This window comes from Pleurodeles waltl, chromosome 6, assembly GCF_031143425.1.
Source record: "Pleurodeles waltl isolate 20211129_DDA chromosome 6, aPleWal1.hap1.20221129, whole genome shotgun sequence".
Lineage (NCBI taxonomy): Eukaryota > Metazoa > Chordata > Amphibia > Caudata > Salamandridae > Pleurodeles > Pleurodeles waltl.
The window spans coordinates 1,341,291,100-1,341,867,815 of NC_090445.1; positions in this window are offsets into that span (position 1 = coordinate 1,341,291,100).

A 576,716-nucleotide genomic window follows, 5' to 3' on the forward strand; every position below is an offset into this window, starting at 1 on the left:
GGGAAAGAACACTTACACCACAAAAAATATATCAAAAGCTGTTGTTACAGGCGTGTGTTATTAAATTGTTGATACATCTAGTGCAAACGGATAGGCATTACACAAGTGTTCCAACATTTTCTGTAGGACATGTATGTAAACGCACGGGTCCCCAGCTGATGTTAGGTGACAAGTTATGGTTAACAAGTAATATAGACTGCTCATCTTCGATTTTGGTGATGAAATGTGATAGAAATGGGGTCTTTGGTTGGCAGTCGAGTAACAACCTGTCCAAGCAAGGACCCTCACTCTAGTCAGGAGTCTCACCCTCAGTTAACCCATGCTCACTCCCTTGGTAGCTTGGCATGAGCAAGCAGGCTTAACTTCAGAAGCAATGTGTGTTGGAAAATGGGTTATTGGTAGGGCAGGTAGGTACCTACACCTAGCAACAAGCCACAAACCTCCACATAAGTACAGTTAGGTCTCAGTAAATTAATCCCAGCTCTACCCTTGGTAGCTTGGCATCGAACTTAGGAGACAAAGTGTAAAGCATTCAAATATCACAAAACAGTAATTAAATAAAACACAGGAAACAGTTTAAAAATCCAAAACCAATTTATGAAAATAGCTTATATTTTTATCTTTAAAATGACACAAAAACGATTAAAATCGGTTCAGGGGAACCGGAGATATGAATTTTTAAAGTATTATTATTTTCTAGCGCTTAGAAACAAAAAGCGCCAATCGGGTCATCTGGTTGCACCAGGACCGGGGCAAAGTCAAACTTTCAGGCCGACCGCGATGGAGCCCTGCTCGGCTACAAGTCGCGGGAGGCCTCGGTTAAAAAGTTACCTTCTGACTTAGTCTCTTTTTTGATGTTTTTCTTTCCCGAACCTGCCAGTTGGATCCGACCTCCTGGAGCCCTTGTCCGGATACGCGAAGTCGGTTTCCTCGGTGGTGATTTTTACCTTCGGACTTAGTCGTTTTTTCGAGATGAAAATCCTTCGACCGGGGTAAACCTGGATCTTGATCCGACATCCGTGGAGCCCTTCTCGGATACGATGGCGGGGAGGTCCCGGTCAACTTTTTACGTTCGGACTTAGTCTCTTTTTTGGATGTTTTTCTTTTCCGGGACGAACCACGAAGTCAGGCCGGGTCACGGTTGAGGCAAGCCGGCTAGAATTTCCGCGTCGGGTCGGTCACTTTATGGAGCTTTTTTTCAAAAATTCTCCAATCTTTTCCAAACTTCTGGGGCTTCACCCAGATGTTCTTTTAAGGTTCTTTTGGGTCCACAGCTCACCCCAAGGGTCCAGAAGTTCTGTGATGGTCCTTGGGAAGTGCAGACTTCAACTCCCAGAATACACCTGGCGCAAACTCCTTTTTGGCCACTGGGCAGTGGTCAGCTGGTCGCTTCTTTCAGGAGTTGGTGCAGGGGACTCTGGTTAGCAATTTTTCACCTGTAGCAAACAGGGAGTCCTTCCTTGAACCAGTTGAAGCCAGGCAAAGTCCTTCTTGTGGTGAAGCCCAAGTGTGCAGCTGGTGCAGTCCTTCTGAGTGCAGGGTCCAGGTGCAGGCCAGGGGTCCAGCAGGGCAGTCCTTCTTCTTCTTTAGTTCCTTTCTTGTTGAATTCTGGAGGGGATCTGAGGCGTGGGTGCAGGTCTGCCAGTTTTATCCTTGCTCCTGGGTGAAAAGCAGGGGGGCCCTGGTTCTCCAATCAGGGACAGGGTCGTCCCCCTGTGATGACCACTTCCTGGGAAGTGTGGCAAAAATCCATCCCAGAAGGCAACAGTCTCTAAAAATCCAAAATGGATGAATCTGATTTTTGGAGGAGAGATCTGGCTGAGCCCACCCACTGGTGTGGCTAAAAATCATAAACACACCCCTCTCCTGCCCTCTCCTAATCTAATCAAGGGGGCACCTAGCTGTCTGGGGTTGCAGGATGTGGGGGTGTTGCTGGGTGCTCCAGATGTCCTTCTCTGCCTTTGAAGACCAGTTTGGCAGCCCCCCCCCCTTCCTGCCTCACCATCTGCTGAGGGGAGATTCTCTCCCCCAAGCACATTCCTTTGTGTGAAGCCAGGCCACTTCACACCTCATTAAAGTAGCCTGGCAGAAGCTGCTGCAGGCTGGCCAATCAGAGCACAGCAGCAAAAACAATGCAGAGCTGAAATTGGCAACTTTTTAGGTAAAGTCTAAACTTTTTACCTGCACTAGTTATATTAAATCCAACAACTGGAAGTTGTGGGATTTATTATAACAATCAATTTGATACCAAATTCTTGGTATGTAACATTTAAGGAGACTTTAAAATTTAAAATAAAGTCTGCCCATTCTAGCCTATGAAGGCCATTTACTTCAATGAAGGAAAAACGAATTTGTCTGTTTTTACCTCACCAGGGCTTATAAATCTATTTTTATAAAGTCCCTGCTTATAGTTACATGGCACCCAGCCCTAGGGGCACATAGGGCACACCTTAGGGGTGACTTATATGTAAAAATAAGGTAGTTTAAGACTTTGGAAGTACCTTTAATTCCAAAGTCGAATTTGCATATAACTTTAATTTAAAAGCAGCCAGCAAGGCAGGCTTGCTTTTAAAATGACACTGGGCACCTCAGAAATGCACCTAGGTGTGCACCACCTATGCTGTGGTCCCTAAACCTACATGCCCTACCATATACTAGGGACTTATAGGTAGGTTAACTTAGCCAATTATAATTAGCCTAATTTGCATATCCATTTTACACAGAGCACAGGCCCTGGGACTGGTTAGCAGTACCCAGGGCACTATCAGAGTCAGGAAAATACCAGCATAAAGTGGAAAATGGGGGCAAAAAGTTATGGGGCCTCTGCAATCAGCCCTAGTTTCTCACACAACCCCCCCCCCCAGCCCACACGCCCAGGAGACTCAGCCCAACCCTGGGAGAGTCTTCCTGGCTTGTTAGGCGAGGAAGACAGTGAAGAAAACTGGCTGTCCCTTTGCAGGCCTACTCTGCCTTATATCCTCCTGTCAGGGTCACTCCCTCTGGGTAGTGAAGCCATCCCAACAGTAAAAGGACCCAATTCAAACTGAAACTTCCCTCTAGGGGGGTCTTCCTCCTCTCTCTCTGCCAACTTGGGTAGTGAGGTGCCCACCTCCCCTACTCCAAACTTTGCTAGGGCAACACCTAGCTTACCCAAAGAGGTCACCCAACACTTGAGCAACCCCACCATGACCAATAGGGTCAGGGGGCCTACTTTGCTATTGGCCCTGGTGTCTGCCTCCCAGGCCAAGTACAGTGCTGCCAGAAAGGCTAGCACCCAGCAGAGGCTACTGACAGCTGTCATTACCCAGAACCACACCCTAAGCTCTCCACTGACAGGTGGCTGAGCTGCTTTAGGGGCAATTGTGAGGTCCTGGCACCCCTCTTGCTGTATAGAGTGGGGGGCTACCACTTCCTGTTGCAGACACCCTCCTTCCACTCTCCCTTCTGTCAGTGCAGGGGCAACACCCTGCATCTGGACAGCTGCCTGACTACTCAGGACTTCCTTGGGGTCAGGTGAGGCCTCACCAGTGCCAACTCTGGGCTCCCCCCCTACTGGGGCAGAATGCCTTTGGCTCCCTGGAACTCTCTTTAAGAGTGGCCTACCCTTCCTTTTCTTCTTTCCTTTTCTTGGGGACCCCTGTCTCCTAACTGTAGGGACTGACTCCCCAGGACTTTGGGTTGGGGGGGCGCCCTGGGCGACCACCCCATCTGTGACCAGACTCACCTCTGGGAGTTCATTGCCCAGGATACAATCTAGGGGAAGGTCAGCACTGACTACCACCTTAATCCAGTCAAGGATACCCTCCCTCTCTAGGGGCACTATGGCTACAGGTTTGGAGGTGACCTCCCCTGTGGCTATCCTGACTTTCTTTGTCTTTCCTGGGACATACATGTCTGGGGTCACTAACCGGTCACTCACTATAGTGTGACTGGCACCGGTGTCTCTCAGGCCAGTGGTAGGGATCCCATTCACTTGAATGTGGTGGAAGTGCCTACTCCCACCCTCAGGGATCACCAGCTTACCATCTGGTCCTGTCTCCCAGCTCAATGCTAGGAGGACTTCATCATCTGAGGAATCCTCCTCTATGGCTACACTGGACAGCCCAGTGCTAACCACCTTCTTTGGACAGGCTGCATCTCCTCTGAAGTGACCTGTCTGCTGACAGTCAAAGCAAGCCCTACTGTCCAAGAGTTTTTTTAACCCTGGGTCTCCCTGTCTCTGCTTGTCAGAGTGGGAGTGGGATTTACTCTCCTCCTTGTTAGGGTTCTGGGGTACAGAGGGAGTCTCTGTGGTGGGCTTACCACCTCCCTCCTTAGGTTTTTGGGGACCTGTCCCCCCCTTCTTGGAGTCTCCCCCCTGGGACTTGACAACCACCCTGGTTCTCAACCACTCATCAGCTGCCTCCCCTAGCTCTCTAGGGTTGGTCTGCTTAGAGTCCACTAGATGCTGGCGTAACCTTTCTTGGATACAATTGGTCAAGATGTGCTCTCTCATGATCAGATTGTATAACCCCTCATAAGTATCTACTTTGTTACCAATAATCCAGCCCTCTAGTGCCTTTAGTGAAATGTCCACAAAGTCAACCCAAGACTGGGTACTGACCTTCTGGGTGTCCCTGAACTTCATTCTATATTGCTCTGGGGTCAGACCAAACTTCTTGGCTAAGCACCTCTTCATACTAGGGTATGAATCTGCCTCCTCCCCCCTTAAGGTCAGAAGCCTATCCCTCCCTGAGTTGGGGACCAACTCCCACAAAAGGGAACCCCAGTATTGAGGCCTAACCCTTCTCATTTGGAGTGCCCTCTCAAAGGCCCCCAGCCACTTATCTATGTCATCCCCCTCTACATAAGCAGGAACTACCCCCTTGGGTAATCTGGGGCAAACTCCCCCACCCATGGACACCTCAGCTTCTTTATCGCTGCTTCCATCTCTTTTCTCTTTGTATGCCCACTTTTTCTTTTCTAGGGCCAGCTTCTCTGCTTCAAAAGCTATGTATGCTAGCTGGGCCTCCAGCTCTCTTTCTCTGATGGATGGGTTCTCTCCTCCTGAAAGGACCCCCTTCCCACCACTAGCTTTGGATCTGCCCCTAGTGACTGTATTTACTGAGGACCGTTCTTCCTCGTCCTCACTTAGGGTCAGATGCCTTCCCTCCCCTGAGTGGTTAGAGCTTGCATCCTCCCTTCTTCTCCCTCTTCTGGAGCTTCTTCTGACTCTGCCTCTTGGGCCTCAGCCCATGCTGTCAGGGATGTGATCAGGATTTGCTTCCTGAGATCAGTGGTTGCAGGCAACCCTCTTTCAATACACAACCCCCTAAGCTGGACTACTGTCAGTGTGGGTAGGCTAGCCAGATCAAGCTCCATGGTTCCCTAGTTTTGTGTCAACAAAAACTTTTTGCAAAAATTGGTAACAAGAATTTAGAAAAATTACAAAAATTCAATAATTGAAATTAATCCAAATTAATTAAAAAAAAATAAAATTAAAAATTAAAAACAATTTTTGCACTAGGACAATTTAAAGGATTTTTAATTTGTTTTATCTAAAACTGTAACGTGATATTGAACACAAGTACAGGATCCCGTCGCTGCTTCCAATTATGTTGGAAAATGGGTTATTGGTAGGGCAGGTAGGTACCTACACCTAGCAACAAGCCACAAACCTCCACATAAGTACAGTTAGGTCTCAGTAAATTAATCCCAGCTCTACCCTTGGTAGCTTGGCATCGAGCGTCAAGGCTTAACTTAGGAGACAAAGTGTAAAGCATTCAAATATCACAAAACAGTAATTAAATAAAACACAGGAAACAGTTTAAAAATCCAAAACCAATTCATAAAAATAGCTTATATTTTTATCTTTAAAATGACACAAAAACGATTAAAATCGGTTCAGGGGAACCGGAGATATGAATTTTTAAAGTATTATTATTTTCTAGCGCTTAGAAACAAAAAGCGCCAATCGGGTCATCTGGTTGCACCAGGACCGGGGCAAAGTCAAACTTTCAGGCCGACCGCTATGGAGCCCTGCTCGGCTACAAGTCGCGGGAGGCCTCGGTTAAAAAGTTACCTTCTGACTTAGGCGGTCATTCTGACCCTGGCGGTCAAAGACCGCCAGGGCGGAGGACCGCGGGAGCACCGCCGACAGGCCGGCGGTGCTCCAATGGGGATTCCGACCGCGGCGGTAAAGCCGCGGTCGGACCGGCACCACTGGCGGGCTCCCGCCAGTGTACCGCCGCCGCATTGAATCCTCCACGTGCGCTGCCGAGGGGATTCCGACCCCCCCTACCGCCATCCAGATCCCGGCGGTCCGACCGCCGGGATCCGGATGGCGGTAGGGGGGGTCGCGGGGCCCCTGGGGGCCCCTGCAGTGCCCATGCCACTGGCATGGGCATTGCAGGGGCCCCCGTAAGAGGGCCCCTAAATGTATTTCACTGTCTGCTGCGCAGACAGTGAAATACGCGACGGGTGCAACTGCACCCGTCGCACAGCTTCCACTCCGCCGGCTCGATTCCGAGCCGGCTTCATCGTGGAAGCCTCTTTCCCGCTGGGCTGGCGGGTGGCCTGAAGGCGACCGCCCGCCAGCCCAGCGGGAAAGTCAGAATTACCGCCGCGGTCTTTCGACCGCGGAACGGTAAGCTGACGGCGGGACTTTGGCGGGCGGCCTCCGCCGCCCGCCAAGGTCAGAATGAGGGCCTTAGTCTCTTTTTTGATGTTTTTCTTCCCCGGGACGAACCTGCCAGTTGGATCCGACCTCCTGGAGCCCTTGTCCGGATACGCGAAGTCGGTTTCCTCGGTGGTGATTTTTACCTTCGGACTTAGTCGTTTTTTCGAGATGAAAATCCTTTGACCGGGGTAAACCTGGATCTTGATCCGACGTCCGTGGAGCCCTTCTCGGATACGATGGCTGGAAGGTCCCGGTCAACTTTTTACGTTCGGACTTAGTCTCTTTTTTGGATGTTTTTCTTTACCGGGACGAACCACGAAGTCAGGCTGGGTCGCGGTTGAGGCAAGCCGGCTAGAATTTCCGCGTCGGGTCGGTCACTTTATGGAGCTTTTTTTCAAAAATTCTCCAATCTTTTCCAAACTTCTGGGGCTTCACCCAGATGTTCTTTTAAGGTTCTTTTGGGGTCCACAGCTCACCCCAAGGGTCCAGAAGTTCTGTGATGGTCCTTGGGAAGTGCGGACTTCAACTCCCAGAATACACCTGGCGCAAACTCCTTTTTGGCCACTGGGCAGTGGTCAGCTGGTCGCTTCTTTCAGGAGTTGGTGCAGGGGACTCTGGTTAGCAATTTTTCACCTGTAGCAAACAGGGAGTCCCTCCTTGAACCAGTTGAAGCCAGGCAAAGTCCTTCTTGTGGTGAAGCCCAAGTGTGCAGCTGGTGCAGTCCTTCTGAGTGCAGGGTCCAGGTGCAGGCCAGGGGTCCAGCAGGGCAGTCCTTCTTCTTCTTTAGTTCCTTTCTTGTTGAAATCTGGAGGGGATCTGAGGCGTGGGTGCAGGTCTGCCAGTTTTATCCTTGCTCCTGGGTGAAAAGCAGGGGGGCCCTGGTTCTCCAATCAGGGACAGGGTCGTCCCCCTGTGATGACCACTTCCTGGGAAGTGTGGCAAAAATCCATCCCAGAAGGCAACAGTCTCTAAAAATCCAAAATGGATGAATCTGATTTTTGGAGGAGAGATCGGGCTGAGCCCACCCACTGGTGTGGCTAAAAATCATAAACACACCCCTCTCCTGCCCTCTCCTAATCTAATCAAGGGGGCACCTAGCTGTCTGGGGTTGCAGGATGTGGGGGTGTTGCTGGGTGCTCCAGATGTCCTTCTCTGCCTTTGAAGACCAGATTGGCAGCCCTCCCCCTTCCTGCCTCACCATCTGCTGAGGGGAGATTCTCTCCCCCAAGCACATTCCTTTGTGTGAAGCCAGGCCACTTCACACCTCATTAAAGTAGCCTGGCAGAAGCTGCTGCAGGCTGGCCAATCAGAGCACAGCAGCAAAAACAATGCAGAGCTGAAATTGGCAACTTTTTAGGTAAAGTCTAAACTTTTTACCTGCACTAGTTATATTAAATCCAACAACTGGAAGTTGTGGGATTTATTATAACAATCAATTTGATACCAAATTCTTGGTATGTAACATTTAAGGAGACTTTAAAATTTAAAATAAAGTCTGCCCATTCTAGCCTATGAAGGCCATTTATTTCAATGAGGGAAAAACGAATTTGGCTGTTTTTACCTCACCAGGGCTTATAAATCTATTTCTATAAAGTCCCTGCTTATAGTTACATGGCACCCAGCCCTAGGGGCACATAGGGCACACCTTAGGGGTGACTTATATGTAAAAATAAGGTAGTTTAAGACTTTGGAAGTACCTTTAATTCCAAAGTCGAATTTGCATATAACTTTAATTTAAAAGCAGCCAGCAAGGCAGGCTTGCTTTTAAAATGACACTGGGCACCTCAGCAATGCACCTAGGTGTGCACCACCTATGCTGTGGTCCCTAAACCTACATGCCCTACCATATACTAGGGACGTATAGGTAGGTTAACTTAGCCAATTATAATTAGCCTAATTTGCATATCCATTTTACACAGAGCACAGGCCCTGGGACTGGTTAGCAGTACCCAGGGCACCATCAGAGTCAGGAAAATACCAGCATAAAGTGGAAAATGGGGGCAAAAAGTTATGGGGCCTCTGCAATCAGCCCTAGTTTCTCACAATGTGTAAAGTAGTTGTACCAACACACACAGTAACTCAGTAAAAACACTTTAAAATGACACCACACTGGTTTAGAAATATCGATAAATATTATCTAAACGAAACAAGACCAACATTCAAAAGATCCACCATACACAAGTCAAGTTATGAATTTAAAAAGCAAAAGAGTCTTAAAACAGTGAGAATGCTGTTAGCATGCAAAAGTACCTGGGTAGTGCCAAAATAACATGGCACGGTGAGTGTACGTCCGAAGAGGCCTACGATGTGTCGATTTTTCTCTCTCACAAGCAAGACTGTGTGTCATTCTTCCTCCGGTTAGGTCGGGTGCGTCGTTTCTTCTCTCCCGCAAGAGAGCGATGTGTCAATCCACACGGGCACTTCTGGTCCGGGCAGGCTTTGGGTTGATTTCTGCGCCCAGCGATGTTGCATTGAAAATCCACTCACACAGGATCCTAAATCTGCTCTGCGTGGGGCTTGCGTCATTATCAGCTTGCGTTACCGGGTGTTGCGTGTAGTTTCTCCAGCCGTGTTGTGTTGATCTTCCAGCTGCGATGCAGGTGGAGCGGTGATTTCAGCCGCAAAGCCGTCAGCGTGTCGTTTATCAGCCATGTCACGGAAGGTACGTTGAAAACTTCCCCGCACTGCAGTTTGTGCCTGGATTTTCAGTCTTTGTCTGCCAGCTTCACCTTTCAAAGGCCCAGGAACTGGAGAGGGCACCACTTGGCAGGACAGGAGTCTCAGCAGAGAGTCCAGATGCTGGCAGGGTAAGTCTTTGATGGCCCTGAGACTTCAACACAGGAGGCAAGCTCAGTTCAAGCCCTTGGACATTCTTCACAAACAGGAATGCACAACAAAGCTTAGTCCTTGTCCCCTTTCACAGGCAGAAGCAGCAACTGCAGGAACCCAAGATGCCTAAAGATAAGTGACTATCTTTGAGAATAAGAATTGCTACCTCATTTTTAGGGGTCTTTATTACTTTGGTGGAGGCCTGCTTGCCCACTACATCGGTGGAGACTTTGCCTACCATGTTTTGAGATCCTGGTCCCTCAGGTGGGGATCAGACTGCCTTCCAATGTTTATTTAGCTCCATTCAGCACACTTTGGGCCATATTTCTACTTTTTGATGCAAAACTGCGCCGCGCAGTTTTGCGCCAAAAATATTACCGCCGGCTAACGCAATTTCGGTGCGCCGTGCGGGCGTCAAATTTATACTTTGATGCACGGCGGTGCAAACCACAGATGTAAGTCATTTTTTTACGCACACCGCAGCGTCACGTCGTAAAGGAAAACGCCGTTAACGCGGCGGAAATGACTGTGGGTCAATTGACGACACCGCAAACCGGATATGTGGCGTTGTTTGACGCAATAGCGTCAAAACTCCCCGCAAGCACAGCCATTTCAGCAGAGGAGAGCCAAAATGGATCCCAGATGCCTGTACAGACCCCAGGAAGATGACAACAGACTAGGAACCAGCCAGGAGGACCTACACAAGAACCAGGACAGGGAGAAGAAGAAAAGAAAGTGTTGATTCAGTGCAGAGGAGCAGGAAATCCTGGTAAAAGAGGTGACGGAACACCAACACCAACTGTTGTCACCTCAAAGTTGCCAATCAGTAGGAGAGAGGCAATATGGCAACAAACTGTTGACAAGATTAACAGTGTGGCAGAAGTACGCAGAACAGTCATCGAGTGCAAGAAACGCTGGCATGACTGCAAGCGCAGGACCAAGGAAATGATGGTCAGGAACAGGAAGGCAGCACTGCAGACTGGAGGTGGGAGTCCAGCACACCAGGAGCCCCTGGACCACATGGAAGAGATGGTGGCAGCCGTCCTCCCCTGAGGAGATCGTCACAGGGATTCAAGGACAGGACAGCGCAGACTACCAGGAGACAACACACATCCAGGGTAAGTCGCATGGGGAATTAAAATGCACTAATGTCAACTACAACCGGGGGGGGGGGATACCGACAACAAAATACATGGAAGTCATCATATACATGGAGTGGCATGGGTAAAGGGGTACGGCATGGGGGCATAGCCTGTACAGAGAGAAGCTGGGGCACACCATAACACAACACCAACAACAGTTCCATGGGGGTATGCTGCCATGCCAATGATGTAGCAAAGGTAAAGCCACGCCAGGAGGGAAGGGCACAACGTCAAACTGACATCCTGTCACATGTCAGCCACTATACCCTCTACATTAACTAGGGCCCAATTAACAACCTCTAGCCATACCGACAACTGGAATGTGACAGCGACAACATTTGCCACTACCACCTCCACTGTGTGTGCAGCTCAAGTAGCCAATGGCAGTTCGTCCCCATTGATCATACACACCTAAGTTAGTAGGTTGAGGATGACAACTTTAACAATCCCCTGAAACAAGACAAATGCTCCAGTCCTGTCAATTGTGAATGCCCATAGTTGACGCAAACATCAGCCAATGTCATCAACATTAGGAGGTACACAGCACTAAGGTCATACCCATGCAGCATATGCCAGGGTCCATCCTGTCTCTGGGTCACAATGCAACATCCCAAATGTCATACTGCTCAGACGACAGCATTGAGGGGGAGGACACATGTAAGTGGTCACTGAAATACACCTGCACAGTCAGAGGAGGAAATAGGACACTGCTACAACAATCAGGGCAATTCAATGTCCACACATTCCCCAACATCAGCTGTACACATAACCAATGATAACATCCATATTGTGCCATAACAATGCTATGCATAGGATACGCTACATTTCAACTACATATAAGCGGATGTGAAATATCAGAGACTGAGGCAAGTCCAGATTGTTAAGTGTGCTGCTAGTGCCATCAGAGCACCCACAGCCAGTGAAAGGTCTCACCATGAGAATGGATGTAGACGGAGGGTTGAGTAGGACAAGAAGGTGGCAATTCACTATTTGGCCTAAACCAACACCTAGAGGAGATGATGCCGACAAGTCAAAAAACTTACCACAATACATGTGATGTGCAGGTGGGGCAAAGGCCTGGGAGTATGCCCATCTGAAAGACTGGAGCAATGAACAGGAACCAAGATCACAATGTGAAAATCATCACAAGGCAGGCATGTCACATCACAATACACAGATACACTAATTGTACCCTATTTCATTGCAGAGGACGATGGATCTCCTGCGAATATGCCTGTCCAGGACTCCCCTGATGACATGGATGACGAGCTGACAAACATCAGCCACTAGACCCTCCAAGATGTCCTTGGAACCCTCCAGACCCCAACTTCAGTCAAAAGGAAGAGCACAGAACAAGCAGCCATCACAGAGGACCCACCCACAACCCCAATTGTAAAACCTGCCAGATCCAATACAGCTGAGGACTCAGATGACACAGGCACCAGCTTTGAGAGAACTGTAGTCGGAGTACAGCGGGAGCTGGCCAATGAGGTGCGGGTGGGGATGCAAACTATGGCAGCCAGCCTAGAGGGGGTGCGTTAGTTCATGATGTCATCTGCAGATCAGGCAGCAACCATGCAAGTGCTAACATCCATCCTGCAAGGACTACAACAAACTGTAATGGAATTCAGCACTGCAGTAAGGGAGTTGCAACAACACCTCGCACCGCAAACCTTCCACTGCATGCACAAATGCAATCATGACCCCCTCAGGGCCGACCTGGCTGCCTACCATCGTGATGTGGCTGCTATTCTTAAGAACCAGCAGAGCCTCCTTGCAGCAGTACTGCCCTTAAGACCCTCACAGATAGCAGCGACCGGGTTGTCTGACTCCACATCTTCAAACACTGAGGTGTGTGTTGCCCCTTCACAACTACCACCACCAAGGACAGAGGAGGCAACACACACATCAGAAGAAGAAGACATGGAACAGATCACCTTCACACGGAAAAGTACCCAGAAGCACTAGTCCCTGCCACATGGCCACCTATAACCAAGGTCCTGCACTTTGTAACATGCCATTCTTGCAACAACTGTACTCAATGACTGTTCTGCAAACCACTGTATATCTTGTCAGCCTGCCCAGTGATTGGCTCTCACTTACTCATTGGCAAATCATGTCCCTCTGCACTGTCTGACACATCACCCCAGCATGTCAAATGCATTTTCCCGTAGCACTTGTGTAGGATCACAATGGAAGATGTCACTATAATGGACTCACAATCATGGACAATGTACATATAGCACTACAGCACTTTTCAATAAATAGCACTTCCACAACCACTTTGTCTCTGCGTAATGTGACACATCAACCGTGCAGTAGATCACTGAATTCTGCCTCCTGTCAAATTACATAGCTTGTCAATACAACTATCCTGAAATAATGTAGTCTGCTAACTATGCACAGTGGCCTGGACTGCACCATACACTGCCCTTCCTGAGGGTAATATCTGATGAAAAGAGAAACCATACACCATAATGCTGTGTTGGACAGAATAATGCTTCCTCAAGAGATATCTAAGCCATTAAATAGTGGCAGCAAAATGTTGCCTCCAAGCAATACTAGCACATATAACATTGCCCACAAATCTAAGCAAACAGTCAACAAACTGCATGAATGAAGGTGTCGGAGTTTACATCCAAATTAGTAATCATGCTGAACAGTGTCACAAATGATCTATGTGAGTCATGATCACGATACTACAAGAGTGCATACTACCACTCACCTTATAAGGGTTTCCTTGAACATCACACTGCAGTCAGACATAACACAGTGTCCCCAATACAAAATCTGGAAGCACAATATGTGACATTGAAATCATACTTATTGAAAAAAACACGTTGGTATCCATAGTAACTGTGATTGGTGGTTGCAATGAATAGTCAAATCTTTGCAAGGTAGCTTTGTGGTAGCTGCCAATGTTACAGCTAATTTGGGATTTGTTTGTAGCATAGGACACAAATGTAATACAAAAGAAATCATGTACACTCACGCCAAGGCCCTGATCTACAAGCAGTTCACATATACTGTAAAGGGTTTACTACATATTTATTAAACTGTAAAAACAGAAGAAATAACTCGGGGAAAAGCCTTACGTACCCTAATCTACCCTAACTACTCATTACCCACAACTGTCCCTAACTAACCTAAGCTAAACTTACTTATCACATGTAACGAAACGTTCTAAACATCAACACCCCCACCCCTTTATGAGACGGGACACATGGAGGACAACATATACTTACCTAAACACATACTATCCTATACTAAACAAATATATATTTTTTTAATTGTTTATTTTATAATTTTAAAAAAAAATGTTTTTTTTCAAAACACACAAGAACCCCAACATGGCCCCCCACCCACCAACCCACACACTCAAAAAGAAACAGTAGAAAAAATCAGGACCCCCCACAAACTAACACTAACTAAACTAACAGCCTATACTAACCTAACATTAAGCCCCCTAAACCCACAAAGTATAAGAATAAGGAATGAGGAGAGAGGGGAGGGAATCATGTCCATCAAAATGTCTAGAGGTTGGCCCTCCGGAGGGTCCGCTTAATGGACCGCACCCGTCGGTTGATATGGCGAACATCCTGCCGCAGGCGACACATTTTTCTGAGGACACAGTCCATTTTACGCTGCATGTCCACAAAATCAGCAGGGTCAATAGCTGCAGCTGGGGTGGTCTGTGTGCCAGCTGAGGAAGTGTGGGGCCATGTAGGGTCAATGTCTGTGGGCTGCCCGGCAGGTGGTCCTGTGCTAGGGCCTGGAGCACTTGCAGATGTCGTTGCCACAATGGGCACAGCTGTTGGTGGTGCCACCTGGGTGGTAGTGGTGGTGGTGCTGGTGGTGGCTGTGGTGGGCAAAGAAGGGCCCCCCTGTAGGAATGCCCTCCAGGCTCTGGAGGCCCGTTCATTTCAGTATCTGCGGGCCATTCTTCGGTACCCCAACTCTACCGGCAGTACATGCTGGTACCGCATTGCCCGCTTTTGGAATTCCCGCACCTGGATGGGTATCATATTAGCAGCTGTGAAGACAAATGAAAAAAATTACATTAGGAACTGCATTGTGTGAAATGGCACAAGAAGTAAATCAGACAATACATCTACTGTACTTGTAACAGCTCATATCATCATACAGATCATTGAATGTCTCTGAGGAAGTACATGGTAGGCCAGCCTACAAAGGTCGTGTCACACATAGCACATCCAAACGCTACAAGATGGGTAACAAGAGCCATGATTTTGGCATCAGAGTTCTGCCAGTTGTCAGCTAACAATCATGCAGCACATCCTCCGCCAATGCCAGGGCTACAAATGTCATTGTACGGGATGGAAATTTAGGGCCACATGATCTGCAAGTTGTAAATGGACTTGATAGTATAGTACTCATGTGATAAACATGAGTGAGTATACTAGGTTTAGATAAAAGATTCACTGATTTACATGTCTGTGTACCAAACTTGTATCATCAGTCCTAGGTGCACTATTCACAAACCCATTCCTGTGTTTGAGGGTGGGGGGGTGGAGAAACAACTAACAATTTCAAACAACATGGACATCCAGGAAGCTTATGACAGCAGGACATGTGTTTGGCTCAACACACACACCACAGGTAAGGTGTATCTACAAATAGGAGACAGTGAACCCTTGACCAATTCCAGCACCACACATGTCTGGTAATGCAGACCTTTGTCCACATCATATACTTCCAGTAAGCCATGATATACAACTAACACAGAGATGCAAGAACACCCCTGGCCATGATTTGCATGCACACCTAGGCCATTGCACTCAAGTGCCACATACTCGTAGCACTACATGTGGAGCTACATGTTGCTAGGAAGTTCAACCTACAGTTTAATCAGACCATTAGTGAATAGGGAAGCAGAAGTCTGTTGGTAAGTATTTTGCGGCCCCATTCTGGGAGAATGTCGGTCTGACAGCCTGACTAAATCACAGATTAGGTCCATTGCAACTCTTGCTGATACAAGTGTTATCCACATGACTCATCCCACAGGACTGACCTAGAATCCCTAAACAAGACAATAGGATAAGCATTGGCCAACTCTAAAATGGTGAGAAAATGAAATCCCACTAATGGAACAAGACAAATGATGGGCCAGCGCATCACACCTTGCTATTTGTTCAACACACAGGAGTCCATCACACATCACCAGTAAACACAACACATAACAGACATATCAACACTTACTGGAGTTGTCGGGGTCCTCGAATGAAGCCACCTCGCCCACAGTGTAGGGTGCGGGTCCACCTGTATGGCATGGAAGGGAGAAATGAGCTCAAATTCTGTGCACTGTCCAGCAATTCCAAAGACAAATACTATGGTTAAGATTACATAAGTAAGTAAAGCCACTCAGACATGATGATACTGCATCCAATATCGCACGGCTAACATGTACATACCATGGGTCTCCTGTGAAATCTACACACATATCTGCACACATGCAGTGGCCCTAACTATCATGTGTTGGCAAACATGCTCTTTCATTAGTGAGCAGACATTATAATGGAGTGTATTTGTCTCATCATGTGTATCCAAGAGAGACATCCAAAGCCACTTTCCTTGAGGAGTGGATTACCATTCAACCAGTCATTTTGGCCATGACACATTTATGACACACAGGTACAATGTACAAAGGGGCAGGGACATTTGTAAGCCCTCATGTTGTTACAGTTTCTTCATTTGTTGTGGCCCAGCTATGATGAGTTGCACCAACCTTAGAGATAAGAACCTATGTGCATACCTTTGGCCAGCCATCCCTAAACGAAAGGTGGAACAACAAACACCAAATACCAGTCTAAGATGTTAGCTGAGGGCACCTTGCACTTTTTCCCTATGTCTCCAAATCCAGATCTGACATGTATCCGAAATGACGAAGGACCACAATAATCCGTAACATATATAGCACTTCCGTGATCACTTCCCTTACACACTCACCAGACACACATAAGACATATGTTTGGGCCACATTGCTATCATCTATTGACGTGAAGCCTGCACTCATTTTCAACATCATGTAGTGTTTCGAAAGTCACTCTAGCTGTTGCGTCAACAAATGTTGGTAATGATTTAAAAAAATCTATACCTCACAGGCAAATGTGACCTATACTGTATATACATAATTGGCTCCTGATTTGTGTTGCTGTTTGACACAAAGGCAGCACCCACTTACATTAAGCAAAAGTATTCATTAAGTTTGCAGAGCACTTGCTTCCTGACAGCTAGCAATTGTGGTCCGTAACATAGTCCATCAATGACCCTGTATGTTTCCAAAGCATTCCACACACTCAACAACATTGCCGGCAAATATTATACAAATCATCTGATGTCATAACAGATCCTTTAATCGTGCACATTTACATGATTTGTACTGACCAACAGGGCCACCAATCACAATTCCCAGGTGGTCCAGCAGATCTTGCTCCCTGGAGATGAGGTCAGCCCAGCGGTGCTTCAGCTGGTGGTCATTCCTCTGGCTGCGATATACCCGTTGCAAGTGATGCAGAACCTTTCCCCACCGGAGCCTCCGTGCCTCGGTGTGATACTCCTGTATCACCCGCCCACCTGCCTCAATCATAAGGGGGAGGAAATGGCACACCAGCCATATGAACCCCACAAGCTCCTCCTCACCCATCTTGCCAAAACGTGGCCTACCCAACATCTTAGCACAAAAAAGAGTAATAGGGGATAAAGGAGAACAAAGGAGAATAGGGGGAAAGTAGAATTATAAAAACATAAACTAAACAACTAAAAGAGCCCAACTATCCCCAAACTATCTCTACCCACAACAGAATCCCAAAAACAACAAAGACAACACAATACTTGACAATAGTACACAATAAACACTCAAACAGTATACAACAACAATCTTTTATTCACAAACTGACAAGTAATGGACCACACAGGAGACAAAGCACAATTTGACTAGAAAAAACTCTGAACACAGCCACACAGTCTAGAAAAATCACAGACTGCAAAGTGAAAGTGAAAGTACACCCACTGTACATAATCTGTAAACAGGATATCCTATTACATCACTTCCTGCATAAAATGGCCGCAGTTTTTATCGTTATGCGCCAAAACATTTTGACGCATACATTTGTGCAAATATTTGACAATGATGCCCCTATCTCCTCCTTCTTCATCTCCCGCACAATGCTCGAAGTTTTCACCAGATGCCCTCATCTAAGTGCTGGTCTTGTGACTTTCTCAACAGTGACATTATGCTTCTGTTATTTAGTTGTCCTAACACACTTTCCTTTTGGCACAGGGTTTGGTCTCAAATTAGGAGAACTTTGTAACATGCAACTTTCTTTCAACGTTTTCCATCTCTTTGTAGGCACTTTAACTAGCCAGTCTCTACTTCTTTCCCTGAATTACTTGATAGTCTCCTGACAATTGCCTTTCAACAAATTGCTTTTAATTAGAATTGATCCTCTAAAGTATAATATAAGACTTGATGTGATTGCCTATGTTCACATCTTAAGCTAGATAGTATTCTTCTTTCTCACTGCTTGACCTCTCATGATGCTCAATTTGTTATGGTTACTTTTGTCTTCCTTTACAATCATACTGAAAACTGTGTATCATCTACAAGTTGTACTTGTACCCGTATGAATGAATTATCTCTCTGTTGTTCCTTATTTTTACAGGTTATAACTCTTTACTGTTAAAGTCCTAGTATTTATTTTCTCTTTATGACAACTTTACTTCCTTCATGTTTGAGTATAAGTAATGTTTTTTTATGTATTTATTCCCTATTCTTTCCCACTCCCCTTTCCCTCTTAAAATCATATTGGCTTTAATGTGTTCATATAATGTTCTTACACAGTATGATAGATTTATGCTTTAATCATATTGTTCAATTGCTGTATATTGATAGTTAAATAAAGTATTTTTCAACATTAAACTGGGCAGTGAGGCATCAGTTCAATGGCAAAAGGTTATCTACATCTTCATAATCCCCAGATTTGTAAATATATGTTCTAGCTCTGCAACTGTAAGAAAAGAATGCAGGAAATAATATTTTACATCTAATGCCACCTAAACTTCACAAAAGAAGAAAACGGAATCAAACTAACAAAAAAAGGCCCACAATACATAGATTATCAATGTACTGGGTCAATTTTGCATGGGCATTTCTGCATTCCCTCGATTACAGTGGCCTTCTGCACATTCAAATCAAAATTTGCACCATTTGGACAGAGTGAGTGGTGTAAAACGTTATTTATCAGAGGCCACTTGTTAGTGAAATTGGTTTTGCATTTGTGATTTAAATTATTTTTGCCAAATTAAACAAAAGCAATGTGGTTATTCTGGAAAGATCAGTGAAGATTGAAACAGTGCAATGATTTGATTCACATGTGTGCAAACCCAACAGAGACAATGACTTATTTCCAATGCTAAGATATATGCACAGAAAACATAAAACATGTTTTTTAAAGGAGTGAGTGAAAACTAATTAGAAATATTCTGTTAACCAAACTTTGGACATCTTGTGTCTTGCTCTATTTGACTGTTAAGGAATTAATTTCCTTCAGCCATATCTACTGTACCAGGACACAAGCCATCAATATACCTCTTTCAGAAATACCATATATCATGGAGCACTGTTGTCTGCCCAGAACCACTTGCAGAAGAATTTACCCAGAGGGTTGTTGGATATTTTGCACAAAACCAAAGAGCACATTAAATCATTGCATGAATATGAGAGGTTGTACATTCGCTATAAGATAACTGTAATAATAACATGTGTTTGATATAATGATTGACTCCATGCTTAGGGGAAAAAATGCCCCTTGATAACTTTTCTTCATTGTAATTTATGGAAAAATAATTATGAAATTCTGAAACACATGCCTTTTGCAAGAAATGGTTGATTTTGTTACCTGGACTCATTATTCTTCAGAAATAGAGTTATAATTAGAATACCAATTAAAATATGTTACAAAACCGTGCAAAACTGTATTTAAATCAGGCATGGATCTCACCAGCAAACCTCATACTTTGCATTGCACACAATTATTTTTTTGTTTGGTATTTCAAATTTCTATCTTTTTCTAATTATAAAGCAGCAACACTGATATGTTCCCTGGATTCCTCTCCAAAATACTGCCTGAAAAATATGTTTTTTAAATTCTCTAGCATTGAGGACTGAGGGCCTGATTTAGTTCTTGGCGAATAGGGTTACTCTGTCAGAAACATGAGAGATATCCCGTCCGCCACATTACAATTTCATTATGTTCCATGGAAATTGCAATAGAGCAGATGGAATAACTTTCATGTTTGTGGCAGTGCAACCCATCTGCCAAGATCAAAATCAGGCTCTTGGCCAATGTACCAACATGAGATAGAAAACCAAATGAACTGCTGTCTCCTACATAGCAATCAGTCCTGGGAGACGCGCAGGAATAGTTAGTGAAATCTAAACCCTCTTCTGTCATGAACAGATACACTCTAAAACACTAGGATGCTAGGAATATATTTACAAGATTCTTAGTGCACACAATATGAATAGTATCTCTAAAATTAATTGGGAAAGTGGCAACAATTTTTTGTCAATAGGTAGAACATCGGAAAATATTGTAATAAAATGATCAAGCAATCAATTAGTAGATTTGAAGCATGCTACTTGTGACTTGTGAGGGTATTCAGGCACTGGCATGGTTTTGTTGATTAGCTGGATAGCCAAGTCTTCGGAACTCTGGAAGAGATGGGGAGGTCTGTAGATGAAAAAGTAGCTTGTTCCATATGTTTGCTGCTAGGTAGGAGAAGGAGTGGCATGTCGGATGCAGGGGTTCAGGGTTAGAGAAAAGAACGAGGTGGTATCTGGTGAGCTGATGGAAGTTCATACGGTAGTTCAAGTCGGTGGGTTTACAGTTGAGTAGGGCCTTGTATGCATGGGTCAGGAGCTTGAATTGGCATCTTTTCTGTACAGGAAGCCAGTGGGCATTCCCTGAGGTAGAGGATGATGTGGGTTCATCTAAGGAGATCCAGGACAAATCTGACTGCAGCGTTCTGTATGATCTGTAGTCGGAGGAGGAGGTGAGCTCTGATCCCTTCATAGAGAGCGTAGCCGTAGTCCAGTCAGCAGGAGAAGAAGGCCCGGGTGATTGTGCATCTATAGTGATGGGGTAGCTATTTCAATATCTTACGAGACATGCAAAGGAATGAAGAAGCTGGAGGAGGAGGAGACAGACCTGATCTGAGTTGTCATGGTTAACTTGTCCAGAATGATGCCTAGGTTCCTAGAATTGTAAATGGGGGTAACCATTATACATCCAATGGGGGACCTCTTGTTTCCGACACTGGATACCTCTGTCCATGTTGAACTTCAGGCAGTGGTCCTTCATCCAGTTGGTGATGTCTGTCTTGCAGTTGTGGAAGTTGGTGTTGGTGTTGTCTTTGAAGAGGGTGAGGATGAGTTGTGTGTCATCGGCATAGGATTATGATGTTGAGTCCATGGTCTTGGACAACACTGGCCAGAGGTCCCATACAAGTGTTAAAAAAGATAGGGTTGAGTGAGGATCCTTGGGGTATTCCACAGATGATTTCCTTCGGTTCGGAGGTGAAGGAGGTGATGGAAGACTTTTTGTGTTCTTCCGGTGAGGAAAGGGGTGATCCATCTGAGGGTGGCTCCTTGAATGCTTGTGTTGTGCAGCCTTGTGATGAGTGTTGGATGCAAGACTGTTTTGGAGGCTGCTGAGCGGTCTAGGAAGATCAGAACCGCAGTCTCTTCATGGTTGTGTACGGCTCAGATGTCAATGATAGCTGCCATGAGGGCTGTCTCAGAACTGTGGTTGCTGTGGAATCCAGATTGGGAGGAGTCTAATACTTTTGCTGGGAATGGGAGAAGAGAGATCGGTCAATAGTTGTTGAGTTCGCTGGGGTCTGTCAATTGTTTCTTTCTTTATTAGAGCGATGGCTTCTGTGTATGTCCAATCTTCAGGGTAGCTGGCTGTGGCAACTGAATTGTTGAGCAAGGTGGTGAATATGTGGCTGATTCTGGCTTTGCCTAAGTTGAAGACGTGGTTAGGGCATGGGTCGGTTAGGCTCCCTGAGTGGATCAAGTTCTTGATGGAGGCAGTGTCCTGTGGGGTGAGCTGGCTCTATTCCGTTAGTTAGATGTCTGTGGTGGTAGCAGGCTTGTTGTGTTGCTTGAAGAAGTCTTGGGCTTTCGGCTGGTGACTGAATTTTCTGTAGATGTTGGCAATCTTGTTGTGGAAGACATTTGCAAGGTTGTCGCAGAGTGCTTGTGAGGAGGTAATGTTGTTTGTTGCAGCTAAGGGGTTGGAGAATTCTCTGATGATATTGAGTTCTTTACTGTGATTGGAGCTTGATGTTATGGATGAGGCTGAAACCTTTTTCTTCGATCTTCTAAACTATCTGTGGTAGAGGTTGAGGGCTGTCTTGTAGGCAGTCTTTTCTGCCATGCTCTTGATGGTACGCCATCTCCTTTCTAGTTGTTTACAGAGTTGTTTAGTGGTTCTGAGGTCTTCAGTGTGCCAGCTGGCCTACGTTGTTGCCCTTCTGTGGGTGTTGTTGCGGATAGGAGCAACACTGTTGGTCCAGCTGGCGACCTAATTGTTGATATTCTGGTCCAGGCTGTAGAGGAGATGGGGTGGGCCATGTTGAGGGTGTTGATCCATGTGTCCTTTGAAACTGTGCTCCAGATGTGGTAGGGGGCTTTGGGCAAACTGATACCTGTACCTGAGACAGTCACTGGAGATTAAGATGGAGTCTAGAGTATGGCCTGCAGGGTGCATGTGGTCATGGATGATTTGGGTGAGTTCAATGTTCGTCAAGCCTTTGAGGAGATTGGTAGGCTTAATTACATTGTGGTCATTGAGATGGAAGTTGAGGTCGCTGAGAAAAATGTAGTAGTTGGAGTTTTTTGGGAGAGAAGCGATTAAGTCAGCAATGGATTTGCAAAAAGTTGGGCTGTAGAGTTGTGCTTTGTAAGTCGCCAAATGTAGTGCAAGGGAATGATTCATCAAAAAAGATTCCAGCAATTTGAAAGTGTAGTCCTCCAGACCACCATCAGTTTTAGGGTCAGAAGAATGGAAGGACCATCCATCCTAAAAGCTGATGATGGGCCCATGGGAATCAATACATTACTATGACCCTGATCAAGCCTTAGATTATCCAAAATATGCAAGAGTGCAAAGTTTGTGTTGGGGGCAGGATGAAACCCAACTTCATTACAATCAAGAAAATTAGACCCTTGCAAATGGCTTCAGATGGTCTTGGTCTCATGTTTTCCATTAATTTTAGCACAGACAAGATGTGAGAAATTTTTAGCTCAGGGTTGGTCCTAGTATGCTAGAGTTAGCACCACTGACTCTTCAAAGTGGTTGCAAAAGCCTCTAGATCTAAAGATATATTTAAGAGTGAGAGAAAGGGATCAATGATGGTGTTTGTCAATGTCTTAAGGATCCTATAAGTGAGGCTAAAATATTCAGGAGATTGTTTCTTAACATCATTTCTAAAGTATGAAAATGAGTTCATTGTTCACATCAGCTAGAGGAAAGTTTCTTGATTGATAACTGCCATAATTTGGAAAATCTGAGCTATAAAAATGCCTTTAATTGATCAGAAAAACCCTCAGATGGGGCTATTCCTGGAGAAATTCTGTACATGTCTAAAATGTCTATGGCAATGACAAACTCTCTTCAGAGATTTAAGAGAGCAATTGATTGTATTTAAATTGTAGGCTTATCTTGTGGTGAAAATAGTTTTTTGTAAGCTGTTTGACCTTTCCAAACTACTGCTTTTGAAGAAACATCATAATCTTGATGCCAAATTCTCTTGAGATAATAAAGTTTAGCTTTCAACAATTTCAGATTTGGGGAGAGCCGGGGAGCTAATGTGTGTCATTTAGTAGGTCAGGGGGGTATGTATATGTTTGGCCTCTTTTTCAAATTGGAAAATGCTGTGTAATGAGCTTCCACCAAATTTTATGTTTGATGATTCGACACCTCAAAAGATTTGGCCATGGATGATAACTTAACCTTGCCCCATTATTGATAGGACACCAACAGGCATATTTAAGAGCCCCTAGTGCCACCGGAGTGTCACTTTGCGTAATGTCCTGTTCCATATTTATAAGGTGGCGCTAAGCCTCTTTTTGTGGCTTAACGCCACCTTGTACATACGGCCCCTTCACACGCAGCACGTTGCGTGGAAGGGGCATGCAATGGGTGTTGCTGTGGACATGCCCCTATTTTTTGCTTAAACATATGTAAAACGTTATTATAATTTTTCATAAAAGTAATCATTTTCCTAGCAAAAGCAACATATACATTTTATATTTTAATTAATTTTATTTTATTAACAACATAGGACCTGATAGTCTTTGTAGCGCAGTGGCAGCAACGCTGACTACACCTCCAACCACTGTTTTATGATGAATGAGGCTGCATAGACTAAAGACTGCCTTGGTCCTGACCACACCACCAGCAAATTTAGACCAGCGATGAAGGCTGTTGCATCTGCCAGAGGGAGGTCCACCAGCGTTTCCACAGGACCAACTATGAAGTGCTTTCCTACCGACATGACTATGGTGGTTCGACCACCACATCTGCGCTGGCAGAAAGGGAAGAATATAAGGCTGAAACTCACCTGTACTCAGCTTTACACATACTGTGTTGCCATGAAGCCAATCATACACGTACGTCCACTGCTTGATGATGACCAAAACCGACACGGTCGTGGACGCTACTGACAGTAAGCTAAACACGTACCCATTCGGGTTTATGGTCTCTGAGCCAAACATATTTTGTGGGCCCCAGTTTGGAGTTGTTCTCAATGTATGATCCAATCACAGCTCTATGATGTCCCCTTTGTCAAGGCCAATGACACTGCACAGCCACACTCTACAAAAGTTGATATGTGTGCACATCCCATAATCAGGGATAGCGATGTGTGTATTAAATTGTGTCACACAACAGTACCTCCTCATCCATATCACACCTACTAATCTAAGTGACACCGTCATATTGCTCACATGCTATGGCTTGATGTGATATCAAAGATGCACCTGTATGGACATGTCAGGAAGCTGAAACACACCATCTATGCTAAATCTCTATAATGGACTATCACATATCACCCACATTTCAAAGTAATGCTAGGTAAATGGGATGTAAACTAATCAGTGTGAGAAACAGTCAAAGGTAACAATGTAATGACTCCTTACAGAATAGGTATGCCTCTACCAGGGGGACCCAAGGAAGTTCGGTGCCCTGGGCTGAATTCTTCATTCCTCAAAACCTCTATTTGTACAGCTTGAGGTATATGAGGAACAACCAATAGTATAACCAAGTGCCATGCATATGATGGAAATATGTAAGTGCAAGTCATGAAACCAAATACAGCAGTCACAGCATGGGTCACACATTTAGATAAAGTAGATACAAATAACACCCATGAAAATGGACACATCCATTAAAATGTATACAAATGTATGATAACGGAACACACTCCATGTGTGGAGAAACAAATCGCCAGCTTGCACACATTAAACAAATATCCAACCTACATCATATGGAAAAATGTAACCCATTAGGTGTTTACATAGGCCAAGCCTAGATGAAATACTTACCATATGAAATGCCACCCAATGCAATCTCAGCCTCAATTGGATTGCATCCCACATATCCATCCATTGAACATTTCCCCTTGTTCTTGGAGAGTCTAGCACTGGTTCCAAGGTTGGATCATACAAATCACTTCAAATGGATCATCAATCAGAGTGAAACAAACCCAACTGTATTCATACATCCCCAGGTATCCATGAACATCAGAATGGTAAAAAAGTAGGGAGCTCAGACAAACCTTTACACAGGACTGCCACTGCTGCCTGAGTGAAATAACGCACATGTTATTTCCCAGCCATTTTCACTGCACTTAAGTAACTTATAAGTCACCTATATGTCTTACCTTCACTTGCTGAAGGTTAGGTGCAAAGTTACTAAGTGTGAGGGTACCCTTGCACTAGCAAAGGTGTCCCCACATAGTTCAGGGCCATTTCCCCAGACTTTGTGAGTGCGGGGACACCATTACATGTGTGCACTACATATAGGTCAATACCTATTTATAGCTTCACAATGGTAACTCCGAATTTGGCCATATAACAAAGTCTAAGATCATGGAATTGTCCCCCCATTCCAGATCAGGTATTGGGGTGCCAATTCCATGCACCACCGGGGCTCCATTATGGACCCCGGGTACTGTCAAACCAGCCTTCTGGGGTTTTATCTGAAGCTACCGCTGCTGCCGCCACACAGATAGGGTTCTGCCCTGCTGTGTCTGAGCAGCCCAGTCCCAGGAAGGCAGAACAAAGAATTTCCTCTGAGAGAGGGTGTTACACCCTCTCCCTTTGGAAATAGGTGTTAAAGGTTGGGGAGGGGTAGCCTCTCCCAGCCTCTGGAAATGTTTTGAAGGGCACAGATGGTGCCCTCCTTGCATAAGCCAGTCTACACCGGTTCAGGGACCCCTTGTCCGCAGCTCTGGTGCGAAACTGGACAAAGGAAAGTGGAGTGACCACTCCCCTGTCCATCACCACCCCAAGGGGGGTGCCCAGAGCTCCTCCAGTGTGTCCCAGACCTCTGCCATCTTGTATCCAGAGGTGTGAGGGCACTCTGGAAGCCTTTGAGTGGCCAGTGCCAGCAGGTGACGTCAGAGACCCCTCCTGATAGGTGCTTACCTGACTAGGTGGCCAATCCTCCTTTGAGGGCTATTTAGGGTCTCTCCAGTGGGCTTTTCCTCAGATAATGACTTGCAAGAATTCACCAGAGTTCCTCTGCACCTCTCTCTTCGACTTCTGCCAAGGATCGACTGCTCCAGGACACCTGCAAAACTGCAACAAAGTAGCAAGAAGACTACTAGCGACATTGTAGTGCCTAATCCTGTGGGCTTTCTCAACTGTTTCCTGGTGATGCATGATTTGGGGGCTGCCTGCCTTCATCCTGCACTGGAAGCCACAAAGAAATCTCCTGTGGGTCGACGGAATCTTCCCCCTGCTTCAGCAGGCACCAAACTTCAGCGTCACCGGTACTCTGACGAGCCTGGCCCCTGGAACACAGGTGGTGGATCCAAGTGACCCAGACTGTCCAGTGGTCCAACTGTCCAAATTTGGAGGAGGCAAATCCTTGCCTCCCCTCTCCAGACAGTAATCATGTGCACCGCGTGAACTACAGCTACAAGGACTTCTGTGCACATTTCCACAACATCCTGCATGCACAGCCAGGCCTAGGTCCCCAGCACTCTATCTTGAGAGGCTCAGCTCCCTGAGCTGATCTCCGGTGTCGTAGGACCCTTTTTTGCAGTGTTGAGATGACCTCTGTGTTAAGACTTCTTGAACTTATGTTTAAGGACTTCTGCGGGTGCTACCTTCTTGTGTGTAGGCTCTCTACGTTGCTGAGGGCCCCCTCTGTCTCCTCTTCCAAGTGGCGACATCCTGGTCTTTCCTGGGCCTGGGTAGGACCCTTTTTCTTTGACCACAACTCTTGCAGCTAGCAAGGCTTGTTTGCAGTATTTTGCCAAGGAAACAACTCTGCATCCTCCAGCCCTCCGCGGGACATCTTCTGCATGAAGCAGAAGTCCCTAGCACCTTTCATTGTTGAAGGATCTTCAGCTTCTTCCATCCGGAGGCAGTCATTTTGCACCTTCATCCGGGGTTTAGTAAGCTTCTGCCCCCCCAGACACTTTAGCAACTCTTAGACTTGGCCCCCTTCCTTTGCAGGTCTTCTGGTCCAGGAATCCGTCTTCAGTGTTTTGCAGTCTGTTGTGGTCCTTGCAAAATCCTTTATTACAACTTTATTGTGTTTCTGGGGAAATAGTAGTACTTTACTCCTACTTTCCAGGGTCTTGGGGTGGGGTACCTTTTACACCCTTAGGCCCATATTTATACTATTTTAGCACCACATTTGCGCCTCTTTTTGATGCAAAAACGGCACAAACTTACAAAATACAATTGTATTTTGCAAGTTTGCACCGCTTTTGCGTAAAAAAATTACGCAAATGCGGCGCTAAAAAAAGTATAAATATGGACTTTAGTGTTTTCTTACACTCCCAGTGACCCTCTACACACTACACTAGCCTAGTGGTCCATTTGTGGTTCACATTCCACTTTCTTAGTATATGGTTTGTGTTGCCCCTAGGCCTATTGCATCCTATTGTATTCTACAGTGTTTGTACTATTTTCTGACTGTTCTACTTATCTGATTTGGTTTGTGAGTATATTTTGTGTATTTTACTTACCTCCTAAGGAAGTATATCCTCTGAGATATTTTTGGCACATTGTCACTAAAATAAATAACCTTTACTTTTAATAACTTTGAGTATTGTCTTTCTTATGATATAGTACCTATATGATATAAGTGGTATATTAGGAGCTTTGCATGTCTCCTAGTTCAGCCCAAGCTGCTCTGCTATAGCTACCTCTATCAGCCTGAGCTGCTAGAACACTACTATTCTACTAATAAGGGATAACTGGACCTGACACAAGGTGTAAGTACCATTGGTACCCACTATAAGACAGGCCAGCCTCCTACACTAATGTAGCTTTCTTATGTAACACATGTCCCACAGAAAAGTAGACTAGGGAACCTCTGGCCTAAAAATCTGGGAGATTCGCCCTCAGCATAATGAATCAGCTAGTTCTAGGGAAATCACCAGTCCCGTTTGATACGGATGAGAACACAATTCTAACATTGCTTAGCTAAAAGCCAATAGTCTATTGAGTGCTGCTGTGGCTTAGGGAATCTACATCACCTAAAAAGGGGGTTTAATCTGTTTCTTAATGGGAAGTTACAACACCGTACCTTTTTTTTCAAGCACACTCAAAACTTCAGAGGTTGGACCTGACAAATAACATTGAGTAATGGCTTAGGGTATGTGTGACCCACCAACCAATGTTTACACACACCTGTCTGTGGTAACACAAGATCTATAAACCTATTGCACATAACTATTTTCCACAACAGTTTGGACTACACACACATATGTAATGGAATCAGACATCATCCTATGAAGACATGTTGATCATGCATGAAACATTAGTGTAAATGATATTACAAAATTGAAAGGTGCACATGCCAACATGTAGTCACAAATACTGATGGCAACAGTGATGTTTGCTAATTTATGTAACTGTATATTTCCCAGTATTGCTCAGTGACTGCACCCAAAGTGCATTGTATACTATGTCACATTAGAGGGCCACCATCACATGAAACATAGTAGTGAGGTAGCACCACTCTTGACATTCTGAAGACAAGTGGCCTGTTGGGTACGAATGTCACCCACAACATCAAACAACATGAGCTGATTAATCACTGTGCTCAGCCATGTGTCTGCTCAAGACAGTTTATTGGTAGTGGACTGGACTCTGCTATGCTCTTGGACATTAGAACAATAAGCAAAGCACACCTACTAGCAGACCTACACAAAGAGTTACTATTCTTGTGTGTCTCACATGGGACACTCCCAATATTGATGGAGCGATCCCTGCCTGTAACACACAATGTTGGCAATGTAACATGTATGATTCTGGCTATAACTCACCCGCTTGTAGCTGCTGTGATTCCCTCAACTACTCATCAATCTCTAGGTAGGCAACCACCGGTATGCTGGCCATTAGTGGGGTCAGAGTACGCAGCATGTCCTGTCCATGTTGGGAGGACAGTCCCAGTTGGACCTCAGTGTTCTTCCAGGCCCAGCATCTCAGGTCCTCCCACGTTTTCCAGCAATGGACGCTGCGCCGGTGATAGAACCTCGGGGTCTGCATCTTCTGGGCGATAGCTCTCTAGATGGATTGCTTGTGATGGGTGTTGACCTGCGTGGATGCAATTAGGAGATCTATTTGGTTAAGACACCTTTTGAATACACCAAGGACAAGCATGTTTAAGTTGCTGACACAATACATGATTAATTATCACGTGCTGATAAGTACAGGGACATGAATACACACTTTTTGTCATCATCTGCTGACTATCATTAACTGTGGTCATGGCCTACACTGACTAAGTCAGACCATTAATATCGTGTAGCCCATGGCCAACTGAAATGTAACTTGATGTGAGCTATTAAGGAACACAATACAACATTGTGACCATCTGAAGGATAAACTACTTGTGCATGACTGTACTGACACCTTTATAGCCAGCACATTGTCTTTCTTCATATGGTGCATACAGGCTACTACCATAGTATAGACTACATCCTAAAGACTTAGGCCCATATTTATACTTTTTGACGCACAACTGCGCCAACGCAGTTGTGCGTCCAAAATTTTAACGCCAGCTAACGCCATTCCAAAGCGCCATGCGGGCACCTTATTTATTGAATGACGTTAGCCGGCGCAGCTGACTGGTGTGCGTAAAAAAAAATTACTCACACCAGGCAGCGCCGGCGTAGGGGAAAATGGAGGTTGGGCGTCAAAAAATGGGGCGTCAGGTCTGAGGCAAAATTTTGGCCTCAACCCGATTTGCGCCATTTTTTTTTACGCCCAACCCCCATTGAAATGACTATGCCCCCTTGCCCAATGGCCATGCCCAGGGGACTTATGTCCTTTGGGCATGGTCATTGGTCATAGTGGCATGTAGGGGGGCACAAATCAGGCCCCCCTATGCCACAAAAAAAATGCGAAAAAAAATACTTACCTTAACTTCCCTGGGATGGGTCCCTCCATCCTTAGGTGTCCTCCTGGGGTGGGCAAGTGTGGCAGGGGGTGTCCCTGGGGGCATGGGAGGGCACCTCTGGGCTCCTTCTGAGCCCACAGGTCCCTTAACTCCTGCCCAGACCCAGGCGTTAAAAAACGGCGCCCCTCAGGCTGGGCGCCGTTTTTTAAGGCCTGCCCCCTCCTGTGCGTCAAAATGACGTCACAGTATAAATATGGGGCACAGGCCTTAAAGTCATTTTTTGGAAGGGAACGCCTACCTTGCATATAATTAACGCAAGGCTGGTTCCCCCTTCTAAAAAATTACGCACATGGTGGAACTTTGACGCCCGCGGGGTTGGACGTCAAAGTATAAATATGGGGCAGTGTTTGCGCCGATTGTGCGCCAAAAATTTTGACGCACATTCGGCGCAAAGAGAGTATAAATATGCCCCCTTAGGTCACAATGAAAGGGCTGGCATGTGTGTTACTGAGAGCTTCCTCTCTGGAGATGAGTAGACATGTGGACTACCTAATGGAATATCATGCTACGTCTGATTGAGTTTGTGTGGTCTGGCATCAAAGGACACAACTTTTACCATATATGGCACTCTAACAGCGATGCCATTCAACATTCCATGGTACGTTTTATTTGATTGGTTGAATGTAATAAAGCTAGTGATTCACATGTAATGATCTCTCCAAAATAAACAATCTATCTGCACTGTACGTTTGTCACTTGTGCAATAGGCCTGTATAGTGCAAGCATGACTTTTGCAAATGTGACAACAAACCTGGGGGAGTAACAGGCTTGTCATTAGTAAATGTCACACATTGACAATGTGGCCCAATGGAAAGGTATACCAGGTCAGGAGATTACTTCAGTCACCATTCCAAATGTAGTCTATGTAAAAACATTCAGGGCTACTATTGTTTCACAAGCCTCATTTTGGGAACATCCAAGGATCTGCAGGTCGACAGGGAGAGTACCCTGTGCATCAGTTGTATTGCCACAGTAACTCTGCCCCAGCCTGGTTCATGGCCCATAATGGGTAACTCTTTGTCAGGCCTTGCTCTCTACAAGCTGAGCATACTAAACCCACATAAACCTCACATTCCCATCCCTTCCGTACATAACAGTACATCTTGTTGCCATCCTGTATGCAAACTCAAGGTTGAGTGGCACTTTAAAGGGGTCAGTGAGGTTTAGCTAGCACAGTTTGCCTAGGCCTGAACTGGGCTGAGTGATATGTGGGACTGCACACATAACTAACATCCTCGTCAACTGCTTCCAACAGTATATATACAAAGCTCATGCTGTAATGCAAATACATTTTTTCTCATTTACCATCATCTGATCATCAAATAAATATTGGTACCCCGAAAAGTGTACTTGCTCCTGTTCCACTGGTGAGCCATAGAGCTGACCATACAGGGGGAGGACCTCTTCCACAAGTTTCTCCATCTTCTCTGGAGAGAAGGCAGTGGCCCTCTCACCAACTTGTCCTGTCATGATTTCTGTCAGAGATGGCAGACATCAGCTAATGTAAAGGAGATTTTGATGGCAGCAGTGTCAGGAGGCAAGTGAGTCATGCCATGTACACGGTCATCAGTCATAAATACAAATAGTCAGCAGGTAGGGACAAATACAATCATTGTTTTGAGAAAACAGTGCTCAATCCTTATTTCTTGGGTCAATTTATTTTCCTTATTTATTTAAATTATTTTATTAAAAGGTCAGAGGTAGCTTATCGGTGAACATTCTATAACATGGATATATACATAACATAAATATATAGATGACATCACAAACATTTATGACAAAAAACCAAATCTCGAATATTGGCGGTGTGCCAAAGGAGGGTCATGCCCAACATCATTTCTTTACATTGTGGTCACTATTATAAAATGAAAGTTGTAATCCACTAAAAATGTAATGATTGTAGGCCTTAGCTGCACCCAGCTGTCAAATACCTATATATCTATTTTCAAAGGCATGATGTAGTGCATATCAAATATCTTAATTGGAGTAAATTAACTTGAAAGCCCTCAATCTCGCAAAAGATTTGTCAACGTGTTTCGGCCTCTTCAGTAAGGGCCTCATCAGGACTGTCGGGGGGTAATACCGCCTCTATAAAAATCAACAACAAACATAAACTCGTACCATTCCATACGGTATCAAAACAGCAAGTATACCATCAGAGTATGCGTCAGTGTCACCAAAAACCTCTGTGTCCTGTCGCTATCACTCCTTATAAATAAGAAATCCCCACTTACACCACTGTGTGGAGAGGGTGATGTCAAAATCTTAAATTAAAAAAGTGCACAAAGTCAAACATAGTTAGCGTGCTCTTTGTTGTTAATGAGCATGCATTTCTTTTATATAGTGCAACAACTACGAGTAAAGAACTGTTAGTTACCTTTTTTCTGTTAGACTTAATGAAACTTGCAAATAGCCGCATCTACCATCACAAGGGTACCTAGCCAGCCCAGAAATACAAAAGCGCATTAATATATTTACATGCAGAGCATGCCTGTCAAAGTATCATAGCACCCCAGATATGATGCTCAAGTCTTACTTTGTCCTTTAAAGCAAGTAAGATCATTAAATAATCAAGCCTGGGGAGAGCTCCTGATAGCTGGACCGTTACCGCTATCGGAAATGTAGACCCAAGTCTAAAACAAAGAGGAAGCCGTTATTTATACGCATAGGATTATCAGGGCTAGTGTATATGCTTCAAGGTCAGATCTAAAACTTACTCAGAATCGCCTGCCGTGTATGAGCGGTACGGTGTATATTAATCACGTCGGCGAGCAGCTGACTATCTTCTACTCGCGTATATCCAGAAGCAGCGACGGTGTTCTTGTCGCCCGCTTGGTTAAAAGGCTACGGGGAGCGCCTGCACTAGCTCGCGTCTCCCTTTGGAAATATTGGGGCACCCAGGCGGCCATTTTAGTGGAACCACAAGCTACATTAACCTATCCAGCTATACTATGAAAGAGCTATGGATCCAAAGAAGGATCGAAATCGCTTTATCTTCTCGTGGCTGACCGTTCTATACATAACCAATCTCTTCTTCTGCCTCTAGTCATTTTCCTGTTCTCGCGCAATAACTACACAGAGTCCAGGCCAAATAGAACATGCGGGCGGTCTTCTTGGGGAGCTAATTCCCCCATTTTCTAGTAGAGGCAGCTTTCCACTGCTAAAAATCAATAATAGGGAAACATTTCATATTAATGCTAGACATGAGTGTGTATGCACCAACTCTCTCACAAATATACCCCTAGAAAAAGATATATCCCTTGTTAGTCAATACATCCTAGTTACCAATTATTTACATCATAATTACTGGAGCTTCATTGTTGGTTTGAAGGTCTTCTATATATTAATAGAGACCCTCATATCTTGTCTTTCTCTCTGCCATAGTGACTTCTTATCAACTCTGCCACACGGCTCTACAGATATTATGGTGCCATTAGATAATTAATGTCCATACTTCATCGCAATCATTTAATCCAGTGTTAGCTGTTTGGAATTTTTCAATCAGCCTTGCTTCCAATTTCAGTAGTTACGTTGACATTGATGGTCCATCCAATTTAGGCTGTATCACAGCCAATACTGTCCAGCATATATCTTCAGCTTTATGTGTGCGCTCCAAGAAGTGTTCAACTAGTGGTGCTCCTTTTATTGCACATTTAATCCTTGAACGATGTTGCAGGATCCGGGTCTTTACTGGTTGCAAGGTTTGTCCAATATAGGCTTTATCACAGGGGCACAAAATACAATAGATAACATTTTTTGTGTTACAGTTCGTGAAGTCATTTTGTACATGCAATTTGCCATTTATTTTTATCTCTTTAGAATCTTGCGTGTATTGACATGCTATGCACTTCCCACACCTATAGTGGCCCTGAACTGCTGGTAACTGCAAAATTGATCTCAAGTTTTTTCTTTCTGGTTGTGTTTGTGCTGCCTGTACCCACTGATCTTTTAGGCTACGTGCTTTCTTGAAAGAAAAGAGTGTTTTTTCTATATTAAGGTCTCTGATAATCTTCCAGTTCTTTTCTATAATAGAACGTATTTTATTTGCCTTTGGACTAAACGTGATCACACATGTTAGAGGGATCTCTTTTGCTCTTATTATTGGGACAAGGAGTGTTTCCCTTGGTGTGAACCAAGCTCTTTTTGCCGCTGCTTTTACCAACTTTTTGGGGTAACCTCTGTCAATTAGTTTTTTTGTCAGTTCTTCTGCATTACAAAAATAATTTGCTTTTTCAGTACAGTTTCTCCTTATTCTTAGAAATTGCCCGTACAGAAGATTTTCTTTAAGTGTTCTGGGGTGTCCACTAGAGAAGTGTAACAATGTATTGCGGTCTGTAGGTTTTTTTATGTAAGCTTACTTCTAGCTTCCCGTTCCTAGTCAAGATCCATAAGTCCATAATTTAAAATCAACTGTCCGGTGTACACAGTCATCAGCATAGACAGGCACAGACATTGGGCCACGACTGTCACAGTCAACAGCATTAGTCTGCCCACTGCATGGTTGACTTCCACCACCGGCAGCAGCTTCCAAATGTTCAATGTAGAGGTCAGGTATCCACCATTTTAGGGGTTGAAACCAGTTTTAATGGCTGGTAAATGTGTCACCACCACTACAAAGTTATTGTAATATGTTTACAGATGTACTACTCCATCGATCTCTAATTTCTTCCACACAATCATCAGTGCAGTGTGTTACTGGCTATAAATGCCATATAACCATGTGCACTGTACACTGCTGGCAACAGTATTTTGGGAGACCAAATATACTTTACAATATCAATGTGCACATGAGGAACATTTAGGTGTACAATGTACACATACATGTTGTAGAAACGTGTAGATCAAAATGGGGATTATAGCTGGATTTTGGGTAGTAGAAAATTGTAATGTGAAATGTATGTAAAGGTTCTTGAGCCAGTGATGTTTTGTCACATGCGTTTTGGCTTACTTATCACATATGTTACTCTGGACATTGTGACCAATTCTCATATATTTTATTCCACACATAGGTACCCTGAGAGACAGAGGAAAGAACAACTTCCAGTGTACCAACCAGTTTCAGAATTTCAGTCCATGGAAGAAAGGGATGTTATGAAGAAGTTTTTTTCTGAATAGGCAAAAAACAAGATTTGTGTTGTCAGTTGGAGCCTGATCTCCTGCCTCAAACACTAGTCCAACATATATACCACCCATTATGAAACTCAAAGCAGCATTACACTTTCTGGCCACAGGATCCTTTCAACATACAGTAGCTATATCTGGTGGTATGTCACAACCTATGTTCACTGGTATATTTAAAGACGTGCCTTCAGTAATGATGAAACACATTGACATCTATATGGGGTTTCCCAAATGTGGGGATTTAGCCAATGTGAAGATTAACTTCTATGGATTTGGTCACCTCCCACATGTGGTGGGAGCCATTGATGGTACCCATATTGCATTAGTACCACTGCAATTCAGTGAACGAGTCTATCAATCAATCAATCAATCAGGGATTATTTAAGCGCACTACTCACCCATGAAGGTCTCAAGGCGCTGAGGAGGGGAGGGGGCAGAAGGTGGGGGGGAAGAGGTGCTGCTACTGCTTGAACAGCCAGGTCCTCAGAAGTTTCCTGAAGGTAAGGAGGTCGTTGGTCTGGTGCAGGTGGGTGTGAAGAGTGTTCCACATTTTGGTGGCGATGTGCGAGAATGATCTACTGCCGGTTGTAGTTCTGCGGACGTGTGGGATCGTTGCGAGGTCAGCAGAGCGGAGATGCCGGGTCTGGTGTAAAAGGAGAGTCGCCTGTTGAGGTATTCTGATTCGGTGTTGTGCAGTGCTTTGTGAGTGTGCGTGAGGAGTTTCTCTTGTTGACTGGGAGCCAGGGCAGGTTTTTCAGGTGGTCTGTGATGTGGCAGTGGCAGGGGATGTCCAGGATGAGGTGTGCGGAGGCGTTCTGGATGTGTTACAGCCTCTTCTGGAGTTTGGCCTTGGTTCCTGCGTAGAGGGCATTGTAGTACTCCAGCTTGCTGCTTACGAGGGCTTGAGTGACTGTTCATCTGGTTTTGGTGGGTGTCCATTTGTAGATCTATCAGAGCATGCTGAGGGTGTTGGAGCAGGAGGAGGAGATGGCGTTGACTTGCTGGGTCATGAATATCAACGTGCATCTATCAACATGCAAGTTGTCTGCTTGACAGGTTTGTATATTTCAAACATCTGCGTCTGGTTCCCAGGCTCGGCCCATGATTAGTTTGTAATATAGAACAAAATCATACCCCGGCTAATGTCACAACTGCAACCAGAGATGGCCTGGCTTGTTGGTAAGTCAGATCTGCCCTAACTTTGTGTGCAATGTCAGGTGCTATAATCAGAATTTGTGTGACTCATTTTAGTACTTATTACTTACAGGACCTGCACTAGAGGGGGGATTCCTGTGGGATGGTGGATAGCTGACATCAGGTGTGGCCACCCAGTTCATGGATTGTGGCTTGATCAAGTATGTAGGTTGTACTGGGCGTGGAGCCTCCGAGTGAGGGACTGGTGACACCCCTTCTGCAAGACAGACCAGCAACCTGTACAGCGGTGGCCACCACCGCAATGACCGCCACCTGCACCACCACCTGCACCGCCACCTGCATGTCTGCTGCCTCTACTACAGCCACCATAATCATCCCTAGTGGGCACCCTTCTGAGACTGCAGGAGATGGCCTGGTGTCACCCTCCACAAGTGCAGTCACCTGCACAACCGGCACCATCTCCGCCACAGACACCGCCACAGCAACCGCCACCTGCCCCGCGATGTGCCCAGCCAGTGCCACTACAGCGTACATCAGCATCATCCCCAGTGTGCAGCTGTCCGAGGCTGCAGGAGACGTGGAGTATCATGCTACCTGTTCACTGAAAATCTTGTGGCTCAGACACCCAGGTGAGGGAATGGGAACTGCCACACCCCAGGTGCAGCATCACTGGGCACCAAGCCCCCTCCTGAACCAGTGGAGAGATACATCCACTACCCCAGTCCTTGGCAGGATGAAGCACTCTGGGCACCAAGCCCCCTCCAGAACCAGTGGAGAACTGCATCCACTACCCCAGTCCCTGGCAGGATAAGGCACTCTGTGTGTACCAAGCCCCCTTCCAGAACCAGTGGAGAGATAGATCCACTATCCCAGTCGTGGGCAGGATGAAGCACTCTGGGCACCAAGCCCCCTCCAGAACCAGTGGGCAAACCACCCACTAGAGAGACTATGGCTTTGTACTACCCAAGACCAAGCAGTGGGCAACCCCCCCCCACTAGAGAGACTGTGGCTTTGCACTCCCCAGGAGCAAGCAATGGACAAACCATCCACTTGAGAGACTGTGGCTTTGCACTCCCTAGGATCAAGCAGTGTGCAAACTACCCACTTGAGAGACTGTGGCTTTGCACTCCCCAGGAGCAAGCAGTGGACAAACCACCCACTTGAGAGACTTGAGAGACTGTGGCTTTGCACTCCCCAGGACCAAGCAGTGGGCATGGAGCCCCCTCGAGAAGCATCATCCAGCAGAGGCGCCCCCCTCCCCTTCCTCCTGAGGTGCCTGTGTTTTTTTTCGACCTGATGCCCCTGCAGTGTTCTCTCTGTTTTGAGGCAGGTGTCATGTGTGGGCCTCGCTCATGCTTTTTGGGACCACTGGTCCACGGGCATTTAATGGAACAGTATACAGACTTGTGTACTTGCTGTAAATATTTGTATATACTGATGATTTAAAGTTATCTTGGCCTATCTGAATTTTCGATGATTACACTCATTACAATCATTTCCTTTTGTCCTTACGCTCTTCCAGGGGGCGATGGGGTGTATCTGTGATGTAATTGAATGTGTTTGTGTGTATGGTGTTGTGGGTGAGGGTGAGGTGTGGGGGTGTTGCATATTGCGTGTGTGTGTCACTCTCTTTTTCCTCCCCCCTCCCCTCTGTACTAGGTGCAGTACTCACCGTGGTTGTCGCCGCCGTCTTTGATGTTCCTGGTAGATGAGGAGGGAAACCAACATTGGCAGGACCTGTAACTCGGGCTCCATGGTGTCCTGGTTTCTCGTTGGGTGTCGTGAGGTGAGTGGTTTCCGTTCCAAGTACTGTTCCTGCCGTGCTTTTGATGGCGTTAGTACCGCCCCAGAAAAGCTGGCGGATTGGTGCCTTGTAATAGTGTGGGCAGTACATTGTCTTCCACCTCTCTGTTGGCGGTTACCGCAGCGGTGTTTGTTGCTACCGCCATGGCGGTTAAAATGTTAAAGTGGCTGTCTGTGTTGGCGGTTTCCACCATGGTTGTAATTCCATTTTTTTTACTGCCGCCATGTTTGCGGTATTACTGCCGCTTTATCACCGACCGCCAGGGTTGTAATGAGGGCCTATGTGTGTTATCACAATATGTAGTTGTAGCCCCAATTCATGTTAGTTCCCCTTCACATTGGATAAGTACTCTTTTTGTTTGAACTATATGTAGCTGTTGATGTGTTTCATCATTGTAGGCCAAACTGCCTGTGCTATATCGCTAACATTTGTTTTTGACAGACCACCAGATGCAGAAGGACTGGATTGTAATGACACTGTGATCAGAAACTGTTGTAGTGCCATCTGTCTGAGTCTTGCTTTAAATGATGTAGGATTCCGTTTGTGAGCTAGATGATAAGGCTCCAGCTGATGACATAAATTTTTTTGGTTTTGCCATCATACCGGACATTGTCTGATATATCCCTTCCTTCCATGTTCTGAATGTCTGTTCCTGTAAATGTGATCACGTACACAGTATAATCCAGTCATGTGTAATTTGCTATGTTTCTGATATCTTTCCAGCTTATGATTGGAACAATGAAATAAAAATGTTATAAGAAAAGACACTTGTATGTATGTGTTGGTGTGACATGGTTGGGATACTGAGGTAAACATTATGTACATGCAACATATCCATGATTACCTAAGTGGCTTGTTTTGTCATTGTATAGCTTACATGGTATTACATATCTACATTGATAAATGTGAAATTTACTACAGCAGTCAATGAGTTTGTGACTTGTGAATTTATTAAAGCGGTAAAGGTGAAAACATACTTAGTGCAAAAACAAACATAAAAGAAAATTGAAGTAGTCAGTCATGGTGAATTAAACCATAGGAGTAGATGCAAAATCGTCTGAAAACCAAAGTCCAGATTACTTCCATCAGAAATAGAATAGCGTCAAGAATAAGTCCATCGAGAGAATGTGTGACACAAAATAGAATAAATTAATGTTGAGGTTTCTTGCTGGCAGTGGTGGGTGTCTTGCCTTCTGCACCTCCTGTATTTTTACATGGACATCCTTGCTTGGGCAGATTAGTGGCTACAGAGTGTCTGAAGGGGTTTCCACAAGCAGGGTCTCTCTTCTTGTGGCTGCCACTAATGTAGATAGGCTTGATGTAGGTGCATTAAAGGAAGGGGTAGATGCTGGCGGAAAAGCCCTGCTCAGGGTTGTATGGATGTCCATCAGCACCCCTGTTAGGGGCCCATGTTGGAGTTATAAGCCATGAACTTCTGGATTCAGGACTGGGGGCTCAAGATTTTACTAATTGTGCTAGGTACAGAGATTGGGGAGAATGTTGTAGGCTGAGATGTTGCAGCTGTAGTGGGAGGTGTAGGTGTGGTCACTGTCAGACTCACTGTTACTGCCTACCCAGGTTGACCAGATGAGCCAGTTCTGTCATCCACATCCAGTCTAGGACTATTATCATTCCTGAAGGCTTCATCCGGGGTTGGGTTGGCAATTTGTTTGGTAGACCTTCTCTGCCCAGGTGATGTACCAGATTGACCCTTTGTGAAATAGAGAACATTATTATTGATGAAGTGTGGAATGTACATCCAAATGTTTTGTGTAACAGTCTGTAGAAACCTAGGAAAATGTTAATAGTTAGGGTTTCCTATTGTGATCTATTTCCATGGCATTGAACTTGTTGACAAGACATTTGTAGAGTTTGCAAAACATATATATTAGAATTGAACAGCTCATTAGATGTGCTGATAAGTTGCATATTACATTAAGGAATGACATGACAAATAACAAACAGTTAAGCTGATCATGTGAGCAGTGCAGAGTCAATGGGTTATCTGTCACTTCCAATCGGCTGAAGCAGCTTAACACCTTACAAATAATTGATGTACACACTTGGTAGGGTGGCATTCATGCCATCAATAGTTTAATTTGGGGAGACAAGGACAATATCAAGCTAGGTAGGCAGACATGTCTCTGAGTTGAGCATGATATGTAGATTGCTCAACCGATGATAAGTGAACATCAGTTGTGACGGGGCAAACAAGTGAAAATGGTCAAGACCACTATGGCCTCTTGTTTTGAGTTACAGAAATAGTGTCTCATGTTAGGTGTAGTCGTTTGATTTTCTAACTCCTAACACTAGATAAATGATAAACTCCATGATAAGTGAACATCAGTTGTGGCATGGCAAACAAGTGAAAATGGGCATGTGCACAATAGCTTTGAGTCACAGCAACAGGGTGAAGTGGTAGTTATAGTCATGTTACTCTCTACTTCCCAAAACTTGACAAATGGTTAGTCTTATATACCTGTTGCCAAACTGAAGGTAGGTTGGGCATACGTTTACATATTGACACATACCATGGGTCCTTTGATGATATTTTGATTGTAAAACATTTACAGACCACATTCCAACCAATGGCATGTAATGGGGATTGATACATGTGATGTTATGTACAACAATACACATTGACAATCTAACATCTCTGATAGTTTGGGTATTCATTGTTAGGAAAGTAGATGGGCAACACAATGGCAAAAGGTGAGATGAGAGCATATCGGAGATTTAAGTTTTGTGACAGTTATTGTGGTGTAACTAACCAGACCCTGCTCCCCAGCTATTCCTGTCAAGCCCCCAGGATGCAGAATGGCCAGGACCTTCTTCTCCCAGGGAAAGATTTGTAATGGGCTGCTGGGAGGACCACCACCAGTCTTCTGGGTCTCTATGTGTTGCTTGGAGGCCAGGTAATGCATCTGCCTCATAGGGTCATTCCACCTCTTCCTAATATCCTCCGTTGTGCACAAGGTGGTGCCAACAGCATTCACTCTGTCGACTATCCTTTGCCACATTTCCATTTTCCTACTGAGAGGGGTATGTTGGACTTGGGCTCCAAACAATTGTGGCTCTACTCTTAAGATTTCATTCACCATGACTCACCTCATCCTCAAAAACTGTGGATTTTCAGAACGTGATATGACTCTAAATTAAAGTGGGTGACAAGGGCTACAAAAACAAGACGTGATATTGGGAAAAAATGAGAAGTGTGTTGAAAGTGTGAAATGGGATGAAAAAACGTCTGCCTTATCTCACAAAAATCAAACAATGATATGTGCTGTCTGTCTTGCTGTGCTGCAGTGGAGAAGAAAAGATCACTGTCTGGGATGGAGTGTGCTTTATAGTGTGATTTGCAGGTGTGCCCACTTGGCCAATAGATGTCAGCTGGGTTATTTCATAATCCATCCAATCTCCACTGTCCTGCTGCATTTGCTGAGACTGTACCTTGATGGCCTACTGCCGTCAGTTAACTGCCACAAGTGGACTGCCAATACAACTGTGTTTTCATAATTGGCTTGGTTGTTAGCTGCGGCCATGACGGCAATGGAATAAGCACCACCAACAATGCAGCCCCCCGCACCCATGATGGGTGGCACTAAGTGGATGTGGTCAGCGGTTCAGGCTGCATACATCGTAATAAGGCAGGCAAAAGACCGCTGGTGCAGCAGTCTCTTTGGAACTGCCACCACGACAACCGGCGATCCAACCAATATTTTTCAGTCTATTAACATCATTGCTAGGTGATTTCAGCTCTTTTGGTGGCAGACTACTTTTAAGGTTTTTTTTGGCTCTTTGTATGGAGGTTGGATGTGGGTATGGGTAGTTAGCGTAGGTTAGTGAAGTGGTTGTTTTTTGGTTCCGTAGTAAAGCTAAGTAAGCCTTTGTATAGTATGTGTAGTGAAAATATTTTTATTAGTTATGTTTATAATATAAGTATAGTTTATGAGTGAACTTTTTTTTTTTTCATCATCATATATACTTTATTCGACCATGGGTCATAAAAGTTACATATTAAATTGTACAAAAAAAAGGTACGTTTGCTTCATTATGCTTTTACACTGGCTAAGAATAATAAGGTTTAGAATAAGAAAAGCTTCTATAGGAAATGGCCTACTATAATCCACCATTATTCCAGATACATAGCTTAACATTTAGATACCAGGGTTTCTGAAACGTTAAGAGTTGCAGTAATGTCTGGTTCCCAGGGGGAAATTAAACAAGCCAGTTCCCTATACAAAGTAACTTTGTCTAATGCAAAAAAGCAGTGGGAGGATTCCCTGTGGCAGGAATTATTAGATGCTTCCAGAGAGAAGAATAACAAGCGTTTCTGGGAGCTTCTGTCTAAAAGAGAAAATGGAGGTAGGAGTTGTCCCAGCAACCATATCCAACCAGAAAGCTGGGTAGAGCATTTTACTACTCTCTATGCCCTACCAGAGGGCCCAATGGACACCAATGTGGTCCACTCTCCAACAGAATTGTTGGAATCAAATTCCCGCATGGCCCCCCAAGTGGAGTCTCAGTGTGTCCCTGAGCGTTGCCTCATCTTTAAAATAGAAGAGACCCTTGAGGCTATAAATAGCCTAAAACCTGGCAAAGCACCTGGACCAGATAAGCTTCCTGGAGACCTTTATAGATCGGAACCACATATCTGGTCCTGGTATATAAATGCCATCTCAAATAGTATAGCGGCAGGGGGGCAAATTCCAGGTACATGGAAGGGGGCAGAGATCATACCCATTTATAAAAAAGGGAATGCTAATCTCCCAGCTAACTATAGGCCAATTAGCCTTATAGACAACCTACAAAAGATCTTTGCTAAACAAATTTTGCAGAGGCTAATCAATTGGGTTGAGGAGTACCAAATCCTTTCCCATTTACAGGCAGGGTTTCGTGCAAAAACAAGCACGATAGACCAGGTCTTTCGATGGGCCATATTGCATTGGAAATATGTACTTGTGGCCAAACAATGCCTGTATGTGGTATTTATAGACCTGCGATCGGCTTTTGATTTGGTCCCAAGAGCCAAACTGTGGGAAGTGCTGGGTAGATTGGGAATCCCAGAGGATCTATTACTCCTGTTAAAACGACTACATGAGAACACTTATGCCCAAGTGAGGTGGGGTGAACAAGGCGAACTGACAGAACGGATCCCAATCAGAAGAGGAGTTCGCCAAGGTTGCGTGTTAGCCCCCCTACTGTTTACCATATTTATCAACGAAGTAGTAAAGGCTGTGTCCATAGGCCAGAATGATGCCCCTTCCCTGAATACACACAAAATCCCTATCTTGCTCTTTGCCGATGATTCACTCCTCATTTCTAAGACACCAATGGGGTTGCAAACCCTTGTTGACCGGTTTAACCAATTCTGTAGCGATCATGGGTTGGAGGTTAATATTAACAAAACCAAATTGATGGTGTTATCCAAGGGACCTAGGAAAAGATGTTTCATTCATATTGAGGGAGTACCGTTGAGTGAACTTCATTTTGTATGTTATATGTTTGAAACATTTTTTTTTGTGAAGGTGGGTATTTTGTATTTTTGTCCAGGTTTTTTTGTCAGAGTGGAAGACTTGCTGTATTTTTGGATGTGATTTTTTTCAAGTAAATTATTTTAATTATATTAATATTACTTTTAATTTCCTTTTACTTTTTATGTTTTCCAGGAGTGGTTTTTAATCCAAATACTGATGTTATTTAGGGGTTTCTAGGACAGTGGATTTATTTTGATTATATTATATTTTTATTTTATTTTATTTTTAACTTTCTTGGGTTCCCTTTTATGCCTTTTTTGTGGATTTTCATTTTTGGTAGCTTAGACAACTATAATGGAGACTTATGATTCCTTGTTATTTTATTACTTTGCATGCAGATGTCTGCTTTTTAAAATATTGTATATAATTTAATAACATGTCTGTTTTATGTAAACATTTTGAATTATTCTGTTATTGTATTTTATTGTATGTTTTCTTTTTTTAAAGTAAAGTAGATTTACTGATCAGCCTTATTGGATATTGTTTAATTCAAAGTTTTTGTTTAGACTGCTTAGTAAAGATGATATCTATATATTATAATTATAAATGCATTTAGTAAGGGGTTTTGTGTAAGTCCTATGTGATGTTAGTTTAAATTGGATTGTTAGGTTTTTATAAAAGTGTACTGGCTATGCACTCTAGGCAAGAGAACGATTTCTTATGGATGAAGAGTGTTTCTGTGCCTTGTAGCAGTTCATTCATTTCACTGGTCAGTTTGGATAGTGTAGGTCTAATTTTAGCTAAAGATTGTTCTTCTTGTAGATCTTGGTAGCTTTGTTCTTTTTTCAGGGTTTCTAAGAATCAAATACAGCATAGAATGACTTTAGTGAGATGTGGCTTGAACGGCATTGTGCTGTCCTTCTACTGCATTGTTAGTTTTAGCGTGTAGGGATGTGGTGCTATCATAGACATTCCACAATTATATTTCAAACTTGGGATGGCGCCTTGTTGCAGTCTGCCAATCAACATTTCTAGAAAAGAATCCATTAGTTTATGCATGTGGGTTTGGTAGTAGATGGATTCTACAAGCAAGGGAAGTTGTAGTGGTGAGCAACTTCTTTGACTATTGCAGCATTTGGTAGAGCTATTCATTTTTAAATTTCATAAGTGAATTGGCTGTTTTTTTTTTATCATTCTACACTTGGTGCAGATTTTTGAAGGGGTCTCCAAATGCCTTGGTTGATCGTCTACTTGCAGTTTCTTATGGATGTGCGAGCAAAGTATTATTTGTATTATTAATTTGGAAGCAGTGTTTTTTTAATTTTAATTTGGCTTAGGTGTTCTTAGTAAGTAGTTCTTTGCATGTTGAGAATCAAAGAGTAAATTAGTGGCATGTTACTGTTATGCTATTTATCATGTGTAGTGTACCTAAGCATGAATGGTATAGTATAGGATTGAATTTAGAAATGCCATCCTTCACCCAAGTTTGTATTTCGCTTAGTCTGAGAAGTTTTTTTCTGCTGCATTATTATTTTCCTGTCATTATTGGTATTGTTATACAGGACAAAGGTTCTTCAGTATATGTAGTGTTTAGATTTTCAGAAACTTGGGGGCAGATTTAAGAGCCCCTAGTGCCTCCTTGTGCCACATTAATATAATTATTTTACACAAATGTGGCTCAATGAGGTCAAAATGGCTGCGCTATATTATTATCAACAAATAAATGTGAAATAAAACATTGTGAATTATTTTCAACACCATGCTTACTCACTAAAGAACTGCAAAAAATGAAGAACCTTTTAAACAAATTCAACACATGAAAATAAAATGAAACCAATAAACTACCAAATAAAAAAGACAATTAAATTAACAATGAAAATTGCTTATATTTATATGTGAATAATTACTTTGTGTTGAATACTATTAACAAAACATGTTACAGTTGAATATAATCCTTAATTAGCATCCATCAAAAATGGAACCAGTTGTCAAACAAAATGTAAACTAAAAACACAGAACAACCAATAGAAAAATCCCTCATGTAAATATCAAATTCAACTCTTAAACTAATTAAATAAACACTATAAAAAGAGGGGGAAATTAAACTAGGGCTTACAGCAAAACACTACGCTCAATTAAATCAAAACTCTGCCAGATTCTACATTAAAATTAAAGGAGTAACCCTGCAAAAAGGCCACCAGAAAAAGCAAATAAACCCATTAACAAAAGATGTACCTTAACTAATTGTGTAATGCTAAGATTAAAATGAACCAATAAGAATATTCTTTATGTTTATACCTCCAAATTATAGCTGCCATTTTGTCATTACAGATGCAAACTTGGTTGTGTTGAGCAAAAACACCAATTTCCAAAATGACAAATGTCGACTTACATGCTCAAATTGTTAGTAAAAAAATAAAGATTGAAAAACTAAATTCCTACAAAATGCAAACAATAAAATAAGCAACCAAGCATCCCTAAAACGAACACAACTAATTCTACTATTAAAAAAAAATCAATCTCCAAGAAAGGAGCTCCACCTGATCCTCTACTCAACAGAAATGAGCAGAAGAAAAAAATGCAGCATTTTAAATTGATAGCAACTACTTAAGTATAAAATATGAACAGGAAAAATGTGTACAAACTTTTTAACTTTAAGTCAAATACATTTTACTTGTAATTTATAAATGTATCCTTTTAGAATCTGCAGAATATAATCTCAGAAATGGCCACATACATGCTCACAGGTTCTACATTCAAAAGGAACGAAATACTCTGCTATTGCTTTTACAACTATACATTATGTTGTGATTAATGTTATAGAGCACAACAACCCAACAAATATAACAGAGATAGCAGTAAGACATGCTGCAGGACCTGAGAGAAACAAACACTGACTCCCAGCAAACCCCATGCACAACCTGAATATATATATACCCTCCTTCAATTTTTGAGCATGTGGCAGGAATTCCCAATTTAACAAGATGAATAGCATGCAACAAAAAAGCCCCCTGAGAAACTCACACTGTCCCAGAAAATACCAAGGGCCAGATTTAAGAAAAGTGCTGCTGCACCCAGTGCAGTGCCACTTTTCTTCCCCCCCTTAGCGCCCCCTTAATGCCACCATGTGTGCACTGTATCTAAGATATGGCACACCACGGTGGTAGTTAGGGAACTAGAGACAACATTTTTACGCTAGTTCGGAGCTTTGCTGGATTAGCGTCAAAAATGTTGATGCTAATCCTGCAAAGCCCATTGAGTCCCATTGTAAACAATGGTGTGCCTCCTTTTAACACCAGCTCTAAGCAGGCATTAAAAGTGCCAAAAAAATGACTCAAAGAAATCTCTTAGAATTATTTGAGACATTTTTTCAGTGCCTTTAATGGGGGAATGCCCCCTTTGCGTACATTATGTATGCATTGCTCCACTTTGTAAATTTGACTCAACTATTTTGGCCTCGTTGGACCACATTAGCACAAAAATAAAATTATTCTAATGTGGCGCAAGGGGGTGCCAAGCCATCTTAAAACTGGGTCATATTGCTGTGTGTAGATGAGTAATGCCCAATTCTTTAACAACGGTTCCATTTCACTAGAAATGAATTGAAATCCATTGTCCATAACAATAGACTTAGGAATTCCCTCAAAAGAGAACACATCTTTGAAAAATTCTGAAACTGTTCTAGTTGTCACCATACTTACACAGCATGCCACCACTCATTTGGAAGTGTAGTCAAATAATACCAAAACAAATCTCTCTCCTATAGGCAGTAGGTCAAAAGATCCCACAATGTCCATTCCTAGCTTGACCCAAGATTCCTATAAAACAACTACTGAAGACAGAGGTGCTGTCCTAGTTACCATAGACTTGTCATTGAGCCCACATGAAATGCAGTCCATCACCACTCCTTCAAACTGGCTGCTCAATCTTGGCCATGAATACTGCTTTCTTACCCTAGCTTCAGTCAGGTTCTTATCCAACTGCCCTTCATGTGCAAGATTCACAATCTTCTTTCATAATCCCATGGGCGGAATCATCCGTCACTAGAATCTGAAATTCTTTGCCTCCCTCCGTCTAACAACCTTTAAAAAGGACCTCAAGCTCCTCCTACTTGATGGACATCTTGGCTAATTCACCCTCGAGACTTATTTACTTTCTCCACTGCGCCCTTACCAGTCTTCATTTAACTGTTCATGTACTCTGCCCTATTGTTGTAACTATCTCTTTTGGTAACTCCTGTATGGATCCACTGTTGTACATTTCTGAGTTTAACTACTGTTAATGTAACCCACTGCAACCCTGTATCCTGTGTGTTTCCAAGTGCTATGATGCCTTCAGGCAAGGTCCAAACAATATATAATTGCAAAAATAAATATTTCCTCGGAACAGGTTGTGATCCTCAATACATAAATCCCCCTGGACATTCCAAAACAGTCTGGCCCCCTACTGCAAGCTCCTTGACATTGGGACAACCTGACACTATCAGGTTTTTAACCAGCTATCCCTCTTCATCTATGGAAGCTTCATTGTTCGGCTCCACTTTTCCAATGGGCAATTCCTTGCCCTTCATGGCATGGTCTGACACATTCTCCTCTCTGACTTCTCTACCAATAGGTAACCATGACAAAGAGTTTGCAAGGATGTTATTGACACCCTGAAGGTACTTGACTTTGAAGTTAATCTCCATCAAACCTTCTACCCACCTCTTTATTCGTAGGGAAGCACTATCAATACTCCTGCACCCCACCAGCTGCACCAGGGGTCTTTGATCAGTTCTGTGTATGAACTGTAGGTCCCACTAAAATAATTTTTAAATATGTATTGCCAAGGTGCAGGCCAACACATCACACTCAATTTGGCAACCTTCAATGAAGGTAAAAAACCTTCCATAACACCTCGTTGTGCTGCTGTCTATCATTTCCATTCACTATAATGTTGTCCTCAAAATTAATTATGGACTCAGTACCCTCTAACACTAATTTCATCAGCCTTTGGAACCACGCTGCTACTGAAGCTATCCAAATGGTAACCTTTTAAATATGTATGCTTCCAAAGACGTGACAAAAGAAGTGAGAGGCCTGGAGTCTTTATGTAGCATCACCTGATGCTAGGCAGCAGATAAAGCCATCATACAAAACAAAGTACCTCCATGAATTGTACCCTCTGAAACATTTGGCAAAGGTTGGTGTCCACCCAGATACATTTGTTGAGATCCCTGATATCAACACACATTCTGATCTTTGATCCATTATCTTTTAGAGCAAGCACTACTGGGGCCAAACAATCTAAAGACACTGTTTGCTCAATGACTTTTCTATACATCCATTTGTTTAAATCTCCCTGCAAAGATTTAATAATAAGATTGAGTACTTCTTTAGCCCTGTGTACTACCGGTTTGATATTTTTTTCAGAATAATTTTGTGTTCAAAACCTTTGAGAATGCCTAACTGATCATTAAAAACTTTTGGTAATTCATTCAACCAGACCATGTCTTCTCCAGTGGTGGTCACCATCATCACTTAATTGGGTGAATTTGGTATCAAGATAATAATCAACTCACTCTGGTGTCTCCACTCTAATAATGTGTCACCCCTCTTGGCCACATATAGTTTCTCTTCCCTGAAAGTTTATCACTATTACCATGTATAGCAAAATATCTAATTTCATCTCTCCGTATTCTTCAGGACTAATGTCTGGTGGCAGTAACTCAATGCCACTTTTGACATAGACGGCCTCTCAATTCTTATCTCCCACAACACTCCTCTGTTTTTGCCATTGAGGAACTAACAAGCATATACAGTTAAGCCACTGAACCTACCAGTGCACTTATGACATGGAATTGATGTAGGTGATCATCAAGAGACTACTGTGCATGATTTAATGAACTATAAACCATGCGCATAGAGTGAGAAACAGAGTGACTGTTATAACTGGAGTTGCTATGGTGTGAGGGCAGCACAAGCCTTGCCATTATTTATTCATTGACAGAACGTTGGAAGCATTGTGAAGTTTCTTACTGTAACAGCAGCTTTGCGGCCTCATCCTTGCTGTGCGCATTGAACCGCATTGGAAACAAGCACTTGGATATCTAAGAGTACTTCAGGCTTGCATGCTAACCACTGTGGAACATTTCGCTATGATGTGCATTGCTTTATAGGTTCATTATTTAGTTTCTGGTTATCAGAAAATAAACAGTTTTAGCAGTAATTATCTGACAACCAGGAAGTGGCACACATCATGGAATGGACATGCTTTGAATAACCTGTGGCAATTAAATTAAGAGGACTTTCAAAAGCATTTTGGAATGAATGATGACTAGAAGTGAATAATGAACAAGTGAGTGACTTTGCCGGACCCTTATTCACGTATATAATGATCTGCGTCAGAGACTGTGCCATATGGAGAAATTTATGGTGAACTTCAGACACAGAGAGCCTCACTCCTTTATGGTGATAAGAGAGACAATTATTTTAATTTGTGGTATTAGTTTATTCATTTAGCTAGTTTTTTTGCCTTGATGTGTTAATTAATTGCTTTAGTTTGTTTTGTTTGATTGCTTTATAGGAACCCAGTATGGCAGTAGCAAACATGTTTCAACCCCCACAATGTTTGTCAGAGTCAGGAGACCCCATATTACTAAGAGGTGAAAACAGCTTTTTGACTGGTATCTGACAGCAATTGAGGGTGAAAAATGCTCACCAGAGAGGAAACAGGCTGTGTTATTACAAATTTCGGACTGGAAAGGTGTAATATTTATGAAAGTCTTGAGGAAATTAATATTGGCACGAGAGAAACTGAACCAAGAGATATGTTTGAGATGTCTATGACCATGCTGGAAAAACACTTTGGGCCACAGTTAAATGTAGAGATGGAGAAGCACATTTTTTTATGAGGATCCATACTATAGAAGAATGTGTAGCTAACTATGTGGCAGCTTAAAGCAATCTTACTCTGACCTGTGAATTTGGTAAATTAACTGATTCCCTCATCCAAGATAAATTGGTGGGATGCATCAACAACCCCCCTAGAGTGCAGGAAACATGTGTAAGTCAGGAATTCTTTACTGGCACAAGCAGTAGAGATTGCAGAATGTATGGAACATGCCTCTAGCTGTGTCAAGGAAGTGCAGGGAAATACATCTCGATCTGTGAAACTTTTGTCTATGATCCTAGACAAAAGACTAGTAGATATGTTATCAGCTAATAAGATGCCAAATAACACACAGAAACTTGTATCTCATAAAAGCGGTGGTGATAAAGGTGCAGTGAAGGAATGCAGATCCAGTGCATGGAAAAAATACAAATTGTTATGTTTTAAGTGTGGGAGTTCGAATCATCTTTCTAACAGCCCTCAGTGCATGGCCCAGAATGCTGTGTGCCACAGTTGTGACGAAAAGGGCACCTTGCCAGAGTTTATGAGAGTGCAAACATTTACAACGTATTGGATGTCGTTGAGGAGAGTCTGAGTATGATTTTATAGGTGGAATCCTATCCCCCTGATGTTAAACATATAGATGATTCAGTTGACAGTTGAATGTGAGGTGGAATTACGTAGGAAGTAATTATGAAATAAAGCATATTTGAAGAATCTATAACTATGGAGAGACAGGTTAACTGTTTAAGATTGAGAAACTATTCCTATATATTTTCATTTTGGTATGTGTCTCCTTTTTAAGTAGCACCACCTGATTCTCATAGTTTTTCTGACATAGTAAGTTTGAAGAGCATTGGTTCCAACAGTATATTCCCCTGAAATAGGCGAGCTGATAATTACGCTCTCAAACAGACACAACTGTTGTAGTGTATATGGCCCAGGATATTTCCTGTAATGTTTACCCAAGCCTTGAAGATATCAGTTCAACATTTAGTTTATGTTTCTAGCTCTGACCTCGTTTACCGAACACTGAGAAAATTTAAACTGCTGAGACTGCTCAGTGGCTACTGTTTTAAAACCGATTTCTAATCTTGTTGTTTGGGCATTATAAAATATTTCTAGGCCACAAACACAAATTGTCTCTATGAATACTGTGCACTGAAACCATGGCAATCCATTCTTCTCATTTCTCACCACTTGTTCACAAGTGAGAAACTCATTGATTCACTCTGAGGAAAGAAGTAGTTCTTCCTTATGGTACCATAATATGAAATATAAACATGTATTTCATTTACTTTAATTACCGCTTCTTGCCATTAAAACAGTATAAAATAAATCACATAGAAGATTAAACATTTGTGGGTGATGTGCTAACAAACAAAACTTTTGAGGTACTTAAAACTAAACTATTTAGCTGTGATTCAGGCACCCATAGGAGTTACAAAACAAATCTTTTCTTGATTGTCAGTTGATTTAAAATATTGGTTTTAAAATTGTGAAGCATTTTTGATTGTCGGCATCATTGGTCAATTCACCAAGCGGTAAATGGGATTTTGGTTTCTCATTCTTCCTTGCAGTAGGGTGCCCATTGCATTCTAGAGAAATGGATGCAGAGGGAATCGAACAAACAGCAAATTAAGCAATAACTGAGCTGTGATGTGTAAGACTCTAGGAGCTATTTTGTGGAAGGAATAGAAAGACTATGCATTACTATGGACAGATGACCAGCAGGATGCTGCAATGGTGGGAAGTGCTTATTTCATAACATATTACAAACCAAGAGTCTAACTTACAAAAACAAACTTACATCAGATGACTGCAGACTCATCGACGATACGTTTGGTGTTGGGGTGGTGACAGTGTTAAAAGACTCTAGACATCAATTGAAGTTGACAGCAGCTGACTCACTGGAATATGCAACCCTCAATTAAATCAGCCTTGAATGGGAAGCATATGTAGTTTAAACCTTTTATCTCCACTTTCAGGGGCAAAAGGAGTTATGTCAGCCCTTTAAAAGATACTAAACTCTGCTGAAGAGAACTGACATCAACATACAGGCAAAGTAGCATAGTACACGGAGTAGGGCCATTCATGTGACAGAATGACAACATTTCTAAGTGGATATCTGTGAAACTAATCTAGTGAACCAACACAGATAAAAGGCCTACAAATTCTCCTGTATCCATATTTGTTGCATTTGGGCAGAATCTTAGAGTGGTGTTATTCTCAATAATCGATGTTTTTAAGTAGTTAGGTTTTGTCTGTGTATTGGTGCAGAGCTATGAATGTTGCTTTTAAGATTAGAATTAATGGCTTGCCCCTCTATACAGATTTTCTAATGTTTGCATGATAACTGAATTTTGAGGGACAACTCAACTCTATTTGATGGTGGTAGATATGTGGCCCTCAATCTTCACTAATTGTTTTCTGTTGGTCAGAAAGAGTAGAAACATCCTAGTACAATGTTACAGAAGCATAGTAAGTATCCTTCCATCATAGAATGAGCAAAATGCTACTGGGAGGTTGAGCAACAGTAGTAGGCATGAGCCACCTTTGTCCAGAATATGACTTATGTTGACTATCCCCTTTCAGGTCATTGTTTGGATGCTGAAATCGTATATTTTGCTTTGGGATGTTCTCTCAAAACTATGGTATTTAGGTAGTTGGTCACTGATTTGTATTTGTTTTTTCAATTATGGGATATTTGTTTCAGCATTGTAGTAAATACCTGCCAATATACCTTCAGTGCAGGAAAATATTGCTGAAACCGTCTCTACAGACTTTCAAACATTTCTTACCAATACTTAGCTCATCTCATCTAACTTATTTAAAATAGAACTAGTCCAAACATCAATTTTATCAGTATTCAACTTCAGGTAGAATCTGACTAACCCCTCTCCTAGCAATTACTGTAAGCCCGATTACAATAAACAGATACGGCTCCTATTGTTAAGAGTGAATAAAGTTTTAAGGCCCAGTATGATGAATACATTAGAGGACAAAATAACCTAATAAATATTTGAACAGGGTTAAAAAAAAAGCAAAATATCCACCAAACAAATTTCCACCATATACTCTGCCATTATAAATATGAAGTAGCATAATTAGTCTCATCTTTGGCACCTGCTATGCAGTAAAAGTGTAAACAATATATATGAAGGAAAAAATAATGATCCATATTGGCAATGCAATTTGCAATATCAGTGCTAGAAACTAATGTGGCAAGATATGCTTCGCATGATAACTGCAATGACATGAAATTATTTCATACTATGGGGCATATTTATACTCCGTCTGCGCCAATTGTGCGTCAAAGATTTTGACGAACAATCAGCACAAACGTTGCCCCGTATTTAAACTTTGACGCCCGAGCCCGCGGATGACAAATTTCCGCCGTGTGAGTCATTTTTTGGATGCGGCAACCCGCCTTGCGTTAATTATATGCAAGGTAGGCGTTCCCGTCCAAAAAATGGCTTAAAGGGCCGTGCGTCGTATTTATGCTTTCGGGCAAAAATGACGCAGGGCCGGGAGACGGAGCCAGAAAATGACGCACAGCCCGATTTGCGTAAAAAATTAACGCCTGGGTCAGGGCAGGCGTTAAAATGGGGCAAACACACCTGTATTTAATCAGAACACACAGAACAAACAGCAGAGCAGCAGAGCAGTAACAGGGAGCTATGGAGGTCATTCTAATCCAGCATGCATGCAGACGCAGAGCCCAGCAACAACAACAGCAGCTACAACAACACCAGCAGGGACCCCAAAGGCAGCACAGAAGGCAGGAGAGGATATTCCGCCCAAGAACAACCCTTCAGGGCCTCAGGGAACACGACATCATACAGAGGTACCGTTTGAACTGGCAGGCCATTCAGCAGCTGCTGCGAAACATTGAACTGCAGTTGGCCCCCACTTTGGTGACACCCCACACCATCCCAACAGAAACAAAGCTGCTTGCCGTACTTCACTACTACTGGTGCCCTCGTAGGCGGAATATCACAACCATCATTCTCCGCCTTTTTGCCCAAAGTACTGGATGCCATCATTCGACTGACACCCGCCACATCTGCTTCCCTAACACACTGAAGAAGCAGCAGGAAACTAAACAGGGGTTCTATGCAATCAGTGGCTTCCCACACGTCCTTGGTGCAATCGACTGCACACATGTACGCCTTGTGCCACCTGCTGCAACTGAACACCTCTACCGCAACAGGAAGCACACACATTCCATCAACGTGCAGGCCATTGTCGATCACCACGGATTGATCACCAACATCGTGGCTAAATATCCTGGGAGTGTCCATGACTCATTCATCTTCCGTCACTGCACCATCAATAAAAACTTCCAGGATGGACGGTATGCCAATGTACTACTTGTTCGTAAGTACAAACACCTACTTATATATACACTGCACAGCAACCCACTAGGACACACAACACATACACTACAACAGCAACATGTCAACAGGAACACACTGAGGTCGTGACATCATTAGCCATGTTTCTGAAGTCACCATTGAACCTGTCACACATCGGAAATTACTGTACATCCTAATGTGAAGACGTCAATGAGTGTGGTTGCCTAAATGTCACCTTGCAAATTGTAAGTGTCACAATGACCTCTACATTAATACATTGCCTAAGTCTAAAGGTATGGGATGTCCAGGGTACTTTCATATGAACGTGCTACCAACACTTTCAATTTTAACTCTGCATGGAACTATCATCTCACCCCCAGTGAAGACACACAGACACCTGTATCACAAGTCACAATGCTAGGGAGGGCACACTGTACTGAAAATCCCCAAACATATTGCTGACAAACGGTTAGCAGACAAACACTTGTTCAGCCAAGGAAACAACACAATGCAGATGGTATAGCCTACAAGCATAGGATGTCACATTAGTACACAAAAGAGACACAGACAACACAAGACAACTACTGCCATTAAAGGTCTTTTCAATAGTGCCAGCTACATCAACATGATCCCATTCATTTTCTATTGCAGCTGATCAGGGGTATGGCATCCAGCCATGGATTATGACACCATTTGGCAACCCGAGTACAGCTGCAGAGCGTGCATACAACGAGGCCCATAGGAGGACACGCAGCATTGTCGAGCGGACCTTCGGCATCCTCAAGTCAAGGTTCCGCTGCCTCGACATCACTGGTGGTAGTCTCCTATATTCCCCCGAGATGGTCTGTAGGATCATCCTCACATGTGCAATATTGCACAACATTTGTGTCAGAAGAAACATTCCCCTCCTGGAACCAGAGCCACACATGCCTGAAGAGGAGGAAGAGGAGGATGATGGCCTGCAACAGGAGGGGGAACTACAGAACACAGCTGCTGGTATATGCAGGGGGCAACAGATTGTAAATAATTTCTTCTGAATATGATCACCTTCACCACTTTAGTTAACTATTTTAAATAAACACCTATTATAATCACCATATCATGGTCTGGCTATTCCTTTTTTACACAGCTTCATCTCTACTTATCAGAATAAGAGTGTTGCCTCATGGAGCATTGTTGAGATACTGAGTAGGACACGGAACATCCCAGAGCTTATGTGATGCCTAACATGCAATGGTCACATACACACACACTCTTAATGACATATATCATGTACATATCTCCTTTGAAGGCCTATAGCAGAGGACCACAACTATTTCACACATACATGTTGAAAGCAAGGTCCAACACAGCATGGTGGTCTATGGTTTCTCACTTCATCAGATTATTCCCTCAGGATGGGCAGAGTATGATACAATCATGGTCACTGTGCACATTTCTCTAACTACATAATATCTGGACAGTTGTATTGACAAGCTACGTTATTTGACAGTAGGGACATTCCAATTATCTACTGAGTAGTTGATATGTCACATTACCCAGAGACAGATTTGTGGTGTAAGTGCTATTTATTGAAAAGTGCTGTAGTGCTATATGTACATTGTCCATTTCTGTGAGTCCATTATAGTGACATTTTAAATTGGGATCCAACACAAGGGTTTACCAAAATGCTTTTGTCATGCTGGGGTTGCTGTTTGAGACAGTGCAGAGGGACAGGATTTGGCAATGAGTAGGAGAGAGACAATCACTGGGCTGGGTGACAAGATATACAGTGGTTTGCAGAACAGTGCTTGAGTACAAATGTTGCAAGACTGGCAAGTTACAAAGCGCAGGACCTTGGTAAATGTCGGCCATGTGGCAGGGGCTAGTGCTTCCGGGTACTTTTCCTTGTGAATGTGATCTGTTCCATGTCTTCTTCTTCTGATGTGTGTGTTGCCTGCTTTGTCCATGTTGTTGTTGGTTGTGAAGGGGCAACACACACCTCAGTGTTCGAAGACGTGGAGTCAGACATCCCGGTCGCTGCTCTCTGTGAAGGTCTTAAGGGCAGTACTGTAGCAAGGACGATCTGCTGGTTCTTGAGAATAGCAGCCACATCACAATGGTAGGCAGCCAGGTCGGCCCTGAGGGAGTCATGATTGCATTCATACATGCAGTGGAAGGTTTGGGGTGCGAGGTGTTGTGGCAACTCCCTTACTGCAGTGGTGAATTCCTTGACAGTTTCTTGTAGTCCTTGCAGTATGGATGTTAGGGCTTGCATAGCTGCTGCCTGTTCTGCAGATGACATCATGCACAAACGTACCCCCTCAAGGCTGGCTGCCATATTTTGCATCCTTACCCGCACCTCCTTGGCCAGCTCCTGCTGTACTCCAACTACAGTTCTCTCAAAGCTGGTGCCAGTGTCGTCTGAGTCCTCAGCTGTATTGGAGCTGGCAGGTCTTACAATTGGGGTGGTGGGTGGATCCTCTGCGATGGCTGCCTGTTCTGTGCTCCTCCTTGTGACAGAAGGTGGGGTCTGGAGGGATTCAAGGACCTTTTGGATGGTCTCCTGGGGAATGTTTATCGGCTCGTCATCCATGTCATCAGGGAAATCTATGACAGGCATATCGGCAGGAGATCCATCGTCCTCTGCAATGAAACAGGGTACAATTAGTGTGTCTGTGTTGTGACAATTTTGACGTGACGTGCCTGCCTTTTGATGAATTCACTTTGTGATCTTGTTTTGTATTAATATCTGCAGTCCTTCAGATGGGTATTCTTCCAGGCCTATGGCCCACCTGTGTGTTAGATGTATGTTATTGAGTTATCAGACTTGTCAGCCTCATTGCCTCTAGGTGTTGCTTTATGCCAAATAGAGAATTGCCACCTTTTTGTCCTACTCGACCCTCCGTGTATATCCATTCTCATGGTGAGACCTTTCACTGGCTGTGGGTGTTCTGATGGCCCTGGCAGCACACTTAACTATCAGGACCTGCCCCAATCCCTGATCTTTCACATCGACTTAATTGTAATTGACATGTAGCATATCCTATGCATGGCAATGTTATGATGTGATATGGATGTTGACATTGTTAATGTGTCCTTCTGATGTTGGGTAATGTGTGGTACATTGGATTGCCCTGATAATCGTATCAGTGTCCTATTTCCCCCTCTGACTGTGCAGGTGTATTTCAGTGACCAGTTACATGTGTCCCCTCCTCAATGCTGTTGTGTGAGCAGTATGACATTTGTGATGTTGCCTTGTTACCCAGGCACAGGATGGACCCTGACATATGCAGCGGTGTGTCCTTAGTACTGTGTCGCTCCTATTGTTGTTTACATTGGCTGATGTTTGCGGCAACTATGGGCATTGACATTTGAGTGTACTGGGGCCTTTGTCTTGTTTCTGGAGATTGTTGCAGTTGTCATCCTAACCCCCTAATTTAGGTATGTATGTTCCATGGGGAGGTTACTGCCATTGGCAACTTGAGCAGCACACAGATCAGAGGTGGTACTGGCAACTGTTGTTGCAGTTACATTGCAGTTGTCGGTTTGGCTAGAGGATTGCTAATAGGGCCCTAGCCAGGATGTCAGTTTGACGTAGTGGCCTTCCCTCCTGTCGTGGCTTTCCCTTTGCTCCATCATTGGCATGACAGCATGCCCCCCTGGGACTGTTGTTGGTGTAGTGTAATGGTGTGCCCAAGCTTATGTTTGTGCAGGCCATGCCCCCCTGCCGTGCCCCTTTACCCATGCCACTCCATGTATATGATGACTTACATGCAATGTGTAGTAGGTATTCCCCCCCCCCCGGTTGCAGTTGACATTATTGCATTATAATTCCCCATGCGACTTACCCTGCATGTGCGTTGTCTCGTGGTAGTCTGCGCTGTCCTGTCCTTGAATCCCTGTGACGATCTCCTCAGGGATGACGGCTGCGACCATCTTCTCCATGTGGTCCAGGGCCTCCTAGTGTGCTGGACTCCCCCCTCCAGTCTGCAGTACTGCCTTCCTGTTCCTGTCCATCTTTTCCTTGGTCCTGCGTTTGCAGTCATGCCAGAGTTTCTTGCACTCGATGACTGTTCTGCGTACTTCTGCCACACTGTTAATCTTGTCAACAATTTGTTCCTACTGATTGGCAACTTTGAGGTGACAAACAGTTGGTGCTGGTGTTCCATCACCTCTTTAACCAGGATTTCCTGCTCCTCTGCACTGAAGCGACACTTTCTTCTTATAAGTGTCCTGGTTCTTGTGTGGATCCTCCTGGCTGGTTCCTGGTCTGCTGTCATCTTCCTGGGGTCTGTAGTGGCATCTGGGATCCATTTTGGCTCTCCTCTGGTGCACTGGAATTTATTTTTTTTTTTTTTTACGCTATTGCATCAAAAAACGGCGCATATCCGGTTTGCGGTGTCGTAAATAGACCCACAGTCATTTCCCCTGCGTTAACGTCGTTTTCCTTTACGACTTGACGCCGCAGTGTGCGTAAAAAATAATGACTACCACCTGTTGTTTGCGCCGCCGTGCATCACAGTATAAATATGACGCCCGCACAGCGCACCAAAATGGCGTTAGTCGGTGGTAATTTTTTTGACGCAAAACTGCGCCGCGCAGTTTTGCGTCAAAAAGTATAAATATGGGCCTTTATCTTTGGAAATAGATACATTGTGTAATTTAGCACTACTATCACCAGACTTTTTACAAAATGATACCCACACTATATTCAGCATGGCCATTCCTAAGTGCCTTGTTTAGAAAGTCCCTAATCTGCAAGGACGTTATCAATTAATCAACATTTATAGAAAGATGCTCTTCACTCCTGTGGGTATCTGGGTGCTGAGGTTACGCTAGTCTCAATCGAAAAGCCAGGTCTTGAGTCCCTTCATGAATTGTGCCAGGGAGGGGGAGGGGTAAGTCATTCCTGGATTTGGCAGTGAGGTAGGAGAAGGAACGACCTTCGCTCTGGCTTTGGTAAACGCAGGGGGGTGGACGAGGACCAAGGACGTGGAGCCATGTATCTGATGGGTTCGCGGAAAGTCAGCCGGTGGTTGATGTTTGGTGGTCCCTGGTTCTGCAAGGCCTTATCAGCATGTGCCAGTATTTTGAACTGGCATCTCCTATGGATGGGCAACCAATGGATGTTCCGGATGTGATGAGAGTCCATTTGGGGACGAAAAGTATGAGGTGGGCTGCTGCATTTCTGTATGGTCTGGAGTCTCTGGATGAGTGATGCCTGCATTGAGCATGTTTCCATGGTCGAGTCTGCTGGTGACGAGGGTGTAGAAGACAGTTTTTCTGTTGTTGACAGGGATCTATCTGAAGATTTTTCTGAACATGTGAAAGGTGTGGAAGCAGGAGGAGAAGATTGGGTTGATTTGGTGCTTCATGATGAGATTTCTGTCAAGGAGGATGCCAAGGTGCAAGCATTGTCTGTCAGTGTGGGTGTGGGGCTGAGCTTGTGGGCCACCAGGTGTAGTCCCATGGGAGGTGTTCTTTCCTAAATATCTGCACTTCCATCTTGTCTATGTTAAGTTTCAGGCTATTGGTTCTCATCCAGTTTGTGACATATCACCATGGAATTGCTGAAGTTTGTTCTGGAGGTGTCTTTGGTGAGAGAGAGGATGAGTTGGGTGTCATCAGTATGTGAAATGAAGTTGAGTTCATGGGACTTGACAATGTCAGCAAGGAGTGTCATGTAGATGTTGAACAGGGTGGGTCTAAAGAATAATCCTTGGGTACACTACAGATGATACCCTTGGGTTCCGAGGTGAAGGGTGGTAGGTGGACTCTGAGTTCATCCTGTGAGAAAGGATGTGATCTTTTTGAGGGTGTCTCCCCGAATGCCGATGTGGTTGAGTCTGTTGATGAGGGTATGGTGGGAGACAGTGTCAAATGCCCCCGAGAGGTCGAGGAGGATCAGGTCTGCTGTTTCACACCTGTCGAGGAGGGATCTGATGCTGTTATTGGCAGAAATCATGGTGTCTTGTTGCAGTTGGTGCAGAAGCCGGATTGGGAGTCATCAAGCAGGCTGATTTTTTCTAGGTGTTCTGTGAGCTGATGATTGATGGCCTTTTCTAGGTGTTCCGTGAGCTGACGGTTGATGGCCTTCTGCAGGAATTTGACTGGGAACGGAAGCAGTGAGACGGGGAGTGTGAGAAAACAGGGCTGATTGCAGAGGCCCCATAACTTTTTGCCCCCATTTTCCACTTTTTGCTGGTGTTTTCCTGACTTTAAAGGTGCCCTGGGTACTGCTAACCAGTCCCAGGGCCTGTGCTCTGTGTAAAATGGATATGCAAATTAGGCTAATTATAAGTGGCTAAGTTAACCTACCTATAAGTCCCTAGTATATGGTAGGGCATGTAAGTTTAGGGACCACAGCATAGGTGGTGCACACCTAGGTGCATTGCTGAGGTGCCCAGTGTCATTTTAAAAGCAAGCCTGCCTTGCTGGCTGCTTTTAAATTAAAGTTATATGCAAATTCAACTTTGGAATTAAAGGTACTTCCAAAGTCTTAAACTACCTTATTTTTACATATAAGTCACCCCTAAGGTGTGCCCTATGTGCCCCTAGGGCTGGGTGCCATGTAACTATAAGCAGGGACTTTATAAAAATAGATTTATAAGCCCTGGTGAGGTAAAAACAGCCAAATTCGTTTTTCCCTCATTGAAGTAAATGGCCTTCATAGGCTAGAATGGGCAGACTTTATTTTAAATTTTAAAGTCTCCTTAAATGTTGCATACCAAGAATTTGGTATCAAATTAATTGTTGTAATAAATCCTACAACTTCCAGTTGTTGGATTTAATATAACTAGTTCAGGTAAAAAGTTTAGACTTTACCTAAAAAGTTGCCAATTTCAGCTCTGCATTGTTTTTGCTGCTGTGCTCTGATTGGCCAGTCTGCAGTAGCTTCTGCCAGGCTGCCTTGATGAGGTGTGAAGTGGCCAGGCTTCACACAAAGGAATGTGCTTGGGGGAGAGAATCTCCCCTCAGCAGATGGTGAGGCAGGAAGGGGGAGGGCTGCCAAACTGGTCTTCAAAGGCAGAGAAGGACATTTGCAGCACCCAGCAACACCCCCACAGATTAGATTAGGAGAGGTCAGGAGAGGGGTGTGTTCATGATTTTTAGCCACACCAGTGGGTGGGCTCAGCCGGATGTAACCTCCAAAAATCAGATTCAGCCATGTTGGATTTTTAGAGACTGTTGCCTTTTGGGATGGATTTTTGCCACACTTCCCAGGAAGTGGTCATCACAGGGGGACGACCCTGTACCTGATTGGAGGACCAGGACCCCCCTGCTTTTCACCCAGGAGCAAGGATAAAACTGGCAGACCTGCCCCCACACCTCAGATCCCCTCCAGAATTCAACAAGAAAGGAACTAAAGAAGAAGAAGGACTGCCCTGCTGGACCCCTGGCCTGCACCTGGACCCTGCACTCAGAAGGACTGCACCAGCTGCACACTTGGGCTTCACCACAAGAAGGACTTTGCCTGGCTTCAACTGGTTCAAGGAGGGACTCCCTGTTTGCTACAGGTGAAAAATTGCTAAATCAGAGTCCCCTGCACCAACTCCTGAAGAAAGCGACCAGCTGACCACTGTCCAGTGGCCAAAAAGGAGTTTGCGCCAGGTGCATTCTGGGAGTTGAAGTCCGCACCCCCCAAGGACCATCACAGAACTTCTGGACCCTTGGGGTGAGCTGTGGACCCCAAAAGAACCTTAAAAGAACATCTGGGTGAAGCCCCAGAAGTTTGGAAAAGATTTGAGAATTTTTGGAAAAAAGCTCCAGAGAGGGACCGACCCGCCGCGGAAATTCTAGCCGGCTTGCCTCAACCGCGACCCGGCCTGAATACGTGGTTCGTCCCGGTAAAGAAAAACATCCAAAAAAAGAGACTAAGTCCGAACGTAAAAAGTTGACCGGGACCTCCCAGCCATCGTATCCGAGAAGGGCTCCATGGACGTCGGATCAAGATCCAGGTTTACCCCGGTCGAAGGATTTTCATCTCGAAAAAACGACTAAGTCCGAAGGTAAAAGTCTCCACCGAGGAAACCCACATCGCGTATCCGGACTAGGGCTCCAGGAGGTCGGATTCAACTGGCAGGTTCGTCCCGGTGAAGAAAAACTTCAAAATAAAGACTAAGTCAGAAGGTAACTTTTTAACCGAGGCCTCCCGCGACCTGTAGCCGAGCAGGGCTCCATCGCGGTCGGCCTGAAAGTTTGACTTTGCCCCGGTCGAGGTGCAACCAGATGACCCGATTGGCGCTTTTTGTTTCTAAGCGCTAGAAAAGTAATAATTCTTTAAAAATTCATATCTCCGGTTCCCCTGAACCGATTTTAATTGTTTTTGTGTCATTTTAAAGATAAAAATATAAACTATTTTTATAAATTGGTTTTGGATTTTTAAACTGTTTCCTGTGTTTTATTTAATTACTGTTTTGTGATATTTGAATGCTTTACACTTTGTCTCCTAAGTTAAGCCTTGACGCTCGTTGCCAAGCTACCAAGGGTTGAGCTGGGATTAATTTACTGAGACCTAACTGTACCTATGTGGAGGTTAGTGGCTTGTTTCTAGGTGTAGGTACCTACCTGCCCTACCAATAACCCATTTTCCAACAGGGAGGTAATGTTTGAAATTGCTGGGTCAGCGGAGGGATTTTTCAGGAGGCATCTTACCTATGCATGTTTCCATCTGTCAAGGAAAGTTGCAGTAATGATGGAGGTGTTTATGAGTTCTGTGCTGATTGCTTTTGTTCTGAGATTGAAGAGATGGAGAGGGCAAGGGTCTGTAGGTTCTCCGGAGTAGATGGAGGACATAATGGCAGCGGTGATCTGTGTGGTGAGTGGGTTCCATGTTGAGATTGATTGTCTGGTGCCCATAGGTGGGTGAAGGTTGTTGAGTTTAACGTTTGTGGGTTGGGGGTCGAAGTTGTTGTAAATGGAGGCTATCTTGCTGTGGAAGTATTTCTACAGGGTATTGCAGAGTTCTTGGAAGAGTTGAATCGTGTCCTCAGTTGATGACGGGAAGGAGAACTCTCTTATGATTTTGAAGAGATCCTTAGTGTAGTTGATGCATGTTTTGATGCGGTCTGTCAGGAAGTCTCATTTTGTGTCCTTGATGCAGTGGTAGTGAAGAGCTGATTTGAAGGTGGTTCAGTCATTGGGATCTTTGGTGGCACACCACTGTTTTTCCAATTGTTTGCAATTCCATTTGAAGGGTCTGAGTCCAGGTGTGTACAAGCTGGCTTGTCTTGATGATCTGCTGGTTTTGGCTGTCCTCATGGGGGGACTTTGTTGGTGCATTTGGTGATCCTGCTGGAGAAATTCTGGATGACCTGTTCCATTTTAGGTGCAGCATTGAGGAGATTGGTATTGAGGGCCTCCATCCACTATATCTGGGTCACTTTGTTCCAGCTGTGATGGGAGGAGCTCAGGGGCTTGGTGGTGAGGTAACCTGTGATGTTGAAGTGGACAATGGCGTGGTCGGTCCAGGTGATTTCGTTGACGTGGCTGTACTTGACCTTGTCACTGGATGTGAAGGTTGGGTCAAGTGTATTTTCTGTGCTGAGTGTGAGGCTGGTGACCAGTTGGGTGAGGCATGGTGTTCAAGCTTTCTAGGAGGTTGGTAGGGTTGGTGTGATTGGGGTCTTCAAGGTGGAAGTTGAAGTCACTGAGTAGGATGCAGTGCCCTGAATCAATGGCTAGAGGGAAGATGAATTTGGAAATGGCATTGCAGAATGTTGACCGTGGTGCTAGGGGTCTGTAGGCAAGGGTTCCTCTGATGGTTGTCCAGGTGTTGGTTTGGGAATAGCAGTTGAAGTATTCCATTGTTGATGTGGTATCGTCTTTGGTGGTGATGGATCGGATGGTTTCCTCATGAATGATGGCAATGCCTCCTCCATGTTTTTTGGCTCCGTCTCAGTGTATCATCTCGTAACTGTTGGGTGTGGCTTTAGTGATGTTGGCCATTGAGGAGGAGCTGAAACATGTCTCAATGATGAATATCACATTGAGTGTGAAGATGATGATGGTATCCTAGATTTCTGTGGCATGTTTTCAGAGGGAATAGACATTGAGTAGAATGCTCTGAAGCAGTCTCTGGATGTTTGTGGTCTCATGTCTGGGTGTAGCCAGGGCCCCACTGCAGACAAGCAATGGTGCGCTGCAGGTGAAGTGACAGCCGCAGAAGGTGAAGTGTCCTTCAGTAGATGAAGGAGGTGTGATGCAGCAATTATTGTTGTGTTGTCTGGGGTTCAGGGTCAGGAGCTCAGTGTAGGAGTATCAGTGGGAGATTAGAGGGTCAGAGTTCCTCACACTGGGCACGTTCTAGGCATGGATGGGCACAGACAGGCTTGCTTTTGGGGTGCCCTCTGGGCACCCACTGCACGTGCCCACTGCACAGCTGCACTGCGGCCTCAATTTGCCCGCCGGGAATAAAAAGCAAAGCTGGCAGCACAGGGCTAACAGAGACAGAGGCAAAAAGCAAGCTAGAGAGGAATAAACACTAAAAATGGGCAAGAGGCAAAGCACACTAGGCTTAAAAGGCAAGCTAGACAAGCATGGCTGACTGGGTAGACAAAATCAGAAAGTACACAAGATAGAAGCAGTGGCAGTAGCAGGTATGCAGGAGCGGTGGTGATGGAGGTAGGACTTAGACCGCAGCTCAGCAGGCATCAGAGGAGACCTGAAAAGACAGTGAGGGGGGAGCAGGCACAGGACCTGCCCAATGGGATCATACTGCAGCCTCCATTTAGAAGGTCCTAGAGAAGGGAGGGGTACTAGGTGGTGGGAGGCAGGTGAAAGGAAAGTGGCAGGAAAACACCCGGTGAGGCAGCAGGAATAAGTTGAAAGGCAAGGAACACAAGGCTAACAGAGAGGGACGCAAAACGCAAGCTAGAGAGGGATAGAGGCTAAAATGGGCCCACAAAACAGGCAAAGCAGAAAAGGCAGGCCGGAGCAGTGTTAGCGAGGTGGGAATAGCACCGCAGCTCAGCAGGCATCATAGGAGAGCTGGAGGAGACCTGGAGAGTCTGCGAGGAGGGAGCTGGCAAAAGACTGTATATGAATTTAAAGAAGCTAATGCTAGGGTTATGAAATTGTTTTCAAAATGTTCTTAGCAGTTTTAAGAACGCTCAGTGAAACAGGTTACCCAGCTATAGAAGGTTTGTCCTCCTCCATTGCAAAGTATTGTGTTATACATTAAAGGCATGACCATATAGAATTCTGCAACAGTATGAATCCATTTAATGTGCACAAGACCTATGGTGCATTTTCAGTTGTGTAACAATTATGCAGTTTGCTTATCCCTTTCTTGTTCCCTTTAGTGCCCCCCTAACACCACCATTTGTGCACCTTATCTAAGAGACAGTGCACCATGGCGGTAGTTAGGGAACTAGCATCATAATTTTTGATGCTAGTTCAGAGCTTTGCAGGATTAGCATTAAAGCTTTTGACGCTAATCCTGCAAAGCTCAATGAGGCCCATTGAAAACAATGGTGGGCCTTCTTTTAACACCTAAAACCCTTTAATGCGTTAAAAGTGCTGAAAATAATTACACAAAGAAATCTCTTAGATTTCTTTGTGCCATTTTTTCAACCCCGTTGAATGGGGAATGCCTACCTTTGCACACATTATGCCTGGCACAGGCATACTGTAGCACAAAGTGTTACACAGTGGGCAAATGCATGCATTGCACAACTTTGTAAATTTGGTGCAGCAATTTTGACCTCATTGGGCCACATTAGCATTAAAAAAGGCACTAATGTGATGCAAAGAGTCGCTGGTGGCTCTCATATCTGCCCGTTAGTCTGTTAATAGTGACCATCTCAGACAAGATTACCTTATTGCCCACCCCATTCAAGTTTACTGGCAGTGCATCAGACAAGAATGTCCACAGCATTGTTCATTAATTTGGGATGACTCTACAGGGTTAATACTTGACAGCCATAGCTGCCATGCAGACCATCAAGGTAATAATTGTATAAACAAATCTCATCACCCTTTATGGTTTATTATTCAAATATCAGCTTTAAATATATTAAATATATTTTGGAAATCCACCCATATATTTCACAACAGCAGCTAAGGTTATGACTTCTGAAAATACCCATTTTTTTTTACCTGAATACACTTTTTTCAATTTTGATATACGTATACTATTTCAATCAAGCAAAGGCTTTCAAATTAGTAGTGTATGATGAACACAGGTGCACTTACAATTTAATAGAGAGATACCAGTAGCTCATGAGATACTCATTGGTAAAACCTTTTTTAGTTAAAGATGTAGTACACAGCACTTAAGTTCAACTAATGAATATAAATGCTAATCAAATACTGCACCAAATAACTAATATGTCTGAGCACTAGGTGTTGCATGATGCTGTAGAGGAGTGACAGTGTGCAGAAGAGGGTTGGCGTAGCGGATGATGTGACTTGCACACAACACTCCCCGCTTCTCAGCTTGTCCACAATCCTAGTATATGGCTTAACAGCTGTGATGGGCCAGACTGGGCTGACTATGTGGGGTTAGCCTTTTCCAGTAAAGGAGTGCACAGAGAGGTGCAACATGGTTTGCACTTCAACAGCGCAGTTAAGCTTTCATATGATTGAATCTGCACCTGCGGGTTCCCAGATTCTTAGAAATCAGACCTCAGCAGTTCCCAAAATGCCAAAGCAGTCATTATTCTGCCTCCTCCATCCCAGCTTGTTTGCTAGCTTGCCTGCCTATTCAGTTAGTCCTAGTGGGTGCTAGTTTTCACTTTTAATTTTTTTGCTGAATGTTGTTTTGTTTTTTTGCCTGATTCATTATTGCACCCCATTTGCCCTTGTCCACTGAATCTGGGGACTGATCATTTCCGCTGTGCAGTTTAGAGTAGCCTGAATGAGTTCTCAACAATGGTAGTAATGGTGAGAGGATGTTTGCTCCACTACTGTCAATAGCCTGCTGTCCGGACTAGCCCCCCAGGCACTTGTGACTAATACAGGTCGGGAGTAGCAGGAGTTTCATAGGCAATCACAATTGTAGATTATTGTTGATGAATCCTGCCCTCAAACAAACAGGCAATAAGGAAAATTCTGACAGCAAAACTATTTACTCAAATGGGGACATGTGCAGTGGGAAGTACACTGCCCACAATTCTCTTCAACATGTGGGTGAGTCTGGAGGCTTTCACCGCACTGACTGGGGGCATAAAAGCACCAGTCAAATCCTGCAGCGCTTGACTACATAAAGAAAGACAGGCCAATGGCGGGCCTGTCTCAGTCCATCAGAGTCTGGAAGAGGCTGGACTGTTTTTTCCTCTTGACTCTTGTTTCATGAATGCTTGACAATGGGCAAAGCTAAATCTATGTCTAGTGGCAAGAATCATCCCATTGCCAATTCAGTTGTAAGTTATCAATCAGGAAATTGGCTCTGTTGAAGAACACCCAAGTGCAGTCAAAAAACAAATATGGGTGGAGATGGGATTTGGGCTGGCCCTGCAAAAGCAGCCTCTGTTTTTTTTACTCCTCCAGGTTGCTAGAGTGGGTCCAACCCCGTGAGTATATCATTTACCTGTAACCCTGGGTTCCCAGGAGGAAGCAGTCAATAAAGTTGTTCCAGGCATTTCATGTTTCCCCCACCAGCTAAGAGGAACTCTGCTTCTCAGCAACAAATGAATGAAACTGCTGACTTGCTTCTCGATGAAGCTATGCCTAAGGAGGAGGACAATTCAAATAACAACATATGTACTAGGCTGGATCTGGTGGACAATCAGCTCACTACTTTGATGACCTCAGCTTTTAACCAGCTGGATTCTTTGGAAAGCACCAAGGCGGGCTTTAAACCATCCTTTCCCAAATAGAAGAGCCCTTTTATAAGAGATGCTTGTATGTCAATGCAAAGGAATGTGAGCCCTCTGTGATCAATAGCTTTGTCTTCAAGCAGTTGGAGACAAAGCACAAAGTACTAATCACTCGACAACATCTCTCCCCATACATTTTGCTCCTCTGATTACAGAGGGTAACCCAGTCTGTGGCCAGGGCACTGCTACAAATTGTTGTCAAGATTTAGCAAAAAAATGATAATGTTGTATCTGCCACCCAAATGCTCCCCTATATACTATAGCCCTTAACAGGGTAAGCCCCTTGAAAAAAGGGCAAAATGAGAAACATGACCAAGTCATTAACCAAGTGACGCACTGGCTCAGTAGAAGGTTGAGGGTGTCTGTGTGCTGGCTAGCTACATGATGTGATCAATGCAGGGTGGAGAATCCAGTGGGTCTGAAATTGGCCTGAAACCAGACAATAGTGATTGCATTGTCAATAGTTTTAAAAATAAATGTGTTGTTTCTAATTTCCTTTCATGTTCTGAATGTCAACAGTAGGATTGATGTCTTTTGTCTAGAGAATTTCTACATGCCAATTGCCTATCCTTCAACTGTATTCTGCAAAGAAAATTTGGGTCACGGTTTTATCCCAAACATATCTCTAGACTGACTGAAAAATAATACCTGACAGTCATGCACCAACAGTCCATAACATTAGGGTGCCTCACCTAACTTCTTGGCGACCCCACATCCTCTTTTATGATGGTGAGACCATCTAATTTGTGTACTATTCATAATACACACTCAGCCCCTAATATTTTAGAGAGACGAACAACAAAATCACCTTCTATGTTTTCCTCTTTGAGGTATTTAACATCTGATTATATTGTGTCCAGCTGCCCCTCTAGAGAAGCTGTTCATGACTACCATACAACAATTTACCTTTTATCTTGGAATGTAATAGGGCATTGGTCAAAGTAATGTATCCCTCTTGGACGAACACATGGACTCATTTGATGTTTGCCTACTGCTGGAAACATCAGCAACATATCCATGATATGTGATGTTTAGTCTAGAAGCTGTTCCTTCAAAGGTTGGCAGATCCTCAGGAGGGTGATAATATGGCCAAGGATGTTGCTAGTCTGTTCAAGCAAACAACTAGAAATTGCTTGACCTGACATTCTTGGCCCAAGCATCAAGACACCGAAGGGGGATTTGATTTACATGTACAATGGGCACAACTGCCCGCTTCCTAATAACAATGGCCCTGATTTAGATCTTGGCGGTAATGGCTGCGCCAATAACTTTTTGACTGAAAACCCATTTGAGGCTGCAATGCTCTGCCCGTGTTATTTAGATGTTGGCGGTGCCATAGACATTAGCCTGCATTTGAACTGCCATCTCCGCCAAGAAACACTGCTCATGTCGACAGTGCGGTTGGGAAAAGTGGCTGACAGCAGAACCCCAGACACCTTTCCTGCAGTGCAGATTTGTATGTGCCTTACCACCAAGACAAAAGTGGCCGTTCGACCTCCATGCTGTGTTGGCTAATTGGGGGGTCAGGGGGTGAAAACCCACCTTTTTTTCTACATTCCATCCCTTGTCTTTGACTGGACATGACTGTACAACACCTGTCGTCACTGCAGTCACCAACCCAGTAGGAAAATACGACCCCCCGATCGCCGGACTCAAAGGTAGGGACACCACATTGCCAGGGTACATTGAGTAGGCAGGGCATGAGAGATCAGGACCACTGAAAGCATATACTTGTCACAGAAATGTTTGTAATAACTGTGACATGCATATGTCAGGATGACAATTGAGTCACACATGACTGGAGACACACTGGCACAAAACACATGTATGGTAAAAGGACAGTACATGTGTGTCACTTACCTCTCTTCCATAGCCCCTGCCATTGTACGAAGTCAATTGAGATACACTGCTGTCTCCCTCTATCAGCAATACGTCGACAGTTAATCCACTAGCAGAACTGTGACATCCAAATCTGGTGGGCAGAACACAGTTGGCTTGACAGTCTTTTCAGGTCCGCCTTTGACGGCAGCAACACCGCAAAGACCTAAATCATGCCCAAAATCTTTAATTCAAAAGATTATTTACAGATATATAGCTCAGGCAATAAAAAGTCAGAGAATAGTCCTTGCTGGGGGCTTTAATGCTACTTCTGAACCAATGTCTTGCATGACCAATTTTGTATAATGGGAGTATTAGAGTTCAAGCGTTCGCATTTTGTGGTTTGAATCAATCAACCCATTGGCACACAGCCACTTTACAGTCAGCTTCTTGAACCTTGCCGTGTGGCCTACGGGCATGTAATGGTAGATCATTTTCTGATATAACTAGACATCACAGTTTTAGGAGAGGCAATATAAAGGCCAAATTGATTATTTCAACACATTGGCACTAGACTCTGGGCAAACTTGATTAATTTTACGGTCGATCCCTGACCAGGCAGCAATCATGGTACACTAGATTTACTTTACAATGTTGAATTTTTGTTGATCTAGGGGAAAACCCGGGGCAGGTCACCTTGGAGTCTGATATTTATAACTACCTTGACAAAAATATATAACCTTCCCAGATATTTTAACCCATATGGAGCTTATGTCTGAGATGTGAATACCAATATTTGAACTCTATGATAAATCATTTACTGCCTTTAAAGGATTTTTTATGAATACTAAGGCCCATATTTCTACTTTTTGATGCACAACTGCGCCAACGCAGTTGTGCGTCAAAAATTTTACCGCCGGCTAACGCTATTCCAAAGCGCCATGCGGGCGCCTTATTTATTGAATGACGTTAGCCGGCGCTGCGGACTGGTGTGCGTCAAAAAAAATGTCTCACACCAGGCAGCGCCGGCATAGGGGAAAATGGAGGTTGGGCGTCTAAAAATGGGGCAAGTCAGGTCTGAGGCAAAATTCAGGCATCAACCCGATTTGCGCCATTTTGTTTGACGCCCAACCTCCATTGACATGACTCCTGTCTTAGCAAAGACAGGAGTCATGCCCCCTTGCCCAATGGCCATGCCCAGGGGACTTATGTCCCCTGGGCATGGTCATTGGGCATTGTGGCATGTAGGGGGGCCCAAATCTGGCCCCCCTATGCCACAAAAAAAAAACGAAAAAAAATACTTACCCCAACTTACCTCAACTTCCCTGGGATGGGTCCCTCCATCCTTGGGTGTCCTCCTGGGGTGGGCAAGGGTGGCAGGGGGTGTCCCTGGGGGCATGGGAGGGCACCTCTGGGCTCCTTCTGAGCCCACAGGTCCCTTAACGCCTGCCCTGACCCAGGCGTTAAAAAACGGCACCCATCAGGCTGGGCGCCGTTTTTTAAGGCCTGCCCCCTCCTGTGCGTCAAAATGACGTCAGAGTATAAATATGAGGCACAGGCCTTAAAGTCATTTTTTGGAAGGGAACGCCGACCTTGCATATAATTAACGCAAGGCTGGTTCCCCCTTCCAAAAAATGACGCACATGGTGGAACTTTGACGCCCGCGGGGTCGGACGTCAAAGTATAAATATGGGGCAGGGTTTGGTGCCGATTGTGCGTCAAAAATGTTGACGCACATTCGGCGCAAACAGAGTATAAATATGCCCCTAAGGCTTTAGTATTTAAGGGCAAGCCAAAGGGAGCCATTAAGTATTGAAAGGCTAAAACTACTTTCATCCATCATTTGACAATCTGATGATGCTATTAGGCACAGCTAGACCTGAGTACCGGTGTATCTTGACCAATGAAAAGCAAGAATGGGATGGCAAGATCTACTGCAGGTGTCCTGCATTAATTACAATGCAGCTTTCTGGCAGACAATAGCCCATAGCAGCTTATCCCTAGATAGGCGCACAAATCATTATCTACAACTAAGTGTGTAGGTCTCTGTCATTCTCTGTCTCTATTCTAACCAGGAATCTTCAGATCCTGACCAACTGGAATGCGCACATGTTGAAGGCACAATATTATTGCTCGACCAAGAGCCTATTGTTTTCTCTCTGTCAGACTTAATTAGTGGCATTGAGTCTGTACCTGCAGGGAAGGCCCATGGTCCCAATATGATCCAGAGGAACATATATCAGTCAGAAACTGACATTTTGGATATACGTATTAATACGTTATCTAATGCCATTCTTGAAGGCACTGATTTACCTGCTACCTGGGCGGAGACATGTACTAGTTCAATCTATTAAAAGATACACAGAGGTTTCCCCAGGAACTCCAGGTCTATAAGCCCCTTGATAACTTGCAATGTGTTAACAACTCCCCTAAATTGAGTGGCAAAAAAGTTCCTGCACTCCTATTTGCTGATTATTCCTTACTATTGTCTAGTATTCTGCAGAGTTTCGCATGCAGCAGAATGCTGCCTGCCCTACATGACATTTGCAAATAAATGATGCCCAGGCACAGTGCCCTGTCCCCTGTGCTCATAGATGAGACCCTTGTTTCGGTTTCTCGTCTTTGGCCATGGGGTTGGGGCACTGGGCCTGGACATTATTAATGTGGTGGGTGGAAAAATGAATATTGTGGTCAGACCTCCATGGAAAAGAACCTGCCTCTCTTTTCCATGTGGGCAGACCCTCTATTCCTCTATGCCCCCTGCTCCCAGGCTGCTGAGGACAGTGAAAGGAGGTAGGCCTGGATCCTCAGCTTGTGCCGGTGTAGCCCCTCAGCAGTAGCTTGCAGCAGCTCTACGCTGACCGACAGAAAGCAAAATCCTTAGCTAGGGGTCCCTGTTTCAGGCCTCTTTTGCTGACATAGCCCACCAGCCTGGAGCCTGTTGCTCTCAATCAAACCTGCACACTTCCCTTTACCAGCTGCCTTCCTTTACAAACTTGCTACGGAGGGCTAAACACACCCCCTTTCTTACACAAACTGTGCAAATGCTTCCTCTTCACTTACACACAGGCTCAGGTTGCCCTTTCTTTAGGGCCCAGCATTAGCAGCAGCAAACTAGCTCACCTCCAGCAGACTGGTATTTTCACAAAGTGCCTACCTCTGCTTGTCACTGGGCTCTAAGGCACTCTCTCAAGCTGCACACATCTCCATATGACAGGGGCTGCCGGGCTACTACTCACCAGCTGATGCTCCCCCAGTTTGTAGCTATCCCTGCTGGCCTCAGCACCTTACCCCATAACACAACTTCCTTCCCCAGGACTCTGGGGAGACAGGTTCTTTTCAAGTGGAGCTCTGACTGAAAGTTTCCTTTCTTCTAAGCATAGACCCCCCTCATATGCAAATCCTGTCCATACCCAGTGCCGGACCCCTTGTTAACATAGAAGAGAAAGCAAAATGAGGGGCTGAATGCTGTCTGAGTCCAGGGTCCTCGTTGCCAGCAGCCTAGCTCTCTGCCTCTCTCTGCCCCCTGCTTCTGGGCTGCTGAAGAAAGGAAAAGGATGGAGGCTTTGTTCCGGAGCTGGCACCAGTCTAGCCCCTCAGCACTGTTAGCAGAAGCTTGCAGCAGCTCCATGCCAACCAGCAGAAAGCAAAGCCTTAGCTAGGGGTCTCCTTGCCTGTCATAGGGAAATGGTGTCTTCATTTTGGGCTGAGTGTAAAGTGCAGCCCAGTTATGTGCCACACAATGGCAGCACAATGCGAACAGCAGTGAGCTCTGCTCTGCTGCCAGTATAGCTGAGTTTTTTTGCCAATTCTGCACTTCAAGCAGAGCGCAGAGTGTCAAAAACTCTGTTAACTCTATCATTGGAACAAAGCTCACTGCCCACCCCTACAACTAAGAGGTTTGCAAGTAAATACAAAAGACAAATGATTGGGTCTATGATCTGCATAGAGGTGCTCTCTGATTGGGAAATGATACTCCTGAAAAAGTTCAAACTTTTGATTATTTAATTTTAAGAGTAGCTATCCTTTATCTGCAGATACACAGGGACACAGAATCTTAATTACTCTCACCAGCCCTTCAAGCTTACAAGATGAAAACTCAATCTGCTGCATTGCATGGTGCTGAAATCTAAGGGGAGGTTGATGTTAGACTTCTTGTTGCAAAAAAGAAGACATGTCAAATCATTACTAAATCGCTTCCAGAGCTCATCAACATGCCTTGATGTCATATACTGCCCTGAAGATTATTGATAGCTTAGCTGCCTCCAGACCCCTTCTCTATTGGTTAAATTATGGTCTCATCCTGAGCTAGTATCACATAAAAATAAAAATAGAAATGGTTAAAGTACTTAAAATCAAAAGTAATTTGAAATTAAGGTAGTTCTTGCCCATGTAATCATGGCTCTCTAAATTGGGAATTTACACAAATTGGTATTATGCCGTTACTATTACCAGTATTGTAAAAAGTGATCTTATAAGTGTCTATTGGAGCACTATTTGAAACTAGTGACACATGTCAGTTAAGAGGGGGAACCTTACAGATCAATTTTTGACCTTGAAACCTACTCCAAAATTTGAGCCTTATCTTGATGAGAACCAACCCTACTTAGCTCTCTGTTTTGAATGTTGTTTCTACCTCAAACTCCACTATTTTGCTTTTTTTCTAACAAAGATGGGATATCTGCTTATAATTATTAAATCTAACATAATAAGCCCCAAATAATTCATTATATTTTGTAAAATATATCCTGGATATAGTCTTCTCCAACACCTTTTCTATTATTCAATGCTTGAGTAACTTGGAACTCATCTACCAGCATCAATGAGCTCTCTAACACTGTATTTTAGACATTCACACCAGACCTACTTTCTCTAGATCATGGAAAAAGCCAATCTCCCAAAGGTAATAAAATGGACAGGCCTTCTAAAACATTGATCTAACTGACTTCTGATGGAAGTGCTGTCAAATAGCAGGTTTCTGACTGGAAAGCCAGCCGAATCTCTGTTAAAGAACCTAGTAGTTGCCTACCTCTAAATGACTCAGGCAGCTACAGGACAGTGGACTTGCCAATGTATCAATTTGGCAATCCCACTCTGACAAAGCCTAGCTGACCACCTTGGTTTTTATCCAGTCTAGCCCTTTCTCAAGTGAGACTTAACTTGTTTAATCTTTAGTCTTATTCTCAGTGAGACATTGACTTTACCTGAACAGTCCAGTCAAGTATTGTTCTGCTAAGTGCTAGCACTGAGATGTGTAAAACAACTTCAGCCACCTGCTTCATTCCACCTGTTAAATGCAATTGTGAGAAGGAGAAGGGTGAGGGTGAGAAGGTACCATCTATCAGCTTACCAATTGACTACCAATGTTTGTTGTGTCTAATGGCATGGCACTGGCACCATACCGCCGTGTTCATGCTGGAATAGTACTATTCCCATTGACTACTGCCAAGAAACAAACTCAAGTATGTGTGTTCAAGTGACAGGATACTAGAGAATAGGAAAGGTAGTATGCCAGATCTCAAGCTATTGATGATTGGTTTGGTGATTGGCTACACTAGCAGTCATGGGAGAATGAAAAAAACCCAGCAAAGTTGGTAATTTTCTCTGACTGGCAGTAGATAGTTTTAATTATGCTTCAACTGAGGAAGGGTGCTTATCAATAAGTTTTTATCAACTTACCTAAAATCTTACATTTCAATATTCAAAACACAATTTAAAAATAACAGTCAATTACAGTTAAATACAATACAAGTTGCCCTTGTTCCACATATTCTGTTCTTTGCAGATGTTGCTCTAATTGATACCGCAACATTGTCTGCCACTCATTGCCATGTGAACACATTCAGTGCAGGCTTTAGGATGGTGTGACTGATATAGTCACACCAAACCGCATCTGTATAATATTGTGTGTGATGTAAAGCACTCTAACCCTTTGAACTGGGATGAGTAACAATATAAAGGAAATTAAATGTGATTGAGTGGCTGTGGAGAGATAAGGGGCACAGATGGAGGGTGGTAGTGGGGAAGTCTATGGAAATTGAAGTAATGGGAGGAGCAGACAAAGAGAGTCACGCTGAGTGCCACCGGCTCTAATGCCAGACCTGAACACATTCCTCAATGAATGCCAGATTTGGCATGGAAAGGGCAGTATGCAATTGCCTTGAAAAAGCTTTGAGAAAGGCATGTTTCTTCCTCAGTGGTACTATAATGAGAGTCTAAAACTGTTCTGTCTACATTGGCATATAAGAAGTCACAAAAGAGTCTCTCAAGCCATTACAGCATGACAAGAAAAAAGATTACTTGTTCCATTATTTTTAGGTGCTAAAGGCAGGGACTTGCAAAATAACAGCCATGAGTTGAGGGGTGCCACATGACCCCTGGAAAACGCCATACTTTCCTCAACTCATTTATCAGGTGACGTGGTCATTCTGATACTTTTCTAGTGTTGGTATGTAGAATCCTCCACAGACATTCCCAAATATTGTCCTCCTTCTTGGAGTGTACACATTTGGTTTAGTCACACAGGGAGTCATAGATGGAGGGACAGTAATTAACATCGGTCCCTTTCTCACTAGTTCCTTGAAAGTTAATGATGTTCACAGTGAAGTGCTGTACTCAATTTTGTCATTACAAGATAACATCAATTATTTGAACCTCACAGTCAAAGTGAGATTGATAATGAGACTTAGATTGAGAATGAAAGTGACAGTGAACATTCCAATGAGAGTGAGAAGCATCACATATCCAATGTCTGAAGAATAATCATAATCTGGCATTTTTTTAACACCACACCACTAGCAAAACACAAAATATTAATGTAGGGAAAGTGCTTCATTTGTCTACCAAACTCTGTGAACCTAGCATTATGTGACATATATGTATCATGACATTTGTATATATAGGAACCACTGGGTTTAACAATCATTGAACCTGAAATGGAGGAAGAAAATGTAATGCGTATCAGGATCATTGATTCTCTTCCTTCTTCAAACCATCCCCTCTGTGGAAGTATGTTACTGTAAAACAGAAAACTTTTTAGAGCTGGGCCTCCACCTCTTTGACAGATAGAAATCAGCTATAGAGATCCACACCAAGCAGGTGGGGAATTCTGAATAGGGAAAGCATAACTTGAACCACTTGTGACCTAGAGGTTAGCAGACCTCTAAACAGGGTGTAAATTACACTCTCAGGTTTAATTTATCTTTTGTGAGGCAATTATACTGGACTTCCCCGCCATATTTAGAGTTTTCTGTTGTGTTGGCATAGCAATTTCATGAAAAGTGCTTCTGTTGACTCAGCACATGCACTTCCAGAGAAACTGCAGTGCTGGCCCGATAAGCAGGGTGGGTTATACTTGTGGATTCATTTTTGCATTTTATTGGAATGTTGGGAAAAATACAACACTGAGAATAGAAGTATAATTTTGTGAAAATACCCAATAAACATATTGGTTCAGGTGAAGTTACTGTCTAGCAGTGAAATTAAGTAATATGTCTCATGCATTAATTGTCTTGTGCCCTTTGTCTTGACATTAATTTTTCCTTTCTTCTGACTTGCTTTCTAAAAACATATTAATTTCATCCAAATAATCTAGCAGGCAGGCCACAAGTACAAAATGCACCACAGAGAACTATAGCCTATTGCTGTTGGTTTGAGTCTATGCAGCTCCAAAAGCTTTTCTCCATCATCATTCTAGGACTTTTATTGCTTCAATAAGTGGTATCATTACTACTAAAGAGCAAAATTTCTCCTAGATCAAAATGGCACTGACATCATTTTGTGTATATTAATAGAAAGGAAAGGGAAATGAGAAAGAAACTGTCTGGCTCATGCAGACGAAACCATTATCATTACAAAATCAATAGAAATAGCACACATTTTAATGACTTTAAATGCAATGCAGGCAACTAAGTAAACCTTTAACAAGGCATTTTTGTGGACCACACAGACATTCACAGTTTTGATATTTGTCAATCATTCTGAAATCAATAATTATAGTGGTTAATGCTTTTCCACATAAACAAATTTCAAGCTGTAAAACCCAACCCCTTGGGAACCCCACCTTGTCCTTCACTCTAAAATATCAAGACAAGTGTTGTGACATTTGTGACTAATGCAGAAGTATCACATCATTAAGAGATTCAGAAAGTTTAAACATGATAAAAGCCAACAAAGAAGTAAGTAGTTTTGACTGAACTATTTCTCAGCAGTTGTTTAGCTAGCAGTCTTTCCTCCTTCACAATTAGAGATGTATGTGTACTGTTATACCGCTATTTTTAATATGCAGGTCGTATTATAGACAAATGTAGCTCTCTTCAGAGTATCTATTATACTCAATGACTTAAAGTTTGCCTTAAAGTTTGCCTTTTCAGCCAGTCTGTGTTTTTTTTATAACCACATTTTTATTATGTTCAGCACCACTGTGATACAGTTATCATTTCGATAGCAGCTCTGGAGTACAAAATTGAACTGAACATAGATATCAATTTTTCACTGTGTAGGTATTCCATGATATGTCCACCACATCCCCCATATTTTTTATGTTTTCGGGGGCATCCCCGTGCCCCATATATTGGCTTCTGCAAATGTGCGTACCAGTCAATCCTTCTTCGTCATGTCAGTAGCGAGGGGGGTGAAGGCTGCTTCTATTGGCGAGCAATATATGCCTGAAGTTCTCTCCAAGCCGCAGCTTAGCTTCTACAATCAAACTCATGTGCTTTCAAAGGCACACACTTTGCCTTTAGGTAAGACAACTTCAAATATCTGTCTCACAAACTGATGATTTACCTTGGCAATGTTTCATCCTTCATGAACTAGAATCTTCTGCTGAACAACCCTGTCATCAAAAGACTATTGGATACCTTGCTCTCTCAAGGTATAACTGCTTATGATCCATGTATATTTCTGTAGTCCTGATAGATACAATATGCAGAACAACACTTGTTGTACTGCTTTACCCTTCTCTACTTTGCTAATGTATTTCTTCTTCTTTCATATCTAGTGGATGCAGTATTGACAGCACTCCTGTGTCACTTATTTAAAGCTGTGGCCTACACCACCTACGAGGCTCTTTTTCTCTTATATGCTTAGTGCATCTCTTATTTCATTTGCTTACACCTATATTCCTGTTGTCTACTCATCGCCAAGCACTAAAATTCCACAACTCAAATGTGTAAACTGAAACCTAATCCAATATCCAGTGCACCTCGGACACACCCTGTGCACAGACCACACTTAAAAACAATCCTTCAATCACTGATCTTATCCTCACCCATAAGTTGGTTTTTCTACACATTAATGAAACTGGGCTCAACATATATTACCAGTGTGTGATGGTGTTGCATTTCCCTCGTAGCTACAGTATATTGCATCACCACAGACAAATCCAACAAGGAGATGTATCATCATCATTTAAAAAGACTTTGGGACTCATTACGAGTCTGGCAGTCACTAGACTGCTAGACTCGCAGTGGTGGTCAGGACTGATGCTGCTATAGTGATCCTACCACCATATTACAGCCCTGATGGTGATCCCAATGGGTTGACGACGGGTAATCAGCCGGGGAGGTGCTGCATGCTGATTACGACATGGTCCTCTGCCAGCCTTTTCACTGTGGTTTCACAGCCATGAAAAGGCTGGCAGAGAACAGGTACAGGGAGCAACAGGGGGGCCCCTGCAATGCCCATGCGCTTGTCATGGGCAGGGCAAGAGTCCCCCTGCCCAGCACACTCACAGCTGGTGCCCCCTGCTGATGGCAGCATTTCCGCCGGCTCGATTACAGGCCCTTAATTACTTGTAAGAATATTCCCACTCCCTCCTTGATGGAGTTTCGACAAAATATTGGTGGAAAAATATCACAAGGCACAAGTTCTGTGCCTCATATATTGTAATTTCAAAAGTGTCCTGGTTCAAAATATAGCAGGAAATAGTATACATTTTTTGGTATTTTTTTAATATTGGATTTTAAAATGTTTCTTTGTGTTATATTGTAATTTATATTTTTAAGTATATTTTGTGCATTTTATTTATTTCAGTATACTGCATTTAATTTTAAAAGGGTTGTATTTGTTTTTAATATTAATTTTAGGAGTAGGATGTTGGCTTTATAGGGACATAGAGTGGGGCGTAATTTAAATGTACTTTTTTATGTGGTTTGATTTATTTTTTGGGATAGTGGATTTCTGCAATGTATTGTTTAATGTTATTTCTATTATTATTTTGTGTAGGTAGTTACTTTTTAAATTTAACAGCATTTTCCCTCATGTTGTTCAGTTTCAAGAGCTAACAATAAATGTAACCCACAAAAGTGCACCATTTTCATGAATGTCATTCATTTGGAGCTGAAATAGTAAATTTGACATCGAAAAACCAAAAATGTCCACAATATGGTTAAGTTTGGATTTGAAAATCAGACCCCGAACCCCACCCGAACAAAACTTTTGCAAATGTGGTTACAATGGGAATTGGATTAATAAATAAGACATCCACCTCCAACTCTTTTTTCAATGTTGTCAATTTTGGAATTGAAATAGTGAATCTGCCCCCATCCAAAAGTCCAACACTTCTGCAAATGCAGTTAAGTTTGGAGTGGGAATAGTATGTTTGACCCCTTCAAAATCCAACACTTTCATCAATGTGGTTAAGTTTGAGTTGGAACAGTATATTTTACTGCCCCGAAGTCAAACACCTCCCCAACGTGGTTATGTTTGTAGAGGAAATAGTAAATTCTCCAAAGAGCAACATTTTCCCTAATGTGGTTACTTTTGGAACTGTAATAGTAAATCTGATCCCCTCATATGCCAACTCTTTCCTGTTTAAGTGTGGAGTTGATACAGTAAATCTGAAACCCTGAAGTCTAACACTTTCCTTAATGTAGTTAGGTGTGAAGTTGGGATAATAAATCAGATTGCCTTCCCACACCCATAAAGTCCAACACTTTCCCCAGTATGGTTAATTTTAGATTGAGAATAGTAAATTTGAGCCCACCGAAGCCCAACTATTTCACCAATATGGTTAGGTAGAGAGTTGGAATAGTAAATTTGAACCCCTAAAAATCGAACACTTTTCCCAATTCGGTTCAGTTTGGATTTGGAAAAGTGAATACCTCCAAAAGTCCAACACTTTCATCAGTGTGGTTAAGGTTAGTGTTTGAATAATAAATATGAGTCCCCGTAGCCCAATACCTTCTCCAACAAGGTGAAGTTTAGAATTGGAATTATACATTTGCCGTATTTCCCCAAAGTTCAACACTTTCACCAATTTGGTCATGATTGGATTTGAAATAGTGAGTGTGGCCATTTGACATTCCTAAATTCTCACACTTTCCCCAGTGTGGATATGATTGGAGTGAGAATATTAATTTTGACACTACCAGAGTGCAACGCTTTCCCCAGTACGTGACAATTTGAGTTGGAATATTAAATCTGGATGAAACAAAGTACAATACTTTCCCTAATGCAGTTACATTTGGCGTGGGACCAGTAAATGTGATATCTATAAGCTGTTAAGATTTGTTTGATATCTTTATTTTGAACATCAAAAAGTTATAGTTACTCACAGTGTAATTTTTTTTCTGTTTATTGATATAGCGTTATTAAAGTATCATTTTTCACATGTTATGGTTATATAGATATTCTAAACATATTTGTCTATATATATAGTTTTTAGTAGGCATTACTTTTGTTTTTATTTCCAAGAAAAATAATTTGTTAACTGAAAATAATTTCAATAACACATATGATCTCGTTGTAAAGTACATACAAATTTATTTATCGCTGAACCATGTTTTCTAACAGTAATTTTAAATGAATATATGTTTTTATAGATTTACATTCTGTAAACATTATAATGTATTAAAAAAAAGTGCTGCAAATAATGGGGCTCATTCTGAGCCCGGCGGGCAGCGGGAGCCGCCCGCCTGGAGGGAGCCGCCAAATGACCGCACCGCAGTCAAAAGACCGCGGCGGCCATTCAGACATTTCCTCTGGGCCGGCGGGCGCTCTCCAAAAGAGCGCCCGCCGGCCCAGAGGAAATGCCCCTGCAACGAGGACGCCGGCTCAGAATTGAGACGGCGTAGTTGCAGGGGTGCGACGGGTGCAGTTTGCACCCGTCGCGTATTTCAGTGTCTGCATTGCAGACACTGAAATACACAGTGGGGCCCTCTTACGGGGGCCCCTGCAGTGCCCATGCCAAGGGCATGGGCACTGCAGGGGCCCCCAGGGGCCCCGCGGCACCCCCTACCGCCATCCTGTTCCTGGCGGGAGACCCGCCAGGAACAGGATGGCGGTAGGGGGTGTCAGAATCCCCATGGCGGCGGAGTGAAGTCGGCGGGAGACCGCCGACTTTCCGCTTCTGACCGCGGCTGAACCGCCGCGGTCAGAATGCTCGTGGGAGCACCGCCAGCCTGTTGGCGGTGCTCCCGTGGTCGGTGGCCCTGGCGGCCGGAATGACCCCCAATGTGTTTTATATGCTATCAGTATTTAACATTTTATTCATACATTAAAAATTTTGAAAATGTTAAACACATTTTTTAAGCATTATGATTAGAATTTTTCAACTTTAATACATAAAATATTTATTTAGTTAACATTGATTTTGTTTGCATTGAAGTATTTTTCCTATTTAAATTTTTTCAGATTGTTTTTCATTGATTTTGTAGTCTATCTTCTTCATATTGGGTTGCACATGGAGTTCGTGGGTGCTAATTTGATTTGCTATACTCCATGTCAGGTACAACTACTTTAAACTTGTTTTTGAAAGGTTTAGTAATACAGGTAAGGTACTTAGACTTAGAATGGCTATTATTTGTAATTAGATGTTGTTTTAGTGTTTTTTTTAGTGTAGAATGTGCTAATTAGTATACGGTATTGAAGTAAGCCTTATTGTGAAATGTAATGCTTATTTTTATTTTATACATGTGTTCTAAGAGTCCATGAATCTGATTACAAGTACGGCAGTCTGCTGTGGTGGTCTGACTGCTGCATCCTTGGTAGTCCAACCTCCAGATTATGATGCTGACAGTTGGACCACCACAAGACAGAGGCCACCCCCAGGATCAAGGATCCCGAACACGACTTGCCTCTGTGCCGGCCTTCCCATGGCTGGAACAATGCCATGAAATAGATGGCAAAAGGCAGAGATGGGATCTTTGTCATGAGCTGTGCAGAGGCCCCCTGTTAGCACACTAGAAATACGCACTGCCTGTCATGGTGACAGTGCGCATTCTGAGTGTGCTGTCCGCACCGACAGTGAGATGGCATTGGCTTCGGCTCTCCTTGAGAGCTAAAGCCAATGCTACTGTAGTTTTCACCAGCTGGTCTGCCGGGTAGATCATAATATGGCAGTGGTGAGGCTGCCTTCTTGGTGGCATCCTCCCCACTGCCATATAGGCGGTCCAACTGTTGAACACCTAAACCATAATCAGGCCTTATAGTTTTTTTTCCTTTACAGGTTTTTATTTTCAAACATCAGACTTTATATTTAACCTGCATTTGTCATTTTTAATCTGTTCATTGATGTTTTTTGGTTCTCTTCAGTTGTTTGATTATTTTTTTCTGGGTAACCTTTTGCATTTTTGGGGGGATTTTCTTTATAATTTTTGTTTGGGGAATTGTATTTGCACTGACAAGGACTTCAGCTTTGGAATCATAAGTGTACTCTTATTTCAATTATTTATGTTGTTGGGTAAGTGATGTTAAGATTTTTGATATTCTATTTTGATATTCTATTATTATAGTGCACATATGTATATAGGATATGTGCATTATGACTCTGTTGGATAAACAAAAATATTCACACTCCAGAGTTGGGAATGCACAATAATCCATTTATTTAGGGTAAGAAAAAACCCTATGCATTTCAGCCCTATCACCTTGCTCACAAGTAGTGGCTGAACAGTGATACTTATAATCAATTTACACACAATAATCAACAGTGACAACAGTGAGTAAAAGAGTAAAAACCTACAGTCTAACAATAGGAAATAGGTTTTGTCTTAGCGTACCCCTACATAAAGAGCAATGCAACCCATTGCGCCACATTATCCCTGCATCAGGCATAATGTATCCAAGGAGAGCATTCCCACACAGGGAAGCCCAAAAAATGTTGCAGTGAAAGTTACAAGATTTCACTGCACCACTTTATCTGTCATTTGTAACACCTGCTCAAGGCATGTGTTAAAATGATACACCTATAATAATCTATGGGCCTCCCTGTGTTTTGCGGGACCAGCCTCAAAATATTTGATGCAAGTGCAGCAAAGCACCACATTGGCGTCTGGAATGTTGCCGCTGTTGTGGTAACGATTGCCAAGGTGTGCCGTATGGTAAATACGGTGCAACAATCGTGTCATTAGAAGGAAAGGGGGATTCAAGAAAAGTGATACACCAGGACCAATGTGCCACTTTCTTGTAAATCTGCTCTTGAGTGCATTATCATCATAAATACAGGTCAATTGGTTTGCTCATTGAGAGCACAATATCATATCCATATCTCCAGTACTTCCTTAGCTGTTCAATAAGTCCCAAATGGACACCCTTCCCTACATTTAATTAATCAATAGTTAATATTGAGACAACATGACTATCTTGGATCAGTAGGTATTGCCCTTCCGGCGGGCCAAATTTTTACATAATGTCGGGGGGGGGAATTTTGCACGCAGTACAATATTAAGCCCAAGTGAATTGGATCAATGCACTAGTTGAGTTCACAGTAGTTTTAGTAGAACTATAGATATCCATCAAAACACTCTAAGCAGTATCCTCTACTTGTCATAATCCTCAGTTCATACATATATACCAATATTTGACAAAATGCCCAAGAACCACATTGCAGTGGAATAGCACTAAGGTAGCCCAAAGCTATATATATATATATATATATATATATATATATATATATATATATATATATATATATATATATATTTTTTTTTTTTTTCTTTTTTTCTTTCCCCTGTAAAAAGGTTAAAGTAATGTTATAGACAGGTGAATGACTATGGCATTACTGAAAAAAAGGCGAGGCCGGAGGTCCCCTCCTCAGATTGCTTTTGGATCCAGGGAATCTATCCGCCTGGGTCATCACTCTGAAAAGTTGTTACTCCGGTTCCCACGCAGGACACCCACGTACCCCTAAACCCCTGCAGCCCGAGCCAGCTCCCCACATACAGCAGGAGCCAGCATTACTCCTGCCCTCAGGGAGCAGCTTCAAATTTTGCTCCCTGCTGGAGAAAGTAGCATTTAGATCTGTTTCAATGCCCTGATCACTGCATTTTTAAAGTTCCTGTCCCCTGGGAGCAGACAATGTTTGCTCCCATTTAGCAGGAGATTTTAAAATGCTCCTGCAAAGCAGCAAACACAGGTTTACCTGTGGTGCCAGTGCAGGAAGGGAAACTGCTGCACCTCTGGTTTAGCTCCCTGGGACATAGCTTATGAGGCATCCCTGGAGCCATTAATGGTTCATGGAGGGGGGCCACGTGTCCCAAACCCCGTAAAGTAATCGGCCAAGGGATCCCAGGGCCATTAAAGTCTGTGTAGCTCCCTTTCCATCTTATAAATTGCCAGCCTCAGGACAGGGCTCCCTGGGTTCTTTAGAGGTTTGGGTCCCCATGACCACCTTTCCCATAAAAATTACTTTTGTCCCTGGGGTTGGGCTCTCCAGGGCCTCTGGAGGCACAGGGATGGGGGTCACACATTCCCCCATCCTACATAAATATAGCCCCAGGGTTGGACTCCTCAGGGCATGATGTAATTAAATGCTGGCCAGCAGCCATTTTGTTTCCTGATCCTGCAAAATCTTGTGGGATTGAAGCATTTTTTGCTGATTGTTTTTTTTTTAAGCTTGATGGGGGGCCCCCAATGGGTCCCAGGATATTAGGGTATCCCTACCCTGTCCCATACATCTTTATTTTTTTCTGACTTCAGGACAAGGGAATAAGTCCTTGAGTCCTGTAATTTTTCTTATGTTGCTGGCAGCCGATCAGAGCGTTCACTTTCACAGGAGTCTGACTCCAACAGGAGCAGTATGTCCCAAGGGAAATAATGCTCTCTAAGCCAATCAGAATACTCTAGTTTTTAAATTGGCACTCCTGTGAGAATCTCTTGAGACTCTTGGAAGCCAAGCTGTCTAAATATACATAGTTTTGACCCTTAATTTCTCAAGTATTATTGAACGGATTTACAATATAAATCATATAATAATAGTAAATAATAATAAAGCACAATATGTAGACAAAGATCTTGCTTCCTGACAAATTTGGTGTAATTCTGTTCAGCAGTTTTTGCTGTAGCCCATCTTAAAGAAGTCTATGGAAAATCTTGTTTATCTGCACCCTTTTTTGTCTGGGCCCCCACCTCAAACTTTCCAGGAAGGATCTAAAGTGGATGAACTTTTTTATGGAATTTTTTGTGACAGTTCATTAAACGGGGTTAAAGTTATAAGCAAATCAAAAAATGCTCTTTCTATGGAAATCCAGCTTTAAATATAGCTACCTAGTGGCGACAGCAAATAAGTAATATGTGTGTGTGTTCAATGAAAAAACAAAGGTGAAAACGTATTTATAGCTGTGAAAACTTAATTCATTCTTCCTCTGCAAAATCAACTTAAACCACATGAACATTACAAATTTTACAGTTAAAGTTATACCCTTAATTTATCATTTATAATTTATGGACCAACTATAAATTACTCTAATTTGATATATTCTTTCTATACAAACCAAACACTAAATTCTAAAGATATAGTTATTCCTTAAATTTATAATGTACACACACACCTCTGAACACAATGTTGTCTACTCACTACCCACACCTCATTAACTATAACTCTCTACCATGCACAGTGTTCTCAGAAATGATCTCATCTGAGAAGTTATGCACCTTCTTATGAATGCTATGATGCCCAAGGTATTAGGGAGGTAATATGAAAGACTATAAGCAGTGTATCTTACAATAAATTGATCTAAACATAGGTGATCTATGTCCCCGGATTGAATTTGTTGAGATTACCAAATCAGCATACAAAGATAGATATGAAGGAAGCCTAGATATCTATATTTTGTTGGAATTAGATATAAAATGTGTTAATGCCGGCTCACAAACCCTTGCTGTCAGTTGTTCCGCTTGAAAACTGTCTCAGAATCGAGATTTAAAGCTAATAATTTTCAACGTTTATACAAATCCTGCATTAAGCACAAAAGAGGGTGTTGTGACCAAGATGGAAACAATACTTATGGACTTGAAAATTGATTATAATAACCCACTCATTTTAATTTCCGGTGATGTTAACCTGAATCTGTTGTCTGTCCTGTTTGAAGATGATTTAACTCATTAACAAGACCAATTGTATAATATCTTCTATCAGGTTGCCCCTAGATTTAAACAACATGATAAATCAGGAGAGTCTCCTTTCTGAGCATATGTGTGCAGGCAGGATTAATAGTATTAAACTGTGTCAAAGCAACTCACAGAAAGAGAAGAGGGTCTGTGGGAGTGACAGGTATCCACCCAAGCTCTCAAATAAATCCTCAGCGCACCACTGGAATATGAAGTGATCTCTCAGTTGTTCTTCAAGGGAAAGGAGGCTATAATTAGAGATTACCTTGATTCTTTGTGTCTTGGTTGGCTGGAAGCAGGAGCATCTTTCTCTCCTTACCTGAACTTGGTTTTCGAATACCTTTTGTGGTGAGGTCCTTAGTTGGACAATAAAAATCTAGATTCATTACCACAAACTGAGAATGTACTAAACCATTGCTGTCACAATTCGAACTGCTTCATATGTCTTGTGCCTTGCTCTCCATTTGCTATCCTTCTGTTAATGAGTAATTGCAAGGGCTTCCCAACAGTTTGCTCTACTGTCTTTTGTTCCCATTTTATGATCAATCTCCTGGTCAAAACGTCAGTAGAAGAACTGCTTAGTATCAGGTTTAGCAAACTGAAGTGACTTGGTTAAGATTCATTTAGATATACCAAGCCAGAGAACAAATGTCTTTTCTTTGTTTAATAGTTAGTGTACTAACTTTGTACCTACCCCAAGATTCTGATCTCAACATTGTTTTTCCTTTCTTTTGTTTGTTACCTGAGGTCAAGAGTTTGTTTGAGCATTTGCCGGGTTTGTGGTAGAGAATGGGATCCAAAATCTCATTGTTGCTATAGATGTGAAGTCAAAGAGTTCAGGTAAGTGCTTGATTTCCAGGAGATACAGAGAAAGGTCCAATCATGGCAAAATCTCAAAGCAAATCATGGCTTGAAGGACAGAGTGCGGTTTTTACAGTATATTGCACTAAAGATAGCAATCCTGACTTGTGATACACTCGAAACCAAGCAAGATTTTAAATGCATCCTTCCCTTTTTGGTTTGTAGAAGGGTCAGGCCCTGGAGCAGGACAAGGGATGCCTTTAACACAACACTTGAGGTGAGGAAGAAACAGATGTAAGGGAACAACAGGCAAAGGGGTGAATAAATCAAAGGGGAATACAGACAAAGATTGGACATACTTTCTGGTATGGAATCATATGGGGCATACAGGCAGGGAGTAGGCATGATGCTGGGCACAGAGAGAGCAGGTTATGAAAAAGTGTGCCTCTTTATTTGAGCACCTAAAACAAGAATACAGTTGTCACTTGCAAGTGTAGGAGTTATTTGTTTTCAAATGTTTGACCCAGAATCTTTATAAAACCAGAAAGACACATAAGGGAATTAATATTAGGTAAACAAAATCCATTGTGCAATTAGATAAGGTCAAAGAGCTATGACAAAAGTAGGAAAAAAGTCAATTTGAGCTGCTTACAAATTCAAGAATTCGGGAACACTATATAAACCAGCTAGAAAAGAGTAGCATAGCAGCAAACTCAAAAATCAGCACATGTGAGCGGTTCATTTATCTTTGCAAGTTACAGAGTGAAAAGGAACTAGAGAAAGATGTTAAATCATATAGCGAGAAGAACAACCAGAGTGAATACACTGGGTCTCAAACAGTAGGCCCTGTCCAAAAACCATTTTGCCAATTAAAGGTGGCACAGTGTACACAGAGTCAAACTAGGAAAAATGCTGAATTAAAAGTTGTACAGAGGGAGCTCAAGACCCAAACACCTTTCCTCAAGCCCAATTAAAATGAAACCCAAAGTTTTGGTCAGGAACCACATATTAGCAACTGAAGACATGCCTGATTCATGGCAGGGGGTATTATCATCCAATATTCAAAGGAGGGGACATTTTCAATCCAGTAAATTAGCAATGTAATTCCCTTCTTGATAATGAAGCCAAGAATGACTGGCATTCTTATGGCCCTCTCTCTATAACATGACAAAACATTAGTTGAGAGATCATTGCTGTATCCATGTTTTGTTGATTTTAAATCTGCTTTTGGTGTAGTTCCTGTGATAAAAAATGATGAAACAGCACATGAACTGAATAAGACTCCAGACAAGAAAAGGATGGGGATGGATGTGTTTGTGTTTGAGGGTATGCTGTCACAATTAGGTGCATACTTTAGCTTGCACTATTTACAATCCTGTGTCTCTTTACTTTTAAGGAAAAGGGAGCAGATCCTCTTGGGGGTTCTAATACTGTAGTTGTTCACTTTTCCAAAACGTAATTGGGCAAAAATGTGTCTGTTTGTTAAACAGAACAACATTAGTTATAGTGTAATGAGTATTCCTGTGTGCTTTTCACCCTCTGTACTTACCAGTGTGTTATATCATTGAAGCTTCTAGAAGACTGGTAGGATGCAGAGTTCAGTTTTTACAGTTCTCTCTGTTCTCTGCGACAGATTGTTCTGGGAATGCACCCATCTCCTCATATATTTAGATGGGGCCTTCACTTCTTTTAGAGGCATGTCCTATTCTCTTATTTTTTTATTTGTGATGACAAGTTCAATGGGATGTTTTGAAATGAGTTTAAGACCAAGCAGTGTAAAACATACTCACATACTTTATATTACTTAAGCGTGGCCATTTTTCTGTCTAATTATTGAGAGTACACAGAGTCTGTTTGAGACTGAAAATATCATCATCCCTTTTAAGGGATTGATATGCCTGTTTTTTTTAAATCTAACAATTTTTTATTCTCTGCTTTCATTTGATCTCTAAATCTTTAAGAGTAATAATCAAAGCCATTATCCATTTGTCCTTTTCTCTGCCATCTGTCGTGCTTTTGTAAAGAAGTAATTGGCTCTTTAGCACTCATTTATATGTGCCTGAAATATAATGCAGGCATTAGAATCCAATAATATAGTGAGATAGGGTCATATTGGGTTCTGGTATCACAATTCAACCATTACACACACCAGATGGTTAGGAACATTGTGACTTGTATTTTGTTTTTAAAAGATCAACAGATGGTATTCACCTTCTGTATTGTTTTACTAGGACTGGCAGCCAAGTCTATAAGACCATGAAATCATTGTATTTACAAGTAGAAGGTTCCAGTGGGTAATGTACTTTATGGTTAATTTGAAATCTGTAATACAAGGGGTCCTGAAGAAAGCCAACAACCTATCCTGGCACAAGTAGGCTGAAACATGTTGGACATTTGATGTGAGGGACATGTAATGTGTTCCCAACACATCACACTAGTTTTAACCTTACCCTATCCCAGTTATAATAAATCATAGCTTGATCTGGGTATGAAGGTATTGGTAACTCACTTTCACCTTCACTGCACTTTCTCACAGATCCCCACAAGTCTCCACATCCAGTGCTGGCATTTCCTCCTGGCTGAAGATAAAATAATGACCCATTGAGAATTTGGGCATCCACTATTCTGTTCAAACATATATCTCCTTAGTGGACTGGGCTAGCATCAACCACAACCTGTGTATGAAGCTTCAGATTAAAGTATGCCATTTCCATAACCTATTCAATGCTGTGTTTCAAACTCTTGAACTCGTTCTCACCTTCTTGAGACCATTGAAAAGAGGTATGTGTCAACTCTTGTAATGGAGCACTAATAGTGGCAATGTTTTGTATGTACATTGAACAATAAATTGCCACGCCAAGAAACAAACGTACCACTCAAACATATTGTGGGGGTGTCAGCATTTGACAAAGCTTGTACATTTGCAGGATCAGGTGTCATATCCCCGTCAGGAAAGAAATGGCCAAAGAATTTCAGTTTTGTCTTGTGTGCAACACTGAGTAATTGGCATACTTTTGTGAGAGCTATTTCATGTTCTTTCTGTGAAGCTCCATAAATTAATATCTCATCACTATACTTGAATACATTCACATCAGGAAGTATGATGAGTTGAATGGCATCTTGGAAATGTTCTGAAGCCAATGACACACTAAAAGTAAGTCTTTTATAACTAAATAAGCCAACATGTGTAGAAAAGGTTGTAAAGTATCTGCAGCTTTCTTCAAGTTCTAACTGATGATAACCTTTGTTCAAATCAAGTCAGAAAACACCTTGACATCATTCAATTGTGTTATCATGTCAACAATTTGTGGCCCTGGATGTTGGTCTTGTTCAATTGCTTTGTTTACCTGACTCAAGTCAATGCATATGCACACATCTCCTTCATTGTCCTTTTTGGGCATTACTACTATGGGAGAAAACCATGGAGTTGGACCAGTTGAACACTCAACAATATGCTTAATTAATGACTCAATTTCTTGTTCAACCGTTTCTTGTAAATGAAAAGCTACTCATCTATGTCTCAGAGCAACAGGATGAACATCCTTATTAAGATGCAGCTTTGCTTTCCTAAAACATGAAACAATTAAGAGAATTGACTTGCTATTTTGTGATGAATATTCATGTTTAATTCACAGAAATCGGTCCCATATCAAAAGCTGTGTTGAAACTGAGGAAATAGGCTCTTACCCTGTACCTTGAATCACATGGATCATTTCTTGTACCTTTGTTTTCCTATATTTCACTGTCGTTCTGAATGACACTCAATCTTCATGGGCGTTGATGCAGCCCAAGTGTACACTTTGTGTCCCAGATGGCGTAAGCACAGTAGTGAAGACAGTTCACTGTGTTTCTTTTCAGGCATTATGTATATCAATGCAACACTGTTGATAATGAAAGGTGTCAAACATTTATTCATTCTTAATGTAATCTGTAGACAGTGTTTTCATGAGTTTGTTGCTTTGAAATGTTGACTTTTCTTTGACTGACATTTTTCTTCACAAGTGACCTTTTTGACATGTGCATGTTTCTCTCAGGTAAACATTAACATGGCACAATCACTTTCTTGGCAAAAACAACAAGTGATGGACGGAATGCTGAACATTGTCAAACACTCACCCCCAGTCATAGATCTGGGTTTAATCCATCGTTCTTTTGCTCACCATGCCTCCCCAGTTTGAACCCAGCCATATGCAAATCAGTCTTGACCCTGTTCCTCATGGGAACAGTCCAGACCGAACTGCCAAGCCAAGTCCTCACTGGACCGGAAACAAACATCTTGGGACCGGTTTCGGGGTTTCACCCCCTCATCAGCCAGGCTAGCTTGAATCCAGTGGCATGGGAAGCACGGGACCCACGTCTGGGCATACCCTTCCCACTTAGGGCGACAAAGCAAAAACAACAAGTGATGGACGGAATGCTGAACATTGTCAAACACTCACCCCCAGTCATAGATCTGGGTTTAATCCATCGTTCTTTTGCTCACCATGCCACCCCAGTTTGAACCCAGCCATATGCAAATCAGTCTTGACCCTGTTCCTCATGGGAACAGTCCAGACCGAACTGCCAAGCCAAGTCCTCACTGGACCGGAAACAAACATCCTGGGACCGGTTTTGGGGTTTCACCCCCTCATCAGCCAGGCTAGCTTGAATCCAGTGGCATGGGAAGCACGGGACCCACGTCTGGGCATACCCTTCCCACTTAGGGCGACAAAGCAAAAACAACAAGTGATGGACGGAATGCTGAACATTGTCAAACACTCACCCCCAGTCATAGATCTGGGTTTAATCCATCGTTCTTTTGCTCACTTACTTCACTTTTTACTGAGGTGTAAGGACTGTGTTTCTTTTCAGGCATTATGTATATCAATGCAACACTGTTGATAATAAAAGGTTTCAAACATTTATTCATTCTTAATGTAATCTGTAGACAGTGTTTTCATGAGTTTGTTGCTTTGAAATGTTGACTTTTCTTTGACTGACATTTTTCTTCACAAGTGACCTTTTTGACATGTGCATGTTTCTCTCAGGTAAACATTAACATGGCACAATCACTTTCTTCACTTTTTACTGAGGTGGAAGGACTGTGTTTCTTTTCAGGCATTATGTATATCAATGCAACACTGTTGATAATGAAAGGTTTCAAACATTTATTCATTCTTAATGTAATCTGTAGACAGTGTTTTCATGAGTTTGTTGCTTTGAAATGTTGACTTTTCTTTGACTGACATTTTTCTTCACAAGTGACCTTTTTGACATGTGCATGTTTCTCTCAGGTAAACATTAACATGGCACAATCACTTTCTTCACTTTTTACTGAGGTGGAAGGACAGTTTGACGATGATTTAGATGACGAATAACTTTGTTTAGTATCGCTTTGCCCCAACTGATGTTGCCACTTTGCATTGTAGGCATGCATCAAATGTTCCTTCTGGAACAATCTGGTTGCCATTTTGTCTTTGCATCATAATGCACTTACTTTTTCCTTCCCTCTACACATCGTCACAAAATGGTTCTCTTTACCACAGCTTTTGCATATCAGTCCAGTGGCAGGACTCTTTGTCAAATTCAACAATTGTTTCACCAACTCTTTGACGTTCTTCACTGAAACTATATGGTTCGTAATCAATAGTTGGTACTGGATTGAGTTTGTGATTCAATATATTCTTAATCTGATGGTATGTGACTTCTTCATAATTTCTCAGCATTTGATTTATGACTTCTTTTACACCATCACAAGTAAGATTTTTTAGATACTTAATTTCTGTTATCAGTCTCTTGAAGTGTATCAATGAAATACTTGAATGCCCCTATCCAGGCTGTCAATTTATCACCAATACTTTGCTTTTTGGCAGCATTGAAACATAATGGTGGTTTCCGGAAGGCATCAACATTGTAGACCAGTGTGGAACTTAATGATGTTGAGATTGGAGCGCTCCCTGAACCACTGGCCACAAACCAGGTTCAGTTCCATTTGTGTCCATGCCCTGGTCCTGCTATGGGCTGGCCTCCGGTTCATCATTGATGGGTCCCATCAGCAGAATAGCCTTCTCCCGAATTTCAGGCCACTGCAAATAAGGACTGCTGCATGAACACAACCCAAGGCACTTCCCTTGTGGCCACCATCAACTGTGATGTGATAACTCTGTCTATTTGGTTCAGGTAAGCAAATGACCATTTTATGTATTTGATTGATTTCATGTTCAGTCTCTTTTGTTCCACAACTAATTGATCTCTGCTTTGCAGTGCTATTTTCTTTCTGATAATTGTCTTTAGCTATGATTTGTAAACCTGGTTGAATCTGCTTTTAGCATTAACACTCCGTACACTGTATAACTTTATCTTGCATGGCAGCGCAGTACCATTTTGTATGATCTTGGTCATAGCTTCTTGACGAAGTCTGTATAGACTGCATAGTGAAGCTTTTTTTCCATTCATACACTGCACACTGGCTGGAGTTGCACTTTGACTCCACATATGGCAACTGTTGACTCGCACTCTAACAAAGGTACACAAGGAACGCACACGCAGTTTGCTTGGACCACAGCAAACTCTCCAGAAAAGCATTTTATTTTTCAGGTTACATCTCCCCTATCACATCGCCAGTTGTATCATCTTCCCCAGCCTGGCTATGCCACACACAGAGCTGTATATCACACTTGTACCTGTGAACTCCAACATTCTAAATTAAGCTTTCATTACATTCTATTCTAGCAATTACATCACACTTATACAGAGTCCACAGGGAGTCAGAAAGGTTCCATTCTACATCATGCAGGACATTCAGGTAGGTGGGGCAACTCAGAAGTGTTCTAGTGGGTACAAATGCCCTGAGTATGACATTGTGCATACCATAATACCAAGAGGGAATTAAAAAAGGATGAGTTACTCATGTAATCAGCAAACACACTTTCTTTTCGGTATTTTGATTGTGATGATCCTTTACCTCAAAATCACTAATGACATTGTAGTAGAAGAATTGGATGATACCCCCTCAACACCCAGAACATAGTCAATTGAGGTCCCAATTCCTATGTTGCATAGGACCATTCAGGTTCCGCCCATCAAGGAGCAGTGTGGATGCTACCCGGCATACAAAAAGGCAGCAATGCACTCAGAACAGCAACATACAGGCGTGTAGGCACAAGGAGACACATAGGCATACAAAGCCACCTACAATGACCGTGCCTCACACAAATCAAAAGATCCATTTACACTCAATAATTGCCCAGACTTACGACGACAAGTTCAGAATTGCACATACAGGCACTCATACAATCACAGAATACATATATACAACCATGTATCAAAGTACAGGAGAATCGTAATGCATGCAATTAAAAGCTGATTGCCAATAGATGCGTGGGTGTGAGTGGATAAATGAATTACTAGGTAAATGAATGAGTGTTCACAAAGCAATAGATGCTTAGGAGGTGGTGTGGGGTACATTAACTAGAGTGTGGGAGAATGGATGGATCAGTGTGTACATTCATGGAGGGTTGTGTGAGCTGGTCAGTGAGGAAGATGAACACCTAGTTGTGATTTGATGAAGAACTCCTTCAATCCAAGTACTCACTGATTCAGCTACCTATGCACTGAATCATACATAAATGTGTTCATCAATCTATGCACCCATGCACTCATCCACTCAGTTAAAGAGGCTCTGAATCGCCAATTGATCCATCTTTGCAATCATTCACTCACACAGTCAAAGGTTCATGCTACACAATTTTATTCATTCACCCAAACATTGAATCGCTCTCTCATTCAGTTTTACAAACTACCACCTGCACAAGGGTGCCAATAAATAAAGTATTTTCACACAAAAATCCAGATCTGTTGACTCTGTCAATGTTTGATCTGGACACTTTCTCCCAAAAAGTTAATTCTGGACTCAAACATGTTCGTCATTTCCATAGGGAGTCATATTACATGCAAGGCAATAACAGAGTGCATTACAAATATTTCTTAGCATTGCATACCTTAAATGTTTTTCCTTTATTTTTTTGAACCAGCTTGCTAAATTTGAATAACAGAGGCCAGCTTTAAATACATTTCTGAAATCATCTGCACAGCTATAATACTTACATGATGGCCTTCCATTACCACAATTAAAGTAACTCCTGTACCTTCTCTTTGCACTATTGACTAACAATAGCCTTTGTGTGGCATTTAAATGTACCAGGGATAAGAATGTGCACATGCTAAATTTTTAGGTTTACATTTTCTGTTGTATGTACAAAATTTATTAAGAAAAATAACGACCAATCAACTGTGATTTCTGTATTTTCATTCCAAACTTACAGTCCTCTAAATGAAATAATTGTTTGCTAATGCAATTTTTTCAAAAGGATGATTACATTTTTACTGGAAAAATTAAAATAAAATAGGTGCAATAACTATCAAACTCTAGCAGTTAGAAATTGCAAACATTTCACAAGGAGGAATTCTGGATATTACATGCTCGTAATTGTGGAAATAGTCTGCATCTGGAAATATTCTCATCGAAACAAAGGCAGCTATCTTCAAAATATTGAGGTATGGATGATACAGAAAGAAATATTCCCTTAATCCAAAAAGCAGGAAGGCAAGTATGCTTGAGCCTTGAGAGATCAAAAAGGCTTCTTAGGGTTCAATATACCTTTTGACCTACAATAGTAGGATACTGACAGCTGCATACTATTAAAACAGAGATAACACCACTAAATAAGAGAAAATAGTTTTATAAATAATGAGAGTATGATATGGTACGAGAAAATAATTGTTAGAATATTGTCACACATAAATAAATGTTATGGCCTAAATATAGTTCACAAAAATACCACCATAGTGGATGAAAAAAATTGAAAAACTAATCTAAGCGGGCGATATTTTTGTAGGCAATATGTAGGTCTCAGTATTAGTTTTAACCGTTTTTTCTGGAGACAATTTTCTGTCATACAGTCATAAAGCAGAGTGACAGAACTCTCAACCGTAAAACAAACCAAACAAATTTCAAAATATGATATTGCCAATGATAAAAATAGCTCACATGCTTGCATTAAATTGTGATGTAAAAATATTGCCTCAGAAATATCCACTATTATAAATATTGTGCAATAAAAATAATGTAAAAAATATTGGCCTCATTGGAGTTAATCATAGAAAATCTACAACAAATGTGACCATATTCATGGAAACTGTTAGAAATTGGGCTTTAGTTGAAAGAGGTATGCACATTTTCCAAGTAGGGACCACAATCCTAGTCAAGGTAAGTCAGAGACACATCCTAAGTTACCTGTGCTTACCCTCTGTTAGCTTGGCGCTGAACACTCAGGCTTAACTTAAGAGGCAATGTGTAGAGTATTTGGTCAATACTTAATTACAGTAGCACAGTGAAGAACACCACAAAAAGACTCCAAACCAGATTATAAAAATAAATAATATTTATCTGAGTAAAACAAGACCAAAACACCAAAAATCCAGTAACACGAAGTCAAGTTATGAATTTTTAAAGATTAAGACCCTAATTATGACCCTGGCAGTGAGTGATAAAGTGGCAGTAACACAGCCAACAGGCTGGCGGTAAGTACCTCCAAATTATGACCATGGCAGTGATAACTCCCATAGACAGCCAATGTACCACTCCAACCGCCATGGAAGTAGCCGCCAACAGCCAGGCGGAAGACAAAGTACCTCCCACCACATTAAGACACATCAATCTGCCACCTTTCCGGGCCGGTACCAACACCATCAAAACCCTGGCGGAAACGCATCAGAGAAAGGACTCACAATCTGAGACACAGGGAAGAACAATGCTGCATTGGAACCTGAACTGCAAGTCTTTCCAGTGATCTTCTATGTAATGCTCCACCTGGAACACCAACGCAAATGAGTACAGCCGCCTAGCACACACGGGAGGGTGGGAGGAAAACAAGAGTGACACACCCAAACACAACATGCACCAGGCATACAGACACCACACACACGTCCAACTACACCCGAAAAACAATTTGTACCCGAAAAATGGCAGAAAAATGCAAGGACAACAGGAATGGACGAAAGTGATTGTAATCAGATCAACATTAAAATAACTAATTCGATTTGTCAAGGAAACAGATATGGCTCACATGGCCCAACTCAAATCCTGACCACATCCGGATAGTACATTGCAGGGGCATCAGTTTACAAATAGGCAGGCACCTCGGGGGAGGGGAGCACCTCAGCCGGATGTGGGAACAAGCCCACTTGTTGTGGAGGGGGCTCCATGCCCATTGCCCTGTCCTGGGGTGTGCAAGGCCACAGTCTCTCAGGTGGGTGACTTGCCCACTGGTTCTGGATGGGGCAACTTGCCCATTGCTCTGTCCTGGGGAGTGCAAGGCCACAGTCTCTCAGGTGGGTGACTTGCCCACTGGTTCTGAGTGGGGCAACTCACCCATTGCTCTGTACTGGGGAGTGCAAGGCCACAGTCTCTCAGGTGGTTGACCTTCCCACTGGTTCTGGATGGGGCAACTTGCCCATTTCTCTGTCCTGGGGAGTACAAGGCTAAAGTCTTTCAGGTCGGTGACTTGCCCACTGGTTCTGGATGGGGAAATTTGCGCATTGCCCTCGTCCTGGGGAGTGCAAGGCCACAGTCTCTCAGGTGGGTGACTTACCCACTGGTTCTGGATGGGGCAACTTGACCATTGCTCTGTCCTGGGAAGTGCAAGGCCACAGTCTCTCAGGTGGGTGACTTGCCCACTGGTTCTGAATGGGGCAACTCGCCCATTGCTCAGTCCTGGGGAGTGCAAGGCCACAGTCTCTAAGGTGGTTGACCTGCCCACTGGTTCTGGATGGGGCAACTTGCCCATTGCTCTTTCCTGGGGAGTGCAAGGCCACAGTCTCTCAGGTGGGTGACCTGCCCACTGGTTCTGGATGGAGCAACGTGCCCATTGCTCTGTCCTGGGGAGTACCAGGCTAAAGTCTTTCAGGTGGGTGACTGGCCCACTGGTTCTGGATGGGGAAATTTGCGCATTTCTCTGTCCTGGGGAGTGCAAGGCCACAGTCTCTCAGGTGGGTGACTTACCCACTGGATCTGGATGGGGCAACTTGACCATTGCTCTGTCCTGGGGAGTGCAAGGCCACAGTCTCTCAGGTGGGTGACTTGCCCACTGGTTCTGAATGGGGCAACTCGCCCATTGCTCAGTCCTGGGGAGTGCAAGGCCACAGTCTCTAAGGTGGTTGACCTGCCCACTGGTTCTGGATGGGGCTACTTGCCCATTTCTCTGTCCTGGGGAGTGCAAGGCCACAGTCTCTCAGGTGGGTGACTTACCCACTGGTTCTGGATGGGGCAACTTGACCATTTCTCTGTCCTGGGGAGAGCAAGGCCGCAGTCTCTCAGGTGGGTGATTTTCCCACTGGCTGTGGACGGGGCAACTTGCCCATTGCTCAGTCCTGGGGAGTGCATAGCCACAGTCTCTCAGGTGGGTGACCTGCCCACTGGTTCTGGATGGGGCAACGTGCCCATTGCTCTGTCCTGGGGAGTACCAGGCTAAAGTCTTTCAGGTGGGTGACTTGCCCACTGGTTCTGGATGGGGAAATTTGAGCATTTCTCTGTCCTGGGGAGTGCAAGGCCACAGTCTCTCAGGTGGGTGACTTACCCACTGGATCTGGATGGGGCAACTTGACCATTGCTCTGTCCTGGGGAGTGCAAGGCCACAGTCTCTCAGGTGGGTGACTTGCCCACTGGTTCTGAATGGGGCAACTCGCCCATTGCTCAGTCCTGGGGAGTGCAAGGCCACAGTCTCTAAGGTGGTTGACCTGCCCACTGGTTCTGGATGGGCCTACTTGCCCATTTCTCTGTCCTGGGGAGTGCAAGGCCACAGTCTCTCAGGTGGGTGACTTACCCACTGGTTCTGGATGGGGCAACTTGACCATTTCTCTGTCCTGGGGAGAGCAAGGCCGCAGTCTCTCAGGTGGGTGATTTTCCCACTGGCTGTGGACGGGGCAACTTGCCCATTGCTCAGTCCTGGGGAGTGCATAGCCACAGTCTCTCAGGTGGGTGACTTTTCCACTGGTTCTGGATGGGCCAATTTGTCCATTGCTCTGCCCTGGGGAGTACAAGGCCACAGTCTCTGAGGTGTGTGACATTCCCACAGGTTCTGGATGGGGCAACTTGCCCATTGCTCTTTCATAGGGAGTGCAAGGCCACAGTCTCTCAGGTGCGTGACTTGTCCACAGGTTCTGGAGGGGGCAACTTGCCCATTGCTCTGTCCTGGGGAGTACAAGGTCACAGTCTCACAGATTGGTGACTGGTTCTTGAGGGGAAAACTCGTACAGCAGCCCCTGGAGTGTGGCTTACATGGCGTCCGCTGGCGGTGACGGCTGCAGTGTGGTGGTGGATGGAGGGGCCTCCTGGACCGCCTTTTCACTTTCGAAAGGCTGTAGTGTGGTGGTGAATGGAGGAGCCTCATGGGCTGCCTTTGCACTTTAGAATGGCTGCAGTGTGGTGGTGAATAGAGGAGCCTCCTTGGTCGCCTCTGCACTTTAGGATGGCTGCAGTGTGGTGGTGGATGGAGGAGCATCCTGGATAGCCTCTCATCTTTCTGATGGATGCATTTCATCAGCTGGCGGTGGGGGCCCCATGACTGCTGGTGGTGTTGGAGGTGTCACCATGACAACCTCCGCTGGAGTAGAGGGCTTCATCTCCTCCAGTACATGGGGCATGGATCCCTTACACTTCCTGGCAGGGGTGGAAGGGTTCTTCCTCTTACTGCCTGGTGGTGCAGACTCCTTCCCTTTCTTGCCTGGTGGTGCAGGCTCCTTCCCCTTCTTGCCAGGTGGTGCAGCCTCCTACCCCTTCTTTGATGAAGGTGTGGTATCCTTACCACCAAGAGTAGGCGGTGCTACCACTATCCCCGTGGACTGCTTGGCTGATGTGCTGGGCTGGGACTTTGGGACCCTCGTTATACAGGCGGGAGGGGGGAGGACGGGGAGGGAAGAGGTCAAGTTGGGAAAGGAAAAGCTTTTCAGGGACGTTGGGGTGGGAGAAGGGAGGAGTAATGGGAGTGGAGGTTGAGGGAGTAGTTGTTGGAGGTGTATGTCTGATGGATTTGGGTGCAAGTGCATGGGCTTTATGCCTCATGTGAGGTGGATGGCTGCTGGGTGTGTGAGTGCTTGCATTTGTGTCCTTTGGGGGACAGACAGGGTGGGAGAGGACAGAGGGGACACAGTCATGGCTGTTGTGGAGGTGTCTGCCAGTGAGGTGTGTGTTCTACTTGGTGTGGTGATGAAGGTAGTGGAGGAGGAGGAGGAGTAGGGGAGACGGTGGAGGCAGTGGATTTTGTCATGTCTGCAACTGTATGGTGTTTGCATGAGTGCTTGTGAGATGAAGTGTGGTGCTTGTGTTTGCCTGTGCCACTCTTGGGAGTTGTCCTGTGTGCATACTTGTCTGTACGTGTGCCTGGGATGAGTTGGGGTTGAGGAGAATGGGACTGGGAAGTGGGAGTTGGAGGGGGGGTGGTAGAAACAGGGACAATCGTCTGCCATCAGAGAGGAGGCCAGAGCCTTAATCGATCTCTGTTGGGCTGTAAATCCAGTGTGAAAGCCCTCCAGGAATGCATTGCATTGCTGCATCTGGGATTCCAGCCCCTGGATGGCATTCACAATGGTTGACTGCCCTACAGTGATGGATCTCAGGAGGTGAATAGCCTCCTCACTCAGGGCAGCAGGGCTCACTGGGGCAGGGCCTGAGGTGCCTGGGGCGAAGGAGATGCCCACCCTCCTGGGGGAGCGGGCACAGGCAACTCACTGAAGGGCTACTGGGAGGGAGGTGCTGGTACTGGGGGTGGTGGCTGTACCTGCAGCTGGGGTGGTCACAGAGGTGTCCAACACCACCAGGGAGCTCCCATCGGAGGAGGTATCTGAGTCTGTGTTGTCTTCTCCAGTCTCCACCATTGTGCTCCCCTCGTCCTCCGTCCCACTGGTTCCCTTGGCGTCGGTGGACTCTGCCTCCTGGGTCACGTGGGATGCAGCTCCCTCTGTCACCGGTGCCCCTGCTCCTCCACCAGATGATGCTAATGGACACAAGGACAGGATGACAAAACAAGAAAGGGGGGAGAGAGACAAACTATACACTGGGTCAATAACTGCACCAACACCACAACTGGCATACACATCACTGTCACACACAGGGAACAGGCCTAAGCACTATGCATTGAACTACCAGTAATATGGCTAGTCACTAAGCCAAGATAAGGACCACACACTGCCAAATGCAGTGCTCCTGGGACCCTTGATGCCCTGCCTGAAACAGTCTGCTAACAAGCTAGGTCACCTGTTTTTGCCATACACCCATTACCCTTCAGATGACCCATGCTGCAATGTCTGGCCTGGCCTTAGGGGCACCCACTAACACACATCCACCACCTGGATACCACCCACCAGCCAAAATATGTATCGATACCCACTGTACTCACCCCCTTGTGGCTGCTGTGTTGACCTCAAGCGCCCATCCAGCTCAGGGTAGGCCACCGCCAGAATGCGGGCCGTCGGGGGGGGGTCAGGGTCTGACGGTCTGAAGGACTCCCCTTCCTTATTGGGAGGCCATCCCCAGCTGGCCCTCCACGGTCTTCCGTGCCCAGCATCTCAGGTCCTCCCACTGTTTCGGATAGTGGGTGCTCCACCTGCCATAGACCCCCAGGGTCTGCACATCCTTGGCGATGGCACACCATATCCCCTTCTTTTGATGGGCGCTGACCTATAGAGGAAGTACAGACAGGAGAACACCGGTAAACAAACAGTCCAGCCTGTCACACAAATGGGCCACTATACCTGTTTCCATCGCCATTGGCACACACATAGCCCAGCGCACAACTTGTATACCGCCAATAGACAATCCTCCCACCCCGCCCCACCTTACACCATACTTTCACACACATCTCCATGCATCCTTTCCACATGAATCGTGGCCAAAGTGTACTCACCTGTTATTCTGGAGGCCCACACAGCTGTCTGTACTGGGGTAGGACCCCTTCAACCAGTCGCTCCATCTCCTCCGAAGTGAAGGCAGGGGCCCTTTCCCCAGTCACAAGGGCCATGGTAGGTTCCAGACAGAGGTCACAGCAGCAGACGCAGTGTAGGTCTTCTCATGTTGAAGGTCAGGAAACAAGTGAGAATTGAGGTAGAAAATGGCAGTCACATCCGCAGCAGTGTACACCGTCACCACCGGCGTACATTCCCATTGGCCACTGTACTCCATAGAGCCCCATATTATCCAATGAGGAATTGCACAGCAGTGCAAGACCGCCTTCCGTCACAACGCCGAACGTCAGCAGAGTTACCTCACTTCCACCTGTCTCTACATACAGGACAGGCAGTTGCCATTTCAGGGGAGGAACAGGTATATCAACAATTACTGCGTCACAGATGATATTGGCACATACTCCACCATTAACACTGTCCCAATACATAGGTGCACCATGTGGACTGCTGTTGTGGTCTTGTTGTTCAAATTGTGACAGCCTACTCACTCTTGTGTCCCTTAGATACCTACCGTTGCGGATGAATAGGAGGTGGAGACATACCCCCGTGTACAGACCCCTGGTGGACTTAGCTACACTGGAGGACAGGCACATTATGCTCACCTATAGACTGGAAACGGCCACAATCACAGAGCTGTGTGCCCAGTTGGAGCCAGACCTGATCTCATCTATTTGTCATCCGACTGAGATCGTCCCTCTTGTGCAAGTGCTGTCAGTGCTCCATTACCTGGTGACAGGTTATTTCCAAGTAACAGTGGGCTTGGCAGCAGGCATGTCACAGCCAATGTTTTCAATCGTGCTGGAAAGAGTGTTGTCTGCCCTGATAAAACGCATGTGCAGCTACATTGCTTTCCCCCTGGTGGAGAATTTGGCCACTGTGAAGGCCGGATTCTATGCAATGGGACATATCCCCAATATTATTGGGATGATTGATGGGACACATATTGCATTTGTCCCCCTGCCAGAATGAACAGGTGTACAGGAGTCATAAGAGTTTCCACTCACTGAATGTGCAGATAGTGTGCCTGGCGGACCAGTACATCTCCCACGTCAGTGCTAAGTATCCTGGGTCGGTGCATGATGCCTTTATCCTGACGAATAGCACCATCCCAAATGTGATGGCCCAACTACAGAGGCACAGGGTGTGGCTGATAGGTGAGCCATGGTCCCCACCCACTGTATGTTAGTGTATGCTTCTGCTGTTGACTCAATAGGATTGGGTGTGGCTAAATGTTGTCCCTCAGCACCTGAAGGTGACTCTGGCTGCCCAAACCTATTGTGGCTGCTGACCCCTGTGGGGAATGCAAGGACAAGAGATAAAGAATGTTAAAATGAGGCACATGGGTGAACCAGACAGATCATCAAAAGGCCCTTCAGCCTCCTGAAGGCAAGGTTCAGGTGCCTCCATCTGTAAGGTGGATCCCTGTGCTACTCACCCAAGAAGGTCTCCCAGACAGTAGTGCCATGCTGAATGTTGCACAACCTGGCCCTCAGACACCATGGGCCTTATTTATACTTTTTGGTGCAAAACTGCACTAACGCAGTTTTGCACCAAAAAGTTTTGCACCGGCATGCACCATTTTTTAGCACCAGCTGGGCACCATATTTATGGAACGGTGCAAGCCGGTGCAAAGGGTAGGCTAGCTTAAAAAAAATCACGTTAGGCAGGTTTGAGTCAAAATAAATTATTCTGACCAGATTAGCATAATTTTTTGACGCTAAGGGGCATACTTATACTCTGTTTGCACTGAATTAGCGTAATTTTTTTTTTAACTCTAATTCAGTGCAAAACTAACTCCATATTTATACTCTGGTACTAGACCCGTCTAGAGCCAAATTTATGGAGTTAAAGTCATTTTTTGGAAGTGGAAACCTACCTTGCCTTAATGAGATGCAAGGTAGGCGTTCCTGTGCAAAAAATGACTCTATGGCCTTAACGCCATATTTATACTCCCATGCAAAAATGGTGCAAGGGAGGGAGGAGGGGTCAAAATTTTTTTTAAGACCTGGGTCGGGGCAGGCGTAGGGGACCTGTGGGCATATTTCCATGGTGGAAAACCATCGAATAAGCCCAGAGGTGCCCTCCCTAGGCCCCAGGGGCACCTCCACCCACACTAGAGGGACTGCGAGGATGGGGGACCCCATCCCAGGTAAGTACAGGTAAGTGCATTTTATTTTTGAAAGTGCCATAGGGGGCCCTGAAATGGGCCCCCATACATGGCACAGGGTACAATGGCCATGCCCAGGGTACCACTGTCCTCTGTGCTGGCCATTGGGGTGTTGGGCATGACTCCTGCCTTTTCTAAGGCAGGAGTCATGTGGCATGGTAGGTTTAGCACCATAAAATGACTCTAATCTGGTTAGTCATTTTTTTTTACTCTAACCTGCCTAAAGCCATTTTTTGGTGCTAAACCCTCTTCTTCTATACTGCCAGCCCCACCCGACTAAAGTCATTTTTTAAAACTCAAGCCTACCCTTTGCACCGGCTTGCACCATTCCATAAATATGGTGCCCGGCTGGTGCACAGAAATGGTGCAAGCCGGTGCTAAACTTTTTGGTGCAAAACTGAGTTAGTGCAGTTTTGCAGCAAAAAGTATAAATAAGGGTCCATATTTTGTAAGTTTGCGCCACTTTTGTATCAAAAAATGGCGTTAATGCGGTGCAAAAAGAGTATAAATCAGGGCCTTGGTGCTAGATAGGTCTAGCACCAAAGTATAAATATGGAGTTAGATTTTCACCGAATTAGAGTAAAGAAAATGACGCTAATTCGGTGCAAACAGAGAATAAATATGCGGCAGAATATAAAAATGCCCCTAAGTATGGCGTTAAGGCCATAGAGACATTTTTTGCACGGGAACGCCTACCTTGCATCTCATTAAGGCAAGGTAGGTCTCCACAATCAAAAATGACTTTAACTCCATAAATTTGGTACTAGAGGGGTCTAGCACCAGAGTATAAATATGGAGTTAGTTTTGCACTGAATTAGAGTAAAAACAAATGACACTAATTTGGTGCAAACAGGGTATAAATATGCCCCCATGTAACTTTTCTGCAGGAGGAGGAGACTGGAGATGCCCTTGTGGCAGCAGTAGATCCAAATGACAGTGAGGATGAAGAGATTGAGGATGAGGATGAGGACAACAGAACATCAGTTATCCATCAGTACTTCCAATGACACACAGGTGAGACAGTGCAACTTCACATTTCTATGACTATTGGTGTATTCTGTGTGCTGTGGCATGATGGCATGAACTTCTTTTTACCTCTACTTACTGTCACCTATCTTTTATCATTTTACAGATGTTGGTGCTATGATAACTGTGTACTGATGTGCTGACTACAGCCAGCTACAGTTCATTAGTTCTATGCTCTCACAATGTACAGTTCATTTGCAATGGATGTAACTGTTTCCATAAATACACATTTTCAACACATGACACACATGACATACAAGTAGTCGAGTTGTGTTCAAGGGTGTTTATTTTAGTGCTAACAAATTGAGCGAAAAGTGAAAGGAAATGGGGTGATGATGGAGGAAAGTGCAGGGTATTGTTCCAGTCTGTTTGTAGCACAGGTGCAGTGTCCAAGAAGGGAAGCAATGGAAGTTCAAAGTGGACAAGGTGACTGAGTGGGACACAAGGGGGACAATCAGGAGAGTCTGATTTCCTGGCGGTGCTCTTGGCAAGTGTCTCTGGCTTCTGTCTGGGTCACAGTGAATGTTTGTGGGGTGGTTCACCTTCTGCAGGGGGAGGGAAGATGGTTGCCTATGGGTCCTGTGTGGCAGTGGAAGTGGAGGGCTGGTCAATGTACTGGCTAGTGGTGGGGGCCCGCTGGTGTGCTGTTGCCTCCCTCATGATGTTGGCCATGTCTGCCAGCACCAATGCTATGGAGATCAGGGTGGTGTTAATGGTATGCAAGTCCTCCCTCATCCCCTGATACTGCCCCGCCTGCAGCTGCCTGTTCACATGCATGTTGTCAAGGATTTGGCCCATTGTGTCCTGGGAATGTTGGTAGGCTCCCAGGATCTCAGAGTGCCTTTTGGAGAGTTGATTCCCTGGTCCTGTCCTCCCCATGGCATACAACAGTCCTCCCAGTGTCCATGTTGGCTTGTGCCACTGTCCCCTAAATGGTGTGGCCACTGACCCCAGGTCCGTGATTGTCTTGGGGGCGGACTGTGGACTGGGGTCCCTGTACAGGTGGGCACACTGCTGATTGACGTGTCCTGGGGACAAAGGTGTGGGTACGCTGGGTGGGTGCTGTGGTGTTGGATATTGATGGGGGACGCTCTGCGGTGTTCTTTGAGTAGGCTTGGGTGACCCGCTGTCCATTGGTCCCTGATGAGCCAGGTAGGGCATCCAGATCCAGAAGTCCAGAGTTACTGTCATCACTGCGGGCATCTTCTATTGGGGGACTGTATAGTTGAGGCACCTCATCTCCACTGACATTGGCTGGGGTACCTGTGGGGATGAAAGTGATGTATTATGCTTCATGTGTACATTTGTATATCCCTGGCTTCCCCTCTATAGTTGGTGTTGCCTGTGAGAAGGTAGCCTCTTTCTAGCCTTGTTACCCCCACTTTTGGCCTGTTTGTGAGTGTATGTCAGGGTGTTTGTCACTGTTTTCACTGTCTCACTGGGATCCTGATAGCCAGGCCTCAGTGCTCATAGTGAAAACACCATGTTTTCAGTATGGTTGTTATGTGTCACTGGGATCCTGCTGGTCAGGACCCCAGTGCTCATAGGTTTGTGGCCTATATGTATGTGTCACTGGGACCCTGTCACACAGGGCCCCAGTGCTCATAGGTGTGCATGTGTATGTTCCCTGTGTGGTGCCTAACTGTCTCACTGAGGCTCTGCTAACCAGAACCTCAGTGGTTATGCTCTCTCAGTACTTCCAAATTGTCACTGACAGGCTAGTGACCATTTTTACCAATTTACATTGGCTTACTGGAACACCCTTATAATTCCCTAGTATATGGTACTAAGGTACCCAGGGTATTGGGGTTCCAGGAGATCCCAATGGGCTGCAGCATTTCTTTTGCCACCCATAGGGAGCTCTGACAATTCTTACACAGGCCTGCCACTGCAGCCTGAGTGAAATAACGTCCACGTTATTTCACAGCCATTTTACACTGCACTTAAGTAACTTATAAGTCACCTATATGTCTAACCTTTACCTGGTAAAGGTTGGGTGCAAAGTTACTTAGTGTGAGGGCACCCTGGCACTAGCCAAGGTGCCCCCACATTGTTCAGAGCCAATTCCCTGAACTTTGTGAGTGCGGGGACACCATTACACGCGTGCACTACATATAGGTCACTACCTATATGTAGCTTCACAATGGTAACTCCGAATATGGCCATGTAACATGTCTATGATCATGGAATTGCCCCCTCTATGCCATCCTGGCATAGTTGGCACAATCCCATGATCCCAGTGGTCTGTAGCACAGACCCTGGTACTGCCAAACTGCCCTTCCTGGGGTTTCACTGCAGCTGCTGCTGCTGCCAACCCCTCAGACAGGCAGCTGCCCTCCTGGGGTCCAGCCAGGCCTGGCCCAGGATGGCAGAACAAAGAACTTCCTCTGAGAGAGGGTGTGACACCCTCTCCCTTTGGAAAATGGTGTGAAGGCAGGGGAGGAGTAGCCTCCCCCAGCCTCTGGAAATGCTTTGTTGGGCACAGAGGTGCCCAATTCTGCATAAGCCAGTCTACACCGGTTCAGGGACCCCTTAGCCCCTGCTCTGGCGCGAAACTGGACAAAGGAAAGGGGAGTGACCACTCCCCTGACCTGCACCTCCCCTGGGAGGTGTCCAGAGCTCCTCCAGTGTGCTCCAGACCTCTGCCATCTTGGAAACAGAGGTGCTGCTGGCACACTGGACTGCTCTGAGTGGCCAGTGCCACCAGGTGACGTCAGAGACTTCTGCTGATAGGCTCCTTCAGGTGTTAGTAGCCTATCCTCTCTCCTAGGTAGCCAAACCCTCTTTTCTGGCTATTTAGGGTCTCTGTCTCTTGGGAAACTTTAGATAACGAATGCAAGAGCTCATCCGAGTTCCTCTGCATCTCCCTCTTCACCTTCTGATAAGGAATCGACTGCTGACCGCGCTGGAAGCCTGCAAACCTGCAACATAGTAGCAAAGACGACTACTGCAACTCTGTAACGCTGATCCTGCGGCCTTCTCGACTGATTTCCTGCTTGTGCATGCTGTGGGGGTAGTCTGCCTCCTCTCTGCACCAGAAGCTCCGAAGAAATCTCCCGTGGGTCGACGGAATCTTCCCCCTGCAACCGCAGGCACCAAAAAGCTGCATTACCGGTCCCTTGGGTCTCCTCTCAGCACGATGAGCGAGGTCCCTCGAATCCAGCGACTCTGTCCAAGTGACCCCCACAGTCCAGTGACTCTTCAGCCCAAGTTTGGTGGAGGTAAGTCCTTGCCTCACCTCGCTGGGCTGCATTGCTGGGAACCACGACTTTGCAGCTACTCCGGCCCCTGTGCACTTCCGGCGGAAATCCTTTGTGCACAGCCAAGCCGGGGTCCACGGCACTCTAACCTGCATTGCACGACTTTCTAAGTTGGTCTCCGGCGACGTGGGACTCCTTTGTGCAACTTCGGCGAGCACCGTTTCACGCATCCTCGTACTGCCTGTTTCTGGCACTTCTCCGGGTGCTACCTGCTTCAGTAAGGGCTCTTTATCTTGCTCGACGTCCCCTCTCTTTTCAGGTCCAATTTGCGACCTCCTGGTCCCTCCTGGGCCCCGGCAGCATCCAAAAACGCCAAATGCACGATTTGAAACTAGCAAGGCTTGTTGGCGTCCTTCCGGCGAGAAAACACTTCTGCACAACTCTCCAAGGCGAGAGGGATCCGTCCACCAAAGGGGAAGTCTCTAGCCCTTTTCGTTCCTGCAGAAACCTCAGCTTCTTCTGTCCAGTCAAAGCTTCTTTGCACCTGCAGCTGGCATTTCCTGGGCATCTGCCCATCTCCGACTTGCTTGTGACTTTTGGACTTGGTCCCCTTGTTCCACACGTATCCTAGATTGGAAATCCACAGTTGTTGCATTGCTGGTTTGTGTCTTTCCTGCATTATTCCTCTAACACGACTACTTTGTCCTTAGGGGAACTTTAGTGCACTTTGCACTCACTTTTCAGGGTCTTGGGGAGGGTTATTTTTCTAACTCTAACTCTTTTCTAATAGTCCCAGCGACCCTCTACAAGGTCACATAGGTTTGGGGTCCATTCGTGGTTCGCATTCCACTTTTGGAGTATATGGTTTGTGTTGCCCCTATCCCTATGTTTCCCCATTGCATCCTATTGTAACTATACATTGTTTGCACTGTTTTCTAAGACTATACTGCATATTTCTGCTATTGTGTATATATATCTTGTGTATATTTCCTATCCTCCCACTGAGGGTACACTCTAAGATACTTTGGCATATTGTCATAAAAATAAAGTACCTTTATTTTTAGTATAACTGTGTATTGTGTTTTCTTATGATATTGTGCATATGACACTAGGTGGTACTGTAGTAGCTTCACACGTCTCCTAGTTCAGCCTAAGCTGCTCTGCTAAGCTACCATTATCTATCAGCCTAAGCTGCTAGACACCCTATACACTAATAAGGGATAACTGGGCCTGGTGCAAGGTGCAAGTACCCCTTGGTACTCACTACAAACCAGTCCAGCCTCCTACATTGGTTGTGCAGTGGTGGGATAAGTGCTTGAGACTACTTACCACTCTTGTCATTGTACTTTCATAAGAGAAAAATATCCAAAACAAGGTCAGTGTATATACACATAGCCAAAAAGTTTTGCATTTCCTCTTTTCACTCTTTTCTAAGTGCTGAAAAGTACCTCTAAACTTTCAAAAAAGTTCTTAAAAGTTTAAAAAGTTTTTTTCTGTCTTTCCAAAAAGTTCAGAAAACTTTTTTCTCTTTTTCTATCACTTTAACTCTCTCTAAAAAAATGTCTGGCACAGGCCAAAGTGTTGATCTGTCCAAACTTGCATATGACAACCTTAGCTGGAAAAGAGCAAGGAGTCTCTGTATAGAGAGAGGTTTGAGTGTAGGGAAGAATCCTTCCTTGGAACTGTTACTTAACATGCTTAGAGAACAGGATAAGGCCATAGGTGCCTCATCTGTTGAAAAAGTACCTAATAGTTCTCAATCTGATTCAGGGACTCCCCCAGGAAAAGATTCAGGAAAGAAACTTCCTAGCCTGCCCATTACTAGACAATCTAGCATAGATGGTAATGATGATGAGCCACACCATATAAATAGTGTTGTCTCACATCATAGCAAAAGCATTTATTCTCACCATACTGGTAGTAATGTTTCTGTAAACCAAGCTGTTAGGGTGGCTTCTGTAAGGGACAGGTCTCCTTCGGTTCATTCCCATCATAGCTCTGTTTCTAGAAATGTCCCTCCCACCAACCCTGATGACAGAATGTTAGAGAGGGAACTCAATAAGTTGAGGGTGGAAAAAACCAGACTGAAGCTTAAAAAGCAACAGCTGGATTTGGATAGACAGTCTTTTGAATTAGAGAAGGAAAGACAGAAGTTGGGTTTAGATACCCATGGTGGCAGCAGCAGTATTCCCCATAGTCATCCTGCAAAAGAGCATGATTCCAGGAATCTGCACAAGATAGTTCCCCCTTATAAGGAGGGGGATGACATTAACAAGTGGTTTGCTGCACTTGAGAGGGCCTGTGTTGTACAGGATGTCCCTCAAAGGCAGTGGGCTGCTATCCTATGGCTATCATTTAGTGAAAAGGTAGGGATAGGCTCCTTACTGTGAAAGAAAATGATGCTAATAATTTCCAAGTTCTTAAGAATGCACTCCTGGATGGTTATGGCTTAACCACTGAACAGTACAGGATAAAGTTCAGAGAGACCAAAAAGGAGTCTTCACAAGACTGGGTTGATTTCATTGACCATTCAGTGAAGGCCTTGGAGGGGTGGTTACATGGCAGTAAAGTTACTGATTATGAAAGCCTGTATAACACAATCCTGAGAGAGCATATACTTAATAATTGTGTGTCTGATTTGTTGCACCAGTACCTGGTAGACTCTGATCTGACCTCTCCCCAAGAATTGGGAAAGAAGGCAGACAAATGGGTCAGAACAAGGGTGAACAGAAAAGTTCATACAGGGGGTGACAAAGATGGCAATAAGAAGAAAGATGGTGAAAAATCTCAAGATAAGCATGGGGATAAGGGTAAAACCAAAGATCCCACTTCAAATCTTAAACACTCTTCAGAGGGTGGGGATAAAACTAATTCTTCCTCTTCTTCTCAACCTGCACACATTAAAAAGCCTTGGTACTTTGTGTGTAAAAACAGAGGCCATAGGCCAGGGGATAAGTCCTGTCCAGGTAAACCCCCTGAGCCTACCACCACTATTACATCAAGCTCTAGTGCCCCTAGCAGTAGTGGTACTAGTGGTGGGACTGCTGGCAACAGTCAAGCAAAGGGTGTAGTTGGGTTCACTTTTGGGTCCATAGTAGAAACTGGGGTAGTCAGTCCCAAGACAGTTTCTGTCACACCTAGTGGCATTGGCCTTGCCACACTGGCTGCTTGTCCCCTTACAATGGATAAGTACAGGCAGACAGTTTCAATAAATGGTGTTGAGGCCTTGGCCTACAGGGACACAGGTGCCAGTTTCACTTTGGTGACTGAAAACCTAGTGCACCCTGATCAACACATCATTGGACAACAGTATAAGATTATTGATGTCCATAACTCCACTAAGTTTCTTCCCTTAGCTATAATTCAGTTTAGTTGGGGTGGAGTTACTGGCCCTAAGCAGGTGGTGGTATCACCTAGCTTACCTGTAGACTGTCTCTTAGGTAATGACCTAGAGGCCTCAGGTTGGGCTGATGTAGAGTTTTATGCCCATGCAGCCATGCTGGGCATCCCTGAGGAATTGTTCCCTCTCATTTCAAGTGAAAAGAAAAAGCAAAGGAGAGAAGGCCTGAAAACTCAGGATCCCTCTCCATCAACAGGTAAAAAGGGTGTCACAGTATCCCCTAACCACCCTACCATTCAGGATACTATTCCTGTGGTGGGAGAAACCTCTCCTGGGGTGGCACCTGTTCCAAGGGAATCATCAGCTGGCAAAGCTGGACTCCCTGAGGTGGAAGTACCTCTCTGTGGGATAACTAACATTGGTGAGAAAAACAGCACCATTTTAGATAACATGGAGCATCCCTCCAACCCTCCCAGAGAAACTTTAGTGCAGAAACCCTGCACTACCTCACAACACTTAGGACAGCATCCCTGCCCTAGTGTGGAGCTCATAGGACAGCATCCCTGCCCTGCTCCAACTCAAGAGAAACAGCATCCCTGTTCTCTCTTCCAGCCAGATGGACAAAGTTTTTGCCCAGCTATGGCTTTTCTGAGACAGCATCCCTGTCTGGCATTTCCATCACTACAAATAGGTTCAGTGGACAATTCCCACTGCTCTAAACTAAAACTTACTGATAGAAACTCTGAAAATACATCTTCACATTGTTGCTTAGCTAAAAAACTTCAAACAGGGTGGTTTACATCCCCACAGGGAAGTAACCATATAGTGGATGATAAAGGGAGTAACCAGTCTATTGCAGAGCTACTCTCTACTTATCACCACTTAGACAATAAAGTCTTAACTGGACAAGGTTAGCCTTATTGTCCTTCGTTTGGGGGGGGGGGTTGTGTGAGAAGGTAGCCTCTTTCTAGCCTTGTTACCCCCACTTTTGGCCTGTTTGTGAGTGTATGTCAGGGTGTTTGTCACTGTTTTCACTGTCTCACTGGGATCCTGATAGCCAGGCCTCAGTGCTCATAGTGAAAACACCATGTTTTCAGTATGGTTGTTATGTGTCACTGGAATCCTGCTGGTCAGGACCCCAGTGCTCATAGGTTTGTGGCCTATATGTATGTGTCACTGGGACCCTGTCACACAGGGCCCCAGTGCTCATAGGTGTGCATGTGTATGTTCCCTGTGTGGTGCCTAACTGTCTCACTGAGGCTCTGCTAACCAGAACCTCAGTGGTTATGCTCTCTCAGTACTTCCAAATTGTCACTGACAGGCTAGTGACCATTTTTACCAATTTACATTGGCTTACTGGAACACCCTTATAATTCCCTAGTATATGGTACTAAGGTACCCAGGGTATTGGGGTTCCAGGAGATCCCTATGGGCTGCAGCATTTCTTTTGCCACCCATAGGGAGCTCTGACAATTCTTACACAGGCCTGCCACTGCAGCCTGAGTGAAATAACGTCCACGTTATTTCACAGCCATTTTACACTGCACTTAAGTAACTTATAAGTCACCTATATGTCTAACCTTTACCTGGTAAAGGTTGGGTGCAAAGTTACTTAGTGTGAGGGCACCCTGGCACTAGCCAAGGTGCCCCCACATTGTTCAGAGCCAATTCCCTGAACTTTGTGAGTGCGGGGACACCATTACACGCGTGCACTACATATAGGTCACTACCTATATGTAGCTTCACAATGGTAACTCTGAATATGGCCATGTAACATGTCTATGATCATAGAATTGCCCCCTCTATGCCATCCTGGCATAGTTGGCACAATCCCATGATCCCAGTGGTCTGTAGCACAGACCCTGGTACTGCCAAACTGCCCTTCCTGGGGTTTCACTGCAGCTGCTGCTGCTGCCAACCCCTCAGACAGGCAACTGCCCTCCTGGGGTCCAGCCAGGCCTGGCCCAGGATGGCAGAACAAAGAACTTCCTCTGAGAGAGGATGTGACACCCTCTCCCTTTGGAAAATGGTGTCAAGGCAGGGGAGGAGTAGCCTCCCCCAGCCTCTGGAAATGCTTTGTTGGGCACAGAGGTGCCCAATTCTGCATAAGCCAGTCTACACCGGTTCAGGGACCCCTTAGCCCCTGCTCTGGCGCGAAACTGGACAAAGGAAAGGGGAGTGACCACTCCCCTGACCTGCACCTCCCCTGGGAGGTGTCCAGAGCTCCTCCAGTGTGCTCCAGACCTCTGCCATCTTGGAAACAGAGGTGCTGCTGGCACACTGGACTGCTCTGAGTGGCCAGTGCCACCAGGTGACGTCAGAGACTCCTGCTGATAGGCTCCTTCAGGTGTTAGTAGCCTATCCTCTCTCCTAGGTAGCCAAACCCTCTTTTCTGGCTATTTAGGGTCTCTGTCTCTGGGGAAACTTTAGATAACGAATGCAAGAGCTCATCCGAGTTCCTCTGCATCTCCCTCTTCTACTTCTGATAAGGAATCGACTGCTGACCGCGCTGGAAGCCTGCAAACCTGCAACATAGTAGCAAAGACGACTACTGCAACTCTGTAACGCTGATCCTGCCGCCTTCTCGACTGATTTCCTGCTTGTGCATGCTGTGGGGGTAGTCTGCCTCCTCTCTGCACCAGAAGCTCCGAAGAAATCTCCCGTGGGTCGACGGAATCTTCCCCCTGCAACCGCAGGCACCAAAAAGCTGCATTACCGGTCCCTTGGGTCTCCTCTCAGCACGATGAGCGAGGTCCCTCGAATCCAGCGACTCTGTCCAAGTGACCCCCACAGTCCAGTGATTCTTCAGTCCAAGTTTGGTGGAGGTAAGTCCTTGCCTCACCTCGCTGGGCTGCATTGCTGGGAACCGCGACTTTGCAGCTACTCCGGCCCCTGTGCACTTCCGGGGGAAATCCTTTGTGCACATCCAAGCCTGGGTCCACGGCACTCTAACCTGCATCGCACGACTTTCTAAGTTGGTCTCCGGCGACGTGGGACTCCTTTGTGCAACTTCGGCAAGCACCATTTCACGCATCCTCGTATTGCCAGTTTCTGGCACTTCTCTGGGTGCTACCTGCTTCAGTGAGGGCTCTTTGTCTTGCTCGACGTCCCCTCTCTCTTCAGGTCCAATTTGCGACCTCCTGGTCCCTCCTGGGCCCCGGCAGCATCCAAAAACGCCAAATGCACAATTTGCAACTAGCAAGGCTTGTTGGCGTCCTTCCGGTAGGAAAATACTTCTGCACGACTCTCCAAGGCAAGAGGGATCCGTCCACCAAAGGGGAAGTCTCTAGCCCTTTTCGTTCTTGCAGAAACCTCAGCTTCTTCTGTCCAGTCGAAGCTTCTTTGCACCCGCAGCTGGCATTTCCTGGGCATCTGCCCATCTCCGACTTGCTTGTGACTTTTGGACTTGGTCCCCTTGTTCCACAGGTATCCTAGATTGGAAATCCACAGTTGTTGCATTGCTGGTTTGTGTCTTTCCTGCATTATTCCTCTAACACGACTACTTTGTCCTTAGGGGAACTTTAGTGCACTTTGCACTCACTTTTCAGGGTCTTGGGGAGGGTTATTTTTCTAACTCTCACTCTTTTCTAATAGTCCCAGCGACCCTCTACAAGGTCACATAGGTTTGGGGTCCATTCGTGGTTCGCATTCCACTTTTGGAGTATATGGTTTGTGTTGCCCCTATCCCTATGTTTCCCCATTGCATCCTATTGTAACTATACATTGTTTGCACTGTTTTCTAAGACTATACTGCATATTTTTGCTATTGTGTATATATATCTTGTGTATATTTCCTATCCTCCCACTGAGGGTACACTCTAAGATACTTTGGCATATTGTCATAAAAATAAAGTACCTTTATTTTTAGTATAACTGTGTATTGTGTTTTCTTATGATATTGTGCATATGACACTAGGTGGTACTGTAGTAGCTTCACACGTCTCCTAGTTCAGCCTAAGCTGCTCTGCTAAGCTACCATTATCTATCAGCCTAAGCTGCTAGACACCCTATACACTAATAAGGGATAACTGGGCCTGGTGCAAGGTGCAAGTACCCCTTGGTACTCACTACAAACCAGTCCAGCCTCCTACATTGCCCTGCCACCTTTTGCTTGTGTATGGTGATGTATTGTGAGATTTTTAGTTTCCCTATGCTGTGCATGCTTTAGTGATGGGTGTCCATGCAGGGCGGGGAGTGCTGTCCATGCATTGGTATGGCATGCAGGCCCTGGCATATGTGTAGGTGGAGAATCTGGGATGAGTGGAGTGATGTGAGTGAGAGTGAGGTGTCAGATAGCATGCAGGTTTGGGGGGTGATAAGTAGTAAAAATTGACTTATCAGTGTCCAGTCCTCCGGCTAATCCAGCGAGTCCATCAGGATGCAGTAGTGCCAGTACTAGCTCCTCCCATGCTGTGAGCCGTTGGGGAGGAGGTGGGGGTCCACTGCCAGTCCTCTGTATGGTGGGCTTTTGCCTTGCTTCCACGGAATGTACATTCCCCCGTAGGTTGTTCCACCTCTTCCTGATGTCGTCCCTTGTTCTTGGATGCTGTTCCATGGCGTTCACCCTGTCCACGATTTTCTGCCATAGCTCCATCTTCCTTCCAATGGAAATCTGCTATACCTGTGCTCCAAACAGCTGTGGCTCCACCCTGACAATTTCCTCCACCATGACCCTTAACTCCTCCACAGTGAAACAGGGGTGCCTTTGTGGTGCAATGGGTGTTGCGTGGTGTGTGTTGGTGAGAGTGTGTTGAGTTATGTGGTAGGGTGTGTAATGTGGGGTGCGTGTGGGAGATATGGGTGTAAGTAGTGTGTGGGTAGTTGTCGCAGTGGTCTTGGTGTCAGTCTGGTGGCTAAGATTTGTAATCATAAAGGGTTGTGGGTAATGTGGGTGGGTGTTTTATAGTGCTGTGAGTGTGTGGGTGTGGTGTGCATGGGTGTCAGGTGTGTGTTTTTGGTATTGGCCAACGTGTTGTTGTTTTATGAGGGTTTCCATTCTGAGTGCGGCGGTTTGTATCGCCAATGGTTTACCGCTGTTGAATGTACGCCATGGTGATCGTGGGTTATAATGTGGTGGCCGTTGTTCTGTTGGCATAACGGTGTGGGTTTTGGGACCGCCAATTTAGCACTGTCCTTTGGGCTGGCGGATTTGTGTATGTGGCAGTATTCTGTCGGATTGCTGTGTGTGTGCCATAATATGGCGAACGGATATTTGCCACCGCAGCAGTATTTTGGTGGCCGTCAGCGTTGCAGTAGGCGGCATTTACCACCAATGCCATAATGAGAGCCTAAATGTGAAAACAGTACTTAGAAGTCACTAGCAATCAAAAGTTAACTTCAGGTCACGAAGGACGTTTACAAATCCAAAGTTCAGGCTAACCGCAATGGAGGGTAGACCAGCTACAGAACCCATGCAGGGTGTGCTGAAACCTGTGATGGAGCAAAGGGTAAAAGTTTATTTTTGAAGAAATCAGCTTCAGAACCCACTTCTGAGGCTTAGGACTGCAGGGGGCATCTCAGCACCAGGATATTTGCAGGCAGTCCTTGATGTCCCTGAGACTGTGGAGAATGGGGGTAAGCGAAAAAGCCCTTGCAGAGAGCAAGCAGTAGGCTAACACAGCTATAGCCTCAACCCTTTATTGAAATTCTCCTCAACTTTGTCTACATCTCAGATCTCGTTTTTGGATTTACAGATTTCCATTAACCATGGAAAATTGGAGACAAGTACATACCATAAGAGGACGGACTGCAAAAGTTTGCTTCTTTATGAAAGTCATCATCCAAAATCACTGCGTGACAATTTACCTTTTGGCCAATTCTTGAGACTTCGCCGCAACTGTAGCAACACTCTGACTTTTGAGAAACAATCAGTTTATTTAGTCGAGAAACTCAGAAACAGGCACTACCCACGTCAAATCACCAATACGGTTCGAAAATGAGCACGCAACAATCATAGAGACTCTCTTTTGTCAACAAAACCTAAAACAAGGGAGTCAAGATTGACCTGTGTATCTACTTACACACCACTGTCCAACACCTTCAAGAAAATAATCAATAAACAGTGGTCTATCCTTGAGAATGGTGGTTGTAAAATACCTAAACCTCTATTCCCTTTTAAACACACTAAAAATATCAGGGATATGGTGGGCCACACCCGCCCCAAACTAGGTACCCTTGAGCCTAGACAAAGCACCTTATGGGACCTTACTATGGTGCGTGGACACCACCCTTCTGGGAACTGCTCTGTGTGTCCTCTGACCAAACAAGTAGAGTGGTTAGATTTAGAACCTATCAGCATTTGGCACCTCAATAAACACACTAATTTTAATACCAATATTTGTATCTATAGGATCACATGCCCATGCAAGTTGCGTTATCTAGGGATGACATCCAGACTAGTTAGGATCCGCATTAATGAACACCATAGCAACATCAGATGTGGACGCCTTTCTACAAAACTAAGCATACATAGTATGGACACCAAACACTCTCCCAATGATTTGCATTGGGTAGTTCTTGAGACATTTGATGGTACAAAAGTTGACCAACCCCTTTTTTTGGAAAAGGAACAGCCTTGGGTTTTTAGGTAAAAAACTCATATTAAGGGTCTGAATTATGACATACAATGGATTAATTTTTGTTCATGAGTATAATGGCCCATATGTTACATAGCAATTCTTGCCCCTGTGTGAGAGAGTTACCTCACCATTTTTTCTGTCTCACCCCCTTGTGTCCTGAGACCTCATTGCCTCTCTTTGGAGAGATTTTTGGTTTCTTTGATTTTTTTATAAACGTTTTTTACCATTGGTTATCCTTTGGATGTAGTATTATACACTATGACCATTATCATAACCATGGTTGCCATTTTGGGATTTTTTAGTTCATTTACATTTTCCCTGTTTTGGTAACCTATATGAGGCGCCATACTTTTTGGCCCAGGCACGCCTTATAATATGATTCTGACCGATCCTTATGGTCATGATAATATTTTATTCGCCTGTTTTATACAACCGCGACCATTGCTATGATCGCGGTTGTGATTCATTCAAGCTCATTGTCCTTTTTTATTTTCACTTATACACAGAGACGCTCCATTTTTGATGGTCCTCCTTCTCTTTCATTTATACACGGAGACGCTCCAGATTGGAGTGTCGTAGGAGGGTAGAGTGATGCCAGTAATTGGCCCATGGCCGACTCCGTGGCTCCATTTAACCCGGCATTTTCAAGCTGACTTTACTTCCGGATATGGAGCCGCGGGTAGGTCATAACACAGGGGCTGCGTTCACAAATAGTGAGTATGACTCCGTTGTTCTGGGTAATTGTTTTAATATGAATATGTTGACTTTTTTTTTTGGCACTGATTATTTCCCACAATTACTTTTTATGTATATACAGAAACATACGAGGAGACTTGTAGCTATACATTCTCACACTCCCTCTTTTCAGTCCTTATGAAAGTATTTACTTAGGGCCAGGAAAAGTGTGGCTCTATGATAGGATGATACTAAGGCATTTACCTCGATCATCAACATTAGGCTATAGATTTATTATTTTTTGGTTCTTTCTGTATATTCTGATAAAATCTTTGTTTTTGATTGCCAAATATCTATTGTGACCACTTCTCTTCAAGGTGACGATAGCCCTTCGGACAGCATTTATCCCATGATGCACCTGCCTTAATATAGGAGGGTAAGCTCCAGGTCTTCTTTTAAGGGGTCCTTTAATGGCCCAGCATTTGACGCATTGTCACTTTAAGCATGTTAGCACGCTATCACTTTTGATAATATTCAGATATGGTTCTTTTTTTTTAAGCTAAATACTGTTGTGGTTTGTCTCCTTTGTTTTTCTTTTTTCTTTTTAGGTTTCTCGCCAAGAGTGGCGTTTTTTTTTCATAGCTGTTCATGTAAGTTTTTTCTTTTGTTTTTTGAGTAGCTAAAGTTTTTCTTTTCTTTTCGGTCCTGATGAAAAGCCATTGATCCTGAGTGGCGCCTGAGGAGTGACACATAACGACCTTATAAGTAGGGCTGTAGTTAATGTCCTCTGCCCTGCATGTGATCTGTTAGAGTAAGGGAACATTACTTCCCAGACACTCTTCTTGTTTTTAACCTTGACCAAGATCCACCATTCACAATAAACTGATTGCAGGGTGGCTCCCAAGCCAATTTTAGTTTTTCTAGCTCTCTGTCTCATCGAGTGGGTCTGAATTTTTTCCTACTCTTTTTATGGCACCCACTCCATAAAGATCTCCGACACAGAGCCCCTCTCAGGGGCGCGTTGGGCATTGCAGATCCAGCCCAATGAGGAGCAAACCCGAGGATGAAGCATGACATCCAATGGATGTGTGAGGGTTTAGCTTCTAAAGCTAGAAGTGCCCTTTATCTTCTCTTTACCTGTTAATTAGGAACAATGTGCTAACTTATTTGCATTAGAAACAATACCAGCCTACTGCAGGGAAAGGTGTCATATCCCCCTTGCAGGAGGCCTCTCAGGGTGCTAGCCCAAAAAGGTGAGCTTAATATAAAAAGCTGCCTTTCGTGGGCAAATGTCAATCAAACTACTAAGGGGCTACCTTTTGTTCAGGTAGACAGGCTTGTGACAGGGACAGAGGGGATAAACCAGTGCCAAAACCATTTTTTCCATGGACATGTAGCCCACAGGTAGCCACATTTCTAGGGTGGGCTACCAAGCTCCTAACAGATGAAGAAGGGTGCCGACATCTTAGTAGTGGGCAGAATAGTGTGCTCTTGCATTCTTAGGTGCCACACATTGCCAGAAAGTCATCGCCAAGACAGAGGGAACCTGGTAGCCCATTGGCTAGTGACCTTGTGGTCCCCTTAGGGCACTTTCCTGAGATAAGAATGGCATCCCAGACACCCTGAACTTCAGATCACATCGAACAGGAACAAGGACTGAAAAAGGACTGACCTGGTGAACCCTCGGACCACACAAAGAGAGGCTGATCCATCTGCCAGACTGCACCTGCTGCACCTTGGTCTAGTGAACTTAGTACTGTGCCTCTGGCTCCTGGGTCAGGGAAAAGCCATACACGAGCCCCATACCAGCAAATAAACAGGGTTCTTTCAATCCTATTTTTCATGCATTAGATTTTACCATACACATGTCTGCTTATTCAGCAAACAATGAAAAAGTATTACAAGCAGAAGCTCAGTCATTGGCTCCGGCAATCACATGCTTTTTAACAACTAGAAAATTTTATATATTATTGTACCCAAAAGGGTATGACGTTTGTAATGGTATGTTACTTTTGTAATCAGCCTGTAAGAGAGAAAATTATGGATTAAAACTTTGTCACCAAGTGCTGTTTTTTCCCTAATTATTTTCATTTTTGTTTAAATTTCAACAATTAGTTTTTTGGGGGGAAAACCATGAGCAGTTTACACAAATTACCCTTTGCTGAATGTAGAACTGTTTAGTTTTCAGAAATGTATTGTTTTCTGGGGTTGCCTGTGGGTTTCACACCTGTTTCCAAAACAAGCTGCAAGTTGAAACCACACAAAAAGGAAAAATTAACTGCCAGTCATATATGCTTTCTTGCACAACCCTTTTTTCTTCATACTAATAAAGCAGCTGCCTTATTTTGGCTATTTTTTCTGTCACTTCCCAGGAAATCAACGAACCCTAAGTTCCTTTTAGATTTCCGAAAAGGTTGGGAAAAAAAATGCAAATTTTCCCTGAACATTTGTTTGGAAAAAAGTTACCAAGTCTTAAGTACAAGATGTCCAAAACACCAAAACCTTCTCAGCAATAGAATTGGAAAACCATCAGCACCTATGGTGTTACATGCTCTCTAAGCTCCTTCAAAACAACACCAAGTAATAAAACAATTCTATTGTATTATTTTATTCTTTGCGATCTGTAGAGCATGTGGCTTCCCACAAGGGCCTCCAAGTGCTAAACAGCTAAGGTAGCATACTACTTCTGAGAGGTTACAACAGAAAGGAATTCAACAACTTTCTCAATCTAGGTTCTGACTCAGTTTTCCTTACATGCTCCAGGAGAGAATTCCACAGCTTAGGGACCAGGAGCACAATGGAGCTCTCACACTTGTGGATTTCTTTATCCTGTGAACTTTGATCAACTGCTGATTGGTAGAATGCAGTGTATTAATAGGGTCAGACAGGGTGAGAAATTTCTGAATCAATGTGGGACCCCTTTGTTACATTACTTGATTGGGCATATATAGTGACTTTAAAGTCCTTTAGGTCTCTGGTAACCAGTGCAGGTTCGTCAACACCACTGTTACAGAATGATTTCTAGGGATTTTCACCAATATGCGATCTGTGGTGTTTTGAATAACTTGAAGTCTTTTTATGACCTACTTGCCGCTACTCAGGTACCTTAGTCCAATCGGGATATGACCAATCCTTGCACAACAATCCCTCTTGAGGATTCTGGCAGCCATTCCAGTATCTTTCTCAAGATCTTTAATAGGCCAAATCAACTGGATGCTAATTTTTGTGCTTAAATTGCCATAAACTGTTTGTTATCTAGCCATACCCCAGACACTTGACTCATCTGATTCAGAAGTGGGTTGACTGCCAAGAGGGTCACGCCAATTCAGCTCTAAACTCCATCTTGGGTTGTTTATCCTTCACCATCACCTCAATATTTCCCTATTTAGTTTCAAGCAGCTTGCTCTCATTTAATCTACCACCTCCTTATGGCAGTTGTTCAGAAGCTTAGATGTCCTGTCAGTTGGATTTGAGAGGCAGGTGATAATCAGAGTGTCATCAACATACAATATTGTAGAGAAACCAAAGGTTTGTATGACATCAGTCAGTGAGAGAACATACAGAATGAACAGTGTGGGACTTAGTGATGACTACTACCCTTTCTAAAACCCATCTGGGAAGGATGCAGTATGTCATTTGACTCCAGGTAGAGTGAGAGACTTCTGTTGATGATTTTTTCCACGATTTTACTTGGTCCTAGGAGAAAGGTAATAGGTCTGTAATTTTCACATTTTAAGGGATCAGCTAACTTTTTTTAATAGCAGTTTGACAATGGTGTGGTTGCAGGATGGCGGACCAGTTTCTGTTTTAAGGGAACAATTAAACATGCTTGTCAACATGATAATTACTGCTTTACCATCTTTCAATATAATGTCAGGGGGAGCAGGGTCGTGCATGGAGCCTGATGTTAGAGATTTCTGGATCCCCTCAGTATCTTCTTCAGTTATTTCTGGGCACAAGCTTAATTTAAATTCCGGTGCATGTGAAACTTTGAACCCTTCTTCCCTGTTTCCTAACGCAAGGAAGATATTATTGACCTTCCCCAAAAAGAAGTTGGCGAGCGTATTACACTGCATTTAAGATGGAGGCCATTTTTGGTATCTGTTGGCTTTATAAGGCTCCCTACTATGTTTTATAGTTCTTTAGTGGTTTTAGCTGTATTATTGATCTTAGAAGCAAAATAGTTAACTCTGGACTCCCTAGTAGCATGGTGATTTTTTTCACTGCCTTCTTATCATTTTCATTTTCTATCATATCTTATCTTTTCCTCTATTATTATGTTTGTGAGTAAACCATAGAGCCCACCCTCCTGGGTGAAAGCTTTCCAGTTATCGTAAAAGGGATAGAATACTTAAGACTTTAAGGGGGTCATTATGACCCCGGCGGTCGGCATTAATGTGGCAGTAGTCAACCTGCCATTAATGTGGCGGTAGCCAACCCGCCAATGTACCACTCCGACCGCCACAGCAGTAGCAGCTGCCAGGCTGGATATAACCATCTCCACCCAGCGGCCGCCATTGTGCGGCCGGTGGGATTATGACCCTGCCTACCACCCTGGTATTCGTGGCGTTCGTAACGCCACAAAAAACATGGCAGTAGGCCCTATCAGTGACAGGGCATTCCTTCCCTGTCACTGATAGGAGCCCCCCATACCTCTCTTAACACCCCCTAACCCCACTACATCCACACCCCCATTCACACACACGCACACGCAGACACACACTCATTTACACATGCACACACGCATGCATTCATCCATTCACACACACATCCGCACACACTTCAAAACATACACACAGACACATGCATTCCGATTTCCATACATACACGCACTCACACTTCCATACATACAAGCACGCAATGAACACTGAACACACACCCGCATTCAAGCACACACTCACACATACATGCACACCCCCCACACACATACAAAACTCCCCAGCCCCCTCCCCTGTCAGAGACCCGACTTACCTGGATCCAGGGGGTCTTCCGGCAGGAGACGGGACGGGGCACTGCAAAACACTGCCAGGCCATATTATTTGTCATAATATGGCTGGCGGTGGTCTACTGGCTTGGTGCTGCAGGTGGTAGCAACGCCACCTTACCACCATCCACCAGTATGGCTACAGCCAGACTTCCGTTCTTCTTGTGGGGGAAATCCATCTCTGGTCATAATATGGTGGATGTATGGTAGCCGCAGGGATGGTTTTTTGGCGGCGGTCGCTGCGGCGGTAGGTGGTTTTTACCACCAATGTCATAATCAGGGCCTAAATATCCAAGCTTCAAAATTAAGATACTTTACATTTATATCCCCAATCTTTTCAGGGACTGAGTTGGCTAGCATGTTCTTTGTGTGTCTATATCTAATTTAGACTAATTCCATTTTAAAATTTTGGTGGACCAGGAACTTTTACTTTACCACCTGTGCTCCACAACTGAAATGCGCAAACTTAACTCAATATTTATATTTTTACACTAGACCCGTCAATCATCAAAAATATGGAGTTAACGTCATTTTAAGGATGCGTGAAACTGCCTTGCGTCAATAAGATGCAAGGTAGGCATTCCCATCCAAAAAATTACTCCAACACCATAGCGCCATATTTATCCACCCGGGCAAAAATGACAAACAAGTGGAAGGTGGACTTAAAAAATGTCACTAAACCTTATTTGCATCCAAATTTAACACCTGATTCAGGGCAGGTGTTAAAATGAGGCAAACACACCACTACTTATGGAAAACACAAACAAGTAACATTACAGAACGACGGGAGAACATGGAGGTGCTACTGATGCAGCTTGCAAGACAACACAGAGCACAGGACCAACGGCAACAGCCACCACCACCCCAACATGGCCCGCAAAGGCAACGCAGAAGACAGGAGAAATGTTTTAGAACTAGGACAACCCTCAATGGCCGCAGGGAACAGGACATCATCCGGAGGTATCAACTCAACCGGCAAGCCATACAGCAGATGCTGCACTATGACAAACAGCTAAACTGCAGAAACCATACAACACACCACCGGTGACAAAGTTGCTGCCGTCCTGCATATGTTGACAAGTGGCTCCTTCCAGACAACGGGTGCGTTGGTCGCTGGGGTATCACAGCCCTCATTCTCAGCCTTCCTGCCCAAGGAGTTGAAGGCCATAATCTCCCTCACACCCCGCCGCATCCGCTTCCCAAAACCCAGCAGAAGCAGCAGGAGATAAAACAGGGTTTCTATCAAATCCATGGGTTCCCGCATGTACTTGGTGCATTTGACTGCACCGTTGTCCGGATCGTCCCACCTGCAGCAACAGAGCACCCATTCAGGAACAGAAAGCGCACGCATTCTATCAACGTGCAGGCCATAGTTGACCACCAGGGATTGGTCACAAACATCTTGGCCAAGTATTCTGGGAGTGTCCATGATTCATTCATATTCCGCCACAGCAGGATCAATCAGCACTTCCAGGACAGGCAATATGGCAATGACCTTCTTGTCGGTAAGTCAATAAACCTAACAATATCCACACAGCACAACAACCCAGTAGGACACACAAAACATATACCACTACATTGGCACGTGGGCAGGCTGGCACTGAGGTGTGACATTGGTCGTTATGTTGTACACCCTGACACAATGGATACAGCCCTCTGGACAAATAACGGCTGCCACAAACATTAGCTGACACTCTAGAGCAACAAGGGACCAATTTCAAAGCCCACAGTTAATGACATGGCCTGCACTGGAAGTACAACTTGGAAGATGAACCATTTACAATTGTATTAGGCCACATAGTCAATCGGACACCCTCCCAAACAGTCTGTAGAGTGAAAGGGGTGTGCAATGTGTGTTACAGCAGGTCTAACTCCATGAGACACATAGCATGATATTGCTGACTCAGATGTAGGTGACACAGAAATACTGAGGCAGTCCCAACATCATACATCACTCCTGGGGTGCCTTTTCCAGGTTGCAATAAGGAAGTGGACTGTGCTATGAACACATATTGATGTGGCACTAATGCAAACTGCACACTGTTGCACACACTGAAAGAGCTGTTTGTCCATCAAAATAGCATATGTACAGGGAGATGGCCCTTCCTGCACAAATACATCCACCTCCACAAGGCAGTTAGCCAGGTTCCCTGGATCAAGTTAGATAGTGTAGGTGCACGGATGCATATGAGCAACTGGCAGAGGGAACAACAAAGGCTTGCCTAGAAACAAGTCACACATGGGACAAATGTGCATTGTCAATACTGAACAGCTCAGTGCTGCCAACTTATGGAGATGTGTTGTGCATTGTCACCTACCCAATTCAAAGGGCCTCAGTGTCACATTTAATCTGCAATGGCATATATCTAAATGGATGGAATGTCCAGGCCATATATTGCAACCACGTTATCACCACATCTGAATCCATTGTGTGTGGATGTATCATGTCCCCTCCAGTGAAAGCACACTAAAACATGCTGGACAGTACACAACGTATGGAACATACATACTGAGCAACAGTTTGGAAAAAAAATCATAGATCCCAGGTCAATGAGCCAAACACAAGTTGTCATGTCAAACAACCCAGTGCAGATAAAACCTCACAGAAGTCCAGGATCTCACACAATACCACAAACACATATGAGTCACAGACGACACAAGATATCAACTGCCATGCTACATATCACTCCTGTTGCAAGCGCTAACAAAATACTCACTCCAATTATCTTTTGCAGTGGATCAGGGTTACGGAATCCAGCCATGGATCATGACCCCATTCCCCAACCCAAGCACAGCAGTAGAGCGTGCCTTTAATGAGGCACATCGGAGGACACACACTCTTGTGGAAAGGACCTTTGGCATCCTGAAGTCCAGATTCAGGTACCAGGACATCACAGGAGGCAGCCTCTTACATGCCCAACACAGTGTGTGTAAAGTTAAAATGACCTGAGCTATCCTGCACAACATTTGTGTGAGGAGGAACATCCTTTTATATGAGCCAGACCAAAAAATGCCTATGGGGGAGGAGGATGGTGGCAGGGAAAATGAGAAGGAACAGCAGAACACATCTGCAGGGATGCACCACAGACAGCAAATTGTACTCAATTTATTCACTTAATAGTCACTCGAAACACCTTGTTCAGATATGTAAATAAACAGCTTACTTGATCACACAATCCTGCTCTGGTTTCTTCATTCTCCTTCACATGTTCCTTAGGAATGTGAGTATTATCTCAGGGAGCATATTACAAAGACAAATCTGACTACTTCTGATGCAACATCACATGTGATGCGTATGATTGTACAGCAAACATCACATGCATATAAAAAATACTCATCTCTTGAATGTCACATATGAAGGACAAAATCAATGGACCACAGCATATGACTCACATCGACGTTGCCAACATGGTCTACTGTAGCACATGACACACAACGATGACATCTCCAATCATAAGGTAAAAAAGCGCCCCACATATGAGGCAGTGGATGTGGAAACAGGAATGTATGACAGAACCCGGACATTAGTAAGTGTGACACTTGTAATCTCTGCAAGGGGCTTGTGTGACAACGGGGGCATCATTTGTGAAAATGGATAGCATGAGTGTCCAATGATTGGCAGCAATGTTCAGAACACATTCCCTGCACAGTCCATCCCTGGAAATCAGTCCTACAACTGCCATGTATTACGTCTCTGCACTCCCATCTCTAGGGGGCGCTGTAAACCGACTATCTGTACCCTGGGAATCATCATTACCACTCACCCAGAGTCCCTTTCTGACTCCTGTTTGCTTCTCTTTTCCACATAGCAATCTATTGAAGAACTATGTTAGCTTCAATGGACTTCAGGTCCCATAATGCACTGCCTGGTAGTTGGTAAGACCTGTAATCTTCTGTCCATTGCTTCCTATGGGAAAAGTCTGGTTGTCCCTTTATACTGAATTCTCTCATCCAGGACTTGTGAGACTGAAACTGCATACACCTGTGACCTCTCTTGTGCAGCCCAGCCACGTGACTCTGCCCTGGCCTTGCTGCTGCCTGGAACTGCTTAAAAGCTGCCATTCCCTGAAGATCCTCTTTGTGCATTGGAGTACGATTCCTTTGTGTTCCAGACCCCTTGTTGGATTGTGTTACAGTCCTGATTCATCCTGAGCCTGTTCCTGGCTTTGCTTCCTAGTTTGTTCCTTCTATTTCTATTTCCTTTTGGGTTATTGTGTCTGCTAAGCGTACTATCAGTCCTCACCTTTGTAGAAGTGTTTTCCTTTGTACTTGGGTTGGCACCTGGTTTCCAGGAGGCAAGTCCAGCCCCCATCCTTTGTCTAGTGTTGTGTGTAGTCTTTAGTGCCTAACAATGACAGTGTGCTATGGCTGTTTTCCAGGAATTGCCACTCTGTCTCCAGTTGGACCCACAAGGGCTAGTCTTGTGTATGTAAGCACAATCCTTGTTTGTGCCCTAAGGATCTAGAGACAGAATCGCTTCTGCTGCCTCCTTTCTTTGGGGCTTGCATGGTGACTATCTGTAAGAGTAATCTGTACAGAGGCATTTAATTTCTCTGTTGCTGTGGGAAGTTCAGAGCCCTACCCAGTGTACAACCTTAGTGATGACCCCAGCGTGTTTGCCCATTACTGATCCGTTCCATATTTGTTTACACTAAGTTTGCTCTGCCTTCACTTTCCTGTTTTCTCTGCCTTACTCTAGCTGTCCTTTCCCCTTGTATGCCTTTAGCTGCTCTTCTGCTGTGGTACACTATCTCCTTGTGAGATACTCTGTGAACTCAAGGGGTGCCCCTAACAGAGTCCTGACTGGACCCGCCCAAAACCGTGACACCATGGAGTCCAATCCTAACACAGGGGACACATGCCCACACACTTGAACTGGAGACTTCAGTAGAATGCACATCTGAAAATATGTTAACACATGCAGCCACGGCAGCAGGTCCACCACAGCAACACAAGTAACACAGGTAATTGTAATGAGTCAAACTGATGTGTACTAAACATTTTATGAGTGGAATTAAGGCACAGTGGCGGTCATTCCAACCCTAGCGGCCGGTGATAAAGCGGCGGCCAACCCGCCAACAGGCAGGTGGTAAAAAAAAAGGTATTTTGACCCTGGCGGGAACCGCCAACACAGCCCGCCACTTTAACACTCCGACCGCCACGGCGGGACAGACAAACAGCTCGGCGGTCACCGCCAACAGCCAGGCGGCAGACAATGTACCGCCCACCCTATCACAACTCACCAATCCGCCACCTTTTCCGGGGCGGGAGCCCCGCCGATAAAAACACGGCGGAAACAGACTACGAACGGGAAAACGCTCACCTATACACACTCCACGAGGAAGGAGGACAGCATGGAGCCCGAATTACACATCCTACCGGCTATTGTCTACCTGCTCATCTACCACGAGTACGAACGCCGGCGCAGACGACAACGGTGAGTACTGCACCTACGACACAGGGGAGGGGGGAGGGGGGAGGAGGAAAGCTTACGGGCACACACATATGCGACCCCCCCCAACTATCTACACACCAATGCAGAGCACCAAGTCACAGTGACACCACACAAACCCCCGGAATAATGCAAAGACATAATTAAAGTGAGAAACAACATTTATGTATATAAGAGGTTCTTTGAAGTCATGGTAAAATAGCAATATGAATAGTAAAAAATAAAGTAAGAAAATTACGAAACCGATAAACATAGGCAATAAGTCCTGCACAGTCACCTAAATTTCCACTGTCCGTGGGCCAAAGTGTATCAACACATGGGCAAAGCCCACACAGGAGACCTGAGTCCGTTGGAGAGAACACTGCTGGGGCATCAGATGACAAAACTACAGGCACCTCAGGGGGAAGGGAAGGGGGGGCACCTCAGCCACATGAGTCCACGACGCCATATCCACGAAGGGTCCACCATGCCCACTGTGCCATCCTGGGGAGTGCAAAGCCACAGTCTCACAAGTCTCGACAGTGGGTGGGTTGCCCACCATGCCATCCTGGGGAGTGCAAAGCCACAGTCTCACAAGTCTCTACAGTGGGTGGATTGCCCACTGTTACATCCTGGGGAGTGCAAAGCCACAGTCCATCAGGTGGATTACAGAGACCACTGGTCATTGAGGAGGCATGTTGGGCAGAGTGCGTCGTGAAGGCCTGCCCGACACAGAACTGGGACTGCCAATGGGCCAGCGGTGCTTGACAGGAAGGGCCCAGCGGAGCGATGCTTGAGACGGCGGGGCCCAGCGGAGCAGTGCTTGACAGGAAGGGCCCAGCGGAGCGGTGCTTGACAGGAAGGGCCCAGCAGAGCAGTGCTTGACAGGAAGGGCCCAGCGGAGCGGTGCTTGAGACGGCGGGGCCCAGCGGAGCGGTGCTTGAGACGGCGGGGCCCAGCGGAGCGGTGCTTGACAGGAAGGGGCCCAGTGGAGCGGTGCTTGACAGGAAGGGCCCAGCGGAGCGGTGGTTGAGACGGCGGGGCCCAGCGGAGCGGTGCTTGACAGGAAGGGCCCAGCGGAGCGGTGCTTGACAGGAAGGGCCCAGCAGAACGGTGCTTGACAGGAAGGGCCCAGCGGAGCGGTGCTTGACAGGAAGGGCCCAGCGGAGCGGTGCTTGAGACGGCGGGGCCCAGCGGAGCGGTGCTTGACAGGAGGGGCCCAGCGGAGCGGTGCTTGACAGGAGGGGCCCAGCGGAGCGGTGCTTGAGACGTTGGGGCCCAGCGGAGCGGTGCTTGACAGGAAGGGGCCCAGCGGAGTGGTGCTTGACAGGAAGGGCCCAGCGGAGCGGTGCTTGAGACGGCGGGGCCCAGCGGAGCGGTGCTTGACAGGAAGGGCCCAGCGGAGCGGTGCTTGAGACGGCGGGGCCCAGCGGAGCGGTGCTTGAGACGGCGGGGCCCAGCGGAGCGGTGCTTGACAGGAAGGGGCCCAGTGGAGCGGTGCTTGACAGGAAGGGCCCAGTGGAGCGGTGGTTGAGACGGCGGGGCCCAGCGGAGCGGTGCTTGACAGGAAGGGCCCAGCGGAGCAGTGCTTGACAGGAAGGGCCCAGCAGAACGGTGCTTGACAGGAAGGGCCCAGCGGAGCGGTGCTTGACAGGAAGGGCCCAGCGGAGCGGTGCTTGAGACGGCGGGGCCCAGCGGAGCGGTGCTTGACAGGAAGGGCCCAGCGGAGCGGTGCTTGAGACGGCGGGCCCAGCGGAGCGGTGCTTGACAGGAAGGGCCCAGCGGAGCGGTGCTTGACAGGAAGGGCCCAGCGGAGCGGTGCTTGAGACGGCGGGGCCCTCTTCAGCGGTGTCTTTCTGCACAGCGGGCCCTCTTCAGCGGTGCCTTTCTGCACGGCGAGGCCCTCTTCAGCGGTGCCTTTCTGCACGGCGGGGCCCTCTTCAGCGGTGCCTTTCTGCACGGCGGGGCCCTCTTCAGCGGTGCCTTTCTGCACGGCGGGGCCCTCTTCAGCGGTGCCTTTCTGCACGGCGGGGCCCTCTTCAGCGGTGTCTTTCTGCACGGCGGGGCCCTCTTCAGCGGTGCCTTTCTGCACGGCGGGGCCCTCTTCAGCGGTGTCTTTCTGCACGGCGGGGCCCTCTTCAGCGGTGCCTTTCTGCACGGCGGGGCCCTCTTCAGCGGTGCTTGTCCAGTAATCCAAGGGAGCCAGACCTGGCCTGGACTCCCTGCTTAGTCGCCCTCCGACCGTGCAGTTGCTGGACCCTTCTGTGACGGAGTCCTAGGCCCGTGGGTGTCCTCCCTCACACCCGGGATGGGGCTTGTGGGGCCCTCCTGGTCAGCGCCCCTGCTGGCTGACTTCTCCGCCCTGCTGCCCTTGCCCTCCTTCGATGAGGCTCTCTGGCCCTTGCCTCCCCTGGATGTTGTGGCAGGTGAGGGCCCAGGACTTTGCTCCTTGGGGGCAGCCGTGTCAGTCTTCTCGCGTCGGCCCCTGATTTTACGGGTCCTCTTCCCAGGGGGGGGGCTGGCTGTTCCCTTGCTGCTGGCCGATGTATCTGTGCTGGGAAAGGGTGGACTCCAAAACCCCTGCACAATGTTGACACTTGAAGCAGGGCTGGTGGTGGCTGAGGTGCTCTTGGGACTCTTAGCACATGGAGGGGGTGGGTCAGGTGGGGCAAAGAAGTTAAGTTTGGAGAGGTAAAGTTTTTTAGGACCAATGTAAAGGGTAGGTGTAGTGGGTATGGGAGTGGAGGAAGAGGATGTGGTTGTAGGAGTCAGGTGTGCTGTCTTTGGGTGCAGGTGCTTGTGACGTAGGCTGTCGTGAGGTGGTTGGCTGTTGGGTGGGTGGCTGCCTGCGTTTGTGTGTCTTGGAAGAGGGGGTGACAGACACAGTGGGAGAGGACACAGGGGACGTGTAAATGGCAGTGGGGGTGGTGACTGCACGTGTGCGGACTGTACTGGAGGGTGTGCTGGTGATGGAAGTACTGGCTGATGGTGGTGTGCATGCAGGTGTGAGTGGAGATGTCACAGGGAGGGAGGAGGGAGACGAGCAGGAGGGGGACACAGGGGTGGTAGTGACTGTTGGCATGTCTGCATCTGGGTGTTGCTTGGGTGAATGCTTGTGTGATCTGTGGTGCTTATGTCTGGATGAGCTGCCCTTGGGTGTTGAGGTGTGTGCAGGCTGGTCTGATGGTGTGGATGGGATAGGCTGAGGAACAGGAGACAGAGACAGGGTGGAGGCAGTTAGAAGAGGGAGGCTGGAAACAGGGACAATGGCTGCCGGCAGTGCTGAGGCCAGAGCATTGAACGATTGTTGATGGGCAGCCTGACCCGAATGAATGCCCTCCAGGTAAGCATTGCTCCGATGCACCTCCCTCTCTACCCCCTGGATGGCATTCAAAAGGGTAGACTGCCCAACAATGATGGTCTGTAGGAGGTCAATGACCTCCGCACTAAGGGCAGCAGGGGTAACAGGGGCAGGGCCTGAGGTGCCTGGGGCGAAGGAGATGCCCGCCTTCTTGGGCGAGCGGGCACGGAGCGAAGGCTGAGGGGCTGCTGGGAGGGCGGAGCTGGTGCGCTGGGTGGCGGCTGTACCTGTAGAGGCGGTGGGCCCGGATGTTGCCACCACTGCTAGGGAGCTCCCTTCCGAGGACGTGTCGGTGTCGCTGGTGTCACCACGGGTCCCCGTTGTGGTGCTCCCCTCGCCCTCCGTATCACTGGTGACCTCGGTGTCTGTAGCATGGCCCACCGGGGCCTTGTGAGTTGCAGCTCCCTCGTGCTCCGATGCCAATTCTCCTCCGCCTGATGATGCTAATGCACACATGCACAAGAAGAGAAAGAAAAAGGGTGGGGGGAGAAATAAAAACAGGTTGAGTGCATGCATTGTCAACACCGTTGGCGGAGAGGACAGACACAGGAGCCTCATGCACTACGCCGTGCAATCGGGGTACACTACTCAGTACTTGTGACTAGGCCAACATGTCTATGGACAACATATGCGCACATGGGTGATGCTGGACCATGGCTTGCTGTACTTGGCACCCTACAGAGGTGGGGGGCGGGGGCACAGGGCCATGCCTAAAGGAGGGGACTACACTACAGAAAGCGCCCTGGCCTAATGTCACCCACAGCCCTCCTCCCCCACCCAGGCACCTCCACTGCGCGTAAAGATAGCAGTATGTGCTGGTACTCACCCCCTTGTGTCTGCTGTGATGTCCTCACGCGCCCATCCAATTCGGGGTAGGCCACCGCCAGGATCCGGGACATCAGGGGGGTCAAGGTACGACTGGCACCCCTCCTACGTTGGGAGGCCATCCCCAGCAGTGACTCAGCGGTCTTCCTGGTCCCGAGGCGGATGTCCTCCCACCTCTTTCGGCAGTGGGTGCCCCGTCTTGTGTGGACCCCCAGGGCCCGGACTTCCTTGGCGATGGCACGCCAAATGTCGACTTTCTGATGGGCGCTGACCTATTTGACATGTACAGGGTGGGAAAGGAAATTTCAACATTTTTCTGTATGTTAGATGTGATTGCCCCCCCTCCCCAACCCTTCCATGTGGCACATGCTCTCATCTGTCGTGCCTTGCACTCCTCATTCACTCCCCACCCCACCATCTTACATCCACCATACACAACCCAGGCATAGCCCATTCAACGTGCACCCAGTGTACTTACCTGTTGGTCTGGAGGACCGTAGAGTAGCGCATACTGGGGTAGGACCCCATCCACAAGTTTCTCCAACTCTTCTGAAGTGAAGGCAAGGGCCCTTTCCCCAGTCGCAGCAGCCATTGTCTCTTCCAGACCGAGGTCACAGCAGCACTTGCAGTATAGGTCCTCTCCTGTGGATGATCAGGTCTCGAGTTATTAAGCAGATAGAAAATGGTGGTCACGCCCGTCGGCGCACATCGTCATTGGCTCCTGAGACCCATAGGGTTCAATGTTAACCAATGCTGCTTTGCGCCGCGGTCTTCGACCGCCTACTGCCACGGTGAGCCACGCCAGCGCAGTGACCTCACATCCCACTGTCACACTTCACAGGTCAGGCAGCCGCCATTTCAAGGGCCCACATGGCCTGATTTCTACTGCGTCACACAGGCCTGGGCCTTGCATTGCCACACATACAAGCCTTTCAATGCATAGCGATTCGTGTACTGTGCAAGCTGTGGGAACGAACCTGAGGGTTGCTTGACTCTGTGCTCCATGTTGTCCTTCCTAGGCACCGTCCGCTGGGACTTGCGAGGAGAAGGATGAATCCTCCCGTGTACCGACCGCTGGTGGACCTGTCGACAATGGAAGAACGACATATTATACTTCGATACCGACTTGACAGAGCCACTATACATGAACTGTGTGCCCAGCTGGAGCCAGACCTGATGTCCCCCATCCGCCAACCCACAGGGATTCCCCCTCTGGTGCAGGTGCTGTCAGTACTCCATTTTTTGGCAAGTGGGTCTTTTCAGACAACAGTGGCCATGTCATCAGCGATGTCTCAGCCTATGTTTTCTAAGGTTTTGTCCAGAGTGTTGTCTGCCCTGATGAAATACATGCAGAGATACATTGTTTTCCCTGAGGAGGGTGATTTGGCCACTGTGAAGGGTGATTTCTATGCCCTTGGACATATCCCCAACATCATTGGTGCCATTGATGGGACCCATGTGGCTTTAGTATCCCCAAAAGACAATGAGCAGGTGTACAGAAATAGAAAAAGTTACCATTCGATGAATGTCCAGGTGGTCTGTTTGGCTGACCAGTACATCTCCCATCTAAATGCCAAGTTCCCTGGGTCAGTGCATGACGCGTATGTCATGCGAAATAGCAGCATCCCTTATGTGATGGAACAGCTACAGAGACACCGTGTGTGGCTAATTGGTGACTCTGGTTACCCCAATCTGCCTTGGCTATTGACCCCAGTGAGGAATCCCCGGACCAGGGCAGAGGAACGGTACAATGAGGCATATGGGCGAACTAGGAGGATTATAGAACGGACCCTCGGGGTCCTGAAGGCCAGGTTTAGGTGCCTGCATATGACAGGGGGATCCCTCATGTACTCACCAAAGAAGGTGTGTCATATCATCGTGGCCTGCTGTATGCTTCACAACCTGGCTTTGCGACGCCAGGTGCCTTTCCTGCAGGAGGATGGTCCAGATGGTGGTGTTGTAGCAGCTGTGGAGCCTGTGGAGAGTGAAGAGGAGGAAGACGACGGGGACGACACGGACAAGAGGGACACAGTTATACAACAGTATTTTCAGTAGCACCCAGGTAAGAATCACCCACGCCATTTTACATTTACTTCTGGCCTCCTGCATCTCTACTTTCTGTGTTTCCCCCCAGTTCCTTTTCACTGATTTTTGACTTTCCCTTCCCTTTTCAGAGCTGTATGACCCACAGCGTGACTTCTGCTTTGTTTGCCCATGGACTAATGCTTATTGACACTGGTATGTTGTCATCACAATGTAAATGAACATTATTGCACCGTTATGTGAAATACATTTGTAAAGAATACAAGCAGACTCCTGACATTTGAAGTGCAATTGGTGATTTATTTTAAGTGCTGCGTATAGGTCCGTGATAGTAAAACGGTGATGGGTGGGGGTGGAGTAATGCCATGGCAGAGTCCAGTTCTCAGTGGCACAGGTGCAATGTCCATATGCCTGTGGAAGGATGGAGCAGGGGCAGTTCAAGGTTGGACAGGGTGACAATGTGGGACAGTGGGATGACATCAGGGAGTATCTTAGGCTGGCGGGGGTCTTGGCATCCTACTCTGTCTTCTTGTGTGATCTCAGGTTCCGCTTGCGGGGTGGTTGATCTTCAGCAGGAGGTGGGGTTCTGGTGGCCTGTCGTGGTGTGGGGGCCTCCTGTCCACTTGCGCCGGCAGAGGTGGTAGGCTGTTCGTCGTCCGGGCTGGTGACAGGGGCCCTTTGGGGTGCCACATGGTCCCGCAATGTGGTGACTATCTGGTTGAGGGCCAGCACGATGGTCCCCATTGCGGTACCGATGTGCCGGAGTTCGTCTCTGAACCACATGTACCGTTCCTCCTGCTGTGCCTGGATCTCCTGGAACCTGGCCAGTACCGTCGCCATCGTCTCCTGGGAGTGGTGGTATGCTCCCATGATGGTGGTGAGGGCCTCTTGGAGAGTGGGTTCCCTGGGCCGGTCAACCCCCTCTCGCACAGCAGCCCTCCCAGTTGCCCTGTTTCCCCGGGCCTCTGTCCCCTGGACGGTGTGCCCACTACCACTGCCCCCAGGTCCCTGTTGTTGTTGGGGTGGTGGGTCAGCCTGGGTGCCCTGTAGTGGCGGACACACCGCTGATTGACGCGTCCTGGAGACGGAGGCATGGGCCCGCTGGGTGGGAGCTGTGCTGGTATTCCCAGAGGGGTTTGGGTCTGCTGCGGCCTGTGTCTGTGTGTGGGAACCGACTGTCCAGAGGTCCCCGATGGTCCGGGCTGGTCATCAGGTTCCAGGTCGACAGAGCTGCTGTCATCACTGGGGGCCTGTTCTGGGGGCGGGATGGACAAATCTGGACCCTCCTGGCCGGTTGTGAGAAAGTAGCCTCTTTCTAGCCTTGTTACCCCCACTTTTGGCCTGTTTGTGAGTGTATGTCAGGGTTTTTCACTGTCTCACTGGGATCCTGCTAGCCAGGGCCCAGTGCTCATAGTGAAAACCCTATGTTTTCAGTATGTTTGTTATGTGTCACTGGGACCCTGCTAGTCAGGACCCCAGTGCTCATAAGTTTGTGGCCTATATGTATGTGTTCCCTGTGTGGTGCCTAACTGTCTCACTGAGGCTCTGCTAACCAGAACCTCAGTGGTTATGCTCTCTCATTTCTTTCCAAATTGTCACTAACAGGCTAGTGACCAATTTTACCAATTCACATTGGCTTACTGGAACACCCTTATAATTCCCTAGTATATGGTACTGAGGTACCCAGGGTATTGGGGTTCCAGTAGATCCCTATGGGCTGCAGCATTTCTTTTGCCACCCATAGGGAGCTCTGACAATTCTTACACAGGCCTGCCACTGCAGCCTGAGTGAAATAACATCCACGTTATTTCACAGCCATTTTACACTGCACTTAAGTAACTTATAAGTCACCTATAGGTCTAACCTTTACCTGGTAAAGGTTAGGTGCAAAGTTACTTAGTGTGAGGGCACCCTGGCACTAGCCAAGGTGCCCCCACATTGTTCAGGGCAATTCCCCGGACTTTGTGAGTGCGGGGACACCATTACACGCGTGCACTACATATAGGTCACTACCTATATGTAGCTTCACAATGGTAACTCCGAATATGGCCATGTAACATGTCTATGATCATGGAATTGCCCCCTCTATGCCATCCTGGCATAGTTGGCACAATCCCATGATCCCAGTGGTCTGTAGCACAGACCCTGGTACTGCCAAACTGCCCTTCCTGGGGTTTCACTGCAGCTGCTGCTGCTGCCAACCCCTCAGACAGGCAGCTGCCCTCCTGGGGTCCAGCCAGGCCTGGCCCAGGATGGCAGAACAAAGGACTTCCTCTGAGAAAGGGTGTTACACCCTCTCCCTTTGGAAAATGGTGTGAAGGCAGTGGAGGAGTAGCCTCCCCCAGCCTCTGGAAATGCTTTCTTGGGCACAGATGTGCCCAATTCTGCATAAGCCAGTCTACACCGGTTCAGGGGACCCCTTAGCCCTGCTCTGGCGCGAAACTGGACAAAGTAAAGGGGAGTGACCACTCCCCTGACCTGCACCTCCCCTGGGAGGTGTCCAGAGCTCCTCCAGTGTGCTCCAGACCTCTGCCATCTTGGAAACAGAGGTGCTGCTGGCACACTGGACTGCTCTGAGTGGCCAGTGCCACCAGGTGACGTCAGAGACTCCTTCTGATAGGCTCCTTCAGGCGTTGCTAGCCTATCCTCTCTCCTAAGTAGCCAAACCCTCTTTTCTGGCTATTTAGGGTCTCTGTCTCTGGGGAAACTTTAGATAACAAATGCAAGAGCTCATCCGAGTTCCTCTGCATCTCTCTCTTCACCTTCTGCCAAGGAATCGACTGCTGACCGCACTGGAAGCCTGCAAACCTGCAACATAGTAGCAAAGACGACTACTGCAACTCTGTAACGCTGATCCTGCCGCCTTCTCGACTGTTTTCCTGGTGGCGCATGCTGTGGGGGTAGTCTGCCTCCTCTCTGCACTAGAAGCTCCGAAGAAATCTCCCGTGGGTCGACGGAATCTTCCCCCTGCAACCGCAGGCACCAAAAAGCTGCATTACCGGTCCCTTGGGTCTCCTCTCAGCACGACGAGCGAGGTCCCTCGAATCCAGCAACTCTGTCCAAGTGGCCCCCACAGTCCAGTGACTCTTCAGTCCAAGTTTGGTGGAGGTAAGTCCTTGCCTCACCTTGCTAGACTGCATTGCTGGGAACCGTGACTTTTGCAGCTACTCCGGCCTCCGTGCACTTCCGGCGGAAATCCTTTGTGCACAGTCCAGCCTGGGTCTACGGCACTCTAACCTGCATTGCACGACCTCCTAAGTTGTTCTCCGGCGACGTGGGACTTCTTTGTGCGACTTCTGGTGAGCACCGTTTCACGCATCCTCGTAGTGCCTGTTTCTGGCACTTCTCCGGGTGCTACCTGCTGCTAAGAGGGCTCCTTGTCTTGCTCGACGTCTCCTCTACCTCCTGGTCCAATTTGAGACCTCCTGGTCCCTCCTGGGCCACAGCAGCATCCAAAAATGCTAACCGCATGATTCCAGCTAGCAAGGCTTGTTGGTGTTCTTTCGGCGGGAAAACACTTCTGCATAACTCTCCACGGCAAGAGGGATCCGTACACCAAAGGGGAAGTCTCTATCCCTTTTCGTTCCTGCAGAAACCTCTGCTTCTTCTGTCCAGTAGAAGCTTCTTTGCACCCACAGCTGGCATTTCCTGGGCATATGCTCATCTCCGACTGGCTTGTGACTTTTGGACTTGGTCCCCTTATTCCACAGGTACCCTAGATTGGAAATCCATCGTTGTTGCATTGTTGTTTGTGTCTTTCCTGCATTATTCCTCTAACACGACTTCTTTATCCTTAGGGAAACTTTAGTGCACTTTGCACTCACTTTTCAGGGTCTTGGGGAGGGTTATTTTTCTAACTCTCACTATTTTCTAATAGTCCCAGCGACCCTCTACAAGGTCACATAGGTTTGGGGTCCATTTGTGGTTCGCATTCCACTTTTGGAGTATATAGTTTGTGTTGCCCCTATCCCTATGTGTCCCCATTGCATCCTATTGTAACTATACATTGTTTGCACTGTTTTCTAAGACTATACTGCATATTTTTGCTATTGTGTATATATATCTTGTGTATATTTCCTATCCTCTCCCTGAGAGTACACTCTAAGATACTTTGGCATATTGTCATAAAAATAAAGTACCTTTATTTTTAGTATAACTGTGCATTGTGTTTTCTTATGATATTGTGCATATGACACTAAGTGGTACTGTAGTAGCTTCACCCGTCTCCTAGTTCAGCCTAAGCTGCTCTGCTAAGCTACCATTATCTATCAGCCTAAGCTGCTAGACACCCTATACACTAATAAGGGATAAATGGGCCTGGTGCAAGGTGCAAATACCCCTTGGTACTCACTACAAGCCAGTCCAGCCTCCTACATTGGTTGTGCAGCGGTGGGATAAGTGCTTTGAGACTACTTACCACTCTTGTCATTGTACTTTTCATAAGAGAAAAATATACAAAACAAAGTCAGTGTATATACACATAGCCAAAAAGTTTTGCATTTCCTCTTTTCACTCTTTTCTAAGTGCTGAAAAGTCCTTCTAAACTTTCTAAAAAGTTCTAAAAAGTTTTAAAAGTTTTTTTTTCTGTCTTTCTAAAAGCTCTGACAAACTTTTTTCTCTTTTTCTATCACTTTAACTCTCTCTAAAAACGTCTGGCACAGGCCAAAATGTTGACCTGTCTAAGATTGCATATGATCACCTTAGCTGGAAAGGAGCAAGGAGTCTCTGCATAGAGAGAGGTTTGAGTGTAGGGAAGAATCCTTCCTTGGAACTGTTACTTAACATGCTTAGAGAACAAGATAAGGCTAAAAGTGCCCCATCTGTTGAAAAAGTAGCTAATGGTTCTCAATCTGATCCAGGGACTCCCCCAGGTAAAGTTTCAGGAAAGAAACTTCTTAGCCTTCCCATTACAAGACAGTCTAGCATAGTTGGTACTGAGGTGGAATCACATCATACAGATGATGTGCTCTCACATTACACTGTCAGCCAAGCTGTTAGGGTGCCCTCTGTAAGGGACAGGTCTCCTTCTGTTCATTCCCATCATACCTCTGTATCTAGAAATGTCCCTCCCACCAACCCTGATGACAGATTGTTAGAAAGGGAACTCAATAAGTTGAGGGTGGAACAAACCAGACTGAAGCTTAAAAAGCAACAGCTGGATTTGGATAGACAGTCTTTAGAATTAGAGAAGGAAAGACAGAAGTTGGGTTTAGAAACCCATGGTGGCAGCAGCAGTATTCCCCATAGTCATCCTGCAAAAGAGCATGATTCCAGGAATCTGCACAAGATAGTTCCCCCTTATAAGGAGGGGGATGACATTTACAAGTGGTTTGCTGCACTTGAGAGGGCCTGTGTTGTACAGGATGTCCCTCAAAGGCAGTGGGCTGCTATCCTATGGCTATCATTTAGTGGAAAAGGTAGGGATAGGCTCCTTACTGTGAAAGAAAGTGATGCCAATAATTTTACAGTACTTAAGAATGCACTCCTGGAGGGTTATGGCTTAACCACTGAACAGTACAGGATAAACTCAGAGAGACCAAAAAGGAGTCTTCACAAGACTGGGTTGATTTCATTGACCATTCAGTGAAGGCCTTGGAGGGGTGGTTACATGGCAGTAAAGTTACTGATTATGACAGCCTGTATAACTTGATCCTGAGAGAGCATATTCTTAATAATTGTGTGTCTGATTTGTTGCACCAGTACTTGGTGGACTCTGATCTGACCTCTCCCCAAGAATTGGGAAAGAAGGCAGACAAATGGGTCAGAACAAGGGTGAACAGAAAAGTTCATACAGGTGGTGACAAAGAGAACAAGAAGAAAGATGGTGAAAAATCTCAAGATAAGCATGGGGATAAGGGTAAAACCAAAGATCCCACTTCAAATCTTAAACACTCTTCAGAGGGTGGGGATAAAACAAATTCTTCCTCTTCTTCTCAACCCACACACATTAAAAAGCCTTGGTGCTTTGTGTGTAAAAACAGAGGCCATAGGCCAGGGGATAAGTCCTGTCCAGGTAAACCCCCTCAGCCTACCACCACTAATACATCAAGCTCTAGTGCCCCTAGAAGTAGTGGTACTAGTGGTGGGACTGCTGGCAACAGTCAAGTTAAGGGTGTAGTTGGGTTCACTTATGGGTCCATAGTAGAAACTGGGGTAGTCAGTCCCAAGACAGTTTCTGTCACACCTAGTGGCATTGGCCTTGCCACACTGGCTGCTTGTCCCCTTACAATGGATAAGTACAGGCAGACAGTTTCAATAAATGGTGTTGAGGCCTTGGCCTACAGGGACACAGGTGCCAGTATCACTTTGGTGACTGAAAACCTAGTGCACCCTGATCAACACATCATTGGACAACAGTATAAGATTATTGATGTCCATAACTCCACTAAGTTTCTTCCCTTAGCTATAATTCAGTTTAGTTGGGGTGGAGTTACTGGCCCTAAGCAGGTGGTGGTATCACCTAGCTTACCTGTAGACTGTCTCTTAGGTAATGACCTAGAGGCCTCAGGTTGGGCTGATGTAGAGTTTTATGCCCATGCAGCCATGCTGGGCATCCCAGAGGAATTGTTCCCTCTCATTTCTACTGAAATGAAAAAGCAAAGGAGAGAAGGCCTGAAAACTCAGGATCCCTCTCCAACAACAGGTAAAAAGGGTATCACAGTATCCCCTAACCACCCTACCATTCAGGATACCATTCCTGTGGTGGGAGAAACCTCTCCTGGGGTGGCACCTGTTCCAAGGGAATCATCAGTTGGCAAAACTGTACTCCCTGAGGTAGAAGTACCTCTCTGTGGGATAACTAACATTGGTGAGAAAAAGAGCACCATTTTAGTTAACATGGAGCATCCCTCCAACCCTCCCAGAGAAACTTTAGTGCAGAAACCCTGCACTGCCTCACAACACTTAGGACAGCATCCCTGCCCTAGTGTGGAGCTCATAGGACAGCATCCCTGCCCTGCTCCAACTCAAGAGAAACAGCATCCCTGTTCTCTCTTCCAGCCATATGGACAAAGTTTTTGCCCAGCTATGGCTTTCCTGAGACAGCATCCCTGTCTGGCATTTCCATCACTACAAATAGGTTCAGTGGACAATTTCCACTGCTCTAAACTAAAACTTACTGATAGAAACTCTGAAAATACATCTTCACATTGTTGCTTAGCTAAAAAACTTCAAACAGGGTGGTTTACATCCCCACAGGGAAGTAACCATATAGTGGATGATAAAGGGAGTAACCAGTCTATTGCAGAGCTACTCTCTACTTATCACCACTTAGACAATAAAGTCTCAACTGGCCAAGGTTAGCCTTATTGCCCTTCGTTTGGGGGGGGGGGGTTGTGTGAGAAAGTAGCCTCTTTCTAGCCTTGTTACTCCCACTTTTGGCCTGTTTGTGAGTGTATGTCAGGGTTTTTCACTGTCTCACTGGGATCCTGCTAGCCAGGGCCCAGTGCTCATAGTGAAAACCCTATGTTTTCAGTATGTTTGTTATGTGTCACTGGGACCCTGCTAGTCAGGACCCCAGTGCTCATAAGTTTGTGGCCTATATGTATGTGTTCCCTGTGTGGTGCCTAACTGTCTCACTGAGGCTCTGCTAACCAGAACCTCAGTGGTTATGCTCTCTCATTTCTTTCCAAATTGTCACTAACAGGCTAGTGACCAATTTTACCAATTCACATTGGCTTACTGGAACACCCTTATAATTCCCTAGTATATGGTACTGAGGTACCCAGGGTATTGGGGTTCCAGGAGATCCCTATGGGCTGCAGCATTTCTTTTGCCACCCATAGGGAGCTCTGACAATTCTTACACAGGCCTGCCACTGCAGCCTGAGTGAAATAACGTCCACGTTATTTCACAGCCATTTTACACTGCACTTAAGTAACTTATAAGTCACCTATAGGTCTAACCTTTACCTGGTAAAGGTTAGGTGCAAAGTTACTTAGTGTGAGGGCACCCTGGCACTAGCCAAGGTGCCCCCACATTGTTCAGGGCCAATTCCCCGGACTTTGTGAGTGCGGGGACACCATTACACACGTGCACTACATATAGGTCACAACCTATATGTAGCTTCACAATGGTAACTCCGAATATGGCCATGTAACATGTCTATGATCATGGAATTGCCCCCTCTATGACATCCTGGCATAGTTGGCACAATCCCATGATCCCAGTGGTCTGTAGCACAGACCCTGATACTGCCAAACTGCCCTTCCTGGGGTTTCACTGCAGCTGCTGCCAACCCCTCAGACAGGCAGCTGCCCTCCTGGGGTCCAGCCAGGCCTGGCCCAGGATGGCAGAACAAAGGACTTCCTCTGAGAGAGGGTGTTACACCCTCTCCCTTTGGAAAATTGTGTGAAGGCAGGGGAGGAGTAGCCTCCCCCAGCCTCTGGAAATGCTTTCTTGGGCACAGATGTGCCCAATTCTGCATAAGCCAGTCTACACTGGTTCAGGGGACCCCTTAGCCCTGCTCTGGCGCGAAACTGGACAAAGGAAAGGGGAGTGACCACTCCCCTGACCTGCACCTCCCCTGGGAGGTGTCCAGAGCTCCTCCAGTGTGCTCCAGACCTCTGCCATCTTGGAAACAGAGGTGCTGCTGGCACACTGGACTGCTCTGAGTGGCCAGTGCCACCAGGTGACGTCAGAGACTCCTTCTGATAGGCTCCTTCAGGTGTTGCTAGCCTATCCTCTCTCCTAAGTAGCCAAACCCTCTTTTCTGGCTATTTAGGGTCTCTGTCTCTGGGGAAACTTTAGATAACGAATGCAAGAGCTCATCCGAGTTCCTCTGCATCTCTCTCTTCACCTTCTGCCAGGGAATCGACTGCTGACCGCACTGGAAGCCTGCAAACCTGCAACATAGTAGCGAAGACGACTACTGCAACTCTGTAACGCTGATCCTGCCGCCTTCTCGACTGTTTTCCTGGTGGTGCATGCTGTGGGGGTAGTCTGCCTCCTCTCTGCACTAGAAGCTCCGAAGAAATCTCCCGTGGGTCGACGGAATCTTCCCCCTGCAACCGCAGGCACCAAAAAGCTGCATTACTGGTCCCTTGGGTCTCCTCTCAGCACGACGAGCGAGGTCCCTCGAATCCAGCGACTCTGTCCAAGTGGCCCCCACAGTCCAGTGACTCTTCAGTCCAAGTTTGGTGGAGGTAAGCCCTTGCCTCACCTCGCTAGCCTGCATTGCTGGGAAACGTGACTTTTGCAGCTACTCCGGCCTCCGTGCACTTCCGTTGGAAATCCTTAGTGCACAGTTCAGCCTGGATCCACGGCACTCTAACCTGCATTGCACGACTTCCTAAGTTGTTCTCCGGTGACGTGGGACTTCTTTGTGCGACTTCGGGTGAGCACCGTTTCACGCATCCTCGTAGTGCCTGTTTCTGGCACTTTTCCGGGTGCTACCTGCTGCTAAAAGGACTCCTTGTCTTGCTCGACGTCTCCTCTACCTCCTGGTCCAATTTGAGACCTCCTGGTCCCTCCTGGGCCACAGCAGCATCCAAAAATGCTAACCGCATGATTCGCAGCTAGCAAGGCTTGTTGGTGTTCTTTCGGCGGGAAAACACTTCTGCACAACTCTTCACGGCGAGTGGGATCCATCCACCTAAGGGAAAGTCTCTAGCCCTTTTCGTTCCTGCAGAAACCTCTGCTTCTTCTGTCCAGTAGAAGCTTCTTTGCACCCACAGCTGGCATTTCCTGGGCATATGCTCATCTCCGACTGGCTTGTGACTTTTGGACTTGGTCCCCTTATTCCACAGGTACCCTAGATTGGAAATCCAGTGTTGTTGCATTGTTGGTTTGTGTCTTTCCTGCATTATTCCTCTAACACGACTTCTTTGTCCTTAGGGGAACTTTAGTGCACTTTGCACTCACTTCTCAGGGTCTTGGGGAGGGTTATTTTTCTAACTCTCACTATTTTCTAATAGTCCCAGCGACCCTCTACAAGGTCACATAGGTTTGGGGTCCATTCGTGGTTCGCATTCCACTTTTGGAGTATATGGTTTGTGTTGCCCCTATCCCTATGTGTCCCCATTGCATCCTATTGTAACTATACATTGTTTGCACTGTTTTCTAAGACTATACTGCATATTTTTGCTATTGTGTATATATATCTTGTGTATATTTCCTATCCTCTCCCTGAGGGTACACTCTAAGATACTTTGGCATATTGTCATAAAAATAAAGTACCTTTATTTTTAGTATAACTGTGTATTGTGTTTTCTTATGATATTGTGCATATGACACTAAGTGGTACTGTAGTAGCTTCACCCGTCTCCTAGTTCAGCCTAAGCTGCTCTGCTAAGCTACCATTATCTATCAGCCTAAGCTGCTAGACACCCTATACACTAATAAGGGATAACTGGGCCTGGTGCAAGGTGCAAATACCCCTTGGTACTCACTACAAGCCAGTCCAGCCTCCTACACCGGTGTGTTGGCGTTCGGGCCCTGCAGGGGTAAAAGAGTATGGTTATTGCTTCTGTGTGTGCCATGGCGTGCGATTTGTGGGTGCCCTTGTCCCCCAGTGCTGGCATTCCCTTGTGGGAGGAGTTGTGAGGGTGGTTTGGGGGGGGGATGGGTTTGTGCAGTGGTCATGCTTGGGTGATGGGTGTCCATGGTTTGTGTTGGCATTCAGGGCTTGGTGTTGTGTTGGGTGGGTTGTGCTGGTGAGACATTGGCAGGGAGGAAGTGTGCTGGGGGGTTGGGGGTGAGGGTGGGGGTGCGGGTTGGCATGCTGGTGGTTGGGGGGGTGAAGTATTTGGGATTAGACTTACCAGAGTCCATTCCTCCGCCTACTCCAACGATGCCCGCAGGATGCAGGATGTTCAAGACCTCTTGCTCCCATGATGTGAATTCGGGTGGAGTGGGTGGGGGTCCGCCGCCAGTCTTCTGCACAGCGATGTTGTGTCTTGACACCATCGACCGCACCTTCCCCCGTAGGTCGTTCCAGCGCTTTCGGATGTCTTCCCGGTTTCTGGGATGCTGTCCCACAGCGTTGACCCTGTCGACGATCCTTTGCCATAGCTCCGCCTTCCTGGCTATTGTGGTGTGCTGCACCTGTGTGCCGAATAGCTAGGGCTCTACCCTGATTATTTCCTCCACCATGACCCTGAGTTCTTGGTCCGAGAACCTGGGGTGTCTTTGGGGTGCCATGGGGTGGTGTGGGGTGGTGTTTGTGGTGATGAGTGTGGTGTGTGTGGTGGTGTGTGGTGTTTTGTGCGTGGATGTAGTGTGGGTGATGATGTTGTGTTCCTCTGTGTGTTGGGGTTTGCGATAGCTGTGCTCTCTCTCTCTCTCTCTCTCTCTCTCGCCTTCTCTCCAAATTTCTAGTAGTGGGGGTTTGTGGGTGATGTGGGTGTGTGTTTTATAGTTGATTGGATGTGTGGGTGTGGTGTGTGTATGTGTATCAGGTGTGTGTATTTCGAATTGTCCAATGTGGCTGTGTTTTGTAAAGATGTGTGTATTTTGACCGCGGCGGTGTGTACCGCCAATGGAATACCGCGGTTGAAAGACCGCCGCGTGGATTCGTGGGTCGTAATGGCATAGGCGTGTTCGTGTTGGCGTGACGGTGGAGGTTTGGTCATCTCCAGTTTATCGCTGACCGCTGATGAGGCGGCCTTCCGTGGATGTCGGGTTTTTGGCGGTTTGGAAGTTGTGGGTCAGAATGACCGTGGCGGTTTGCCGCAGCCGCGGCGGTAGAATGGCGGACTTCTGACCGGCGGTAAGGGCCTTTTACCGCCGAGGTCAGAATGACCCCCAGTGTCTCTAACACAGTACGTACCAAACATGTACACATGTCAGAGGTTTGTGTAGTCCACACACACACGTCACCATGAAGTCGTAACCAAAAATTAATGACATATGAGTGGTAACCTACCTATATTGCACTCATCAGCCATCCTCAATGATCCCTGAGTTTTGTTTGTCCTGTGAAATGTAATGTCCTCTAAGTCAAACAACTACACACATCACATGAGTCAACACATGTTACAAACACATACCCTGACTGTTGTAGATCACAGATTGCCATTAGAAGTAGATACACATTTGGCACACTCATACACACTCACTCATACATTTGCATTACGTCCAAAGTATTGTATGTGGTTCCTTCAGAAACGCACACATCATTGTTACAGACCATTCACACCTAAAACACAAAGTTGCATGCTCTAACACATGTGGCCAAACACTATATTACACACTGCAGGCCATACCATCATGTTTTCATGTTGATACAGGGTGCATCCATGTTAAATATTAGAAAATCATGCCATCGCAGAGTCAAAACTTTTGATGCAAATGCGTCAAAACTCCAGCAAATGCAAACTAAGCATACATGGGCCCTTACCTTGAATTCCACCTGCACACCACACGCATGTGGATATCCATTGAAATTGAAGTATACAGGTAATGCGTGGTATTTTGCCACACATGTAGATGATGCATCAAAAATATTCACATCGTATGCGTAAAAAAAATATATGTATGATGGAAAATAGGCTGCAATGGGACAGGAAGTGATTTAATAGAAAATCCTGTTTACAGGCATGGTACAGTGGTGTACTTTCACTTTCACTTTACAGTCTGTGCTATTTCTTGACTGTGTGGATGTGTCCCAGTGTTGCTGGTGTCTCAATTGCGTTTATTGTATCTTTTGGTGTCTCTCTTGTTGTGTCTTTTGTGAAATCTGTTTATTTCTTGTACCTGTGTATGTGATTTTGTGTAGCTTAGTGTCTCTAATATTGTATTTGTACTATTGGGTGTCTGTCTGGGGGTTTGATTCATTGGGTTAGTTGGAGTTCTTAGGTTTGGGGTCTAGGTGTCCTTCATTTTCATTTCTTTTCCTCTTTTGTTCTACATTTTCTGTTTGAATTTGTTGTTCATGGACATGTCAGGAAGGGTGAGGCTGACACATGGGGGGGAGGAGCTTGGAGGCTTTGTGTGGCTGGTGTGCCACTTTCTACCCTTGATGCTGGATATGGGTGGGTGGGTCATACAGGGGTATTACACAGAGGTGAGGCGGCTTCAGTGGGGCAAGGTGCTCTACCACCTCAAGAGGGTGTACCATATGAGCAGGAATGAGCACCAGATAAAGCATCGCTGGGCTGCCCTAGTGGCCAGAGAGCAGAATCTGCTGGACCACCTGGGTGTGGTGATCGGTGGCCCTGTTGATGAGTATCACATTGACAAATGTGTACAGTAGAATGCTCCTGAGTGACAGTAGCAGATGTGTTGCGTGCTGCATGCACTGTTTGAGGGAAGGTTGAATGCAAGCAGAACAAAGTGTTAGTGTCACAGTAGTGAGATGGAGTCCACATGTCTGTACATGTTAACAATGCAGGCCTGAGGTTTGTTGAATCATGTACGACTATCACTTTGGGCCACATGTACGAAGTAATTTTTTATTGTCACAAACGGCCTAGTTTTCAAAATTGGTATGTTTACGTCAATAAATGTTTTAAATCGAATGCACATACCCAATTTTGCCATTCTGCAATCACATTGCTGAATCATAAAACAGTCTTAGATAGTGGCAGTTAGGAAGGGGCGTTCCCTTCCTATTTGCAAGTCGCAGTCTGATGTATGATTGTTTTGTGTCCCTGAATGCCATCACAAAACAATTGCAGTTACCACCAGTTTCAAGCTAGTGCAAACCCATTCACAAAAGGGAAGGGGTCCCCATGGAACCTCTTCCACCTTTGAGACTGCATGCAAAAACATTGTTTCAGAGCAGGCAGTGGTCCCACGGACCACTGGCTGCTTTAAAAAAATTAAAATAAAAGTTATAATATTTGTTTTTGACATGCTTTATGTTTACCCTTAAAGAAATAAGGCTGCATTTAAAAAAAGAAAATGCAGCTTAATTTGAAAGCAGTCACAGACATGGTGGTCTGCTGAGCCCAGCAGGCCACCATCCCTGTGAGCGCCGCCATTCCCAAGGGGTTTGCAAAATAAGACCTACCTCATGAATATTCATGAAGTAGGCCATTTGCTACCCCATTTGTGAATTGCAAACAGTGTCATTGACAGTGTTGTACATCAGAATGTCCTACTCGCAAATTGCGATTTGCTAAGTCTCACAATGTGCAAATCACAAAACCTGGGGCCAGATGTAGCAAAATAACATTTTGCGACTTGCAAATAGCGAGTCATTGCGACTCGCTGTTTGCAAGTCGCAAAATGTTATGCAGAACGGTGTCTCAGACACCGTCTGCAAGTCGGTATGGGGTCGCAATGACCCACCTCATGAATATTCATGAGGTGGGTCGCAAATTGCGGCCCCATACCGACTATGGGCACACGCAAACATGGAGGCCTGCTGTCGTCAGCAGACCTCCATGTTCGTGACTGCTTTAAATAAAGCAGTTTTTTTTTTTTTTAAGTGTAGCCCGTTTTCCTTAAAGGAAAACAAACTGCACTTAAAAAAAAAACGAAACCTTTAGTTTCGGTATTTTTTCAGTTCAGGGAGTGGTCCCTTGGACCACTCCCTGCCCTGAAAAAATGTTTCTGCGTCCAGTCACAAACTGGAAGGGGTCCCATGGGGACCCCTTCCAATTTGCGAGTGGGTTACTTGAAGTGGATGGTAACTGCAACACCATTTGCGACCGCAAATGGTGTTGCATACCACTAGGAATCGCAAATAGGAAGGGAACACCCTTTCCTATTTGCGATTCTGAAATGCATTTTGCGAGTCGGTCCGACTCTCAGAATGCATTTCTGCATAGGAAAATGTGATTTGCAACTCGCAAACGGCAGTTTTTGCCGTTTGCGAGTTGCAATTCCTTTCCTACATCTGGCCCCTGATCTTTAGCGCTACATTGTCATCATTACACACACACACGATCCCTGCCATTACGTTGGCAAAGGGGGCATACCCAGCTTGGGGGACACTGCCAACAGGGCATTTGTTACCTCCATACAACTGTGCCACATCTGTCATGGACCACTGAATGCATGATAATTGAAGACAGAAAATTGAGCCACATGTCCATCACACAGTAACTCAGTGTGCCTTGATGCACAAGCCACAATACCTGAGTCACTTGTATCGCAGTGTACCAGGGAAGTGCCATTGAAATTTTCACCCAAATACAAATCATGCCATGGAGTACCGTCTGAAATGGTTCAGCCACATATGGTTGTGGTAGGGTTTAGCACCACATGATTGTTAGGCCCAGTGCATGTGTGCAGATGTGTGGCTATCACTCACTGGAGCGTCAGTGTCAATGTGAGTTTGCAGTGGTATGTCTGTTGTACTATCTACATGCAGGATCACCAGCTAACCATTGTAAAACGTTACACACTGTGATATGTTGTTCACTTGTATGTACAGTGATCTGACATTGAGCGTATATTTCCTTTCCATGTCTGACAGGTGGGCCTGCCCCTCTATACCATCGGGGAAATGGCAAGATTTCAGGACCCAGACGTATCCAGTAAGTGTGATAATGTCTGTCCCATGTAGTGATTGCGGCTGTTGTGTGAGTGTGTTGCACTCATTGCAAGATACGATGAGCTGGCACATGATCTGATATCTTACTAGGCTGGATGGTGACATAGTTTTCTATACAAGGGTTACCCATTCACAAGCAGAGAGTCACAGCTTGGGAGTCTTGTGCTGCACAATAGGCAGCAGCGTATGAACAAGGCAATTAGTAGCCACATGTAGGCCCACAAGTGACTTGTAAGTGCACCAGTGTCAGTATATTGGCACTAGGTCATACCCTCATTCTCACAACAAAGTGATGCATCAATTTTCCACACAAAATTGTGCATCCCCCTATGTACATGTAGGACTGTATGGGTTACTGTCCACCAGCATCTAGCCCCATAAGTTGTACTACATTTATGTGAAACCTTTGTGGTATGTAATAGGCATGCATGCCAGACGTGTGCTGGCATCAATGTGGGTGTTTTGGGAATTGTGTTGGCAGATCAGGTGTTGATGGTTGTCCACAACTGGACACATGAATGTAGCTGTGAATGACCTATGGATACCTTATTCCTAGGTGGCAGCCTTCCTCACATGTGTTCCCCTCACTAAATCCATGTATAAGTGGACATGCCTTCGTGGTTGTCCTCAACAGTTGTGATGATGTAGTGCATGCCCATCACCCCTGAGGCACAGGAGCAGGGGAACAACATATATGTAGGTAGATGTGATGGTCACAGTGAAGATGACAGTCATCTCATTCAAGCATGCATGTGCCCCAAACAACACTGGCCCCTTATGATTAGCAAATGCATACCATCTTGCCAATTACATCTACCAGTCACCGGTCTTGTGTGCTTTGAAGTTGACTCAGATAATGAAGATTAGTGGGCCTAGCCCATGTGAAGTGGTTGCTGCCTTTGCATTGTGACAAATTGCATAAATCAATGGACAGATCACTTTATTTGGTCCAACTATTGTTGTGCTTTACTGTGGTGTTCATGACATGATGGGTAGACAGTGTTGCCCATACATTCAATCAGGGACATTGTATTATCTGGACTGTGATTAGGACTGCATGTGCAAATTGAGGCAGAGTGTTAGATTATCATCTATATATGCATCACACAACAATGACACTTTTGGTTGCCTGCCTCATTTTTACAGCTCCCAACATGGATGTTGCAGAAATCAGGGCATTCCAAAAGCGGGCAGTGAGATATCGCCACATCTTGGACATAGAGTCTGGGGTCTGGAAGATGGCATGAGGCTATCAAAGAGAGCGAGCCACAGGGGTATGGCGGGCTTTCAACCAAGGGGGACCCGCATCGGCCGCAAAGAGTGTGGCCAGCACCACATCTACACAGGGGACCACAGCCACCACTGTCACATATTCCCCACCTGCTGCACCATCAACCTCAGCACCACAGCCCACCCACCACGCCTGCTACAATGGACATGTCGGCAAAAGGGGAGCTCCAGAGGGACATGAAAAAGGCCCTCAAAAAGCAGGACAGCATACAAAATGATGTTGACAGGAACACAAAAAGACTGAAGCCCATCAAAAAGACACTGAGGAGGGCCAACCTCGGAACTCTTGCCTCCCTTCACCCCTAGTTCAGTCCCCTCCCTCCTCACTCCTCATCCTGTTTTGTAGTGGGTTTAAGGGGTTTAGTGATAGATTAGAGTAGGGTAGTTGTTTAGATAGGATAAGTAGGTTTGGGGGGTGGTTTTTCATATTTTTACAAGTTAGTTTGTGTTGCTAATGTTGGGGCTTTTGTGTGTGTATATATAAAAAAAAACTAGAAAAATGTAAATATATATATATATATATATATATATATATATATATATATATATATATTTGAATATATATTTGTTTAGTATATGTTTAGGTTAGTATATGTTGTCCTGCATGTGTCTCGTCAAATAATGGAGGTGGGGGGCAAATGTTTAGAGTGTGTTGTTAAATGTTGTAAGTAAGCTTAGGATAGGGTAGTTAGGGCCAGTTGTGGAAAATGTATAGTTAGGATAGATTAGGTTAGTAAAGGAGTGTTGCATCATTTTAAGTTCAGTTCCATACATAGATAATACAAATTTAGGTACTTCCTTACAACATGTGTCATATCCTTGAGGCTCAGGGTCTTTGAACGAGTGTACAGTGCCAATTGTCTGTTGGCCTGTGGATTCCGTCCTGGATCCACATTCCTCTCTTGACATGTTAATTCCAACTGAGCCATCACATTGGCAGCTACAACAAATCTAAATCTCAATGCATCTGCCATCCATTGTACCCACCACTCAACGTGACTATGGTTCCCATGTATTGGACAGGTAGATGTGCTCTTTTAAGCTGTAATTGTTTGGATCCTGTGTGGCCCAGCCAGGGTGCTCCCATACTGGGAGCCTGTGCAGGCTGCCTCCAGCCCATCAACAGTGTTGCTGGGCTGGAGAGAGCCCTGTGCACATGAGTTTGTGCGGGCCCGAGACGGCCAGCCAAACACACATGCGCTCTGAGGGGGAGTGCTTTGCACTACCCCTTAGGGCACGTCACCCACATGCCCCTCCCCTTTTTTCCGATACACGATCATAAACAGTTTATGATCATGTTTTGGGAAAAGGTTTGAAGCTGCCGCTGTTGGCGGGGAGGGAACGCTCCTCCGCCCCTATGGAGGAGCCTCTCCTGGTCACTTTGTCACTATTCTCTAGATGTGGTTGGTGTAGTGTGCAAATTAGCATCAGATTGTAACCAGTTTTAAATCACATCATTTGTTTGTTATTTGACCTCGAAACTGTTTTATGTTGGTAGAATCATGAGGACAATCCCTGATCAGATTTGTAATGACCATTTTTTGAAATCTCCATTTCTACCTCTTTACCCTGATTTTGTTGCACTGTTCTGGGTTCTCGGTGCAGGAAGGTTCATGGGAGGATAAATCTTGAATTCTGCTTTCTGCAGCAAGGGTCAATGGAATTTACACACATGGAGGCCAGGGTTAGATAAGTTTAAGTGATATTAATATTAATTATACATAAATCCAACCCCTTGCTTTAATCTTGTCCTTAGGTAATTGATAATATATTTCAACGCGTTACTGTTAATTTTGGATCGGAATGAATCTAGCAAGGTTGATAATGGAAAATATGCAAATTTCTTAAGATGGAAGGCGTTACTTCCATGTGTTGATGCTGGAAACCAATTTAGTTTCCTGCGGACTTATTTTTGTGTTGCAGAATTATGAATGAGCCTTACTGTATTACATATCACTTCAGCAGGTTTTATAGCTCAAAGCACCTGTGCAGAAGATTATAATTTTTAAAAAAATGTCTCTGTCTGCCGGAGCTAAAAATCTTATTCAGCATGCAAGGATATTTTAGAGCATTTCATTTTGAACATATCCGATTAACGGTACTGCAGCAAGTACGAAATGTTAAGGCCATGGGCGAAGGTGTCACATTTTGATTTCAATGTTCTAAATAGTATACCAGTGATTTATTTTTAAAATGAATACAAAGGTTTTAGGACTTCCTGAAAGCAAAGGCCAGTAGATAGCAGCACATTTAAATATGTAAACTGTCTGAGTCATGGCATTCTATTTATATATGTAGTGTATTGTGAAGCCATAGTCATATTTTGACACACAACATTTTGGTTCAGGGACACCAGCGGCTGGAATTTAAAGTTCCAGACTTTTTTCAGCACTAAGTTCCAACATTTTGAAGTTTTGCTCCCTGAATGTGGAATAACACCACAGAACCAGGAATACCAGGTTCTTTTCTGCACATTTCCCCTACTCTGAAGACACATATGTTGACATTTTAAGTAGGGGGAACAGTAGTTTATCTTTTCGTTGTTACATTGCACGTTGGACCTTAAGAGGATTTTTAAAATGACTTTTACTCACCGCTCTCCTGTCCGTCGTAGCTTTTGGCCGATTGCTGTGGAGACAGACTGGAGTTCGCAACTATACTTCTTGTGGGGCAACTGAACTAACTCCATCTTGGGTAGGTCGTCAGTCTTGATGCTGAGTGCCTTCCTACAATTCTATTTAAAACAAAGCAGAGCATGGACGTTCAGCTCTTTCGGTCAGGGCTACTGCTTTTTATGTCACATTATGTGTTTTTTTATCTTTTATTGTTACATTGTACTTTAGACCTTGAGATTATTTTTACATTGCCATTTACTTAACGCTCTCTGGTCTGCCGTGGCTTTTGGCTTATTGTTGAGGAGAGAGTCAGGAGTTCACAACTACACATCCTGTTGGGCCACTAGACCATCTCCATCTTGGGCAGGCCGGCAGTCTACATGCTGAGTGCCTTCCCAGGATCCTCTTATACAGAACTCTATCAAATCCAAGTGAACCTTATGAATGTTAATAACCCTTTCTGGAGTTATATTCAGTGCTTCCCTACTTTTGAGGATTCAACTTCCTGTAAGAAATTTAGATTATTCCGTTCTGGTATTCTGTCAACCCTTAGGGCCTGGCTCTCCCTCCCATTCTTGCTAATACAGCTAAGACGCTACATTCTAAGACTTCTAACTTGGATACTGGTACATCCTCCCCCTTTAATAATTGTGTGGTTCAGGAGATAGATGGTCTATATTGTAATGTTAGGTCTGTTAGTCAAGCAATCTATAGAAATATGGGACATTGTTAATACTCTTTCTCCCAAAATATGCTTCTTAACTAGACTTGGTTAAAACTACAGCACTCCCTAGCATTCCCTCAGCTATACCAGAACAATACTAACTGGAGGAGGTGTAGACATCACATTCCATGACTCCCTACACATTGAGATGATAGATAATTTACTGTCTGACTGGGTTGAGCTGTGTGTTTTTAAAATCGCAGTCTCCTCCACTGATTGTTGGAGAGTAGTGCTGGTCTACCGTCCACCTAGCGCAAAAAAATCTTCAGTCAGTCATTAACTGACTACTTCACACCTCATATCTTGGCTGCTAAAAAATTCTTACGCAAGACAATATTAATTTTCATAGAGAAAACAAAGAGAATGCAGAAGTAACCCAGCTCTTAGCAGACATAGAAAGTTTGGTGCTCAAACAAATACTGACGTGAACTACACACAAGTCAGGGCTTACTCTTGACCTCATTTTTTCCAATGCTATGAAAGTAACACATGAACTTCCTCTCCCCATCATATGGTTTGATCACTACGTGATCATATTTTGGATTCCTTTTAATATTACATACTCCAAGTCCAGCAAAATGGTTGGCAAACCTAGACGCGCTTGAAAGTTGGTCAGTCCTGCCACTTTTTTTAGATTTACAGGCCAATTATAATTGTGCCACACATCAATGTTAACACTGCGTTGGTTGCTTATCACAACTTTCTCATAAGGTCATTTGACCAAATCACCCTCGCTAAAGAAGCCCCATCTTCTTCGATCAGAAGCCAAGCCCTTGTACCGTGATAACTTGCTCACAGAAAAATCAAAATGTAAACTGCTTGTACATAAGAGGCATACAACTAGAGCTCTGGTTGATAAAGAAGACTGCAGGTCGCTGCTGAAATGCTACCACAGTCAGCTCCAAGAAGCTCTTAAAGCCTATCTAATAGCAACCTAGCTGTAAATCCCACTAACAATCTTTATAAATCTTTAAACAACTTTGTAAATCCTTAAGCCTGTACTCACGCCATACCAGCCTCTCAAAAATGTGTGACTCTTTGGCTGACTTCTTTTAACATGAAATTAACATTATTTATAAGAATGTTCCAGTTAAATAGGAGCTGTTTGTGATAAAACCCAATTTTTGTCGACCCCCTGAACATCTGTCCAGTTTCAAAGTATGCTCACTGGAGCAGGTGCAGAAGATGTTGTCCTTAGTCAAATTAATGTCCCATCTGGATCTCTGCCCCACCAGAATATCCTCTAGTGTTGCCAATTATATTGTTCCATCAGTTATGGTGCTCTACTGTCTTTCCTTAACCTCAGCCAAGCTTCCAACAGAGTGGAAAGTATCTCCAATTCTCAAGAAGCCTTCTGTCAACCCAGAGACTCTTTCTAACTAAGAACCAATCTCGCTGCTCACTTTGCTTGCCTTAATTTTAGAAAGTTATATTAGCAAACAGCTGGCAACCTTCCTAGAAGAACATCAGAAATTAGGCCCATCAAAGTGGGGTTTCAGAACATCACATATTACAGAGACCGCACTAATGGCAGTCTCTGACACTATTAGACTGTCACTGGATACAGGTATCCCAGTTATGCTGGTACTACTGGACCTGTCTGCGGCCTTAGATATGGTCTCATATTCTATTATTATCCACAGATTATACTGGGCACGAGTATACGGTAGTGCTCTGCATAGGCTTATGGACTTTCTTGAAAGGTGAACCCAAAACATCTGTCCGGAATCCATCAATCTAGAATGATAATTATTAATAAAGGAGTCTCTCAGGGTTCCTTACTGAGTCCATCACTTTGTAACATCTATGTAGTATCTCTAGCTCAAATAGTGAGACCAAGAGGATTTGAGATCGTATAATATGCCAGTAATAACTCCTTATCTCCTTAGGGCCTGACCCAGCAGAAGTGAAATCTCAGTCTGTAAATTGCTTGAGGAAAATTGCTGACTGGATGACTAATAACGGTCTCCAAATTAAACGGTGATAAAATAGTGACTGTGTCATTTGGCAAAGCACAGGGGATCTGGTTGGCTGATTGGTGCCCATCAAAACTGGTCCAGCTCCTGTGCCCAAACAGGTGGTGAAAAACCTTAGAATTAATATTGACCAAACATTAACTATGAAAGATCAGGTCGAATCAGCCTCTGGTACCTGCTGTGGTCCATGTGGCTCCTGGAAAAACCTTCCTGTGGCTTCCTTCCAGTTACATAAAGACTCTAGCCCAGGTTTTAATTACTAGTCATTTAGACTATAGGAATGTAGTGATAGTGGAAGCAAATGACACTTTGCTGTCCAAGCTGCAAGTCCAGCAAAATGCAGCCGCTCGGTTTATATGCAATTCTGCCCATGTTCCTCTGCTGCCCCTATCCTAAAAACCTTAAATTGGTTGTCCATCAGGAAGCAGACAATTTCTAAGCTATCATACTTGACCTATAAGGCCCTCCAGACTGCTCAGGTCCACAGACAAAGCTTTTTTAAAGATTCCACATGTTCACACTTCTAGATATGGTGTCAGATCCTTTTCTTATCTAACTCCATTTTACCTGAACAATTTACAACTTCATATCTGCACCAGTGCAGACATTTCAAAGTTCAAGAAGCTGTTAAAAGCATGGTGCTTAAATACAAACCCTAAAATGACCTATAAAGCTAACCTTAATCCTCTTTTTACTTCTTCCAGAGCCAGGTGGGTGCTATACTGAGTGCATGTAACATAACATAACATCTGTGTCAGGGCCATAAACCTAGGTAACAATTCAGGACCCAAGAAAGTAACTCAGACCTTCGTCTCAGTTAAGGACAGTAGGTTTTTAAACTGCATAAGGTGACTGTCAATTTATTCTCCATCTGACATGACTTAGGTTCATGTTAGCCACCCCTCAAATTACTTTATGTTCTTTTCTGTTTGTATTTGCCTAAAAACAAAAGATGTCTAAAACTCGAGTCATGACTCTCATTAAACAGCTACCGGATACCTCTCTTCACATTTCCTGACAATCGTTTATTTAAGTGGTCTGATCAAACTTACTGCATATTACTCATCACAAAGGCACATTGTCAAAAAAACCATAGTTGATAGATGATTTTAAGTGGAACTGCTTACCATTACTGCCTACTATATTTTTGCATATATTTTATGGCAGTTCACTCACAGTATATTCTACACAACGATAACAGTCCTGATAGATTGTTCACTTAGGTCCATATTTAAATGCTTTTGACGTAGGGCAGCTCAACAAGTCACCTTGCTGTGCTGCCCTGCATCATAGAGAAAGGGCAGGAAAGAGCTATAGAAATGCAATACAGTGCATTCCTTTCCCACTGCACAGCTGCTGTTTTAACTGCCTAGCACCAAATGAAGCACCCTTGCACAATGGTGCAAGGGTCCCTGTGTTGTAGGCAGGATTGTTTTTTGTGCAGGAAGGGTACCATCCTGCACAAAAGCAATCTTGGGGGCTTTTTCGTCTTTCTGCGTGTGTTTCAGAAGGCAAAGTGGTGCAACAGCAGCGTAAGACTCCCATAAACATGCCCTTCGCTTTCTTTTGTGGGCTTGATTCTGACATACTGCTTGTCACGATATCTCTAATATTTTTAGAGAATTTAAATAAAGTTTCAGCAGGAGAAACGTTTTTAAGACATGATCCACTTGCAACAAGTGTCAATGTTTCTTAATGAAGATCCACAGTTTGCTACATTGATTAAAATGCTTAGTAAAAAGTACTCCTTTTATGTCCATATTACAGGACTTATCTTGTCTCCTAATGTTATCATTTCCTAACAAAATAGTCTCTCTTTCAAATTGGCCTTCTTCCTGGCTTTCACTAATTTGGTTCTAAGGTAATTCTCTGCATCATTTTGTAAGAAAGTAAGAAAGTGGAGTATTATGTGGTGCAGGGGTTAGTCCTCACCATATAATACCCTCACAATACCCCAAAGATGGTCCTTGGATTCACACTAGTCCTGATAGTGTGGCTAAGAGCACTCAGGCTTTACTTAGAGGAACATGTTACACATTTTAGAGCAACAAAATGGATGATAAGTAATTGGCACGAATTGAAAAAAATCTGACACACATTTATACAAATAGAGCTTATTTTTATCTTAATTTAGACTAAAGAAATGAATTGCACAAGTATAATCGTAGTTATAAATTTTAGAAGCAAAATTAAAACACAGCAAAAATGGCATTGCATTGATGTCCATAGGGAAATACCACTGGTGGCAAAACAGTACTTATAGAACAGGATATTTGGATTCCTTCCAGGGTTAAGGTTCTGCAGTCCATAGGACCAGATCACAACAGTCAGTTCAGTTTCGGCTGGCCCATGGCATCCAGGTGCAAAGTTCTCCTGGCTGTCCATGGTGCTGACCGGGACTCAGAGTGGTGCAGATTTTATCACTTGCACAACAGTGCTGACAAAGGAATGCAAATTCTCAGTGGGGGCTGGGTTGCAGATGTCGGATGCAGGCTGCACAGTGTGCCCTGCACTTGCAGCGTAGAGTGTGGGGGTCAGTACTGGACTAACAACAAACAAGCCTTGGCAGTGGTAAAGGTTAAAAAAAGTGGGAACTTCATATGGTCCAGAGGAGTGACATAGAGGCCTGAAATGTTGGTGCACGCAAGACTACAACTCCCAGAAGACACTGGACCATCTGGCTTTTGTCGATCCCATGGTTGGCCTGATGGCCAGAGTATCTTCGGATCCAGCAAGCATTTTTACCGGCAGTTTGCGGGGGACTACTGTACCTAGCCCAAGGGAGACTGAGGGTGCTTCAGACTTACACTGGGTTCCCTCTGGTCAGGAGTGTTGAGTTTCAGCCAAGGACAAGGTTCATTCACACAGTTTCCAGTCTTTTGCCTCAGGGACAGAGTATCTCTCTTTTGCTTTTTTGCAGTGGGCAAAGTCCGTTTTTTGGTAATGCAGAGCTCCTCCTTGTCCTTCTTTGAAGTTGGTCAATCAGATCTGAGGTTCTGGTGTCAGAGTTGTCCCTTAAGTCCTGGATTTAGGGGTGGTCGGCTGTGGAGACTAGTAGCCAATGGGCAGCTAGCTCCTATAGCTAATCCGCCCCTGAGGTAACCACATCCAGTGGGGTAAGTCACCTTTTGCTATCCAGAACCCTCTTTTCTGCAACTCCTATGATGACGGAAATCAAATTTTAGTGCACAGACTGGACTGCTCTCCCTAGAAATGTGGTCAGCCTACAGGGGGTGTGCAGTGTCCTGCATAACTAATTCCCTACCTGACCATAAGCCAATGTGCCTGGGGGTGGGGAACAGCTGCTTTCACCACTGGTGGACAGCACAGGTGGCTTTCAGGGGTGGTGAAGCCTTTGAAGTTCACTGTCCTGATGTGTCTATTCTCTAGTCCGGGTAGGGGGTGGGAGGTGTGATGTTCTTCCTGCCTCAGCCTTTTTCCCTGACTCCTGGGAGTATCCACACTACATGGCAGGAGGCCGGAAACCTGTCTTGGTGGCAGCAAGCACCAGAAAAAGCACGGGCTAACTGGCCAGAAGATAAAGAAGGTGGGCAAACAGGTGGGCAACCTCAAGTGTGCCACCTGGGTGCAAGCCAGGCATCCCTCATCACCAGCTTCATGTTGTGGGAGAGAAAGCATGGTTTTTGACACCAAACTCAACATATATAGGCGGTACCAAAATGGAGCTAGCAACACAGGTTTTCCCGGGCTTAAGTTCCATGTTATCTAATGGACTGGCCTGCTCTTATAGTGTGCTTTGTTCGAAAGGACACTAGAGAGAGACACATGAGCTTGTGCTTACATGGAGGTATCTTAAATATAATGCACCCTGACTCATGGGCTGTAGAGACCTTTCTTAGGTGTGTCTGAATATATGTAAGGCTGTGAATGGGAATGTGCCACTCATGGTTTGGGCACAGTCGAACTCGAGCAGTTTGCACTGCTCTGGCAGTCTGCAATGGAAGGCCTGCCATCTGTAATTTGTGTGGGTCACCTAGGGTGCCACAAACTGGTACTGCAGCCCTGGGAACCCCTTTACTACCTATGGCCAGGGTACCCAGGGTACCATACACTAGGTGCATATAAGGGGGTAAAGTCCTTGGCAATCAGGGAATCACGAAGTTGACAAATACATTTAGGGAGAGAGTGTGGGCACTCTGGCCTAGGTAGCAGGCTTCCAGTGCACTAACAGAGTCATCCAAATCAGCATTGTGGAAATAAGTGGGACAGGACCATAAATAAATGGGCACTTTCCTACATGAACCCATCCCAGATGAAAGTGGATAAGCAACTAACCTACACCATGGTAGTTTTCAGTGTCTAAGTGGAAAAACATGGAAAGACCATCTGCACTGGCATGATCAGTCCCTGGTTTGTGTTCCACTGCAAAGTCCATACCCTGTAGCGAAATTGACCACCTCAACCGTTTGGGGTTTTCCCCTCTCATCTGTATCAGCCATCTGAGATGCCTGTGGTTGGTTTGAACCTTGAAGTTTGTCCTAAATAGGTAAGGTCTCAGCTTTTTATGGCACCAAACCACAGCAAAGGCTTCCCTCTCAATGGCACTCCAATGCAGGTCTCGAGGAAGGAGTCACCTACTGATTTAGATAACTGGTGGATCCTGACCCTCATCATTTGTTTGTGTTAAAATTGCCCTCATCCCATGCTCCGAAATATCTGTTTGGAGCATTAACTGTCCATCAGGAGCCTTGTGTACAGCCTCTTTAAGGGTGTTAAAGGCCTTTTGGCATCCTGTGGACCAGATAACCTTTTTAGGCTGTTTCGTAGAAGTAAGTTCCGTTAAGGAAGGCACAATTGTCCCATAATTCTTTGCAAACCTTCTAGAGTACCCAGTCAAGCCAAGGAAGGCCGTGACCTAAGTTTGGGTTTAGGAGTCTCCTCGTCAAGAATGGTCAGGATCTTGGGAGGAGGGGGTATACTTGGTCTCCACCTACAAGGTGGCCCTGGTACACAACAGAGATCTGCAGTGTATTGCACTTACTGGCCTTGATAGTTAGGCCTACCTGCTGCAGGGTCTGTAACAGTTCCTTCAGGTGGACCAGGTGATCCTCACAGGTGTAGCTAAGAACAGCAATGTTATCAAGACATGCTTCAATAAAGCTTTCTAGACGTGGGAGAACTTGATTCACCAACATTTAGAAGGTGGCAGGTGCATTTTCTTTAATTTAAAGGGAGGCAAAGTGAACTGCTAGTAGCCCCCTGGGGTGGAAAATGTAGACCTCTCTTTGGGCCGCTGGGCGAGTCCAATGTGCCAGTCACAGGTACTTATAAATGTGGCTGCACCAAAGTTGTCAATCAGCTCATCTGCCCTAGTGATGGGGTGAGCATCAGTTTCGGTAACTGTATCTAGGCATCTGTAATCCACACAGAACCACATCTCTGGTTTTCCATCTTTTGAGTGAGGTTTGGGAACCAGCACCACTCGGGTAGCCTAGGAGCTGTCAAAAGGCTCAATGACCCCAAGCTCTAAAACACACTGACCTCAGTATTAATACAAGCCTTAACTTGGTCTGACAACCTGTACATTCTACTTTAGACAGGGAGGCTGTCACAAGTGTCCACATCATGTGTACACCATGTTTTTCTACCAGGGGTTAAGGGAAAGAGCTCAGGAAACTGTCAGAAGACTTGCCTGCAGTCAGTTTCCTGTTTGGCAGAGAGGGGGTCCGGCAAGACTACACCCTCTACTGAACCATCCTGGGGGTTGTTTGACAGCAGCTCAGGGAGGGGTTCACTTTCCTCCCTCTCGCCCTCATCAGTGACCATGAGCATGGTCATGTCAGCTATGTCCTGGTGGGGTTGTAGGCAGTTAACATAATTCCTGGGTATGCCAAGTTAACCGAGTAGGTGACGTCCCCCTTCTTCTCCTCAAGTGGATAGGTCCCAGTTCACTGCCCTGGAGAGTTCTGGGAGCCACAAGCTCCAAAACCCATTCCACCTGCCTTGGTTGGTACTCCACCAGTGCTGACTTCTGGTCATACCCGTGCTCAATAAGCTCCTGGCTGGCTTCAAGGTTCCTGTTTGCTTTTTTCTCATACTCCGCCACGTGTGAATGCAGGCCTAGTAATTAGTCCACTATGTCCTGTGTATGGTCTTTGAGAGGCCTTTCCTATCCTTCCCTTACAAGACTCAATGGACCCCCTAAAGAATGACCAAACAAAAGTTCACAAAGGCTAAACTCAACCCCCTTTTGTGGTACCGCTCTGTATGCAAACAGTAGGCAAGGTAACTGGACCTCCCATCCTTCTGGTTTGTCAGGGAGGCCCATTGTCATGCTCTTCAAGGTTTTGTTGAATCTCTGAATTAAACAATTTGTCTGGGGGTGATGAGGGTGGTGAACTTGTAACTCATCTCACATTTATCCCACATAGCCTTCGGATAGGCAGACATAAAAATAGTTCCTCTGTCTGACACTACCTCTTTAGAAAACCCAAACCTGCAAGAGCAGTTACAGTCCTAAAAGGAATGGCTTCTGGGTACCTAGTGGCATTGTCCACTACCACTAGGATAAACCTAATCCCAGATGCAGTCTCAGTTTCCATGGGGCCAACAGTGTCAATTCCATATTCTCTCAAAGACAGATCCAATCATAGGTAGTGGATTTAAGGGAGCATGAGCCTTCTTTTCTACCTCTGCCCATGCAGAAGCCTCCAGATCATTTCCTAACAGACACTCTACTGTGATGACAGGGGACACAACCACCTTCTTTGGGCCAGTAACCCCTCCCCATTTTAAGCTCACCAAGACCATAGGGTGAATCCTACTCTCATTATCAGTGTTGGCAACCTAGAGACTGTCACCAAGCAACATTTGGTCTGGGCATATCAGTGTGGCTACCACCATAGTGACACCACCATTTGTATCCCTCAGAGACTCTACTTTAGTCCAATAGATTTTTGGTAATTATCAATACTTCTCCAAGCTTAGAGGTAAGAGAGCCAAGGCTTCACTATCCACCCCACCAAGAGAAACTAAGGTAGCCTCAGTGTGCCCTCTAGCATCTCCAGAGTACACCTCTACCCCCACTCCTTTGTTAGCCAATCCCTTGCACTGTCCACAATTGGGGTACATTAGAAAAATGCTGCATCACTTTTTTACTGCCTTATAGATGGCATTCATGGCATATCTCAGCAGCCTTTGTTGGATACCAGTTCTTATCGTGGTACCCCTTACTTTTAGACTGGGAAAAGTCATGGGTTCCACCCTCCTGAGTAGTCTTTTGGTGACTTTTTGAGAACTCCTTCTTTTTATCTTTATCCTTTGTCACCTCCCCCGCTGCTTGGAAGCCCGTGAACCCTTTTTATGGTCACCTCCACTCTGGGTCTTTTTGGACACCCTGTATCTGACCCATTTGTCAACTATCTTCCCCAGCTCTCTGCAAGAAGACAACTAAGAATCCACCAGATGCTGACACATTTTCTCTGTGGTACAGTAATTTAGGATGTGCTCTTTCATAATTAAACTATACAGCCCACCATACGTGTTCACCTTATTTCTTTTTATCCAGCCCTCTTGTGCTTTGACTGAACAGTCCACAAAGTCCACCCAGGTCTGGTTCTGATCTTTCTGGGTGCCCCTAAACTTCAGACTATAGTCTTCTATGATGAGTCCAAACCCTTCTATCAGTGTCTCCTTCATATATGTGTAGGACTCAGCCGCTTCCATGGGAAGGGTCAGAAGTTTATCTCTGCCCTTCACTGGGAATAACTCCCAAAGTAGAGCACCCCAGTGATGGGATATTTCCTTCCTCATGCTGCAAGCCCTCTCAAATGCTGCAAATCATTATCAATGTAATCTCCATCAATATATCTAGAGTTAATCCCTTTGGGGATTTTAGGTCAAAGGATTCATCCTTTTCCCTGTTGTTACTATTGCTGCCATCATCTTTGGGCCAACCTAGCCCTCCTTTATTCTAGGGCTAGTCTTCTCTTCTCAAGTTTAAGTTTTCTCACCTCCATGGAGATTAGATTCAACTCATCCTCTAGAAGTCCTACCCTCTTCTGTTACCAGTGGGGGGTTGCTAGAGTGACTTTTGTCACTTCCCTAAGGTGAAGGGGGTCTGGGGAAGTGTGGAGAGTTTTTGTCATCAGCTTCTGCCCCTTCACTACAGGGTCACCCTCTGAGGAAGTGTCCTTCTCTACTCTCTCTTCTTCATAGAGGCTGAGGGCCTTCTCCAGGTCCTCCTTTTTGGCTGTAGCTCTCTAGCCAATGCCACTAGCTTTGCACAGAGCTCTTAGATCACTGATCCTGAGACCCTCCCGGAGGATCACCGGACCAGGTAAGGTGATCATCCGTTAGGGAAGGGGGGGGTGTTGTGTGCCTGCATGGGGGTGTGTGTGTGAGTGTGTAGAGGGGGTGTGTGAGTGTGTGTATGCATGCGGGGGTGTTGTGTGTATGCAAAATGTGTGCGTTTATGTCTGTGTGTATGCTGTGTGGATGTGTGCGTGTATGTGTGGGTGTATGTTTAGTAGTTGTGTGAGCGTGCGTGTAGGGGTTGGGGGTGTGTGTGTCAAGGTTTTGGGGTGGGGGTGGGGAGGAGGTCCTACCACCTTTGGGTGGTGGTAGGGGGGTAGTGGCTTTGGGGAGAGGACTCTCGGGACGGGGAGGAGAATGGGGGAGACCCCTATCAGTGCCAGGGTCGTAATGAGGGCCTAAATGTAATAAGGGGACTCCACTGTTTTTGTTTTAGAGAGACTGGCCTTGCAACAGAGAAACAATAATTTTAAGATTTTTTCACTACCATGGCATGTAAAACTTTAAAGTACATGTCCCTCTTTTTAAATACACTGCGCCCTCCCCTGTGGGATGGTTAGGGCTTACACTAGGGTTGATTGATATCTATTAAACAAGAAGATGTAGGCCTGACATAAGGTTTACTTTGTCAGGTTGAAATGGCAGTATTCAACTGTTCAATTATTCAAAGGCTGTTAGACCTGACAGCCTTAGGGTGGTCACCCCTAACTTTTTGTCTGCCTCCCTCCACTTTTTGGACACTGTTTTTGCTGGTTTTAGGACTCTGCACACTTTACCACTCCTAACCAGTGCTAAAGTGCATATGCTCTCTACCTTAAAACATGAGGACATTGGATCATACCCAATTGGCTTATTTAATTCACTTATAAGTCCCTAGTAAAGTGCACTGTATGTGCCCAGGGCCTGTAGATTAAATGCTACTAGTGGGCCTGCAGCACTGATAGTGCCACCCATGTAAGTAGCACCTTAACCTTGTCTCAGGCCTGCCATTGCATGGCCTGTGTGTGCAGTTTTACTGCCATTCGGCTTGGCATTTAAAGGTACTTGCCAAGCCTAAAACTCCCCTTTTTCTACATGTAAGTCACCCCTAAGGTAGGCCCTAGGTAACCCATAGGGCAGGGTGCTGTGTAGACCAAAGGCAGGACATGTACCTGTGTAATTTACATGTCCTGGTAGTGTAAAACTCCTAAATTCATTTTACACTGCTGTGAGGCCTGCTCCTTTTATAGGCTAACATTAAGACTACCCTCAAATACTGTTTGAGTGGTAGCTTCTGATCTGAAAGGACTAACAAGGTCATATTTAGGTTCTCCCGAATGGTAATACAAAGTCCTGCTGACTGGTGAAGTTGGATTTATTTTAGAAATGCCACTTTTAGAAAGTGATCATTTCTCTGCACCTAAATCCTTCTGTGCCTTACATTCCACGTATGGCTAGGTTTTGTGACAGCAACTTGTGCATTCACTCAGACAAATCCCAAACACAGGATGCTCAGCCTCACTTGCATACATCTGCATATTGAATGGGTCTTCCTTGGCTGGGAGGGTGGAGGGCCGGACAGTTACATGTCAAAGGTCAGTAGCCTGCCCTCACACAAAGGACTGTCACACCCCCTACTGAGACCCTGGCAGACAGGATAGAACTGAAAGAGGACCTTGTGCACTTCTAAGCCACTCTTTGAAGTCTCTCCCACTTCAAAGGGACATATGGGTATTCAAGCAGGATCTCTGACTCTACCAACTCAGACACTTCTGGACAAGATGCCACTGGAGAAGAAACTCTGAACCAGAACCTGCAACCTGCCAAGAAGAACTGCCTGGCTGCCCAAAGGACTCACCCGACTGCTTTTCTGAGAAGGACTGCTGCCTTGCTGTTGTTCTGCTGCCTTGCTGCTCTCTGGCTCTGCTGAAAAGTGCACTACAAGCTCTTGGATAGAGCTTGCCTCCTGTTCTCTGAAGTCTCAGGACCAAAAAGACTTAGGCCCGTATTTATACTTTTTTAGCGCCGCTTTTTGATGCAAAAACGGCGCAAAGTTACAAAATACAATTGTATTTTGCAACTGTGCGCCATTTTTGCGTCAAAAAGCGGCGCAAATGCGGTGCTAAAAAATGATAAATATGGGCCTTAATTCCTGCAAAATAACTCCTTTTGTGGCAAAAATCGACACACAGCCTGCAAGAATCAACGCACAGCCTGCATCACCGAACCGGAATGATGCGGCCAGACTTCGGAAGGAGAATATCGATGCAGCACCAGCGTTGCGACTGAAACTTCGATGCACGGCCCACTGGATCGACACAAACATGAGCTGGAATGACACAGCCCAACTTCCTGAGAGGAATCGATGGAGCACCTGCCATGCAGTAGAAATTTCCACACATCACCCACCGGATCGACAAAGCCCATGTGACTTCGTCCTGCACACTCCGGATTTCAACTCATCATCCCTGGGGCATCTAAAAACCCTGCAACCAGAAGAGGATCCCAGTCTACGTGCCGGAAATCGACACAAAGCCTGCCCTGCGTGACAACTCAACGACAGATCGCCTGTGTGCGCCAGAAAAATGGACTCACACCTCCCCCTTTTCCACGCATCTCCTTCTCTGCAGAGAATTTGAATGCAAACCAGGTACTTTGTGCTTGCAAGAGACACTTGTTGCTTTTTCAGAGACTAAAGACACTTTATATCATTTTTACAGTGATATTTCAACATATACCTATAACACCTTGATTGTTTTGACCTGCCTCTTATCAGATAAATATTATATATTTTTCTCAACTCTGTGTAGTGTATTTTTGTGTTGTTCTACTGTGTTATTGCATGATTTCTTGCAAACATACTTTACACATTGCCTTCTTAGTTAATCCTGACTGCTCAGTGCCAAGCTACCAGAGGGTGGACACAGGATAGTTTAGATTGTGTGTGATTACTCTGACTAGAGTGAGTGTCCTTGCTTGGAGAGGGGGTAATCTGACTGCCAACCAAAGACCCCATTTCTAACATAGGGTAATATAGAAGAGTAAAATTTGCAACATCAGACAGGTGGAACAGGTGGACAAGGTTAAAGGAATTATACAAGGCCCAGTCCAAGGGAGTGTCCAATACATGCACGTACCTCTAATATCTTATGAGTTAGTCAAATATTTAACAGAACATTTAGGAAAGGTGCTTTCTTGCCCATAAGTTATACCATAATTTTCCATTGCAGTGATGCTCCCAGGAGTGAGAACCTGAATAGGCAAAAAGGGATATGCCACAAGTTGATGGGTGGGTCACTTAGTAGGGGTCATGGAGGGATAAAATTAAAAAATATTAAGCCCTCTTTCTAGATATAATCATTATTTTAGAGTAGCATAGAAGGATGTGTGTACAACTAGGCTACATGGGAGGATGCACAAATTAGTATGGTAATATTAAAGAGATATTTTAACGCAGGTTCTAATTTTGTGAGAAACTCATCTCACCTATTAATGGTGAGTCTCTCTTTTATAAACAGGAGTTTGATTACCATGTAGTCTGTGCAGAACAAGCAATAGGGTCTAGGGTGATGGCAATCACAGGAAACATGTGAGAACTGAGCAACATAAACAGGGACTTTTTAAACATTTTTTCTATGCAGATTAAGCAATAGGGTCTAGAGTGATAAAAATCACAGTTAGGAAACATGTGAAAACTGAGCAACTGGTTCAAATAACAGAGTGCTCTCTGAAATGGATAAATAGGAAACTTACTTGAGCCCAGGGGATTTTCATCTGTGTGGACATTTATGGTTCAAGTTGTGTTGGTGTATCACCACTTAATAACTTGCCAGCACACCTTTTGAAATATCCCATCCAATCTTCATAGGGGTGACTTTAATCTCTTGCTGCATGGGGAATTAGATAGGTCCTCTAAAGTAATAAATAACCCTTAAATAGGGAAGGCCTTGAGGATTTTATTATAAGACTTTGGTCCTGATTTAGAATCTGGCGGACAGTTTACTCCGTCACAACAGGGATTTATATTTTGGTGGAAGGGATATCCATCACCATTGTGATGGAGTAATCTGTTTGCCAGGATCTCAATCAGGCCCTTTGTCTTGTGTGATATCTGGAGCAAGAAAGTGGGGGCAAAAGCAGGATGTAAACTCTTTAGCAAGGATTATCAAAGTTTTTCTAGAATTAAATTCTTCCTAGTCGAGTGCACAATAGTAGATAAAATTAGGGAAGTTAGACATAGCCCAGCGCACTATTTCTGACTTTTTGGCTGTCCTAATAATATGGTAACACCTAGGTTTCAGGTCTAGTGTGAGAAGGATGGTTGATCAAACTCTCTTGCTAGACTCAGAGCTAGTGTGTGAGGAAGAAGGCATACAGTACTTCATTTTTAATTATGCACTACCAACCGAGGCTGTTTTGGGAAGTTCAGAAAGAATATATAGGGGAGTTTTGCATAGGTGGGGGAGACATACGCATAGTTACGAACAAGAAGAAGGAAGGGGACTAGAAAAAGCCTTTGGGAATCTTCAAAGGGATTTATTAAAACCAGCTCAGAATGAGGCAGGAAATATTGCTGGACTTAATGGAAACTGAGATGCGTTTTAGCAGTTAGTGAAAAGAAATGGTAAAGAAACATGGCAGGCCAGCAAGTTGAAAAACTTTGAATAATGGTAACATGTATCTGACTACTTGTTTGGAAAATGAGGCAAAAATGATTAGAAATGGTATTACTGAGTTAATATTTGACAATATGGGCAATAAAACAGAAAACTTTGAGAAGTTTGAGAAGCATGTCCTCAATCTCTTTCAAACTTAGATGCAGACAGATCTTGGGATGAAATTCTTGCACAAATAAATCAGTCCTGCAAATGGAAGCCAGTTAGCCTTAGGGCCTTACTCGTTGAGCTTCATGAGATACTGCAAGATATTTTTGCCATGCTAATTTTTTGAGCTGCCTCAGGTTTACGACAACTCGTAAATCTGAGGCAGCATCAAAAGCAATGGGTGTTGCGGTGGAATACCCACAGTAACACCCATTGCACATCCCTCTGACACAGAAAACTGCTTATGAGGGACCCATATTTACAAGGAGGCGTAATGCCACAAAAACGTGACATTACACGTCCTTGTATTTTTTTTTCCAATATATATTTATTGCAATTTTTTCAACAATTCAAGAAAATAGGAAATTACAGTTGTATTTCAAGATTACGTGATTACACACTTATTTTCATGTTCCGATATTCATCCCTCTTGTATTTGCGTTTTAAGTGATGCTATTATCAGTTTTTTATTTAAACGAGGCATTTTGATAACATTGTGTACTCAGGAAATACTTTATGATTTATAACATAAAAATAATGAAAGAGGACTAAGAGTATAGAGAGAGTAGATAAGAGTGAGGTTAAGATAGGTCTAGGTGAGTGTCCACGAAGGGGGAGGAGGAGGAATTGAAAGGAGGGGCACAGCACGCACCGCACGCGACTAGATCCTCCGATGGCACCCGGAGTATGGTGATATATGCTCTCTATGTGATTTCAGATATGGGTATACGGGGGCGATCCAGCGAACATACACGCTCTGGGGGGGGAGGTGCCGGAGGCGCGAGCACGCATGTGAGTTGAGACCTCCAAGGTGGGGTCATCCAAGGTAGCTGGGGCATTTATGTGCTTCCCTCATGTAATTTAATTTATTGTCAGAGTGCGGCTGTATTCTGCCGTAACCTTCGTCTTGTGTTCCTGCAAATTCAATTGTTACAATTGTTGCTCACTGTGTGGCTCCATGCTGCATTTACTAGTGTGATTGACTGTGCCACCATTTCAGGTATGTTCTGTGGATTATGCAACGTTACCCATCGGTATCGTTTATTCATGTGGGTAATTTATCGTCTTTGTTTTCAAAAGTTATCACAAAGGAGTTCCAGGTTTCTACGCCCTTGACCTGTACTCCTTTGTCCTGTAATGATTGCAGTGTTTGTGCTTCCGCTTTTGCCCAGCGTAATAGCTCGGTTTGCCACTGATAGGTGCTTGGCGCACTGGGCGCTTTCCAATGCATGGCTATCAGGCGTCTATACATCACTAGTGCTAACGCTAAGTATCTGTGTGTCTGTTTACATTTTTTAGATCTTACCCCTATTCCTAGTAAGCCTAACTCCGGGCTGGGAGACATTGGAGTGTCAGTCCACTCAGATAACAAATTTATTATATTGTTCCATAAGTGCAGAATTGGAGGGCACTCCCATGTCATGTGAAAAAAGGTGGCTTCTGTGGTGCCACATCTAGGGCACCTCTGTGGTGTTTGGGGAAACATGCGTGGCAATCGGTGCAGTGACAAATATGCTCGGTGTACATAATTTAACTGGGTATAGCGGAATCGGGGGTTACGTGACACTTCATATATCATTTTCATAGCTTGGTTCCATGCTTGCGTTGGGATCGGTTCTGAAAGTACTTGATCCCATCTGTTTTTTGCTTGTTCCCGCCCATGCTCAGTATGTGTTGTCAGGATTCTATATATTCTCGATACATTTATTGGGGTGGCTACATTATCTAGTAGATCATGTAGTATAGGGGACGTTTTTGGTTCATTATGCCCACTGTTCCAGCTTGAACGTACTAAGTGTCGTAATGCCCTGAATGTTATCAAGCTTCCTTGTCCCAAGTTATGAGCTTTAGCCAGTGTCTCGTATGTTAAGAGGCATCCTTCGCCATAGATATCGCCCACTGTTTGTATGCCCTTTTCGGGCCGCATATTCAGGCCTACCTCTGCTACTATATTTTCGATTTTCGGAATGGCCAATAGTGGGATCTTGGGGGAGTACTGCAGTTTTTTGTCCCCAACTAGTGTGAAGCGTCCCCAGACCCAATAAGCCATATTCAGTAAAAAAAATTGTGTGTGCATTGATCTGGATCGGTTCATCAAATAATGTATTATACTGGTTTGACCTAGGTCTATGAGTACTGTCTGTGTTACTTCACTTATAGGATTTCCAAGACATTTAAACACCCAGTGCAACTGGGCGGAAGCATATTATAGTTAAAATCTTGGTGCCCCTAACCCTCCTGATGTAAGTGGTTGTTGTATTTTTGTTAATGCCACACGCCGGCGGCCTTTGCCCCATATTAAATCAGTTAGTATACTGTTCAGTGGTTTAAAAAAAGAAGTGGGGAGTACTAATGGGACCGCCATGAAGAAATACAGCAGGCGCGGTAGTATTATCATCTTTGCTATGGCCACTCTTCCCATGGGTGAGAGTGGGAGCGAGCACCAGAAAGATAGTGAGCCCCTGACGGACTGAATCACTTGTCCCAGGTTACCATCCTTGGGTTCCTGTGGATTGTGATATACATTTATTCCCAAGTATCTAAAAGTGGTGTAACACCATTTCAGGTCTCCCGGGCTGGAGGTCAAACAGTGTGTTTCAGGCACCGGTCGCATTGGGAATAGGCAGGATTTTGACCAATTCATTTTTAATCCGGACACCAACTCAAATTGGTGTAGCAGTTTCAATAAGCAAGGTAGAGATGCTGAGTAATTTTGTAAGAATATTAATGCGTCGTCCTCGTATAGTGACACTATGCGATGTGTGTGTCTGTCCAGAATGCCCCATACTGGGGCTAATGTTCGTAGCCGGGCGGCTAATGGTTCAATGGCGAGAGCGAATAATAGTGGGGATAACGGGCAACCCTGTTCGATGTTGAACTTCTCAGATATCATGTCACCTGTCTTGACTCTCGCTGTTGGTTTAGAGTATAGAACCCTGACCCAGCTGATGTATGTCCTGCCAAATCCCATACGGTTTAACGTTTCTATCAGAAAGGGCCATCCCAGAGTATCAAACGCTTTTTCAATATCTAACGATACTGCTACTTGATTGTATTCGCCCTCTGGGGTGTTTGCCATTAGTCGTAGTAGATTCTGTATGTTGATGAAAGTGTTACGGACAGGAATGAATCCGGACTGGTCTTGATGGACCAGGTCCGGCAGCCATGGGAGCAGGCAGTTTGCAAGGATTTTGCAAAGCAACTTACAGTCTGTGTTCAGCAGCGATAGTGGTCTGTATGAGCGAACGTCTAATGGATCTCAACTTGACTTGGGTAGCACCGCTATCAGTGCTTCTCTTAGAGTGTCAGGTAATTGACTGTGTTTTAAGGCCTCAGTTAGCATTCCTAGGTATGGGGTAAATGTTTGTGCCGAGAATGTGCTATAATACTCTATGGGGATGCCATCGCTGCCTGGTGCTTTACCATGTGCTAGTTGTTGCAGAGCGTGCTGTATCTCTGCCAGATCGATCGGTTTCTCTAGGTCCGTCACCTGTGTGGGAGTTAAGCGATTTAAGTTTATCCCACTGAAGAACTCATTTAACTGTTCTGTTGGAGGGGGGTGGAGACCAATACATGTCCTTGTAAACATGGAACAGTGCTTAGTGCCACCAGAGCATCACGAAAATTGACTCTCCAGTGGTGCTAGGGGTTCTTAAATATGCCCCGTGTACCCAAATCTTGGTTAATGGAAATCTTACAAGTAGAATAACCATCTCCAGAAGAACGTCAGAAATGCCCCTTCTCACTCCTGCTTTTTGACCTTTACATTGAGCCCAAGCCCAGGATTTCAGGAGGGATAAGAGTATAGAACCATTTGTAAGTCAGGGCTTTGGAAATAAAATTGCCTTATATGCAGTCAACATCATACTGTACATTAGCAACTTATAAAACTCTGTTCTGGGTGGAGGATATAACAGACAATTTCAGAGCAATTTTTAGATATCTGATTAACGAGTCCAAGAATGAGATAATTGCATAGAATATAAAGGGAGTTAAGGTGAAAACTCAACCTAAGCTTAGTACTTCAGAAGAGAAGTTATGTTGAATCTCGAAGAAGTCCCCAAGGTTAATCTGGCAGGATAATGAAATAAATAAATGCCCAGATGAGTTAGTGGGAAATCTAATGTTAACAAAATATGGTAGGGTGGATTTCGTAAAGGTGGCCATCTTACCCAAACTAACCATGCTTTTTGACAATATTACTTTACTCTTTCTAATGTACTTCATTGCCAGGATTCAGGAGAGCTTGGAGTCTTTCTTCTGGGCCTAAAAAGGCCCAAGACTATCATGAAGACACTCAGGCCAATGTTGGAGGCAGCGAAAGAAAGTTGCTGTTTCAGGTCTCTTCTCCACCGGCCTGCCCCATCTGCTGTGCACACAGGATAGGCCGGTGCACAAGAGGCCTGAAATAGCAGATTTCACTGCCTACGGCCCTCTCCTGAATGCACCTGATCTCGGAAGCCCTAAGTAGGGTCGGGCCTGGCCAATCGAGCGCATTCAGGACTCACTGGTACACGGAATTCTGCCTCTGCAGAATTCCACAGAGTTTTTAATCAACTCTAGGGAATGCTGCAGAGTGGAACTCAGTTAACTACGCCCAGGCATAAATAAGGTAAACGTCTGCCTGATCAACTTCGGCATGGACATGAGGCTAAATGCGTAATTCTTGGTAGCCTCGAAGAGGGTATTCTTTTACTTGATGCTTATTGCAATGGGGGAGATTTAATAAAATGGGCACTGCCACCCCACTTAGTATTTGTGAATGGCTGAAGTCAGTAGATATGTTATGCAAAATGGGCCACGAGGCCAGCTCAAGTAGAAAAGTAGAAGACTCATGGGCCAGTTTTCTGAAATGGTGGTTAGACAATCCTGTAATACAAGTCTGATGATTAAGATGATTTTTCTGGGAAGCTCTAGGCAGTGAAGCAGACCGGCCAGTGGGTATCCAGCATAAATTATTTTAGATGACCAGGCATCACCACGAAAAATGACATCCGAAGGTAAATGGGGGCTAAAAAAATAGGAAATATCCTCAGTTAGCTATCTAAGTAAGCAATTTACTCCATCAATGGAAACTGGCATAACATAATAACAATAGAAATTAAATTGTCAATGTTTTGGTGTAAGACAAAATGTGTTCTCATACTCAGCAACAGAGTGCTGAGTACTTAAAAATAGGTGTTTATTAAAAATGTACTTTTGTTCAAATATAAAATGTAACTTTGGTTCAAACATTATTGTTGATTAAAAATACAGAAAAACTGGAGAATATAGCAAATGTAATTTCACCAATTCACAATTACTTGCAAACTCCAATCCTCAGCTTTGCCGACAATGATTATGGACTTGAACGTCGCTCTATATATGTTTTACATTGTGGTGTGTGTACTGTTGGATACTGGCTACAGGGGAACAAAATGGTAGTATTTTAAAACAATTGCCTAGACTTTGCTAGTGTGGAATTATTATGCTGTTTCATAATATTTGAGATAATGCATAATGTACTTACTGCAACCGAACCAGCATATGCCTCTGACTTCATTAGTAGCCTCTCCATGATTAACACTGTCTATGAAGCTAAGACGTAATTAAGTGTTCATTTAGGTCCACTCGTTGCATACAGCTGATTAAAAATTGCCGAGTCGCACATTTTTTGAAGCTATTGAACGAAGCACTATTTGAAATCAAGTGAATATATGTGGTAGAAAAGACAACTGGTACTTCCTCGCCGAGAGCTACAGTCTACTGCAGGGACTGAAATGCACACCAAAGAAAATCTGCTACTCAGTAAATGAGTCACACCTGTAAGTGCTTTACCGGAGCCTGGTTTTACAGTTCCTCAATTACTTCGATGTGTTTATCGTTCAGTCAGTATGATGTCTTCATAAAAAAAACTAATGTTTTATCTTAAGTACTTGTGCTTGCCGTATCGCGAGAGACTTACAATCATCGCCCCGTACGTACATGAATTTACACCCATTGGCTTGATTGCTTCGTGCTCCACCAACCATTGTTTCTCTCGACAGTATCCAGACTTTGTCCTGCCTAAAGTATATCACAAATGTTTACATTAGGATGTTAGCCTTTCTGTTGAAATGCAGGATGTCTATTCTGTTGCATTTACACATAGGATGTAAACACTCTACCTAAAGACTACCCATACACTGTGAATTACGCCACCTTTGGAGCTGAAAGGTACAGGGTCCAGACGAGGGAACAATAAATTATCTATCACAGGAATCATCCCTTCCAAATGCCACAGATTGGGGTAAATTGGCGCATTCTCATGCTGGTGCCCGCATTCCCCCACTATAATGGTTTGTCACACACTGTGAAGCTCTCAGAGCCTTCCAATTTTAGGAAAAGGAGCTTCAACTCTAAGAAAGATGTGCTGCTCCAGGCCAGAAATCGGAGCGTGTGTTCAGGGCCCAGGTCTAGAAGAGATTTTAGTAGAAACTAATACCACTCCTTAAATAACATATATGAGTGAATGTTAGGCCTAACCAAAAAGTTGCATTTAAACACACTCTTTTATTTCCAAACTTTGCATGACCAGCATTTTGCTTGACTTACTTGATTGCAAATGTTTACAAATTCCAACACATTTTAATTCAGCATAAATGTTTCCAATGTTTAGTGAGCATTATTAAGAATAAAGCTACATACAGGTAAGAAACTGTGGTAACCAGATACAGAGTGTGTACTGTGTCCAAGGAAACTTGGTAACCATGTGGTGATGTTTTCATTGAATATGGAATACATCATCACTGGAATGTATGGATTGTCAGTTGGTCATAGGCTATACTGACAGGATAGGGTTTCCTAATGGATGGGACTTGAACAAATAAAGGAATCTTGATTATATCTTTGGTCTACGCATTGATGCATCTTCAAAGAAACCAATCTTTAAAAGTGAGTATGTAATCTACAACAATGTTAATTTAAAAGAAATTAAATCTGTTTACAATTTCATAATTGATATTGGGAAGTAAGGATGGAAAGGGGAAGAAGAGGACTGGGCGGAAGGGGAATATAAACCAACAATTGAAGACCGAGCAGTATAATGTAACAATCATTAAAAAAATGTAAACAATTAGGACAAATGGTTGATAGATAAATAGTTAAAAGAAAGCAGAGAAAGTTTACAGAGGTTTGACATTTTCTGAGTTTATACAACTAGTGTTTGGCACCATAATCTAAGAAATTTGTTAATGTCAACCAATACGAATCTTTATTAACATGTGGTTTGAAAGAAGAGGAATAGGCTACATCCAGTCTATGATAACAGCACACATTGAACTACCAAGCTTTAAATGAAATATCAGAGGAACGCCAGTTAATTGTAATTTGTTGAAAAGCTAAGGCCAGCAAGAGGTCAAACTGTCCTTTGTTATATAAACTTAACATGATAGCATCAGACAAACCTCCTAGAAAAAAATAATGGCAGTGATATGGACCAGTGTAAATTAAAGATTTTTGTAAGGTGGAACTAAACTTTCTTCCAAGAGGAAGCAGTGGAAGGAAAAGAAGGTGCATCTCGTTACCGTAAGTATGACTGCATGACCATCAGGCTCTGTTAATTGTGTTGGAGAAATTGGCTATATAACAAGATGTATGATTCAATCTATGATATAAAAAGAATAGGGACTGAGTGGTAGTGGCTGTTCTAGAAATTTTGAGTACCCTGGACCATATTTTATTACAGAAGAAGATAGGCCAAGCACACTCCAAAATCTGATTCCCAACTAAGTTCTATTTTGGATTCAGCTCGAGAGAGAGATCGGTAATGAAAAAATATTTATAAATAAGGGAAGCTTTGAGACTAAGGGTAAGTATTTTTAAGAGAGACAAGTCAGATGAAAGGATTGTAGGAGTTACTGGAAATGAATAAAGAATGTCTAAAAGTTTACTATAAGAATCGAACATTTCTGGCAAACTAAGAATGGGTAGTTGAATATTTTTGGGGAATTGAGAAAAGGATAGAGGATTTAAACCTTCAAAAAAATCTTAGACCCATATTATACCTCTTTGTCTCCAAGATTTCCAAAACAGGGGTCTATTGTTTATAGTAATAACAAGATTGAACCAAAGAGGAGATTGCAGAAAGGCATCCCTAGAGAAAATATGAGGCTGATAATCAGGTTTCACTTGTAAACAGATCTGGTTAAATATTAGTGAAGAGTTAATGATGTTCTTGGAAGAGAAAGAAAGGACTTCTTCAGGAGAGAATGGTGATATTATGGAGTGTTAAATATAAAGCCATAGAGGTGTAAATAGAGAGGATGATGTGAGGAGCTATTTAGGACCTTGCCTCAAACAGAAAGCTTTATGATAAGTCTGAAAGTCAGGAAAATTAGCACCACCAATTGTCGTAGAGGTTTTGAGCAGTGATAGGGAGATTTGTGGTTTTCTATTGTTCCAAAGGAATTTAGAGAGGAGAGAATCTATTTAAAAAAAAAAATATGTACGAGGTATATATACTGGAATTATGGACAAAATATAACAAAATAGGTGTTATCATCATTTTGATGGAGTCAAGACAACGCCACCAAGACAAGAATAATGGATTCCAAAAAGATAAATGTTTCTCAATTCTTTTTAATACTTCTTTTAGATTTATGGTAACTGATTCTGTGTTGCTGATCAAGACACCTAAATATTTAATCTTAGAATTTTTCCAGTGAAAGTCTGTCCATTCAAAAGACTGTTTAATACAGAATTTTGCAGGAGTCAAAACCTCTGTTTTATCAGAATTTGTTTTATAACCTGACTTTCATGGAGCAAAACGAGAATTGTAGATTCATGATTGGAAATAAAAATAAAAATATCATATGCATATGCAGATAGTTTCAAGTGTTTATTGCTATACTGAAAACTCAATATATGGTCATTTTTGCAAATTCGAGATAAAAAGAGTTAAAGAGTTAAAACAAATGAGAGGGGAGATAGAGGGCATGCATGACAAACTCACTGTTGCCGTGGGAAATATTGGGAAACTCGTCCATTGACCAAGATGGGGCCATTGGGGCATTATAAAGTAAAGATGCAAGCAAAATAATATCGGGACCAAAGACAAGTCTAAACTTAAACTCTGGGTCTAAACTTAGGCTCATATTTATACTTGATTTGCACTGAATTAGTGTCATTTTTTTTACACTAATACAGCGCAAACCTAACTCCATATTTATAGTTTGGCGCTAGACACGTCTAGCGCCAAAGTAATGGAGTTTACGGCATTTTCTGGAGTGGAAAACCTACCTTGCGTCAATGAGATGCAAGGTAGGTGTTTCCATCCAGAAAAGGACGATATGGCCTTTGTGCCATATTTATCCCCCTGTGCTAAAATCCAGCACGGTGGGATGGGGGCCTCAAATAATGGTGCTAAGCTTGCTTAGCGCCATTATTTAATGCCTGGGTCTGGGCAGGCATGAGGGGACCTATCGGCAGATTACCATGGTCGGAGACCATGGAAATTGACCACAGGTGCCCGTCTATGTCCCCAGGGAGACCCCCACCCACTCCTACCCACACCAGGAGGTCACCTAAGGATGTGGGACCCATCCAAGGTAAGTCCAGGTGAGTATTTGTTTTTTTATTGCCAAACACCGCTCGGGGCTCTGATATGGGGCCCGCTGCACGGCGCTGGCCCCAATGGCAATTCCCAGGGGACATTCATCCCCTGGGCATGGCCATTGGGGTGGTGAGCATGGATCCTGTCTTTACTAAGACAAGGGTCATGTCCATGGGGCTTGTGTGCCAGGAAATGGCGCTACACTACCTAGAGGCAATTTTTTTGCCTCTAAACAGTGTAGCGCCATAATTTGGTGCACAAGCCCTGGTTCCCGTACGCCTCCACTTTACAAGGCCTCTAACAGGGCCTTAGCGCCATCTCGTGCCATTCCATAAATATGACGCCCGTCTGGCATCATGGAATGGCGCTAGCTGGCACTATACTTTTTGATGCAAACTTGCGCTAACGCAGGGTTGCATCAAACAGTATAAATTTGCCCCTAAGACTTTTGGTCTAAGTTTACCTTTGTAAATTGGGCCCTTGGTGTTGTGTCTTTACATCATTACAGTGAAGCCATTGTTTGTATCTGAGTTCACCACACCAACATGATAGGCTACATCACTGCTTTTTCCATTGGTTTCTTAGACTAGTAGTGTAATGTGGGAACATTGTTACTAGGTAGACACTCCTGCACTGGCACAGTTTAGTATTTATCATTTGTATGTGTGATACCCTAATGGATATTATGATATGTAGTTGCAGATTTGTATGTTTCATAGATAGATTGAAGAGGTTAGGCTGTGTTCCCAGGCACATACTATGTGGGTTGCTTCACAGTCATCATACTATGAGCAAACTCTACTATCTTCCAGAAGTATGAGGCCGAACAAATGGCTAGCTGTACAAAAGACACACAAAAATTGCACATCATCTACATTAGCACACTGTTCATTGTGGTTGTCAATGGAGGACTATTTGGTGCAGGTTGTTGTCATTCACACTATTTTAGAAGTGCCAGATGTTGTTCAGCGCTGTTTGTCACATGTAGCTACGTTTGTTTTCTATGTAGCTATTACTGGAAGATATGATGTGAGTGTTCACATGTTTACCGTGACTATGAAGTTAACTTGCTGAGATACTGGTAATGCTTATATATTTATTTTCATATACATACACCATTTCATTTATTTATAATGTTGTGACATTATGAAAGTCATTCACACATTTGCAAAAACGTTTTGTACTTTATGGTTCCTCTGCCATGTTGCTGCTACTGATGTAACATTTTGAGCTTTCTCCTCATCTTCCTCATCCAGCACTTCCTGCTCCTCATTGACATCGCGTTATCGTACATTTGTCCGTACACACATATTGTGCAATAGGCAGCAAACTAGTAATATTTTGCAAAACCATTGGTGGTGAGTAGAGTAATCTCCCCCCAGACATATTCAGGCTCATGAAGTAGGACTTGAGGACTCAAAAAAATCCTCTCCAAGATGTACCGGGCCCTGGTTAGGTCCTGGTTGTAGGTAACCTGGGCTTTTCTATGGGGGTGTTTATAAGAAGTCATCACCTATGGCTAAAAACAATATCCTTGGTAAGCTAAGAAGAAAGGAGGGATACAATTAGTAAATAGACATGACAGATGATTGCCCCACATTCATATACACTCTGTTATGTGCCCTGATTGACTCATTCACTTTGCAAACAGTATGAGATGTGTTATGACTTTGTTTGGCATACACACAAGTTGATTTCACATTTGACTGACACTGTACTACACATTCAGGGCCTTATTTATACTTTTTGGTGCAAACCTGCACTAAGGCAGTTTTGCACCAAAAGGTTTTGCACCGGCTTGCACCATTTTTTAGCACCAGCTGGGCACCATATTTATGGAATGGTGCAAGCCGGTGCAAAGGGTAGGCTATCTTAAAAAAAAAAAGACGTTAGGCAGGTTTGAGTCAAAATAAATGATTCTGACCAGATTAGCATAATTTTTTACGCTAAGGGGCATATTTATACTCTGTTTGCACTGAATAAGCGTCATTTATTTTTAACTCTAATTCAGTGCAAAACTAACTCCATATTTAAACTTTGGTGCTAGACCCGTCTAGCGCCAAATTTATGGAGTTAAAGTCATTTTTTGGAAGTGGAAACCTACCTTGCCTTAATGAGATGCAAGGTAGGCGTTCCCGTGCAAAAAATGACGCTATGGCCTTAACGCCATATTTATACTCCCATGCAAAAATGGTGCAAGGGAAGGAGGAGGAGTCAAAAAATGGGGCAAAGCTTGCTTTGTCCCATTTTTTAAAGCCTGGGTCAGGGTAGGCGTTAGGGGACCCATGGGCCTATTTCCATGGTGGAACATCATGGAATAAGCCCACATATGCCCTCCCCAGGCCCCAGGGTCACCCCCACCCACACCAGAGGGACTGCGGAGGATGGGGGACCCCATCCCAGGTAAGTACAGGTAAGATTGCATTTTATTTTTGAAAGTGCCATAGGGGGCCCTGAAATGGGCCCCCATGCATGGCACAGGGTGCAATGGTCATGCCCAGGGGACCCCTGTCCTCTGTGCTGGCCATTGGGGTGGTGGGCATGACTCCCGCCTTTTATAATGCAGGAGTCATGTGGAATGGAAGGTTTAGCACCATAAAATGACGCTAATCTGGTTAGAGTCATTTTTTTTACTCTAACCTGCCTAAAGTCATTTTTTGGTGCTAAACCCTCTTCTTCTATACTGCCAGCCCCACCCGACTAAAGTCTTATTTTTTTTACTCTAGCCTACCCTTTGCACCGGCTTGCACCATTCCATAAATATGGTACCCGGCTGGTGCATAGAACTGGTGCAAGCCGGTGCTAAACTTTTTGGTGCAAAACTGAGTTAGTGCAGTTTTGCAGCAAAAAGTATAAATAAGGGCCAATATTTTGTAAGTTTGCGCCACTTTTGCATCAAAAAACGATGTTAATGCGGCGCAAAAAAGGTATAAATCAGGGCCTTGGTGCTAAATGGGTCTAGCACTAAAGTATAAATACGGAGTTAGATTTGCACCGAATTAGAGTAAAAAAAATGACGCTAATTCGGTGCAAACAGTGTATAAATATGCTGCAGAGTATAAATATGCCCCTAAATATGGCGTTAAGGCCATAGAGTCATTTTTTGCACGGGAACACCTACCTTGCATCTCATTAAGGCAAGGTAGGTCTCCACTTTCAAAAAATGACTTTAACTCCATAAATTTGGCGCTAGAGGGGTCTAGCACCAAAGTATAAATATGGAGTTAGTTTTGCACCGAATTAGAGTTTTAAAAAATGACACTAATTTGGTGCAAACAGAGTATAAATATGCCCATCAGTGTATTGTACTCTATGATGCAGTTCCAATTTGTCATACTTGTGAGTGTGAATGCCATGAAGTAGTGATTTGCCACCAATAAAAAGAGTCAGTTAGCCATTGAAGGGTCAACTCTCTCACACTCATCTATTGTCTCTGTTTATGACTACTATTTTCAGACAAAAGCATCACATTGGAGCCTAAAGCTTCAGGATGACATTTAAAGTTGTCTGATTTTATTATGTTCTCAACACATATTTGGATCATATGTGTGTTTTGAGTACAACATAATTGTTCAACAGCAAAGCACATGTTCTAAACAAAACGTTACAAAGATCAGTGCATTGTGTCTGGCACTTTGAGGATGATGACAGCATTCAAACCGGATTGACAACCATTGTGGCCTACATATAGTTTCCAAAATGTGGGTGAGTTGTTTTCTGGAACTCTGATATAAATGCAAAGACAAAATATGCTTTTCATTATATGTTATGGTGTGGACGCACCATCATACATGATTTGGTGATAAATTCACAGGTGTGATTCGGGTGAAGACATTTTGCACAAAGTGTGTGTCTATGAGTGCTAGCAGATGTGTTTTGGATGCCTCCATTCTCAGCTGCCTCCGCCTCCTCCTCCATCTGGTTTTCCTGTGGTTGATCTCTCTCCTGGGAGACATTCATATGCACACATATGTTGTGTAGTATAGCACCCACTAACAAACAGCGGTACCTGTCCTTGAACAGGCCAAAGGTCTGCTCCACAACATTACGAGTGCTGATGTGCACCTGGTTGTATGCCTTCTCTGCATCTGTCTGGGGGGTTGCATACAGGGCCATTACTAATTGTTGTATTCCATATCCTTGTTTAGCAGAAATTAATAGAAGGAACAGTGGTAATGTTTAGGATAACTGCATGAGGTACATTCCTGCCCATGTGTGGTATGTGCAGTGGTATTGTCATGCACTTCTCCAAGATGTAATCATGTGATGTGTCATTCATATCAGTGTTCTGACATTTACAGGGAACTCTTCAATCACTCTATGTGATGGCAAGTGCAGTGCATGGACAGATACATCATACAATTCTACATTCTGACTATCATGTTAATGCAGCAGAATCTGTTGGTGGCTTTTTGCCGCTGCTCTAGTCAACTGAATGTTGTGTTCACACTACATGTGTGAAGAGACAGAATGTGGATGTGATATTGTTTCGTGGAGGTCCACCCCAGGTAGGTGGTAACATACCAGACATGGCTTAAACAGACATATGCATGGGTCCATGGTCATCCACTGATGTTGTTGGTGGCCTACATTACATTGTCATGGGCCTTTGAGTGTAAAATATTATCATGATGTAATACCTTCCAGACAGTATGCATTCAAATACACCAATTGAGTGACATGGTGTCACAGCTGCCATTGCCAGATCCATAAGTGCATGTCAGGATGGGGAAACACTGTGTACATGTGTGATGGCATTGTGCCCAATGTGAGCACTCAACACACAGATCCTGAAGATTTGGGAGTAGTTCTCTGCAGTACAGCTACAAAATTTCCTGCATGTATGACATCTCTGAGAAGGGAAAGTAGTACACAATATTTGGGGCATCCTCCCCTTTAAAGTTCCTTCAAAATACACTTGCACACATGTTGCCTAACAGGTACACATTCATACTTGCATTAGAGGTTCTAGGGGTTCTTCATAGCATGCATGGTTGTATTTATGTGTGTGGGAGCAACTTCCAGCCAATGTTGCTGCCTCAGAGGCATGGTGAGTGATGGATGTGTACTGCATTACACAGTACACATAGGACATGAGAGTGATTTTGATAGTAATATGACACCTGCCCATGAGCCATGGTTTGTCACCTTGCACCTAGTTCCTTGTGTGGGATCCATGACATGCCTGATGGAGTGTGGTAGCTGCATGGGGACACCCTCGCCATGAACATGGAAGACCTCCTCTGCACACAGTGATGGTAGCCAGAATTTCTGCCTGCCATGCATTGCCATACCTCTGGGCCTTTACACCTTGCAACATCTGCAAAACTGACTTTAGATGTATTCACATGTATGGCTGGGAGATTTGAACAGCATATGTAAAATGATGCATAGTGTATATATGTGGAACAGCCCTCATACTGAAGTCCCTATCAGTGTAGCCAGACACATTGTGCCCCCCATTTGTAATTTCTAGTGGGTCTATTAGGTACTTAAGATTTGCTTACCTACAGGTAGTCCATTCCCATATTGTCCATCCTGGAATCAGTCTTTTGATGGAGTGTCGGAATATCTATGCATCATGCACAGTGCCTGGGAATTTTGCAACCGCATTTGTGAAAAACCTACGATGGTTGGCACTGGCCTGGACATTGCTGGAGTGGGTGTGTTTCCTATTGCAGTAGAGTTGATTAGTTGGAGCAAGAGGAACCAGTTGCACATGTATGCAGTCCATGGCACCCAGCACATGTGGGAACCCAGCAGTGACATAAAATCCTTGTTTGATCTCCTGCTACATTTGCTGGGTCTTGGGGAAAAGGATGCAGCATTGTGTTAGGGGATGATGGCATCCAGGATGGAAGGTAGGAATGAGGAGAATGAAATTGGAAGATTCCAGCCACTCAGGCTGCAGTTATCTGGAGGGACCCTAAGGGATAATGGTAACCCTGTCCACTGTTGCCTGGAGTCTTGGTACAGTCAGGTGAAGCAGCTATATAATGAGCTCCCTCCTCAGAAGGTAATGGATAATTACCTATATCTCACTGAGTCCAATTTGTGGCGTATACTTTTGATATATGTGCTCCCTTCTCCTGCGCTGCTTCCATGGTGCGGGTAGTGATGATAGTGGTGTAATGGTGGAGGAGGTGGTGTTGATGGTGGTGGTGGTCTTCTTGGGGCTCAAAGCTGCGGTAGGAGTAGGTCCATGAGGTCCTACATCTTGCCAAAGAGATTTGGGTATGTCTTCCTTATGAACCAGTGCAAATGTGTCATTTTTATGCCTGTTATGAAAAAGTGTTAATTTTTTCACACATTTGAGACTCTGGACATTTTTTGCCAAAGAAGTGCCATATTTTGATATCCTTCTAAATATGGCTGCACCAGTTTTGCGTGTTTTTTTTCCAGAGGGAACACCTACCTTGCATATCTTTGTCATTATCTTCTTCAGCAAGTTAATGAAATTTTGAATTTCATCTGGATTTTCAAAGGAAATATTGTTGTTCCGAAATGTAACTTTGAATGCACACAGGTGAAATAAACCAATAAACCAAATCGAGCACCTAAAGTACATGGTGCAGAGCGAAAGATCCAGGAATTCTTTATTACCTTTAGCCATGGCTCTGGACACGTCCTGGGAAAGGAATGTTTTTGCACCAGACCACATAATTTGCTTTTTACATTTATTTACATTTAAAATCTTCAAGAAGTCTGTGGTCTATGAGTTCCAGGAACAGAAGGATGACTTCATGAGGTTTGGATGTAGCACCTGAAGACGCAAGAGAGTACCCTGTCTATGAGTACACCGAATGTTTAAACTGGTGGATGAAGATGAATCAAGTTGCTTGGGCAGAAATGAAGTGAAGAACAATACAGGATCTTCACCATCCTCAAAACCTTGAGGAAGACCATATAAACTTAGGTTACTACGTCTATTTTTTATTTTCAAGGTCTTCTGTGTGCTTCTTTAAAAATAGAGCATCCTTTTCCAGAACTGCGAATTTAGCAGATTCATCCAGAATGTCACTAACACGTGGCTCACCATCGTAATTCCTGACTCCATATTAGACCATTTATCAGCAAGAGTTTGGATTCAACTTTTCGATTTTTCAATGAATAGTATTAAGACACAAATTTCCTATAAGACAGTTTCCAGGAATATAGGAGACACTGTTTTTTTCCAGAGAAGGAGGATCTGTCTTTTATTGGTGGAGGAAGGAGAGTGAGATTTCAGTGGGGAAGCTATTGAAACTGTAAAGCAAGAAGAATTGGACGGAGCCATGTTATATGGTGTTTTTGGAGCATCCCTTAAGGTTAAGGTATCGTAAAAGAAAGGCCAGAATCAGAAATAGTAATAGGTTGTCCTTTCTTTGAATATCATAGTTTCTTTATTCTGTCTATGAATAAAATGATCGTATACATGAGAGTGAGTAACGTCTGACCAGAATAATCAAAATGGTAGACCCATAGTCTCCCTCTGACTCCAGAGATATAGGTCCCAATTACGAGCCTGGTGGATAGCAGAGGCCGCCCGCCAAAAGTCTTCCTCTGACTCCAGAGATATAGGCCCTAATTACGAGTCTGGTGGATGGCGGAGACCGCCCGCCAAACTCTTTGGGCTGCAAAACTGCCACTCCGGTTTTCCACCCACTGGCCCTAATATGAGTTTCCAGCTGGGCCCGCAGGCAAAAACAGTGTTTCTGCCTTCTGGCCCAGGGGGAAACAGGCACAGGCCTGGTGGGAAACAGGTCACAACATTGATGCCGGCTCATAATCGAGCCAGCGTCAATGTTGCGATGCATTGGGTGTGAAAGCATCTGTCGCGCTTTTCACTGCCTATAATTTGCACAGTGAAAAGCGCAAAGGGGCTGTCCATGGGGGCCCGCAACACCCCGTTTCCTCCAGCCTGTGCATGGCGGTCTGACCAAGGCTGGTGGAAACACAGGTCATAATTTACAGGGCAGCACTGCTGACAGTCCTGCCCTGGAGGATTAAGACTGCCAGCACAGCCAGGCCGTCACTGGCAGCAACCTGGCGGTGCCAGTGGTAGGACTGTGGTGACTCCACCACAGTAATAATGTGGTAGTCGGACCACTCCCATTGGTGGCGGTCCAATCGTCACCACGAGTCAGGCGGACCCCAGACTCATAATGAGGCCCATAGTATGGATAACCTTAAATGTTCTATTAGAATGAAATATTGAACTAGCAATATGCAACACTAAAATGGTCTGTAAGAGGCTTATGTGGCCAAGAAAACAAACATTTAAGAGGGGAAGGTGTTCAATTAGTGGTGCAAAGAAAAGGACATGACTGGGTATTCTCAGGAGTTAATAAGGTGAAAGTACCACAGAGACAGTGGAGAGTGTTGTAACTGAGCTGCATGTCGATTTGGAAAAAAAAATTTGGGCTGCAATGCTACAATGACGCCATCCACTCGAACTGCTTCATAAGATGACAAAACATATTCAGGTAAGGATGCAGACATTCAGTAGTCGAAGTGCAACATGATAGACTGACATGACTGAAATGCGGGTGGTACTGACACTTAAAGAAACAGCAGTTCCAATGGGGCGTGGAGGCTCGCAACTAGGTGGGCATCTAAAGTGGCATCCTAGCCACATCCCCCAGCATAAACATGTCTCTCATAACTTTCATATGACCTATGCATGACGCATGGGCCTGATTCAAAAAGGGCCGATCTCTGCCCTGAATGTGGACCTAAGGCGACCACTGTGAATGCCCTTTGTGAACTCGCAAAGCCGGAAACATAGACATTTGGTCTAAGGTAAACCAAATGCCTAAGTTTACCTTTGTGAATCAGACCCTATGTATTAATTTGTGTATATTTTCAATTCACGTCTAAAAGGGCTCCAGGGAATAAACAGAGGGAACTTACTGCTTTTGGGATAGGATTGGGGATGTTGGTCTGGTCATTTATTTCCAGAACCATACTCTTTATCACTCTGGGCTCTTGACACAGACAGTTTTGCTTTCTGCTTAGGCTATTCTCTATTAAAAGGTCTGTTACAGCATGGTTTGTGACTACTTTTAGCTTTTCATACCAGACTACCACTAAAAATCTATTCTTTTCACTATTCATTGACCGAAATGTTTTATTTTTACCGATTTAAAATACTAAAATAGGGATAGATTGTAGAACACACTTTATGCAATGTTCTCCAAACTTTAATTGACTAATAAAGAGAAACTTAAATCCTATGATAAAATAAAATCTTAAAACTTCAACTAAAACTCACATGATTGACTCCTAACAGAATATTAATTGCATTGTTTATTAAAATTGCAGCTTGTACCTACAACCATTCCCAAAATCCCCTCTTGGGCCCCTAAGAGGTGCTGAGTACTTTATACATTTTGTATTCTCCAATTTCCGAGGTGAATAGTTGTTACAGTTACCAGGCTCTCTCAGCCTGGGGTCAGTTGGTTAACTTAACATCTAGTGCTCTGTGCTACATAGTAGCAGAGGAGGCTGTCACCCATGGTGGTCTTTCACTAATGCAGAGAGCACAGGGCAGAGGTGTAGCCATCCTGGTGAAGCCAACTGGCCAAATGGCACCTGAAGCCACAGACAAAGAGAGCCCAATGCCCTAGCAGTGGTGTAACAAGAACCCCTGTGCAGCAAACAATGCACAGGGTGCAGGCCTCTCACTGGGTCCAGGGACGAGGGGGCACCTTCAAGGCACTTTGCAGGGGGGACCCCTCAAGTTTCGTTATCCCATTGTGCCCTGGCTCCTTCTTGCTGTCTTCTGAGTGCTGTCCCTCAGAGCTAATTATCACTGCTCTTGGTGTGACACACCTCCAGGGCCACTGCATAAGAGAACACAGAGTGGAGTGCTGCTTTAGAGCCCTGCCCCATACCCTGTTTGTCCTGTCACTGTAGTTCATGCCTGACGTCTATACCAGAAACAGAGTGGCAGCTACGCAGTGCACATTTGTGTAAGAAACTGTATGCCCTTACCTGTTTGCCTTTTACTTGCAATGGAAATTATAAATGCATTATGGTCTGTGTATAAGATAGATGTTGTGGAATTTGTTATTGCAGGTCGACAAGGGCTGGTGATCAGTGAAACTCGGATAAGTTCCCAGCAAAGAGTACAATAGCATTATTTTGTATCTTACACATGCCAAGTTTGTTATTAATTATGGCACATGCAAGGAAATGAATATGATTATTTTGTTTTTTAAATCTTAAACCCTAGTATGTTTTCTTTGCTCCGCCAACGTAATACCAAGATGAAGGACAGTGGCATTAAATGCACAGTTCTCTGGGTAATGCTTACTTATTCTATTTGTCAATCAATATAGAAATCTAAGGTTAAAATAGCAAATGCTTTACCAAAGATTGTGCCATTATATTAGTTTTCTGGTTGAGAAGTTGTCCTTTTAAGTATTAATGTGCATTGTAATTTTCTATGCCTTATTTTTAAAGTCTCTTTGTTTTAAGATGGAAAAGATGTGTTTAGTAAAGATGGGCATGGGTCCTAATGACTTACTAATATTAATTTTAAACCTTAAATTTATAGTAGTTTTGTTTAGAGGTGCAGCAGGGTGGTTCTCTGCAAAATATGTCCTGGTATGCAGTGATAGCATGCGTGGATAACCTTTGTACCCTCCTCAATCTCCTATCATTGTCTTCTGTCACTGTTTCTGCCTTTTGTGGATATGCAGAAAACGCTACTTATATGTGCGCTATAAATATACAAGGCCTTCAAGTGCTACCGACTCTATGTTTTCTGAAAGGCTTGCAATGGTGCTGCTCAATAACATATTTGTTCCATATGCGTGATGGAGGCTTGCACTGGTGCTGTACAGGGTGACGCTTGTTCCTTGTAATGCACCACAGCTGCACCTCGTCCTACTCCAAAGGCATGCTTGCACCACTCTTACCAAGTCATTTGTGTGAGCTGATAAATGGCTAAAATGTTGCTATCTCTACCGTACGTGTGAGTGAGAGAAGCTTGCAGTGATCACTGACTTCACCATGTAAGCTGAGTACTATTCCCAACGGACTTATCACTTATACAGTCTGTGGAAGATATGGAAAAAGTGTTCCAAATGTGTTGCCTGCTCCTAGGTGAATATTACTCGACCATGAACATATTGAATATAGTGGTAGAATCATGTCCAGATATGTGTTAATATCATACTCTGGGCCTCATTTCCAAGGCCTTTGCACCACCGTTGTGTCATTTTTTTTTTACACAGCAGTGGTACAAGCAGTGTTCTACACTGCTCCAGATTCACAAACCGACTCATTGGACCCAAGCATCAGTTTATAAACCCTTTTGTCATATTATACCTTTGTTACATTATACCTATGGGAAAAGCACGCAGAACTGATGCAGTGAAATTTAAAACATTTCACAGCGTCAAAGTCAAATCATACTTTATTTCGACCATAGGTCATAAAAGTTACACATAAAATTGTACAAAAGAAAGTGCATTTGTTATCATTGTGCTTTCACACTGGCTTAAAATAAAGTTTAGAATAAAAATAGCTTCTCTAAAACCTTCAAATTCTAGCAATAAAAAATCAGTCATAGACCATAGCCTACTATAGTCCACCATTATTCCCGGTACATAACTTAACATTTAGATACCAAGGTTTCTAAAACATCTGCTTCATAATGTTAGAATAATACAAATATTTGAAAGCTCTTAAAACAATATAAGGTGGTTACAGATTCAAATTTCCCAGATAATACCATCATCAAGATAAATGCAAACTATTCGACCCAAGATTTAAAGATTTAAAGTGCTAAGTTGATGTTACATAGTGATATAGTTTCTTAATAATTTAGATAACATACTTTGACAAAGGGAGCCTACTACCGGCACAATCATATAGGCAAATTTAGGCACTGTCAAATCATTAAAGACACAAGCATAGTGTGGTAGAAAGCTTATATAATAACTTAAAACAGATATCGGATTCATGTTAAAATGGCACGAATACCAAACAGGTGCATAAAAATAACTCTTTGCGGCTAACACTAGTGATAAAATAGCAGAAACACAGGATGATTACCCACATATTGTCTGAAAAAAATCTATTCCAAAGCCCTGTCCAAACCACATGGTCAAATAATTATTTACCCATGATGAGGGCTAAACACTGAAACCTGGTACTGTAATATCCCTATGGCGAATGGACCAAGCTGCTGACAAATCTTTAGTAACCGCACTTACTACCGGTGTGGATGGGTCATGTTTGCAAATTCTATGAGCATTGGCACGATCATATAAAAACAAGGCCTTGCACAATGGGATGATCAATTTTACCCTTGGACTTATATAGGGGAAAGAAGAAAAGCACATGTTCGGTTGACTCCACGCATGAATTGCAATTTATGCATTTATTGGCCTCAGAACTACTCTGCGACCATCAGGCAGTAAAACTGTTAACTGGTAGACTACCATATCTAAACTGAAGGAATAGAGCACAAGCACATGCATGTTTTGGGAGATCAAGAAATTGCTCAGGCCATGAATCCTGTTTGACGAGCAATAAGAACTGGATCTGTTAATTCACCATCCTTACCACTCCTGATTCGGGCAAAAGTGCCTTCATGAAGTCGGACAATAAGGTTCAGAAGACCTTTAGGGACTCCCATGTTGGTCAGTGTCAGCCATATTTTATTCCTGGGTACCAGGTCAAAGGCTGCTCGAAGGTTCATAAAGGCCACATACAGGTTTCTACCTCCGATATCCATGGTCCTCCATTTTGTTGCCCAAAACCTCAGGACATGATCTATTGTGCTCACCGCAGGTCTAAAACCTGCCTGTAAATCAGAAATGCCCCCACTCTCTGTAATCCACTCTTCTAAATGGAAAAAAATCTTCTTCGTAAAAAGTTTTTGAAAGTTGTTGAGTAGGCTTATTAGATGATAATTGAAAGGGTCGCAAGGACTACCTTTCTTAAAAAGGGGAACTATATAAGCTCCCCTCCATGTGCAAGGAATAGGTGCTCCTGCAGTAACTGTGTTACAAATCTTGTTTGGGTAGGGGGTCCAGATATCGGGGTTTGATTTGTAAAGATCGCCAGATATTTTATTGAGACCCGGGGCCTTTCCCCACTTTAGGGAAGCTATTGCTGCCTTAGTTTCGGCTAGGGAGAACTTGATTGGAGGAACACCAATTTCCCTAATGCTGATCAGCTCCCTGGAACTAGGGGCCAGATGTACGAAATTTTGGGTTTGCGACTCACAAATTGTGAGTCTGAGTGACTCGCAATTTGCGAGTCGCAAACCCAGATGCAGGATGGCATCCCAGACACCATCTGCGAATCGCAAGTGGGTCGCAAAGACCCACCTCATTAATATTAATGAGGTGGGTCGCAATTTGCGACCCCCTTGCAATTCGCAGCACTCACAGGGATGGTGGCCTGCTGGAGACTGCAGACCACCATGTCTGTGACTGCTTTTAAATTAAGCATTTTTTTTTATTGCAGACCGTTTTCCTTAAAAGAAAACGAGTTGCAATACAAACGAAAAAATGAAACGTTTTTGTTTAATTTTTTCAGAGCAGGCAGTGGCCCATAGGACCACTGCCTGCTCTGAAAAAATGTTTTCAGGGCCATTCACAAAGGGGAACGATTCCCATGGGGACCCATTCCCTTTTGCGGATGGGTTACCACCAGTGTGACACTGGTGGTAACTGCGAATTGCTTTGTGACCGCGTTCGCGGTCACAAAGCAATTCTACATTGCGATGCGAATCGGAAATAGGAAGGGGAACACCCCTTCCTATTTGCGAGTCGTATTCCCATTTTGCGAGTTGGTAACCACGTTACCGACTTGCAAAATGGGAATGAGCATCACAATGTGCTTTTTGCATGGCGAAATTCGCTGTTTGCGCCATGCAAAAAGCTTGCTACATCTGGCCCTTGGTTCTTTTACCACTGAGTAAAGTGACTCAAAATGATTTACCCATACTCCCGTGAGAATCGAAGTACCAGGCAAGTGCAGGGAATCAACACTGTCATTTGAAATCAGCTTCCAAAACTTGGAGGCATCATTAGCTCTTGCAGCCTCCAAGAGGGCAACCCATTGTATCACCTCCGAACACTTCGTGCCTTGGAGAGTTCCTCCTATAACTCTTTCTTGACTGTCTTATTGGCTCTCTGATCCCCCTTCTCAGTTATTTGTGCTTGGCTTCCCTGCATGAATGGTTGAACCCTCTCTCGCTACACCTGTTTCTTGTTTTAGCGACAGCTTCTTTAGTGAAAAGTTTTTTTAAAGAGTTGAATAGTTCCATATGAGCAACCAGGAGGCTATTTTCATCCTCAAGTAAATGGAGCATATGCTCCATTTGGTCTGCCAGAAGGCTATATATTGATGAAAGGGAGCCTGGAGAGGAATTAACAACATCCCACTTGACATTCCGCTTGTTATTTGTCATGGTGAACTGCTGCACATAGTCCCTGGAATCAGGGGCCTCTATTGTGGGCAGCAGACCTCTAATAGATAGAATCAATGGGTCGTGGTTGCTTTCTTCATGTTCTTTTACCACCATATCGACCATATGCCCCCACAAACAAATGTCTAATATAAGGTAATCGATATAGCTCCTATAAGCTCCACGTCTGAAAGTGGGACAAGGTTTAGCATCTGAGCAGGAGTGACTGTTGCAAACGCAGAGACCATATGCAAGTGTAATATCAACAATTTGGTAAGCCGTTCTGCTCATTCTGACACTTTTATTCATTGCTTATTGCAGGATACCCCAGAGAATGTCCTCTTCTTGGTAAAGCTCTTGGGCCAGAGAATAAGGCTCAAAAGTAGCATTGAAGTCCCCTGCAATTAAGATGTAATGGGTAGTGGATCGACTAGATAAAATATCATCAAGAACAGTTAAAGCATCAGACTGGCAGTTACTGCCCACACTCCTGCTATATATATTCATCAATCATAGGGGTTTTTCTCTTTGGGTGGATAATGTTAAACCTTGCATGTCAGCACAACCCCTGTCCACTTCCTCACCCTGACACTTGAGGGAACTGCTAACTCATATAAGTAAACCACCCGAGGGTCTTCCAGAAGTCATCTTACGCGCTGGGACCCCAAAACTCTTAAAACCGAATCTGTGCTTGGGCTCCAGGGCCCATGTCTCTTGGAACAGGCATATCTTGTGCTCATCTATAAAGGAGCCCCAGTCTGGAATTCTCATTTTTGACTCAAGCCCGGCTATATTCCAACTAAGGACTGTAACTGGCGCATCATCCTGGGCTTGTGGTGCATCATCCTGGGCTTGTGGTGCAATCTTTGTGGGGCTCATAGAGTTCGGATTGCCCATTAGACCTGCCGCTGAACTACCCACTCTAGGTCCCCCAACTTCTTTATCTCCAATGGTATCACACATCCCAGTGAATTCAGAACTGGCCATGTTCCAACCAAGCACAATGGCCAGTGTATCATTCTGGACTAGCGGTGCAATTTGTGTAGGACCCATGACGTTCGTGTTTACAATCCGCTTTTCTCCCAGGCTGCTTACTCTAGGTTCCCCAAATTCCTTATCTCTAGAAGTAATACACACCCAAGTAATTAATCTCAGCCCCATTATCCCAGGGATACCCTGTGTAACCGCGTCTGGGAGAGAGGATGGAGGATGCCTACATTCAGACTGTGATACATGGTGCACATGGAAACAAAAGGGACCTCTGGAGTCAAATGTCAAACTACTAGGGGCAATTTCAGGTACTGGGGGATAGAAGGTTGAGAGTCTACACAAAGAAACACCTCCAACTAAGGGGCTAGATCTACAGGAGTTTAAGAAAATCTGTTGGACCAGGGCAGGTGAGTCAAAGTTAATAACAATACAATCTCCCACTCCAAGCTTATTCAGCGGACCCTCCTATCACACCCTCCTCACCATTAATATTGAAGGTACCATAAAAAATGAAAATTTAGCATCAACATGCAGCCAATGGATGACCTTATTTTTCAACTCTATAAAAGTCTCCACTCTATTTGTTCTGAGCCTAGGAACATTTGTTATTACAATCACATGAGGGCAAGATCTGGGGGTAGGTGTAGAACTTCTAACTGAGCCCTATGGTTATCAGGTCTGGTTCTGCTAGACTCCAGGTCCCTCACTGGAGGGCTTACTAATTGATGCTCGTAGATATTTGAAGCTTTAGGCATCTTAGACACTCAGGGGATCATTCTGACCCTGGCGGCCGGTGACCGCCAGGGTCACCGACCACGGGAGCACCGCCAACAGGCTGGCGGTGCTCCCTCGAGCATTCTGACCGCGGCGGTTCAGCCGCGGTCAGAAGCGGAAAGTCGGCGACTTTCCGCTGCTCGGGGCAATCCTCCATGGCGGCGGAGCATGGGGATTCTGACACCCCCTACCGCCATCCTGTTCCTGGCGGGTCTCCCGCCAGGAACAGGATGGCGGTAGGGGGTGCCGCGGGGCCCCTGGGTGCCCCTGCAGTGCCCATGCCAATGGCATGGGCACTGCAGGGGCCCCCGTAAGAGGGCCCCGCATAGTATTTCAGTGTCTGCAAAGCAGACACTGAAATACGTGACGGGTGCAGCTGCACCCGTCGCACCCCTGCAACTCCGCCGGCTCCATTCGGAGCCGGCATCCTCGTTGCAGGGGCATTTCCGCTGGGCCGGCGGGCGCTCTTTTGGAGAGCGCCTGCCGGCCCAGCGGAAATGTGAGAATGGCAGCCGCGGTCTTTTGACCGCGTTGCGGTCATTTGTCGGCGGGACTGTGGCGGGCGGCCTCCGCCGCCCGCCACAGTCAGAATCAGCCCCTAAGGCGGTCGGTGTAATAGTGGAGGTATTACCACCAACAGGCTGGCGGTACATACCTCCACTATTATGACATTGGCAGTTTGGCCAAAGCCAAACCTCCAAGTTAATGCACTGACCCCTACCCTCCTCCTTCCGCCCCCCCCACATATACACACATACAAGCACATACATACACACCCATACACGCATGCATACACACATTCACCCACACATGCAAACATTCATACACACTCACAGCAACACTCACGAACATTCATCCAGGCACACATGCAGTAACGCTACACAACATGCACGTACACACACACCCACTCATGCACACACGCATTACACATGCATGCACACATTCAAACACAGTCACACACACACCCACACACGCACACAACACCTCCACCCCCCTCTCCTGTCAGAGAACCCGACTTACACACTTGCAGGGGATCCTCCAGCAGGAGACTGGATGCAGCACTGCTGCCAGCAAAACACCACCAGGCCGTATCATGGAACCTGATACAGTAGGCAGTGTTTTGATGGCGTGGCGCTGCTGCTGGCAGCAGTGCCACCTTACTGCCTTCCGCCGCCATGACCCTAGCTGGAATTCCGCCAGCCTTCTGGACGAATTCTGGCTACGGTCATAATTCCATGGATGGTCGGTAGCCACGGCGATGGTAAGTTGGCGGCCGTCGCAGTGGCGGTAGGCGGCATTTGCTGCTAATGTCAAAATTAGAGCCTAAGTTAGTTATTGGAGCAGTATCACATAAAACCCTTAGTTGGCGCTGGGCCCTCAGCAGAATGTGAGGGAGTCTTGCTGCCCGTGCCAGAAGATTGTCCCAGAACTGAAGACTGGCAGTGGGTTGTGAATTTGCTCGAGGGGTGGTGTCAGACACATGGGGCTGAGTAAACCCCCCTAATTTCTCTTCAATGGCTTTTAAACAGAGTTCAATAGGGCTCAATCTTTTAGTGAGCTCCTCCAGTATGTACTCAAGTGCCAGTGGACCAGTAGTACTCTCCTGTGGTTTTTTGGACCCATCATTACCAGGCTCAAGTCCAGAATTAGTGGAGCTCAAAGTACAAGCTTGTTTGTTTCTTAAGTTAATATCACTGTGCTTTCTTTTTCCTTTTGGCTCAGGAAGTGGTACACCAGCCAAGGGGCCTGTTAATGACAGTGCAATTTCTGTTGCAGTGGCCTCATCCACGGCCACAGGGGGAATCTCCCAGGCGTTGTCTGAATGGTCAGCTGGTGGGAAGGCCAGATTTAACTGGGGCTGTGAAGGCTGTGAAAGCTGTGGGGGAAATTGTGATGGGATGGAGCTAGAGAAATAGGAGCCAGGGATACTGGGGTAGATAGGCGAAGTTCAGCCATCTCAATCTCTTTGTCTAAGCTCCAACAGTCTTTTGTAGAAAGCCTAAAGTTTTGTTGATTTTAACGTTATCTTGGGGGAGCCCCCCTTCTGTCTGCCCATCTCTCTCCCCTTTATACTCTCACCCCTCTGTGCTCTCCTCCCTTGTACTCTCTGGACCCCATCCTCCTCCCGCAAATGGTGCTACACTCGCTTTCACCTCCAGTTTTCCACTCAATATCCGCTTACTCTTGGAAATATTCAATTATTGAGTTGTGGGGATCCGGAGGACCAACAGATTATGACTCGCTGGCCTGCGCAAGGATCCCACCAAGAAAGGTCACAGCTATACTTCCTCCTGATGAATTTGCCTTGTGTGCCCTTGCGCCAATCTGCTCACAAAAGAGTAGTGAGTGGAGAGGCCAGACTCTAGGTAATGCCAAGACTTTACTTGGGAATTTCTCTTTCCCCTTTCCCCCACCTGGGAATAAGAGGCACGCAGAAGGCACAGGGAGTGCGAAGAGGGCCTGGAAAATGCTACATAATCTGGTGAAGCACTCAGCTGAGCTTATCAGATCAGACTCATCATTAAGATCACGCCGAAAGTTCGCTGATGCTTAAGGCAGAACAGTGCAGAAGACAGACAGATGGTTGCTGTTGCAGCCACAGTCTACTGCAAATTGCAGCTGCTTGCCACTATCGCTGGTTGGGCGGCACAAATTCACTAATGCAGATTTCACTGGAGCAAGGAGCTGAAGCCAGTCGGCACCATGCAGCTTCTTTCTGCAGCTCTCGCTGCCCACTCCCCACACAGCCACCAGCACCAGCGCTTAACTTCTAGGCGTCAGGTCACACTCAAGGACAAGTACAGGGGGCAGAGGAAAGGAAAGGCGTTGACGTCTTCAGGCCTTTAGCGCTTGGAGCCTTCAGATTGCCATGCTCCAAAGCACTCCAAAAGTGCTCCCCTTGTGACCTCCTGCGGGCTCCAAGATACCAGGTACCAGGAAAGAAACACAGGCAACCGCCGTGCTCTAAGCCTTGCTCTAGGCCGTGTTCCCCTCTCTACTGCCTGCCCTGCCTTGCCTCGTAGGGATTTCGGGAGTGCTGGATGGCCGCGGCCTCTCAGCCTCTCAGCCATCGTACCCCGTCTCCATACTCAGTCTTGGGACTGTCGCGCCTCTGCCTCTACCTGGGAAGGGGCGCTGTCTCACCTCAGGGGCGTTTTGGGAGCAGGGAGCGTGAAGAACCACTGTGCTCCGCATCCGCATCCTTCGCCTCCCACTCCCGCTCCCGCTTACACTTCTCCATTTCACAGCATCATTCTGCAACTTCACTGTGTCAAAATTTTACCACCTGCTCAGAGCAAGTGTAAAATTGATGCAGAGCTTTCTCTATGGAGGCCTCCTTGCATTGCGGGTGTAGCGTCATTTTCTTTACGCTAGTCCAGGAATGTGTAAGTTTAGCACCAACAGATGCATCAGATTTTCTGACACATCAGTGAAAATATGCGCCATGGAGCTCTACAGAGTAAATACAGCTCATCCATGGTTTCGTTTGGTGGTTCAGGCCTAAGTGTCAGATTCTTGTAAATGAGGCTCTCAGTGCTTTATCAGTAAATGAATGAATGCCAGTGCCAATGACTCTCCTTGGAAGCCTGCTGGTGGTGCAATTAAATGCCACTGTGCCAAAGCTATGTAGTCTTAAATCCATCTCATGGCTCTTTAATCCACTACCAGACCCAACCTCTCATTCTTCCAGGTACCTGTTTTCGCCCTTTGTGAAAGTTTTTCTGTCTTTCTCCTCCTATATGTTTCTTTTTTGTTTGTCTTTCTCTCTCCTCCTCTAAATGTCATTACAACATTGGCGGTAAAAGCCGCTTACCACCGTGCAGAAGACTGCCAGCACACCGCCGCGGCAGCGGAAATCCGCCACAGCTATTATGACCCACAGCACGGAATCCGCCAAAATTCAGACACCCACACAAGTCCGCCACACCAAATGTCAGTGATAAACTGGTGATAACAAATCCTCCACTGTCACGCCAACAGAAATAGGCCCACACTATCACGACCCACGAATCCACACACTCTTACAAAACACTACCACATTGGACAATTCGAAATAAACACACCTGATACATATACACACACCACTCCCACACACCCAATACAATATAAAACACACACCCACATCACCCACAAACCCCTATGACCACAATTACTGAGAGAAGGTCAGAGAGAGACACCACCATCAACAATACTAGCATCCACAGGCACACAACACCATCACCCACATAACTTCTACGCACTTCACACTACACACCACTACATATCAGCACACTTATCACCCCACACATCACCTGCACCACCCCATGGCATGGCAAAGACACCCCAGGTTCTCGGAGGAGGAGCTCAGGGTCCTGGTGGAGGAAATCGTCCGGGTAGAGCCACAGCTATTCGGATCACAGGTGCAGCACACCTCCATTGCAAGGAAGATGGAGCTATGGTGCAGAATAGTGGACAGGGTCAACGCAGTTGGACAGCACCCAAGAAATCGGGAGGACATCAGGAAGAGGTGGAACGACCTACGGGGGAAGGTGCGTTCCGTGATCTCAAAACACCACCTGGCGGTTCAGCGAACTGGCGGCGGACCCCCACTTCCTCCCCCACAACTAACAACATGGGTCGGGCAGGTCTTGGCGATTCTGAATCCTGAGGGCCTCGCAGGAGTAGCAGGAGGAATGGACTCTGGTAAGTAAAATCTTAACTATTACATCCCCCACCCTACCTGCATGCCAGCACATACCCCCACCCTCACCCCATCACTCTAACTCCTCACAAATGTCCCAACATCACAAACCACACATCCTAACACCACACCCTGCATGCAACAACAAAGCATGGACACCCATCACTAAAGCATGCCCACTGCACATACCCATACACCCCCCTAAACCATCATCACACAAGGTCCCACACAGGAATGCAAGCACTGGGGTACACGGTCACCCACCTATTGCACACCATGGCACACACAGATGTAAAAAACATCCTTTTATAGCCCTGCAGGACCCCTACCCAACGTCACCAGACAGGAGGGTCCACACATGTCCACACTACCAACAGAAGAGGCCCACAGGGATGACAGCAACTCTGTCCAACTGGATTTAGATGACCAGCCCGGCCCATCGGGAACCTCTGGACAGTCGGTTCCCCTCACCCAGTCATCGGCCACCACAGACCTTCCCCCCTCTGGAAACACCAGCACAGCACCCACCCAGCGGGCTCATACCTCCGTCCCCAGGACACGTCAATCAGCAGTGTGTCCACCACTACAGGGAACCCAGGCTAACCCACCACCCCAACAACAACAGGGACCTAGGGGCAGTGGTAGTGGGCACACAGTCCAGGGGACAGAGGCCCAGGAACTGGGAGGGCTGCTGTGCGACAGGGGGCGGACAGGCCCAGGGAACCCACTCTTCACGAGGCCCTCTCCAACATCATGGGAGCCTACCACCACTCCCAGGAGACGATGGCAACGGTACTGGCCAAGTTTCAGGAGACCCAGCGCCTGCAGGAGGAATAGTATTCGGGGTTCAGGGAGGAACTCAGAGCCATCAATTCCACCCTGGGCACCATCGTAGGAGTGCTGAAGGAAGTACTCAACACCAGGAGGGACACTGTGGCACTACAAGGGGCCCCTGTCACTAGCATGGATGATGAACTGCCCACCACCTCCGCCGGCGCTAGTGGACAGGAGGCACCACCACAGGACCACCACACCAGCACCCCACCCCCTGCAGAGGGAGAACCACCTCGCAAATGGTCCCTGAGATTCAGGACAAAGACAGAGAACGATGCCAAGACCCCCGCCAAGAAATGAGACCACCCTGAATGTCATCCTACTGTCCGACTTTGTCACCCTGTCCATCCTTAAACTGTTCCACATCCACTTCCTATGTCCATTGAGGCAATGCACCTATGAGACTAATAGACTGGACTCTGTCATGGACATTCCTCCACCATCACCCCTCACCATTTTGCTACCCCATCCAATATTGAGCATTTAAATAAACACCCTTGAAGCACAAAACAATCTGGAGTCAGTCTGTGATTTCGGAATAGTGTATTAGCAATTACTGTGGCAAAAAGCTCTTTCATTTGCAATGTCAACATACCTATGTCACACAGCTGTAGTCCATGAGTATTCAAAGCAGATGTCACACATTGGGACCCACATCTGTGAAATTGTAAGGGAAAGTGACAACTCAGTGGCCATACACTGGGTGAAAACTACAGTCAGTAGAGAGGTAGTAGTGTTTAACTACATGAAGTAGGAAGGTTTGCATTCTTACATGTGTTTCACTGGAAATATTGCTGGATCACTGAGTCCCTGTTGTCCATGTCTTCGTCTTCTGCTTCCTCGTCTTCACTGTCCACAGGCTCCACAGCTGCAACAACACCGCCATCTGGACCATCCTCCTGCAGAAAAGGCACCTGTCGTCGCAAAGCCAAGTTGTGAAGCATATAGCAGGCCACGATGATCTGGCACACATTCTTTGGTGAGTAGAATAGGGATCCACCTGTCATATGTAGGCACCTGAACCTGGCCTTCAGGAGGCCAAAGGTCTGCTCGATCACCCTCCTAGTTCGCCCATGGGCCTCATTGTAGTGTTCCTCTGCCCTTGTCCTGGGATTCCTCACTGGGGTCAGTAGCCATGACAGTTTGGGGTAACCAGAGTCACCTGCAAATGGCGAGGGACAACTGTTAGACACACACTAACCTGGAGGGATATCCCCAGACAACCATTCCCACTGTCTTGCTTCCAGGTGCTCACCTAATAGCCACACACGGTGCCTCTGGATTTGACCCATCAAATAAGGGATGCTGCTATTCCGCAGGATGTAGGCGTCATGCACTGAGCCAGGGAACTTGGCATTCACATGGGAGATGTACTGGTCGGCCAAACATACCATCTGTACATTCATCGAATGATAACTCTTCCACTTTCTGTACACCTGTTCACTCCTGTGGGGTGGGACCAAAGCCACATGTGTCCCATCAATGGCACCTATGATGTTGGGGATATGTCCTAGGGCATAGAAATCACCTTTCACTGTAGGCAAATCCTCCACCTGAGGGAAAACAATGTAGCTCTGCATGTGTTTCAGCAGGGCAGACAACACTCTGGACAACACGTTGGAAAACATAGGCTGGGACATCCCTGATGCTATGGCCACTGTTGTTTGAAATGACCCACTTGCAAGGAAATGGAGTACTGACAGCACCTGCACTTGAGGGGGTATTCCTGTAGGATGGCGGATAGCTGACATCAGGTCTGGCTCCAACTGGGTACACAGTTCCTGGATTGTGGCACGGTCAAGCCTGTATGTAATGATCACATGTCTTTCCTCTATTGTCGACAGGTCCACCAACGGTCAGTACACCAGAGGATGCCGCCATCTCCTCACATATCCCAGCAGACGGTGCCTATGAAGGACAACAGTGAGCACAGAGTCAAACAACTCAGAGGTACGTACCCACAGCTTTCACAGAACACCAATCATAATCTAAAAATTGGCCTGTATGTGTGTTGAGTCTAGGCCTAGGTATGTGTGACGAAGTTAAAAATGAAGCCATGTGGGCCCCTGAAATGGCGGCTGCCTGACCTCTAAAGTGGGACAATGGGATGTGAGGTAACTGTGCTGGCGTTGTACACCGTCGTGGTAGGCGGTCGAAGACCGCGGCGCAATGCTGCATTGGTTAACATTGGACCCTATGGGTCCCAGGAGCCAATGACGATGTATGCCGGCGGTGACGGTACGCACCGCCGCGGACGTGACCACCATTTTCTATCTGTTCAATCACTCGATACCTGATCTTTGACAGGAGAGGACCTACACTGCAAGTGCTGCTGTGACCTCGGTCTGGAAGAGACAATGGCTCGAGTGTCTGGGGAAAGGGCCCCTGCCTTCACATCAGAGGAGTTGGAGAAACTCGTGGATGGGGTCCTCCCCCAGTACATGCTACTCTACGGTCCTCCAGACAAACAGGCAAGTACACTGGGAGCATGCCGTATGGGCTATGCCTGTGTGGAGAGGTGTGGATGTAACAAGGAAGGGGGGAGAGTGCGGCGTGCACCAAACAACGGTGAGTGCATTTGCCACATGGCAAGGGTAGGGATGGGGGACAATGACTGTGACGGTGCAGTTGGTAATACGTTTCTCTTCCCCCTGTACAAATCATGTAGGTTAGCGCCCACCAGAAAAAATATATTTGGCGTGCCATCGCCAAGGACGTCCGGACCCTAAGGGTCTACCACAGACGGAGCATCCACTGCCGGAAAAGATGGGAGGACATTCGCCGCTGGAGCAAGAAGACGGAGGCTCAGCTGGGGATGGCCTCCCAATGTGGGAGGGGTACCCGTCGCACCATGACCCCCCTGATGTTCAGGATCCTGGCGGTGGCGTACCCGGAGTTGGATGGGCGCTTGAGGGCATCACAGCAGCCACAAGGGGGTGAGTACACTCTCATTCTGCTGATTTTGCACGCAGTGGAGGGGCCTGGGTGGGGAAGGTGGGCTGTGGGTTTCCCTAGGCCAGGGCGAGTTCCGTAGGCAAGGTCCCTCCGTAAGGCAGGCCATGTGGCACCACACCTCCGTAGATTGCCAAGTACACCTAGTCATGCCCCTGTGTCACCCATGTGTGCAGATGTCGTCCATAGCCATGTAGGCCTTTTCCCAGGAATTGAACAGTGGAGCCCAAGAGCGCAGCGTAGTGCAGGGGGCTTGTGTATCTGTCGTGTCCGCCAACGGTAACGGCAATGCATGCACTCAACATGTCTTTCTTCTGTCGTCCCCCCCTTTTTGTGGTCTCCCTGTTCTTGTGTGCATTAGCATCATCAGGCGGAGGAGCAGTGGCACCAGAGCACGCGGGGGCTGCATCCCACATGGCCATGGAGGGTCACACTACGGAATCGGACTTCACCAGTGGGATGGAGGGCGAGGGGAGCTCCACGGCGGGGAAACGAGCTGAGACCAGTGACACGGACTCGTCCTCTGATGGGAGCTCCCATGTGGCGGCGGCAACATCTGTGCCCCCCCCACCTACAGGTACAGCCGCCACACCCCCTTCCAGCACCGCCCTCCCAGCAGCCCCTCAGCCTTTGCCCTGTGCCCGCTCACCCGGGAGGGTGGGCATCACCTTCGCCCCAGGCACCTCAGCCCCTGCCCCAGTCACCCCTGCTGCCCTCAGTGAGGTGGCCATTGACCTCCTCATGTCCATCACTGTTGGGCAGTCTACCATTTTGAATGCCAACCAGGGAGTAGAAAGGCAGTTGCAACAAACCAATGCATTCCTGGAGGGCATTCATTCTGGTCAGGCGGCCCAACAGCAGCTTTTGAGACTCTGGCCTCAGCACTGATCGCAGCCATTGTCTCTGTTTCTAGCCTCCCCCTCCAACTTCCTCCATCAAGACCCAATCCCCTGTACCCCAGCCTATACCAAGCACACCTCTTGACCAGCATGCACACACGTCAACATACAAGGGAAGCTCAGGCAAACATAAGCACCACACATCCCACAGGCACTCACGCAAGCATCACACACGTGCAGACACACCAGCATCCACTGCCTCCACTGTGTCCCCCTCCTTCTCGTCTCCCTTCTCCCTCCCAGTCTCGTCTACACTCACACCTGCATGCACTGCACTACTACCATCACCAGCACACCCACCACCACACCCCACTCACGTGCAGTCACCACCCCCACTACCATTCACACGTCCCCTTTGTCCTCTCCCAGTGTGTAGGTTACGCCACCTCCCAAGATACACAAACGCAGGCACACTCCCACCCAACAGCCACCCACCTCACGACAGCCTCCAGCGCATGCACCTTCACCCAAAGTCAGCAAACAAACACCTCCTACAACCACAACCTCTTCCTCCACTCCCAAACCCCCTCCAGCTACCCGTCCCAGTATCTCCCAAAAACTTTTCCTGTCCCACCTTGATCTCTTTCCCACACCTCCTCCACCCCGTCCGTCTCCTAGGTCCCGAACTAGCACCTCAGCCACAACATCTCCAGGATCAGTGGTGCCTGTAGTCACCGGAATCTGGAGTGCACCGGCCACCAGGGCAGACAGTGTGGCACGGAGCCACAGCACAGACTGTCCCCCACCTGTGAAGCATCAGAAGTTGGCTAGTGCCCGGCGGGAGAGGGAGAAGACTCCATCCACCAAAGCCGCTCCCAGGGGTCCCGGTGGGAGTGTGGAGTCAGCTGCGACACCTTCCAAGGTGGGGAATGGCCACAAGAAACCAGGAAAGTCTGGGAAGAGCAGCACGGCGAAGGAGACCGCCATCATCCCGCTGCCCAGGAGGCCACAGCCGTCATCCCCGCAGCCCAGGAGGCCACAGCCGTCATCCCCGCTGCCCAGGAGGCCACAGCCGTCATCCCCGCTGACCAGGAGGCCACAGCCGTCATCCCCACTGACACAGAGAGGACCGCCAGCACAAGCCCGCTGGGCTAGAGAGGACCGCCAGCACAAGCCCCGCTGAGAAAGAGAGGACCGCCAGCACAAGCCCTGCTGGGCTAGAGAGGACCGCCAGCACAAGCCCCGATGGGCTAGAGAGGACCGCTAGCACAAGCCCCGCTGGGACAGAGAGGACCGCCAGCACAAGCCCTGCTGGGACAGAGAGGACCGCCAGCACAAGCCCCGCTGGGCCATGAAGGACCGCCAGCACAAGCCCCGCTGGGCCATGAAGGACCACCAGCAGCTGAGTCACTGCAAAGGAGCCCACCGCTCCAAGCACCGTTGAACAGGGAACCGCCGTCTCAAGCACCGCTGAACAGGGCACCTCCATCTCAAGCACCGCTGAACAGGGCACCGCTGTCTCAAGCACCCCTGAACAGGGCACCGCCGTCTCAAGCACCGCTGAAAAGCACTCTGGGCACCATGCCCCCTCCAGAACCAGTGGAGAGATACATCCACTACCTCTGTCCTTAGCAGGATGAAGCACTCTGGGCACAATGCCCCCTCCAGAACCAGTGGAGAATGACATCCACTACCTCTGTCCTTAGCAGGATGAAGCACTCTGGGCACAATGCCCCCTCCAGAACCAGTGGAGAATGACATCCACTACCTCAGTCCTTGGCAGGATGAAGCACTCTGGGCATGTAGGAGGCTGGACTGGCTTGTAGTGAGTACCTAGGGGTACTTGAACCTTGCACCAGGCCCAGTTATCCCTTATTAGTGTATAGGGTGTCTAGCAGCATAGGCTGATAGATAATGGTAGCTTAGCAGAGCAGCTTAGGCTGAACTAGGAGACGAGTGAAGCTCCTACAGTACCACTAGTGTCATATGCACAATATCATAAGAAAACACAATACACAGATATACTAAAAATAAAGGTACTTTATTTTTATGACAATATGCCAAAAATATCTCAGTGAGTACCCTCAGTATGAGGATAGCAAATATACACAAGATATATGTACACAATACCAAAATATGCAGTAATAGTATTAGAAAACAGTGCAAACAATGTATAGTTACAATAGGATGCAACGGGGACACATAGGGATAGGGGCAACACAAACCATATACTCCAAAAGTGGAATGCGAACCACGAATGGACCCCAAACCTATGTGACCTTGTAGAGGGTCGCTGGGACTATTAGAAAATAGTAAGGGTTAGAAAAATAGCCCACCCCAAGACCCTGAAAAGTGAGTGCAAAGTGCACTAAAGTTTCCCAAAGGACATAGAAGTCGTGATAGGGGAATTCTGCAGGAAAGACACAAACCAACAATGCAACACCGATGGATTTCCAGTCGAGGGTACCTGTGGAAGAAGGGGACCAAGTCCAAAAGTCAAAAGCAAGTCGGAGATGGGCAGATGCCCAGGAAATGCCAGCTGTGGGTGCAAAGGAGCTGCTACTGGACAGTAGAAGCTTAGGTTTCTGCAGGAACGACAAAGGCTAGAGACTTCCCCTTTGGAGGATGGATCCCTCACACCGTGGAAAGTTGTGCAGAAGTGTTTTCCCACCGAAAGACAGCCAACAAGCCTTGCTAGCTGCAAATCGTGCGGTTAGTGTTTTTGGATGCTGCTGTGGCCCAGGAGGGACCAGGATGTCGCCAATTGCGTCAGGGGACAGAGGGGGCATCGAGCAAGAAAAGGAGCCCTCTCAGCAGCAGGCAGCACCCGCAGAAGTGCCAGAAACAGGCACTACGAGGATGCATGAAATGGTGCTCACCTGAAGTCGCACAAAGGAGTCCCACGTCGCCGGAGAACAACTTAGGAGGTCGTTAAATGCAGGTTAGAGTGCCGTGGACCCAGGCTGGACTGTGCACAAAGGATTTCCACCGGAAGTGCACGGAGGCCGGAATAGCTGCAAAAGTCACGGTTCCCAGCAATGCAGTCTGGCGTGGGGAGGCAAGGACTTACCTCCACCAAACTTGGACTGAAGAGTTACTGGACTGTGGGAGTCACTTGGACAGAGTTGCTGGACTCAAGGGACCTTGCTCGTCGTGCTGAGAGGAGACCCAAGGTACCGGTGATGCAGTTCTTTGGTGCCTGCGGTTGCAGGGGGACGATTCAGTCGACCCACGGGAGATTTCTTCGGAGCTTCTAGTGCAGAGAGGAGGCAGACTGCCCCCACAGCATGCACAAGCAGGAAAACAGTCGAGAAGGCGGCAGGATCAGCGTTACAGAGTTGCAGTAGTCGTCTTTGCTACTATGTTGCAGTTTTGTAGGCTTCCAGCGCAGTCAGCAGTCGATTCCTTGGCAGAAGGTGAAGAGAGAGATGCAGAGGAACTCGGATGAGCTCTTGCATTCATTATCTAAAGAATCCCCAAAGACAGAGACCCTAAATAGCCAGAAAAGAGGGTTTGGCTACTTAGGAGAGAAGATAGGCTAGCAACACCTGAAGGAGCCTATCAGAAGGAGTCTCTGACGTCACTTGCTGGCACTGGCCACTCAGAGCAGTCCAGTGTGCCAGCAGCACCTCTGTTTCCAAGATGGCAGAGGTCTGGAGCACATTGGAGGAGCTCTGGGCACCTCCCAGGGGAGGTACAGGTCAGGGGAGTGGTCACTCCCCTTTCCTTTGTCCAGTTTCGCGCCAGAGCAGGGCTAAGGGGTCCCTGAACCGGTGTAGACTGGCTTATGCAGAAATGAGCACCATGTGTGCCCATGAAAGCATTTCCAGAGGCTGGGGGAGGCTACTCCTCCCCTGCCTTCACACCATTTTCCAAAGGGAGAGGGTGTAACACCCTCTCTCAGAGGAAGTCCTTTGTTCTGCCATCCTGGGCCAGGCCTGGCTGGACCCCAGGAGGGCAGAAGCCTGTCTGAGGGGTTGGCAGCAGCAGCAGCTGCAGTGAAACCCCGGGAAAGGCAGTTTGGCAGTACCAGGGTCTGTGCTACAGACCACTGGGATCATGGGATTGTGCCAACTATGCCAGGATGGCATACAGGGGGCAATCCCATGATCATAGACATATTACATGGCCATATTCGGAGTTACCATTGTGAAGCTACATATAGGGAGTGACCTATATGTAGTGCACGCGTGTAATGGTGTCCCCGCACTCACAAAGTCCGGGGAATTGGCCCTGAACAATGTGGGGGCACCTTGGCTAGTGCCAGGGTCCCCTCACACTAAGTAACTTAGCACCCAACCTTTACCAGGTAAAGGTTAGACATATAGGTGACTTATAAGTTACTTAAGTGCAGTGTAAAATGGCTGTGAAATAACGTGGACGTTATTTCACTCAGGCTGCAGTGGCAGGCCTGTGTAAGAATTGTCAGAGCTCCCTATGGGTGGCAAAAGAAATGCTGCAGCCCATAGGGATGTCCTGGAACCCCAATACCCAGTACCATATACTAGGGAATTATAAGGGTGTTCCAGTAAGCCAATGTAAATTGGTAAAATTGGTCACTAGCCTGTTAGTGACAATTTGAAAGAAATGAGAGAGCATAACCACTGAGGTTCTGATTAGCAGAGCCTCGATGAGACAGTTAGTCATAACACAGGTAACACATTCAGGCACACTTATGAGCACTGGGGCCCTGACTAGCAGGATCCCAGTGACGCATACAACTAAAACAACATATATACAGCGAAAAATGGGGGTAACATGCCAGGCAAGATGGTACTTTCCTACAGGGCACAATGCCCCCTCCAGAACCAGTGGAGAGATCCATCCACTACCTCTGTCCTTAGCAGGATGAAGCACTCTGAGCACAATGCCCCCTCCAGAACCAGTGGAGACTGTTATCCACTTGAGAGACTGTGGCTTTGCACTCCCCAGGATTGAACAGTGGGCAACCCACCCACTGTTGAGACTTGAGAGACTGTGGCTTTGCACTCCCAGGATGGATTGAACAGTGGGCAACCCACCCAATGTATTGACTTGAGATACTGTATCTTTGCACTCCCCAGGATTGAACAGTGGGCAACCCACCGACTGTAGAGACTTGAGAGACTGTGGCTTTACACTCCCCAGAATTGAACAGTGGGCAACCCACCCACTGTAGAGACTTGAGAGACTGTGGCTTTGCACTCCCCAGGATTGAACAGTGGGCATGTGGCCCTCTCGTGGATTTGGCGTTGTGCACTCAACCGGCTGAGGTGCCCTCCCTTCCCTCCCCTGAGGTGCCTGTTTTCTTGCTCTCTGATGCCCCTGCAGTGTTCTCTCCGTCATGGTCGGGGATCTTGTGTGGGCCTCGCCCATACCGTGTGGGCCCAGTGTTCCACGGACTTAATTGGAGCACTACCTGGACTACTATGCTTGGTGTATATTTTGTTAATGGTCTACATATATTTTTGCATACTTGATTTTAATATATTACAATGGTTACACTCATTTTCTTTTGTCTTTGCATTCTTCCTGGGGGGGGTTGGGGGTGTAACTGTGATGTATCAATATGTATTAGTGTGTGTGTTGTCGTGGGTGAGGGTGGGGGTGTAACATGTTGCGTGTGTCCCTGTTTTTTGCCACCACTGTGTCGTAGGTGCACTACTCACTGTGGTCTTCGCCACCGGCGTTCGTGCTCCTGGTAGAGGAGCAGGAATACTATCGCAGGGAGAATTTGGAGTTCCGGCTCTATGGTGTCCTAGTTCCTCATTGGGTGTGCAGAGGTGAGCGCTTTCCCTTCGGAATCCTGTTTCCGCCGTGTTTTTATCCGTGGTGAATCCGCCCGGAAAGGTGGCAGATTGGTAGGTTGTGATACTGTGGGCGGTACTTTGCCCTCCGCCTGTCTGTTGGCGGTGACTGCCGCGCTGTTTGTTTGTACCGCCGTGGCGGTCGGAGTGTTGAAGTGGCTGTCTTTGTTGGCGGTTTCCGCAACGGTCGTATTTGAAAAATGTTTACCGCCGGCCTGTTGGCGGTATTACCGCCACCTTAACACCGACCGCCAGGGTTGTAATGACCCCCATAGTCCCTGCTTTCATACTTAAAAAGTTTTACATCACAGCAATTGCCAGGTGTTATTAGCACCCAGTGCAGACGTTTTCATTGCAAAGTTTTCAAGCCAATGAAACGATTGACGATTGTGCAAGCTTTTTGGAATGTGAAAATAAGACATCCTGCTGTGTGTGAATCACAATAACAAGCACTTTCTTCCACATAGCTGCTTTACTAGTTATCCTCATTATTTTTATTTGGATCACTGACAGAATATCGGAACCAAAATATATCATGTAGACAGAATATTGTATCAAAAATATGGAGGACTGAAGTATAAAGAATTTAAGTACAAATAGGCAAGAATAGGTTTAGTTAGCACTGTTAACTCCACATCTACATAACTTGAAGATATCTCTGTCTCTCTCTCTCCCTATAAGAAATATAAATATATAGGGACATGGATTGTTGGCGGATCTAACTGCCCCTGTACTAATATTCTAATTGGCTTCAATAAAATGTTGGCAGGCATTGTGGGACTTGGCTTCATCTGAGTCCCAAAGAGAAAATGCAAAAAAGAAACAGACAATGGGCCAGGGTAGGAACACCCTGAGTCCCTAGCCTTGGTCCAGGGTTCCCTAAGGGCCTAAGGGACCCTGCTAGGGTTAAACAAAAATGATACAAAAACAAATCTCAGAAAAATCTGCTGATGGATCTGTGGACTTTTTGGTGATTTGTCTTGTTAAAAATGCACAGTCTTTTATTTTGCCCCCAGGTGGGCCAGGTCCAAGGGCATAGGGGCTAAAAAATAGGAGGGGGTGCATGAGGCCCCTCCCAAGGCTTTTAGAAGCCCCGGGGACCGCCACCTCCCTGGGGACTATGTTTTATACCTATGCAGGGGTTCATGTCCCCCACGCCCCAGGGACCACAACCTCCCTGGGGCTGCATTTAAAAAAAATAATGGGAATGGTCCTGTGGAGACCCCTGGGCCCCAGGGACCACTACCTCCTGGGCGCTCTATGTAAAATGTATGTAGGGAGAGCACACAACAACCTGGGCCCCAAGGACTGCCACCTCCCCAAAGGTATATGTCAAAAGTATATATGGGGGCCACATGTCCCCTGTGCCCTGGGAACAACCACCTCCCTGAGGCAACATATCATAAAAATAAAAATAAAATAGGGGACTTTCACTTCCCCAGGGCTACAAAATGCTTTAACCCTTTTCTTGTTGAGGACAGCCAGGCGCCATCCTCAGTCATGGTGCTCATTGGATGGGGACAGCCCCTCCATCTTCTGCATACAAGCAAAAAATCCCTTTGGTGAGGGCACCAGAAGAATTCCTTTCTGCAGAAACAGCCTTGGGAGGTGGCGACAAATTCTCCACTTCCCGAGGCTGTTTTTGTTTTCCATTGAAATGGCGATCAGTGCGCGCAGCACACTAGCATAATTTCAATGAAAACAAAAGTGAAATGAGCAGGTTGTCTCATTTCACTTTCCTTGCCTTGGTGCTTAGGGGGCTATGTCAGCCCCATGAGCACCTAGGCAGGTGGGAAATGTTTTTTATGAAAGAGTTGATTCTCCCCTTTCCAATAGTACCCCTCCCAAGTGGATCACAGCTTGGGGATCACCCAAAGATGGTGATCGCCAAGCAGGGATCCACTCCACTAGACACTAGGGAGAGGGAGCAGCCCCTTGAGCAAGCGCTTTTGCTCCCCCAATATTTTTAGTCATTTTCAGTCTTTCTGCCCACCTGGGCACCTGGGACTTTTCTTTATCAATGCATAGGGGTGGGGCTGCACAAAATGGGGATGACAGTGCCCGCCACCCTTCCCAAACACACAAGGGCACAGTCTTTCTGGCTCCCTAGGAGACAGATGGGTATTACCCCCAATCTGTCCCATGTGGTCAGGAAAGCCCACTAAACACCAGGGACTATTTTTTTTATTAGTGTAGGGGTGGGAGCTGCCCAGAATGGGCTTTGCAATGCCCCCACCGTCCAAAAAAAGGCCACAGTCTTTCTGCCCTTCCCGTGTGGGATGGGATTATTACCCCTGAGCTGCACCCTGTGGGAAGAAAGCCCCCTAGACACCAGGGAAGAATTTGTTTTTTTAAAAAGAGGGGCGGGGGCATGGCCATGCCCCACCCCAATTAAATGAGGACAAGGTCTTTCTGCCCTCTTGGGGGGCAGATGAGGTAATTACCATTGATCTTCCCCCTGGCAGCACAGACAGCTCACTAGATGCCAGGGATTCACAAAAGAAATAGAGGGTTGGGGCTGCCCACCACCATGGGCATGGTTATGCCCCCCACCTCAACTGAGGGGGGCAACAGTCTTTCTGGGCCCCTGCGGAATAATGCAAGTCATCCTAATGGCAAGCAAGAGTACATTTGACTCTTTGGGTTTAATTTTACAAATGGGCCAAGAGAGCTTGACTAACTCTGAATATTGCCCCACTTGCAATGGTGAGTGGTTACACTTTTTTGACTTGGGTACCCTGCCACCTGAAAAAAAAACTACCAGACCCAGACACTTCTGAAAACTAAACATCTGTGGGAGCCCTGGATGGTGTGCTTTACATGCACCTCACACCATTCTCGTACACACAATACCCTGCAAACCTCCAACATTGCCTGAAATCAAGCATTTCCCCTACATTTCTGTGATGAAAACATCCATAATCCACATAAAGCCACAAAGTTCCTACCTCCTATGGTTGCTCTATCTGTACCAATAAAAATTCTGCCCCACTTGTGTGGGTGCCCTAAGTACAGTCATCCTAAAAACGTATGGAAAAAAAACTACCCTTTTCGACCCGCTTTCGTTCCCCTGCAATTTCTTCAAATGTTTTTGGGCCTTCCCTTTCAAAGGCACTAGGACTACCCACACAAGTGAGGTACCATTTTCATAAGACTTGGTGGAATGCTGGGTAGACGGATATTTGAGGCTCCTCTCAGATTCCAGAACTTTGCATTACTGAAATGTGAGGAGAATGTGTTTTTCAGACACATTTTGAGGTTTGCAAAGGATTCTGGGTGACAGAAGCTGGTTGGAGCCCCACAAGTCACCTCATCCTGGATTCCCCTATGTGTATAGTTTTTTAAAAAGTACTGATTTACTAGGTATCCCTAGGTGTCGGCTGAGCTAGAGCCCAAAATCCACACATAAGCACTTTGCAAAAATTGTCTCAGTGTTCAGTGGAAAAATGTGATGTGTCCATGTTGTGTTTTGGGGCATTTTTCTGTAGGAGGTCCTATGCATACCCACACCCAATATTTTTATTGGGAGACTGAAGAAAAAGCAGAATAGCAGAAGAAGTGTTATTACTAATTGTCTTTATCTGCATTTCTGCTTCCAAATGTAAGACAGTGTGTAAGGAAGAAGTCATTTTGAGAAATGGCCTGTAATTTGCATGCTAAAATGGGTACCCCCAAATTCAGAGACATGCAAATGACCACTGCTTCTAAACTCCATATCTTGTGCCCATTTTGGGAATGCACAGGTTTCCTTGATACCTATTTTTTCAAGCAGATATAACAGTGTAATGCTTTCAAAAATCTGACATTGTTAGAAAACGTTACCAATGAACACAAACACAAGTGGCTGTTTTTGTCATCTCAATTTTCAATATTTTTTATTTCAATTGTTACTTTTTATAGGAAAAACGTTAAAGGATCCACACAAATGACCCCTTGCTGATTGCAGAATTTTATAAACTTTTCAGAAATATATAGCTTTCTAGGATCCACTATTGGTTTGCTATCCATTTCTACCACTAACTGGAAAGATATTGAAAACACAAAAATAGGAAAAATGGGCTATGTCCCAGTAAAATGCAAAAAATGTAGGTTTTCTGATGCGAGTCTGCGTGTTCCTGAATACTGGAAAGATGGTGATTTTAGCACCACAAACTCATCATTGATGACATTTGCAGGGGAAAAACAGACACTTTCTTCTACAGCATATGTTCCCTATTTTTTCTGTATTTTGGGTAATTTCTCAGTCCCTTCGAGGGGAATCCACAAACCCTGGGGAGCTAAAGAATCTCAAGGATGTTGGAAAAAAGGACACAAATATGGTGTGGATAGTATGTGTTAGAAATGTGATGTTTGGTTGGCAGTCAGGCTACCCCCTGTCCAAGCAAGGACCCTCACTCTAGTCAGGGTAAGTCACACACAATCCAAATTATCCTGTGCCCACCCTCTGGTAGCTTGGCACTGAGCAGTCAGGCTTAACTTAGAAGGCAATTTGTTAAGTATGTGTGCAATAACTCATGCAATAACACAGTAGAAAACCACACAAATACACCACACAGTGTTTAGAAAAATATACAATATTTATCTGGTACGATGCAGGTCAAAACGATTAAGATGCAACAAGTATGTTTTGAAATATCACTGTAAGAATGATATAAAGGGGGTCATTACAACCCTGGCAGACGGTGTTAAAGCTGCGGTAATACCGCAAACAGGCCGGCGGACAAAAAAAAGGAATCATGACCGTGGTGGAAACTGCCAACATAGACAGCCACTTTAACACTCCGACCGCCACGGCGGTACAGACAAGCAGCGCAGCGGTCACCGCCAACAGACAGGCGGAAGACAATGTACCACCCACAGTATCACAATCCACCAATCCGCCACCTTTTCCGGGGCGGATTCACCGTGGATAAAAACACGGTGGAAACAGCTTTTGCAATGGGAGAACGCTCACCTTCTACACACTCCAGGAGGAAGGAGGACACCATGGAGCCGGAATTACAAATCCTAACTGCCCTTGTCTTCCTGCTCATTTATGACCACCAGCAACGGCGGCAGCGAAGACAACGGTGAGTACTGCACCTACGACATAGGGGAGGGGGAGGCAAAAGTCAGGGGGACACACACGAAACACCCCCAACCCCACCCTCGCACAGTATAACACACACAGCTATGCATGTCAAAACATCACAGTAACAACCCACAACCCCCCAGGAAGAATACAAAGACCAAAGGAAATCAGTCGATAAATTGTAATGTATCAAAATACAGTTACCAAATATATACAGATATATATATACACATTCAAAAGTATATACATTACGAGAAGCAGTGCAGGTATGCACATATCAATGTCTGTGCACCACTGGTCCAAAAATGCATGGGCGAGGCCCACAAGAGATACCTGTCCACAAACGGAGAGAACACTGCTGGGGCATCAGATAGAAATACAACAGGCACCTCAGGGGAAAGGGACGGGGGGGCACCTCAGCTGGATTACAGCACCACGTCAGATCCACGATGGGGCTCCATGCCCATTGATGTATCCTGGGGAGTGCAAAGTCACAGTCTCTCAAGTCTCTACAGTGGGTGGGTTGCCCACTGAACAATCCTGGGGAGTGCAAAGCCACAGTCTCTCAAGTCTCTACAGTGGGTGGTTTGCCCACTGTACCATCCTGGGGAGTGCAAAGCCACAGTCTCTCAAGTCTCTACAGTGTGTGGTTTGCCACTGAACAATCCTGGGGAGTGCAAAGCCACAGTCTCTCAAGTCTCTACAGTGGGTGGTTTGCCCACTGTACCATCCTGGGGAGTGCAAAGCCACAGTCTCTCAAGTCTCTACAGTGGGTGGTTTGCCCACTGAACAATCCTGGGGAGTGCAAAGCCACAGTCTCTCAAGTCTCTACAGTGGGTGGTTTGCCCGCTGTACCATCCTGGGGAGTGCAAAGCCACAGTCTCTCAAGTCTCTACAGTGGGTGGTTTGCCCACTGAACAATCCTGGGGAGTGCAAAGCCACAGTCTCTCAAGTGGATAACAGTCTCCACTGGTTCTGGAGGGGGAATGGTGCCCACACTGCATTTAGCTCCCCGTGACGGTTCCTGTACCGTCACAGTCCCAGCTGTACATGGGATAACGATGCTTGATGTGGCGGTGTTTCCTTGTTCAGCTGTGCTTTGCCATGGCGGTCCCTGATCTGTTCAGCGGTTCTCTGCCCTGTTCAGCGGTGCTGTGCCCTGTTCAGCGGTCTTCACCATGGCGGTGATTCCCTTGTTCAGCGGGGCTTTGCCATGGCGGGCTCTGATCTGTTCAGCGGTTCTCTTCCCTGTCTGTTCAGCGGTGCTGTGCCCTGTTTAGCGGTTTTCACCATGGCGGTGATTCCCTTGTTGAGCGGGGCTTTGCCATGGCAGGCTCTGACCTGTGCATTGGTGTGTGGCATGACAGTCCCTCATTTTCCAGTGGGGCTGTGGCAGCCGGGGCCCTCCTGGGCACTGACTCCGGCGGTGGTCTCCTGACCAGTGACGATACTTTTGGTCTCCTAACCAGTGACGATACTTGTGCCCTCCTGGGCAATGACTCTGGCGGTGGTCTCCTGACCAGTGACGATACTTGTGCCCTCCTGGGCAATGACTCTGGCGGTGGTCTCCTGACCAGTGACGACGGTGCTGGCGGTGGCGTCCCGGCCGCCGGGGAAGATGGCGCCCTTCTCTGCTGTGCTGCTCTCACCAGACTGTGCAGACTTCCTCTGGCCCTTCACCACCTTTGGAGGAGTCACAGCTGACTCTGCAATCCCCCTGGGACCCTTGTGAGCAGTTTTGCCGCCCGGAGTCTTCACCCTGTCCCGTCGGCCACTTTCCAACTTGAGATGCTTTACAGGGGGTGGAGTGGCAGTGCTTTGGCTCCGTGTCACACTGCCTGCCCTGGTGGCCAGTGCACTCCACACACCTGTAACACGCACCACTGGTACTGGAGTCTTTTTGGCTACTACAGGACTTATGAATTGGAGGGGTGGGGATGGGTGCAAAGAGGTCAACGTTGCTGAGGGAGAGTTTATGACATACACTGGGATGGGTCGCTGGAGGGGGTCTGGTAGTGGAGGAAGAGGAGGTGGTTGTAGGAGGTGTCACTTTAGGTGTTTTGGGTGCAGGTGCAGGTACTGGAGGCTGTCGTGAGGTGGATGGATGTTGGGTGTGTGGGTGCCCGCGTTTGTGTACTTTGGGAGGGGGCGTCACAGACACACTGGGAGAAGACACAGGGGATGTGTAAATGGGAGTTGGGGTGGTGAGTGCAGGTGAGCGGGGTGTGGTGCTGGGTGTTCTGGTGCGAGTCCTAGTGCCTGTAGATGTAGTGCATGCAGGTGAGAGTGTAGACGACACTGGGAGGGAGGAGGGAGACGATGAGGAGGGGGACACAGTGGAGGCAGTGGGTGTTGGTGTGTCTGTATGTGTCTGATGCTTGTGTGAGTGCCTGTGGGATGTATGGTGCCTATGTTTGCCTGAGCTACTTTTGTGTGTTGAGGTGTGTGCATGCTTGTCTGTTGGTGTGCTTGGGATAGGCTGGGGTACAGGGGACCGGGTCTGGGTGGAGGAAGTTGGAGGGGGGAGGCTAGACACAGGGACAATGGCTGCCATCAGTGCTGAGGCCAAAGATTGCAGGGTCCGATGAAGGGCAGCCTGACCAGAATGAATGCCCTCCAGGAATGCATTACCGTGTTGCAACTCCCTTTCAACACCCTGGATGGCATTCACAATGGTAGACTGCCCAACAGTGAGTGACCTGAGGAGGTAAATGGCCTCCTCACTGAGGGCAGCAGGGGTGACAGGGGCAGGGCCTGAGGTGCCTGGGGCAAAGGTGATGCCCACCCTCCTGGGTGAGCGGGCACGGGGTGAACGCTGAGGGGCTGCTGGGAGGGCGGTGCTGGTAGGGGAGGTGGCGGCTGTACCTGTAGAAGTGTGGGGCACAGATGGTGCCGCCACCACAAGGGAGCTCCCATCGGCGGACGAGTCCGTGTCGCTGGTTGGTGATCCGGTGCCCGACGTGAAGCTCCCCTCGCCCTCCGTCCCACTGGTGCATTCTGAGTCCGTGGTGTGGCCCTCCATGGCCATGTGGGATGTTGCTCCCTCGTGCTCCGGTGCCACTGTACCTCCGCCTGATGATACTGATGCACAAAAGAACAGGGAGAGCAGAAAAAGGGGGGGACGACGACAGAAGAAAGACAGTTTGAGTGCATGGCATACCGCTACCGCTGGCGGACAATACAGACACAGCAGCCCCCTGCACTATGCCGTGCTCCTGGCCTCTACAGATGCAATTCCTGGGATATGGCCTACCTGCTTATGGTGGACATCTGCACACATGGATGCCACAGGGGCATGTATACCTGTACTTGGCACTCTACTGCGGTGGGGTGGAGTGCCACATGGCCTGCATTACGGAGGGGCCTAGCCTATGGTAGTTGCCCTGGCCTAGGGAAACCCACAGCCCTCCTCCCCCACCCAGACCCCTCAACTGCGCGCAAAATCCCTAGAATGATTGTGTACTCGCCCCCTTGTGTCTGCTGTGATGCCCTCAAGCGCCCATCCAACTCAGGGTAGGCCACTGCCAGGATCCGGAACATCAGGGGGGTCATGGGGCGACCGGCACCCCTCCCACGTTGGGAGGCCATCCCCAGCTGAGCCTCCGCCGTGTTCTTGCTCCAGCGGCGAATGTCCTCCCATCTTTTCCGGCAGTGGGTGCCTCGTCTCTGGTGGACCCCCAGGGTCCAGATGTCCTTGGCGATGGCACGCCAAATGTCCTTCTTCTGGTGGGCGCTGACCTACATGACATGCACAGGGGAAGAAGAGAAGTCATTAGCAAGAGCACCGTCGAAGTGAGTGGCCCCCATCCCTGCCCTTGCCATATGGCACATGCATTCATAGTCCTTCATGTTCACTACACTCTGCCCCCTTCCCTCTTACAACCAGCCATCTCCACCCAGGCATAGCCCATACAACGTGCTCCCTGTGAACTTACCTGTTGGTCTGGAGGACTGTAGAGTAGCGTGTACTGGGGGAGGACCCCAGCCACAAGCTTCTCCAACTCCTGAGCAGTGAAGGCAGGGGCCCTTTCCCAAGACGCAGCAGCCATTGTCTCTTCCAGACCGAGGTCACAGCAGCACTTGCAGTGTAGGTCCTCTCCTGTCGAAGATCAGGTATCAAGTGATTGAACAGAGAGAAAATGGCGGTGAAGTCCGCTGCGGTGACGTACGCGGCGGTGCGTATCATCACCGCCGGCGCACTTCATCATTGGCTCCTGGGACCCATAGGGTCCAATGTTAACCAATGCAACATTGCACCGCGGTCTACGACTGCCTATCGCAACGGTGTACAACGCCAGCGCAGTTACCTCACATACCACTGTCCCAGTTTAGAGGTCAGGCAGCCGCCATTTCAGGGGTCCACATGGCTTAATTTGCAACTGCGTCACACATACCTGGGCCTACAATCGACACACATACAGGAAGAATTTGTGTCTTTGGTGTCGTGTTCTGTGTATCTGTGGATACATACCTGGGATTTTGTTGACTCTGTGATCGCTGTTGTCCTTCCTAGGCACCGTCAGCTTGGACATTTGAGAAGGTGGAGGAATCCTCCGGTTTACCGACCACTGGTGGACCTGTTGACAATGGAGGAGCGACATTTACTCATCACCTACAGGTTTGACCGTGCCACTATCCAGGAACTATGTACCCAGTTGGATCCAGACATGATGTCACCAATCCGCCATCCCACAGGAATCACCCCTCAAGTGAAGGTGCTGTCAGTGCTCCATTTCCTTGCAAGTGGATCGTTTCAGACAACAGTGGCCATGGCATCAGGGATTTCCCAGCCTATGCTTTCCAACGTGTTGTCTGCCCTGCTGAAACACGTAAGGAGCTACATCGTTTTCCCTCAGGTGGAGGATTTGCCAACAGTGAAAGGTGACTTCTATGCCCTTGGACATATCCCCAACATCATAGGTGCTATTGATGGCACCCATGTAGCTCTGGTCCCCCCCCCACAGGAGTGAACAGGTGTACAGGAACAGGAAGAGTTATTATTCCATGAATGTACAGATGGTATGTTTGGCAGACCAGTACATCTCACAGGTAAATGCTATGTTCCCTGGATCAGTGCATGACGCCTACATCCTGCGCAATAGCAGCATCCCTTATATGATGGGTCAACTCCAGAGGCACTGGGTGTGTCTGTTGGGGGACTCTGGTTACCCCAACCTGTCCTGGCTATTTACCCCAGTGAGGAATCCCAGGACCAGGGCAGAGGAACGCTACAATGAGGCCCATGGGTGGACTAGGAGGGTGATCAAACGCACCTTTGGCCTCCTGAAGGCCAGGTTCATGTGCCTGCATATGACAGGTGGTTCCCTATTCTACTCACCAAAGAAGGTGTGCCAGATCATCATCGCCTGCTCGATGCTTCACAATCTTGCTTGACGACGGCAGGTGCCTTTTCTGCAGGAGGATGGTCCAGATGGCAGTGTTGTGGCAGCTGTGGAGCCTGTGGACAGTGATGAGGAGGACGCTGAGGAAGAAGACATAGACACCAGGGAGTCAGTCATACGGCAATATTTCCAGTGACACACAGGTGAGAACAGTTTTCTTTTTACCATTACATTCACTTTCACACTTCTACCTCTATCCTGTCTGTCAATTCATAGCAGTATTTGGTCACTGAGTTGTACCTTTCCATTACGGTTTCACAGGTGTGGTTAGCAACGTGTGTCATCTGCTTGCATCCTTCAAGGACTTGTGATGTGTGACATAGGTATGTTGGCTATAAAATTGGAAAGCATGTTGACACTGTCATTGATTATACATATTTACCAAATCACAGACTGACTCCAGATTGTTTTGTGGTTCAAGGGTGTTTATTTCAGTGCTCAAAAATGGAGGGGGGTAGTGATATGGTGATGGGGGACGGTGGAGGAATGTCCATGACAGAGTCCAGTCCATTAGTCACACAGGTGCACTGCCCATGTGGGCATAGGAAGTGGAGATGGGGCAGTTCCAATCGGGACAGGGTAACAAAGTGAGACAGTGGGTGGACAATCAGGGTGGTCTCATTTCCTGGCGGGGGTCTTGCCATCTTGCTCTGTCCTGTTCCTGGATCTCAGGGACCGCTTGCGGGGTGGTTGTCCGTCTGCAGGGGGTGGGGTGCTGGTGTGGTGGTCCTGTGGCGGGGCGTCCTGTCCACTAGCACCGGCGGAGGTGGTGGGCAGTTCATCGTCCATGCTAGTGTCAGGGGCCCCTTGGAGTGCCACGGTGTCCCTCATGGTCTTCTGTATGTCCTTCAGCACCCCTACGATGGTGCCCAGGGCGGAGCTGGCGGTTCTGAGCTCCTCCCTGAACCCCAAATACAGTTCATCCTGCAGGCGCTGGGTCTCCTGAAACTTGGCCAGTACCGTGGCCATCGTCTCCTGGGAGTGGTGGTATGCTCCCATGATGGAGGAGAGGGCCTCGTGGAAGGTGGGTTCCCTTGGCCTGTCCGCCCCCTGTCGCACAGCAGCCCTCCCAGTTCCCCTGTGTTCCTGTGCCTCCATCCCCTGGACCGTGTGCCCACTACCACTGCCCGCAGGTCCCTGTTGTTTTTGGGGTGGTGGGTTATCCTGGGTTCCATGTAGTGGTGGACACACCGCTGATTGACGTGTCCTGGGCACGGAGTTATGGGCCCGCTGGGTGGGTGCTGTGCTGGTTTTACCAGAGGGTGGAAGGTCAGTGTTGGGCTGTGCCTGTGCAAGGGGAACCGACTGTCCCGAGGCCCACAATGGTCTGGGCTGGTCATCAGGGTCCAGTAGGGCAGAGCTGCTGTCGTCACTGTGGGCCTCTTCTGTGGGTGGAGTGGAGATTTCTGGACCCTCCGGTGTGGTGACGTTCCGTAGTGGTCCTGCAGGGATATAAGAGCATGATTAGTGCATGTGTGTGAGTAATGGTGTGCAATGGGTGGGTGTTTGTGTACCCCAGTGCAAGCATTCCTGTGTGTGGGTTTGTGTGATGATGATTAGGGGGTTGTTATGGGTATGTGCAGTGAGCATGCTTTGGTGAGGGCTGACCATGCTTTGTTTTTGCATGCGGGGCTTGGTGTTGGGATGGGTGGTTTGTGTTATGAGTACATTAGTGAGGAGTTGTAGTGATAGGGGAGGGGGTGAGGGTGTGGGTGTGTGATAGCATGCAGGTAGGGTGGGGGATATAATAGTTGAGATTTAACTTACCACTGAACGCACCTTCCCTCGCAGGTCGTTCCACCTCTTCCTGATGTCCTCCCGATTTCTTGGATGCTGTCCCACAGCGTTGACCCTGTCCACAATTCTTTGCCATAGCTCCATCTTCCTGGCTATGGATGTGTGCTGCACCTGTGAGCCAAATAGCTGTGGCTCTACCCGTAGGATTTCCTCCATCATGACCCTGAGCTCCTCCTCGGAAAACCTGGAGTGTCTTTGGCGTGACATGAGGTGGTGTGGGTGATGTGTGGGGTGGTGTAAGTGTTGATGTGTGTGTTGATGTGTAGTGGTGTGTGGTATATTGTGCGTGTAATGTTGTATGGATGTTGGTGTTGTGTGCCTCTGTGTGGTGGGGTTCTCAGTTGCTGTGCTCTCTGTCTATCTGGCCTTCGTCTCTAATTTTTTGTCGTAGGGGTTTGTGGGTGATGTGGGTGTGTGTTTTATATTGTGTTTGGTGTGTGGGAGTGGTGTTTGTATGTGTATCAGGTGTGTGTATTTGTAATTGTCCAATGTGGCGGTGTTTTGTAGATGTGTGTGTATTTTGAGCGTGGCGGTATGTACCGCCAATGGAATACCGCGAATGAAAGAACGCCGCGTGGATTCGTGTGTCGTGAAAGCATGGGCATGTTTCTGTTGGCGTGACGGTGGAGGTTTGGTTTTCGCCAGTTTATCACTGACCTTTGGTGTGGCGGTCTTGTGTGGGTGTCTGTATTTCGGCGGATTCCAAGATGTGGGTCATAATAGCTGTGGCGGAATTCCGCGACGGTGTATTGGCGGTCTTCTGCACGGCGGTAAGCGCCTTTTACCGCCAATGTTGTAATGAGGGCCAAAGTGTCTTTAGACTCTTAAAAGCAACAAATGTCTCTATCAAGCACAAAGTACCTGGTTTGCGTTCAAAGTCTCTGCAAGGAACCGCAGAGGAGGAGATGCGTGGAATATAGGGAGGTGTGAGTTGATTTCTCTGGCCGCACATGGTGATGCGTTGTTTATTTTTCACAAAGGGAAGGCTTTGCATCGATTTCCAGCGCTTGGACATGGGTCCTCTCCGGGTTGCGGGGTTTTCGGATACCCCGGGGATGATGCATTGAAATCCGGCACTGGCAGGATGAGGTCACAGGGACTGCGTCGATCCGGTAAGCATTGCGTGGAAAATTCTACTGCATGGCAGGCACTGCGTTCATTCCTGTCAGGAAGTCGGGCTGCATCATTCTGGCTCGGTTGTGCATCGATCCAGTGGGCCATGCGTCTAATTTCCAGTTGATACACTGGCGCTGCATTGTTCCCGTTCAGCATGCCGTGATTTTCTCACCGCGATGCAGGCTGTGCATCGTTTCTGGCAGGCTGTGCGTCGATTTTCACCGCACAGGGATTTCTTCTTGCAGGAATGAAGTCTTTTTGGTCCTGAGACTTCAGGGAACAGGAGGCAAGCTCCATCCATGCCCTTGGAGAGTACTTCTCAGCACAGCCAGAGAGCAGCAAGGCAGCAGGGAAACAGCAAGGCAGCAGTCCTTCTCAGAAAGAAGTAAAGTGAGTCCTTTGGGCAGCCAGGAAGTTCTTCTTGGCAGGTTGCAGGTTCTGGTTTAGGTTCTCTTCTCCAGGAAGTGTCTGAGTTGGTAGGGGCAGAGGCTCTATTTAAATACCCAAATGTGCCATTTCTGGAGTGGGGGAGACTTCAAAGAGTGGCTTAGAAGTGCACAAGGTCCCCTTTCAGTTCCATTCTGTCTGCCAAGGTCCCAGTAGGGGTTGTGGCAGTCCTTGGTGTGAGGGCAGCCTACTGTCCTTTGACATGTAAGTGTCATGCCCTCCACCCTCCCAACCGAGGAAGACCCATTCAATATGCAGATGTATGCAAGTGAGGCTGAGCATCCTGTGTTTAGGGGTTGTCTGAGTGAATGCACAAGTGAGCTGTCAACTGAACCTAGCCATACGTGGATTGTAAGGCACAGAAGGATTTAAGTGCAGAGAAATGCTCAATTTCTAAAAGTGGCATTTCTAAGATAGTAATATTGAATCCAACTTCACCAGTCAGCTGGATTTTGTATTACCATTCTGGCCATACCAAATATGACCTTCCTACTCCTTTCAGATCAACAGCTACCACTCAAACAGTATATGAGTGTAGCCCTAATGTTAGTCTATGAAAGGAGCAGGCCTCACAGCAGTGCAAAACAAATTTAGGAGTTTTACACTACCAGGACATGTAAACTACACTTGTACATGTCCCGCCTTTTGTCTACACAGCACCCTGCCCTATGGATTATCTAAGGCCCAACTTAGGGGTACATATGTAGAAAAAGGGGGGTTTTAGGCTTGGCAAGTCATTTTAAATGCCAATTCGAATTAGCAGTGAAACTGAACACACAGGCCTTGCAAGGGCAGGCCTGAGACCTGGTTAAGGGGCTACGTAAGTGGGTGGCACAAGCAGTGCTGCAGGCCCACTAGTAGCATTTAATCTACGAACCCTGGGCACATATAGTGCACTTTACTAGGGACTTATAAGTAAATTAAATAAGCCAATTGGGTATGATCCAATGTCATCATGTTTAAGGGAGAGAGCATATGCAATTTAGCATTGGTTAGCAGTGGTAAAGGGTGCAGAGTCGTAAAACCAGCAAAAACAGTGTCCAAACAGTGGAAGGAGGCAGGCAAAAAGTTAGGGATGACCACCCTAATGCTGTCAGGTCCAACAGCGTATATGGACAAAACGTTATGGGAGCCTAAGGGCCAGAGCTGTACTTTTTGACGCAAAACTGCACTAACGTAGTTTTGTATCAAAAATTTAAACGCGGTCTAACGCCATTTCTTAACGCCACCCGTGCATCAAATTTATACTTTGACTCACTGTGGCACTAAGAACAGGTTAGAGTCATTTTTTTACGCTAACCACTGCGCCTTGTCGTAAGGCAAAATGACGTTAACACAGGAAAAATGACCGAATCCGGTTTGCAACATGGAACACCTCGCAAAATGGATATGTGCCATTTTTCACTGCAATAGTCGCAAAAATCAACACAAATGCAGCAAACAGTGCTAAGGAGCCCCAAAATGGATCCCAGAAGCCAGGAGAGACCCCAGTGAGACCCCAGTCATTCACAAACCAGCCAGGAGGATACAGACAAGACCCAGGGGAGAGGCAAGAAGAAGAGGAAGTGACGCTTCAGCGCAGAGGAGCATTAAATACTGGTCAGAGAGGTGACGGAGCATCAATTATTTATCACCTCTAAATTGCCAATTTGAAGGAGAGAGGTAATTTGGAAACAAATTGTGGACATGCTTGACAGTTTAGCAGAGGTCAGGAGAACTGTCACCGAGTGTTAGAAACACTGGTATGACTGCAAGCGCAGGACAAAGGAGAAAATGGCAAGGAACCAGAAGGCTGCCCTGCAGACTGGAGGAGGGAGCTCAGCACCGCAGGAGGACCTCGACGAGATGGAGAAGATGGCTGCAGAGGTCATCCCGGAGGAAATCGTCACAGGAATCACAGGACAGCGCAGATTTCCAGGAAACAACATTTATGCAGAGTAAGTTGCATGGGGGACATAAATGCCTTAATGTCATCTGCAAGATGAGGGAGGTACATACCTACTACACAATGCATGTCAGCCATGGAAATCAGGCAGTGGAAAGGGCAAAGGGGCAAGGCACGGGTGCATGGGCTGTGCAGGGGCATCCAGGGGCACAGCACAACACAACACCAACAACCTTTGCATGGGGGTACACCGCCATGCCAAGGCTGCTGGAAATGCAAAGGCAGACCAGGAGGGTAGGGTAGAATGTAAAACTGGGCTCCTGTCATAGGACAGCTGGTATTGTCTGAATGTAAACTAGAGGACAATGCCCAGTCTCAGGCCATTGGCTCAAGCGGCATTTACCATAGACAACACTTGCCATTACTACCTGTGCTGTGTGTGCTGGTCGATTAGGAAATGGCAGTTAGGTGCCAATTGCACAAACACACTCAAGTGAGGGTTCAGTATGACTATGTAATCAATCTCCATCGATCCCTATCCAAGTGCAACTCCTGCCATCTTCTCATGTCTATAGACTCAATAAACTTCAGTCACTGTCACATACATTATGAAGTACATAGCAGTAATCCCATACCCATGCTGCCCATTCCAGGGTCTACCCCTATGCCGGTGTCACAATTACTGAAATGCCACCATGCAACATCTCAAGGGGCATATTTATACTCCGTTTGCGCTGGAATTGCATCGTTTTTTTTTACGCAATTCCGACGCAAAACTAACTCCATATTTATACTTTGGCGTTAGACTCGTCTAGCGCCAAAGTCCATGGAGTTTGCGTAATTTTTTTGCGTGGACACCTACTTTGCGTTAATGAGATGCAAGGTAGGCGTTCACGTCTAAAAAATCGACTCCGAGGCATGTGCGTCGTATTTATACTCCCGGGCAAAATTCACGCCCGGGAGTGGGCGGGTCAAAAAAAATGACGTACGGCCGCTTTTGCGCCGTTTTTTAGCACCTGCAAAAGGCAGGCGTTAAGGGGCCTGTGGGCTCTGAAGGAGCCCAGAGGTGCCCTCCCATGCCCCCAGGGACACCCCCTGTCACCCTTGCCCACCCCAGGAGGACACCCAAGGCTGGAGGGACCCATCCCAGGGACTTTAAGGTAAGTTCAGGTAAGTGTTTTTTTTTGTTTTTTTTTGTGGCATAGGGGGGCCTGATTTGTGCCCCCCTACATGCCACTATGCCCAATGACCATGCCCAGGGGACATAAGTCCCCTGGGCATGGCCATTGGGCAAGGGGGCATGACTCCTGTCTTTGCTAAGACAGGAGTCATTTCTATGGGGGTTGGGAGTCGAAAAAAATGGCGCAAATCGGGTTGAGGCGAAAAATTTGCCTCAACCTGACTTGCCCCATTTCTTGACGCCCAAGCCCCATATCCCCCTACGCCGGCGCTGCCTGGTGTACGTCGTTTTTTTCCACGCACACCAGGCAGTGCCGGCGGCTAACGACGGCTAACGTCTTTGATTAAATACGGCGCCCGCATGTCGCTTCAGAATGGCGTTAGCCGGCGCTAATTTTTTTGACGCAAAACTGCGTTAGCGCAGTTTTGCGTCAAAAAGTATAAATATTGCCCCAAGTGTCATAGTTCTAAGACAACAGCATTGACGGGGAAGGACATATATGTGTAGCTAGGGAAACACAACTGCACTGTCATAAGAGGAAATGGAACTCTGCCAGACCCATCCGTTCAATGCAATGTAGCACACATACGCAAACATGAGAAACTACCAATGCTGACACCTGTATTTTTCCATTGAAATGCAATACATGGTATGGTGCTATAGGTATATGTGACAAATGATAGACTAAGACAGGGCCAAATTTGTATGTGTGGTGCATGTGGCATCAGCACACCAACAAGCATTGCAAGGCCTCACCATGCTAATGGTAGCAGAGGGAGGGTTGATTAGGGCAAGACGGTGGCAAGCCAAAATTTGGAGAGAAACCACACCTAGAAGATGTGACGCAGACAAATTCACAAACTGCCCACACTACATGTGGCATGCAGGTGGGGCATAGGCCTGATAGACTGTAAACATTAATGACAGAAACAATGCATGGGAACCAAGATTATAACGTACCACCAATAGGAAGTCAGTTATGTCACATTACAACTGCCACAACACAGACACACTAATTGTACAATATCTCATTGCAAAGGACGATGGCTCTCCTGTGGATCTGCCTGTCTTTGACTACCCCGATGACATAGATGACCAGCTGACAACCATCAGCCAGGAAACCCTCCAAGATGTCCTGAACACCCTCCAGACACCACCTCCAGTCACAAGGACGAGCACACCTGTAGCAGCCATCCCAGAGGACACACCGCCACCCCAGTTTACAACCTGCTAGCTCAAACACAGCTGAGGACTCTGATGACACTGGGACCACCTTTGAGAGGACAGTTGTGGGAGTACATCGGGAGCTGGCCAAGGATGTGCGGGTGGAGATGCAAACTATGGCAGACAGTCTTGAGGGGATACGCAAGTGCATAATGACATCCGCAGAACAGTCAGCAGCCATACAACTCACCCAATCACAGCTGCAAGGAGTCCACCAGTGTGTGAGGGACCTCACCACTGATGTGAGGGAGTTGCAACAACACCTGCCCTCCCAATCTTGCAACTGCATGCATAAAAAAAAGCTGGACTCCCACAGGGCAGACATGGCTGCCTACCACAGGGATGTTGCTGCCATACTCAATAATCAGCAGCTCCTCCTTGCTGCAGTTATGCCATATCTAGTTACACATATGGCAGCTGCCGGGAATTTGGACTCCACTTCTCCAACCATTGAAGTGTGTGTTGCCCCCTCAAACCCTCCACCACCACCATCAAGGGCAGAGGAGACGACACACACATCAGAGGATGAAGATGTGGAACAGATCACCTTTACCTGTAGGAGTACCTGGTAGCACCAGCCCATGTCACATGGGAACTGATATTCCTTTGTCCTGTGCTTCACAACATGCCAGTGTTGCTACAGTTGGTGACATGCACTCTTCACCCAAACACTGTTAACCTTACCATTATGGACTGCAATTGTCTCTCGCCACCCAATTGGCAATTCATGTTCCTCTGCACTGAATGACACTTCATCTTAGCATGTCTAATGACATGTCCCTCAACCTTGCACTTGCGTCACAATGGAATGCTTTACACTAATGGGCTCACAAACGTGGACTATGTAAATATTGCACCACATCACTTTAAAATAAACAACACCTACACAACCACTTTGTCTCTGTGAAATGTGACGCTTCTACTTTGCTGGAGATTTGTGATGCATGTACCATGTTAATGGTCACAGACTGTCAATACCAGAGTGCAGAAATAATGTGGGCAGATATTTATGCACAAGGGTCGGGATTTTTAAATCATCTGTGCTGCCTGTGGCTCATTTCTGAAGTTAAAGCAGCACAAACTTAAAAAAGATCATTGTAATTTGTAAGTTTCTGCTGCTGTTGGTTTAGAAAATGAGGCAAATACTGTGTAAAAATAGTATATTTCAGTTCCAAGGTATCTACAAGTTTAAACTCAATGCTGACCACATCAACTACAAGACAATCGTTGTGTATGTGACATTTGACTCAAAACATACATGCCACATCCACAACATACAGCAGGAATCGCTGTGTAAGAGTTTTGGCCAATAATGTCAGCCAGGAGTAGAATTTAAACCCATAGGTGTGAATTATGTATTTTTAACCTCATAAGAAATTGACACCACTCAGTTTATCAGGCTGCAGGCAGACGTCCCACAGTGCCCAAGATTTCAACACAGGACCCAAATGATGACAGCTTTAAAATCACACCTACCTGACCAATACATTGGAACCATAGTCACCTTGATAGGTGGGTACAATGAATGGCAGATGCATAGAGATGTAGGGGCATATTTATACTCCGTCTGCGCAAACCTTGCCCCATATTTAAACTTTGACGCCCGAGGGCGTGGACTTCAAAATCCCACTGTGTGCGTCATTTTCTGGATGCGGGAAACCCCCTTGCATTAATCATATGCAAGGTAGGCGTTCCGTCCAAAAAAGGATTTAAACGCTGTGCGTCGTATTTATGCTACCGGTCAAAAATCCCGCACAGCTGGGAGGCGGAGTCGTAAAATGATGCACAGTCCGATTTGCATCAAAAATTAACGCCTGGGTAAGGGCAGGTGTTAAAATGGGGCAAACACACCGGTATTTAATCAGAACACACAGAAGCAACAGCAGAGCAGCAAAAGGGAGACATGGAGGTGCTTCTCATCCAGCGTGCACGCAGAGCACAGCAACAACAACAGCAGCTACCACAACACCAGCAGGGACCCCAAAGGCAACGCAGAAGGCAGGAGAGGATATTCCGCACCAGGACAACCCTTCATGGCCTCAGGGAACATGACATTATCCAGAGTTAGAGGTTGAACTGCCAAGCCATTCAGCAGCTGCTGCCCAACATTGAGCCACAGTTGGAACCCAGCTTGCTGACACCATGCACCATCCCACCTGAAACCAAGCTGCTAGCTGTAATTCACATGTTGGCAAGTGGCTCCTTTCAAACCACTGGCGCCCTGGTTGCTGGGATATCACAGCCATCATTCTCTGCCTTCCTGCCCAAAGTACTGGATGCCTTCATCGGACTCACACCCCGCCACATCTGTTTCCCAAACACACAGCAGCTGCAGCAGGAGACAAAACAGGGGTTAATGGATTCCCACACATCCCTGGTGCCATTGACTGCACACATGTACGCCTTGTGCCACCTGCTGCAACTGAACACCTGTACCGCAACAGGAAGCACACACACTCCATCAATGTGCAGGCCATTGAGGATCACCAAGGATTGATTACCAATATCGTGGCAAAGTATCCTGGGAGTGTCGATGACTCATTCATCTTCTGTCACTGTACCATCAATCAACACTTCCAGGATGGACGATATGGCAATGGACTACTTGTTGGTAAGTACAGAAACCTACTTATATACACACTGCACAGCAACACTCTAGGACAAACAACACATACACCACAACAGCGACATGTGAACAGGAACACACTGAGGCTGTGACACCGCTAGGTATGTTCGATAGGTCTGCAGTGAATGTGTCACGCATCTGAAATTAGTGTACAGTCTAATGTCAAGACGTCAATGATCACAACGTATGGAGAGGTTTGGCTAATTGTCACCTTGCAAAATGTAAGCGTCTAACTGATGTTTAAATTAATCCATTGCATATGTCTAAAGGTATGGGATGTCCAGGGTACATAGATGCTAACTTGTTACCACCACTGTCAAATTGAATTTGTGTATGGAACTATGATCTCACCCCCAGTGAAGACACAGGAACACCTGTATCACAAGTCACAATGCTAGGGAGTGCACACTGTACTGCAAATCCCAAAACATACAGCTGACAACCGGTCAGCAGGAAAACACTCGTTCAGCCAAGGAACAACCCAATGCAGATGGTACATCCTAGAAGCCTAGGAATCAACACAATAACACATAAGAGTAACAGACAACACAAGACAACTACTGCCATGCAAGGTGAAAAATAATGGGGCAAGCTACATCAAGATGATTCCAATAATTTTCTCTTTCAGCTGATCAGGGGTATGGGATCCAGCCATGGATTATGACACCATTTGGCAACCCAAGCACTGCAGCAGAGCGTGCCTACAATGAGGCACATAGGAGGACACGCACCATAATCAAGAGGACCTTTGGCATCCTCAAGTCGAGATTCAGATGCCTTGACATCACTGGTGGCAGCCACCTATACTCACCAGAAATGGTCTGCAAGATCATTTTAACATGTACCATCCTGCACAACATTTGTGTACGAAGGAACATTCCCCTATTAGAACCAGAGCCACAAATGCCTGAAGAGGAGGAAGAGGAGGATGCTGGCCTGCAACATGAGGGGGACCAACAAAACACAGCTGCTAGATTGCGTAGGCGCCAACATATTGTGAACAATTTCTTTTGAAACAACTCACCATCACCACTGTATCAACATATGTAAATAAACACCGATAATAATCACCATATCATGGTCTGGGTAATCATTTTTGCTCACCTTTATCTCTAACTATCATAATAAGAGTGTAGCCTCACAGAGCATTGCTGACATACCGATCAGGACACCGAAATTTGCAAAGCAATTGCATATTATACAACAGTCACATTCACACACAATGCAAATGACATATATCCTGTACATTTCACCTTTGAAGGGCAATAGCAGAGGACCACACCTATTTCACACATACATGTTGGCAACACGGTTCATTGCAAATGGCACACAACTAAGACACCATCAGTCAATAAGGGGAAAAAAAGCCTCATACATGAGGCAGTGGATGTGCTATTGCATTGGTAACAGGAATGTATGACCAGACCCTTGACAACAGTAAGTCGTACAGCACCTATCTTTGCAAGGACTATCTGTGACTAGAGTTCCATATAAGCAGTACATAGACAGTACAAGTGCCACACCCATGACAAGCATTGCATTAAAAGGTCCCTGAAATGGTAATATGTGTACCCAGATATTCCCTCCTCTACACACACACAGACTAACAATAGTAATCCAGTGTGTTTCACCCTTTCGTATGGTATGCCATGGTCATAGTACATCTGTCTGCATGGACGTCAGGTTAAATAATGCACTGGCTCGTAGTCTCTAAGCCCTGTTATCACCTGTAGATTGCTTCCCATGTGAAAGGTACTGTTGGCCATTTGAACTCAAATCTCACCTACAGGACTTGTGAGAAACTGATGCAGCACACACCTGTGAGCACCTCCATGCAGACCACCCATTTGAACATGCACTGCCCTTGCAGATGCTTGGAACAGCATAGAAGCTGCCATTTTGTCGATTACGCTGTTATGCATTGCTAGAAAAATACGCCGTGTAACACAGCCCTTGGGTTTATGTGTCACCTTCCAAAACACAGAACAAACACAGTTTTCCATGTCAACTGTCTTGTTCTTCCTCCGACCAGTCTTAGTCAGACCACTGAGTATGTACCTTGTGAAATTGCTGGGTCCTGATTGACCCTGCATCCTGTCAGACTGACTGGCACCTGTCTGTGCGTTACCCTAGGGGTTCCTTGTGGCTACATATGTGGCATACTTGCTTTCCCAACCCTCACATTCCTCCGGGGGCATTTTGTCAGGTGCTTCATCAATGCATACTTCAATACATTGTGTAGCATAATCTGCTTTTTTATTGTACCATAATTGGGAACTTGTCTCCAAATACTCAAATCATGGCCTATCCCTTGTCTGGGTCTCATGTATGCATGAGCGACAAAGTGTGACAGTGTACCAGGGCCGTATGCAGGGATTGGATATGGTGCCTCCAGCAGAACCAGCAACCTCTGATAATGTGCATCAAAATTCCACACATGTTAGGACCCTGACAGTTCACACGCTGAATCACATTGCTTACAACATATTGATGGGCTGTGCATGCTGAATAGCTGCAAGATTAATCAACACAGAGGCTATGATGTTCCCAGATGCTGTGAGAACTTTACAGGCCAACCTGTGTACAAATGTTGTAATGACACCTGCCGGGACATGACTCCTGAGATATGATCTCACTCAGCACACCAAGGTTGCCCTGTTGACAGTCTCATAACACGTCTGCAGTGACAGGGTGGGACCATCCCCATGTATGTTCTTATGTCCTCATTGGCTTTACTTCCATTGATCTCCAAAGGATACTCAGTAGATACAGGAATAGCCGCCACTGACTCATGATGAGACCTGGACGTAACTGTGACAACATAGACCCCTAAAAATGTACAGGATCAACATTGGACCACACACATGAACCAGACACCTCTATGCAATTGATCACTGGAAATATGTGGCCACATGCTGCTTCGTCTGCTGGTCCACCACTGCCAGAGGAGAGTTGTGGCTCAGTCATATGACCACAACTGTGGCGTGATATTACATTTGTGGTTCACCTTTGGCTTTCCGTGTCAATAACATGGTACCCACTTAGTCTGTACATGTGCCTGACTCACGGTGGGTTCACCAACAAGTGCCTAGGAAGCAGTATCCAAAATTCCAGGACATGTGATGGGCAAGTTTGGGAACATTGACATGAACAAGCGTCTGCCATCTATCCGGTGCATGCTTTGTCATTTGTGGTGTTTATGTTACCCAAAAACTAGGAAGTGCACACAACAGATGGTGCTACATGTATGACTAAAACATGTCCTCTCTCATTTCCACACGGACTTGCATCTGAGGGTTGGACACATTGACTTCACATTCATGCAAGCATATTTGCAATGATGCATCTTGTGATTCACACACACTGGGTCAACAACTTCATTAGTAGCCAATGCACACACATTGAGCCATAGGCATTGAAATATTGTACTTATGTGTGTCACCTTGCTATCCTCTCCTGACGCCAAACATGCACAATTTGTGCAATACATATATGTAGGCCACAAGTTTGGCCATCTAGTGCGTTAGTCAAGAGTGTAAATCCTGTAAATGAAGTAGCGGATCATGGTCCGCAGTAGTATGATGTATCACATGTGCCCATACACCTTCATGACCAAAGTGGGTGCAATCAGCCTATCTTTGTTGTGTCACAAATGTAACACAACATTAAAATTGTAAAATGACCCAAACCCAGTTAATGACCTGAAATTTTGACGCATACGCAACAAAAAATTACCCACAAGCGTCAAAAAATGACGCTTATGCCTGAAAAACGATGCATAATGCCCTGAAAACACCATTGACTCTTCCACACTGTACCTCAGAAAATTGGTTAAGTGTTAAACCATTTCCAAACATATGGATGCGGCCTCATTTCTACTCCTGTGCGTCGAAAAAAATGATGACCAGACTGTATGCGTCAATATGTTTTACGCATAACGATAAAAACGGCCGCCATTTTAGGCACAAAGTGATGTAATAGGATATCCTGTTTACAGATGATGTACAGTGGGTGTACTTTCACTTTCACTTTGCAGATACTTCCTGACTGTGTGGCTGTGTTGAGAGTTTTGTCTGGTCAGATTGTGCTTTTGTCTCCTGTGTGGTCCATTTCTTGTCATTTTGTGAACAAAAAATTGTTGTTGTATCCTGTCTGAGTGTATTTTGTGTACAATTGTATTGTATAGTATTGTCTTTGTTTTGTTGGGAGTCTGTTGTGGGTAGTGTTAGTCTGGGTCTAGTTAGGCTGTTTTAGTTGTTTAGTTTAAGTATTTCCTATTCTACTTTCCCCCTATTCTCCTTTGTTCCCTTTTATCCCCTATTTATCTTTTGCTGCTAAGATGTTGGGTAGGCCTCGTCTTGGCAAGATGGGTGATGAGGAGCTGGGTGGTTTTATATGGCTGGTGTGCCATTTCCTACCCCTTATGATTGAGGCAGGTGGGCGGGTGATACAGGAGTATCACACTGATGTACAGAGGCTCCGGTGGGCAAAGGTCTTGCATCACCAGCAACGCATTTATCGGACACCAAGGAATGACCACCAGCTGAAGCACCGCTGGGCTGACCTTATCTCCAGGGAGCAAGATCTGCTGGGCCACCTGAGGATTGTTATTGGTGTCCCTGTTGGTGAGTAAAAATCATGTAAATGTGCACGATTAAATGCTCTGTAGTGACATCAGAATATTTGTACAATATCTGCCAGCAATGTTGTTGAGTGTGTGGAATGCTTCGGAAACATACAGGGTCATTTATGTACTATGTTAAGGACCACAATTGCTAGCTGTTAGGAAGCAAGCGCTCTGCAAACTTACTGAATACTTTAGCTTTATGTAAGTTGGTGCCGACTTTGTGTCAAACAGCAACACAAATCAGGAGCCAATTATGTATAGATATATGTCACATTTACCTGTGAGGTATAGAAATTTCCAATTCATTTCCAACATGTGTTGACGCAACAGCTAGACTGACTTTTGAAACACTACATGAGGCTGAAAATGAGTGCAGGCATCACGTCAATTGATGATAGCAATATGTCTCATGTGTGTCTGGTGAGTGTGTAAGGAAAGCGATCACGGAAATTCCAAAAATCTTAGGGATTAGTGTGGCCCTTCTTCATTTCGGATACATGTCAGATCTGGATTTCGACACATAAGGAACAAGTTCTAGCTGCCCTCAGCTAACATCTTAGACTGGTATTTGGTGTTTGTTGTTCCACCTTTTGTTTAGGGATGGCTGGCCAAAGGTATGCACATGGGTTCATATCTCTATGGTTGGTGTAACTCATCATAGCTGGGCCACATTAAAAGAAGAAACTGTAACAACATGAGGGCTAACAACTGTCCCTGCCCCTCTGTACATTGTACCTATGTGTCATAAATTTGTCATGGGCACAATGGCTGGTTGAAGGTAATGCACTCCTCAAGGAAAGTGGCTTTGGATGTCTCTCTTGGATTCACATGATGAGACGAATACACTCCATTATTATGTCTGCTCACTAATGAAGGAGCATGTTTGCCACCACATGATAGTTAGGGCCACTGAATGTGTGCAGATATGTGTGTAACACTCACTGGAGACCCATGGTATGTACATGTTAGCCGTGCTATATCGGATGCAGTATCATCATGTCAGAGTCGCTTTACTTACTTATGTAATCTTACACATAGTATTTGTCTTTGGAATTTCTGTACAGTGCACAGAAATTGAGCACATTTCTCCCTTCCATGCCTTACAGGTGGACCGGCACCCTACACTGTTGGCAAGGTGGCTAGATTCGAGGACCCAGACAACTCCAGTAAGTGTTGATATGTCTGTTATGTGTTGTGTTTGCTGGTGATGTGGGATGGACTCCTGTGTGTTGAACACATAGCAAGGTGTGATGCGCTGGCCAATATTTTGTTTTGTTCCATGAGTGGAATTGCATTTTATCACCATCTTTGAGTTTGCTAATCCTTATCCTATTGTCTTATTTAGGGATTCTAGGTTAGTCCTGTAGGCCCCGCAATGTGAATGGGGATGAGTCATGTGGATAACACTTGTATCAGAAAGAGTCGCAATGGACCTAATTTGTGATTTAGTCAGTCTGTCAGACCCACATTCTCCAAGAATGGGGCTGCTAAATGCTTACCCACAGACTTCTGCTTCCCAATTCACTTATGTACTGATTAAACTATAGGTTGAACTTCCTAGCAGCATGTAGCTCCATATGTAGTGCTACGAGTATGTGGCACTTGAGTGCAATGGCCTAGGTGTGCATGCAATTCATGGCCAGGGGTGTTCTTGCATCTCTGTGTTTGTTGTAAGTCATGGCCTACTGGTAGTATATGATGTGGACAAAGGTCTGCATTTCCAGACATGTGTGGCACTGGGATTGGTCAAGGGTTTGCTGTCTCCTATTTGGAGATACTTTTTACCTGTGGTGTGTGTGTTGAGCCAAACACATGTCCAGCTTTCCTAAGCTTCCTGGGTGTCCTTGTTGTTTGAAATTGTTAGTTGTTAGTCCACCCTCCACCCTCAAACACAGGCATGGGTTTGTGAATAATGTACCTAGGACTGATGATACAAGTTTGGTACACAGACATGTAAATCAGTGAATCTTTTGTCTGAATCTAGTATAGACACTCATTTTTCCCACATGAGTACTATACTAGCAAGTCCATAGATTTCCATCCTGTACAATGACATTTGTAGCCCCGACATTGGCGGAGGATTGGCGGAGGATGTGCTGCATGATTGTTAGCTGACAACTGGCAGAACTATGATGCCAAAATCATGCCAGTTGTATCCCATCTTGTAGGGTTTGAATGTGCTATGTGTGATAGAACCTTTATAGGCTGGCTTGCCATGTACTTCCTCCGGGACAATCAATGATCTGTATGATGATATGAGCTGTTACAAGTACAATAGATGTATTGTCTGATTTACTTCTTGTGCCATTTCACACAATGCAGTTCCTAATGTTAGTTTTTCTACTTGTCTTCACAGCTGCAAATATGACACCCATCCAGGTCAGGGAGTTTCAATGGCGGGCAATAAGGTATCAGCACATACTTCAGGTAGAGTCTGGATACCGAAAAATGGCCCACAGATACCGGCACAAACGGGCCTCCGGAGCCTGGAGGGCATTCCCACAAGGCAGCCCATCTTTGCTCACCACAGCCACTACCAGCACCACCACCACTACCACCCAAGTGGCACCACCAGCAGCTGGGACCGTTGCGGCAACCACCTCAGCAAGTGCTCCAGGCCCTAGCACAGCACCACCTGCAGGGCAGCCCACAGCCATGGACACTACACGGCCCCACACTTCCTTGGCTGGCACCCAGACCACCCTAGCTCCAGCTATTGACCCTGCTGCTTTTGTACAGATGCAGCGAAATTTGGACCGTGTCCTGCAGAAAATGAGTCGACTGCGGCACGAGGTGCGACATGTAAACCGGTGGGTGCGGTCAATCAAGAGGACCCTGCGGAGGGCCAACCTGTAGCAGTGTTGACGGTCATAATTCCCTCCTCTCCCTCCTCTTTCCTGATTCTTATACTTTGTGGGTTTAGGGGGCTTAGTGTTAGGTTAGTATAGGATGTTAGTTTAGTTAGTGTTAGTGGGTGGAGGGTGGGTGGGTGGTCCTGAATATTTCTACTGTTTATTTTTGAGTGTGTGGGTGGGTGGGGGACAATGTTGGGGTTCTTATGTGTTTACAAAAAATTAAAAATTAATTTTTTTTTTTTTTTTACAAAATAAAACAAAAAAATATATATTTGTTTAGTATAGGATAGTATGTGTTTAGGTTCGTTTCTGTTGTCCTCCATGTGTCCCGTCTCATAAGGGGGGTTGATGTTTAGAACGTTTTGTTGAATGTGATAAGTAAGTTTAACCTAGGTTAGTTAGGGACAGTTGTGGGTAATGAGTAGTTAGAGTAGATTAGGGTAGGTAAGACTTTTCCCCGAGTTTTCATTTCTGTTTTTACTGTTTAATAAATATGTAGTAAACCCTTTACAGTATGTGTGACATGCTTGTAGATCAGGGCCTTGGCATGAGTGTACAGTATTTCTTTTTTATTACATTTTGTGTCCTATGCTGCAAACAAATCCCAACTGAGCTGTAACACTAGCAGCTACCCCAAAGCTACATTGCAAAGATTAGACCATTCATTGCAACCACCAGTCACAGTTACTATGGATCCCAACGTGTTTTTTTGTTAAGTATGTTTTCAATGTCACATACAGTGGTTCCAGATTTATGATTGGGGACACTGTGTTATGTCTGACTGCAGTCTGATGTCCAAGGAAACCCTTACAAGGTGAGTGGTAGTAAGCTCTCTTGTAGTATAGTGTACATGAATCACATAGATCATTTGTTACACTGTTCAGCATGATTACTTATTTGGATGTAAACTCATACACCTCCATTCAAGCAGTTTGGTGACTGTTCGCTCACATTTGTGGGCAATGTTACATGTGTTAGTTTTGCATGGAGCCAACATTTTGAAGGCACTATTTTATGGTTTAGATATCCCTTGAGGAAACATTATTCTGTCCAACACAGCGTTATGGTGTATAGTTTCTCTTTTCATCAGATATTACCCTCAGGAAGGGCAGAGTATGGTAGAATCCAGGCCACTGTGCATAGTTATCAGTCTACATTATTTCAGGACAGATGTATTGACAAGCTATGTAATTTGACAGGAGGCAAAATTCAGTGGTCTACTGCACGGTTGATGTGTCACATTACACAGAGACAAAGTGGTTGTGTAAGTGCTATTTATTGAAAAGTGCTGTAGTGCTATATGTATATTGTCCATGATTTTGAGTCCATTATAGTGACATCTTCCATTGTGATCCTACACAAGTGCTAAAAGACAGTTCATTGGACATGCTGGGGTAAAGTGTCAGACAGTGCATAGGGACAGGATTTGCCAATGAGCTGGTAAGAGACAATCACAAGGCAGGCTGACACGATAGACAGTGGTTTGCAGAACAGTGCTTGAGTACAGTTGTTGCAAGATTGGCAAGTTACGAAGCGCAGGACCCTGGTAATAGGTGGCCATGTGGCAGGTCTAGTGCTTCTGGGTACTTTTACGTGTGAAGGTGATATGTTCCATGTCTTCATCTTCTGATGTGTGTGTTGCCTCCTCTGCCCTTGGTGGTGGTAGTTGTGAAGGGGCAACACACACTTCAGTGTGTGTAGACGTGGAGTCAGACATCCCGGTAGCTGCTACCTGTGGGGGTCTTAAGGGCAGTACTGCTGCAAGGAGGATCTGCTGGTTCTTCAGAATAGCAGCCACATAATGATGGTAGGCAGCCAGGTTGGCCCTGAGGGGGTAATGATTGCATTTGTGCATTCAGTGGAAGGTTTGGGGTGCGAGGTGTTGTGGCAACACCCTTACAACTGCGGTGAATTCCTTTACAGTTTGTTGTAGTCCTTGCAGAATGGATGTTAGCGCTTGCATGGCTGCTGCCTGATCTGCAGTTGACATCATGCACAAACGCATCCCCTCAAGGCTGGCTGCCATATTTTACATCCCCACCTGCACCTCCTTGGCCAGCTCCCTCTGTACTCCGACTACAGTTCTCTCAAAGCTGGTGCCTGTGTCGTCTGAGTCCTCAGCTGTATTGGAGCTGGCAGGTCTTACAATTGGGGTGGTGTGTGGGCCCTCTTTGATGGCTGCTTGTTCTGTGCTCCTCCTTGTGACTGAAGGTGGGGTCTGGAGGGTTCCAAGGACATCTTGGAGGGTCTGGTGGCTGATGTTTGTCAGCTCGTCATCCATGTCATCAGGGTAGTCCTGGACAGGGATATCCGCAGGAGATCCATCATCCTCTGCAATGAAATAGGGTACAATTAGTGTGTCTGTGTTGTGGCATTTATGATGTGACATGCCTGCCTTGTGATGATTTCACATTGTAATCTTGGTTCCTGTTCATTGATCCAGACTTTCAGATGGGCATTCTTCAGGCCTATGCCCCACCTGCATGTCACATGTATTGTGGTCAGTTATTAGACTTGTCAGCATTACATCCTCTAGGTGTTGGTTTTGGCCAAATAGTGAATTGCCACCTTCTTGTCCTACTCAACCCTCCGTCTACTTCCATTCTCATGGTGAGACCTTTCACTGGCTGTGGGTGCTCTGATGGCACTATTAGCACACTTAACAATCTGGACCTGCCCCAGTCTCTGATCTTTCACATCCACTTATACGTAGTTGAAATGTAGCGTATACTATGCAAAACATTGTTATGGCACGATATGGATGTCAGCATTGGTAATGTGTACAGCTGATGTAGGGGAATGTGTGGTACACTGGATTGCCCTGATAGTCGTAGCAGTGTCCTATTTCCTCCTTTGACTGTGCACGTGTATTTCAGTGACCACTTACACGTGTCCTCCCCATCAATGCTGTTGTCTGAACAGTATGACATTTGGGATGTTGCATTGTGACCCAGGCACTGGATGGACCCTGACATATGCAGCCTGGGTGTGACTTTAGTGCTGTGTAGCTCCTAATGTTGATGACACTGGATGATGTTTGCAGCAACTATGGGCATTCACATTTGACAGGACTGGAACATTTGTCTTGTTTCAGGGGATTGTTAACGTTGTCATCCTAAACCCTCTAATTTAGGTGTGTATGATCCATGGGGACGTTACTGCCATTGGCTACTTGAGCTGCACACACAGCGGAGGTGGTAGTGGCAACTGTTGTCAATGTTACATTCCAGTTGTCGGTATGGCTAGAGGTTGTTAATTGGGCCCTAGTTAATGTAGGGGGTATAGTGGCTGACGTGTGACTGGATGTCAGTTTGACGTTGTGCCCTTCCCTCCTGGCGTGTCTTTACCTTTGCTACAATGTTGGCATGGCAGCATACCCCCATGGAAATGTTGTTGGTGTTGTGTTATGGTGTGCCCCAGCTTTTCTCTGTACAGGCCATGCCCCGGTGCCGTACCCCTTTGCCCATGCCATTCTATGTATATGATGACTTACATGCATTTTGTAGTCGGTATTCCCCCCCCGGTTGCAGTTAACATTAGTGCATTTTAGTTTCCCATGCGACTTATCCTGCATGTGTGTTGTCTCCTGGTCGTCTGCGCTGTCCTGTCCTTGAATCCCTGTGACAATATCCTAAGGGATGACGGCTGCGACGAACTCCTCCATTTGGTCCAGGGGCTCCTGGTGTGCTGGACTCCCACCTCCAGTCTGCAGTGCTGCCTTCCTGTTCCTTGCCATTTTTTCCTTGGTCCTGCACTTGCAGTCATGCCAGTGTTTCTTACACTCGATGACTGTTCTGCGTATTTCTGCCACACTGTTAAACTTATCAACAATTTGCTGCCATATTGCCTCTCTCGGTATTCCCCCCCCCCCGGCTGCAGTTAACATTAGTGCATTTTAGTTTCCCATGCGACTTACCCTGTATGTGTGTTGTCTCCTGGTCGTCTGCGCTGTCCTGTCCTTGAATCTCTGTGACAATCTCCTAAGGGATGACGGCTGCGACCATCTCCTCCATGTGGTCCAGGGGCTCCTGGTGTGGTGGACTCCCACCTCCAGTCTGCAGTGCTGCCTTCCTGTTCCTTGCCACTTTTTCCTTGGTCCTGCACTTGCAGTCATGCCAGCGTTTCTTGCACTCGATGACTGTTCTGCGTATTTCTGCCACACTGTTAATCTTATTAACAATTTGTTGCCATATTGCATCTCTCCTACTGATTGGCAACTTTGAGGTGACAAACAGTTGGTGCTGGTGTTCCGTCACCACTTTTACCAGTATTTCCTGCTCCTCTGCACTGAAGCAACACTTTATTTTCTTCTTCTCCCTGTCCTGGGTCTTGTGTGGGTCCTCCTGGCTGGCTCCTGGTCTGTTGTCATCTTCCTGGGGTCTGTACAGGCATCTGGAATCCATTTTGGCTCTCCTATGCTGAAATGGCTGTGTTTGCTGGGAATTTTGACGCTAATGCGTCAAAAAACTCTGCATATCCGGTTTGCGGTGTCGTACATCGGCTCACAGTCATTTCCGCCACGTTAACGTCATTTTCCTTTACAACGTGACGCTGCGGTGTACGTAAAAAAAAACTACTTACAACTGTGGTTTGTGCCGCCGTGCGTCAAAGTATAAATTTGACGCCTTCACGGCGCACAGTAATTGCGTTAGCCGGCGGTAATATTTTTGACTCACAACTGCGTCTGCGCAGTTTTGCGTCAAAAAGTATAAATATGGGCCGTAGTTTTGTTGTAACTGCCAATGTGACAGCTCAGTTGGAAGTGGGAATTAACCTGTCAAGAATGGGATGTGTATGCAGGACTGAAAACACAGGCCAACAGAAAATTGGCACTGTACACTCATGCAAAGACCCAGATCCCCAAGCATTTGATACATGCCGTAAAGAAGTACCAAAAAATGTATTAACTATGTATAAAGTAGAACTTAAAACTATGTCACACACCTATACTAACCTATCCTAACTATACATTACCCACAACTGGCCCTAACTACTCAATGCTAAACTTACTTACCACATTTAACTAAGCAATCTAAACATTTATCCCCCACCCCCCTTATATGACGGGACACGTGTAGGACAACATATACTAACCTAAACATATACTAACTAATACTAAACAAATATATATTTTTTTGCATTTCTTTTTTTTAATAGAAAACACAAAAGCCCCAACATCGACCCTCACCCACCCACAAACTAACATGTAATAAAATAACCCCTCCACCCCCAACCTAATTATCCTATCTGAACTGCTAGCCTACTCTAACCTATCTCTAAACCCCCTAACCCACTAATAAGCAGGATAAGGAAAGAGGAGGAAGGGAATGGAACTAGGGGTGAGGCAATGCAGGAGTTAGAGATTTGCCCTCTTAAGAGTTTTCTTAATGGATTTTAGCCTCTGGCTATTCCTATCAATGTTGGCTGGATACTGTTGATTTTCCTCAGGCCCTTTCGCATGTCCCTCTGTAGCTGCCGAATTGCAGCCATGTCCAAAACAGCTGCTGTGGTGTTCTGTGTCCCTGATGTTGTCGCTACTGCAGGTGCTGTGGTAGGGGTGGTGGAAGTGAAGGTGCAGCAGGTGTTGTGGCTATAGCTCCCGAGGTAAAGAGTGCAGCAGGTGGGGTTGATGCAATGCATCATCACAACCGTCAAGGACAAGCATGAAGCCATGTCCAGCTGCACATGGATTTAGTGAGTGGAACACATGTGAGAAGGCCTGCCAACCAGGGGTGAGGTATTCATTGGTCAATCACATCTACATTCATGTTTCCATTTGTGGACAACCATCAACATCTGATCTGCAAACACATTTCCTAAATCACCCACATTGATGGAAACACACATCTGGCCTTGACCTCCATGCACGCCTATAACATACCACATAAGTGCCACGTAATGGAGTACAACATTTGGGGCTAGATGCTGGGGGACAGTCACCCATACAGTCCTACATGTACATCACAATACAGGGATGTGCAATTGTGTGTGGAAAACTGATGCATCACCGTCTTGTGTAAATGAGGGTATGACTTGCTTTCAATATTCTGACACTGGACCACCTCCAAATCAAATGTGGCCCTACATGTGGCTACCAGTCACCTTGTTCACCTGCTGCTGCCTATTGCGCAGCACAAGAATCCCAAAATATGACTCTCTGCCAGTGAATGTCTAACCCTCGCATGGAACACTATGTCAACCTCCAGTCAAGTCATATATCAGGTCACGTGCCAGCTCATCATATCTTGCAATGAGTGCAACACACAAGAGTCAATCACACAACAGCTGCAATCACAACACAGGACAGACATTTTCACACTTCCTGGATAAGTCCGGGTCCTCAAATCGAGCCACTTCCCCGAAGGTGTAGGGGGCCGGTCCACCTGTAAGACATGGAAAAAAGATATATGCTCAATGTCTGATCGCTGTAGAAACGTGGGAACAACATATCACATTTTGTGACATTTTATATGAGTGAGCTGCAGATCAGGCATGTGGACACTCCAACAGACATACCACTGCAAAACTGCATTGACACTGACACTCCAGTGGGTAATAGACACACATATGCACACATGCACTGGCCCTAACAATCACGTGGTGCTAAACTACAAAGTTTTGTGGCTAATCCATTTCATATGGTACTCCATGTATTAAATTGTAATTGGGTAACACTTGCAAGGGCACTTTCCTGGTGCACTGTAATACAAGTGACTCAGGTATTGCAGCTTGTGCATCATGGGACAAGGATTATCTGTTGAATGGCCAGTGGGTCAATTTTCTGTCAGCAATTATCGTGCATTAAGTGGTCCATTACAGATGTGGCACAATTGTATGTAGGTAGCAAATGCCCCATTGGCAGTGTCCCCTAGGATGTATATGCCTCCCATGCCAATATGATGGCAGTGATCATGTGTGTGTAATGATGACAATGTAGCGCTAAACATGGATTGCCCACTTTGCTGTCCTAAAACTAAGAAATATGTAATGCTGACAGTGCCTTAGCTGATCATCATTGACAGAATGCATGGGCACAGGTATATTCATTGCACCTGAAATGTGTGACTCAGGGCCATATGTACCTATATTAGGTTTTGTGATTCACACATTGCAAGACTTAGTAACTAGCAAGTTGGATGATCAGAGGTAGAACACTGGAAATTATACTGTTTGCAATTCAAAAATGGGGTAGCAAATTACCTACCTCTTGAATAATGATGAGGTAGGTTGCGTTTTGCAAACCCCTTAGGAATGGCGGCACTCACAGGGATGCTGGCCTGCTGGGATCAGCAGACCACCATGTCTGTGACTGATTTCATATTGGGATGTAAATATTGGTTTAATTGCAGCGTTATTTCAGCAGGGGTGAACAGAAAGTATTTGAAAAACGTATTTTGTTACTGAAAGAAATTTTTGGAAGCTGTCGGTGGTCCGTGGCACAACTCCCTGCTCAGAATTTTTTTTTGGTCATACATTGACAAAGAGGTAGAAATCCCATGGGGATCCCTCCCCTTTTGCAAATGGGTTAGCACCAACTTAAAACGGATAGTAACTGCAATTGCTTAGTGCCAGCATTTGTGCCCAAGAAAAAAACAAATAGCCGCCTGTGACTCAATGATAGGATAGGAACGCCTATTCCTAAATGCCTCTAGAAAACCCGGTTTTGTGATTGTGCAATATGATAGCAGAATGGCAGATTTTGGTTTGTGCATTTGAATGAATATTTGTCCTGACGTAAACACAAAAATTCAGTAAACTATGCTGTTTGTGAAAGTTATAAATAGCTTGGTACATATGACCCTGAATAATGGGCGAACATGGCTCAACGAAACTATGAACTGCATTGTTAATATGTATACACATGTGTAATACATCTCAGTACTGGTACACTAACATTCCACATGACCACAAAAATTGCATGCAGAACGTCAAGACATCTGCTACTCTCACTCAGGAGCATTCTACTGTATACATATGTCAATGTGATACTCACCAACAGGGCCACAGAACACCACACCAAGGTGGTCCAGTAGGTCCTGTTCTTGGGCCACCTGGTCAGCCCAACAATGCTTCAGCTAGTGCTTGTTCCGGGAGGTGGTGAAGACTCGTTTAAGGTGGAAGAGCACCTTCGCCCAACGCAGGCCCCCTACCTGCAGCATCATTGGGAGGAATTGGCACACCAGCCACACAAATGCCCCAAGCTCCTCCTCACCCAGGCGCCCCAGCCTCCCCTTCCCGACATGGTACAGTACAGTATTTCAACACAAAAAAGATAAAAAATCAAGGCAAGAAAGTAGAAAAAAGGAAACTTACAAACCCAAATTACAGACCCCAACTACCCCAACTAATCTAACCCCCAAACAGACACCCACCAGTATGAATACAATTCAGACAACAATAAAAACACTTACACAGGTACAAAATACAATAAGGATTCACCAAAGGACAAAAAATATACCACACAAGATACAATATACACAATCCACAAAAGAGCAATACCAAGACACAGCCACACAGTCAAGAAAAATCACAGACTGCAAAGTGAAAGTGAAAGTACACCCAATGTACCATGTATGTTAGCAGGATTTCCTATTACATCACTTCCTGTCCCCTTTGCACCCCGTTTTCCATCTTGCGTGTATTATTTTGATGCATACGTAGTTTGCATGAATATATTCAACGCATAACCTACATGTGCGGCAAAATCCCATGCATTACTGGGCAACTACTATTTTTATGGATATCCACATGCGTGGGGTGCGCTGGTGGAATTAACGCAAGGGACTCATTGATGTTTAGTATGCGTTTGTGGTTTTTTTCGATGCTTTTGCATCAAAATTTCTTACTCAAACTGTGTTTGCATGATTTTTCATTATTTAACATGAATGTAGCCTGTATCTAGACAAAGTCAAGATGGTATGGCCTGCAGCGTGTGTTCTAGTGTTTGGCCACATGTGGTAGACCATGGAACTGCAGCACACATTTCTATTATCATTACGCAGGATTTCCTTTTTTTTCAATGCAAAAGCAGTGCAAAGTTAGGGAATTTAAATGGAATTTGTAAGTTTGCACTGATTTTGCGTCAATAAATGACGGCAAGGCTGCGCTACAAGAGTATAAATCATGGCTTGTGTGTTTTGTGTGTGAATTGACTGTCACAACTATATGTGTGCTTCTGATAGAACGTCATGCAATACATTTGGCTTATTGTTCATGTGTGAATGTGTACAAATGGGTATCAACATCAGATGGTAATCAATGAGGTACAACAGTATGATATTTGTTTGTAATATGTGTTGACCCATTTGCTGTGAGTAGTTGTTTGATTTTGGGGACATTACATTTCCCACGACAAACAATACAAAGGGAAGATCGAGAATGGCTGATGAGGTCTATGTTGGATATGTTACCCCTCACATGTCATTAATTTTTGGCTATGACTTCATGGTGACTTGTGTGTAAACTACCCATAAGTCGGGCATTGGAACATGTTTGGTAGGTACAGTGTTTGCGACACAGAACCTCAATTCCAATCATGAAATTGTTATGTACACGTCAGTTTGACTAATTTAAAATACCTATGTTCCACCTGTGGCTGTGGTGGACCTGCAGCCCTGACTGTATGTGCTCACATATTTTCAGAGGTGCATTGCTCAAAAGTGTCCAGTTCAAGTGTGTGGGCATGTGTACCCTGTGTCAGTATTGGGCTCCATGGTGTTACGGTTTCGTGCAGGTCTAGTCAGGAGTCTGTTGGGCCAACCCTTGAGTTCAAGACAGATTTGTCCTAAAGCCTAAGATCAGCTAAAGGCATAAAAGGGGATAGGGCAGCTATGGTACAGCAGATAATATAGAAGAGTGAAGACAGAGCAACCTTAGTATGGACAAATATTAACAGGTCAGTAATGGACAAACACACAGGGCTCATCATTACGTTTGTACACAGGGTAGGGCTCAGAACTTCCCACAGCAACAGGGAACAACAGTGCCTCTGTATAGATTAATCTCACAGCTAGTTACCATGCAAGCCCCATCGAAAGGTGGCGGCGGAAGTGAATCTGTGTCTGGATTGTCCTTACATACACAAGACTAGCCCTTGTTTGTGGGGCTGGAGACACAGGAACAAATCCGGGAATACAGCCATAGTACACTGTCACTGTTAGGTCCTAATGAATATATGCAAAACTAGACAAAGGATGGGGGCTGGATTATCCTCCTGGAAACCATGTGTCAGTATAAATAACAATTCTATAGAGGTGAGGACTGATAGTACACTTACCAGACACAATACCCCAAGAAGAAACAGAGGGCAAGGGAACTAACTAGGAGGCAAATGCAGGCACAGGGAAAAGACTCTGGTTGATGCAAGACTGGAACCGGTCTGGCTAACAGGAAGCAGGCTCTATCAGGAACCAACATGAACAGGGCTGAAAAACAGGGAGCAGCATCTGACTGGAACAAGCAGGAACAGCACTGTGTAAACAGAGAGCAGTTTCAGGCATAATCAGGACTGTAACACAATCCATTGAGGGCTCTGGTACACAAATGAATTGTAGTCCAATGCACGACGAGGAGCTTCAGGTAATGGCAGCTACTAAGCAATTCACGGCAGCAGCAAGGTTAGGGCAGAGTCACATGGCTGGGCTGCACGAGAGAGCTCACAGGTGTGTGCAGCTTCAGTCTCTCACAAGTCCTGGAAGAGAGAATCCAGTATAAGGGGACAACTGGACTTTTCCCATGGGAAGCTATGGACAGAAGATTACAGGTCTTACCGACTACCAGGCAGTGAATTATGGGACCTAAAGTCCATGCAGGCTAATGTAGTTGTTCTATAGCATGCCATATAGAAATGGGAAGCAAACAGGAGTCAGAATGGGAGTCTGGATGAGTGTTGATGATGTTTCCCAGGGTACAGATAGTCAATTTACAGTGCCCCCTAGAGAAGGGAGGGCAGAGACTTAACACATGGCAGTGGAAGGACTTATTACCAGGGATGGACTGTGCAGGACATGTGTTGTGACCATTGCTTGTCATACCTGGGGCACTCATGCTATCCATGTTCAGGATTGATGCACCTCTTGTCACACAAGCTTCTTGCAGAGTTAGCAAATCTCACCCCTACTAATGTCAGGGGTCTGTTCATACTTTCCTGTTATCAATGATATCTCACATCCACTGCCTCATGTTTGATGCGCTTATTTACCTTATGATTGAAGATGTTGTGGTAGTGTGTCACGTGCTACAGTAGACCATGTTGGCTACTTGGATGTCTGTCATATGCTGTGGTCCTATGATTTCACCCTTCATACGTGAAATAGAAAATATATTTGTTTTACAAATTGTGTGTGATGTCTGCTGTACAATCATATACATCAAATGTGATGTTGCAGCATGCTCCCTGAGGTAATGTTCAGATTCCTAAAGAACATGTGATGCATAAATAAGTACCCATAGCAGGGTTTAATTACATATTGTAACAATGTATTTATAGTGGCTATTGTTGAAAAAGGTTTTGAACTATCTGCTGTCTGCAACACATTCCTGCAGCTGTCTTTGGATTTTCCCCCTCATTTTTCCCTGGCACCATCTGCCTCATTCTCCTCCTCTGGCAGTTCAGTTCTTGTTCAAGTTCATATATGGGGATATTCCTCCTAACACAAATGTTGTGCAAGATGGCACAAGTCAATATGATCTTGCAGACCATTTCTGGGGAATATAGGAGGCTGCCTCCGGTTATGTCCAGACTCCTAAATCTGGACTTCAGGATGCCAAAGGTCCATTCAACAATGGTGTGTGTCCTCTGATGTGCTTCATAATTGGCACACTCTGCTGCTGTGCTCGGGTTGGGGAATGCAGTCATGATCCATGGCTGGATCTCGTAACACTGATCAGCTGAAAAAGAAAATAGGAGTAAGTATTTTGTTGTTGCTTGCACTAGGAATGTCATGTAGCATGGCAGTTGATATGTTGTGTCGTCTGTGACTCATATGTGTTTGTGGCATTGTGTGAGATCCTGGGTTTCTGTGAGGTTCTTTCTGCATTGCGTTGTTTGACTTGAAAACTTGTGTTTGGCTCATTGACTTAATATCTATGGTTTAGTTTCCAAAATGCAGTTCAGTGTGTATCTCCCATGCATTGTGTAGTGACCTACATGTTTTAGTGTGCGTTCACTGGAGGGGACATGATACTTCCACACACACAATAGATTCCAATGTGGTGGTAACATGGTTGCACTACATGGCCTGGACATCCCATCCACTTAGACATATGTCATTGCAAATGAAAACCATAATTGAGGCCCTTTGATTTGGCTTGGTGACAATGCCCAACACACCTCCCTAAGTTGGCAGCACAGAGGTGTTCAGTATTGTCAATGCACAATTGTCCCATGTGTGACTTGGTTCTATGTAGACCTCTGCCAGTGGCTCATGCGCAACCGTGCACCTATCCTACCGAACTTGCTCCAGCTAACCTGGCTAACTGCCTTGTGGAGGTGGATGTATCTGTGCAGGAAGTGCCATCTCCCTGTACATCTGTTATTTTGATGGGGAATTGGCTCTTTCAGTATGTGCAGCAGTGTGCAGGTTGCATTAGTGGCACATCAATATGTGTTCATAGCACAGTCCACTTTCTTATTGCCAGCTGGCAACATTGCCCCAGGAGTGATGTGGGATGTTGAGACCGCCTCAGTATTTCCATGTCACCTACCTGTGAGTCAGCATCATCATGCTATATGTCTCATGGTGTTTGATCTGCAGAAACACACATTGCACACCTCTTCAAAAGTACTTATTGCTTGGGAGGGTGTGGGATTGACTATGTGGCCTAATGTAATAGTAAATGGTTCATCTTCAAAATTGTTCTTCCAGTGCAGGTTATGTCATTGTCACTGTGTGCGTTTACATTGGTCCCTTGTAGCTCTAGAGTGGCATCTATTGTTATTGTCAGCCGTCATTTGTCATAGGTGTGTATTCCATTGTATCAATGTGCCCACCATAACTACCTGTGTCATACTTCCATGTCTTCCTGCCCACGTGTCATTGTAGTGGTGTATGTATTGTGTGTCCTACAGGGTTGCTGTTCCGTGTGTATATTGCTAGGTGTATGGACTTACCAACAAGAAGGCCATTGCCATATCATCCATCCTGGAAGTGCCAATTGATAGTGCTGTGGCAAAGATGAAGGAATCATGTGCACTCCCAGGATACTTGGCCAAGATGTTGGTAAACAATCTCTGGTGATCAACTATTGCCTGCACATTTATAAAGTGTATGTGTTTTCTCTTGCGGTATAGATGCTCTGTTGCAGCAGGTGGTACAATCCGGACATGGGTGCAGTCAATAGCACCAAGCACATGCGGGAAGCCATGTATTTGGTAAAACCTCTGTTTGGTCTCCTGCTGCTTCTGCTGTGTGTTGGGGAAGCTGATTTGGTGTGGTGTGAGAGAGATAATGGCATCAAGGACCTTGGGAAGGAAGGCAGAGAATGAGGGCTGTAATGCCCCAGAAAATAGGGCACCCGTTGTTTGGAATGAGCCACTTGCCAACATGTGCAAGACAGCTAGCAGCTTGGTCACCAGTTGAATATTGTGTGGTGTATGCAGGCTGGCTGTTATCTGTGGCTCAATTTGGTGCAGCAGCTGCTGTATGGCTTTCCAGTTGAGTCTGTACCTCTGGATGATATCCTGTTCCCTGAGGCCCAGGAGGATTGTCCTAGTCCTGAAGACCCTCTCCTGCCTTCTGCGTTGCTTTTGGGGTCCACTTTGGTGTGGTGGTAGCTGCTGCTGTTGGTCCTGTGCTCTGCGTCACCTGGCATGCTGCATGAGTAGCACCTCCATGTTGTCCTTCTTGAGCAATGATGTTGCTTGTGTGTGTTTTCCTTAAGTAGTGGTGTGTTTGCCCCATTTTAACACCTGTCCTGACCCAGGCATTAAAATATGACACAAATCGGGCTTTGCGTGATTTTTCTGGTCTGCCTCCCACACGTGCGTCATTTTTGACCGGGTGGATAAATATGATGCACGGGTGTTTGAGTCATTTTTTGACGGGAACACTTACCTTGCATCTCATTTCTGCAATGCGGTTTTACGCATCCAGAAAATGACACAACCTCGGACATTTTGACGCTAGACGGGTCTAGAGTCAAAATGTAGATATGGAGTTAAGTTTGCATCGGATTTGCGTTAAAAAAAATGACTCTAATCCAGGGCAAACAGAGTATAAATATGGGCCTAAGTGCGAACTACCTCAATTAGCCAAAAAAGGCATAGTACAGGAGAGGGAAAAGGCTTAGCAGCGAAGGAGCTAAGAAGGTGGTCCGTACTGGCTCTCCATACAATGACTTCAAAGCGTCATACTAACAAGATGTTCGATGGGAAAGGTATGGTTATCTTTTGATGCACAGTAGCACCGAGTCACATCTGGCCTACTGGTAAAGACTTTGGAGTGTCACTCATTAGGTTGAAGGTTCAAATCCTGGTATTTCATGGAAGTGAGTCTGTTTCTTTACTTGTGTTTGTTCCTAGTGATGGATCATTAATGTCTTGTTCCCATCACCATCTTTGGATTGGATATCATAGAGATGCTTGGACACTCTATAGTATTGAGTCACTTGTGGCCTAGTGGTTACGTTCTCAGACCCTCCCCCAGAATATTGAAGGTTCCAGTCTAGGTGTGCCAGATGTAATTTCTCAGCTTTAAATTATTTTCAACTTCAAACGTTTACGGTACATACAGAAAGGTTATCTCACTCTCTGTACTTGTCAAATAAATTTCTTTTTCAATTCATCAGAACATTTCTCATTCTAAGGGACAGGTGGTTTGGGTGGTTATAGGGGAGGTAGCCACAGTGCCTGGCTAAAGCCATGCATGACACACGGTTTGGTGGTTAAAGGGGGTTGGCTGCAGGCCCTGTTGCCAACCTCCCCCTCACACAATTGAAGGCCATACATGGCAGAGGTTGGATTAACATATAGTAATTAAAATTACTTTACGTTGAAAAACATAGAAATTAACTGGAAAAAAACAATGGTTATGAGATGTTATAGTTAGGTTCTGCATATGTTTGCACAAAACCACAGAAATTCAGCAGTTATAGCTAGAGTTATTTCAAGTAACTCTAACTCATGCCCAAAGGTAACTACAAATCACACCCTCACCATGCCCTGCTAATTTTCCCAGATATTACAGCAAGCATGACACATTTTATAACTTCATTAAAAATATCAGTGAACCATTAGCAATCAAATTATTGAAAACTGTGCATACCAAGGCTGCTAATTATAGTTACCTTAAGGTTTGAGTTATAATTATTTGAAATAATTAGTGGTATTTAAGGAAACAGTGTTGTTTTTAAAAAAAAAAAACATTTTCCTCTTGTAAAGGTTTCTCTGAGAATTTATTGCGTATCATGGACCACAGCGTACTCCCCAAGAATTTTTTTCGACAAATACAAACTCTTGTACTCCTTTCCTTTTGTGAATGGGTTCCCACCCCAACTTGGGAACTAATTATCAATGGTTGGTTTGCAAACGAGCGTACCATTGCAAACTATTGCTACATACAGTAGTGAATGCCAGTTTGGAATGAATGCTCACAATGCCCCCTTCCAAATTTGAATTCAATATCAATTTCTAAATCCAATTAACGATTCTGAGCAACTTTACTGAATTGATAAATGGGTAGTCCATTACATTTAGCATTTCAGTAGGGTAAAGAGCACCAAACAGAAGTTTGGTGCTCCTTTACTTGACATACCAATTAGCCCATGCTTATCATCCTGCCAAACAACCAGGACTCTGATCCCAAAGACAGTTGGCCAGAATATCCTGGATCCTAAAACTATTACCATAGTGAAATTAACACACATATTTATAGTATTGTAGGAAGATAACCACACTCTAACTATGGATACAATCCTAAGCAATCACTTCATCATTAGCTCAGACTATAGATAATGTTCAATTGAATAGTAATCAAGAGTCTTGAACCTCTAATAGATATTAAACAAAGGCCTTCACTCCAGCTAGCGTCTTTTCAGCCTCCTGATACTGACCCTCCCAATATTCAACATTCTAATAGTTTTTAGTGCCAGTTGTAGTAAGTAATACTGCTGTAGAAGTCATGTCACAATCCTCAATACCTTTGGCATCTCCAGAATATTTCTTTTTAGATGTCAATACATTTTCAACATTTTTTATGGAATGTCAATTACATTTTTATGTCATCCAGCAGGTTTACCAACTAAACAAGCATAAGCAACTTTTGTGTTATCACCTGGTCCCTTTTTGTGTCATTGTCTTGGGTGAATAAACAAAGACCCTGATTTATACTTTTTGGTGCAAAACTGCACTAACGCAGTTTTGCACCAAAAAGTTTGGCCCCGGCTTGCACCATTTCTGTGCACCAGCCGGGCACCATATTTATGGACTGGTGCAGGCCGGTGCAAAGGGTAGGCTAACGTAAAAAAAAATGACCTTAGTTGGGTGGGGTTGTTGGTATGGAAGAAGGGGGTTTTGCACAAAAAAATTACATTAGGCAGGTTAGAGTAAAAAAACAAAAAAATGACTCTATCCTTCCTAGAGTCATTTTCTGATGCAAAACCATCCATACCACTTGACTCCTGTCTTAGAAAAGACAAGAGTCATGCCCACCACCCCAATGGCTAGCACACGGGACCAGGGTCCCCTGAGCATGGCCATTGCACCCAGTGCCATGTAGAGGGTCCCATTTCAGGACCCCTAATGGCACTTTAAAAAAAAAAGACTTACCTCTACTTACCTGGGATGGGATCCCTGATCTTCCGCCATCCCTCTGGTGTGGGTGGGGGTATCCCTGGGGGCTGAGGAGGGCACCTGTGGGCTTATTCTATGGTGTTCCACCATGAAAATAGGCCCACAGGCCCCCTAAAGCCTGCCCTGACCCAAGCGTTAAAAAATGCTGCAAAGTAAGCTTTGCACCATTTTTTGACCCCTCCTTCCACTGTGCGTGATTTTTGCACGGGAGGATAAATAAGCCGCAAGGGCCTTAAAGTCATTTTTTGCACGTGAACCCCTACTTTGCATCTCATTGACGCAAAATAGGTTTCCCTGTCCAAAAAATGACTTTAACTCCATAAAGTTGGCGCTAGACAGGTCTAGCGCCAAAGTGTAAATGTGGAGTTAGTTTTGCATCGAATTTGCATTAAAAACATTACGCAAATTCGGGGAAAAACAGGTATAAATATGCCCGAAAATCTTTGTAAAAAGTGCACGGAGCAACCGCCAGAACTTAGACGGTTCTCCTGCTCCGTAGGGCAGGATGGATCTTTTTGGTATGGGGAGGGCAACACAGATACACCCTCCCAATTCAATATCCTATCACAAGAAAGTAACTCTGAACCTACTCAATGGTCACACTATTGACCACTTATCACAATGTGATTCTCTTTCGCAAAAGAAAATAATGATTTCTTGTTAGTGACCCTCACCCACTCTAATAGTGGCATGCTTAATCGTCGGGTCCACCTTAGCCCCTAAAATCCAAGGAGCTAAGGTGGACTTGATGATGACGCATGCCACAATTAGAGTGGGTGAGATTCACTAAAAAAGAAATAATCATTTTCTTTTGAGGAAGGGAATCACATTGTGATGAGTGATCAGTAGTGTGACAATTTAATAGGTTCAGGGTTACTTTTCTGTGATAGGTGAATAAACAAAGGCCAACTGCCAACTACACACAATCACGTGACCCAGGAAATAGGCTGCAGGTGCCAAAAGTTTAGGACAAGAAAATGTCAACTTATTAAAAGTGATGTTTTCAGAATTGTGACTTAGATTTCAATGTTACCATTAAAGAGAATTTTAAATTAAAATCCTTTTGAGGTGAATCATGACATTTCGAGTTGTTTCAAATTAAAAGTTATACTTATTAAACATAATAAGGTAACCCAATGTTATCCCATTAGAGAGGTAGGCCTAACAGCAGTGAAAAACAAATGTAGGAGTTTTTCACTACCAGGACATGCAAACCTTAACCCTACATGTCCTATTTTTAACTACCATGCACACTGCCCTACGGCCTTTTAGGGGCCTATCTAAGGTCAATTCATAAGTACTAAAAAGGAAGTTTTAGGCCTGGAAAAATGCTTAATCTGCCAAGTAGAAAAGGTAGTTTAAACTGCACTGCCACCTGCAGTGGCAGACAGGAGACATGTATTAAAAGGTTACTTCAGTTGGTGGCACAATGAGTGCTGTATGCCCACTAATAGCATTTAATTTACAGGCCTGGGGCATATGTACTTCCATTTACTAGACCAACCAAGTGTAGGCCACTTTTGCTACGTTTTAAGAAGCAAACACAAGAACTTTACCACTGGTAATCATTGAAACAGTGCACATAGCTCTAGTGCCAACAAAAACCAAAACTCAGAAAACACGAAGGGAGAAGGTAAAAGGTTTGGGGGTGACCCTGCAGAGAGGGCCAGTCCCAACACAACTGATTAGTGAAATGGGATGTTTCTGCTTCCCATTTTGGTGTGTTTTGCATCATTGGTGTGAGGCCCAACCACACAAGTGGGGCACCATTTTTATAGGGATATGTGTGGAAAAGCTTGGTATAGAAATTACGGACAAATCCACAGTTTCCAACTTACCCACATTTTCCAATCAATTAGTTTTTCTCTCAGATTTCTTTGTTGTCTCCACATTCAGTTTTGTACCAATTTGCAGCTCGGGTGCTGGGCCCAGCCACTCGACTGGGATATGACTTTTATCAGGAGTAGCATGAAAATGATTGGGCGTAGGACTTCTGTGGCTCCCTGCTGCTTGCAGAAATTTGTTGCACAGAAAATGTGAGGAAAATTTATGTTCTAGCCAAAGTTTGTGTTTTTCAAGGAAAACTTTGTGGGATCCACACGGGTCAAACCATCTTGGACTCCTCTTGGTGTCTAGTTTTCCAAAATATCTGAGTTTGCTTAGTTTCCCTGAGTGGAACTGGGCCAGGGCACAAATTCCACAGCTCCCCACTTCATAAAAAGAATTGAATTTGCTGGGTAAGATGTGATGTACCCAGTCAGTTTTTGGAGGAGCACGTGTTCTGACTGCAAGGCACCAGCCACACAAGCGGGATACCTTTTTTTCTGGGGGAGACAACTGCTGGAAACACCAGAATCATAACACATTTGTTATTACCAATTGGATTTCTCTGCATTTTAAACTCAGTGCATTTTCTACATCTCAGAAATACACCCTGCCCTTCATTCATGCTCATATTTCATTCATTATATTTTTCCATATGAATTGCCCTATGGTCAGTACATAATGAAAAATCATTATAAGCTGCAACTTGTTTTTGGCTCAGGGTATTACATTTATAGAGAACATACAAACCCTGTAAAACCCCATAGCAGGGTCATTTGGATGTAATGGTATAATGCTTTTGACCATTGGTCATTGTGACACAAAAATACAGATTTAAACAATGGATTATTTCTTCCACACCTGTTTTCAATATTTTTAGAATTCAACTATTAGTTGTTTAGGGAAACCTTAAGGGATCTGCACAAATGACTGCTTGCTGAATACAAACTTTTGTCTTGTTCTTCCATGGGTTTCAAGTCTTCTTCCACCACAAACTGCAAATACATGGAGCACCTTTTAGAAACTTGCAAAAACTGTGATAATACTGTTTTTTGATAAAACTGTGTGCGTTCTTGAAAGTTGGGAAGATGGTGAGCCTTCCACAGAAAACCTGTAGTTAATGCCATTTTTTGATCCAAAATCGTCCTTCATTGCACAGATCTTCTTTACCATTTTTCTATAAAATTCCCCTAATTTGCTACATTTTGATGGTTTACTCAGTTCTCACCAGGGGAATGCAAAACATTTATACTCCCAGTATATTGGAAAAAAAGCCTGTACATTTGGCATTTATAACCTTTGTAGACAAACGTTAATAAGATTAAAGAGCAAACTACTCTACAACTAAAAAAGGGGGTGAGGGTTGGAAGGGGTGGGGTGTAAAGGCTTAGCAGCCGAATGGTTAAACACTTGCTCATGAATTATGTCAAACAATGCATATCTGTTCCTTAATCATCCTCTGTGGTATCTGTACATCCTGAACAACAGCTCACTGTGTGTTACTGTATTTTTACATTTGTAGATGAAAAATATTGCAATATTTGCAACTTCATTAAATAAAAAACAAATAGCAACATCTTAACTGTTTTGTGAATACGACAATTTTTTATCTAGAAAGGCATGCAGAAAAAGGTTATAAATACTCATGCAAAATACTTCTATTGCCATCAGACAGGATTTTAATACAAATTGTATTTTTGAAAAAGTAGTTATTTCATAAGATGATGAAAAACAATTTTCCCCAAAAAGTGCATATTTTTCCACTGCATGCTTTAGGGGGCTGTTTTTAGTTTGCTTTAGTTGCTCCATGGGAGTGGAAAGATCTGAAATTCGAAATAAATGATTGACCAGGCAAATAGCTTGACGTTTTAGAGGTGGGCTCTATTAGCTATGCCAATGCTTGTTTCATCTGTGTTTTAAGAAGAATTCTCATATCGCTGTATTTCAGGTACTGGTTGTTCATCTCTTTTTTCTATCAACAACCTGCAGGTCAGCATTCAAAGCAAACTTTTATTTATTTATGTTTATATTGTATAATCAGCCTCTAAGCCTGCTGGAATTGTTTGCTTTATCTTTTAAAAATGTTCTCTTCTTAATTGGCTCCTTCATGTCTTTTCTAGAAAGGTTGCTGCAGAAATGTTTTCTTTGAATTTTCTTAATCAACCCAGGAGCTAGGGAAGATGGTGGGCTGAGCTCGCCATAGAGAGCTCCCCCACCACTGTTCCTGCTCCAGCGCTGCGGCTGCTGCTCCCTGTTGGGCAAATCTCAAGCATTCTGATCTCCTTTGTGCTGAATGATTTTTCAGGTAGCAATTCCAGGGACTCTTGGCCAGATCTGTGGCAGGTGGCTGCCCGGCCACCATAGGTGTATGTGGCAGGTTCTAAATAGGGTTGCACATGGACAGGTAGTTCCCATGTTTAGATACGGTTGAGGGCACTCTAGGATTCTACATGCAGCTGACTGTTATTAATCAGCTGGTCAATGGCACTCTCTTGCGCAAATGAGAGCCAGATGATTATGCTGCCCGCAATCAGAGTAAAATTGTTTCTGACGGCAGGAAGGATGCACAGAAGACTCCCGGATTGTCTTGACCGTCAACAGCTTTTAGTTGAGTCAGAGGAGTCTCCCATTGGGAGCTTGATCATTGAATTATTACGGTCCAGCACCACCTCCTCTATTATCTAGGTACATGCAATTAAGTCTCTTGACGATTCAAGTCAGCCCCTACTCGCAGACAGGCTAATGGCAGCTGCTTCAGCTCTCTCAATCACCCTAACCAGGTAAGGTGGTAAGGGGTAACATTGTTGCAGAGGGAAAAGTGCCTAATGGAGGACCTGGTAGAATAGAGTTGTCAATACCTTGTTGCTGCTAGCCTATTTTGAAAGATTTAAGATTGAGACTGGGACTGAGACTGCTAATATTGTTTCTAATGCTTTCAATGCTGCTGCAGAGTGCTGCAGGTCTGGTACATTGTCTCAAGCTGAAAGTGAAGTAAAAGCAGAAACAGGGGAGCCTGTGAGGAGGTCTATGTCATGGAGGGGGAGAAGACTAATGGTTCTATTACTACTTCTATGGCAATAATCAAACAGGCACAGCCCATACTACTTGTTTATCCAGCTCCCACTGCTTTTCCAATGCTGATGATTCAGTTGTAGCTCAGCTTGCTCTCCGGCCTACAAATTGCTCTAATTTAGATAGCAAAGGAAGCTCAGAAGCATCTATAGCTGCGGTGACATTGTTTGGTCTAAGCCATAACACTGTTGGTTCAAAACAGCCACCTAAAGTCAGACGTGGACTGTTTAAGAGCTCCAGGAAAAATCTTTAAGTGTGAAGAACATAAGGTGGTCTTCTGTTCAGCAGAGAAGCCAGCCTCCAAGTAATTAATCAATGGGCAGGCCCCTATGGAACTGGGTAGCTTTCAAGGCGGAGGTGAAAGCACTGATTTCTTGACTGTCTTCTGACCTCTCAGCCCCTAATAAAACTACTACCAAAGTCGATCAATGACGGTCGGGTAGGCCTTTCTCCTATACCTCCAGCATTTCTAGTACCACAAAGATCCCCGTTTCTCTGAATTCTGATGCTCACTCTCATGGCAACAACTCCATTCTCAAACCTTCTCCTGGTTCTGAGGCCTCTTTAGCAGCCCTCTCTGACTCTTTGCCAATAATGCAGATGCTACAGGCTCAGCAGGAGGAGGCTCGTCAACATGATGCCCAGGTCAGAGCAGAAAATTCAATCTTCCAGCTTTCCCTGGTGGAGATTACCAGTAAGGTGGCTACACTTGCTACTGAAATGACTATGTTCTAAAAGCACATGTCAGATTTGGAGGATGCAGGAGTGGCAGCAGGGAAGAGACTTGATGCCCACCAGCATAATTTGGGTTCTCTGCAACTTCAAGTTGAGGATCTAGAAAATCAACAGAGAAGGAATAATCTGTGGATTTTTGGCAGACCAGAGGGGAAAGAGGGTGATGACCCCCTCAATATATGGTGCTGCTACTTGGGAAGGCTTTCCCCAGGTTGTCCGATTGGGATTGAGATTTGCAGATTCAGAGGGCATACAGACTCACTTTCAATCGCAGTGCCAGACGGGACACCACGGGTACTTCCACCACCCCAGGTCGTCCCACCCTGTGCTGATTTTTATTGGAAACTCCTTGCTGAGACAGGCCATTTACTTTAATGTCAGCCCTGCATTCCCTGTTACAGTTGTCTCAATTCAAAAAGCTCCCCGTTGGGACCTCTGCAAAGCCACCACAGACAGGTGCTGGAAGCTATGGCAGTTTATAGATCAATTGAAAGCTGCAGGTGCCCAGGCTGTATTACAAGAGTCATTGTGTCTTAAAGTTGTCAAGAATGGCCAGAAGCACTTCTGTCTTACAAAGCAGGACGCTGCCCGGATCTTATCTGCGTGGAAGGGGTGAAGGGAATGTAGTGCTGCAAATTAGCTAAACTGATAATTCTCCAACCATGGAACGGGGCTCATTGATCTATTAGATTTTAGTTCAGCCTCTAGATGTGGGATAATCTATGTCTGCGATAGGTAGGGGTATATTTAGGAGCCCCTAGCGCGTCCTTGTGCCACATTAGCATCATTTTTGTAATTCTAATGTAGCCCAACAAGGCCAAAATCGTACTAAATTTACAAAGTAGCGCAGTGCATGCATTGCTTCACTTTGTAGCCCTTTGCGCTACATTATGACTATGCCAGGCATAATCTATGCAAAGGGGGCATTCCCCAGTTGGGGGGTAAAAACAGCTCAAAGAAATCAAACAGATTTCTTTGTGTCATTTTTTCCTGGATCTTAAATGCCTGCTCAGAGCAGGAGTTCAAAGGAGGTTCCAATTGGTTTTAATGGGCCCCTGGATGCTTTGAAGGATTAGTGTCATAATGTTTTACGCTAATCCTGCAAAACAGCAAACAAACATCAAAAATTCTGCGGCTAGTTCCCTAACTACCGCCATGGTACACCGTATGTTAAATATGATGCACACATGATGGCGTTAGGGGACACTAAGGGGCACAAAAAAGTGGTGTTGCACTAGTTGCAGTGCCACTTCTCATAAATATGCCCTTAGTGTTTTTGTAGTTTGGCCTAGGCCACTTCTTTTCTGGGGGGTTCTCTTTTTTTAGGTCTTTGGAGGGGATTGCTTGCTTCTTATTGATCCCGGCATGGGTGGTCCGGCTTGGGTGATCTGGCGTGATGGGTGGAGGAGAAGCGCTGAGGGGATAGGTCCTCTTGGCTGTCATTTCCATTGACAGCCATGGATTGAGGGTGATTCTCTTAGTTAGCGTTGGGCAGGTAGGGTGGGTTTGGTAGATGTTTAGGGGTGGTGGGTTTTTTTCTTGAGAAGAAATTTGTCAAGCATTCAAACAATCAACTGGTGCAATAATGTATTTGGGAAATGCCTTCCTTTCAACTATTGGCTCAGCAAGACACTTCTCTCAGATATTAGATGGATAGGGGAGGCTCAGAATTAGTTTAGTGAGGTTTATGTGTTGATACGTCTGTGGGCTGAATTCACTTACTAACTGTAAGCTAGTACAAAAAGAGATCCAAATGTAGAGGTCTTGTTTTCTCTTTCTGATGGAAACACACCTAGCCTATAAGGATAGATTGCTACTACGCCAGCTTGGATACAATCTAATTGCCTGCACTTCTCAGGCTGTTTCTATTAAGGGTATTGCCATGTTGTTAGATAAAGTGTTGGATTATAAAGTACAAAACACAGCTGCAGACACTAGGGGCCGCTGGATTACTGCACAGCTCTTGCTTTATGGAGTAAAATATATATTTTGTACAATATATGGCCCCAAAACTGATGACCCTGAGGTTATAAATGGATTAACTCTGGAGTTACTTGAGTGTTCAAGCGAGCTTGTTATCCTACGGCTTCTTTTCGAATGGGTAAAACCATGGCTGATATAAATGAAATGGCACAACTTCACCAATTTAGGGATGCTCGGGGGTCCCTCTATCCACTGACTCCAGGATATACACATTATTCAGCTCCACATAAACACTACTCTTGAATTGATGTGGTCTTTGTGTGTGATGGTTTGCTTCAGTATGTTTCCATGGACGTATGCCCTAGGGTTGCTTCATATCATAATCCTTTACTGGTTTTCTGCAAGCTCCCACCGGGAACGAGTCAGAGATGCCAGTTCTCTTTACTGCATTGTCTACTTACAGATTCCTGCTTCATTTTGTTTATTACTAGAGAGCTGAGGGGTTTTGTCCAAACTAATTTGGGTGCAGCTTCCCCTTTTGTGGTCCGGCACTCAATGAAAGTTTTTGTGCGGGGGATCACGCAAAAATTTATATGTCAGGAGAATAGAGACAAATTTATTAACTTACCGCTACTTCGTCAGCTAGTGACACAGCTAGAACTAGCACATGCTCAAGAAGTTCTAATAGGGGGCATGGAACAGCAAAGACTGTACCTCTACTTAACTAAGACCCGAGCTAGGCTAGGTAGGGAATTAAAGGAGAAGGTAGCTGCTAGGTTTTGTAGATATTGCTTCCTCTAATATGAGTATTCCAAGCAGGTGGGGTGAGTATTGGCACATCAAATCTCAGACAAACAGACAAGTCTTGTATCCACTCAGTGAAAGGGAGTGATGGCATGGTACATACTAGCCCGGAGGTCATTTTGGAACAGTTTTCTGTCTTTTACCAGAGTTTGTATGGCTTAAATGGGACATTTGATGAGCCCGGGATTGAGTGCTCTCGCTTAACGTTAATTGTTGCCCTGTTAGTGGTCTGTCTCTCTCCTCTCTACAGGAGGGTATCACCATTCATGAGATCAATCAGGCTACAACAGACTTACCTTCTGGAAAAGCGACTGGGGCTAACACTATTCCTTTAGAATTTTATAAGATCTTTATGAAAATTCTATAACCTCTCTTTGTTCAGGTTATTCAGTATATTGGGGCTAGTGGTAAGGTTTCTCCATTTTGGAATACTACCCAGATAATTGTCTTCTTGAAGAAGGTCAAGCCAGCAGAAATACTTGGGTCATTTTGCCGCACATCACTTATTAATACACATGCCAAAATAGTTGCTAAAATTTTGGCTGCACGACTTGCCCCTCATGTCTGGCCTGGTGTCATATTACCAGCATGGGTTTATTCCAGGACATGACACCACAGCACATGTAAATACAGCAATAGTAGCTACTGATCCTGCTGAGAAAGCTGCTTTCAATATGGGGATTATACTTTTGAATACAGAAAAGGCATTCGATTGAGTAGTGTAGGGGAGCTTGTGGACCACGATGACTGTTTTTAGCTTCTCTGGTTTCTTTCTTAATTGGGTGCAGGCTTTCTATGAAAGTCCATATGCACAATTGGCCTATGCTGGGCTTTTCTCAGCCACATTTAGGATTTATCAGGGTACTAGACAGGGGTGCCGCTCTCCCCCCTTTTTTTTGCAATCTATTTAGAACCATATCTGCATTCCCTCAATTGCAATATTTGCATTCAGCACTTTGGGGGTCATTCCGACCCTGGCGGTCCATGACCGCCAGGGCCGGGGACCACGGAAGCACCGCCAACAGGCTGGCGGTGCTTCCAGGGCCATTCTGACCGTGGCGGTAAAGCATACCACCATTCCCAGGAGATGATGGGCCAGATACTGGACAAGTTGCAGGAGACCCAGCGGCTGTAGGAGGGACACTACCTGGGGATCAGGGAGGACGTGAAGGACATAAACACCACCCTGGTCACCATTGCAGGGGTGCTGGCTGACATGGCCAACACCATTAGGGAGGCAGTAGCACCCCAATGGGCCCCTGACACTTACCACACCGATGAACAGCCCTCCACCTCTGCCAACGCTAGTGGACAGGATGCCCCCCACAGGAACAACAGGCCACCAGCACCCCACCCCCTGCAGAAGGAGAACCACCACAGAAACGGGCCCTGCGATTCAGACAGAAGCCAGAGAACATTGCCAAGACCCCGGCCAGGAAATAAGACTCTCCTGATGTCACCCTTGTGTCCCACTCTGTTACCCTGTCCACCTTGAACCTACATTGCTCCCTTTCCTATGCCCCATTGGACAATGCACCTGTGATACAATAGACTGTACTCTATCCTGGACTTTCCTCCACCATCACCCCAGCCCATTACACATGCCCATTTACTTTTCAGCACCTAAATATACACCCTTTGAAAAGTATAGAGTACGTCAAATGATTTAAGGATGTATTTGTTTTAACAATCTGTAGACATTGCAATTAGACTGTACAGTTATGTATACATAGGTATGACCTTTAATGTGCTGCAGTCAATAAACCAGACGCCAGAGTAGGGCACAAGTATCTGTGAATAGACATGTCAAAGGGTACCGTAAGTGGCCATAGTAGTGGGAAAGCAGCCTGCCTGAGAAAATTCACTACACAAAACAGCAATGGAAGGTGAAGTTACAGTGTCTTACCTGTGTGTCATTGGAAGCACTGTTGAATGATCATTGTTCTGTTGTCAACATCCTCATCCTCTGCCTCCTCTTCGTCACTGTCCACAGGCTCCACCGCTGCCACACGCCCATCACCAGCCCCATCCTCCTGCAGAAAAGGCACCTGGAGTCTCAAGGCAAGGTTGTGCAACACGCTACATGCCACAATGATCTGGCAGACCTTCTTTGGTGAGTAGCACAGGGATCCACCTGTCAGATGGAGGCACGTGAACCTGGCCTTCAGGAGGCAAAAGGTGCACTCAATAATTCCTCTTGTTCGCCCATGTGCCTCACTGTAACGTCACTCTGCCCTTGTCCTGGCATTCCTAACTGTGGTCAGTAGCCATGAGAGGTTGGGGTAACCAAAGTTACCTGCAAATATCGAGGGATACCTGTTAGCCACACACTCACCCTTAGGGCCAATCAAATACCCATATACTAACATACACTGGGTGGGAACCATGGGCTCACCTATTAGCCACACCCGGTGCCTCTGGAGTTGAACCATCACATATGGGATGCTGCTATTCCTCAGGATAAAGGCATCATGCACCGACCCTGGATACTTTGCATTGACATGGGGGCTATACTAGTCCGCCAGGCACACTATCTGCACATTCATGGAGCAAAAGCTCTTTCAATTTCTGAACACCTGTTCATTTCTCCTGGGGGAGACAAAGGCAATATGTGTACCGACAATTGCTCCAATGATGGGGATATTTCCCATTGTATAGAAGTCAGCTTTCACTGTGGCCAAACCCTCCACCTGGGGGGAAAATGATGTAGCTGCGCATGTGTTTAATCAGCGCAGACAACACTCTGCTCAGCACTATTGGGAACAGTGGCTGTGACATCCCTGCCGACATGGCCACTGTCACTTGGAAGGAGCCAGATGCCAAGAAATGTAGCACTGATAGCACTTGCACAAGATGGGTGATCCCAGTGGGCTGCGGATAGCTGAGATCAGGACTGGCTCCAAATGGGCATACAGCTCTTGGAATGTGGCCCTATCAAGTCTGTAGGTGAGGATAATGTGCCAGTCCTCCATTGTTGCCAAGTCCACTAGGAGCCTGTACACGGGAGAAAGTCTCCATCTCCTAATCATCCTCTGTGGTTGTATTCTAGGGGGCAAAACGGTGAGCAGCTGGTCATTTTTATAAATATACTCAGAGTCAAATGCATTGCATGTTGTGACAGAAACAGTATGTTTACGTGTAGTCCCTAAATGTGCTTATGTCTGCTGTGACTCAGTTATGTGCAATGGCCTGTCCCCCCCTGAAGTGACAGACGCCTGTCCTGTGTGGAGGGACAGGTGGAAATGAGGTGATTCCGCAGACGTTGTGCTACATTACAGGAGACGGTCAAGGACCGCCGTGCAACTCCTCAATGGTTATCATTGGGCCCTATGGGGTACAGTAGCCAATGGTGATGTACGCCGCCGGTGACGGTACGCACCGCCGTGGACGTGACCCCATTTTCTCTCTGTTCACTCACTTGAAACCTGACCTTCAACAGGAGACGACCTACACTGCAAGTGCTGCTGTGACCTGTGTCTGGAAGCGACCATGGCTCGAGTCTCTGGTGAAAGGGCCCCTGCCTTCACCGCTGCGGATTTGGAGAGACTGGTGGATGGGGTCCTACCCCAGTACTGATTGCTTTATGGGCCTCCAGACCAACAGGTGTGCACACTGTGTGCACGATGCATGGGGCATGAATGCATGGAGTGTTGTGTGTGAAGGTCTTGTGTAAGGGGGGGTGGTTGAGTGGTCCTAGGCAGAGTGCTGTATGTATGGTGGTCAATGTATGTGCGTAAGGGGATGGGAGGGATATGGTGGGCCATTGGTGTAACAGGCCGAACGGTATGACGGATCCCTTCTTATATGTTCTTTTTTCTGCAGGTCAGCTTCCATGAGAAAAATGGTATATGGCGTGCCATCGCCAAGGATGTGCTGACCCTGGGGGTCTACGGCAGGCGGAGCACCCACTGTTACTAACGGTGGGAGGACCTGAGACGCTGGGCAACGAAGATGCTGGAGGCCCAGCTGGGGATGGCCTCCTAACGAGGAAGAAGTGCCCGTCGAACCCTGACCCCCCTGATGTTCCTCATACTGGCGGTGGCCTATCCAGAGTTGGATGGGAGATTGAGGGCATCACAGTAGCCACAAGGGGGTGGGTACAGTTACCAATTCTGCAAATTGAGCGTGGTGGGGTGTTCTTTTGGTGGGGGATGTGGGTCTGTGGGTGCCCCTAGGCCAGGTCAAACATTGCAGGCTAGGTTCCACGTTGGGCAGAGTCTGTTGCACTCCACCCCCAAACATGCTAGTGGGCATCTACTACTGAGCAGGGATCTGTGGGTCTCAGGTATGCTGCTATTGGCGTTAGGCATTATTCTCCATGGCCTGGTGACTAGCATTGTGACTGGTCGTGCATTGCCTAGTGCATAGGGCTGTTCCCTGTGTGTTGTGTCCACCAACGGTGGTGTTGTTGCTGACATTGACCAAGTGTATCCTCTGTCTCTTCCCCCCCTTTTTGTTTTGCCGCCCTGTCCTTATGTGCATAAGCATCATCTGGTGGAGGAGCAGAGGCACTGGCGATGGAGGGAGCTTCATCCCACATGGCCCATGAGGCTGAATCCACTGACGGTGAGGGCACCAGTGGGTGAGGGCAAGGGGAGCACCACGGCGGAGACTGGAGGGGACAGTTCTGACAATGATATCTCCTCCGATGGCACCTCCCTCCCAGCAGCCCCTCAGCATGTTTCCCGTGCCCGCTCATCCAGGAGGGTGGACATCTCCTTTGCCCCAGGCACCTCAGACCCTGCCCCAGTTAGCCCTGCTGCCCTGAGTGAGGAGTCTATTGACCTCCTGCAATCCATCTCTGTTGGGCAGTGAACCATAGTGAATGCCATCCAGGGGCTGTCAGGGCATTTGCAACAAACAAATGCATTCCTGTAGGGCATTCACTCTGGCGTGGCGGCCCAACAGAGATCATTCCAGGACCTGGCCTCCTCCCTGATGGCAGCCATTGTTCCTGTCTCTAGCCTCCCCTCCAACTCCCTCTACCCAGTCCCATTCCCCTCAACCCCAACCTATCCCAAGCACACCATCAGACCAGCATGCAACCAAGACAACACACAGGAGTGGATCAGGCAAACACAAGCACCACATATCATCCCACAGGCACTCACACAAACACCATCCAGATGCAGACAGGCCAACATCCACTGCCTCTACTGTTTCCCCCTCCTCCTCCTCATCCACCTCCCTCCCAGTAGCGTCTCCACTCACACCTGCATGCTTTACATCCTCATCTACTACCTTCATCAGCAGCACGCTTATCAGTACACACCCCTCACTGGCAGTCACCACGCTCACATCCATGCACAAGTACCATGTGTCCTCTCCCACTGTGTCTGTGTCCCCGCCTCCCAAAGTACACAAACGCAAGCACTCAGACACCAAACAGTCATCCACCTCACAACAGCATCCAGCCCATGCACCAAAACACAGCAGACAGACACCTCCAACCACCACTCCCTCTTCCTCCACACCCAAACCTTCACCCTCTTCCCGCCCCAGTGTCCCTAAGGAGCTTTTCCTCTTCACCCTTGACCGCTTCCCTGCCCCTTCCCCCCGTCCTTCACTTCAGGCCAGGGTGGCCTGAACCCAGGCCAGCACCTCAGCCACCCAGTCCACGTCCACTGTAGGTTCGACAACTACTGCACGTGTGAGAGGCTCCAAGGAGACACCCGTCAGCACTGCCAGTGTGCCTGCACCAGCTGCCAAGGGCAAGAAGGGACCACCAGCTGTCAAGGGAAAGGGGGCACCAGCAGCTGCCAAGGTCAAGGAGGCACCAGCAGCTGCCAAGGGCAAGAAGGGACCACTAGCTGCCAAGGGAAGGAGGCTCAAGCAGCTGCCAAGGGCAAGAAGGGACCACCAGCTCCCAAGGGCAAGGACAAAGGGCAGGCCACTGCAGGCAGGAAGGATAGTATGCCTGGTGCTGGAGCAGAATCTGAGCCCACAACACCAACCATGGCACTTCAGCCGTCCGAGGCTGCAGGGGAAGGGCTGAAGCTTCCCCCACCACTGACAGCACCACCACCAGCATCACTGGAAGCAGCAGCCCCAGTTGGCAGCAGTCCGAGGCTGCAGGGGAAGGGCTGGAGCCTCCCCGCACCACTGACAGCACCACCACCAGCATCACTGGCAGCAGCAGCCCCAGTGGGCAGCCATCCAAGGCTGCAGGGGAAGGGCTGGAGCCTCTCCCCACCAATGACAGCACCACCACCAGAACCACCACCAGCACCGCAACCAGCATCACTGCCAGCAGCAGCAACCCCAGTGGGCAGCTGTCCCAGGCTGCAGCGGAAGGGCTGGAGCCTCCCCCCACCACTGACAGCACCTCCACCTGCACCGGCTCTGTCGCCATTGTGCAGCCGTCGCCGCCGCCGGATGAACAGTAGTCCTGCCTCCATGGTGTGTCATGCATCCTGCCCACTGCAAATCTCATGGGTCTGACGCCCAGGTGAGAGACTGTGACCTTGCACTCCCCAAGATCTTCTATACTCTGCACAGATCTCACTCCCGAACCAGCGGAAGTAGCCATCCACTCACCCCCTCCTTGCCAGGATGAAGCATACTGGGCACAAAACGCCCTCCAGAACCAGGGGTAGGAGCCATCCACTCACCCCCTCCTTGCCAGGATGAAGCACACTGGGCACAGATCCCCCTCCAGAACCATTGGAAAAAAGCCATCCACTCACCCCCTACTTGCCAAGATGAAGCACACTGGGCACAGATCCCCCTCCAGAACCAGTAAAAAAAGCCATCCACTCAACCCCTCCTTGCCAGGATGAAGCAAACTGGGCACAAAGCTCCTTCCAGAACCAGTGGAAGAAGCCATACACTCACCCTCTCCTTGCCAGGATGAAGCACACTGGGCACAGATCCCCCTCCAGAACCAGTGGAAGAAGCCATCCACTCACCCCCTCCTTGCCAGGATGAAGCACACTGGGCACAAAGCCCCCTCCAGAACCAGTGGAAGAAGCCATCCACTCAGCCCTTCCTTGCCAGGATGAAGCACACTGTGCACAAAGCCCCCTCCAGAACCAGTGGAAGAAGCCTCCCACTAGAGAGACTGTGGCTTTGCACTCCCCAGGACCAAGCAGTGGGCAAACCACCCACTAGAGAGACTGTGGCCTTGCACTCTCCAGGACCAAGCAGTGGGCAAACCTCCCACTAGAGAGACTGTTGCTTTGCACTCCCCAGGACCAAGCAGTTGGCAAACCACCCACTAGAGAGACTGTGGCTTTGCACTCCCCAGGACAGAGTAATGAGCATGTAGCCCCCTCCAGGAGCAGTGGCATAGTACCATCTTCCGGCTGAGGTGTCCCCCCCTTCCCCTTCCACCTGAGGTGCCTGTGTATTTACAAGCTGATGCTCCAGCAGTGTTCTCTCCGTATTGAGGCAGGAGTCAAGGGGGGCCTTGGCCTATGTGATATGGCCCTGTGGTCCACGGACATTATGGACTGGGCAGTGTCCCTCCATTGGTATATATGTACATACTGTTTTTATTTAGAAACACGTATTTATAGTATTTTATCTTATTATACTCACTTTAATCAATTCCTTTTGTCCTTGCATTATTCCTGAGGGGTACAGGGTGGATATGTAATGTTACTGCATCTGTTTGTGTATGGTGTTTGAGGGTGGGGGTGTGCGTGTTGCACGTGTGTGTCACTCTCTTTTTCCTCCCCCCTCCCCTGTGTGGTAGGGGCGGTACTTACTGTGGTCGTCTTTGTCGGCATTGGTATTCCTGGTGTAGGAGGAGGTAGACCAGTATGGGTAACACCTGTAGTTCGGGCTCATTGGGGTCGTGGTTGCTCCCTGGATGTCCAGAGGTGAGTCGTTTCCCTTCTGTGTACTGTTTCCGCTGTGCTTTTGATGCCGTTGGTACCGCCCCGGAAAAGGTGGCGGATTGGTGTCTCGTAATACTGTGGACAGTACTTTGTCTTCCGTCTGGCTGTTGGCGGTTACTGCTGCGGTGCTTGTTGCTACCGCCGTGGCGGTCAGAGTGTTAAAGTGACTGTCTGTGTTGGCGGTTTCCACCGCGGTCATAATTCAATTTTTTTTTACCGCTGAGCTGTTGGCAATATTACCGCCGCTTTATCATCAACCGCCAGGGTTGTAATGAGGGCCATTTTGTCTGAATCGTCATACCATCATGTGCACAGTTGGACCCAGATCCATTTGCAATCCCTATTACATACCTCTCATAGTTCAGTCTTGTCAGTGCTACACATTCTTGCCACCGGGGCCTTTCAGAATTCTGTCCCCTTAACATCAGGGATATTTCAGCCCATGCACAGTCTGGTGTTGAAGGATGTACTGTGTGCCTTATTGAATCACCTAGACAGCTACATCAGGATCCCCCAAAGAGTGGATTTGGCGTTTGTGAAGGCAGAACATTATGAGATGGGACACATTTCTCATGTGGTAGGAGCCATTGATGGCACCCATGTAGCCCTGGTCCCTCCCAGTGGCAATGAACAGGTGTATAGGAACAGGAAGAACTACCACTCAACCGATGTACAGGCGGTGTGCCTGGCAGACCAGTACATCTCACAAGTCACGGCCAAATATCCAGGATCAGTGCAGATAGCAGATTCCCACATAATACTGGAACAGCAATGTCCCACATCTGATGTCACGATTACAAACAGAGAGGGCCTGGCTGCTTGGTAAGTATATATTGTAGTGTGATTTTCTGTGTTATGTCACCTGTCATTACATCATAGGTAGTTGCTGAATGTATTTACGTTTTGTTCTATCATTGTGTTTACAGGTGACTCTGGCTATCCAAACCTCCTCTACTCGCCTCACAAGGTTTGTCAAATAATCGTTGCCTGCTGCATGCTCCACAATCTAGCCCTGGGATGTCTCATACCATTGATAGCAGATGAGGTTGAGGCAGGAGGACCAGTGGCTGGTAATGCTGATATGGCAAGTGATGAAGATCCAGAGGAAGAAGGAGCAGCTGACTCTAGGAGAGAGCTCCTCAATCAGTACTTTCACTGACATGCAGGTTTGTGAAGTGGACCTTTACAAGTGTTGCATGTGCACATTTTGATGTGGATGGGTGCCATAACACCTCCTGACTAGATTCATCAGTGATGCTGTAAGGAGCTCCAATGCCTGTATATGCGCTGGGGAAGCTGACTGATAAATTGTAAGGTGTACAATAATAGAGAGTCAGCTCTAAAATGTATTTGTTACATCTGATTCTAATATTCACTTCTGGAATAGACAATCCAGTTTTGAGCTATGTTTCTAGGATTCTCCTAATCTCTTTTCCTTTCACTCACTGAAATTGCATTTTCCTGTTTGCCTCTGCAACCTATGGCTTGAGGTATTCATGGTCAGTAGCCAATGTTAGTAGATGTCAGACATAAGAATTGTTAATGAGGGGTAACATGTAAATTGGATATAGTTACAGCGGGATGTAAATCCGTTTCTACTATATTCATACATGTGGAAATGTGTCAGCTTCATCCTTTCCTATTACCAGTGTGGTTGAGGGATGTGAAGTGGCATTTTACACGTCAGTTGAAGTGTGTGGCACTTGTGTGAAGAATGTATCATGGACTCTGGCTACACAGTGGGTGGAGTAGTTTGTGATGACCATGGGGCCTAGATGTGTTTGTATTCTGATGTTGCTGTACAAGGTGCAGATTACTGTAAAGTGACAATTCAATAAGAACATACTCCAGGTATAGGCACTATGCTTCTGTACGGTTAATATACTGGGTCCTTTGTTTTGTCATTTGTGTGTACCATGGGATATGTGATCATGTAGCTTTCTTGTGTGTATGTGAAGAGTCTGTACCTGGAGATATATAGGATCATTCTGGGTGCCCCTGCTTTGCAGATGGGTTACCATGGGCATGACTTCTGTTACCTTTATTTGTACATTGTGTGCCACCATGCCTTCCGTGATAGTACTCTCTGTCATGCTCTATTTGCAGATTCGAATACTAACTACACTATGGTGTTGGCCTGGATTGCTACCTCTCTGACACCTGTCCTCTGATATCTCCTTTGTATTATTTCTCATACTGTGGGAGGTTCTGTCTGATGACCATTAGACTGGCTGTTCGATGCAGGGGGCATGACCTCACCACAGTTGGCATGCATTGCAATGATTGAGGTATTAATAAAGACACATATGTAGTAGCTGCGCTCAATTGTGATTTATTGTGCATATCCTGATGAATGAGTTCATAACCAAAATGGTAAAATGAAAAAAATGGATGATGAGCTCATGGTTGATGGATTCATCAGGGTAGCAGCTACACCAGTTGGTTACACAGGTCAAGTGCCCTTGTACCATGGGTAAATGGATTAATGTCTCAGAACAGTCTACTGTGTGTCTCAGTGGCACACAAGGGTGACATTTCAGGTGAGGTTCACTTCCTACCTGTGGGTTTGGTCTTGGAATTCGCTCCAGTTGGATGTCTGGGTGGACATCCACATTTGCGGTGGGGGGTTCTTCAGCTACAGAGGGTGGGGTGTCTGGGGCTTGTGGTTCTCCTGGCAAGGCCTCTATTGTACTAGGTGCCGCAGATGCAGATGGGCCAGATGTTAGGTTGGTAGTGGAAGGGGCCTGATGGTGTGATGAGAAACCAATGAGGGTGGTATTGATGTCCCTCAGCACCACTGCAATGGTAGCCATGATGACATTATGTGCCTGCCACTGCTGCATGACTTCCTGGTGGTTTTCCCTCTGCAGCCTCTGATTCTCCCTGGTGATTATTTGGCCCATCCTGTCCTGGGACTTGAGAGATGGTTTTCTGGTCAGTAAAGTCCCTTGGAGGCCCCACCTTCTGGCCCACAGCATACCTCCTTTGCACCCTACCCCCAGCTGCCTGTGCCCCTGGCACAGTGTGCCTACTCCCACTGGTAACAGGGCCTTCATTGTCAAGGAGGTCTAGCTTTGACTCAGGTCCCTGTACTATGGGGCACACAATTGATTGAACTGGCCTTGGGACACAGGTTGGGGGGAATGATTACTTGTGATGTGGTTTCACCAGGGGTGGAGAGTATTGATGTGGGTAGGGTGAGGCTGGGAATCGTTGACATACCAAGTGACCCAGATGGATCAGGTTGTTGGTCATTGTCCAGGCATCCAGGAGTGTTGTCCTCACTGAGACCTTCATCTTGAGAAGGACTGGCAGTGTCTGGTATCCTCTCCATGGTGGCAATGGCTGAGTTACCTGTGGAGGGAGTGATACCCAAGGTTCAGCTTGGCATGTGTGTTAGATTACCTCTTAATGACATGCATGACAATGGCTCCGCATGATTTCCTGCAATGACATTAACATATGCTGCATAGCGTATCTTTGTTGTTCATACTACTCTGTGACTTGATTGCAATACTCCATGTTGGGAAATGTCATACAGGGTTGGTACAGATTGCACAGCAGATGAGTTCTGTTATTGTCTGATAATTGACTTGACAGTCTACCTCTGTTACCTAGTGATTTGTGAGGCTTGCTAGATGTCACAAATTATAGCTGTACAATATACGATTGTGTCCTAGTGAGAACACAGTTTGTGAGTATGCAAGTATTAAAGTCCTGTATCTAGATGTTTTGCATGTGCGTCGACTCAGCCATCTTACTTTCAAAACCAGTCCAGTCTATTTCTGGCTTGGGATCTTTGATCTGCGTCCATTAGGCATGGTCAATCAACTGTAGCTTTATGTTGTTTTTTATGCTATTGTGAGAGAGATATTGCATTTCTGTCATTGCCATGTACTGGTCCTCACTATGTCAATCTAGATGGTGTAGCTATTACTTTAGCTGTACATGCATGAAATATGATGTGTTGTGCACATGCAAGGTTTTAAAAAAGAAAAGTAGTGTTGGCGCATTCTGGGAGCCACAGTGATAAGATTAGGCAGTTGTTAACTTGCTATTGCTAAGGGCTGTGGTGCAGTTGGGTGGAGTGGTGGCATACAGGAGAGGGGAATTAGGTGAATAGGTGGGAGGTGCTATGGGTAATTTATTTAAATATGGAGTATTTGAGTGGTGAGGAGTCACGCAGGACAATAGTGTGGTAAAACTTAACTGTTGTAAGGACATACCAGACTCTAGTCCCCCAGGTATTCCAGTCAGGCCCTTCAGATGCAGTATGTCCAAGTCCTTCTCCTTCCATGATGTGAACTGTGGGGGGGGGGTCCCACCTCCAGTCTTGTGCAAGGCCCTATGGTGTTGTGATGCCATGGAAAACACCTTCTCTCGTAGGTTGCCTCACCTCCTCCTGATGTTGTCCCTTGTGCGTTGATAGCCGGCTACTGAGTTGACCTTGTCAATTATCCGTTGCCACAACTCCATTTTCTTGGCAATTGATGTTTGTTGGACCTGTGCTCCAAACAGTTGTGGCTCTACCCTGACAATTTAATCTACTATGACCCTCAACTCCTCATCAATGAAACATGAGTGCTATTGTGGGAACATGGTAGTAGTGATAAAGACAGTGAGGAAGCGATTAAAAGTATTAATAATGTTTGTGATGATGTGTTGGTGCTATGAAGTGTGTGGGTCACGGTTGATGTATAGTGTGTGCTTTTCTTAATTATGTGTTGTGTATGTTGTACAAGTGTGGGATGTGTGCTGGGTGTATGTGTAGGGGTGCCTATTTGTTTAGTTAGTTAGACTTTTTTGCTGGTGTCTGGCTGTGAGTGGCACTGTTTGCAAAGGATTGTGGGTTGCGCTGCGGTGTGCTATATGTAGTGTAGTGAGCAGATGTGTAGGGTGTGTGGATGTGTGACAGGTGTGGGGTATTCAAACTATCCAATGTGGTGTAGTGTTGTGCATTATGTGGTTTTTACTGCAGTAGCTTGCACTGCCAATGGCTTTCTGCCACGGAAAAACAACTTATGTGCTGATTTGTGGCTCGTAATCTGGTGGGTCGATTTTTTTCAAGCTGGCAGTGCTGGTGGTGAAACATCCTCTTTCCCGCCCTCCAGTGTCCTAGCGGTCTTGGATCTTTGGCTGTTTTTTGTCTGTCTTCACTGTGTGGCTCTTAATACGGTGGTCGGTTGACCGTCAACATGGCGGACTTTTGGTGGCCACCACTGCGGTGGTCTTCCGAAAAGACTGGCAAAGTCATAATGAGGCTCTTAGTGTCCCACATGTGTTTTTTCCGGCAGCAAATATCCTACATATGTTTGCGTCTTGCCCAAAGCACAACGGCTTTTAACCAGAAGTTTGCAGCTTCACTGGCTAATGCACTGGCATCGGTCCCCACTTCTATTTAAAGGAAATTATGCTGGGCTACTGATCATGTACTAACTTGGGAATGGCACAATAGTTTTCCATTGTTATTGTAAGAGCACAGCTCAGTATTGCTAGAGACTGGATTTCCGCATTACCTCCTAAGGCGGTGGAGTGGTGGGCTATTCTGAATCAAAGTTACGAGCAATAACTTGAGCTGGATAAGTCTTGGGGCATTTGCTCACTTATAAAGTTTGATCACATTTGGTTTAGGTTTAAGTGGGAGCCTTAGCTCACGTAAGTCTATCTAGGTGGGCCTACTGGTATGCAAGTTGCATTAGTATGTCCATGTTTTTTCCTTTGTCTTTGATGCTGTCAGGGGGGGCAATTATTTTCTTTACTTGTGCATGGCAAAGTTTTTTTTCTGTATAATGAGTATTTGATTTTGTTTGACAATAATAAAAAGAATTGAAAAAAAAATGAGTTTTCTAAGTCACATTTCATTCTGTGATTGGAGTTTCTTGGCCAGCGTCATGCGCTCCTGCTCCCAAACAATTAAAGTATAGACTGGCATGCTTCAAATACGAAAATGGCTTTTTGCTAAAAAAATAATTTAAATCTAGATATGCAGAAGTATCTCTTTTTTTCCTTATGAATATAACCTTTTGACATCTTTATATTGATTCAGTTTACCTTTTCTCACTCTTACTTATATATAAACAAAGAATCAGTTAGCTTTTATGCTAAAGGTCCTATTCACAAAAGTTAGTTTGGAGTGCATGAAATTCTATCACTTTACAGACTCCAAAATACAATCCACAATCCTCTGGCAGGAGCCCTGTGATTCTCCAATCTTTCTGTGTAGAAAATGAAGATGTCCACACATGTAAGTATATGATTTAGTAGTGAATGTGGAAGGGAAAGGGCTTATGGTGGCAAAATTGAGAATAATCAATACAAAGTGGCAGGGGGTGGGGGAATTAACGGGAGGTTTAGGGAGAGATTGCTAATGCAAAGCACACACTCGTATAAGAGTAAGACAATTTCAATTTGCAAACAACACATTTTAATCTATTACACTAATATTACTGACAAAACATGCACAAATGTATTCAAGCACATCCTTGCAGTAAGTTTACCACATCATATGGAAACCCAGTGGTACTGCATACCAATTCCAAATAAATCAATGGAGGGCCAAACGAACTGTAACATTTCATTTAACTTTATTTAGTACATTTTCTAACGCACAAAATGCATTTGATTTTTTATATACATAATTAAATATATTTTAATTGACAACTTATTTTGTACAAAAAATTAAATCACAAATGAAATGAAATATAACTTGCATTTGAGGCAGTAGCACATTCAACACAAATAAGACTACAAGGGAGGAGGAATCTAATTTAAGTAAAAATAATTTCATGTAAAAAATAATTTTTAATAAAAAAAGGCAAAATTGGCTTAAAATATCATAATATGTTAAGCTTTACTGCAGCTGTATTGTACTTTGTTTCTGTGATAGTTTTTGAAGAATGGGAGTTAGGAAGATGTGAATTAATGTTTTGTATAAAAAAACTAATTATTTTTTCAATTTTAAAATTGCTTTTCTTAAAATTCCTTATTACTTTTCATAGGAAGATCACCTCTTCAGTGGCGAAGATCTTCACAGACAGGTGAAACTTTACTCATGGTAACTTTCCAGTCATAAATTCAGTTGATTGAGACTTCATTTGAGGGGTGTGGAAACTCCCTATCTCCACAGGTAAATCTAGACATGTAGATGGTGAATTCCAGATTCCAGATCTCTGGGTTGAAATATAATACTTATATATATATACAGCTGTCAAGTTCTACAACCCTGCAGCTTTGAGCACATATAAGAATTTGAACTTCAAGTGCATGAAATGCCAACTTTTTTCAAAGTACAGTGGTTGTTTTGAATGTGGAACAGTAGTGATGCCCCCTGGCTTTTTGTCTTCAGATGTGTCACTTAATCATATTAAGCTAGATCAAGACAGCCTCTTAATATACCCCCTCCTCTGTTCTTTGCCTTGAGGCTCCAAGCAACTGCACAGGGCAGATGTATTTTGCTAGGAAATCCAAAATTATAAATTGAACTCATAAAGAAATGACAAATTGCTGGGACGATATACCATCATCTAATTCCATCACGAGAACCATGTATAGGAAGTAATTTGATATTGACTTGTCATTTACATTTCTTACACATTCCTGCTCACAACATGAGGACAGAGGGTGTTATTTAGAACTCGGTGACAGGTTACTCTGTCACAATGGTGAGGGATATCCCATCCACCAAAATCTAAATCCTATATGCTTTATGGGATTTAGACTTTGGCAGAAGGGATATCCATCACCTTTGTGATGGAGTTACATGTCCGCCGAGTTACAGCTGAAGCCCAGAGTACTGAACAATGAACCATTCAAGAACCAAAGCGATCACTGCAAAATTCTGTGGGATATAAAAAGGCCTAATGGTGAAATGTATTCACTAACCAAGCAGGGCCAGTTATAAACAGATCAGGAATGCTAACTTAAACTCACAAATGCCTAAAGTCTCACACTTAAATCAGATTAGCCTTCTAGGCTCCATATTGAATTACTACACAGATAACATGTAATATTTAACACTATGCACCACCTGAAGTGGAGTTCTGTCATTCTTTATTTTAATATTTTTCCATGAAAGGGATATGCATTTAAATTGTAATGAAAGCAAATACATTCTTAAGGGGCTGACAAGATGGTGCAATTACTGTGGGTGGTAAAACTACATGTCAAGTAGCAATCTAGTGGCGGTCTAAAGGAGACTATCCCTCTCTAAGTACTAGAATATACTGAGTGTGGAACAATAATTCATTAGAAGCACTGCCTGGTGAGTATGGTAAAGAGCAGTGTGGTTAATAATGCACTAGTGATGATCAAAAGATATTATTGGTTTCAAGTGGAATTGATGGATGCATTTGTAGGCATGGGTTGTGTTACAATGTGGGGAATCATAGACCAACAATAGCCTCTTTTTTAATTCTGACCAAACTTTTTTAAGAATCCAAAGCTCATTCAAAAACAAAGTAATTTCTAGTTGTTCTTAGACAACATATCTGGATGCTAAGCTATCACTGAGTTATATATTGTGTTTCTGATAGACAGTATTTAAATCCAGAATCTGTATAAAAGCAGTTTTATGTATTTATTTATTTAAATAGTTTAATATAGTGATGGCAAGAACTAACGGTATTAGAGTGCATTACAAATATTATAAGAGGCAATGTTGGATAATATGAAGTTACAGAATAAAGCTTTGCTGAAGTCAAATCATAGCATTGACTGAAGAGGAGCAAACAATAATGTGGAGTTTGGGAAAGAGATTCCAGTTGGATTCAAGTTTCATCCTGATATGTACTGGCAGGGAGTTCCAGATTTTGGGTGCATTTCCAAAGGAAGAGCATGTTAGGGCTTTTTGTTTGAGTTTTTTGGTGAGAAGCAGGGTATTGGAGCTCCTGAAATTTCTTTTCTGTCCTGCCTATGTGAGTTTGGACACAACACAGAATGGTTTCCCTGTGTGATGAACTTTGTGAGTGAGACAGGCAGTTTTGAAGCAGCAACTGGCTTCAATTGGAAGCCACTTTGGTTTTCTCAAGGAGGGGGAGATGTGATTGTGACTTTTGACTCCAGTGACCATCCTTGCTGCTGCATTTAGTGTGGCTCTTAAGGGAGATAGGTGTGACTTTGCGGAGACGGTGAGGTTGCAGTTCCTGTAGTCCAGTCTTGAGAGAACCTAGCTTGCATGGCAGTTTGAAGCTCTTTTGGGGGGAGGATTTAATGTAGGAGTTTTAGGCTGTAGAATGCACTCTTCGCTGTATTGTTTATTTGTGGATTCATGCTCAGAGTTGGGTTCAGGATGATCCCCAAGAATTGGACAAAATCAGCGAGAGTCAGTTTGCAGTTAAAGGCATGAATGCAGTTTATCCACTTTGGACTTGATAGGAGTAGGATTTCCGTCTTGTCTTGGATGAGAGTTTCAGGTGGCTGTGTGATAGCCAGTTTTGGACTTCCGTTAGAGTAGTATTTAGCCATCGTAAGACCTCTAGTGTGGATATTTCTAAGAAGAACTGGGTGTCGTCTGCATTAAGGTGGTATGAGATGTTAGCTTGTTTGAGAATTATGGTGAAGGGTTAAATATAAATATTAAGGAGTGGTGGTGAGAGAACTGAGCCTTGAGGGACATCTCTGGTTATGATGGAAGTATCTGAGGTAGAGTTGTTTATTCTTATTTGTTGGGATTGGGTATGTAGAAATATGGTGAACCATTTAAAAACCAAGCTGTCTAGTCCGATCTGTTTATGGAGAGATTCTAAGCAGCTTGTAGTTAACCGTGTCAAAGGCTATTATCTAGGAGTATGAGCAGGCAGCATCTATCAGCATCCAGCGGTTTTTGTATGCCATCTACTATATTCAGTATAGCTGATTCCGTGCTGCATCCCTTTCTGAAACCCGATAGTAATAAGTCAAGAAGACTGTTGGAGTCAATGTGTTGGTTGAGTTGGAGAGAACGCATTTCTCAAAAAAATTGCAAGAAGGAAAGATTGGAGATGGACATGAAGTTGTTGGAGTCCTCTGGGTTAGAACCTGCTTTTTGTAGCATGGGGGTGACGACCTAGTATGAAGCAGTCAGGCATCACTCCGTTGCTTAAGGACGTTTGCATTGGTTTGCATTGTCTTGCAAACCCATTAAATCTAGTATATATACCCTGAGTACTTTTGCCAATTTTCAATCAAACTCTGAAAAGTGTCACAGTGTTACTGAAATCCCTGTTTTTAGCAACCAAAAACTTCTCAAGCTTTTTCTATGAATTGTTACAGTTATGTTTAAGTTCTTGGTGAGTATACAGTCAATTGTAAATTGCAGCTGCTGGCAATACCGAACAATATTTGATAATGATGAATAGCTCCTTTAACCAACACTGGCTGATATATGAGTGTTTTAGATAGCCCTCTAGCTTTCTTGTTGTCAGGGATGCCTCCCGAAGAATAAGAAGCCCAACCGCTGTTTAGATGCATCATGTAACTTTCCTATATCATTTTAGCAGGAGCCTATGAATGCTCATACCAGTCTTTCATCCACTCATATGCCCACACGTTATTGGTATAAAAGTCCCTGTAATTAATCTCTTCTTAGGGGATTTCTCAGGAAAGTTTTGACATATGAAATATTTTTCAATAGAAAAATCTGTGCTTATCATTTTCAAACTTAATATCCATTACCTCTCAGGTGACACATATTAATAAGAAGATATGCACAGAATCTGAATGGGCAAACCTCTTGTTGGAAATATAAAATAGTAAAACATGTAATTCTCACAATCGAAAAATGAAATCAAAATTTCTAATAACTTTGATGTCTTCTTTATGATATTTTAGCGTAATTTCATATTGTCTATCAAAAAATGCACACTAACAAAAGAGCCCAAACCTCTTCCATCCAGACCATTTGCAAAGGCCTACTCTCGGCTCAAAAATATGCTGTGCAGTTAATCCCATTTCTCAAATTGGAGGACTAAGAAATAAATTGGTAATTTTGCTTTCACTTTCAGAGAAAGGCGCTAACTTTGAAATGTAAACAAGGGGTGTGACCCCTAAACTCCCAACTGTCTGTGATAGATCAATGTACCCGAGCAGAATTTCATTTCTTTCATAACAGAGTAGAGATAGGGGGTGATTGTGTAATACACATTGGTAGCAATTTATGTGTGCTCTATAATTTTCTGTATGACAACAATCTCTTCACCCAGTGGAAACCGCATGACCCAGCAGTTGGTAAAGGACGAAACCTGAATAGAGAGCCAGCGATCTCCTCACTGCTGTACTTGCTGTGTCTGTGCCTGTCTCAGAGGAGGTGTTAAGTTGAGTGGCAACTATAGTGTTGTATTCTATTCAAGCGCTTGGGAATGGGGGGGCGGGTGGCGTTGGCTGTGTTAAATAGATTGTGAACAAGAAATACCAAATAAATACCAACTGACATTTCACTCTACTCGTCTTGATTGACGTCCAATTTTGTACCACCTTTATTTGCCACCTTTCTGGCAGTTGTAACTATTACTCATTCATGCAGGCAAGGAACACTCATCGCTCCCCTGCAAGCTTTCATTGATGCGTTCGATTTTGGAGGAAATATTGCACAAATTACTAAATCTTCAGCAATTTCTGCTTCAATGTTCAATGTTTGTGTTTATCCACATGATAGCTGGCTCCTCCTGACAGCCTGCCCTGATGCATTGGGATGCTAGTGCCTGAATTGCTTGACTGTACCCAACTACCATATACTGAAGTTTGCCTTTTCTCACATCATTTTGAATCAAATAGGAGTCGGAACAACGTATGCTGGAACCACGCATGCCTAAACCACACGGTTGAAACAATGACTGTGTTGTTACCACAAACGCCTTTACCACGAATGCCTTAACAGCGATTTTTTGTTGTAAAGGCATTCCTGGTAAAGGCATGCGTGAACGGCATGCATGGTTCCAGGGTGCAAACCCTGAACCCCCAACCCCACCCTAAACACTAAAAATACCCACCCACCCCACCCCTAAAAATACTGCGACCCCAACCAACCTAAAACCTAAACTGCCCGACCCCCCACCCCAACCCACCCTTAAAAATTAAAAATACCCCACCTCCCCATCTAGGCCCAGTAAAACTACAGTGACACCCCATCCCTGCCCCTAAAACTACTGTGATTCCCCACCCCCCTAAAACCTAAACTACCCGACCCCCAACCCTGCCCATAAAAACTAAAAATACCCCGACCCTCCCACCCCTCCCCTATAAATACTGCAACCCCCAACCCCAAAAAACTAAAAATACCCCAACCCCCAGCCCCTAAAACTACCACGACCCCACCTCCTTAAAACCTAAACAACCCCGCCCCAAAAAACTAAAAACACCCCATCTCCCCCCACTACCGTGACCCCCCAACCCCCAAAACCTAAACTACCCCGACCCCCACCGCTGCCCGCAAAAACTAAAAATACCCCACCCCCTCCCAAAAAACTAAAAACACCCTGACCTCCCCGTCCCTAAAACTACAGTGACCCCCCAACCCCCAAAACCTAAACTACCCTGACCCCCCCACCGCTGCCCCAAAAACTAAAAATCCCCCAATCCCCCACCCCTTCCCAAAAAATACAGCACCCCCACCCCACCCCTAAAACTAAAAATGGCTGATTCCCCCACCCTAGCCCCTATAACGGCCAGAGCCCCACTTACCTGATCGTGTCCTCCGATGAAGCCAACTCCCTTCTTCTGTGCCTTAACCACGCATGTGCGTTGTTCAGCACATGCGAGGTTAAGGCCCCGAACAAGGAAGTCATGGTTAACGAAAGCATTGTTCCGCTTTCGTTGTTCACGACTTCGTTGTTTGGGAGTTGTGCTTGGGGGTGTTTCCCATTTGAATCAAGTGATAAAGTAAAACCCAAAGAAACAAAAACAAAAACAACCATTATTTCTTTGACTGAAACCCTGTGAAACTATATGCCTTTAAAGTAAATTTAGGTGTGTCTAAGACTAATACATTCTAATAAGCCCCAGAAAAGGAAGCAGGTACTCACAGGATGTGCAGAATCCACAGCATTACCCCAAATATTCAAATATTCATCAAGGACTCTGTGTTTCACATTGTCTTGTAATCTTCCCATTTATGTTTCAAGATTTCTTATTGGTTATTTACCTTGGCTGCATCTTCTAAGGAAATTGGAGCATTACAAATACATCAAGGACCTAAATAATTAATCTTCATTCAAATTCATAATGTAATTTCATCAGCTATGATTTGTGTGCAAGGTTTTCTCATTTCAACCATTTTTCTTAGGTGGATTTTAATGCTAGATCTTCAATGACAGATCAGTGAGAAAAAGGCATTTGTATGATAACAAAAGAATGAGCGTCATGCCCAGTGGCCCAAGAAGAAGAGTAACATTTTATCTGTAAAGCAATGGCGATATTCAGCCTCCTGCAGAAGAAGGAGCATCTCAACTATAGTCTGGAAACAATAGGGAGAAGCACCTCTAAAAAAGACATGATTAGTATGTCGAGCTTGTGTGAACTAATAAGCTTCAAAGATGATAGTTGCAACTTGTAGTGTAAGTGGCTAGGATGCGCTTGTATTTCAGGAATCCCATGCAGAGGAGGATCTTCAAGACTGGCCTGGAGATACAGAGATTAGGCAGGGCTCCAAGTGAACTGAGTTGAGATCCAAATTTCTGCAGGGGGGTGGGGGACAGAAACTGCTTGCAGATCAACACGTGTAATAGGATATTTCTATATACATCAACGGAAAGTCTGATCCCATGTGCTATTTGTAGGTATACACGTAAATTCAAAATTGTTTCTGGCTGTGACTTTAATCAAGCCTCTCTTAAAGGGAGCATTCCATTAGTTGGAGTCATAATACAATATTTAGTTAATTCCTAATGAGAAATCTGCCTCAATAGTCGTGGAATATGCAAGAATTGACTTCAACCTGGAACAGGAAAATAACCAGTGTGACTTTGACACGTACCTTTTCCTTTTTCCCTACTACATTTTCTTTTCCAATAGTTTTGATCCAATAGAAGTATGTGTGGATCTTTGACATATATGAATGCCAAAGACCTTCTCAGGCTGACATTTCTTTCATATGATCACAAATACCTGTTTCTTCCAGTTCAAAAAGTTCAACAATGATTTGATAAAGAGGAATTCATATCATGGAAATCATAAGACTTAAAAGCAGCTCATGAGCTATTGGGTAAGATAACTTGGTGAGCATTCTAAAGAAGGAGTCTATGACATGGGGTCTTCAAAGCTGAAATTTCTTCAAGAAAAGAAGCCAAAATTTAAATTTTGCTTATATTTTCCACCTGTATAAACTATAAAGTGTTTGGTTTCAAAGCTGTTTTGAAGGTATTCATTGTATGTTGTGAGAAAAAAATGTGATAGCACACAATTGTTTATGTTCTTGGTGCATGAAATTGTGATCTTTTTCAGGGAATTCCAGGACAGTGTTGCAGAAGTAAGCTTTCAAAGTAAAAAGATAAAATTTTTAAACTTATCTCATATCTTGTATACAAAGGTCTTGAGAGATAACTGCAGACGACTGATTCAAATACGAAATGACTCTCACCAAGTCATTTTTTGTACAAAAGTGTCTCTCACTGTCAGCATGCAAGACTTTGTAGGAGTGTTGCCTCCACGCTTAAACAAAGTTAGTGAAAATTGTGTAATGAAAAATTTCGAGACATTCTGCATTTTTTCATTTTGAGACTTTGAAAATGTCACAGATTTCACGGCAGCAATTACATTTTTGCCCAAACCTACTTTATGCCTAATCCCGAGAATCCAAGATGTGCAGTAATACTGCCTTCCTGGGTTTTTCCCATGCACATTACTTGGTGAAGTCTGCATGGAAAAAAAGGTTGGGTTGTATTCAAATGAGACTCCTTCTAGCACCTAATGTTTCTCTCTATTGCAATCCTACAACATTTTGGGCCTGTTTATGAGTATGGGGATCCAAGGACTGCCAGACTCGCGGTGACAGTGGGACTGCCACACTCCGAGCGGTCCGACCATCACATTATGATCTTGGCGGTCGGACCGCCAGACGACTGCCTTCACTGCTGGGAATAAGGTTCCCAACAGGCTGATGGTGGGTGGACTCATGGTCACCCATGGTGGTGCTGAACTCAGCAATGACATTCTGATCACCACTCCTGATTCCACCAGCATTTACATGGTAGGGACCTGCCATGGAAAGGCTGGCAGAAACACAGTGCAGGGGACCACAGAGGCCACTGCACTGCCCAGGCCCATGGTATGGGAAGTTCAAGGCCCCCCTGCCTAGCATCCTCAGAATGTGCACTGTCTGCACACTAGTTTGCTGTTGTGCTATGGTATTGGCTTCGGCTCCCCTAAGAGAGCAGAGGCCAATACCGTAGCACTGTTCTCACCGGTCTGATTGGCAGGAACATCACAATACAATGTTCTCGCTGGTCAGCCAGGTGAGATAATTGTAATATGAACAGGGAAAGGCAGCCTGTTGGCTGTGTTAAATAGATTGTGAACAAGAAATACCAAATAAATACCAACTGACATTTTACTCTACTCGTCTTGATTGACGTCCAATTTTGTACCACATTTATTTGCCACCTTTCTGGCAGTTGTAAATATTACTTATTCATGCAGGCAAGAAACACTCATCACTCGCCTGCAAGCCTTCATTGATGCTTACGATTGTGGAGAAAATATTGCACAAATTACTAAATCTTCAGCAATTCTGCTTCAACATTCAATGTTTGTGTTTATCCACATGATAGCTGGCTCCTCCTGACAGACTGCCCCTGATGCATGGGGATGCTAGTGCCTGAGTTGCTTGACTGTACCCAACTGCCATACACCTAAGTTCACCTTTTCTCACATCATTTTTAATCAAATAGGAGTCGGAACAACGCATGCTGGAGCCACGCATGCCTAAACCATGCGGTCGAAACAACGACGTGTTGTTACCACAAAGGCCTTTACCACGAATGCCTTAACAATGATTTTTTGTTGTAAAGGCATTCCTGGTAAAGGCATGCGTGAATGGCATGCATGGTTCCAGCATGCGACTCCCCCACCCCAACCCTCTCACCCCTAAAACAATTGTACCTGAACCCCCCACCCCCACCCCTAAAAACTATTCTAACACTACCCCAACCTCCACCCCTAAAACGTAAACTACCCCCACCCCTAAAACTTCTGCAACCCCCACCCTCCTAAAACCTAAACTACCTGACACCCTACCCCGCCCCTAGAAACTTAAAATACCCCAACCCCTGCCCCTAAAACTACAGCGATCCCCCACCCTGCAGCTAAAACTCCCACAATCCCCCACCCCCCTAAAACCTAAACTACCCTGAACAACCAACCCCGACCCTAAGAACTAAAAATACCCCACCCCGCCCCTAAAAATACTGTGACCCCCACCAACCTAAAACCTAAATAACCCCACATCCACATCCGCGCCCCGTAAAAACACCAGCGACACCCCATCCCTGCCCCTAACACTACTGCGATCCCTCACCCCCTAAAACCTAAACTACCCTGACCCCCACCACGCCACTAAAAACTAAAAATACCCCAACCCCCAGCCCCTAAAACTACCACGACCCCCACCTCACTAAAACCTAAACAACCCCGACCCCCCACCCTGCCCCAAAAAAACAAAAAAAAAACGACCTCCCCGCCCCTAAAACTACCATGACCCCCCAGGCCCCAAAACCTATACTACCCCGACCCCCCACCGCTGCCCCAAAAACTAAAAATCCCCCAATCCCTCAGCCCCTCCCAAAAAATACAGCGCCCCCCACCCCACCCCTAAAACTAAAAATGCCTGATTCCCTCACCCCAGCCCCTAAAATGTCCCGAGCCCCACTTACCTGATCGTGTCCTCCGACGAAGCTAACTCCCTTCTTGTGTGCCTTCACCACGCATGTGCTTTGTTCAGCACATGCGTCGTTAAGGCATCGAACAAGGAAGTCATGGTTAATGAAATCATTCTTCCGCTTTCGTTGTTCACGACTTTGTTGTTTGGGAGTTGTGCTTGGGGGTGTTTCCCTTTTGAATCAAGTGATAAAGTAAAACACAAAGAAACAAAAACAAAACCAACCATTATTTCTTTGACTGAAACCCTGTGAAACTGTTTCCTTTAAAGTGAATTTAGGTGTGTCTAAGACTAATACATTCTAATAAGCCCCAGAAAAGGAAGCAGGTACTCACATGATGTGCAGAATCCACAGCATTACCCCAAATATTCAAATATTCATCGAGGACTCTGTGTTTCAGATTGTCTTGTAATCCTCCCATTTCTTATTGGATATTTACCTTGGCTGCATCTTCTAAGGAAGATTCTAAGGAAATCGGAGCATTACAAATACCTCAAGGACCTAAATAATTAATCTTCCTCCGAATTCATTATGTCATTTCAACAACTATGATTTGTGTGCAAGGTTTTCTAATTTTGACCATTTTTCTTAGGTGGATTTTAATGCTAGATCTTCAATGACAGATCAGTGAGAAAAAGGTATTTGTATGATAACAAAAGAATGAGAGTCATGTCCAGTGGCTCAAGAAGAAGAGTAGCATTTCATCTGTAAAGCAATGAAGATATTCAGCCTCCTGCAGAAGAAGGAGCATTTCAACTATAGTTTTGAAACAATAGGGAGAAGCACCTCTAAAAAAGATATGATTAGTATGCCAAGCTTGCGTGAACTAATAATCTTCAAAGATGACAGTTGCAACTTGTGGTGTGAGTGGCTAGGATGCGCTTGTATTTGGAGAATCCCATGCATAGGAGAATTTTCAAGACTGGCCTGGAGATACAGAGATTAGGCAGGGCTCCAAGTAAACTGAGTTGAGATCCAAATTTCTGCATGGGGGCAGAGGACAAAACTGTTTGCAGATCAACACGTGTAATGTGTAATAGAATATTTCTATGTACATCAAAGGAAAGTCTGATCCCATGTGCTATTTGTAGGTATACACGAAAATTCAAAATTGTTTCTGGCTATGACTTAAATCAAGCCTCTCTTAAAGGGAGCATTCCATTAGGTAGGGTCATAATATTTTAGATTATAATTCAATATTTTGTTAAATTCCGAATGAGAAAAATGCCATGCTGATCACCACTTCTGATTCCACCAGCCTTTCCATGGCAGGAACCTGCCATGGAAAGGCTGGCAGAAACACAGTGCAGGGGGCCACAGGGGGCCCCTACACTGCCCAGGCCCAGGGTATGGGCAGTTCAGTGCCCCCCTGCCTAGCAACCTCAGAATGTACCCTGTCTGCACACTAGTTTGCTGTTGTGCTATCGTATTGGCTTCGGCTCCCCTGAGAGAGCAGAGGCCAATACTGTAACACTGTTCTCACCGGTCTGATTGGCAGGACCATCACAATACAATGTTCTCGCTGGTCAGACAGGTGGGATCATTGTAATATGAACGGGGAAAGGCAGCCGGTATGACAGCTGCCTTCTCCCTGAGGCTTTGGCACGGAGAATTTACTCTATGCATAGTAAATGAGTTTTCTGGAGGAATAGGGCCTAGATCATCTGTCAGTTCTCATCTGGATTCTGGAGAAGATGCATAAAGCACTTGCCTCGCTGGCACTTCTTGGACTATTTTATTGCATTAACATTTTTAGCTGCAGTGTTTTCTGAATTATTTTCTGTCTTAACACATATCCCAATGGTTATAATCATAAATGATTTACAATAAGGAATTAGTTGACTGTTCAAAACTTTTAAAGGTGTCACATCTACACATGCAGCAGGGCGCAATTCATAAAAAATGTCCTGTGAGTCAGCCCCTCTGATTATTTATTTGCCTGCTAAGGAATTTATTGCATATTCAGCCATCAGGGTAGCTCTGGAGGAGACGATAAGTTGCGTGACTCGCAACATCATAGTTGTTTTAACACTTCGAAAATATAGATTTTCTTTTTTTTTAAGTGGCAAATTTAGCAGCCTTTTGGACAAGTGGAAATCATCTCATTGCAGCAAGGGTCTACGAAGGGCACTGCCTGGAAGGCATCTTGAGCTAGAGCTTTCCAGATATGTCTCCTTCTAAACCTGCTGCATTTTGCAGCAACCTTTGCTTTGTTAGCCCTCTTCCCACTCCAAACACGTTTTGAGCTCCCCCTGCCACTCTTCAGACCTAACCATTGGACCTATCCTCTGCTACACTATCCCCATAAAGCTGCTTTTCTGACTACCCTGCCACTTCTTAACCACAACCACTGGACGCATTCACTGCTATGGAATGGATACCATTTTCAATCACAGGTTATCTTCATTGAGGGGTGCCATTGGCATGTAAATTTATCCTTGACAAATTCTGGTACAATTGAGAAACCTCTCTTGTCTTTGCAGAGATGACGTACAACAATGCCCAATTTTGAATGCAAAATGATATCCTTCCTGTAACCCTCATTCTGGTCCTGGAGGGTTGATTGGTAGAGTCTTTTTGACCAGTTCATCTAGATTTTCGCTGAAATGCTACACACTCCTAAATTCAGATTCTAATTAAGTTATAATTTTTAGGGCAAATGTGTGAACAATATCTTTTCACCAGTGTAAAAAATGCTTGCAAAATTAATTGTTATTAATAACAATAGAAAAATAATGGAGTCTTAGACATTCCAGTGAAACAAAAGAAAATGTGAATCATAACATGTCAGTGAGGGTGCATTGCTGCAAAACTTTTGGCCAAAGCAGAAAAGGCATACTTGGTGTAGCACAAAAGCTTAGAAAGTCTGCACTTCAAATTCAACAACAGTCCATTAGTGAACTACTGTGTTTTACAAAAAGATCAAAGCCCAGAATTACTGAGATTTTTCATTGATTTTTTACACTTTCGTGGCACAGCCCTGCGCAAAATATATTTTGAGACGTACAAAGCCACCAAATCCCAACATGCCTGGCTTTGTGTAGCGTTATAGAAAAAAAGGGATGCAAAATGGTGCCTAGCTCTGCCTTCCATTTACCTTGCTGCAGGTAGATGTTACATGCATGGAGAATGGGCATTCCTGTGCATCCTCTGATGAATTTTGACGTTAAAAGATTTGTAAGCATAGGTTTGTGCCAAAATGGTGCTGCAGTTTGCAATAGCTTCAAAAGAGAGAAAAACTATCCTCTCCACACGGCAGGCACGGATTTGATTATGGACATGCCTCTGCAGTAGGAGAGAAAAGAAAATCAGATGTAAAAATATAGGGGGTTATTCCAACTTTGGAGGACGTGGTAATCCGTCCCAAATGTGACGGATTTACCACCAGCCGTATTACGAGTTCCATAGGATATAATGGACTCGTAATACGGCTGGTGGTATATCCGTCACTGTACCGTCACTTTTGGGACGGATTACCACTTCCTCCAAAGTTGGAATAACCCCCATAATTTCTTAGTGTTGTATTTCATACTGTTGTTAAAAGTACTATTGAATATAATATAGATGTATGTAAATAGTTTTATTTATATTATGGTAGTGTTGCAAATGTTACTTTGTATTATTTTGTTGGTTTAAATGTTACAATATTTTAGGCGAGGAATGCTGCTTTCCTAGGGATATAGGTTGAGTAGTTTTTACAATGCTTTCAATATTTTCTGCATATTTTTAAGTTTAAATGTAAGGGCCTTATTATGAGTTTGGTGGTCCGCACATTGGCATGTTGGTGGTGGGAGCCCAACTGTCATATGCTTGCTGTCATATCACTGTATTACCAGACATGCACGCCTATGGAGCAAAGACCACTTCAGTTTCCGCTGGCATCACCAGGCATCACAGATTGTTGCTGTGATGAGGCAGGACAAACAGGCCGGCGGAGTATGTGTTTCCTGCAGACACATTATGAGACTGCACACAGCCAATGTGACCATGGTACTTCAACTACCATATACCAGCAGCCAGAAACTGAGAGTAGAAAAGAAGCAACTCACTTGGGGGCAGCATGGAGCCTATCACCCATGTCCTGCTGCTGCTGTTGCTCATTGAAGGTGCATAAAATCTAATCCACCATGGACGCAATCAACAGTAAGTACACACACCTACCTGTGTCATTACACTCAACAACAGATTCTCATGTTGTCATCCACATGATTAGTGGGTCACGCTACAAGCAGCAAGTACACGTGTTGTTGTGGCCTTAGTCAGAGTCATTCATTGAGATCACATTCACAGCCATTACACACCACCTTTGGGCAGGTCTCGCACACTACACTGCCACAAAACACAAAAACACACAAGTGTGCATCTAAGGCACAGGGACAGTGAAGTGTACACAACATTGTGTCAAACAACACCACAACACAGCAACATCACATCTACTAATATATGCCATGGAATGTCACCAGATTCAACACACATATGTATGGATGTGTCGTTTAACTCAAACACCCCTCCTATTAAACATCCCTGTAATGAACCCCCACGTCATCTGAATTGCAACACAATGGAAGGACAATGGGATGCAAAATAGTCAGAGACAAAGGGGGTCATTCTGACCCTGGCGGTAAAATCCGCCAGGGCCAACGACTGCGGGAGCACCGCCAACAGGCTGGCGGTGCTCCCTTGGGCATTCTGACCGCGGCGGTACAGCCGCGGTCAGAAACGGAAAACCGGCGGTGTACCACCGGTTTTCCGCTGCCCTGGGGAATCCTCCATGGTGGCGCAGCTTGCTGCGCCACCATGGGGATTCCGACCCCCATACCGCCATCCTGTTCCTGGCGGTTTTGGCTGCCAGGAAGAGAATGGCGGTATGGGGTGTCGTGGGGACCCTGGGGGCCCCTGCAGTGCCCATGCCAATGGCATGGGCACTGCAGGGGCCCCCGTAACAGGGCCCCACAAAGATTTTCAGTGTCTGCCATGCAGACACTGAAAATCGCGACGGGTGCAACTGCACTCGTCGCACCCCTTCCACTCCGCCGGCTCCATTCGGAGCCGGCATCCTCATGGAAGGGTGTTTCCTGCTGGGCTGGCGGGCGGCCTTCTGGCGGTCGCCTGCCAGCCCAGCGTGAAACCCAGAATACCTGCGGCGGTCTATTGACCGCGCAGCGGTATTCTGGCGGGCCCAGCCAGGCCGGCGGCTACCGCCGCCGGCCGGGGTCAGAATGACCCCCAAATTGTCATAAGGACTCTCTCAAAGTAACAAGACTGCTGGATTTGGGGTGGCAGCACCTCTGTGTTGTAGGAAACTGAGTCACTCCTACACCAGGCAGCTGTCGGCCCAACACTCCTGGCTCACTAGCAGTACCTCAACAAAATCCAACTGATAAAGGTGATTTGCGGCAGCCTTGCATGAACTCTGAAAACCCCTCAGGGAATTGTGGTCTTACCCTTTTCTTTCCACATACAAGTCTCTTACACACACACATACGCAAGCAAAGAGATGCAGGACAGTTTTCAATACATATATTGAAAATACTGCTATCTACAATAGAATGCATGAGCTGCAATGATTAGGACAATGAGGAGTAACAAAATTAGGACTGTGAAAATCAGAGATGTGAATATAGACAACCACAACAGATTTGTAATACCATGAATATACAATTCCTACCTAAAAGCTTAACCTCTAGCCCCTAAGTGAGAGCATGTCAATGTAAGCCAAATCTGCCCATACAGTGTCCATGAGGAGCACACCTCCTTTACTTTGGTACAAGGTCAGGCCACCAGTCTCCATATCTGGATCCATGGAGACACAAAAGCTGAGGTCCACCAAAAACCAGCATGCAGCAAGGATGGAAATCCTGGCTGGAACCCCCTCTAATGCCCTTTGTCCTACAAGATGTTTTTATAGGGTACATGTTTATGCTCATGTACAGAAGGCTGACGCGGGTATGTCCCTAAGCACTGGACTGTTTCTGTAGTCTTGAGGCCGGCAATGCAAAATATTATTCTGTGTGCCTCACATTCTGTTCTTGCAATTCTGAGGAAAGAACATGATGCAAGGTATGTCATCCATAGCACTAATAATGATACATTCCCAGAATTGCAGTTGATAATCGAATTAAAACAATGGCAATAAAGAAGCAAAAATAAAAATGAATAAAATTGAATACAGAAATACAGAGCATAATCACTGATAAAAAGACACAGGCGGCAAGCCTAAGCTAAGCCATCTCTGTATCCAAGCGACTAACTAAAATGGACCCACAGCAAACTATCTAAAGCTCACTCTACAAACAAAATCTGCACAATAGGGATGGAGGCATCAAGAACACTCAAGGAAAGATGCTGCACTGGGACACATACCACTTTGCACACACCCGTAAAACAACATTTGCACAGGCACTGTCCCTACAAATAGTTCATGGACAAACATTACTAGAGCCAAGTGACATGCCTATCTGCAGAATGTAGAAGTTCAAGTTGAGAAAGAACATACAGGTGCAACTGCATGGGCCATATATCTAGATCAAGTACCTGCAAGGTACACACAGCAAAATGGACAAATGCATAGGAAGCTAGCACAATTGCACACCCTCCATGTGTGCACAAACAAAATTCAAGCTGCTACACGAGACAAATATACAATCCATATGAGGTGGTCAAGTCTAACACCATACATGCTGATATTGGACCACACATGATGAAATAGTCACCATACCAAACGGAACACAATGCAATGACACCCCAATTGCATTAACAAACACATATCCATATAGATAAAATCTACTCTTGTCCTATGTGACACCAGCACTACCCACAAAATCCTATTTTCATAACAACAGCAAATGGATCAGCAATCAGGCTGAAACACACACAACTGTAGGTAGACAACACAAATTAATCATGAACAACAGAAAGGTAGAAAAGAAACTGCAGGGCAAATGTGTACCCAAAAAACAACAACTTGGGTTTATTGAAGTGGAAATGAACAAGAGCAAAGGCAATTGGCCAGTCTGTAAGTCTCTGCACAGTACTGCCCACACTTGACTCCTATTACTGCCATGGAACATGAAGGGGCATCAAGTGAGCAGGCAGGCACCTCAGGGATCATCCTTGCAGGGGTCGAACTTGGGATGGGTGGGTTGGGGGAGGTAGACTGTTACTTAGGAGGGGTGGGCTTCTTCTTGGGGTGAGGAGTATGGGTTCTTTCTGGAGGAAGATGTGACAGGGGAGGACTTTGATGTGGAATGGATGGGTTGGGATGTGGGTTGGGGCCTCTTGGGTATGGGAGGGGGAAAGGGCAAGGTTGAAAGGAAATTCTCCTTCGGAACACAGGGACAGTCATCAGAAGTAGTTGGGGATTCAGAGGTTGAGGGAGTGGTTGTATTGTGTGCCGGTATAGATGTCTTGAGTGTGTGCCTGTGTGAGGTATGCTTCTGTGTGGGTGGTGTCTGTGGCATGTGTGAGTGTGGGCATTTGCATGTCTTGTGGGGCTGGGAGGTTGAGGTGCTGGGTGATGTAGTGGTAGATGTGTTTGTCTCTGCTGGGGTGGTATCTGCAGGTATGCTCGTAGTGGTGGATGTCTTTGTATCTGTTGAAGTGGTGTCTGCAGGTATGATGATGTGGTGGATGTCAGTGTGCCTTTTGGGGTAGTGTCCGTAGGTATGGTAGATGTGGTAAATGTGTGTCTGTTGGGGTGGTGTGTTCAGGTATTGTGGGTGTGGTGGATGTGTCACTGGCTGTTGTGGTACCTGTGGGTATGCTGGATGTGATGCGTGGGCCGGTGGGGGTATCTGCAGAAGAGGTGGCTGATGCGTTTGTGAGTATATGTTGAGTTCCTGCATGCCAGTGTGTCTTGTGCTGTTTGAGTTTATGTGTGCTGCTTTGTGTGCTGAGGAGGGTATGTGTGGATGCATCTGTGTGCCTGGGATAGGTAAGAGAATGAGGGATTTGGATTGGGAAGGGAGAGGTGGAGTGGAGGTGGAATGTGGGGGGGTGGGTGACTGGCTGCCATCAGTGAGGAGGCCAGAGTCTGAAGAGATCTCTGTGGGTCAGACATTGAACTATTAATGCATTCCAGGAAAGCATTGGTCTGCTGAAGTTGGCTGGCCAACCCCTGCATGGCATTCACAATGTCAGTCTGCCCCATAGAGATGTTCCTCAGGAGGTCAATAGCTTCCTCCACAATGGGTCCACCACTACTAGGGAGTGGCCACTAAAAGCTGAATCAGATGATTAGGATGTAGATCCGATCTCCTCCGTGACCTTCCCCTCACCCTCTGGCCCACTGGGTCCCTTTGTGTCAGTGGTGCCTTGACTGGAGATACCATGGCCAGATGCTTCCCTAAATGGTTGTGCCCTGTCTCCTTCACTTGTCTGGGCTAATTCAGAAGATACAAAGAGAAAAGGAGTCACCACGTGTTCCTGATCACAATTGAACAACAGCTCTGATTAACAAACATTACCATGCTGTCAAATAAGCCCCAGCAAAAAACCTCACCAAACTGGCCCCTACATGTACCATAACATATGCATGCATGTCATCTGAACTGTCAACATTTGCCCACAGGACGAGCAGGATCTCAGATAACTACAATTGCATGGCTGACGTTGCGCAATCACAGTAACCATTGAACAAGTAGGAGACCACATCTCCTTCAATGCTTTTCCTTATGGAGCATACCTCAGATACCAGTGGTAATACAATAGTAGCCCAATGCCAGCTTCATTCCAACAGATCCCACACAAGGTCATACAGACATTTATTTGTCACATATACAATAAAACAACAATGTGAAACAATGCTCCCAGAACATGCCATATTGCTGAGAACAGTACAGTAGCCTAGCGAAGGTGACATGGAATTACTCACGTCACACCGGAAACATATCAACAATGCAAACTTTACCATTAGAGTCATGGAGATAGTACTAATGTTGCTCAGATATGCCACACATTTGGCATGGAAATGTATGTTGTATGCATAATGTGCAAATTATCAGAGAATTATGTCACTAAAATCCACAACACAATGAATCAGCAAGCCCCAGGGAAATCACTACTAATGTCTGGCAACCCTTACAATGACATACTCTGATTGTATCAGCAGATGCCATTCGTCATTTGCATATTGAAGAGGCCCAGAGATATGCAAGTACTTGTAGAGGGACCTCAACATGTTGTCCAATGGGAAGATACAACACTTTCTCCATTTTGGGCCTGTAAACCCAGATGTCTGTGGATGAATGGTTGTACCCAACCACATGTGACTCCAACATAACTGGAAGTCCCTCCATGATGCATGCCAACAACCATGTTACAAACCTTCCCCATTATACATGTGCAGTGCATTATGCTATATTATGCCACATCTATCACCTCGAAATACACATTGTGGCTAAAAAATCTAGTCATACACATTTTGTCCCTCATTGCTACTGCAGTTGTACATGCCAAATGGCATGCAATGATGGGTGAGGGTAGGTGAGGGTATGTGCCAGCCATCAATCAATCACGCTGCTGTCTGTGGTGCCACATGAACTGTAGCCCCACTGTAAATGTTGTATTCCACACACATGTTGGCATGCATATATATGTGAGGGAATACAGAAATCATCCCATAAACATCTAGTAGGCCATTCAAGATACATCAGTATACAGATTTCATCTAATTAGAAAGGGACACCTGCTAACATGCAGGCACAAGGAATGTTGGCAACAGTGATGGCACGTTAATCATGTTAATATATACTGTATGCCCTACTTACAAAAGGGGAAATATTGATCTGCAGCTGTAGCCAAAGATCAATGTATGCTCTGTCACATGTATGATGGCCAGCTTCACGTTACAGACAGTAGTGAGGAACTAGCACCCTTCACACACTGAAGACAAATAGCCTCTAGGTGACAGACGCCAGTATACTCATTTGACCAGACCCATGTCTGAGGACAGTGATCCCTCACGACTTTACCTTTGGCCTGTAACACTGAGGAGTAGTGCTCTGTTGCATAGAATTTACACCCACTACAACAACAAATATTACTTGATTGATGAATGTACACAGCCATGTATTGTCCATGGAGAGCAAATTGTTTGTGGATTGTACACAGTTGTGTCCTAGGTCCCTGGGCCAATAGGCAAGGCACATCACTATGCACCACATGACATATCTACACAAACAGTCACTCATCTACTGTGTCACACATGGCTCATCCCTAATCATCAGGGAAATACGTCATAACCTAACACATTCACTTGGCAATTTGACAGGCAGGAATATGTCCTGTACTAACCCCACTGTGGCTGCTGTGTTTCCCTCAAACACCCAACATGTTCTGGGTACATCACCGTCAGGATGCGGGACATTAGAGGGGTTCATGGTCCTATGTTCCTCCCTACCACTTCTGAAGGAAATCCCAGCTGGACCTCCGCGATCTTCTGGGACCAGCGTCTCAGGCCCTCCCACCTCTTGCGACAGTGGGTGCTCCGCAGGCTGTGGACCCCCAGGAGTTCTCCATATCTCCTTCTTCTTCTGGGTTTGGACCGGCATTGATGCAAAAGAAAAATCCATTAATTACAATCACAAGTTTTTCACAAATGATTGAGTCACACACGTCAGAAACACCAAGCTAGAAACTTCCAATTTGGTAACATACCACAAGTGTAAAGCATGCAAGCCAATAAGTACAGGGACATGACTACAGACATTTATATCCATCTGCAGACTAACCCACTACCATGTTTAGGGCATACAATAACTAAGCAAGCCTACTGACATAAGGTAGCCCCTGCTCCAACAACATGTACTGTGATGTGAGCTGCAATGAAACCCTACACACATATGTGACTTCTGAAGGGTAAACTCCTTAGGCCTGAATGGACCAAAACATGCCCACTCTGTGAGACTGACTCGCTGCTTTCAGTCCCTGCAGGCAACTTCCATAATACAGACTTCACCATTGTTATTGAGTGACAATGAAGGGACTGGCATGGTGGGTACAGAAAGTGTATTACTTGTGCATTTGTGCACATGTGGCCTACCAAATGCAGACTCATGCCACTTCGGGGGTGGGTTGGGTTCTGTAGTATAAATACCTATAGCACAGAACACTCCTTTGGACATGTGTGTCCAGCCAAAAGAGATGGCACCCAACATGTAAAGGTATACATTGTACAATTTCTGCTATGTGACCAAGGCACTGACTCACATATCATGGCCTCCCAGGAACCAACACACTGTCTGCACTGTGGGACTCTCATTAGTGCAATAAGCCAATACAGGAAAAATATGACTTCTGTGAAGGTGACAATAAAGCTGTTGGAGTAAGGGACCTGTCATGAGTCAAAGACACACATTGACAATGAGGCAAAATATACATATGGACTACTTCTGGCATGTACCCCATTACCCATTCCTAATCTAGTGAATGGAATGAGGCATTCAGGGCATGTTTTGCCACTAGAGCATCATATTATCTACATGACAGGATCTGCTGGCGTACAGGGTGTGGGCACAGTGCCACAGTTGCATAGCCACAGTGACTATCCCATAGCCTGGATTAGGTCCCATACCGGGAAATACAACTGACAGGCCCTGGTCTCTGCAGGCTGAGCATACTGAACCTACACCTTCATTTCCATCACTTCCATGCATGGTAGCACATCATGTGGCCATACACAATTTGGCATCTTATGAGATTCTTACCTGCTTCTCTGGTGAGCCATTTAGCTGTCTATACAGGGGTTGAACTCATCAACAGGCCGCTCCAGCACCTCAGAAGAGAAAGCAGGCGCCCTATCACCTGCTGGTCATGACATGACTGATCCCATTGGTGGCACAGAGCAGCTCATGTAGTGGAAGTGTTGTTGACAGCAGTGTCAGGTGTCAAGTGAGTGAATGTGCACAACATGGCAGTCACGTCTGCCATGTACGCAGTCATGACCGCCGAGGGACCCAGCCATTGTGCAGCGACCACCACAGACAATGTTAACTTATGGCTATGTCTGCAGCAGTTGGAACTGCCTACCACCCTAATTACTTCTGCCAGGTGTTTCCTGATGTCCAGTGGAGTAGGTCAGGCATCTGCTATTTTTCACACCATGAAATACTGTTTTCGACTTTGTAAACTGTGTCACACCTACAATATATATGTTGTGGGATTGCAAATGTCCTTATTCTGTCTTGTCCTTGTCATGTAGGCCCTTCTCCACAACCACCAGGGAAGTGTGTTGCAGGGCTAATACGGCAATTGATGGTGGTGCACATTCCACCACCGCCGACGGTCATTTTGTCGGTTGGAAAATACAGTCACATTTCGATGGGCAATTGTGTAGCACATCTTTGAGTTTCATCTAAATCCATGTTGTAGACACATGTTGACAATCACAGGGGGTCACATGTGACCCTCATGTACTTGCCAGCTGTGATGTGTATTGGGTGCCATATCTATCCAGTCAGAAATGCATTGTGACCTGATATTATTGACATGCACAATGTATGTTACTGATGACACACTGACTCATTTTACAAATCATGTCTTGTCACACAGGTGCCCTGGGAGAGGGAGGATGTGACAACCTCCTGTCCACCATCCATTTTCAGACCTTCAGACCATGGAGCAAAGGCATAGAATTATGTTATCCCCCCTCGATAGACAAACAATAGTGGACTAATGCCATCAGTTGGATCCAGATCTGATGCCAGCTATTAGTTATCCAACTTGCATACCACCCATTGTACAAGTCATGACGGTTTTGCACTTCTTGGTCATAGAGTCCTTCCAACATATAGTGGCCCTATCTGCTCATATGTCCCAACTTATGTTCACTTTGGTGTTGAAGGATTTCTTCTCAGCATTATTGAAACACATTGGCAGCCATATCAGGTTTAACTCAACGTGAGGATTTAGCCAATGTGAAGGATGACTTTTATGGTTTTGCCCACCTCCCACATTTGGTGAGAGCCATTGATGACACACATATTGGCTTTGTGCCACTGCAGGCCACTGAATAAGTCTATCGCAACAGAAAGAACTTCCATTCCATCAACATGTAAGTTGTCTGTTTGGCAGTTCTCTACAACTCACGTCTGTGCCCATTATTCAGGATTAGCCCATGATTCCTTCATAATGATGTCACAACTGCACAAAGAGAGGGCCTGGCTGGTTGGTAAGTCACGTCTGTCCTCATTGTGTGTATGCAATTTCAGGTGCTACAACCACGAAGTGAATGACTCATTGTCGCACCTATGTCCCATTCCTTAACTGGAGACTCTGCATATCCAAACCGCCCTCAGTTGTTGATGCCAGTAAGGAATCTAACTACACCAGGGGAAGTCCATTATAACAAGGCTCATGGAAGAACATGGCAGGCATTGGAGTGGGCTATTAGGCTCCTGAAGGCCAAATTTAGGTGCCTGAACAGGACCAGTGGAGCCCTCCTCTACTCACCCAGGAAAGTGTGTCAGATCACTGTAGCATGCTGCATGCTCCACAACATCACCTTACTGAGGAATATCCCGTACATCCCAGAAGAGGGGGAGCCTGCAGTGCCACTGGGTGTGGCTCCTGCAATGCCAAGTGAGGATAACAGTGGTCAAAAGGAAGGAGCTGACTTATGAGAAGATCTCATCAACAGCTACTTTTCATGAGTCTAAGTATTCCATGTGATGTAATGACTGTGACTGTACTATGAGCTGTAGTTGTAAGAATGTGTGGAGTTGAGTGTTTTGCACTATTCAGCCAAAGGCTGCTTGTTGAGATAGCTTTTGACACATCCCCACCTTGATGATGTTACTTTGTTTGTATCAGTTTCCTTGCAATGTACTTTTTTCCAGGAGCTTGCTTTGTATAATAAGTATGGTTTCCAGCTTGTACTCCTTGTTTCGTTCCTTGTACAGGTACCTTCACCATGACATCTTCATGTGGGCATTTGAGAGTTGTGACATTGGCAGGTATTTGATGCTGTTCTGAAAGACTAAGTGGACATGAATTGTTCCAGGTAAGATAAGTCGTAGAATTTGTATGTATGAGACGTACCAAGACAGTTTGCACAGTGTTTGGGTGGAGGTGCAGAAGTGGCCGTTATACTTTTTTTGTGTGTTGTGGTGGGCGTGATGCATCATGTGTGTCATCATGTGGTCATAAAATATGTAGTCCTAGCTTTTGACCAAGTCATTTTTCCTTCCCATTGACTAAATACTATTTTTGTTGTAGATGAGTTTTATCATTGTAGGCCACAGTGTCTATGCCACAACAATGATATATGTTTATGTCACTCCATCAGATGCGTGAGAATTAGATTATGATGTCCCTGTGATCAGGGACTGTTGTACTGCCATCTGTCTGTATCTTAGATTATGGGGGTCATTCTCCCGCCGGTTTCCCGCTGCCCAGCAGAATCCTCCATGGCGGCGGAGCGCGCTCCGCCGCCATGGGGATTCTGACACCCCCTACCGCCATTCTGTTCCTGGCGGGTCTCCAGCCAGGAACAGGATGGCGGTAGGGGGTGCCGCGGGGCCCCCGTAAGAGGGCCCCACAAAGTATTTCAGTGTCTGCTATGCCGACACTGAAATACGTGACGGGTGCCACTGCTCCCGTCGCACCTTCCCACTACGCCGGCTCAATTCTGAGCCGGCGTCCTCGTGGGAAGGCTGATTTGCCCTGGGCTTGCGGGCAGCCTTTCGGCGGCCGCCCGCCAGCCCAGGGCAAATCCCAAAATACCCTCAGCGGTCTTTCGACCGCGGAGCGGTATTTTGGTGGGGGAACTGTCTGAAAAATATCTTCCTTCCAAGGTTTGGGGTCTGTACCTGTAAATGTGTTCATTTACTCAGTATGAGTTACTCATTCTTGATTTCCAATAGTCCAGACATATTGACAGCCTATGTGCTGAACACGGTAATAACATTTTTGGTTTGACCAGACACTTGTACTAATGTGTTGGTGTGGAATGGTTGCAATCCTGAGCTGAACACTTTGTGCCACATGTACAAAGATGCGGTATTGCGACTCACAAACTGCGAGTCTTCGTGACTCGCAATTTGTGAGTCGCAATACCAGATGTACAACAATGTACTTTACACTGTGTGCGATTCCCAATGGGGTCGCAAATGACCTACCTCATGAACATGTGGTTAGTTAGGTCGCAATTTATGACCCCATAGGGAATGGCCATCCTCACAGGAATGGTGGCCTGCTAGAGACAGCAGACCACCATGTCTGTGACTGCTTTTAAATAAAGAAGTTCTTTTTTTTTTTTAAATGCAACCCGTTTTCTTTTCATTTTTTCAGAGCAGATAATGGTCTGTGGGACCACTGCCTGCTCTGAAAAAATATTTTTGCTGCCATTCACAAAGGGGAAGGGGTTCCGTTTGAGATTGGGTTAGCACCAGTTTGAAACTGGTGCTAACTGCGATTGTTTTGCGACCGCATTCGCAGTCACAAAACAATCATACATATCATTTGGATTCAGTATTAGGAAGGGACGCCCATGACACACCCCTTCCTAAAACCAAATTGTAAAAACCCAAACTGCGATTCGGTAACAAGTTACTGAATCGCAGTTTGGGCTTGGTACATCCCAAAAGCCTTTTTTGAAGTTGCAATGCTTTGTACATCTGGCCCCTTGTACCTGTAACATATCCCCGTTTGGACCAGTAGCCTGTATCTTTATTGTATGGTTCACACGGTCTGACATCTCTACTTTAAATTTAAGCAAGCAGACATTGAGCTTGTGATGGGTGAATGTATTACAATGTTAACACAGAAAATACATTTTTGGACAGAAAGAAACAAACATGTAAAGTGAAAGGGTCAGTCATGGTGAATGACAACATTGGAGTAGATGCCACACCACTGACAGTCCATGGTCCAGGGTACTTCTCCCATTTGAACTGGTATGTGGTGCAGGATCAGTCCACAGAGTGAATGTATGGCACACAAAGGAGGTCCTTTAGGAAGAGGTCACTTGCTGGCAGTGGTGGACGTCTTGCTATCCACACCTTCTGGATTCTTTGCTGTATTTCCCTGCTTGTCGGGGGGATCTGCTTCTACAGAGGCAGGGGAGTCTGGGGATGGTTCTTCCTCTGGCAGACTTCCCTTCCAGTTGCTGCCAACAATGTTGATATACCTGGTATTGATGAGCCAAAGGAAGAGGTAGACTGTTGTTGAAAAGCTTTGTTCATGGTGATATTGATGTCCCTCAGTACACCTTTCACAGAGGCCATGTCGTTATTGGGGGCCTCCATCGGCTCCTGCTTGTATCTCTGCATGTTCCTCTGTAGATCCTTGATTTTTTTGGAGTTCGGTCAACAAATGGCCCATCACACCTTGAAACTCCTCATAGACCCCCAAGAGGTGGCTGATGGTATCTTGGACCCGTGCAGCCCCCGTGGGCTCACCCTGCTGGCCCACAGCATCTCTCCCACACCCTACCCACACAGGCCTGTGCCCTTGCCACTAGGTGCCCTGTTCAGCTTCTACCTGGACCCTTATTTTTGAAAGAGTGGCGCTGCATCTCAGGATCCAGGACTGGGGTGCACTAGATGGTAGACACTGTGCTAGGTTCGCAGGTTGGGGGGCAAATGATTGCCTGTGATGTTGAGGCAACCGGACTGGGAGGTGAAGTTGTGGGCACAGTGAGACCCACTGTTGCCACCTGATCAGAACTGTCTTCCACGTCCAGATGTCCAGGAGTGTCTTCTTTATTGAAGGCTTCATCAAGGGGGTAGTGGCAGTCTGTTCTGTGCCCTGGGTGTGCCCAGCAGCAGCTCCACCTGTTGATGTAAAATGAGCAGTGTTACTGGTTGTATTGTGACATGTACCTCCAACGGTTTAGAGTTACAGTTAGCAGAGACCTTGTACAAAGTTAAGCTGCAGTTAATCCTTTTGTGCCAAGAAACCATGGAGTTAGGTGTATTGACATGACATGTGTGAAGCTTGCCAATTCGTTTTGACTAAAGCAGCTGCTGAAATGTGTAGAGCATTTGCACTTTGGATGATGGCCTAACAATGACATCTTGCCACCAGTGCAGGTAATACATGGCTAGGCAAGATATGGCTTTACCCATTTTGAGGCCTAGTTGAGTGATGCAGGCAAACCCAGGACTTTGTTGTATATTTGACTAGAGTCATCATGTCCATAGTGCACTGTGAATGTGTCTGCTACCAATACCAATCTGGTGAGGCATCTTGAGGCTTTATGAATACTTATTTTTCACAGTGGGTAAGGTGTCATTCCTGTCCTCAAATATTTAATCTTGGGTTAGCAAGTCAATATGGAAATATAATGACAGATCCATCTCTGATTTGGGCATGATCTGTGCTTAGTCATTCCCAGGTGATTATACTTAATTAGAGAGTTGACAAACAATGGTATTTGGACAAGTGGCCAATGTGCATGCCACTCCCTGCATCACACACTATACAAATGTTATCCTCCCAGGTGAGAAAACTTCAATTGGGAGTTGACAAAAAGGGTCTTTAGACAACTGAAAACTGTGTTGGTGTTTAGAGTTACTAAAACAGTTCCTCCTGGAGTTGCAGTCATGTCACTCTTTCTATGCACACACTATAAAAATGGTATCCTCCCAGGTGAGTACACTTCAATTGAGAGTTGAGGAATAGGGCTATTTGGATAAGTGAACACTGGGCTGGTGGTTGGAGTTAGAGAAATTGTGACGCCATGCCTCACTGCGGCGTCTCTTTCTTCGACCAAGGTCGGATCGCGCTTCTGATTTTCGGAGCGCAGTCCTCTGCGTTTTTCCCCGTTTTGGCAATGCGTTCCAGAAGCATGTTTTTGCTCCTGGTCACGTCGCCCTTACCTATTTTAGGGGATTCTCTTCTTCTGTCGGTGTGGTATTCTTGGTTTTTGTGTTCTTCATTTTCCTCTGTATTCCTGCTGGTCTCCATGTTGTCTTCTTCCTGTTTCCATTTCCACGCATGCCCTTTTCTTTTATACCACATCCTTTTTTCCTATTCTTTTCCATGGGCTTTTCCCAATTCAAGATGGTGTTGTTTCATTTCCTGTGAGGTCACTTCCTGTTTTCCAGTATATAAGTCACTCACTCTTGTTCTGCCTTGCGTTGTAAATACTTCCCTTTGGTGGTGCTCTTCACTCCTGTTCGTCGTTCCTGTTTCGTGTTGGAGATTTTTGCCTTTTGTCCTGTTTTCAAGTCCTGTTTTTTCTTCCTTTTCAGGAGTTCCTGTTTTGAGGTTTTTTTCCCATTCTTGGGGTTTTTCCTCTGGGACTCCTTCTGGAGGGAACGGTCTGCTTAGGCGTTTTTCTGTCAAACGGCACCATGGCTACTAAAAAGGGTCGCCACTATCTGGGATTATCCAGAACCAGCAGAAGACCGGGTGTCTTTTCCAATCCTACATCCAGAGGTGAGAAGCCATGTGTAGTTCATGACAGAAATAGCGCCACCTGGGAGTTGCAGTCAGGTAACCTTCTCTACAATAAAAACTATACAAATGTTGAGTATTACATATCTGTATGCAGACTGCACTTAGGTGCGGTCATACATTTAACTGTTGAGACATACAATGAGTCATGGGTTAATTATGGAAAATTGAAAGACTTACAGGCCCCATTTGGACCAGTGGCATGTGATGGACCTTAGTAGCTGTGATGTTGGGTCCAGCAATATAGATTGACAGTGTCAACACCCAGATACTCTGGGTATTGAATGTTGGTGGGAAACATGAACAAAACAGTGGCAGAAGGAGAGCTATGAGCATGCATGATATGCCATTTTTGTGACATATTTTGTGTTGTGATTTACCAGACTCCACTCCTCCAGATATTTCTGTCAAGCCCTCAGGATGCAGGATGGTCAAGACCTTCCCCTCTGAGGAAACAAGATGTAATATAGTAGTGGTAGGGCCACCGCCAGTCTTCTAGGGCTGCAGCTGATGCCTGGAGATGAGGGAACGGACCTTGCCCCTGAGGTCCTTCCACCTCTTCCTGATGTCCTCCCTTGTGTTCAGGGTGGTGCCTACATCATTCAGCCGGTCAATGATCCTGTCTCACATTTCCATTTTCCTGCTGAGAGGAATAAGCTGCACTTGTGCTCGAAACAATTGTGGCTGTACTCTTATGATTTCATCCACGATGACTCTTAACTCATCTTCTGAAAAATGTGGATTTTTAGAATGTGACATGGTTGGGAAAAACTGGATGACAGTGACTTACTAAACAGGAGAAGTGCAAAAGGGTGTGAATGGCCAAAGTGTGTGCAGGGTGTTCTATGGGCTAGTGAAAAAAATAGGACTGGCTATAGTATGGTAAAATGGGAAAATGGTGGTCAGTGGTCATTGTGCAGTGGAAAGGCAAAGGAATGTGGTCTGTGACAGGTGTGTTTTATATTTGTCATTTGCAGTTGTGTCCACTGTGGAAATGTGTTTTAGCTGTGTTGTTTTCAGATTCATCCAATGTGCAATTGTCTGTTCCTTTGCTGACCATGATCCACCTTGGTTCGGACGACATTGGCTAACCGCCATGAAGGGACCGACACGATGACGTGTGTGCTTGTAATATGCTCAGTGGTTGGTCGCAGGTGTGATGGTTGGACCACCTATTTTCAGTCCATCATGCCTTTCTTGCTTGGCAGTCAGTGGTCCTGTCTGTGTAACAAATAATAGGGCAGTCTGAAAGACTGCCAGTATGGTGGTCTTTTCAGGACCGTCAACATGGCAGTCTAGCAGTCTGACTCGAAATGAGGCCCTATTTTGTTTTTATTATTTTGATTTGTTTTAAAAGATGCATTTATATTTTTAATAAAAGTTCGGAGTAATGTTTGTATGTTGTTTTAATTTGAAAAAATCCTAAATTACATTTTTGGAATTTAAAAAAATATATATATTGTTCATATATGTAAATGGTGAAAAATGGTGAAAAATAATATAAACTCATTCAAATGTAATTGCATAATTCCTTTATTGCAATCAAAAAGTTTTATTATTAATTTATTTTACAACATTTCTCATGTATTTACAATTTGACAAAATAAATCAGTTTTTATATGTTTTGGATTTTATAATCCACTTAAAGTGCTTTAATGTGTGGTTTTATTGAAGTGGGAATCTTACACATGTCCCTATTAAAGTCACACATTTTTTCCAATGTAGGCTAAAATTGGAGTGGAAATAGTAAATGTAATCCCTTCAATGTCAACATTTTCCCAAGTACATTTTCGATCTAACTTCTTCAGGGTCCAAAGTTTTCTCTAATATAGACTTACAGCCCACTGAAGCAGGCTATATGACCATTAATGGTCTGTTCCAGTGTTAAAGGAGCAGGACTTTAATGCCAGTATAGCCCAGCTACAGAGGGCTATAAGGTTATTAGAACATTCTGCCTCTAGAAGGCAGAATGTAGTTATATATAAAGCTAAGGCCTCAGAGTCCAAAGGGATTGAAATCCCCTCGCGCTCCATGAGGTCTTTGTTCACAGCAACATCCATGAACAACAACATTGGAACGTTGGAGCTCTAGGGTTCTACCGGTCATCAGAAGCCTGGAACACTCCATTGATTTCAGTGGAGTTCCCAACACTCCATTGTTCTAATGTTGCTTAAATTGGAGTAAGAATAACAAATGTACCCCATTGACCAGTGCTTCTCCCAAAGTAGCTTATATTTGAGTGGGAAGAGTAAATTTAACCCTTTCGAAGTTCATTACCTTCACAATGTAGCTTAAATTGGTGTGATAATAGCAAATCTGACCCCTTCAATATCCAACACATTCCCCAGTGTAGCATAGATTGGAGTGGGAACAGTAAATTCAGCCCATTCAGTATCTTATACTTTCCCAAATGTATGTTAGATTTGAATGGTAATATTTAATGTAAATCTTTAATAATCAGTTCTTTACCCATTGGAGTTCAGATTGGAGTGGAAATATCTAATCTTACCGCTTCAGTGTCCACTCCATTCCCCAATCCCTCTTCCCCCTGGGATCTACCGGGGTGACCCCCTCAGATCTGGGTGCATTATTATGGGAACCTCAATGTCTCTCGTTCATGGGGTTTAAAATATATCATGATAGGCACCATATCGTAGATGGTAATGTGGGGCGGGCTGTGTGATCCAACCAAGTAAGTATGGCCTTTTGGCAGACATTACCTCTGACACTGGCTGGTAGGGTGGCACTTCTTAAAATGATGGTCTCGCCGAGGTTGCTGTACAATATTACAGTGTTTCTGGTGTGGATACCCAGGGCAATTTTTATAACCGAAAACGGGTGGCTTTGACCAAACTGCAAAGACAGTCGGCGGATGGGGGGCTGACAGTCCGGGACTTTGAAGCTTATTATATCGCAGCGCAACTCCAATGGTTCACACAATAACTGGCATGTAGACGTGTCCCCGGGGCATTGGTGAAGCCATTTACCCCTCCACTGACGAGATTGATAGAAATCTTGCTGAGAATCCGATGACACGTGGAGGTGGACTCACCCGACCTAAAAGTACTCACTTAACCTCTACACTGCGGGCGTCGGCTACTGGCCGACGCCCACACTACCTCCCTGGTGCGGGTCACGACCAGTGGCCGACACCAGGGAGGGGGTTAATAAATAACTTTATTTTTTTATTTTTTTTAGCCCTGGGAGACACGGAAGCTCTTCCGTGTCTCCCCCCGCCCCCCACCAGCGCGCTGACGTTACAATGTTGATTTCCCCATCGGAGAAGGAAGCAGCCTTGCAGCCGCTTCCTGCTCCGATGGTCAAAACAGCCACAAACGGCCTTCCCCACGTTCGGGAAGGCCTCGTAAGAAAGGGGAGAGTCTCCCATTTCTTACGACGCCTTCTGAAAGTGTTTCCTAGCCCCCGATCGCAGCACAGCTGCGATCAGGGGCCAGGAAACACCACTAGACACCAGGGATTTCACTTGGGGGGGTCGGCCCCCTTGGAAAACGGGCACCCCCCACCCCGGGGGAATATTGGGCCTGATTCTAACTTTGGAGGACGGTGTTAAACCGTCCCAAAAGTGGCGGATATACCACCTACCGTATTACGAGTTCCATAGGATATAATGGACTCGTAATACGGTAGGTGGTATATCCGCCACTTTTGGGACGGTTTAACACCGTCCTCCAAAGTTAGAATCAGGCCCATTGTTTTTTAAAAAAAGGTAGGTCCCCCCCCCCCCAGGGGCAACATTTTTTTTTACTAAAAAAATAATAATAATAAATAAATGGACAGGGGGTCGCCCATGGGCAGGGCGACCCCCTGTGGGGGCAATATATTTTTTAGTTGTTGTAGGGTTTTCCTGGGGGCCATTTTGGCCCCCAAGGAAACCATACAACAACTAAAAGAAAAGATATATATATATATATATATATATATATATATATATATATATATATATAGATATATATATAGATATATCTATGTAGATATATCTATGTACATGGATATATCTATAAATAGATCTATAGATATATATAGATATATGTATATATATGTATAGATCTATCTATAGATATATCTATGTAGATAGATATATATATAGAGATAGATCTATATATATATATATATGTATATATATATATATATATATATATATATATATATATATCACTTTTGTCAAAATGTGTGTGGTTTTCAACTGTAGCTTTTAGGCAGCAATAAAAAAGTCAAGTATTGTGATTATGTTTCTGCTACAAAAGGGTCAGACTTGTCTAGTGGCAGTTTTAGTACAATAAAGAAACGCAGAAGGTTTATATGGCTACTGCAAAGAGCAAATATGTATTTTATGTAAATAGCTGAGTACATTAGTAAAGTCAGCCATTACCTGCGCTATAATACAAATGAAATGTATGTGCGGGGTGGAGGGCGGCTATGGAGAGATGAAGGGCACTTTTGCTGGGTGGTAATGAGGGAATCCGAGGAGGAGGGTGTGGGAGCACCAATAATGATTGTTGGACTGGGCGCAGGAGGTGCTAAAGACTGTGACGAATGGAATGTGACAAGGTGTTTTTTGAGTGTCTTGAAAGAACGTGCTGATTGAGGGAAGAAGCGCAGGTAAGGTGGCCTCTACTGTTGCACGTATCTCACACACACCATCAATTTTGTGACTGTCTACGTAGGCTAGTGTTTTAGAGCAACAGTTTAGCCAATAGCAGAGATGGCATCTTGATGGATGACTGCTGCCGTCACTCAGGTTATAGAGGACAGCTCTGACATAGGATCAGAGACTGAGACATCAGATACTGAGACAGCATCTGAGGGATAGGACAATGGCGCAGACTCTGGGAGTGATTTTTCAGTCGGAGGAGTCCCATTCAATAACTCCTCTTCCAGTACATTATGAGGGAGGTGATGAGGACAGTCCTGCTATCCCTTCGCAAGCAGTCTGTGCAACTGGGTAATAGTGGGTTAGCCCAACCCAGAGAGCAGATTAATGCGGCGGCAAGCAGAGAGAGAGAGAGAGTGCTCTCTTGGGAGCTCCCCAATTTAGTTCAGCCCCAAATTCCACCGCCCAAATCGTATTGTGGAGACATCAAAATTATCTATCGCAAAACAAACTGGTTTTGTAAGGCAGGCACCTGTGTTTTTGGTCCTGGGTTCGGCGGCCATATAGAGAAACACACTAAACCCAAACATTTCTGGAAACTAGACATTCGGGGGAGTCCACAGAGGTGTGACTTGTGTGTATTCCCCAAAGTTTTCTTACCCAGAATACCCTGCAAAGCTGAAATGTTGAATAAAAATTCTATTTTACTCACATTTCTGTCACACAAAGTACAGGAATATGCTGGGATCCACAAAATTCCTACCACCAAGTGATTCCTCACCTGTCCTGACAAAAACACTACCCCACTTGAGGGCCTACACCTAGTGCCTGCGTCAGGAATGGATCACCCCAGGGTCAACAGCTGCCTCATGTAAGAACCAACATTGACCGTTGTGTGATCTATTCCTGTCGCGGGCACCAGGCCTACCCACACAAGTGAGGTACCATTCTTATCGGGAGACTTGGGGGAATGCTGGGTGGAAGAAAATTTGTGGCTCCTCTCAGATTCCAGAACTTTCTGTCACCGAAATGAGAGGAAAAAGTGTTTTTTTGGCAAAATTTTTATATTTGCAAAGGATTCTGGGTAACAGAACCTGGTCAGAGCCCCACAAGTCACCCCATCTTGGATTCCCCTGGGTTTCTAGTTTTCAAAAATGCGCTGGTTTGCTAGGTTTGCCCAGGTGCCGGCTGAGCTAGAGGCCAAAATCCACAGGTAGGCACTGTTTTCTATGAAAAAATGTGATGTGTCCACGTTGTGTTTTGGGGATTTTCCTGTCGCGGGGACTAGCCCAACCTACACAAGTGAGGTATCATTTTTATCGGGAGACTTGGGGGAATGCTGGGTGGAAGGAAATTTGTGGCTCCTCTCAGATTCCAGAACTTTCTGTCACCGAAATATGAGGAAAATATGTTATTTTAGCCACATTTTGAGGTTTGCAAAGGATTCTGGGTAACAGAACCTGGTCAGAGCCCCACAAGTCACCCCATCTTGGATTCCCCTAGGTCTCTAGTTTAAAAAAATGCACAGGTTTGGTAGGTTTCCCTAGGTGCCGGCTGAGCTAGAGGCCAAAACCTAAAGGTAGTCACTTTGCAAAAAACAGCTCTGTTTTCTGTCAAAAAATGGGATGTGTATACGTTGTGTTTTGGGGCATTTCCTGTCGTGGGTGCTAGGCCTACCCACACAAGTGAGGTATCATTTTTATCAGGAGACTTGGGGGAACATAGAGCAAAACAAGTGTTATTGCCCCTTATCTTTCTCTACATTTTTTCCTTCCAAATATAAGAGAGTGTGTAAAAAAGACGTCTATTTGAGAAATGCCCTGCAATTCACAAGCTAGTATGGGCACCCCGGAATTCAGAGATGTGCAAATAACCACTGCTCCTCAAAACCTTATCTTGAGCACATTTTGGAAAGGCAAATGTTTTCTTGATACCTATTTTCCACTCTTCATATTTCAGCAAATGAATTGCTGTATACCCAGCATAGAATGAAAACCAACTGCAGGGTGCAGCTCATTTATAGGCTCTGGGTACCTGCGGTTCTTGATGAACCTACAAGCCCTTTATGTCCCCGCAACCAGATGAGTCCAGCAGACATAACGGTATATTGCTTTAAAAAATCTGACATCGCAGGAAAAAGTTACAGAGTAAAACATAAAGAAATATGGCTGTTGTTTTCAGGTCAATTTCAATATTTTTTTATTTCAGCTGTTATTTTCTGTAGGAAAACCTTGTAGGATCTACACAAATGACCCCTTGCTGAATTTAGAATTTTGTCTAGTTTTCAGAAATGTTTAGCTTACCGGGATCCAGCATTGGTTTCACACCCATTACTGTCACTAACTGGAAGGAGGCTGAAAGCACCAAAAATAGTAAAAATGGGGTATGTCCCAGTAAAATGACAAATTTGTGTTGAAAAATGTGGTTTTCTGATTCAAGTCTGCCCGTTCCTGAAAGGTGGGAAGATGGTGATTTTAGCACCAGAAACCCTTTGAGGATGCCATTTTCAGGGAAAAACCACAAGCCTACTTCGGCAGCACTTTTTTCCCATTTTTTTGGAAAAAACGAAATTTTCACTGTATTTTGCCTAATTTCTTGGTCTCCTCCGGGGAAACCACAAACTCTGGGTACCATTAGAATCCCTAGGAGGTTGGGAAAAAAGGACGCAAATTTGGCGTGGATAGCTTATGTGGACAAAAAGTTATGAAGGCCTAAGAGTGAACTACCCCAAATTGCCAAAAAAGGGCTCAGCACGGGGGGAAACGGCCCAGCAGCTAAGGGGTTAATGCTGGACACGCTATTTACGCAAGTCTAAGACAAAGGTTCCCCACTCTCCAGACCTCCCTCTATTGTTCTTACAAAGCACTGCCACATATGGGTGATTGGCGAGGTTACAATTTGGGTATTCAGCTGGAGAGTTAACAGTTGGCAGACTTTTTAGAGACCGCACCTTGATCCCGTTTGAAGACCTGAGAGCAGAGTTTGACTAATGGGAGGACATTTTATGTTTCATGGCTCAGTCGCTGCAGGTATTCATCATCATTGGCATGCAGGTTCATCTGAACACCACCTGTAACTATCTAGCAGCTTCAACAGGCACAGTAAAGGCAGTCACAAATGTATATAATAAAACACAAACAGATACGATCCTCCCACTAGATTCACTGAGGCTTAAATGGGAAGAGGATTTGGGAACCTCCATCCCAGACAGGGAAAGTATATTGGAAAGAACCCCCAAAGTTTCGATGAATGTCAGATTTAAGTTGATAAACTTCTACATATTACATAGGTCATAGTTGATGCCAAGTCAGATTAACAGACATTATAACATGGAAGAGGCAGAGGGGCATATTTATACTCCGTTTGCGCCGAATTTGCGTCGTTTTTTTCGACGCAAATTCGGCGCAAAACTAACGCCATATTTATACTTTGGCGTTAGACGCGTCTAGCGCCAAAGTATGAGGAATGAGCGTCATTTTTTTGCGTGAACGCCTTCCTTGCGTTAATGAGATGCAAGGTAGGCGTTCCCGTCTAAAAAAATGATTGCGACGCAAATGCGTCGTATTTATACTCCCGGGCAAAAATCACGCCCGGGAGTGGGTGGGGCAAAAAATCCTGCATTTGCGCCTCTTTTTAACGCCTGGGTCAGGGCAGGCGTTAAGGGACCTGTGGGCTCAAAATGAGCCCACAGCTGCCCTCCCATGCCCCCAGGGACCCCCCCTGCCACCCTTGCCCACCCCAGGAGGACACCCAAGGATGGAGGGACCCATCCCAGGGACATTCAGGTAAGTTCAGGTAAGTATAATTTTTATTTTTTTTTTATAAATTTTTTTGGCATAGGGGGGCCTGATTTGTGCCCCCCTACATGCCACAATGCCCAATGACCATGCCCAGGGGACATAAGTCCCCTGGGCATGGCCATTGGGCAAGGGGGCATGACTCCTGTCTTTACTCAGACAGGAGTCATGTAAATGGCGTCTGGGCGTCGTTAAAAATGGCGCAAATCGGGTGGAGCCGATTTTTTTGCCTCAACCTGACTTGCCCCATTTTAAGACGCCCTAACGCCATTTTCCCCAACGCCGGCGCTGCCTGGTGTACGTGGTTTTTTTCCACGCACAACAGGCAGCGCCGGTCTGCTAGCGCCGGCTAACGCCATTCAATAAATACGGCGCCCGCATGGCGCTTCAGAATGGCGTTAGCTGGGGCTAAACTTTTTGACGCTAAACTGCGTTAGCGCAGTTTAGCGTCAAAAAGTATAAATACGGGCCAGAATGCCTAAAATGTGGAGCACTAGGGGTGGTATTTGAACATATGTTTTGGGACTGCCACAGTTTAGAACATACTGGGAAGAGGTGGCACAGAAGGTGGCAGACGTAATAGATAGGAAAGTCCCTTGCACATTGGGCCATTGTTTGCTGGGGTAGTTTCCACTTACACCTAAGACAAAGGTGACCAGCATATTCCAGGCCCTGGCCTATATTCTAGCCAAGAGGGAAATTGCCATGAACCGGAAAAATCTGGATGGCCCAAATGTAACTAGATGGTACAGGGAGCTAGAAATATGGGCAATCTGCGTGGGGGAAGCTCTCTTCAGGGAAGCCAAGAGGGGATAAGACCTCTAGATATGGCAAGAGCATGGGAAAACCTTGTGGAAAATATGAAGGAGATGATTTAGAATGCCCCGGACACTGAATAGGGGCTGCTCAGTCCATACCACCTTCCCTTTGGTAATATGGATACACCCAGAACAAGAGACCGATACCTCACTCACATGAAAATGGGACACAGAAGGACTAATGACACGCTACCTCCCAAGCATATTGGACATGACTCATCAAGGAGGTGGGAGGATGGTTGGGGAGGGCAGAGGGACGGGGTAAAACACATTTACCAAGCACATGATATTTGAGGGTATTACCAGGGGGGAAATGCAGGATGACAAATGTGCGCTGCAATGTTAATGTAGGGTTACTTACAAGTCATAACTGCTAATAAAAAGTTTATAAAACAAAAAATGAATTAAACCAAATAATAATCCAGCAATAATAACTGGTATGGAAAATGATCATAGTTTTTGTGGTTTACCACCAGATCTGTTTGCTGGCTCAAGAACTCTGTGCACTTTACTCCTATTAACCAGTAGTAAAGTACCTGTGTTCTAGTTTTAACATGGTTGAATTGGCAAACTCCTAATTGTTATGTTTCACTTTCCAATAAGTCCCAATATATGGTACAGAGTGAACCAAGGACCTAAAAGCTAAATGCCACTAGTAACGTGCTGCACCTGCTGGGCTATCCACTACTGTGGCAGGGCAAATATGGCTTTAGACTAATTAAGGTCATGGGACAAGGGGACGCTAATGGGTCCAACGTGGTGGTCGAGGCCTTCAGATACCCCATGCCCTGGCCTATTATGGTCTCTGAGAAAGTGAGACAGGCACCCATCCAGCACCTAAATATCTGTGGTAGCATGGGTTGAGCAGTCCAAGGCTTCTCAGGATGAGGTAGGTGTAACGCTAGCATAGACTCACAATTCAGAATATGCTTATTAACCCCACTCAATGATTTCCCAGTCTCATCCTTGCTTTTATGTAAAAAAATAGTATTTATTTACTAACACACAAAGTACAAAACAACACACTGCAGATAATGTAACACAGTCTGCTTTATGCAGGGTTGAAGGTAGGTCTGCTTAAGGTAGGTCCTCTAGCGTTACCCAGTCAACCTCTGTCCCACTTCCACATCAGTGGATGATGGTTATTCACTATTGAGATGTGGCGCAATCCAAGCTGGTTTCCACTAGTTAGTTCAAGTGTTAGAAGTTCTACAAGGTCTTGTAGCAAAGGTCCATATGTCCCTGTTCTTTAGTGCATCAGTTACAATACATTTCCCCAAGGGTTAACAACCCAGTTTCAGTCCTGTCCACACTCACGGGGATGGCTGTCTAGATTCTGAGGGCACATGTTTCACTGCCAGGTAGTGAGCAAAACTCTAGAATCTTCAGCCTCAGTGGCAGATGTCTACGGCACTCCTCTGCTCTGACAGTAAGTCCTCTTTATTCAGGGATGCTTCTTGGGTGCTATTGAACTAAGGTAGGTCAATATTGTTTTCTTGATTATGGCTGTATGCTGTCAAAGAAGGATGGCTTCTTTCCTGAACTCCAGATCCCTCCTGATGTGCAGGTGGTCTTCACAGCAACCACACTGCAATGTTCTTTATTCGTCTCTGCAATCCCTTCTAGACGTACGGGGATCGCTTAGCAGAATCAATAAGTCAATTGCCATCCTTGGGTCTCAACACTACCAAGAGCAATGACCCTCCCTTTGATGCTGTATTGCACCAGATCAGTGACCCTTCATCTCAGCACTGGCTGAGTCCTCACATCAGGTTGTTACACAATGCATACAAGCTAGCAGCCTGATAGGTGAAGTTGTCCAGTTCTCTCCTTGGCCCCCACCTGGCATATGGGGGTTATACAGCACACATGGGCAGACAAACCAATTGAAATGCTGTTTTTGATGGACCAGAATCTCACACTCTGCTCCCAATATCCTCTCTGTAAGACTGCCAATGAACCTCCCTCCCTGCAGGAAGTCTGTTTCTCCTCCCACAGCCAACTGGTCTTAGGTCAGGCAAATGCTGGTGCTCCAGTTGAGTGTTCTTGAATTTCCTGAGTGATGCCTCCTCACCCAGTATGGGAGACTGGCGGACTCCCAGTCCCAGTTCAGTCACAACAAGCAAAACTCATACTGAGGTTCTTCACACTGAATGCTTCTGTTTGACAATTTGGTAGTCTCAAGCTTCCCTTTTCATAATCATTCTCAGTGATATGTGCATCAAACCATTACCAAAAGGCTCACAGCTTATTCTTTATGATTCTCTCTTAGTCCTCAACTCTTTTCTCAGATATGCACAGGCCCTTTTGACCAGTATGCTCCTTTCAGAGTCAAAGAGCTCCTATTGATGTACAGTGAAGAGCCAAGGTCATCCTTCCTCTGATGTGTGCCTTTTAGTGCAAAAGTAGAAATCTTGACTGAGTGAAGGTGCTTAAAGTATCCAGCCAGTGGGAGAACCACCTTGGCTTGAAATTTGAATTTTGAATGTTCTCCCACTCAGAGCTTTCCTATAAAAAATGACTGCCTCATTGGGACCTCATCCAATGGCTATCAAATTTGTGGAGCCCTCCTCAGTTACAGTCCACTGTCTTGCTCCACTGAAGGTTTTGGACTTCTATTTTTCAGACTAAGGTCCAAGTGAAACCTTCTACTGGGTTGAACCTAGTTTCTATATCCGACCTGTGCTTCATCGCAGTTGGCCTCAAATTGCACCTAGGTCTATGTCTACCACAACCAGTTAACCAGTTTGTGGTGCTATTATTGATTAAGCCTTTAAAAATTCATATCTTTGTTTCCCCCTTTTGTTTTTTGTCTTTTATGTGACATTTTATTGAATGCAATTTATTTTATTTTTCCTATGCTGTTTGATATTTTATTCTGTGATGTTTTTAATGTATTGCTGTTTTGTTACCTCGTAAAAGCCTTCCACATTGTTGTAAGTTAAGAACAAGTTACTTACCTTCGGTAACGCTTTTTCTGGTGGATACACTAACTACCTGTGGATTCCTCATATTATGAATTCGATCCTTGCGCCAGCATCCGACAGAAAGTCTTCTTCCTAGCTGTCTACGTCGACGAGGACGTCATAATGGCACGGCTCCACGTGACACCATCTGACGTCAACGTGCCAATAAGAGGTCCTCGTCGGCGTACTGACGTCAGTTTCACCTCAAATTTTTTCGTGCTCTTAAAGCAAACAGGAGCAAACCGACCATGAAAAATGATAATTAATATAGAAAAATATAAGCACACAAAAACCTTGTCCATTTAAACCATCCATTCTTATTGAGAGCTTAAATACACAAATATACAAAAATATACAGAGAAATAACACTATATACATATATATACACGCATATATATACATATAAATATATATAAATATAAGAAGAAATATTAAACCAAAGACTGCAAGATAACTGTGCAATCAGGCAGGCAACGGGGAGGCGGGAGGGACCGTGAGGAATCCACAGGTAGTTGGTGTATCCATCAGAAAAAGCGTTACCGAAGGTAAGTAACTTGTTCTTCTGATGGATACAACTACCTGTGGATTCCTCACCTTATGAATAGAGTCCCAAGCAGTACCGCACTCGGTGGTGGGTGCCCGCCTGAATACACTAAGAAATCTTGCAATACCGAGCAAGCAAAATGACCGTCCCTCCTCATCTCAGAGTCTAAACAGTAATGTTTCACGAAAGTAGGGAGGGACGCCTAAGTTGCCGCTTTACATATATCTATTAATGGAACTCCCCTCGCCAGAGCCGAGGATGCAGCTTTAGCACTAGTAGAGTGGGCCCTGATACCTTCAGGAGGTACCTTTTTTGCCAAAGAGTAACAGATCTTGATACACAAGATGACCCACCTGGAGAGTGTCCTTTTCTGAACCGCTCTGCCCTTTTGCTGACCAGTATATCCAACAAACAGTTGCTAATCTAAACGAAAGTCCTTAGTCCTTTCGAGGTAAAAACTCAGGGCCCTCTTAGGGTCCAACCTATGGAGTCTCTCTTCTTCTTTAGACGGGTGGGGAGGAGGGTAAAACTCAGGAAGAGTGATATTTTGCCCTATATGAAAAGGGGTGACAACTTTCGGTAGAAAAGCAGCCCTGGTTTTTAGAACCACTTTATCAGGGAAAAACATGGTAAAAGGAGGCTTTACGGAAAGTGCCTGAAGCTCTCCAATCCTCCTGGCAGAAGTAATTGCGATTAAGAAAACCGTCTTGAAAGCTAAATATCTCAATGGACATGAATGCATGGGCTCAAAAGGCGAACCCATTAAGAATGTTAAAACAAGATTTAAGTACAACTCAGGCATGTGAAAAGGAGTAGGAGGAAAGCTATTCACCAAACCCTTAAGGAACCTATGTACAATCGGAGACTTGAATAAAGAGGGCTGGTCTGGAAGGCAAAGAAACGCCGACAGAGCTGCCAAATAACCCTTAACTGTTGCTATAGCACAGCCTTTCTTCGCCAAACTAAGAACAAACAAAAGTACATCTGAAAGATGGGCCTTTAAAGGATCTTTTTGGTTCTCTCCACACCACAGCACAAATTTTGCCCACCTTCCGGCATAAATAGATTTAGTGGACTGTCGCCTGGACGATAGTATAACATCCACTACATCCGGTGGGAGAGAAAAGGAACTCAGGTTGCCCCGTTCAATCTCCAGGCATGAAGGTGCAGGCTCTGGAGGTGGGGGTGTAAAACCCGCCCCTGCGATTGAGAGAGGAGATCTTCCCTGAGCGGGAGACGGAGCAGAGGGCACTGAGAGAGTTGAAGTAGGTCTGTATACCATACCCTTCTTGGCCAGTCCGGTGCAACCAATATGACTTGGGCCCGGTCTTGACGAACCTTCCTCAAAACCCGAGGAATCAAGGGTATGGGGTGAAACGCGTAAAGCAACTGGCCGCTCCAGGACATCTAAAACGCGTCCCCCAACGCCCCTTGCATCGGATACTGGAGGCTGCCGAATAACCGGCAATGCGCGTTCTCCCGAGTGGCGAATAAATCCACCTGAGGAGTACCCCACATCTCGAAGATGTGGAGAACTAGATCCGGATGGAGACGCCACTCGTGATCTAATGAGAAGTGACGACTGAGAACGTCTGCACGTACATTCAACACTCCGGCCAAATGATTTGCCATCAAGCAAATCTGATGGTCCTGAGCCGAGGACCAGAGTCGGAGGGCTTCTCGGCAAAGAAGATACGACCCCACTCCTCCCTGCTTGTTTATATACCACATCGCGGTAGTGTTGTTCGTCAGGATCTGAACTGACTGACCGCGAAGGGAAGGGAGGAAGGCCTTGAGTGCCAAATGTACCGCCCGCAATTCCAACAGATTGATATGCAACATCTGTTCCGCTGGAGACCAATGACCCTTGATTTCCAGGTCCCCCAGATGAGCTCCCCACCCTAGAGTGGAAGCATCCGAAATCACTGTGGCCACTGGAGGAGGCAGTGAAAACTGTTTTTCTTGGGAAAGGTTGCCGTCTAATGCCCACCAAAGAAGATCCGCTACAGCATCCCTGGAGATCTTTATTGAATCCCTGAGATCCCCCTTGTGCTGGAACCACTGTCTGTGGAGGCACCACTGAAGAGCCCTCATATGCCAGCAAGCATGAGTGACCAACAGAATGCAAGAAGCAAACAGACCTAGCAGGCGTAAGACCTTGAGGACTGGAACTGCCGCTCCACTTTGAAACAAAGGAATCAGCGCCTGAATGTCCCCTACCCGCTGAGGCGGGGGTAGGCCCGAAACTTTGTCGTGTCCAGTACTGCCCCTATGCACAGCAGGCGTTGAGAGGGCTCCAGGTGAGATTTGGGTACGTTCACCAAAAAACCCAGATCGAATAACAACTGTGTTGTCATTCGCAGATGAGACAACACAATCTCTGGAGACTTGGCTTTGATCAACCAATCATCCAGGTAGGGAAAAACCGCTACCTCCCTCTTTCTGAGATGTGCTGCAACAACTGCCATCACCTTTGTGAAGACCCGGGGTGCTGAAGTAAGCCCAAACGGAAGGACCGCAAACTGGTAATGTTGCGAACCGACCACAAAACGGAGATACTTCCTGTGCGACTTGATTATGGGAACATGAAAGTACGCGTCCTGCAAGTCGACAGACACCATCCAGTCTCCTTCGTTCAACGGCAATAGCACCTGCGCTACGGTCAGCATTTTGAATTTTTCCTGTTTGAGGAACAAATTCAAAATCCTCAAGTCTAGGATCGTCCGCAACCGACCGTCCACTTTGGGAATCAGGAAATATCTTGAATAACACCCCTGACCCCTTTCCTGCAACGGCACCAACTCTATAGCGCCCTTTGCCAACATGGTGACAACCTCCTGTTGCAACAACAGAAGATGGTCTTCTGAACAAAAGGAGGGACGGGGGGAAAAGGGAGGAGGAAACTCCTGAAAGGGGAGAGCAGAGCCCTTTTCCACAATTCCTAGCACCCACAAGTTTGTTGTAATTGACCTCCATTTCTGTAGAAAAAGACTCAATCTTCCCCCTACAGGAGAAGTATGACTGATAAAGGGGGGAAAACTAGGGCTGCTTCTGCTGTTGTCCACCAGAGGAGGATGAAGAAGAAGAGAGCTGCTGGGCTGGACCTCTATCCCTACCCCTACCACGCCCTCTGAAGGCACGATAAGGCAGATTGGCAGGTTGCTGGGCATAAGATTGAGACCTTCGAAAGGCAGAGCCTCTAACAAATCCTCAAAACCTACGAAAAGGTCTGTACGATGTAGTAGAATGGGCCTGCAAACCCAGGGACTTAGCTGTAGCCCGACAGTCCTTAAACCGTTCAAGGGCAGAGTCTGCCTTGTCCCCAAACAGCTTTTCCCCATCAAACGGAAGGTCCATTAAAGTGGATTGTACATCTGATGAGAAACCCGAAGACCTTAACCAGGCATGCCTTCTCGTAGCCACCGATGTTCCCATGGCCCTGGCAATGGAATCTGTGGTATCCAGGCCAGATTGTATAATCTGCTGCGCAGCAGCCTGTGCATCCAAGAAAAGGGTCCCAAAAGATTTTTGCATTTCCTGTGGCAGATCTTTTGCCATCTCCTTAGCAGAGTCCATTAGGGCATGGATATATCTTCCTAGCACACAGGTGCAATTGGTAGCTTTTATTGCCAAGCTGCAAGAGGAGAAAATTTTCTTCGAGGACTGCTCCATCCTCTTAGATTCTCTGTCCGTCGGAACACCTGTGAATGTACCAGGGGCAGACTTTGCAGAACATGATGCCTGAACCACCAAGCTCTCCGGAGTCGCCACTGCCCTGTTTACAGCAGGAGATGTCACCGGCTTTTTCCATAGGTCTAAAATAGGCTCCGTCAAAGCCTCATTAAAAGACAGCAAAGGGTCAGCACTGGAGGAAGATGGATGAAGAACCTCTGTGAGCAGGTTAGTCTTTACTTCTGCCGTGGACAAAGGCAAATCCAGGTAATCAGCTGCCTTCCTCACCACAGCATGGAAGGAGGCGGCCTCCTCAGTAAATTCCCCCGGAGACGCAATGTCCCACTCCGGGGAAGTATCCAAACCACTTGCAGTGGCAAGCCGCTGGAAGTCATCAGAAGGCTCTATCTCACCTTCTTCAAGCCTTCTGTATTCCTCCTCCTCCAGAAGCCTCAACGCCTTCCTTCGAGATCTAAGATGAGTTTCCAGAGCCGGCGTCGACAAGGACTCCATCGATGCCGACGATCTCAGACCCCGAACCGGTTCAGGAAGGCTCCTAGATTCAACCGGCGTTGGAGCCGGCGCTGGCCCGAAGTCGGCAGATGACCTCCTCGAAGCCGAATGAACGGAAGGAGATGGAGCCGGTCTGGATGAGGCCATCAATGACGCCGGATGACGCGGAGAAGGAGTCGGATGAGAAGGCGATGGACCAACGGTCCCAGGCGAAGGACTCCTGCCAGGGGAGACCCCCGGCGCCGGACCACAAGACTCCGTAGGGCAGAGGGCATGAATGGAGCAGCCCTGTACGACTCCGGCGAGCCCAAATTAAATGCCAATGGCCCTGTGGGACACGCCGGTGCACCAGCAGGGGCCATGGATTGAAAAACAGCATACATCGCATTCAAAAAAGCGGCCGGTTCCGTCCCTGGAGTCGGGAAAGCCGGGTACTGCTGTGCAGATGTCTGTTGAACATCAGGATCACTCGGCGCCGGTGAAAAGTGAGGACTACCTTGAGTGACCTTATAGACTGAAGGCGATGGTGACAACACCGGACTCTCCGGCTGAGGCGTGACAGTAGGACTCATCTCCCACGTCTTCTGGTGCCGAGATGAACGAGACCTCGAACGACTCCTCGATCGGCTCCGCTCTGAACGGCGCCGAGAGTCATGACGGCGCCGAGAGTCATGATGACGCCGCTTCTTATGTTTTTTGGGAGAAGAATGGGAGGAAACTTTCTTGTGTTCCTTCTTCTTTGCCTTGGCTAAGAAGAGCTTTGCCTCGCATTCTTTCAGAGCTTTCAGATTCATGCTCTGGCACGAAGAGCAACCTTCCACATCATGTTCGGAGCTTAAACACCAAATACAGTCCGAATGGGGGTCGGTCACTGACATCTGACCCCCGCATTCCCTACACGGCTTAAAACCGGACTTCTTCGGAGGGGACATTGTAACTTCAAGAAATCGTTACAGTTACCAACGGGCCAGGAAGAAAAATCATTGGCAACGAAGCACGGAAAAAGGAAAACTGACGTCAGTACGCCGACGAGGACCTCTTATTGGCACGTTGACGTCAGACGGAGTCACGTGGAGCCGTGCCATTATGACGTCCTCGTCGACGTAGACAGCTAGGACGAAGACTTTCCGTTGGATGCTGGCGCAAGGATCAAGGGGCATATTTATACTCCGTTTGCGCCGGAATTGCGTAGTTTTTTTTGACGCAATTTCGACGCAAAACTAACTCCATATTTATACTTTGCCGTTAGACGCGTCTAGCGCCAAAGTCCATGGAGTTAGCGTCATTTTTTAGCGTGGACACCTACTTTGCGTTAATTATATGCAAGGTAGGCGTTCCCGTCTAAAAAATCGACTCCGAGGCATGTGCGTCGGATTTATACTCCCGGGCAAAATTCACGCCCGGGAGTGGGCGGGTAAAAAAAAATGACGTACGGTCACTTTTGCGCCATTTTTTAGCACCTTCAAAAGGCAGGCGTTAAGGGACCTGTGGGCTCTGAAGGAGCCCAGAGGTGCCCTCCCATGCCCCCAGGGACACCCCCTGTCACCCTTGCCCACCCCAGGAGGACACCCAAGGCTGGAGGGACCCATCCCAGGGACATTAAGGTAAGTGTTTTACTTTTATTTTTTTGTGGCACAGGGGGGCCTGATTTGTGCCCCCCTACATGCCACTATGCCCAATGACCATGCCCAGGGGACAGAAGTCCCCTGGGCATGGCCATTGGGCAAGGGGGCATGACTCCTGTCTTTGCTAAGACAGGAGTCATTTCTATGGGGGTTGGGAGTCGTAAAAAATGGCGCAAATAGGGTTGAGGCGAAAAATTGCCTCAACCTGACTTGCCCCATTTCTTGACGCCCAAGCCCCATATCCCCCTACGCCGACGCTGCCTGGTGTACGTCGTTTTTTTTAACGCACACCAGACGGCGACGGCGGCTAACGCCGGCTAACGTCATTCAATAAATACGGCGCCCGCATGGCGCTTCAGAATGGCGTTAGCCGGCGCTAATTTTTTTGACACAAAACTGCGATGGCGCAGTTTTGCGTTAAAAAGTATAAATATGGGCCCAAATTTATAAGGTGAGGAATCCACAGGTAGTTGTATCCATCAGAAACATGTCTCCTCTGTACCAATCTACCAGCATATTTAAAGAAAGTCAATTTAGTATCCCTTGGAATACCCTAACAAGGATTATGATTATTACTCAAAGTGGTAGTCACCCCCTTTGATTAATAACCCAATTTCCCAAAATCAAACATTTGAAGTATACAGAACGTCCTATCTACAGTTATCAGGGCTCCAACCTGGCTGAATGTCAGCACATCAGCTCAAAATAGGGCTTACCTTGCTGGAGTGGCACCTGTGGTAGCATCCTCTGATAAATCATATTTTTGGAAGAAACTGGGCTAGTTTGAGACAGCCAAGTTCAAATTTAGTTTCTTTGACATTAGGTGACATATATGTTTTTTTCAAAAATGATTACCCTGTCTATATGTAAATGACTGCCAAAATAATTTTCAAAAATATTTACCCTGTCTATATGTAAATGACTGCCAGTTTTAGAAGACAGCTATTTCATCAGCCAGACTTATAAATCCCTGGTGCTAGGAATTATAAAAATGTATCTCTCTGAATTAGGCTAGGTAGGAAAAAGAGCTAATGTCATAGTTGGACTCTTGCTCTAGGCAAGACTGCAGGTGTAGGGATGAAAACACTTTTATTTGTAGGCAACTAGGCCAATCCTAAAACAAGCAGCAACTGTTAGCCCAACCCTCCAGGCTCACAAGCAGAACCTCACCAGAAACCCAAACAGTAAAAGGTGATTTGTGGCAGTCTTTTTGCATGGAATCAAGAGTTGTGGTTAAACGGAGATCACCTTTTTCTCACATGAGCAACAACTCTCAGCCACATGCAGGCAATGAAGGCGATGCAGTAAAGTTTTCAATAGGTTTTATTAACAAGACTTTAATCTACTGTAAATTGCATGTGCTGCAATGTTTAGGAGAATGAACAATGCAAGAGGCAGAATTGTAAAAACAAGAGTCGTGAATATAAAGACCCAAACCATCATGCACCAACATGAGATGTGAAATAGGCCTAGGGCCCTCATTCTGACCTTGGCGGGCGGCGGAGGCCGCCCGCCAAAGTCCCGCCGTCAGGTTACCGTTCCGCGGTCGAAAGACCGCGGCGGTAATTCTGACTTTCCCGCTGGGCTGGCGGGCGGTCGCCTTCAGGCCGCCCGCCAGCCCAGCGGGAAAGAGGCTTCCACGATGAAGCCGGCTCGGAATCGAGCCGGCGGAGTGGAAGCTGTGCGACGGGTGCAGTTGCACCCGTCGCGTATTTCACTGTCTGCGCAGCAGACAGTGAAATACATGTAGGGGCCCTCTTACGGGGGCCCCTGCAATGCCCATTCCAGTGGCATGGGCACTGCAGGGGCCCCCAGGGGCCCCGCGACCCCCCCCTACCGCCGTCGGACCGCCGGGATCCGGATGGCGGTAGGGGGGGTTGGAATCCCCTCGGCGGCGCAGCAAGCTGCGCCGCCTTGGAGGATTCATTGGGGCGGCGGTACACTGGCGGGAGCCCGCCAGTGGTGCCGGTCCGACCGCGGCTTTACCGCCGCGGTCGGAATCCCCATTGGAGCACCGCCGGCCTGTCGGCGGTGCTCCCGCGGTCCTCCGCCCTGGCGGTCTTTGACCGCCAGGGTCAGAATGACCGCCTAATACCCTAGCATCATGAATGTAATCTCTAACCTAAAGAGAGATAGGTGTGTTAAACCTAATCTGCCAGTACCATGTCCACGAGAAGAGCCCCCCAACCCTTGTTACCTTGGAATGAGGACTCTAGATCAGACACCCTGGGGACACGAAGGTTGGGTTTGCATCAAGGGGACGTGTAACAATGATAGCGTTGATGGCATCTGGTAGGAATCCCTCTGATAACCTTGTCTGTATGAGATGTATTTATGATGACCTTGTATGACCCCTGGCGTAGGTATGTTCCCAAGCAATAGATAAGAAGGCATGCTTAGAGCAGCAATTAGATAAACAACGCCCTCCAAAAGTACATTATGTTCCTGTCACACATAAGTGGGTAAGAACATGATGTGAATACCTATGTGTTTTACTTGTCTTTGACTCTGATAGTGATGCCTTCACAGAGTGGTGCTGATAATGTGAAATCAAAACATCTTCCTAACTATAAACCTAGCAGCCATCTTGGAAGAAATAATTAAATAAATGTGCTAAAACAGAGCAGGCTAAGTAGGTTAAAAGTCACTAGGTGACAGGGAAAGAGGTCTGCAAGCCAGAAGGCTAAGCTAGCTCTTGGTTTCCATTAAAACTAAATAGGATCCACTACACTATCCCCAAAACAAGTGTGTCGCCATAATGATGACACCAGAGAAGGTGAATGAACTCAAGCTAAAATGCTATGGACTAAGACAAGCTAAAATCACATTAAAATGTAACTAAAATCTAATTAAAAACCAGTTAAAAACAGCTAAGACATAAGAAGAGACAAAATGTCGACCATTACAAGCACACCAAAGGTAGAAGAGGCATTGGGTGCAAGGAAAGACTGGTTGCACTCACCATAAGACTGGTCCGAATGACAGTGAAAAATCGTGCACCAATTCTTCCATCAATGAAGGACCAACGAACTATACCATGAAATCATGGCACAGTTGGGCTGGTGGTAGTAGCTCAATCACTCCCCTTAGCTGGGAAGGCACAACCACTGCGTATCAGGAACAACAACAGCAGTATCCCACTGATCAATGCCAAAGTCACAGGAAAGCCACCAAACACATTGGAAAAGAGTAGAATGGATGACTGAAGGAATGACGCCGAGACAGTTTGGAAGATGGACATGAAGCCAGACGTGACAGCCTAAAAGAATTGCACAATTCCTGTAGTTCTTGAAGTGTGGATTATTCTGGATACTAGCTTTCCAAAGTGCATGGGGAATTTGGTATTTAATAGGGATTGTATCTCGGCTGATGATCTTGCTATCTGGAGAGCATACGTTTCTCTAGCCAATGTCAACTCAACTTGTTTCTGGGACAGTAGCACCTTTAGCCTACTCAGCTTGTCATAATTTACAATTGTAGTATCAATGTGAGGCCACATTTTTTGCTACACTTCTTTCTTGTGTGAAGGGGAATAAAACATGTTTGCAGCAAGTTACAATCTTAGAGACTGAAATTGCATAGGAAATTCCTGGTCTCATACCGCAATAGCTTTGTTCGTTCAGGACCACATAACTTCCATTCGAAAGTATTTGAAATGCTGGACGAATCAAAGGGATGGGAGTTCCCTTTAGAAAACAGGCTAAGTTTGCGATCCCTGCATTGCAAAGGCCACAAAGGGACACCTGATTGCAGACCATTGAGTGACTAACAGTAGTCTCTCATTCGCTTCTGCTGAGAATGACCTCTCTTTCGCAGTTTAGAGATTAATTTTCAAAGAGAAACTCCCAATCTTCTTTAATATAGCTATTGCCTAGCCACTCGTATCTGCTTAAGGCAAGATGTTTTAAGCATTTCAAAAACTGAAAGGTAGAAATTGGCACAGTTATAATGTCATGTGTGAGCCATACTGTTGATTGACTTTCTGCAACAGTGAAAGGCAACTTTTCTATATTAAGCATGGTGAAACCCTCTTCCCTTTTAGCCCTTGTTGTTGTTCCCTAGATAAATTAAAAGCAGCAAACAGGTCACTATTATTAATATATTTCCTTGGAACTTGACCATTTTTTAGAATCTGTAGTGTTGAACCTAACTGCATGATGGAACACAGTTGAGTTTGTCCATGGTGTAAAAAGGACATGCCATTCTGAATAAAGTCTATTGCAGATTACATTATGGCCCCCATTGTCACATTGGCGGTAAATCCCACTCACTGCCACGCTGATGGCCACCAACTTACTGCCGTGGCGGCGGATATCTGTTCACCATATTATGACACACACCAATCCGTCAGTATTCAGCCACATACACAAATCCGCCAGACCAACGGTCAGTGATAAACTGGCGGTATCAAAACCCACATTGTAACGTCAAAATAACAACGCCCACCACATTATGACCCACGAATCACTATGTCGAACATTCAACTGTGGTAAACCAATGGCAGTACATACCGCTGCGCTCACAATGGACACCCATAGACAAAACAACACCACATTGGACAATTCAAACAACACACACCTGAGACCCATACACACACCACACACCACACCCACACACCAACACCACTATAAAACACCCACCCACATTACCCACAACCCTTTACAATTACAAACCATTGCCAGCAGAGAGACACCAAGACCACTGACACAACTAGAGCACACACTATTCACATCTATACACCACTCACGCACTCCACATCACACACAGTAAAACATTACCCAACATGCCCTCACCAACACAAATCACACAACACCCATGGCCCCACAAAGACACCCCCATTTCACAGAGGGGAGCTAAGGGTCATGGTGGAGGAAATTGTCAGGGTAGAGCCACAGCTATTTGGAGCACAGGTGCAGCAGATATCTATAGCTAGGAATATGGAGCTGGGGTGGAGAATCGTGGACAGGGTCAACGCTGTGGAACAGCACCCCAGAACTAGGGATGACATCTGGAAGAGGTGGAACGACCTACCGGGGAAGGTACTTCCCGTAGCAGCAAGACACCAGCTCGCTATCCAGAGAACTGGTGATGGACCACACCTCCTCCCCAACAACTCACAGCAGGAGAGGAACACGTCTTGGAAATCCTGCATCCTGAGGGCCTGACCGAAATTAGAGGAGGACTGGACTCTGATAAGTCAACTTTCTACTATTAACATCCCTCTACGTGCATGACATCACATACCCTCACACTCACCCTCACTCCCATCACTCCACTACATCCCACACACTCCACCATCACATCTCTCCAATCCCAATGCCAAGCCCTGCATGCTGTACCAATGCATGGACACCCTTCACAGACCTGCATGGACACTCATCACTAAAGCATGCACACCATAGAGAACTAACAATCCCACCATACACTAACATACACAAGTGAAAGCTAGCAGGGAAAATCCAACCTTAGAGGGGAAGCCACGGATGTACATTATGTCGGACAGAAACCATAACACATCATTTACACCCCCACATGTAAGCCAGCCAATGTCATCGGAGAGGAGGTGCCAGCACTATCCAGTCCCCCAACTGAAGAGGCCCACAGTGATGAGAGCAACTCTGGTCTTCAGGATCTGGATGATCTAGTTGGCCCATCAGGGGCCACTGGACAGCCGGTTACCCAGGCCCAGTCACACACCACCACAGAGCCTCCCCCATCAGGAAACACGACCACAGCTCCCACCCAGTGCACCCATACTTCTGTCCCCAGGACACATCAATTAGCAGTGTGTCCAACTCTACAGGGACCCCAGGGCACATCTCACAGAAAGACAATCAAGGACCTTGGGACAGTGGCAGTGGGCAGACTGTTCAGGGACAGAGGCACAGACCGAAAGGGACACTGGGAGGACTGCTGTGTGCCAGGGGGAGGACAGGCCCAGGGAACTGACTCTCCAGGAGGCACTCGCCAAGATCCTGGGAGCCTATCAACATTCCCAGGACATGATGGGCCAGGTCCTTTACAATGTGCAGGAGAACAGGTGGCTGCAGGAGGGACAGTACCAGGGTATCAGAGAGGACTTGCAGGCCATTAACAATACCCTGATCCCCATAGGGGTGCTGGCAGACATGGCCAACATTATGAGGGAGGCAGTCCCACTCCAGCGGGCCCCTGCCACTAGCAGTCATCTGAACAGCCTTCCACCTCTACTGCCGATAGTGGCCAGGAGGCCCCACCAAAGGACTCACAGGCCACCAGTACACATCCCGCCGCAGAAGGTGAACCACCCCACAAACGTTCCCTGAGATCCAGACAGAAGCCAGAGACAATTGCCAAGACCCACGCCAGGAAATGAGACTCTCCTGATTGTCACCCTTGTGTCCCACTCTGTCACCCTGTCCACCTTGAACTGCCATTGCTCCCCTTCCTATGTCCCCTTGGACAATGCACCTGTGCTACAAACAGACTGGAACAATACCCTGGACTTTCCTCCACTATCACCCCATCTCATTGCACTTGCCCCTCTATATATTAGCACTTCAATAAACACCCTTTCAAAAAAACACCATTTGGAGTATGTCATGTATATCAAATAGGTATTCAGTGAAAAAGGTACAAACATTGCAAATCAACTGTAAAGAGAATGAGCATAGATTAATGACTTGTAGCTATCTGTAGTGATCACACCAGGAGTGTATGTCAGGTCACCAACATCTGCAAAATGAATTGCCAGAAGGAACAGTAAGTGGGCCAAGAAGTTGAAAATGTCATCATGCCATTGATACACAAATTACAATCAAAGTCATTGAAATGTGAAGTGACACTGTCCTACTAGTGTGTCATAGGAAGTATTGTCGGATCACATCTGTTCTGTTGTTCTCATCCTCATCCTCTGCCTCCTCATCCTCACTGTCCACAGGGTCTACTGCTGGCACACAGGCATCTCCAGCCTCCTCATCCTGCAGGAATGGGACATGGCATCTGAGGGCCAGGTTATGCAACATGCAGCATGCCACTACTATCTGGCAGACCTGCTTTCGTGAGTAGCACATGGTCCACCTGTTAGATGGAGGCACCGGAACCTGGCCTTCAGGAGGCCAAAGGTCCTTTCAATTATCCTTCTGGTTCACCCATGTGCCTCATTATAATGTTCTTCTGCCCTTGTCTTGCCTTTCTTTACAGGGGTCAGCAGCCATGATAGTTTTGGGTAACCAGTCACCTTTAAATATTGAGGGACAACATTTAGCCACACACTATCCTATATGGCCCACACCATACCCATACACCAACATATACTGGGTGGGAACCAGGGCTCACATATTAGTCACACCCTATGCTTCTGTAGTTGGGACAACACATTTGTGATGCTGCTATTCCTTAGGACAAAGGCATCATGCACCGACACTGAATACTTAGCATTGACGTGGGAGATGTACTGGTCCGCCAAGCACACCATCTGAACATTCTTGGAGTGGAAACCCTTACGATTCCTGAACACCTGTTTATTCTGCCGTGGGGGGATGTATACACTATGTGTACCATCAATTGCCCCAATTATGTTGGGAATATCTCCCACTGTATAAAACTCGCCCTTCACTCTGGCCAAATCCTCAACCTGGGGGAAAGCAATGTAGCTGCAAATATGTTTTATCAGGGCAGACAACACTGTAGTCAGCACTATTGAGAACATTGGCTGTTACATTCCTGCTGCCAAGCCCACTGTCACTGGGAAAGAACCAGTTGCCAGGAAATGGAGTACTGATAGCACTTGCACAAGAGGGGGGATCCCAGTGGGGTGACGGATAGCAGATAATAGGTCAGGTTCCAACTGGGCACACAGCTCTGTGATTGTGACCCTGTCAAGCCTACAGGTGAGGATAATGTGCCTGTCCTCCAGTGTTGCCAAGTCCACCAGGGGTCTGTACATGGGGTTATATCTCCATTTTCTATTCATTCACAGCGATAGAAATCTAAGGGACAAAAGCCGGTAACAAACTGAACAATGAAGCTACAACAGTAGTTTGCATCCTGTAAACATGTAATGGGTCATTGTGATTTGTCCAGTATGTGCTAATATCTCCTGTGATGCCGCATTATTCCAGGGCCTGCCCCCCCCCCCTGAAATGGCATCCGCCTGTCCTGTGTGGAGGGACAGGTGGAAGTGAGTTAATTCAGTTGACGTTGTCCGCCATTGCGAGAGCATTGGGCCCTTTGAGGTACAGTGGCCAATGGTGATCTACACCGGGGGTGACGGTATGCATCGCCGCATACGTGACCTCTATTTTCTATCAGATTCCTCACTTGCTACCTGACCTTCCATAGGAGAGGACCTACACTGCATGTGCTGCTGTGACCTGTGTCTGGAACCTACCATGGCTCATGTGACCTGTGAAAGGGATCCAGCCTTCACTTCGGAGGAGTTGGAGAGACAGGTAGATGGGGTCCTACCTCAGTACGGACTGCTGTATGGGCCTCCAGACCAACAGGTGAGTACACTGTTTGCACAATGCATGTGGCATGAATGCATGGAGTTGTGTGTGTGAAGGCCTCATGTAAGGGGGATGGTTGGATGTCCTCTTGGCGGTGTACAGGTTGTGTGCTGGGCCATGTGTGTGGAAATGGTGATGGGAACCGGTATGGTGGGCCATATGTGTAACAGAGAGGACCGTTTGTCTAATGGTATTTTCCTGTGTGTATTGCCTCTGCACGTCAGCGCCCATCAATGGAAGGGTATATGGCATGCCATCGCGAAGGAGGTGTGGACCCTGGGGGTCAATGGCAGGCAGAGCACCCACTGTCGCAAACGGTGGGAGGACATTAGACGCTGGGCACGGAAGATGGTGGAGGCCCAGCTGGGGATGGCCTAGCAACGAGGAAGGGGTGCTCATTGAACCCTGACCCCCCAATGGCCTGCATACTGGCGGTGGCCTATTCAGAGCTGAATGGGTGCTTGAGGGCATCACAGCAGCCACAAGGGGGTGGGTACAGTGCCCATCATTACAACTTACTCGTGAAAGGTTGCTATCAGGGTGGGGGATGTGTGTCAGTAGGTGACCCTAGGCCAGGCCTGTCATTGCAGCGTAGGTGCCCTAGTGGATAGGGTTCTGAAGGGATAATCCTACTATTTAGCTTGTAGGCATCCACTACTGGTCACGGCTGCGTAGGTCACAGGTGTGCTGCATTTGGCAATGTGTGCCCCTCCTCATGCCTTGGTGGCAAGCTATTTCTCTGGTAGTGCAATGCATAGTGCATAGGCCTGTTCCCTGTGTGTAAGTGTGCTGTGTACCCAACGGTGGTGGTGGTGTAGCCACTTACCCAGTGGATCCCTTGTCTCTTCCCCCCTTCTTGTTTTGTCATCCTGTCCTTATGTGCATTAGCATCATCTGGCGGAGGAGCAGAGGTACCAGCGATGGAAGGAGCTGCAACCCACAGGACCCAGGAGGCAGACTCCATTGACGGTAAGGGCACCAGTGAGACAGAGGGGGAGGGGAGCACCACAGCAGAGACTGGAGGGGACAGTTCAGACACAGATACCTCCTCCTATGGAAGCTCCCTAGTGGTGGCAGACACTTCTGTGACCACCCCAGTTACAGATACAGCCACTACGCTGCGTACCAGCAACGCCAGCACCGCCCTTCCAGCAGCCCCTCAGAGTTTCCCTTGCCCGCTCATCTAGGAGCGTGGGCATCTACTTTGCCCCAGGCACCTCAGGCCCTGCCCCAGTGAGCCCTGCTGCCCTGAGTGAGGAGGCTATTGACCTCCTGAGATCCATCTCTGTAGGGCAGTCAACCATTGTGAATGCCATCCAGGGGCTAGCAGCCCAGATGCATCAATCTAATGCATTCCTGAAGGGCATTCACACTGCATTGGCAGCCCAACAGAGATCGATTCAGGCTCTGGCCTCCTCTCTGATGGCAGCCATTTTCCCTGTTTCTACCATCCCCCCTCCAACTTCCACTGCTCGGTTCCATTCCCCTCAACCCTACCCTATCTCAGGCACACATACAGATGAGCATGCACACAAGACAACACCCAAGAATGTAACAGGCAAACACAAGCACCACACGTCATCCCACAGGCACTCACACAAACACCATCCAGTTGTAGACACAACAACATCCACTATTTTCACTGTCTCCCCATCCTCCCCCTCCACCAGCTCCCTCCCAGACATGTCTACACTCACACCTGCATGCACTACAACAGCATCCACTACCAGCATCATCACCACACCAAGCAGAACACACACCTCATTGGCAGACACCTCCACAAATACATGCACACATCCCCTGTGTCTTCTCCCACTGTGTCTGTCCCCCCTCCAAAGTACACAAACACAAGCATTCAGACATCCAAAAGCCATCCACCTCACAACAGCATACAACCCATGCACCTGAACCCTAATCCAGCAGACAAACACCTCCAACAACCACTTCCTCATCCTCCACTCCCATTCCTTCTCCCTCTTCCCACCCAAATGTTCCTAAAAACTTTTCTTATCCACCATTGACCTCTTCCCTATCCCCCACTTTCTGCATGTATGGCCAGGGCAACACAAACCCAGCCAAGCACCTCAGCCACACAGTCCACAGGCACAGTCCTAACCGCACCCACTCGTGGTGGAAAGGGATCCAGGCCACATGTACTGAAGGGAAAGGACAAGGAGCCTGCACCTGCCATCCAAAAGGTCAAGGAGCCTGTACCAGCAGGCAGGAATGGCAAGGAGCCTGCCCCAGAAGGCAGGAAGGGCAAAGATCCTGGACCAGCAGCTGTGATGGAGCCCCCACCACCAACCATAGTTGTGCATCTGTCCAAGGGTGCAGGGGATGTGCAGGAGCCTCCCCCCACCAGCAGCACCAAGACTGCAGTTTCTTGATAGTATTTGGTGGCTGGACTTCTCTAAAAAGTGCAGGGCCAGGTTCTTGCCCTCCGTTGATAGCTCATATCCATGAACAATACAGTGAGGAAGGCTATTTTAGTTTTCCTAAAATTAAATTTGCAACCAAGGGCTGCCAATCCCAGAATGATCCGATCGACCCTGACAAGATGAATGTTGAGGTCGTCATCTGTGAGATGGATGCCATCCACATAGGACAATGTCTCAGGATCAATATCATGCAATATAGATGATACACAGACTGGGAAGAACCCTGGGCTGTTCTTGTAGCCTTAGGGCAGATGACTGAAGTGTTTTTGTGAGCCTTATTAGAATGCGCTCAGATCCCGACTTTCATGTGCTAAGTTTTGGCAGAAAAAAACCATTGGAGATATCCAAGTTTGTTTTGTATTTCTTGCACACTCTTTTATTGATTAGTGCTGTGATGTGTGAATTTTGTATTGCTTTTGTGTGTGTGTGACTGTTTAAGTGTCTGTAATCCAAGGCTCTTCTATATGAATGGTCGGGGTTTGCAACGGGGAATAACATTGCAGAGACACAGGGCTCCTGGTATCCAAACTGAGTGAGGATCTCCCTCACTGGATCTTTAGCTTTATGTTTAACAGGATTTTGGGGCTGATGCTGGGGTGTAGACTTATCCAACCTACATGACTGCAGTATAGCGCAGGTGCCTGTGCTAAAGCCCAGTTAACAGTGTAGGCTTGTTTTACCACTTCTGGAACAAGATCAGAGAAAGAAGGCAAAATGACATCTTTCCCATCTTACGGGCGTGCTCAGGTGGCCAGTCTCTCCCTTCTATGTCTCCCTCAATTTGGATATTTAACTCATAACCCCTGTCTGGTGGGAGAACACACCCCTCCACAGTCTCGACTGCAATAATGCTGCTAGTTGCTAATGCATCTGGGTGATCTTTCAGACTCCGGCAACATATTGTGACTTCTGCTGCACTATCCAGCAGTGTCATCGCCCATGTCTTGTTCTTTAGCAATGTTCTTGAGTTTACTGGCATTGTTAATTGAAAGTGCTGCAACCTTTTTCTTTTTAAAGTGTGGCTTCTGTTGTGGGGACTTGTCTTCTTTTTTGTCTGAAGACTGGGACAATTCTTTTTTCTGTTTCACATAGTCAGGACATTGCGTTGACCAGCCCACTCTCTTGCTACCTCTATCTGGTGCGTCCTGAAAGGAACGAAAGGGACATGAATCAGTATATCTATAATGAGCTTTTATACTTTCTCTTTTTCTGAGATGATCTCTACTTTTGGAGTTCTCTGGGTAAGGAGAGTCTGCTCTTTGACTTCGTCCGTCTTTAATATGTTTTTGTTTATTACAGTGCATTCTACAACCCTGCTGTGCCTGTTTGGTACCTTCCGTAGGGGTGGTACTCTGTATTTCAGGCTTCTTCAGCTTGGATTCCAAACTATCTTGTCCTATACTGGTATAGGTAATAGAAATTGTTTTTGGTAGCTGTTTCTCCTGTTCCAAGTGTGGAATGTCTCAGAGCCGCTGGTGTATAGCCAACGCTACCACTCACCCTTTAATGTTACTGAGTATTATAGAGCAGACTGCGTCAAAGTTATGCATCAGTTTCATCCCCAAATCTAGGGCTGGAGCAGCCCCATGTTCAGTCTTAATTTGATTTAACACTTGCGGTAAATTGGCAAGTGTCAGGGTACTGTGTTAGGTAGTGTGAGTCACAGCGAAGACTGTACTCCTTGTGGCACAGTCATCCACTGAGGGAAACATTCTGAAGGACAAGCACATTGTGAGAATTATGGGGGTCATTACAACATTGGCGGTAAATGCCGCTTACCGCCGTGCAGAAGACCACTAACACACCTCCTCGGCCGTGGAATTCCGCCACAGCTATTACAACCCACAGCTCGGAATCCGCCAAAATTTAGACACCCACACAAGTCTGCCACACTAAAGATAAACTGGCGATAACAAAACCTCCACTGTCACGCCAACAGGAATACGCCCACACTATCACGACCCACGAATCCACGCGGCGGTCTTTCAACTGCGGTATTCCATTGGCGGTACACACCGCTGTGCTCAAAATACACACACAATTACAAAACACATCCACATTGGACAAATCAAAATACACACACCTGATACACATACACAGACCACTCCCACACACCCAATACACTATAAAACACACACCCACATCACCCACAAACCCTTACGACCACAATTGCGACTGAAGGCCAGAAAGAGACACCATCATCCATCTGCAAACTAGCATCCACAGGCACTCAACACCATCACTCACACAACATCCACACACAAAACACCACACACCCCTAAACATTACCCCACACATCTCAACACACACCACCCCACACATCACCCACACCACCCCATGGCACCGCAAAGACACCCCAGGTTCTCTGAGGAGGAGCTCAGGGTCATGGTGGAGGAAATCATCCAGGTAGAGCCGCAGCTATTCGGATCACAGGTGCAGCACACCACCATAGCTAGGAAGATGGAGCTATGGCGCAGAATCGTGGACAGGGTCATCGCAGTGGGACAGCACCCAAGAACACGGGATGACATCAGGAAGAGGTGGAACGACCTACGGGGGAAGGTGCATTCTGTGGTCTCAAGACACCACATCGCGGTTCAGAGGACTGGTGGCGGACCCCCACCTCCTCCCCCACAACTAACAACATGGGAGGAGCAGGACTTGGCTATACTGCATCCTGAGGGCCTCGCAGGAGTAGCTGGAGGAATGGACTCTGGTAAGGCAAATCTCTCACTACTTCATCCCCCACCCGACCTGCATGCTATCACATACCCCCACCCTCACCCCCATCACTCCAACTCCTCACATATGTCCCTCTATCACAACCCACCCGACCCAACACCAAGCCCTGCATGCAACACTAAAGCATGGATACCCATCACCAATGCATGGCCACTGCACATACCCACACACACACCTAAACATTTAGCACACAAGGTCCTACACAAGAATGCAAGCACTGGGGTACAGGGTCACCCACCCATTGCACACCATGGCACACACAGATGCAATAATCATGCCTTTACACCCCTGCAGGACCCCTACCTAGCGTCACCGGACAGGAGGTGCCAGACATGTCCACTCCCCCCCACAGAAGAGGTCCATTGTGATGACAGCAGCTCTGTCCACCTGGATCTAGATGACCAGCCCGGCCCATCTGGGACCTCAAGACAGTCAGTTCCCTTCACACTGGCACAAGCCACAACAGAGTCTCCCCCCTCTGGAAACACCAGCACAGCACCCACCCAGCGGGCCCAAACCTCTGTCCCCCGGACACGTCAAGCAGCAGTTTGTCCCCCACTACAGGGAACCCAGGCTAACCCACCACCCCAACAACACCAGGGCCCTGGGGGCAGTGGCAGTGGGCACACCGTTCAGGGGACAGAGGCCCAGGAACACAGGGGAACTGGACGGCCTGCTGTGCACAGGGGGTGGACAGGCCCGGGGAACCCACTCTCTATGAGGCCCTCTCCAACATCATGGGAGCATACCACCATTCCGAGGAGACGATGGCAACAGTACTGGCCAAGTTTCAGGAGACCCAGCGGCTGCAGGAGGAACAGTATTTGAGTTTCAGGGAGGAACTCAAATCCATCAATACCACCCTGGGCACCATTGTAGGAGTGCTGAAGGAACTCATCAACACCAGGAGGGACACTGTGGCACTAGCCTGGACAATGAACTGCCCACCACCTCCGCCGGTGCTAGTGGACAGGAGGCACCGCCAAAGGACCACCACACCAGCACCCCACCCCCTGCAGATGGAGAACCACCACGCAAACGGTCCCTGAGATCGAGGACAAAAGGCAGAGAACAATGCCAAGACCCCCGCCAAAAAATGAGACCACCCTGATTGTCATCCTTCTGTCCCACTTTGTTACCCTGTCCATCCATCAACTGCCCCAGCTCCACTTCCTATGCCTCTTTGGACAATGCACCTGTGAGACTAGTAGACTGGACTCTGCCATGGACATTCCTCCACCATCACCCCTGACCATTTTACAACACCCTCCAATATTTTGCACTTAAATAAACACCCTTAAAGCACAAAACAATCTGGAGTCAGTCTGTGCTTTCGAAAATGTGTATTTGCAATAACTGTGGAAAACTGCTATATCCATTGTATTGTCAACATACCTATGTCACACAGCTCTAGTCCATGCGGAAACAAAGCAGATGTCACACAGTGGGACCCACATCTGTGAAATTGAAAGGGAAAGTGACAACTCAGGGTCAATACACTGGGTGAAAGTGACAGACAGATGAGAGGTAGAACAAGGGTATCAGATGTAGCAGGCAGTGATGTCTTCTTACCTGTGTCTCACTGGAAGTATTTATGAATCACTGTGTTTCTGTTGTCGATATCCACTTCTTCTGCTTCCTCGTCTTCACTGTCCACAGGCTCCACAGCTGCCACAACACCACCATCTGGACCATCATCCTGCAGAAAAGGCACCTGTCGTTGCAAAGCTAAGTTGTGAAGCATACAGCAGGCCACGATGATCTGGCACACCTTCTTTGGTGAGTAGAATAGGGAACCACCTGTCATATGGAGGCACCGGAACCTAGCCTTCAGGAGGCCGAAGGTCCTCTCTATAGCCCTCCAGGTTCGCCCATGGGCCTCATTGTAGCGTTTCTCTGCCCTTGTCCTGCGATTCCTCACTTGGGTCAGTAGCCATGACAGGTTGGGGTAACCAGAGTCACCTGCAAATGTCAAGGGACAACTGTTAGACACACACTAACTCTTAGGGACATCCCCAGACCCAGACACCTATTCACACTGTATAGGGTCCATGTCCTCACCTAATAGCCACAAGGTGCATCTGGAGTTGCCCCATTACATAAGGGATGCTGCTATTCCTCAGAATGTAAGCGTCATGCACTGAGCCAGGAAACTTGGCATTCACATGGGAGATGTACTGGTCAGCCAAACACACCATCTGCACATTCATACAATGGTAACTCTTCCGGTTTCTGTATACCTGTTCACTCCTGCGGGGGGGCCAAGGCCACATGTGACCCATCAATGGCACCTCTGATGTTGGGGATATGTCCCAGGGCATAGAAGTCACCTTTCACTATAGGAAAGTCCTCCACCTGAGGGAAAACGATGTAGCTGCGCATGTGTTTCAGCAGGGCAGACAACACTCTGGACAACACGTTTGAGAACATGGGCTGGGACATCCCTGATGTAATGGCCACTGTTGTTTGAAAAGACCCACTGGACGGGAAATGGAGTACTGACAGCACCTGTACTAGAGGGGGGATTCCTGTGGGATGGTGGATAGCTGACATCAGGTCTGGCTCCAATTGGGCACACAGTTCCTGGATTGTGGCACGGTCCAGTGTGTAGGTGACAATTACATGTCACTCCTGCATTGTCGACAGGTCCACCAGCGGTCTGTACACCGGAGGATGCCGCCATCTACTCACCTGCGCCAGCAGACGTGCTCTATGGAGGAGAACAGCAAGCAGAGAGTCAGCCAACACTGAGGTACGAAAACACAACTTTATTCCACAATTTTTTTAATCCGCGATGTGCCTGTATTAGTGTGTATGCAAGGCCTAGATATGTGTGACGCATTTAAAATGAATGCAATGTGGCCCCTTGAAATAGCAGCTGCCTGACTTGTAATGTGGGACAAGGGGATATGAGGTAACTGTACTGGCGTTGTACACCGTTGCAGTAGGCCAATGACGATGTACACCGGCGGTGACGGTACGCACCGCCGCGGACTTCACCACCATTTTCTTTCTGTTCACTCACATGATACCTGATCTTCGACAGGAGAGGACCTACACTGCAAGTGCTGCTGTGACCTCAGTCTGGAAGAGACAATGGCTCATGTGTCTGGGGAAAGGGCCCCTGATTTCACCACGGAGGAGTTGGAGAAACTAGTGGATGGGGTCCTCCCCCAGTACACGCTACTCTACGGTCCTTAAGACAAACAGGTAAGTACACTGTGAGCATGCCGAATGGGCAATGCCTGGGTGGAGTGGTGTGGATGGAAGATGGGGGGGGGGATAATGAGGTGTGCATGAAATGACGGTGAGTGCATGTGCTTCATGGCAAGGGTAGGGATGTGGACCAATGACTGTGCCACCAGCACCACTTCACAGGACACCGCCGCCACCAGCACCACTGCCAAGGACACCGCCGCCACCAGCACCGCTGCCAAGGACACCGCCGCCCCCAGCACCGCAGGCCAATGAGCACCGAAATCTCCGATGCTACTGAGGCCGCCACGAGCAAGATGAAGCACTCTGGGCAAAAAGCCACCTCCAGAACCAGTGGAGAAAGGCATCCACTACCTCAGTCCTTGGCAGGATGACGCACTCCAGGCACAAAGCCCCCTCCAGAACCAGTGGAGAACCAGTGGAGATTCACATCCACTACCTCTGTCCTTGGCAGGATGAAGCACTCTGGGCACAAAGCCCCCTCCAGAACCAGTGGAGAACAGCATCCACTACTGTGGCTTTGCACTCCCCAGGATAAAGCAGTGGGCAAACCACCCACTGGAGAGACTTGTGAGACTGTGGCTTTGCACTCCCCAGGATACAGCAGTGGGCATGGAGCCCCCTCGTGGATCTGGCGTCGTGCACTCATCCGGCTGAGGTGCCACCCCTTCGCTTCCCCCTGAGGAGCCTGTTGTATTTCTATCTGATGCCCCTGCAGTGTTCTCTCCGTTTTGATCGGGTATCTTGTCTGGGCCTCGCCCATGCATTTTGGGCCCAGTGGTCCTCAGGCTTTTATGGTGCAATACCTTGGACTTGTATTCTTGGTGTATATATTTGTTTATAGTGAATATATATTTTTTGAGTACTGGATTTTAATTGATTGCAAACTTTCAAATCATTTCCTTTTGTCTTTGTATTCTTCCAGGGGGTTTGGGGGGTGTTATTGTAATGTATCATGATGTATTAGTGTGTGTGTTGTAGTGGGTGAGGGTGGGGATGGGGGTGTTGCGTGTGTTTGTCTCTCTCTTTCCCTCCCCCTCCCCTGTGTGGTAGGTGCAGTACTCACCGTGGTCTTCGGCGCCGGCATTCATGCTCCTGGTAGAGGAGCAGGAAGACAAAGGCTTGGAGAATCTGGAGTTCCGGTTCCATGGTGTCCTGGTCCCTCGTGGGGTGTGTAGAGGTGAGCGTTTTCCCTCCCAAGTCCTGTTTCTGCCGTGTTTTTGTTCGTGGTGATTGGACTGTTGTAATTCTGTGGGCGGTACATCTGCCTGTCTGTTGGCGGTTACCGCCACGGTGTTTGTTTGGACCGCCATGGCGGTCGGAGTGTTAAAGTGGCTGTCTATGTTTCCGCCCCGGTTGTGATTCCATTTTTTTTACCTCCGGCCTGTTGGTGGTTTTACCGCCGCTTTAACACCGACCGCCAGTGTTGTAATGACCACCTATTTGTTTTTCCTGTGGACCCGTATGGGGATGCACAGTTTCCAGCTCATTAGTTTTCTAGGCTGTCCAGAACGGGATCTTCTTTAGTTCCGTGGGCACTTTGCCCATGATAGAATGTACCGTTTGTGGGTTAATCCCAGTAGTGGCCAATTGATATCCAGCGGGTACTGGTGTTATGTTGAAAGTTTGCATTACAAACTGAAAAAGTCATCTATATAGTGTAATTAGCTCATTGGAAAGATTGTGTAGATCAGCTTCCTGCATGTTTTGTACACCGGAGTGAGGTGTTTATGTGGCAAACTTTGGCCACGTTTGTCTGTCATTACCTAAGGGACCTAATCTCACAGGTTGTATTACATGTGGTAGGGTGCCATTAAACCAGTTCTGATGCTTTTGATAAGTAATCAGTATTTCAAGATATTGGTATGCTTCGTACCACTATGGAACATTTGCAATTCTGTATGTGTGGAATGTGAATGTAGTGTTATCTTCCTTAGGGAAGGTAACCCAGGAATAGAATGTTTCTCTGTGGTAAGCTTCGTTAGCTTCTACAATTAGTGTAACACCCCCACCTTCATCAGACAAGCCATTCTCTATTAGATGGAGTGTTAATGAATCACTGACATTCTTGAGAATGTCTATGGCCTTAGCCATATTGTGAACCGGGTACATGGGCACACCAAATGGGGAGAAACTCCTTTAAGGCGTTCAAGCTTGAATAACTTACATCCTAGTTAGGTGTTCCCTGTTCAGCTGAGGAGGACCACGGAGGTCTCCATTTAATGGTACTTAGGGTACCTGTTATGTGTGAAACAGAGATACATAGGGTATCTGTAAATTAGTGCCAAAACACCATCATTGGTGGTGCCATGTCGTAGTTGGACCCTTGCTCAAGGCAAGACTGCTGGTTTAGGGATGAGAGCACTTTTGTTTGTAGGCGACAAGGCCAATCCTACAACAAGTCATAACTGTCGGCCCAACCCTCCTGGCTCACAAGCAGAACCTCACCAGAAACCCAAACAGTAAAGGTGATTTGTGGCAGCCTTTACGCATGGACTTAAGAGTGCAACATCTAAGGGGAGCCGTGGTTAAACGGAGATGACCCTTTTCTCTCATGAGCAACACGTCTCAGTCACACACATTCAATGAAGGTGATGCAGTAAAGTTTTCAATAGGTTTTATTAACAAGTCTGCAATCTACTGTAAATTGCATGGGCTGCAATGATTAGGATAATAAACAATGCAAGAAACAGAATTGTAAAAGTGAGACGTGAATACAAACAGTCCCCCATCTTGCAACAACATGAGATGTGAAATAGGCCTTAATACCCTAGTATCATGAACCTAATCTCTACCCTAAAGAGATCTAGGTGTGTTAAATCTAATCTGCCAGTACCATGTCCATGAGAAGAGCCCCTCAACCCTAGTTACCTTGGAATGAGGTCTCTAGATCAGACTGGGTCTGCATTAAGGCGACATGTAGCATAGATAGCGTTGATGGCATCTGGTAGGAATCCCTCTGATAATCTTGTCTGTGTGAGATGTATTTAAACAGATCTTGTAGGACCCCTCACACAGGGATGTTCCTAAACAATAGATAAGAAGGCATGCTTTGAGCGGCAATCACATAAATAATCCTCTCCAAAAGTACATTATGTTCCTGTCACACGTAAGTTGGAAAGAACATGATGTGAATACCTACATATATCACTTGTCTGTGACACTGATAGTGACGCCTTCACATAGTGGCACTGATAATGTGAAATCAAAACTTGTTCCTAACTATAAACTTAGCAGCCATCTTGGAAGAAATAATTAAATAAATGCACTCAAATAGAGCAGGCAAAGTAGGTTAAAAGTTACTAGGTGACGGGCACAGGTCTGCAAGCCAAAAGGCTAAGCCATCTTCTGGGCCTCATTAAAACCAAATAGGATTCACTACACTAATACAGCTGTTTTCACCTTCACCTATTCACCCCCTCCTTGTACTCAAGTGGAAAGCCAGGACGGAATGTGAGCACTGGTCAGAAGAGGCTATTTTTCCACTTCCCACTTCCTCCCACCCATCGAGAGAACCTCTGTGGTACCCTGCCTTTGAGTGGATGTAGTCCTAATTTGACAAACTGACAGCAGTGGTATCAAGCAAACTAAGGTGGCCTAACATACCACTACTCACATTAGGGTGATTTAAACTTGAGGAGCGTATGCTCTTTAAGCTCTAATTCAACAATATTGACCTGGATTACGAAGCTACCCCTGTAAAAGGGCAGAGCAAGTTGTGTAGAGAAAAGCCCCCACATAAGGCAAATCTCACTTGTCAACAAAACCACCTAATTACATCATGGCAGTCTCACTGGCATTCGCTGTCAGAGCTACCTCATCTGTCTATGCTAGGCTTCCTGTAATGAAGCAGTTTCTTAGACCATGTCAGTAGTTTCCATGTTTAGCCTGCAAATAAATTGACATATTCTGTGGTTGGGCTGAGCCCTACACAACACGCCTAGTTATCCACATATGAGTTATTGAAATATAACGCATATTTCTTCCAAATTGGCTTAGCTTGCATTTCTGCAAGCCATATTTCTCAGTAGAGGATCTCTGCAAAGTAACTAAGAATACAGATAGATGAACAAAACAAAGGTTGGATGTGTCCCTATGTATTTGAAACTGTAATTAGCAGTTTTAAACTTCACATTTTCCTGGCACCAACTGCTTCAAAAACATACCAGTCACAATGTAAATGTAACATGATATTTAGGGGCAGATTTAAGAAAGGTGGTGCTGCACCCAGATAAAAATAGCCTCAAAAAAGGACAATTTTTGCAGTCACCCTAAAAATATGCATGGCGCATGCAGAATGTGGTGCAAAGTGGTACATAGTGGCGCAATGCATGCATTGCGCCACTCTGTAAATATGGTGCGGTGATTTTGAAGCCTAACGCCACATTAGCATTAAAAAATGACGCACATGTGGCACTAAAGCTTCATAAATCTGGGCCTTGATGTGTAACTACTGATTGAGAACTATGTCCAGAACAAGATATGTTGTAAAACCTTGACAGCTGTAGGGTAAAAAAAACATTGTGCCTCTAGCCAGCTATGTTACATTCCAGTTTCATATACATTTCTGTTTCTGCACACTTTTTCTTTACCAACCACAACTTCTCTTCTCTCCAACTACCATTTCAAGGTATCTCCCACACAATGCTGAGGTGTAGTGACTTTGGTTTTCTTTTCTGTCTCATTTGTCTGGAAGTGGTGAGGTGTTGTTGGGTGCAGTTGACAGCTCTGCATTGCTTACGGAAAGCTGCATCATCTTGGTTTTAGGGACATAGATCTCTAGAACAGATGTTGTGCCGAATAGGACTGTCTCAGAACATGACATCTATGACGTTAGTGCAGTTGTGCATCAAGAAGTATAAATATGCCCCTTAGTCTTTAACAAAACCTTTCTTTCTGGTAACTAACTCAGAGTCACCAGGACAACGCCATAACTTTAACAAGATGAGGCAGCTGTTTTGGTCCTTTATACACTGACTATTTTGAATATTGTGAATTTCTGATATCTCTTTCTGCTACCGGCTGTCACTTGCCGTCACTTGAACGTGGCTTCACTGAGAGAGTGAAAGGTTATTATTGTGCCTGCGTAATAGTTCAGAGGTACAACTTGTTTTATGGGCGTGGTTGGCAGTGAGTGGTGATTTCACATAGGGTAAAGGTGCAAGTAGCATAATGCTCTCCTCTCCAAACCAGCCACATCCAAACAGTAGTACTTCCCAGGAAGAACGAGTATTCAGACACATGCATATTATCGTATGGGAAGCCGTTCATGTCAAAATTACAACTCCTCATATTAGACACCTCCTGAAATACATTGCGTGCTGCAAAATGAATATGACACACACCAGAATGAATGTACTATGTGTCAAAATAATTATGATACCTGGCAGAGTGAGTCTGAATTGAACCAAAACAAATATAAAACCTGGCAGAATGAATATGCTACTTAGTGCTCAATATGAATAACACACTCACCAAATTGATTAAGAAATATATCGCAACTGCACCCGTCGCACACCAGCAACTCCGCCGGCTCCATTCGGAGGCGGCTTCCTCGTTGCTGGTGCTTTCCCGCTGGGCAGGCGGGCGGCCTTTTGGTGGTCGCCCGCCAGCCCAGCGGGAAAGTCAGAATGACCGCTGCGGTCTTTTGACCGCGGTACGGTCTTCTGGCGGTTCCCGCCAGGCGGGCGGCTTCCGCCACCCGCGGGGGTCAGAATGACCCCCTAAGTCTCTTCCTACAACTATTTGTAACTGTTGTCCAAACCTTACCGGCTTACTAGCAGTACCTCACCAAAAACACAATAGTAAAAGGTGATTTGTAGCAGTCGCTTACGCATGGACTCAAAATACAATATCTCAGGGTTGTCGTGGTTAAACGGAAATTACCCTTTTCTCACAGATTTATTATGTCTCATACAAACAAAGGCAATAACACAGATGCAGTAAAGTTATAATAGTTTTTATTCAACATAACTGCAATTTGTGATAAGTTGCATGAACAGCAATGATTAGGATAATGAATATACCAAGCAACAGTATTGTAAAGAGGAGAGTCATTGTTATAAAGACCCCCACCATTATGCAATATATGAAAGAAATATATGTATATGTAAAAGATGGAATAAGCCCTAATACCCTAAGGAGAGTAGGTCTAACCTCCTACCTAAAAAGGAAGAGCTGGGTTCGTTAAACCTAATCTGCCAAAACCGTGTCCATGAGAGGAGCCCCCAACCCTTGTTACCTTGGAATGAGGTCTCTATCTCAGACTCTGCAGGGACACGAAGACTGGATCAGTGTCAAGATGACTGCAGCATCGGTATCAGCGATGGTGGCGATGCCCTCTGGTCGGAATCCCTCTGATTATCTGTCTAAAAGTGTGTTGTATTTATACAGATCTACAAGGTCCCCCGACATAAGTGTTATTCATAACAATAGATAACAGGCATGCTTGGGACGGCAATTAATATCAACAATCCCTCGAAAGTATAGAGAGGGAAAATCCCTAAGTGTGAATGCCTACTGTATGTTTGTCTTTCGTGCTTGATCTTGACGCCTTGGCGCAGTGACACTGATAATAGAACCCATAATAAGTGGCATAACTATAAACAAGGCCGCCATTTTAAAGGAAATAAATAATTAAATGGACTAAGCCAGAGCAAGCTAAGTAGGTTAAAAGTCACTGGGTGACGGGGGCACGAGTTTACAAGCCTACGGCTAAGCTAACTCCTGTTAACCCGTTAAAACAAACTAGGATTCACTGCACCCTCCCCATTGCCGTAACAGGTATGATGAAGGTAAAGAAAAACCCAATCGCTAAAAAGCTGCTACTGAACTAAAAAGCCCAAAAACTTAACGAAAAAATAAATGCTGTGTTATAAAATTTGTTTAAAAAAAAAAAAAATGTTTAGATACTTTAATATCAACCATGACAAGTATAGCAAACTTTTAGTATAATTGCTTCTTTGATTTAGAATCGGGAACTGGCAAGCGAATTCATCAAATGATGTGCTATATGCAGGATCATGAAGAATGTCATTGAAGTCACCATTCAAGGATCTCAAAAATGAGTCAACATCGTCAGAAGTGAAATCGAGAGCTGGACGGACAAACGGATCCACAGAGCAGAAGTGAGCCATAGTCATCGGTGTATCGACACTCGCTGTAGCGTCCTCATCCATGTTAGATCGAATAACAGAAGGCTCATAGGTGGCCTCGCGGAGCAACCTCAGTCTCAAGGGGCATGACCGTGTATGAACCCTCATCGGGGACATCAGCAGTTCGTGGTCCACAGGAGATGTCGGTGCAACAGCAAGACAGACCATAGGCAGATGTTCAAAGAGACACCATATGCAGCGGAACACCGGTTGTATGCACCACAGTAGAGGCCGGATTGACAATGACCAGTCAAATTCCAGTTCCACCAGCAAAGGTGTACCGAAGATCCGAACCATGCGTTCACGGCACAGCTGCGTTGACGGGAGCGGCTCCATTGCTCTGTGTCGCTGGAAAAAAACAACCACCGCGAATCAGAAAGAATAGCAGTAGTAGTCCGCCAATTAAAGCCAAAATAATTGGAAAGCCACCAAACACACTGGAAAAGAGTGAATGGATGGCTGATGGGATGACTCCGAAGACAGTCTGGAATATGGACACAAAACCAGACCCGACAGCCTTAAAGAAATGAACAATCCCAGTTGTGCTTGAAGCATTGAATATTCTGGACACCAACTCTCCAAAGTGTTTGGGGAAATCGGTATTTAAAAGGGATTGTATCTCGGCTGATGATCTCGCAACCTGGAGATCATACGTCTCTTTTGCGGATGTCAATGCGACCTGTTTTTGAAACAATAGCGCCTTCAGTCTACTCAACTTGTCATAGTTCACATTAATAGTATCAATTTGGGGCCACATTTCAGATACTTGTATCTCTCGTGTGGGGGGAAACAAAACATGACCACAACACGTAACAACCTTCGTGACTGAGATTGCGTAGGCAATTCCAGGTCGCAAGCCGCAACAGCTGTCATCGCTCAGAAGAACATAACTCCCATTAGAAAGAACATGAAACACTGAACGAATCAAGGGGACGGGAGTCCCCTTCAGAAAACAGGCCAAATTCGCGACCCCCGCATTGCAAAGACCGTGAAGAGACACCTGTTTGCATATCATGGAATGACGAACAGTAGTCTCACATTCACTTCCGCTAAGAAAGACCTCTTGTTCGCCGTTCAGACATCGATACTCAAAGGGCAACTCCCACTCTTCCTTAATAAAGCTATCTCCTAGCCATTCATATCGTCCCACTGCAAGATGTTTCAGGCAGCTTGAGAAACGAAACGTTGAAAACGGTAAATTAATAATGCCGTGTAAGAGCCAGATAGTTGAAGGACTCCCTGCTACCGTGAAGGGCAACTTATCTAATTTTTCTACTTGAAGCAAGGTGACACGAGCCTCTCTTTTAGCCATTGTCACTTGTTCCCTGGAAAAATTAAAAGCAGCGAATAGTTCACTCCCATTAAGGTATTTCCATGGAATGTGGCCACTTTTCAGCGTCTGTAATGCCCAACTCAGCTGCATGATGGAACGCAGCTATGTTTGCCCATGATATAACCGAGACAAATCAGTCTGAGTGATATCAATAGCAGATGACACTATATTTGACAGGGAATAAATCCTGTTGGATAGCGTGTTCATACCATTGTCGACAACAGCCAATGTTTTTTCCAAATTTTCTTTATCAAGTTGCCGTAAACGTGCAGCAGCCTCAATTTGAGAAAGTTTCCAAATTTCATTATACATGGCATATAAAAAACGTTTCGAGCGTTGCTTTCTAGGACCTAATAGGAAATCTTGTAGGTCTATTCTGTCAGAAAGAGTATTCAGGTGTTGTTTCACCGCTGTTAAGGTGTTCGTTTGTACCCATTGTTGGCACAGCTTGCCCACACTGTAAGTTGTAATTATACCAGCATGCTGACCTGACAAGAAGCGAGGGTCTGGTCTATGAATGGAAAAAACCCCTGAAGAGTTCAAAAAACGCCTTTGACACTCATCAGTATCGGTGGGCCATACCAACCATCCCCCCGGACTGGAAAGTGAAGAATTATAGTCACCAGCCTTAACCAATGCATCCAGCCTTTCCTCAGAAACATTTAGAAAGTGTTGCCAATCTTTAAACTTTATTGGTGTAGGGATACTGGGTGTGTTTAGATCCTTTATTTTAGCTAATCCCAGACATGATGTCTGCTCAACAGTGTCATTTAAAAAAATCATTTGCACAGGAATTAAGCAAGCTCGAAACAAAGCCTCCCTACCCTGTATCTGCCAATCTTGCGTCCCCCATACACTCTTCAAATCAATAGTTCTTCCAATATTCATAACCCTCAATCGAAAGTCGGGAAACAAAGGGATCTGAATAAATCAGTTTTGTATCTGTTAGCAACAGTTTTCTAATGTGTGTCTTAGGTAATTTAAAATAATAAGATTCAGCTTTCGTTGTATCATGCCCAGAAAAGTATGTGAATTCGTCACTGTAATACTTTGGACTCCCCACCCGTGGTGTTGAACAATGTTCCCATTGTGTGTAGTTAAAAAGAGGCCTATATCTAGTTGCACGGTGCAGGTCGTGATGTCCCCAATTATTATAGCAGAACATTTCACCATAATTCATTGTAAAATCATATACATCATCACTTCCAAAAGCGGAGTAGTCCTTCATTTCAGTTAGCATGGAATCCACTGTTTGGACATCCCAATCATCAGAGACAACATTAGGTGTAATAACATCAGACATAGAAATTTTGAACACGTATGGTATTTGAATTATCTCTGTAGGCCCGTATATATCGAACGGAACTTTGTCCGAAACAATCCCATCAGAAATTGGAATAGCTGTAATATTGACAGGGGACAAATCACGTCAGACCTTATGTGATGAATGATGCAGTGTTAAAATTACATCAACAGGCTCCACTGAGGAGCGATCAGCAATATAGTGACCATTAATTAGTAAAAAGAAAACAGTCACAAAACCAATCCATAAAAACAATGCAATAAATGTCAAACAGAACCAGAGATAGTTCCATGGATATATCAAATAGTTCTTTTTAAGCCATTGATAGAACTTGCTACCTCTGGAAAGTTTGTCAGCCTCAGTTGAGGATGAATCTGAAGAAAGGCCTATATCTAGTTGCACGGTGCAGGTCATCAATGTCCACAAAATAGCCAGAGGAAGTCTCCGCAAACACAGGACTCATCGAATTCCCATCCACTGTTCGTGGAGGCTCATGATAGATGACGTTACCAGTCGTGGAAGTGTTCGTGTAAAATACAGCCAAATCCTGTAGCGGTGTGTTCTCCGAAGTTGTTACAGGAACCAACAAAAGTTCTTTTTCCGCCCTCCCCATGGTCGAGGAAGTGTCTGGAACGGCAGCTGACATAGTTGCATAGTCAGTAGTAGCGATGGTCATCCTACTATGTAGAGGGATTTCCTGTTGGGTAGTGAGAGGGGATCGGGAACCACCCAAGGGACCTCCTGGTCTACTGTAAAGAATCGGCCACATGGTGTAATTTGATGTCATCAATGGAGATGAATCTGTTCGATTTGGAACCAGACAATGGCGGAAGGATGACAGTCCTGGTGCCTTTTATCCCCAAGACCGGTACAGGTGCTCTGTACGCTGGACCAAACTCTTTTTTCACAGCGATCTTCTCACGAACCAGATCCCCAACGTTAGGAATCCAGCCAGTCGAAGTTTTCGCCAAATCCCTTATTCCCAAGGTGGCAGCGCTCGCAGATGATTTATCATCACGGAATTGTTGAAGCTCCTGTAAAACATCGAGACGTTCTTTTATGTCAAATGGTGTTTCTGCTGCCACCATACCAGGGGCATCAAGATCGGAACATACATAGTTGTCCCAAAGAGAACCTCATATGGAGACTTTCCCCTCAAGGACCGTCTTGGCTGATTATTCAGTGCTCTCTGGACCCCATATAGGTGATGTATCCAACTGCGGCCTGAACCTAATACTCGAGCTGTTAAGGACTGCTTTAGATCACGATTCCGCCTCTCCACGACCGAATTTCCCTCGGGATGGTATGGTGAGGAGTAAAGGAGTTCAACACCTATCGTCCTCATGGTGTCCCTGAAAGCCTTAGAGGCAAATGCACGGCCCTGGTCCGAATGGAATGCTGCAACCGCATATGTACTGATAAAGATCAGCAAATCTTTTATAACAGTCCGGGCGTCAGCCGACCGCTGTGGCCATACCCACAGGAATCTAGAACAGGAATCTACAGCCACTAAAATGTACTTGTATGCACCATCAGGTTGCAAAGGACCGCAATGGTCCAGGTACACACAATGGAGTGGTTTGTCTGACACTAAGAGAGATGTCTGCGGAGGGCATCTGATATTCGAGCCCTTAATCTGCTGACAAATGTCACAGCAAAGGACATACTGCTTAGTCCGTCTGCATAGACCAGGCCACCAGTACCGTTGTTGTAGAATGGTGATAGTGGCCTGTATACCAGCATGTGCAGAAGCGACACCCTCATGTGCAGCTGTAATCAGTTCCAATCTTTGATCTTCATTTGGGACCACTCGATCACCAACATCAGGAATTGTTGCAAAAGCAACATTCTGTGCACTGATATGATATGTATAGTTCGTAGGGTATCCTTTCGGAAGGGGCTTGCCTGCAGCCGAGGCTTTAACGGCAATTAGTATTTCATTATCCAACCTCGTCCGAGAACGAGTCACTGCAGCCACAGAAGCCGTAGCTACTGAAGCTTTGGCTGCTTCGTCAGCCAATGTATTACCGGCAACATGTATTCCTACACGTTGGTGCCCCAATGTATGAACTACATGGACACATGGCAGCTTATCCTTAAGATCAGCCACCCTTCCCCACAATATTTTGTGTTTAATGGTGTTCCCTTTAGAATCTCTAAACCCGTTCAGTATCCAATGATTAAGATATTCATTGAATGACTGGATGCAGTAATACGAATCACAGACGATCAAAGTCTGTGTTCCTGGCTCTGAATGTTCGAGCGCTAGAATAAGAGCCTTAAGCTCGGCCAGCTGGGCTGTGCAGTCCCCTAAGGTCTGAGTGTACGTATTATGAGGATGAAAAACTCCATCTTCCATTACCCCGCACATGGCTGCGCAAGCTGCCGAGTATTGATGTTTAGTACCCACAGCCGGTTGTGCTGATCCGTCAGTGTAAATGATGGTATCATAACTGTCTATTGGCAATATGTGTAAGGGAGCGGGGTACTCCTGTTCATACTGGAGAAATTCTTGTGTCTGAAGTCTTGGGTCAAACACATAATCAACATCAGTGGTGGTCAGAGATGTTGCCCATTGAATCCAGCGTGGATGCAATGCCTTAGCGTTAGGAACGCTCACTTTAGTGACAGCCTCTAAGGCCGGAACCGGGGAGACAACAGCAATGCGTTTCCCCTGGGCAAGCGGTCTCTCCTTTATGACGGCAAATCTGAACTGCCGTCAGAATTTTTTCAGTAGGAGCAAAACGTTTCTCTGCATTGGAGTATAAATGTGATTTGTATGCTATTGGCACCGTGTCACCCTCATTAAAGGTGACATAGGTAAATCCTAGGGCACCAGCTATTATTCTGATGACCAAATTCGTTTTATTGTCCCGTGTGTACAAGTGTCTAGCTTCTAGCATGTCTCGTTGTATGTCCCTTAGGATGTGTGTGTGTTCAATTGTCCATCGCCTGCTAGAATAATTGTGCTGAATTAAGTCATATAGTGGCTTTACGCATTCAGCATAATCTGGAATATATGTTCTGCCAAAATTAAAGAAACCCAGTAATGACTGCAATTTCTTAAGCGTGTTCGGAGGCTGTAGCTGAGCACACTTCTCTAGGAAGTGCGGGGCCAGGCTCTTCCCCTCGTTCGATAGTTCATATCCTAGGAACAATACACTAAGAAAGGCTATCTTGCTTTTCTTAAAATTAAATTTATATCCGAAGGCGGCAAATCCCAAAATTATCGACCCTGGCAAGATGAATGTAAAGGGTGTCATCAGTGAGATAGATATCATCCACATATGATAATGCCTCGGAATCAAGCTCCTGTAAGATTGATGTGACACGGGCCGAAAACAGTCCTGGGCTGTTTTTATAGCCCTGTGGTAAACGACAAAAGCGTTTCTGAGAACCATAGGAAAATGCACTTAGGTCTCTACTTTCATGTGCTAAATTCTGGCAGAAAAAAACATTAGATATATCCAATGTAGTTTTGTATTTTTTACGCACTATATTATTGATTAGCGCTGTGCTGTGTGAATATTGTATAGCATAAGTGCGTGCATGACTATTCAAGTGCCTATAATCAACCACTATTCTATATGAATGATCAGGTTTCGCAACAGGAAATAGCGGATTATTCATTGCCGATGTACAGGGCTCAATTGCTCCCTGGTATTCAAGTTGTGACAGTATCTCCGTCACTGGAGCTTTTGCTTCATGTTTAACAGGGTATTGTGGCTGCGGGTGTGGTGTAGACCGAACGGGAATAATATGACAAGGAGAGTACTTGTCCCATCCTACATGATTACGGTATAATGCAGGTGCCTGTGCTAAAGCCCATTCATCAGCATAGGCTTGTTTGTCTGTCTCCGGAACAAGATCGGAGAAAGAAGGCAAAATTACATCTTCCCCATGTGGGAGCATGCGGACATGTTCAGGTGGCCAATCTCTCTCGGCCAACAGGATATGACTAGTAAGTTCATCCCAAAATATTACACTAATAATGCGTTCCACGTCTCCCTCTATCTGAATTGTTAAATCAAAAACCCGATCGGGTGGGAGTACGCGGCCATCCGCCGTTTCAACTGTGATGTAATCGCTAGTTGCTGTCGCATCCAGATGATCTTTCAGACTCTGGCGACATATCGTGACCTCTGCCGCGCTGTCCAACAGAGTCACTGCCCCTCTCTCGCTACGTCTATCCGGTGCGTCCTGAAAGGAACGAGAAGGACATGAATCAGTATATCTGTCTGGAGTTCTAATGTTATCCCTATTTCTGAGATTATACCTCCTTTCGGAGTACTCCGGATGAGGAGAATCAGCTCTTTTGTTTCTCCTATCCTTGAAATCTTTTTGTTTTTCCCAGCGCTTCTTAGAGCCCTCTTGTGCCAGCTTCGTACCTTCCTTATGGGTGGTATTTAGTAATTCCATTTTTTTAGGTTTGGCTCCCAAACCATCCCGTCCTATACTAGTATAGGTATCGGATATTATTCTTGGCAGCTGTCTCTCTTGTTCCATATCTGGAGTTTCCCGGAGACTCTGGCGTATTGCCAGTGCCACCGCTTCCCCTTTAATATTACTTAGTATTATCGAAGAGACGGCCTCAAAGTTACGCATCAATTTCATCCCCAGATCCAGGGCCGGCGCGGCCCCATGTTCATTTTGTATTTGTTTTAACACTTCCGGTAAATTGGCAAGTGTAGGGGTACCATGTGTGGTAGTATAAACGGCAGCGAAGACTGTACCCCATGTGGCACATTCATCCACTGAGGGAACCATCCCAAACGGCAAGCACATAGTGAGCAATCTATGGGGGTCATTCTTGCCCCGGCGGTCAGAGACCAGGGTCGGCGGGAGCACCGCCAACAGACCGGCGGTGCCCCGCAGGGCATTCTGACCGCAGCGGTTCGGCCGCGGTCAGATGCGGGAAACCGGCGGTCTCCCGCCGGTTTCCCGCTGCCCTGCAGAATCCTCCATGGCGGCGGAGCGTGCTCCGCCGCCATGGGGATTCTGACACCCCCTACCGCCATCCTGTTCCTGGTGGGTCTCCCGCCATGAACAGGATGGCGGTAGGGGGTTCCGCGGGGCCCCTGGGGGCCCCTGCAGTGCCCATGCCTATGGCATGGGCACTGCAGGGGCCCCCGTAAGAGGGCCCCACAAAGTATTTCAGTGTCTGCTATGCAGACACTGAAATACGCGACGGGTGCCACTACACCCGTCGCACCGTCCCACTACGCCGGCTCAATTCTGAGCCGGCGTCCTCGTGGGAAGGTTGATTTGCCCTGGGCTGGCGGGCGGCCTTTTGGCGGCCGCCCGCCAGCCCAGGGCAAATCCCAAAATACCCTCAGCGGTCTTTCGACCGCGGAGCGGTATTTTGGTGGGGGAACTTTGGCGGGCGGCCTCTGCCGCCCGCCGAAGTTAGAATCACCCCCTATGTTTGTCCTGCGGCCCCGTATGGAGGAACACAGCTTCCAGCTGATTTGTTTTCTGGGCAATCCAGAACAGTATTTTTTCCCGTTCCGTGGGCACTTTACCCATAATGGTATGTACTGTTTGTGGATTAATCCCGGTAGCCAATTGATATCCACCAGCTACTGGCGGTGCTGGACGCGCTGGGGTAGTATTCAATGTTCGCATCACGAACTGAACCAATCTTCTATAAAATGCCACTAATTCATTATATAATATTCGCAATTCTGCGATTGGCATATTCTGGATGCCTGGGTGAGGTGTATATGTGGCAAACATAGGCCATGTAGGTCCCTCATTACCTAAAGGACCTAGCCTCACCCGTCTTAGTACATGTGGTAGGGCGCCTTCAAACCAGTTCTGGTGTTCTTGATATGTGAGCGATACTTCATGATACTGTTATGCTTCGTATCTTACGGGCACGTCCGCAATGTCATATGTGTGAAATGTGTGCGTCCGTTGGTCAGCCTCAGGAAAAGCAACCCAACAGTAAAATGTTTCTGTTTGGTATGCTTCACTCGCTTCTACAATCAGAGTAACATCCCCGCCCTCTGCCGTAAGGCCATGTGCTATTAAATGTTGTGTAAGTGCATTTCTAGCATTTGCAGGAATGTCTATGGTATCGGCCATATTTGTTTTAGAGAAACGGAACACCAAAATAGGGGAAGTTTTTCCTTTTGTGAGTTCGAGCTCGAACAACCTACAGCCTAAGCAGGTGTTACCTGTTTGGCTGAGGAGGATTCTCCCAAAGACCACGGACGTCTCCGTATAATGGTACTGAGGGTACCTGTTGTCTGTGAGACTGTGATAGTAAGGGTATCCGTAAATTAGTGCCTAAACACCATCGTTGGTGGCGCCATGTCGTAGTTTGGACTCTTGCTCTGGGCAAGACTGCTGGTCTCAGGATGACAGTACTTTCGTTTGTAGGAGACTAAGGGCCTCATTCCGACCCTGGAGGTCATGGACCACCAGGGCCGGGGACGGAGGAAGCACCGCCAACAGGCTGGCGTTGCTTCTTGGGCAATTCTGACCGCGGCGGTAAAGCCGCGGTCAGAAAAGGGCAACCGGCGGTTTTCCGCCGGTTTACCCCTGCCCCAAAGAATCCTCCATGGCGGCGCTGCTCGCAGCACCGCCATGGGGATTCCGACCCCCTTCCCGCCATCCTGGTCCTGGCGGTAAAAAACGCCAGGAACAGGATGGCGGGAACGGGTGTCATGGGGCCCCTGGGGGCCCCATAATGATTTTCAGTGTCTGCCTAGCAGACACTGAAAATCGCGACGGGTGCCACTGCACAAGTCGCACCCCTTCAACTCCGCCGGCTCCATTCGGAGCATGCTTCATTGTTGAAGGGGCTTTCCCGCTGGGCCGGCGGGCGGCCGTCTGGTGGTCACCCACCGGCCCAGCGGGAAAGTCAGAATGACCGCCGCGGTCATTTGACCGCGGTACGGTCTTCTGGCGGTTCCCGCCGGGGTCGGAATGACCCCCTAAGTCTCTTCCTACAACTATTTGTAACTGTTGTCCAAACCTTACCGGCTTACTAGCAGTACCTCACCAAAAACACAATAGTAAAAGGTGATTTGTAGCAGTCGCTTACGCATGGACTCAAAATACAATATCTCAGGGTTGTCGTGGTTAAACGGAAATTACCCTTTTCTCACAGATTTATTATGTCTCATACAAACAAAGGCAATAACACAGATGCAGTAAAGTTATAATAGTTTTTATTCAACATAACTGCAATTTGTGATAAGTTGCATGAACTGCAATGATTAGGATAATGAATTTACCAAGCAACAGTATTGTAAAGAGGAGAGTCATTGTTATAAAGACCCCCACCATTATGCAATATATGAAAGAAATATATGTATATGTAAAAGATGGAATAAGCCCTAATACCCTAAGGAGAGTAGGTCTAACCTCCTACCTAAAAAGGAAGAGCTGGGTTCGTTAAACCTAATCTGCCAAAACCGTGTCCATGAGAGGAACCCCCAACCCTTGTTACCTTGGAATGAGGTCTCTATCTCAGACTCCGCAGGGACACGAAGACTGGATCAGTGTCAAGATGACTGCAGCATCGGTATCAGCGATGGTGGCGATGCCCTCTGGTCGGAATCCCTCTGATTATCTGTCTAAAAGTGTGTTGTATTTATACAGATCTACAAGTTCCCCCGACATAAGTGTTATTCATAACAATAGATAACAGGCATGCTTGGGACGGCAATTAATATCAACAATCCCTCGAAAGTATAGAGAGGGAAAATCCCTAAGTGTGAATGCCTACTGTATGTTTGTCTTTCATGCTTGATCTTGACGCCTTGGCGCAGTGACACTGATAATAGAAACCATAATAAGTGGCATAACTATAAACAAGGCCGCCATTTTAAAGGAAATAAATAATTAAATGGACTAAGTCAGAGCAAGCTAAGTAGGTTAAAAGTCACTGGGTGACAGGGGCACGAGTTTACAAGCCTACGGCTAAGCTAACTCCTGTTAACCCGTTAAAACAAACTAGGATTCACTACAGGTTCCTGCATGATGCAAAGGGTTTCCCACGTGGAGATGTTGGATGCAGGCGAGTTGTAGCTCTGGATTAGTCCAATAAGCCTTCGTTCAAGCAATGTTGCGGATTGTGTCAAAATGGTGCTGCCTGGACCCAGGAAGGACCTGGGGGCCTCAACTCAGACTGAGGAGGCAGAGGGGGCTCCCAACACTGGAGGGAACCCACAGATGACCAGGCAGCACCCACAGAGGTCCCAGGACACGGGGACAAAGAAGGTGCAAATTCCGGTTGTCGCGGCACCACAAAATAAGGTCCCAAGCCGCCGGAGAACAACTCAGCGAGTTGAGTGTCACAGGATAGAGTGACGGGGACCTGGGCCAGGCTGTGCATGAAGGATTCTTACAAATAGTGTACAGAGGCCTCAGGAGGTGAAGATGACATGGTGCACAGGGGTACTGTCACAAACGGGGAAGGCACACTCTTACCTCCTCCAAATTTGGACAGCTGGACCTTAGGCTAGTCTGTGTCAAAGGGGTCCACCACCTGTGTTCCAAGGAGCATGCTCGTCATCAGGAGAGGAGTCCCAGAGAACTTGTTGTCGTCTGAGAAAGTGCCTGCTGGAGCAGGGAAGTGACTCTGTCACTCCACTGGAGATTTCTTTGGTCCTTTTGGTGGAGGGTGAAGACAGGGAGTCCCCAGAGTGTGCCCACCATGGAAACTGTTGCAGTTGCTGGCTGGAGCTGAAGTTGTAGAGTCGCAGTAGCCTTTCTGGATACTTTGTTGCAGTTACAGCGGTTCCTGGAGCAGTCTGTGGTTGATCTGAAGTCAGAGGATGAAGCAGGAGTTGCAGAGGATTCATGGTGGAAACTTGCAAGCCAAATCTGAATAGGAACCCACAGGGGAGACCCTAAGTAGCCCTGAGAGGGGGATTGGCCACCTACCCAGGTATGCACCTATCAGGAGGGGTCTCTGATGTCACCTGTTTGCACTGGCTACTCAGAGATCTCCAGAGTGTCCCCACACCTTGGAAAACAAGATGGCTAACCAAGGGATACAGTGCAGGAGCTCTGGGCACCACCCCTGGAGTGGTGATTGACAAGGGAATGGTCCCATTGTCCAGTTTCGCGCCAGAGCAGAGACAGGGAGATTCTGAACCAATGTAAACTGGCATATGCAAGGAGGGCACCATCTGTGCCCTGTAAAGCATTTCCAGAAGCTCTGGAAGGCTACCCCTTCCAAACCTGTAACACCTATTTCCAAAGGAAGAGGGCGTAACACCCTCCTCCCAAAGGAAATGCTCTGCTCTGCCTTCCTGGGACTGGGCTTCTCAGACCCCAGGAGGGCGGAACCCTGTCTGTGAGGTGGCAGCAGGTGTAGCTGCAGTGCAAGCCTCAGAGAGCTGGGTTGACAGTACTGGGGGTCCACGGTGGAGCCCACAGGATGCATGGGATTGGCCCCCCAATACCAGATTTGGAATGGGGGGACAATTCCATGATCCTAGACACCTTACATGGCCATATTCGGAGTTACCATTGTGAAGCTACATATAGGTATTGACCTATGTGTAGTACACGTGTGTAATGGTGGCCCTGCACTCACGAAATCTGGTTTCGTGAGTGCAGGGCCACCACTGTGTGGCCCTGCACTGCGTGGGGGCACCTTTGCTAGTGGAAGGGTGCCCTCACACTTAGTAACTTTGCACCTAGCCTTCAGTAACTGAAGGTTAGATGTTTAGGTGACTGATAAATTACTTAAGTGCAGTGAAAATGGCTGTGAAATAGTGTGTGCACTATTTTATTCAGGCTGCTGTGGCAGTCCTGTGAAAGCTTTTGTCTGCGCTCCTTATGGGTGGCAAAAGAAATGCTGCTGCCCATAAGGATCTCCTGGAATTCAAATGCCCTGGGTACCTAGGTACTATATACTAGGGACTTATAAGGGTGGGTCCAGTGTGCCAATTGGAATTGGCGTATGAAGTCACTAAACTATAGTGACTAATTTGGAAGCAGAGAGAGAATAAGCACTGAGGTTATGGTTAGCAGAACTTTAGTGACACAGTTAGGCACTACTGACAACACACACAGTATGCCACAAACTATGAGCACTGGGGTCCTGGCTAGCAGGATCCCAGTAAGATAGTAAAAACACACTGACATACATTCACAAACAAGCCAAAAGTCGGGTTAACCATGCTACAAAGAGGCTACTTTTTCACTGGTGTTGTCTGGGTGTATGGTGGGTGTGATGGATGTGTCACTGGGTGTTGTGGTGGTGTCTGTTAGGTGGCAGCAGCTGTAGCTGCAGTGCAAGCCTCAGAGAGCTGGTTTGCCAGTACTGGGGGTCCATGCTGGAACCCACAGGGTGCATGGAATGGGCTCCCCAATACCAGATTTGGAATGGGGGGACAATTCCATGATCTTAGACATGTTACATGGCCATATTCGGAGTGGCCATTGTGAAGCTACATATAGGTATTGACCTATATATAGTGCACACGTGTAATGGCGTCCCCGCACTCACAACATTCCGGGAAATGACCCGTAACTATGTGGGGGCACCTTTGCTAGTGCAAGGATTCCCTCACACTTAGTAACTTTGCACCTAACCTTCAGTATGTGAGGGTTAGACATATTGGTGACTTCTAAGTTACTCAAGTGCAGAGAAAATGGCTGTGTAATAGTGTGTGCACTATTTCATGCAGGCTGGAATAGCAGGCGTGTGCAAGAGTTTGTCTGAGCTCCCTATGGGTGGCAAAAGAAATGCTTCAGCCCATATGGATCTCCTGGAACCCCAATGCCCTGGGTACCTAGGTACCACATACTAGGGACTTATTTGGGGGGTCCAGTGTGCCAATTGAAATTGGTAAATGAAGTCACTAGACTACAGCGACACATTTAAAAGCAGAGAGAGCATAAGCACTGAGGTTCTGGTTAGCAGAGCCTCAGTGACATAGTCAAGCACTATACAGACAAACACATTAGGCCATACAATATGAGCACTGGGGTCCTGACCTGCAGGATCCCAGTAATACAGGCAAAAACATACTGACGTACAGTTAAAAATGGGGGTAACATGCCAACGAAGATGGTACTTCCTACAGCAGTATTTCATTACCAGGACATGTAAAATACCCCAGAATATGTCCTACCTTTTAAATACACTGCACCCTGCCCATGTGGCTGCCTTGGGCCTACCTTAGGGGTACCTTACATGTAGTAAAAGGGAAGCTTTGGGCCTGGCAAGTGGGTGCACTTGCCAGGTTGAAATGGCAGTTTAAAACTGCACACACAGACACTGCAGTAGCAGGTCTGAAATATGTTGACAGGGCTACTCATGTGGGTGGCACAATCAGTGCTGCAGGCCCAATAGAAGCATTTGATTTACAGGTCCTGGGCACTCATGTTGCACTACACTAGGGACTTACGGGTAAAACAACTATGCCAATCATGGATAAACCAATCATCAGGTCAATTTAGACAGAGAGCACTTGCACTTTAGCACTGGTCTGAAGTGATAAAGTGCTCAGGGTCCAAAAGCCGGCAAAAACTAAATGTAGCACATAGTCGAAAACATATATTTATTTTAGTTAATTGATTTGGGTTCATACCATTTATTTTAGTTAATTGATTTGGGTTCATACCATATCCTTTCAGAATATGTAATATTAATTTCAATATGTATTGTTAATTTTAAAGAAAATCAACATCGATTCAAGGCAAGCCATATTTAATCAGTGAGCATTTTAATTTACACATGGCTTGTGTTTATTTCGATATGTGCTTTATTCATTTCAAATCATGCTATAATTATCTCATATAGTTTCACATCCATTTCAATAAGTGTCATATTAATTTTAATGAATGTCATATTAATTTTGATATGGGTCATATCAACTTCATCAGATATCATATTTATTTGAAAATGGTTCATATAAATCTTAACATGTGTCATACTGCTTTAAATGAATGGCATATTCGTGTCAGTGGATGTCATATTCATCTTAACACCTGACATTATAAATTTAATGTGGGTCATATCCATTTCAACATAGGTCAAATTAATTTCAATATATGCAATATTCATGTTGCTGTGTATCATATTGATTTCAAAGCATAACATTCATTTTGACAAGTTTCATTTTAATGTCAGCATTGGTCATATTCAGTTTAAGGCATGTTGAATTAATTTCTAAAGGGCTCATATTCATTTCATGTCATATTCATCTTAGCATGTGTCATATTCCTTTCAATAGAAGTCTCATTCATATTAACACATGATATTGATTTTAACATGACTCATACCAATTGCAACACATATTATAATCATGGCAATGTGTATCATATTACTTTCAATGCTAACCATATTCATTTTTTTATAAATGTAATGTGCATTGCACATTATATTCCTTTCAGAATAATGCATTTTCATTTCAGCACCTTATATTCATTTCAAGCTGTCATATTCATTCCAATGTGTGTCATATTCCTCTTGGCATATGTCAGTCATTAAAAAAAATATCTCATTCTTTTTGACAAATATTGTATGTGTTTCAGTGATTGTTTTATTATTTACAGTGAGGGCCATATTTATTTCAGTATGATTGATATATATTTCAGTATATCTCTTATTCAATTCTGAGTGTGAGTTATTCATAATAATCACTAAGTAGCATATTCACTTTGCCTGGTTTTATATTTGTTTTGGTTCAAGTCAGATTCACTCTGCCAGGTATCATATTTATTTGGACACATAGTACATTCATTCCGGTGTATGTCATATTCATTTTGCAACACGCTATGCATTCCAGGAGGTTTCCTATATAGGGAGCTGTAATTTTGACATGAACAGCTTCCCATATTATCGCAAAAGTAAAAGTATATGTTTATGCGCTGTACTTACTCTGTGATTAGACCTTTTTAAATACCAAATCAGCAAGGCTGCCAAACAAAAATAAATATGCCCAAAACAAACCTGTCTTTTTCTTTTAGAATATGACCGTTGTCTCTCAGTATGCAAGGTCACTCACGCTGTTGCACCTTATGTGTGACACTACATTTTTGGGTTCTAATATTGACTATAAACTCAATGTTTGGCACGAAACACTTGTCTCGTTTATGAAAATTACTCGCAGGTGCTGAATTCATTAGAACGCAAATGTTGTCCTTTACTGATTTGTTTGGTTTGGCCTCATTAGGTAATCTTCATGGCAGCCCACTGCTATCGAAATTGAACACTTTTATCAATCATTACATTTCAAAATAGAAACCCTTTTCCAAATGGCAGATGTTCTGCATTACTTCAAATCAAAGCAATTCAGATATGAATATAAAAAGCAATTAACATAATAATGTTCGTTTTAAGGGATGGAAACCCCATGATGAACATGACAAAGATTGCAAAGTTGTTTTCCCTAGCTCAAACGCCTGCCCCTGGCAAAACAGTCATTCATCTTCGGTTACTCCTTAGGGGCATTTTGCAGCAGAGGCAGTGTTTTTTGTTGATTTTTGAAAAAAATGTGAAAGTGGATCTAATTTCACTAATGGAAGGTGAGACACCTTTTCTATATTGGTAATTTGGAGAAGGTGTGGTATATATTGAAAACTGTTTGTGTTTTTCAGAACAATTTTCACATTTATTGTCTAAAATGCCGTAGGTTCTGAAGACTCACTCATGGGTCATTTTTGAGGATTGTAGCTATCACATGTCCGGAACGGAGTTTGGCAGTGGGGCTCAGGGCTATGGGGGCCCACTACCCAATTATGTTTACCTTTTGTTGCAGATTTCTGTCATTAGTAGTCTATAATCCTTAATTTCCTGATATACCATGGCACCGTTTTTAGTACAGCGAGACCTTTCTTTCCCCTCACAAAGGAAACTTGGTGACAAAGCAGTGTGTTTTTTGCTCAGTTTACCTAGGAAATTATATGCACCATATAGGTGATAGGGGCAGATCAAGAAATATAATTTAATGTGGTCTATTAGTTTTGATAGTCTCGTTCCACACTTATGTATTTCACATGCAGTTTTCCAGTTTGTCTTTTACTTTATTTATTTTTTTATTTTTTTATTTGTTTATTTATTTATTTATTTATTTATTTATTTATTTATTATTCCTTTCTTTTTCCTAATAAAAAGCCTTCAAATAAATGTGCAATAATTAGTAAAAAAATAGGCTGCTACATTAGATCCGACCTCTATCAGTGAACTTTAGGGCCCTCATTTCAAGCCTGGGAGCCTTGAGGCTGCCAGCCCTATAGTGACAGTCAGACTGCTACACTCCAGGTGGTCCGACTGCCCTGTTACGACCCCGATCACCAGAGGACCATCGTCACTTCTGGGAACATAGTTCTAGATGGGCTGAGGGCAGGCAGACTCGTGGTCAGCCATGGCAGCGCTGAGCTCACGGCCGCTGTGCTGATCACGACTCCTGTTTCCACCAGCCTTTCAATGGCGGAAGCCCTGTTAGGGAAAGGCTGGTGGACACACAGTGCAGGGGGCTACCGGGGGGGCACTGCCCTTCCCATGCCCAAGGTATGGACGGTGTAGCCCACCCGCCCAGCACCCTCCAAATGTGCGCTATCTGCTTTGCAGACAGTGTGCATTGCTAGGGTGCTGGTGTGCTATGGTATTGGCCTCGGCTCCCTTGAGGGAGCCGAGGCTAATACCGTACCACTGTTCCCGCCGGTCTGACCAGCAGGAATGCCAGCCCGATGGGAACATTGTAATAAAACATGGGAGGAGGCAGCCGGGCAGCCGGTATGACAGCTGCCTCCTCCCCATGGCTAAGTCGTAATCTTCACCATGGGATATACAATTTCTAAAATCATAACTCAAGGAAGTTAATTTGTCCATGCTACTAGAAAGCTTAAATCAGTTGCAGGAAATGACTATCTTTTGTGTGTTATACCCCCATATTTTTGCCCTATTTTCTTTTGCTGCAGGACTCTGTGCACTTTACTCCCGCTACCCACTAGTAGAGCACCTGTGATCCCCCTTTTTAACATGGTTCAATTTGCATACTCCTAGTTGACATAGTTAACTTACCTATGCAGTGCAGTGGATTACACTTCATCCAATGTTGAGCATGGAGGCCAAGGATTCTGGGATCATGATGATCAAATCTTTCAATCTAGTTCTCAACTAGTACTAGTTCAGAAGGAAAGTGGGGGCATTATAGGTAAGATTCTTACCTTATTTGGTATGATAAAACATGCATCATAAAGAAGAAAGAGCTCACTGTGTCCTTCAGAAAAAGAAGGACCACCCTGGGGGAGAGAGAGGTGTGGAGGGGTGGGGTCGCAGGGGTGTGAGGCACATCTACTGGAAGCGTGAAGGACTTGCAAGCTTCTTGAATGATACAAGAAGAAAACCAGTGCACTAAGGCCTGGAAAGCCCTGCAAAATGTAATTGATCTAAAAGATGCAAAAACGTTTTGGGAAATCATAGGATGGGGCTTCATAATACCAGACAAGAACTTGGAGAACAGTATAAGCCCCTTAAGATGGGTAAAGCATTTTTTCCTCATTATACCAAACGGTTATAGAGGATGACCTCGGAAGAGCAAAAATGGATCCACATTGAGCCACAGAGAATCAAGATGCAGCTATGACCCTTCTGTGTAATTATCATGAAGACAATGCATTTAGTAAAATGGAATTCGTCTGGGCCATTTAATATCAAAAGCTGGAGAAAGCCCCAGGCCCAGAACAGGTTCCTACAGATATGTTCAATGGAATCTGGACGTGTGGCTGGGTCCTCTGATGTCTTCCGTTAATACAATCTTATTGGAAGGAGTGGTCCCAGATTCCTGGAATTCATCCATAATATTTCCCATCCATAAAAGAGGACTGAGAGACAATCCTTCCAAGTATTGCTCAATCCTGTTACTGGATGGTGTAGGTAATATATTTAGTAAGATGTTGCTTGCCTGCCTACAGACGTGGATGAAGCACAACTGCATAATATCTCACCTTTAAGTCGGGTACTGCAGAGGATGAGCACAATTGATTATGTCCTGTGACTATACATGATATGTTTGAAGTACATTATGCTTCATAAATCATCAATCTTTCTGGTTTTCAAAGTCCACCATTGATAGCGTGGATCGACCTACATCATGACACGTCTTAGAGGATCATGCTGTTCTTAAATATCTATTAAACATACTAATTAACCTTCATACCAGAAATACAGCAGCAATAAAATATGGGCATAAAGGAGAGTGCACAACCACATTTGGTATACACACAGGGGTTAGACAGGGGTGCGTGCTAGTGCCAGCTCTATTTCACATCTACATCAAGGACATAGGGAAGTCACTTATTGAGCTCCCTCAGAATGTACTCAAGCTGGGGAATGACCAAATCCCGATCCCTAATTTCACAGATGATGCAGTCATCCTAGCAGGCACAGAACTGTAAAAGTACCCGCTACTGGAAGGTTTGAAACTTTTCTGTAAATCTAGGAAATTATCAATCAACACGTAGGAAACAAAGGCCAAGTTCAAATCAACATCTAGGGCCATATTTATACTTTTTGACGCAAAACTGGGCTAACGCAGTTTTGCGTCAAAAATATTTGCGCCGGCTAACGCCATTCTGAAGCGCCATGCGGGCGCCGTATTTATTCAATGACGTTAGCCGGCGTTAGCCGCCGGCGCTGCCTGGTGTGCGTGAAAAAAAACGACGTACACCAGGCAGTGCCGGCGTAGGGGGATATGGAGCTTGGGCGCCAAAAAATGGGGCAAGTCAGGCTGAGGCAAATTTTTCGCCTCAACCCGATTTGCGCCATTTTTTCCGACTCCCAACCCCCATTGAAATGACTCCTGTCTTAGCAAAGACAGGAGTCATGCCCCCTTGCCCAATGGCCATGCCCAGGGGACTTCTGTCCCCTGGACATGGTCATTGGGCATAGTGGCATGTAGGGGGGCACAAATCAAGCCCCCCTATGCCACAAAAAAATGAAATAAAAAAACTTACCTGAACTTACCTTAATGTCCCTGGGATGGGTCCCTCCAGCCTTGGGTGTCCTCCTGGGGTGGGCAAGGGTGGCAGGGGGTGTCCCTGGGGGCATGGGAGGGAACCTCTGGGCTCCTTCCGAGCCCACAGGTCCCTTAACGCCTGCCCTGACCAGGCGCTAAAAAACAGCGCAAAAGCGGCCGAACGTAATTTTTTTGACCCGCCCACTCCCGGGCGTGAATTTTGCCCGGGAGTGTAAATACGGCGCACATGCCTCGGAGTCAATTTTTTAGACGGGAACGCCTACCTTGCATATCATTAACGCAAAGTAGGTGTCCACGCTAAAAAATGACGCAAACTCCATGGACTTTGGCGCTAGACGCGTCTAACGGCAAAGTATAAATATGGAGTTAGTTTTGCGCCGGAATTGCGTAAAAAAAAACGACGCAATTCCGGCGCAAACAGAGTATAAATATGCCCCCTAGAATCTATGGAAACCCAAAAGAACAGATTAAAACTTTCCATTACTTGAGTATTCAGACTGATAGTAATCTACATTGGGGCGGCCAAGTAATGAAGCCCAAAACAGTTCACCGGGGCAGTTTGGAGATTTGCGATCAAATGTAATAACCATCTGATAAAACCTGCTCTGACTATGTATACAACCAATGCAATAGTAGTCAGTTCCTATGACACTGAAATTTGGAGACATGCACATATGTAGGCCTTACAAAAAGTGGAAATTCATTTCTGAGGTGACTGCTACACCTGGGCCCAGGGACACCAATGGTAATTCTCATAGCAAAATGGGAATGACTTCTGTGGTGTATTACATCACTTTTCACCCAGTAAGTTACTGGATAAGTCTCTGGACTACCTCAACTCTTGCAGCATATCAAAAGAGTCTGAGGGACATTCTAAGATGGCAGAATTGCCAAAGCTTGCCTTGGTTCAGACACATAGGGCCTCATTACGAGTTTGGTGGTCTTTTGGGAAGACTGCTGTAGTGGCGGCCGCCAAAAGTCTGCAATATTGGCAGTAATCCAACCCCATATTAAGGGGCACATATATACTCTGTTTGAGCTGGATTTGCTTAATTTTTTTTACGTAAATTTGGTGCAAACTTAACTCCATATTTATATTTTAATGCTAGACAGGTCTAGCGTCAAAATATTTGAGTTAACATCATTTTTTTACTGTGAAAACCTACCTTGCGTCAATGAGATGCAAGGTAGGCGTTCCAGGCCAAAAAATGACTTCAAGGCCTTAGCGCCTTATTTATCCTCCCATGCAAAAATCATGCATGGGAGGAGGAGGGCCTTCAAGCTTCGTGCCATTATTTAATGCCTGGGTCAGAGCAGGCGTTAGGGGACCTGTGGGCTCATTTCCATGGTCGAAGACCATGGAAGCAGCCCATAGGTACCCTTCCCTGCCCCCAGGGACACCCCGACCCACCCCTACCCACACCTGGAGGACACCTAAGAATGGGGGACCCATCCCAGGTAAGTCCAGGTAAGTTTTTTTTTTTTTAAAGGTGCCATGGGGAGCCTAACGTGGGGCCTAACTTGCCCCCCCCTACGTGGCACTGTACCCAATGGCCGTGCCCAGGGGACTTAAGTCCCCTGGGCATGGCCATTGGGCAGAGGGCCATGACTCCTGTCTTTACTAGGACAGGAGTCATGTCCATGGGGGTTGTACGTCAAAAAATGACCTAGTCAGGTTAGCGTCATTTTTCTGACTCCAACCTGACTAGCTCCATTCTTCGACGCACAACCTCCTGTTTCCACTACGCCTCCCCCACCTGGATAGCATCATTTATTTTGACGCTAACTCGGCCTTACCGCCGGCTAGCATCATTCCTTAAATATGACACCTGGCTGGCGTCCATGAATAGCACTAGCTGGCGTTAAACGTTTTGATGTAAACCTGTGCTGACGCAGGGCTTAGAGTCACACTGTGAAGGCTGCCAAAATTCATCCAAAAATCCCAAACCACCAGAACACTGGAGGGTGGGAAAGAGCCAGTCCCACCCCCAGCACTACCAGCCCAAAAAAAATCCACCCACCAGAGTATGAGCCATAAATCACCACAGCAGTTCTTCCATGGCGGAAAACCATTGTCTTTGTGAACTGTTGCGGTCAGAACTCATATCAGTCAGAACACCACACCACATTGGATAGTTTGAATACCTGACACACACCCACACACTTGACACACCTACTCACTGCACTATATAACACACCCCTGCACAACCCACAATCCTTTGAACAAAAAGCCATTCAGATAACCAGAGAGCAGACAACATAATAGATATAGCACCTTAATGCAAAAGTCACGCATACACCTCACACTTAACACACACCCCACATCAGCACAACTAACACATCACACATCACTAACACACACAATCTGTGACTACCATCTCACCCTCACAACGAAGCACCCATACCTCATCAATTACCCAACACTGCACCATTACACTCACAACACCTCCACACACTGTCTACTATGTCCCCAGAAAACACCCATGTTTCAATGTTGATGAGTTGAGGGTCATGATGGATGAAATTGTCAGGGTAGAGCCACAACTGTTTGGAGCACAGGTCCAACAAACATCGATTGCCAGAAAAATGGAGATGTGGCAAAGGATAGTCGACAGGGTCAATTGAATAGGCAGCTATCCATGCACAAGGGAGGACATCAGGAAGAGGTGGAACAACCTACGGGGGAAGGTGCGTTCCATGGCATTATGCCACCAGATACTCGTGCAGAAGACTGGCGGTTGGCCCCCACCTCCTCCTCTACAATTCACATCATGGGAGGAAAAGGTCATGGACATACTGCATCCTGAGGGCCTGAGTGAAACAACTGGGGGACAGGAGTCTGGTAAGTACCCTGAACAGTCATGTCACACATTTGTCTTGTCCTACATGCTTCCTCACCACCCAAACACTCCCTAATTAACTAATTGTCCCACTACACCTCCCACCAAATCACCTAACGCCCCTCTCCTGCATGCCACCACTCCACTCAGCCCAACTGCCCTCACAGCCCTTGGCAATGGCATGTTAACTACTGGCTAATCATATCACTAAATCTCCCAGAATGCACTAACCCATAATTGTGATAACCTGGACTCTGTACAACACATCACATGTAATGTATATACAACTGAAGTACTAGCTACACCATCTAGTTTGTTCTAGTGAGGACCAGTACATGGCAATGACAGCAAGGCAATGGCACACTTACAATAGCAAGCAAAGCAGAACACAAATAGTGACCATTCCTAACGGCCGCAGATCAAATATCCCAAGCCAGAAATAGTGTGATCTGAGTCAGAAAGTAAGATGGCTGAGTCAATGCACATGTACAATATCTAGGTATAGGACTATTACGCTTACATACTCGCAAATTGTGTTCCCACTAGGCCACCATTGTGCATTGAGTAGCTGTAATGTGTGACAACTATCAGACCTGACTGTTGACTAGGTAACAGAGGTGAACAGTCATGTCAATTATCAGACAAAACCAGAACCCATCTGCAGTGCAATCTGTACCAAACTTGCATGAGAGCTCCCAAAAGGGAGTATGGAAATCGAGTCACAGAGTTCTATGTATGCTGTGCAGCAACCATCAATGTCATTGAAAGGATTCATGTAAAGCCATGGTCTGCATCTCACAAAGAGGCAATCAAACACTCATTCTAACCTAAACTCTGTGTCTCACTCCCTCTACAGGTAACCCTGCAATTGCCACCATACAGAGGATACCTGAGACTGCCAGTTCCCCTCAGGTTGAAGGACCCACAGGATGCAACATGCCTGGATGTCTGGACAATGATGAACAACCTGGCCAATCTGGGACACCTGGTCAGGGAACGACTCCCTGCCTCACCCTGCCCACACCAACCCTCCCAACCCTGGTGCATCCACATCACAGGCAACCATTGGCCCCCAAAGCTGTGTCTCAAGGACTATAAAATCAATTGTGTGCCCCACAGTACAATGACCTGAGTCGAACCTTAATATCCCTGACAATGAAGGACCTGCTACCACTGGAGGTGGGCACACCGTGCCAGGGGCATAGGTACCTGGGAGAAGGGTGTGTGGGGGGGATGCTGTGGGCCAGAGGTTGGGGTCTCAAAGGGACTCCACTGACCAGGAAACCATCTCCCAGGTTCTAGGAGCTTACCAAAGTTCCAAGGACAGGATGGGCCAAATAATCACCAAATGCTCAAACCCAAACCCAAACGCTGCAGAGGGAGTACCACAAGGAAGTGATGCAACAGTGGCAGGCACAAAATTCCGACATGGCCTCCATTGCAGGGGTGCTGTGGGACATTAACACCACTGTTAGACCTGACATCCTTGGCATGGTCTCCCCTGTCTTTTTTGCCTCTGCTTCCCATCTTTTGACTGTGTACTGGACTCTGTTTTTGCTGGTTTTGTAACTCCGGGCACCTTACCACTGCTGACCAGTGCTAAAGTGCAAGTGCTCCCCTGGGTAAAGTGCATGTGTAATTGGCTTTTCCATGATTGGCAGATTTGATTTACTAGTAAGTCCCTAGTAAAGTACACTAGAGGTGCACAGGGCTTGTAAATCAAATGCTACTAGTGGGCATGCAGCAGAGAGTGTGCCACCACAAGAGTAGCCCTGTAAATATGGATCAGACCTGCCACTGCAGTGTCTGAGTGTGCAGATTTAAACTGCCAATACAACTGCAAGTGTACCCACTTGCCAGGCCCAAACCTTTCCTCTCTATACATGTATGGCACCCCTAAGGTAGACCTTAGGTATCCCCATGGGCAGGGTGCAGTGTATGTTAAAGGTCGGACATGTACTGATGCGTTTTACATGTCCTAACAGTGAAATACTGTCAAATGTGGTTTCCTCTGTTGCAAGGCCTATCTCTCTTATAGGTTAACATGGGGACTGCCTTTAAATACCCTTTAAGAGCAGTTTCCTTTTGGGAGCAGATGGAAATATAGAGTATGGGGTCTCTGAACTTACAATTTAAAAATAAATTTTTGTAAAGTTGGTTTTTAGATTGTCAGTTTGAAAATGACACTTTTAGAAAGTGGGCATTTTCTTGCTTAAACCATTCTTTGTCTCTGCCTTCTTGTATATTCCCTGTCTGGGTCAGACTGGCAGTTGTCTGTTTGTGTATCCCCTCTAGACAGTGACACAAAGGGAGCTGGTGTGTAGCATGCATATCCTGATGGGTCATCTAGGATAGAGTGGAGCGAGGAGTGGTCACTCACACCTGAAATGGCTGTGCCTGCCCTCACACAATGCAGTCTCCAACCCCCTGGTGTGAGTCTGAAGCCTGGCCTGGGCAAGGCAGGATCTTGTGAACAACAGAGACTTTCATTTGAAGTTTGCCTACTTCAAAGGCAAAAAGGGGTATAAGTAGTGGATACAAAACCCCAGATTTTCAAATTACTTCTAGAACCAAGAGGAACCTCTGCCAAAGAGAAGAGCTAAAGAGCTTGAGGAGGAGTACTACCCCTTTCCCTGTGACGGTACTTTGCTGGGTTGGCTTGCAGTTGCTGCTTCTGCCTGAAAGAGGACAAACACTGGACTTTGTGGTATATTCCCGTTTGTAAAGAATCTCCAAGGGCTTGGATTGACCTTGCCTCCTGTTTTGAAGTCTCAGGGCCATCAATGACTTCCTCTGTCAGCATTTGGTCTCTCTGCTGAGGCTCCTGGCCTGCCAATTGGTGACCTATTCAGTCCCTGGGACCCTGAAAGGTGAAGTTTGTAGAACAAGGACTGAAATTCATGCACAGGAAGCCGTGCAAGGAAAATGTATAAGCAACACCCACTTGCAGCTGTTAAAATCAATGCAAACCCCAAGCAGCGTGGTTTTCCGACGCCGTGGTGTTGGATTTCTCACGCTAGCTGTCAAAATCATCATAAACCTGTGTGGATCCAAGGTGCCCTGTCCGGAAATCAACGAGAGAAAAACTATGCATCTCCTACCCGACCGGAGAAGAAACAACACGCAGCCTCAGCTGCGAGTAAGGAATCAACACATCATTGACATTTCTGAGCTACTCAGATGAATCTATCGACCATGACCTCACTCATCACCTTATTTTTCATTCATGCACTTTTATTTTTACTTGTAATATTCTGATATGTACAATAAATCACAATTGAACACAACTGATGTAGATGGGTTTTTATAATACATCAACAATTGTCACGCCTGCCATCTGCGGTCTGGGCGTGGCCCTCTGCATTGAACAGCCAGTGTAATGGTCATCAGATGGAGGTTCCCTCAGCAGGAGACACATCACAACAGAAATGTCATAGGACAGATGTCAGAGAAGTTGACATACATAGCAACACAATAGTATAGTCAGTATACCAATCTGCAAATACAGCATGACAGAGAGTACCATCAGGATGGAAGGCATGGTGGCATACTATACACATATACAGGTTATGGAAGTCATGCCCATGGTAAACTACCTACAAAGCAGGGGCACCCAGTTTGGACCTATATATCACCAGGCACAGGCACTTCACATACATGGAACACACAGAGAACATCACTGATGAACCCAACACTTTAAGCATACACTAACAAAGGGGCCATACCTGTAGGATTGTCACTCACCTTTGTCTGTATACAGTTACCTGCACTTTGTACGGCAACGTTAGAATACAAACGCAGCTAGGTCCCATGGACATCACAAAGTACCCCACTCGTTGTGAAGCCAGAGGTAATGATTCAATCATCACGCATAGGCCACACACTTCAACTGACACAGAATACAACAGTTCACATCCCTCCAACCCACTTGGTAATGGGAAAGGACAAAGCAGTCACAACCCTGCTTGTATGAAGGAAGTACTAACAAGGTACCATCCCACTGAAACTATATCCATTTCATTAGCTATCGTTCAGGTACACCTCTCATGTCTAACAGCAATTACCATTGGCTATTCACAATGAGTACCTCAAGCCTAGGTTGCAGAACCAAACATGAAATAGTAATTTCAGTGAGTGAAAGGAAAAGAGGGTAGGAGAATGCAAGAAACATACCTCAATACTGAGTAGTCCATTACAGAAGTGTATGTTAGGATCAGAAGTAACAATACTTGATATAGGAGACCATATTGTACTGTACACCGTGCAATCTATCAGTCTGAATAAACAACTCACACATCGGAGCTCTTGACACCCCCACGGATGAATCAAGTCAGGAAGTGAAATGGCAGCCATCTACTTCAGGTTCTGGACATTCAACACATCACAAGGTCTACTTCACATACCTGTATGTCAGTGGAAGTGCTGATTGATGAGATCTGGCCTCAAGTCGCCTGTTCCTTCTTCCGCTGGCTCTTCATCACTTGCCATATCAGCATTTCCAGCCACAGGTCCAGCTACTTTCCCCTCATTTGCTATCAATGGTATTTGACTTTTCAGGGCTAGATTGTGGAGCTTGCAGCAGGCAACTATTATTTGGGATACCTTGTGGGGGGTGTAGAGGAGGGCTCTTCCAGATCGGTCCAGGCACCTGAATCTTGCCTTCAGGTGCCAAAATGTACGCTTGATTACATGTCTTGTCCTCCTTTGGGACTCATTGTTACGGAGTTCCCCTGGCATGGCTGGGTCCCTCACTGATGTCAACACCCAAGGACGGTTTGGATAGCCTGAGTCACCTGTGAACACAATGGTAGAACAACTCATAAATACTTCCTGCGAATGGCTATATTATTAGGGCAGGAGACATGACACACAAACACACTACAATGCAAACTTACCGAGCAGCCAGGCCCTCTCTGTTTGTAGTCATGCCATCAGATGTGGGACATTGCTGTTCTGCATGATGTAGGAATCACGCACAGATCCTGGAAACTTGGCTGTGACTTGTGAGATGTACTTGCCTGCCAGGCACACCACTTGTATGTTGATTGAGTGGTAGCTCTTCTTGTTCCTATATACCTGTTCATTGGTACTGGGAGGGACCAGGGCTACATGGGTGCTACCAATGGATCCTACCACACGAGGAATGTGTCCCATCTCATAAGTCTGCCTTCACATAGGCCAAATCCACTGGTTGTGGAATCCTGATGTAGCTGCCCAGGTGTTTCAACAATGCACACAGTTCATTCTTCAACACTAGACTAAACATGGCGGTGAACATTTTGGCAGTGGCCTACCCTGAGGTAGTTGGGTGCTTGAGGGCAGCACAGCAGCCACTAGGGGGTAAGTACTGACTGTATCCTTGGACTTGGCTCTGGTAGTATGTTGTCTGCTGTCACACTTTAGCAGCGGTGACAATGTATGTAGACTAGTGGGAATTCGTAGTACTCATATTGCCTGACTAATAGGTGGAGATGCACAATTGTCATTGCCACATGTGTAACTCTACCCAGCTATAGATATTTATGTAAGCTGTTGTATCATCCCATCCACCTAGTATTTCCAGGTCCATACTTCTGAACATGTGCATATGTAGCTCTAAGGTGCCAGACCACTCCCATCTGTGTAGATTACCTATATTTGTAACGGTTTATCTGACATATTTGGTACAGGGCCTAGTTACCTTTTGTCCTGGTACAGGTATTGACTCCATGTGACGCTGACATCTCAAACAGTCAACAGATATGGCCAGTATAGAACTGTACCTATGGGTTTTAGGTCCCCATTGTCCCTTCATATTCATGCTATGGGGTATGTGATAGTTGTAATGGAAGGACATCCAACTATGGTTGTCTGATTGTTAATATTTGGACTTATCACACATTTTCATGTCATTGAACTGTAGGCAATTCACTATTATTCCAATGCCCTTGTTTTACAGGAGGTAAGTGATTAGGCTGTCCTACCCTCTGACAATGTGCAATGTCCATGCTCTAAGTGCCAATAGCCTACCAATACTAGTGCAACATATGGTATTAGCTGCCTACATCATGTCACAGTGGTTACTTGGGGACAGATGTTGTTGGGTGGGACAATCATTGTTACCCTTAGCCGAGCTGATGTGGACAGGAAATTATTTTTGGTCACTTCTTACTTTGAGATGTTATGGTTTGGCTGAACTACTTTTTGTCATGCAGGTGTTCTTTTATTGGAAATGTTTTTAGTGTAAAGGAAGTTGTGTAGGAACATGTGTACTTCATATGTACATGTCTTTTGAGTGGGATATGCGTGTTGTCTGGCCTTAGGTACAGGAATTACATGTCAGGAATGGTGTGAGTGATGTTGGTTTACTCATGTTGCCCTGTCGTGGAACTGTATCGGTATTTCAGATGGAATGGAATGTGCCCCATTAGGATTTAGTTGCCTGGGCTTGGTTTAGTTGTTCTTACACTGCTCTCTTACACTGCTCTCTGTGATTGTCACTGGATGTCTCATGAGTGCTAAGTAGGCCACCGACAGTGAGGGACCCAGTAGCATGGAGGATGAGGGGAGTGCCACGGAGTAGACAGGATCATCATCCTCATCTACATAATCGTCCTCCAGTGGACACTCCCTAGGGGTGACAGACCCATCTGGGACCACCCCAGCACCATCTTTGTCTGTGGTCCCTCCTTACTGGCACCACCCTCCCTGTAGCTCCTCACTCAGTTGTCCATGCCAGCTTACCCAGGAGGGTGGGTGTCTCCTTTGCTGCAGGCACCTCTGCACTTGCCCCTGTCAGCCCTGCTGCTCTCAGTGAGGAGGCTATTGACCTCCTGAGGTCAATCTCTGTGGGTCAGTCAACCATCGTGAATGCCATCCAGGGACTGACAACTCAAGTCCAGCAGAGTAATGCATTCCTGAAGGGCATTCACAGTGCACTGGCTGGCCTACAGAGATCCTTTCAGGCTCTGGCCCTCACACTGATGGCAGCCAGTAACCCTTTGTCTTTTGCCCCCCTCCACCTTCCTCTTCCCCAATCCCAAACCCCTCTTCCCAGAGCCAGCCAAAGCACACAAACAGAGAAGCATGCATCCACCTCAACATCCAAGGGTACCGCTGAAAAACATAAGCACCACAAGACCCACCACCGGCATGCACACAAACAACACCCACCTGCAGACACACCAACAGTCACTACCGGCACTGACTCCCCCCCCCACCCCTAGCATCACAAGCACAACACCAGACATACCTGCAGACATCACACCAACATTCTCTGATCCAGCCACAACTCTTATCTTAATGAGAGTCAACACAATTGTAGGCCCCCAGACATCCACCCAAATCACCACATCCACAGACACCACAGACATGCCAACATGCAGCATATCCACCATGCCTGCCATTACCACCCCAACAGACAGTCACCCATCCACCATGGCACCTCCTAGCACCTCCATCCCACCTCCTCCCAAGACACATAAACACCCACACTCATCCACCCAACAGACACTCTGCATCCAAGCATACCTCGCACACACATGCACCCAAGACATCCGCCAAAACACCTCTTTCAACCGCTCCCTCTCCCTCCACTCCCAACCCTTTTTAATATGACCTGCTTTCCTTTCTGTGTTTTTACTTGTCCCAACTCCTCTCCCACCCGTGATACCCCAAAAGGCTCTGTGTCCCTCCCAAAGTTCAGCCCTTCCACCTCCAAGACCTACATTGCCCCCTCTGCAAGTACCCATGCCCCTCCCCCACTAAGAAGATGACCTCTTTGAAGCGTTCCCAGCTGCGAAGTAAGCCCCCCTCCCAAGCCTCAGCCCAACGATCCCCCTTCCAAAACTAAGCCCAAATCAAACCTCCCCCAATCCCTGAGGTGTCTGCCCCCCCCTTGATGACCCTATCTGTGGAAGTTACATGGCATCAGGACTCAAGTTGGGGCACTTAGAAGTGCCATATGTGCATGTTGCACATATGTGTTTGGACTGGCCTATGGCCATATTCCGTGTAAATATTTTTGTATATATATATTTTTTTTTTAAAACATATATCTGGGCCAACCCATTGTTGGTTCGAAGGTTACAGTGGAGGTGTATATTGTGGATGTTTAACAGTGCTTTTGAGGGGTTGTAGTTGTGGTGTAGTTGTGTCATTTGGTGGTGTGTGTTGTTGAGTGTGACTGGTGATGTGTATCTAGGGGTTGGTGTGTGTTTTTGGCATGTGTTTGTGATGGCCATAGTGTGTGTACTATGTATGTGCATGTGTGTATGTGGCTGTCTGTGAGTGTGTGTGTCAGTGTGAGGTTCCGTGTGTGTGTGTCCATTTGCCACCCGTACTGGATATGTATGTCGTGTGTGTATAGGTACAGTGACATTTTGTAACTGTGACAGGTAATTGTGTGTACTCACAGTTGCTCTTGTCATCATCTTCACTGGTTCCGTAGTCATTGGGCAAGCAGGAGCAGCAGGAAGACATGAGGTTCAGGCTCCATGGCGACTCCAGACAGGTATGTGTTCCTGAAGGTGAGTATCTCCTTTTATAGAGTTGGTTGAAGCAAGGGTTTCCCTTGTGATGCTACTGCGGTGGAAACCTTGGCAGTGTGCAACCTCATAATCTGTCTTGCAGGAACATGGTCTCCGCCAGCCTGCAGGTGACTACCATGGTCTGTGGTGGTCTGACCGCACTGGCGGTGCCTGCGGTGGATTGGCTGTATTCTCTTGGGAATACAGCCATGCTCATAATTTGGCAGTCTTCTCCCCCAGCATGTTGGTGGTATGACCACCACCACCAACATGGTTGTCATGAGTCTGCCAAACTCATAATGACCCCTATGGAATACACCCTAAAGTCAATAGACTGTCTAGATTTATGGCTTTACCCATAAAATATGACTAAAGCTACTTTACAATTGGTGAAAAGGAAATTCTGGGACTTTATGCGGCAAGAGCACAAAAACTGCATTATTATCTACGTATCTGGACATAAAAGCTGTACCATGCTGGGAACCTTTTCTTGACTCGATTTCACCACCTGAGAAAAGGACCCTATATCTCAGGTCCGGGCTAGGCACACTGCAGGTTCATTCCTAAACAAAATCCTGGTTCAAGAGTCATGGTCAGGAAGCTGGTGTGTGTTACTGTTGTTTTGGTGGCCAAGAAACATTGAAGCATTTTATGTTACTCTGTATCAAGTCATTAGCTCCTCAAAGGTGTGACTTCTGCCCCTGTTTTTAAAATACTGTATGAGGAGTCTTAAGGATGCCTTTTCAATTTGCCGTATATCTGATCAGCTGAAGATCTGTCAGGCTGTAGCTTCATATATGTTTATTGTCTGGAAGGGAAGATGACTGATTACAACACAGAAAATGAGAGTGGCAACCTTAGCAAGAAAGAGAACCACAGGAGCCTATTGTAGGTTATACATATCCAAAGCATTAGATTGATGTTTGGAGTTAATTGCTGTTATTGATTCTAATTGCACTTGCATTTTCTTTCGACTGGAGGATTGGGATGGTGATTCGAGCCTATATAGGTGCTACTTCATAAGTGACCAGCAGAGCAAGACTTCTTGCGGCCTTTTAAGGCAGCCTAAGGTTGTAAAGGTGTTTCTGTAGTATCAATATATATTTTTAAAAGCCTTTGCCCTGTATTGATTCACCTTAGCTGTACTGCACAAGTGTGTTTAATGTTTTAATTTTTTTTTGCTGTATTAGATGATAACCATACTTAGGGACAGATTATGATTTCTGCGGTCTGACCGCGGGCTGCCAATATGGCGGTGGGGAGGACCCTGCCAAGCTGGTGGCCTCCTCACTGCCATATTATGATCTCCACCCCTGGGCCGGCTGGTGGAAACAGTGCGGGAGCATTGACACACTGCACTGTGCCATGGCAGACAGTGAGCATTCCGAGTGTGCTAAGCGGGGGCCTCTGCAAGGCCCATGACATGGGCAGTGCGGGGGCCCTACTGTGGCCCTTTCTTTGCCTTTCCACCAGCCTTTTCATGGCTGGGCCAAGGAAAGGCAAGCAGAAAGGCAAGTTGTGATCAACACAGCAGTGTCAATATTGCACCACCGCCAAAGGGTCAGAATCCAAAATCCTGGTGGTGGCAGCGGTCTTGTAACGATCCATCCGCCAGCCTCCTATTCTGGTAGTCAGACAGCAAAGGATTTGTCCTCTGAATTCCGGGGTGCCCATACTAGCATGTGAATTACAGGCCATTTCTAAAATAGACGTCTTTTTTTACACACTGTCTTACATTTGGAAGGAAAAAATGTAGAGAAAGACAAGGGGCAATAACACTTGTTGTGCTATTCTGTGTTCCCCCAAGTCTCCCGATAAAAATGGTACCTCACTTGCGTGGATAGGCCTAATGCTCGCGACAGGAAAGGCAATATGGACACATCACATTTTTACATTGAAATCTGCTGTGTTTTTTGCAAAGTGCCTAGCTGTGGATTTTGGCCTCTAGCTCAGCCGACACCTAGGGAAACCTAACAAACCTGCACCTTTTTCAAAACTAGACACCTATGGGAATCCAGGATGGGCTGACTTGTGGGGCTCTGATCAGGTTCTGTTCGTCGCGCAGACGTCACAATGGGGCGGGTGGGGGGCGGGGGGAGACATGGAAGCTCTTCTGTGTCTCCCAGGGCAAAACAAAAAAGAAAACCCCCCTCCCTGGTGTCGGCCACTGGTCGTGACCCGCACCAGGGAGGTAGTGCTGGTGTCGGCCAGTGGCCGACGCCCGCACTAAAGGGGTTCATTTCTCACCTTCTACCTGAACAAACCCAGCAATCCACACCTGAAATACAACTAAAACATATAAGCATTATACAATTTACATAATTAGTAACAAATTCAATTATTAATTCTAAATTAATAATTGACTGTTAATTATGTATTTCTTAATTAACTTCCCACCCTCTACTCCTACAAACCTAGCAACGTACAACTAAAATATAACTAAAACAAGTCATTAATAGCAATCACATAATTAACCAGAAAATATTAATTACTTAATAGATATATATATACTTTTTTTTGTGTCCTCATATTTTTATGAACTTCCATTCTGAAAACAAGGCCCTCATTCCAGTATTTAAACCTAGAGAGTACCAAGTAAATAAATAATTATTACTTAATTAACTTCCCATCCTATCCCCCACAAACCCAACAACCCACTAAAACAGTATACATTTACATTAACAATTAATCAAAAAATCTGCAGATCACTCAAAATTACAAACTATATTTAAAATATATATAATACAGATTGTGAAACAATAGTAGTACATAAATGAATATATGAACTAAAACACACCAAAATTGTCCAGAGTCACATGATGCTAAGCCAAGGCCAGGATTCGAATATGGTTCTCCAGTTGCAAAGCAGGTAGATCTTGCCACCAAGGCACATTTTTCCCCTTGCTTATCTTGAGGACTTGTGAACATCATGAACTTGATGTGCATTAGCAACATTATCTTCCTACAAATTAATAAAAATCACCCTCAAGGATAATAGGCAAAGTGTTCTTAAAACAGTCAAATGTAAAAAAATGAATATTTGGATTGCAGGCCAGTTAAATCAGCAAGGATTGCCAGCTGATTAACAGATTAACTCAACCTTCTGTTAGTGCAGATGTGATTGATTAGAAAGTCAGGAAAACATGCTTTAGAAGGAAGAGCAAAAACGAACAGACACAACAGGGACCACCACGAGGTTTCACCGAATCAGACAATATTCTGGCTAATATGGTTTTGAGCAAACTATAAGAAATCAGTAAACACCAACTTAAAGTCACCCGCAGGGCAAGGTCACAGAATCAAGTCAGACCTAACCTCAGTGAACTTTATTCAAAATTGGTCACTTTTCTAAGGCCTTGAAAATTGTGCCGTATGTAGCCTTCAGGATTATCTACAGTGACCAGGTGCCCACCAGATGACAAGAATTTCTCTACTTTACAAAGAATTCTTGAAATGTAAACTTTGGCATTATGTGAGATAAAATGTTGCATTTTCTTCTATCTAAAAACAACACCACTGATATAATAATTTTTGAGAGGCTGCTAGAAAAAGTAATGTGAGGATCAACCTACTAACCATCTGCAGAACAAAGAAATAAGCAATACCCTTGAGGGGCTAGAAGAAGTAGGGAAAACAGCATGTAGAATTTGAACTGGGAAAATGGACCTTAAGGTTCCTGATAAAGAGGTCCATAACTCAAAATGAACATGTGGGCTAATTCCCAAAGGCCCACATAATGAGCATAAGAAGCTTGAATAGTAATTGGGAGGATTGACTACTCACCTCAAGGAACAATCACAAACCTTGTAAGGGTGAACCCTTAAAGTCTCTAAATTAAATAACACTCAGTCTCCTGGCAAATAGGCACAGAGCAGACATGCTTACCTGAGGGTAATCTGTAAGGTTTTTATGAAGCACCAAAACAGTAATAAAGTCAAAAAGCAAATGAAGAAAGATCCCAAACCAAATTAGAAAAAGAGTAAAATGTAAGAGAAACTTTACATCAGAATGAGAAAAATCAAATAAATGGAACCAGAGACAAGATCTTTTGAAGTTTTAAGCAGGAAGAGAGCCAAGAATTAAAAAAGTATCTTTGATAGTCAAAAGTAGTGATGAACCTAGACACAGGCTCAATTTGAGGCTGATTGTGATGGAGCATTCAACAGATTCACTGACCATGAAATATCTCCACATGTCCTACTTTTAAATACCAGGTATCCTGCCATATGGGCTACAAGGTCTAATTGGGGGTGATTAATAATATCTAAAAGGGAGGATTTTTACCTGTCAAAAGTTTTTTTTTTAAACTCATCAAATTGTAGCTTTTACACTGCTACCATCAGCCTACACAAGGTACGCCAGAAACCATATGTGCACTGCCACTAAAGTGGATGAAGTTCACTAGTGGTATTTAACTTCTGGACCCTAGGCACACTTTGTACCATGTATTAAGTGTTGAAACACCTTTCAGAGAGCCTTGGAGCATGCAGAGGCGACTAAGCCCAACTGTGGGGGTTAAAGCCTTTTACTCCTGTTATCCTGGGGCTCAGCCTACTATGGATTCTGGACAATTGGGCCAAGTAACCCTTCTGCACTTGACTCTCAATTATAGACATAGCTGAGCAGTCCAAGGCTCCAACTGGGGAGGTGTAGATAAACGGTTAGTGAACATGGGCTCACAACTCAAAATGCATGCAACAGCAGCAATAAATCAGTGTTCAGCCAAATACTCTCTTTTATGAAAAAAAGAATAACATTGTATTTCCACTGCAGCCCACAGAAAGGAAAAATAAGACATTCACAAACAAAGCCACAACTCCCCTTGAGGTCAGGGTTCTAGAGTTTCAATGGCAATCCCCATTCACTGTTGGCAACATCCAGTGAAGGACCTACTAGCAATCCGTGTCTCAAGAGTCCACTATAACACTTAAAATCAAGTCAAAAGTATCCTAGCGCTGCAGAGCTCTCAGCAGCGGGTTGGTCCGGGGCTGATAGGTTTGAAACAAAGTCTTACCTGCTCTGGTAGGGGTGAATCATGCAGAGTCTTGGAATCCCGTCCAAGGCCTCTCACAGAAGCTCAGGTAATGATCAGGCAACTCAGCTGAACGCAGACTCATCAGCAGCAGCTGCATTCAGATGGTACAGGTGCTATCTCACTCGCTGTTTGGCTCCAGCAGGTTTCTTGATCTCTTCCCGTATGGTAAGTGTCTTCACACTCCAGATGAGGAGGTGATTCAAATGCTCTGGTTCTCATTCCCCAACTTGGGTGATGATGTTGTTGGTCACAGGGTCAGATCCGTCACAGTCCTCATTGATCGCAGTGACCTACCGGTCAACACTGCCTGCAGTCTGTGGGCTCCAGTCTGATCAACACCTCACCAGTATTTCCAGCAGCTACACCTGGCATGTGATGTTGACGCTCAGCTGTCACTCAAGGCTTTGGCCCTTACTGCATGGCACACAGAGCCACAACAACGTTACCACACAGGTTTTGACTCTCACTGCATGGCAGTCTTAACTATGCCAGCCCCTCCTTGCATAGAGGGTATCCACAACATTAGTGAACAAGACTTTAGCCCTTACAACACAGCAATCCTTTCCTTAGCTATCTTCACTGTGGCCCTCTCCTGCCATATGGGAGTTGCTGAGTCAGTCTTGCACATGACCAATGACCCCATAGTTGAGGCAGCCATTTTTTATCACATCTCACACAGGGTAGTCCACCCCACAGGGCTCCCCACTGGGCCTAGCTCCCTTTGTTGCTCTCCTTTTCCTCACAGGGCCCAATGGCCATGGCAAGCAGACAGGCACTGGTGCTCCAGGATCCAGGGCAGGTAGTCTTTGATTCCCTGGTTGATGTCTCCCCACTCAGCAGGAAGGCTATCAGGCCTGTCCCCAGTTCTGATCACAAGCAGGAGTCTTGTAGACCCCTCCTCACAAAACCTGTCTGGCTGCTTGGGAGATGACAATTCTGTAAGTCTCAACCTCCCCTTCTTATAATCTATTTCCAGACACCAAATGTGATTTAGGTTCTGAGTCTTGCAAGTTTTATGTTGGTGTTTTTTTTTTTTTTTTTTTCAAGTTCTCATACAGTACCAAAGGCACTCAGGCATTATTGAGTCCACCGGGGTATTCCTTTTTATAGGGTTACCCTGCCGTTAGGCCTTCTTCAACATATCAGGATTTGCAGAGTATTTGGTGTTGATGTTTAGCTTCTTTTGAACTATCTACTTCTTTGCTCCTTATTCCTCTTGAAAAATAAGTCTATCACAGAAGGAGGGTCTCCAAAGCTGATAGCCCCACAACTCAAGTCATGGGAGTGACTAGAGCTCGCACCTGGCTGTCAGCCACCGTGGTATGTGCCTCACAAGGTTAGCCGAGGGCTCCCAGCCCAACTCTTTTTGATTATCTTATCAGCCCCATCTACATCCTGACATGTGCCCAGGTCTCTTTCATGTCACTTCTCAATGAATCAAAGAGCACCCTTTGAAGTGTACAGCAGAGGCCTGGTCCTCTCCTCCCCAATGTGTGTTCAACACCGCTTACAAGAATATAGCAATCCACAAATCTGTCTTAGGACATCGCTCTGCTTCCACTCTATGTTTCACTATGTAGGTCTGAGTCTCCAAAAATGGGACCCAGGGTCATCCATATATTGTACCATCCACAGGCACACATACTTCTAGAGCGTACAGACTGTCTACACACACTGCACAGTGCTGTAGCCTTTGTGTACTGTAACACTCACAGGTGTACATACATCCAGCATATGCATTTAACATGCACCCACCCCAGAGCACTGTATCCTTTATATAGTGCACCTCTCACAATTACACATACATCCAGCATGTGCATCTAATATGCACGTCCGGTATCCTTCATGTAATGTACCACTCACAGGTACACATACAACCAGCACATGCACTTATCCTGCACACACTGCACAGCACTACTTCCTTCAGGTACTGTACCATTTATAGGCATGTGCACCTCTGGCACATGCACAGACCATGCAAACACTACTCAGTATCGCTTAATCCCTTTATGGCACCCTCCCCAGACACACATACACCCCACGCAGGTGCATCTGTGATGATGCAGTCCAAGGGTGAGGTATACTCATATTGGTGGAACCATTAAAAAGTGAGTGAGCCTATTGCATCACTGTAGTGACACAGGTTAAAAAGGATCCCTGGCTTCTACTCATTATTACAAGATATGCTGCCACCTACACACTTATGCCGTTTAACCCATGGTGAAGTAATCACATTCTATTACTATGAAAGTAAGGTTTTGGGTACCCCCCGCCGGTCCAACAAGACCCCAATCCTTGAGGCAAGCCTATGGCTTGGCACAAGCTTGATCCATGTTTACATACAACAACAAAAATCAGTATTAGGGATCCAGACATCAGGACTGTTGGACACTCAGGGCAGGGGTGCATGTCCATTACCATTGAAGTGGACTCGTCCAAACATGCCAAATGTGAATATGTTAATTCCATCATGTTAAACGTGGGAGCACACCACTTTACCACTGGCAGAGTTAAATTGCACAGAGATCTAAAGTCAGTAAAATTATAGGGTACAGCAAAAGTAGAAAAATCCAGGATGACCAAGGAGAAAAAGTGGATCTCCTACACTGAATGATTACTATTACTTGAACGCCCATCTCTTTAGTTGCTACCAATATCTGGACTCACAAACCCATATGCCTCTTAAAATTCCTTAATTGTGTAATGATCAAGAGTGGTTTAATGCTTATCTTTTATGTTTCTCCTTTCAAAAGGTATGTGCCAAATGTACTTGTAAATCAACAAGTGGAAACAGTCTTCAAGGGCTTTCTGTAACAGTTTTGAACCATTTGTATCTTGAGTTTTACAAAGGACATGCTTAAAGTTTCTTTGCATTAACTTTGGATTAATTAAATCTGCAATGAACATCACGCCAGAAGCACCAATTCCATAGATTCCTGAAAGGCAGAATAATCCATCTGAAACCCAGCCTCAATCTTTAGATGATATCACTTGAGTCAATCCAGCAAGCAAAATCTATTGGTAAAATCTTTGCTAAAAAATCGCCCTCTGGGCTAATCACCTACAACAACTGAACATTGCATTGCCCTTTTTTAATTCACAAACTACAAGTTAATGGTAAGTTTATGACTGCGGAGGACAGGATAATCTTTTTATGTGTGGAGTTCTTTGCTCTAACTGTCGAGTCTCCTCAGTTGTAAACTTCCTATTAACTTGTGATTTGTGATACCAAGAAAAAAGTAAACTTACTCAAAAGTATAAGTTTACCTTTGTGAATTAGGCCCAGAGTTCTTATTCGTTCCTGAACTATCAACGTTGATCAATTTGCAGATGAATGAGAGCTGGTGCCCAACGCTTTGGTCAGAAGCCCATGTAAGGCATGCTGAATACCAAGGCTGCATATTCTGGAATCAAGTTCATGCCTCTTTAATTGACAATCAGACACTCCTGGATTCCAAATCAAATTCCTGTAGGTTTCTGCTTTCTGCTTTCTCCCTTTTTATGGTTTCTTTGTTTCTCTTTCTTCTCTTTTCCCTTGTTTTTCTCTCTCTCTCTCTCTCTCTCTCTCTCTCTCTCTCTCTTTCTCTCTTGATCTCAGGAAATATCCATTGAGGAAAAGTACGTTCTGGTCCCCAAAAATGAGTCCAGTGGTCCCCACTGGCAACCACCAGCTCAAATTAGCACATATGTCACTCTCAATATGACACAGGGCATGACATTTTTTGAGCAGCCATGTTCAATACTCTGTTGCAAAGGGAAAGAATATGACTTCAGACACCAGAGCTATTTATTGTGCTATGGCACCCATTCTTTAAATAACACAACTATTAATGTGTGATTGGCTGAGCAATCACAAAAAATGTGATGGGAGGACTGACTTGAATATGGCTTGATCTAAACTGAGGTGGCATTGTGGTAAGAACCAAAGGCTGGAATGCTACCTTGAATGTTTGCCAGTGGTTAGACAAATTGCATCATTGTTTGTGTTGTGTAGGTTAACCCCTAGGGTGCCCCGGACGAGCTGGTCTCGCCCTCAGCAACAGTCGCCCGGTGCTGAGGACGAGACCAGGTAGTCCTGCTATGGGCCCTAGCGCTCCCCCGATGGCCAAGCACCCCACTCCCCTGGGCAGGGATGGAAGAGAAATTGCTTCCCCTTCCACCCCCTCCCTTCCAACCCCATGTGGCGTCTGTTGAAGTCAGCACGCTATCGTGCGCTGACCTCATCAGAGGCCTCCCCCAGAAGCATTTCTCCTCCAATCATGTGGAGGGGGCAGAGAGGCATGAAAGGAGATAAAAGGTCTTTCCTCTCCTTTCATGTCTCTCTGAGCATTTCTGCTCTGCGATGCGAACGGGCAGCAGAAATGCCACTAGGCACCAGGGATTTTTGTTTGTTTGTTTATTTTTGGTTTATTTTATATGTGGGAACCGACCCCTTAGGCAAGGGCCGTTCCCCTGGGGGCAATATTAATTCTAGGCCGTTTGTTTTTATTAGGCCAATCTCCCTCCAAGGGCGGCAGAAACCACTAGACACCAGGGATTTTTATTTTTTTGCTTCAATATCATGCAGGCGGAGTGACCCCTTGGGTAAGGGTCTTTCCTCTGTGGGCAAATTTATTTTAGGCCATTTCCGCCCCCCTTGGTGGCAGATCGGCCTATTTTTGTTAGGCCGATCTGCCCCCAAGAGGGTCAGAAACCACTAGGTACCAGGGGTATTTTTTTGTGCTAATTTCACGCAAGGGGAGCTACCCTTTAGGCAAGGGTTGCTCCCTGGGGGGCATTTATTTTAGGCCATTTCTGCCCCCCGGGGGGCAGAAAACACTTAGGCACTAAGGATTGGTGTGTGTATGTTTTTTTTTAGGGTCAGCCCCTTGGGAAAGTGTCACCAGCCATGGGGCACATGACTGTTGACCATATCTGCCCCCTTGGAGGCAGATCGGCCTGTCTTTGGAAGGCCCACCTGCCCCAAGTGGGGGCAGAAAGCCCACTAGAGACCAGGGAAGATTTTTTTTTTCAAAAAAAGAGGGTGGGGGTATGGCTGTACCCCACCCCAAAAAATTGGGCCAAAGTTGTTCTGCCCACCGGTGGGTAGATGGGACAGTATACCCCTGATCCACTCCTCGGGGGGGGGCAGAAAGCCTACTGGATGCAAGGGAATAAAAAATAATAAAAAATAGCGTGGTGGTGCCTACCAACCAGTATGCTCCCATCAAACTGAATTGGGTAACAGTCTTTCAGCTCTTCCCTGCACACTAAAACATCCTATCTCACAGTAAGCAAGAGGACATTTGATTATTTGGGGTTTTGGTTTTACATTTGGTCTATGAGATCTTGTCTAACTCTCAAAATCGTCCCACTTGGAATGGTGAGGGCTGCAATTTTTGGACTTTGGGACGCTGTCATGTAGAAAAATCCACCAGACCTAAACACTTATGAAAACTAATCATCTGGGTGAGTCCAGGGTGGTGTGCTGCACATGTACCCAGCACCATTTTCTTACCCACAATTCCCTGCAAACCTCCAACTTTACAGGAAATCACACATTTTCCCCACATTTTTGTGATGGAACCTTCCTGAATCTGCAGGAATCCAAAAAGTTCCTACCACCCAGCATTGTTGCATCTATACCAATAAAACATCTGCCCCACTTGTCAGCCTAAAACCATTTTTTTCCAAACTGCCCTTTTGGACCTGTGTTGGTTCCCCTTCATCTATTACATGTTTTTGGCTCTTCCCTGTCACAGGCACTTGGCCCACCTACACAAGTGAGGTGTCATTTTTACCAGTAGACTGAGGGGAACGTTGGGTGGTAGGGAATGTGTGCTGGTGTGGTGATCCCACACAGGAATGTGGGAAAAATGACATTTTTTTAGCTAAATTTGAGGTTTGCTGAGGATTCTGGGTAAGAAAACACTAGGGGATTCTCACAAGTCACACCTTCCGGGATTCCCTCAGGTGTCTAGTTGTCAGAAATATTTGGGTTTGGTAGGTTTCCCTAGATGGCTGCTGAGCCCAGGACCAAGCAGCCCCCGCAAAAACAGGTAGTTTTGTATTTGATAAATTTGATGTGTCCACATAGTGTTTTGGGGCATTTCCTGTTGCGGGCACTAGGCCTACCCAAACAAGTGAGGTATAATTTTTATCGGAAGACTTGGGGGAACGCTGAGTGGAAGGACATTTGTGGCTCCTCTGAGATTCCAGAACTTTCTGTCACTGAAATGTGAGGAAAAGGTGTTTGCTGTATACCCGATATAGAATGAAAACCCACTGCAAGGTGCAGCTCATTTATTGGCTCTGTGTTCCTAGGGTTCTTGATGAACCTACAAGCCTTATATATCCCTGCAACCAGAAGAGTCCGGCAGACGTAACGGTATATTGCTTTCAAAAATCTTACATTGCAGGAAAAAGTTACATAGTAAAACATAGAGGAAAATGGCTGTTTTTTTACCTCAATTTCAATATTGTTTTATTTCAGTTGTTATTTTTCGGTAGGAAACCCTTGTAGGATCTACACAAATTACCCATTGCTAAATTTAGAATTGTGTATACTTTTCAGAAATGTTTAGGGTTCTGGGATCCAGCATTGGTTTCACACCCATTTCTGTCATTGACTGGAAGGAGGCTGAAAGCACAAACAATCGTAAAAATGAGGTATGTCACAGTAAAATGCAAAAATTGTGTTGAAAAATTGGGTTTTCTGATTCAAGTCTGTCTGTTCCTGAAAGCTGGGAAGCTGATGATTTAAGCAACGCAAACCCTTTGTTGATGCCATTTTCAGGGGGAAAAACACAAGCCTTCTTCTGCAGCCCTTTTTCCCAATTTATTTTTTTTAAAACAAAATTTTCACTGTATTTTGGCTAATTTCTTGGTCTCCTTCAGGGGAACCCACAGAGTCTGGGTACCTCTAGAATCCCTAGGATGTTGGAAAAAAGGACGCAAATTTGGCGTGGGTAGCTTATGACAAAAAGTTATGAGAGCCTAAGTGCACCCTGCCCCAAATAGCCAAAAAAAGGGGGGAAAGGCCTGGCAGCGAAGGGGTTAAGCAAGAAACATTGTTTATCACACATGAAGTTTTTTCATGTTATTGGAAGGGTCAGGAGCTGTGCAATACCATCCTTGTTGGGTGATGCTGCGCATCTTCACATCTTTGGAATGACAAGGAGAACTTTTTTTCTATCCTTCCTTCAGAAAGGCCGAAATGCAACACAACACATTTCCTGGTATTTTAGCTCCAAAATATAATGCAGGATTACCGCAAAAGTTGAAGTATAGAAATCAATGAAACATCATTACAAAAGACTGTTTCTTGTGTAGGTAGAAAAATAAAAGTCATCAACTGATTTTCGGAGGGAAGAAAGGGCAAAAGACTACATTTTTTTCAGACTGCTCAGCCGCTTAAAGCCCCTTAAAGGTGGCTTGCTGGCCTTTCTACTTACATGTTTTGTGGGCAGATAATTTTTTGACCCTATCATACAATCCGTAACGGTACTAGCTTTTAATTAACTGATTCGTCAAATCTATTTTTGCTTTTTGTTTCTAGAGGAAAGATGATGACTAAAATAAACATTCACAAGTATACAATTCGTCACAATGAAAAAAGGAACATTAACAATTTCAGTAAAACGTCTGAGGAAAAATAGTCACAATAATGTGTCCAATTTAAAAAATTTGAGGTACTAGGTAATTTGCAACCACAAAACAAATACAAGTATTTGTTAACATTTGACTAAGGAGCAGCAAGGGGTGCCTCGAAAACTTAAATCCTAACTGATGGGCCCCAAATAGTGTATTTGAAGTTTTAAAGGGAATATTATTTAACATCAGTATATATGTTAACATGAGCAGCTTTCCACAACCTCCTTTTTTTCTAGTCTCTCTAGGAGAACCAATTATACAACGAGGCAAATCGAAAAAGGGGTTTCAAACGAAGTCCGAGTAAGTGACACAAGGCCATGAGCGGATAGGAAGACATTACTGATGCACTGTTTATTGTTGGAGGGCCTTATGAGATCTGGGGCTGAACAAGTACAAAATATATATATGCAAACTTGATAAACATTATCTGCCTAACTTGAGCAGGGTGCTAGAAAGACACCTTTAGAGATTCAGGGCCATATTTATACTTTTTGACGCAAAACTGCGCCAACGCAGTTTTGCGTAAAAAAAAATTGCGCCGTCTAGCGCCATTTGGAAGCGCCATGCGGGCGTCAAATTTATACTTTGATGTACGGCGGCGCAACCAACAGGTGGGAGTCATTATTTCGTGACGCACACAGCGTCGGTCTGTCGTAAAGGAAACCAACGTAAATGTGACGCACATCACTGTGGGTAGATTTACGACAGCGCAATCGTGAAAACAGCGGTTTTTTTTCACGCTATTGCGTTACATTTTTGCGCGAAAACTGCCCTTTCAGGAGAGGAGACCCAAAATGGATCCTAGATGCCCCAACAGACCCCAGGAGGATGAGAGCAGACCAGGAACCAGCCAGGAGGAAGCATACAGGAACCAGGACATTTAAAAAAAAAAAAGAAAGTGTCGCTTCAGTGCAGAGGAGCAGGAAATCCTGGTGAAAGAGGTGACGGAACACCAGCACCAACTTTTCATCTCCTCAAAATTGCCACTCAGTAGGAGAGAGGCCATCTGGAAACAAATTGTGGACAAGATTAACAGTGTGGCTGAAGAACGCCGGACAGTCACCGAGTGTAAGAAACGCTGGCATGACTGCAAACGTAGGACCAAAGAGAAAACAGCCAGGAACAGGAAGGCAGCAATGCAGACTGGAGGGGGGAGTCCAGCACAACAGGAGGCCCTGGCCCACATGGAGGAGATGGTCGCAGCCGTCATCCCGGAGGAGATCGTCACAGGGATTCAAGGACTGGACAGCGCAGACTACCACGATACAACGCACATGCAGGGTAAGTCGCATGGGGAATTCAAATGCAATAATGAGGATTGTAAGCAGGGGGGGGATACCTACTACACAATGCATGTAAGTCAGCACATATATGAAGTGGCATGGGGAAAGGGGCACGGCAGGGGGGCATGCCCAGTACTGACCGAAGCTGGGGCACGACAAAATACAGCAACAACAACAGTCCCACGGGGACATCCTGTAATTACAACAAGAGAGCCAAGGGAAAGCAGTGACAGGTGGGAAGGACACTACCTCAAATCCACATCCAGGCACTTGTCTTGCAAAATCTATTCCCCATCAACTAGGTCCCTACCTGTAATGCTGTAGCAAATACAACAACTGCAACTTAACTGCCACCACAGTTGACAATAACACCTCTCATCTCTGTGCAGCTATAGCACCAAATGGCAGGAACCCCACCCTGGAACATACATACCTAAAATAGGGGGTGAGGATGACATCTGCAATTACTCCTAGAAATAAGACAAAGGTACCAGTACACTCAAATGTCGAATGTCCAGAACTGACACATACATAACCCTAAGTAAACAGCAATAGGAGCCACACATCACTAACGACACACACATGCTGCATACGTCAGGGTCCCTCACGTGCCTGGCTAACAAGGCTACATCACTAATGTCATACTGCTCAGACAACAACATTGAGGAGGGGACACAGGCAACTGGTCACTGAAACACATCTGCACAGTCTTACAAAAAAATAGGACATTCATACGATAAACAGGCCAATCCAGTAAGACACACATTATACCCCATCATATACAAACATCAACAATGTTTACATCCATACCACATCCTAACATTGACATGCATAGGTAATGCCACGTAACATGTACAGTTCATGCAATGTGAATAAAAAGTGTATGGGGCAGGGCCTGAGAGGCAAGTGTGCTGGCAGGGCAGTCACAACACCCACAGTCAGTCAAAGTGTAGTGTGGCAAGTGAAACGTATACTTTGCGCATTAGCCTCAGGCTGGAGGCCTTTGTGCATCTTACCCTGAATGTACTTATACTCATTTGCTCACATCTAAGAGCCTCAGAGCACTTTGCACTAAATGATTCACATTGCCCTTCCTATCAGTTAATGTAGCAAATAGTCAGTCCTAGGGTGTTGTTAATTAGTCAAATCACCCTGTTTTGCCTACTTCTGCACTGGAGTTTGCCAGAACATATTCACTCTGTGCCCCAGTCAAGGATACCGTCTGGTACGTTGCTGATAGATGTGGTAGGGTTGAAGGTCTGGCATTCCTGCGTAGGGAAACCTTGTCATCACCATGACATATGTCTTTTAAATTCACTTCCTCGTCCCAAGACACGCATGGGGGAGTTTCCAAACATAAATTCACAACTAGATGCTGCCTGCCTTGCTGCTGATGCACAACCAGATCCCAGCCCATTCCTCTGATATGAGGGATGATGTCTCCCCTGTGATTCAGACAGGCAAGCTCCAAACTTAACATGCTGTGCTATACATAGAACAAGCAGAGGGAGAGTAGAAACTGTTAGGCACCATGATAGTTGTGTACTAATGTATTAGTCTCCTGCGGACTATTTCAATTCTAACAGTGTGTATTGTTTGGGTTATTGGGGCTCACACCTAAATTCCTACAAGTCAGTTGTACAATTAAACTTCATATCAAACAAATACTGTCTTTGTCATTTGTGTATGGGAACATACCGGAAAAGATAGAAATGTGTAGGACCTGAGTGACCACCACTTCCCTGAGAAGTTCCAAAGATGTAATGCGCTCGGATGTCTAAACATTCCTTTGATGTGGGAGACCAGAGGCACTGCTAGTTAGTCTGAGCTAAATTGAATATCTGGGTGACAGAGTTATATACAAGTGGGTCAAACTTAGTCCCCCACACCATTAGCTATCCTGCTGCCTAGAAAGCCAAGAATCACATGTAGGATAATGAGAGCCCACCCAACAAAATGTCCCTCCATAACAATAGTGAAACACCGAGTGAGGAGTAGGACAAAAAAACGCCTATTTCTAAATAATTACAAAGCAACACCTAGAGGCGACCTGGCAGACATGTCTGAAAGATCCATATCATACATTTGACACACAGGTGGGCCATAGGCCTACAACAATGCCCTATGACGGACAGCAGATACCAAGACAAACACAGAGTACAAAGTTAAGGCATCCAAAGGCTTGTATCTTAAAGCAAAATTGTCACAACCCAGACACACTAATTGTACCCTGTTTCATTGCAGAGGAACACGGATCTCCTGCCGATATGCCTGTCCATGAGTTCCCTGATGACATGGATGACGAGACCATCAACCTCCCACAAGAGACCCTTGACATGGTCCTTGAAAGCCTCCGAACCCCACCTTCAGTCACAAGGAGGAGCACAGAAGAAGCAGCCACCACAGTAGAACCACCCGCCACCCCAATTGTAAGACCTGCCAGCTCCAACACAGCTGAGGACTCTGACGACACTGGCACCAGCTTCGAAAGAACTGTCGTTGGGGTCCAGCGGGAGCTGGCCAAGGAGGTGCGGGTGGGGATGCAAACTATGGCAGCCAGCCTTGAGGGGGTGCATTCATGCATGTTGTCAACTGCTGATCAGGCAGCTGCAATGCAAGCCAGAACATCGCTCTTGGAGGAACTTTTAAAAACACAGAAGGAAATCTGCACAGCTGTCATCCAGTTGACACAACAACTCCAACTGCAAGCCAGTCAACGTGTGCACGAATGCAACATAGAACCCCTCAGGGCCAACCTGGCTGCCTACCATCGGGATGTGGCTGCCATTCTGAAAAACCAGCAGGCCCTCCTTGCTGCAGTACTGCCCTTCATTACTCGACAGGGATCAGCCCCTGGGATGTCTGTCTCCATGTCTTCTAACACTGAGGTGTGTGTTGCCCCTTCACAACCAACAACAACAAGGATACACCAGGCAACACACACATCAGAAGAAGAAGACATGGAACAGATAACATTCACACGCAAGAGTACCCGGAAGCCCTAGTCCCTGCACCATGGCCTACTCTGACCAAGGTCCTACGTTTTGACACATGCCAGTCTCACTACAACTACCCTCAATGACTGTTCGGCAATCCACTGTATGACTTGTCCCCATTGCAAGTGAATGTCTCTCTCCTACCATTTGGCAATTCATGTTCCTCTGCACCGTCTGTGACCTCACCCCAGCATGTCAGGAGCATCATCCACACCCCGTCTGTAGGATCCCCATGTAAGAATGCACCAGAACGGACTCAGCTAACATTGTGAATGGACATTTTGCATTACACCACCTACAAATAAATATCACTTGCAAACCTATTGTGTCTCTGTGTCATTTCACACTTCAACTGTGCAGTAGATAACTCCAAAGTGGCTGTGTGGCAACCATGTCGATTCTCTATACTACTGTCCTGATTTCATGTATACTGAAACATCTGTGCAGTGGCCAGGATTGCATCATAGCTTTACTATACTGAGGAAAATAACTGATGAAGGGACTAAGCACACACAATCATGCTGTGTTGGACAGAATGATGCACCATCTACAGCTATTCTAGACAACTAATGGTGGCTGAGAAATGTAGGCATCATGCAATACTAAAATTGGAAATTATGCTGTAAAATGAAAGGAATGATAAACAAATTACACTGCATCAATCACCCTTACGGCGTATACTTCCATGAAGAAAGTCATGCTGAATCAGTACACACATGATGTAGGTCAGCAATGACAGCAACAAGACAAGAGTGTGAACAAATCCTCATCTACAAAGCTCTCCCTGAACTTCACAATGCTGTCGACCTATCTATTTACCTACAATAACAAGTCGGGAAGCACTCTTTGTGAAGTAGGATACATACCAACCCCAAACCTTGATGATCAATGCACACTACCAATGTTGGCTCTCCCACATGGTGGATACTTACCAAGTTAGCACACGGGTAGCTGGCATGTTAAACCTCATTAGCCTGGGGATAGCGAGCATGGAACACAAATGTCATACTAAAACTTTCTGCTACACTGATGTCAAGGCTATGAAAAGGTAGCAACTACCGCATCAGGTAAAGGGTTAACAATTTTTTTATTTCAAAGTAGTAATAAAAGAGGCAACTAAGGGAAAGGTAAACCTACACTGATCTAACCTGACTATTACTAACCCACAACTGTCCCTAACTAACCTAAGCTAAACTTACTCTACACATGTAACGAAACGATCTAAACATCAACCCCCCACCCACCATTAAGAGACAAGACACATGCAGGACAACACTTACTAACCTACACACATACTATACTATCCTAAACAAACATATATATATATATATATTTTGTTTTGATTTTTTTTTTTTTTTTTTTAAATTAAACAGGAATCCCAACATTGCCCCCCACCCACCCACCCACACAAAAATATTAGATAGAAATAATAAGGACCCCCCACCCTCTTACCTAACACTAACTAAGCTAATTTCCTATACTTATCCTATAACTAACCCCCCAAATCCAACTAACAGTATGAAAAAGGAAAGAGGTGAGAGGGGAGGGGTAAAAGTTCAGGAGGGCAAAATGACTACAGATTTGCCCTCTGTAGTGTGCGCCGGATGGAGCGCACCTTCTTCTTCACCTCATTCATGTCCTCCGCAAGGTTGTCAACCTTGCGGATCAACCTGTCCAATTTTCTGGACAATGCCTGGAAGGCTGCAGGGTCAATAGGAGGGTCAGTGCTGGTCTGGGTGCCGGTGGAGGCGGAGGTTGTTGCTGGAGTGGAGTGGCCACGGGACAGCCCTGCTCCCAACACACGGCTGGGTCCAGGTCTGGATGAAGATGCCTGGTCCGTTGCTGTGTCCCCTTGGGCAGACCTTGTGGATGTAGTGGCGGTGGTTGTTGGTGGCACCGTTGGGGGAGCCTGTGGTGTGGCATACCACGCCCCGGAGGCCCGATCCAAATTATATCTGCGGGCCATCCTCCGATACCCACACTGCACCTGCAGGATGTGCCTGTACCTCATTGCACGGCGCTCGAAATGGTTGCGCTCTGCGGCACTCAGGTTTGCAGCTGTGAAGAGAAAAGGGAAATATTGAGCATTGAATTTACAGTGGGTTGAATACCACCATGGGTCATTTGTCCATTACTAGAAATGTATTTTTTGCAGCAATTGTTACAACATAGTTCACGGAAAGGCTCAGAGGAAGTACATGTGAATCCTGCATTCCTAAGGGCATATCACACCTAGCATATACATGTCTCTACATGATGGATGACATCACCCTAAACTACTCAACCAAATCATACCTAAGGCATGAGACATTATGGCACCAGCTCTTCCGCATACTGACTTCACTACATATGTCATTCTATGTGATAACAATCACACTCCTCACTCAATGGCATTTGGAATTAGTTGTGTGCTAAGATTGAACCCCTGGCCCAGAATCATATGTCCACTCTAGGGGTCAGATGTAGGAATCTTGAAATAACAACTAGCAATTATGCAAAGCAGAACGGTGTCTCTGACACCGTCTGCGAGTCGCTCTGGGGTCCCGAAAACCCACCTCATGAACCTCAATGATGTGGGTTCCAAGTTGCCCCACCGTAGCGACTATGGGCACTCACGGGGATGGAGGCCTGCTGGGACCAGCAGAAATCCATAGACGTGACTGCTTTTAAATGAAGCAAGTAATTTTTCCCCAAGTGTAGGCCGTTTACCTGAAAGGAAAATGAGCTGCAATTAGTTTAAAAACACAACAATTCAACTTGGAAATTTTCACGGTAATTATTGGTCCCTTAGACCACTGGCTGTTTTGTGCAGGATTATTTTGGTCCACTCACAAAGGTGAAGGTTTACAATGAGGACCCCTTCCAGTCAGCAAGTTGGTTACCATCCACTTCAAGGGGATGATAACAGCTACTCACTTTGCAACCACATACTCGGTTGCAAATGGGATTGCCTACCACTGTGATTTGTAAGTAGGTCTGGTAAACCCCTTTATCATTTCTATTTTGAAAAGCATTTTCCTAATATGTACATGACCACCAAATACATTTTGGAATAGGAAACAGACGTTTGCAAATCACAAACATATATTTATGCCATTTGCAACGTGTAGACATTTTTATCACTCTGGCCCTAGGTACTAACTCAAGTCACAAAAGGTGTCAAGTACGTGTAACATACTGGTTGCTACAGTCCTAGGTACCCTGTTTCACAGTAACATCCCAGTCTTTGTGGGTGGTGTGGGAAGAACAACCAACAATCCCATGTTCAATGCACACCCAGGAGTGTACAGAAAGTTCAACAAGTATGTGCCTTCACACACAACACCTATGAAGGGCTTGCAACACGTTGTAGTCAGCCCAACCTTGTCACATCCCAGGTCCACACATGTCAAAATGATATGACTTAGCCCAACATAACATACTATTAGTGAGGCATGTTTAACAACACACACAGAGGAGGTAGAACACCCATTCACATGATTCAACTGAACACCTAGGCCATTGCACTCAAGTCACATACACTTCGAGTTCACCTTGTGGAAGTACATGGCCCCGGAAGATCCGACCTACAGTGTACACAGTCCATCCTCAACTAGGAAGAAACACTTGTCATCAAAGCCATGTGCCTAAGCTATCTGGGAGACTGTCAGTCTGATATGCAGACTCAGTTGATGGCAAGTCCCAGACCAAGTCTAACATTGACCAGAGTATTCCAAACGAGTCATACCATTCCCAATTGCCACCCTAATTGAATGGGCTACAACCCCTCAATCTGAGAGATGACTAGGTATTGCTTTACAGAAACATTATTCAAATTTGATATCACACTAAAACAACAAAGCCAATGAACGGCCAGCACATCAAATCATGAATTCTCTTGAACACACAGTAATGTATCATGCTTCATTACCAAACAATGTAAATAGCACTCAGGCGACACTCACTGTAGGTATCGGGGTCGTCAAAATGGGCCTCCTCTCCCACAGTGTACGGGGCTGGTCCACCTGTAAAGCATGAAACAAAGATTATACTCAGACTGGGTGAACGGACAAATAATTTCTGTTACAATGACACTGTGTGAATATGACATGGTAATGATAGACTTTCACACATGCTCATCCTGCATGGATGACTTTGTATTCAACATTATCATTGGATGAGTCTCCTGCTCCAGTGTCACACCCTACTACACTCATGCAGTGGCCAGGACAGTCATGTGTCGTCCAGGTTAATCCTCCATTAGTATGCCCCAACAATAATGTTAACCATACATCTCAGCATGTGCATCCCAGAGAGACATTCCAAAACTGGTTCCATGAGGACTGCATGACCACTCACAATCAAACAGGCTATGTGGACAGGTTCAACACACAGCAACCAGACACACATGTGACATATGTGTGAACAACATGACTAACTTCATGTGACGTGAAGGCAACACACATGTATAGCATCATCATGTGTTTCCAATTTTCTGTCTAGCTATGGCGTCTGCATATGTAGGTATGTTGTTTCTACATGACGTACTCACTGGCCATTATGACCAGTGGAATACAAATAGAGCAGTTCACGTGTTGCTTTTCTGACACAAATGCAACACTACATTACATGCAGCTACAGGCATCTGGTATGTGTTGCAAAAATGAGCCATCGGACTGGTAGCATAGGTCTTCATACACATTCTGCAACAAATACACATTAGGACACATATGTATACCTTTGTAGCGCAGCATTTGCAACATTTTGTGACGCAGAGAGGGGGCGACTTAGCAAAATACAAATAGATGTTGGATTTTAATGCTGTTATTGCGTGTACATGTGTTGCAAAATATGGGGATTTATGTGTATAACCATGGGCCTAGGTTTCCCTAGCATTACACACAGTCAGCTACTTATTTTGCAGATTGGCTAACAATCATCACATGTTCACACACAGATTTCTATCATTCCCATTTAATAGATTTTTACTCACCAACATGGCCACCAATCTGGAGTCCCAGGTGGTCCAGCAGGTCCTGTTCCCTGGTGATCAGATCTGCCCAGCGGTGCTTGAGTTGGTGTACATTTCTCAGACTCCCGTAGACCAGGACCAGGTGATGGCGCACCTTCTCCCACCGGATTTTCCTCGCCTCCGTGTGATACCCCTGTATCACACGGCCCCCAGCTTCCAGCATTAGTAGGAGGAAAAGGCTTACTAGCCATATGAACCCCCCCAATTCGTCTTCACCCATCCTGGACAGGCGAGGCCTACCTGACATATTGAGAGGAATAATAATGGACAAAATAAATATGAAAGTAAAAGTGGGAAATGGGGAAAGGTAGAGGTGTGAAAGAAAAAGAAGAAGGTGAAAAATAGCCCAACTAACCCCCCAAACTATGCTACCCACAACAGACTCCCACTGACAATACAAACTATCACAGGTATAGACAAAATAACACTAAACAGACTGAGACAATGTTATACAACAATAATAGATTGGCACTAAGACAAAATACAAGGCACACAGGACACAAAAGCAGTAAAACACAGGACAACACCTTTCACACAACCACACAGTCTAGATAAATCTGAGACTGCAAAGTGAAAGTGAAAGTTAACTCCCAGTACAGATTTTGTAAACAGGATATCCTATTACATCACTTCCTGCAGAAAATGGCCGCCGTTTTAATTTTCCCGTTATGCGTCATATTTTCACGCATACACAGTTGTGCGTAATTTTTTTTTTACGCATTACAGTGCACATGATGCGGAGTGAAAAAATATGATATGAATATTAATAATTCATAATGTACATGAGATGACCAACATATTGTCCATGTAGCGTCAATTTTACCACGCATACAGCATGGGCGTCATTTTTTTTACACGTACAGTAGTGCACATGATGCGGAGTGAAAAAATATGATATGAATATTAATAATTTATAATGTACATGAGATGACCAACATATTGTCCATGTAGCGTCAATTTTACCACGCATACAGCATGGGCGTCATTTTTTTTACACGTACAGTAGTGCACATGATGCGGAGTGAAAAAATATGATATGAATATTAATAATTTATAATGTACATGAGATGACCAACATATTGTCCATGTAGCATCAATTTTACCACGCATACAGCATGGGCGTCATTTTTTTTACACGTACAGTAGTGCACATGATGCGGAGTGAAAAAATATGATATGAATATTAATAATTTATAATGTACATGAGATGACCAACATATTGTCCATGTAGCGTCAATTTTACCACGCATACAGCATGGGCGTCATTTTTTTTACACGTACAGTAGTGCACATGATGCAGAGTCAAAAATATTGTGGATGTAAATTATACTTTGAAGGCGAAATATTAAGACACTTTTGGATACATTTGTATTTGACTCTGCATTGTGTGCACACATGTACGTGAACAAATTATGACGGCCATGCTGTATGCGTAGAATATGGAGCAAATTTATCCTTATGTTTTTAGCTTTGGAAAGGTGATTTGTCATGGTCAAACAGGTGCGATGTGATACACATATGTGTTTGTATATGACACATGTCCGTTGTTTTATGTATAGAAGGCATTCACACTGTAATGTTTGGGATACGTTAACTAATGTATTGACCATATTTGACGACATATTTGGTGTAATTGCTGATGGCTATTTTGAAATGATGGATGGGATACCATTGTGTATTCCGTCTCCAAAATGTGTCCACATTTATGATGGTGATGCTTTTATCTGTAGTCCTAACAGGGAGTGGGAGAGTCACTTTCAGTTTTTATGGGGCTGAGCATGTCCCATTATGATTTTGTGTTTCAGATTTGTGTTGGACTTGTGACATGGAGGCCACACATGTGCCTTATGCATGTGTTTAGTTCACAAGTACATGATTCTTGTATGTTTTGGGGGCGGTAGAGGTGGACTTAGGCCCCCAGCACCCTAGGATTTGACCATCCAGAATAGCTACTGTATCCATGGAGTATATTTATTATATCATGGCAAACCTGCAGCAGCGGGATAATGTAAGGCCATATGGTATGAATGACTGTTGACCATTCATTGATCTCATTAGCCCATTTGACGTTTGCAGTAATGATGAATTGGAGCTAACTTGCATACCATTTTCCTATGACTATGTTTGCAAGACTCTCAGCGTTCCCGATGTGATAATGAGAAGAATATTTTGGTTGTCTGTGTACCTTTCTGCATAAACTGGTTTAGTGTCATGTTACAATCTTCCTGCTAGGTTCAAACTGGGACACAACTGTGATGGTCTAGTTTCAAATATTAGATTGATTGTATGACATATGTGTACATGTGTGTGGGAATGTGGATCCACTATCACCTGTCTGGGTGTATGTTGTCACTGTAACTTCAAGGTCTCCTCCTGAGTTAGTGGCAGCTGATGTTGTAGCTATTGTGTATTGCTCATATCACACACTTGAGAGAAGCCATTGATGACATGGTCACGTACACATGGATGGTCCCACCCAGTCTCTGAACACGTGTAATGTGACTTTCAAATCATCTCCAATTTTGGGCTGGATGAGAGACTGTTTCAGTTGTTTGGATCCGGCATGTGTAATTGTCACATTTGTACTCTTGTTGGGCTCTGTGTATGGTAATGTATCATGTCACATCCTACCCTCTGTGCATACAGTTGTGATGTTTATTTTTGGTGTGATGAATTTTAATGGCATTCTTGATCAATGAGACGACATTCATCTTCAGCTATTTCAAACTAAAGGTGGTCAGAAATGAATAGGCCAAAGCATGACATGGTGTTTGTTATCTGTGTTTATTTACAAGTGTGGAATACAAGTGATTATAATAACGTAAGTAAAAAAATTGTTCACAAGCTGTTGGCGCCTACGCACTCCTGCTGCCGTGTTAGGTTGTTCCCCCTCCTGTTGCAGGCCAGCATCCTCCTCATCATCTTCCTCAGGCATGTCTGGGTCCGGTTCAAGGAGGGGAATGTTCCTTTTTACACAAATATTGTGTAATATGGCACAAGTGAGTATGATCTTACAGACCATCTCTGGGGAGTATAGTAGGCTTCCGCCAGTGATGTCAAGGCAGCGGAACCTTGACTTTAGAATCCCAAAGGTCCACTCCACAATGCTGCGTGTCCTCTTGTGGGCGTCATTGTATGCCCGCTCAGCAGCAGTATTTGGGTTCCCATATGGTGTCATTATCCAAGGCTGGATGCCATACCCCTGATCAGCTGAAAGAGAAACACAGAATGGTATCAATTAGATGTAGGAGGCACTGTTGTACGTATCTTTGATGGAAGTAGTTGTGTTGTCTGTGACTATTTTGTGTACTAATGTGACAACCTATGGTTGTTGGTGGAAACTTTGGCATTTTTTTTTTCCTTGGCTGAGCAAGTGTTTGTTGGCTAACTGTTTGTCAGCAGGATGTATTGGTTTCTCAAGTACAGTGTGCCCTCCCTTGCATTGTGACTTGTGACACAGGTGTCCGTGTGTCCTCACTGGGGGTGTGATGATAGTTCCATGCAGAGTTGAAACATGAAAGTGTATTAGAAACGTTCAATTGAACATACCCAGGCCATCCCATCCCTTAAAACTTATGCATTGTATTAGTGTACAGGTTATTGTGAGACTTCCAATTTGCAAGATGACATTTAGGCAACCACAGTCATGAATGTCTTCACACTAAGCTGTAGAGTAAATTCCAATGTGTGAGAGGTTCAATGGTGACTTGTGAAACATGGCTAGTGATGTGAGTACCTCAGTGTGTTCCTGTCTAGGTGTTGCTATTGTGGTGTATGGGTTGTTTATCCTAGAGGGTTTCTGTGCAGTGAGTATATAAGTAGATTTTTGTCCTTACCAACAAGTAGTCCATTGCCATACCGTCCATCCTGGAAGTGTTGGTTGATGGTGCAGTGACGGAAGATGAATGCGTCATGTACACTCCCAGGATATTTAGCCACAATGTTGCTGATCAGTCCTTGGTGATCGACTATGGCCTGCACGTTGATGGAATGTGTGTGCTTCCTGTTGCGGTAGAGGTGTTCACTCGCAGCAGGTGGCACAAGGCGTACGTGTGTGCAGTCGATTGCACCAAGGACGTGCGGAAAGCCACTGATGGCGTAGAACCCCTGTTTAGTTTCCTGCTGCTTCTGCACTGTGTTAGGGAAGCAGATGTGGCAGGGTGGCAGTCCAATGATGGCATCCATGACTTTAGGCAGGAATGCGGAGAAAGATGGTTGTGAGATTCCACCAACCAGGGCACCAGTTGTCTGAAAGGAGCCACTTGCCAGCATGTGAAGTACGGCAAGCAGCTTTGTTTCTGTTGGGATAGTGCGTGGAGTCACTAAAGTGGGGGCCAATTGCTGTTCAATATTTGTCAGCAGCTGCTGAATGGCCTGCCAGTTCAACAGGTACCTCTGGATGATGTCTCGTTCCCTGAGGCCATGCAGGGTTGTTCTTGGGCGGAATATCCTCTCCTGCCTTCTGCGCTGTCTTTGGGGTCCCTGCTGTTGTTGTTGTGGCTGCTGTTGTTGCTGCAGGGCTCTGCGTCTACGTGCACGCTGAAGAAAAAGCACCTCCATGTCTCCCTGTTGCTGCTCTGCTGCTCTGTTGTTTGTTCTGTGTGTTCTGATTAAGTACAGGTGTGTTTGCCCCATTTTAACGCCTGCCCTGACCCAGGCGTTAAAATTCCACGATATTCGTGCTTTGCGTGATTTTTTTGCGCCGCCTGCCGCGCGGGAGTGATTTTTGCCCGGAAGCATAAATACGACGCACCGCTATGTGCGTCTGTTTTTGGACGGGAACGCCTACCCTGCATGTCATTAACGCAGGGCGGGGTGCCGCTTCCAAAAACTGGCGCACATAGCGCCATTTTCCTGGTGCGCCGGATCGGGCGTCAGGGTTTAAATATGGGGCAACGTTTGCGCTGAAAGTGCGTCAAAAATTTTGACGCACATTCAGCGCAAACGGAGTATAAATATGCCCCTCAATCCCAAAGAGAAATGACCATGGAAGAATGCGTGACTTCACTAAGCGGAGTGGCATGCAATTTTTGTTCTACTGTTGATGAAAGGGTAAGGCATCAGTTTATGCTTAAGTGCTGGAGTGACAGTCTGGGTTTGAGCCCGGCAGATCTACGTCTCATAAGCTGCGCACGTATTTTGCGATCACTAGCACGATTGATGCTGAGGATGACGTGGTGGTGGTATTCTTGGATGCCACTAAGGCTTTTGACTTGCTGGCATGGGAGTATATGTTTGCGCTGCTTGAGAGAGTGGCCATGAGTGCGCGCTTTGTGCAATTGATGCGGCTGCTGTACTCTGAACCCACTGCAAGACTGTGGTTGAATGCTAATGTCTCTGGCCTATTCCGGGTGGCTCGTGGGACTCATCAGGGGTGCCCTCTTTCCCCGCTGCTATTTGCAGTTTCGATGGAGCCCCTCATGGCATATTTGAGACAACACCACAACAAGAGGGGGCTACCGTTCCGACAGCGGGCTATCTTAATATCCTTGTATGCAGATGATATTGCGCTGTATGTGCGTGAGCCGCAGAATAATTTGGATGTGCTCCTTAATGAGATAGTGCGCTTTGTCACCTTCTCCAGTATCGCGATCAACTGGTCTAAGTCGTTGGTGATGGCCCTCACTGTGGGGACGGTGGAATTCCCCTCCCAATATCTGATTGGATGGGCAGATGGTCCGGTGCGCTATCTGGGTGTCTGGCTTAGTTGCAAAGTGGAGACGCTCTGGCGGGCTAATTATGGCAAGGCTATTGCGTGGTTGGAGGATAAAGTTAAGACGTGGCATTCGCTGCCGCTGTCGCTTATTGTGTGCATTGCGGTCGCTAAAATGGTGGCGCTGCCTAGGTTTCTGTACCTGTTTGTAAATCTTCCTCTTATTCTAACTGCAAGTTTTCTGCGGCGCCTTCGGTCTGACATGATATGACTGATTTGGGCGCAGACAGCCCAGGATCTCCTGGGAGAAGCTGACACTGCCCTTTGAGCTGGGTGGCCTTGCTGCTCCTAAATTGGAGCTATACTACCACTGCGATCAGGCCCATTTTGCATATTACTGGATGCACCCTATTGGGTACTTACCGCATTTTGCCTCTGAAAGTGATGCGGCGTGGCCTGACGGTCTGTCTAGAGTCCTTGGGGATCTTTCCCGACATAGAGTGTGGGGTTTGGATACAGTGCAGTGCACAATTAGAGCTTGGACCACATTATTGCGCCGGTCTGGTGTAGGCAAGCCTTTTGTCCCATCAATGTCGATGCTAGATGTCGCACACGAAAGAATGTTTTGTGATGTGAAGCTGCGTGATTTTCTTCGTGATTCTGGCCTAACTGAGTAGGGAGATTGGTTTGAGGGTGGGCGGTTGGTATATCCAGAGGCTGTGCTAGAGAATGGACGTGATACTGCGCTGAATAGGTTATATGTATTGCATGTTTGCGCAATGTTACGTGTGTGCTTCTCCGGCCTTCCGGAGACTCCGCCGGTGTGCCAGGCTCTACAGGTGCTGTGCCGTGAAAGCTCATTACTAAATTATATACCTGCTTGAAAGATCAGCAGAGCGGCGCTGCGACGGCTGCAAGAGCTCGTTGGGAGGTGGATGTGGGCGAGCCCATCTCGGAGGAAGTGTGGGGGAAATGTTGCACGCATATGAGAGCTCTGTCACCTAACTACAGGCTGTGGCTTATACACTTTAAGTTCCTGCATCTCTTATATTATACCCCGAGAGGCTTACATGCCATGGGCTTGCACGTGGACGCGAGCAGTGAGAGGTGCCGAGCTCCGGATGCCGATTTTCTGCATCTCGCGTGGCACTGTGGGGGTGTTCACACTTACTGGGTGGAGGTAATGCATATGATTGAGGAGATAACTGGCTTGGAGCTCCTTCGTCCCCTAAACTTGCACTGCTTGGATATGTCGATGAGGTGCCGTCGGCCCATAGGAGACTGGTTGGCCTGCTGCTGCTGTTGGCGAATCGTAGGGTTGCAATGTGCTGGGGTCGGGCCGGGCTTCCCGTGTCTCGGATTGGCTGCATGATGCTTCGTTCTGCCACGAACAACTGATGGTTTTCTGGGAGCTGGTTCCTCTGGGCTCTCGGACACGGGATATATGGGGCCTGCGGGGTCCCTTTTTGGAGTCTCTGCAGTGAGGCTGCTTGGGTGTGCATTGGCTGGCCACGCGCATGGCGTTTTGGTTGCTGTCGCAGCACTTTAGCGCTACAGCTGATATGTGTGGTCTGTTGCTGTCCTGCCTCCTTCCTCCCTTCCCAGTTTGAACTTTACTCTTTTCTCTCAGTTGATTATGGATGTTTTCACACCCTACGAACGCCCGCTCCGGCTTTCATGTCCCTGGATTTGGGCTTATATACGCTCAATGAGGAGGGGGCCAAGGTATTGTCGGGGCATGCTGTATGGACATGCAGTGGAACCTTGTTGCGTTTCTCACTGGTGTTCGTAAACGTGCCGAGGACTCTTGGCAATCGATATGGGACTGTATACTGTGTTAATTATAACATTCCTGTTTGACGGGCAGCTTTGTTGGTTGTCATTTTTGTTCTGTTGAATAATCTATAAACCAATAAAAAAAAAAGTGCTGGAGTGACAAAGTCTTAGAGGACTTTGGCCCATATTTATATTCCCTTTGCACCGGAATAGTGTCATTTTTTTTTTACGCTAATCCAGCGCAAACCTAACACCATATTTATACTTTGACGCTAGACCCGTCTAACATCAAAATATCCTACTGTGTGCCATTTTCTGGATGTGTGAAACCGCCTTGCATCAAGGAGATGCAAGGTAGGCGTTCCCGTCCAAAAATGACTTAAACACCCGTGCGCCAAATTTATCCAACCGTGCAAAAATGGCACACGTCTGGTAGGTGGAGCCTGAAAATGGTGCAAATCCAGATTTGCAACAAAATTTTACACCTGGGTCAGGGCAGGCATTAAAATGGGGCAGACACACCACTACTTAAGGAAAACTCACACAAGCAACATCATAGCTTAAAAAGGAAGACATGGAGTTGATTCTCATGCAGCATGCATGAAGACGCAGAGCACAGGAGCAACAGCAGCAGCTACCACCACACCAACATGGACCCCAAAGACAACGCAGAAGGCAGGAGAGGATATTCAGGACCAGGACAACCCTTCAGGGCCTCAGGGAACATGACATCATCCAGAGGTACAGACTAAACTGGCAAGCCAGACAGCAGCTGCTGCGCCACATTTGGTACCAATGTTCCCTGTTTTTTTCCACTGTGTGTGGCAGTGTAAGGTCTCTGTGCGCTGCAGCCAAGGATATGTGCGCTAAGAAATTGACCATTCACGCGAGCGCAGCACATAACTACCAAGATCTTTGGCATTTGCCTCTCCATGGCTTTATTTTACCACTAAAGAAAAAAAGGGATATTTAAATAAACATTGCTCCATGTAATAGGCAATGTTCCCTGTAAGGTGCGCGTGCGAGCGCATGCTTAACCTTCCTTCCCCCAATACACAGGCCTCTTTGTGAAGTGCACACGTCACTGCCTGCATCACGCGAGAGAGTAAAACCGTAAGTCAGCGCTGCGTTTTAAAAAAGAAACAGCGCGAAAAACACAGTTACTCTCTTCTCGGCAGAGCAGGACTACGAATAGAGGTTCAGCCACCTGAGGAGGAATCACTGCACAACGAAGGTCCCAAAAGAAATCAGGTACGTGTGATGAAAGGGTCATGGTGGCACTGCAGGAATCTCCTTTGCAGTGACCGTGTTGTCTGCACTGCTGAACCTTTAAAAGTAAACGTGCTGGTGCGAAAAGCCCTCCACTTAAACATGCGTCTGCTGCAATTGTGTCTTTTTAGGTGTGCTGAGCTGACTGGTAAAAGCAGTCGGTCTCTTGTTGGAAGTCCCCACGTCTCTTCCACATACGCACGTAAGTAAATAAAAACGTGCCGGTGCTCAAACCCCTCCTGTTAAACACGAGGCTGCTGTAATTAAATCTGCCAGCAGTGAATAGTGAGGCAGCGTAAAGATGAAGCCATCTCGGGCCTCTTCAATCCATTTACGGCCACCACCCTGCCCCATCAGCTCACTCCTGCAGCTTTCTACTTTCTCCCTTTATGACGCGCTTTCGTTTTTCCTTCTTCCATTTTTTCCATATGTGTCTTTTGCTCGCAGCAAATGCTTGAGGCATAAGGATAAGCCCCGACACTCAAAAATAGGTTACGGTGCTGAGCATCGGAAACAACCAGCACAAATTAAGCGCTGTGGGAAGGGAAGAAGGGAGCAGGGACAACAAGCACAAATTAAGCTCTGTGGGGAGGGAAAAATGAAAAAGAATCCAACAGGGAAAGAGAACAACTATTTGCCACTCAGAGAACAGTGAAATGTCTCCAGATTATTATTTCATACAAAAATGTAAATGAAGCACAGTGTAACGGCCTGAAACAGGGACTGACATTGTATGCAACATCATCAAACAATTTATTTACATATACATGCAAAATAAGATTAGTATGTTTTACTTGAACAAGAATCAAAATGCAATTCAAGAATCTGTAACATTGCATCGTTCTACTGTCACCAGCTAATTAATTATACTCAATATTGATAAATGTATCTGTTTAGGACAGCTGGGAGATTCTTTAACTATTAAGATATTACCAAAAAGAAATCCCAAACCATCAAGGACTAAGGAGGGAGGAGGGAGCAGGGATGCAGGTGGCATCAGGACTGTCACAGTGGCAGCTAATCAGGTCTGCCAGCACCATCTGTCACAACATGAGCATCTGGGAGACAAGGTGACCCTGTCACCCTTCATTAGTGCTCTCAGCCTGGCATCTCTGTTAGAGCCCAGTAGTCACTGAGGAGGCAGAGCCAGTGCCTAAGGAAGAGAGTGAACACGCCGTCCCTCATACCCCCTCGAAATAATCTTTCCAGGTTTTTGGGAAAAAGAGAGCGTTTTTTTCCCTCTTTCCCAGCACAGATGGTGCCCCTCTCCCCCCGCCCTCCTCATTCTTGTGTTCTTCACTCTGAGAGAGGTTTGGGGAGGGGACGATTGCTGGAGCAGGTGCCTGTGTGTAATTCTTGGCTACACACCTGGAAGTTATTTGTGCGGCCGGAGGCGTCTTTTATCTGGGGCGGCTTTCCGTAACTCAGGTGGACATGGGATATGATGTTTTACAGTATGTGTTGGAGCTGTAGAGGACTGGGTGGGAGGTGATGGCAGAGGGTCAGAATGGGAACTTGTTAGGCCTCACTGCGTTCCCACCAGACTGTGCCCAGATGTGCAGGACACATGTTCGGTTCATCACAATCTTATTCGGTGTGAGCGATTTAGGAAATCGTGATTTTCGTACACCCGTTTTCCTTCCTCCCTCCACTTCCTTTCCCATTCCTTCCTGTCCCGCCCATTCTCTTCCCTTCACCAAACGCTAAAGTGGCTTGTCCAGCTCCATCGCCAGCCATTCCCGCACACTTTGCCCTTTCCAGTCTTCCCACATAAATTCAATAGGACCAATCGTCAACTACTAAGGGACAGAAGCACCTCAGATGCCATTGTCGATGGTCCAAAACAGCCACCACCCACCTTTGCCAGCCAGTCAGCTTGGTACCTCCTGTTGCTCTTATCTGAAAACACGACTCTAAGGACTTATGTGGTCTAAGTGTCCTTGGCAAAGGTCAAGTGAGGACAAGACTACAGCCTGTTTGAACCTTTTAGTGGCAGATCCACAGATATGCAATCCGCATTGTATGAATACCCTTTCCTTGGTTCCCAACTCTCCCCCAGTAAAATCTTGCCAATCTCACTGTTGCCTACTGAACGGGCCTATTCACAAACTGGATTTTGTAGTATGTTTAGTAGTGCAGCAATATTACTACTACAGTACTGTCATGGACGGCAATTAATTACGAGGCTCTTTCTCACTCGCAGGTTATCCATCCATCCATGTTCTCACTTCCGCCTCACATATACACACTTTCTGATGCACAGCTTCGTCTGCACTTTAGAATATTTTTACAGGTATACAAATGTAGGTGCAGACCTATATACCTATTTATGTAGGTGTTATGCACATATATATATATATATGTATAGGTGCATATGTTTATGTAGAGACGAGTAAAAATGCAGGTCTGCACCTACAGGTGTACAACTTTGGTGGATCACGGTATTTTTATGTGGTGGACTCCAACAACTCCTGAGTGCACAATAGTGTAAAGAAGGGGTGGCTCCTGACATTAGTGCTGATGGCAAAACTGCTCTGGTCAATACAAGCACTGGGAGCTGTTACTTTGCCTTTTCAGAGCAACCTCACATTTACGATTTGTGGTTACTGATACGTAATCAGCGAGGGTTTGCATGTTTAAATTCAAAAGCTATATAAAAAAAAACTTTTAGTAACTTTACTTACAAACTATGGCATAGCCTTTTTTAGCACAGTTGTCCTCTGCCCCGCCCTTACAGCGATTAGTCTCAAAACTACACAGAACCTTTTGGGAAAATGGCAAAGAATGCGTCTGTTGAAATGTTTGCCAAACTTTTGGGGAATCAGATGGTGCAGACGGCCAACATACTGCAGCAGGTTTCCTATCCAAAGAGCTCTTAGTGTTTCAAAAACTATCCTTTAATAACTCTTGTCTTTCACGCAAATGCAGGCAGAAATGAGCTGCACCTTAAAGATCACAATTATGTGCCATATGTCTATAAATGCTGGGCTTAATGACACTGTTTTTGGGATGAGTCCAGCGAGGGAAGCAAGATAACATTCTATGTTGTAGGTGGAAACAGGGTGTTCAATTATAGCACCAAACTACTAACGCTGAGAATTACAGAATCACCTCGAAAATTATGTTTTTTTAAATAACAGGTTAAAAAGATGGGCTTTTCATTGCATTGGTTGTTGTAGGAAGCTGGCTCAGTATAAACTATATCAAAGTGAGATATGCTGTGCAAACATCTAGGGGTTCCCCAGAGGCTTGACAGAAGCAATAATAGATAATACTAATGCTCTATTTGTGGTAGTGTGGGCAGTGCAACGCGAGGCCAGAGTCTTTCAGGCTCACTGCCAGGTGTTACTCTTTCTGCAGGGGGGTGGGAGGAGGTGTGAAGCACATCCACCCAGGACAGGCTTTGTTTCTGACCACAGAACTCACTCCATGTGGTCACAAACTCACCTGAAAGTGGCAGGCTGGCACAGACCGGTCAGTCTAACGCTAGCAGTTGGGCTAGCATACAGGGGCCATCTCTAAGATGCCCTCTGTGAGCATTTTTACAATAAATACCACATTGGCTTCAGTGTGGGTTTATTGTGCTAAGGAGTTTGATATCAAACTTCCCGGTATTCAGTGAAGCCATTATGGTGCTGTCGAGTTTGTAATAAAACTCCCAGACCATAGACTCAATATGGCTACACTGCACTTACAATGTCTAAGAATGGACTTAGACACTGTAGGGACATATTGCTCCTGCAGCTATGCCCTCACCTGTGGTATAGTGCACCTTGACTTAGGGGTGTAAGGCTTGCTAGAGAGGTGTCTTACCTATGCCACAGGAAGTGGTTTGTAGGCATGACACCCTGAGAGGGGTGTCATGTTGACATAGCCTTTTTCTCCCCACTAGCACACACAAGTTGCAAGGCAGTGTGCATGTGCTGAGTGAGGGGTCCCTATGGTGGCATAATACATGCTGCAGCCCTTAGAGACCTTCCCTAGCCACAGGGCCCTTGGTACCATGGGTATCTATTATAAGGGACTTAACTGCATGCCAGGGAAGTGTCAATTGTGGGAACAAAGGTACAGTTTTAGGGAAAGAACACCAGTGCTGGTGCTAAGTTAGCAGGCTCCCAGTACACTTTCAACAAAAGTTGGCATCAACACTAGGCAAAAAGTGGGGGTAACCATGCCAACAGTGGCATTTTCCTACAGTTGCCATAAACGAATGCATCGAAGGTCTCATGCATGATGTAGGTTTCTAAATGGATGATAATATGGAACCAGAGTTCGTATAAACTGAAACCCCAGGTAACTATTTGATTGTTCTGGAACTGTCATGCATAATGTTTTTGTAACTCTTATAACCTATGCTAAATATCTTCTTCCCAATTACAGACGGTCAACATTTGGATTTGAACGGGCAGGTGTGAGTACCAAGGTAGACCAGGTAATTCTGTAGACGTTCTAGGTGGGCTTAAGGGCCTCTAGATAAATCAGGTTCATGATGCACACCTTTGCTTTTATTACCAGTTTGTTGGTCCGAGCAAGTTATTGATTCTAATGGGCTGACATGCGTAGAAGCATAAGGACCAGGTAATTAGTTGGTAGGTCCCCCATCTGGGTCACCTGGCACATTATAATATGACAACATGCTGTAACCACCTGTTAACCATCTTTTCTTTTGTTGCAGGCATCTCAAACAGTACTGGTCATAGATGAGGGCTGGCAGACCAGATTAGCAGCTAAAAGAGTTGGTTATTATTTGCTTTTTTTTCCTTGTGGTGCATCTAAGACATTGAAACGATCAGGTACGTTAACCATTGTTTCTTCTTTTGCAGGCATCTTAGACTCTGCTACACATGAATTTGAAGAGGCACATGTGATTGTAAGCAGAAAGACAAGGTAATAATTTAGCAGATTTTCATTGTGGTGCCCCTAGTAGAGTAGATTATGACAACCTCCTTTAATCATCTTTTCTTCTGTTGCAGGCATCTCCGACAGCACTACTCAAAGATTACAAAAGGCACATGTGAGTAGAAGCCAAAGACAAGGTAATTTGGTAGATTTCACTTGTGATGCACCAGGTACATTATAACGTTACAATATTCGTCAACCCTTTTTTTTTGTTTTTTTGCAGGCTTCTTAGACAGTGCTAATCATAGTTTAGAAAAGGCAGACGTGACTAGAAGCGAAAGACAAGGTAATTATTTACAAATTTTTCCTTGTGGTACAGCTGAAATATTTGAACATAGGAATGTGCTGTAACCATTTTCTTCTTCTATAGCAGACATCTTAGACAGTGTTACATCTACAGGCAGGAGTGAGAACAAACAGAAAAGCCCAGGAAATTACTTGCTACATTTTCCAAGAGATAGCTCAGACTTGTCTGGTAGATTGCATTCATAGCATAAGAACCAACTTTTAATAATGTTCCTCACTTTAAATAATGTTCCTCTTTTTTTGCAGGCTATTCGGCATAGTAGGCTTAGACTGATTGCCACCAAAATGTTCAAGCGCAAAGCTGTGACTTCTACAGAGAGCAGTGCTTCACCACAAAGGAAGAAATGCTATCTCGTGTTCAAAGAAGAATGGCTGAAAGAAATTGTGGAGCCTGAGACACAGAAGTCACGGAGCAAGGTTTGCGTACAACTGGGAGAGCTATTTCTATACAATCCAGAAGTAGGCCTGATTTGCAAAGTATGTGCAGAAGCCAAGATCGGAGGGGACTTTTCTACTGGGAAGAAATGGAGTGATGGCTGGAACCTGGAATACTTGAAACACCATCTATGTAGCACAGTTCATGAATCTGCTTTGGTGACCCTAAGAAATAAAAGTACTGCTGCCAGGCTGGGTTTTGGAGTGCGCACCATGCTGACGGAAACCATCAGTGACTGAGCAAACAGATTAGAAGTGGTTGAACGCCAAAGATCCCGGCCTGAGGAGATAAAGATTCTCATCAACAATGTGCTGCTAGCAGTCAAAATGAACACTTCAGTGTTATCTGTTCAAGACATCCATGACCACGTCGCATTGTATGTGAAGATACCAGACAGCTGGAGGAGCAAGAACTGCGCCTTTGAGTTTTTAGAGGGTATCAACAGCGTGATACGCTCTGACTTCATGGCAGAACTTCGCAGTGCTCAGTATCACACGTTGATAATTGATGAGAGCACAGATATGTCAGTTACAAAAATGCTCATCCTCTACTTCAAGTTCCGCTCTATAACATCAACAGAGCACAAAACAGTGTTTGGGGGAATTGTAACTCTGAGTACATGCAATGCGGAGGCTATCACTATAGCTGTAAAAGAGTTCTACACTGCCAATAAACTGAACCTTATGAAAATGGTCATGTTTACATCAGATGGTGCATCGGTGAGGATGGGAAAGAACAATGGTGTTGCTACCCGCCTCTAACAATCCATTCCCCATCTAGTTGAGCAGCATTGTGTTGCGCACAGAGAAGATTTGGGAGTTGATGATGCTGGAAAAAAGTGCTGATGATCAGGGAAATGGAAACATTACTGAGGACTGTCTACACTGTGTTCTCCCGCTCCCCTGTAAGGAAGTCCAAGCTGGACGAATTGCTTTGATCACTGAATGTAAAGTGGTCTCCTTTCGGCCACTCAATGAAGTGCGGTGGCTTTCAAGGCATTTTGCTGTTGTTGCACTCTTACGTAATTATGAGGTTGTGTTCAAATACTTTGATCATGAAAGAGTTGAGGAGAATGACACAATTACTAAATATTGCTACAAAAAACTATCCAACTCAAACTACCATATTTCCTTTGCAGGACTGAATGACATTCTGGGTGAACTTGCATCTTTGTGCAAGTTGTTTCAGAAAAGCTCTTTGACTACTGTTGAAGCTGTACAGTATGCAAGAGCAAAAATTAGCCAGATAAAGGAACAGTACTTGGGCAACACTGTCTTTTGGAGCAACACAGTAAGAGATCTGATGGCTTTATATAGAGAAGACCGAGAGTATGATAGTGAGCCGATGTTATCTTTCATTAAACTTCTTTGTGAGCAAATGGAAAGAAGGTTCACAGAAGATGAACTAAAGGAATGGACAAGTTTTGATTTCCATTCAGTAGCAACACAATCGCAGTTTGATTTTGGGGCTGAGAATGTAGAAAGACTTTTTGAAAAGTATAAGAAGGTCTTGTTCCTGGGTGATTGTGACACACCTGCTGATGTTGTTTAGCAATACAGAGCCTATAAATATGTGGTGGCAGAACTTGTAGAAGGCGGATTGTTTAGGACCTTTCAAGACATGGTGAATTTCACTTTGCAGAATGCTGCACAGTATAGTGTTGTATCTTAGCTTGTTGATGTTTGTGCAACTTTTCAGGCTTCAAGTGCAGACTGTGAACAAGGATTCAGCCTCATGAATGCAATCAAGTCTAAATTAAGAAACAGACTAGAGGAGAGTCACCTAGATATGCTGATGAGGACAAAGGCCTACCTCTCAAACGGGAAAGTTGACTTAGATCGAGTTTACCAGCACTGGAAGAATGGCAAGGACCGGTGAGAGAAGCAAACATGTCACATATCTAGTGTCAGCACCTGACTTGTCTAAACTCTGATGCGGCTCCTCCTACAGTCCATATGTGGCTTGGATAAGAACATTTCTCAGCCTGCCTCTTGGCAGGAGCCTCATGGCAATTATCAGTAGTGTGTTCATCAAATTGTAAATGTTAACTAATTGTACAACGTGCTCTGTTTGATGTGCATGGCCCTCTGTAGCACACTGAGAGTATTCATTAAAGTTTCATAATAGTTCAACCACCTGATTTCTGTTGGGGGGTGTGGGTGGCACTCAACAGGCCATGTCCTTTGGGTGTGCCACCAGGTCACAAAATGGCCTTACTAACCTAACTACCAAGATCTTTGGCATGTGCCTCTTCATAGCTTTGTTTTACCACTAAAGAACAAAAGCGATATTTGTATAAACATTGCTCCATGTAATAGGGCATTAAGGCAAGTTTGTGACCTGGTGGCACACCCCAAGGACATGGCCTGTTGAGTGTCACCCACACACATTCCCCTCTATGAACCGGCTCAACAAATGCCTGAAGAGGAGGAAGAGGAGGATGCTGTCCATGAAAATGAGGGGGAACATCCAAACACAGCTGCAGGATTGCATCAGAGACAACACATCGTACAAAACTTCTTCTAACTATAGTCACCATCACCACTTTGTTATCATATGTAATTAAACACCTCACTTCATCACTCAATCATGCTCTGGGTAATTATTTATGCAACACATGAACCCTAAGAATCATAATCAGAGTTTAGCCTCATGGAGCATTGCAAAAATACAAATTTGCATATTGAAAAAGCCACATCACATTTGAAAGAGTTTGAATGTACAGCAAACATCAGACACAGTGTTAATGACATATATCCTGTCTATTTCACATTTGAAGGCCAATATCAGAGGACCATAGCTATGAGACACATCCATGTTATCAACATGGTCCATTGCAGCATATGGCACACAACTAAAACACCATCAATCATAAGGTAAAAAAGTGCTTCATACATGAGGCAGTGGATGTGCAATTTTATTGGTAACATGAGTATATGACCAGACCCTTGACAGCAGTAAGTGTGAAATCAGCTATCTTTGCAAGGAGCATGTGTTACAAGAAGTGCATCAAACCTATAAATGGATAGCACAAGTGCCCCAGGTATGACAAGCATTGCTCACAAAACATCCCCTGTGAAGTCCATCCCAGGTAATGAGTCCTGCCACTGCTATGTTTTAAGTCTCTCCCCACCCTTCTCTAGGGGGCCCTGTAAATGGACTATCTGTACCCTGAGAATCTTCATCTACACATACCCTGACTCCCATTCTGACTCCTGTGTGCTTCCCTCTTCAGTATGGCCTGCCGTAGTCATAGTTCATCAGTCTGCATTGACTTCAGGTCCGATAATGCACTGCCTGGTAGTCGGTAAGACCTGTAATCAGCTGTCTATTGCTTCCCATGTGAAAGGTCCAGTTGACCCCTTGAACTTGATTCTCAACTCCAGGACTTGTGAGAGACTGAAGACGCACACACCTGTGAGCACTTCCATGCAGACCAGCCATTTGAGCCTGCCCTGCCCTTGTTGCTGCCTGGAACTGCTTAGAAGCTGCCATTTTCTGAATCTCCTTGTTGTGCATTGGCATACAAATCACTTGTGATCCAGAGCCCTTGGGGGATTGTGTAACGTTGCAGACCACAGCACAAACTGTTTTTTGTTCCCACAGTGTTGTTCCTGCTTGTCCCAGTCAGAGTCTGCTCACTGTGTATTTGCCTTGTGCATCTTTGTTCCTGACAGAGCCTGCATCCTGTTAGCCCGACTGGTTCCAGTCTTTTCGTTAACCATAGAGGTTCCCTGTGGCTACATTTGTTTCATAGTTGCTTTCCATGCCCTCTGTTTCCTCCTGGGGTATTGTGTCTGGTAGGTCTACGAAGAATCCTCAAATGTATAGTATAGGTTAATCAGTTTACTTATCGTATTCTGTTCTGAGACATGTATTCAAATGGCCTAATCCAGCCCCCATCCCTTGTCTGGTTTTGTATGTATTCATTAGTGCCAAATAGTGACAGTGTCCTATGGCTGTATGCATGGATTTGGTACGGTGCCTACAGCACAACAAACAAGGGTTGCTAATGTGAATGTAAGGACAAAGCATGTTTGTGCCCTGACGGTCCATACACAGATTCACTTCTGCCGCCACCTTCTGATGGGGCTTGCGTGGTGACTAGCTGTGAGATTAATCAGCACAGAGGCAGTGATGTTCCCTGTTGCAGTGGGAATTTCAGAGGCCACCCTGTGTACAAATGTTGTGATGAAACCTGCCTGTTTCCTATTACTGATCCATAACGTATTTGAGCACACCAAGGTTGCTCTGTTGTCAGCCTTATAAAAGTTCTGCATTGCCATAGATGGACTATCCCCATGTGTTTTGTTAGTTGCTCTTTGGCTTTTGGTCAATTCTGCTTTGAAGGATACTCTGTTAATTCAAGGGTTGGCTCCACAGACTCATGACTAGACCTGCACGTAACTGTGACAACATGAAGGCCAATACTGACACAGGATACACATGGCCACACACTTGAACTGGACACCTTTGTGCAATGAACAACTGGAAATATGTGAACACATGCAGCATGGTCTGCTGGTCCTCCACTGTCACAGGAGAAACATAGGTTATTTATATGACTCAAACTGTGGTGTACATAACAACTTGAGGATTGGATTTGAGACTCTGTGTCACAAACACTGTACCTACCTAGCATGTTCAAATGGTGGACTCATGGGTAGTATACACACAATTGACCATGAAGTGGTGTCCAACATTTCATTACATATGATGGGTAACATATCTGACTTAGCCATTATCAACTGTCCTCGATCTATCCTGTGTATAGTTCGTGGGTGATGTTTTGTCCCCAAAGTCAAGGAAGTACACACAGCGTAAGACGCAACAGATATAACAAACACATATCATGACTGATGTACCTCAATGAATGGCATCTGATGGTTATACACATTAATAACACATTCATACACGCACATTACGCCAATATTTTCTCGCGACCTTCCCACAGAGGCACAACAACAATTTGAAGAGCCAATTCACAGCCATAAACACACAGGCCATGAGTCTATTTGTTTAGTTGCTTAGCCTTGCTGTCCTCTATTGATGCAACACCTGCTCAAACTAGGACATGCCAATCATATTCCCAAAGTTTGTGTTGCTGTTGCGTCAGTTAAGAGAGCTAATACTTCACAACAACATGAGTATTATGGGCGGCAATAGTATGGTCTGCCACATGTGCCCAAACACTAGAACACACACTGCAGGTCATACTATCCTTTCTTTGTATAGTTATAGGCTGCATGCAGGTAAAAAAATGAAAAATCACACAAACACAGTTTAAGACAGATTTGTTGATGCAAATGTGTAAAAAAAAGATGCATATGTATGAAAATATAACGCATATGTGTTAAAAAATGATGCTCACACACATTATAAATCAATTGGTCCCTAGCGTTAATTCCAAGATCGCACCCCAGGAAATCGGTTATCCGTTTAAAATGTATTGATCCTTGAATGCGGCGGTATTTTCATGCATATGCGTAAAAAAATATTGATGCATACATAAATGGTACAGTGGGTGTAATTTCACTTGCAGTCTATGATTATTCTAGACTGTGTGGCTGTGTCTTGAGTTGTCTCTGTGAATATTGTGATTTTGTCTCATGTGTGCAATTGCTATTGTATTTTGGTGTTTTGTAAGTGTCTGTGGTAATCTGTGTTAGTGTTTTTTTTGTCATTTATTGTGATTAGATTTGTCTTTGTACTGTTGGGAGTGTGTTTGTGGGTATTGTTAGGGTATTTTTGGGCTGTCTGTGGATTAGTTAAGTTTTCTTTCCATGCTTCCTTTCCCTTTTTTTCCCTTTTCACCCTTTTCTATCCTATTTGTTTGAGATTTTGGGAAGGCCACGTATGGGTAGAATTGGTGAGGAGGAGCTAAGGGCTTTTGTGTTGCAGGTGGTGCCCCCTGATGTTGGAGGCTGGGGGCCGGGTGATACAGGGGTATCACACGGAGGCAAGGAGGCTCAGGTGGGCAAAGGTGTTGTTCCACCTAAGAAGAATCTTCAACAGCCAGTGCAACAACCACCGATTGAAACATTGCTGGGCTGACCTGGTGGCCGAGAGCTGGACCTGCTGGACCACCTGGGTGTGGTGATTGGTGGCCCTGTTGGTGAGTACAAATTTGACTAATGTGTACAGTACAATGCTCTGGAGTGACAGTAGCAGATTTTGTGACATGCTGCATGCAATGTTTGTGGACATGTGGAATGCAAGTTGAACAAACTGTGGCCCTGATTTATAAAAAATTTGCAATTCATTTCCGTCATTTGTTGTCACCAAAGCTGTGCAAACTTACAAAAGAAATCTTAATCTTGTAAATTAGTGCTGCTTTGGTGTCAATAGATGATGGTAATGCGCACAAACAAAATTATGATTCAGGGCCTGTGAGTGTGCAAGGAATGGGATGTATTTCTAATGCTAATACAAGGAACCAATGTAGTCCCCAGTTTTTTTTAAACCATGTCTGAACAGTATTCATGGCCATATGTACAAAGCTCTTCCTAACCTCTGCTACTATCTTAGGCCAATATTTCTACTTTGTTTGTGCAGCATTTGCATTATTTCTGGATGCAAAAGTATAGCACACTTGCTACAATAAAAAATTGTGTGCTAATTTCCATAGCTGTAGCGTAAACAAATGAAACAAATGCAACACAAAAAAAGATACATCTGGCCCTAAGTTCATTGTTTCTGTGTGTTTACGTCTGGACAGATAATCTTTCACATGGCCAAACCCAATTGTGCCAGGATGCTACCAGATTGCAGTAGCACAAAACAGTTTCATCTCGTGGCTTTTCAGAGTAGGCGTTGAAATCCTATCATTGAGTAGAATGGCCCAACAACATTTTTGCTGTGGGAGCAATTGCAGGTACAGAGCTGGTGCAGTTACCATCTGTGTCCCTTTATAGCCAAACAATTTTGTAAAGTGAATGGTTCATCATGGGATCCCTGCTCTCTGTGAATGCATGGTCACAAACTATTTATTAGCATGATATTGTGCAAGAGACCACTGACTGCTTCCATTATACAATTTGAGTGACAAAATAGGTTAATATTTTACTTTTGGTACACCCCTGCTGATATAGTGCAGCATATGTACAATTATTAACTTCTCAGTATGAAGGCTAACACAGACATGGTGGTATGCTAAGATCAGCAGGCCAGCATTCCTGTGAGTGTCGCCATTCCCAAGGGGCTTTCAAATAGAGACCTACCTCATCAAGACTGCAGAAATAGGACATTTGCTAACCCATGTTTTAATTAGCGGACAGTGTCAGTTTTGTTGTATTACCACAGATCACCCAACTGACGATTCTAAGTTAATTAATGTGGCAAAGTGTGATTTACAATACCTGATATTGGTACACAGGGCGCAGAGTAACACATTTCATGTGCAATGACTACACCTGTGCCCATGCATTCTATCACGGATGATCAAATTAGACACTGTCAGCATACATCTTTTTGTTGTTTAGAATCAGATAAGTGGCCAATCCATGTTTAGCATCACATTGTCATCAAGTAACACACAGGATCTCTGCCATCATGTTGTCATAGGGGGCACAAATGGCTCTGGGTGCACTGCCAATGTGGCATATGTAACCTATATACAACACTGGCACACATGTAATGGACCATTGAAAGCGCAATAATTCCTGAACACAAATCAACCCACATGAGCGTCACACAGTAACTCATTGTCCCTTGATGCACAAGCCACAATACCTGAGTCACTGGTATTGTAGTGCACCAGGAAAGTGGCATTGCATGTGTCTCATAATTACACATGATGAAATGGAGTACCCTCTGGAATGAATTAAGCACAAAATTGAGTAATCATGTTTGGCACCACATGATTGTTAGGGCCAGTGCATGTGTGCATATGTGTGTCTATCACTCACTGGAGTGACAGTATCAATCCATGTTTGCAGTAGTATGTCTGTTGTGCAGCTTTATCATATAAAATGTCACACACAGTGATTTGTTGTTCCAAGTTTTGTACAGTGAGCAGACATTGAGCACATATCACCCTTCCATGTTTTACAGGTGGACCAGCGCCCTATACAATTGGTGAAGTGGCTCGATTTGCAGACCCACACATATCCAGTAAGTGTTAATATGTTTGTCCTGTGTTGTGTTTGCAGCTGTTGTGTGATTGACTCCTGTGTGTAGGACTCATTGCAAGGTATGATGTGCTGGCACATGATCGGATATGTGACTTGACTGGAGGTTGACATTTTGTTCCATGCTAGAGTTAGACATTCTGTGGCGGAGAGCCATATATTGGGAGTCGAGTGCTGCGTTATAGGCATGGGCAGGTGAACAAGGTGATTTGTTGCTACATGTATTGCCAACAATTAATTAGGAGGTGGCCAGTGTCATAATTTAGTCAGCAAATCATACCCTGATTGACACAGACCAGTGATGCATAGGTTTTACCCACAGACTTGGCAATCCCTGTTAAGTAATGACATGTAGGACTGAATGTGTAACTTTCCCGCAGCATCTAGCTCAACATTTTGTACTCCATTTATGTGGCACTTGAGTGAAATGTCATAGGCGTGCATGCAGGTCAAGGCCAGATGGGTGCTTGCATCAATGTGCTTGATTTTGGAAATGTGCCAGTGAGATCTAATGATGTTGACAATTGTCAGCAATTAGAAAAAAAAATGTAGATGTGATTGTCCAGTGGTTGACTCAATCCTAGTTGGCAGGCCTCCTTACTTGTGGTGGACTGACTAAACCCATGGACAGCTGTCCAAAGCTTCATGGTTGTCCTTGATGTTGGAAAGTATGTGTTGCATGTCTATCCCCCCAAGGCACAAGGGTAGAAAATATGTGTAGCTTGGTGTAATGATCACAGTGTAGACGACAGACATGTAATTCAAGCATTTATGTGTTCCAAACTACAATGCCCCCTCATTATTACCAACTGCATACCATCCTGACAGTTCCATATACAAATCACAGGTCTTGTGTGCCTGGATTTTCATCCTGAAGATAGTTATTAGTCGGTCCGGCACATGTGGAGTACTTGCAGCATTTGTTATGTGACTAATGGCAGTACAAAGATGTACAGATCATTTAATTAAGTACACACATTGTTGTGCGTTGCTGTTCTGTTAGTTGATGGGTAGGCTGCGTTGGTATGTCATTCCTCAGGGACATTCTATCATCTGTACTGTGATTTGGACTGTATGTGCTATTTTTGATGAAGTGTTAGAGTATCATCTGTAGATTTATTACACAATGACTTCACTAATGTTTGGCTGTCTCTATTTTTACAGCTGCCAACCTGAATGCCGATATACGGGAATTTCAGAGGCAGGCAGTGCTGTACTGCCACATACTCGATGTGGAGGCTGGGTTACGCAATATGACACATAGATATCGCCATGAGAGAGCAACAGGGGTATGGAGGGCATTTGCCCAAGGGGGGGGCAGCATTGCCCACAACTGCCACCACCACCACAGCTCAGACCACAGTGGCCCCAGGAATGACAGCCACTCCAGCAGGTCCCTCGACTTCATCAGCCCAGGACCCACACACCACACGCAGCACCTCCTGCACCCCCCAACCACGGCACCAGCACCAGCCCCAGCTGTTGTAGTAGACATTCAAGAATTCTAGACACTAAGACGTGGCATGCAATGTATGTCGCGCCATATGGACAGGCTGCAGCAGGAGGTGTCCCCCAATAGCAGGAGACTGCGGGTATTAAGAAGATCCTGCAGAGGGCCAATTTGTGACTTTTGGATTCTCACCCATGATTCCCTCCCCTCCCTCCTCTTTCCTCGTTCTTTTCTTTAGTGGGTTTAGGGGGCTTAGTGTTAGGATAGAGTAGGCTTTAGTTAGTATAAGTAGGTCGGAGTGGAGGGTGTTATTTTTTTACATGTTTTTTTGTGGGTGGGTGGGTGGGGATGATGTTGGGGTTTATGTTTCTAAAAAATACAAAAAATAATTTAAAAACAAAAAAAAAATATTTGTTTAGGATAAGTAAGTATGTGTTTAGGTTAGTATATATTGTCCCACACGTGTCCTGTCATATAAGGGGAGGTGAGTGGTTGATGTTGAGAGTGCTTAGTTAAATGTGGTAAGTAAGTTTAGCTTAGGGTAGTTAGGGCCAGTTGTGGGTGATGTAAAGTTAGGATATGTTAGGTTAGTTAAGGTGTTTCCCCTAGTTTAAGTTTCCTTTAATACTGATATAATAAAGTTTTATGTACTCCTTTATAGTATGTGTCATATGCTTGGGGATCAGGGGCTTTGCATGGGTGTACAGTGTCAATATAGTATTTACATTTGTGTTCCGTCCTGCATCCAAATCCCATTCTTGACATGGTTATTCCCACTTCCAAATGAGCTGTCACATTGGCAGCCCCAACAAAGCTACTTCTCTATGCATCTGCCATCCACAGCACTCACCACTCAAGGTAACTATGGTTCCCAATGTGTTGTAAAGGTTGGTGTGTTTTTAAATCTGTCATCGTTTGAGTCCTTTGTTGGAATCTTGGGCACTGTGGGATGTCTGCCTGGAGCCTGAGGTTCATGTGAACACTGATAAGCTGAGTGATGTTATAATCTTATGACATTCTGTATACATAACTCACACCTATCATTGTCCATACACTCATACACATCCATTCCTGATGTATGGTGTGTGTGTGTGATTAAAGTTTATAGTCAGATGTCACATACATAATTATTGTCTTGAAGGGAATGTCGGCCACATTGAGTTTCATCTTGTAAATACTTTGGAGCTGACATTTTCAGTTCTACACAGCATTATATTGTTTGTGAACTTCAGAAACAAGCCTAAGAAAGCACAGATGATGATAAAATCCAGACCCCATTGCATAGTTATCAGCCCACATTCTTTCTACACTGTTGTATTGACATTCTGTGGCCATTGACATGTTACATATATCACAAATCTCCTACACAGTTAATGTGTCACATTACACAGAGACAAAGTGGTTGTGTAAGTGTTATTTATTTTAAAGTGCTGTAGTGCAATATTTACATAGTACAGGATTGTAAGTCCATTAGTGTGACGCCTTCTATTGTGACCCAATACAAGTGCAATGGTGATGGGCATGTCATTGGACATGCTGTGGTAAAGTGTCATTCAGTGCAGAGGAACATGAATTGCCAATGAGGTAGTGAGAGACAATTGCAGTGCACAGTGGTAAGGTAAACAGTGTGCTGGAGAACAGTGCATGGTACCAACTGTAGCAAGACTGGCATGTTACCAAGCACAGGACATAGGAAATCGGTGCCCATATGGCATGGACTTGTTCTACCGGGTACTCCTACAGGTGAAGGTGATCTGTTCCACGTCTTCATTTTCTGATGTGTGTGTCATCTCTTCTGCCCTTGGCTTTGGTGGGTTTGAAGGGGCAACACATACTTCAGTGTTTGAAGATGTTGAGTCAGAATTCCCGGTAGCTGCCAACTGTGGGGCTATTAAGGGCATTACTGCAGCAAGAAGGAGCTGCTGGTTCTTGAGTATAGCAGCTACATCACTGTGGTAGGCAACCAGGTCAGCCCTGAGAGGATCATGATTGCAATTGTGCACGCAGTGAAAGACTTGGGATGCTAGGTGTTGTGCCAACTCCCTATCTACTGTGGTAAAATCCCTCACACATTGCTGTAGTCCTTGCAGTAGGGATTGCTGCTCTTGCATGGCTTCTGACTGTTCTGCAGATGACATGCGCATCCCCTCTAGGCTGGCTGCTATATTTTGCATCCCCACTGCACCTCCTTGGCTAGCTCCCCCTGTACTCCCACTACTGTCCTCTCAAAGGTGGTACCGGAGTCATCAGAGTCCTCAGCCGGGTTGGAGCTGGCAGGTCGTACTATTGGGGTGGTGGGTGGCTCCTGTGAAATGGCTGCTGCATCTGTGCTCCTCCTTGAGACTGAAGGTGGTGTCCGGAGGGTTCCAAGGACATCTTGGAGGCTCTGCTGGCTAATGTTTGTCAGCTCGTCATCCATGTCATCAGGGAAGTCCAGGACAGGGATATCCACAGGAGAGCCATCGTCCTCTGCAATGAGATATTGTACAATTAGTGTGTCTGTGTTGTGGCAGTTGTAATGTGACGTCACTGACTTCCTATTAGTGAGACATTGTAATCTTGGTTGATGTTAATTGTTCCTGTCATTAATATTAGCATTCTCACAGGCCTTTGCCCCACCTGCATGTCACATGTAATGTGGGCAGTTTGGGTAATTGTCTGTGTCACATCCTCTAGGTGTAGGTTCTGTCCAAATTGTGTGTTGCCACCTTCTTGTCATTCTCAACCCTCCCTCTACTTCCATTAGCATGGTGAGGCCTTATAATGGCTGTGAGTGTTCTGATGCCATTTGCACCACACTTAACAATATGAGACTGACCCAGTCTCTGATATTTCACATACACCTATACGTTGCTGAGACAAGCACATACTATGTATAGCATTGGCATGGCACGGTACAGGTGTCAGCATTGGTAGTGTGTCATGTTGATGTTTGCGAATGTGTGCTACATTGGATTGCACTGATGGGCCTGGCAGTGTTCCGTTTTCTGTTATGACTGTGTGGGTGTGTTTAACTAGCTAGACACATATGTCCGCCCCCTTAATGCTGTTGCAAGGTGGCATTGCAGCTATTGTAACACAGGCACGGGGTGGACCCTGGAATAGGCAGCATGGATATGATATTACTGCTGTGTACTTCATAATGTAAGTAACAATATCTGATGTTTATTGTCCCTATAGACATATGGATTTGACAGGATTTACACTTTGTTAGGAATTACATGGGATTGATAATGTCGTCATCCTGAACCCGCTATTTTGGGTGTGTTTGATCCACGGGCACCTAACTGCTATTTGCTACTTGACCAGCACACACAGCACAGATGGTAGTGGCAACTGTTGTCAATGGTACATGCCACTTGCAGATATGGCCTGAGACTGGAAATTGAGACCTAGTTCATGTTCTGACAATACCAGCTGTCCTGTGGCAGTTTTACGTTCTACCCTACCCTGCTGGACTGGCGTTGCCTTTCAAACAAGCTTGGCATGGCGGGGTACCCCCATGCAAAGGTTGTTGGTGTAGTGTTGTGCTGTGCCCCTGATTTCTCCTGCACAGCACATGCACCGTGCTGTGCCTCTTTGCCCTTTCCCCTGCCTGATTTCCATGGCTGACATGCATTGTGTAGTAGGTATGTACCTCCCCCTGCTTGTAGTTAACATTTAGGCATTTCTGTCCCCCATGCAACTTACCCTGTATCTGTGTTGTTTCCTGGTAGTCTGCACTGTCCTGTCCTTGAATTCCTCTGACAATCTCCTCTGGGATGACGGCTGCCACCATCTCCTCCATCTGGCCCAGGGATTCCTGCGGTGCTGGTCTCCCTGCTACAGTCTGCAGTGCTGCCTTCCTGTTACTTGCCATTTTTTCCTTGGTCCTGCGCTTGAAGTCATTACAGCGTTTCTTGCACTCAGTGACTGTTCTCTGTACCTCTGCCACACTATTTATCTGGTCCACAATTTGTTGCCAAATTGCCTCTCTCCACCCAATTGGCAATTTTGAGGTGACAAAAAGTTGATGCTGGTGTTCCGTCACCTCTTTCAGCAGTATTTCCTGCTCCTCTGCACTGAAACAACACTTCCTTTTCTTCTTCTCCCTCTCCGGGTCTTGTCTGGGTCCTCCTGGCTGGTTCCTTGTTGATTGGGGTCTCCCTGGGGTCTCTCCTGGCTTCTGGGATTCATTTTGGGGCTCCTGAGCACATTTTGCTGTTTTTGTGCCGCTTTTTGATGCTATTGTGGGGAAAAATGGTGCGTATCCGGTTTGCGACGTTGTATAAATTTGACGCCCAGGTGGTGCAAAGAAATGGCGTTTGCCGGCTTTATACTTTCTGACGCAAAACTGCGTTGGCACAGTTTTGCATCAAAAAGTACAAATATGGCCCTTAGAGTTAAAGGGCAATCCTTTCTTAAACCAGGTAATGGCAGAAATGGTTGAACACTCCTCAGAGTTTATTGAAGAGATTAAAAACGAAAATGTGGACAAACACGTCGAAGAGAGACAAGAAGATAAAGGGAAGCCCATACAAACGGTGGTGAAGAGAGTAAGGCCCATATTTATACTTTTTTAGTGCCACATTTGCATCATTTTTTGATGTAAAAACGGCCCAAACTTACAAAATACAATTGTATTTTGTAAGTTTGTGCCACTTTTGTGTCAAAAAGCGGCACAAATGCGGCGCAAATGCGGCGCTAAAAAAGTATAAATATTGGCCTAAGTGTGATTTGCAACACATTATCTAACACACATAATAAAATTTTTAAAGGTTCTTGTTTTAGATGTTGTTAGAAAGAGGCATATGGCCAATTGGAAGGAGCGTCCAGCGAGTAAAGTGGTTTGTAAAATTTGCAAAAAGAAAGAATACTATATCAAGTGTTGCTGCAGTGAGAGGGTGGAAAAGAAAGTGAACAAAGTGTCGGAAATACCAGAGGAAATTTGCTTTTGGTAGATGATAAGAAGTTTGAAAAGCCGAAACACTTTGTAGAAATTCAGGCTAGGAGGGTGGAAATGTTGTTTGACCTAGACATATGGTTAAAGTTATAGCTGTGGGAAGTATTCAGAGAACGATTTGACTGCGAGGGCAAAGTTATTTTTTTTATAACTTTTAATTTAATTTAGTGATTTATGCAAACATAAGATAATGCAAGAGGAAAAAGCTTCCATGTGATGTACAAAGTATAGATAGGAGTATAGCATGGCATAAGCAGTGGGAGTAGATAATTAAAGGTCAGGAAATGCACATCTAGGCATTAAAATCAAACTTTTTAGACAATATGCCCTCTTGGGCTGCTGTTGGAAAGGACACCATCTGCCACATTTGGGGGTGTCTTTCAGGGGTCCCAAGGCATGATGCACCAGGTTTTAAGAGAACTCCGGGAAATGAAGCAGCTGCTGCAGGTCATGATTTACAAAATGGATGCCCATAATAACAAGATGGGCACCCTAACATGGGTGCTGAGGGAAATTAACACCACTCTGAGCAGGGCTTTACTCCCAACATCTACCCCTTCCTGTTTGGCAAGTACATCATGCCAGACTACATCTGAGGCAGGCACAGGAACGGAGGCATTGCCAGAGGCACAAACAGCAACAGACACCCCTGCCTCTACAGCAGCTGATCCCCCCTCGCAAGTGGGGACATCCATGAAAGAATCCAGGTGGTGCGAATGGCAAGACACCCACCACTGCCAGCAATAAACCTTTTTTATTCATGTCCTCCTTTGTGTGTCACACATACACTCTGTGGACTGATCATAAACCACATTCCATTTCCAATGGCAGGAGTACTCAGGACTTTGAACTTTCAATGGTGTGGCATCTACTTCAGTTATTTCATTCACCATGACTGACCCCTTCACATTTCAATTTTTGTTAATTTATGTCACAAATATTTTCTGTAAGTTGTATCTTCGCAATAAATTCATCCATCACTAACTCTTTGTCTGCTGCCCTTAATTTCACATTTTATCATGTAGATATGTCAGACCAAGTGACCATACAATGAAGATCCAAGGTACTTTTTCAAGATGGGATATGTTGCATGTACACAGTGTCCAGCTTAGAATTACAACCAATCCACACAAACACATACATACAAGTATATTGTCAAAGAAGACATTTTATCACAATGGCTTTCAATATGTCTAAAACATAGCAAATCATACATGATTGAATCATACTGGGTATATGAACATATTTTCAGGTACTGCCCTCCAGACCATGGAAGGAAAGGATCTGTCAGACACTGTCCTGTAGAATACACAAACATTAAAGTGGTTAAAGTCATCAGCTAGAGTAATATTACCTACCACACAAAAGTAATCGAACATCAAATTATGCAAGACACAGACATATGGCTATAAAATAGTTCTGATCACAAGGTCATTACAATCCATTGCTTAAGCATCTGGTGGTATGACACAAACAAATGTCAGTGATAGGCACAGGGACTTAGGCCTACAATGATGAAACACATCAACCGCTACATACAAGTCATACAAAAAGAGTGTTTAGCCAATGTGAATGGTAACTAACACAATTTTGGAATACATCCACATCTTCTCTGATCACATGATGACACACATGATGCAGCAGGGCCATCACATGACAAGAAGCAAGTCCAATGGAGTCTTCTAAACTTCCACCCTATCATTGTGTAGGCTGTCTTGGCACAAGTCTCCTATACTCCCTATACTCAAAGTCTTTGGCCTTCGTTCCCTGAAACAATCCATGTTCACTTTGTACGTCAGACCATCATCACATACCTGCCAATGTCACAACTCCGAAATGCTCACATGAAGATGTCATGGTGAAGGTACCTGACCAAAGAAAAATAAGGAGTATAGGTATGAAACCATACATATGACACAGGTCACATAGCAAGCATCTGGAAAACAATGTAGATTACAATAAATCTAACTCAAACAAGCAACATCATCAAGGTGTGGATGTGTCAAAAGCTATCTCATCAAACAGCCTTTGACTGTTTTTGCCTGAGTATCAGCTCCCTATTTCCAGAAATGTATTACACACATTATCACAACTACAGTTCATTGTACAATGTCATGACATCACATGACTTACTTACACTCATGAGAAGAAGCTGTTGATGAGATCTTGTTGCAGGTCATCTTCTTCCTTTTCACCACTGTCATCTTCATTTGGCATTTCAGGATTATAGCCCCATGGCAATGCAGGTTTCCCCTCCTCTGGGATGTGAAGGATATTCCTCCACAGGGCAATGTTGTGGAGCATACAGCATGCTACAGTGATCAGACACACTTTCCCAGGTGAGTATAGAAGGGCTCCATGAGTCCTGCCCAGACAGCGAAATCTGGCCTTCAGGAACTCCAAAGCCTGCTCATCTGCCTGTTGTGTTCTTCCATGGGCCTCACTTAAGCAGAGTTCCTCTGGCATAGTTAAATTCCTTAACGGCATCAATACCAAAAGACAGTTTGGCTATGCTGAGTCTCCTGTTTAGGAATGAGACATAAGTGCAACAATGAGTCACTCACTTCATGATTGTTGTTAGAAATGGGGTCTCTGGTTGGCAGTCAGTTTGAACTCTGTCCAAGCAGGGACACTCACTCTAATCAGGATAAGGGAATTACACTCCTAAGATAACCCCTTCTCACCCCCTTGGTAGCTTGGCACAAACAGCCCGGCTTATTTCAAAGGCAATGTGTAAAGTATTTGTCCCAAAACACACAGTAATACAGTGAAAACACTACAAAATGGATACCACACCAGTTTAGAAAGATAAGCAATATTTATCTAAATCAAACAAGACCAAAATAACAGAAATCCAACATACATATATGAATTTTTTAAATAAAGAGTCTTACTCTATAGAAAACAATGAAAACAGTGTTACACAAACTACCTGGTTTGAGTCAAAAATAAAGATGCATGGGGAAGCATGCATCTGAAAAGTCAGTGATGCATTGATCCCTTACTTGTAAGTGAGGCCGTGCATCGTTAATTCTCTGGTCAGGTAGGCGAATCATCGTTTTTCAATCCCAAAAGCTAGCAATGCCTCGATTTCCGTACAGGGCATTTTGGATCCACGCAGGTTCATGATGATTTTGATGCCCAGTGACGATGTGTGGGAAATCTGGCTCTTCAAGTGATGGAAAACCATGTTGTGTGGGGTTTGCATTGTTTTTAGCAGCCACAAGTGACTGTTGCACCGTTTCTCCACCTGTGATGTAGGTGAGGTGTTGAAATCAGCAGCGAGGTGGATGGCGCTTCATTTTTCAGCTACGTTGCAGGTAGTGTGTTAAACTTTTTCCCTGCAAGACTACTGTGCATGGATTTCCCTCTTTGTTTTACCAGATTCACCTTTCTAGGGCCCAGGAACTGGATAGAGCACCACTTGGCAGGGCAGGAATCTCAGCAGAGAGTCCAAGTGCTGGCAGAAGAAGTCTTTGATAGCCCTGAGACTTCAAAAAAGGAGGCAAGCTCAGTCCAAGGCCTTGGAGTTTCTTCACAAGCAGGAATTTACCACAGTTTTTGTTCCCTTCCTCAGGCAGAAGAAGCAACTGCAGGATAGCCCAACAAAGCACAGTCACAGGCAGGGGCAGCACTTCTCCTCAGTTCTTCAGCTCTTCTCCTTGGCAGAGGTTCTTCTTGGTTCCAGGAGCAAATCTAAAAAGCTGGGGTTTCAGGTTCCCTGCTTATACCCCTTTCTGCCTTTGAAGTAAACAAACTTCAAAGGAAAGTCTCTGTTGTTCATGGGACCCTACCTTGCCCAGGCCTGGCTCCAGACTCACACCAGGGGGTTGGAGACTGCATTGTGGGTAGGGAGGCACAGCCCATTCAGGTGTAGTTGACTAACATCTCCCTCCACTCTAGCCCAGATGGCTCATCAGGATATGCAGACTCCCCCCCAGCTCCCCTTGTGTCACTGTCTAGAGGGGTTTCACAAACAGTCCAACTGTCAGTCTGACCCTGACAGGGAATACACAAGCAGGCAGAGTCACAGAGTGTTTTAAGCAAGGAAAATGCCCACTTTCTAAAAGTGGCATTGTCAAACTGACAACTTTATCAAAAGATGTATTTTCAACTTGTGAGTTCAGAGACACTAAACTCCACATTTCTATCTGCTCTCAAAAGAAAACTCACTGTAAGAATTTTTAAAGGCAGCTCCCATGGTAACCTATGAGAAAGATAGGCCTTGCAACAGCGAAAACTGAATTTGACAGTATTTCACTGCTAGGACATGTAAAACACATCAGTACATGTCCCACCTTTAACATACACTGCACCCTGCATATGGAGCTACCTAGGGCCTACCTTAGGGATGTATAACAAGGGAAGGTTTGGGACTTGCAAAGTGGGTTCATTTGCCAGGTCGAATTGGCAGATTAAAACTGCACACACTGACACTGCAGTGGCAATTCTGAGCCATGTTTACAGCACTACTAATGTGGGTGACACAACCAGTGCTGCTGACTCACTAGTAGCATTTGATTAACAAGTCCTCGTACCTCTAGTGCTATACTAGTAAAACAAATATTCCCATCATGGAAAAGCCAATTACACATTCAATTTACACTGGGATCACTTGTACTTTAGCAGTGGTCAGCAGTGGTAAAGTGCCCAGAGTACTCAAAACTGCAAAAACAGAGTCCAGCACACTGTCAAAACAGAGGAGGCAGAGGCAAAAAAGACAGGGGATGCCAGGTCTAACAATTGTAGCACCTTACATTGCTCATATACAATCAGGACAGATTTAACTTATCAAACAGCCAGGCCCTCTCCGGTTGCAGTTGTGACATCAGCTGGGGTGTGGTGCTGTCCCACACTATGGGGGTTATTCTAACTTTGGAGGAGGTGTTAATCCGTCCCAAAAGTGACGGAAAAGTGATGGATTTACCACCAGCCGTATTACGAGTCCATTATATCCTATGGAACTCGTAATACGGCTGGTGGTATATCCGTCACTTTACCGTCACTTTTGGGACGGATTAACACTCCTCCAAAGTTAGAATAACCCCCTATGAAGGAATTATCGGCTGAAGCAGGGAACCAGGCACAGATGGTTGAGATGTAGAGATTGATCAAACAGACAACTTGAACATTGATAGAATGGAAGTTTTTCCTGTTGTGCTAGACTTATTCACTGGCCTGAGGTCGCACCGAGGCAGCATGTGTGCCTTCAATGACTCCCACCGCAGGTGGGAGGCAAGCCGAACCTTAGAAAACAGCATTCATATTGGTCTACTTCCTTACATCAGGGGAAACTGATATAGTTGTCAATGTGTTTTAACATTGCTGATAGGAAATCTGACAATACAAGACTGAATATAGGTTGGGACATACCACCAGTTATTGCCACCGTATGTTGGAAAGACCTTATGACCAGGAAGTGCAATACTACCAAGAGTTGCACAATAGATGGTATACAGGTTGGATTACTGTTTGAAGGCATCAGATCTGGCTCTAAATGACAGCTTGAATCCACTACTGTTTGCCTATTCAGACGGTACAGTTTTAAGCTGTGGCATTTCTCCATGGTTTGAAAGTCTGGCAATGGACGGTACACTGGAGGTTTTCTCCTCCTCCCTCTCCCGGGGTACCTATGTGTGAAAATACATGATTTAGAGCATTAGTCATAAGGTCCACACCAAAGTACATGATATATACCAACAAACCCATGTGACAAAGCATTTCTGACTGGAAATACAATACAGCCAGTACACATCACAGCTGTCCACTACACAAGGGTAAAATGTGGCCCAATGGTTGTCAACACATGTGCCCACAACGTGGATTTGGGAAACACCCAACTATCTGCTCCTCAACTGCCCCTCAAAATTTAACAGTTTGTTCCGACCACCAAAAATACCATCAGCGACGGTGGAGAGTGCACTGCCATCATATGTCATCTGTGCCTAGCAACACACAAACACTGGTGATTGTGTAGTATGACCTAGGCAACAAGACTGCTTTAGGATGTTTTTGTGATGATCCAAACATATATTGGCGTTGTGATGCGTTTAACAGGGCCCAATACTGAATTTCCAATTGTCCAAATGGCAGATGCCTAACCTACTTCACTAGACATTATGGTGGTCATTACAACCCTGGCGGTCGGTGTTAAAGCGGTGGTAAGACCGCCAAAAGGCCGGCAGAAAACAAAAATGGAATCACGACCGTGGCGGAACCCGTCAACAAAGACAGCCACTTTAACACTCCGACCGCCACAGCGGTACAAACAAACAGCGCGGCGGTCACCGCCAACAGACAGGCGGGAGACAATGTACCGCCCACAGTATCACAACCTACCAATCCGCCACCTTTTCCGGGGCGGATTCACCGTGAACAAAAACACGGCGGAAACTGGACTTCGAAGGGAAAACGCTCACCTCTACACACCCCACGAGGAACCAGGACGCCATGGAACCCGAGCTTCACATATTTCCAGCCTTTATCTTTTTGCTCCTCTACCAGGAGCACGAACGCCGGCGGCGAAGACCACGGTGAGTACTGCACCTATGACACAGGGGAGGGGGAAGGGAAAAAACAGGGACACACACACACACAACACACAACACCCCCAACCCCACCCTCACCCACGACAACACACACACTAATACTGCATGATACATTACAGTTACACCCCCGAACTCCCCAGGAAGAATGCAAAGACAAAAGAAAATGCGTGTAACCATTGTAATCTATTAAAATCCAGTACGCAAAAATATATATACACTATAAAGAAATATATACACCAAGAATAGAAGTCCAGGTATTGCACCATTTAAGTCCGTGGAACACTGGGCCCACACTGCATGGGCGAGGCCCACACAAGATACCCGAACATGACGGAGAGAACACTGCAGGGGCATCAGATAGAAATAAAACAGGCACCTCAGGGGGAAGGGAAAGGGTGGGCACCTCAGCCGGTTGAAGGCACAACGCCAAATCCACGAGTGGGCCACATGCCCACTGTTCAATCCTGGGGAGTGCAAAGCCACAGTCTCACAAGTCTCTACAGTGGTTGGTTTGCCCACTGTTTAATCCTGGGGAGTGCAAAGCCACAGTCTCACAAGTCTCTACAGTGGGTGGTTTGCCCACTGTACAATCCTGGGGAGTACAAAGCCACAGTCTCACAAGTCTCTACAGTGGGTGGTTTGCCCACTGTTCAATCCTGGGGAGTGCAAAGCCACAGTCTCACAAGTATCTACAGTGGGTGGTTTGCCCACTGTTCAATCCTGGGGAGTGCAAAGCCACAGTCTCACAAGTCTCTACAGTGGGTAGTTTGCCCACTGTGCAATCCTGGGGAGTGCAAAGCCACAGTCTCACAAGTCTCTACAGTGGTTGGCTTGCCCGCTGTTCAAACCTGGGGAGTGCAAAGCCCAAGCCTCACAAGTCTCTACAGTGGGTGGTTTGCCCACTTTTCAATCCTGGGGAGTGGAAAGCCACGGTCTCTCAAGTCTCTCCAGTGGGTGGTTTGCCCACTGCTTTATCCTGGGGAGTGCAAAGCCACAGTCTCTCAAGTGGATAACAGTTTCCACTGGTTCTGGAGGGGGCATTGTGCCCAGAGTGCTTCATCCTGCCAAGGACAGAGGTAGTGGATGCCTTTCTCAACTGGTTCTGGAGGGGGCTTTGTGCCCAGAGTGCTTCATCCTGCCAAGGACTGAGGTAGTGGATGTAAATCTCCACTGGTTCTGGAGGGGGCTTTGTGCCTAGAGTGCTTCATCCTGCCAAGGACAGAGGTAGTGGATGTAAATCTCCACTGGTTCTGGAGGGGGCTTTGTGCCCAGAGTGCTTCATCCTGCTCGTGGCGGACTCAGTAGCATCAGTGCTCTTGGCGCTCATGGGCCAGCGGTGCTGGTGGCGGCGGTGTCCTTGGCAGCGGTGCTTGTGGCGGCGGTGTCCTGTTTAGCGGTGCTTGTTGTGGCGGTGTCCTGTTCAGCGGTGCTGGTAGCGGCGGTGTCTTTGGCAGCAGTGCTTGTGGCAGCGGTGTCCTGTTCAGCGTTGCTTGTTGCAGCGGTGTCCTGTTCAGCGGTGCTGGTGTCGGCGATGTCCTTGGCAGCGGTCCTTGTGGCGGTGGTGTCCTTGGCAGCAATGCTGGTGGCGGCGGTGTCCTTGGCAGCGACTCAGCTGCTGGCGGTCCAGTCTGGGCCTGCGGAGCTGGTGCTGGCGGTCCTGTCTGGGCCTGCGGGGCTGCTGCTGGCGATCTTGTCTGGGCCTGCGGGGCTGGTGCTGCCGGTCCTGTCTGGGCCTGCGGGGCTGCTGCTGGCGGTTCTGTCTGGGACAGCAGAGCTGGTGCTGGCGGTCCTGTCTGGGCCTGCGGGGCTGCTGCTGGCGGTCCTGTCTGGGCCAGCGGGGCTGGTGCTGCCGGTCCTGTCTGGGCCAGCGGGGCTGGTGCTGGCGGTCGCCTCCTGGCCAGCAGGGCTGGTGGTCGAGTCTGGGCCTGCGGGGCTGCTGCTGCCCGGATTCTGGGCAGCACGGCTGATGGCGGTCTTCTCCGCCGTGCTGCTCTTCCCAGACTTTCCAGGTTTCTTGTGCCTCTTCCCCACCTTGGAAGGTGCCGCAGCTGACTCCACACTCCCACCTGTACCCCTGGGAGCGGCTTTGCTGGCTGTTGTCTTCCCCCTCTCCCGCCGGGCACTGGCCAACTTTTGATGCTTGACAGGTGGGGGACTGTCCGTGCTGTGACTCCTTGCCACACTGGCTGCCCTGCTGCCTGGTGCACTCCAGAATCCTGTGACTACTGGCACCACTGGTCCCGCCGCTGTTGTGGCTGAGGTGCTAGGTTGGGACCTGGAGAGTCGGGCCCTAGCAGACTGACAGGGTGGGGGAGGTGAGTGAAGAGGTCAAGGGTGGACAGGAAAAGTTTCTTAGGAACACTGGGACGGGTAGCTGGAGGGGGTTTGGGAGTGGAGGAAGAGGTTGTGGCTGTAGGCGGTGTCCGTTTGGTGACTTTGGGTGAAGGTGCATGCGCTGGAGGCTGTCATGAGGTGGATGGCTGTTGGGGCGTGGCCAAGCTGCCAAACATGGCGGACGTGAGCTTTTAGAGCTCCGCACCGCGTCTGGATAATCGGACTCAAATTAAGGTGGGCGCGGGGGCATCCCACTCCCCGAGGCTCGAAATGGAACAGGTGAGGCTTGATGAACCGAAAGCGCCGTGAATGAACCCTTGGCGCCCCGCGGAGGTGAAACAGCACTGCACCCACGAAGGCCGTGCTGGAAACCGGAGCCCTTGGCCTTGGCGCTAGAGGAGCGAGGAACTCTTTAAATATGTACAGTAGTGGCCTTACGACCCAGCGAGTCACACCCGACCCCTGAACCGCAAACTGGACCCTAAGCCATGAATCGAAGCGGCCCGCGATCGCGAGGACAACACGCGAGGGCCCGAGATCGGAGTGGAGCTACAAGGTGATAAAGAACGGAAACCTGAGGGCCTACAGCAGGGCAACTACATCCCGCCCGAGGACCGCACTACAGGCGAGTGATTCGAATGCTTGAGGATCCGGTGGCCTTCTAGGATAAAAAGGCACCTGAGCCGGCCTTGCGACCGCGTGGGCCGTGACCGGTCTACGAGACACAGTGGCTTCCAGGTGAGAGGCGACACGCGCCGAGTAAATGAACGTGCCCGCACGGCTGTGATCTGATGTTGGGTGTCGGAACAGGGCACCTGGGGAAGAGGGGATATTTGGGGCGGCCTGGGCGGCCTGGGCGCCCTGGGCCTGAGCAGAGGACCCCCCTGAACTGCGCGTGAGAGGCAGATGCAAGCTTGGGCAACCCGTGGAGACGAGCATCCCATCACAAAAACACCATATAAAAGGACCAGCCCGTAAAGCAAGCCAAGCCAATAGGTGAAAACAAGCAATGCAGTCTTGGGCCAAAATATGGGCCTAAATCTCACCTGGGGAACCCCCCCTGGAGACCAATGAAATTGACATAGAGGGAGGAGGCAACACCCGCCTGGCAATCAAGTAAGAAAGAGAACAAGCAGCCTACCCGTGCCCTATGCTGCCAACATCTCGCGCAAAATAAGATTTCCCCCCGGGCGCCCAGGCGCCACAAAGTGATAAACAAGCAAAATCTTCTGTGAACTCAAGGGAGTTATTCGAACCACCTAACCGGGCTGCTCGTGCTGTCACAGGGGGGTTGTCATCCCCTAGACACGCGGGTCCGTCTACGCCCTACCAGCATCCGGTGAACAGAAAATAAACCAAAGATCAAGTGTAAACTAACGAACAAGGACGCGCAAACCTCTACTCTGGAAATGTCACAAACTGCGATTCCTTACCAGGTAGGCCACCAGGGGAGAATATTATCACAGAGCGGTGGTGAGCACGGGAACCGCGACTTGAAACAGAACTGTGTGATCCCATTGGCAAACTACTTACATAACCACCCCTTGTCAGCCTAGACGGAACTAAACCGAGAGCGCAAAGCTTATACGATATCCGACAAAGCCGTCATCAACGACCTGAGACTAAGCAATAACTTCACTCCTCTTTCCTCAAATAAACTGGACCATGGCCGGAACGGGCCGACTGCGCTCGGGAACAGGAACTGGGAAAATACAAGACTCGCCAAACCAAGACAGCCAAAAGCTTGACGCAGTGCTGGCAGCAGTGGAACGCATCGGAGACTCACTGGAATGCGCCCGTACGTCACTGGAAGCCAAAATTGATAAAGTAGCAGGCGACCTTGTCCTCCTCCACGCGGACCATCGCAATCTCACAGATAGAACCAAAGAGATCGAAGCCACAGTAAACGAATTAATACCCTCGACTGCCCAATTGAAGACAGGAATGGAAGACATGCAAGCCAGGGTCACAGCACTAGAATGCCGAGTCGAAGACGCAGAAGGCCGCTCTAGAAGAAACAACATTCGGGTAGTGAATCTACCAAAAGGCATTGAAGATCACGACCCTGTGACCTACTCCGAGAGCTGGCTGTGGGGATTGGTACCGGAGGGCGAACTAACTCCTTTCTTCTCTGTGGAACGCGCACATCGCATCCCGGCCCGACCAAGACCGCTGTGTAACACTCCGCGCCCAGTCATCATTCGCCTACTCCACTATGCAGATAGGGACATTATACTAAGAGCGGTGAGAGCCGGCCCACCCCCCCCAAATAGACAACGTGCAGATCTTGCTATTTTCTGATTGTACCCTAGCGGTACAAAGGGATAGAGCCTCCTACCTGTCTTACTCTCTGTTATTTCCCGCCAAGCTATGTGTTGTGACAGGAGGAAAAACACACTTCTTCTCCACCCCAGAGGCAGCATGGGAATGGCTTGAGACATCTGGGCTGTCACCTGGTGGAGCGTCAGAACGAGCGGGACCATCACCTAGACCCAGGCGCAACCGCAACAGGAGGGATCGGAGGAGAAACTCGATCCGCACTGACACAACAAAATGTGCTCCAGACTTAGAACAACTAATTCAGGAGAGAAGAGAAGCGATTCACACAGCAGCTACAATAAGTACATCACCCCACCTTCAGGATCCGACACAGAACTTTCTCAACCAAACAGTGACCGGCCCCCCACGCCGGATCAGCTACTGGGACCAGATCATGCGGGAGGCCCCTCCGTAACATCGGCAACTGCTGACGAAGTTAAAAAAAAAAAAAAAAAGAAACTTAGAACAATGCTTAGAAACTATGCACAGCAGGAGTCACCAAGCCAATGATACTCATACTGGCGTAATTTAAGAGATGTGAGACATTTGGCTTACTCCCTGAGCACACACAATAGCCAACAACCAATAATATAAGCATCGGGTCCCTGCCTCCGGCCCCTGAACACTGGACCCGGGGGAGGGGGAGCCCCCCCCTTACACGCCCCCAATCTTCCCACTTTTATCTGCCACATCCAGACCAGATAAGGTGCGCGCCCGAGACACTCCCCCCTCTCCCCTTTTTGGTCTAACATTGACCTACCCCCAGGCTCCTACCAGTGGAGACAAATAATGTTCAGGTGTGTGTTGACACATTGTCATTTCTGTTGGTTGGTTTGGGCGGTGTCCTGTTGTCTATCTGCTCCAATGGCATTAGTTATGTTTTGGTCTTGCTGGCCGGCACTTACTGAACCCTTTACACCTAGCGGAAAAAGGGAAAATAATGACGAGTTCCGACTTGAAAGGACAGGGCAGGGAGTTATATCAGATAATCCAGAGTTTCCAGTATGGCCACATACACAACAATCACCTGGAACGTGAGAGGTATCCACACCCCCAAACTGCGATACGCTATTTACTCCTACCTCAAACGTCATTCTGTTCACATAGCTCTCCTACAGGAGACACACATAACGAGCCTCGAAGTACCTCGACTACGTAAAAAAAATTAACGCCGGCTAACGCCATTCCAAAGCGCCATGCGGGCGCCTTATTTATGGAATGACATTAGCCGGCTGAGCTGCCTGATGTGCGTAAAAAAAAATGACTTACACCAGGCAGCGCCGGCGTAGGGGAAAATGGAGCTTGGGTGTCAAAAAATGGGGCAAGTCAGGCTGAGGCTAAATTTTCGCCTCAACCCGATTAGCGCCATTTTTTTTTACTCCCAACCCCCATTTAAATGACTCCTGTCTTAGCAAAGACAGGAGTCATGCCCCCTTGCCCAATGGCCATGCCCAGGGGACTTATGTCCCCTAGGCATGGTCATTGGGCATAGTGGCATGTAGGGGGGCACCAATCAGGCCCCCCTATGCCACAAAAATAAAATAAAAAATACTTACCTGAATTTACCTTAAGTTCCCTGGGATGGGTCCCTCCATCCTTGGGCGTCCTCCTGGGGTGGGCAAGGGTGGCAGGGGGTGTCCCTCGGGGCATGGGAGGGCACCTCTGGGCTCCTTCTGAGCCCACAGGTCCCTTAACGCCTGCCCTGACCAGGCGTTAAAAAATTACGCTAAAGCGGCTGGACGTCATTTTTTTTGACCCGCCCACTCCCAGGCGTCATTTTTGCCCGGGAGTGTAAATACGGCGCACATGCCTCGGAGTCATTTTTTAGAAGGGAACGCCTACCTTGCATATCATTAACTCAAGGAAGGTGTCCACGCTAAATAATGACGCAAACTCCAAGATCTTTGGCGCTAGACGGGTCTAACGCCAAAGTATAAATATGGAGTTAGTTTTGCGTCGGATTTGCGTAAAAAAAAACGACGCAAAACCGGCGCAAACAGAGTATAAATATGCCCCATAGAGTATGAACAAGCCGAAGCCCTTGAAGCGCCCCTAGACCTTGAAGAAATTCGATCTAGTATCCGCGAGCTCGCATCTGGCAAAACACCAGGCCCAGATGGACTCCCAGTTGACTTTTATAAAGCCTTCGCTGTGCATCTGGCGCCCAAATTACTTGAACTCTACAAGACAGCTGAGCGAGAAGGCCATCTCTCAGCCACTCAGAGAGAGGCACTGCCGGTCTCCCTTCCTAAACCTGGAGGTAACCCGGTAGACATGGGTTCATATAGACCATTGGCAATGTTGAATACCGATTATAAAATATTAGCCAAATTACTGGTGACGCGCCTTGCACCGGCTGTACCACGTCTGATACATTCAAACCAGAATGGCTTTGTCCCGGCCAGAGATACCTCCCACAACATTAGAAGGTTATTCCGAATTATGCAATACGCGAAACGGGACTGGCCACAAGCGGGCTGTTTCGTTTTAGACCTGGAAAAGGCCTTTGACTCCTTGGAATGGCCCTATCTGTTCGGAGTCCTTCGACAATTCGGTGCGGGACCATTCTTCACTCGCCTGACTAAGGCATTATATACCAGACCGCTAATCCGAGTGAAACTGGGGTCTGAAATATCGGAACTAATTCGAGTGGGCAGGGGTACGAGACAGGGTTGCCCCCTTTCACCACTGCTGTTCTCACTCGCCATGGAGCCTCTGGCAATAGCCATGCGCAGAGCGGGAGATGGCTGGGGTATTCCGTTAGGAGATGATACTCACATAATCTCACTAAATGCTGATGACCTTCTTTTATACTTCCGAGAAATTACGCAAATTCCCTCCTGAGGCTGGTTTACTCCTACAACAATTCGCCCTCTCATCTAGCCTGAGAGTCAACTGGTCTAAATCCTGCCTCTTCCCATTCGACCCGGGTCTCTCTGATCCGGGACTTATTATTGCCGGAAATCCCGTCCCATGGCAACCCGATACATTCATATACTTGGGTATACGAATATACCACCGTGAGGAAGACATATTTGAGGGCAACCTTGTAAGAGCAGTGTCCTCGGTTAAATCCCAAATGGTCTTCTGGAAAACACCACAGTTATTTGTAGCAGGCAGGATAGCACTCCTGAAAATGGTGGTCCTGCCCCGACTTCTATACTTCTTCCCTAATCTTCCGCACTATGTTCCTCCTGGTTTCTTCAGGGCTCTGGAGACAGGACTGAGGGAATTCATTTGGAACGATGGCCGCTGTAGGGTTGCCTTAAATAAACTGTACCTGCCACTAGATAAGGGCGGACTAGCAGTTCCTAACATGGAACAATACTACCTTGCGGCTCAACTTCAATGGATAGCCAGATGGTTGGCAGATCTTCAGCGTGTAGACACGGCATCAGAAAGCAGACCCTGGACACTTCCACAGATACAACATTTATTTCACCCACTCACGCAGACACAAACACCCCGGCAACTCTTTCTTAGGGTGGCTCACAAATGCTTTCTTCGCTCACTTCGCCTTACAAATACGCAGCTTCCCTTTGCACCGGCCTTGGCGATATTAGGTACACCAAGAGGTTCCAGAATCACGTCGGAATCTGAACTGCACGCATGGCATGAAATAGAAATAGACACACTGGGTGGGAGACCTGCACGAAGACTCCCAGCTGCTCCCCTTTGCCAGGCTACAAGAAATGGGGCTACCATCAGGCCAATTCTTATTGCACCGCTCCCTAATAGAGGCAATGAGAACCAAATGGGGCGACATCTCTGTGGCTCCACCCACTCACTTACTGATTCAATATTTACAGGTGATAGGCCAAGGGCATCATTTAATTAGCTGGCTAGCAGATGCTTTGAGATCCCAAACCGCTCTTGACAACGAAGCGCTACGTATGGCATGGGAAACAGACTCAGGCGTATCAATCACAATACCACGATGGAAAGCTGCCCTTGCAGGCCACCTTAACGTACCCCGCAATTCCCGATTCCGCTTAATCCAATACTACGTAGTGAATAGAGCATACCTCACGCCGGCTCGAGTGAATAGATACTTTGCTCGCACAGATGCAGCCTGCCCCAGATGCCAGGTAATCGGAGCAGACATGCTACACATGCTCTGGTCCTGTCCCACCTTGAGCTCCTACTGGAGAGCAGTAAAGGAAAGCCTATCCGACTGTATAGCACCACAAATTCCCTTTACATAGGAAGCGTGCATATTAGGTTTATTTCCCAGAAGCAAGCAACATAGAGCAGAAGTACGCTTCGCAGACCTGGGACTTATAGTAGCAAAACGATTAGTGACCCGCAGATGGAAATCACCTGACCAGCCACCGACACAGTCCTGGAAACGATCTTTCGAGGTGTGGGTGGGAGCTGAAGGCACAGCACTGGCGCGGGAAGAGGTTTTGGGGCTGAGACAGTTTCCATTGTCTGCTAGCTGGGAGGGAATGTTACTGCGGCTGCATGGTGAGGGAATGCACCCATCAGAAGAGGGAGTGGAGTAATATAGGTGGACGCCCTCCTGACAAGAAAACACAATGCATGGGGGAACTGAATAAGAAAAGTTAGCCAGATATACCCAGACACTGGAATTAAAAAGGACACTGCTTACTTAACCTGATACCTGACCCAACCCTCCTATTAATAAACTGCTCCGCAACAATATAATCCCATCCCGACTGGAAATAATCACATAAGTGTATTCTACATAAGTGTCCATTGCCGGCAATTGTTGAATGTTAATCTTTTTCTCCCTTATTGTTTTGCACCCTCCCCCTCACTCTCAAATTACATATATACAAAGCACATGATTTATTTCCTTTTCTCCTCTTTGTATCTAATCAGATTACTCCAATTGTACACACATACTAGAAATAACTTTAAACCAACATACACTGTATGAACATGCTAATAAACATCAGAAACCCTATGGGGCTCTTACTCCTGCAAATCTATAAAGGGTTGACAAAATTAAAACACAGCAAGTAACAGGTACAACATGATGCGATAACTTTGGATGTCATAACAACGGAAATGTATAACTGAATAATTACAAATGTATTTCAAGTGATATGTTGCAGCACTGCATAATATATACAATGTCAGTTATGTAACGATTTAAGAACACATGCCATGTTGTATGAAGCGTAAACAAATGTAGAAACATGTAGCAAAGTAAAGTTAAAAAATACCAATAAACAAATTTGTGAAAAAAATGAGGTGGATGGCTGTTGGGTGGGTGTGTGGCTGCGTTTGTGTTTCTTGAGAGGTGGTGTCACAGACACACTGGGAGAGGACACTGGGGGTGTGTGAATGGTAGTGGGGGTGGTGAGTGCACATGCGCAGGTTGTGGTGGTGGTTGTGCTGGTGATGGAAGTAGTGGCTGTAGATGTAGTGCATGCAGGTGTGAGTGGAGACGAGACTGGGAGGGAGGAGGGAGACGAGGAGGAGGGGGACACAGTGAAGGCAGTGGATGTTGCTTTATCTGCATGTGTGTGATGCTTGTGTGAGTGCCTGTGAGATGTGTGGTGCTTATGTTTGCCTGAGCTTCCTTTGTGTGGTGAGGTGTGAGCATGCTGGTCTGATGGTGTGCTTGGGGGAGGCTGAGGTACAGGGGATTGGGTTTGGGTGGAGGAAGTTGGAGGGGGGAGGCTAGAGACAGGGACAATGGCTGCCATCAGTGCTGAGGCCAGAGTCTGAAAAGCTCACTGAAGGGCTGCCTGACCAGAATGAATGCCCTCCAGGAATGCATTGGTTTGTTGCAACTGCCTCTCTGCACCCTGGATGGCATTCAAAATGGTAGACTGCCCAACAGTGAGGGACCTGAGGAGGTCAATGGCCTCCTCACTGAGGGCAGCAGGGGTGACTGGGACAGGGCCTGAGAGGACGAGTCCGTATCACTGGTGTCAGCTCCTGTCCCCGCCGTCGAGCTCCCCTCGCCCTCCGTCCCACTGGTGGCTTCAGACTCCATTGTCTCGCCCTCCAGGGCCATGTGGGATGCAGCTCCCTCCTGCTCCGTTGCCACTGCTCCTCCGCCTGATGATGCTAATGCACACATGTACAGGGAGAACACAAAAAGGGGGGAGGGAGACAGAAGAAAGACATGTTCGGTGCATGCATTACGGCTACCGTTGGCGGACACAACAGACACAGAAGCCCCCTGCACTACGCCGTGCACTTGGGGTCCACTATACAATCCCTGGGACATGGCCTACAAGGCTATGGCCGATATCTGCACACATGGATGTCACAGGAGCCTGACTAGGTGTAGTTGGCACTGTACCCAGATGGGGTGGGGTGCCACAGGTTCTGCCTGAAAAAGGGGACTTAACTAGCACACTCGCCCTGGCCTAGGGAAACACACAGCCCACCTCCCCCACCCGGACACCTCCACTGCGCGCTGAATCAGCAGAATGAGTGTGTACTCACCCCCTTGTTGCTGCTATGATGCCCTCAAGCACCCATCCAACTCCAGGTACGCCACCTCCAGGATCCTGAACATCAGGGGGGTCATGGTGCGACGGGCACCCCTCTCACGTTGGGAGGCCATCCCCAGCTGGGCCTCCGCAGTCTTCTTGCTCCAGCGGTGAATGTCCTCCCACCTCTTACGGCAGTGGGTGCTCTGTCTGTGATAGACCCCCAGGGGCCGGACGTCCTTGGTGATGGCACGCCAAATATCCTTCTTCTGGTGGGCGCTGACCTACATGAATTGTACAGGGGAAAAAGTTATTACCAACTGACCGTCACAGTCATTGGCCCGCATCCCTATCCTTGCCATGTGGCACATGCACTCTCTGTCGTTTCATGCACGCATCATTCTCCCCACCCCTATCTTTCATCCGCACCACTCCACACAGGCATTGCCCATACAGCATGCACCGAGTGTACTTACCTGTTTGTCTGGACGACCGTAGAGTAGCATGTACTGGGGGAGGACCCCATCCATGAGCTTCTCCAACTCCTCTGTGCTGAAGGCAGGGGCCCTTTCCCCAGACGCACAAGCCATTGTCTCTTCCAGACTGAGGTCACAGCAGCACTTGCAGTGTAGGTCCTCTCCTGTCGAAGATCAGGTATCGAGTGATTGAACATATAGAAAATGGCGGTCACATCCGCAGCGGTGCGTACCACCACCGCCGGCGTACATCGTCATTGGCTCCTAGGACCTATAGGGTCCAATGTTAACCAATGCAGAATTGCGCAGTGGTCTTCGACTGCCTACAGCGACGGTGTACAACGCCAGCGCAATTACCTCACATCTCATTGTCCCACTTTACAGGTCAGGCAGCCGGCATTTCAGGGGCCCACATGGCTTTATTTTAACTGTGTCACACATACCTAGGCCTTGCCTCAACACTCATACAGGCAAAATTCGGGTTATGAATGGTTTTCTGAGTAAGCTGTGTTTACGTACCTCTGAGTTGTTGATTCTGTGTTCGCTGTTGTCCTTCATAGGCACCGTCCGGTGGAAAATGTGAGGAGATGGCGGCATCCTCCTGTCTACAGACCGCAGTGGACCTGTCGACAATGGAGGAAAGACATGTGATCATCACCTACAGGCTTGATCGTGCCACAATCCTGGAACTGTGTGCCCAGTTTAAGCAAGACCTGATGTCAGCTATCCGTCATCCCACAGGAATCCCCCCTCAAGTGCAGGTGTTGGCAGTACTCCATTTCCTTGCAAGTGGGTCTTTTCAAACTACAGTGGCAATAGCATCAGGGGTGTCCCAGCTCCAACGTGTTGTCCAGAGTGTTGTCTGCCCTGCTGAAACACATGCAGAGCTACATCGTTTTCCCTCAGGTGGAGGATTTGCCTACATTGAAAGGTGACTTCTATGCCTGGGACATATCCCCAACATCATAGGTGCCATTGATGGGACACATGTGGCCTTGGTCCCCCCACGCAGGAGTGAACAGGTGTACAGAAACCAGAAGAGTTATCATTCGATGAATGGGCAGATGGTGTGTTTGGCAGACCAGTACATCTCCCATGTTAATGCCAAATTCCCTGGCTCAGTGCATGACGCTTACATCCTGCGGAATAGCAGCATCCCTTATGTGATGGGTCAACTCCAGAGGCACCGCGTGTGGCTATTAGGTGAGCAACTGGAAGCAAGTCAGTGGGAATAGTTGTCTGGGTCTGGGGAAATCCCTACAGGTTAGTGTGTGTCTAACAGTTGTCCCTCGCCATTTTCAGGTGACCCCAACCTGTCATGGCTACTGACCCCAGTGAGGAATCCCAGGACAAGGGCAGAGGAACGCTACAATGAGGCCCATGGGTGAACTAGGATTATAGACCGGACCTTCGGCCTCCTGAAGGCCAGGTTCAGGTGCCTCCATATGACAGGTGGTTCCCTATTCTACTCACCAAAGAAGGTGTGCCAGATCATCGTGGCCTGCTGTATGCTTCACAACTTAGCTTTGCGACGACAGGTGCCTTTTCTGCAAGAGGATGGTCCAGATGGAGGTGTTGTGGCAGCTGTGGAGCCTGTGGACAGTGAAGATGAGGAAGCAGAAGAAGAGGACATCGACAACAGGAACTTGGTGATCCTGCAATACTTCCAGTGAGACACAGATAAGAAGACAAAACTGCCTACTACGTGTACTTTAACACTACTATCTCTCTACTGTCTGTCCTTTTCACACAGTGTATGGTCACTGAGTTGTCAGTTTCCCTTAAGATTTCACAGATGTGGGTCCCACTGTGTGACATCTGCTTTGTTTCCACATGGACTAGAGCTGTGTGACATAGGTATGTTGACATTACAATTGAAAGAGCATTTTGTCACTGTAATTGCTAATACACTATTTTGAAATCACAGACAGACTCCAGATTGTTTTGTGCTTTAAGAGTGTTTATTTAAGTGCTCAATATTGGAGGGTTCTGTAAAATGGTGAGGGTTGATGGTGGAGGAATGTCCATGGCAGAGTCCAGTCTATTAGTCTCACATGTGCATTGCCCAAAGCGGCATAGGAAGTGGAGCTGGGGCAGTTTGAGGATGGACAGGGTGACAAGGTGGGACAAAAGGATGACTTTCAGGGCGGTCTCATTTCTTGGCGGGGGTCTTGGCATCGTTCTCTGTCTTTGTCCTGGATCTCAGGGACCGTTTGCAGGGTGGTTTTCCATCTGCAGGGGGTGGGGTGCTGGTGTGGTGGTCCTGTGACGGTGCCTCCTGTCCACTAGCGCCGGCGGAGGTGGTGGGCAATTCATCATCCAGGCTAGTGTCAGGGGCCCCTTGTTGTGCCACAGTGTCCCTCCTGGTGTTGAGGACTTCCTTCAGCACCCCTACGATGGTGCCCAGGGTGGAATTGATGGATCTGAGTTCCTCCGTGAAGCCCAAATACTGTTCTTCCTTCAGCCGCTGGGTCTCCTGAAACTTGTCCAGTACCGTTGCCATCGCCTCCTGGGAATGATGGTATGCTCCCATGATGTTAGAGAGGTCCTCATGGAGAGTGGGTTCCCTGGGCCTGTCCTCCCCCTGTCGCACAGCAACCCTTCCAGTTCCCCTGTTTCCCTGGGCCTCTGTCCCCTGAACGGTGTGGCCACTGCCACTGCCCTCAGGTCTCTGTTGTTGTTGGGGTGGTGGATTAGCCTGGGTTCCCTGTAGTGGTGGACCCACTGCTGATTGACGTGTCCTGGGGACAGAGGTATGGGCCCACTGGGTGGGTACTGGCTGGTGTTTCCAGAGGGGGGAAGCTCTGTGGTGGCCTGTGACTGTGTGAGGGGAACCAACTGTCCTGAGGTCCCAAATGGGCCGGGCTGGTTGTCTAGATCCAGTTGGACAGAGCTGCTGTCATCACTGTGGGCCTCTTCTGTTGGTGGTGTGGACATGTGTGGACCTTCCTGTGTGGTGACATTGGGTGGGGGTCCTGCAGGGGTGTAAAAGCATGATTATTGCATCTGGGTGTACCAGGGTGTGCAATGGGTGGGTGACCGTGTACCCCAGTGCTTGCATTCCTGTGTTGGACCTTTTGTGATGATGGTTTAGTGGGGGGTATGGGTATGTGCTGTGGCCATGCATTGGTGATGGCTGTCCATGCTTTGGTGTTGCATGCAAGGCTTAGTGTTGGGATGTGTGGTTTGTGATATTGGGACATTTGTGAGGAGTAGGAGTGATGGGGTGAGGGTGGGGGTATGTGACGGCATGCAGGTAGGGTGGGGGATATAGTAGTTAAGGTTTGACTAACCAGAGTGCATTCCTCCAGCTACTCCTTCAAGGCCCTCAGGATGCAGAATCGCCAAGACTTGCTCCTCCCATGTAGTTAGTTGTGGGGGAGGAGGTGGGGGTCCGCCGCCAGTCCTCTGAACCACAAGGTGGAGTCTGGAGACCACTGAACGCACCTTACCCCGTAGGTCGTTCCACCTCTTCCTGATGTCATCCCTATTTCTTGCGTGCTGTCCCACTGCGTTGACCCTGTCCACTATTCTGCACCATAGCTCCATCTTCCTAGCTATGGAGGTGTGCTGCACCTGTGATCCGAATAGCTGTGGCTCTACCCGGATGATTTCCTCCACCATGACCCTGAGCTCCTCCTCAGAGAACCTGGGGTGTCTTTGCCGTGCCATGGTGTGGTGTGGGTGATGTGTGGGGTGGTGTGTGTTGTGATATGTGGCATGATATTTAGTGGTGTGTTGTGTGGGGTGCGTGGATGTTATGTGGGTGATGGTGTTGTGTGCCTGTGGATGCTTGGTTGTAGATTGTAGTGTCTCTCTCTGGCCTTCTGTCGCAATTGTCGTAGGGGTTTGTGGGTGATGTGGGTGTGTGTTTTATATTGTATTGGGTGTGTGGGAGTGGTGTGTGTATGTGTATCAGGTGTGTGTATTTGGAATTGTCCAATGTGTTCGTGTTTTGTAAGAGTGTGTGTATTTTGAGCGCAGCAGTGTGTAACGCCAATGGAATTCCGCGGTTGAAAGACCACCGCGTGGATTCGTGTGTCGTGATAGTATGGGCGTATTTCTGTTGCTGTGACGGTTAAGGTTTTGTTTTCACCAGTTTATCACTGACCTTTGGTGTGGCGGACTTGTGTGGGTGTCTCAATTTTGGCGGATTCCGAGCTGTGGGTCATAATGGTCGTGGCGGATTTCCGTGGCGGTGGGTTGGCGGCCTTCTGCACGGCAGTAAGAGGCTTTTACCACCAATGTTGTAATGAGGGACTATGACTTGACTGCGGACGGCAGTGGAATTTATCCGCATGGTCGGTGGTACCAACTGCAGCAGACACAGCCACAGGCTAACGTTGTTGCCTGTGGAAGTCATGTGCCAATGGCTGTGCCCGTCGGCAGTGATTACCACACACGTGGAGTACATATATGCTGTGTTTTGCAAAATCAGTCACTAGACTCTTGGCACTGCTACCATCAACACCTTCACAAATTCAGCTCCTGTGTGTGGCCTCTGGGAGCAATCATGCCACAGCCAGCAGGTGAAAGGCCACCTGCCTTCTCTACATAGTTAGCTGGAGAAGCTTGTGGAAGAGATCTTTCCCCTGTATGGTCAGCTCTCTGGCTCACCAGGGGAGCAGGTAAGAACCTTATAAGCACAATTGACTCTGTTCAACACCATCCTTTTCCTCCTCACGTGCTACAATGTGTCCCTGTGTGACAGTTAGAATTCTTGTGTGCCTGTTGTTGCAGTTTGTGTGGCATAAATGGGATGCAGGTATTGGAAAAAGTACTATATGTGTTGCACATTCACACTGTGTTGTGTGATGTGTTTTGAGGCCTAGATCCTCCTTATGTTGCATTCATATTTCTAGACAAGGTGACTGTGCAGCCATAAAATGACGTATCTTTGGATATGATGGTTGTAAATGTCAAAGAACATGTATGCGCATGACAGCATGAGAGGCATATCATGACTCAGTGTGCCATTAAGAGTGCCACACAAGCCACATTGATGATTCGCACATGATGTACTGTCATACATGGAAGTGATGAAAATGTGAGTGTCACGTGGCTTCGGTATGCTCAGCCTGCAGGCACCAAATGTATCTCCCAGTATGGTACCTAGTTAAGGCTAGGGTAGACTTACTGTGGCTATGCAACTGCGGCACTGTGCCCATTCCCTGCAGACCTGCAGATCCTGGCATGTGGTCAATATGAGGTTCTAGGGGCATGACGTGACCTGAGTGCCTTAGTCCATTGACTAGATTAGGAATGGGTACTGAAGTAAATCCCTGAACTAGTGCATATGTGCATTTTGCAACATTGTCAATGTGTGGCTTCTGAGAGGTCCCTTACACCCACAGCTCTGTTGTCACCTTTACATTAGTCATATTTATCCAGCGCAGGAGTATAGCACAAATGACATACCAAGCGCATATAGTTTGTATATTCCATGGAGGCCATGATATGTGACTCAGCAACTTGGTTAAATGCCAAAAATTAGAACAAACATACCTCTGTTTGTTGTATGCTATCTCTGTAAGTTTACCACATATAGTCAAAATAGTGTTCTGTGGTACAGGTGCATACCACACAAAACTCACTCTGAAGTGACATGAGTCTACATTGGGTAGGCCACATGTCTACACATGCACAGGGAACAGACTTTACATGCCCACTATGGCAGCCCTTTTATTGTCACTCAAATCCTAGAGTGAAGTCTCTACTGTGTTAGTTGCCTGTAGGGACTGTATGCAGTGATTCAATGTTGCAGAGTATAAATGTGTCTGTCCAGTCAGGTTCATGGATTTTACCCTTGAGAAGGCCACAATGGTATATTGTGTACCATTATGGCTCACATCAAAGTACATTTTGCTTGTGCCTGGGCTACCTGATGTGAGTAGGTTTGCTTAGTCAGTGTAGGCCATTAGCAAGGTAGTGGGTTAGTCTGCAGATGAATCCAAAAGTGTGTAGTAATGTCCCTGTACTCATCAGCATGTGTGCTTTACAATTGTGGTGTGCTGACAAGTTAAAAATTGTGTGCTTGATGTTTCCGACATGTATGTGACACAACAATTGGGTCCAGAAGATCATGGAGGTTTAGCTGGGGCTGTCCTCCCAACATGGGTGGGCACATGTCAGAGTCTGACCCCCCTAATGTCCCACTGTAGGAAGTTGGCTCTGTATGCACTATTTCAAAGTAAGGAATAGTATGCACAGAGTCCAAGGGTTCCCCTTAGAGGTAAGATAGTGGCAAAAAGAGATAATACTAATGCTCTATTTTGTGGTAGTGTGGTCGAGCAGTAGGCTTATCAAAGGAGTAGTGTTAAGCATTTGTTGTACACACACAGGCAATAAATGAGGAACACACACTCAGAGACAATTCCAGGCCAATAGGTTTTTGTATAGAAAAATATATTTTCTTAGTTTATTTTAAGAACCACAGGTTCAAGATTTACATGTAATACTTCAAATGAAAGGTATTGCAGGTAGGTACGTTAGGAACTTTGAATTAGCAAAATAGCATATACAGTTTTCACATAAATCACATATAGCTATTTTAAAACTAGACACAGTGCAATTTTCAACAGTTCCTGGGGGGAGTAAGAGTTTGTTAGTTTTTGCAGGTAAGTAAACCACCTACGGGGTTCAAGTTTGGGTCCAAGGTAGCCCACCGTTGAGGGTTCAGAGCAACCCCAAAGTTACCACATCAGCAGCTCAGGGCCGGTCAGATGCAGAGGTCAAAGTGATGCCCAAAACGCTTAGGCTTCAATGGAGAAGGGGGTGCCCTGGTTCCAGTCTGCCAGCAGGTAAGTACCCGCGTCTTCGGAGGGCAGACCAGGGGGGTTTTGCAGGGCACCGGGGGGGGACACAAGTCCACACAGAAAGTACACCCTCAGCGGCACGGGGACGGCCGGGTGCAGTGTGCAAACAAGCGTTGTGTTTTCAATAGGTTTCAATGGGAGACCAAGGGGTCTCTTCAGCGATGCAGGCAGGCAAGGGGGGGCTCCTCGGGGTAGCCACCACCTGGGCAAGGGAGAGGGCCTCCTGGGGGTCACTCCTACACTGGAGTTCGGATCCTTCAGGTCCTGGGGGCTGCGGTGCAGTGTCCCAACCAGGCGTCGGGTTCTTAGAAGCAGGCAGTCGCGGTCAGGGGGAGCCTCGGGATTCCCTCTGCAGCGTCGCTGTGGGGGCTCAGGGGGGGCAACTCTGGCTACTCACGGTCTCGCAGTCGCCGGGGAGTCCTCCCTGAAGTGTTTGTTCTCCACAAGTCGAGCCGGGGGCGTCGGGTGCAGAGTGTCAAGTCTCACGCTTCCGGCGGGAAACGCAAGTTGTTTCAAAGTTGCTTCTTTGTAGCAAAGTCGCAGTCTTGGGTGTTCAGAGCAGCTGTCCTCGGGAGTTCTTGGTCCTTCTACATGCAGGGCAGTCCTCTGAGGCTTCAGAGGTCGCTGGTCTCTGGGGAGAGCGTCGCTGGAGCAGTGTCTTTAGAAGGGGGAAGACAGGCCGGTAGAGCTGGGGCCAAGGCAGTTGGTGTCTCCGTCTTCTCTGCAGGGTTTTTCAGCTTAGCAGTCCTCTTCTTCTTAGGTTGCAGGAATCTGAGTTCCTAGGTCCCGGGGAGCCCTTAAATACTAAATTTAAGGGCATGTTTAGGTCTGGGGGGTTAGTAGCCAATGGCTACTAGCCCTGAGGGTGGGTACACCCTCTTTGTGCCTCCTCCCGTGGGGAGGGGGGTACATTACTATCCCTATTGGGGGAATCCTCCATCTGCAAGATGGAGGATTTCTAAAAGTCAGAGTCACCTCAGCTCAGGACACCTTAGGGGCTGTCCTGACTGGCCAGTGACTCCTCCTTGTTTTTCTCATTATCTCCTCCGGCCTTGCCGCCAAAAGTAGGGTCGTGGTCAGAGGGGGCGGGCAACTCCACTAGCTGGAGTGTCCTGGGGTGCTGTAACAAAGGGGGTGAGCCTTTGAGGCTCACCGCCAGGTGTTACAGTTCCTGCAGGGGGTGGTGTGAAGCACCTCCACCCAGTACAGGCTTTGTTACTAGCCACAGAGTGACAAAGGCACTCTCCCCATGTGGCCATCAACATGTCTCGAGTGTGGCAGGCTGCTAAACCAGTCATCCTACACGGGTAGTCGGTTAAGGTTTCAGGGGGCACCTCTAAGGTGCCCTCTGGGGTGTATGTTACAATAAAATGTACACTGGCATCAGTGTGCATTTATTGTGCTGAGAAGTTTGATACCAAACTTCACACTTTTCAGTGTAGCCATTATGGTGCTGTGGAGTTCGTGCATGACAGACTCCCAGACCATATACTCTTATGGCTACCCTGCACTTACAATGTCTAAGGTTTTGCTTAGACACTGTAGGGGCATAGTGCTCATGCACTTATGCCCTCACCTATGGTATAGTGCACCCTGCCTTAGGGCTGTAAGGCCTGCTAGAGGGGTGACTTATCTATACTACATAGGCAGTGTGAGGTTGGCATGGCACCCTGAGGGGAGTGCCATGTCGACTTACTCATTTTCTCCCCACTAGCACACACAAGCTGGCAAGCAGTGTGTCTGTGCTGAGTGAGGGGTCCCCATGGTGGCATAAGATATGCTGCAGCCCTTAGAGACCTTCCCTGGCATCAGGGCCCTTGGTACCAGGGGTACCAGTTACAAGGGACTTACCTGGATGCCAGGGTGTGCCAATTGTGGAAACAAAAGTACAGGTTAGGGAAAGAACACTGGTGCTGGGGCCTGGTTAGCAGGCACCAGCACACTTTCAAATCAAAACTTAGCATCAGCAAAGGCAAAAAGTCAGGGGGTAACCATGCCAAGGAGGCATTTCCTTACACCCACTTTCTGGTGGTGGCTTACCCGGAGCTTGATGGGCATTTGAGGGAGCACAGCAGCTATAAGGGGTCATATTCCTGCCTGCAACATTGCCAATTTGATGTGTTAGGTTCTGCGATCTCCACCCGAAAATTGGGGATGGGCCATGTGTGACACACAAGATGAATAGGTAAGGAAGTTGGTGCATGCTGATGTACTTTGCTGATTAGCCCAGTGACCTAGGTTACAACAGAGTGCAGTCCAAACCAATTAACTCTCCAGGGTTAACACATTGCTGAGTACAGTGATCAATCAGGTCAAGTTATTCATTGTAATTTGTACACAGTAGTCTGCTACTCTTCAGTGTGATAGCCCATAAAACGTGAAGTAATAGTTCACTGTCCTCAGCCATGTGTCTTCTCGAGTAAGTATATTGGCATCTGTCTCCCACAGACCATTTGCTTTCAGTGTGTCATGAGTGCTGGTACCTCACGATTGTATGTCATGTGAAGGTGGCCATCAAACATGTGACAGAGCATACATTGCTCTTTGGGTTCATTCACAGAGCAATACTTTACCTTAGTAAGTGGTGAATGTACATTGACATGAATTTATGACATTATTGTAGACATCATTCCTTGTGCCCATATGTTAACATGTCTCCTTACCATTTTTGGCAAATCACTTTTCACAGCTGTTTAATGCATGGTCTACCTCTCTTCATGGGATGATGTCTGACTTCCCTCACATATGTGTGTATGCAAAAATGTGTTTGGAACTGGACACATACTGGGGCTACAGTTCATGTGGTGCCACAGATAGGAGTGTGTCACCATTGAGTGGTGGCTCACACATATCCTCACATGTCATTGCATGTAATTTGGCAGGTACAACTGCAGTAGCAATGAAGGAAATGACACAGAGGACTACAGGTTTCACCCACAATGTGTATTTTAATGCCATTGATGTAGAGTTGTGTGACAAAACGCTTTGCACATGTGAAATGGGGCAGGTTTGTTAGCTAACTGTTGACATGCACCATGGATTGACTTTCAGTTATGTGGGAAATCAGATGTGGGTGTATACAACCATTCATCTAAGGGAATCTGTTTGCATGACAAAAAGTGACAGTGACATGGCTTCCCATTGGGCAACATTTAGTGCCTTCTACAACTACGTGAATGTTAGAAATGGGGTCTCTAGTTGGCAGATGTTGTCACCTTTGTCCTAATAGGGACAACAATCTTAGTCAGAGTAAGTCATACATAATCCAAATTATCCTGTACCCACCCTCTGGTAGCTTGGAACTGAGCAGTCAATCTTAACGTAGAAGGCAATTTGTAAAGTATTTGTGCAATAAACCATGCAATAACACAGTGAAAACACCCCAAAAATACTCCACACAGGCTTAGAAAAATATAAGATTATTTTCTGATTAAATTAAGGTCAGAACGATCAAGATTCAAAAAGCACAAGTTGAGGTATCACTTTTGCAAGTTTAAAAAGAGTCTTCGATCTTCAAACTTAACAGCTGTCCCTTGTTTGCACAAAAATACCTGGTTTGCGTCACAATTACCATGCACGGAGACCGCAGAGGAGGAGGTGCATAGAAAAATAAGGTATACATCAGATTTTCTGACGCAGCACAGACAATTCATCTTTTCTTTCCATGCCCCAAGGGGCTTTGCATCGATTTCTGTCTTGCAGTCTTGGATCTTCACTGCTGTGTGGGGTTCCTTTGAAGCACAGGAACGAAGTGGGGAAAAATCTCAGGCATGCGGGAAGAAGTAACAGGCGTTGTGTTGATCCTGTAGGTGAGGTGTCTATTTTTCTGTTGCATGGCAGGCGCTGCATTGATTCTTCACTCATGAAGTCAGGAGGCGTCATTCCAGCTTGGCTGTGTGGCAATTGTCTTGTCGCAGGGCAAGCATTGCCTTTTTCCGGCAGGCTGTGCATCAATTTTCAGCGCAGAAGGAGATTCCTTGAAGAGATAAAGGGGGTCATTCTGACCTCGGCGGTAAAATGCCCTTACCGCCGGTCATAAGACCGCCATAACACCGCCGCGGCCGCGGTCAACCGCCACGGTCATTCTGACCCACAACGGCCAAACCTCCAAAAATCCGCCCTCCACTGCAGCCCGCCACATCGGCGGGCAGCGATAAACTGGAGATGACCAAACCTCCACCGTCACGCCAACAGAAATACGCCCATGCCATTACGACCCACGAATCCACACGGCGGTCATTCAAACGCGGTATTCCATTGGCGGTACACACCGCCGCGGTCAGAATATACACACATCCCCAAAACACAGCCACATTGGACAATTTGAAATACACACACCTGATACACATACACACACCACTCCCACACAATCAACCAACTATAAAACACGCACCCACATCACCCACAAACCCCTGCGACCCTAATTACTGAGAGAAGGAGAGAGAGACACAGCAGACAATCCATAGCAAGACACACTGAGGCACACTACACCATCACACACACCACATAGTAGCACAAAGCACCACTCACCAACACACTCCTCATCACATACACCACCCCACACCTCACCCACACCACCCCATGGCACCCCAAAGGCACCCACGCTTTTCGGACCAAGAACTCCGGGTCATGGTGGAGGAAATCCTAAGAGTGGAACCCCAGCTCTTCGGCTCGCAGGTGCAGCACACCAGTATAGCCAGGAAGGCGGAGCTATGGCAGCGGATCGTGGACAGGGTCAACGCGGTGGGACAGCATCCCAGGAATAGGGAGGACATCCGCAAAAGATGGAACGACCTACGGGGGAAGGTCCGATCGATGGTCTCCAGGCACAACATCGCGGTCCAGAAGACTGGCGGCGGACCCCCACCCACCCCTCCCAAATTTACATCGTGGGAGCAAGAGGTCTTGACCATCCTGCATCCTCAGGGCCTCGCTGGAGTAGCCGGAGGAATGGACTCTGGTAAGTCCCATCTCAACTACTATATCCCCCCTACCCCACCAGCATGCCAACCCACACCCCCACCCTCACCCCCAACCCCCCAGCACACATCCTCCTTGACAATGTCTCACCAGCACAACCCACCCATCCCAACACCAACTCCTGCATGCCAACACAGATCATGGGCACCCATCACCTAAGCATGACCACTGCACTAACCCCTCCCCCCCACTAAATACCCTCACAACACCTCCCTCCAGGGAATGCCTGCACTGGGGGACAAGGGCACCCATAACACGCATGCTATTGCACACACAGAAACAATAACCAAACTCTCTTACCCCATGCAGGACCCGAACGACAACACACCAGCCAGGAGGGTCCAGAAGTGTCCATCCCACCACCGGAACAGGCCCACACTGAGGATAGCAGCTCTGTCGACAGTGAACCTGATGACCAGCCCGGACCATCGGGGACCTCTGGGCAGTCGGTTCCCCTCAGGCAGCCACAGGCCACACCAGACCCGACCCCCTCTGCCGACACCAGCACAGCTCCCACCCAGCGGGCCCATGCCTCTGTCTCTAGGATAGCTCAATCAGCGGTGTGTCTGCCACTACAGGGCACCCAGGCTAACCCAACACCCCAACAACAACAGGGACCTGGGGGCAGTGGTAGCGGGCACACCGTCCAGGGGACAGAGGCCGGGGGAAACCGGGCAGCTCGGAGGGCTGCTGTGCGACAGGGGGGGGGGAGGAGAGGCCCAGGGAACCCACTCTCCAAGAGGCCCTCACCACCATCATGGTGGCATACCACCACTCCCAAGAGACGATGGCGACGGTACTGGCCAGGTTCACGGAGATCCAGGCACAGCAGGAGGAACGCTACATGGGGTTCAGGGAGGAGCTGAGAATCATCGGGACCGCAATGGGGACCATCGTCCTGGCCCTCAACAGGATAGAAGAGGCGTTGCGGGACCATGTGGCACCACACAGGGCCCCTGTCACTAGCCCGGACCAGGAACAGCCTACCACCTCCGCCGGCGCTAGTGGACAGGAGGCCCCAACACCACGGCAGGCCACCAGAACCCCACCTCCTGCTGAAGAACAACCACCCCGTAAGAGGAGCCTGAGATCCACAAAAAAGACAGAGTAGGATGTCAAGACCCCCGCCAGCAGGACATACCCCCTGAACTCTTCCCACTGTTCCACATTGCCACCCTGTCCAACCATGAACTGCCTCTGCTCCATCCTTCCACAGGCAAAAGGACAATGCACCAGTGAGACTGAGAACTGGACTCTGCCATGGACATTACTCCACCCCCACCCATCACCCTTATAATCACATGTACCAATATCTAGCCCTGTAAATAAATCACATATTGCACACAAATCAGTTTGGAGTCATGCTGTATTATTAGCAAATGTATTACATATTACTGTTCAATATCTGTTCTGTCAATTAGTGATGACAACATACCAATGTCAATACGCTGTAGTTCATGGGCAAACCAAGCAGAAGTCAGGCACTGCGTCATACAGCACTGAGAAGGGAAGGGAAAATCAAAAATTACCCAAAAATATCTGGTGGGAACTACAGAAAGTACAGATGCAGGAGGCTAGAAGCAATTGGGAAATGGCGTGGGTGATTCTTACCTGGGTGTTACTGGAAATACTGTTGTATCACTCTGTCCCTATTGTCTGTGTCGTCCTCTGAGTCTTCCTCCTCTTCACTCTCCACAGGCTCCACGGCTTCTACACCACCACCATCTGGACCATCCTCCTGCAGGAAAGGCACCTGGCGTCGCAAAGCCAGGTTGTGAAGCATACAGCACGCCACGATGATATGGCACACCTTCTTTGGTGAGTACATTAGGGATCCACCTGTCATATGCAAGCACCTAAACCTGACCTTCAGGAGCCCAAAGGTTCGCTCAATCACCCTCCTAGTACGCCCATGGGCCTCATTGTAGCGCTCCTCTTCCCTTGTCCGGGGATTCCTTACTGGGGTCAGTAGCCACGGCAGGTTGGGGTAACCAGAGTCACCTATTAGCCACACACGTTGTCTCTGTAGCTGCTCCATCACATAGGGGATGCTGCTATTTCGCATCACATACGCGTCATGCACTGACCCTGGGAACTTGGCATTTACATGGGAGATGTACTGGTCAGCCAAACAGACCACCTGGATATTCATTGAATGGTAATTCTTCCTGTTCCTGTACACCTGTTCATCGTCATTTGGGGGTACCAAAGCCACATGGGTCCCATCAATGGCACCAATGATGTTGGGGATATGTCCAAGGGCATAGAAATCACCCTTCACTGTAGGCAAGTCACCCTCCTCGGGGAAAATGATGTAGCTCCGCATGAGTTTCATCAGGGCAGACAACACTCTGCTCAAAATCTTAGAAAACATAGGCTGAGACATTCCAGATGACATGGCCACTGTGGTCTGGAATGACCCACTGGCCAAAAAATGGAGGACTGACAAAACCTGCACCAGAGGGGGAATCCCTGTGGGTTGGCGGATGGGGGACATCAGGGCTGGCTCCAGCTGGGCACACAGTTCATGGATAGTGGCACGGTCAAGTCTGTATCGAAGTATTATATGGCGTTCTTCCATTGTCGACAGGTCCACCAGCGGTCGGTACACGCGAGGATTCCTCCTTCTCATCGCAAGTCCCAGCGGACGGTGCCTAGGAAGGACAACATGGAGCACAGAGTCAGCCAAACCACAGGTACGTACAGACAGCTTGCACAGTTAAAGAATGGCAATGGGTTGAAAGGCGTGTATGTGTGGCAATGCAAGGCCTAGGCCTGTGTGTCGCAGTCAAAATTAAGCCATGTGGGCCCTTGAAATGGCGGCTGCCTGACCTGTGAAGTGGGACAATGGGATGTGAGGTCAATGCGCTGGCGGGGCACACCGTGGCGGTAGGCGGTCGAAGACCGCGGCGCAAAGCCGCATTGGTTAACATTGAAGCCTATGGGTTTCAGGAGCCAATAACGAAGTGCGCCGGCGGTCGCAGTACGCACCGCCGCGGTACACACCGCCGCGGGCGTGACCGCCATTTTCTATCTGCTTAATCACTCGAGACCTGATCATCCACAGGAGAGGACCTATACTGCAAGTGCTGCTGTGACCTCGGTCTGGAAGATACAATGGCTGCTGCGACTGGGGAAAGGGCCCCTGCCTTCACGTCTGAAGAGTTGGAGAAGCTCGTGGATGGGGTCCTCCCCCAGTATGCGCTACTCTACGGTCCTCCAGACCAACAAGTGAGTACACCGGGTGCTAATGGAATGGGCTATGCCTGTGTGGATTGGGGTGGATGTAAGTTGGTGGGGTGGGGGGCGAATGAGGAGTGCAACGCCCGACAGATGAGAGCATGTGCCATATGGCAGAGTGGGTGGGGGGGGCCAATTACATCTAACATGCAGGTCATTGATGATTTCCTCCTTTCCACCCTGTACATGTCTAATAGGTCAGCGCCCATCAGAAGATCGAGATTTGGCGTGCCATCGCCAAGGAAGTCCGGACCTTGGGGGTCCACAACAGACGGGGCACCCACTGCCGCAAGAGGTGGGAGGACATCCGCCGCGGAACAAGGAAGACCGCAGAAACACTGCTGGGGATGGCCTCCCAACCTAGGAGGGGTGCCAGTCGCACCATGACCCCCCTGATGTCCCGGATCCTGGCGGTGGTCTACCTTGAATTGGATGGGCGCTTTAAGACATCACAGCAGACACAAGGGGGTGAGTATCAGCACATTCTCCTATCTTTCTGCGCAGTGGAGGCGTCTGGGTGGGGGAGGAGGGCTGTGGGTGACATTAGGCCAGGGCGCTTTCTGTAGTGTAGTCCTCTCCCTTAGGCATGGCCCTGTGCCCCCGGCCCCCACCTCTGTAGGGTGACAAGTACAGCCATTGAAGGTCCAGCATCTCCCATGTGCGCGTTTGACGTCTCTTGGCCTGTTGTCTTAGTCAGTAGTACTGAGTAGTGTACCCCGAATGCGCGGCTTAGTGCATTAGGCACCTGTGTCTGTCCTCTCCGCCAACGGTGTTGACATTGCATGCACTCAACCTGGTCTTCTTTTTTCTCCCCCTACCCTTTCTCTTCATCTTCTTGTGCATGTGTGCATTAGCATCATCAGGCGGAGGAGATATGGCATCGGAGCACGAGGGAGCTGCAGGACACAAGGCCCCGGTGGGCCCAGGAACAGACACCGAGGGCACCAGTGATCCGGAGGGCGAGGGGAGCACCACGACGGGGACCGCTGGTGAGAGCAGCGAAAGCGACACGTCCTCGGATGGGAGCTCCCTAGGGGTGGCGGCAACATCCGTGCCCCCCGCCTCTACAGGTACAGCCGACACCCAGCGCACCAGCCCCGCCCTCCCAGCAGCCCCTCAGTCTTCGCTCCGTGCCGGTTCGCCCAGGAAGGCGCGCGTCTCCTTCGCCCCAGGCACCTCAGCCCCTGCCCCTGTTGCCCCTGCTGCCCTCAGTGCGGAGCTCATTGACCTGGTAAGGACGCTCATTGTTGGGCAGACGACCCTTTTGAATGCCATCCAGGGTGTGCAAAGGGAGGTGCAACAGAGCAATGCGTACCTGGAGGGCATTCATTCGGGTCAGGCTGCCCATCAACGAGCGTTCACTGCTCTGGCCTCAGCACTGACGGCAGCCATTGTCCCTGTTTCCAGCCTCCCTCTTCTGACTGCCTCCAGCCTGTCTCTGTCTCCTGTTCCTCAGCCTATCCCAGCCACACCATCAGACCAGCCTGCACACACCTCAACACCCAAGAGCAGCTCATCCAAACACAAGCACCACAGATCCCGCAAACACTCACCCGAGCAACACCCAGATGCAGACATGCCAACAGCCACTGCCACCCCTGTGTCCCCCTCCTCCTCGTCTCCCTCCTCCCTCCCTGTGACGTCTACACTCACACCTGCATGCACCCCAACATCAGCCAGTGCTTCCATCACCACCTCACCCTCCAGTACAGTCCACACTCGTGCAGTCACCACCCCCACTGCCATGTACACATCCCCTGTGTCCTCTCCCACTGTGTCTGTCACCCCCTCTTCCAAGACACACAAACGCAGGCAGCCACCCACCCAACAGCCATCCACCTCACGACTGCCTACAGCACCAGCACCTTCACCCAATGACAGCACACCTGACTCTCCTACAACCACCTCCTCTACCTCCACTTCCATCTCCACTTCTCCTACCCTTTACCTTGGCCCTAAAAAACTTTTCCTGGCTAACCTTAACCTCTTTCCCTCCGATGACCTCCCCCATCCATCTTCAAAGAGTCCCAAGAGCACCGCAGCCACCACCAGCCCAGCTTCGGGTGTCACTGTTGTGCCTGGGTTCTGGAGCCCACCCTTTGCCAGCAGTGACACATCGATCAGCAGCAAGGACACGTCCAGCCCCCCCCCCCGGCAAGAGGACCCGCAAAAACAAGGACCGCCGTGCGAGGACCGACAGGGCTGCCCCCAAGGAGCAATGTGCGGCCACTTCACCACCCACACCATCTAGGGGAGGCAAGGGCCCGAGAGCCCCATCAAAGGAGCGGAAGGGCAGCAGGAGCGCGGAGAAGGTGGACCCCACATGCCACATCCCAGCTGGGAAGGAGGACACTAAGGAAGCCAAGAGTCCGTCCCCGAAGGGTCCAGAAACGTCACGGTCCGAGGGCGACTGAGCAGGGAGTCGAGGCCAGGTCTGGCTCCCTTGACCTGCTGGATGAGCACCGCTGAACAGGGCCCCGCCGTGGAGAAGAGCACCGCTGAACAGGGCCCGCGGTGCAGAAGAGCACCGCTGAACAGGGCCCCGCCGTGGAGAAGAGCACCGCTGAACAGGGCCCGCGGTGCAGAAGAGCACCGCTGAACAGGGCCCGCCGTGGAGATAGGCACCGCTGAACCGGGCCCCGCCGTGGAGAAGAGCACCGCTGAACAGGGCCCCGCCGTGGAGAAGAGCACCGCTGAACAGGGCCCGCGGTGCAGAAGAGCACCGCTGAACAGGGCCCCGCCGTGGAGAAGAGCACCGCTGAACAGGGCCCGCGGTGCAGAAGAGCACCGCTGAACAGGGCCCGCCGTGGAGAAGAGCACCGCTGAACAGGGCCCCGCCGTGGAGAAGAGCACCGCTGAACAGGGCCCGCGGTGCAGAAGAGCACCGCTGAACAGGGCCCCGCCGTGGAGAAGAGCACCGCTGAACAGGGCCCGCGGTGCAGAAGAGCACCGCTGAACAGGGCCCGCGGTGCAGAAGAGCACCGCTGAACAGGGCCCCGCCGTGGAGATAGGCACCGCTGAACAGGGCCCCGCCATGGAGAAGAGCACCGCTGAACAGGGCCCGCAGTGCAGAAGAGCACCGCTGAACAGGGCCCGCGGTGCAGAAGAGCACCGCTGAACAGGGCCCCGCCGTGGAGATAGGCACCGCTGAACCGGGCCCCGCCGTGGAGAAGAGCACCGCTGAACAGGGCCCGCGGTGCAGAAGAGCACCGCTGAACCGGGCCCCGCCGTGGAGAAGAGCACCGCTGAACAGGGCCCCGCCGTCTCAAGCACCGCTCCGCTGGGCCCTTCCTCTGAGGCACCGCTCCGCTGGGCCCTTCGTCTCAAGCACCGCTCCGCTGGGCCCTTCCTCTCAAGCACCGCTCCGCTGGGCCCTTCCTCTGAGGCACCGCTCCGCTGGGCCCTTCGTCTCAAGCACCGCTCCGCTGGGCCGTTCCTCTCAAGCACCGCTCCGCTGGGCCCTTCCTCTCAAGCACCGCTCCGCTGGGCCCTTCCTCTCAAGCACCGCTCCGCTGGGCCCTTCGTCTCAAGCACCGCTCCGCTGGGCCCTTCGTCTCAAGCACCGCTCCGCTGGGCACCGCCGTCTCAAGCACCGCTCCGCTGGGCACCGCCGTCTCAAGCACCGCTCCGCTGGGCCCTTCCTCTCAAGCACCGCTCCGCTGGGCCCTTCGTCTCAAGCACCTCTCCGCTGGGCCCTTCCTCTCAAGCACCGCTCCGCTGGGCCCTTCCTCTGAGGCACCGCTCCGCTGGGCCCTTCGTCTCAAGCACCGCTCCGCTGGGCCCTTCCTCTCAAGCACCGCTCCGCTGGGCCCTTCCTCTGAGGCACCGCTCCGCTGGGCCCTTCGTCTCAAGCACCGCTCCGCTGGGCCCTTCCTCTCAAGCACCGCTCCGCTGGGCCCTTCCTCTCAAGCATCGCTCCGCTGGGCCCTTCCTCTCAAGCACCGCTCCGCTGGGCCCTTCCTCTCAAGCACCGCTCCGCTGGGCACCGCCGTCTCAAGCACCGCTCCGCTGGGCACCGCCGTCTCAAGCACCGCTCCGCTGGGCCCTTCGTCTCAAGCACCGCTCCGCTGGGCACCGCCGTCTCAAGCACCGCTCCGCTGGGCACCGCCGTCTCAAGCACCGCTCCGCTGGGCACCGCCGTCTCAAGCACCGTTTATGGTTCACTGTGCCCACCATGCCTCCTCCTTGACCAGTGGAGACTGTCATCCACCTGATGGACTGTGGCTTTGCACTCCCCAGGATGGTCCAGTGGGCAGCCCACCCACTGTAGAGACATTGAGAGACTGTGGCTTTGCACTCCCCAGGATGGTCCGGTGGGCAATCCACCCTCTGCAGAGACTTGAGAGACTGTGGCTTTGCACTCCCCAGGATGGTCCAGTGGGCAGCCCACCCACTGTAGAGACATTGAGAGACTGTGGCTTTGCACTCCCCAGGATGGTCCAGTGGGCAGCCCACCCACTGTAGAGACATTGAGAGACTGTGGCTTTGCACTCCCCAGGATGGTCCAGTGGGCAGCCCACCCACTGTAGAGACATTGAGAGACTGTGGCTTTGCACTCCCCAGGATGGTCCAGTGGGCAGCCCACCCACTGTAGAGACATTGAGAGACTGTGGCTTTGCACTCCCCAGGATGGTCCAGTGGGCAGCCCACCCACTGTAGAGACATTGAGAGACTGTGGCGTTGCACTCCCCAGGATGGTCCAGTGGGCAATCCACCCTCTGCAGAGACTTGAGAGACTGTGGCTTTGCACTCCCCAGGATGGTCCAGTGGGCAATCCACCCACTGTAGAGACATTGAGAGACTGTGGCTTTGCACTCCCCAGGATGGTCCAGTGGGCAGCCCACCCACTGTAGAGACATTGAGAGACTGTGGCTTTGCACTCCCCAGGATGGTCCAGTGGGCAGCCCACCCACTGTAGAGACATTGAGAGACTGTGGCTTTGCACTCCCCAGGATGGTCCAGTGGGCATGGTGGCTCCTCGTGGATCTGGCGTCGTGGACTCATGTGGCTGTGGTGCCCCCCCCTTCCCTTCCCCCTGAGGTGCCTGTAGTTTTTACATCTGATGCCCCTGCAGTGTTCTCTCCAAAGGACTCAGGTCTCCTGTGTGGGCTTTGCCCTTGTTTCTCAAGACTTTGGCCCACGGACATGCTGAATTCGTAGGATGTGCAGGACTTGGTACTTCAGTTATACACTGATGTGTATGTCATTAGTTTTGTTGTGAATATCTTTCATGGTTGTACGCTAATTTTCTGGAGCTTTTTGTTACATAAATATTTATTCCAAATATGATTATGTCCTAGCATTTTTCAGGGGTGTTTTGGGTGGTGTCACTGTGACTTGGTGCTCTGCATTGGTGAGTACCTAGTTGGGGGGGGGGGGGTCGCATATGTGTGTGCACGTAACCTTTCGTCCTCCCCCTCCCGTGTGTCGTAGGTGCAGTACTCACTGTTGTCGTCTGCGCCGGACTTCGTACTCGTGGTAGATGAGAAGGTAGACGAGAGCAGGTAGGATGTTTAATTCGGGTTCCATGCTGTCCTCCTTCCTCCTGGAGTGCGTAGTGGTGAGCGTTTTCCCGTCCGTAGTCTGTTTCCGCTGTGTTTTTATCGGCGGTGCTCCCGCTCGTGGCGTATTGGTGAGTTGTAATAGTGTGGGCGGTACATTGTCTGCCGCCTGTCTGTTGGCGGTGACCGCCGCGCTGTTTGTTTGTACCGCCGTGGCGGTCGGAGTGTTAAGGTGGCTGTCTGTGTTGGCGGTTCCCGCCAGGCTCAGAATCCCATGTTTTTTACCGCCAGCCTGTTGGCTGGTTGGCCGCCGCTTTAACACCAACCGCCAGGGTTAGAATCACCCCCAAAGTCCTTTCGTCCTGAGACTTCAGTAAACAGGAGGCAAGCTCAATCCAAGCCCTTGGAGAGCACTTCACAGCAAAGTCAGAGGCCAGCCAGGCAGTTCCTCTTGACAGGTTGTAGGATCTGGTCCACAAGTGTCTGATTTGGTGGGGTCAGAGACATATACCCAAACATGCCTTTGATGTGGGGGAGACTTCAAAGAGTGGTTTTGAAGTGCACAAGGTCCCCTTTCAGTACAGGTCTGTGTGCCAGGCTCCTAGTAGGAGGTTAGCCAGTCCATTGCATGAGGGCAGGCCACTAGCCTTTGAAATACAGGTGTAAGGCCCATTCAGTATGAAGATGAGTGCAGGTGTGACTGAGTATCCTGTGTTTGTCGTTGTCTGGGTGAAATGCACAAGGAAGCTGTCAACCAGCCCAGATGTGGATTGGAGACAGGCTGTAAGGCACATTTGCAGAGAAATGCTCACTTTCTAAAAGTAGCATTTCTAAAATAGTAATATAAGATCCAACCTCGCTAATAAGCAGGATTTGGTATTACCATTCTGGCCTTACTAAATATGACCTGGTTACCCCTTTCTGATCAGAATCTACCACTCAAACAGTATATGAGGGTAGCCCTAATGTTCTCCTATGAAAGGAACAGCACCAACAGTAGTGGAAGACCAATTTAGGAGTTTTCCTCTATCAGGATATATAAACCCCACATGTACATGTCCTGCCTTTTGGTTAACCTGCCCTATGAGTTACCAAAGGCCTACCTTAGGGGTGACTTATATGTAGAAAAAGGTGAGTTTAGAGCTTGCCAGGTACTTTCAAATGCCAAGTCGAATTGGCAGTGAAACTGCACACACAGGCCTTGCAATGGCAAGCCTGAGACATGGTTAAGGGGCTACTTATGTGGGTGGCACAACCAGTGATGCAGGCCCACTGGTAGCATTCGATTTATAGGCCCTGGGCACATGTGGTGGACTTTACTAGGGACCTACAAGTAAATCAAATATGCCAATTGGGTATGAACCAATGTTACCATGCTTAAGGGAGAAAGCAAATGCCCTTAAGCACCGGTTAGCAGTGGTAAAGTGTGCAGAGCCCTAAAACCAACGAAAACAGTGTCAGAAAAGTGGAGGGAGGCAGGCACAAAGTTGGGGAATGACCACCCCAATGCTGTCAGGTCTAACAGTGACAATACCTGGGCCTCCGCAACATTCAAAGGACTGTTAGCTTTGACTGATGCAATAAGCGTATCGTATTGTTAGGAGTACCAATCAAGAGAGGTGTTATCCCTGGGGCTTCTTGATTCATTCTTAGGTGGATTTTGTCACCCTTACTCCCTGACATTTTCCCCAACTCCAGTGTACATTTGCTTGCAAGATGTGTTATCTATCTGAGAAACATTAGTACAACCTCCATGAGTCCATTTAGACAATGTACACATAGTGAAGTGACCACTGTTGATTTGTTTCCAGTGTGACATGGGTGTTTCCATGTCTCCTTCTTTAGGCTACTGTACTTCTTTCAGCAACATGGATGGATATTTTTGGGCCATCATTTCTTAATGATTTGGCATTGGGTATATGAAGATTAGCTGGCTGCCTGACCTTGTGTGGGATCTGTGTAACTGAACTTGCCATTGCCCTACTATTGTATGACTAGAGGTAATTGAGGAATGCTACAAGAGACAAACCAGTGAAGGTGATGATGTCTCTTACTTGTCCAATGGGTACTGTGATTGCACAACTTCACCCATGCTATTGGAGTTGCCTGTGATTCTGAATTTACTGTGGCCAAGTGCTGAAAGTTCATGTAGCATGCATGTATATGGTGTAGCAAATGCTGGAGCCTCTTTGCTATAGCTGGGGGCTACTGTCGATCATGGTAATGCTTGCTAATCACAGCTGTTGTTCAAGTGATCAGGAACATGTAGTTACCCTATTTCTCTTTGTAATTTCAGCATCATTTCAGGCAGGCAGAGGATACAGGGTGGAACCAAGAGGGGAAGCAGCTGGCCACGGTACCTCCAGTCATGAGACGACCGACACAGAGGGACCAAATGGCCCAGAGTGTGAGGCGAGTGCAACGGAGCACACTTGATGAACCACATCATTTGATTCTTCTTTCAGTGGCCACTACCTAGTGGTGACAGCCCATCAGGACCTGCTCCTGTAACATCCTTGTCCGCCACCCCAGTTCCCTCCCTGTTGCTCCCCACCCAATTGACTGTGCCAATTCATCCAAGAGGGAGGGTGCCTCCTTCACCCAACACCTCACCTCTTGCCCCTGTTACCCCTGCTGCCTTGAGTGAGAAGGCTATTGACCTCTTGATGAGTATGTCTGTGGGTCAGACTGCCATTCTGAATGTCATCCAGGTGCAGGGAGGACAGCTCCAGCACATAGTTTCATATCTGGAAGGCTTTCATACTTCCATGTGTGGCCTACAGAGATCATTTCAGGCTCTGGCTTCCTCGCCGGTGGCAGCCATCCATCCCCCACAGTCCTCCCTGCTACCACCTACCCCTTCCAAATTCCCTACTTCCCAACCTGTCCCAAGCATACATAGACATCCACATGCACCCACCTCAACACACATAAGCAGCACACATAAACACAAGCACCACAAGACAGACTGGCACAGAAGCACTCAACAGTCACTCACACAAACCACGACAACCACCATTCCCACAGACACCACCTCCCACTGACCCACACACCAAAACCACCATACCCACAGACACTGCCACAACACCCAATGACACATCCATAACACCTGGCATTACCTCAAACACTACCTCAACACCCACAGACCCATACACCCCAGACACCATACCCCCAGATACCACACCAACACACACGGACACAGCCACCATATCCATACCCCCAGACACCACCCCAACGCCCACAGTCACCACATCTACCATACCCCCAGATACCACCCTACCACCCACAAACACAGAAACCACTCCCACAATACCAAGCACATCCACCTCATAGTCCCCCAAGAAATCCAAATGCCCGCACTCACACACACAGCAGATACCACGCAAACCCAAACATACCTCAGACATGTACACCCCAGCAGCATCAACACCCACTGGCAAGACACCCACTCACTAAACCTCCCAAACCCCAATCTATTCTGAGGATCCCACCCGTTTTCCCAAGGAAAGTTTCATTTTTGACCTTGTCCTTTCCCCTGTGACCTCCACCCCCTCGCAAACCCAAGAGGACCCCACCCTCATCAGAACCCATCCCTTTCACATCCAAGTCCTCCCCTGTCACACCTGCTCCCCCGCAAGCTCACATACCCCTCCCACTCCGAAGAAAAAGCCCACCACGGCTAAGGAGAAGTCCACCCCTCTTGAGAAAAAGTCTCCCACTCCCAAACCCATCCATCCCAGATCTGACTCCATCCCACCCAAGAATGATCCCTAAGGTGCCTGCATGTCCACTTGATGCCCCTTGCCATGGACGTTCTTTGGCAGTGATTGGAGTCAAGCTGGACCACAGTACTGTGCATGGACTAATATGAACTGGCCAATGGCCTTTGATCTCAATAATTTCCGTTCAATAAACCCAAGTTAATGGTTTTTGGGTACACATTTGTCCTGGCATTACTTTTCTGTCTTTTTGTTGATCCTGAGTATTTTGTGTTGTATGCTAACAATTGCATGTGCTGATCCATTTGTTGTGATTGGCAACATCTGACTTTGTGGGCAGTGCTGGTGCTACAAGGATAGATGTTGTAGGAGGCTGGCCTGGTTTGTAGTGGGTACCTTGGGTACTTACACCTTATACCAGGTCCAGTTATCCCTTTGTGAAATGTAGGCAGTATTCTAGCAGCTTAAGCTGCCTAGAGGTAGCTGTAGCATAGCTGCTTAGGCTGAACTAGGAGACATGCAAAGCTCCTGCAATACCACTATAGTTAAACAGTACTTAAACACAATAAAAGACAATACTCAGTGTTACCAAAAATAAAGGTACTTTATTTTAGTAACACAAGGACAAAAATATCTTAGAGGCAATACTCCTTCAGGAGGTAAGTATTATACACAACATATACACGAGAGACCAAAATCAGGTAAATAAACAGTCATAGAATAGTGCAAACAGTAAAAAATTCAATAGAATGCAATAGGCCTAGGGGCAATACAAACCAAATACTAAGAAAGTGGAATGTGAATCACAAATTCCCCCCTAGGCAAGTGTAGTGTGTAGAGGGGTGCCGGGAGTGTAAGAGAACACCAAAGGTAAGTCAAATACCCCACCCCAGAGCATAGGAAAGTAGGAGTAAAGTACTGCAAGTTTCCTCAGGACAAACTACAAGTCATGATAAGAGTTATTGCAAGAACCACGCAAGACTGCAGGCAAAAAATTGTGGATTCCTGGACCTGAAGACCTGTGAAGAGAGGAGACCAAGTCCAGAAGTCACAGAAGATTCCAGGAAGGATAGGAGCCCCTTCCAACCTAGAAGATGGTGTAAAATAGGATTCTCTGGTCAGAAGATGTCTGTAGAACAGCACCAAAGAAGATGGCTGTGGGTTCCTGCATGGTGCAGGAGATGTCCCACATCGAGAAGTTGAATGCTGGCTGTGTGCGTCACTGGATTCACCCAACAAGCCTTGGTTCAAGCAAAGTCACGGTATGCGTAAAAATGGCTCTATCTGGACCCAGGAGGGACCTGGGGGCCTCAACTTGGACTGAGGAGGCAGAGGGGGCTCCCAACACTGGAAAGAGTCCACAGATGACCAGCATCCATGGGAGTCCCAGTACACGTAGACAAAGAAAATACAAATTGAGGTTGGTGCAGCACAACAAAAGAAGGTCCCACGCCACCAGTGAGTTGTGTGTCGCAGAATGGAGTGCTGAGGACCTGGCCTACACTGTGCACGAAGGATTCTTGGAAGAAGTGCACAGAAGCCCAAGGAGCTAGATATGACAGGGTGCACAAGGGTACTGTTGCAAACCGGGAAGGCAAGCTCTTACCTCCTCCAAATGAGGACAGCTGGACCTTAGGACAGTTTGGGTTGTATTGGTCCACCACCTGTGTTCCAGGGAGCACACTCGTCATCAGGAAAGGAGCCCCAGAGAATCAATCGTCATCTTGGAAGGTGCCTGCAGGAGTAGGAAAGTTACTCCGTCACTCCACGGGTTATTCCTTCGGTTCTTCTGGTGCAGGGTGAAGACGGGGAGTCCTCAGAGTGTGCACACCTTGAAAACTGTTGCAAATGCTGGCTGGACCTGAAGTTGCAAGTCACAGGAGTGGTCCTGGATACTTTGTTGCAGTTACAGTGGTTCCTGGAGCAGTTTGAGGTTGATCCAATGGTCAGAAGCTGAAACAGAGGATGCAGAGGAGTCCTGGAGGAGTCTTGCAAGCTGAATCTGAACAGGAACTCACAGGAGAGACCCTAGATAGCCCTGAGAGGGGAATCAGCTACCTACCCAGGTATGCACCTATCAGGAGGGGTCTCTGACATCTCCTGCTGGCAGTGGCCACTCACAGTATCCCCACACCTTGGAAAACAAGATGGCTAATGCCAGGGACACACTGGAGGAGCTCTGGGCACCACCCCTGAGGTGGTGATGGACAGGGGAGTGGTCACTCCCCTTTCCTTTATCCAGTTTCATGCCAGAGAAGGGACTGGGGGTCCCTGAAATGGTGTGGACTGGCTTATGGAAGGAGGGCAACATTTGTGCCCTTCAAATATTTGCAGAGGCTCTGGGAGGCTACCCCTCCCAAGCCTGTAACACCTATTTCCAAAGGAATAGGGTGTAACACTAACCTCTCAAAGGAAATGCTTTGTTCTGCCATCCTGGGACTGAGCTGCTCAGACCCCAGGAGGGCAGAACCCTGTCTGTGAGATGGCAGCAGCTGGGGCAGCAGTGGAAACCTCAGAGAGCTGGTTTGGTAGTGCTGGGGGTCCATGGTGGAGCCCCCAGGATGCATGGAATTGCCCCCCAATACCCAGATCTGAAATTGAGGGACAATTCCATGATCATAGGCACCTCACATGGCCATATTCGAAGTTACCATTGTGAAGCTACATATAGGTTTTGACTTACATGTAGTGCACACGTGTAATGGTATTCCCGCACTCACGAAGTCCAGGGAATTGGCTCTGGACAGTGTGGGGGCACCTTTCATAGTGCAAGGGTGCCATCACACTTAGTAACTTTGCACCTAGACTTCAGTAAATGAAGGTTAGACACATAGGTGACTTATAAGTTACTTAAGTGCAATAAAAATGGCTGTGAAATAGTGTGTGCACTATTTAACGCAGGCTGCAGTGGCAGTCCTGATGAAAGATTTGTCTGAGCTCCTTATGGGTCGCAAGAGAAATGCTGCAGCCCATAAGGATCTCCTGCAACCCCAATGCCCTGGGTACCTAGGTACAATATACTAGGGATTTATAAGGGGGGTCCAGTGTGCCAATTGGAATTGGAATATGAAGTCACTAAATTATAGTGACTAATTTGGAAGTGGAGAGAGAATAAGCACTGGAGTTCTGGTTAACAGAACTTCAGTGACACAGTTAAGCACTAATGACAACACACACATTAGGCTACAAACTATGAGTACTTAGGTCCTGGCTAGCAAGATCACAGTTTGACAGGCAAAACACACTTACAAATAGGGTTTTTACTTTGAGCACTGGGGTCCTGGCTAGCAGGATCCCAGTAAGACAATAAAAACACACTGTCACACACTCACAAACAGGTCAAAAGTGGGGGTAACCATGCTAGAAAGAAGCTACTTTCTCACAGATGTTCACTGTATGGATATGTGGGTGGCAATCCAATTGGGGTATCATTGCATTGTGTTTTGTTGGATATGGTAAGCATTTCATCTTGGGTTGACCAATGTCAGAATGTATTGTGATCAAATTTGTCCCCCTGATGTTGATTGGACATTTGCAATCTGTGTGCTAGCTAAAGGTTTGATTGTCCACACATGAAGGGTGTTCAATTGTGCCACCTTCCTTTACATTTGACTAACCATGTCTCTATTTTGATGTGTGTACTTTCCATCTACTTCATCTAAATGTGTGACCCATGCTGTTGCTGTTGTATTTGCTCTCTTGACTTGCACTTACACATTATGCAGATTGGCATGTCACTTGGCTCTAATATTGGTTGTCCCTGAGATACATGAAGGGTCAGTTCCCGTGCCAGTGGTGTTTTAGGGACATGTGCAAAGTGAAATATGTCTCAGGGTAGCATTCTTCCTGGAGTGCCCCTGGTGCCCCATCCCTATTGTGCAGGTATTGTTTACATTGTGAGCTTGGGATATTTGTCTCACAAAATATCGTGTATCCCATTGACCCTCCATTGTGTTTCAATGTAAGTGATAGGTGTACGTCTATCACAGGGATGTTTCATGGAAGGTGTGTTTGGGTGAAATAACACATCCGTACATATATGTTTTCAAGTTTATGACAGTCTATGGCATATGAGCAACGTGAGGGTGTCAGTTTGATTATGTGTGATGTTGATGCAATGTAACTGTTGTATGACACAATGTTCTGTACACTTCATTGTCCCTGAACCTGGGATGGTCAGACGTGTGTTTTTGTGGAGTGTGGCACTGCAGTGTCAGTGACATGCCCAAAGGGGGCGCTTCATGTGGCTGTACATGGGTCATTTGTTGTGACTGATTCTGACCCGGGACACATAAAAAGTGTGCTTAGTCGATGTAGCGTAACCCAAACACCAGGTCTATAGCGGCGTGAGGATCCGTTGAAGAGTTTCTGACCACGGGTAGGTGTGTGATCTTGCCTTTAGTTGCATTCACGGCGGCGTGTATTTTGGCAGGAGCAACAGCAGCTAGATATGTATGATTGGCTCAATGGTAGCACAGGATATGTGACGCTGCCTGCAGGTGAGTTCTTGTCTTTTATGCCCCATTTCCACCAGCTGGGACATGTTGCATCGAAAATAGAGCCCTCTCAGACATACCACTTAGCGTGGAATTGGTCAGCAATGGGTTTTTCATTGGGCATGCCATTGTCAAACAACTGGCATATTGCCACTGCCCCAGATTTACCACAATTTTGAAACCTGAGGCTGTACCAACAAACAATGCCACCCTGGTAGTTGCATCGCCATTGTCCTATCAAGGCAAAGACCTGTTACTCTCAGTGTGTAAACTTTTCCCTTGTGTGGTGCATAGTGCATCGCAGATAGAAATAGAAAATTGCCATCATTGATAAATCACGTGTAGGAATGGACACCTCACAGCACAGCAACAATCAAAGCTGGAAAGCTGACATCTCTCTAACATGTTACGAGGGTGCTTACAGTAGACTTTGGCAGCTGAACTGCAGCCAGTGCACTGGTAGAGGTCAGAGATGCACAATATTAAGGAGACCTGGCACATTCTTGGCTTGTACTGGTGATGCAGGCCCTGTCCTGTGCCACAGGTGTTTGTAAACGTATCACATACATGGCAATACATCTCAAACAACCATGCCACACTGTGCACAATTTCTACATGCACATATGCATGCTAGCCAGGAAATTTCTATAATACATCTGTGTGGAAGGGAGGTGAATCATGTCCAAGGGGTTGGATTCACATGCAACACAGAGGGCACAACACCCATCTCATGGCATACACCACACAAAATAGGTACAAACTTAAACACCATGACTCTTTTGCAGGTCAAAAGCAATGGGACTAAGGGACAAATACATTCAACATCACACATTTTCTGCATAGGTGAACTGTCATGCCAGAAAATATCATACAATCACCATACCCCTGAGGCTCAACCCATGAATGGAAAGTGCACCACACCAATACAACCATGCGAGCAAAGAGGAACATTCACAATGCCAGATGCAAGTCAGAATCTCCACTCAAATTTTAAAAAAAGTGCCTCACCATTTAGAAAGAAGCACAAATGCACGTCTGACACTTTGGGGCATATTTATACTCTGCTTGTGCCGGATTTGTGTCATTTTTTAATGCAAATTTGACGCAAAACTAACACCATATTTATATTTTGATACTAGACCCCGCTAACGTCAAAATATCTCAGTGTGCGTCATTTTCTGGATGCGTGAAACCGCCTTGCGTTAATGACATGCAAGGTAGCCAAAAAATGACTTAAACACCTGTGTGCCATATTTATCTAACCGCGCAAAAATCCTGCACGGCTGGGAGGCGGAGTTGAAAAATCACGCACAGCCTGATTTGCATCAAAAAAATTAATGCCTGGGTCAGGGCAGGTGTTAAAATGGGGGAAAACACACCAGTACTTAAGGAAAACACACAGAAGCAACATCAGAGCTCCAAAAAGAAGACATGGAGGTGCTATTTATCCAGCATGCAAAAAGACGCAGAGCACAGGACCAACAACAGCAGCTTCCACCACACCAGCAGGGACCCCAAAGGCAACGCAGAAGGCAGGAGAAGATGTTCCAGACCAGGACAACCCTTCAGTGTACCAGGAATGAGGTGTATTTCACATGCTAAAGCAAGGAATGAATGTAGTCCCAAATTATTTGGAATGCATGTCTGAACTGTATTCATGGCCATACGTACAAAGTTCTTCCTAACCTCTGGTAATATCTTAGGCTGATACTTTGACTTGGTTTGTGCAGCATTTAAATTAGAATTGGATGCCAACGTAATGCACACGGGATAATATCTAAATGTTTGGTGCTACTTTCCATAGCTGTAGCGTAAAAACATGAAGCAAATGCTACACATAAAAAAAAACATATATATGGCCCTATGTTCATTGTTCCTATGTGCTTTAATTTGCCTTGGGCACAATTGCTGGTACAGAGCTGATGCATTTGCCATCTGTGTTACTTTATAGCCAAGAAATTTTCATAAGTTAATGGGTCATCATGGGATCCCTGAACTTGGTGAATGCATGGTCACAAATTATTCATTTGCATGATGTTGTGCAAGGGACCCCTGACAGCTTCCATCATACATTTAAAGTGACAAAATAGTTTGCTAGTTTACGTTTGGTACACAGCTGCTGATCTAGTGCAGCATATGTACAATAGTTAACTTCTCAGTATGAAGGCTATCACAGATATGGCTGTCTGCTAAGATCAGCAGACCAGCATTCCTGTGCCTACTGCCATTCCCAAGTTGCATACAAATTTAGACCTACTTCATCAAGATTGCCACAGTAGGACATTTGCTAAACCATGTTTCAATTAGGGGACAGTGTCAGTTCATTGTATAACCATAGATCACCCAACTTGGCAAATGTAAGATGATGAATATTGCTACCTATAATTTACAATACCTGATATAGGTACACAGGGCCATGAGTAACACATTTTAGGTACAATGACTACACCTGTGCCCATGCAGTCTGTCACGGATGATTAAATTAGACACTGTCAGCATTTATTTGTTTGTTGTTTTGATTTAGATAAATGGCAAATCCATGTTTAGCGTAACATTGTCATCAACTAACACACAGGAGCCCTGCCATCATGGTGTCATAGGGGGCATATACGGCTCTGGGTACACTGGCAATGTGGCATATGTAACCTACAGACAACACAGGCCCACATATAATGGACCATCAAAAGCATAATAATTCATGAGCTAAACCCAACCCACATGAGCATCACATAGTGACTGATTGTCCCTTGATGCACAAGCCACAATACCTGAGTGACTGGTATTACAGTGCACCAGGAATGTGGCTTTGCATGTCTCTCATAACAACAAATTAGGAAATGGAGTATCCTCTATAAATAATTCTGCACCCAATTGAGTAATCATGTTTGTCACCATATGATTGTTAGGGCCAGTGCATGTGTGCATATGTGTGTCTGTCACTCACTGGAGTGACAGGGTCAATACATGTTTGCAGTGGTATGTCTGTTGGGGTGTGTACATGGCTGAGGTGCTGGTCTATCATAAAAAATTATTACACACAGTGAGTTTTTGTTCCAAGTTTTATACAGTGAGCAGACATTGAGCACATTTCACCCTTTCCTGTTTTACAGGTGGACCAGCCCCCTACACAATTGGAGAAGTGGCTCGACTTGCGGACCCAGACATATCCAGTAAGTGTTGATGTGTCAGTTCTGTGTTGTGTTTGCAGCTGTTGTGTGATTGACTCCTGTGTGTCGGACACATAGCAAGGTATGATGTGCTGGCACATGATCTGATATGTGACTTGACTGGAGTTTGAAATTTTGTTCCATTTTTGATTTGGACAATCAGTGGCGGAGCGTCATATATTGGGAATCTAGTGCTGCGCTGTTGGCATGGGCAGGTGAACAGGGTGATATTTGTTGCTACATTTATGCTAATGAATATTTTGGAGGTAGGCATTTTCATCATTTAGTCAGCAAGTCATACCCTGATTCACACAGACCAGTAATGCCGAAGTATTACCCACAGACTTGAGCCTCCCTGTTAACTAATGAACATGTAGGACTGAATGTTTAACTTCCTAGCAGCACCTAGCTCCACATGTTGTGCTATGTTTATGTGGCACTTGAGTAGAATGTCATAGGTGTTCATGCAGCTCAAGCCTAGATAGGTGCTTGCATCTATGTGCAAGGTATTAGTGAGATCAAATGATGTTGACAATTGTCCGCAATTAGGAACATAAATGTGGATGTGATTGTCCAATATTTGTGACTATCCTAGTTTCCAGCCCTCCTTACCTGTGGTGGACTGACTAGACCCATGGACAGCTGTCCACAGCTTCCTGGCTGTCCTTGATGTTTGAAAGTATGTGTTGCATGTCCATCACCCCCTGAGGCACAGGGTTAGGTTTATGAAATATGTGTACCTAGGTGTGAAGATCCCAGTGTAGAAGACAGACATGTAATTCCAACATTCATTTGTTCCAACCTAGGATACCTCCTCATGATTAGCAACTGCATACCATCCTGGCAATTCCATTTACAAATCACAGATCCTGTGGCCCTTGATTGTCATCCTGAAGATAGTTATTAGTTGGCCTGTCACATGTGGAGTACTTGCAGCATTTGTTATGTGACTAATGGCAGAACAATGATGCATAGATCATTTAAGTAGGTACACACCTTTTTGAGTATTGCTGTGCTGTTAGATAGGAGATGTGTAGGCTGCGTTGGCATGTAATTCCTGAGGGACAATCTATGATCTGTACTGTGATTTGGACTGTTTAAGCTAATTATGAGGAAGTGTTAGAATATCATCAGTAGATGTATCAACCAATGATGTAACTAATGTTTGGCTTTCTCTTTTTTTACAGCTGCCAACATGGATGCCAATCAGATCAGGGAATTCCGGAGGAGGGCAATGTGTTACAGCCACATTCTGGATGTGGAATCTGGGTTCCGCAACATGGCACATCGTTATTGCCATGAGAGAGACACTGGTGTCTGGAGGACATCCGTGCCCACAACAGCCACCAGCACCACCACTCCGACAACAGTGGCACCAAGGATGACAGTGACTTTTGCAGGTCACTCTACATCATCAGCTCCAGGCCCACAGACAGCAGCTCCTGCACCTCCCCTTCCAAGCACTGCACCAGCACAACCATCCACTAGTGGCACACAGACAACCCCTGCTGCAGTCATAGACAATGCCGAATTTATGAACATGAGACGTGACATGCAACGGATGTTGCGCAGGAGGACAGGCTGCAGCCGGAGGTGTCCTGCAATAGCAGGAGACTGTGTGGGATAAAGATCCTGTGGAGGGCAAACGTGTGACTGTTGGACCCTCAGCGATGATTCCACCCCCCTCTTCTCTTTCCTGGTTCTTATATTTAGTGGGTTTAGGGGGCTTAGTGTAAGTGTTAGTTTAGTTAGTGTAAGTGGGTTGGGAGTGGAGAGTGTTATATTATTACATGTGTTTTTTTTGGATGATGTTGGGGTTTATGTGTATAAAAATAAACAAAAATACAAAAAATATATATTAAAAAAACCCATAAATATATATATTTGTTTAGGATAAGATAGTATGTGTTTAGATTAGTGTATGTTGTCCTACATGTGTCCCATCATATAAGGAGGGTGGGGGGGTTGATGTTTAGAGTGTTTTGTTAAATGTGAAAAGTAAGTTTATATTATGGTAGTTAGGGTCAGTTGTGGGTAATGTGTAGTTAGGATAGGTTAGGTTAGTTAAGGTGTTTCCTCTAGTTTTAGTATCCTTATGCTTGGGGATCAGGGCCTTGGCATGGGGGAACAGTGTCAATTTAGTATTTGCATTTGTGTTCCATCCTGCATCCAAATCCCATTATTGACATGGTTATTGCCAATTCCAATTGAGCTATCACATTGGCAGCTACACCAAAGCTACTTCTCTATGCATCTGCCATCCATTGCACCCACCACTCAAGGTTAATATGGTTCCCAATGTGTTGTAAAGTTTGGATGTGTGTTTTCAATCTGTCATCGTTTGAGACCAGGTTTGTAATCTTGGGCACTGTGGTACGTCTGCCTGCAGCCTGATGTTCATGTGAACCCTGATAAGGTGAGTGATGGTATAATCTTATGTAGTATTGTATACATAACTCACACCTATCATTTCTTACATTGTACTCCCAGGTTACATATTTGTCCATACACTCGTACACACCCTTCTGTATGGTGTGTGTGTGATAAAAGTTTATAGTAAGATGTCACATACATAAAGATTGTCCTCAAGGGAATTTTGAACACATTGATTTTCTGCTTCAACATCCCTTGAAGCTGACTTTTTCAGTCCAACAAAGCATTATACTGTTAGTTCCCCATTTACTTCAGAAATAACCCTCAGGAAGCACAGATTATGATACAATCCAGACCCCAGTGCATAGTTATCAGCCCACAATCTTTCAAGGCAGTTGTATTGACATTCTATTGCCATTGATATGTGACATACCTGACTAATCTCCTACACGGTTGATGTGTCACATTACACAGAGACAAAGTGGTTGTGTAAGTGCTATTTATTTGAAAGAGATGTAGTGCAAATTTTAATCAGTCCAGGATTGTGAGTCCATTAGTGTGACGCCTTCTATTGTGATACCACACAGGTGCAATGAGACATGTCATTGGACATTCTGGGGTGAAGTGTCATTCAGTGCAGAGAAACATGAATTGCCAATGAGGTAGTGAGAGACAATCACAGAGCATAGTGTCAAGGTAAACAGTGGGCTGGAGAACAGGGCATGTGAGCAGCTGTTGCAAGACTGGCATGTTAACAAGCACAGGACCTAGGATATAAGTGCCCATTTGGCATGGACTTGTGCTACCGGGTACTCTTACGGGTGAAGGCGATCTGTTCCACGTCTTCATCTTCTGATGTGTGTCGTCTCCTCTGCCCTTTGTGGTGGTGGGTTTGAAGGGGCAACACACACTTCAGTGTTTGAAGACGTGGTGTCAGAAATCCCGGTAGCTGCCAAGTGTAGGGCTGTTAAGAGCAGTTATGCAGCAAGGAGGAGCTGCTGGTTCTTAAGTATAGCAGCTACATCACTGTGGTAGGCAGCCAGGTCGGCCCTGAGGGGGTCATGATTGCAGATCGTGCACGCAGTGAAAGGTTTGGCGTGCGAGGTGTTGTGGCACCTCCCTTACTGCAGTGCTGATTTTCTTTACACTTTGTTGAAGGCCTTGCAGGATAGATGTTTGCGCTGGCATGGCTGCTGCCTGTTCTGCAGATGACATCATGCACGAACGCATACCCTCAAGACTGGCTGCCATATTTTGCATCCCCACCCGCACCTCCTTGGCCAGCTCCCGCTGTACTCCAAATACAGTCCTCTCAAAGCTGGTGCCAGTGTCCTCAGAGTCCTCAGCTGGGTTGGAGCTGGCAGGTCATGCAATTGAGGTTGTGGGTGAGTCCTCTGTGATGGCTGCTACTTCTGTGCTCCTCCTTGTGACTGAAGGTGGGGTCTGGAGGGTTCCAAGGACATCTTGGAGGGTCTGCTGGCTAATGTTTGTCAGCTTGTCTTCCATGTCATCTGGGAAGTCCAGGACAGGCATATCCCCAGGAGAGCCATCGTCCCCTGCAATGAGATATTGTACAATTAGTGTGTCTGTGTTGTGGCATTTGTAATGTGACATTCCTGACTTCCTATTAGTTGCACATTGTGATCTTGGTTCCTGTTCATTGTTCCTGTCATTAATATTAGCATTCTCCCAGGCCTATGCCCTACCTGCATGTAGTGTGGGCAATTTGGGGAAATGTCTGCGTCACATCCTGTAGGTGTAGGTTCTGCTCAAATTGTGTGTTGCCACCTTATTGACCTACTCAACCCTCTGTCTACTTTCATTATCATGGTGTGGCCTTGCACTTGCTATGGGTGTTCTGATGGCACTTGCACCACACTTAACAATCTGGAACTGGCCCAGTCTCTGTTATTTCACATCCACCTATATATTGCTGAGACCTAGCATATACTATGTGTAGCACTGGCATGGCACGATACAGGTGTCAGCATTGGTAGTGTGTACTGCTGATGTTGGGGAATGTGTACTACATTGCATTGCACTGATGGGCCTGGCAGTGTTCCATTTGCTCTTATGACTGTGCAGGTGTGTTTCACTAGCTGGAAACATATGTCCTCCCCCTCAATGCTGTTGTCTTAGCACTCTGACACTTGAGATGTTGCATGGTGGCATTGCAGCTATTGTGACACAGGTACAGGGTAGAGCCTGTAGACCTGTACCTCATTATGTTACATACAATACCTGATGTTTGTAGCGCCTATAGACATGCACATTTTACAGGATTTGTAAATTTTTATTAACTATAGGGGATTGATACCGTTGCCATCCTGAACCCTCTAATTTGGGTGTTTGATCCATGGGCACGTAACTGCCATTAGCTACTTGACCTGCACAAACAGCTGAGGTGGTATTGGCAACTGTTGTCATTGGTAAATACCACTTGAGGATATGGCCTGACACTAGAAATTGTATTCTAGTTCATGTAATGACAATACCAGCTGTTGTACCCTACCCTCCTGGACTGGCTTTGCTTTTCCAACATCCTTGGCATGGCAGAGTACCCCCATGCAAAGGTTGTTGGGGCAGTGTTGTGCTGTGCTGCAGGTTTGCCCTGCACAGCCCATGCCCCCATGCCGTGCCCCTTTGCCCTTTCCACTACTTGATTATCATGGCTGACATGCATTGTGTAGTAGGTATGTCCCCCCTGCTTGCAGTTAACAATTAGGCATTTTTGTTCCCCATGCCACTTACACTGCATCTCTGTTGTCTCCTGGTAGTCTGCGCTGTCCTGTCCTTGAATCCCTGTGATGATGTCCTCTGGGATGACGGCTGCCACCATCTCTTCCATGTGGTCCAGGACCTCCTGCAGTGCTGGACTCCCACCTCCAGTCTGCAGTTCTGCCTTCCTGTTCCTTGCCATTTTTCCTTGGTCCGGCGCTTGCAGTCATGCTAGCGTTTCTTGCACTCAGCGACTGTTCTACGTACTTCTGCCACACTGTTGATCTTATCGACAATTTGTTGCCAAATTGCCTCTCTCTTCCCAATTGGCAATTTAGAGGTGACAAAAAGTTGATGCTGGTGTTCTGTCCCCTCTTTCACCAGTATTTCATGCTCCTCTGCCCTGAACTGACACTTCCTTTTCTTTTTCTCCCTCTCCTGGGTCTTCTTTGGGTCCTCCTGGCTGGTTCCTGGCCAGTTGTCATCTTCCTGGGGTCTCTCATGGCTCCTAGGATCCATTTTGAGGCTCCTTTGCACATTTTGCTGTGTTTGCACCACTTTTTGACGCTATTGCATCAAAAAATGGCACGCATCCGGTTTGCAACGTCGTAAACTGGATTAAAGTCATTTTTGCCACGTTAACGTAGTTTTTCCTTACGACGTGGCATATTTTTTTGAGTAAAAAAAAATGACTCTAATCAGTGATTTGCGCCGCCGAGCGTCAAAGTATAAATATAACGCCCGGGTGGCACAAGGAAATGGCGTTAGCCGGCATTAAATTTTAAAATAAATATAGCCCTTAATCTCCCCTTCCATTGCACACGACCAAGGTTATGGCATCCAGCCATGGGTCATGATCCTATATGGAAACCCACATACAGATGCAGAGAAGGCTTACAATAAAGCACACAAAATGACCTGGAATGTAGTGGAGAGGATATTTGTCATACTGAAATCTGGGTTCAGGTCTATAGGTCAAACCGGAGGAAGTCTATTATATGCCCCACCCCTTGTATGCAAAATAATACTAGTTTAACTAATCTATAGTTACTCACGGTTTAAATATGTATGTACATATATGTGTGTATATGTGTGTGTATTCATGTGTGTATGTATGTGTCTACCTATCACCATGTCATGTCTCTTATCAATCTATCCTCCATTCCCACTCTGACTCATCCCAAATCCATTCTACTACATTCATCCCCTAAATAACCCTGCCTAAGCTCTTCCCTCCTCTTCCACATCTAACTCATCAAAACCTCAGTTTACTACCATGATCTCCCAAACAACTCTACTAAATTCTCCCTCATTTATCTCACCTTTAACTCATCCAAAATCCCTCCTGCTACTATGACCTTCCTCACACTTTCCACAGACTCTTCCCTCCTCCATCCCCCCTTTACTCATCCCAAGCCTAAATCCTATTACTATAGACTCACAATTAACACTTCTGGATTCTTCCCTCCTCCACCCCTCCATTACTCCAGTCAATCCAACTAACAAACTCACATATCCGCGGCTCAAAATAACTCATAATAATAATAAAACTGTACTCATATTTCCCTATACTAATCCACCACTAATTTTCTTTTGGGTTCTGGAGTAGGGTGCTACTCGCTGAAAAGCGCTTTGACGCCTCGTCAGCGGTATTAAGTGCTATATAAATACTACTACAATACAATACAATACAGACATGCAGTTACATAGGACTGGGTTAGCGGATCATATACCAGGCCAAGTCAACAGCATCCCTAGGTATACAGTTGTCAAGGGTATCATGTGCATGAACATGTTTTGCACTTGGGATAGCTATCAGAAGCTGTGTTGTGAACCAAACAGTGGAAATTCATAAATTGTGTTGTGTCAGGCCAAGAATGGAAGTTCCCTCACATAATTAAACTCACAGTATACACATTGTACACATGTGAAGACATGAATAGGGGGAATTGTATCATACACATGCACGTTTGCATGCAATATCACTCCTCCCATGCATCCCACAGACCAACATACATTAAGAAACACATTTCAGCATTTGCATTAGAAAAATACAACACATGCATTCATATTTGGCAATAGCATTGATTAGAAATGATGCATTGCACCTGGGCATGAAATCTAATACTGAGTGCCCTGTCAGCCGTCCCTCAAAAGTGCAAGCATGCTAGTCATGCTTCAAAAAATAATGCATACGGTCATTTTAAAACATTACATATTCAAGAATTGATGCGTCTTAAGTAAAACTTTATGCCCTGTCAACCATCGTTCAAAAAGCCACACATGGTTGTCATGCACCCAAAAAATGACCTGTACACCCAGGAAGTGATGCAAATGAACTTCCTTGCTGCAACCATGGAAAAGTAAACTTACTTTCCCTTTCCCTTTACACTCTTTTTGTCTGTGTTTGGAAGAGGGTGTGTGGTGCTTGTGCTGGTGTGAGGAGTGGCCAGTTTTGAGTCTTTTGTGCTGCCTTTGTTGTGTTGCTAAAGTCTATTTTGTTGTGTTTGTTGTAATTTTGTGATTTTATTGACTGTGTATTGTTGGGTGTTTGTTTCTGGGTTAGATAAGGTGTTGGGGTAGTTGGGGGTAGTTTGGGATATATATTTTCTGGGTTTTAGGTTTGCACTGGATTTGGTCTGCAACATGTCAGGGAAGAGAAGGGCACGGACAATGACAGCTCATGAGCTGGGAGGGTTCATTTAGCTGGTCTGCCACTACCTCCCAAACATGGTGGCCATGGGTGGGTGTGTCATCACAGGCTACAACACAGTCACAGAAGGTGTGGTGGGGCAAGGTGCCATTCCAGATTACATACATCATTGCTGTAAAGCAGACACTTCACCAACTGAAGCACTGATGGGCAGACCTAATATTCCCGGGGAAAAGGACCTCCTGGATCACCTGGGAATTGAGATCAGTGGAATTGTTAGGGAGTACACCTTAAATGTTGCTGAATCTTAGTTTGCATTTACATGACTGTAGACCATAGAGGCTACTTTGCCATGGCAAAGGCCAGGACTGTTAGTAGTGTCTGTGCCAACCTGCACCCCTGTTCATCAGGGGCTTTGCCACTGTGGTATGTTGCATGGTCATGTACATGTGATGACAAACATGATGGAGGAGTATAGAGATTTGAGTGTGTTCCATGAGTCATGTATGCGCAGAGTGACACAACAGTGTGCTATGCTTGTGAGAATTGTCAGTGGACTGTCCTCTGCAAAATGTTAATTATGTATTTGAATAATGTACGTATGCGTCAAGCTCATATCTGTAAGTGTTTGTGTGGCCTAACAATGGCTGTCCATTAGACATGTTGAAGGTTCACTTGATTATCCCCTAACCTGACTCCTCTAGGTTGATCAGCTAAACATGTGGAATGTGTAACATTTGTCCATGGTGCTCTTTGTTCAACATTCACAGTGCTATGTCCGACGTCATGTCTTGTGGGCGGGCCTGCCCTCTACACCATTGGTGAGGTTACATGTTTTGCAGACCCTGATGCTAGCAGTAAGTGTTTCCTAGTATGTCTAATGTGTAGTGCAAAGGTTGTGTGTGATGTTGTATAATGTGTTCAATGCCATGTTACAATAGCATGTGTAGTAATTAGGACACCATTATCCATCCTTGGATAGCAACAATATTGCTGATGTCATGTTGAGGATGTGGAGTACAGCAAATTGATGCACTGGTGGCAACATGTGCTACAATGGCCTTATGATTTTTGGAAAAGGTATATACATGGACAAACACAGTGATGGTAGTCAAGATATGTGCCAGAAGTGCTAGGTTGCAAACATATATGGAGGGAGGCAATATGTTGGTTACAGTATAGCAACCAGTAACTCAGGGCATGTAAGTATTAAGGACCATGTGAAGAGGTCACTAAGGGGCTTATTAATTAGCCCTTGTGCCTCTGGTGCTTCACTTCTTATTAGTAAAAAAGTAATGCATCGGTGAGGCAAGGGGCTTGTAGAGAAGCCCCATAGTTCGTAGAGTTCTGATTGAAGTTGCAGGACTTGTTCTGATGAGTGTGGTACATGTCAACAGATCTCAGCTAAATGACATACGCTGAGGGACATACATGAGCTATCCAGCATGATGAGTGTGACCCAACATTGTCACATTACTGGTGTATTAGATGAGCATGGTGATTGTTTACCTGGTACTTAGATGTTTCAAGCTTGTGCACTGATAGTGTGCAACATTGGTTTGCTTTTATACCTGAGACATTTTATAGAAGATGGTTATGATAGAGACTTGTATTAACTTTGGACTTGATGATGTTTTTGTGAGTTGTGGTAGACAAATGTGTGATCTACAGATGCTGTTTCCATTGCATGCCTGTTTTCCTCTGCCTAAAGCAGGTTTTAATGACATGTTTCTTTCATGTTTTAGTGGCTACCATGAATCCAGCGCAGAAGCGTGTTTTTTGTACAGGCAAATCTGTGCTGTAGAAAAAGGGTACTGCAGGATGGCCTGAGATAAAACTGTGAAAAAGCATTGGGGACCTGACAGGCATTTCCACATGGAGGACCTCCCAAACAGGCAGCAACCTACACCCACAAAACTGTAAAGTCGAAGCAAAAGACTGCGATGGCTCAGCAGCTTCCTCAACCCTCTATGTATACATACTCTACTCCAGCACCATCACATTCCCAGCCAGGAGCTCCAATCATGGCTCCATCATCTGAGCAGGAAATGTGCCAGGATATGGCAGACCTCAAATTGGCAATGGACAAATTGGAAGCAAAAACAGAAAAGATGTACCGAATGCACAGCGATAAAGAAAGTGAAGGGGCGCTAACTTTAGACCCTTCCTTGCTGTTATTACCTACCCTTTCCCTAGTTTTAAAAGTTCATAGTTTCTTTGGGTTTTATATAGTTAGGTATAGTTTAGTTAGCATTGTGAGGTTAGTTTTAGGACTCAGGTAGTCATTCTGACTTTGGTGGTCTTTACCGAAGACCGCTGTGTAAGCGTTGCTGAAAGACTGCCAGTGATGGCTGTCTGAAGACCACTGTTTTACGAGTCATCAACACAACACAGTGAAAAAATTACCCAAAAAATGTCACCATCGGCCTGAACGACGGTGTGAAAGATGCGTCTGCACCACTAGCACCGCCACGCCAAATCACGAATCACAAATCAGCACCGGGGTCTTAGCACAGCTGCAATCCATTGGCAGTCTGAACCACCACGAGAAAAAAACACCTCCACCAGAACACTGCACCACATTGGGTAATACCAGTACCCCACATCTGATACACATTCACATACCACACACACCTGACCACAGTACTACAAAACACCCCCCCACACATACCCAGAACCCTTTCCACCCAGAAAGATTGACAGAGTGAGGCAAGAGCACAATGACAGATGCCACTGCTTTTTTAGAAGGTGTTGTATATGGATGTGTATGACTTTGTTGGTGGTGTTTGTTTGCGTTGTGCTGTGCTGTGTGTTTGGCATGTATCTGCTTGGCTTTGTGTGTGGATTGGGTATTTGAATTTTACGTATTTTGTGTGTGCTAATATGGTACATTTGTATGCATATGTGTGTGGGCTTTGCTGTCTGTTCCAGGAGTGTTTGTTATGTGTGGGTGTGAATCACTGCCATCTCCTCCACTATGTGCTAGGAGTACTTACAGTTGTCGTCTTCGTGGTTGTCGCTAGCCCTGAAGGTGTATGGTGAAATATGATGCTGGGAGGACTTGCAGTTTGTTTGCCATGGTGGCCACGGACCCCTCTGTGTACCTGTAGGTGAGTCTCTCCTTTTGTACTTTCTCTTTCCGCCAAGATGTTCTTCGCGGTCAGTCCACCCCAGGGCCCATATTTATACTTTTTGACGCTAAACTGCGCTAACGCAGTTTAGCGTCAAAAAATTTAGCGCCGTCTAACGCCATTCTGAAGCGCCATGCGGGCGCCGTATTTATGGAATGGCGTTAGCCGGCGCAAGCAGACCGGCGCTGCCTGGTGTGCGTGGAAAAAAACCACGTAGACCAGGCAGCGCCGGCGTTGGGAAAAAATGACATTAGGGCGTCTTAAAATGGGGCAAGTCAGGTTGAGGCAAAAGAATCGCCTCAACCCGATTTGCGCCATTTTTTTACGACGCCCAGACGCCATTTCATGACTCCTGTCTTAGTAAAGACAGGAGTCATGCCCCCTTGCCCAATGGCCATGCCCAGGGGACTTGTGTCCCCTGGGCATGGTCATTGGGCATAGTGGCATGTAGGGGGGCACAAATAAGGCCCCCCTATGCCACCAAAAAAAATTAAAAAATATAAAAAATTATACTTACCTGAACTTACCTGAATGTCCCTGGGGTGGGTCCCTCCATCCTTGGGTGTCCTCCTGGGGTGGGCAGGGGTGGCAGGGGGGGTCCTTGGGGGCAGGGGAGGGCACCTGTGGGCTCATTTTGAGCCCACAGACCTCTTAACGCCTACCCTGACCCAGGCGTTAAATAGTGGCGCAAATGCGGGGTTTTTTGACCCGCCACCTCCCGGGCGTGATTTTTGCCCGGGAGTATAAATACGACGCATTTGCGTCGCCGTCATTTTTTTAGACGGGAACGCCTTCCTTGCATCTCATTAACGCAAGGAAGGCGTTCACGCAAAAAAATGACGCTATTTGCCCATACTTTGGCGCTAGACGCGTCTAACGCCAAAGTATAAATATGGCGTTCGTTTTGCGCCGAATTTGCGTCGAAAAAAACGACGCTAATTCGGCGCAAACGGAGTATAAATTCGGGCCCAGATATCCAGGCAGTTGGGTGACTCGTAATATGGTGGGCGGGACATTGGTTCCCTCTGGGAGCAGATAGACAGTGGAGTTTGTGGTCTCTGAACTCACAATTTAAAAATACATCTTTTAGTGAAGTTGATTTTTAGATTGTTTGTTTGAAAACGCTACTTTTAGATAGTAAGCATTTTCTTGCTTAAACCATTCTGTGACTCTGCTTGTTTGTGGATTCCCTGTCTGGCTGAGTTTTATTTTTATTTTTTATTATTATGCAATAATGACAATATAGTCAATGTCTCACATCTGAGAGGCCAGCATTGACAGCATATGAAATGAGAAAAGCATAGTTATCAACAACATGCAACCTTCTTACAGTGTCTTCCTAACAGGATTCAGGCTTCACTGAGTATGATATATTGCTATCAAAATCTGAGCACTCCCGATGAGCACAATGAGAAACAAGAGAACTATATAACAACAGGCAGATTCAACCCAGGAAACCAAGACGAGAGAAGGAAATGAAGAGTAGAGGAAAGAATAGATCAAAGTGAAGGGGAAAAGATCAGAATAGTTATGCCGCCGACAGTGCATCAATATTCCTGCAGACCTTGTGAGATATCACAGAAGGAAGGAAACTTTTAGCACTATCTATAGGAAGCATTGAGTCACTAGTCGCTGCCTAAAGCTCACAGTGGGCCCCATATGACTTTTGGACGCAAGCCTTCAGGCATGAGCTCCCAGTATATCATCAGCTGCTCCTGACAGAATGAAGCATCCTGCAGCCACTCACAACTTTGGGGCACTCTGCCACATCCCCAGCACATCGCAACCCTGCGCTTGGACAGCAGCACCCCTTCCACATGACCAAAGAGCGCAAGCTTAGGAATGAGGAGCAGCACGGCATCAGTCATCTCCTCAATGATTCACAACACCTCTGTCCAGTATTCATGCACCCCAGCACAGCTTCAAGCGAGGAACATAAAGTCCGCATCAGGGTCCTCTCATCTCTCACAACACGCATCAGCATGATACAGCTGATCTAAAAAAATTAAATTAATAAGGCGCAGTCTATAATTAGGGGACAACTCTCTCATATGTGCGCAGCATCTGCCCCACAACTCGTCTGAGATGGCCTCACCTATGTCCGCCTCCCAGTGCACTCTCATCCTCATCCCTGTCTCAGGCGATTCGCTCTGCATACAAACATAAAGCTTGGTGATAGGCCTGCACGGGGACCGCGTCTGATACAAGAGCTTCAGCGGACGACACACCGGAGGCATCGCAGAGAAACAGGGGTAGCACGAGCGGAGCATAGCACCAATTCTAAGCACATATAGCCGGTTCATCGCAGTGTTACGCCTATCACTTAGCGCCACCTCAGACGAGATGACCAGCCCATCAGAAAACCAAGAACCCAAGGTAGTTAGACTGCACTCCTGAAGAAACTCATGCACACGAGCATCCCCTGATAGCTGCCCGTCCGCAACATCCAAAACTGGCATAGCAGGGGAAGACGTCTCACGCACATTAGCACACCACAATAGCGCAGTCCAAGCCCTCACCGTGCAAGCCACAGTATTGACCCCACGCAGCTGGGCCCAACCGGGCCCCCCAGCACATGCAGCAGCCTATCAGGCCATACAGCGTCCGTTTCAGGTTCCAAGTGTGGCAGATACCGCACGGGTTACAGACAGAAATGCACAAAATGCGCCTGCGCACAGTTATAATACTGCTCTAAATCTGGGGCAGCCAAACTGCCCACCTTGAACGGAAGTGTCAATCTCTCCCACAAAATTCTAGGCTGTCTACTCGCCCAGACTAACTTCACCAGAGTGGACCTAAGCCTTTTTTAAAAACTCACAGTGAGACAAGTGGTAGGTTTATAAACAGATATAGAAACTTTGGCGGGATAACCATCTTCGCTATTGCGATGCGACCCGCAGCAGCGATGGCCACTCCTCCCCTTTGTCTTCCAACCACGCAAGAGCTCTGCCGTAATTCACTGATCAGAGCGTAGCGACATCCTGGCTCAGCCAGACGCCTAAATAACACACTGGGCCATCAGCCCAGCCATTTGGATAGTCAGAGAGGAACTGTGTTGTAGCTGCAGAGAGAGGCAACACGACCGACTTGGACCAGTTAATGGTAATCCCAGCGAGCCATCTAAAACTCACTATTTCATCTAGCAGAACATCGAGATGTCACTGCGGATCTCGGATATACAGAGCAATATCATCCGCATACATAGAAATTAGTATTGGCCGCTGCCAAAATGCCAATCCTCTATGATTGTCATGTTGCCGCAAACGAGCAGCCAGCAGCTCCATCGCCATTGCAAAAAGCAGCAGAGACAATGGGCGAGTGCCTCTAGCTATCAGAAAAGGGTTAGAAATTGTCCCATTCACTCTCAACTGGGCAGAAGGTCTCGAATACAGCAATCTAATCAGTTGGATAAACCTGGAGCTCAGTCCAACCCGAGCCAGCAGGGCAAACATGTACGGCCACGCAAGGGAGTAAAAAGCCTTGGTAGCATCTAAGAACACCGCCGCCACGCGGACATCAGGGTTGATCGTGCCACAAACTGAGAAGTAGGTACGGCGATTGTGCAATGTGGAATGGCCTGGCACAAAGCCAGATTAGTCCGGCAAAACCAGGGATGGGAATAAGGGCTGTAGTCGCGCAGCAATTAGCTTCACCAGGATCTTATTATCTATATTGATTAATGAAAGAGGGCGGTAGGAGTCACAGCTGCACAGATCTTTACCTGGCTTTAAAATAGTCACAATGAGGGCCTCACGCAGTGAGGCAGGAAGAATCCTGGCATCTAGCGCTTCCGCATAAACCTCTAGGAGGTGCAGCACAATGATATCACCATATTCCTTATAGAAGGGCTAGGTTAAGCCGTCCAGCCCAGGTTCTTTATCACCCGGCAAGCTGCGGATCGACTGAACCACCTCATCCACTGAAAAGGGGACATCTAGATATGACCAATGTGAATTCTCAAACCACAACAGACTGATGTCCTCAAAATAATCAGCGGACGCTGCCTAGTCCAACCCAGGAGGTTCTGCATACAGATCCACATAGAATTTAGTGAGAACACTCTTAATCTCGTCAGTGCCAGTGTAACGATCACCGGCTGAATCCAACAACTCTACAATATAATTACTTGCCCACGGCTTACGGAGCATGCCTGCTAGCGTACGACCAGCCCTCTCCCCCTCTCTGTATCTTCTCGCCACAGTATGCCTCCCCAAGAAGCAAACCTCTTGCAGCGCAGCCTCCTCATACTGTGTCATCTTACTTCTCAAGGTGGCCAGAGTATCGCCCGACCAATCCGCTGCTAAGCGTTTTTCCAGATCAGCAAGCTGGGCCTCCAACTCCGCCAACTCCTTCCTCAGCACCTTCAGCACTCCATGCTACTTAGCGAGTCAAATGCCATGAATCACTACCTTAAAAGCCTCCCACACCGTCCCAGCAGAAGCCACCGACCCGCGATTCTCAGCAAAATAATGCAGGATGGTGTCACGGATCTCATTTTGGAATCCCTGATCTCTAAGAGCACCATGAGGAAGTCTCCACATGAAGCCCCGCGAGGGGCCTCCTGTTATAGCCAACTCAGGCAGAAGTGGAGAATGGCCCGACAAAGTACGTGCCATATGCTTAACCGACCACGTCCAAAGCTCAACATCCCTGGTACCAAGCCATCTGTCTATATGGGACCAGCTACTATGAGCATAGTTGACACAGGTGCCCTCCCTATCAGTACCATGCTTCACCCCCTACCAAAGCACCCTCAGACATCACCTGCAAAAGAGCCTTAGCATCTTCCACATGCCGTGGCCGAGATAGACTCTCACAATCTGCCACAGAATCCAACATCACATTAAAATCCTCCCCCCACAGCAAGGTCCCAGCTCCCAACGAGTCAATCAGCCGACCCACCTCCCGGAAAAAATCAGGGTCGTCAGTATTTGAACTGTAAATCGACAAGGCCTATCCAGCAGCGTCCCGCGTAGTATGACGTAGCGACTGGCCAGATCCACAAGCGTCTTTTCGGTGCACCACTGTAGCCCCTTTCTAATCAGAATTGCCACACCACTAGCATAGTGCGAATATATAGCGTTATGACACTCTCCAATCCAGCCAGCCTTTATCCTATTGTGGGTGGCCGAGACCAGGTGGGTCTCCTGCAGCATGCAAATGTCAATCGCATGGCGCTGCATATAGGCAGACAGCAGTCTCATCTTGCACCCGTCATTCAGCCAACATACATTCCAAGTTAGGCAGTGCACAGGTGTCACGCTGTTCCCGGTCATTCCAAACAGTCATCCAGCCACAAAACCCTCCACACCATCAAAGTCCAGGCGTCGTCAACATGCAGAAAGGGAAGCAAAGACAAAAAAAAGAAAGACACAGGAAGAATTCCAAAACCAGACCAACCCAAACCCCCACCCACGCTGACCCCCCAAACGGGTCTGTGCAGCAATCCCACCCAACCCCAAATACAATACCCAAACAACAGTATTAAGCAGTATCAAAGGAATCACCCAGAGGGGTGTGGAACAGGCCATCCGAGACACCATCCCATGGTGGCAGGGGAACTCACAAAGCAACAAGTACAATAGAGCAGCCATCTTACAAATTGGAAACAATAACCAGTGTACTAGTAATAAGGCAGCGAGCAGTGCTACCATTGCCCCGGAGCAGCAGAGACCATTTAGTCATTGTCACCCAGGGCACCTCTCTCTCCGCCAGAATCCCTTGAACCCTCTGACAGTTCCTTTTTGGGAGTCGATTTTGCAAACTTTGCAAAGTTTCAGATCAGTGAAGAAATGTGACTTGTCCTTATGCTGCACTCATAGTTTAGCTGGATAAATGAGGGAGTATTTGGCATCAGTCTGACTTTGAGTGTGCTTGACCGGCAGGCAGGCCCTATGGGCAGCCAGTATCCCAGAGGTGTAGTCAGGAAAAAAGTTAAGCTCAGTATTGTTGTAAATCACAGGTCTACGTTCTCTGGCCAGTCTAAGTACAGTGTCTCTGTCGTGATAGTTCAGCAAAAGAACAACAACCGGACACAGCGGAGTTCCCAGTGGCGGCCGAGGACCCAGGGACCTGTGGCCCTCTCCACCACCAATACCTTGAGAGTTCACCGGGCAATAGCTCAGACAACATAGTCTCAACATAGTCCTCCATACGGCCCATAGCCGTTGACTCGGGACGGCCATAATGCGAATGTTATTGTGGCTGGGCCGGGCCTCCTGGTCCTTGTTCTTGTTGCGGATCACCTCCAGCACACGTTCCATGCTCAGCAATTGTTCTCCGTCTCCACAGCGTCCATTCTCCAAGTCCGAGGTGTGAGATTCCAACTGCTCAAATGAGCCTCGTCACCATCCACCCTTTTCATTAAACAATCCATCTGCTCATTTAAATGGTCAAGCTTAGCATCGATACCAGCCAGGCTATGCTTGAGATCTAAAAACATAACCTTTACAGAGGAAGCCGAAGCCCCCTCCTCAGGTGGCGAGTCATCCGCCGAATGTCTGGCAACACCGCTCTTCTTCTTTCCCCCCTCAAAGGTGAGTTTAGGCTGTTTATGTTCGGCCTTCCCCATCCTCTGTGCAGTTCCCCGGGTTAGCGTGGCCCAAACAATCAAGGGGTCCCTCTCCTTTGCCACTCTGGAGAATGTGCCGGCAGGGGCTCGGCCCACCTCTTCAGCCGAGGTACACGCTTCCCAAATAGCTAGGTCTGACCGGAGATGCCAGGCAGGCCGGCCCACCTTCTGCCGTCCGAACGGTTCTGCCACCACCCGCAGCCTCCTAAAACTTCCCCGCATCACTCTCAGTGCGCCCCGGGGATCGGGTGGCTGCTCCACAGGAGAAGCAGGAGGATTTATTCCCTCGCGAAGCAGAGTCTCATGGTGTGGCAGCCATATTGCTGGTCGGCCACACCACGCCCCCCTGTCTGGGTCAGTTTGACAGTTAGGCTGTTTGCACCTGTAGGAGGCTCTCCTGGTTTGTAGGGGGTATCTAAGTTACTTATACCTTATACCAGGTCCAGTAATCCCTTATGTAGTCAGTGTCTAGAAGCCAGGCTGTCTAGCGGTAGCTGTAGGCAGAGGAGCCAAGACTGAACTAGGAGACATGTAAAGCTCTTGCAATACCACAGTAGTCACACAGTACTTACACACAAGAAAGACAATACTCAGTGTTACCAAAACCAAATGTACTTTATTTTAGTGACACAAGGCCAAAAATATCTTAGGAAGCTATACTCCCTTAGACGGTAAGTAATACACATCAGATATACACTAGTAACCAAAATCAGGTAAGTAAACAGTCATAAAATAGTGCAAATAGGGAAAATCACCACAGGTTACAATGGGCCTAGGGGGAACACAAACCATATGCTAAAATAGTGGAATGTGAATGTTGGTTTACCACCTAGGCAAGGGTAGTGTGTAGAGGGGAGCTGGGAGTGCAAGAAAACACCAAAGGTAAGTAAAAAACCCCACCCCAGAGCCCAGGAAAGCAGGAGTAAATTACAGCAAGTTTCCTCAGAACACACTAGAAGTTGTGATAAAAAATTATGCAAAAACCAAACAAGACTAAGGCACCAGCAATGGATTCCTGGAACCGAAGACCTGCGGAGAGAGGAGACCAAGTCCAAGAACAGCTGAAGAGTCCAGGAAGAAGAGCTCATGCTAACCAGGATGAAAGTGCAAAAGTGGATTCTCCGTTTGGAAGAAAAAGTCAGAGATACACCAAAGAAGACAGTTGTGGGATCCTGCTAGGTGCAAGAGATGTCCCATTTTGAGTAGAAGAATGCAGGCTGGTTTTCGTCATTGGATTCCGCCAACAAGCCTTGGCTCGAGCAAAAGATAAGTTTGGCAGGAAAAGGCGTTACGTGGTCCCAAGAGGGACCTGGAGGTTTCAACTCAGACTGAGGAGACAAAGGGGGCTCTCAGCACTTCAAAGAGCCCTCAGAAGACCAGGCAGCACCAAGAACATATGAGGTGGAGGCTGCTGCTGCTTCTGTAACAGCAATGAGGCTTTCAATTGCAGACAACTGGAAGCCAAGGAAAGACATGAGTCTTCCTGTGGTTGACTGACGGTAAACAACATATGCATTGCATGTTGTCATCTGGATCAGGTGGGTGAACAGTTTCTTGTACCAAGTGCGAGTTTTATGACACACATTGTATGGTTGAAGAAACTGGTCATTCTTGTCCACTCCGCACATGTACTTATTGTAATCAAGTAAACAGATGTGCTTGTGAACTTCAGCCATCTGACCCCAAACTGTGATGGGGGAAGTGTTCTCATCATGAATTGTAGTGAGCACGATTACATCACACCTATCCTAGAACTTGACTGCGACCAGTCTGTTGAAATGCAACACAGTACTCTGGGATTTCTGGAGCTTCTTGCAAACAAGCTCCTGCAGGAATCCTTTGCGGTTACAACGAACTGTACCGGAGGCCACAGTGCCAGCTTTGTAGAGCTCACTAAACAGCTCTACTCTTGTATACAAATTGTCCACATAAAGGTTATAACCTTTGTGTAGGAGTGGCTGGACAAGTTCCCATACAATCCTACCTGTGACCCTTAATGCGGGAGGGCAACCTACAAGGTCAGGGGTAGAGTCCTTCCCTGTATACACTCTGATGCTGTACACATAGCCAGAAGAGCTCTCACACAGCATGTAAGCTTTATGCCATATTGAGCTCTTTTGCTCGCAATGTACTGTCTGAACAGCAGCCGTCCTTTGTACAGGATCAAGGATTCATCGTCTGCTATATTATTTCCAGGAGTCTAGATCTCTGGAAACCTGGCAGCAAATTTTTCACGACTGGCCGAATTTTGAACAACCTGTCATGGTATGGATGGTCCCGGGGCAATGCAGCAGAATTGTCAATGAAATGCAGCATGCGCTGTAGTAGCAGAAAACAATTTCTGCTCAAGTATTGTGCGAAGTAGGGGGTTAGCCAAACCGTGTGAGCCGTCCAGTAGGAAGGAAGTACCAAAGTCATTTTGAAATGATTGTTTATGTGCAGGAAGAGACACCTTCTCATACATAGACAATAATTTCTAATATTTTGCTCTTTCTATACATGCAACAGAATGCAGCACACATAGAAAAAGCAAAAAACAAGGAGAGAATAAGAGTATTTCTCCCCCTTGTGCCTTTCTAAAGCCACCCCTGGGGTGGCGTTAGATTTTGGTGCTGCCTCAGATTTACGAAAACTCATAAATCTGAGGCAGTGTCAAAATGCAATGGGTGTTGCTGTGGCAGGCCCACAGCAACACCCATTGCATGCCCCTTCCATGCAAAGGGGTGCTTGTGAAGGGGTTGTATTTACAAGGTGGCGTTAAGCCACAAAAATTGGCTTAACGCCCCCTTGTAAATACAGCAAGGGCATAGCACCACCAGAGCATCACGAAAAGTGATGCTCTGGTGGCACTAGGCATCACAAAAAGTGATGCTCCGGTGGCACTAGAGGCTCATAAATATGCCCCTAAGGGGCTTATTTATGAAAAATGACACACAACTGCACTGGCACAGTTGTACATCATTTTTATTAACGCAAGGTAGCGTCATTCCTTAGAGCCATCCTTGTACCATATTTATGAAATGACGTAGGATGGTATTAAGGAATGGATAGCATAAAGAAAAAGGCACTAACAACTGTGCAATGCCGTTAGGAAAAATTCTGTAAAAGCTTCAAAAATGGTGCAACACCATTTGGAGGCACGTAAACATGTCGCAAAACGGGTAGTGCCATTTTAACACTCCATTAGCATCAAAATAAAATGCAAAAGAAGGAAAGAGTGCAATTGTAACAGAAGATGGAATCAATAGGCTAGGAGAGACCCCAGGGAGACCCCAAACACCCAAGTACGAGCCAAGACAGTCCATCAAAGTACCAGGAGAGATGAGAAAGTGCAAGTGTCAATTTAGTGAGGAGGAGCACTACATCCTGGTCAGAGAGGTGACAGAGCACCAACATCAGCTGTTCCTCACCTACAAATTGCTAATTGGGAGGAAAGATGCAATATGACAGCAAATATTGCACAAAATAAACAGTGTCGCTGAGGTGAAGAGAACTGTCACTGAGGTCAAGAAGCGCTGGTGCGATTGCAAGTGCAGACCTAAGGAGAAACTTGCCAGGAACCATAAGGCAGCACTGCAGAGTAGAAGTGGAAGTCCTGCACCACAGGAGGACCTGGATGAGCTGGAGGAGATGGTTGGGGCGGTCATCCCGGAAGAACTAGTCACTGGAATCGCAGGACAGGACAGAGTAGACTACCAGGAATCAGCACAAATGCAGGGTTAGTTACAGGAGGGGATAACTGGAACTCCCATAAAGGTAGAAGTTGGAGGCACATAGGGTATACACATTGCATGCTAACGGGCTGCTTCCGGACACATAAGCTTTGAATAAAGACATGCTATCCTCACCCAAGCCATATATGTAATGACACTTTGGTTGCGTGATGCACAACAACATATACACAACGTCAACATAGGCCAATCACTACGGCTATACTCCACCATGGAAATCTGCACCACATTCCCTGGTATGCACGTGCCATCACATCACCCATTGCATATTGTAAATGCCCCTGCACCAACACAACATAGACATCAGAGACTAGGATGGAAGTCAATACCACCCCAGGGGGGTGTCAGGGTGGTGTATCAGGCCAAAATGCTTCCCTACCTCAAAGTCAAATTGCCTTTACTCATGTGTGCAGCATCTTGCAGCACACAATGAAATGCCATCTCCCCCCAAATTGCTTGAACATGTGCAGGAAGGGACGCCTCCCTGCACATGGACAAAACATCACTTCAAGACAGCCACCCCGTCATCATGCTGCAAGAATGCTTGTGTTGGTGAAGGAAGCATTAATCTGTGCATGCTCAGGGGGAATTGCAGAGCTGTACTGTATACAGGTAAATATGGCACACCACTGTGTATCGAAACTGCTGCAGAACTGTAACACATCTTGCAGCTGCCCTGAGCCATGCCAAATGAGAAAATATCTGCCCTAAACCTAGCAACCTGTGGAACACATCCCATATAGGCTGGACTCATAGCAACTAACACACAGTCATATTCATCACATGGGAATGGCCACAAAATAAATGCATACAACACATTGTGCATGTATGTGAACATCAGGTGTGAAGCTGAACAAGTGGCTGCAATGTAATCATTTGACAAGTTAGAGGGCTAGATGAAACAGAAAATGATGGTGTGTGCTGCTGTACAAAATTAGGCAGCAACACGGACCATGGTAATAAAAAAGGGATGGATGCACCATATACATTAGAATACACCACTCACCAGTGTACCTCCAGGCACAACTGGTAATCAGATGTTGTGCACCAGTACAGCCACCCATGCACCATGGTGAAAGGATTGCTGCGTCAAGGTGGAGAATGTTTCTGTCCTGCACAACAACGACAAACTAAAACTGTGATTTGTTGTTCCTCTGTGTGCTGCATAATGCAGCACACATAGTAAAAGAAAAACAGTACAAATGTTAGCATTACTCCTAGATCTTGACATGCAAAACCCACCCCTGGGCTGGTGTCAGATATTGGCCCAGTCAATAGTAAAAAATCTGAGGCAGTGTCAAAACACAATGGGTGTTGCCGTGGTACTCCCACTGCAACACCCACTGCATTTGGATGCTGCCTCGGATTTACGAGTGTCAGTGAACATGTGGCAGCGCAAATATCTAAGGCCATCTCAGAGGTGGTGTAAGCAAGGTCCAACGAGGAGGCATACATGTATTTCCCCTTGTTTATATTTTTCTATGTGTGCTGCGTTCGGCAGCACCCACAGAGGAGCCAAATTGCCATGAGTGACTGTGTATGTGCAATAACGGACACCTTCCCACACATAAACAATCAAACCTTTCATTGCAGACATCCTTGCACAATGGTGCAAGGATGCCTGTGTTGCCACTCTGCAACTCTATGCAGTGCCAGAGCAAGGGACAACAAAAGGGTGCGCCGTATGCAAATGAACATGGCGCATCCCTGCATTGTGGAATTGATGCAGCGGGACGCTGCTTCTCTTAGCGCAGCGTTGAGCTCTGTCATATTCCATTTCTAGTGAGCTTGATCCATGTGTGAGGCGCAATGCTACATATAAGTGCAGCCACAACTTTGGGTCAGTGACATGTCACTGAGCCTCCAGTGGCAAATACATGATATCCTATGTCAACAGCCGATGCAATGGAATATTGATTTTACACTATCTCATTGCAGAGGATGATGTCTTGCTTCCTGCAGAACTTCCTGTCCTGTATTTCCCCAATGACCTGGATAACCAGTTGCCAAGTCTCAATGAACAGACCCTTAGGATGTCCTAGGAGCACTCCATACACCACTTCCACTTGCAGGTGGGACACATAGCATTCAGAGGACAGTGGTAGGAGTACAGCGGGAGCTAGCAAAGTACGGGGCAGATTTATGAAAAGTGCAGCAACACTTTCCCTGCACCCCTTAGCACCCCCCTGCCGCCACCATGTCTGGACCGTATTTAAAAGATGGCACACCATGGTGCAGGGTAGGGGGCAGTAGCATAATTTCTCATGACGCTATTAATGCGCTCTGCAGGAGTAGCACCAAAATATTGGCGGTACTCCTGCAGAGTACATAGGGCCCCATTCTAAAGAATGGAGGCCCCCTTTTAACACCTGCTCTTGAGCAGGCATTAAAGTGCCTTAAAAATGATGCAAGGAAATATCATAGATTTCCTTAAGTCTTTATTCCGGCTCTCCTAATGGGGGAACGCCCTATTTGCATACATTATGCCTAGTGCAGGCATGATGTAGCGCAAAGGGTTACAGAGTGGTGCAATGCATGCAGTGCGTCACCCTGTAAATACGCTGCAGGGATTTTGGACTCGTTGGACCACATTAACGTAAAAAAAAATTACCTTAATGTGGAAAAAGGTGGGGCTAGGGTATAATAAGCATGCTCCTAGGTTCGGGTGGGGATGGAGACCATGGCAGGCAGCATAGAGGGAGTGCTGACGTGCTTCAGTCCAAATAAGGACAATCCAGCTGCCATCAGAGGCACCCACTCCCCACTACGTGGAGTCCAGCAGTCTCTGGTGGACATAGCTGCTGCCATGAAGGAGAGGCTACGACAAATGCCCTCCAAAAATGCCAGCAGCATGCAGAATACCCTGGAATCCATACAGCGGGATGTGACCTCCCTTAGGAAGAATATGGCTGCGTACCACTGTGATGTCGTTGCGGTCTTGAATTATCAGCAGTTCCTACTTGCAGCAGTGATGCCTTATGTGTTGCCACAAATGGCAGCTGCCGGGTCCCTTGGTTCCACATCGCTATCCCCTGAAGTGTGTGTGGCCCCCTCTACCTCTACAACAGCATCAGCAATGGCACAAGAGGCACCACAGACGTCAGAGGATGAAGATGTGGAAGAAACAACATTCACAAGGAAAACAACCTGGTGGCACCAATCTGCGCCACAAGGACAGTTTCTCCTTAGTTCTGGGCTTAATTTCATGCCAGTGTTGTGACAGTGTGAAATGTACCCTCTTCACCTAACCACTGCAGAAGTTTCTGCTATGTGCTGTCATTGTCTCTACCATACCAAATGGTAATGATATGCACTCCTCACTAATGCATACTAATCCTAAACATGTCTCATGACATGCCCCTCAACCTTGGGCTCCGATTGTGCCACACATAGCAAACATTCACTCATGGGATCTGTGATAGATAATGTATAGAAATCACAATAACAATTACACCTGTGAATATAGCACCTTGTACACATGTAGCATTTCTATGTTTACTGTGATAAATCTACTCAGCTAAAAGTTTTTATGTGTCAATCCATATCAATGTGTACAGAATATCAGTACATGAGTGCATGACTGTCAGACACTAAACTACACAATATGATCCAAACAAGAGGAAGCTGAATGATGGTGTTGTGGGCAACAACCAACTATGGGGGTCATTCCGACCCCGGCGGTCAAGGACCGCCGGGGCCGGGGTCGGCGGGAGCACCGCCAACAGGCTGGCGGTACTCCGCCGGGCATTCTGACCGCGGCGGTACAGCCGCGGCCAGAAACGGAAAGTCGGCGGTGTACCGCCGACTTTCCGCTGCCCATGGGAATCCGCCATGGCGGCGCAGCTTGCTGTGCCGCCATGGGGATTCCGACCCCCTCACCGCCATCCTGTTCCTGACGGTTTCGACCGCCAGGAACAGGATGGCGGTGAGGGGTGTCGTGGGGCCCCTGGGGGCCCCTGTAGTGCCCATGCCAATGGCATGGGCACTGCAGGGGCCCCCATAAGAGGGCCCCACTTTGAATTTCAGTGTCTGCTCAGCAGACACTGAAATTCACGACGGGTGCCACTGCACCCGTCGCACACCTTCCACTCCGCCGGCTCCATTCGGAGCCGGCTTCATCGTGGAAGGGTGTTTCCCGCTGGGCTGGCAGGCGGCCTTTTGACGGTCGCCCGCCAGCCCAGTGGGAAACCCAGAATGACCGCCGCGGTCTTTTGACCACGGTACGGTCTTCTGGCGGTCCCAGCCAGGCCGGCGGCTACCGCCGCCGGCCAGGGTCAGAATGACCCCCTATATGTGTTTACAAAATGCTTTGGAACCCATATCCTTTGAAGTAGACATCCGGCATGTATGGCTCATTACCCAATCAATTAGAATTTACCCAGATCGGAGTACAGGTACAAATGATTTGTGTGGAACAAGAAAAGCTAACCTAATCAGTGATGCCCACCTGTCAGTGTTGCAGAATGCAGTTCCAAAATTGGGAGTTGTCAGGTGTACCACACTTGCCATCATTGAATTAACAGGACCCCACCAATTACAGGTGAAGTACCATATTTACTTATCAATGAAAACGATTACATACACATTGTGAATGGCTGAAGCACAGAATAATAAATGTATGCACTAGTAGACAGTATGTAGCTGCCATTCTGACAGCTCCTTGGTCATGGGGTTGCACATGGGAAACCTAGGAAATCAAGACAGTAAGCATACCCTGTGCCATTCGCCCAACTTGGCCAGTTCACTCATGACAAGCCTCAAACCCAATCAAGTACAAAACTAATTAGGCTAAGATGAACAGTATTTAATGTTAAAAGCATCAAGCAAATGAAAACCTAAAACCTACCCTAATCTAAACTAACCTATACTTACTATCCTTAAATTAAAAATACACATATGTAACCTATACTAAACTTATCTTACACATGTAACACCATATTCTAAACATTGGCCCCCATCCCCCTTAAGAGACGAGATACAAGTAGGACAACATGAACTATGACTACACATGTACCAACCTAACCTATGGCCTAAACAAACATATATTTTTTCTTTTTTTTTTTTTACTACACAAATACCCCAACATAACTGCTCCACCCAACTACACAACATTGAAAAAAGGTAGAAAGAAAAACAACCACTTACTATACTTAACCTAACCTATGCCTTCCCTATACTAACCTAACACTACACATCTAAAACCCCATATGAAACTATACAAAACAGTAAAAGGGATGGGAATGAACAGGATGTTGCAGGACACTTTACTAGTTCACTTCCTGTTTTAAAAAAAAATTATCTTAATGTATCACAACAACTTACGGTCCTCTGCTGCATCCTACTCCAATTTGGTCAGTCTGGCCAATGTCCCGCCTCATGTCCTGCTCAAATTGACTAGGGACCACTGCTGCAGGTGGCTGTAATGATGGCTGCTTTGTCACTGGTGCAGCAGATGTTGAGGGCTATGTTCCAGCTGTGCCCTCCCTGTACCCCTGATGGCTTGTCTCTAGTTTCCTTTTGTGGCTTTCTTGGAGGTTTCCCATGGGGAAAGGCACGTCATTCCTCTGATGCCCTTTCCCTTGGGAACCTCCTGCCCATTCAGCGGTAGGCATCATCATCCTCCATCATGTGGCGCTATGGTTCGGCCCTCTTATGGAAGTCTCACCTCTGTGCTTCATCCATGTTGGCACCTGAAACGTGAGGAGAAGCAAGCATCAGTATCAGCATTGGGTGGAGGTTGTACAAATGTACAGCGTACACTGCAACTGCAGATAACACATACAGTCCAACACACATTCCTCATGAATGATATACTCCTCATCTATGACAATTTCCTAACTGCTATCATCAGTATCATGTACATGTCACCGGGATGATGGAAATCTACTTGAAACAACAGGGCCCAGAGCTGAGTGGACAAAATTGTCCATGATCAACAATTGTGTCTTCTAACTTGTGAGGATCACATGCCCCAACAAGTCTGGATTTCCCGTGTCCCTGTGCATAAGGGGGGCTGTGCACGCAATCATCACCTCAACACAAATGTTAAAACACAAAGGCTTGCATAGTCATCATGGAGGCAAGGTGTGGGCCATATGATAGGGGGTCAGGTAATTTTACACCTTGGATTTCCAAGGTATAGGTAATCAACATTAATGTTTCCGGTGGTATTACCTGACTTGAGCATACGTAACAAGATGGCACAGCATTGCCCATGATGTGCCCACATGTACAACTGATTGAAACTTCCCAGAAAGTTTGGCTTTAAGCCTGAGCTGCACATCAGAGTGGTCAACACATTATGGAACTGAAGCCCCCTACCCCGTGCTATGTAGTGCTACATGTGTTAAACGGCACACACATGGTGGCTGTATGGGTGCCCTTAGGGCCACAGTGAGTTTGGCACTGCAGTGGGTGCTGCAACAGTGTACAAACATTGTACATCATTTGCACATGCATGTCAGGCATCATCAAAGTACCAGGTACACATCATATGCATATGTGATGTGACCTACATCACTCAAAAATATCATGGTGCCAGGATAATCTTGTGAAAACTGCTTGAGATCTGGTGTGGGAAGAATCATAGAATTTTCACACAATCACCTGGTGTTTTTTTTTCTACTAAAGTGTACACTACAGATTGTTGTACAGTACAATATGGCTCCTTGCAGTACAACTGACTCATAATATATGAAGGTTACTGAGGCACCTGTGGTGTATGTTTATCCTACATAAGCCCCCTAAGACCTCTGCAGATGTCCCCCACATCTGTGCCATCTTGTCAGTAAGTGTAAGCTATGTGTGGCACACTGTGCTGACAGTGGTGCTGTGACAAAGTGGTTGGAAAGAGGCATGCTATGTAGATAGACAGCTGCTGTGAGACCTCTCATGGTAGACACCAATGACTAACTGGGCAGCCATAACAATTCCCATTACACACAATTCCATGCCAGCACATGTTGCCCCTTGAACTACATGCACGCCATTCTCATTGTACAACATTCCAACATACATGATGTCACCATCCATTCTCCAGTGATATCAGATCATTGGTCAGGCAAAACCATATTTCATAGATTTCCACACTTCAGACTGACTCGCCCAAAACACTGGATTAGCACCCATGATGCACAAGATGACACTTACTAGATGCATCAGGGACTTTGAATCACACAACCTCTTCCACGGTGTAGGGTGCAAGTCCACCTGCAGGACATGGATGGAAAACATTGGTTAGTGTGATTTGTGCATTTTAGTAAGTGGACGACATTGTTTACTGTTAACGTGAGCACGTCATCCTAGTGGTAGAAGAGAGTAACTAATAAACATCTGTGATCGGTCAATCACACATAGGCCTTCATTTTTCGGTGACCGCCAGGGTTAAAGTGGCGGAAGTACCGCCAACAGGCTGGCGGTAGTTTCAGCCATATCATGACTGTCATACCGCCGGGACCGGTGGTATATCGCCATGGTGGACCCGGCGGTCGCAATCCGCCAGGCCAGCGCTGCCCTGGGGATTACGACTCCCCTTACCGCCAGCCTGTCCGTGGCAGTAAACACCACCATGGAAAGGCTGGTGGTAAGGGGACTCAGGGGCCCCTGGGGGCCCCTGTGGGCCCCTGCACTGCCCATGCACTTGGCATGGACAGTGTAGGGGCCCCCAGGCACAGCCCCATCGCGATTTCCACTGTCTGCTTGGCAGACAGTGGAAATCGCAATGGGTGCTGCTGCACCCGCTGCACTGCCACATTGCCGGCTGCAATGTCACAACCCAGTGGGGATGTCCAAATGTGGCCGGCGGGTTCCTGGCCGCATAGGCGGCCGACTGTCAGTCCAAAATTGGCGGTCGGCCTTGAAATGAGTGCCATAGTCTCAGATAATGTAGACCCACACACCTACAAACCATCAATGACCCTGACACTCCTGTGGTGCTTCTCACTGTACCATTTTTACATGGCAGTTTCATGCAGGTGTCTGTTAGCTCTACACCTCCATGACCAGATGGGACTACTTGACACTATATTGCATCTGAGGGGCATGCAATGGTTGCTGCAGTGGATGTCCCATTGTGAGAACAATAGCATTTGGGGCTGCCTCAGATGTCGTAGACATCTACCTCATTGTCACAGCAAACTGACAAACTACTGCCCAGGGGTTGTGTGGATATTTCAAGGTGTTGAGGAATGACGTGATACATCCTTCAGTGAAGTGAGTAATGTGTGTGTGCCATTTAAAGGTACACACATGAGCAATAATGCTATGGGAGTATACTAATGTAAAGATATTTGTACCTACCTGCACATTGACTGATTGAAATCGTGAATGTCTTGCCAATAATGTGTGGCCAGGCATTGCTGCCATGATATACTATTATTTGTCCATGGTGGGATAAGGACATGCGCATAGAAAATGCCTCAACATAGAACCACTGGTCTGTGGTGCAAGGATGCATTTGTTGGTACAGGTGAAGGAGCAGATGCAGTGCCGCCCCACACTGTCATTGAGAAGCTGCAAGCCTGTGGAACAGACTCTGCACATGTGCGTGGTAAGAGACATAGGTGGTCATTCTGACCCTGGCGGTCTTTGACCGCCAGGGCGGAGGACCGCGGGAGCACCGCCGACAGGCCGGCGGTGCTCCAATGGGGATTCCGACCGCGGCGGTAAAGCCGCGGTCGGACCGGCACCACTGGCGGGGTCCCGCCAGTGTACCGCGGCCCCATTGAATCCTCCGCGGCGGCGCAGCTTGCTGCACCGCCGCGGGGATTCCGACCCCCCCTACCGCCATCCAGATCCCGGCGGTCGGACCGCCGAGATCCGGATGGCGGTAGGGGGGGTCGCGGGGCCCCTGGGGGCCCCTGCAGTGCCCATGCCACTGGCATGGGCATTGCAGGGGCCCCCGTAAGAGGGCCCCTACATGTATTTCACTGTCTGCTGCGCAGACAGTGAAATACGCGACGGGTGCAACTGCACCCGTCGCACAGCTTCCACTCCGCCGGCTCGATTCCGAGCCGGCTTCATCGTGGAAGCCTCTTTCCCGCTGGGCTGGCTGGCGGTCTGAAGGCGACCACCCGCCAGCCCAGCGGGAAAGTCAGAATTACCGCCGCGGTCTTTCGACCGCGGAACGGTAACCTGACGGCGGGACTTTGGCGGGCGGCCTCCGCCGCCCGCCAAGGTCAGAATGAGGGCCATAGTATAGCTTGTATCTGACACACACGGAATTGAAACAGGGAAGTGATAGAAGTCTGGGCCATGTGCATGGTCAAGCTACCTTAAAATTGCCTTGGCCAATAACACAAAGGGGCCAATAGAACAACAGGGGTGCAGCACCAATTGCATCAATACAGTCCTTATGGCCCTCAGTGTGCCCCTTACTCCCATCATGTGTGCGCCTAATGAGAATTAAGGCACAGCATGATGCAGGTAGAGTCCAAATGGAGCTCCTTCTATGTACGACTTCTGCTGAGTACATTGGGGGCCCATCTCATATAATTTCATCCCCTAGTATCACACTTTCTCTCAGCAGCCATTCAGAGTACCAGAATAATTGTACTAAGGGATTTCTCAACTTACTCAGTGGCTTACACATATGCCACCCATACAGGTTTTGGGACCCCTTCCATTCTTGACCCATGGTGCAGGCTTCATTTGCTGATGCTCATTACCGAATTGCTCTATGCATGCATCACAACACTTTGTAATAGTTGTGCAGTGAAAATGGAACATTTGCCCAGCATCGTCTTCATCATTGTACATCTGACTTGCAGGCCTAAGGCAGCGCTGAGACTCATCATACAGGTAGAATACGACATGTTCACATCCACAAGAATTACATGCAGCACTCAACCGTATCTGCAACTGTCATGCACATGCAAAAGTAAGGACTTTGTATGGAAATGTGAGCCTTACCAACTGCCCCACCAATCTCAATTCCCCGATCATCCAGCAGATCTGGCTCCCTTGTCACCAGATCTGCCCATCGATGTTTCAGTTGGTGGTTGTTCCTTCCACTACTGAAGATCCTTGTTAGGTGGTAGAGCACCATGCCCCACTGCAGACGCCATGCCTCCGTGGGATAGTCTAGGATTACACGGCCACCCAGTTGCAGCATCAAAGGGAAGCACAAGCCAGATGAATCCCCTCTGCTCATCGGCAGACATGTGTGGCAACTTCCCCTTCCCAGGCATACAGCAAATGCAGTTCAGCCTAAACAAAAAAAAATAAAGTAAACCTATCTCCTAACCGAACTACCCCAACTACCCCAACAAATATTCTACCCCAGACAAACACTCCACAGTATAAAGACAAAAACATTACGATGACAATACAAAAGACACGTTTTAAGACAAGTGAGAACAACACCTACAAGACGCACTGTTGTGTTCCAGATCCTGCCTTGCTCAGGTTAGGCCTCAGGCAAGCACCAGGGGGTTGGAGACTACATTGTGTGAGGGCAATGTAGGAGGCTGGCCTGGTTTGTAGTGTGTACCAAGGGGTACTTACACTCTGTACCAGGTCCAGTTATCCCTTATTAGTGTAGAAGAGGTGTTTCTAGCAGCTTAGGCTGATAGAAGGTAGCTATAGCAGAGCAGCTTAGGCTGAACTAGGAGACATGCAAAGCTCCTACTATACCACTGGTGTCATATGCACAATATCATAAGAAAACACAATACACAGATATACTAAAAATAAAGGTACTTTATTTTTATGACAATATGCCAAAAGTATCTCAGTGAGTACCCTCAGTATGAGGATGCCAAATATACACAAGATATATGTACCAAAAATATGCAGTAATAGCAAAAGGAAGTAATGCAAGCAATGTAAAGTTACAGTAGATTGCAATAGGAGCACATAGGTATAGGGGCAACACAAACCATATACTCCAAAAGTGGAATGCGAACCACGGATGGACCCCAAACCTATGTGAGCTTGTAGAGGGTCGCTGGGACTGTAAGAAAACAGTGAGGGTTCGAAAAATAGCCCATCCCAAGACCCTGTAAGGTAGGTGTAAAGTGCACCTACAACCCCCAGAGAGCACAGAAGTCGTGATAGGGGGATTCTGCAAGGAAGACCAACACCAGCAAAGCAACAACAGTGGATTTCCGGACCTGAGTACCTGTAAGACAAGGGGACTAAGTCCAAGAGTTGCGACAGTGTCGAGAGTGGGCAGATGCCCAGGAAATGCCAGCTGAGGGTGCAAAGAAGCTGCCACCGGATGGAAGAAGCTTTGGTTTCTGCAAGAACGAAGAAGACTGGGAACTTCCCCTTTGGAGGATGGATGTCCCACGTCGTGAAGAAGCTTGCAGAGGTGTTCCCACGCAGAAAGACCGCAATCAAGCCATGCTAGCTGCAAGGGTCACGGTTAGGGTTTTTGGATGCTGCTGTGGCCCAGGAGGGACCAGGATGTCGCCACTTGGATGAGGAGACAGAGGGGGCGCCCACCAAGACAGGGAGCCCTCACAGAAAGAGGCAGCACCCGCAGAAGTACCGGAACAGGCACTTAGAAGAGGAGTGAACTGGAGTCCACCCGAAGTCACAAAAGGGAGTCCCACGACGCCGGAGGACAACTCAGAAGGTTGTGCACTGCAGGTTAGAGTGTCGGGGACCCAGGCTTGGCTGTGCACGAAGGAAATCCTGGAAGAGTGCACAGGAGCCGGAGCAGCTGCAAATCACTCGGTACTCAGCAATGCAGTCTAGCGTGGGGAGGCAAGGACTTACCTCCACCAAACTTAGACTGAACAGTCACTGGACTGTGGGAGTCACTTGGACAGAGTTGCTGAGTTCCAGGGACCACGCTCGTCATGCTGAGATGGGACCCAAAGGACTGGTGATGCAGTCTTTTGTTGCCTGCGGTTGCAGGAGAAAGATTCCGTCAACCCACGGGAGATTTCTTCAGAGCTCCTGGTGCAAGAAGGAGGCAGGCTACCCCCAGAGCATGCACTATCAGGAAACAGTTGAGAAAGCCGGCAGGATGAAGCGATACCAGGTTGCAGTAGTCATCTTTGCTACTTTGTTGCGGTTTTGCAGGCGTCCTGAGCAGTCAGCGGTCTATCCTTTGGCAGAAGGTGAAGAGGGAGAAGCAGAGGAACTCTGGTGAGCTCTTGCATTCGGTATCTGAAGAATTCCCCAAAGCAGAGACCCTAAATAGCCAGAAAAGGAGGTTTGGCTACCTAGGAAGGAGGATAGGCTAGTAACACAGGTAAGAGCCTATCAGAAGGAGTCTCTGACGTCACCTGCTGGCCCTGGCCACTCAGAGCAGTCCAGTGTGCCAGCACACCTCTGAATCCAAGATTGCAGAGGTCTGGGGCATGCTGGAGGAGCTCTGGGCACCTCACCTGGGAGGTGCAGGTCAGGGGAGTGGTCACTCCCCTCTCCTTCGTCCAGTTTCATGCCAGAGCAGGGCTGGGGGATCCCTGAACTGGTGTAGACTGGCTTATGCAGAGATGGGCACCATATGTGCCCATCAAAGCATTTCCAGAGGCTGGGGGAGGCTACTCCTCCCCAGCCCTGACACCTTTTTCCAAAGGGAGAGGGTGTAACACACCCTCTCTCTGAGGAAATCCTTTGTTCTGCCTTCCTGGGCCAAGCCTGGCTGGACCCCAGGAGGGCAGAAACCTGTCTGAGGGGTTGGCAGCAGCAGCTGCAGTGAAACCCTGGGAAAGGCAGTTTGGCAGTACCCGGGTCTGTGCTAGAGACTCAGGGGATTATGGAATTGTCTCCCCAATGCCAGAATGGCATTGGGGTGACAATTCCCTGATCTTAGACATGTTACATGGCCATGTTCGGAGTTACCATTGTGACGCTACACATAGGTAGTGACCTATGTATAGTGCACGCGTGAAATGGTGTCCCCACACTCACAAAGTCCGGGGAATTTGCCCTGAACGATGTGGGGGCACCTTGGCTAGTGCCAGGGTGCCCACACACTAAGTAACTTAGCACCCAACCTTCACCAGGGGAAGGTTAGACATATAGGTGAGTTATAAGTTACTGAAGTGCAGTGGTAAATGGCTGTGAAATAACATGGACGTTATTTCACTCAGGCTACAGTGGCAGGCCTGTGTAAGAATTGTCAGAGCTCCCTATGGGTGGCAAAAGAAATGCCGCAGCCCATAGGGATCTCCTCGAACCCCTATGCCCTGGGTACCTCAGTACCATATACTAGGGAATTATAAGGGTGTTCCAGTATGCCAATGTGAATTGGTGAAATTGGTCACTAGCCTGTTAGTGACGATTAAGAACGCAGAGAGAGCATAACCACTGAGGTTCTGGTTAGCAGAGCCTTAGTGAGACAGTTAGTCATCACACAGGGAACACATACAGGGCATACTTATGAGCACTGGGGCCCTGGCTGGCAGGGTCCAAGTGACACATACACTAAAACAACATATATACAGTGAAATATGGGGGTAACATGCCAGACAAGATGGTACTTTCCTACAGGCAGGCACAGCCCTTTCAGGTGTAAGTGACCACTCCTCTCCTCCCCTCAGCCCAGATGGCCTATTAGGGTATGCAAGATAACCAAACAAAGCACAGTCTCAGGCAAGGGTTCCTCTTGATTCCAGAAGTGATCTAATTTTCAGGGGTTTTAGGTCCACTACTTATAGTTGTTGGTCTTGGCCCTTTTTGATGAGTCATCCCCAATATTTTTGCCTCCTTTCTCATAATTTTTCTGACCTGTTTTTGTTGGCTTTAGGACTCTGGGCACTTTACCACTGTCAACCAGTGCTAAAGTTAATTTGCTCTATGTGTACATTGTATTGCTGATTGGTTTATTCCTGATTGGCATATTTGATTTACTAGTAAGTCCCTAGTAAGGTGCACTAGAGGTACCCAGGGCCTGTAAATTAAATGCTACTAGTGTGCCTGCAGCACTGGTTGTGCCACCCACATTAATAGCCCTGTAACCATGTTTCAGACCTGCCACTGCAGTGTCTGTGTGTACAGTGTAAACTGCCAATTTGACTTGGCAGGTGTACCCACTTGCCAAGCCTAAACCTTCTCTTAAGACTCCCCTAAGTTAGGCCCTAGGTAGCCCCATGGGCAGAGTGAAATGTATGTTAAAGGTAGGACATGTACTGTTGTGTGTAACATGTCATAACAGTGAAATATTGCTAAATTCAGGCTTCACCGTTGCAAAGCCTATCTCTATCATAGGTTAACATGGAGACTGCCTTTAAATAACTTTAAAGTGTAGATTCCCTCTGAGAGCAGATAGAAATATGGAGTTTAGGGTCTCTGAACTCACAATTTAAAAATACATCTTTTAGTGAAGTTCTTTTTTAGATTGTTAGTATGAAATGCTACGTTTATAAAGTAGGCATTTTCTTGCTTAAACCATTCTGTAACTCTGCTTGTTTGTGGATTCCCTGTCTGGGATAGTTTGGGCTCTTTGCACCTCTCCTCTAAATGGTGACACAAAGGGATCTGGGGTGTAGCCTGCATATCCTGATGAGACATCTGTGCTAGGAGGGAGGGAGAAGTGGTCACTCACAACTGAAAGGGCTGTGTCTGCCCTCACACAAGGCAATCTCCAAACCCCTGGTATGTGTATGGGGCCTGGCCTGGGCAAGGCAGGATCTGGTGAACAACAGAGACTTTCCAGGCCTACTTCAAAGGCAGAAAGGGGAATAAGTATTGGACCCAAAACCCCTGACAATTAGATCATTTCAGGAACCAAGAGAAACCTCTGCCAAGGAGAAGAGCTAAAGAGCTGAGGAGAAGTGCTGCCCTTGTCTGTGACTGTGTTTTGTTGGGCTATACTGCAGTCTCTGCTTCTTCCTGTGAAAGTGGACAAAGACTGGACTTTTTTGTGCATTTCTTCGTGGGAAGAATCTCCAAAGGCTTGAACTGAGCTTGCCACCTCTTTTGAGGTCTCACGGCCATCAACGACTTACTCTGCCAGCACCTGGACTCTCTCTTGAGATGCTTTCTCTGCCAAGTGGTGCGCTATGCAGTCCCTGGGCTCTTGAAAGTTGAAGTTGGCAGACACAAGCTGAAAATTCACTCACGGAATGCCGTGCAGGGAGATTTACAACACACCATCTGCAAAGTGGCTTCACGGCTAAAATCGATGTTCCACCTGCATCACTGCTGGATGATCGATGTATCATGGCTGGAGAAACAACAGGCAACACCTACTTGCTGCTGCTGATAATGACGCAAACCCCATGCAGCTCGGTTTTCTAACACCATGCAACATGTTTTTCCACGCATCATCACTGGGCATCAAAGTCAACCCGACTCTGCACTGATACGAGGTGCCCCATCTGGAAATCGACGCATTGATCTCTTGGGAGGGAGAAAAAATGGTGCATCACCGACACAATTGGAAAAGAAAATGATGCACGGCCCCCCTTGTGAGGAAGGAATCAACGCATTGCTGCCTTTTCCAATGCACGCTCTCCTGTGCAGCTTTATTTTTTACGCTAACCAGGTACTTTGTGTAACAACAGCATTCTCACTGTTTTCTAAGGATTAAGACTCTTTTTCTTTTCACAATTCATATTTTGACTTGTGTATGTTGGCTTTTTGTTGTGTTGGTCTTGTTCGATTTAGATAAATATTACCTATTTTACTAAACTGGTGTTGTGTCCATTTTGTAGTGTTTTCACTGTATTACTGTGTGTATTGGTACAAATGCTTTACACATTGCTTCTGAAGTTAAGCCTGCCTGCTCGTGCCAAGCTACCAAGGGGGTGAGCAGGTGTTAACTGAGGGTAATTCTCCTTTACCATGACTAGAGTGAGGGTCCTTGCTTGGACAGGGGTTAAACTGACTGCCAACCAAAGACCCCATTTCTAATCGTTGGTATCATGCACTTGCTCTGTCATGTGAGTGACAATGAGTGGTGTGTATTTGTTTGTGCTGTATGATGTATTTATACACAGCATACTAGGCATATGTTGGAAGCTGGCTTGGTTTGTAGTGGGTACCACAGGTACTTACACCTTATACCAGGTCCAGTTATCCCTTATTAGTGACATGCAAAGCTCTTGCCATACCACTGAAGTCACACAGTACTCACACACATGAAAGACAGTACTCAGTGTTGCCAAAAATAAAGGTACTTTATTTTAGTGACACAAGGCAAAAAATACTTTGGAGACTATACTCCCTTAGGAGGTAAGTAAATTACAGACTATATGCACTAGTGAACAAAAACAGGTAAGTTAAGAATTGGAAAATAGTGCAAGTAGTGAAAATCCAAATAGGTTGCAAAAGGCCAAAGGGAAACACAAACCACATACTAAAATAGTGGTTTCCCACATAGGCAAGTGTAGTGTGTAAAGGGGTGCTGGGATTGTAAGAAAACAAAGGTAAGTAAAATACCCCACCCCAGAGCCCAGGCAAGTAGGAGTAAAACACAGCAAGTTTCTTAAAACACACTAGAAGTTGTGATAGAAGATAATGCAAGAACTAGAAGAGACTGCAAGATACCAATGATGGATTGCTGGACCTGAAGACCTGTGGAAGAAGGGGACCAAGTCCAAGAAGCACTGAAGAGTCCAGGAAGAACAGGAGCCTCTGCTAACTGGGATGAAGGTGCACCAAAGAAGATAGATGCGGATTCATGGTTGGTGCAGAAGATATCCCATGTCAGATGGATGAACGCAGTCTGATTTGCATCGCTGGATTACGCCAACAAGCCTTGGTAAATGCAAAGGTAGCGGTTAGCAGAAAATGGTGCTGCCCGAGCCCAGGGAGGATCAGGTTGACTCTACTTAGGAAGGGGAGACAGAGGAGGCTCTCAGCAACTCAGAGAGCCCTCAGAAGACCAGGCAGCATGCACAGGAGTCCCACAGCATGGGGACAAAGAAAGTGCAAATGGAGGCCCACGCAACACAACACAAAGGATTCCCATGCCACCGGACAACCACTCAGGAAGCTGTGCATTGCAGGATGGAGTGCTGGGGGGGGGTCTAAGCTGTGCTGTGCATGAAGAACTTCTTGGAAGGTCACACACAAGCCTTAGCAACTGCAAGACACGAGGTGCTTGGGGGAGAGCTGGAATTTGGGACTGTCAAAGTCACTTTAGTCTACCACCCATGTCACTGGAACAACACCTGTCATCTGGAGAAGGGACCCAATCCACTGGTCGTTGCTGCAGAGAGGTGTCTGCTGAAGCAGGGTAGAGACTCCGCCACGCCACTGGAGATTCCTTTGGTTCTTCTGGTGCAGGCTGAAGATAGGCAGTCCTCGGAGAATGCACAACCTGGAAAATGTTGCAGTTGCTGGCAGGAGCTGAAGATACAATGTTGCAGAAGTTGTCTTAGCTTCTTTGTTGCAGTTTTGCAGAGTTCCTGGAGCAATCAACAGTTGATCCGTCGGTAAAAGATGAAGTAAAGGATGCAGAGGATCCCTGCTGGAGTCTTTTAATCTGAGTCTTAATAAACACCCAGAAGAGAGACTGCAAATAGCCCTGAGAGGGGTATTGGTCACCTAACCAGATAAGCACCTATCAGGAGGGGTCTCTGACATCATCTGCTGGCTCTGGGCACTCAGAAGCTCCCAGAGTTCCCTGACCATCCTGAAAACAAGATGGCAGAACCCATGGGCATTCTGGAGGAGCTCTGGGCACCACCCCTGGGGTGGTGATGGACAGGGGAGTGGTCACTCCGCTTTCCTTTGTCCAGTTTCGCTCCAGAGCAGGTACTGGGGGTCCCTGAACCAGTGTAGACTGGATTGTGCAAGGAGGGCACCATCTGTGACCTTCAAAGCATTTCCAGAGGCTCTGGGAGGATACCCCTCCCATGCCTGTAACACCTATTTCAAAAGGTAGAGGGTGTGACACTCCTCTAATAAAGGAAATGCATTGTTATGCCTTCCTGGGATTGAGCTGCTTAAGCCCCAGGAGGGCAGAAGCCTGTCTGTGAGGAGGCAGCAGCTGGGGCTGCAGTGGAAACCTCAGAAGGCTGGTATTCAGTACTAGGGGTCCACTGGGGAACCCCTAGAGTGCATGGGATTGTGCAACAAATACTGGAATCACTGGAGTTACCATTGTGAAGCTGTGCATAGGTATTGACCTATGGACAGTGCACACTTAAAATGGCGTCCCCGCACTCACAAAGTCTGGGAAAATGGGCCTGGATGACATAGGGGTACCTCTACTAGTGCAGGGGTGCCCTCGCACACAGGTACTTTTCACCCAACCTTCAGGGTTGGAAGACCTGATATATAGGTGACTTAGAAGTGACCTGCTGCAGTGAAAATGGCTGTGAAATAGTGCATGAAAGGTGAAGGTCTTTATATGGTCTCCTTATGGGCGGCAAAAGAAATGCTTAGGTCCTTCATGACAGGACCTAAGACAGTCCCCTATAATCTCTTGGTTAAGCTTGGTGTACTCAGAAGTCCATACCTTGTGCCAAAGCAAAATCAGTTGAGTTTTAACTATGCTTGAAATGAGCGGGACCCCTAATTCCGAGAGGCATACATGTGATGGACGACTCTGGGGAGAGGAAGAAGATACTTCCAGAAGGAATTCTCCATCAGCCGCAGGGAGTCATGGTTTACATGCTCCCAAAGGCCTGCCCCATACATGGCTGACGACAAACATTTGGCCTTATACACTGTTAGTATCTCCCTAGGGGGTTTCTTACCAACCTTGCAAGCAAAGTTGCACAAGACTGAAACAATTTTCTGAAAGTGTAGCCCTCTGGTTCTAACTGCCATGTCCCTTTTAAATCGAACATGATCCCCAGGTAAGAAAAGGACTTAACATAATCAATTCTATTATCTTTTATCATGAGGGTGGGGGGTTTCGGTAACACATTCCCACACCTCATAGCAAATGTCTTGCTTTCATCAACTAATAGCCCCAGTTCCTCCATATAGGACACAAAGCGTGTTAGTAGCTGTTGCAGTGCAAGGGAAGTTTGCACCATAATAACGGCATCATCAGCACATAGAAGGGCTACATTACCCAGACTATTAATGAAAAAGGAACAGAGGAAAGATGCCAGAACACAACCCTGCCTTACACCCCTCTCTACACTAAAGGGCTGGGAACATTCGCCCTTTAGTCCATATTGCACTCTGGCGCTAAACCAATGATATGCTCCCCTAAGAAATTGTATGATCGGTAGGTCCAGCCCATGTTCCCCATGATTGCCCACAACTTACTATGGATTACGCAGTCAAAGGAAGCAGTTAAATCAACAAAGACCAAGTCCTACTATGACATCAATAATTATCAGTGATTTTTCACAGACTCAGCACCAGGGTGGACCGTTTCTGGTATTTGCAACAGACATGGCGTTGTTAGGGGGGACTAGGGGTGCATGTGAGGTGGCACTGGAGTAGGTGCTGCCCCATTTCTCATGAGTCAGCCCCATGGTCTTTAATGGCAGGAAATGTATATGTGTGCAACACAATGCAGCAGACATGTGTATGTGCACACTACAGGTATGTCAGGTATGTGCAGCTGATAAATTTGGCTTTGGCACCACTTGGATGGCATTTGATTTAGGTTTTGCCAGAGGCTTGCACACCATGGTTTATGTGGGTCTGTGCCTATAAGTGACTTACTCAAAATTACCATAGCCTATGCCATTGACGTGCCTGGGCGCTTCTTTGATGTAATGTGTGCGTGAGATCTGTATTAAGTTGTCAACCTGAGGACACTTGTAGTGCTTTGTGAGCAGCTTTGCAAAGGGGACTTGGCTCCACCTGTCCACATGTGGTGTGCCAGTCAGGGTGTGGGTGTGTTACGATCATTTGGGTGTATGTGTTTGAGACATGCAATGTATGCAGTTTAGTGTGTCATGTTGCATATGTGTTGTTGACTGTACATATCTGTGGCCCTGCCCATGTTGTCTTTTTTCTCATAGATGGTTGGAGTGTTGTGTGTAATGAGTGGTATGATGGCTTACCTATGAGTAGCCCATTGCTATACCGGTCATCCTGGAACCGATGGTTGATGGTGCAATGACAAAAGATGTATGATTCATGGACGCTGCCAGGATATTTCACAAGGATGTTGCTGAAGAGCCCACAGTGGTCCACAATGAACTTCACATTGATAGAATGTGTGTACTTGCATTTCCTATTTGTTCCTATGTTGACCGAGAAAGGTGGCTGGGAGATACCAACCTCTTGTGCACCCGTTATCTGGAATGATCCAGACGCCATTGTATAGAGGACACCAAGGAGTTTTGTCATGGGTGGAATGTAATAGGGAGTTTACAACCTTGCCTTGATGTGCGGCACAATATGGTGCAGCAGGTGTACAATGGACTTCCGTTGGGTCTGTACATATGGACCACATCTTGTTCCCTCATTCCAAGGATGGTTGTGCTCTGTCTGAATTTCCTCTCCCTCCTTCTGAGCTGCCTTTGTAGCTGCTGTGGTTGTGTTTGGGGTTGTTGTGGTAGTGGTCAGGGGATTTGCTATCATAAACAGATTTCTGAGGCCTGTACCAAGCTGGAGCAGTACCACTTCCATGATGTACTAGACGTTTCCAAAGCTCCTTCACTGTGTTTGCCTTGAGTGGTGGTGCGTGTGCCTCTTTTTAACGGCTGGTTTGACCAGGCATTGAAACTTTACGCTAATTGGACTTAGCGCCATTTATTGAGCGCGCTTCCTTAGTTAATGTTGTTTTTGCGTCAGGAGGTAAATATGGTGCTAGGGGGTTCGCGTCGCGTTAAGCGTGGGAATGCCAATATCTTGATGCTCGATGGGTCAGGCGTCAAAATGTAAATATGGAGTCAGGTTAGCACCGTTTTAGCACCAAAATAAATGGTGCTAAGGCGAATCTAATCCTCCATAAATATGGGCCTCAGTGTGCTAAAATGTTCTTCGATTTAAAGGAACAAGTCGCCAAGCAAGGAGTTGCGAGAATTGTGTATGTCTACCTTTGGAGATTGCAACAAAGGTCTTGTCAACTGACTGCAATACAAAGCTGTTGGCATTAAAAGCAGTGAAGGGCCTGTCGAAGACACCTTAACTGAAGTGATAAAAGTGACAACAAAGCTGAACTTTCCTTATACATCTTCATTCATTCTGCTTGAATGCTCTTTTTGTCGGAACCAAAATAGTTTTCTGACGAAGCCTCCTTTATGACAACATTTAATAGATTATGGCGCCTGGAGAATTGTCAGATAAAAGATGTTTTCGTAAATCCTACCTGGATTAAATGCGTAATCTGACTCCCTTTCAATTTCAGCTGCAAAATCTTTCTTTGGGATCTTTCATGCGTACCTAATTCAATATTCATTTATAACGTGAACAGCTAAAAGGGTATTGTGTTTCTCAGGTCGTTTTGGAAGGATTGCTATTTGCTCAGAAGTGAATACATGTTCACAGAATGCAAGCATGGCGCCACATGGATATCTAGGGTAATGAGGCCAACGGCAGTGTAGCTAGGGTGCGATGATCATCAATGCAAGTAAGGAAATGGTTAACCCAAACTCTAATTTCTCGTTCTCGTACTAAAATACAGGCATTATTTATTTTGATCCAGTAGGCACCTCGCAGCCCTGGTGGTTCATTATTGATAGCTACCTTTCTAAATGCGGTGCCGTTCCTCTGGGTCGAATATATATATCTATATATATATATATATATATATATATATATATATATATATATATATATTTATATATAGTTATAGTGTTAGATTCTGAATTTGCTAGTACAAAACCATGTAAATTCAACATTTAAAGTGCTTTCAAGTAACTTAAACCCACGCCCTAAGGTAACTACAATTTGCGTCCTTGCCATGCACAGTTGTCTTATCAATAATTCTATTGCAAATGTTGCAGTGACAATATGAAAGATGCAATATGCAATAGAATATGTCATCAATGATATAACATGAGGAGTAAGTAGCTGTGCATGGCGAAGGTGTGAGTTATAGATACCTTAGGGCAGTGGTTCCCAACCGTTTGATTTCTGTGGACCCACACTTTAACATTAATGGAAACCAGGGCCCCCCAGTGAATCATCAGTGGAATCTGGGGACCCCCGCCTGAGTCATTATTGGAAGCTGGGGACCTAATTTGTCAATATTTGTTAATATTATTTTTTTTCTAGGTTTTCGCGGACTCCCTCTGAAGGCTTTGCGGACCCCCAGGGGTCCCCAGACCACAGGTTGGGAACCACTGACTTAGGGCACAAGTTTTAGTTACTTGAAAGATCTCTAGCTATAACTGCTGAATTTCCATGGTTTTGTACAAGTAAATTCAAAACCTAACTATAACGTCCCTGTAACCTTTGTTTTTTCATAGAATCTCTATATTATTTTTAACATATAGTAATTTTTACAGCTATATGTGAATCAAACAACAGATGTGCACAGCTTTTGGCCCTGCCCAGCGGCAGTTGGCGAATGAGCCTGCCCTGCAACCAGGCCCTGAGGCCAACCCCTTACAAGCACCCAACCTTGCACCATGCACAGCCTTCTCCTGTGCACAGTGGGGTTTGCCCGCAAGGGTTGGCCTATGGCCAGTCCCTGCGGCCAGCGCCCCTAACCACCCAACCCGATGCCTCTATGGGTGTGTGAATAGGTGTGAGAGGCTGAATCTCTGGGGTAAGAATGGCTGTCATAGTGTCTGTCTGGGTGTGAGAATGTGTACATCAATCTTTTAGTGGGTGTGTCAGTATGTGTGTGGGTCTGTGAGTGGGTGCATCAGTGTGTCAGTGGGTCTGTGAGTGGGTGTCTGACAGTCTGAGTGGGTGTGTGATTGGGTGTGTAACTGTCTGAGTGGGTCTGAGTGGGTATATGAGGGTCTGCCTGGATATATGAGTGAGTGCATGAAGGTCTGAGTAGGTCTGTGATTGGGTGCATGAGTGTCACAGTGGGTCTGTGAGTGGGAGCGTAAGTGTCTGAGTGGGTGTGTGAGTGGGAGAATTGATTGAAGAGAGACATAAAGAAAGTAAGAGGGACAGAGATAGTGTATTTTAGCCTTTGATGTCTTATATACTTAGAATTGGTTACTTGTCTCCATTTTAAAATAAAAAAATGTATTTTTTAATATAATATATTATTTAAAACAATGGAAACAAGTCCACCTTGATTGGAACCCTTACACCTTCACACTGAGATATGTTTTTTAAATTATTTTCTTTAGCCCTTTATATGCTTTCTGGGACCACAAGGAAGCGAGCCCTCAAGGGCTCCCCCACAGTCCCTCCCTACTGATTTATCAATTTTTTGATCCATTTTTGTTTATTAAAAAGTCCTTTTCGAGCTATATGGCACTGCAAGGGGACCATTATAGGCTCCCTCACGGTGCCAATGCTTCGGTAAGCATGGAGCTCCTTTGACAGCAGCTGTGTGCTTGCTGAAGCATTTCATCTCTGTCCCCAGTGGGCAGAGATGAAAGCTTTTGGATTTTGATAACCGGAGCTGCTTTACAGGTCTCGCTGTCAAAACCCAAAGTGTTTGCTGTGATTGGCTACAGCTGCAGAGCTTCAGCCAAGCCACAGCAAACAGCTATGTCTTGGGGTGGGCACCCTGGGATGTAGCAGGAGCCGGCCTTCGGGTGTGGTGGTCCCCAGGGCCATCAGTGGCAACTAGGACATAGCCTCAGGGCTTGAGGGTCCCAAAGTCATCCTCTTTCTTTTTTTCAATACTTGCCCCAGGGAGTGGTGGTCCATGGGGCAGCAGGGGCTGCCGGCCCCTGCATAATTTAAAGGAAAGCCATGGAGAGTCGATGGGCCCCAGGGCAGTGGGGAGATGCAGGCCACCCGCATATTCATAAAGGAAAGCCCTGAAGAGATGGCGGTCCTCATTCCTCCACATAGATACAAAGGAAAGCCCTGGGGAGGGGGCATCTTCCAGGGCAGTGGGGCCAATGGGCCCCTCTGCATATATAGCAATGAGAGCCCGGAGGAAGTGGAAGGCCCCAGGGCAATGGTGGGGCCTCAGCCCCCTTCATATTCATAAAGGAAAGCCCTGGGGAGGTGGCAGTAACAAGGGCAGTAGGAGGGGGGCTGTGGGCCTCCTGCATATTCATAAATGAGCACCCTGGGGGCTTGGCCGTCCCCAGGGCAGTGGGGAAGCCACGGGTATCCCATATTTTAAAAGGAAAGGCTTTGGGAGCTGGTGGGCCCCAGGGCAGTGGCGGGGCTGCAGGCCCCCACATATTCATAAAAGAAAGCCCTAAAGAGGTGGCGGTCCCTAGCCTCCCCGCAGAGATAAAAAGGAAAGCCCTTGGGAGGTGGCAGTCCCCAGGTCAGCGGGGGACCTCAGGACCCCCACATAGATAAAAAGGAAAGTCCCGGGGAGTGGCAGTCCCCTGGGCAGCGGGGGCCACTTGATCCCGCATATAAAAAAATTAAAGCTCCGGGGAGGTGGTGGTCTCTGGAGCTGTGGGGGGTTGGGAGGACCACCAGGACCAGCTCCACCCGGAGGCCTATAAAAAAACAAGCATGGTAGCCTGCGCTTGTTCTTTTAAAAAAGATTTGCACTAAATTTGTGAATATCGTGAACTTGCGCCAAAAAAACTAAATTATTTTTTGCTTTTGGGTCTGGGACCCCCCTCACCAGTGCTAAGGGGTCAGGGTGGCTCTATTCTGTCCCCTTTTATTTTTTTGTACTTTTGTTGCTGGTACTTGGCACAAGCCAAGTCCCAAAAGGGCTGCCAACCTTTCCTGATTTGAAGTATTGACAGCCAATCAGTGTCAGAGTCACCAGATCCTCAGGGTCTGTGCACGTTCCCAACACTTCCACCACAAGACAGCTCCAATACTCTGATTAGATTTGTCACAGAGTCTAAGAGAGTCCAAGTGGGGAAAAGGGGATTAGGAAGGGAACAGCTGGGAAGGAGACCTGTAGGAAGCAAAACGTTAGAACACATAGAAAACAAAATAATCTCTCATGAAATCAGTACTATGCTATGACTCTAAGCATCGTCATTCTGAATACATGAACAACCTAAGAATGAATCTTATAATGACTAGGCTTTTAGATGACTGAATACCTGTGGGAGAAAACAAGAGGGGTTAGAATCAAAACTTTCAGATTCAAATACTTTCTTTGGCATGAGAATCAGGAAACAATCTGAGTAGTTTCTGAACCATACTATGAATCCTATTTTAAGAATACATCTCAGGAACACACAGCATTACATCTAGAACTCTGCTCTTTTTTGTGTTCTCTCAAAACATTGGCAAGTGAATTGCACACATTACAAGTTTTTATATAAGTAATGAACACCATAGAAGGAATGTGCACCATGAATAACACAACGTAGATTCAAGGAATAAATCACGCCACTTGTTAACTCAAATACTATCAAGTAAATGCCTTAGAATGGTATCGCACAGTAAATAACATTAATTAAGCATGAGGAAAGAATCGCGCGTCTTACCGATTCGAATGCCACCATATAACTGGCAAAAAATGGTAGCGCACAATAAACAACATGAATTAAAACACAAGGAAGGAATTGCGCGTCTTGCCGATTAGAACGCCACCATAAAACTGCCAAGGAATGGTAGCGTACAATGAATCTCATGAATTAATCACAAGGAAAGAATCACGCGTCTTGCCGATTCAAATGCCACCATGAAAACTGCCAAAGAAATGGTAGCGCACATTGAATATCATGAAGTACACACAAGGAAAGAATCGCGCGTCTTGTCGATTCGATTGCCACCATAAAACTGCCAAGGAAATGGTAGCACACAATGAACATCAAGAGTTAAATCACCAGAAAATGAATTGCACATCTTGCCGATCTGAAGGCCACCATGTAACTGCGAAGAAATGGTAGCGCACAATCAATATCATGAATTAACCTCAAGGAAAGAATCGCTCTTCTTGCCGATTTGAAGGCCACCATGTATCTGCCAAGAAATGGTAGCGTACAATGAATATCATGAATTAAGCACAAGAAAAAGAATTGCACGTCTTGCCGATTCGAAGGCCACCATGTATCTGCCACGAAATGGTAGCGCACAATGAATATCATGAATTAAGCTCAAGGAAAGAATTGCACGTCTTGCCGATTCGAAGGCCACCATGTATCTGCCAAGAAATGGTAGCGTACAATGAATATCATGAATTAAGCACAAGGAAAAGAATTGCGCGTCTTGCCGATTCGAAGGCCACCATGTATCTGCCAAGAAATGGTAGCGTACAATGAATATAATGAATTAAGCACAAGGAAAAGAATTGCGCGTCTTGCCGATTCAAACGCCAGCATGCAAATCTCATGAAAGGTCCAAACGCACTTCACACACGCAAGAGCAAATTATTTAGCAATAAGAATTAGGCCCAAGAATTAGAGCGTCATTGATACGGAGTCGGGGCCCAGCCCGACCTCCGTCTTACCGCCCTGATCAAGAATCACCCAGCCGAGTGAAAGGGTGAGGCCTGGAAAATCAAAGTAGGCCACCGGAACAGGAGCTCAGGAAGTTGCTGCTACTCTGCACCGGGACCTCTGAATAGTGAGCACGTGGAGATGGGCTGGCTCCCTTTTATGGAGTCTTGGCCTAGCCCACAACCACACCCAGGCATGCTGCAGGCAAAGCTTCTAGAAGCCCCTGGAAAGGGACCACACCCTGACTCACTCTGAAAGCCTGCAGCAATACATTGCAAATGAACAGTATTTATAAGCACCTTAAGAATGAGTCTTCAGGATTGAATTCTGCAATGCAAAAGGTTAAACAATAACATATCAGCATAATGCATAAATTACATTATCTTGAGAGTGTTGTTTTTTTGCATTCTAGTCGCCCGTAGAGCGCGCACTGTCCTGGTGTTGACAATCAGAGCTGTGCATTTCCCTGTACAAGCTCGTCTTTGTTTGCAAATACTTTGCGGCCATAGGTATGTAAATTTGAATTTCCCTGAATTTCTCAAAAACTACTGAACAGATTTACACCAATTACCAAAAAGCACAATCTGCGAACCGAAAGCTACCTTTATGCCAAATTTTATGTAATTCCGTCCAGCGGTTCAGGCTGTAAATGTGTTGACAGATCCTATGAGAATTAACATGGCAGACACAACTTTTTTTGAGTTTCCTTTTTCTTGCCCCCACTTGACGGATCACCCTGAAACTTTCCATGTGCACCAGGCCACTTTTTGGGATAATTTTGTGTCATTTTGCAGGTTATGCTTTCTGCTATTTGGTGTAAATCCATTCAGTAGTTTAGGAGATATTTAAGGGGAAAACAAATTGAATATCTCGGGCCATGAATATTTCACCAAAATCGTGAATTTTAGAGAATACACATGCGAAAAGAAGCATTGCAATTGGCTGACTGCAACCTGACTAGAAAGTTGCTACAGCCATTTTATTTCACAGGGCGCAGTGATCGATGGTGAAAATTGAAATTGGCATAAGAGGTCAGGGTGCAGGTACCCTGATCCCAGGGGTGAGATATAGGTGTGTTTGAGGGGTAAATTATAGGTTTAATATAATTTGGCGTCATGAAAAAATTTGAAAGAAAAACCACATACACTAATTAATTCACTAAAACATGCACTCTGAGGCTCAGGTGCCCACTCACACATCAACTCAAATACACATGGACCCTCTCGGACCCCCTCATAGACTCACTCACACACTTTCAGACCCACTCACTCTCACACATCCACTGACAAAGCCAGGCCCTGTGGCCAACCTGCGTTGCACACGGCCAAAGGGCATGCATGGCGTGGGGTTGGGTGGTTATAAGGGCTTGGCTGCAAGGCATGGCAGCCGTGCACAGAAGGGGTTGGAATAACATATAGGGGGTCATTCCTACCCTGGCGGTCCGAGACCGCCAGGGTAGGGTACGGAGGAAGCACCGCCAACAGGCTGGTGGTGCTTCTTGGGCTATTCTGACCGCGGCGGTAAAGCCGCGGCCAGAAAAGGGAAGCCGGCGGTTTCCCGCCGGCTTCCCGCTGCCCCTGTGATTCCTCCACGGCGGCGCTGCAAGCAGCGCCACCATGGGGATTCCGACCCCCTTCCCGCCAGCCTGGTTCTGGCGGTTTTCACCGCCAGAACCTGGCTGGCGGGAACGGGTGTCGTGGGGCCCCTGGGGGCCCCTGCAGTGGCCATGCCACTGGCATGGGCACTGCAGGGGCCCCCTAACAGGGCCCCACATTGATTTTCAGTGTCTGCTTGGCAGACACTGAAAATCGCGACGGGTGCAACTGCACCCGTCGCACACCATCAACTCCGCCGGCTCCATTCGGAGCCGGCTTCCTCGTTGCTGGTGCTTTCCCGCTGGGCAGGCGGGCGGCCTTTTGGCGGTCGCCCGCCAGCCCAGCGGGAAAGACAGAATGACCGCCGCGGTCTTTTGACCGCAGTACGGTCTTCTGGCGGTTCCCGTCAGGCGGGCGGCGACCGCCGCCCGCCGCGGTAGGAATGACCGCCATAGTAAGTAAAATTACATTTACATTAAAAAAATAGAAATTCACTGAAAAAACGAAAGGTTACAGGAACATTATAGTTAGGTTCAGAATTTACTCAACCAAAACCATAGAAGTTCAGCAGCATAGAAATACACAGCTAATTACTCCACATATGATGTCATTGATGAGATCTTGTATGGCATCTTTGATATCACTGCACCGTTTTAATAACATTATTGATAAGAAAACTGTGCATGGCAAGGGCGCGAATTATAGCTACCTTACGGAGCGAGGTATAGTTACTTGAAAGAACTCTAACTAAAACTGCTGAATTTTTATATTTTTGTATGAATAAATTCAGAACCTAACTATAACGCTCCTGTAACCTTTGGTTTTACCAGTGAATATATATATATATATATATATATATATATATAGATAGATAGATAGATAGATAGATAGATAGATAGATAGATAGATAGATAGATAGATTCACTGAGAAAAAACAAAGGTTACATAGATATTATAGTTAGGTGTTGAATTTACTCATACAAAACCATAAAAAATCAGCAGTTTTAGTTAGAGTTCTTTCAAATAACTATACCTCGCTCTGTAAGGTAGCTATAATTTGCGCCCTTGCCATGCACAGTTTTCTTATCAATAATGTTATTCAAACGGTGCAGTGATATCAGAGATGCCATACAAGGCTAACCCAGCAAACCACAGTCACAGACAAAGGGGCCGTACTTCTCCTCCAGCTTCTCCAGCTCTTCTCCAGGGCAGAGGTTCCTCTTGGTTCCAGAATTAATCTGTTTTTTCAGGGGGGGTTCTTATACCCTTTTCTGCCTTTGAAGTAGTCCTACAACAAAGAAAAGTCTCTGTTGTTTACAGAATCCTACCTTGCCCAGGTCAGGCCCCAGACACACTCCCGGGGGTTGGAGACTGTGAGAAAGTAGCCACTTTCTAGCATGGTTACCCCCACTTTTGGCATGTTTGTGAGTGTGTGTCAGTGTGTTTTTACTGTGTCACTGGGATTCTGCTAGCCAGGACTCCAGTGCTCATAGATAAAAACCTATATGTCAGTGTGTTTTCCCTGTCTCACTGAGATCCTGCTAGACATAGTTTTTTGCCTAATGTGTATGCCTGTGTAGTGCTTAACTGTGTCACTGAGGCTCTGCTAACCAGAACCTCAGTGCTTATGCTCTCTCTGCTTTTACATTTGTCACTGTAGGACAGTGACTTCCTTTACCAATTTCAATTGGCATACTGGACCCCCTTATAAGTCCCTGGCATATGGTACCTAGGTACCCATGGCATTGGGGTTCCAGGAGATGCAATTGGGCTGCAGAATTTATTTTGCCACCCATAGGGAGCTCAGACAAACCCTTACACAGGACTGCCTTTGCAGCCTGCGTGAAATAGTGCACACACTATTTCACAGCCATTTTCAGTGCACTTAAGTGACTTATAAGTCACCTATATGTCTAACCTTCACTTGCTGAAGGTTATGTGCAAAGTTACTAAGTGTGAGGGCACCCTTGGACTAGCAAAGGTGCCCCACATAGAACAGGGACATTTCCCAGACTTTGTGAGTGCGGGGATGCCATTACACACATGCACTACACATAGGTCAATACCTATATGTAGCTTCACAATGGTAACTCCCAATATGGCCATGTAACATTTCTAAGATCATGGAATTGTCCCCCCCCATTCCAAATCTGGTATTGGGGAGCCAATTCCATGCATCCTGGGTCCTCCTCCATCGACCCCCAGTACTGCCAAACCAGCTCTCTGAGGCTTGCACTGCAGCTACACCTGCTACCACCTCACAGACAGGGTTCTGCCTCCTGGGGTCTGGGCAGCCCATTCCCAGGAAGGCAGAACAAAGCATTTCCTCTGAGAGCAGGGTGTTCCACCCTCTCCCTTTGGAAATAGGTGTTACAGGCTGAAACGGGGTAGCCTCCCCCAGCCGCAAGGGAGCTCCCATCAGAGGAGGAGTCACTGTCGCTGGTGTCTGTTCCTGTCCCCATCGTGGAGCTCCCCTCGCCCTTCGTTCCACTGGTGCCTTCAGACTCCACAAATTCACCATCCAGGGCCATGTGGGTTGCAGCTCCTTCCTGCTCCGGTGCCAATGCTCCTCTGCCAGATGATGCTAATGCACATAGGGACAGGTTGACAAAACAAAAAGGGGGGAAAGGCAGAAGAGACACATGGTAAATGCCTGCAACACCACTACCATTGGCGGACACAAGACACAGGGAGCATACCTATGCACTAGCGCATGCGCTAACAGTGCTTGGGAAAAGCACATGCCCATGGGGAACTGTGCCTAGACCTATTTAATGCACAGCTGAAACCCATAGGAGCCTGACTAGGTGTAGAGGGCAACTACCACCTTTGGGGTTGGAGTGGCACTGAGCCTGCCTAACAATGGATGTATCTTGGCACGTCTGCCCTGCCCTAGGGGAACCCACAGCCCACCGCCCCCACCCAGACTTTTCGTCAAGCACGCTGAGTCAGCTGAATAAGACTGTACTCACCCCCTTGTGGCTGTTGTGATGCCCTCAAGTGCCCATCCAACTCACGATACGCCACTGCTAGGATCTGGTACATCAGGGAGGTCATGCTGCGATGGGCACCCCTTCCACGTTGGGAGGCCATCCCCAGCTGGGCCTCCGCCGTCTTCTTGCTCCAGTGGCACAGGTCCTCCCATCTTTTCTGGCAGTGGGTTCCACGTCTATGGTAGACCCCAATGGTCCGGACTTCCTTGGCGATGGCACGCAAAATACCCTTCTTCTGGTGAGCGCTGACCTAGAAGAATAATGAAGTAAAAATAGATGTTGCTCCCCCATCCAGTTCTACACACTCATTGTCCACAAACCTCCCACCCTGGGCCAGAAAAACATACACTCACTGTCCTCACATGGACTCTTCCATCCACGACACTCGATACATTCATGTTCCATCCACCATGCACACAGTTTACTCACCTGTTTGTCTGGTGGACCGTAGAGTTGCTTGTACTGGGATAGGACCCCAGTCACCAGTTTCTCCAACTCCTCTGCAGCGACGGCAGGGGCCCTTTCCCCAGACACTTTAGCCATTGTCGCCTCCAGGCTCAGGTCACAGCAGCACCTGCAGTGTAGGGCCTCTCCTGTTGAAGGTCAGGTATCAAGTGAGTGAACAGATAGAAAATGGCGGTCATGTCCACGGCGGTCTAACTGCGTCACAGCACTTTTGGCCATGAATACGGACAGACAAAGACACACAAAGAATAGTTCACGATTGTGCTAAACAGCCATGTGAAACCTATGTGGTGTATGACCCTCTGCACACCCTGCTCCTCCATAGGACATGTCCGCTGGGGCAGGTGATGAGATGGTGGCATCCTCCGGTGTACAGACCCCTGGTGGACCTGTCGACAATGGATGACAGACACATCATTATCATATACAGACTTGATCGTGCCACAATCCAGGAACTGTGTGCCCAGTTGGAGCCAGACCTGATGTCAGCTATCCGCCATCCCACAGGAATCCCCCCTTTAGTGCAGGTCCTGTCAGTACTCCATTTCCTGGCCAGTGGGTCATTTCAAACAACAATGGCCATGGCATCAGGGATGTCAAAGCCAATGTTCTCTAACGTGTTGTCCAGAGTGTTGTCTGCCCTGCTGAAACACATGCGCAGCTACATCATGTTACCTCAGGGGGAGGATTTTCCCACAGTGAAAGGTGACTTCTATGCCCTGGGACATATCCCCAACATCATTGGTGCCATTGGTGGCACACATGTGGCATTTGTCCCCCCTGCAGGAATGAACAGGTGTACAGAAACCACAAAGCCACCATTCTATGAATGTGCAGATGGTGCGTTTGGAAGACCAGTACATCTCCCATGTAAATGCCAAGTATCCTGGCTCTGTGCATGATGCTTACATTTTGAGGAATAGCAGCATCCCTTATTTGATGGGGCAACTCCAGAGGCATTGTGTGTGGCTAATAGGTGAGCCCAAGGTCCCCACACAGTTTAAATGGGTGTCTGGGTAATGTTTGGAGGATGCCTAACAGTTGTCCCTCGATATTTGCAGGTGACTCTGGTTACCCCAACCTGTCATGGCTACTGACCCCAGTGAGGAATCCCAGGACAAGGGCAGAGGAACGCTACAATGAGGCACATGGGTGATCTAGGAGGATAATAGAGTGCACCTTCGGCCTCCTGAAGGCCAGGTTCCGGTGCCTCCATCTGACAGGTGGCTCCCTATACTACTCACCAAAGAAGGTGTGCCAGATGATCGTGTCATGTTGTATGTTTCACAACCTGGCTGTGCGACACCAGGTGCCTTTTCTGCAGGAGGATGGGCCTGATGCTGGTCTTGTGGCAGCTGTGGAGCCTGTGGATAGTGAAGAAGAGGAGGCAGAAGAAGAAGATGTAGACAACTGAAACAACATCATCATGCAATACTTCCAGTGAGACACAGGTAAGAGGATGACACTGCTTCTCACATCTTATACTACTGTAGGACCTTGCATAGTTCTGCATTTTTACCTCTGTGTATGGACCCTGACATGTCACTTTGGCTTTTCATTTCACAGATCTGGGACCCACTTTCTGCACTCTGTTATGTTTACTGCTGCCCATCAACTGTGTTACATTGGTATGTGTACAGGAACATTGACATTGCTATATTTCCGAAAGGTTGCAATTACACATTTGTAAAAGTACAGACTGACTCCAGATTGATTTGTGATTCAAGGGTGTTTATTTCAGTGCTAATAAGTGGAGGGGTGTGTGCAATGGGCTGGGATGATGGTGGAAGCTGTCCATGGTAGAGTCCAGCCTCTTGGTCTCACAGGTGCATTGTCCAAGGGGGCATAGGAAGGGGAGCAATGGCAGTTTAAGGTGGACAGAGTGACAAAGTGGACAGAAGGGTGACAATCAGGAGAGTCTTATTTCCTGGCAGGGGTCTTGGCAATGTTCTCTGTCTTGTTCCTGGATCTCAGGGACCATTTGTGGGGTGGTTCTCCTTCTGCAGGGGGTGGGGTGGTGGTGGCCTGTTGGTCTTGTGGCGGGGCCTCCTGTCCACTAGCTGTTCATCGTTCAGGCTAGTGTCAGGGGCCCGTTTGTGTGTCACTGTGTCCCTCATGGTGTTGGCCAGGTCTGCCAGCACCCCTGCAATGGTGACCAGGGTGGTGTTACTGAACTTCAAGACCTCCCTGATACCCAGGTAGTGTTCCTCCTGCAGCCACTGGGTCTCCTGAAACTTGGACAGTACCGTGCCCATGGTCTCCTGGGAATGATGATATGCTCCCATGATGTTGGAGAGTGCCTCGTGGAGAGTGGATTCCCTGGGCCTGTCCTCCCCCTGTCACACAGCAGTCCTCCCAGTTTCCCTGTTATCCTGTGCCTCTGTCCCCTGAACCGTGTGCTCACTGCCACTGATCCCCGGTCCCTGATTGTCTTGGGTTGGTGTGTTTGCCTGGGGTCCCTGTAGTGGTGGACACACTGCTGATTGACGTGTCCTGGGGACAGAGGTATGGGCCCGCTGGGTGGGTGCTGTGGTGGTGTCTCCTGAGGGGGAAGGCTCTGTGGTGGCTTGTGACTGTGGCATGGGAACTGACTGTCAAGAGGTCCCTGATGGGCCGGGCTGGTCATCTTGATCCAGGCATGCAGAGCTGCTGTTGTCACTGTGGGCCTCTTCTGTGGGGAGACTGGATATGTCTGGTACCTCCTGTCCAGTGACGTTGTGTATGGGTCCTGTTGGGGTGTAAATGCATAGTTTTAAGATCTGTGTGTGCCATCTTGTGCATTGGGTGAGTTACCCTCTACCCCTGTGCTTGCCTTGTTGTGTTTGCCATTGTGTGATTAGTGTTTTGGGGTCTGTGTGGCTGTCTGTACTGGACATGCTTAGGCAATGGGTGTCAGTACTTTGGTGTTGCATGCAGGGCTTGGTATTGGGATGGCTGGCTTGTGATAGTGGGGCATATGGGAGGTGTTGGAGTGATGGAGATGAGGGTGCGGGTATTTGATGGCATGCAGGTGGGGTGGAGGGACATGGTAATAAAGATATGACTTACCAGAGTCCAGTCCTCCTGCTATTCCTGCGATCCCTCAGGATGCAGTATTGCCAAGACTTGCTCCTCCCATGTTGTTAGTTGTGGGGGAGGCGGTGGGGGTCCACCGCCAGTCCTCTGTTCAGCAATCTGGTGTCTGGATACCACGGAACGCACCTTCCCCCGTAGTTTGTTCCACTTCTTCCTGATGTCATCCCTTGTTCTTGGATGCTGTCCCACTGCGTTGACCCTGTCGACGATTCTCCCCCATAGCTCCATCTTCCTAGCAATGGAGGTGTGCTGCACCTGTGATCTGAAAAGCTGTGGCTCTACTCGGATGATTTCCTCCACCATGACCCTGAGCTCCTCCTCAGAAAACCTGGGGTGTCTTTGAGGTACCAAGATGTGGTGTGGGTGATGTGTGAGGGGATGTTTGTTGTGCTGTGTGAAATATTGTGTTGGTGTGTGTTGTTTGAGGTGCGTTGATGTTGTATGCGTGATGGTGTGGTGTGCTAGTGGATGCTGGTGTAGTGTTAGCTATTCTCTCTGTGTGCTTCTTCCCAAAAAGTTGTTGTAAGGGCTTGTGGGTAATGTGAGTGTGTGTTTTATAGTGGTGTGAGTGTGTGGGTGTGGTGTGTGTATGTGTATCAGGTGTGTGCATTTCGATGTGTCCAATGTGGTTGTGTTCTGTAAGTGTGTGTGTATTTAGAGTGCGGCGGTGTGTACCGCCAATGGATTACCACAGTTGAAAGACTGCCGCATTGATTTGTGGGTCGTGATAGTGTGGGCGTATTCTTGTTGGCGTGAAGGTGTATGTTTTGGTATCACCAGTTTATCACTGACCTTTGGTGGGGCGGACTTGTGTGGGTGTCTGTATAGTGGTGGATTCCGAGATGTGGGTCGTAATACCTGTAGCTTTTTTCCGCCGCAGCCATGGTATGTTGGCGGCCTTCAGCACGGCGGTAAGCGGCGTTTAACGCCAGGGTTCCAATGAGGGCCTAAGTGTCTTGTGCAGACGTAGCAAAAGCACTTTCACTGTTACGAACATTCTTACTGGTTTCATCTAATAGATACTGCAAAAACTCATTACGTCCTTGTAATTCTTCTGCAGACAGGGACTGGGGGTCATAGCCACAAATAACATAATAGTCAATCATTGAAAGATTAGCAAGCCACTCAGTGTAGTACTGAACTTGCAAGTTTAGAAAGGGATGTCTTAACATGATAGGAAAATATTTTAGGTCTGTGTGTGCCTTTACTGCCTGGGGTGCTTGAAATTTTTGGGACATGCACTCTGTCACGGATTCGGGCGGGTCTGATCAGGACTTTGTTTGGGACACTCCTTGAGGTCACCGAATATCCAAAAGAGGTAGTGTACTGGGGCAAAAGAGCAGCTAAAGGCATACACGGAAAGGACAGCTATGGACGGGCACAGGAAACAGGAAAGTAAAAGCAGAGCAACCCTTGTGTGAACAAACAGGAAACAGATTACTAATGGACAAACACGCTGGGGTTGTACACAGAGTAGGACGCAGAACCTCCCACAGTGACAGGGAAAGTCAATGCCTCTGTGTAGTTTGCTCTTACAGATAGTCACCCCAAAAGCCCCATAGAAAGGAGGCAGCAGAAGTAATTATGTCTGTGGACCCTAGAGCACAATCAAGGATAGTACTTACTTACACAAGACAAGCTCTTGTGGGTCCAGCTGGAAACACAGTGGCAATTCCTGGAAAAACAGCAATAGCACACTGTCACTGTCAGGCACGAAATACAATGTATAACACTAGACAAGGATAGGGACTGGAATTGCCTCCTGGAAACCAGGAGCCAACCCCAGTACAAAGGAGGACACTTAAACACTGGTGAAGACTGATGAACACTTACCAGACACAAATACTGAGAGGAAACGGAAACAGAAGGAATAAACTAAGAGACAGAGGCAGGAACTGGGAACAGGCTCAGGCTGAAGAAAAGGCAGGACTAGGACTGGAAAACAGGGTGCACACTTCTGGCTGGAACAAACAGACAGGACTGGGAAACAGAGAGCAGGCTCTGACTGGAACAAGCAAGGAGAGGGCTGGAATACAGGCAGTAGGAATAAGCAGTTAACAGGACTGGGAAACAGAGAGCAGGTTCAGGCTATAACAATGCAGGAACAGGACAGAGAAACAGGGAGCAGGCTCTGGCTGGAACAATCAGGAGCAGGGCAGAGAAACAGGTTCAAGCTGGAACAGAACAGGAAAAAGACTGGAACACTATCCGATAAGGGATCTGTAACACAAAGGAAATTAACTCCAATGCACGACGAAGGATCTTGAGGAGATGGCTGCTTATAAGCAGTTCCAAGCTGCAGAAAACCCAAGGTGGAATCACATGACTGGGCTGCACAGGAGAGGTCTCAGGTATGTGTAGTTTCGGAAACTCGCAAGTCCTGGAGGAGAGGATCCGGTGAAAAGGAACAACTGGATTTCTCCCATAGACAAAGATGTAAAACAGAATCCAGGCTTTCCTGACTACCAGGCTGTGCATTATGGGATTTGCAGTCCCAGGAAGCAAATTTAATACTACAATGTATTCCATGGCGAAACGAGAAAAAAACGGAAGTCAGCATTGGACTCTAGATAAGTGTTCAAGGTGTTTCCCAGGCTTCCGACAGTCCCCTTATAGTGTCCCCTAGAAATGGGAAGACAGAGTTGTGACACAGTCAAGCATACTGACAACACATATAGGCCTACAAACTATAAGCACTGGGGTCCTGAGTAGCAGAATCCCAGTGAGACAGTAAAAACACACAAACAGGCAGAAATTGGGTGTAACATGCCAAGAACGATGGTACTTTCCTACAATATGGGACCCGGGATGACCATTATGAAGAGAAGAATAAGAAGGTAATTTTGGTGGCCAGCCATTGATAAAAGCATAGAGAATAAGGTTAAATCTTGCATTGAATGTGCCATTAGTGATAAATCACAGAAAATATAAAAAGTCACAGATATCCAGACCAAGTAGAGAATGGGAGAAGGTCCCTCTTGATAAAGCTGGACCCATGTGCATTTCAAAATGTCAAGTTTTGGCTACAGTGTTAATTGATCAATTATCCCAATGGCCAGAAGTAAAATTGGTACACCAGGTTACCACTAAGGCAGTAATACAATTTCTGAATGCTTTCTTCAATAGGGAAGGATTTACAAATTGTATCGTAACAGTTAATGGCATACAATTAACTTTAAACTAAATGAAAGCATTTTTGGAAAGTCATGGAATTAGACATATATGCTCATCAGTATACTATCCACAAAATAATGGAATTGTAGAAATATGCATTCAAGTATTGAAGGAGGATTTACAACTTGCAACAGTTAATGTGAGAAATTGTCACCAAGCGATTCAAGAATTGTTATGAATAGATTCTAGGCAATGTCCTTTGACCCAGGCTTCCCATCTGAATAGATACTAAATTGTTATCTTGAAATAAAGATTACTCAGCACGTATGCTGAGTGGAGATATTATTCCTGGAAAACAGGACAACACTTCACTATTAGGCCAGAAGTGTCCCATGTCTGTTGTTCATCAAAACGTAACTATACCATTCAAACCAAATGTTTTGCCAGTGTGACACTTTGAAGTTATTGCATGGAGAGATCTTTGCAATGCCAATCTCTCTCTCTTCCATTCCTTTATGGTATGGATTAGAGAAGGAGAATGACAGGATCACAGGGGAACCTCAAGACCCCCACAGTCCTAGCCGGCTCCCTGCTTCCTGCAGAGCCCGGCATCATTCCCGCAAGCAGGGAGCTGCTTGCAGGAGCAATGTTTTTATCTGTTTCCCTGAACGCATATTTGTACGTTGGAAAACAGATGAAAACACCCGCTTTCTACAAGAAAGAAGTGATATGTTGGCTTTTACTTTGAGCAACAAGATCGTCCACAATGTGGGGGACTGAGTCTAGCCCACAGTAGATGACGCTTGTCACTCCAAATCCGGGTTTTGCTCCGGCTAAGCAGTGCCTCATCCCTCCCAAATGGTGGAGACAATTGGGCATCCGAGCGCATAACATCTCAGTACTTCTCAGGTCACAACCGGTTCTCTCGTACACAATGCAGTCTCATATATAAATGACAATCGAGGCAGTATACGTTTTGAGCATTGGTTTAATAAAACAACTGCATTTTGGATAAACAAAGCGTGAGACGCAATAACCAGAACTACACAACACAATAATATTAAAATAGAAATGATGAGAGTGAAGCACAAGAATAAGGCTATCATAGTGCCGCTAGATTATTCTCTCTCTAAGTTATATTTCAAGCATAGCATGTTAAGCTCTAAGCCTGCCTTTCAGGCTCCCCCGGGAGGACATTGACCCTCATACCTGAGGAAAGGCCTGTAATCTGCATCAGCATCTGCAACGGGGCATTCAGCAAACAGTTGTCCGAATTAATCACTTGTGATGGAACGGAGGAGATCATCCACTTCGGCAGATGACTTAACAGGTGAGTCCACGCCAAAAACGACCAATGAGCACGTGTGTTCCATAGCCCCAGTATCAACCAAGGCAGCATCCCGTGCAGTGCCCATTAACGAGTTGATGGCAACTTCCTCCAGGAAGGGCAGCTTGTAATCAGCTTCTCTTAGCAAACGCAGCCGCAGTGCGCATGTCTGGAAATGAACCCTCAACTAGAACATCAACAGATCAGCATCAATCACTGAGGGGCATTACTGTGAAAGACAAACTTCCAGTGCATGTTCAAAAGAGCACCAACGGCACCGAAACACAGGCTGCACACAATCCAAAACTGGTCTGAAGGATAGAGACCAGTCACACCGCAAATGTTCCAGGAGTATTGCTCCAAATTGCTGCATCATGCATTCACAACACAGCTGTGCTGATGGGAGCACCTTCACTTGTCCTTGTTGCGGCAGGACAGCCATTGCGGAAGAACAACAGCAACAGCAAATTACCGCCTAATAAAGCAAAAGTTATTGGAAATCCCCCAAAAATGCTTCCGAAAATTGAGTGAATAGCAGAAGATATCAAACCGAATATAGAGGAAAAGGTGTGAACAAAACCAATACCAACAGCTTTGAAAAAATGTGCTAATCCAGCTGTGCTGGACGCATTAAATATACGTCCCACGAGTTCACCAAAGTGTCTTGGAAAGTTCGTATTTAACAGGGACTGTATTTCTGCCGACGACCTTGCCACATGAAGTGCGTAGGTCTTGCGTGCAGATGTAAGGGCCACATGCTTCTGAAACAATAAAGCCTTCAGTCTACTTAACTTGTCAAAATTCACGTTGGAAGTAGCAATGTGAGGCCAGATATCAGCTACCTCACTAAATTTAGTGGGGGAAAACAACACGTTCCCGCAGCAGGTAACGACCTTAGAGACCAAAACAACGTAAACTATTCCGGCCCGCACGCCACAACAGTCTTCACTATTGAGGAGGACGTGGCTGCCGTTTGAAAGCACCTGGAACGTGCGTTTAATCAAGGGGACTGGAACTCCCTTCTGATAGCAAGCCAAGTTCGCAACCGAGGCATTACACCCCCCATGCAATGACAGCTGCTTACAAATCATCGAATGGCTGACGGAAGTATTGCATTCACTACCGCTAAGAAAGACCTCTTTCATGACATTGAGGCATTTGTACGAGAAGGGAAGCTCCCACACCTCATAGATGTAACTATCTCCCAACTTTTCATATCTTCCTACCAGAACATGTTTCAAACAAGAAGTGAATTGTAATGTAGAAATAGGCAGATTAATAACCCTGTGTATCAACCACTCTGCCGAAGGAATCTCGGCCACAGTAAAAGGCAGTCTTTCTATCTTTTCATTGTTAAGCATGACATAAGTCGCTTCCTTCTTAGCCATTAGTTTTTGTTGCTTCATCAAAAAAATATTTCCCTGGCACTGATGTGCTGCCTCGCAACGCGACCCGCCTTCAATGTCTGAAGTGTCCAACCCAACTGCATAATGGACCTGGTCTGACTCTGTCCATGATATAAAGAAGACATATCAGATCGTATAATGTCTATAGCAGAAGAAACAATGTTGTTAATTGTATATATCCGGTCGGACAAGGTGTGAATCCCATTATCCACTACAGCAAATGCCTTTTTCAAATTTTCCTGATCTATCTGCCTTAACCGGGCTGCAGCCTCTTGTTGGGAAAGTGTCCATATTTCATTGTACTGTATACCTCATACAATAAATGCTTCCTACGTGGTATTCTTTGGGCCTAACAAGAAATCTTGTAAGTCAGTGTTGTTAGACAGGAGACTGAGGTATGGCTTAACCCCGTCTAGTGAGGATGATTTTAGCCACTGTTGGCACAATTTTCCTACACTATGGCCCATATTTATACTTTTTGACACAAAACTGCGCCGGCCACCCACTAACACTAACTAAACTAACAGCCTATACTAACCTAACACTAAGCCCCCTAAGCCCACTAACTATAAGAACAACAAAAGAGGAGGGAGGGGAGGGAATCATGTCCAACTAGAAATGTCTAGAGGTTGGCCCTCTGGAGGGTCCTCCTAATAGACTTAACACGCCGGTTAATGTGGCGCACATCCCGGCTCAGGTGGCTCAACTTGCGCAGCACTTTGTCCATCTTACATTTCATTTGGTTGAAGGCTGCAGGGTCAACAGATGGAGCTGTGGCAGTCTGGGTACAGGTGGAGGAGGTCTTTGTGGGTGTGGTGCCAGTCCTAGTGGGCTATCCTGCACCGGTGGCAATGCTGGGGCCTGGAAGTCCAGCAGATGTCGGGCCAACAGTGCCAGCTGGGGGTGGGGCCACCTGGCTCGGATTGGTGGCTGTGCTGGTGGTGGCTGTGGTGGGCAAAGTAGGCCCACCCTGTGTGAAGGCTCTCCATGCCCCGGAGGCCCGTTCAAGGCGATGTCGCCGGGCCATCCTCCGGAACCCCGACTCCACCAGCAGGATGTGCTGGTATCGCATGGCCCGGCGCTGAAATTCACGGACCTGGTCTGGAGTCATGTTAGCAGCTGTGAAGACAAATGCAGATATTCTTCATTAGAACTGCATTGTGTGAAATGGCACAAAGTGTTAATCAGACAATACATCTACTGTACTTGTAACAGCTCATATCACAATACAGATCATTGAATGTCCCTGAGGAAGTACATGGCAGGCCAGACTACAAAGGTCACATCACACATAGCACATCCACAACCTACAAGATGGGTAACAACTGGCTTTGACTTGCAATCTGAGTTCCGCCAGTTATCAGCTAAGAATCATGCTGTATATCCTCCACCAAGACCTGGGCTACAAATGTCAGTGTACGGAAAGCAAAACTAAAGCCACATGGTCTGCAAGTTGTAACTGGACTTGCCAGTATAGTACCTAGTGCCAAACCTGAGTGTGTATACTAGTTTGCAACCAAACTGTCACTTATTCACATGTATGTGTAACATACTGGTAGCATCAGTACTAGGTACCCCATTCACAAACCCATGCCCGTGTTTGAGGGTGGGGGGGTGGATAAACAACTATAATTTGCCAACAACATGTACACCGAGGAGTGTATAGAAAACTCCACACATGTTTGTCTCTACAGACACACCACATGTAAGGTCTATCAACAATTATGAGTCAGCAAATCCTAGAGCACTCATAGGGCCACACATGTCAGGAAATGCAGAACTTGGTACACAACATATACTTCCAGTGAGGCCTGACTTACATCACACACATAGTTGCTAGGACACCCATGATCTTGAATTGCATGCACATCTAGGCCATTGCATTCAAGTTCCACATACTTGTAGCTCTACATGTGGAAGTACATGCTGCTAGGAGGTTCTACCTACTGTTTCATAATTACGTAGGTAAATAGGGAAGCAGATGTCTATTGGAAAGCAATTTGCTGTACCAATCTTGGAGAATGTGGGTCTGACAGGCTGACTAAATCGGAGCTGACTTCCAGTGCGACTCTTGGTGATACAAGTGTCATCCACATGACTAACCCCTGTACTCACAGTGGGGCCTACAGGAATGGCCTACAATACCTACATGATACCATTGGATACGCATTGGCCAACTCAAAACATGTGAGAAACTGAATTCCCACTCATGGAACAAGAGAAAAGCTTGCCCAACGCATCACCCCTTGCTATGCGTCCAACTCACACAAGTCCATAACCAGCAAACACAACACATAACAGACATATCAACACTTACTGGAGTGGTCGGGGTCCTCAAATGTCGCCACCTCTCCCACAGTGTAGGGTGCCGGTCCACCTGTAAGGTATGGAAGGAAGAAATTTGCTCAAAATCTGTGCTCAGCGCAACAATTTCATAAACATATACAATGTGTAGGCTGAATAAGGAAATGGCAGCCATTCAGACATGATGGTACTGCATCTGATATATCACGGCCAACTTGTACATAGCATGGGTGACAGTTACACACATATCTGCACACATACATTGGCCCTAACTATCATGTGGTTGCAAACATGCTCCGTAATTGGTGACCAGAAACAAATTATGGAGTGTAATCGTCTCATCATGTGCATCCAAGAGAGACATCCATAGCCTGGTTACTTGAGGACTGCATTACCAGTCAAACATGCCTTGTGGCCATGACACATTAATGACACATAGGTACAATGTACAGAGGGAGGGGCAGGGACTTTTGTAAGCCATCCTGTTGTTACAGTTTATTCAATTGATCTGGCCCTGCTATGGTGATTTGCACCAACCATGGAGATGTGAAGTCATGTGCATACACTTGGACTGCCATCCATATTTGGAATGTGGCACAACTAACTCCAACAAACATTCTAAGATGTTAGCTGAGGGCACCTTACACCTTTTCACAATGTTTTCAAATCCAGATCTGACATGTATCCAAAAAGTTCAAGGAACACAATAATCCCACACATTCATAGTACTTCCGTGAACGCTTTCCTTCCACACTCACCAGACTCACATGAGACATATGTCTGAGCTACTTTGCTATTATCAATTGACGTGAAGGCAGCACAAATTTTCTGCATCATGTAGTGATTCTAAAGTTAGTCTAGCATTGCGTCAACAAAGTTGGCCTAAATGTTGGTACATCTGTACTTCTCTGTCAATAGTACACTATATAGACATGATTGGCTCCTATTTTGTTTGCTTTTCAGAAAAAGAGGGCCGCACCAATTTCCTTCATGGAAAAGTAACCTGTAAGTTTTCTGAGCACGTGCTACCTGACAGCTAGCAATTGTGATCCTTGCCATAGTGCATCAGTTATCCTTTTATGTTTCCCCAGCATTACACACAGTCAGCAAGTTAGCTGGCAGACATTGTACTAATCCCCTTATGTCACTACAGAGCATTTAATTGTGCACATTAACATGATTCGTACTCACCAACAGTGCCACCAATCATGATTCCCAGGTGGTCCAAGAGATCCTGCTCCCTGGTGATGAAGTCAGCCCACCGGTGCTTCAGCTGGTGGTCACTCCTCTGGCTGGCATACACACGCTGCAGGTGATGCAGCACCTTTCCCCACCGGATTCTGTGCGCCTCTGTTGGATACCCCTGTATCTCCCTGCCCCCTGCCTGGATCATGAGCGGCAAGAAATGGCACACAAACCAGATGAACCCCCCAACTCCTCTTCCCCCATCCTGCCAAGACGTGGCCTACCAGACATACTTATGAAGTGAAAGGGTATAGGGGTAAAAGAAATAGAAATGGGAAAAGGGGGAAAGTAGGGGTACAAATACAGATGAAAAGTAAACTTAACCACTAAAATAGCCCAACTATCCCCAAACTAACACTACCCACAACAGACTCCCACAAACAACAAAAACACAAGATAAATGGACAAATGTAGACAAAACACAGTAGTACAGTATACAGCAACAATATGTATTTCACAAATGGACTTTACAGATAGCACACAGGACAAAAAAGCACAAAATCTCAGGACAACACTCTTTACACAGCAACACAGTCTAGAAGGATCATAGACTGCAAAGTGAAAGTGAAAGTACACCCACTGTACATGATCTGTAAACAGGATATCCTATTACATCACTTCCTGTATGAAAAGGCCCGCCTTTTTCGCGTTATGCGTGATTTTTTTTACCGCAACTCTATTTGCGTCATTTTTTTTTAATAACAGAAGTGAAAATTAGCCCTCATCCACATAATAGTACATGGCCTGTACAAATATCTGCATGCGGGCTTAATTTCACTCCTGTACGTAAAAAAAATGACGCAAATACAGTTTTGGTAGACAAAAAATCACGCATAACGCTAGGAACGTCAAAATCACAGTGCATTAACTGGTTTTGGGCAATTTTTCTTGTTTTTTGGTTATGTTACATTTGGGACACATCAGAGATAGGCTGATTGAAGACACTATGGTGTTGATGGTTTATATTCACATGTGTGACATCATACTGCAGCGGACCATGATCCGCTACTCCCTTCACAGTATTTTTACGGGTGGCTGACGCACTAGTTGGTCATAAGTGTGGCCTACATATATGTGTTGCAGAAATTGTGCATGTATGGCATAAGGAGAGGACAGCAATGTGACGCATATATGTACAATACCTAAATGCCTTGGGCTCAAAGTGTGTGCTTTGGCAACTAATGTATTTGTTGACCAAGTGTGTGTGTATCACATGAAGCATTTTTGTACATATGCTTGTATGAATGTGACGTCCATGTGTCCAATCCTTAGATGCAAGTCAGTGTGGAAATGAGAGAGGGCATGTGTTAATCATACATGTAACAACACCCGTAAAGTGGACTTCCAAGATTTAGGGTCACGTAGACACCACATGGGACATAGCATGCACCAGATGGATGGCAGATGCTTGTTCATGTCAATGGTCCACATTTTCTACATCCTATGTCCTAGAGTATTGGTAAGAGCTTCCTAGACACTAGTTAGTGAATCCCACAGTGAGTCATACACATGCATTGAGGAAGTGGGTACCATGTTGTTTGCACAGACAGACAAGGGTGAATCTCAAATGTATGATGACACCACAGTTGAGGCCATAGAAGTGAGCCCCAACTATCAAGTGGCTGTGGTGGACCAGCATACGAGGCAGCACGTGTCCACATATTTCCAGTGGTCAATTGCACATTGGTGTCTTGTTCATGTGTGTGGTCCAATGATGATCCTATATATTGTTTGGGGTGTAATTTGTCACAGTTCGGTCCAGGACTCACCATGAGTCATTGGTAGCTATTCCTGTATCTACTGAGTATCCTTGTTTGATCAATGTGAGTAAAGTGGATGTGGACATGTGAACCAACATGTGGATGGTCCCACCCTGTCACTAAAGACGTGTAAAGAGACAGTCAACAGGGACAAACTTGGTGTGCTGAGTGAGATAATGTCTCAGGTGTCATGTTCCGGCAGGTGTCATTACAACATTTGTACACAGGTTAGCCTTTGCAATTCCCACTGCATCTGGGCACATCATAGCCTCTGTGCTGATTATTCTCGCAGCTCTTAACCACACAGCCCATCACTGTGTTGTGAGCACTGTGATTCTGTGTGTGAACTGTCATGGTCCTGACATTTGTGTATTATTCATGGACATTATCAGAGGTTGCTGGTTGTGCTGAAAGCCCCGTACCCAATCCCTGCCTACGGCCCTGGGACACTGTCACACTTTGTCATTCATACATAAATGCAATCCAGACAAGGGATGGGCCATGAATTTTGCTTTTCCAAGAGGATGTAACTCAAATGGTACAGTTAAAAGGCAGACGATGCTATACAATGTATTTGTGTATGCATTGAAGAAGCCCATGCCCAATACCCCCTGATGAATGAGAGGTTTGCTAACGCAAGTGTGGTACATATGTAGACACAGGGATACTTTAGTGTGACGCACAGACAGTTGCCAGTCAGGCTGACAGAATGCAAGGTGATTCAGGATCCAGCAATTTCACAAGTTACATAATCAGTAGTCTGACTAAGACTGTTTGGAGGACAAACTAGAGAGCTAACATGTCAAACTGTGTATGTCCTGTGTTTTTGAAGGTGACAAATGGACCCAGTTGCTGTGTTACACGGCTTAATTAGTATCAAGGCTTAACGGTGTATTTGACATAATGGCAACTCCTATGCTGTTCAGGCTTCAGCAGGGGCAGTGCTTTTTGAAATGGGTGGTGTGCATGGAGGTGATCACTGGTGTGGGCTGCATCTGTTTCTCACCAGTCCTGTAGGTGAGACTTGCATTCTAAGGGCCAACAGACATTTTCACACAGGAAGCAATCTACATGTGCTAACAGGGCTTTAAAACTAGAAGACAGTGGATAAATGAACCTGACGTCCATGCAGTCAGATGTTCTATGACAATGGCATACCATAGGAAAGGGTGTAGCACACTGGTTTGCTAATGTTGGTCTGTGTGTATAGAGGAGGGAATATCAGGGTACACATCTTAGTATTCCAGGGACCTCTTCAGACAGGTGGGTTGTGACCAGGTGCATAGGTGTGTCAGGAGTTAGTAAATGGGCTGACATGTACATGGAATGTCATGTGTGCAATGCTGCTCATATGTGTGGCACTTGTGCTGTCTATGTTCTGCTTCTATGGGACTCTGGTCACTGATAGTCCTTGCAAATATTGGATGCAGTTGGACTTACTGCTGTCAAGGGTCTGGTCAGGCATTCCTGTTACTGATCCCAAAGCACATTGAATGCCTCATGTATGAGGCTTGTTTTCCCCTTATTGAGTGATGGTGTCTTAGTTGTGTGCCATATGGTGCGTTGGACCTTGATTTTAACATGTATGTGTGAAATAGTTGTGGTCCTCTGCTATTTGCCTTCAAAGGAGAAATGTACATGATATATGTCATTAAGAGTGTGTGTGTATGTGACCATTGTATGTTAGGCATCACATTAGCTCTGGGATGTTCAGTGTCCTACTCAGTATATCAGCAATGCTTCATGAGGCAACACTCTTATTCTGATAAGTAGAGATGCAGGTGTGCAAAAAGGAATAGCCAGACCATTATATGGTGATTATAATAGGTGTTTATTTAAATTTGTTAACTAAAGTGGTGAAGGTGATCATATTCAAAAGAAATTGTTCACCATCTGTTGCCGCCTGCGTATACCAGCGGCCGTGTTCTGTAGTTCCCCCTCATGTTGCAGGCCAGCATCCTCCTCTTCCTCCTCTTTAGGCATGTGTGGCTCTGGTTCCAGGAGGGGAATGCTCCTTTTGATGCAAATTTTGTGCAATATTGCACATGTCAGGATGATCCTACAGACCATTTCCGGGGAATATAGGAGGCTACCACCAGTGATGTTGAGGCACCGGAACCTTGACTTGAGGATGCCAAAGGTCCTCTCGACAATGCTGCGTGTCCTCCTATGTGCGTTGTTGTAGGCACGCTCTGCAGCAGTACTTGGGTTGCCAAATGATGTCATAATCCATGGCTGGATGCCATAACCCTGATCAGCTGCAAGAGAAAATGATTGGGATCATGTTGATGTAGCTGGCACTATTGAAATGACCTTTCATGGCAGTAGTTGTCTTGAATTGTCTGTGCCTCTTTTGTGTAATAATGTAGCATCCTAGGCTTGTAGGATGTACCATCTGCATTGTGTTGTTTCCTTGGCTGAACGAGTGTTTGTCTGCTAACCATTTGTCAGCAGTATGTTTTGGGATTTGCAGTACAGTGTGCCCTCCCTAGCATTGTGACTTGTGAGACAGGGGTCCGTGTGTCTTCACTGGGGGTGAGATAATAGTTCCATACACAGTTAAATTTGACAGTGCTGTTAACACATTCATATCAATGTACCCTGGACATCCCATACCTTTAGGCTTAGGCAATGGATTAATGTAAAGGTCATTGGGACACTTACATTTTACAAGGTGACATTTGGGCAACCCACTACACACGTTGTGATCTTTGACGTCTTAACATTAGGCTGTACAGTAATTTCCAATGTGTGACAGGTTCAATGGTGACCTAAGAAACATAGCTAGCGATGTCACAACCTCAGTATGTTCCTGTTCACATGTTGCTTTTGTGGTGTATGTGTTGTGTGTCCTAGAGGGTTGCTGTGCAGTGTGTATATAAGTAGGTTTTTGTACTAAGCAACAAGTAGTCCATTGCCCTACCGTCCATCCTGGATGTGTTCATTGATGGTGCAGTGATGGAAGATGTATGAGTCATGGACACTCCCAGGATATTTAGCCACGATGTTGGTGATCAATCCCTGGTGATCGACTATGGCCTGCAGGTTGATGGAATGCAGTCGATTGTACCAAGGACGTGTGGGAAGCCACTGATGAGGCAGAACCCCTGTTTTGTTTCCTGCTGCTTCTGCAGTGTGTTAGGGAAGCAGATGTGGTGGGGTGTCAGTCCAATGATGGAATCCAGTACTTTGGGCAAAAAGGTAGAGAATGATGGTTGTGATATTCCGCAAACCAGGGCACCAGTTGTTTGGAAAGAGCCACTTGCCAACATATGAAGTACGGCAAGCAGCTTGGTTTCTGTTGGGATGGGGCAGGGTGTCACCAAAGTGGGGGCCAACTGCGGTTCAATGTTGCACAGCAGCTGCTGAATGGCCTGCCAGTTCAACCGGTACCTCCGGATGATGTTGTGTTCCCTGAGGCCCTGAAGGGTGGTTCTGGGGTGGAATATCCTCTCCTGCCTTCTTGCCTGCCTTTGGGGTCCCTGCTGGTGTTGTTGTAGCTGCTGTTGTTGCTGCTGGGCTCTGCGTTTGCGTGCACACTGTATTAGAATCACTTTCATGTCTCCCTGTTGCTGCTCTGCTGTTTGTTCTGTGTGTTCTGATTAAATACAGGTGTGTTTGCCCCATTTTAACGCCTGCTCTGACCCAGGCGTTAAATTTTGATGCAAATCGGGCTCTGCGTAATTTTCTGGCTCCACCTCCCGGCTGTGCGTCATTTTTGCCCAAAAGCATAAATACGATGCACAGCCGTGCAAGCCATTTTTTGGACGGGGACGCCTACCTTGCATATGATTAGCGCGCGGCGGGTTGCCGCATCCAAAAAATTACGCACACAGCGGAATTTTGTCATCCGCGGGCTTGGGCGTCAAAGTTTAAATACGGGGCAACATTTGCGCTGTATGTGCGTCAGAATTTTGGACGCACAATCTGTGCAGACGGAGTATAAATGTGCCCTTATATGTTGTAATTATGTCAGCATGTTCTTGTGATATATAGCGAGGGTCTGACCTACTCGTTCGGAAACCCCCCGAGGAGTTGACAAAACGTTGATGACACCCGTTGGTATCAATTGGCCACAATAACCACCCGCCTGGACGTGTCAGTGAAGCATTAAACGTACCATTCTGGACCCACTCATTTAGCTCATTCATAGTTACATTTGTTACTTTTGCCAGTTATCATATTTTGCAGGGGCAAGTATACTAGGCATCTTTAATTCTCTAATTGTGGCTAAGCCTAAACAACTTGTTTGTTGTACTGTTTCATTTAAAAAGATAATTTGAACAGGGATGAGACATGCTCTAAACAATGTTTCTCTACCCTTGGTCTGCCAATGTTTTGTTCCCCAAATGCTTTTCAAATCAACATATTTTGACCAGTATTCATAATCTTCAATTGATAACCAGGAAACAAAGGAGTCTGAATATATAAATTTTGTTTTGGTCAATAACATATGTATATCCTTAGTAGGAGTTACCTTAAAATAATATGACTCAGCATTTTTTTGACGATGCCCAGAAAAATACGCAAACTTTTCAGTATAGGTTTTTGAACTCCCTTGCAGGGGGGATGGACAATGTTCCCATTGCGTGTAATTAAATATCGTTTTTGGACTGCTCGCTCTATGTATCAAGTGGTGCCCATGATAATTATAGCAAAACATATTACCATCATTTTCTTTAAACTGGTAAACATCTTCGTTTTCATAGACAGTATAATATTGCAATTCTGTCATCATAGAATCAACTGTTTTCATACCCCAATCATCAGATACAATGCCTGGTATGACTATATCGTTCATTGATAATTTTAACACATACGGTACTTGAATAATTTCAGTGGGACCATATATATCAAACATTACTTTGTCCCACACAATCCCATCAGGAATTGGTACTGCAGAAATGTTCACAAAAGACAAGTCTCTTCGAATCTTATTTGATGAAAAATGTGGTTTCAAAACCTCCTCCACCTGTTCAACCGCTGATCTCTCAGGAAGAAAATGACCATGTATTAACAAGAAAAAAGTAATGACAAAACCAATCCAAAGCAGAAAGGCTAGGACAGTCAAAGAAAGCCATACATAGTTCCATGGAAAAATGAAATATGTTTCTTTAAGCCAATGTAACAGCTTATGTGCACCTGACAGATCAGCTGTCGAATAAGCAAACGAGTTCGATAGACCGTCGTTGTAGTCGGCAAAGTAACCTGAGGCTGTTCGTGCAAATGGCGTAGCCGTGGCCAACGGTGGAGTTGGTGTTTCCTGTGGTGGTACACTATAGACAGCAGCATCCATCTGGCTAGTAGTCGTAGTGACTTGATCAAATGTTTCTAGATAGCTTGTTGTTAGTGGAACTAATGCAAGATCATCATCCACCCTCCCCAAGCTCAGAGAGGTATCAGCGTTGGTATAAACAACTTGATGTGGATCTTCTTCTCCAGTAGTGAGAGGGGTTCGGGAACTACTGGACGTTCCTCTTGGTTGGCTGTGCAGAATCGGCCACATGTTGTAGTTTGACATTGTCAATGGAAACAAAACGATTTTCTTTGGCACCTGGCAACGGTGGTAGAATAACAGTTCTGGTACCGTGTATCCCCAAGACAGGGACTGGTGCTCGATAAGAAGGGCCAAATTCATTTTTTACTGTGACCTTTTCACGTACAAGATCACCAACCCTGGGAATCCAGCCGGTAGATGTTACTGGCACATCCTTAATTCCTGTGTAGGCAGCACTTTTAGAAGAGTTATCTTCACGGAACTGTTGTAATTCCTGTAAAACAGTGACACAATCATTCATGTCACAAGGTGTTTCTGCTGCCTCCACACCAGGACCATCAAGATCCGGAACAAACATTTGTGTTCCGAACAGGCACTCATGTGAAGTACGACCCCCCCCAGGGACCTTCTTGCCAGGTTATTTAGTGCTCTCTGAACTCCATATAGGTGGGTTAGCCAACTATGACCCGTACCTAAGACTCTGGCTGTTAAGGATTGCTTTAAATCGCAGTTTAATCGCTCCACAACACTATTTCCCTTGGGATGAAATGGAGATGAGTACTGGAGTTGGACCCCCAACGAAGCCATGGTGTCCCTGAATGCCCTTGAGGCAAAAGCAGGGCCATGGTCCGAATGGAATGCCGCAACTGCATATGTACCGACAAAGACTCTCAAATCTTTAATAACAGTCCGAGCGTCAGCCGAGTGTTGTGGCCACACCCACACAAATCTGGAGCAGGAATCAACAGCGACTAATATGTATTTTTATGCACTATCAGGTGTTAATGGACCACAATGGTCCAAGTACACACATTGTAATGGTCTATTGGAAATTAAGAGAGGTGTCTGCGGCGTGGCGCTTGACCGTGGAAACTTTAATTTTTTGACAGATGTCACCACAAAGGACATACTGCTTAGTCTCTTTATAGAGACCGGGCCACCATTAACGGGCCTGTAAGAGTGAAATGGTAGCTGCCACACCAGCATGTGCAGATACCACCCCCTCATGCGCTGCTTTAATCAATTGAGGTCTTACATCTTTATTGGGGATGTCGCGTACGCCTGGAATTTTAACTTCAGCATTCAGCATATCTCCCATCAAGTATTGATATTTATTAGGAAATCCTTTAGGATAAGGTGTGCCATCAACCGTAGCTTTTATGGCAGCCATTATGTCTGTGTCTGGTTTGGAACTCAAATGAGTCACTGCAGCTACAGTGGCAACTGCTACTGCTGACTTTGTGGCTTCATCAGCCAAAGTATTTCCAGCAACATGTATTCCAACGCGCTGGTGTCCAAGTGTATGCACAACATGGTCCGATCCGTATGTTCTAGTGCCATCAGTAGAGCTCTTAGCACAGCCAATTGTGCTGTACAATCCCCCAAGGTATGTGTATAGGTATGTTGGGGACAGAATTTCTCCCCCTTCATATACCCACTTACGACTGTGCATGCAGCAGAATATTGATGTTTAGTTCCAATTGCTTGTTGCGCAGAGCCATTGGTGTACGTGACAATAGGCAATGTGTCTGCTAGAACTGGATATTCTACTTCATATTGTAGAAATTCTTGAGTTTGTAATTTTGGGTCGTAAATGTAGTCTATATCAGTGGCTGTTAGAGACATAGCCCATTGTATCCATCGTGGATGAAGTGCTTTTGTGTTCGGAATGCTAGCTTTTGTAACAGCCTCCAGGGCTGGAGTAGGAGAAACAACAATAATGCGCTTTCCTTGGGCAAGAGGTCTTTCTTTAATAACAGCCATCTGCACAGCAGTGAGAATTTTCTCCGTGGGTGCAGAGCGTTGTTCAGCAGCTGAATACAAATGTGATTTGTATGCAATCGGGACTGTCTCACCCTCATTAAATGTAACACAAGTGAAACCGATGGCCCCAGCTATTACCCTGATGACCAAATGTGTTTTATTGTCCCTTGTGTGTAAATGTTTTGCTGCTAGCATAGCTGTCTGTAAATCTCAAATAATGCGTGTATGTTCAACCGTCCAGAATTTACCTGAGAAATCGGGACGTATTAAGTCATGCAATGGTTTTATGCGTGTTGCATAATCAGGAATGTATGTTCTGCCAAAATTTAGAAAGCCCAACAATGATTGAAGTTTTTTAATCGTATTTGGTGGTTGTAATTGTGCACATTTTTTAAAAAATTGTGGTGCTAGGCTCTTCCCTTCACTCGACAGCTCATATCCCAAAAACAGGGCGCTGAAGAAGGCGATTTTTTACTTTTTAAAGTTAAATTTGTAGCCGGGTTCGGCAAACCCTACAACAATGCGGGCTACCCGTCTTAAATGTTGTAGTAACTCATCATCTGTGAGATATATATCATCCACATATGACAATGCTTCAGGGTCTATCTTGTGTAAAATAGCAGTCACACAAGCCGCAAACAGTCCTGGGCTGTTCTTATACCCCTGGGGCAAAAAACTAAATTTTTTCTGGGAGCCCAATGCACTAAAGATTGTTAAATCCCTGCTTTCAGGCACTATATTCTGGCAGAAGACCCATTCAAGATATCTAAAGTTGTTTTGTATTTTTTCCGCACTATGTTGCTCATTAGTGTAGTGCTATGTGAGTTTTGTATAGCATATGTACGTGTATGCCTGTTTAGATGTCAACAGTCCAAGACTATTCTGTATGAATGGTCCGGCTTAACTACAGAGAATATGGGGTTATTCATCGGTGAGACACAGGGTTCAATCACACCCTGGTATTCTAATTGCGTGAGTATCTCTCTCACCGGTGCCCTTGCTTCATGTTTTATGAGATACTGCGGTTGTGGCTGAGCTTCACTTTTAATGGGATTGACATGGTGTGGAGAGTCCCTATCCCACCCTACGTGATTTCTATATTACGCAGGTGCTTGTGCTAGAGCCCATTCTATAGAATAGGACTCAGCGAGTTCCTCTGGAACAAGGGGTGAGAAAGAAGGTTTAATAACTTTGCGGAAAAAATCAGGTGGCCAATCTTGTTCGGCCAACAAGATGTCATATACTTTGACTACACGGTCCCAAAAGATTGCGTGTATAGTGCGTTCAATGTCTCCTTCCAGTTGTAGTGTTACTTTATACACCCTATTTGGTTCGGAGACACGCATTTCCGCTGTTTCTACTTGTATAAAGTCATCAGTTGCTTTCACCTCCAGATGCTCTAGAAGATTCCGGTGAACTATTGTGACCTCTGCTGCGCTGTCTAGCAGTGCTAGAGCCCAGTTCTTGTTCTTCTTCAGCTGCCACTTTTTTCTTTTTAAATTATTGTTTTTGTTGTACCGGTTTCTCTTCCTTTTTAACAGAAACCTCCGAAGAGCGTTGTGATTCCTGTCTCGGTTTCACGTACTCTGTTCTCCGCTCTGATCGCCCACCTCTCTCATTTCTCTTTTCCGATGAGTCCTGAAAGGAGCAAGATTGGCGTGTATCAGTATATTGATATCTATCAGGCGTTTTTATATTCTCTCTATTCCTGAGTTTATATCTATTCGGTGGGGTCTCCACTCGTGGAGATTCTCCCCTTTCTTTTTTAGGTGTTTGTTGTTTTTTCTCCCAGCGTTTCTTAGTACCCTCAGGTTGCTGTTTAGTATTATCTTTGTTAATTTTACCCTGAATTTGAGGTTTTTGTGGGCTAGCCCCTGGGCTATCTCGACCGATACTTGAATAAGTTTCCGCTATTATTTTAGGCAGCTCTCGTTCCTGATCTTGTTACGGAACGTCACTAAGCCGCATGCGCACTGCGAGTGCAACTGCTTCCCCTTTAAAGTTACTTAGGATGATTGAAGAAACTGTGGCAAAATTCCCCATCAGTTGCATTCCCAAATCTAGGGCCGGAGCAGCCCCATATTCATCTCGAATTTGCTTAAGCACTTCCGGTAGGTTGGCAAGTGTCGGTGTACCGTGTGCCGTCGTATAGAGCGCTGAAAATACCGTGCCCCATGTGTTACAGTGTTCAATTGTATGGACCATCCCAAAGGGCAAGCACATAGTTAATATTCTATGTTTATCCTGAGGTCCGTATGGGGAAATACTGCCTCCAGCGTATGTGCTAGTAAGTGCATCGTGAGAGGTTGTCTCATGTTAAGAGCTATTTGTACAACCTGGGGATTCGCCATCATAGAAGCATTAAGAGTTCAGAGAAGGCACACCAAGACGGGTTTTTTCTTTTTAAAGTTCAAGCTTGAACAACCACCAGCTAAAATAGGATTACCTATGCGGCTGTGGTGGAAATCCTCAGCACCACGTACATCTCCGTATGCGGAACTGAGATGTCACTATATACAATGAGACTGAGATTATCTGGTGGACCCGAAAATTAGAGCCTGACCAAACGTTGCCGGCGCCATGTCACGTAGGCTCTCATTATCTTAATGAGACTACTGGAATTTGAGCAACAAGATCGTCCACGATGTGGGGGACTGAGTCTAGCCCACAGTAGATGACACTTGTCACTCCAAATCCAGGTTTTGCTCCACCTAACCAGCAGTGCCTCATCTCTCCCAGATGGTAGAGACAATTGGGCAGCCAAGCGCATGACATCTCAATACTTCTCAGGGAAGTCGTGGTCACTCAGGTCACAACTGGTTCTCTAATACACAGTGCGGTCTCATATATAAATGACAATAGAGGCAGTATAAGTTTTAAGCATTGGTTTAATAAAACAACTGCATTTTGGATAACAAAGTGTGAGCCACAATAACCAGAACTACATCACACAATAATATTAAAATAGTAACGATGAGAGTGAAGCACAAGAATAAGGCTATCATAGTGGCGCTAGATTATTCTCTCTCTAAGTTATATTTCGAACACAGCATGTTAAGCTCTAAGCCTGCCTTTCAGGTTCTCCCGGGAGGACATCAGCCCTTATACCTGAGCAAAGGCCTGTAATCTGCATCAGCATCTGCAACGGGGCATTCAGCAAACAGTTGTGGCTCCCTGGCTGGAATCTCCCACTTGACGGTGGGCAGATGGGGCATCTTGCTGCGTATACTCTATCTGTTTCAGACACTTCCTCTCACTCCACCACCTAGCACTCTAGCTACGCTTCAGACAGTGATTTTGGAGTTTATCTGGGACCGGAGACCCGCACGGATATCCCTCACACTTTATATCGCTCTAAGTTGGAGGGGGGGGTTGGCGGTGCCCTGTCTGTTAAGATATTATCAGGTGGCTCAGCTGTGTTTTTTAGAGGAGTGGAGCCGCCTGTTGACAGAAAAGCACTGGTGTTTTATGGACCAGGCGGTTGCTTGGTCCCACATCTGGAGGGAACCCTGGTTACGACGTCGGCATAGAGCAGCGGGGCTCTACTCCTCTCCTATCGCGGGGCGACCTTTGAGGTGTGGGATGCGGTGGCTCTCAGCTGCGGCCTGACAACTTTCCCTTCCCCCATGGCACCGATATGCGTGAACCCAGAGTTTGCTCCCGGCCTGAGTTCGGAGTGCTTTCAGTGTCTGCATGCTGGGGGGTGCAGAAGGGTGGGGAGCCTATTTGACAAAGATGGTATTATTCCCTTTGACCAACTGCGGGAGACCTATCGTTTAACGGAAGCAGATAGATTGACTTATTACGAGGTCCGGCATTGGGTGCTACAGCCAACAGTTAATCCCCTAGTTGCCAGAACGCTCACTGCATTTGAGAAATGGCTTGTAGGGAAGAAAGATGATAAGCGGTTGGTATTGGAAATTTATGCACAACTCCTCAGCGCCATACCATTTGCCAAGATGAGGGGGCATAAGTGATGGGAGAAGGAGATAGAGAGAGAACTGACAGAGGAGGAGTAGGAGGGAATCTATTTTAGGGCGCACCACACAGCTCACCATAACCCGGGGGTTGAAACGGCCTATAAGATAGCTACTTCTTGGTACTTGACTCCTTCGAGGATTCGAGAGTGGGACCCCACTAAGTCTGGGCTCTGCTGGAGGGTTGTGGAAATCCAGGCACACTCATTCACCTGCTGTGGCACTGCCCAAAGCTGACAAGATATTGCAACGGCATTTTGGATGAAATCGATAGAGTATTTTGCAGAGAGATCCCAAGGCTCCCGACGTACACCATTTTGGCCATTTAGCTAACCCTCTCACCTTTCCCTTCCGCTCTTTGAAGGGTTGTCAGATTGCCCATCGCCCTCAATGCGGCACCTCAGGTGATTCTCGGCTCATGGGGCATGGATGGGATTCCGAGCTATACCTCCTGGCTTTATAAGCTCTGGCATATTCTTGCAATGGAGAAACTAAGGCCCATATTTATACTTTTTGACGCACAACTGCGCCAACGCATTTGTGCGTCAAAAATTTTACCGCCGGCTAACGCCATTCCAATGCGCCATGCGGGTGCCTTATTTATGGAATGACGTTAGCCGGCGCTGCGGACTGGTGTGCGTCAAAAAAAATGACTCACACCAGGCAGGAAAATGGGAGTTGTGCGTCAAAAAATGGGGCAAGTCAGGTCTGAGGCAAAATTCACGCCTCAAACCGGATTTGCACCATTTTTTTTGACGCCCAACCTCCATTGACATGACTCCTGTCTTAGCAAAGACAGGAGTCATGCCTCATTGCCCAATTGCCATGTCCAGGGGACATATGTCCCCTGGGCATGGTCATTGGGCATAGTGGCATGTAGGGGGGCCCAAATCAGGCCCCCCTATGCCACCAAAAAAATCTGAAAAAAATACTTACCCGAACTTACCTTTACTTCCCTGGGATGGGTCCCTCCATCCTTGGGTGTCCTCCTGGGGTGGGCAAGGGTGGCAGGGGTTGTCCCTGGGGGCAGAGGAGGGCACCTCTGGGCTCCTTCCGAGCCCACAGGTCCCTTAATGCCTGCCCTGACCCAGGCGTTAAAAAACGACGCCCATCAGGCTGTGCGTTGTTTTTTAAGGCCCACCCCCTCCTGTGCATCAAAATGACGTCAGAGTATAAATATGGGGCACAGGCCTTAAAGTCATTTTTTGGAAGGGAACGCCTACCTTGCATATAATTAACGCAAGGCTGATTCCCCCTTCCAAAAAATGACGCACATGGTGGAATTTTGACGCCCACGGGGTCGGACGTCAAAGTATAAATATGGGGCAGGGTTTGCGCCAATTGTGCGTCAACATTTTTGACGCACATTTGGCGCGAACAGAGTATAAATATGCCCCTAAGTTTAGCTGCCAGTCAGAGGGCAGATGAAATGGCTGAGTTGTGGAGACCCTTTATCCAGATTCTATCCGCTGAATTTAACAAACTTACATGCCCGTATATCTGAAGGTCCTGAGGTTGCTTGGCGATGCTTGATCGGGCGGAGGTAGTAGGGCCTGGGGGGGAGTCGTGTGAGGTGATTCTAATGGATGGGGTGTGAGGTTCGGGTGGGCGCGGGATGGTGCATGGCTGAGTATAGCTGTGAGGGGTTATGTTGCTTTATTTTGTTCTTGTTGTATTCAATTTTTCCTTCTATTCTCTGTCTTTTCTTTTCGGCGAGCCATCGGACTTTGATGGTTTTCATTCTGGTTTGTGGCTAATTGATGCAGGAGGGACAAGAATGTGTTCAGCTCTGGCTGTTTAGCCTTCTTTACTGGAGCTACTTCTTGGGGCTATCTGACAGATGATGCTATACGCTGCCGGCCAGTGAGGTTGTAGGCGCACAGCTGTGTAATGTGTTTCTTGCATCTTAAACTAATAATAAACAGATTTGATCCATAAAATGTTGCCAGCCAACCAGATATCTGCACTGGGACAGTCGGATCCGAGGAGGATCCACCTACCTCTATATATATATTTTTAAACTCTAAAATCCCTAAAACTACTAAAGAGATTTACACTAAATCACAAAACACATGCTTTTGTGCCCAAGATCCTGCTTTCTGCCAAACTTGGTGCATTTCCGTTCTGCAGTTCGGGTTGTAGTTGTGTTAAAAATTTTGAACAATCCCATTGTCATAGAATGAGTAAAAAGTTTTTTGGGACTTCCCCTTATTCTCATCCCCACGTGACATATCACCCCAAAACTTTGTAAAAAGCAGCTGAACTGACCAAAGTATATGGTTTGAAACTTTTGTGAAGATTCGTCAAGTGGCGCCAAAATTATTGGCTAAAAAAAAACACCATGGGGGTCATTCCGACCCCGGCGGTCATGGACCGCCGGGGTCGGCGGGCGCACTGCCAACAGGCTGGCGGTGCTCCGCAGGGCATTCTGACCGCGGCGGTATGGCCGCGGTCAGAACAGGAAAACCGGCGGTGTCCCGGCGGTTTTCCGCTGCCCTGAGGAATCCCCCATGGCGGCGCAGCTTGCTGCGCCGCCATGGGGGATTTCGACCCCCTCACCGCCATCCTGTTCCTGGCGGTTCCGACCGCCAGGAACAGGATGGCGGTGAGGGGTGTCGTGGGGCCCCTGGGGGCCCCTGCAGTGCCCATGCCAATGGCATGGGCACTGCAGGGGCCCCCGTAAGAGGGCCCCACTTAGAATTTCAGTGTCTGCTTAGCAGACACTGAAATTCGCGACGGGTGCTACTGCACCCGTCGCACCCTTCCCACTCCTCCGGCTCCATTCGGAGCCGGCTTCCTCGTGGGAAGGGGTTTCCCGCTGGGCTGGCGGGCGGCCTTCTGGCGGTCGCCCGCCAGCCCAGCAGGAAAGCCAGAATGGCCTCCGCGGTCTTTCGACCGCAGAGCGGCCATATGGCGGTTCCCACCAGGCGGGCGGCGACCGCCGCCCGCCGGCCTCAGAATGAGGCCCTATGTCTAAGGTAAAACCAGGTTATAAAACCGTCAACATTCACTAAAAAACATAGGGGCATATTTAAGAAAAGTGGTGCTGCACCTAGTGTAGCGCCACTTTCCTTGCATCCCTTAGCGCCCTCTTACTGGCACCATGTGTGCACCATATCTATGATATGGTGCACCATGGTGCAGGGTAGGGGGCAATAGCATAATTTTTGTTGACGCTATTGATGTACTCTGCAGGAGTAGCACCAAAATATTGGCACTACTCCGGCAGAGTTCATAGGAGCCATTATAACTAATTTAAGCCCTTGAATCTCTTAGATTTCCTTACGCCGTTTTTTCAGGCCTCTAATGGGGGAGTGCACCTTTTGCATACAATATGCCTGGCGCGGTTCCGACCGCCAGGAACAGGATGGCGGTGAGGGGTGTCGTGGGGCCCCTGGGGGCCCCTGCAGTGCCCATGCCAATGGCATGGGCACTGCAGGGGCCCCCGTAAGAGGGCCCCACTTAGAATTTCAGTGTCTGCTTAGCAGACACTGAAATTCGCGACGGGTGCTACTGCACCCGTCGCACCCTTCCCACTCCTCCGGCTCCATTCGGAGCCGGCTTCCTCGTGGGAAGGGGTTTCCCGCTGGGCTGGCGGGCGGCCTTCTGGCGGTCGCCCGCCAGCCCAGCAGGAAAGCCAGAATGGCCTCCGCGGTCTTTCGACCGCAGAGCGGCCATATGGCGGTTCCCACCAGGCGGGCGGCGACCGCCGCCCGCCGGCCTCAGAATGAGGCCCTATGTCTAAGGTAAAACCAGGTTATAAAACCGTCAACATTCACTAAAAAACATAGGGGCATATTTAAGAAAAGTGGTGCTGCACCTAGTGTAGCGCCACTTTCCTTGCATCCCTTAGCGCCCTCTTACTGGCACCATGTGTGCACCATATCTATGATATGGTGCACCATGGTGCAGGGTAGGGGGCAATAGCATAATTTTTGTTGACGCTATTGATGTACTCTGCAGGAGTAGCACCAAAATATTGGCACTACTCCGGCAGAGTTCATAGGAGCCATTATAACTAATTTAAGCCCTTGAATCTCTTAGATTTCCTTACGCCGTTTTTTCAGGCCTCTAATGGGGGAGTGCACCTTTTGCATACAATATGCCTGGCGCAGGCATAATGTAGCGCAAAGGGTTACAAAGTTGCGCAATTTATGCATTGCACCACTTTGTAAATATAGCACGAGGATTTTGGCCTCGTTGGGCTACGGTAGCATAAAAAAATTACGCTAATGTGGTGCAAGGTGGCGCTACGGGCTCATAAATATGACCCATAGGTTACAGGGACGTTATAGGAAGGTTCAAATTTTAAAGCTAGAAATATAGCTGCTAGAGTTATTACACATACCTATAACTCATGCCCTAGGGTAACTATAACTCACGCCATTGCCATGCAGGGATAATATCAATGATGTCATAAAAGTGATGTATTTTCTGGAGTAATTAGCAGTGCATGGCAAGGGAGTGAGTTATAATTACCTCATGGCATGTTATGCTGACACTGCCCCTCCTAACTTCCCAGCGTGTTCAACTTCTTGCCTCTCTACCCTCCTCCCTGCCCTCACTTATCTGGGTCTGTGTCCTTGACCTCTGCCTTCCCACAGTTTTTTAATGAACAACAAGCTTGCCCCATGCCTAAAACCAACATTAATGTATTGTTGTGTAATGTAATTGATGCTCATGTAAAGCACTCCAATTTCTTTGGGTCAAGTCTGCGCTATATAAAACTGCAAAAAGATAAGAAAGTGGTGCATCAGCTGTAATGCTCCACTTTTCTGCACCCCCTAACATCCCCTAAAGTCACCATGGTAGTGCTGTATTTACTATACAGCCCACCATGGTGCATGTTAGCGCAATAGTGTGCTATTACAGCACTTTGCTGGATAAGCAACAAATGGTGGCGTTAGTCCAGCAAAGCAGAGAAAGGTCCATAGGTTATTATGGGAGCATCACTTTAATGCCTGCTCTGAGCAGGTGTTAAAAATAACAGAAAAAATGGCACAGTGAAATCTTGTAAATTTCACTACGCCATTTCTTTGGGTCTCCCTGCTTGGGAACATCCCCCTAGCATACATTATTCTTGGCACAGGTATAATGTAGCACAAGGGGTCACAAAGCGGTGCAATGCATGCATTGCACTACTTTGTAAAAATGGTACACAGTGGGTGCCTCTTTAGTGCCCTAAAACACGTAAAAATAATGATGCTAGGGCAGCTCAAGGAGATTTAAGGGGCTTGTAAATACGCCCATATGGGCTATACTTAGGTTACATTTGGCTGATATTCATCCTACATTCCCGCTCTTTCTTCTCTTGTGGCTATCTTGGAAGACTTATTTGCTATAAAGATCCCTAATTTCCTCATTCCCTGAATCAGCCTCAGCAGAAAATGCTTTCAGTTTTCTATTTCAGTTACAACAAGACGGCATTCAGATGTGTCACACTTTTGGCACAAATACAGAATATTAACACTCTAGTTGCTCATTAGAAAAGCTTCTAATCTCCAGGGAGGTAACGGGCAGTCTGCTCCTTGTGTTAAATGTGTGGCAGCCTTCAGGGCATCAAAAGCGGTCTGGCAAGCCTCTGTCCAGATCACCTTCTTAGGTTGCTTCTTGGAAGTCGACTCATTCAAGGGGGCAACAATGGTTCCATATCCATTGACAAACCTCCTGTAATAGCCAGTGAGGCCTTAAAAGGCCTTCACCTCAGTCTGGGTCTTGGGAGGCTCACTGGCCACTCTCTACCTGGTGTCCTAAATAAACCACTAAGCCTTGCCCTATTTGGCCCTACTTGCCTTAATAGTGAGGCCTGCCTTTTGCAGGGTCTCCAATACTCTGTAGAGGTGCTTCAAGTGTTTCTCCCAAGTGGAACATCATCCAGGTATGCTGCATTGAAGTCATCCAGCCCAGTCAACACCTGGTTGACCAAATATGGAATGTGGCAAGGGCATTTTTCATCCCAAAAGGCATCACTTTAAACTGGAAGTGTTCACCTTTGGTAGCAAATGCTGACCCCTCCTTGGCCCCCTCAGTTAAGGCAATCTGCCAATACTCAGATGTCAAATCAAACATGCTAAGGTATTTGGCAGCTCCTAACCGATCTATGAGTTCATCAGACTGGGGGATGGGGTATGTGTCAGTTTTAGTGACCACATTGAGACCCTGGTAGTCTACACAGAACCAGAGTTCTGGGCTGGCACCAGGAGCAGCAGCCTTTGGGACCAAGACCACAGGGCTGGCCCAAGGACTACTAGAAAACTCAATCACCCCTAGGTATCACATCTTAGACACCTCGGGGCATATTTATACTCCGTTTGCGCCGAATTAGCGTCGTTTTTTTCGACGCAAATTCGGCTCAAAACTAACGCCATATTTATACTTTGGCGCTAGACGCGTCTAGCGCCAAAGTATGAGTAAAGAGCGTCATTTTTTAGCGTGATCGCCTTCCTTGCGTTAATGAGATGCAAGGTAGGCGTTCCCGTCCCAAAAAATTACTGCGACGCAAATGCGTCGTATTTATACTCCCGGGCAAAAATCACGCCCGGGAGTTGGCGGGGCAGAAAACCCCGCATTTGTGCCACTTTTTAACGCCTGGGTCAGGGCAGGCGTTAAGGGACCTGTGGGCTCAAAATGAGCCCACAGCTGCCCTCCCATGCCCCCAGGGACCCCCCCTGCCACCCTTGCCCACCCCAGGAGGACAACAAAGGATGGAGGGACCCATCCCAGGGACATTCAGGTAAGTTCAGGTAAGTATACATTTTTTATTTTTTTTCATTTTGTTTTGGCATAGGGGGGCCTGATTTTTGCCCCCCTTCATGCCACAATGCCCAATAACCATGCCCAGGGGACATAAGTCCCCTGGGCATGGCCATTGGGCAAGGGGGCATGACTCCTGTCTTTACTAAGACAGGAGTCATGTAAATGGCGTCTGGGCGTCATTTAAAATGGCGCAAATCGGGTTAAGACGTTTTTTTTGCGTCAACCTGACTTGCGCCATTTTTAAGACGCCCTAACGCCATTTTTCCCTACGCCTGCGCTGCCTGGTGTACGTGGTTTTTTTCCACGCACACCAGGCAGCGGCGGTCTGCTTGCGCCGGCTAACGCCATTCAATAAATACGGCGCCCGCATGGTGCTTCAGAATGGCGTTAGCCGGCGCAAAATTTTTTGACGCTAAACTGCGTTAGCGCAGTTTAGCGTCAAAAAGTATAAATACGGGCCCTCATCTTTGATGCAGGCCCGGAACTTATCAATCACCCTATAAACCTTCTGTTTAATGGGTGGACTGTCCCCAGTGTCCACATCATGTGTGCACAAGTGTGTGACCCCTGGTATCAAATAGAACAGGGAGGAAAACTGCCCCAACACCTGGTGACAGTCCCTCTGCTGTTCGGCGGTCAGGGAGAGGGAGAGGTTCACTATCTCCACAGACCCATATTTCTCTCCAGCAGACAGGAGGTCAGGAAGAGGCTCACTCTCTTCCTCCTCCCCGTCATCTGTCGCTGGGAGCATGGACAATTCAGTCCGCTCAAAGTGTGGTTTGAGACAGTTCACATGCAGGACTCTCAAGGGGTTCCTGGGAGTCCGCAGGTCCACCAGGTAGGTGACTTCACTCTTGCGCTCCACCACCTCATATGGCCCAGTCAACTTGTCCTGGAGTGCCCTGGGCTCCACTTACACCATTACCCACAATTTTTGCCCAGGCTGAAAGTTGACCAGGGTGGAATTCTGGTCATACCGCCGTTTCATGTCTGCCTGGTTTGCTTCCAGGTTCTCTTGCGCAAGAGCTCTGCAGTTGGCAGCCTGGTTTCTGAAGGGCAGCATGTAGCTAAATACATCGTGGGGAGGTCTACCGGGAGTTTTCTCTAAACCCTTCTTAACCAGACTCAAAGGTCCCCTGATAGGGTGGCCACTCAGTAACTCAAAATGACTAAATCCAAGTCCTTTTTGAGGAACCTCCCTGTAGGCGAACAGAAGGCATGGCAAGAGAATGTCCCACTTCAGCCCCAAGGGCACTGACAGGCCCATGATCATGCCTTTTAAGGTGTGGTTGAATCTCTCAACCAGACCATTGCTATGGGGGTGGTAAGGAGTAGTGAACTTATACGCTACCCCCACACTCCTGCCACAGAGACTTTATGTAAGTAGATATAAAGTTGGTACCCCTATCAGATACCACTTCCTTGGGGAACCCCATGGTGGTAAAAACCCCCATCAATACATGACCCACCACAGGGTGAGTGATTGATCTCAAAGGAATGGCTTCTGGGTACCCTGTGGCATGATCCACCAAGACCAGGACGAACCTGTTGTTCATGGCTGTCTTGGTACCCAGAGGCCCCACAATGTCAATACGGACCCTTTCAAAGGGGGTACTAACCACTGGAAAAGGTTGTAGAGGAGCCTTACATTTCTCCCCACTCTTGCCACTTGTCTGACATATCTGGCAAGACCTGAAATGAGCATCTGAGTGCCTGTGCATTATGGGCCAGTAAACCTGGATGACAAGCCATTCAAAGGTCTTGTCCTGCCCCAAATGCCCAGCTCAAGCCACATCATGAGCCAGACCCAGTAGGAAGGCTCTGAAGCACTAGGAACCACCAGCAAATGGGCTGACCCAGGCTCAGCAACCTAAGGCTCAATCTACAGGAGGCCGGCCTCCCAATTTATCAGGTGAGAGCCTGGCTTCTTCCCAGCCGCCTGGTCTGAAGCCTGCTGCCACAAACCCACTAGAGCAGGGCATGTTTTCTGTGCCTAACAGAATGCCTCCCTGGAGGGACACTCTTCTTGCTGCCACTGTGACAGCTTAGGGATCTCCCCCATCTCAGCCACCTGTTACCCTGTAGGCTCCGGAGCGTCACCCTCAGACTCCGCCTCTTCCCAGGGCATGGGAACTTCTGGGGCTGGTTTCCCACGCTCTTGTCCTTCCTTTTTTTGGTGGCTCCCTGGGCCACTGTTTTAGGCTCCAGGGGCTCCTGACCACCCTGACGGGCTGCCATTGACCTGGTGGATATGCATACCCACTGAGGCAAACCCAACACCTCTAAGTGTGACCTGTGTTCCACCTCCTTCCAAGGGGAATCATCCTGGTCATTGCCAAGCAAACAATCCACAGGCATGGTGGAACTCACAGCTACCTTCAAGGAACCTGAGACCCTCCCCCATTCAAAGGGAACCTGCGCCACTCTGCACAGGTGCTCTGAGTTGTCCACTATGACTACTTGGTGAAGTACATGGGGATCTATCTGCTCTTCAGACACCAGGTGACTCCTCACTGTAGTCACACTGGCTCCTGTGTCTCTCAGAGCCTCCACCCTCTATCCATTCATGGTCACCCGCTACCTGTACTTTTTTGCGTTCTCAGGCACTAGGGTTCTCTGGACCATCTCAATGTCCCCTAGTGAGACAAGGGTCATCTCAGCTGGCTCTCACCCACCTGGAACCAACTCTTCCCCAAGCGCTACACTAGCCAAACCCTGGGACTGAGCACCAGTGGGTGCCAGTGTACGCTCAGATCATTTGGGATCCCCCCTCACATGACCCAGCTGGTCCATGGCTCCTTTCCATGGGGGGCTGGGAATCCTTACCCTGGGACCTAGGTTGGGGCCTTTAGTGAACTCCCCCTGTTTACCCTTACTCCCCTTTCTTCTGAGTGCGACCCTGTCCACCCTTGGCGTGGTCTCCCTAATACCTCTTCTGGACCCTGGTGCTCTCCAGCGGTCCGCTTCCTACGCAAGCTTCCTGGGGTCAGTCACTTGCTGTCACCTTACTGCCCTTCACCCAACCATTCAGTGACCTGGAAAATAAAGCAACACATTCCAGCCATGTTTGGGATTCCTTCCTCTTATAGAAACTAAACTTGTCCTTATACTGCTCATGAGTGAGACCATATCTTGTGAGTAGGGCATCCTTCATGATAGAGTAGGTGAGCCCCGGGGATCCCCTAAGGATCTCAGAGTATCCATCCACTTTATCTCAATATGCTTTCATAGACCCGCCCCCTAATGAGCTTCAGGGACCATATTCATATGGAGAGCAGACTCATTCCCCTTGAACCACCAGAATACGTCATCTTCCCTTTCATAATCCTTCACAAGGTCTTTAGGAATGTGCACCTACCAATGTGATATTGCTGCCACCAACCCTACTGGACTGGCTCCTCTGATCCAGCTCCCTCAAGCTGCGCACATGAGCCTCCAGTATCTTCTTCTCCTATATGGCCATTCTCCTTTGTGTCACCTCCCTTTGTATCCTAAACTTTTCCAACTCCAACTGGTGAACCCTCTCTGCCTGTCTGTCCTGTAACTCTTCAGGAGTCAGACCCTTTGATGACACATTGCTACCTGCCCTGGAGACTCTCTCCCTGGATATATCAGGCCCACTCACTATACCATTATGTATGGATTGCACCTCCTTAACTCCATCCTCCCCCTCCCCCTTTGTGTGCCCCTCAGCTTCCTTGGCAGTCACCCAGGCCCTTAGTGCCTTCTGCAACTCCTCCTTCCTGGTAGAGCCCTTAATGGGACAGGAAGGATTTTTGCAGAACTGCCACAAATGAGCAACTGTGTAGTTCTCCAGTTTCCATAAATCCAGAGCAGCTCCAGCTGATGCAACTCCAGATTGAAACATGATGAAGAATCAACAAGAGTGCAACTACCAAGGCAGAAAAAAGAGTTCCCAATGAAGTTCAAGAAGCCAATCAAAGATCAGCAAAAATATGGAAGTAGAAAAAAAAAATCCAAAAGAGAAAAAGTAAAAACAAGCTGTATGTGGTCAATTAATGATCTGCAATGAAGACAGTAGTGTACACTTAATCACTGTATGTCAAGTAGAAATACAAGTCTAAACCTCATCGCTGACCACCAGTGTTAGAAATGGGGTCTTTGGTTGGCAATCAGGTTACCCCCTGTCCAAGCATGGACCCTCACCCTAGTCAGGGTGAAAGAGAATCACCCTTGCTTAACCCCCACTCACCACCTTGGTAGCTTGGCACGAGAAGGCAGGCTTAACTTCAGAAGCAATGTGAGAAGTATTTGTACCAACACACACAGTAACTCAGTGAAAACACTGCATAAATGACACAACACAGGTTTAGAAAAACAGGCAATATTTATCTATACAAACAAGAACAAAATAACAAAAATCCAGCAGACTAAAATGCCACATTATTAATTTTTGAAGAATAAGAGTAATCCTTGGAAAACAGTGAGAATGCTGTTGTTACACAAAGTACCTGCTTGGTGTCAAAAATAAGCCGCATGGGCAAGCGTGCGTCGGTAAAGGGTAGCGATGCATCGATTCTTACACACAAGTGAGGCCTTGCGTTATTTCATTTTCTGTTTGGGTTGGCGATGCAAGCCCGCCAGAGAGCAATGCGTCAATTTCCAGATGGGGCACCTCTGATCCACGCCGAGTTGGGTTAACTTTGAAGCCCAGGGACGATGTGTTGAAAATCCGGTCGCAAGGTATCACAAAACCACGCTGCGTGGGGTTTGCAACAGCATCTATTAGCGGGTGTTACGTGTCATTTCTCAAGCCACATTGCGTCGATCTTCTAGCAGCGATGTAGGTGGAGCATTGAATGTCAGCCTTGTAATGGAAGGTGCATCAAAAATTGCCCTGCACAACGGTATGTGCCTGGATTTTCAGTTCTTGTCTGCCAACTTCATTTTTCAAGGGCCCAGGAACCGGATAGGGCACCACTTGGCAGGACAGGAGTCTCAGCAGAGAGTCCAGGTGCTGGCTGGGGAACTCTTTGATGGCCCTAAGACTTCAACAACAAGAGGCAAGCTCAGTTCAAGCCCTTTAAGATTCTTCTCAAGCAGTAATGCAACAAGTCCAGTCTTTGTTCCCTTTCACAGGTAGAAGCAGCAACTGCAGGATAGCCCACCAAAGCACAGTGACAGGCAAGAGCAGCACTTCTCCTCAGCTCTTCAGCTCTTCTCCTTGGCAGAGGTTCCTCTTGAATCCAGAAGTGATCTATTTTTCAGGGGTTTTGGGTACCCTTTGTATACCCCTTTATGCCTTTGAAGTAGGCCTACTCATCAGGACATGCAGGTTACACCCCAGCTCCATTTGTGTCACTGTTTAGAGAAGAGGTGCAAACAGCCAAACTGGCCCAGACAAGGAATTCACAAAGAGGTTTAAGCAGGAAAATGGCTATTTTCTAAAAGTGTCATTTTCGAGCACACAATCTAAAAACAAACTTTACTAAAATATGTTTTTAAATTGTTAGTTCAAAGACCCTAACCTCCATATTTCTATCTGCTCCCAAAGGGAATCTACACTTTAATAATATTTAAAGGCAGCCTCCATGTTAACCTATGAGAGAGATAGGCCTTGTAATAGTGAAAAACTAATTTGGCAATATTTCACTGTCAGGACATGTAGAACATATACATACATGCCCTACCTTTAACATACACTGCACCCTGCCCATGTGACTACACATGGGCACACACAGACACTGCAGTGGCAGGTCTGAGCCATGTTTACAGGGCTGGGCACCTCTAGTGCACTTATTAGTAAATAAAATATGCCAATCATGGAAAGTCAATCACACATACATTTTGCATAGGAGCACTTGCACTGGATAGCAGTGGTAAAGTGCCCAGAGTAACAAAAACAGAAATTAACAACGTGGGAAACAGAGGCAAAAAGTTAGGGGAGACCACACCACGGATGCCAAGTCTACTAGCAGGCATTAAAAATGCCTATAAAAATGACGCAAAGAAATCTCTTAGATTTCTTTGAACTTCTTTTTTTTCGGCCCCACCTAGTGCCAGAACCCCCCCCCCTTGCATACATTATGCCTGGCGCAGGCATAATGTGGCACAAGGGGTTACAAATAGGCAAAATGAAATAATACAGAATATTTGGGGTTTTGGATGTTGGATCAGTCAGATGCCCCTCAGTATTTTACAGAGTAAAGGGTGTACACCCATGGGTTTACCATCTATTTAATGGTGACCCGTTGAGATGGCTGATCGCATTTGTTAATAGATCTGTATACTAGGCCTTGGCATGCTAAAGAAGACAGGAAGTTTATTATGAGAGCTAAATCTGTGACCAAGAGATCCACATGCCTCTCATTGCACCAGCAAACCCACTGTTCCCAGGCTGAGGCCTAATGCTTGTGCATGCCAGGGTCCCAATATTGTTTATGATTGTTTAAGGAAGAAAGAATATCATTCAGAAAGTCCCAGGCCCAGATTTAAGAAAAGTGGTGCTTCATGTCATAAAGCACCCCTTTTGTTGCGACCTATCGAGCCCCCCTAACACTACCATGTGGGTGCCGTATTTAACATACAGCGCACCATTGTGAAGGTTAGGGACAATAAAGTAATAATTTTTTACTCTATTGTTGTACTTTGCAAGATTAGCGCCAAAATCATTGGTGCTAATCCTGCAAAGTATGTAGAGGCCCATTGAAATTAATGGTGTGCATCCTTTTTTACGTGTGCTCTGTGCAGGTGTTAAAAATGCTGCCTGAACCAATTCTGGAGGAAAAAATCTGAATTCCTCACTAAAGGGTCTGGTCTCCAAAAAACAAATGTTGGGATTTGGGCATTCAGGCGAGACGTGAAGAGATTTATTACAGACAGACCGTAAATGATGTTGAGCTGATGAAAAATTGATGAATGTAGCTTCAAATCACTGGAATCCTTCAGAAACCAGGAATTCCAGTCTGCGATCTCCTTCATTTTGCCCGGGAAGTATTCTGCGATCACTGAGATCTTGTTTTGAAAGCAGAAGTACCAAAAGTCCTTGGCAATCTCCACTAATGGGTGCAACTTGGGGCCCCTCAGTTTGTTGATATACCTCTCTGCAAACATATTGTCCATCCATAGGAGGATACAACCTTGGATCTTGAGAGGAGACAAGGTCTGGATTGCAAAGGAGCCAGCCAGAAGTTCAAAAACATGTATGCGCAACAAAAGTTCCACCATAGACCAACAGCCCCTGCAGGAAATTACCATCTTTCTTGGCATGTTACCCCAAATTTCTGCCTGTTTGTCACTTTTTTTTGCCTGTCTCACTGGGATCCTGCTAGCCAGGGCCCAGTGCTCATAGTTTGTGGCCTAATGTGTATGCTGTCAGTATGCTTAACTGTGTATCTGAAGTTCTGCTAACCAGAATTCCAGTGCTTATGCTCTCTTTACTTACCAAATTAGTCAATATAGTTTAGTGACTTCATATTCCAGTTCCAATTGGCACACTGGACCCCCTTATAAGTCCTAGTATATGGTACCTAGGTACCCAGGTCATTGGGGTTCTGGGAAGATCCTTATGGGCTGCAACATTTCTTTTGTCAACCATAAGGAGCTCAGACAAACGTTTCTTCAGGACTGCCACTGCAGCCTGAGTGAAATAGTCCCCAAACCCTCTTTACCAATTTCAATTGACATACTGGACCCCCTTATAAGTCCCTAATATATGGTAGCCAG